Source organism: Aedes aegypti, chromosome 2 (genome assembly GCF_002204515.2).
Source record: "Aedes aegypti strain LVP_AGWG chromosome 2, AaegL5.0 Primary Assembly, whole genome shotgun sequence".
Classification (NCBI taxonomy): domain Eukaryota; kingdom Metazoa; phylum Arthropoda; class Insecta; order Diptera; family Culicidae; genus Aedes; species Aedes aegypti.
Window position 1 is genome coordinate 146,696,847 of NC_035108.1, and position 505,975 is coordinate 147,202,821.

The 505,975-nt window shown below is 37.3% G+C and overlaps 7 protein-coding genes, 3 long non-coding RNA genes and 1 other non-coding gene across 15 annotated transcripts; 5 read left to right on the plus strand and 6 right to left on the minus strand.

Moving 5' to 3' along the window:
- Positions 1–61,589: 61,589 nt before the first annotated feature.
- LOC5564260 (protein furry) lies at positions 61,590–446,067 on the minus strand. Of its 5 annotated transcripts, XM_021842639.1 has the most exons (27): positions 430,097–430,200; positions 421,704–421,800; positions 413,640–414,964; positions 397,861–399,387; positions 386,267–386,347; positions 384,666–384,985; positions 384,395–384,577; positions 377,708–377,851; positions 366,844–367,011; positions 357,756–358,278; positions 355,301–355,411; positions 351,755–351,909; positions 318,923–319,083; positions 255,527–255,646; positions 191,436–191,569; positions 187,593–187,691; positions 181,174–181,305; positions 180,490–180,658; positions 179,056–179,158; positions 164,251–164,704; positions 143,634–145,403; positions 138,529–138,951; positions 137,956–138,030; positions 137,694–137,723; positions 110,736–112,105; positions 90,793–91,013; positions 61,590–62,437 (listed from the first exon to the last, which is right to left on the minus strand). In XM_021842639.1, the coding sequence occupies exons 2-27, from the start codon at positions 421,786–421,788 to the stop codon at positions 62,094–62,096; spliced, it is 10,227 nt and encodes a 3,408-aa protein (XP_021698331.1). In that variant the 5' UTR covers positions 421,789–421,800; positions 430,097–430,200; the 3' UTR covers positions 61,590–62,093. The 5 variants fall into 5 exon arrangements, with proteins under 5 accessions (XP_021698331.1, XP_021698330.1, XP_021698333.1 ...); XM_021842638.1 differs by lacking the exons at positions 421,704–421,800; positions 430,097–430,200 and adding an exon at positions 445,837–446,067; XM_021842641.1 differs by lacking the exons at positions 377,708–377,851; positions 421,704–421,800; positions 430,097–430,200 and adding an exon at positions 445,837–446,067.
- LOC5564224 lies at positions 217,668–232,029 on the plus strand. Its single transcript, XM_021842643.1, has 4 exons — positions 217,668–218,457; positions 218,583–218,710; positions 220,297–220,728; positions 230,277–232,029. The coding sequence occupies exons 1-4, from the start codon at positions 218,425–218,427 to the stop codon at positions 231,817–231,819; spliced, it is 2,136 nt and encodes a 711-aa protein (XP_021698335.1). The 5' UTR covers positions 217,668–218,424; the 3' UTR covers positions 231,820–232,029.
- LOC5564216 (venom allergen 5) lies at positions 269,088–273,146 on the plus strand. Its single transcript, XM_001648525.2, has 3 exons — positions 269,088–269,468; positions 270,739–270,986; positions 272,735–273,146. The coding sequence occupies exons 1-3, from the start codon at positions 269,187–269,189 to the stop codon at positions 272,979–272,981; spliced, it is 777 nt and encodes a 258-aa protein (XP_001648575.1). The 5' UTR covers positions 269,088–269,186; the 3' UTR covers positions 272,982–273,146.
- Trnat-agu lies at positions 365,245–365,316 on the plus strand. The gene has a single exon. It is a non-coding gene; the product is annotated as a tRNA-Thr (tRNA).
- Positions 411,665–412,468, minus strand: LOC110676100. Its single transcript, XR_002500071.1, has 2 exons — positions 412,056–412,468; positions 411,665–411,997 (listed from the first exon to the last, which is right to left on the minus strand). It is a non-coding gene; the product is annotated as an uncharacterized LOC110676100 (long non-coding RNA).
- Positions 446,068–448,080: 2,013 nt separating the features above from the next.
- Positions 448,081–449,412, minus strand: LOC110676102. The gene is made up of 3 exons (XR_002500072.1): positions 449,120–449,412; positions 448,169–448,992; positions 448,081–448,095 (listed from the first exon to the last, which is right to left on the minus strand). It is a non-coding gene; the product is annotated as an uncharacterized LOC110676102 (long non-coding RNA).
- A 2,658-nt stretch (positions 449,413–452,070) lies between these two features.
- Positions 452,071–455,296, minus strand: LOC110676103. The gene is made up of 3 exons (XM_021842644.1): positions 454,299–455,296; positions 453,732–454,061; positions 452,071–453,670 (listed from the first exon to the last, which is right to left on the minus strand). Exons 1-3 carry the CDS (start codon positions 454,951–454,953, stop codon positions 452,433–452,435), a joined length of 2,223 nt encoding a protein of 740 aa, XP_021698336.1. The 5' UTR covers positions 454,954–455,296; the 3' UTR covers positions 452,071–452,432.
- A 5,584-nt stretch (positions 455,297–460,880) lies between these two features.
- LOC110676104 lies at positions 460,881–470,915 on the minus strand. Its single transcript, XM_021842645.1, has 4 exons — positions 470,453–470,915; positions 463,229–463,409; positions 463,080–463,170; positions 460,881–461,254 (listed from the first exon to the last, which is right to left on the minus strand). The coding sequence occupies exons 1-4, from the start codon at positions 470,745–470,747 to the stop codon at positions 461,009–461,011; spliced, it is 813 nt and encodes a 270-aa protein (XP_021698337.1). The 5' UTR covers positions 470,748–470,915; the 3' UTR covers positions 460,881–461,008.
- On the plus strand, positions 466,384–467,192 carry LOC110676105. Its single transcript, XR_002500073.1, has 3 exons — positions 466,384–466,725; positions 466,796–466,912; positions 466,983–467,192. It is a non-coding gene; the product is annotated as an uncharacterized LOC110676105 (long non-coding RNA).
- A 3,654-nt stretch (positions 470,916–474,569) lies between the features above and the next one.
- Positions 474,570–476,344, plus strand: LOC5574453 (UPF0046 protein C25E10.12). Its single transcript, XM_001661420.2, has 2 exons — positions 474,570–475,018; positions 475,115–476,344. The coding sequence occupies exons 1-2, from the start codon at positions 474,751–474,753 to the stop codon at positions 475,744–475,746; spliced, it is 900 nt and encodes a 299-aa protein (XP_001661470.1). The 5' UTR covers positions 474,570–474,750; the 3' UTR covers positions 475,747–476,344.
- A 9,506-nt stretch (positions 476,345–485,850) lies between these two features.
- LOC5564238 (tubulin alpha-8 chain) lies at positions 485,851–487,804 on the minus strand. Its single transcript, XM_021842646.1, has 2 exons — positions 487,561–487,804; positions 485,851–487,415 (listed from the first exon to the last, which is right to left on the minus strand). Exons 1-2 carry the CDS (start codon positions 487,561–487,563, stop codon positions 486,072–486,074), a joined length of 1,347 nt encoding a protein of 448 aa, XP_021698338.1. The 5' UTR covers positions 487,564–487,804; the 3' UTR covers positions 485,851–486,071.
- Between the last annotated feature and the right edge of the window lie 18,171 nt (positions 487,805–505,975).

Genomic DNA, 505,975 nt, shown 5'->3' on the forward strand with positions numbered 1-505,975 from the left:
CGTCAAACGGAAAATTCATCACTGGGCTACTGGGTGTTCCGTGTTGTCCGTTGCCTAATGTTAGTGATCGTTCAGTCTGTGCAGCCTATGGCTGAAGACGGTGTAAATTGTCTTTTTAAATTGTCTGTTTTATAATGGTGAATGCATTCCGATATGGTTTCTGCTACCCTCAAATGGTCTTCTACAAAAATGCAAAAAATGTTGTACGCAACTCATTGCAGAACTCGATTTTTGTAGCACTCGTCGTAATTAAAAATTATAATAATAAATTTACGACTCGTGCTGTAAAAATCATCGTTCTGCAACTTGTTCCGTAAACTACTATTTTATATCTAGGTGTTCTGTGTTGGGCCACACTGTCATCCTAATTTAATAAAACTAAATTTAGTATTTATTAACATTTTGTTATCAACATACATATTACATTTCATTTGCCGTAGCGTTCAGAAATTTTAGAGGTGAGTTGATTTCACCTGCTTATAAAAGAAAACAAAACGCGTTCAATTAACTTAACCCAACTTAACGTTAATATGGTGATAGGCTATTAGGCATAAAGTCGTTTGACATAACGGTCGTTTGGCATAACGACTATTATAGTCGTTTGGCATTTTGAGTTTGAAATCAAGAATTTCTCAATTTTTCGTTTTTACGTTTCTATTGAATTTTTCTGATGACATCAGGCTAGTTTTGGAGTCAATTGATACAAAATGACACTTTATTCAACAATCATTCGATCCAATTATCCATAAATTACCCTTCTTTCAAATATTAATTCTTCTTTTGAGTTTCGCTATTGTTTCAAATTTTTGCACTGCAGATTTTATATATTTAGCACAAATTTACCCTTATTTTAATTCTTCTATTTTTTTTCTAAATATGATGTAACCATAATTAAAGGTATGAAAACGGTTGATTTAAAATTTCAATAAATTTCTCCTTCTTTTATGCATAGGCTTTTCTTCGGAGCTATATTTTTTTGTTTCCAACTGACAAAAGGGCGGCAATCGATAACATTGATCTGCTCAAATTATCAGCGAAAAGAGAAATCGATTACTGCAGTTACTTCGATGGATTGTGCTAATTTTCCCCGAATGTCGGTTCCCTGAATGTCGTTTCCTCGAACGCCAGTTCCCCGAATGCCAGTTTCCCGAATATCCCGTTCCACGACTAGCCCACTTACCCGAAAAGTTTTAAGCACTCATAATTGTCGTAAATTATGCACCCTTCTTTATTTAATTGGCGGTTCTTTCGAGTTTTACCGTCCTCAGCATTTTTGCCAATATGTGTATAGCCGAGAATGACAGAATACTTCCTTCTTTTGACTGTTTATCGTTCTTTTCGAGGAAACCAGTCATTCGGGGAATGGTAGCACAATCACTTCGATTATTCTGAACCCACTTTTTTATGTATTTTCGTTTTATTATTCCGCAATATTTTTAGCGGTCATTCTTCCATTGGTTTAATTATAAATTTTGCCTTCTTTTAAAAATATGCTGTTCTTTATATTTATACTGTTTTAAATTTTATTATTTAGTAAAGCTAAATGTTAACCATTTTTATATTTTGCCGTTTTATCAATTCTTGCCAGATGTGTTGTTAGAATGATAATTACTTTCTTTTTCTTTCTGGTGTTACGTCCCCACTGGGACAGAGCCTGCCTCTCAGCTTAGTGTTCTTATGAGCATTTCCACAGTCATCAACTGAGAACTTACTATACCAATGACCATTTTTGCATGCGTATATCGTGTGGCAGGTACGAAGATACTCTATGCCCAGGGAAGTCGATAAAATTTCCAGCCCGAAAAGATCCTCTACCGGTGGGTTTCGAACCCACGACCCTCAGCTTGGTCTTGCTGAATAGCTGCGCGTTTACCGCTACGGCTATCTTGGCCCCCTATAATTACTTTAGAACCTGCCAATATTCAACATATACTTTTTTGGGGCAAACCGAGATATGCTAGAAAAATATTTTTCAATCACAAATTTTCCCTTCTCTCGATAAAGGACAATGTTTTTGATGTACACTTCCAAAATTATAATTTAAATTGAACCGTTGAAAAGTTTTGCCACAAATATTTTCTTTTGAAGATGTTTTGTTCATTTGAGCTATGCTGTGAAAAGAGTTCTTTGCGTTAGAGCTTTAAACATTTTAAACGAAAACTAATCTGCTCTCGTATGTACGCTATTTTTGCCTTACGTCGCATTAATAGATCTTTGGATAAGAGCATTTGATATTTTGCAAAAAAAAAATCCATTCTTATATCAAGTAACTTTCATCGAGTGTTACGTCCAAACTGGGACAGAGCTTGATCTGCAGCGAAATATTCTATGAGCGTTCCCTTGATGAATAACTGCGAACTTTCTTTGCCAATTTACTGTTTTCAAATATGTATATCGCAAAAAGCTCAAAGATACTCTATGTTCTGAGATGTAGAGACCCGTCACGAGTTCTATTTAGTAATGGTCTCTAATGTCACAACAATTTTTGAAAATTTTAGCTAAGGAAAATCTCTGAACGAACACCACGATTGTTTGGAACCTTAGCCTTCCTTAGTCGAGTGGTTAGAGTCCGCGGCTACAAAGCACAGCTATGTTAAAGGTGTCTGGGTTCAATTCCCAGTCGTTCCAGGATCTTTTCGTAATGGAAATTTCCTTGACTTCCCTGGGCATAGTGTATAATCGTATCTGCCACACGTTATACGAATGCGAAAATGGCAACTTTGGCAAAGAAAGCTCTCAGTTGTGTGGAAGTGCTCATAAGAACACTCACCTGAGAAGCAGGCTCTGTCCCATTGGGGACGTTAATGCCAAGAAGAAGAAGATTGTTTAGAACCTACCGAAATGTTTTGCTATGGGCTTGGTGGTGTTGATCTCGGTAAAAGCCGATATTTACGTTAAGTCAATCATTATGCCAAACGACTTTATGCCAAACGGCTTTATGCCAAACGACCTTATGCCAAACGCGGTACAATCCGTTAATATAGTTATTTATGCAAAAAGTTGCAAGATGATGATTTTTTCAGCACGAGTTGTACATTTTATCCAATGAGGCTCGCCGATTTGGATAAATACAACGAGTGCTGAAAAAATCGGGTTTTGCAACGAGTTGCATACAACATTTTTTGCTATTTCGAAAAACCCAACCGGAAAACTAAAAGCGCACACAAACCAATTTTTCAAGAGAACCAACATGGGCATACATCGATGCGTAGTGTCAATTCAGTATTTTTCAATAAAGTTACTTCTTCAAAATCAATCCCCCAGAAATTTTTGAAAACGTTCTTTCGTTGAGAATGCTTTCGAAATCCTGGGTAACTTAATTTTCAACTGGACTAAGGAGTACTAAATTAAAATTGTGCGCGCTTTCAAACTGCATAGCAAGTTTTTGAGGTTTTTCCTAATTACTTAGTGATAATTTGTTTTCTTTTTTCAAGGCTGGAATTAGCTACAAATTTTTTTTTAATTTTGATCATTTCCGAAAAGGCTTAGAAAAATTTTGTTTTCAAATTTTGATTGAGAAATACGTTTTTTAATTTCTTTTTGCATATCCTGTCATATAATATTCATAGCAGGATCGCGAGTATGTTTAAATTGTCTTTTCCTCACGTTTTGAAGAAGGATCAAGAGTTTAAGACCATCGAAATTGAATTTTTTTTTGACAATTTTATATTGCAATGCCCTTTGCCTCAATAAAGGAATTTGTTAAAGTTTCGAAAGTAACTTTGACTAATTGTGATTAAATTTTGAAGCAAATTAACTTGCTACCCAGTGCATCGAAAAGGCAAATGGGCAGTAGGGTGTGGTTTATTTTTCAAAAGTTCTCAAAACCAAAAATTCCTGTGCTCCTTTGAATTTAAATCATATTAGAAGGGAACCCTGAAAGTTTGAGCTGAAAATATTAAGATTTAGAGGTGGCGCAAGCTTCTTGAAGGTGAAATTTCAAGTTATAAAAAATGTTCTTCGGTAAAGTCATCATGACTTCGGCAATTTCTAACCAATACTGAAATTCTTTTAGCACCATTATCTTCAAAATTCAAATAATATAAACTTTGTAGAACACCAAATTTGTCAAAACTAGTTTAAATTAAAAATATTTTACTGAAATTCCCTCATTTTATCAAAAAGATATATCTTTGTTTGACCATAACTTCAAGAATTCTCAACCGATTCCAAATCTTTTTGTATGCTTTTGAAGCTTATATAATTGTTTCCAAACATCTCATACATCATACTTCACCATAAAAAAATTGACAGAGGTAATTAAACCTTTTTTGTTAAACCTTTTTTAAATAATTTTAAAACATTTTTTTTTAAATAATTTTGAATCAAACAAATTTTTGCACATGTTAAAAAATATATGCACTATTCAACTCGTAACTAAAACAAGATGCTTTTAAAACTAAGTTTTATGGGAAAAATTTTATTTCCGGCGAAAAAACTTGAAATAACCAAAGAAATTGGATTTATTTTTATTTAAAAAAAAATCATGTTTTTGAGAAGTTTTTGTAACAAAACTAAGTCAAACCCATTTTTAAAGTGTTATATAAACAGTTTGGAAACAACTAAATTTGCTTCAAAAACATGTAAAGAGATTGAAAATCGGTTGAGTATTCATGAAGTTATGGTCAAACAAATATATTTTTTTAGTAAGTTTTTTTAGAAAAATTTGGAGAAAAATATGTTGAACTAAGACTAGTTTTGATTTTAGACAAGTTTTCATAAATTTAAATTCAAAGATAATGGTGCTAAAAGTTTCAAAATTGGTTAGAAATTACTGAAGTTATGGTGATATCACTGAAGGCCATTTTTTATAACTTGAAAATTCACCTTCAAGACGCTTGCGCCACCTCTAAATCTTAATGTTTTTAGCTCAAACTTTGAGGTTTCTCTTCAAATATGATTGAAATTCATAAGAGCACAAGGTTTTGAGAACTTTTGAAAAATAATCCGCACTCCAATGGGCAGCTATGAAAGTATATTTACCAAGCTGAACATCCTTAGTTTCATAAACTAAGATTTCGAATGACGCAAAAAAGGTGTTCGCCACGAGTTTCAGATGAATCATTATGTTAATTTCTCCATGATACTTTCATGAATTCTTCCATTTTTTTATATTTATGTTCCAACAAACGTTAAATTGAAAAAAAACTTCTACAGAAAACGTCAAGTTAGATTTTTTTCTGCTTAGGTACTTGAGGGATTTCCAGAAATATAATTCCACACACTCATGTCGAAGTTATAAACTAAAACAACAGATGAATTATCGCTCAAATCTGTTGACCCGCTGTTCTTACAAACTCCATTTTATTTTTATCTCTACATATAAGTATTTTTATTGTAATCAGATATGGGAGAACTATTTGTGTTTCAACAAGTTATCTACTAATCCAAAACGCAACAGACGGTATCTAATTCAGCGAACCTGAATTAGCGCCACCTACATGCTACTTCACTACTCGATAGGATAACCAAACACGTTATCTCTGCTCCTTTGTGATATTTGTTGCTATAATTCGCCACACAATAGCTCGAAAGGTGACTGAGCACCAACAAAGGCTACATGTTACTACAAAAGGTTGGCTTCCACTTTTCTGCCAATCCCCGTCAAGACGTGTCGATTTTACCAAGTGCATCACACCGTAGCTACCAACCTATAGCATGAGATGCTTAAGATTCAGTGCCGGTGACAAAAGTCATCGACCGGAAAGAGGAAAGGATCATCAGCTTTATTTCCAGGTAAATCACAACTTGTTCTTCGGAAGTTTTCAGTCTCTTCGCAACTGAATGGTATATTCAGGGAGCTGTCCTTGACATTGTCTTCGTCAGTTGTGATGTACATCTAGAAATAAGCAAAGGCGGTTCCAAATAGTTCATGTTTTAATTTAGGATCAGACAATAAGGCTTCATAATTTTTTAAAATAGAAACTGCTATATCCTGTTCCATTTCACTTCTTTGGCGATTGAACCATTTTTAATTTGAAGGATGTGCAAATTAGCGAGGGTCAAATCCAAACGTGTTCAGATCAAAACCAAGTTCGTAAATTTCGATTACGAAAAGATCATTGACCGGCGGGAATCGAACCCACGACCCTCAGTTTGATGTTCCTGGATAGTTGCGCATTTATCGCTGAAGTCCCGTTTTGGGTGTAAGCTTTAAAGATTCAGTGAGGAATAATCACACTCAAGTATCTCGCCTCAAAATTGTTGATCCGTGACAAAATCGCAAAACTGTTCTATGAAACCTTCAATAAAATCTCAAACGTGAACCGTGGAATCGTTCTCACTTCTTCGACACGAGCTGGCAATACCGAAGCGAAGCGCTCGTTAATTGAGAAGGTTTATCGAACCCGCAAACCACAACTAGAGTCAAACTGTTTTCGGCTAGCGTTACGCGTTTGCCACTTCTTTGATTATGATTCATGTGAGCAGCACGTGTATCGTAATATGCGAGCCTGAACTACACGGAGAAAAATTTTTACCTAATTTTTGAGTTTACTTTACCCAAAATTAAGTATATCGATTATAGTTCCAACCCAAAATCTCTCGGTTTTCTCTTTCTCCCACACGAATGTTGTCAAAAATAGAGAGAGCTGCATCTACCCAATGGGGGTACTTTGGCCCAATAAGCCAAATTTGGGTAAATGCATCTTTTCTTATGTTTGGGTCGAAAGAACTCAATTTTGCGTTATATCAACCCAAAATTGAGTATATTTTTCTAATGGAATTAAAGCCAAACTACCTAGTGGGGACCTTGGAAATTTAGCCAAAATTGAGTTATTGGGCTCAACTACGGAATTGCGTTGAAACAACCCAAAATTGAGTTGAATTCCGTCTCCGTGTAGACTATCGTCGAAATTAGGCAGATTCTCTTGACTGGATGAGATTTCGTTGGAACTGCACCACAGCTAGTCAGCAACTGTTGTCATGGGAAACACATTTGGCTGTAATAAATATTTATGAAAACATGTGCTGCTTATCGTAGTGGCGTGGTTTGATACCCACGCAATGCGAACAAAAGTCAATGGCTTTCATGTCCTTCTGGGCATTCAGCGATTGGCATAACCGTTGAGAAATAGGGAAAGTGTACCAGTTATGGCCATAGCGGTTCCCTATTTGGCCATACAGGAAATTTCGATAACTTTCACATTTTAAATCTTTTTGAATGTTTAAACATCAAGATATATCTTAAATCTTACTACTGCAGCACACAAAATCTTTCAAAATGTGAAAAACATTCAAGTAGGGAAAGTGTACCAGTTATGGCCATAGTGGTTCTCTATTTGGCCATACGTGAAATATCGGTAACTTTCACATTTTAAATCTTTTTGAATGTTTAAACATCAAGATATATATTTAATCTTACTACTACAACACACAAAATATTTAAAAATATGAAAACATTCTAGTTATCCCGTATGGCGAAATAGGGAACCACTATGTCCATAACTGGTACACCTACCCTAATCCCGTATGGCGAAATAGGGAATCACTATGTCCATAACTGGTACATCTACCCTACATATTTCAGAAGCGATAGAAAATACTGTTACGATTCAAGCCAAGGCGTGAAAGTGTACGAGCAATAGACTGCAAAAAAGCTTACAGATTTGCTAAAAATTATGCCTGGCATGAAATGCTTTTAAGCAACAGTTACAGTTAGACAAAACTTAGACCAAAAACGACAAAATTAGTTTTCCCCTGAAGAAGACACCAACGCAGTGTTGAAACGTTTAACAAGTAATTAACCTCGTTCTATTCCCTTAGACAACTGTCTATCCATTAAATCAGAACGATTATCTATTTAAATATTGAAGATTTTATTTGCAGAATTCGAAGGGAAATTCCCAATTTATTGCTTCTTTGATTCCACAAGTTGCAGCAAACAATATTTTTAGAAAAAATCTTGTGATATCCTTTGGAAGAGTTTTTGAAAGAATTTATGAAGTACGTTGTCAACTCTCCCTTACTCGAGACATATTCCGTATCACGATTAGAAATACATATTTCTCATGAGCACATAAATGCACTGACGAGCCTCCAAGCAAACAGTCTCTCAGCTCCTCGTAATCCTAGTGTGATGCGCTAGCCGGAGGCTCTCGAAAATTCTCAAAGCGCGCCACACTGTAGCCGTCGCTGAAAAAACGTGATCGAAATTGTTTTGACCTTGAAAACATGATTTTTGTACTATAGTGTCCTCGGGAAAGTTTTTCCATAAAATAATAGCTATTTTATGAAAGTGTCAATTGAGTAGTGTCAGATCTGTTGAATCTGTTGCTTGCTCCTCTGTGGGCGAGCGACAGAATCCGGATCAATTGTGTCCGGTTCTCGTTGCGCGGAAGCGTGCAATGAAATCAGGATCGTGTCCGGTTCGCATAGTAGTCACACTATCGGTATCGGTCAGCCGTGCTTACGTATTCATATTACAGTCAACCCTCCATGAGTCGATATTGAAGGGACCATCGACTCATGGAAATATCGAGTCATGGAACAGCAATGCTATGGAAAGCAGTTTGAGGGGACCATCATAGTAACCATGAAATTTAATTTTTAGTATGGTTCCATGAGTCGATATCGAGTAATGGAACATCGACTCATGGAGGTTTAACTGTAAATTATATCTTTATCGTTTACCAAAACGAATCCTATCCTATTTCTAAACTCCCAGTGTTTTCTTGTGGAAGTGCAGAGGACTCTTCGGCTCCCAGAAAGCAAGTAACACGTCAACATTTCCCTCCCATCCCCAAATTGACCTGCATTCGGACGCAGCCGGCGCCGGTATTGTTTGTTATGATAATGAGAGCACCAGTACTTATACATTGAAGATGCTACTGCTCCTGAGTAGCATCTGTTGGTTCCCTGTGTAAGTACAGCTGTTCTTGCAATAACAGAGTAGCAACTACGGGCAGTCAATCATGCTCAAAATAATAGCTATTTTATGAAAGTGTCAATTTGGTGATTAATCCACCTAAAAGTGAGAACGAAATTTTATTTTTCGTATTTATGAATTTAAAAATATACTTTATTCGGGAAAGTTGTAGGTAATATTAAAAGAAACAACTTTGCTGAAGACACTATATGCATATATTTTGATTTTCATGTACATTTTTGGAGTTTTTCGTGGATCGCCCCTAAAAATCACTTTTTTCATCATAACTTGGTTGGATGATTTTGAACAATTTTCAATTGTTCTAGTGTTATTTGTTACTTGCAAAAAACGCATAACTTTCTCTAAAAGAGCATATTTTTATCTCTCATACTTTTCGAGTTATTGAAGGTTTTATATAAAATTTTGCACCTTTTTGACACTGAAAATCATTAGGTTGCGCACACTTCCGCAGTCTGAAACTTGCTCATCCAATGGTTTGATACTAATACTATGAAATGCAGAAACAGCCACTTTTAGCCTGCTTTAGCCTGAAGGTCAAAATAAAGCCTATTTACTTACATTCAAATATAATTTACACTTATTCACTATACCCTATATTGGCTTAACTTGAATATCTGTCAACCCTGTATCGAATCTTATGCAATCGAATCAACAATTTAAACAATCATCAACAGATCGGAATAATCTGTCCATACGGGTTTATCACAGACAAACAGACAAAATATCTTTCTTCGTTCACCTTTCTAACTTTAGCTGTGTATATGTAATCAACACTATCAACGTTATTGTTGCAAAAAATAGTTCATTTTTTCTGCAGGATTTCTCAGTCCTTTCTTGAGAAATTTTCGGAGCACTCAACATAAAGTAAAATTTATAATATATTAATGAAACATTTATTTTTTCCTTTAAAATGTTTAATCTTGTCAGTAAATATTTATGTTAAGGCGAAGTAGGCGGTCATTGAAATTTGTACGTATCGTTGATGATTGTTGCTAATTCATCTCACGATTTTGAATCAAAGAAAATCAGTTGGTTTTGCACTGACACAGCTGAAAAAGTATTAGAATACTTTATGCATGTTAGTGCGTACAGTGTTACAGTGCGAATAAAGTTTATTTTTAAATTCATAAAATCGAAGAATAAAATTTCGTTCTCACTTTTAGGTGGATTAATCACGAAATTGACACTTTCATAAAATAGCTATTATTTTATGGAAAAACTTTCCCGAAGACACTATAGTACAAAAATCATGTTTTCAAGGTCAAAACAATTTCGATCACGTTTTTTCAGCGACGGCTACAGTGTGCGCGCTAGGTGATGTGCTCCCGGGGAGACTCGTCTCATGCGCTGCTCGACGCTATGGCTCGCCAAGTTGTGTAACAACTGCTTAATAACAAAAAGCTTCTACAATTATTTTCGGCCTCATTATGCAGGTGTCTAGATGGTCTACATCAGTGATTCTCAAAGTGAATCATTTGAAAATAATAACGCATAACCTTCGGAGGACACACATCTGCAGGTTAATCAATTCCAAACCTAACTAATTCCAGGAATATTGTACCTTAGATCTATCAATAATGATTATTTTAAAATTATGATAGGTAACACTTGGTAACTGTCAAACACAAAATGTTTGTGTTATGCATCCATGTTTTTTAATATCATGTGAATTTTCAGAATGGTCGGTATTTGAGATATTTAGATGGTCGGATGATAAGTCACAGATAACATTTAAAACACAGCAAAATTTAGATGTGCAAAACATGTATCTAAGAATTTTTAGAACTCTTTATCAAATGCCCAATATTTTATCCTTCGTGCTGTCGCGCTGTTGTATTATGTACAACAGTTGTGATAATATGCTATAATTTTGCAACAAAGATATCCATCGACACCAAACCAAAATGTATTCCTCAAGAATCTTCTTAAGAACAATACTCGACAATTTTTATTTACAATATGGCCGTTTATAATACGGTAAAATCAACAAATGTACATGGAAGTCGCATAATAATGTACGGTTCGAGGAAACCACAGTTTGAAATCATCATATCTCAAATCCATATAATAGAGAAACTTGGACTCTTTATTAAAGTTGTTCTAAAGTTGAAGCGCTATCTGATGCTACCTCATTTAATTCGGAATTTGACCGCTAGGTGGCACTAGTGGGCATGGAAGTTTTACTTTTGTTTTGCAGATATTTCAGGATCCTGACTATTTAGAAGGATTTCGTCTTCGGCAAAGTTACTTACTAAGTTAAGGACTATCATTTTTCGGGCTAGTTGATTCAAAACTTTGCCACTAGGCGGCACTAGTGAGCATGAAACTTTTGTTTGCTGATATCTCAGGAGCCTGACCACTTAGAGAGAAAGGGTCTTCGGCAAAGTTGTTCAGAAGCTCAGGGACTATCATTATTTTGCAAAATCTCGAACTTAAAGGATTAAACAAAGAAATAATTTGAGGTATTGAACAACTCCGCCGAAGACACCATCTTTCTAAAAGATTGTACTCTTGTTGTACCTGTTCTTGTGAATACTTATAAGTTAGGATCGGAAGAGTATAAGAGAGTAACAAGCCACTAAGACCCACCTATTTGTCCTAGATGATGAGGAGGTCGAAGTGGAAAAATGGCTCAATCAGCATCTGAGGTTGGTTTCAACTCATGAGACAATTTCTTTCCGATTTCAAGAGTTTATCTTTCGATATCTAGGAGGGAAACGATTCTGAATCAGTGGAGTAGCAGACCACTTAACTTCTAAAATAAGCTTTTTTTTACAAGGAATCTAAATGTCTCATGCGATGAAATCTGTTCACAGTTTCAAAAAACGACTTTGAACCTTATAAGTAGAAGCAATAATTTGATACGCTAGAGTACCGATGCATGGTCAAAATCAGTATCATTCAACCAGTGCGCATCGTACCTTCGTGCTGTGCGTACACGAATTCTCTCTGCTCTTGGAAGTTTTCTTAAAAACTACCTAAAGCAATAAATCAGTACTTTTCAGTGCTACATAAACAGTACTTTTCAGTGCTAAAATTAAAAACGGTACTTTTCAGTGCTACTAAAACAGTACTTTTCAGTACTATTTTTTCTACTATTGATCCCTTTACGATCCTTGTTTGGACCCGTGCCTTCGATTTTTCGTTGGACCCGTTGGCGAAAGCTAGCGGTGGTAATCCTTCTTGGACACCGTCTAGGGAAAAAACCTCTCGAAGGTCACGTCTTTCTCGTTTATTAACTAAACATGGTATCAACAACTAACAAAAGGAAGGGTGAATCTCTGAATTCACTACTTCCTTCCAAAAAAGTGGGTTTTAAAACTGTCACTACACGTGGCAAGAATGGAAGAAAGGACGCTTCCCCGGAATGCGAAGTTTCTTCCAAGGGTGAAATGAATAATTGTATTGAAATGAGCAATCAGTTCGATGCTCTAGACAAATTTTCCGAACACCAAATCGAAGCAGCCTCTAGCCCAGGCTCTTTGATTCAAGTGAGGAAGCAAAGAGTGCCGCCTATCGTGGTCAGTTGTTCCGAATTTGCGGGATTTAGGCAGGAGATCTTGAACTCCATTAGGGGAATCAAGGTTTCCTTCCAAATCGCAAAGAAAGGAGACTGTCGCGTTTTGCCGGAAACTCTTAAAGATCGTGAACTTCTTCTCAAACATCTTGAAGAGAAGAAGCACAAATTTTTTACCTATGATGACAAAACTGAACGTTTGTTCAAAGTTGTCTTGAAAGGTCTCTCAAGTGACTATAAATCACCTGAAGAGATCAAAAATGGAATAAATGATATACTTGGATTTTCCCCAGTCCAAGTAATCATTATGAAAAAGAGAACCCAATCTGGCATTGTTCGGAAAGGGCTTTCTCAAGAATTTTATTTAGTTCACTTTAACAAAAAAGAACTAAATAATATTAAAGCTTTAGAAAAAGCAAAACTTTTGTTTGATGTCCGTGTGACATGGGAACATTTCCAGAAACCTGGAGGAAATTACCAGAACCCCACTCAGTGCCGTCGGTGCCAAAAGTGGGGTCATGGTACAAAAAATTGTCGCATGGATGCTAAATGCATGATTTGCGGAGGTTCTTCTCACGCCAAAGACGTCTGTCCAGTGAAGGAAGATACCACCAAATTCATATGCTGTAATTGCGGGGCTAACCATAAGTCCAATTTTTGGAATTGTCCTTCACGCAAAAGGGTCATTGAGGCTCGTGCCAGGCAGATGAAAGATAATATCCGTTACGATAACGGTCGTTTCCGGAATTTGCCTGGTAGAGTATCGAACAATGCTCATTTTTCAGTTAACGATCGCTTGATCATGAATCATACCCATCAGGAAGATCATAATCATGCTCATTCACAAACTAATTTTAATCCGTCGGGTAGCCGTTCGAATCTTTCAATTTCGAATGTATCTACCCACGGTAAATCCTTTGCCGATATCGTAGCAGGAAATTCGAACTCCTCCCCTGTTCGATCCATGGGTACCCATTCTACTTGTTTCAAATCAAATGGAAAAAACCCTACCGCCACAGGTAACTCCGCTTCTTCGTCTACCGGAAATTCCAATGGGAAATCACATGACATGTCTGCCTCTGATTTTAATTTTCTAACTGAACAATTGAATCTAATGATTGATGCAATGTTCAAAGCCACCACTATGACTGAAGCAGTCCAAGTAGGTGTAAAATTTACAAATCAAATTGTTATTGGATTACGTTTTTCTAATGGATCCAAATAATAATTTAAATATTTTAAATTGGAATGCTCGTTCTCTGAATGGTAAAGAGGACGAGCTGTTTAATTTTCTTACGGTTAATAACGTGCATATAGCAGTTATTACCGAAACGTATTTAAAACCTGGATCTAAACTCAAAAGAGATCCTAACTTTTTTGTTTATCGTAATGATCGACTTGATGGGGCATGTGGGGGAGTTGCAATCATCATTCATAGGCGTATAAAACATCAACTGTTTTCATCATTTGAAACTAAAGTTTTTGAAACTTTAGGTGTTTCTGTTGAAACACAGTTTGGTAAATATACTTTCATAGCTGCCTATTTGCCTTTTCAATGTTCTGGGCAGCAAGTTAATTTGCTCCAAACTGACTTGCGTAAATTGACTCGCAATAAGTCAAAATTTTTTGTCATTGGTGACTTTAATGCCAAACATCGCTCATGGAATAATTCTCAAAGTAATTCCAACGGCAGAATTTTATTTGATGAGTGCTCTTCAGGATATTTCTCAATTCAATACCCTGATAGCCCCACATGTTTTTCCTCTTCTAGAAATCCATCTACGATTGATTTGGTCTTAACCGACTCTAGTCATCTTTGTAGCCAAGATTACTCATGCTGATTTTGATTCTGATCATGTCCCTGTTACATTTCAAATATCCCAAGAAGCGATTCTAAATCCTATCAGCTCCACTTTCAATTATTTACGAGCCGACTGGAATATATATAAAACGTATGTTGACTCTAATCTTGATGTTAACATTTCTTTAGAAACTAAACTTGATATTGACAATGCTCTTGAAACTTTAACAAATTCCATTGTTGAAGCCCGGAACATTGCAATTCCAAAATGTGAAATAAAATTTGAATCCGTGATTATAGACGATGATCTTAAACTCTTGATCCGTCTTAAAAACGTGAGGAGAAGGCAATTTCAACGCACTCGCGATCCTGCTATGAAAATTATATGGCAGGATTTGCAGAAAGAAATCAAGAAACGTTTTGCTCAATTAAGAAACAAAAATTTTGAAAATAAAATTTCTCAATTGGACCCTGGCTCTAAGCCCTTTTGGAAATTATCTAAAATCTTGAAAAAACCTCAGAAGCCTATACCGGCATTGAAAGAGGAAAACAAATTATTACTAACAAATTGCGAAAAAGCTCAAAAACTTGCTATGCAGTTTGAAAGTGCGCACAATTTTAATTTAGGACTTACTAGTCCAATTGAAAATGAAGTTACTCAGGAGTTCGAAAATATTCTCAATCAAGAGAACGTTTTCGAAAATGCCTGGGAGACTGATTTGGAAGAAGTGAGAACTATTATTAAAAAATTCAAAAACATGAAAGCACCTGGCGATGATGGAATTTTCTACATCCTCATCAAGAAACTTCCAGAAAGTAGCTTATCATTTTTAGTTGATATATTTAACGAATGTTTTCAATTAGCATATTTTCCTAACAAATGGAAAAATGCTAAGGTTGTTCCAATTTTAAAACCAGACAAAAATCCTGCAGAAGCTTCTAGCTATCGTCCAATCAGTTTGCTTTCCTCCATCAGTAAACTTTTTGAAAAGGTTATTTTGAAGAGAATGATGGCCCACATCAACGAAAATTCAATTTTTGCCAATGAACAGTTCGGATTCCGCCATGGACATTCGACCACTCATCAACTTTTACGTGTAACAAATTTGATCCGTTCCAACAAATCTGAAGGCTATTCTACTGGTCTTGCTCTTCTAGACATAGAAAAAGCATTCGACAGTGTTTGGCATGAAGGTTTGATCGTAAAATTAAAAAACTTTAATTTTCCAACATACATTGTTAGAATAATTCAAAGTTATCTGTCAAATCGTACACTTCAGGTTAATTATCAGAACTCCAGATCTGAAAGACTTCCTGTAAGAGCTGGTGTTCCTCAAGGCAGCATTTTGGGACCAATATTATACAATATTTTCACATCTGACTTACCTGAGCTACCTCAGGGATGTCAAAAGTCTTTGTTTGCGGATGACACAGGCCTCTCCGCCAAAGGACGAAGCCTGCGTGTCATCTGTAGTCGATTGCAAAAAAGTTTGGATATTTTTTCTTCATACTTGCAAAAATGGAAGATTTCTCCTAATGCTTCCAAAACTCAACTAATAATATTCCCACATAAACCAAAAGCTCTTTATTTGAAACCTTCAAGTAGACATGTTGTCACGATGAGAGGGGTTCCAATAAATTGGTCAGATGAAGTTAAGTATCTAGGGCTCATGCTAGATAAGAATTTAACTTTCAAAAATCACATTGAGGGCATTCAAGCCAAATGTAATAAATATGTAAAATGTCTCTATCCCCTTATTAATAGAAAATCAAAACTTTGTCTTAAGAACAAGCTTTTGATATTCAAACAAATTTTCAGGCCAGCCATGTTGTATGCTGTACCAATATGGACTAGCTGTTGTAATACCAGGAAGAAAGCTCTGCAGAGAATTCAAAATAAAATTTTGAAAATGATTCTGAGGCTTCCTCCCTGGTATAGTACCAATGAGTTACATAGAATATCCAATGTTGAAACATTGGAACAAATGTCAAATACAACCATTAATAATTTCAGGCAAAAATCGTTACAATCTTCTATTGCCACGATTAATGCGTTATATGTTTAGGTTAAGTTAGGTTAAGTATATTAAAAACGTTTTTTTTTTCTCTTATAAGCAGGTGAAATCAACTCACCTGTAAAAAAAACTGAACTGCTACGGCAAATGAAATGTAATATGTTGTTAACAAAATGTTAATTAAATCTTAAATTTGTTTTACCAAATTAGGATGATAGTGTTGTCTAATAACACAGAACACCTAGATATAAGAAATGAATGTAATGTTTGAAATGATACTAATAAAGAGATTTAAAAAAAAAAAAAAAAAATTATCATTCAACCAGCTTAGTGGCCGAACCTGATTAAGGGGCGCGCTTTTGAGAGTTTAATGGTAACAAACTGTTTTTTCCAAAAGGTTTAAATAGCGGTATCTTTTTCTAAAGAGGCTCTATGCAAAATGGTAAAGAATGATATTTGTATAAAAAACGACTACTTCATTATTTCTCAATAGTAATGGAGTCTTGGCTAGAATAATAATAGCCCTTAAGCTACTGAACAATTTTGCCGAAGACGTCATCTTTCTAACTGGTCAGACTCCTGGGATATTCGTAAAACCAAGGGTGTTGTACAAAGTACAACGCGCGACTACTCGCGTTACAAAAATTCGCGCGGCGACCGAAAGGTTATACAAGGATTTTTCTTGTTTGTGAACTTTGAGATTAGGAAACTAATATTTCTTTTATTGGCATCCAGCTTTTTACGGAAAAATCTACAGTACCCATTCTGAAGTTTCAGTTGCACTAATTCTTATCATTTCTTATGGTACAAATCATTTTAAAGACAAATTTTAAAAAATTTAGCAGACAAAAATCGGGTTCCAACGACAAAACCGTTCGATGCCGAAGACAAATAACACTCTATTTAAAAATAAATTTAAAGAAACATCAGAGATGCGTCGGATTTGAACCTTCAGTATGTCCAAAAAATCTGAGTTTTTCTTGGTGTTACAAAAAATACCAACATTGCATCATTGAAAAATGAGTTGAAACACATTCTGGACTCCATATACTTTTACAGTATTTTTTTTTATTACATAAAAAAGCGTTCCCAAAAAAATCAAACATGATTGCAGTAATTTTTTTAAATAGCGGACAAATCAGTATGAAATCACAATTGATGAATCATCCCCCAACTGTGCCACAAGTTGGCGCATTTGCATATATTACATTAAAATCGTTTAAACTGAGCTGAACTTGTATCGAAAACTGATTCAGTAGCCTGTAATGCACGCAAAATATTGTGAAAATCGCGATTATAAATTGCAGTCCAGTAAATTATTTCTAATAATTGGGGGTTACGATATTTCAAAATGTACATATTTGATTAAAATAAATTAAAATATCAAGGGGTCGATTTTAGACAACTATTGGTCTCAACAGGGTGAAAATTGAAAAAAGTTGGGAAGCACTGTTCTACATGATATGGTCAAAAACTCGCTATCCAAAAGTTACAATTTCGATCCTCTTTAAAAAAAATTTGTCATCAGTTCAATTATTGCGCTGACTTTTAAACAATACATGAGACGGAGCGCATGAGACCGCATTGAGACACATCTGAAGAAACATGAAGCGCACCAAAAAAGATCTCACCCGTACGCTTGCAAGCAATGAGGCTCCGGTACTTAAGGCTACAGCACGAGCACAGTAACTCTAATCACGATAACAAGTTAGAGAAACACAGTAAAAAATTGGTTTTCAAGGATACCTCGATGACCTCATGGATCGCATTCGCTCTGGTTTTGTGTTGTATAGCTCTATACCGGTTTATAGACAAAAGGTCGAAAGACAAAACGTCGAAAGGACAAAAGGTCGAAAGACAAAAGGTCGAAAGGACAAAAGGTCGAAAATGATTTGCTTCGTGGGAAATTTTTCCTTCTTTGAAAATAGATTTTCGACCTTTTTGGACTTTTTTGTTCTTCGACCTTCTGTCCTTTCGACCTTTTGTCTTTCGACCTTTTGTCATAGATTCCATTTCTGAGAAATTCTTTCCTGACGGAAACCTTTATCGTAATATTGAGTAAAGTCCAAATTGAATCTCTGAAGAAATGTTTACCTAATTAGGTATTGTACAATTCACCGTTTGTTAAACGGGTGCGGATAATTGTAAAGATGTTAAAGATCGTAAAGAATTCAAGAAATCAAACAGTAGACGAAATAGAATGAGCTTTCAACAACTAGCGCATCGGAAAAGTCAATAACGCTCTTTCCAATTAAGGTTGCCTGATGGGATCGATTCATTCACTTGCAGAGCATTTTCTTCTTCAATTTTTCGTCTCCATCTCCTATGTGAGCCATTTAATTACATAAATAACTAATTAATCACTTCCGTCACCGTCATCGGATGCTTCCTTTACTATGCAACGATCGCTTAATTGACGTAAGCACCATTGCAACACATCCCGATATTTATGGACTCAATAAAAGCGCTTCTAAGAAGTATGACATTTTATGTTCCAATTTTGTTCAATACTATTGCTTACCGGACAAGTGGATTACAACAAAATTATATCTCAATTATGTGTATCGAAATTTGACAAATATAAAAAAAAAGTTTCATTTTTGATGGAACTCAGAGTGCAGAGTGCTGGGAGGAGTTATAACAAAATTGAAACTCATACAATTATAATGACAAAGGCTGTTTCAAACTTGCTTGCAGAAGTTGAAATAATTTTGTTATCAATGTGGCTTTGTTCTTAATTTGCTATAATTTAGTAACAGATTTTTAACAACATTTTTTATACTTTTCACTTTGTATCATCATCATCAAGATATGATTTTTTCGTCTTTGCAAACTGCTTGATTTTGCTAGCTCATTTCTCTTTTTTGTTATATTTTTGTGCTGCAGTTCTTCCTCGCACGTTCCGCTAATTGTCTTTACTTTTCTCTTTCACGCATTGATATTCTGCTTTGCTCTTCTTGCTCGCGTTTGTCTTTTTTCTTGTCACTTTGTGCCAACTTGGTTTGATTCTTCATCGATCGTTTCTCACGTTGGGTTAATTTCTTCTACTTGTCTTCCTCACGCTTCAACTGTTTCCTCTCACGTTTCGCTTAAGGAAACTAACTCTTTACCCAATAGGGTAGGTGTACCAATTATGGATGCAATATGTAAACAGTAGTGATAAAAATCAAGTTGTAACCGCGTTTCTAAAACGCAAGCATTGTTGGTGTCAATTACTAGTTTAAAGCCTTGCGAATCTGTTGATTTAAACATTTTTAGTACTAAATTGACTTTAAGGTTCTAAAAATGGATTTTAAAAAGCGTTGTCTTTGTACCAATTATGGCAATAGCGTTCCTAGCATTCGACATAAAAGTGTACCAATTATGGACTATCGAATATTTGCACGAAATGAACTCAAACGCCATGAAGAGCGAATGATAATGCAACGCTAATATGTAATGAAGATATCGCTCATAAAATTTTCCAAAAATTTTGGGTTAAATAGATGTTAAATCATTTTTTTGGCAATAGGTTCATGGGAGAAAATTAATTTTCGAAAAAGAAGTCAAAATGTAGTGTAAATGCAAATTATGATACAAAACAGCATTAATGATCTCACATTACCTTTCCAGTGCCAATTTTTAACGAAAAAAGAGGGAAAATTCAAAAATTGAGTGTCGCTGATAACCCCTCTCTACCATGAAATTAGCATCTTCCGCTCGCGAACGTTTTCGAACGTGTGATTGAAAAATCTTAGTAATTGAGAACAAAACATAAAGATAATGCCTTACAGAACCATCCCGTCGTGGAAGTCACACGTAAAATAGTTTTACTTCTTTTATTTCACTGATCAAAAAATGTAAACAATCCGCCTCCAGAGTATTGCCATAATTGGGCTCTCATACACTCCTTGTACCAGTTATCGACATAGTGGAAATAACACGATTTCCAACTTAAAACAGTAAAATTGATAGCATACCAGCTAAATTTATTCATTTGTTCTCACTAGGCAACATACATTCATCGGTTGAAACAGTTTATCCGGATGAAAACATACATTTCGTAACGGAGGTCCCTTAGCCAACTGCTAAGAAGGTGACATATATGTGAGGCAATATTTTCAAATGTTCATTTTTTGAAGCCTATTGCACGAATGTTCTTTTCAAGGTTTAGTTACCATCAAAAACAAATAGTTTAATCATTCCTGTGAATATAAGCCATTATAGTCTAGTGAAACAATAAGAAAAATCTCTTATTGTTCCCATTATTGCCATAATTGGTACTTCTACCCTAAATGCAGAATCGACAAATTTTACATCCACTCCCGTGCATAAGTTTGGGTTCACCCCCTTAAAAACATGCAAAAGTGTTCAGTATATATCTCTGTGATTACACGTCTAATTGAAACTCTCGAAGTCGCATCCGAAAGGCAAAGAGTTATTCTTACTTCGTATGTATTTTTCCAAAAACATTCTTTGAACTTTTTATACTAAGTTTTTACTTAAAGTTGTGACATTATTCAAAAAACACACTGAAAAATCATATCTAATTTCCTCAGCATTGGATCGACCAAAATTTTAAATCAATGTGTCTTTAGAATCGTAATCTAATATTCTTCGAAGAGACCCCACGGAATTTTGGCGGAAAAATCTTGAAAGTATTCAAAATCAATGAAACAGTCAGTCAAGTCATCGTGCAAAAATTTGGGTTCACCCCTCAGTATGGTGTATCGTGCAAAAGTTTGGGTACACCTGAACTTACTTAAATCTGTGAAATCTAAAACCAATCATGTACGCGCCATTATTTGCGCTCAAAAAAGCTTTAAACTATTGAAATCGGTTGAAAAATGGCAGAGATATTGACAAAAGTGATGTGCGGTGAACCCAAACTTTTGCACGATTTGCATCATACTGAGGGGTGGACCCAAAGTTTTGCACGATAACTTGACTGGCTGTTTCATTGATTTTGAATACTTTCCAGATTTTTCCGCCAAAATTTCGTGGGGTCTCTTCAAAGAATATAAGATTACGATTCTATTGACACTTTGATTCAACATTTTGGTCGATCCAATGCTAAGGAAATTAGATATGATTTTTCAGTGTGTTTTTTGAAAAATGTAACAACTTTTAGTAAAAATTTAGTTAAAAAAAATCAAAAAATGTTTTTGGAAAAATACATACGAAGTAAGAATAACTCTTTGCCTTTCGAATGCGGCTTAAAGAGTTTTAATTGGACGTGTAATCACAGAGATATGGACAGAACACTTGTGTATGTTTTTTAGGGGGTGAACCCAAACTTTTGCACGGGAGTGTATGCCTTTGACCCAACGTTGTAAGCATACTTTTACTTTTGATGGCGCTACGTCCTTCAAGACATGACCTGCGTCACAATGTTACGCTAATAAACTCAATCCATGGCTGCTAACCTCCAGTTTCTCGATCGCCCTACACTTCCAAGATCCTGCTCCACTTGGTCAAACCACCTAGCTCGTTGCGCTCCTCTTCGTCTTGTACGAGCCGGATTCGATGTGAACACCATTTTTGCGAGATTGTTGTCCGGCATTCTCACAACGTGTCCCGCCCATCGTATCATTCCAGCTTTGGCAACTTTCTGGATACTGGGTTTACCGTAGAGTTGCGCAAGCTCGTGGTTCATTCTTCTCCTCCATACGCCGTTCTCACATACTCTGCCAAAGATCGTCCTAAGCACACGTCGTTCAAAAACTCCGTTCCAGAAATACGCATACTACATTGATTCTCGTGGGACATTATCAGGCAGAATCGTGAGTTGGATTTTTTGGAGCGTAATAAGAGGGGGCGTAAAAGAAGTGAGCGTAAAAAGAGGTTTGGCTGTATTTAGTTAACATGTAAACAGATAACATGGAATGAACAATTTCACGCCACAATATTTGGTTCGTGGCGGCATCTTTCTATCTATTAGTTCTGCCCTACGGTCACAAATTCGATGTGCACTTGATCCGCCCACCTAGCTCGCTGCGCTCCACGTATTCTTGTACCAACTGGCTTCGAAGCAAACACCATCTTTGCAGGTTCGCTGTCCGGCATTTCTCCAACATGCCTTGCCATCGTATCCGTATCGTAAAAATGGCCACCTTCTAAGTACTGAGTTGGACGAGCTCGTGATTTATTCTTCGCCGCCACACACCGTTTTCATGCACACCGGCAAAGATCATCCTAAGCACCCGACGTTCGAAGACTCCAACCAAGTACTTGCAAGTCCTCCTAGATCATCGTCCATGTTTCATGCCCGTAGAGGACTACCAGCCTTCTGAGCGTTTTGTACATGGTACATTGAGTGTGGATGTGAATCTATTTTGACCGCAGCTTCTTGTGGAGCATATAGTAGGCCCGACTTCCACTGATGACGCGCCTTCGTATTTCACGGCTAACGTTATTCTCAGCCGTCAACAAGGATCCAAGGTAGACGAACTCGTCGACCACGTCGAACGTATCCCCGTCTATCGTAACACTGCTACCTAGGCGAGCCCTGTCGCGCTCGGCCCCAGCATGTACTTTGTCTTGGTCGCATACACCACCAGTCCAACTTTTGCTGCCTCGCGTTTCAGGCCACCATTTCAAATGTTTGGTCAAGCTACATGAGTGTGATTTGTAGTGAATGGTGTTATCGGTGCAATTTAAGCTTTGAAAGACGAGTAGATCGGTTTCCGGAGAAGCAATGTGTTGTCGTGTGCCGGTTCGGTTTCTTGCTAGGGAAATAATGCTACCTGAGCCTAACGGATGGCGTACGTGGTAATACGAACTACTGTTGTAAATGGATTGGTCATCTTACCAGCTATACCCAATTGGGAGATCCGGTGAGTTTGTTCCAAATTATTATCAGAATGTTGTTTGCAATAGTTGAATTTTGATAAGTGCCGCGGGAACGATTTGTTTTTTTTTTTTTTTGTCGTCGGTTCGGGATCACGGATAATCGAATGGTTCGCGTGTGGGTGGAAATATGTTTTGAATTTGCCACTATTTCCACATTTTCTCCGTTTTTGAGTTTTTTTAGTTTAAACATAAAGTGGCGCGCTTTTCATTTTTTTTATTTTTAGAATTTCCGCCATTTCTTCAAAATAAGTTAGATACGTTTTTTTTTGTTTCTAATGTTCAATTTCCGAATAGTTTAAAAAACACTAGGTTTGTAGATCTTACGCGTAGCGGTTTTCTATTTTTTCCTGTTGTCTTCTATTCTTTTCCTCCGATGACCTTTGAGGGATCGGTTCTGCTTTTAAATCATTAATAAGCAGATACACAAACTTGATTCGTCGCAAACATAATCATTTAAAACGAAAAAAAACTATGCGGAATCTAATTAACCATATATCTTAAATACGACAAATATGTTCTCTTTGATTGCCGGCATTCAAAAGATTAAATTCAAAACGCTTAAACAATAAATGCCATGGGTCTATCGCTAGCTTTCAAAGCGAATCCTGACTTGTTTTTCCTCTCCCAACCCCCACCTCCGTAGCACTTATGAGTGTGTCGCTGAGTCGGTGGCCTCTCATTAAGTAAGTGCTACATCAACATTTCCTTCCCCTATCCCAAGATACGGTAAAGATGGGCGTGGCCAGGAATAGCAATATTTATGGTTTTGGTCTTCTTGTTTTAGATTGGATCAAGGAATATTCCCCATCCTTGTTCTTGAAAGCAATCCGAATGAGATTATCAAAAAGAAACATAAATGTTGCTAGTATCCAATCTACGAAGTATACCGTAACTACGCTAACGCTAACGCTAACCTTTTCAAATGTTTGGTCAACTATGTCCATGTCATCCGCGAAGCAAACAAATTGACTGGATCACGTAAAAATCGTACCCCGGCTGTTGAGCCCAGCTCTCCGCATAGCACCTTTAAGCGCAATATTGAACAACAGGCACGAGAGTCCATCACCTTGTCGTCGTCCTTGGCGGGATCCAAACGAACTGGAGTGTTCGCCTGAAACCTTCTCACAATTTTGCACACCTTCCATCGTCGCTCTTATCAGTCTCGTGAGCTTCCCGGAAATGCTGTTCTCGTCTATGATTTTCCATAGCTCTACGCGGTCGAAACTATCGTATGCTGCCTTGAAATTGATGAAAAGGTGATGCGTTGGGACATGGTATTCACGACATTTTTGGAGGATTTGCCGTACAGCAAAGATCTGATCCGTTATCAATCGGCCGTCAACGAAACCGGCTTGATAACTCCCCACAAACTCGTTGACAGACGACGGAAGAAGATCTTGGATAAGACTTTTGTAGACCCCATTTAGAATGGTGATTGCTCGAAAGTTTCACAATCTAACTTGTCGCCCTTCTTGTAGATGGGGCATATTACCTCTTCCTTCCATTCCTCCGGTAGCAGTTCTGTTTCAGATTCCAGATTGTGCATATCAGTCAGTGCAAACGAATGGTCAACCTCTCCGAGCTCATTTTTATTTTTCAGCTCCGATACCATCCTTACCGGTAGCTTTATTGTTCTTGAGCTGGCGAATGGCATCCTCAACCCCCATCAAAGTAGGGCCTGGTTTCCTTCATTGCCAGCGCTCTTAGCACTCTTCAGATGTTCGTCGAAGTGCTGCTTCCTCGTTTCAATCTCCATTCGTCAGAAAGTATCATTCCCTAGAATTATTTTTCTTGTCGATTTTGATCAATTAATTTATGATGAAACATCTCATAATCCATAGATGGCCATCACAATAGTCTACTAGTGCCCTCGTTCACATCTTCAAGAGCACAAAATTGATATTTAAGGGACGAATGACCCTCGGGTTAAAGTCCCCCTCATCAAACAACAACTAAATTGATAAAAGTACCGCCTCATTTTAAGCTTTTTGCTAGGGCACGGAGCGCAACATTGTTATTCTACATCTCTTGCGAGATTTGATTGATACATTGATACAATATTCTAAGCTGTTTTAGCTATTTTTAACTTTGAGAAAATTGCATTTCTTTTTACCACGAGCTATTCTTTATAAGAATATCTTATTTAACAGAATTTCTCGTACATCTACCAGCTAATTTGGGGTATATTAGGGTTTTGCTAATTTCTCACTAATATCAGTACCCCAATGTCTCTTCCCCGAACATCAGTTCTGCGGCCAGTTCACTGAATATCCCGTTTTCAAAAGTGGTCTGTTTCACCGAAAAGTTTTTGGCACTCATAATTGTCATAACTTTATACATTTCAAGGTGTTGAACGGTTCATATGATATGCACCTTACACACTTTTGGGACATTCTGGGGAATGGATTGCACTGTGTTTTATTTTCTCGATTTCACACGCGCTTTTTGAATAGCGCCCAAACTGCTGATTTTAACGATATAGTTTGTTCGGAGAAGTTTCTTGGTATATTAAAGCGCAACTTTTGACGAAAAAAGTTTTGTGATCAATCCACCTAGCAGTGAGATAGAAAAACTATTCTTTCAAAACATTTAGATAGACATATGATGTCTTCGGCAAAGTTGTAGAATTGGCGATTTGAAACAACTTTGTCGAAGACATGATTTTTCTATCTCTTATACTTTTTGAGATATATGCCGTTGTATGTGAATGACCCCTAAAAATCATACTTTTTATCATAACATTTTTCCAAGATTTTAAACATTTTTTGTGTTTTCTACAATGTTGTTTGTCATGAAAAAACCTGTGTTTTTGCTGAACATATCATCACTCTATCTTTAGAAGTTACAAAGTTATTCATGAATTACTCTTATTTCAAGGGGTAGTTTAGGCCTCTATAACTGGCTTCGGCGCAAAATGGCGCAGACAACTCTTACAAGTCATGAAAGTACCATATCTCCCCTTTTAGCATTTGATAAAAACTTTTGTCTATAAGCGTCTTTGCATGGGTTTTTACTATCAAACAAATAAGCCTTATTAAAATAAATTCGACTGATAATTCTTTTACTCTAAGAGATAGAGAGTTGCGATGTTCAGCAAAAACACGCGTTTTAAAATGTTTGACAACTTTGTAGAAGACATGAAAAATGGATGGAAGGCAGTCGTGTCCCAACCAGCGAATCCCCGCTGTATATGTTTAAGAGGAAAATAACCACCATTGTTTTACAAATATTCAAAACCAGTTTTTTGCTCAACATTTATGCGATGCTCGAGAAAATCTATCATTGCATTACACTTGCTATCTGGATTGCATTGATAGATTTTCATGAAGATTTCTTTAAATTTGAACGAAAAAACTGCTTTTTCGTTTTTGATGATTGCTGATGATTGAATGATGGATTCTTGAGCCTTAAAAACATTGCAGATCAGATTGTCAATCATTTTAATTGCTTTGGTTTGGCACCCAGTCTTATGGAATCATAAGAAAGACATTGCGCCGACTCATCAACTGGATAGGTATTGACAAGCACTTTTTGACCTTGCAATGAAAAGAAAACATTCTTGGTTGCTAAGCCTACCAAAAATGTTTGTTATCCTCCTGCAGCCTAGTGCGCTAAGTCGAAGGAGCCACAAATGATTCAAATAAATGATGCAGTATTTTCACCGAAATGAATGGAGCAAATCAAAGCCTTGTTGGATTGGAAAATAAGGATCGTGCATTCTCTTTCTCCTTGTTTTATACATCAAAGCAACGAAATGCAAAGGCAATTTTGAAGACTGCACTGTACAACTTATATTAAAAACCCTTATTATCCGTCATGCTGATTATCAAATATTTACATTAGTAAGTGGTATCTTTCATACATATTGGAGCAGCTTCTAATGAATGAAATTGTTATTCTATTGTGTGTTCTTCTTCTTTTTAGCTCTACGCTCCCTCCGGATTAAGTTATGTCTATTCAATTCATATCGATAAAGTTACAAATGTTGATGTTGATCATTGAATGCCCAAGAGATCGTTTTTTTATCATTTGTACCTAGTGCAAGAATTAGATATTCGAAGTTTGCTTATTAAGTTGTAACTAATAAATGAACCGGGCAATCTCTCAGTAACTAGAGACCCCTCGAGCTGGGTCTCAGGGTAGGCTTGCTACTGGGTAAGCTGAGGGGCTACGCGTCTACAGTGTGCAGTGTAGCGTCACCTGGCTAGGGCTATTGAAATGGGTGGATTGAAAGATTAAACTTGACGGAAAGCTTGGGTTTTATTTGGGTAAGATTGACGTGGTTTACGGTTAACCAGCCGAGTGGAATTTTGACAATTACCGAAAAACTAAACATTACATATACTTTGCAATTGGATTAAATGGACAAAATGATGCGAAGTTTTGCGAAAAAGTTACACGTCTTCTCGGTGAGAATCGAACTCACGACTCCCTGATCTCTAGTTAGGGCGCGTTACCCATACGCCACGGAGGACTCATTGACGCAATTAACGAATTTGAGGAATGAACTTGAGCACACGAACGCCTGTTTCAGAGTGAAGTGATGGCGATTCTAGAATTTGGCCTTCTTGTCTGTTTTTCCTCTCCTTCCCAATTTTCTCAATAGTGGGTTGGAGGTTGTTACACCCTGTTGCGTGTAATACGCCTGCTGGCCAGTTATCGTTTATGTTGTGTACTTGTACCCACAGCTTGCATGCAATTTTTCCATGTTCATAATTCAACAATTCTACTAATCTACTAACAATCAAATTGTATACATTTTAACAAACTACTAACATTGGTAACATTTACTAACCCTTTATCTACTAATCCAACACTACTGTACACTAGAAACGTGATAGTTGATACAAAAAAGTACAAATTAAAAAAGGACTAACAATTTGTAACAAACGGTTACAAAGTCAACTGGAGATGGTCTCCAAGGAAGCATAATCTAACAAAAAAATTTAACGTTCTGACTCGCTAAGTTTTCCTACAATTGCAAACTTGATTTACAGTAATTTCTCGATTATATCACGGATCCTCAAAATTTTGGTGTGATATACTGAAACGTGATATAATAAAACAGTGTTTTTTGCCGTACAATTTTCATTAAAATCTGACTAAACCATTGCAGAATCGAGTCAATCGAATGAAAAGCACATTTAAAATGCATCAAATAGAAAAGTATAGGTTGTTTTAGGATTATCATGTAGTGAAAACCATATGAAAATCATATGATTATCATGGCGTGATAAAATCGAAAAGAAAACCGTGCTTAAATCGAGCGTGACAAAATGAAGCGCGATAAAACTGAGCAGTGATAAAATCGAGAAACTACTGTATCTGAAAAAATTAAAAGGATGGTCCACTATGGGGAATGATACTTTCTGGTGAATGTCATTCTGGCGAATAGTTTTCTGGCTAATATCGCACAATGACATTTTAAAAGTGCATATTCTTTACTTTCAATATTATATTAATGTAAATTGCATCAGGTTTACGGATTTTGGTATGACATTGAAGGAAACACATCTAATCAGTTTGGGAATAGTTTATTCAATGTCAGTCATTACAATTTATTTAATGTCTAGCCTAAGTCAATGCCTACTGTGATAGCTACCTACTCATTTGTTACTACATTTCGGCCATCCTGATTAACCGATGTCCTCATCGTCATTTAAATCTTGCTCTAATAAATTATTAGGAGATAGCCACAGTTTCATATTTCCAGGTGAACATACTGAGTGGAAAGGAATGCTGGATGCCTGAAAACCCTCTATATCAGTTACTACATAACGATCATTTGGTAAAGTTTTTTTGGATAATGTAAGGTCCTTTGAATTTTTCCGAAAGTTTTGATGGTGAAACTGATTTGAGCACAACAAAATTTTCAACATTATACTCAGTAACCTTTTTACGTTTTTTATCAGTTACCATTTTGTTGTAGACTTGATTTTTTTTAATTATCTCTTTTGTTTTATCTCTTTCAGTTTGCAAATCGATTCGATTATTATTATTTTGAAAACAATTCACAAATGCTTCTAAGTTATGATCTGTAACATGTAAGTTTCGCTGTTGCGACCCAAACAGTAAAATACTAGGATAATTTTTTATTGATCTATAATATGTGTTATTAAATATGTACTCCATTCTGTTCAAAAGAAGATTCCATTTTAAACCAGTATCATTAATTAACTTAGAAAGCATTGGCGTTAATGTTCGGTTCACACTTTCTGCTTGTCCATTTGCCTCTGGAGTATATGCTGCAGTTTTAACACGATTAATACAATTATTTTTAATGAAATTTTCAAATTTAACTGATAAAAAACAAGATCCTCTGTCAGAAACAATCCTTACTGGTTTACTGTAATAATTAATGTAGTTGGATAAATGTGTTATTACTTCATCTGAGTTTGTTGTTTTCGTTGGATAAAATTTTACAAATTTAGTAAACGCATCAACTACAACTAAAATGTGTTTAAATCCTCCACTCGACGATATTTGAATCGGACCATAATGATCTATATGAATTGTTTTGAAAGGTTCATTACCTTTATCAATATTTTTTTAAAAATCCCTCTTTTTTGCCATCTTTTGGGCTATAAAATATGCAGCTTAGGCAATTTGATATATATTTTCTAACAACTTTCTTCATATTAGAAAACCAGTAATGCTTTTTTATTTCTATCATTGTTTTATCTGCACCAATATGTCCATTTTCGTCATGACATATTCTTATTATATTATCTATCATAAGCTTTGGAATAACTAGTAATAATGTATCACTACTTTTTCTAAAAAGGATGCCATTTTTCAATTCAAAATTTGGAAAGGTATAGTTCTCTAGATGTTGTTTTATGTTTTTTAACTTTTCATCCTGTTCTTGAGCCAATATTACATTTCTTTCGATGTTTTCTGGCTGTAATAAATTAATTTCTTCGATTTCGACGTTTTGAGACGAAGCTTGGTTCTTAGTCATGTTTTGCCTACTCAAAGCGTCTACATGTCTCATTCTCGACTCATCTCTATATTCTAATTTGTAATCATAATTTTCCAAAAACATAGCCCATCTGCTAATTTTAGGATTAATTTCCTTTTTAACCAAGGTTTGCGCTAAAGCATTACAATCAGTAAAAATTTTGAAAGTCATTCCGGATAAATATACATGAAATCGTTTAATCGCGTACACTACTGCAAGAGTTTCTAGTTCGAAACTATGTAATTTTGATTCAAATTTATCTGTATTTTTACTGAAATAACTAACTGGACGAAAATTATTATCTTCTTGTTTTTGTAATAAAATTGCTCCAAATTCATATGAACTCGCATCGCAATGAAGTTGAGTTTCAGCATTTGAATTAAAAATTTACAATATTGGTGCTGATACTAACATTTCCTTGAGTGTTTTGAAAGAAGCTTGTTTTTCATTGCCGAAATCAAATACTGAATCTTTTTTTAATAAACAATACAGTGGTCTTGCAATTGTTGCAAAATTTTTAATAAATTTTCTAAAATAACTTGTTAATCCTATACATCTTTGAACATCCTTAGCATTTTTTGGAATAGGAAAATTTGAAACAGCTTCAATGTGAGATTTATTTGGTCGCCTTCCATGTTTATTTATTGTGTAACCTGGGTAATCAATTTGTTCAAATAAAAATTTACATTTGTCTAAGTTTAACTCTAAAAGATTGTCACTTAAAATTTTGAAAACGGATTGCAATATTTCTAAATGTTCTTCAAAAGTTTCAGAAAATATGATTATATCATCAATATAAACACAAATCTTTCCCTCTTCAATCAAATTTTTGAAAATTTTATTAATAAATCTTTGAAAAATTGCAGGAGCATTGCAGAGTCCAAATGGAACACGTAAATATTCGTACTGGCCTGATGGGGTAACAAAAGATGTAAACTTGGTGCATTCAGAGGCAATTTTAATTTGGTGAAATCCGGATTTCAAATCTAAAACTGAAAATATTTGTTTGTTCCTTAATTTGTCTAAAATATCTTCGATCAATGGCAGAGGATAATTATCTCTATGAGTATCTTTATTTAATCTACGATAATCTACACACATTCCAATAGCACCATCCTTTTTTGGTATCAAAACAATTGGACTAGCGAAAGGAGAATCACTTTCTTTTATAGTGTTATCGCGTAAAAGTTCTTTGATTTTCTCGTCTACTTTAGATTTTTCGGCAAATGATAATCGTCGTGGCTTAAAATGAAACTGAGTACCTGATTTCAAATCAATTTTCATTTCAAACTTAGTTTTAGGTTGCAAAGGCTTATCGGAAAACAAATAGTGCTCTTTCAAAACATCCATAAATTTTACAAATTGATCATTACTTACGTGTCCAACATTTACCGAAATTTTCGAATCATCAAGAACAGAATTAACGGGTATCATTTCATCAAGATGTCCAGCATTCATTTTTTCAATCACAGGTGTTCTTGAAATTTTAATGTGGTTTCTCTCAATAATTGTTCGAACTCCAGGCTTCATAATTATATCTCGGCCAATAATTGCATCATATGACGACATGGTTGAATCAGGAACAACCAAAAAGTTAACCTTGAATAGAACATTTTGAACATAAACATTAGTACTGAATATACCTAAAATGGTTAATCGTGTTCCTCCGATACCCTTATAAATTTTTCGTTTATCATGTTTAATAATTGAATCAGGTTTCGTAAATTTAAGATGTATCAGAGAAACAGGACTGCCTGTATCAAAAAGAGCTTTTAACGGTTGCTTAATATCGTTAACGTTTAAATCTACCAGTCCATTCAAAACGTCTAGCTCAGTCAAATTGTGTTTTGTTGTGTTAATTGCTCCAACTGTTGATCCACCGTAAGTTTGATTTCTTCTAGATAATTGGTGGCCAATATGATGTTCTGGTTGGCGATGATCTTGGTGCTGCTTATGATGAACAACGGAAGCTGGCGTGACTTGCTGAGAAAGATTAATCAACGAAAAGGCCTTCTTGAGAGCCGCAACTTTTGAAAACCTTTGCATTCTTGCCTGGTTCTTCAACTGTAGCTCCGGGATCCCTTCGACAACGTATTCAATCAGCTCGGATTCCGAAAGATGTAATGGCATCGCAAGTATCTGTTTCTCAATGCAATACTGAGCAAAAGACTCACCAAACTTCCATTTTCTTGACTCCAAACGCTTGTACAGTTGTAATGAGCTTTGTTGAACCGAAAATACTTCCTTCATGCTGCTGAGAAAATCTTGAAAATCCATTTGCATCAAATTTGGATGAGCCGTTGACCAAAGCTGTGCGTTTCCCGTTAGGCGTTTCAAAATTAGCAACTTCATTATTTCATCATCAATCTTGAAAACCTTTTTCAATTGCTTCACTACATTTTCGAAGTATTCAAAATTGTCGCTGCTGGTCCCAGAGTAGGGTGTCAATGCTAGTAATGGACCCCTTAGTAGCTGAAATTCATTCTCGACGCCTTTCCGCAATTATATATCAGGCAGATATACGTTTTGTAGAGTCCAATAACAAGTTCAATGTCTTTACTCTACAGTACACCCATGCGACATACAAAATCATACGATTTTCCCCGAGAAATATCCATTTGGAAAACTGTTGTCCGAATGCCTATTATGGACCCTCCCGGGGTCCATAATAGGATTGTTTACAAATTTGACGTTGCGTATTATGGACCCTCCATTTGATTCCCATGTAATCCGGCTCGCTGCCGACGAGCCTATTATGGACCCACCTGGAAATGCGTATTATGGACCCTCTTGTGTGATTTCATTTACAAAACTGTTCAAATATCTGTATTTATGCGCCTCAAACCAAATATTTTGCCTGAAACTGCTAACTAACAATGCAATCGAAGTTCCCCCGGTAGATTTTCATAGGAAGAAGGTTGCTTTGAGTGTTAATTTTATGTTTTTCTCTAGGGGGTCCATAATACGCAAAGGGTCCATAACCGGCATCGACTCCCTAGTTTTGCAGTAGAAAAAATAATTCATCCAATTTGATTGACTGAGCAAGTTCTTCTCCAGATAAGCATTTTTCTCGATGAAGTTCGTTTGATTTGCCGTTGACTACCGTCCGACGTACATGTTCTCTGTTTGAATTTTCTCCCAGTGATATTTGCGCTCCAGAATCATTGATAACTTCGGTTGAGGTCTGTTGATTCGCAAAAGGAAACCCAGTTCCGAAATTTTCCGAATCTTGAATATCCGAAGATCTCTGGCTGCTCGAAATCATCTTGGGCTTTTGCTGTATCCCACTTCTGAACTGAAGGAAAAACATCTAATCAGTTTGGGAATAGTTTATTCAATGTCAGTCATTACAATTTATTTAATGTCTAGCCTAAGTCAATGCCTACTGTGATAGCTACCTACTCATTTATTACTACAGACATGCAGAAATGTTCTGGACGATAATGAACATTGTCATAAGAAATGAAACTTCAGACTTTGAGGTTTTTCTCAACACCTACCTTTTCCGTCATTTAGCGGAATTTGGGGCAAGTGTGCCACCTTAAGCAAATTGTTCTCTAACTTTGCCTGAAGCTTATAAAATTCAGCAATTTAGCCTCATGATGTTAGTTTCACATCTTTTCATAACCACTGTGCCATTTAAAAAGTAAATAACTTCAAAAAGTATTAGTTTTGAAGCTTCTCAAATATCATCCAAAATAACCTATTTTTTGACACTATGGGGCAAGTGTGCCACCCATATGGGGCAAGACGGCCACCGAATGAAAACCGCATGTAATTCTACTTGTAATGGAATTTTCTTTATTTCCTATTAATATTACTTACAAAGCAGACGCTAATCGATAATTCAAAAAAATAATTTAAAGTTTACCGTAATAAGGGGATGCTTTATAACAAGGCACAAAACATGCGTCACTCTCTATTACTCAATTCGAATAACTAAAATGGTTATTTTTGTCTCCATTCACTACAATATATGTATTATCCTTGTATTACGGCGATTATGTAAAATATTACACTAGATCAGCACTAAATAACGGTAAATATTGATGTAGATATGTAAAACGGTACTCAATAAGCCAAAAATACATGTTATTATTGAATATTTTGAGAAAAAATCATTTTGGGGGCAAAAATGTCAGTTATTCCTCTACTATACTTCAGAAACCACTACTGGTGCCTCATTTTGGTTCATTATTATGATTTTGTTGTTGATGTTCACATTTTTATAAATTTCACTCCAACAATTTGCGTTTACCAAATAGGTGGCACACTTGCCCCAATAAGTATAGATTTCAACCAAACTGAATTTCGTTTGTAAAACTAAATATTTTTTTCGTTCAAATGCCACAATAACTTACACATTTGAATAGTTTCACAATGTACAGTACGTTAGAAAAATCTGTTAATAACTTACCTTTTACCATGCTATTTAGAAACAACAAAATCTTATAAAATTTCACTCAAATTTGGTTGTCTTTGCAAAAGTCGATGTAAATACGTGAAAAATAGAGCAATTTTTATCATATTTTGATCATTGTATTGTGAACTATAATAGAACACATTGTTAAGCTCAAAGAGAAAATATATATTGTAGTTTTTGTAAAAAGCAGGGGTGGCACACTTGCCCCTATGGCACACTTGCCCCAAAGTCCGCTAACACTTCAGTCGTCGCGCTGTTGTATTTTGTACAACACTACTGAAAAATCCTAGCTTTTCGTTCACAACAGCAGCGCAGTGGTTCTGACGGTGGCAAACCGCGCGACGGCTGAATGGTTAAACATGCGCTGATTACACTGCGGACACGTCTTTGTCTCAAGCACCAAAATACCGCTATTTGCTCAATTATAGGCTGCTGAATCCATTGTATGAAAAAATATCATAGCACGTCTAGCGTTTGAGATACTGTATGTTGAAAATGCAAAATATAACAATTTCAGCCAATTTACATTCAATTTTTTTTGTTTAAAATAATACTTTTCTACAAAGTTCACAATGCTTTCGATGTTCAAAGGTTGGACGGGGTTGGTGGTCTAAAGGCTACCGCTTCTGCTCCATAAGCAGAAGGCCATGGGTTCAATCCCAGGCCCGTCCCTTTCCTCGTACTTTGTAGTTGTATCTTTCACTTGCTTCTATCTACCACTCTTAATATATCACAGTTGATATACCTATCACAGTTCATAGCATTTGCCAGAACCCGAGACTGACAGAAATAAAAACCGTTTCCCTACGCTTCCATTCGTTCATCATTACAGCATGCCTTCCTTTACGCCTGATACATAGGCAGTCTGCTAACCAAACCAGCAAGCCTCTCTGCCATAAAAATTACCCCACCCTTTCACCCTTCCCGCATGAACTGGCGTTGATGCAGTGGTATATACGGTCAACCGTGGGAGCCAGTTGAATGCATCATCAATTCCTTCCCCTTCACGGAGAACAAAATATAGTGTTCGTAATCATTTTTCCGGTCAAGTTAACTATATTCTAAGGTTAATCTAGAGATAACTATAAATATAGTTGATTAGACAGTATATTGTTAAAAACAACTATACCGTATAGTTGTTAACAACTATATTTTTTATTGAATTTACATACGCCAAACGTCAAAATTCAACTATAATTTAGTTGACTCAAAGTAAAATTAATTGAGTTTATAATATGTTGCAATGTTTACTCAGCATTTTGTTCTGCTTTATCAACATATCTGAAAAGATTCGCTGCTGCTTTATCGATCTAAAAAAACATTCCAACAATCAAAATAAAGTGCGCGTCGGCAAACTTGATACGTGGTCCCCTGAGTGAGAGGTGGTCATCTTATCAACTACACTAATCCTTACAAGTTAAAAGTAAGTAGATTTGTGAGCATGACTTGAAGTCTAGGGATGTGAATGTTTCCGGATGGAGGTAATTATCCAAGTTATAATTTATATAGGTACAAGTGGATAGCTGAATCAATGAAGTGTGTGTATTTGATTTGACGTTAATTTAGTGTTGGCGTAAGTAAATTTTACTTATTTTAAAATTAACTTCGAAACAACTAACTGTGCGTAAGTAAAATTAATTAACGAGATAGTAATCTCAACATAATGAAATTCTTCTGCGTGTTCCCCTCATTGGTCTGCATTCTGACGTGGCAGGCACCATTGTTGCCTAAAAATAGAAGATCACCAGCATTTATACACTGAGGGTGCCTGATAATCCCAAGCAGTCATCTGGTTGATTCCTTGTGTAAGTGCAGCTGATCTGGCGACACTGGAGTAGCAACCACGGGCGGCCAATCAAGCTCAAGCTCAATGCTTTCGATGTTCAAAAGTTATTTTTTGATGGTTTAGAAAAGTATTGTATTTTGCCATATAAGAGAAACGAGGAATTTTGTATGGGGACTGCAAGCATGTTGAAAAAGTCTATTCAATCTAAATTTAATAGAGCAATTCAAACCAAATTATATCTTAAATAAAAGTTAAAGTCCTATTTTGCATTCCTGCTGGATTAGGACATTAAACACTTTGATAAGGAATGCTTTAAATTTCATGTAATCATCAATGGAACCAGTGATTTATACAACTTTGGCTACCTGTACCTACTAGAGACGTGTAATTCAACCTTTGAGACACGCAAAATTGTTATTTACGTTTCGCTGTGTTCTTTTTCTTCTTGACATTGACGTCCCCACTGGGACAGAGCCGGCTTCTCAGCTTAGTGTTCTTATGAGCACTTCCATAGTTATTAACTGAGAGCTTTCTTTGCCAAAGTTGCCATTTTCACATTCGTATATTGTGGTGGCAGATACACTATGCCCAGGGAAGTCAAGGAAATTTTCAATACGAAAAGATCCTGGGCCGACCGGGAATTGGTACCAGACACCTTCAGCATGGCTTTGCTTTGTAGCCGCGGACTCTAACCACTCGGTTAAGGAAGGCCCCGCTGTGTTACTTAAGGGGTAATGATGTTGAGGGCGTATTACCCAGGTAACAATTTCAAGCTGCTCAAACGCTTTTATAGCTAATTCAATTCAGCCTTTGTTTGAACAAAAGCTGTTCATAGCCTGCATTCACTGTTGTTCAGCTGTTAAACATCTAATTCTGGCGATTTTATTCAGCCTTAAGCTTAATTGAAGCTATATGGAAGGCTGAATAAAGGTCTAGCATGCGCTTATTCAGGCCTCTTTCAATAACAATAATTCTATTTTTAGAACAGATGGCAACCTTCGAAAGCTTAACGATCGCTTATTCATCCATTATTAAACAATTAATCAAACAAGATTAAAAAGTATTTACAGGTTCATAGTTTTGGGTTTTATCAACGCAACTAACAATTTCAAACACATAGTGTAGAAAAGTGCTGGAATTTAAAGATGATGATTAGTAAATATGTGCCATTGAGATTTGAACTGGGATTCGCTGATTTATAATCACTTACCTTGACATCTGCTCCATATGAGACTGTGTGAACATCATCAACAGCAAGGGACTAAAATATTGACTTGTCTGAATAAGGACTGTTTTAAAGGCTGCATTGAGGCTGAAAAAGTGATAACAGCGCTATGCCAAAACACTTGAGTTAGCTGTCAAAGTGTGTTGTGATTTTTGTTTCAAAATAAAATCCTCGGTTATTTTTAATAACTGCTATTCAATTGTTGTCAACGCAAGTTGGTAATGATTTCGATTTCGTACAGCTAGTTAAAAATGTTACGATGAAATCTGCGTCATCGAATGTAGTGTTCTATCTATGTAGTGTTACAAAAGGTCATCGATGCCGGATTCTTTTTCGACAATTGATAGGCCCGTGTGCGTTTACAGCATGTCTGCTTCGGGATGTGAAAATTTTGTTGTTCGATGAAACAGTTTTATAATAATCAATTTAGTGTTCGACCCAATGCAGGTATATATTTCGGTATGTATATTTTTGTCAACCTACAGGTGAACAATTTTTCGACAATGGCTGTTAATTTGATTAAAGCTTTAAATAACCTTTAATCAATATTATTCAGGATGGCTGAACAAAAGATAAAATTGTAGATGGAAAACAGCTTGTTCAACTTGATATTCAGCTTTGAGTATACTGCTGAATAAAAGTGTTTAATAAGCTTTTCTACAAATTTTTGTTCAGCTGTTACGGTGTTCAGCCTTGTACACCATTGATCAGCCAATATTCAGCAAATACTCTTGCTGTTCAGCTTTCATTGTTACTTGGGTATGTCCCTTAAGCGTCACAAAATAAATGTTTAAAGGCCATACAAAATCTCTGTTCAAGAGGGAAAGGGGTTGGAATCGGAAAACCCTCAAAATTGTCTTATGTAATTAATGGACAACCCTCTACGCTTTTCGGTGATATGCACTATTCGTAGATAAAAGCATCAAAAATGTTGATGGCGCTTACGTTTTCTATGCAACTATGAGCAGCTATGCTGCGAAGTGTAATGTTGTTTGGCGCGGAGGGAACCGTTGGCCGTAACATGATTGACAAAGTCAAACTGACTACATTTGCGGAAATTCTACCTTTCAGCAGACAGAACTCAGTTTGGCGTTGACAGATGTTGTTAAAGCAGCAGAGTGAACAGCTATAAGATGCCCGTCTCACGCTTACCTGGAACCACGATATTATTGAACTCGAATGAACCTAACATTTTTAGGGACGTTCCGATACTTCCGATATATCGGAATATCGATATTTTGCTTTCGATATTTGATATTTTGGTATCATATTTCCTATTCAATATATCGGTGATATCGATATTTCATGTCGATATATCGAACACTAATATAAAGAAACTATTGTAGGGGTTTTTCCATATAAAATTTATTTTTTGTATTCCAAAAAGCAGTTACCGTTCAAATTGGATTATAATGTACCTTAACAGAAGATGCTTTCCATATCGGTTAAAATACCAATAATCTTGAATATTCGAAGATTGTTTTTTGAATCTTGGGAAACTAAACAACAAGTCACTAAGCGATATAGGAATTTTGCTCCATTCAAACATATCATATGATATTCCGATATATCGATATTTTGAATCAATATATCGGTGGTATCGATACTTTGATTCGATAATCGTATCGAATCAAATATCGATAATTTGCAATATCGGAACGTCCCTAAACATTTTCTTTCGCAGGGTCATAGTCTTGGTCTTAGTTTATAGTCTAACCTTTCTGAAAATCATTGGCTCAAAATATTCTGTCGGTGAGAAATTGAAAAAATCAAGTTTTTTTAGCCGAGACATTCGGCAAAATTGAAGTATTGATTGAGAACTTTCCAAAATGGCCATTCAAAATTTCATATTCTGATAATAGATGGCAACACTGCTCGATTGTTATCAAAAGAGCCAATTATATGGGGATGTTCTATGCAAATACCAATAAATTTTAAAGATAACGATACTGAATGTTCCCCAAAGCTTAAGTAAAGTGTTGCGTGCCATACAATATGCATATGGCTGGCAACACTGTTCGAGAAGAGTTAACTTTTGTTTAGTGGATATCTCAGGACCCTGAGCACTTGGAAAGATGGTGTCTTCGGCAAAGTTTTTTTTTTTTTTTTCTATTTTTAATAACGAGATTTTTAGCCCTGGGCTAGTTCATCTCGGGACCAACGGCTTTACTTCCCTTCCGAAGGAAGTCGTCACTGAAATTTTTAGTGACTATCTCGGGGATGGGATTCGATCCCAGGTCCTCGGCGTGAGAGTTCGGCAAAGTTGTTCAGTAGATCAAGGAAAATCATTATTTGAGCCATGAAATTCGGAATTTCGCCATTAAGCGGCACTAGTGAGCATGAATTATTTTTGTGGATCCTGACTTTTTAGGAAGATGGTGTCTTCGGCAAAGTTGTTCGGTAGCTCAAGGACTATCATTATTTGAGCCACGAAATTCGGATTTTTTCCACCAGGCAGCGCTAGTGAGCATGAAACATTTCATATCTTAGGATCCTGACCACTTAGAAAAATTGCGTCTTCGGCAAAGTTGGTCAGTAGCTCACCATTAAGTTCGGGATTTTTCCACCAGGCGGCGCAAGTAACTCAATTTCTTGGGGTTTGTGTTTGTGATGTTGGTTTGCGGTATATTCCAAATTTTAAATAATTGTCTGCCTTTCTAGTAATCATCAAGTCTAGAAAAGAGAGATTACCATCTATTTCCTTTTTTATAGTGAATTTGATGGTTCTGTGTTGAGAATTCAACAGATTTAAGGTCTGGGACAGATGGGGCTCTTTTACCACCGCAAAGATATCGTCAACATACCGTCGCCAGATTCGAGGGAAAAACTTTTCTTTTTGTAGTCCTACTTCGAAATAAAAATGTTCGCCAACAATGGGGAGAGCTTACTGCCCATGCTTAGCCCAAACTTTTGTTTGTAGAACTTACCTCTGAATGAAAAATAGTTCTGGTTCATACAAACCTCGGCCACCAAGATAACAGCGCATCGATTTGGTTATGTGGTACACGATTTCGTTCCAAGTGTCTCCTTAGGCTCCTCAAGGCATCAGTCACAGGTACATTTGGAAAAAGGGCGGTTACATCAAATGACACCAGAACTTCACCACGTCGAATTTCGAGGTCTTTCAAATGCTCTACCAACTTATCCGAATTTTGGTTGCTTTTACCATGAGTAATTGGGTATTTCCCAAATGCTCCAATCGTGTCTCCACTCTTCCACATGACTAAGCTGAAAATGCAGTAACCTTCAACACTTCTCTACGTATACTGACTACAGTACGAATACTAGTGTTAGTAAATTATGTAATCAATCGGACATCGTCCCGTAGATGGGCAACATCGATCCCGAAACCGGTCGACTGAAAAGGTAATTTTAACTCCTTTTATTCGTTGTAAGAACAATAAGTGTTGTGTCCTGTCTCACGTCGCGTCTTGTGAGTGGCGGCGCAAGTAAGCATAAAAGTTTTGTTTTGCGGATATCTGCAACCCGGTGGTATAGTGAGCTTAAGACTTGTTTTTCTGATTTATCAGGAGTCTGAACAATGAGAATGATGACGTTTTTGGCAAAGTTGTTCAGTAGCTCAATAACTATCACTATTTGAGCCAAGTGTTTCGAGATTTTGCTATCAGGTGCCGCTAGTAAGCATGAAGCTTTTGGTTTGTAGAGACCAGAAGCCTGACCACTTAGAAGGATAGCGTCCTTAGAAAAGTTGTTCTATAACTGAAGGACTATTATCATTTGAGCCATGAGATTCAAGATTGTGACATCAGATGGTACTTGTGTGTATACCACCATCTCTCGAAGTGGTCAGGATCCTAAAATATCTCAAAAACAAAAGTATCATACTCACTAGCGGCACCTGGTTTTGAATTTCATGGCTCAAATAATAATAGTCCTTTATCAATTGAACGACTTTACCTTAGACGCCATCTTCTAAGTGGTCAGTATCCTTTCATAACCGCAAAACAAAAATATCATGTTCACTAGCCCCGCCTATCGGCAAAATTTCAAATCTCATGGCTTTTCTAATGATAGTGTTTGAACTACTGAACAACTTTTCCGTAGACGCCATCTTTATAGGTAAGGTACCGTGGGGCAAGTGGGTAATGGAATTCGCATAGTTGAGATTCTCCAAATTCTAGAGACTTTAAATTGAAACAAATGAGGTCGTGTATATTTTTTAGCTTGACTCCCACCAAATATAAGCAGCATGCTGAAATTGATTTTTGTGAAAAATTGAAGAAAAAAATACAGAAAAAGGTTTTGAAAAATGTCTCCTTACTTTTAACTTGCCCCAAAAGTGGGGCAAGTGAAAAGTTTACCATTTTGAACAATAATTTCAAAAACAAACAGTTATATTCACGATTTCTATTAGCTTTAACATTTGTTAAGGCTTCCCAATGAACAATAACATAAGTAAAATGTAAACAAAGAAAATGTTATTTTTTTCACTTGAATTTTCTTCTGTTCAGTTATGTTGGTTGAAATGATTCGACAACATTATAACTGCAACATTTCTAATGTTAGTTCTTACATTATAGGACAGCAAATGCATTTCTGCTCGGTAGAATATCCACCGCTCGTTATTTGTTTTTGAGAAAGTCGAATATGACGTCGGATAACTCTTCGGGAGAAATCAAACGGAATCCTTCAATAACGTAGTTAGAATCTTTTTTTATGTGGATAGACCTATACCCCATTTTTATGTTTTGAACTGGCTTACATAGACATTCCACGAGATTTCCGTGTGTTCTCTAATATTGCAACTTTTCAGTCAACGTCTTCCTTTTAATTGGCTGCCCGAAGTAGACATATTAATATTGTAATGATTAGCATTATTTTTAGAGAAGTTCCATGATTTCTAATAGCTTTTAACGCTTGAGTATAGTGTTTCTTGAATTATCAGCACGTTATTTTTCTATGATAATTGCGAACCATGTTTACTTATGGCTACTTAAAGAGAAAACTCAAATTCAATCTCTAATGAGAAACTTTTCACTTGCCCCACCTGATAAGAGAATTGATGGTGTTTAAATTTAGTTATTTTTAGGTCTACGTCGAATTAATTCTAAAACTTTTTTATTGCAGTTTGAAACTGTCACAGAGGACAACTAAGAAGTGGTACAGGAAATTATTTTCCGCAACTTTTTTTCCACTGAAAATATTAGAATAAGATTGTGCGCCGCCAACTTGTTACGGAGTAACAGTTGACAGGTTAACATTTTTTTTGCACTATTATGCAAAAATGGCTGAAAAATCTCAGAAATCTGTTACCTATCGTAATGTTCTCAATGGCCTCAAAGGTTTACGCATGAGTTTAAAACGTTAATTCACATATTCAGTAAAATATATCAATTGTTTTCACTTACCCCATTTACCCACTTACCCCGCGGTACCTTAGTAAGAATCCTGAGCAGGGATTGAATCCTGAGAAAATTGAGAGAATCGCTCACGTATCGCTCTCTGTAACTATCATAACATGCTGCACATTATGAGAGACTGTTTATCGTATAATGCTACAAGTTTGATCAGATTGGGGGGATAGTAGTGCATGATAAAACCCCTCTAAACATGCTCCAAGCCTGGGGGACACTGTTGTTATTGGAAGTTCGTGGATTGTTTATCGTGCCAGTAAAGAAAAACACCTATCCCCAACGGTAAACAAGCGAGAAAAATGGATTTTATCATCGCTCTCTCGTTGGGGCTCTCGCTCGCTGCTTCCATTTATCAGACTTGTTACACCTTGCGATACAATGACGATCGTGGACCGCAACAGATGGGATGTTTTTCTTTGCTTGCTTTGATCGTGCTTCATTCTCAAATTCTCAAGAGCGAATTCTGCAACGCCTGATCCTGAGATATCAGAAAAACAAAATTTCGATGCTCACTAGCGCCGCCTAGTGGCAGAACTTCGAATTTCAATGACCACTGTATGTCAGACCATAATCTACTGAACAGTTTTTCTTAATATTATTATTCTTTATTTTGATTACTTTTTCAGATCGGTCGTAAAAACGGTCGGTAATCTGAATTTCGGTCGTAAAAATGTGGTCGTAAAAAGAACGGTTGGAATTATGGAAAATGGATGTTTTTATAACCACTAGAGTGGTTCAAAAAATCGTTTTTGCTCCACACCGCTCATTCGATTCTAGATCAAATTCTGAGTGTCCTCCCAAAATTTGAGCTCATTTGGATGAAAATTGAGACTGCACAAGCCCTTCAAAGTTTATATGGGAATTACTATGGGAAAAGCAAGCAATTCATTCAATCGGTCATAGTGTTTTCCCATGTGCTCTTGGGGATTAGAGCTAAATTGATACTGTGAGATACATTCATCAGCTACAACTTTGCCGAAGACCGTTTTTAAATCGGACGTCTCAGTAATCAGTTATTGATTTATATACAGTCACAAATTCTTCGGCAGTGCTCATTTAACTTCTGAACAGGCAACATTGCTGCACTTGGCGCGAAAGATAGCACGCACAAATCATGGCTACTATGTTTTACTGCATATATCCAGTGATGCCTGCAGAACAGCCCAATAATTATAGCCAAAGTTTTACAACTCATTCAAAAATCAATAACTAATTACCGGGGCGTCCGATTTAAAAACGGTCTTCGGCAAAGTTGTAGCTGATGAATGTATCTCACAGTATCAACGTAGCTCTAATCCTCAAGAGCACATGGGAAAACACTATGACCGATTGAATGAATTGCTTGCTTTTCCCATAGTAATTCCCATATAAACTTTAAAGGACTTGTGCAGTCTCAGTTTTCATCCAAATGAGCTCAAATTTTGGGAGGACACTCAGAATTTGATCTAGAATCGAATGAGCGGTATGGAGCAAAAACGATTTTTTGAAACACTCTAATAACCACCCGAGCAACACACATGTTATAATTGAGTATTTTCAACTTATATATGACTTGTTTTGGTCATATATCAGTTAATATTACACAATCATAACATGTGTGTTGCTGGGGCAATGACATTGCTGCATTATTTTCTGTTTTTGAGTCATATGCGATAAAATACATGTCTGGAGAGTGCTGAATCGATATAAGTCCATACATGACCATCTCTGCAAACCACGGATCCTTCAATACATGTATTGAGCATAAGCATAAGCATAAGCATAGATGACCGTACAATTCGTAGTTGCTACTCCGTGATTGACCAGAACAATCGAAGTTGCACAGGGAATTAATGAATGGGGCTTGGGATTAGCTTACCATTCTTCAATGTGCACAAATCGAGAGCTCAAATTTAAAAGTCAATAACGGCGCCGGCCACGTCCTTACGGTCATCGGGGAAGGGAAGGAATGTTAGTGTGACTACCGTTGTTACTAGAGACCGAGATCACCTCTGCATCTCCACGGTTGTCATGGAGAGGATATTGGGTTAGTGGGATAAGGTAAAGATCTGGGAGTCACCAATGTTTGGTGATGCGATCCATGATATAATCACGCCTAACCGGATTCGCGAAATAATTCGATAATCGCATTAAACGCCGAACAAGTGTTCGTCACTCGCCCACGCAAGAGCAAGCGACGCGATCAATAGATCAAACACTACTAGCGATCCACGGCGCTTTTTCATTTCTCTGAGCGAACGACGCGCGACAAGTTTGATCCTGCCCCCATCGCCCGCCCCCGCAGGAGCAAGCGTCAAGGTCGAAGGATCAAACACTACTAACGAACCGATCACTTTTTCACCGCTTCACTACCGACGCGCGACATGTTTGATCCTGCCCCCATCACCCGCTCCCGCAGGAGCAAGTGTCAAGGTCGAAGGATCAAACACTACTCCCTTCAATACATGTATTGAGCAATGTGAAAATCCTACGTTTTATTGTTTTTACCTGCTGATCAAAATGTGCTGAGAAAAGAATTGTTTTATAAGTACCATATGGCATAAGTCATTGTGATCGCCGTCATTATGAAATAAAAGTTTCGCTTATGATTTATCACAACATTAATGAAAATCATGATCGCCGATCACTTTAATAGAGTAACGACTGTTTATTTCGTTCTTAATCGCTAACAGTTGGCGCCAGCGGCAAAAAGTACAGGCAACAACCTTTCGAACATTCAGTTTGTTTCACCGGCCGCCGAGCGACGACACTGTTGTTTGTATTCCTCCCACTGATCACGCTACGCTGGATTCTCAAATTTCTCAAACTTTCAACACAAGCGCATGGAATAATGGTAGTCGGAGAACTGTCAAAACGTATGGAAAATAATGAAAAACGTAAATTACTTGCAATTTGGAAACTGGATCAAAAAAGTAGTCATTAGAAATCAAGTGTAAAGTGAATACATAACTTTTTGTGATTAGTTCATCTTCCGCAGAGCTTTCTTTGCTTCAGGATTTCGTTTTTACTACCACTGAAAAAGAGCCATCTATTGCCTTTTCAGTTTTGAATATCGCCCTATAGGCCTATTCACATGACGTTCCAAAACAGCTGATCGGGAAGCTCTTTGACAGTTCTTCTATGAAAATGACAGCCTCGTGTATGCACCGGTCCTCCACCGATGTAAACAAATGCATAGACGGACCTGTCACATGAAAAGGCCTATTGTCGTAGCTTCTTGTTCTTTCTTCCGATACGTCCTTACTGAGAAAGAGCCAACTTCTCAGTTTTGTGTTCTTATGAGCACTTCTACGGTTATTAACTGAGACCATTTTCGCCACTCGATACGCAAGTACAAACATACTCTACGCCCTGGGATGTCGAGCATCTATTCAGTAAGACTAAACTGAGGGTAAAGTGTTCGAATCCCACCAGTCGAGGATTTTTCTGGGTTGAAAATTTCCTCGACAACTCAGGACATAAGCTACCTTCGTACTTGCCAAAAGATACGCACATGCAAACAAATAGTCAATTGGCAAAGGAAGCTCACAGCTAATAACTACACGCTAACTCTGAAGTACCCATTAATGGGTACTTTCTTACCCATTTTAAAGAAAAGTGGTTTAATTCATTTAATTGGTATTGCCCATTTACTCATTAAAGAGTATTTGGCACAAACTTCAGCAAATGGGTATAATGTACCCCTCATGGTTTTTACAAAAATGGGTAAAAAATATCCCCCTCTTTCTGGCACATACGGGAAACAGTGATTTCAAGTGGGGTTTTGAAGTATAGCGCCGACACAACACATGTTTGATAATACTAAATAAGAATAATTTTATTGGATCCTACTTCAAAGTGGTAATGTAACTTTTAAATCGTCGACTTTCTCATTCGTCCACCAATTGTCTGGGGAATCGGTACCCTTGGCTCTTGCTCTTAATCTTCCTGCTCCCTGATGAATAAGTCGCTCATGATGCGCTTCTATTCATGTTTTTTAGGACTCTGTTGTAGTGAAAAGTCAATTTGATCTTTGGTGTACATATTATGTGCAAAGAATTACAACTTACCATGATTCCCTCAATTAATTTGTGAAATATAATTCCAACATAAATAATATCAAACTTTTTGCTCCTGGCTTTTTTACCCATTATTATTAACGAAAGTGATTCCTCAAGAGAAGTCAAATGTACCCTTATTAATGTCAGAAAGTAATACCCTTTTTCTGAAATTTCAGTACTAACAATAAAAGTGGGTGCAAGAAACCCATTTAATGGGTACTTCAAAGTTAGCGTGTAAGGGCGCGACATCGGAAGGAAGAAGAATTATAAGAAGTTTTTCACCTGGGTAAAAATGTCGAACACATAAATTGCTAAAACTATCGTAGATAGCTACGTTTTTCGACACCGTAATGCTAAATGCCACATATGCCTTTAAGAAATAGTAATAAAATGTTCAACTTCTTCCCCTTTAATTTTTATCTGCTTGGTTTTATTTTTTTAAGTAGTTCAAAGGCTAATGTATTCTAGTACCTTATCCCATATCGTCCGCCGAAAAGATTTTCATATAAAACATTAAAACTTGTTTGTTTGTTTTTGAGACCATAAACTAAGACCTTGTGAGAGAAAATTTTAGGTTCATTCAAGTTCAACAATATCGTGGTTCCAGGTATGCGTGCGTCTAGAGAGAACTTCTTCTTCTCATCATAACTTTGTAGCTGCACGACAGAGGATTTCTTGGAAGATCAAAAGAAATGCCGCTTTGAAACAAAAAGCTATAATCGTGAATTTTTTTCCCTCAAAGAATCGGTAATGGAAAAATAGTTCAATGAACTCATATTCCCCGGGTGCTTCCTTTTGAATTCCAAACTGAGCTGAGCTTAAGATTGAGCATACCAATTCTGCAAACGGATTTTCGATTCAGTGCACACTCTTTTCGTACTCGAAAAGTTGAAGAAACGCTGCACAATGAGCTATTTGGCATCCCCGGGTAGAGATGCATAACAAAATAATGGAAAAAAAAGCCCAAATTTTGCAATCGTATATAGTTTCGTGCTTATACAACAGCAAATACACTTTCATGAGTAGGGCGTAAGTAAGTAAATTTAGATTAACGATTTATCATATTCCGCAGACAAAAATAACAAAACAAAATATGATAATTTGGCAAGAACAATTAAAGGCACATTATACGCCATCACCCTAGTCCTAGAGCAACTACCATCTCTGACAAAAAAGCCCAACTAAGCACGTGCTAATTTATGTGTGTGAAACTCTTCCACACTGATGGTGGCAGCCAGCGAAAATGGATGTACCTACCAAAACGGGAAAATGTGCCTTCCAGCTTTACTACGAGCTAACAGAATAGACAAACAAATTTCCGAGGCATTTCTCTTCGGATTCTGCTAATGAGAAAGTAAGTTATTTTTCTCGAAAACATAGAACCGTGACAAGCATGAATGAAACTTATCCGGATCAGTCACGGGCGGGTGGCAGCTTTCGGTGGAGCAAACACAACCGAAGGCAGCTGTGATCCAATTACGGAGCTTCAAATAAAATATGCATGTAAAATAACCCGAATAAGAAATTGTAATTAAATTACTAATTGAACATATTCAAACACATTCAAAGAGTCCGCGGCTACAAAGCAAAGCCATACTGAAAATGTCTAGGTTCGATTCCCGGTCGGTCCAGGATCTTTTCGTAATGGGAATTTCCTTGACTTCGCTGGGCATAGAGTATCATCGTACCTGTCACAATAACTGTGGAAGTGCTCATAAGAACACTAAGCTGAGAAGAACCTCTGTCCCAGTGGAGACGTAATACCAAGAAAAAAGAAGCATAACGAATTTTTATTTTACGAGTTATAGACTAATATTCGGTAATTGCTCATTTTTAAACGCTGTGAAAACTCTTACAAATATCCACAGTAACTATAAATCGTTTGGGTGTCTTCTGCGTTACAGTTTTAAAAAATCTAAAAAAAAAATCACGCATTGGTAATCAATTAGTTTTCTAGTAACTGCAGACATCTGTAAACGTTTTCAAGTTATTTTACGCGAGAATTTTTATCACAACGTATAACAAAGCGAAATAGAAGTTTACAAAAACACAATAGAACAAAAATATTTTCTGCAAACAATACCTTAAATACCATCCAATGCTATAAATTTTATTGTTTTGGTCTGAATATGGCATGATTTTTTTTCTCAAAATTCGTTTGTAAAGGTACATAACGGACCTCTTTTTTAAATGTAAAAATTCAATTGACAATTCGTTCAATGGAACAAAACAATAAAAGGTTGTAAATGAATTTTAAAAATACGTTACATTTTATAAATAACGTGTTGGAAAACACGGTATTAGTAACAGTAAAATCTATTGTACTTTAATAATATTTCTATCAGGACAGCACTTGCACACTGAACTGAGGTTCAACAGCGATGGTATTATCCATTGATTCCGTGACGTTGCTAAGAGGGAGGGAGATTTTTCTCTTAAGATTTATAAACAATTGTGTTCTATACTGCGAACATCACGACAATAGGAAGATAGAGTTTAAATTTGCGTTAGGTACTAAGAGGATGTTCCCTAATTAGCCATGTGGCTAAAGGGCTTTCTCGGTAAGCGGTTGGTTGGTAGGTACGATGTGCACCGGAATGTAATCTTTTAGGCACAGCTGCTCGTTTATCCAATTCGATGGCAAACAGATAAATTTTGAAGAAGGGCTGTTGCCTAATACTTTATCATTATTCCCTATTAACTTATTAAGATGTGGTAGAAGCAGTAACGTGGGGCCTTCCTTAGCTGGGTGGTTAGAGTCCGCGACTACAAACCAAAGCCATGTTGAAGGTATCTAGGAAGCTCTCAGTTGATAACTGTGGAAGTGCTCATTAAACACAAAGCTGAGAAGCAGGCTTTGTCCTAGTGAAGACGTAATGCAGAAGACAGAAGAAGAAGACCAGCAGTAACGAAGATATGCTCCACAAATTAGTTTGCTGCCATCAAGAAGGTCGCGAACCGTAATAAACTTAAATTAACATCAATAAAATAAGTTTGTCAAAAGCAGTTTGAGAAGCTGAGGTTTAACAGATTGTAGAGTTGTCTTTATCCGAGCAGAAGCAAAGCACAGTACAGCAAAGCTATAAAAGATCTAAATATGTTATGTTTGCAAATCTAATTTTTCTACTATTGATCATTTTACGATCCTAGTTGAGACCCTTGCCTTCGATTTTCCGTTGTACCCATTAGTAAAAACTAGCAGTGCCCAAGTAACCACTAGCCCGCTAATTCGCCTTTTTGGGCTTATAGGGCTGTCATACGGCTTACATAGGGCATTTCAGTTCAATAAAAGCTCTATATTAGCACGGAGGGCGAATTAAAGTGCTATTTTTTTACTTGGGTGGTAATCATTCTTGGACACTGTCTTGAAAAAAAAAACTTCTTGGAAGTTCTCTCCTTCTTTCGTTTATTCACAAAACATGATTACAACCACGAACAAAAAGAAAGATAAATCTCTGAATTCACAACCTCCTTCCAAAAAAGTGGGATTAAATCTGTCACTAACCGTGACAACAATGGAAGAAAGGAGGTTTCTCCGGAATGCGCGCTTTCATCCAAGGTTTTTTTTACAAGGGAGAAATCTGCAAACAGATTCCCTGAGAAGGTAACTCAGGGAATTCGGGGATGACGCACCAACGACGACCCGCTAAAACCAGCCCATTCACTGTACTTGAGCAATTCTTTTTAGATGCTCAAGTGGTGTAAAGTGCATCGACATTACCCTTCGACTCAGACCCTTATCTCCCCGGAACCACCTTATGGTATTTCTTCGGGGAGGGCCCAGTGCATATAGCACAACACATGTAGCAGAAGTAGCCTAAAAAAACTGCTTCTCCTAGACAACTTAAACAATATTTCAAGGGACCAGCTTCAACAGGGCTAATCCTCTGCAGTCAACTCTTGCTCGGCGCGCCAGAGGCGCTGCCTTTCTAGCATAATGTGAGCGACAGCCGTAATTACTGTATTTCAGCACTCGGCATTCGCACACATTCTCACTATTATATTGTCGGGGGACGTGTCCCCTCTGCATGTAATGAGCATGCGACCTCTCACAACAATGAAACGGGGGCGAATCGAACACGACATGCTCCGCTGTTTCCTCTACACCAGCACAATTGGGGCACGCAGGAGATTCTGAGTGCCCGAACCTATGCATGTACTGTTTATAGCAACCATGTCCTGACAGAAACTGCGTCAGGTGGAAGTTCACTTCACCATGGTTTCTTCCATGCCAATCTGACACATTTGGTATTAGCCGATGGGTCCATCTATCCTTAGTGGAGTAATCCCATTCCTGCTGCCAGCTTCTGAGCGTTCCCTCTTCACACGTTTCGCGGACTCCTCCGGTATCTCTTTGGTTGCGACATCGAAAGCGTCGCTATAGCCGTAGATGTCCTTTTACAGGCATATTCAACGTGGCTAGCGAAGCTGAGCTTGTCATCGATCATTACCCCAAGATGCCTAAGGGATCGTTTGGACTCTATGGGGCAATCACCTATCGAGATAAGCGTCCGTTGCTCGGAATTGCGGTTGTTGTGACGGGCCAGTCACCACCTCAGTCTTGTGACGGGCCAGTCCTAGTTTCCTAGACTTCATCCATTCTTCAACTATGGAAATATATTGCGCTGCTGTCAACTCTACTTCCTCCATCGATTCACCATAAACCATTAGGGTGATATCGTCGGCGAAACCAACAATCTTAACACCCGTCGGAAAGGGCAGCCACAGTACGTCATCGTACATCGCATTCCATAACAGCGGGCCCAGGATTGAGCCTTGAAGTACTCCCGCAGTAATTCGAACGCTTTTCTGGCGCTCCTCTGTGTCATACTGTAGAATCCTACCATCAAAATAGCTTTCACAACTGCACCGGTACCTTGAGGCGGTGAAGCGCGTGTGCTATTGCTTCCCAGCTTGCGCATTCTTCACATCCAGAGTGACAACCGCGCAGTAACGGATGCCGCTCCTTTTATGCTTGATTGTCACCTCAGCTGTCTGAACGACCGACTGGATGGCGTCCAGAGTAGATTTACCTTTTCTAAATTCCAACTGGTTGTTGAACAGACCGTCCGCACTCTCCGTATACGGTACTAGCCTGTTGAAAATCAACCTCTCCAACGGGCAAGCGTCGTGTCTAGTAGACAGATAGGTCTATACACCGACGGGTCACCTGGTGGTTTCCCCGTCTTTGGTAGTAGCACCAATTTCTGTTGCTTCCATACATCCGGGAAGATTCCTTGATCAATACAGCGTTGCATTGTGGTTCTGAACATGTCCGGATCCGCATTCACTGTCGCTTTTGAGGCAACATTCGGGATACCATCGGGTCCCGGTGCCTTATTCGACGCGAATGATTACACGACTTCTGCCAGCTCTTCGTTCGTCACTCTCGCAACTTTTTCTTCTTCATCTGCCGCATACGGCGCTGGGGGCCATGGACTTATGGGATGGTGCGGGAAAAGTACATCGATTATCGATCGCAGAAACTCGGGCGACTTCTCTTGGGGCGCTATGGCACCTTTGGTCTTAGCCCTTACCACTCTGTAGGCGTCACCCCACGGACTCGAGATGGCACTCTAGCATAGACTATCAAAGCATGCCCGTTTTCGACTCTTGATTTCCTTTTTGAGAGCTAACTTTGCCTCTCTGAATGCTGTACCACCTTCTTCTCTTTGTGCTTCTGTACGTGCGCGTTGCATTCTTAGTCTAGCCCGAAGACAGATTGCTCGAAGATTTGCAATTGATTCGCATCACCAGTACACCGGCGGCCTGTTCTCTCTAGGAGGGTCTTTTCTCTGCATTGAAGCATCACACGTTCGTGATATCACAGCAACTAGCTCTTCACCGTATAGGACCAGAGTGTTCCGTTCAGTGAATACTGCGCCGTCGAAGCGCGCTGTTTGTCAACCTCGAACTTACATCGCGCTGCCTTCCGCCCGCCTGGTATTATACTATAGCGAATCGATTGATGATTGCTATAAGTATAACCGTCATCAACGCGCCAGTTCATGTTACCTAAAAGGTTAGGACAAAACGTCACGTCGATAATTGATTCTGCACCATTTTTGCGGAAGGTTCACACTGTACCCACATTTGCCAGCTCTACATTTAATGCGGTCAGGGATTTCAACAATAGCTGGCCTCTTGGTTGGTGAAGCGGCTACTCCACTCCACTGCCCATGCATTAAAGACGCCAACTATCACTACTGGCTGCCGATTAGCTAGTCCGGCCTTACTGGCTACGTCGATGTCACACTGCTCTTTGAGGGCATCCGAGACCTCCGCTGCATCGATGTCCTCATCCAGCTTTTTACACTGGAGAGTCGCTTCAGCAGTAAGGGATCGTACATCAACATCGTCGCCAAGTACTTCTTGTGCCAGTTGCTTATAGACTGCACCCTTTTACTTGGTGTCTTTCTTTAAGACTAGGGTCATTTGACCAATCCTAGTCCGCCTTATACTCCGCACATCTGCGCTTCTTCTTCTTGATATTAACGTCCTCACTGGGACAGAGCCTACTTCTCAGCGTAGTGTTCTTATGAGCACTTCCACAGTTATCAACTGAGAGCTTTCTTTGCCAAAGTTGCCATTTTCGCATTCGTATATCGTGTGGCAGGTACGATTATACTCTATGCCCAGGGAAGTCCAGGAAATTTCCATTACGAAAAGATCCTGGACCGACCGGGAATCGAACCCAGACACCTTCAGCATGGCTTTGCTTTGTAGCCGCGGACTCTAACCATTCGGCTAAGGAAGGCCCCATCTGCGCGCAATGGCGATAACTTCTCCGTGCTTCGCATCACCTTCAGAACCTCGGCGTATTTCGCTTCCTCCGTTTTCATAACGAGGGCTTTGCCTACATTCCTACGTTTCGCTGTTTTCGGTTTAGCGCTCTTCTTGGGCTCTGTTATCGGTTTACTTCAATAAAAATTAATATTGAATGCATAGAAAACTATGGCCCTTTTTCCATTTTAGTCCAGAAAGATCGAAGGTACACAACAAAAGAAAACTAGCGGTTTTCATCAAGTCTGCCTTCACTGCCGTTGGCAAGCTGGAATTATCTTGCAGTTTGAAAAAAACTTAGTTGAATGTTTTGTGTGTAGTATTTGTGCCTCACTCCCAGGTGTTTGCCTCTCATTTGTTAACCTTCCAGTCGTCGCGCGTTTAGCTATCGTCAGAGCCACCGCGCTGCTGTTGTGAACAAAAAGCGAGCATTTTTCACTGGTGTTGTACAAAATACAACAGCGCGACGACTGAAGTGTTGACAATATCATCAGATCTATTCGCGTTGCCTGTGAAGGAAAACACTTCGGTCTGCCACAATTTAGTGTCTCTTTTGCCTTCTACCTTGCCTTGGCTTTCTCGTAGTCCTAGTTTGCAGCTAAGGGGCCCAGATAGCCGTAGCGGTAAACGCGCAGCTATTCAACATTTCCATGCTAAGGGTCGTGGGTTCGAATCCCGCTGGTCGAGGATCTTTTGTGTGACTCGTTGCCGACATAACTGTCATTATGACATGTGTGGCGCTGCATTCTTACGATGTTTATGAACACAGCGCACTATTCAAATATTAGTCGCGACGCTTAGAGATTGAGAAAAAATATATTTAAAAAAAATGTTTGTCTTTATTTCTGTCGGATCCATAATAGATAATGTTAATAATTGCATCGAAATGAGATTTTTGGCTCGCGGAGCACTTTTTTAATAATCAATCTTCAAGCTGTTTAGTAGAATACCTATAAGTAGATGAAAAAGAGTTTAGCTCTAGTGGAATTAAATGGTATAGTACTAAATTCGGTTTTTTCATCCACTTTTTTAAATTAAATTGTTGCATGGAGCACCTGTTATTCATATCTGTTTGAAATCTGATTTTTACACACCTAAATCGAGACTACAATTCCTACTAAAATCGTGAAGTTATATTTACAGTCAGTGACAAAAGTTAAGTAACCAAATGCTGGTTTTACATACAAAATGTCCAAGCTTGAAGCTCTGTATCTCAGCTTCTGGTAGTACTAATTGACTGAAATTTGGATGATGAACTACAAATAAGTTTCAGAGAGTTGTTCGAAGACAAAAGTAAGTAATCGAGTTATTTTTTATGTAACTCACAAACGGGTGGTAAGTGTTTCCTGTAAATTCTCGCAACTTCTGAAAGTGAATGACTAACCGTTAAACTAAAAAATCGCTCGATTACTGATATACTCGATTATCGCTTGATTTGTCTTCGAACAACCCTTCAAAACTCATTGAAAAATGACAGCATTGTAATGAATCCACTGAAGGCAAAATTCCAGGTTATTTATAGCTCGTCATTCAAAAACCGGATTCGGACTACCAGAAGTTTCAATACAGAGCCTCAAAATTAGGCATTTTGTTTTTGTCACAACTGGTAAATTTTTCATTATTTTTTATTTCAATTTAATCTCTTAATTCTATTCTCACAAGATGTTTTATTTGATTTAGCAAGCTTATTTTATTTCAGAATTAAACAGTGCGAATTAGGCATCAAAGGGTTCATGTCATGCTCCAGGGAGGAGGGGGTCCAGGTACTTAGTGACAAGCCAGGAGGTCTCATACAAAAAGTTCGACAAGAGGGAAACCAAAAGGAACTATACCTATATGTTTTTATTTGTCAAGTATATCAAAATTAGTGCCTGATATTGCTTTGATTAGGAAATTTTCCGACTTTTAATTTTAGTTCGAAAAACTGAGCGAGTTTCTGCAGCGAAATTAGTCTTTTTTGAGTCTTCAATAAAATGTTAACCACAAGTTCATCACTCAAGGAAATGTTGGCGAAATACGTAAAATACGTAAAATATTCCTAGTTTTGTATCACAGTGTTCAAATGTCGACTATTAACGGAGTTATCTCAGTAGAGTATTCGACGAGAATAAGTATCCCAACAAAACTTTCACACCCTGAAAGTTTTAAATGACTCTTTCGTAAAAAATGGATCTAAATCCAGGAAAACACAATTTTGCAGCCAAAACTGTCCCGTACAAAATATAAATTTTCATAATCAAACTTTCGCCAACAGAATATTTTTAATTTTTCATTTACAAATTGTTAGTCGAATTCTGAACGTTTTCGTGATAATATCCGAAGTACATGAAATTTTGATAATGATCGAAATTAAGACACCGTTACACACGTAAAAATTGTGTTTCATCATCCACCATAACTTCGAAAACATCATAAGTTGAGAATGAATTAAACCACCGCTAAATTTTTAGGACCGCAAATCAAGAAAACTAAAAAGTGGTCTTGAACGGAATTTTGACATTTTCAGCGTGATTGGTTGTTTTGTTTCCTAATTTGCACTCCTTAAAATTCTATGTATGGCTTAGTTTGGGATGATACAAGTATTTTTAAAAGCAAAAAGTTAAGATATTTCAAAGCATTGATACCAATTTTCAAAACTGTCGCGGAGCACCTGCCAAGGGCTCACGGAGCACCAAGTGCTCCGCGAAGCACGATCTAAAAACGGCTGCTTTAGATAAATTCCCCGAACTTCAAATCGACGTAGACTCTAGCCAGACTCTTTGATTCAAGTAAGGAAACAAAGAGTGCTGCCTATCGTGGTCAGTCGTTCCGAATTTGGAGGATTTAGGCAGGAGATCTTGAACTCAATTAGGGGAAACAAGGTCTCCTTCCAAATCGCAAAGAAAGGAGCCTGTCGCGTTTTCCCGGAAATTCTTAAAGATCGCGATCTTCTTCTAAAACATCTTGAAGAGAAGAAGCACATTTTTTTTACTTATGACAACAAAACTGAACGTTTGTTCAAAGTCGTCTTGAAAGGTCTCTCAAGTGACTATAAGTCCTGAAGGGATCAAATATGGAATAAGTGGCTTATTTGGATTTTCCCCAGTCTAAGTAATCATTATGAAAACGAGAACCCAATCTGGCATTGTTCAGAAAGGATTTTCTCAAGAATGTTATTTAGTTCACTTGAAAAAAAAAATGATCTAAATAATATTAAAGCTTTAGAAAAAGCTAGACTTATGTTCGATATCCGTGTGACATGGAAACATATCCAGAAACCTGGAGGAAATTACCAGAACCCCTCAGTGCCGTCGGTGCCAAAAGTGGGGTCATGGTACAAAACATTTTAGCATGGATGCTAAATGCATGATTTGCGGAGGTTCTTCTCACGCGACAGTCGTCCGTCCAGTGAAGGAAAATACTACCAAGTTTATATACTCGAATTGCGGGGGTAATCATAAGCCCAATTTTTGGGCTTGCCCTTCGCGAAGGAGAGTCATCGAAGCTCGCGCCAGGCAGATGAAAGATAATATCCGTTACGATAACGGTCGTTTCCTGAATGTGCCTGGTAGAGTATCGAACAATGCTCATTTTTCAGTTAACGATCGCTTGATTAGGAATCATACCCATCAGGAAGATCATAATCATGTTCATTCACAAACTAATTTTAATCCGTCGGGTAGCCGTTCGAATCTTTTAATTTAGAATGTATCTACCCACGGAAAATCCTTTGCCGATATCGTAACAGGTAATTTGAACTCCTCCCCTATTCGTACTATGAGTACCAATTCTACTTGTTTCAAATCAAATGGAAAAAACCCTACCGCCACAGGTAACTTCTACATCGCCTCTTCGTCTACCGAAAATTCTAACGGAATATCATCAAATGTACCCACTTCAAGTGATATGTCTGCCTCTGATTTTATTTTTCTGTTGAAACACAGCTTGGTAAATATACTTTCAAAGCTGCCTATTTGGCTTTTCAATGCTCTGGACAGCAAGTTAATTTGCTCCAAGCTGACTTGCGATAAGTCTCAATAAGTCAATTTTTTTGTCATTGGTGACTTTAATACTCATGGAATAATTCTCAAAGTAATTCCAACGGCAGAATTTTATTTGATGAGTGCTCTTCAGGATATTTCTCAATTCAACACCCTGATAGCCCAACTTGTTTTTCCTCTTCAAGAAATCCTTCTACGTTTCATTTGGTCTACACCGACTCTAGTCGTCTTTGTAGCCAATTAGTTACTCATTCTGATTTTGATTCTGATCATGTCCCTGTTAAATTTCAAATATCCCATGAAGCGATTCTCAATCCAATCAGCTCAACTTTTAATTATTTTCGAGCCGACTGGAATATACATGAAACATATATTGACTCCATTCTTGATGTTAACATTTCTTTACAAACAAAACTTGATATTGACAATACTCTTGAAACTTTAACAAATTCCATTGTTGAAGCCAGGACCATTGCAATTCCAAAATGTGAAGTAAAATTTGAATCCGTGATTATAGACGATGATCTTAAACTCTTGATCCGTCTTAAAAACGTGAGAAGGCAATTTCAACGCACTCGCGATCCTGCTATGAAAATTATATGGCAGGATTTCCAGAAAGAAATCAAAAAGCGTTTTGCTCAATTAAGAAACAAAAATTTTGAAAATAAAATTTCTCAATTGGACCCTGGCTCTAAGCCTTTTTGGAAATTATCTAAAATTGTTAAAAAGCCTCAGAAGTCAATACCGGCATTGAAAAAAAAAAAAAAAAAACAAATTAATACTAACTAATTGCGAAAAAGCTCAAAAACCTGCTATGCAGTTTGTAAGCGCGCACAATTTTAATTTAGGTCTTACTAGTCCAATTGAAAGTCAATTTACTCAGGACTTGGAAAATATTCTCAATCAAGAGAACGTTTTCGAAAATTCTTGGGAGACTGATTTGGATGAAGTGAGAAATATTATTAAAAAAATCAAAAATATGAAAGCTCCTGACGATGATGGAATTTTCTACATCCTCATCAAGAAACTTCCAGTTGATATATATAACAAATGTTTTCAATTAGCATATTTTCCTGACAAAAGGAAAAATGCCAAAGCTGTATCTATTTTTAAATATGCCATGACTTCTTCCGCCGATTGACAACAATTTGATACTTCTGCCAGAAAATGTAAACTGCTGTCGTAATTAGCACAAACACAATGATTGTGCTCGATAGAAGCTGTAGAAATTTCCACCTCGAATCATTTTATCACCCTTGCCGGCGCCATAACTTTATTTTACTGCAAAGCTTAAGGGGCCAATTTTACATCGCCTGTAAATCATTGAATGTCAGTGCCTTTGCTTCAGCAGCTCTCGGTTCACTAGCAATGCTCACGAATTAGGACTATCCTACAAAAAAAAGTTATTCCCTCTTGTGATAGTGATCGTAAAGTAAAGCCATTTAAAGAGGAAAAATTCTTCCGAGCTAACGCTGGATAAGTACGTGCCCAATAAACTTTTCCCCGCTCCGAAGAAAAGACAGCGGAATTCAATCACGACTATAACCGGGAGAGGAGAAATTTGCTTTGTGTTGGCTTCAGACAGAAGTTTGGTTGCCGAATGGCCAACAGGCACGACATTGAACATCTTGCGACTACCAGCTCGGAGCGAACGATTAACCCGGTTGTTCGAAGGATTATTTCGAGTTGAAATGAATGGTTTCCCTCGAGTAAATCCCATTCGAAAGACCATTTGTTATCTGATCTTTGGTTGTTGTTGTTGTTGTGCGGTATGTTCGCGTGAAACTGCTAGAGATGGTGAATACAGACGACAATATAAGGAATAAAAAACGGTGGAAATTTTCATGTTAAAAGTACAGTCACAGATAACATATGCTCAAGCCCGATTGTAAAACTGTAAAACAATTGACTATCATTCTGATTGGCAACACAGATAGCAAAATGGTGGCGCTGTTATCGCTTAGTTCACATGACAATGTCAGTGGTAAAAAGAATCTCGGGAGTTGTTTTCGAAGAAATATCTTGATGAGTTGCTGGAGGTCACCCAAGAACAAACTTGGATAAATATTGGTAGGAATTTTTGTATTCAATAAATAAACCTTGGAAGAATTCCGAGTGTGAGTATGGATAGAACTTAAAAGAATACATGAAGGAATTTCTAATAAATAAATGGAGAAATTTTTGAAACAGTATTGAAATATAAAGTTTTTATAAATGGAAATATGCAAATATGTGAATTATGGAACGAATCAGTGAAATGAAACAAAATGATCATCTTTTTGTCTGAAAAGTGAACCATTTCGTAGAGAGTGAATACTTATGGGACGATGTTGTCGTAATTTCAATCTTAACTTTTATCTTCCGCCTAGCTCTAAAATAAAACTTAACTCCGAAGAGTTGGTGCGATTACTCTCTCGAATACGTCCGTTCGTCTTGAAATCTAACCACAGAATCCTTACTTCATTCTCACGCGATCGTAACAGCCATCTGACCTCGTGCTTTCTTTCTCTCTCTCTATTTAACTCTAGAATTATATATGTTTGTCTTGCTTCTACGCACTCTAACGTCAACCTTTTTCATTTCTCCTCATCTGTCATCCGTTTGATCAACTATCAGTGATGCCAAATACGTTAAAATAGACCGTCATAAATCTAACAAAAATTTTTTTACTCAATAAAATATTTACTACTGGCTTCGTTATATACACTACAGATGTTTTTATGTGTGTTACTTGTTGTTTCAAAATAGCGGAATGAGGAATCTTGCAGATTGAATTACCTCCCTTCCAGATAACATGGTATGGCCTGTCCTTATCAATTGAAACGAAGATTTTTCACTGATATTCAAACCACCGATATCAATGATTGAAAGCTGAGCACAACCATTTTTCATGGATTTTTTTTTATGGTTTTGTGTTATTCCACCCCATCAAAGAAAATATCACGTGCGGTGCCCAGGGAATGAAATTTGGAATTCATATTCCGTGCATAACAGCATACTGCCAATTCCACTTCCTCTGGGTTTCCTATTTTGTAGCGTGAATTTCGTTCCGGATCATTCCTGTTGTGTGGTTTACTCGGTAGTATGTAGACGGAGAGCTGATCTCGAAAATTGATAGGTATTTAGTCACCATAGGGATCAATTCCAAATTGAATCATCCGGAGAAGGGACACCATTGTGTATAGGAATTTACGGTCTGCATCCCACCATTATTGGAGTGGGTATCGATTCGATAGCCTCTTCTGTAAGCGCAACTCCTGAGTGAACGGTTGCGCCACAGGTGGTCCCATCAAAGATGGAAAGTGACCTGCCACGACCCGTTAGCTTCTGGTGTTAATTTAGATTGATTACGACAAAAAGCTTAGTCTACAACCATGACTCTTCGATGTATTTTAATGAAAATAAAAGTTATTAGGATATCATTTAAGGTTAAGGCTAAGGTGGTTTATGTAAAATAATCGAACCATAAAAATAATAGAAAAGCTAATGTGAAAATTTGAGAGAAATCTAAAAAACCTAACAAGGGTTGCTAAACGAGCTGGTCTCAAAGGTATACGCATTATTTTGTAAGATAAGTTTACATATTCACTAAAATAAACATGTTCTTTTTACTTACCTTAGTTATCCTTATACACCGCTATACCTTATAAAAATAAGTTTAAAAAATATGAAGACGATAATAATAAGTATACATCTAATAACTCCTACAAATGACGTTATGGTACAAATTAACGAAAAGAATTACTTTATAGAGATCACCCAAGCCCATGAAAGTCAAGCTGTAGCTCAAACGAAGGTAATAAAACAAGGGATTGGCAACGCCATGCCTTAAGGCAAACTAAAATTTACTCTCTTTATCGTGCAAGTTAATCAAAGTTACAATAAAAGTTATCCATTGTTATGCATGGTGCCACGCGGAGGATGTGATATTCGAGTACCTACTGATAAAGCATACCTCATTAGCATTCATTTTCATAGTGCAATCATACAGGTTTTATTAGTAAAACTCCTAAAAGCTAAAATTTTACAACTCTAGACGTACAGTTTTCACCACAATCGGAAATCCAAGATTGGGTTCATATTTGAATGTGCCGCCTGAGGAGAGCATGTAGTGCTAGGGCGCGACAGAGAATTCTGCGTGAAGCAGCGCATTTTTGTACGCCAATCTCCCGCCAGACACTGACTGCTAATCTCAATTAGTAGAGTTGTAATGTCTGAAATGGGGCTTAATTTACTGCTAGACTATGATTTATAGTTCATCTTATATACGAATAGTCATATTCCCGCCAGTAGTGTCGGCAGTCAATTACTTTGTCACGGTTCCATGCCTTGCTAGAGTCGGCAAATTCAATTATATCGGACAAACCGGTACGAATTAATAGCAATTAATGAAAATCCTCTTGCGGATACATCGATGCACCGAATGTCACTTACACGCCGGTTCCGGTTCCAAATCAATCGGGTGCTCTCTAGAGCGTGGTGATGATATCCACTGTATCTTTAAATGGATTTGTTGGTGCAATGATTGGCCCAAGCTGTGGCGTTGGCATGGTTGTGCCACTCGAGACCGCTCCTCCTCCGCCGCCGAAACCCGTTCCGCTTCCGGAGGTCCCAGAGTGGAGCGGAGTGCTGCCAGTGACTGCCGGAATCGTAGTCATTGTGGTTACCGTCGACGATGACGAGCTGGTGTTGTTGGTGGTTTTCATGCTTATCTCCATGTTGGTCAACGCGGACGACACGTGCAGCAAGTTTTCCATCAGAATTTGATAAATTTCACTCAGTTCGATCTCGGAGCGGGACGCTATGAACACATCTGTGGAATGAAATTGAATGGAAGCATGTCGTTAGCTAATCGTTTAGATGTTAGTTGGAATGGGGAATGTACGTCACAAATGAATAAATTCAATTGTAGGGATAGCAATGAGCCAGTCATGCAGTACGTGAAGAATTACGCACAAGGAGGATGCTTTTTATTTAGGCAATTCATTTCTAGAAAGATTCTACAAATCCTACGAAAAATTCCTTAAAGAATTACTAAGGCTATTTCTGATGAAATTGGATAAGAGATTTACCAATGTTTGATATGTATGAGCATGAGCATGAGCATAGATGACCGTACAATTCGTAGTTGCTATTCCGTGATTGACCAGAACAATCGAAGTTGCACAGGGAATTCATGAATGGGACTTACGATTAGCTTATCATTATTTAATGTGCACAAATTGAGAGTTCAAATTTTAAAGGTCAATAAAGGCACCGGCCACGTCCTTACGGTAATCGGGGAAGGGAAGGAATGTCAGTTAGACAACCGTTGTTACTAGAGACCGAGTATACCTCTGCATCTCCACAGTAGTCATGGAAAGGATATTGGGTTAGTGGGATAAGGTAAAAATCTGGGAGTCACCAATGGTTGGTGATGCGATCCATAATATAATTACGCCTAATCGGATTCGCGATATATGTAATTCGATAAACGCATTGTACCCCGCTTCATGGTCTACTGGACGAACCACTTCGACGAATTGACCTTATTGGCCACGTCTCGAGTGGAAAGGTTCGAATTATTCTTAAAGTACTGCATTATCTTCCGCGCCTTTTCTGGGTATTCCTTTTTCAGTGTTCGGCCACTTCCAGCGCGCCGCTGGTCTTCGTATCCTGGAACATCTTCAGAACGTGGGATATAGTGGAATGGTAGATTCCAAGCCTTCTGCCGATCCATCAACATATTTTTGAGGTAATCTTTAACAATACGTCTTACAACCCCTGCTATTTTATATTTTAGTTGAAAAAACTTTTACCACTGGATTTTGGGTGATGCTAAACTTAAAAGTGCTGCAATACTCTGTTTTGCAACTATTCCATACTTATGGTGGGTAGCGCATAAGAGCTGTTACCTCAGTTGCTTGTCATAGCTTCCTCTACAAGCTTGCGATTGGGATTTTTACTCGGTTTCACCTTCAAAGCTGACATCTATGGAACCTCGTATGGATTAGACAAAGAATCTAATCCATCTATGGACCAAATCACCCGAAAGGTCACATACGTAATTCGTAACCTGGAGGAGACGCAAGATGACCTATCCATAACGAGATCATCCCTGCTACGGGCCTATGGGAAGAAGCAGGATATGTACTATCGAGAGTACACCAACCTTCATCAGGAGATCTTGAAACGGATTCCAACGACGGACTTCGAAGAGCATGATTCAGCAGCAACTAAGGTTCGATCAGCTTTAAACCGTAGCGCTGTTGAGAATCGAGCAGCTAACCGCGAGCCTGACTGCTAATTTAGCAATAGGTGAGAGTAAACGTCTAGTGTTGGAAAGCTTCCAAAATAGGCAGCGGTTAGAGTACGGCCATACGAAGCGCTCTGACCCGTCCAGTCTGGAAACGCCACATCAAGTTGCGATGGTTAAAAATCAAATGGAGTCCTAGCACTTTTATCAGCCCAGCAGGAAACGAACGGACCTCACTGGAGTCCTTTGTAATCCGCCAGTGGAATCTCGAGTTATACTGCTGTCAGAGTCCGCTCAGAGAGAGTTCTCTGACTCACCAAGAGCAAAGACGCCGTACATCAATGCGAAACCCAAGATCCAGTGGGAGTATCATTCGCAGAAACTCATCGAGCCGTCCAGCGTGAGCACACTTAAGTCTACAGCCAGCGATGTTCGGTTTTCGTTACCGGTCGAAGTCTGTTCAGATAGAATGCTCCAACCCATCTTGCGCGGATGTGCTGAGTGAAGCAGTTGCACCTGCTATAGCAGCCAAGTCCCAAGCTAGTGAAGTATCCCGACTTTCTTAGGCATTCTGGATTCATCGTTTTGCCGGTCCGACTCACTCAAAGGTATCCCGACCGACATCCAACCAAAGAAAGCTCAAGAGGAGCTAGTGCTGCATCATTTGCCCAGTTTGTCACCGAAACGTACTGTGACGTCCGACATGACAGCATTCAGGGATCATCAGCGAGGTTATTACCCGGAACACTGTCAGGAGTCGACTCATTAGAAATCATGAAGTCAACTGATGTACTTCACACATCTGGGATTCGATGTAGTGCCCCGTACTCGTGGAACCAGAAAGAAGTGTCCTACTTCGAAATACGTGGAGTTTCTGGAAACAACATGTCGGATGATCGAGCCTCGAGGCTCCGGGTCTATATCACCCAAAAACTATTCGAAAATGGCACACCAAACCAATGAAACCACCCCCGATGACTATTGCGAGCTATCCGATATCAGCAGCGCAAACTGAACTGGCTTGTGAAGGAGACGCTACGGGAGGAATGCTTCAGCTTGCATCTTCCTGAACCGATCAAGCAGTGGAACAACGTGTCGGTCGGACTGAGTCTGATGAACAGTGATAACAATCCTTCCGAGCAGTTGAGCCCATTTAAAGTGAAGCATGCTGTGCTGTCTTAGACTAAGCTTTAGCGATTCCTGCATTATCTTGAAGGTGGACAATCCAGGTATGTAGTAGGCAACCGCTACGCGATTCCACGTGAAGGAACATCAAGGAATCTCCGAATGGTCGATGGGGAATGTCCTTCGAAAAACGAAGGAAGAAAGACTCTGCTAGCATCAACTGGAACCCCGAGAAGACAACTATCATCAGTATGCCAGTGCTTCGATAAGAGTTCTTGCCAGCCCGGGAAGAGTACGTTCGCGCCCCAATCGACCGCTCCTGTGGCAAAATTGCCCCACTATCCCCTACAAAAAGTTGCATGCGGAGAAACGTCGAACGCGGGAGCAACATCATCACCAGCAGCATCCAACCCACCCGAAGCCAGCAGCAGTGCGCGGTCACTCACTGATGTCAACAATCACCCATGAGTGACGCACGCAACCAATGTTCCGAAAGGATCATTAAAATAACCTAAACGGCCGCTATGAAACGCACGACAGAACAGCAATGCTGTAACAATGTTACATCCCATATACGGTGCTACCGTTGTTTTGATGCTGTGAGTGCCAAATGAGTGACCTTCAATGATCCATTCTCACTCACTCTCATGATGATGGATTTCTCCCTCGCAACAATGGATTTCATAGCAGCCGTTTTGGTTTTTTTATAATCCATTTTCTGCGAAAAGCTGCCTTGCGAAATTATCCGCCAACAAAACAAAGCGAAAATAGATAATCGCACACTTCCACAGCTGTGAGAATTTTATTTTCTCTTTATCCTATCCATGGAGAACATTTCCTGTATCCATCGTCACGAGTAGCAGTTGCTTTTATGCACCACATTAAACAATGTTTTAGTCAAGTTGATGCGGTAGCATGGTTAGCGTGCACAAATTGCAGTTGTTTCTAGCAATGTTCTAGGTTCGAATGCCGTCACCGGCACCAGTTTTTGTTTAACCACATAGTGATAATTCTCAGAAGCAGTTGGTGAGCGAAAATATGATGGAGTGAAAAAAAGTATCAGGAGGCCGGCTCCAAAGGCACACATTCCCCACCATTTGGGAGATTTGTGCCATCGCCATATTTGAGCCATTTCATCATCTACCCGATGAGAGAGGAAAAGGGAAGGGAAAGATGGGTGGAAATAGGAGTGGGGTCTCTTGAAGAGGGAAGATCGCATAAGCGAAATTAGAGCATGTAGCTCCATACCAGGGCCGTCCATTTTCAATTCATTGAAAGCATTTTCAGTTCCCAACTGACTGACTCAAGCTTCCCTTTCGATAGGGTCCTAAAGCCCTGTCCCGATTTTAGTGCCAAACGCTTAAGTTTAGGCCAAAAATACATGTTTACTCAATTTTCTAATGTTTTCCGTTGGTTTAAGTCCAAAAAACATTTTCTTATGTTTTTTTAGATTTTGTCACACCCATTGGCTTAAACTCAAATTTTGGGTGTATTTTGTTTTCCGTGTCCCTTCCGAAATGTCAGATAGGAACAACCCCAGTGTTAAAACTAAAACCCCTGTAGTGTTTTTGTCGACTAAGCGAACGTCAAACATGATCTCAAGTGTCAAGGTTAATTTATAGACCCAATTTTTAAATTAAAGTTAAAACATGATATTGCCGTTATTTGAGCGGAAAAAAAATGCTAAAGTAGTTGAAGTAACATGCTCTTTCGTGTTGTTAAATAAAAAAAAATGCTAAAGTAGTTGAAGTAACATGCTCTTTCGTGTTGTTAAATAAAAACAATATTTTATTAAAAATTTTAGGACCCAATTGAAGCTCTACTGTTTCGTTTCAATCCGACAAACATTTCCTTTAATCGCAGCAAGCGTAGTCTTTCGTTTCTTTCGCGCTACCTGTGCGTCGTGCGTCATATATCAGAGCCTCACAGCAGCGAGCTGGTTTTTCAATCGGTAGTCTCTAACTTTAAGAGCAGATTAATTCAAAGGAACGACGTGGTGGCCCGCATACTTATTTATATCTTACATGTTATATACATTACTATTGCAAAAAATAGGTAAAATCCAATTTGAAACATTTTGATAGATTTCAATGAAATCAAATGAAAAGAAATTCTTACTCTTTCATTTCACCTTTCTTGTTCGCTGCTTTCAACCAGGTAACAAAACGAATGAATGGCGAAAGAAGAACGAAGCGACGCAGTTGTTCGTCACCATCGAGACGACGCAACCAAACCTTCGTGTTTCACAAAATGCTTTTGAAAATGCACAGCCCTGCTCCATACCACAATGGGTTCGAACAGCGCCCTAAAAAGGGCACTGCAAAACGCATGAGCGTAAAGAGAGCCTATAGCTCATTACCACAGCGGGTTAAAAATAACAGAATGTCCTGAAGATTCAGATTTCTGAATTCAGTATCTCTTAATAAGTGTTTACCAAATAATCGGAATCGCATTTGCGCAAAAATCATATCAGGTGATACGAAGTTCCATAATCGGAGTCACAACTATCACACACAAATAAGTCAGCACGCTGAATATTTGCCATGTGATAGTTGAGTCGGCAGTGGCCTGTCAACGCTCTGACCAAGAGACTGCAATTCTGCTTTGACACCCCGCCACCCTTGGAGATGGCTAAGTAATGTACAATTTTGTTTGATGACACGACTCCAAACTATTCCAATATTGCTTGTGCTGAGTTGCCGCCCAAGAATTTATCTGAAGCTTCACCCAGCACTTCGAAATTGGAATAGCATGCTCAGGGCAAATGAAGTCATGCGATGCTCCATCGCGAGCTAGCTCATCAGCCAATTCATTTCCAGTGATGGAAGAATGGCCAGGTACCCATACAACGTTTACAGAGTTGACTGAATTCAGTTCCTCAATTTGAGTTCGACATGCGATAACAAGCTTTGACCTTGAGTTGGCCGAAGCAAAAGCTTTTATAGCAGCCTGACTATCTGAACAGAAGTATATGACTTTACCCATTAGGCACTGTTGAAGTGCTGATTGCACTCCACACATAAGAGCAAATATTTCCGCCTGAAAAACGGTGCAGTTTCTACCAAGTGAGTAAAACTGATTCAGCCTTAGCTCACGAGAATATACACCTGCACCAGCTCATCCTTCAAGAAGGGAGCCATCAGTGTAACATACTATATTGTTTGATATACTTCTTTCCAAATAGCCAGGCGTCCACTCTTCCCGTGAAGGGAATTGTGTGGTAAATGTCCTGTAAGAAAAGTGACAAGCAATTGTGAGATCACTTGGAGCAAGGACCATTTTGTCCCAATTCACCAAAAATGGAAACAACGAAGTGTGTGTAGATCTACGATTCACTGGATTTTCCACCAGTAGATTCAATACACATAAACGGTAAGAGCAAGAAAGTGCTTCTTGTTTAGGATATATGTGTAGTGGCACAACGTCGAAAAGAGCCTCGAGCGCTGCTGTGGGAGTTGTAGAGAACGCACCAGACATCGCCATCAAGCACATCCTTTGGAGATAGCCCAATTTTGATTGGATTGTTCTCACTTCGCCCTTTTGCCACCACACAAGATATCCATATGCCAATATTGGTCGAACAACTGTTGTGTAAATCCATTGGATATACTTGGGTTTGAGGCCCCAAGTTTTACCAAAGTTTCGCCGGCATTGACCGAAGGCCATGCAAGCTTTTTCGACTCTGAAATCAATGTGAGATGTCCAAGAAAGTTTGTAATCTAGAACGACTCCGACATACTTTACCTGATCAGTTACATTAATCTCAGTGCCAAAAAGACGTAAAGGTCGAATTCCATCGCGGTTTCGTCTTTCCGTAAACAGAACAATAGATGTTTTATTCGGGTTAACCGAAAGGCCATATTGGCGACACCAACTCTCGACTACCTGAAGAGCACTTTACATCAGGTCGAATAGGGTGCTTATGCACATACCAACTATCAAAGCTAGAAAGTCGTCGGCAAATCCATAAGTTGGAAAACCGCAACTATTGAGTTGCCTCAATAGCGTATCTGCTACGAGATTCCACAAAAGTGGTGACAAGACTCCCCCTTGGGGGCATCCGCAAACACTCAATTTTCGAATCGCTGCTTGACGCAATGTCGAGAAGAGATGTCGGTTTTTCAGCATTTGATGAATCCAATTGGTTATCATTGTAGGTAGCCCATGGTTTCGTGCGGCTTCCAATATGGCATCGAAAGACACGTTATCAAAGGCACCCTCAATATCCAAGAAAACACCAAGCAGGATTGCTTCTGAGCGAATGCTTTCTCGATATCGTATACAACTTTGTGTAAATGAGTCACAGTGGACTTTCCAGATTGGTAAGCATGTTGATTCACATGATGGGGCATGTTTGCCAAATAAACATCACGGATGTGATGATCGATAATGCGTTCCAGACATTTCAGAAGAAAAGAGGTCAGACTGATTGGTCTAAAACTCTTCACTTCTTCATACGACGCACGTCCTCCTTTCGGGATAAACTTTACAGTAATGTCACGCCAGGATCTGGGAATATACCCGGTAGCAAAACTGCTTACAAGTAGCTTTTTCAAAACATGTTTGACAGACTCAAATCCCTTTTGGAGCAGAACAGGATAAATCCCATCCGCTCCTGGAGATTTGAAAGGCGCAAAACTATTAAGTGCCCATTTAATCGATTCAATAGTTACGATACTGCGAGCCGAGGCCATCCGGGTGTGGAAATTGAATAAACATTCTAAAACTTCGTCATCAGAAGAAGAAAAGTCACCATTAGGTAAGCGAATTTCGTTCACTTGGAAATCCTTAGATTTTGCTAGGGTTTTGTTCAGCCGACTAACTTCACTCAAACTGGAAACATTTGTACAAAGCAGAAGCAGCAGAACGATGAACCTTCTTGTAAGCCTTGCGAGCCGACTTGAACGACTCTGATCCAGCTGAACGGCGTCTGTTCCAACTCCTTCTACATTGTTCCCGGAGCCTAGTCTGATCGGAATTCCACCATGGGGTCCCTCTTGTAGTCTTCACAGACCGCAGAGGACATGCTTCTTCAAAAGCTTACATAATGTAGGATGTTCTAGTATCAACGGCATCATCCAAATCACTTGGATTTTCAATGGACGGAGAATATCCATGAAATTTGGTCGCAACCAATTCAATACAGAGTTCCCAAGCGCAAAGTCTGCGCAATTACATTTTAATGTTCAAAGTTGATGTAGCGATGATCAGATAATGATTCCTCATCTGATACATGCCAATTCGTCAACTCGTGACTAATTCTATTCGAGCAGAGCGTTAGGTCTGACACTTCTTCTCTATTAGATACGATAAAGGTTGGGCGATTGCCTATGTTAAGTAATCCAAGATCTGTACTACTTAAGTATTCCATCAGACTGGAGCCTCTCAAATTGATATCTGAGCTGCCCTAGATGCTGTAATAAGCGTTGGCATCACTGCCCACAATCAGCGAAAGGCCTTTTGTTACGTAGTGCACAACAACTCGTTTGAAGTCATCCGTTGGGGATGGTTCATCATGTGGTAAATATACCTAACAATAGACGTATTTCCTGTTGAGCTCACCAACAGAAACATCGATTGTGACAGCACATACATCTCTGGTAGTTAACTCAGAAATGAGTGTAGCAACGATTGCTTTATTAACGAGCACGCATGCGCGGGGCATGGAGCGCGAGTTTGCCATTTCAAGTTTGCTGAATGTAGCAAAAACTGGGTCCACAAGGTTACCTAGATAGAAGTTCCCTCTACGAAAGTAGGGTTCTTGAACTAGCGCCACTTGGTCTGCACCATTTTGCATGATTCTGCAAAGATTGATCGTTGCTGTTCTTTTATGCTGAAGATTGATCTGAGCTAACCTAACCGTAGCCACTACCCAAACTAGGCAGAATTAGGCTTTTTGAAATCTCAGCACGAAAAAGACCAGCAACGAAAAAACCAGATCGGTATCTATTTAAAGTCTCTAAAGGCGAAAGAGCACAGAATACACTGTGTAAAACGCATAATGCGAATCCATATAGGTGATAACATATTCATAATCCCACCCTTATTAAGCCTCAGGATAGACACTGAAGAAGAGCAGCCGATTATCTCGGAGAAACACAAGGTCACCTGCACCATTGCTCCGGGTAGCACAGGAAGGGCTCAATACTGTGGAGGGCGCCCTGGTACCCCACAGGCTCCGTTAGCGGTTAGTTTTTATTTAGACCCCCCTAACCATTCATTCCTAGGCACGGTACGCATCACACCATAAATTAGGGGTCACCTGTAAGGTGGACTTTTACCACCGGAACAGGCTGTCCGTAGTGTTAATTCTTAGCCAGTTGAAACAACCGCTACCGACACTACGCGGCTATCTAGGCTATTTGCTCGGGAGAAGGATAGTGATATTGATATTGATAATTAACTCCTGACGTGCCCAAGCAGCCGGTAAAATCCCCAGAGCGGAATGATTTTCTGTATCCTCCATAGATCGTTGCATGCCTGACATAACCTCGAAACTCCATATAAAAAAATTTCAACAATTCCAGCAGTGAGTGCCAAAGAGCAGGACAGTCAATTGAGCGTGATGAAAGAGGGACAGAGAAGGAAAATTGTTCGTGACGTCACCATGCACTCTTCTATCGTAACTCTAGGGAAAATGAGCATGTGAGCGTAAAAAGATGTTCACGTGGAGAAGCGAAAACGCATTCTCCTTACGTGCGAAAAATCGTAGATTTCGTATCATTGATACAAAAATTCAGAACCCTGCTAATAACACACATAATTGAGTCCGTACGCTGAATATTTTATAATCTAATTTTATAATATAATCAGTTAAGGTTATTTCGTAAAAACGGTAGTTTAGATGCAGGATGATATGGAAATAACTCAAACTTTGCACTACATCCTATCAAAATTGTAACGTTTTCTTTTCGGCTATTCGTCCTAACAACCCTACCATTGAAGCTATTGATACACTTGTTGAAGATATAAGCCTAACTAGTTCTACAATTTTTCCGCTCATATGAACTTGGACTTGATGTTCTTCAAATTGCTTACTCTTTTGAGCGGATTAAAGTGTTGTCACAGTTGGTGACGGAAAAAAATGACAAACTTACTTGTTCTTGGCAAATATTGTACAAACAATAAAGCACAATTATGTCATTTCCTGTTATCATAACATCATATGATATAATTTTGTTATAATGATACATGAAGCTTACATTCTATTCCAATTATAATCAGGCTGTAACATTGTTTCACAGACATTGTCTGTGATTGTTTGTTATATTTTTTGTAACATTATTTGTAATATATTCTTGTTATGGAATAACAAGGAATAAAATTTTCAATATCTAAATTTTAACAACTAATGATATTTACATTTCATTTTGATATGATTTGCTAGTCGGGATGCAAAATGAATCGAGCCCAGAGCAAGTGAATGTCTTAACTTCAAACAGAAAAGGTTGGAATCTAGACGACTACGTTGCTTTAAGAACGTCTGACAACAATCCTACAAATATAGTTTTTGCTTTTGATCCCGCTTGTACAAGAAGATGTGAGGAAAAATGTGCAAAGTTGACTAATCTTTGGTATTACTTGCTGCAAGATTCGACGAGAGTGGAATTCGGCCTCAGATAGAAGGAAGCAGGTGTGAGGCGAGTTTTGTAACGTAGAGTTCAATTGTTGACGCGTTCTGACAATGTTTCATTAATAAATGATATGATGATTTTTTTTTTCAAATGCTAATTTCCCACTCAAGAAAGTGATTGCCTAAACTCAGCATTACGGCAAAGACCTAAAACACGAGCGTCCTAGGAATATCAATCATACTAAGCAAATTTCCCCTTGTGATTGATCATTGCCAGATTTGTTTCAATTTACAAACACTTTTTACCCTTTCCTCCCAGGTCTTTTTTTTTATTGCTACCGTCTGCAGAGTTTGCAGACGCAAACGACGGCATACGGGTTCGATCCAAATTCCAATGCTCTCCTCCTTGGCCCATCGGTCGTATTGTCGAGCTTTCGTCGACAAAGCATACCCTCCGTTTGTCGTTCTAGATTCGAAACGGATTTTGATTAAATCTTGTTATATTTCACAGATTCCCTCTTGCCACGTGTTCGGAAATAGCAGGATGGGGCACACAGGCTACAAATGATATTGCAACAAGCTCTTCGACAGTACCGGACGAATGTTTATTAAATCGCACTTCATCTTTCATTTGAACAAGTGTTTCAGATTGAGTATAAATATCAAAGATCCATTTTATATCAGAGATTTATATCCGTGTGAGCTTTGGAAGTTTCTACAGATTTATCTTTCCTAGTCGTCTTTTTCTACTATTTTACGGTTTTGCATGTCTAGCGTTTTGCCTTTACCCTTTCTTTCGCATTTCTTTTCTTTTCTCTTAATTACTTTCTACATTAGAGTTACTCAAAAGCGCTACAAAAACGCTGAACAATAATATATTACAACAAACATTACAACTGAGTTTTTGCAGGTTTTTGGTACTACAGTCGACTCTCCACATCTCGATGTTCTATATCGCTATATCTCTCCTTATGTCGATGGTTTTCTCAGTCCCTTCAATCTGCATATAAACTTTCTCTCTATATCTCGATACCTCCACATCTCGATATCTCCATATGTCATAACATGGTTCGACATGATTTTTGATATTTTTTTGTTCTCGATTTTTGATGAGCTGTTAAAAATAAGAGACATGGCTTGCGAAAGAAATTGGCCATAGTTCAAGTCGGAGGCCGATATTCGATTGGAACGGAGTATGGAAATCTTCGTTAACCAAGCGAGGGCGAGCAGACGAGTGGATGAATAGCACGCTTCCGGAACTAATCGATGACATGAGCCACATAATATATTCAATGCGGATGAAACCGGTCTTTTTACCCCCGTTGCTTCAAAAACGTGAAGTTACTTTCAGTGCTGTACGAGAGCAACACCAAAGCCTGGATGACGTCCTTAATTTTTGAGAAGTGGCTCATTGACCTGGACAAGAAATTTGAAATGAAGAATCGCCAAGTGCTCATGTTTCTCGACAATTGTACTGCTCATCCCAAAGGCGTGCAGGAGAATTTCAAATGTATCAAGCTCAGGCATTGAAAATGCTCAGCTCATGAGCATAAATCAGTCGATTTTAGGCATCGTTGATGCTCAGCTAAGGGTAGGCGGTGAGTTGGCGAGCTCGTTGAGGATTGACGCTCATCAGAACGCCCATACGTGATCAGAGCAGATCAGCAATTAGAAACCAAGTGATCACGATAGCCCATCGACGAATTTGAAGCAATTGTAGTTTTAGCAGGCCCCCCTTTCGAGAATTCTACAGGGATACGGAGTGTTTATATTAAGCTGTTTTGAGTTTGATTTCCATTTTCAGTACCAATGAATCAGATCTGAAAGGCTAAAAGCGACGGACACATGGAGTTCGCTTGAGACTGCTATCGAAGTCAGTTGGCGGGAGGCGGGAGGTTTTAAGAATGAAAATGGCAGTCCACCATGTTTTGTGGTTTTGTATCGCACTGTACGTGTGGCTCACTTCAGTCATCCTGATAGTGAAACTAGTGACTGTTTTCAACTAGTTATCGGAAAATTCATTATCGGATTCCGATTCCCGCTACATTTCTTTCCACCGAACGCTACATCCGTGTTGCAACCGTTGGATCTGGGCATAATCAAAGCGCTGAAGCATCACTACAGATATTCATTGGTGAAACAATGGATTGACGAAATGGAACAAAGAAAAGTATACTATTCCAAATAATATATTGTGTTAAATAATTTGTTTCTATTGCATATTTGTTTTCTCATGCGTTTACGGAAATTACAGCCTTGGATGCAATCAACATTTTGTCCAAGGCGTGGGCAGTGGATGTAAAGCCATCAACAATATCCAGCTGCTTCAGGAAAGGAGGGTTTGTTTTCAATGCTGAGATAGTTGAATAACCAGACGACGAAGAAATCGAAGACCATCTGCTAGTTTCGGATATTGAAATGTGTAAGCTGGGTGCAGACGAGTCTTTCAACATATACTGCGAAATAGACGCTAATGTACAATGCAGCGATCAGACAGATTCCGATATCCTTGAATACGTTCCTGGATCAATTCCAGAAAACAGCTTCGAGGAGGACTTCGCAAGTGGAACTTAATATTTCGAAACGAAAGAGATCACTGAAGAAGATGTGCGTTCAAACTTTCGAGCAATGCAGGAGATACTGACGACCACAGAAAATGTTCCTCCAAACATTTTCCAGCATTTTTATGCGATCGAGAACTTTTTAAACAATCGCTTCAAATGATAGCACTTTATAACCTAGTCGTATACATATGTTTGCAGCGCTATTTAGATAATAAAAAATAAGCATAAGCATAAGCATAAGCATTGACGACCGTACAATTCGTAGTTGCTACTCCGTGATTGACTAGAATAATCGAAGTTGCACAAGGAACCAACAGATGTAGCTTGGGAGTAGCTTTCCATCTTCAATGTACACTTTCGAGAACTCCAAACATTATGAAGTCAATAACGGCGCCGGCCACGTCCTTACGGTCATCGGGGAAAGGAAGGATAATGGGTGTGACATCCATTGTTACTAGAGACCGAGATCACCTCTGCATCTCCATGGTTGTCACGGGAAGGAGTATGTTGGTGGGGAGGGTTATAAGCTACATGATCAGGATTCACCTTGGTAAGTGATGCGATTCATGCAACTTCAGTAAAAAAAAAATCATCCATCAGTCTTCGAAGGCAACGAGAACCTATAGTAAGTCGACACTTTTAGTGTCGAACTATTCAAAGGTTTGTTTTGTAATAACAAAATATAGGTGGAAGAAGAAGGATCAGTAGATTATGTCGACACTTTCAGTGACGAACCATTCATATTTTGTAGAACAAATGTATAATAGTAAAGTAACCTTCCTACCGTTGTCGTGATAAAAAATCATTCAATGCGCGTGAAACAAAAAGAGAATAAAACATGTGGCTCCTATGTATTTCGACAGTCCATTTGAATGAGTGTGCGATTCATACCTTCAAATTCAAACCAAATGTTAACGTGTTCGTGAAAAATAAGAAAAGAAATTGCTCTATCTCTTCCTCCTTCAAGTCATCTCTATCGTTCCTTTTGTGTTTCCATTCCATTCTACATTCAAGTTACGCACACTCAGGCCAATGGACTATCGAAATACACTGGAACGCCCTATGAAAACTCGCCACAAGAAACCGGGTTGAAATTCACAGCTCTGCCCTATGAACCTAAAATTTGAATACAAAAAAAAAATCGCAGTGACCCAGAATCGAACCAAGAACCTTGAGATCGACAAGCCGGTGCACACACCACGCGCTAATCGAATCCTTGATATGGGGAGATGCTAAAACGATAGCTTTGTGTATCGTACTGCAATAATCGTTCCTCCCTCCACAAGGCAAAACGTATGAATATCGATAGGGGAGGTGGTGGCAAAATGAACACCGTGCCTTTTACCGCGAAAAAATAAATTTCAATGAATATTTATCACGCACGGACGATTTGGAGCATAAATCGGAGTGTTCGGGTTAATGCGGAGGTCAAATGGAGTGAAAATATCAACGAAAACTAAAATTTTAGAAAACCACGCTTGAAAACTAGATCCTACGCAACTTTTAGCTCGGAGATCTTGAGGATTTCCAGTGTGGTGTATATGATATGATGTCAATTTTGATACCTCAAGATTTTTTTTTTTTTTTTTGAATGGGTTACAGTCATCAATGGATAAATTGTTGGACATGCAGTGAAAAAAATTGTTTTGGTCACGTTTTTTGCATGATGTTCTTTTTACCACCCACAGTTGTTCATTTTACCCACATAGTGCAGGTAAAATGAACATTTGCATCCTTTTTTGCTAGCGATAAAAATATGTGACAATTTAGCTTTTTTAGTCTGAATTCGTGTCTCTGCTGTAGATAACATCCCTATTTACGATGTTGTGCGAAAGAACTATACCAATTCCTCGTTTCCTATCAGAAACAAGATGATATCCTAAAGGTATTCATTTTACCACCCCCTCCCCTAGCTAGTCCAGCTCGCATCGTGTAGATCATCGAAGCGTGCCACCAATCCCCTCCTCCACACCACCGCTGCTCATATGCAGAGCGTTACTATTTGCTCTGCACAAGAACAGCGGGAGAGCAAAAGAGACAACCAGTGACACGCCTCGGTGATCCGCGCCACCCGACGCAGACGTGATGTCCAAAATCATGTACGAAGGAGAATACCAACCAGCCGTCACACCGTATCCAACTGTACGTTTTCACTGTCTTCTCAACGCGCTGAGCCAAAATACAGCGACCAACCATCCCACTCAATTTGAACACACTTTGCAAAACATAAAACCCTACAATTATTTAACAACATCTTGATAAATCCGAGACAAAGTACACTCTTTGATCTAATCCATTCCAGCAAAACGTGTAAAAACATCCATTATTGTACTCTGCCGCGACTCGAAGGATCATCAGAATGGACCAATGCACGGCCACGCTAATTTGACGCTTGAGCCGTGCAAAATTTACTCGTTCTCATGATCACGTTAATAACACGGCACCGCTCAAATGTCAAAGAACGAGCTAATGAATTGGTGCAGAAACACATCGCGATTCCTCACACACCAACACTGTTAAACAGCAACGATTTTTTTTTCTTACGAAAAAGAGAAAGGTAGAACACCTATAAGGCTATCGCACCCCTCTCTTTCCAGCAACAAGATCAAATGGGATTTTTTGTTTGTTGTTTTCATACGGAAAAGGTTTCCGTATGAGAACAATCCACAAGCGTGCGTGTGCATGAAAGAGAAAGGTGATTAAGCGTCAGATAGCCGTATAGCTAGAAATGAAATGAAATAATGAAATAATACTCCCTTTGTCGATGGATGCATCAGCCATTCTTGTAGTAATGACCAAGCTGAGCATTTTCTTGATTTCACAGCTTTCAAGCACTAAACTTTCACAATAATTTCACAAATCAAACGCGGTACATATTAATTATTAGTCAGAACACATTTACGGAAATATTCTGCACAAATATAATGTATAAAAACGAAAAAATATCGGACACAACATTTTTACTATCATTACTTGAGCAGTGCTGCCAAGCCCTCTCCGCTATTTAGATAATAAAAAATATATAAAAAATAATTTATGAATTTTCTAAATTATATGAATTTTAAGTTATTCCCTCACGTAATATTGGCATTCAAATCCCCCCGAACATGCATCCTTAAAATTGTAGCTCCTTCGCACCAGATTTTGCCTTGGTACTCTCAATTCGCAACCCTCTATAAGAAATCAACGAAGGTGGCAAATTCAGGAACCGAAATTGAATACATTGCGAATACTGGTACAGGTGATTCAGTATTCGCCACCCCAATTTTCAATGCCAAATCCTTGATTCTGACGATATTTCATATATTACCAGTTAAACATGGATTGAAAGTATTTGTTCAACGTATTGGCAGTATTCAAAAACCTTTTGGTTGATTTACAAAAACTAGTAATCCTAAGGGTTGCAAATACTGGTACACCTACCCTAAATGAAACTTTCACTTCTATAAGATATCCTGATCAAATAACATTTACAATACCGTTTATGTACCACATAGCTTCTTTCCGATAGAAGCATTTCGCATCTAATTAATGCCACATGTTCATGCACACTATTTCGGCTGTCATTCCAGGTGTTTTTTTTCCAATCTAGTACAGTGGGATTCCGTTTTTGGCATGCTCCGTTTTTGGCATGCTCCATTTTTGGCACCCTCCGATTTTGGCAACAAATTGGATCCGTTTTTGGCAACATTTTTGAAAATCATTAAAATTTGTATTTTTTTGTAAATATTTTCATGTCTGTTGCTTTAATCAATTGAATAACCGGTCAACTCAACACCGATCACATTCCAGAGCTCCATTTTCGTCGATATTCTCCCAAATCTCAACAACGACTAAGGGTTCCCGTACGCGCTCATTTAGTTCGGGATGTTTATTGGTCATGCATTCGCAACGTTTAATGAGACCAATAATCCAACTAGAGTGCAATTTCTTTTCTTAGGCATTCATACTAAATGACCAGCCCACTTGAGTCTGCCTGGTGATACACTAAAAAACACTTTTCTTCATATTTGGAACAACTTGATTGAACACAAGCATCGACGTAAGAGAAACAAAAATTCTATGACTCACACCGAATTCAATCATAAATTTCATAGATATATATACAGCAAAATGTTTATAATAACTTTTTAAGGAATTTCATTAAGTAAATTGCGTTATTCTGGAGAATTGCAGAAGATTCAATATACAATCCATAAAAAAACAGTGCATATTGTACTACATTCTATATTATGTTTTAAGAATTCCACTTTATTCTCAATAATATCATTAGAGTGTGCAATAAAAACGATTGACAGTGTTTTAACTTTTTGTCTGTAGTATGTATATTGATCTCTCTGCGTTAACTATTAAGAGCTACGTTACCTCTTTTTAGACATTCTGTAAGACGTTAGATTTGTTAAGAAACGATCCAGATTCCTAGCGGACACTTCTGTAATTTTCTAGCGGGATAATGTAGATTTCTAAGGATATTTTGAGTATTTTGGCGAAATCTTGGTGATTTCGAAAAGGTTTCCAGAGGAATTTGAGGAGGGCTAGTGGTAGTCTAATAATAATAAACATTTGAAAATTCTTATCGGAGGCTTGAAAATTTTTAGCAATATCGCAGCGGAATTCAAAGATGCTCCTCTTCCTAGAAAAATCCTTAGCGGGATGCTGAGAACTCTAGGCAAGATTCTACGGGTTCCTAGCAAGATGCTTCAGTGTCCTAGCGTTTTCCTGTAGATTTCTTACGATCACCTGAAGATTACTATCAGGCTCTTGAGGTTTCATAGCGGGATCCTGTAAATTTTTGTTGATCTCATAAGGTAAATGTAAAACGTATATCAAGCTCAATTATAACTCATTTCAAGTAAAAATGATATTCTGCAGAATTACAAGCCGCGTTTATGGATCACCTCATGTTTATGGTTGTTTATGTTTGCCCTTTTGACTTCAGTCAATCATTCATTATGAAATGTTTTACACTTTATCAGAAACAATTGAGCAATTCTACACTTAATTTATTATTCTATTTCCCATTATTTTAAGCGCAATTAGTGACACCTAAGTTCTTATTTTTTCACTGTGTGAGTTAGCAATTGAATTTGTTGAAATTACGGCTAAAATAATCGTAAATTGTTTATTCCTAGATGCGCTAAAGAATTTGATAACCTAAAATCACTAGTGACAAAGATTAAATCACTAGTTAATTAGTAAGTAAGTTATGGAACAGCTTCGAAATTAGTTTAAATACTCAAAATGCCCTATTTACTTAATTTAGTTCTTGAATCCTACGAAGAAACCGTAAATTCCCAGTGCAAGATATTCCTTCTGGTTACTTCTTCAAGACAGAAGAAAAACTTGATGTAAGTCTCTGATAATCCTAGCAAAATCCTATGAAAAACCTAATAAAACTTATTTTTTAGCTTTAAGCTGTCATCACTAACGACTGCTTTGATGACGGTTTGCATTTCTATCCGAACAGTTTTATTTTAACAATTAATTGATACCATAAAAGTTGTTTGTTTTAAATTTTGTAAATATCCCTTTTTTAAACATAGGTTTTTTTTTTTTTTTTTTTTGTCTTTATTTAAGAGGCTTTCAGCCGAACGCTGGTTCACCTCTTTAGATACTTATATAGTTAACTTATTACTATAAACATCAATTAGATTTTTGTGTACAAATCGGTTTTCTTCAAGAGTGCTATCAATTTTGTTTCTTCAGCTTCAGAGTTTTGCAGAATGCCCGCGATGCTGGTTTGTAAATTTATAGTAGTCCTATCTAATTCTAGTTCCGTGCAATTTACAAGAAGATGTTCCACAGTAATAGGCACTGCACATGCCGGACATATTGGCCTGCAGGTGTTCGAAATGTAGTGTGGATGTGTTACTCGAGTGTGTCCGACTCTGAGTCGCGATAGAATTTGTTGTTCCCTGCGCAATTTTCGATCATTCCACTTCCCTATGTCTACCTTTATTTTCCGAAGAAAAAGGTCACGATTCATGAACCATTGGTGCTGCCACGATTCGTAGACACATTGTTGGATACTTCGTCGTGCATCAATTCCTGGAATGCTTAGGCTCCACATTCTAGAGTTTCTCCCTTGGTCAGCAAGGCGGTCTGCCTGCTCGTTACCTTTGATACCACAATGTCCAGGTATCCAGCAGAGCGTGGTGTTGGATGAGATTGCAGCCTCGATTTCTTGGATGATAGAATGTTTCTGTTGTGGGTTCTCTAATGCTGAAAGAACACTGGCTGAGTCAGTGAGGATAACGGTTGGGACTGCAGGATCGTTTATTAGATTGATAGCAAGACGAATTGCTGCGGCCTCAGAAGAAAAAACGGAGAACTCGTCTGGAACCCTTCTAGCTACGCTCAAGTTATCGCTGTATACGCCAATACCAACTTTCCCTCTAGCTCTAGATCCGTCCGTGAAAATTTTTTTGTGACTGGTGTACTTAGTGTTCAGCAAATGGTTGAGTACCGCCGATACTCTAGCAGCTGAATCTCCTGCTCGAATAGTCCGCTTCACTGACCAGTCAATTGTTGGGGCTGGTTGATTCCATTTTCTGTCTCCAACCCGATGGACTTGTGCTATCGGTGGGAAACGTATGTTCGCATTCTCTGTGAGAAGTTGTTTGGCTTTCTCGAGGACGAAAACATTTCTGCTGTCTCCATATGTTTTCTCAAGAAAGCTGATTGCCCTGTTAGCTGCTGTAATTGTCAGAAGATAGTGGAAAGGTAGTACACCAGCTTCCACACATGTAGCTAGAGTAGGAGAACTGGGAAGTAGGCCAGATGTGAGACGAATTACTCTGTTGTATACTGGACTAAGGAGATTAATCAATTCTATGTATGAGCGCACGGTAATTTCTAATCCATACAAGAGTTTGCTGATAACTATGCTACAAGCGATATTGGAGAGAGATCTTCGGTTGTTTGATTTGTGCCTACCGCTTATTGCTTTGATTAGTCTTATTCTGCACTCCGTTTCCTTCTTTATTTTATTGAAATGCGCTTCGAAATTACATTTCCTATCAATTATGACACCGAGTATTCGCAGCTCTTTTTTATAGGGTATTTCACATTGTCCTATCGTTACTGGAGTTTTCCATGGGTGATGTCTGAAGGTGCAGCAGTGTGTTACAGAGCATTTTTCAGCAGCCATGGTGAATCCAACGTTTTCTGCCCATTTAGCAACCGCTCGAACAGCTGCTTGTAGTTTCCTTCGAATTATTTTCGGACTTTTTCCAACGACAACTATTATTATGTCATCTGCATAGACAAATATGAAAATGCCTTTCGGTAGTCTATCGAAGATAGAATTCATGGCAATTAGAAAAAGTGTTACCGCCAGGACGGAGCCTTGTGGCACTCCTGTCTCCTCTTGGAACATTTTTGAACGCGTGTTTCCTATCAACACTTGAAAGGATCTCTGCTGCAGAAAGCCTTGAATAAATTTTCCCATATTTCCGACGATGCCCCAATCTATGAGCTGTCTCAGAACTTGTGGGCGCCATACTCTGTTGTAAGCTTTTGCGAGATCCAGAGCAGCGATATCCACATGGAGGTTATTCGAAAGAGCATCGTCAATTATTTGGGCAAACGAAGCAAAGTATGAACCCGTACCCCTACCTTTAAGGAATGCATGCTGCCTTTGATCAAGTTTATCCTGGAGTATTAACGTTAGGCGCCTATTCACCATACGTTCCATAATTTTAGATGCGCAACTGGTTAGCGCAATCGGTCGATAGTGACTTGGATCACTTGAGTATGTTCCCTGCTTGGGTATAGGTACCACCAAACTATGTCTCCATCCATTTGGAAAAAGGCCCATAGTCCAGACGTTGTTGAAGCTTTCAAGAAGGGATATCTTCACCCGGAAGGGTAGACGCTTGAATAAAAGGTAGCTAAGTTCGTCAGGTCCTGCTGATTTGCTTTTTGTAGAGTCGAGGGCGAATAGCAATTCTTCGACGGTAAAAGGCATGTTGTAATCGTGGTTGTTGGTATCATCGGGGATTGCTATGTTGATGCTAGGGTATTTGCTCTTTTTCTGGGTGGCCAAGAAATTCGGCGGGTATAGCGACTGCGACGAGATTTTTGCGAAATACTCTCCGATGCTGTTGGCTACAAAGGCAGGATCATTTGAAACGGTATCGTGTTGTCGTATAGTGATTCCTTGTGATCTCCTTTTTCCGCTTAAAGCATTAACTCTCCGCCACATTTCAGTGGTGGACTGGTTGCTATCGAAACCTTCTAGAAATTCTTCCCATGAATTCTGTTTCGCTTTTCGGATGATGTCTCTGCATTCGTTTCGAAGTAGTTGGTACTCTTTATTAATGTTACTCCAGTCTGGATGATCCTTGGGAGTTCGTTTTCGTCTGCGGAGGGCTTTTCTGCGAGCTTTCACTGCTGCTTTCGTTACGTCGCTCCACCAATGTAGCGCTTTTCTTCCTGGCTTACTGCTCGTTCTTGGAATGTTGGCCTTAGCAGCATCTAGGATTAGTTCGCCTAGCTGCTCAGGGTCGTACACGTGTTCTGGATTTATCGAGGTGAGTAAGTCCTGCTCATAAGTCTCCCAGTTTGCGTCGTCGAGTCGCCATCTTGGTCGCCTGGTGATTTTTGGTAAGACCTCGGTACTTAGAATTTCAATTGGATGATGGTCACTGCCCATTGGATCTGTATGGATAGTCCATCTTAAAAGTCTAAGCATTTCACAAGAAGCCAGCGAAACGTCAATACAAGATTGATAACTGCAACGGGAAAAGGTTGCACTCCCGTCGTTAAGGACGATTAGATCGTTTTCTTCGGCTACTTGTAGTATGACACTTCCTCGTTTATCGGTTTTCGATGATCCCCAGGCATAGTGATGGCTGTTCATGTCACCTAGTATTAGTACTGGTTTTTCAAGTTGGTTAAGCAGATTTTGTAGAAGGGTTCCTAGTTCGTCCACACCGTTTTGTGGAAGATATATGGAAACAACTGTATGTGGAAAGGGAAATTCCATTTTCACAGCAAGAGCGATAAGAGGCGTATTGAGTTGAACTGGAGTATGTGGAGCTGAATGGCGCACAGCGATTGCGACATTCTGAAAGCGAGTTGAGCCAGTTTTGATGTACCACTTGTATTGCCTCCGAAGAAGCTGATTAAATGCATCACCATCCGATTTTCTGCAGTGGATTTCCTGTAATGCTAAAACTTGTGGGGGATTTTCATGCGTCAATAGTTGCAGGTCGCTGAGGTTGTTGAAAAGTCCATTTATGTTCCATTGCAACGCCAGTGGAGTTGCAGTTCTGCGACTAGTCGAGGTTGTTGATGCTGAAGAGCTTGACATTCGTGTAGATTCGCAGTCTTCGGGTCTTGGTGGAGTTGGGTATTCTTGTAGAATAAGGTCACTATGCGTGACTGTAGTATGGCTGGCACTCGCCGTCTGTTGGATGTGGAACAGTCGATCGTACTCTGCGGAGTTTGATACTACTGTCGATGGTAGTGGTGCTCGGCTGCTATGCAGAACTGCTTCCTCGGGTTGATTTGGCTGAACATGGTCGGGTTTTCGGAGCGAGTGATCTTGAAGTCGATCCTCCAAAGTATGCGTGGGGACTGAAAGGGATGGCGAGACTACATACGGTGGTTCGGTGGCTTTATTGAATGTACTTGCCTGAGATATCAGGCCCCCCACACCTACTGCCGCCTGGAATGCTTCTCGGGGACGTCTGGTGATTTTTCCAGGCAGGGTCAGTGTGGGGTGAGGCCTAGGGTTTTCGAAACCCATGAAACTTTTCCGGATCTGGTCGTTTGATTTGCTGGTTACAGGGTTTGCATTTGTTCTCGTTACGATTGGTGGATTTAAAGCGTTGTCTTCTAAGGCCGCTCTGAGGGATTCCCCGTCTACGGGTTGGGGTATGGCTTCCCGGACAGTTCTTCCTCTCAGATGCGCTTCCGCTTGTGGAAGTGGGAGGGGTACTGCACTTTCCCCTCTCCCAAGCCTTTCCTCATTTGTTTGACTGATGTGATGTATAGGGGTTTCTGCGTTTTGGGCGGTGAACTGACTAGGTGCGTTGGTAGGGGTAATATTACATGCTTGTGTTTTCGTCTTGAAGAACTTAAATGGAGGAAGTACTGCTTTCTGGTGCTGGATCACCATCAGAGATATCCACAATTTCTTCTTCATCGATGTATTCTATCATTGGGTCTAGTTCCAAGTGGGATATGGCGGACTTCATCGTTTTCTTGGGAGGAGATCTTGAGCCTTCAGGAGAAGTGTTGAGGACACTCCTCATTTGTTTCAAATGTTCTTCTTCTTTCTTGGTCTTTCGTTTGCTGATTCCTTTGAGACTGCTTGTTGTAATGACAACTGGTTTCTGCTGGTCGCGTGATTCGTGTTCCGAACCCGACGGCGGCAGGGCTACATTGTCAGTTTGCTTATTAGTCGGGGTGCTGAAGTACGGTTGTAACGCTTCCACCTTTCGCTCAAGAGATTCCAACAGCGAGTTTTTCGTTTTCATTTCTTCGAAGAGTTTCAGTATCATTCCATCTTTCTTCTTGTTGTCCTCAAGTAATTTTGAAATGGTTTCGTCTTTCTTTTTATTCTCAGCCATTAGTTCTTCGAATTTACTGGCATCCAACCGAGATTGGGCAGTGACTTGCGCGTATGAACCTTGTCCTTCCTCGATACGTCTTCTGGCCTCTGGGTAGGTTAAATTCCCATCCACCTTCAATTTTACGACGGCTGCTTCTTTTCGGTATACTGGACATTTCCGACTGCCAGGGCGATGATCACCTTGACAGTTGCAACAGAAGGCCGGCGCTTGGCAGCTATCACCATCGTGTTCCTCAGAGCAGTTGTTACATCTATTCGGGCCTGGGCATCGTAGTTTTGGGTGGCCGTATCGGAAACAAGCATAGCAAAGAAGGGGATTTGGGTAAAACGGACGAGTTGGGATACGCAGAAGTCCGATTTTCACGTGATTAGGGTAGGTGGTTTGATTGAAGGTCAGTACTAGAGCTGGGGTGTTGATTAATTTGCCGTTGTCGTTCCGTGTGATTCGTTTGACGTGTGTTACATTTTGGCTGCGCAGTTTTTCGAGAGCTTCTGCCTCCGAGTAGTGGATGGCATCGAACGACGAGATTACGCATTTGCTGCTGTTGAGCCGAGGATGAGGTACTATGGTGATTTCCGTTCCGTCGAGTAGAGTGGTTGTGTTGAGCAATTTGGTCACGTGAACTGGATTCCGAACACGAAGAATGTAGCGTGAGCAACGTTCTTCGCTCTGTGCCGATTCAATCGCTTTATTTCCCACTACTGCTTCAATGCTCTTCCCTATCAAATCAGGATCCACGGGTAAAGCAGCTCCATCTTTCCCAGTCATTTGCAAAATCGTTAGTCGACCGAATTCGTTTTGTGGGTCCATGAAACTCGGGTATCTTGGACCCAACGACCCTTCGGGGTCGCCCCCGTAGGGAGTTGACATTGTTTCTGTCTTGTCAGCTATGCGGTAGTTTTTTTCATGCACTCGGAGATCGAAAACGAGCCAATGATGGGTAACAGTCACCTGTTACCTACCCCAATATAAATTGGTCAGTGACCAATTTTGAATTCGATTTCTCCCACTGTTCGGTCGATCGTCTGGTCTCTATGTGTTTCGTATAGCTGCAAATGATGCGCTGAATACAGCGATGGTCACTCACAACTCAGTCACACACGGTCAAAACGTTGAGTTGTAGTGATAACAACACTATCACTGTGAACGAATAAACCAACGTTCGGTGTCGACGAGTGTGTTGTAATGGACGCGGATCGTACACTTGTTTAGAACAAGTGGAACCGATTTTGCAACCACTAAATAGTGATTTATGGTCGATTCGACCAATAGAGACACTAGCGAAATTGTCCGCGGTCGGTAGATCTTTGCGTCCGGTTGGAGCAAGAATTTTTCCACGACGAGTCACGGATAATTTTACGAAAAACGTAGGTGAAAAGTTCGCGACGTATTTACGCTTTGGCTATTCACGCACACTCCTTAAACATAGGTTGTCCTTTTTTATTTTACTGCTCTAATAATCATTTACCTTTTTCCTGTTAGGAACATAAACCACTGCGACCAATATTTGATCTATTGTAGTATTTCTCGTGTCCTTTGTTTGGTGCATGTCGTATTACTTTGTCACTATCCAGGTTCACTGGTAGATATTTACCCGATAACGCACCACGAAAAGGTGATAATTTTTAAACTTGGTTTTTCTTTTTTCAATCGTAGGCAGTTCATTGAAGCTTTGCTGTGTTAATATAGTTCTGCTCACAGCTTCTCCTTATTTCAACAGGAATTTTCCCTTCTTTAATCAGAAGGCAATTCTTCATAGATAATTATACCAATAAAAAATGACAGAGCTACTGAAACTTTAAGCAAATTTTGTTCTGGTAATTATATCCTACTTCTTCAATTTTTATTGTAAATGCAAATATCACGGATTCTACTGTTTTGAACCAACATTTTCAATGCATCCGATTAAGAGTGCTTCGGAAGGCCCAAGCATGACGCTTCGTTTTCGAGACGCCGGGAGTTTGTTTTTTTTTTCGCGTGTTTTGCTGGGCAGTGCTTCGGAAGGCCCAAGCAAGACGCTTCGTTTTCGAGACGCCAGGAGTTTGGTTTTTGTTTCGCGTGTTTTGCTGGGCAGTGTTTTGGAAAGCCCGAGCAAGACGCTTCGTTTTCGGGACGCCGCGATTTTGGTTTTTGTTTCGCGTGTTTTGTTGATCAGTGCTTCGGAAGGCCCAAGCAAGACGCTTCGTTTTCGAGACGCCGGGAGTTTGGTTTTCGTTTCGCGTGTTCTGCTGGGTAGTGTTTTGGAAAGCCCGAGCAAGACGCTTCGTTTTCGGGACGCCGCGATTTTGGTTTTTGTTTCGCGTGTTTTGTTGATCAGTGCTTCGGAAGGCCCAAGCAAGACGCTTCGTTTTCGAGACGCCGGGAGTTTGGTTTTCGTTTCGCGTGTTCTGCTGGGTAGTGTTTTGGAAAGCCCGAGCAAGACGCTTCGTTTTCGGGACGCCGCGATTTTGGTTTTTGTTTCGCGTGTTTTGTTGATCAGTGCTTCGGAAGGCCCAAGCAAGACGCTTCGTTTTCGAGACGCCGGGAGTTTGGTTTTCGTTTCGCGTGTTCTGCTGGGTAGTGTTTTGGAAAGCCCGAGCAAGACGCTTCGTTTTCGGGACGCCGCGATTTTGGTTTTTGTTTCGCGTGTTTTGTTGATCAGTGCTTCGGAAGGCCCAAGTAAGACGCTTCGTTTTCGAGACGCCGGGAGTTTGGTTTTCGTTTCGCGTGTTTTGCTGGGTAGTGTTTTGGAAAGCCCGAGCAAGACGCTTCGTTTTCGGGACGCCGCGATTTTGGTTTTTGTTTCGCGTGTTTTGCTGGGCAGTGCTTCGAAAAGCCCAAGCAAGATGGTTCGTTTTCGGGGCACCAAAAAGTTTTGCTGTTCGCGCTGTGTGAGTGCGAAAAGATATTCGTGTTCAATCGAGGATGGATTACCAACTAGTGAGCTCGTTTCATGCTTATGATAACACATTTTTTCATGAAAGCGTTAGTTTTATGTAATATTCAATAAAAATTTGTATGGTTCGTCACTACAAGTGTCGGCATTATGCTTGTTTTATACAATTCTAATATACATATAAATTTTTTTGATATTACTTAAGATATTTTTTGAACTGTTCGACATTATGAATGTTGACGTATTTTTTAAAACTTGTACCAAAGACGTTTCTTCTTGAGACAAAAATGCACAGCAATACACTTATGTAATTTTCACACAAACTATGTATGGTTCGTCACTACAAGTGTCGGCATTATTCCTGTTTCATTTAATTTATAATATGTTTTCTCTTTTCGCCATTAATAAAAACTTCTTTTGAATGGTTCGACATTATAGATATTGACGTTTATTTTGAATCATTTACCAAAAACTTTTCGAGACAAAAATAAAAACTAGCTTTAAGTATAAGTCGTATTTTTCCTCCTTATCCATGGATCGCATCACCGACCAAAGGTGACTCCCAGATCTTTTCCTGTTCCACTAATAAACACCCTTCCCGTGATGATTGTGGAGATGCAGAGGTATTCTCGGTCTCTAGAAGCAACAATCATTACACCCTAACATTCCTTCCCCATCCCAACTGACTGTAAGGACTTGGCCGGCGCCGTTATTGGTCAATAATATTAGATCTGCTAAAATTGCACTTCGAGAGTAAGCGGAAACTCCCATCCCTTATTCATTTGGATCGCAGTGCAATTATTACCAGTTCCGATCAATCACGGAGTAGCAACCATTGACATGTACACGTACAGTCAGTCTATGCTATGCTATGCTAACAATTGAGCAATTCTACACTTAATGAAATCTTGTAAAATTTGTCGCTAAAGTTCAAAAGTTAAACCGATTTTTAATGTTCATCAAATACAAAAAAAAGAATGCCGTTTTGCAATACTCAGCGCTTTTCTTTTGTAAATACGTCTTTTTAAGAACGCAGTAATACATTTTATTTTTATCGTATTCTTACATAGTTTTAGGAAAATGTCGAGTTTTTGAATGAAGGTCATTTATGCGATTATTGATTTTGCTTGGCCCACTCATACAAATATTGTACATAAAGCTTCCAAAAAAAACATTGAAGATTTTAAGGCATAAAAAGTATGTAAAACGTTCGCCACAATTAACGTTACGGGGCAACATAGCACAGTATAGTCGCACCGCCACCAAACCGGATCGCGCCAGTGAGACTCGCGACGCGCCTCAACTCGCCGCATTTTGATATCAGTTTTTGAGTGTGGCGCTGCATTCTTACGATTTTTATGAACACAGCGTACTATTCACATATTAGCTGCGATGCTCGGGGCGCGAGAAAATAATAATTTTAAATAAGTGTTGGTCTTGATTTCTATCGGATGCATAATACAACCCCACGGAAAACTCCTTCGAAGTGAACCATACCGAAGTCTCGATGCTATATGATTCCATAAAGATCATGTAACTACATTCTAATGATGTTTTCAAAACCAATTATGGAAAAATAAAATTTAAAATATGGGTTCCAATTTTGGTACGGTTCTGTTTTTGGCAACTGAAAATTTCGACTTTGATTCCAAAAACGGAATCCCACTGTGCTCTTAAAACCTTTGTTCTATATCTTGATCTCTCCCTATCTCGATGGTCGCTTCAATATCGAGATGTGGAGAGTCGACTGTATTAGGTTATCCGAAGAGTATCTTCAGCAGCCTTACAAATCGTACGGCGCGTTTTATATTTTTTGAATTCATCATACGATTTATAACCGTTCTGAAGATGACCTAATATGGATTGACTTGAAATATCTTAGCTAAAAACTTCAAATCAAGATTTCTTGAGATTTCTCCCAGGGATTTGAAAAAAATGCCAAGAATCACAAAATAACTTCAGTACAACAACAGTAATAACAACGGTCTAACGGGGCACCGTGGGCCAGCAACTCTCTATCGTCACTTACATAAAATATTATGTGAGTAATACGATGTGTTGGAAAAATTCTACCGAGAAACATCGGGTACCAACAATTTAATTCCCAGGGGATGCTTCTTTTGGCCTGTACTGTAACTTTACCTAGGAATCTCAATCTTGTAGTCCAGACCATGCAATGGAAAGCGGAGAACAAAGCGCCGAAAGCCACTTACCATTTCGTTCCTTCGTCAGTCGCTGCGAGTAGATGTTCAGTATAATCGATAAATCATCGGTGGATCGGAATTCCACACTCGAATTACCGCCGAAGCTCGTATCGAGTTGCAATCCGCCGCTGGTGCCGCTTCCTCCACTCGTGCCGGACAGGTTGTAATTCGAGGACGATAGATTTGACATTTGTTTGTGCTGTTTGACGTGATTTATGGCGGCTGACCACCTGCAGGCGAAAAAGAAAGCGAAATTGATAGGAACCTATTAGATGATGTCGATCACAACACGGGAGAGGGCAGTCAAGATGGGGCAACCGGTAACTGATATGGTAATTGGATGGAAAGGTAACGGAAATGTTCTAATCAAAAGGATACTTGGAGCTCATTGCTCTTTTCATGGCAAATATATTTGTTCTCAATATGATCGGTGTCATGTATTCCGAAAACCGGAAACGTTCATTTCAAACGCAAGTTAAGGCCCTAGTAAAAATGGCACAAAAGTCAAAACTGAAAAAGCAGTTTTCTCCTTTTAAACAACAAACCGAAGAAAGTAAAAGCACACAGCTCCTAAATTTGCCAATAAAAAAGGCTGTGTGTTTTTATTTTCTTCGATTTGTTATTTAAAATGAGAAAACTGCTTTTTCAGTTTTGACTTTTGTGCCATTTTTACTTACACTTTACTTAACACTTGTCCGCCTACGATATGCGTTACTTACACGGACGACGCAACCTCGAAATCTGTTGTAACGGTGAGATTCACCCACTATATCTCGGCTGTCCTAAACCCGATTCACAAAATTTTGCCACCTACGGAAATTTATAGACTTCCAGATTCGTGCGAAATTTTTGAATTTTTTTCAATTATACGCGCACAACTTGGGGATGGTACACAATCTAGGTCAAGCTAAATTTCAACTCTTTTGACCAACCCCCTCTACGATAAGGTTACTCGACCAAACGGAAGAAACAAGATTATAAGAGAATGTGTTCCCCTGATATAATTTTTTTATATCACCAGTTGTTATTAAACATGTACCGTTAGTAGTTAAAATAACAAAAGTATTAACAATTCTAAATCATAACAAATCTTATTATAATTATTACACAATTATTGTGTTGCAAGGATGTTACAAAATAACAAAATTATTGCAATTATGTTACTCTTTATGATATCGGATGTTATTTGCAACAAACTCATAAATGCAATGTTAAAATTACAACAAATGTTGTTATGAATGTGTTACTAAAAATATAACAAGTTGAGAAAAAAGCCATTTTGATAACTAAATTATATCAACTTCTGTTATTTTTAACAGGTGCTGATAGGATTGTGTTAAAATCTTGTTATGCAGTTCTGGTCGGGTAGTAACTCCAAATAATCATTTTTGATGATTTTCTGCTGAAGAAACTCTAATATTTTCACAAAAATGTGAATAATACAGAACACATGCAATTTTTCTAATGTAATTTGATATATATTGCAATGACTCATCAATTTTATTATTTTCTCGAGAAACAAATTTGCTGAACATTGTTGGTGCCTGTTCGTACAAGAAACAACGATATTTTCACATTTCTGCAATTCGATAATTGAAATTTTTCTAAAAGTGATAAACATAAATGTGCAGAACATGCTTGATGAGTTTTTCAAAGAACTACAACTTTTAATGAAATACAGAAAATTGTAAGTCTTCTTCTGCAATTTAATAATTGCCGCAATGACTTATATATTTAATGGTTAAGAAATTCTCATGTTAATAAATGTAAGTTTATCCTAGCACAGATTTTATAGGAGTGTATATCAGGTTTTTTTGATAAAGCTCATAACTATGACCATATCGTCACGTAGACGGATGTATCCTGACTAAAGGCTTGTACCAAAAATATAATAAAATTTTATCAGAATATGATATTAGGGCAGTTCAAAATTTGAAAAAGTTTACTATCCGTACCATAAAAAAAGTATTCTGTAAAATTATCAGCTTGAATTTTATGATTTACAAAGCATAATATATTTTATTGTGTGTCCCTGATCACCATTCTTCAGTATTTCAACATTCACACAAAATCTAAATCTATATTGTTGTTGATCAGATCATGTAAACTTCTGATAAATATTAACCAAATGAAGATAAAATGAGTTACTTTGTTTCATTTGTGAACAATAAACAAAACTTATTGGATTTGCCAAATTATCAACGCATTCACAGAATGTTATGATTATCGTTTAATTTTTGACTAATTGTAAGTGATTAAAGATTATTTCGTTGCGGACATAAGTCCAATTTTAAATTGCTTGTTTTACATCAAATCATACATTTTCCTGTAATTGCACCAAATATCATGCTTTGTTTGAATTGTCATATAATTTATCAAAAAGCTTGTAACTGAATGAGTTACCTCGTATATCGAACAGTATTATATTTTTGATACTTTGTATCGAACATAATAACCTGGTTTGAAATGGAGACGCATGCAGTCCGTTTCATTTTGCGCGCTCGAAGTGGTTTTTTCGCTGGCTTCGTTCGTTTGCCCAGTGCTTTGCGAAGACCCAAGCAGTCCAATTCAGGAGTCCCGCAAGGTGGCCAAATTGGACAATTCGATGAAATAACTCAGATTTATTCCCTCAAAACCAAATGAATTGTGCCAAATTCGATTTCTTTTTATGTTTGGATGTATTTTGCCGAAAGAATGAATATTCTGGTCCTTTTGGAGCACCGGAATGGCCACCGGGAAACCCGTAATATGAGACCACAAAGTTTTAGCACCAAAAGTAGGCATGAGACGGCTCAATCTTCATGATTTTGAATCCCTGTGACTTTGCTAGCTCAATTATTGATAAATGGCCACCTTGATTCTTCTGGGCCACCGAAATAACCCAGGAATGACCACCGGAGATGCCAATTTCAGGTTTTTTTTTTCCAAAACTAGGCATGCGACGGCTCATTCTTCATGATTTCGGATACATGTGACTCTTCTAGTTCAATTATTGATGAATGACCAATCATTTGACATCTTTACGATGTTTGTTTACATTTCGTTTACCTTAAGCTGGTGACTTTTAAAGACGATGTAAACGAAAGCTGTTGTGATACATTACAAGTATGAATGATAATCCTATAATCGAAATCAAAAAAGTTTAATGTAACAAAGCTATATTGAATAAAATTATCATCCTATGCCATGAGTGCCAAACAGCACTGCTGGTTCGTCCCGAAAGGGATATGATTCTCTGGATAAATTAAAACTACAGTCCGGAACGTATTCTAAGCGAATTCCTGTACTAGTTCAAGGAAAACTTTCCCAAGAAATTCACTTAGAAAAATCTCTGAAGCCTCAGGAAAATGTTCATGGAGGGATTCAGAGAGAGAGCTAGTTATAAGACCATGAAAAAACCTAATATGTAACATTAATGACAAATTGTTCGTGGAATTGCTTACCAGATTCAAGTAAAAAGATAACAAGCAGTTCTGCTGGCAAGATCTTAGGAACAATCCTGGAAAGCTTCAAAGCATGTTTTAAGACAATTCCTTACAATATCCGTAGCGGGTTCTTGACGGAATTTTTGAATGATTCCCTACAAGCCTGATTTTGAACTATGCAAAAATAAAGCCAATATAGTGCTTATTTAATGCCTGTACACATCAGGCATGGAAGCATCAATGGTGCGGTAATAAGGTTTCTGAGCGAAGGGAATGCTGTTATTAGGCATACCTACATTTCCAGTGCAATTATGATGTATTTTTGATGCTGATATGGGGCTTATTATTAGTGCTTATGGTTACTTATAGCAATAGAGCCTATGGAAGACTTTGAAAAACGATTTCCATTCTTAATAATGTGCCAAATTTCAATAAACTGTTTCTGGTTGTGAACAGTCATAAGCTCCACCAAATTCTAAAAAAGCAAGGGCTTTATTACGTGCTTGACGATTATTCATAACGGAATAAAACCATTGCATGCAAAATCTAGTCTCGTGAAAAGAAAGAACATCCTAGCGGTGTAAAACATCAAAAAGAGGCGATACATACATGACGTGACATAGCTACTAAATGATGTTCTTCATTGCAAGGACACCAGCCACAGAAAGGACCCACATCCATTCTAAGCAGTGCATTTTCATGACCCTCATTCATCACCATCCCGCAGTGAACATAAAAGAATGAAAAGAAAGCCAGTAGGAGGAACACGAGATGGCAAATATACAAATCATCGCACAATTCTCGTCAACAACATTTCCACCCAGGAAACCAGGCAAACCAGTTGCAAAATACATCAACGCGGCGGGAATAAATGACATTGAGCAGAGAAAAAAGAAATCCATGCATAAATTAGCCCCCATCTGACCCAAAAAACACGGAGAACGGATAGCTTTTCGCAATCTCCGCAACACCCTTCCAGTGCTGCACAGTAGTCCAGATTTTGAAAAATCATGGCGAAAATTATGCATAGTTAATATTTTACTAGTTTTGATTAGGACCAGTGTTGTGGAACAAGTTTCAGGATTGCAAATCATATTTTGGGCATAATCACCATATTTGCATTTTCATTTCATTTCATTTTATTGGTTTGTATTAACATATAAACATGTCACATAATTTTCTTAGCTGATATATGAGATTCCTTTCAACAGCTCAATAGTTCAGTTTGCCAACAAATTAACCGGTTACAAAAACAAATTAGCATTAAAGGGAAAAACTTCAAAATTGCAAAAAAGTAATGGGGATAAAACTACAAATTGAACTTTAACACTTCACTTTTGCAAAAAAAAAATAAAATACTAAAATCACTAATAAGGCGAGCAAATACCTTCAAACCTTTAAACGCACACAAAGATACAGAAAAAGGACTTGTACACCATTTCAAATCAAAAGTTTCAGAACATATTTACAATGAACAATATTTCCTAAATACAAAAAATATCAAACTCTTACGACATATTTCAAATCCTTGGAAGCTTGACGTAGCGGAAAGCATAGAAATTTTCAAACAAAATAACAATAAATTACTAAACAAAGTCGCAGACGAAATAGACCTACAGTGCTGTTCTGAATAGTAGCAGCGCATGTCGATTTTCATACAAAATGCTCAACTTTGACATGCTGTAGTTTTGTTCCCTTTCAAGCAATCGAGCTGAAATTTTCTCCACAGAACTACAAATGTGATCAATTTTGTAACTACAAAATTTCAGTTTTTTATGAGTCCCTGTCGAAAAGTGAGACACTAGGTGAAATTTTTCGAAAAAATAGCAGTTTTTCATTTTAAAATTTTTCTTCTACAAATATTTTAAACATTTTCGGTTTAGGTGTAGGTTTGATAAGTACGAGGAGATTGTTCCAATGGTAAGTGATATACAATTTAAAACTATAATGTCAAGCCGAAATTCAAATTTTTAAAACTGCTATTTTTTCGAACAATTTCACATAGTATCTCAGTTTCCGGCAGGGGCATAAAAAATTTTGAAATTTTGTGTTTACAAAATTGGGCATATTTGTAGTTCTGTGGAGAAAATTTCAACTTGATTGCTTGAAAGGGAACAACACTACAGCATGTCAAAGTCGAGCATTTTGTATGAAAATCGACATGCGCTGCTATTATTCAGAACAGCACTGTATGTGTCAAGATAAGCAACACATATTAGAGTTTAAAGCAGGGCTGCCCAACGTACGGCCCGCGGGCCGCATCCAGCCCGCGACCTCATTTTGTGCGGCCCGCGGAGGGTTCCCTGATTTTTCTCATATTTGGCCCGTTGACTATTGTAACCACCGAGAGTAAAGCATACCAAGACTAATTATTTTAGTTTTCAATTCAGTTTTAAACTTATATTTTAGCTTGGTAGTTATTTAAATTGTGTTTTTTTGAGTCTTCTTGAATACTTTATTTTATGACTGATTCAAATCCCTGATCTTGTTTTGCAGCTAGATTTTAAGCAGCTTCGATTGCAATTTTAATAACGATTAAAATAGTTCTACGCGTAAATCTGAGTTGAGAAATAAAAAGTTACAAATATAAGATCAAGATAGATATCACTGGGATTACGATAACAATGTTTTTACCATGACTTTTTTCAACACTCAATAAATGAAGCCTGAACAAAACTAATTGCCATTGCTGGCTCAATTTTCAAACTTAATTTCACTGAATTATGGGCTAATACTCTCACAGAATCCTGGAAATTAGTTTCCCTAACACGTGGCTGTGATTGAAATAGTACCCTTGGCAGGATTATAAAAAAACGAGACAAGCTTTTAACAAAACCTTGAGTTGGTTCTTTGAGAATTCTGGAGACGACCTTTACCGATAAAATGGGCAGGATTCGCACAGAATCTTCAACAAAATTCCATGAGCTTCTTGTCAGGATTTTTTTCAACGTAATTTTCTAAAATCCTGGACACCGTTACAATATTACACTATGTAGGATTTTGAGAAGGTTTTTTTTTTTTGAGAATGCTAACCAGTCTCAAGGATTTCAGGGAAGAATTACTAGGCACAATTCTTACAAAATTCTAGACATTCTGACCATGATTTTTATTAAAGATTTAAACATATCCCGGATCATTCTAATAATACTAGATCGGATTCTGACAGAATGCGGAGTATGATTTTTATATAATCTTGGGCATTATTCTAACAGGTTCCAAAATTTCACATAATTTATAAAGGAACTCTTACAATATCCACCAGGATACTTTGCAGCTATTACACTGCGGAACACGTTTTTGTCTCAAACATCAAAATACCACTATTTGCTCAATTAGGGGTTGCTGAATCCATTGCCGTTTTCAAAAATATCATAGCACGTCTAGTTTTTGAGATATCGACTGTTAAAAATGCTAAATTTGACGATTTTAGCTAACTTGCATGCAAGTTTTCCAACTTGTACGGCAATTTATTTGCTTAATTTGTCACAAAATTCAAACTTCATGTGTTGAACAATACTTTTCAACAAAGTTCATAATTCTTCCGCTGGTAAAATGTTATATTTTGATGTTTCTGAAAAGTATTGTCTTATGCCATATAAGAGAAACGAAGAATTTTATATGGAGACTGCAAGCATGTTGAAAAAATCGATTTAAACTGAATATACTGGTAAAATTTACAGTCAAATTATATCTAAATTGAAAGTTCAAGTCCTATTTTGCATGATTGGTGGATTGAATCACACAAAAATTGATAAATTTTACTTTAAATATCACGTAAACATTAATAAAACCTGTGTTTTATACAACTTTGGCCACCTGTAACTAAAAATTGTGACGTGCTGGAGCATTTCTGAGAACGGCATCAAATTCAGCGACTCAAAATCTACTAGAGACACATAAATTGATCCTTGAGACACGCAAACATGTCATTTTTGTTACGCTGTGTTATCTGTTTTTAGATTTCTCCAAATAAAATATGCTTCATTCACTGATTTTTGTTAGATTTCATAAACTTCGTTTACTGACTTTTGTCAGATTTCATGCCAATATTTGCTATTAAAAATGTGGCCCGCCACACAAAATTGAGTCCGCTATTTGGCCCGCGGGTCAAAAAGGTTGGGCAGGCCTGGTTTAAAAGTATTTGCTCGCCTTACTGGTGATTTTAGTATTTTATTTTTTTGAAAAAGTGAAGTGTTAAAGTTCAATTTGTAGTTTTAAACAAACTCTAATAATCCCTCCCCTAAAATTAATATGAAAAGTGTAGTAATGGGGATAGTTAGAGGAAGAGTTAGAGCCCTTATTCTAATATCACAGTCTACGCGCCAGTTGTTATAGCAAAGGATTTGCTGAAATTGAACATCCCAACCAGAACTTGGGAAGTACACGCTGGATCCAGTCGTCAATTATCTTCATCTTCGCTAGCCTATGCACGTCTTCAGTGGGGTAGAACGGGTCCAAGTTCAAAATCAACTTCAATATACGATTTTGCTTCACCTGAAGTTTCTTCCTGTGAGTAGCGGCGCAGCCAAACCAGGCAGGAAAGTCATACGTTGTGGAAGGAAGAAACAACATCTTGTAAAGAAGCATTTTAGATTTCTTACCCAGCTGTGAGCGTCTCTTGATCAGTGGGTAAAGCATTCTGGTCAGTTTGTCGCATTTACTCAGTGTGTTCTTGATTTGGGATGCGAAGGTCAGCCTACGATCTGTTAGACCTAGATATCCCACGTTGTCGGATCATGGAATTTGTTGTCCCCATATTGAAATTTCATTCTGAGGAAGTTTTTGTGGGGATCGTTTTCTAGTGAAGAAAATTGTCTGCGATTTGTTCGAGTTGGTCTTGATCTTCCATCTACGCTGATAAGTTTCAATGGCGTTTTGTGCCGCTTGCAGTTTGTTCACTACAACATATACAAAATTTATCTCTAAGACCATGCAATAAAATTAAGCTCATTCTCGACCAGTGGCGATTCCCTCACCTCAAATATCCTGTTCGACGAAAATAAATTCAGAAATTTTTACTACAAATACACATCTACTTGGAAGAAAATGGATCTAATAGTTGATTTCAATCACTTAAATCATGCATTACATCGTAAATTTTCCAAAATATCAATTTATAGTACCGTAGCACAGGTAAAAAGTGAGGTTACGAGTCGCCTCTGTTCTCGACAAATCTAATAAAGTTGAAATCGTATTTGCCAACATTAAATCAAAATTATCAAGCACTAGAATAAGACCCAACTAGAGTATTACATTGAAATTGTGACTTTTTCATTGAACAGAATCAAATTTTATAACCCTACTTAAGTTATGAAATAGATCTCTCGAAAATTTTGTATTGCAATATCATGCTTTAAAAAATAAGAAGATATGATAAGTAACTATTTGATTACAAAAAAGCAACAAATAAACATTGAAATATAATTGCACAGTTAATTAATGGTCAAGTTATTGGCAATTCCTACTTAAGGAATCTTGCTGTTATAAGGTTTTTGACGTTTCGAAGTTTACATATACACGACGAAACACGTGTCAAATGTACACATCGAAATTGAAATTGCGAAAAGAAACCACGTGCTCCAGTGGGGATCGAACCCACGGCTCCCTATTCGCTAGATGGGCGCTTCCACCTACAAGCCGCGGAGCTCCTTGAGAGACCCCGACGCTCGATGGCGAACTAAACTCGATTACCTCAAAGCACATGGGATCATCATTTCGCATCATTTTGAAATATAACTAGTGAACTACCGTCAAGCTACCATTCACCGTGCATTTAAGAAAAATTTGCACTTCAAAAATTTATACAACTTTTCCAAATAATTTGAAGCGTACTAGAATACCACTACGTAGCAGGCAATTATATAATAATTCAGGAAAAAATCTAAAACTAGTGATGCATAACAAAAATTACTCAAAAATTATGTTTGAAAATGTCATGTTAAGGTCGCCTCATACCGTTCTATGTCACCATTTACCGTGCACACTAGTGCACCATTCACCGTGCTTATAGTTTTCGTCATGATTTGATTTTGTATCTTGAAGAAACGTTGTTGATGGAGCAACTATGTTGCTAGTAGTGTGCGCAAAACTATAAAAAGTTTAAAAATTGGCTAAATTATTATTTTTTAATTAAAACCGTTATAGGAGGTTTGACTGTATTGTCCAAACCATTCCATATTCACTTAAATTCTAAATATGAAGTAGTTTAATGACGACATAACAATAAATCTAATATTATCGCATAATTTCATGCCTTTTACACTAATGCACGGTAATAGGAACCATATATATTGAAAAGGATCCATTCTCCGTGCATTTGGGTTTCGACTGAAACACAATAAAAATTCTAATTTGCATAAAATCTCATTGCTCATACGATGAAATACATCTTACTAATAATATCTACAGTGAAAACTTGTTGAAATTTTGAAAAATTTCATACTCTATCGTTAAAATAAAAAATGTGATTTTTTGGCGTTTCTACTAAGATTGTTGCAATATCTCGTTATCAAACAGAATTCACATGATTTTGTCTACATAAACTAGGTTTTTCAAAATGATTTGTGACAAAAACTACTTCGTTTCATAAGTTTTATCTTATTTTGCTGACCAAAGAATGATTTGTGAAAATTGTATGAATATTCTGTAGGAATTTGTATATGTGCACGGTGAATGGAGGCCGCACGGTGACTGGTGACTTAACGGTAGTAAGGACATTGATTGGCATAACATGACGAGTAAATTGTGTGATAGTTTTTCTTTGAATTAATTTCAATTTTCGTTTTTTAATGAAGTAGAACTTCTCGGGAAATACGGGAATTCCGGGAAACAGAAATCTTTTTCCCGGGAAACGGGAATCCCGGGAAATCTCATTTCCCGGGAATTCTTCCCGAGATTGGAAACTCTACTGCACGCCATCTAGCATCACCAGGTCACCGGTGAAGATGTTGTAGAGCGTCGGGCTTAAAACAGCACCTTGATGGACGCCGAAGGACACTCCATGTCTGGTAGAGGTATGACTGTTAACATTCACGTGGAACGATCGATTTGCCAGGAACGAACGAATAATTTTCAGAATGTAACATGGAAAGTTCCCAAGATGCATCTTGTGCAAGATTGCTTCCTGCCACACAGAATCATACGCCTTTTCAACATCCAGAAGCACCATTCCTGACGACTTCTTCTGCGAAAAGTTGGTTCGAATTTCCCTCACAAGTCGAGCTAGCTGATGGTTAGTGGAATGTCCAATTTTGAAACCAAATTGAATATCAGGAATAAGACGAGTAGTTTCAAGATGTTGTTCGATGCGCTTCAAAATTACACGCTCAAGAAGCTTGCTAAAGGCAGATAGCAGGCTAATTGGCCTATAGTTGGATGCATTCGTTGAGTCCTTATTTGGCTTCGGTATAGCGATCACTACTGCGTGTTTCCACTTGGAAGGAAAGTAACCAAGACGGAAACAAGCAGAAAAGATTTTTGCGAGAAAAATATAAGCCTTCCGAGACAATTTCTTGAGCACACAATTCCGGATGCCGTCTTGACCCGTCAAGTCAAGCGAATTTGATCGGTGTGCGTGATCAACTCGTTTACCGCAACCACAGTTTCTGGATCATCAATCATTTTATTGACATGAAATTGAGCAAAACTTGAGGCTAGTAGTTGGGCCTTCTCAGACGACGAAGCGATAATATTGTCTTCTTGACGCAACGGTGGAATGTATTTGGTTGATTTCCTCAGGGTTTTGGAAATTCTCAAAGTGTGTCTCGATCATTGTTCAGAGTGCGCAGCGTATCATGGAATTTTTTGAAATTGGCCTGATAGCATTCTTCGCGTATTCTCTGGTTGAGTGATAGCACTATACTCCGGAAGATGGGGTCTCTCCTTCTACACCATTGGCGTCGACGTTTGTTTCGCAATGCAATTGATCTGCGAGTGTTTTTGGGAATTGTCGCTGTTTGATACGAACGTTTCTGCAGTTCAGGGACTGAAACAGTTTCGGCTTCAACAATAGTCCTCATTAGCAGTTCGATGGCATTGTCAACCTCTGCTTCGCTGCTTAAGATTGCGATGATTTGAGTTAATTACTTGCTGAAAACGAGACCAGTTTGCTCGTGCATAGCAACGGAACTTCGGTGGTGTCTGCGTAGCTGGACCTGATAAGCTGATTTTGAAGATTACCGGAAGATGGTCTGATGACAATTCGTTAAGAGTAGTCGGCTTGGTCATGTCTAACAGGTTGTTGGAGAGAGTTAGATCCAGAGCAGATGGACGACCGCGACACGTGGGATAGAATGTAAAAGAATCCGGGAAGTGGATATAAAAGTTGCGGCATGTGGCTTCCTGAAACAGCAGTTGGCCAGCCTTGTTGGCTTTTAAACAGTTCCAATGACGATGGCGGGCGTTCAAATCGCCCACTACGAAGAACGGCTCTGTGAATCTTGTGAGAGTTGGCCTACGCTTCCAATAATCTTGGTAGTGATGTTGAGCTCTGTAAATCTGATGCCCTTTCGAACCGCTATAAGGGCTCCTCCACCTCTTTCAGCATCGTTAGAAGTGCGGTCAAAGCGAACACATGAGAAGTTCGGATGAAGGAAAGAGAGTTTTTGTTGTAGCCAGGTTTCAGTAACTATTTCTACATCTACTTCATTCCGTTCTAAGAAGTCCAAAAACTCGAGTTTCTTGCCATGAATGGAACGCCCATTCCAATTAGAGAGGCGTAAGTAGTCTGAGTTAGACATTGTAGATGTACTTAGTAGTCAGCTCGAACAGAGCTAGAAGTTGTTGCTGTTTTGACTGACAATTTGCTAGCCGATCAAACATATCTCTTGCCAGAGCTAAACACTTCGATAGCGAGAATAGATCTTTATTACCAAATGTTTGAGTGTTGTTTGGGCGGTCTTGGGAGGAACGGAAGAGGAGTTGGGGAGGCGCTGATTGCCAGCGTTCTGTTCTTAGTTTCGCCAACTTCTCGATGTATATTTTACGACTTGGACAGCCACGATAGTTTGCAGTATGTTGACCACTGCAATTCGCACATTTGATTAGTCCCCGTGTTTCGTTCGGGTTGTTTTGCTCCAAGTCCGCTTTTTTCGGGAGTTTGCATTCAGTCGAGTGATGTTTTTCGCCACACTTAACACACAGAAGAGGGAGATTACAATTCCTCATTCCGTGACCAAAATGTTGGTAACGGTGACACTGGACAGCATCTGTGGGTCTTCTTTCATAGTAGCGCCATTTCACTACGGTGTTGAAAACTGCTTTTACCTTTTGCACATACGGGCTTTTCGGTCGGGGTGGAAGATTCGGGTCGATGAGGTTATGCTCTGACACTAAGCCGCGCTTTTGCCTTGATTGTGTTTGGCTTCCAAGGATTCTTTGCGACGTTTTCGAGGCCGCATTTTGACCGACAGTGCTCACGGGATCTACCTGGGGCTTCAGAGTGCCGAATCGCGATTTTTTACTTTGAAGTAAACGTAGAAAACTCGGAAAAAGTGAGGCGTGAATATATGGTTTGTTTACTAGGCAGGCAGTGTTGCCAAAAACTGTGATCACCATATTTTGGTTTCCATAGAACAACATTTCAACAATGTTGCTGTTATTCATACATTTTAAGGCTTTCAAATATCAAATATAACATTTAGGCAATTTTAAGTGATTATGCATCAAAGTCAAACCTCGATTTTTCAAGAGCACAAATTTAAGAACCAGACATATGTTCGCGATGAATATTTGATCGACTGGTCACCACCAGTGAGCTAAAGTAGGGTCCGAGTATAAAGATAAACAATTTATTTTAAATTTTTTGTATGTTCTCTTGCGATATTGTACATGACTATTTGACTTTGTTTTTCAACTAATAACTCGTTTGGTATTAAGGTTTTTCATCATATTTTAAGAAATCTGGACTTCTGTGTGCGGTACTGCTCCAAAAGGGTTGTGGCGTAAATCGAGGAAATCAGGAGGGAAAGCGCAGGGACCTTTGAAAATGATATCGCCACGTGCTTCATTTCACGCTGTTGTATGTACCGGAATATAAAGCATGATGAACACCCACCCGGAGATGGGGGATGGCATGACTTTCGGTGTAAGTCTAGTAGGTACTTCTGCTATTAACTGTTGATGGATATTTTTCCTACAACGGATTCATACCGAGATAGAGGAGACATGCTTGAGAACAGAATTCCAAAATATGAAATGTGAATTCGAGATTACCAGATGAATGAGAAATACTTCTGTATACCCTCTAAGGCGGCGTCCACAAATTACGTAACGCTCGAAGGGGGGGGGGAGATAGGCTCAAGCGTTACGACCCACACAAAAATTTTAAAATTTCCACACAAAAAGCATAACGGGGGGAGGGGGGTAGCTCAAACAGTCAACATGCCGTTAAGAAAACATACGGGGATAATCAAAATTCTACCGCAATTTCACCAGAATCTAAGAAGTGGTGTTAGGAAATATGTGGTTCCTAGTTTGATATCTGCAATCTCAAGATCTCTTCATAGACTTCAAACACTGTCCTTGGCAAAGAACGAAAACCACCCAGAAAATTATTTGATGTACCATCATCATACAATCATACACTTAAAGATATTACCAGACTAATCGCAAAATTGCACTACAAATCTTGTCAAATTACAGTACCTGCATGAATTTGTGCAAATTGTCACGTAATCGATTATACTCCATGCATTTTCTTCATATGCAAGATTGTATTAATTTTAAGCGTCACTCTGAACCAGGGGACTGACGCGACTGTCATTCTGCATACATTTCGGCTCTTCCTCACATCGTTTTGGTACTTCGCGTTATGATACCCACTTTCTGGTCGGTTTGCCCTAACCTTGCTCCTGTTTTTCGAGTATACGGCTCATACAAAGCAGTAAGTACTGCATGTTCGAAAGGCTTTTTGTTCATACCAAAAGTTTTGTAAACATTGTGGATTTTGTTTTTGAGTAGATGCTACATGTAGTAAAGTTCAACGCTTTTTCGCCACCCATTGACTAAGTAAGCCACTTTGCACACTTAGTGTTTCCAAAATTTATCTGGGCTATCTTTTGGAAAGGGTAAAACATTTTAACCCAAAACTACAAAAAAAGTTGTATGAATGACTTGTAAATTATTGTATATTTTTTTAAATAAAAATACTGAAAAAAGCTCATTTGTAGCCCACACTAAAAAAAGTTTATTTTCAAAATGAATAGATGATATAAAAAATGATCATTTTTTATTTTAATAAAATATTGTCTCAAGATAGGTAATTATGTTTACTACCAACCACCCATACATCGTGAGATGTGCACTTTTGAGGAAAAACAAGTTTTTCTAACAAAATATTTTTCTTGCCTCAAATGATTTTTTTGGCATGTCATTTTCAAACAAAAATAAACAAGTGATTCATTCACAATCATCTCAGAATTCCATGAAGCTTAATCAGCGAGTCAATTTTGTTTTATCAGTTTACTTTAAATTATATTTAAAGCATATAGAAGGGCTTATGGCGCGTTTTTGCCACATTACACACTCAATCTGTTCGGTAAAAATAACTGGGTTTTGGAACTACCGAAAAAGTCAGTAAACTAAAAAAAAATGTCAGAAATCGAAAAACAGAGATTTTTCACTGAAATTTTGCAGAGAGCTTTCTTTTTATATCATATATCGATAAAAAAAAAACATGGTGAAATTTGCTTTTCAATTACGCGTGGCGACAGTTTTCATTTTACTGACTTTTTCGGTAGTTCCAAAATCCAGTTAAATTTTACCGACCCCAGTAATATAATCCAAGTGTGTATATTCGAAGTTGGCAGCACTGTCTTAGAATACAAAACATATTATTGAAAAATTTAGACAATTACAATACTTTTTTTTGTAGGAGTTGCCATATTTCGATCACATTATTTTGTGAAAAAAATCGGGTGAAAAGTTTGACCTTTTCATAAAAAAAAGTTCAGATAAATTTTGGAAAAACTATGTATGCAATATAGTAACACATATATTGAGCTTTTTTGGTAATCCAATCTGCATGGTTATTAAATTAATTAACTCATTACGCGTGGTAAAGATGGATAAATGATGAAAAAAATCCACGTGCTCGGCTGGGATTTGAACCCAGGACTCTTGTATGCTAGACGAGCGCTTTACCAACTAAGCTACCGAGCCACTTGGTGACCCAATTACTCAGTTGGTTACAAGTTTCGAATATTAGAGTGACTGCAGTAATCGTATCACCATTTGAATGCAAACGCGTAATGAGTTAATTAATTTAAGTATGCAAATTGTCGTACTTAGTCAAGGTTTACATATACAGAAAATTTCATTGAAATCTTAGAGAGTGCTGCCAGCTCTGAAAACGATTTGACGCAAAATAGGTAATTAACCCTTTAACGGGCATGGTGTCTGTGAAACAATATTTGTTTTGCCAGTTTTGGCCACCCTAAGGAAAAATATTGTTTATACATAATCAAACGACCTTTGGTTACTGTCAATACATCAAACGAAAGCTTTCAATCCATGCTCAGCAAGGAAAATATTAAAACTAATCAGAAACTTTGTTTTTGTATTAAAAATGGTGGTGGCGAATACTGGACCACTTGCACCAGTATTCGCCACGATTTAAATTTCGGTTCCTGAATCCGCAACTTACGTTGTTTTTTTATAAAGGGTGGCGAATCAGGAACACCATGGCGAAAAATATGTGCAAAGGAGCAACAATTTTAAGGTAAATGATTTTTTTCTATTATATTCTGAGAAAAAAATTGCGGTTTCCAAGAATGTTTCCGTATCATCTTAAAGCAATTAGGCAACCACTAAATAATTGGCAACCATATATGTCGTAAAACAGTATATAATCTGGGGATGGCGAATAACTGGTACATGGCAAATACCGGTACACCTTCCCTATAAGTTTATTAGAACATTCAGACATTTTTCTTGTTGGTCATACTGTGTAACTTTTGAAAAATAATCAAATAACAATTGATTTACAATCAAAACTTTCTTATAATTTAGATAAATTCAGACGATTACCAACTTTGACTGAAACAAATTTTGTTTAGAGCATTTTTTCTCATCCGAAACAATGAAAGAAGTAGTAAGCGTGAAGGAGTAAAAATTGTGTCCTTCAAGGCAAACTTTTTTGTCATAAATTCAGTAGCTTCTTTATTAAAGTGCTGAAAACACAAAATTGCTCAGATCAACAATCATGTTGCAAGTAAACCGAATAAAGGGTGAACACGAAATTATTGCGACACCGAAAATGTCATGCCAATTTTCGTATAGTGTTTAGAATCAAATCAAAATTTTAGGGTAAGTTTATACATATATTTACTTCAAAAATCAAAAGAAAAGTTAATCGATGGAGCCTTGAGTGAGAAATTGAAGGCATTTTCACTTGATGCCCTCCATCAAAGTCTTTACAGTGTCATCCGGTACCAGTTTCTCAGTTTTTTTTTCAATTTTCTTAACATGTCCTTCTCGTCTTTGACTGTCTTCTTGCTCTTCCGAAGTTCCCGGTTCATTATTGCCCAGTACTGCTCCACCGGGCGCAGCTCCGAACAGTTTGGCGGACTCATGTCCTTTGGAATAAAATGGACAGAATTGGCCTCATACCACTCCAGGACACTTTTAGAATAGTGACATGATGCCAAATCTAGCCAAAATAGCGGAGCTTCGTCGTGCTGCTGCAAGAACGGCAAAAGGCGCTTCTCGAGGCACTCAGATTTGTAGATCTCGCCATTTACTGTGCCTTTTGTCACGAAAGGCTCACTTCTCAGTCCGCAAGAGCAGATGGCTTGCCAAATGAGATATTTGGAGGCGAACTTCGACATTTTCTTCTTCTTAAATTTGTCGTCCACATCGAACTTGCTCTTGCCGGTGAAAAACTCCAACCCCGGAATTTGCTTAAAATCGGCTTTTCTATACGTTTCGTCGTCCATCACACAGCAGCCATATTTTGTCAGCATCTTCTCGTAGAGCTTCCGTGCCCGAGTTTTAGCCGTCGATTGTTGCCACTCATCGCGGTTTGGAAAGTTCTGTACCTTGTAGTCCAGCTCTTTTCTTTACATTCTGGACGTAGCTCTGCGACATGCCGATCTTTCTAGCCTAAAGTGACCAGACATCTTTGGCTTCAATGCGGGACAACATTTGTAAACTTTTGAAAATTTGTGTGAGGGTTCATTCGCAGATTTCATAACGCTAAACATAGCCATATTTTATACACTTCCACTGAATGAATATTCTACTTTTTTCGTATGAGGTGAAACATTGTTCTTTTAAATGCCCAAGTAAAATTTGAGGTAATATGAAAACCGAAAAGCAGTTTAGTCTAAAATAATCGACAAATCGATAAAAGTTAAAATACACAGCATTGCGAAATAGCTGTGAATTTTTAAATTTTTTTTTCGTCGGTTGTATTGTAAAAGCACGATTTTTTTCAGTTATGCTATTTATTTCAATTTTACTTGGAGCTTAAAGTTTTTTTTAAGGAAGTTTTAGTTCACCAAAAAAACTGTTTTGCACTTTTATTCGAAATTCCACATAGGGTGCAGAGCTACTTGGGCACTTACATGATTTACTTTGGCATGTGGGGTTTTTCTCGGCCGAATTGTCTGAAACTTTGCAATAAAAAGCACTTCCATATGACCCACATTGTGGCCAAATATGAACTCAGTAGCTTTCAAAAAAAAAAACCCACTGCAGAAGTGAATCAAAAGTGCCAAGAATGGGATCCGGCTCCTTATTGTAGTGGGATTTTTATAATCTGTTGTAAAAAAAATTTCAATGCTGAACAGATAATAAATAACAAAATAAGTAAAAATTTAGACCTGAATCACGTAAAATATCACGTGATACCAATATTTTTTAGGAGTTCCAATCAGAAGATTGTAAGCTTTTCAAATCGTTTTCATACTGAAGCAAAAGTTTTTAGTATTTCAAACTGAATCCTAGATCTAGAAGGATTCTGATTTAGAAATCCCTCAGAATTTAGACTTGTTTTTTCGCTAAATTTTGAAGGAATCCAAAAATTGTTTGATAACAGAACAAATGCAAAATATTGAAAGATTTTGAACAGAATCATGTGAGGTTTCCAAACAGTATTGTAAGGAGATACTGAACCAGAACATGAGCTGAAAATATAATAAATACTGTTCCGTACCTTGTAAGTTTAAAAAAAAAATCAAGCTAAGATATTGTGAAAATTTTCAACCGTGAATAATGTAAAAATTCTGATTTTAAACAGAATTGTGTCAAAATTCCGGCTATAGGTAAATCTGTGGATTCCATAAAATTTGATCAAAAAGTAATCAGTTATCGCCATGTTGAGTATGAACCGAGTTATGTAAGGATCCCATTAATATTTTTCAAAGTATCAAGGTGAAATTTGTAATAATAAAAACCAAGTTCTGTAAAGATATTGACTAGAATCCTGGATCCTGATAAGAATATTGTTAGTCCATGGAGAAACCTGGACTACTCATGTGGATGTTAATTTTGAGTTTCCATATAACATTGAATAACATTTGGTTATCCCTACAATCCGGGACGTTTTCCGGGACGATTGGTGATGCGGGACAGGCTGCTTAAATCCGGGACTGTCCCGCACAATCCGGGACGTCTGGTCACTTTATTCTAGCCAAATCACGGCTTGAATCGTTGGGATTTGCTTTAATCATCCGCTTCACCTTTCCATCCGTCTTTTTGTTCTCCGGTTCCGGTTTCTTCCAGCTCCTTTGCCGTGGTCCAATACTCTGGAGACGGTTGAATGGTGAATGTTTAATATTTTTCCCATCTGCCGGTCAGGAAATTCCAGGTGTTTGGAAAGAATTTGTTCTCTCGACTCGCGTTGCTTTCCCTCCATTTTCGTTGAATCGAAAAACACGACTTGACAGCATGTAAACAATACACATCAATGAGAAAGTGTGCAAAATTTGGTTGATTTTTACCCAATGGTAGAAAAATTATGCCCTGTTGAATGTGTCGCAATAATTTCGTGTTCGCCCTTTTCCTGAGAGTCCAAAGTAGTTCTGTAATTATTGAAAATATTTTTTCGGAAACATGTTTTTTTTATTTATTAACGATATTTTTAACCCTGGGCTTGTTCATCTCGGGACCAACGGATTTACTACTACCATCCGAGAGAAGTTATTACTAAATGTCATAAGTGAGAGGCGTGCGTTTTAACCACTATACCAGGTCCGTCTCCAACTGAAACATATTGTATTTTTCGTATAACTAACGGAAACAGTTTTAGGATAAATTGCCATCAGGCTTTTTATCTATGATAGATTGATTGCGGAAGAATTTGAAATGTACAAATTTTTGTATCACATTCTAAACAAGACTAAGGCATTTATAAAATTATAGGCAGGTTAAAAAATAGTTAAATTTTTCCAATGTTTCGAAAATCTTACAAAGCCAGAAAAATATTGTTTTCGATTTCAACGCTATGAAAAAATACAAAAATCTAAAGAGGTACCCCGTATAAAGGTATGTTAGAGGGTTAATTTTCGCGAAACATACAGCACTTACCTTTGGTTGTCTATCAATTCAATCAAGCTGTTTTCGAATTCACAATTATTCATCGGTAAGCCGGGGGACGGTGTGGGAGTATTTTCCCCTTCCGTCGACGTAGACGTGTCCAATGATTCCATTTCAGCGTCATCAATGCACCGCAGCAGTGCTCCGCGAACCGAAACGTACAGGTTGGAAAGATCCTGCATCTTTTCATTCTGTCGGAGATTATGTACGACGCTAATTGCAATTTTATGGTCCGATTCAATCAGTAAAAGCAACTGGAACATCAGTTTGTACAGACCGCGACCTAGGTCGAGTAGCATTTCCGTAGTTGCTGGATCAACCGACATCGAGGTCATGAGATTGGATCCAGTGCCTTCGTTGGCCGAATCAATATCTGATGTGAACAGAGCCAACTTACAAGATGTTTTAACAGCATCCAAACTATCGAGAACTGTATCTTTTCTGTCGAAGAATGTCTCCAGATGCTCCTGTACCTCCAAGACACCATATCTTAAGTTTTCAAAGAGTCTTGGAGTTGTAACCAAGCTCTGATGATACCAAATCTTTGGTGGTTCGCCTCTAGACGACAGCAAATCAGATAGCACCGAAATACGATGGCCAAGCTGCACGCCTGTACCTGTGAAATATCGCATGCATTCTTTCGATATGGATATTGATCGATGTGATAGTTCTTTGATCAATTTGAACAATTGGTTCAGCAGATCTGGTGCATGGCCTGACGGTTGATTAACTAACAAACCAACAAGATTTCTTCTCCAAACCTCTTCGCTCTCGTCTCGAATCGGGGCACGGAAGGCCAACAACCCAGGCATGTGGGGTGAAGCATTGCAAGGAGTTATATCTCCAAGATCACCAGCACTAGACCCACTCGTATCACTGCGAGACACTGAATCCCTACGATGTCTACGATCCCTCAAACTTAAGCTTGTCGGTGGACCACTCAAGTACGAAGTCTTGGAGAAGATTGGTCGCTGTTCCTCGTCCAGAGGCGACTCCGATTCGACCTCCTCATCGCTCGAATCATCTGCGTTTGGTCTCTTGCGACGGGTCAATACCGGAGTTTTCTCGCTCAAGCTTTCGTCAATGTTCGAATGTGCCTTGCCGACGGATAGTGGTTCGCTGTCACCCTCGGAGAGCGGTCGTCTGCGTACTCCCCAGTTGAAGTTGTCCGTAGATTCTCCCTCGATGCTTTCGCTTTCGTACTCCAGGAAATCGAAGTCCTTGAACACGCCAAAGTCCGGCGGGCCATCGTCCCGTTTGGAGCCACCGCTCAGGTCCTGCTGGGCGCCGGAGGTTTCATCCGTGCTGGACGCAGCAGATGATTGGCGCTCGAGTAGGTCGGAAGATTGGCTGAAGATGACCTGTGAGAAAGAAGGGGCATGGCACAATCATTAACATATGCGTTTAGGAATATCAAATATTTCGAATCTATTGTGTTTTCGAGTGTACAATACTGTGCTCAAAGGTGCTATTGGAATGAATTTATTTGTGGTGCTTTTTCTAGTAAGCTAAACCTGCTGTTGTGTGTCAGTTTTTGTCAAGTAAACGCTTCTATCCTTTTCGCATCAGATTGCGAGGGCGAAACTGTTACCGTTCATTGGAAGAGCTGAAAAACGCTTGAAGAGCAAATTCTATATTTATTCTAATCGAACCTTTCAGATGATTTGCTGACTGAGTTTAATTTTTCATTGGTCAGTAACGCATTATAATATAGGATGATTAGGATAATTAGGACATGTACTGAAATACAGTTGTGTTCAGAATAATAGTAGTGAAAGCCGATTTTCATACAAAATGCTCAACTTTGGCATGCTGTAACTTTGTTTCCTTTTGAGAAATCGACATGAAATTTTGGCAGTGAACTACAAATATACTCAATTTCATTATCACAAGATTTGAAAATTTTCACACTATCGGCAAAAAAGTTAAGCACCAGGTGAAATCGCTCAAAATAATAGTAGTTTTAATAATTTAAATATCTGCTGTATTTTGAGTTTTTAAATTTTTCTTTATTCATCGTTTCAACCACTTTCACCCAAGCTATATATATAAGCAAGCCATTTTTTTATAAAATTATTGCTGAACAAAAATTTACAAAAGAAAAACTACTATTATTTTCACCTGGTGCTTAACTTTTTAGCCGGTAGTGTGAAAATTTTCAAATCTTGTGATAATGAAATTGAGTATATTTGTAGTTCACTGCCAAAATTTCATGCCGATTGCTCAGAAGGAAACAAAGTTACATCATGCCAAAGTTGAGCATTTTGTATGAAAATCGGCTTTCACTACTATTATTCTGAACACAACTGTATGTACTGAAATAAATGGTATTTATACATCTAAAAACGAGATTTTCTATGAAACCTTAAAAATGGCCTTTTAACCTTATTTTCAGGGATTGAAACCTGAGAAAATTGAGCGAAACACTTATCCCTCTCTGTAACAGTCATGGAATGCAGCATGTTATGAGAGCCTGTTTACCGTATACTGCTACAGCTGAAACCCCTCTAAACAAGCATCAAACCAGGGGGACACAAGTCCTATCGGATGTCCGGGGATTGTTTATCGTGTCAGTAAAATAAAACACATACCCCAATGGTAAACCAGCGAGAAAAATGTATTTTATCATCGCCCTCTCTGTGGGACTCTCGGCCGCTGTGTGATATAAGAAAAAACACTAATATAATGTCGAAAATTCAACCCTGAGGTTATTCAGGTTAAAAACATTTGAATTGCTTCAAAATAAATTTTAAGTTTATATTATAAGAATTTTAAAACATAAAAAGTTTCAATTTTTGTGTGTTGATAAACACGGAATAATATGTTCACGAAATCGGAACGAGACAAAATCGGAGCGTGACAAAATCGGAACATGATAAAACGGAACATATCTGTAGTGCAAAGTTATATGCTTACTATCATATAACATCTAATGAGAAAGTTGTCTCAGTTTGAAAAATTGGTACACTGAGCTTTCAATACAGACGTTCTAATGATATATTTCTAAAGAAAGCTCTTAGGGAAACCATCCAATATTATTATGAACCATTATCGCCAAGAATGAACAGGTTTATTGGCTTTTATCCATGTAGATAGTTGTGTAACTATCGGATGAATATCAAATCAGATGAAAACTTTTTTTCATTTGGTAAAATTTTATAGTAGATTTGCATAATTTTCGATGTTTCATACAAAATAGTATACTTTGTTAAGAGAGATCTGAGTTGTCCCCGAATAGCACAAACCCGTTTGCCCTAAGGGCAGTTGTCAGGAAGTCATTTGACCATTTGATGTTATCAAACAAATTACTAACGGCCATTTGGCATAATGATCATTTGAATTCATTTTTTTAAGAGCATAGCTATGATGGAACCCAGTTATGCCAAATGGTCATTATACCAAATGAGCTATTTTACAAAGCTGGTTAAATGACAGGAGACCTGGGATTAATCATCATCATCAGTTTTCGAGATGATGATGAATTATGACTGTGGGCATTTCTAGCGTTGCTTTTGAAACAGGCGAAAACTTAAATGGAGAAAAAATATAAAAAAAAGTGCTTTTTAATGTGAAATATGAGTAAAAAAAAGGTAGCTGATACAATAACTAGGTGTAATGTTACAGTAACAAACAATCTTGGATATATTTTTGTAATTTTCTCCATGTTCCCGTTTGGTAAAATGAGGCGTTGTTAGAAATCAAGCTGGATTTTATCAAAACAAAACCCCAGGTCTTCTGTCAATTGACGCCGTTGCGACGAACAGCTGTTCCGAAACGTTTCGTAAAATGGCTTATTGCCACTTAGTGTTTAACGCATCGTACACAAATTACGTAACGCTTAGAAGGGAGTTGGTTTGATCCAGTGTTGATAGACTCACACTCAAAATTGCAATCAATACGCTCTCCCGTGAGAGCAAACTCATTAGAGATCTGCTGCGTAAATCTCACGCTTGAGATTTTGACGCAAAATCAACTCAATCAACTCAAACCGTAAAAATGATTCAGTCGCAAAACCCGGCAAAAACTCGTGAAACCCGAATGTTGTTGTTTACGTTAGAAAGGATTAACATAATTTTACTAGACTAACAAGAAATTATTGCCGTGTGTGAGTAAACTGTGGAAATACGAGACAATGAGTTAAAAAGGTGAGCCAACTCATCCATGATTTTTTGACTGCTGAGTTGCATGATTGACAACTCACGCATGAAAAATCTCAAGCGTGAGTTGTGAGAAATTGAGTTTTTCACAACACTGGTTTGATCTTACTTTTCTTATTACAATTGGAAAATGAGGTGTTTTGATTACTGTTACGTAACGAATAAAATCTCATTGAAAAATCAAACGTCCATACAAAAAAACTCTTTTGTTTAACAAATAGCTACTTATCATCGAAACCATGACCAGTTTTTCGAGTATCTTGAGAGTAGTGATGGGCAAAAAAGAATCGGAGCCACTCGAACGATACAGATCGCTCAGAAGAACGAGTGATCCGTGACTCTTTTTTTTTTTGGTAAGAGTCGGTTCATATGGATAAGACTAATGCCGTTTTCGGTTTTAGGAACAGGGTCGGTGATCAACACGTAAACCAACAAATGTCAAGCAAATTGCAGTTCGGTCGAATCTGAATCGGTTTGGGGTTGAAACTGTGATTCAGAACGGGTTTCACCACACTCTTAAAAATAATGAAAATTACTCTGGACGTAATTCTGGTTATGACTGAATGACACATGATGTAAGTGATGGAATGACACAAAAACGTGTCCTTGAAGATGTATTGAACAAAAAATGTAATTTTACATGTTAAAGGACACGAAAATGATGGAACTGTGATCGATATTTCCCGAATCAGACACTAAGGTATTTGAAATTAGACACAAATTTACGTCATTCGGCTCGCTTCTTTTATGTGCATCCCAAAAGACGTAAATCACATTATTTTTTGGTACTGTGCAGTTCCAACCTACACATGCATTATATGCCACAGAAGTTTACACGTTTCATTCAAACCAATGATACGTGTAAACTGACATATAATGCACATAATTGTGCATTAAACTTCAATTTATTTCATTTAACTCAGCAGGATGCTGTGAGATTACGAGACATATAAAACATTTTTACATTATTTCAGATTCAAATTTACATGACCTCATGTTTACATCGCATAAATGAGGTTTACATGACGTGTAATCTTTATTATTTTTAACAGTGTAGGTTCAAAAACGAAATCGACATAGAAGTGATCTGGAACAAGAACGACCCGATTTTTTCTCCTTCTCGTTTCTCCCCTTTGTTCATTTCTCAGTTTTATGATAACGCGTGGCACGTGCCTTGCTTTGCGCGCCACATGCAAACTAGTGTTGAATCGATTTTCGGGGCATCTGAAATCTGATGAATCGATTTTCTCCATTCGATTTTTGGATTCGATTTATTTTGTTGAAATTGATAAATGTTTCTTACTGAGCATGAGCTTACTGAGGATTTTGAAAGAAGTCTGTAGAAGTAAATCTGTTCTATTGAATTTCAGAACTGTTTTGATTTAAGGGTGTTCTTCTAATACATCAAAAATCATCTCATTTCAAAATAAATACTTCAAATTCGATTCAATAACATCGATTCAAAGCATTTGATAAAATTGGTGAATCTATTCTGCAGTCAAATGTGAATCGATTCAGTAACATCGATGTTATAGATAAATTTGCCCAACGCTAATGCAAACACAGTTTGCTGCAGCTCCGCACTCTCAGCATACACAACCAGTGCTGGCAATGGTAATAGTAGTAGGCTTGAATTTCGAGAAAATCACGTGGCTCTTTCCAGTACAGTAGTTCAAAAACGTGAATCTCATCAAGTAACCTATGTTGAATGCATGAATTTGCTAAATCGTTAGTGTCATTGAAGGCTCTAAATGCGGGAAATGCAGCGAGAAATAGAACATGTTTCTACAGTAATTTTGGGTTGCCCTTAGCAACGGGTGTTTTGAAATTTTCAGGGCTTTTTGCCTACAGCAGCGATGGGCGTGAGTTTCACTGGCTCCGCTGACTGTGATTTGCTTTGCTTGGCTACTGTAGAGTGAATTTCGAGATTTTTCCCAACCCTGCACACAACACATTTGCCCCGCCCACCTGCATACAGGCAGATGAAAGATTAGGCAGTTCACAGCGAAATTATCTCTCTTTCGCTCTTCAACAAATCTTGAAAACAATAGTGCCAGTACCTGTCAACTTTGACAGGTACTGGCACCTTTGAAGAGAAGCGTATTGCCCCTTTGGGGCGTATTACACCGAGTTACCCTGCCATGGAATTCCACAGCTCCTGTAGGGGAAGTGATGGTAGAATGAACAGAAGTGGTAAAATGAACAGCTTGCTGGATATGGAGAAAATTAAACTAAAGTGAATTTTTATCACACACGGACATTTTAGATCATAGAATAGAATAAAAATCTTGATGCATAGGTAAATTGGACTGAAAACATCAACAAAGAAAGCCCCATAATGAGGCTCAGCATTGTTTTGATTTTGCATGGAATTTTGACGTTTACTGGCCTTATTGTTTACACATTTTGTGTAGGGGTGAAAGAGAGAGAGCGAATTTTGTGCAGAGTCCCATTGTTAGACCGTTTTCTGCACAGAAGCATGCTGTGGTAAAATGAATACTAGGGTGCGGCTTATTTTTCAAAAGTTATCAAAACCAAAAATTCGTGTGCTCTACTGAAAACGAACCACATTGATAGAGAAACCACAAAGTCTGAGCCAAAACTATTAACGTTTAGAGGTGGCGCAAGCGTCTTGAAGGTGAATTTTCAAGTTATAAAAAATGACCTTCAGTGAAGTAAACATTACTTTGTTATTTTTCAACCGATTTCAAAACTTTTAGCACCATTATCTTTCAAATTAAATTTATAAATTATTTGTAGAACATCGAATTTGTCTAAAATCTAAACTTGTCTTAGTTACAAATACTTTTATCCCAATTTTTCCTCATTTTACTAAAAAAATAATTTTTGTTTGACCATAACTTCATAAATACTCAATCGATTCCGAATCTTTTTACATGTTTTTGAAGCAAATTTAGTCATTTTCAAACTGTTCATACAACATTTTTTTCTCACAAATGGTTTTGACTAAGTTATTTAACAAAAACTACCCAAAAACATGATTTTTAAATGAAAAAATCAAAATTCTTTGGATTGTTTCAGATTTTTTTGCCAGAAATTGCATATTTTCTATTAAATTTAAATTTATAAACATCTTGCCTTAATTACGAGTTGAATAGCGCAAATATTTTTTTTACACATACGCAAACATATTTTTGTTTCAAAATTGTTGCAAAGTCCTTCCCAAAGGTTTAAAAAATGAGAAAAACCAGTTTCAGCTTTAGAGATAATAATTAACTGTCAAAATTTTGAAAAAAAAAACTGGCATTTTTCGTTAAAAAATCATGTTTTTGCGCAGTTTTTGCTGAAGACATTGTCAAGACATTTTCTTTAGTGAAATGTGATGTATGAAAGGTTTGAAAACAATTGAATTAGCTTTAAAGGCATGTTAAAAGATTTGTAATCGGTTGAGTAATCATGAAGTTATGTTCAAACAAAGTTGATTTTTTTTCAGTAAAATGAGGCAAAATTTGGAATAAATTACTGTAAACTAAAACATGTTTTGATTTTAAACAAATTTGGAGTTCAACAAAGTTTTCAATTTCAGTTTTGAAGGTATTGATGCTAAAAGTTTTGAAATCGGATGAAAAATAACAAAGTTATGTTTACTTACCTCAAGTTCATTTTTTATAACCTGAAAATTCACCTTCAAGACGCTTGCGCCACCTCTAAATGTTAATATTTTCGGCTCAGATTTTGAGGTTTCTCTTTTAATGTGATTTTAATTCAGAAGAGCACATGAATTTTTGGTTTTGAGAACTTTTGAAAAATAAGCCGCATCCTTAATGAACACGAAGCTGCCATCCTCATAAAGCATTGAAAATGATAAGAACATACAATAATTTATTGCTATTGATCCAAATCTTTAACAAGGTAAATGCAGAATAATGTATACAATTATTTGATTGACTATTAATCGACTTTATTTGAAATAAGGATGTAGTTTATTCTGCAACTTCTAAAATTCTGTAACTTTTTAAAATTAAAATAAATAATCAAACTATTGTTATTACTGTATTGCAATCAGTTAAAAACGTATTTATTTTCGGAATTGCACGAACAATTTCGAAGAATCTTCATCTTGACCAGTTTTTGTTAAAAGACAGGACCATGTAAAAATTTAACAATATTAGCCTGGATTCGCGTCGCTGCTTTAGGAAACAACACTATATATGAAGTAATCTGATGAAACTATACAAATTCATAGTGTTTCCATTAGAAATGAGATGAAATCCTTGAGGTGTTAATTTTCCCTTATTGTAAAGGCGAATCTATGGCTCATAATGACCAAACTACAAAAATATTAAGTTACACCCCTCAAATTTGTTCACATGCACCCCCATAAGCTACTGTGAATATTTGAGTGGAATCCGTCAATGGTTGTGCTACTTTTTCCCGAATGTCGGTTCCCAGAACGTCGTTTCTCCGAATGCCAGTTCCCCGAATAGCCCATTTCCCTGAAAAGTGGCACTCATAATTGTCATAGCTTCATGCATTCCAGGGTGGTTAGTGAACCGATAATCTGAATGCACGCTTCCTCATTTGATTGGTGGTTCATTCGAAACTCACCGTTCTCAGCATTTTTGGCAATATGTATTTGAGCAAGGATGACCCAATATCTCCTTCTTTTGAATGCTTATCGTTCTTTCTAGTTCGCGATCCTGTCACCGAGGAATATTATTTATCTCTATTGACCTACATCACCTTTCGGTGAAACAGATAATTCGGGGAAATGGAATTCAAAGAAAAGGGTCATTCGGGGAAATGACATTCAGGGAAAAGTAACACAATCCCTTATTAAATTTTAGAGCATAAACAGTGCTGTAGTCGATGAATTTCTTTCATTTTTCATTTGAAAATTCTCCAGTCAATGACAAAGAGACCGCAATAAATCGCAAGGCCTTGGGGAAACTGAAATTCAGCTTACGCGTAAACTTTTACAGTAGTTTCTGGGGTTTCAAATGAATAAATTTGGGGGTGTAACTTAAAATTTCTATATTTTTTTTAATGACCTTAATGAAACACAGACACAGTTAACTATTCGCCAACACATGATAATGTATGTCTTGTATCGCTAATATGTATTTAAATATTTAGTTCTCCCTAGACAATCAGTTTGATGCAAATGTGGAAAAGTTCTATCCGTTTGCACTTTGTATACGAGTGAACATCTATAACAAAATAATACAAGTTTGACAAACAGTATCGAGTTATCGTCATCAATCTGGTTAGATTAGATTCCACTCAAATTGCAAAAAGCTATTGCAATTGTGTAATTTCCATTGTGGATGGTACTCTCAGATTAAAAAAGAGTTTATATGACACAACGCGGACGATGTAATACCCTGCAAAAGGTTATGTAAAAAATGGCTCACAATCATCAATCATCATCCTCGCCAACGAATGAAAACCGCTAAAAAATGTGGGGTATCCTTTTTGAGAGCGGTTCAAATCAATTTCTCCCCTTCACTTTCTCTACCTCCACCGCAGCCCTTTTCGCCATAATTGTTCAAGTGATTTAAGGCGCAAGAAAAAATGGCATAAAAGGCAAAACTGAAAAAGCAGTTTTCTCCTTTTAAAACAACAAATTGATGAAAATAAAAACACACAGCCTTTTTATTTGGCAAACAAAAGAGCTGTGTGTTTTTATTTTCTCCGATTTGTCTATTTAAAAAGAGAAAACTGCTTTTTCAGTTTTGTCTTTTGCATCATTTTTACTTGGGCCTTAACGCAACATAACGGGGATAATTCAACCAGACAGGGCGCTTTTCACGCTCGAGCTTCATCCTTCCTATGTGCGCCACCACATCGACCGCAAAATCCGTTATTCTTGGAATTGGGTGTTGTTTCCCTGCTGCGATTGAATGGAAACGTTTAATTCCAATTAATTTCTCGATTGTGTTGAAGCAAACTGATACAGATAGAACAATTTTGTCATTAGTTTGTACATTCTTGGGAATTTGGGCATTTTGTAAATAATGTGGTGTCAATCCTAAACAATCCAAAGAGTTATTACACCAGAAGCTACTGTGAAAATTTGGATTATTATTATTTATTATTTATCTTTATTAGAGAGATTTTCAGCCAGAGACCGTGAAAATTTGGAAGAAATTGTATCAAATCCAAGTAATCAACGATATTATTGAAGTTATAATTAGGGTCAGTGTTCTCTTAGTGGACAGTCCCCTATAGTCGCACTAGTGGCTTTTTACGGCCGTTTTGCTATAAATTTTTTCAAAATATTTTTTGACATGAAGATCAGAGGCTATTTATTTAAGTACTATTCATACACAGCTTGATTTTGTTCAAAATACGATCGAAATAATTAGTTATGCTTAAAATTTGAGCTCCCTTGCGCCTATAGTAAGCCTATTGTTCCTATAGTAGCACTACTGAGAGTAACTATGTTTTATTATACGAAATAATTAATGAAGTAAGAACTTTTTTTACATCAAACGAAAGCTTTTCATCCACACTTTGCAGGAAAAATATAAAAGCTTTGTAAAAATACGGTTTTTATTAGTATTTTGTCAACGCCGTGATGATAGTGCTACTATAGGAACAGAAATTAGAAATAGTGCTACTATAGGCACATGTACACTACCCGCCATATAAACGGGCTCACTAAAATAAGTATTGCAACACTCAGCTGAATATTGAATCACCCCCAAAAAGTTTACCATCACCTCAAAACAGGTCAATTCACATTGCTATATCTCGAGATCCTTACGACTTGCAAAGCAGCGATGTTCAGCAATGTTGTTCAAGGGATCAAGGACATCTGGAAAGTAAATAGTTTAGTTCGCGATTTTGCCGCTAGATGGCGTTAGAGAGCATGTAAAATTGAGCATTTTAAACTAGTTCTAGCTTGTGATCCACAAGAGATAGAAAGTTCGGGTCTTCGGCAAAGTTGTTCAGAAGGTCATGGACATCCTGAAGACAAACTGCGGTTCGCGATTTTGCCGTAAGGTGGCGCTAGTGAGCATGTAAAATTGAGCATTTTAAACTAGTTCTAGCTTGTGATCCACAAGAGATAGAAAGTTCGGGTCTTGGGCAAAGTTGTTCAGAAGGTCATGGACATCCGGGAGACAAGCAGTTTGGTTCGCGATTTTTCCACTAGGTGGCGCTAGTGAGCATGTAAAATTGAGCATTTTAAACTAGTTCTAGCTTGTGATACACAAGAGATAGAAAGTTCGGGTCTTCGGCAAAGTTGTTCAGAAGGTCATGGACATCCGGAAGACAAGCAGTTTGGTTCGCGACATCCGGAAGACAAACAAATTGGTTCGAGATTTTGCCGCTAGGTGGCGCTAGTGAGCAAGTAAAATTAAGAATTTCAAACTAGTTCTAGCTTGTGATCCACAAGTGATAGAAAGTTCGGGTCTTCGGCAAGGTTGTTTAGAAAGTAAAGGACATCCGAATAGCAAACCGTTTGGTTCACAATTTTGCCACTAGATTGCACAAGTACGCATTTAATTAAAATATGAAACATATTCTATCTTTTGAGCCAGATGATATAGAAAGTTTGTGTTTTCGGCAAAGTTGTTTATATACGACAGTTTTAGGTTTGATTCACTTAATGTTCAAATGTTTTCAAGTGATTCATACTTGATTCACTTCATTTTCAAATGGTTCAAGTTTGATTCACTTTATGTACAAGAGTTCCAGGTCTGATTTATTTCATAATAAAGAGATTTAGGATTATTCCAGTGATTTATGTTTGATTCGCTTCATATCCAAGTGATTCATGTCGGACTCGCTCCATATTCAAGTGATTTAGGTTTGATTCGCTTTATATTCAAGTGCTGCAGGTCTGAATCACTTCATATTCACTTATTTCAAGTACGAATTACTTGATATTCAAGTTGTTCAGGTTTGATTCATCTAGAATGTAGGTGCATTTTCCACTTTTTCAGATATGACTCCATGCTCATGCTGGTTAGGGCTGATTCACTTCATTTTCAAGTGAATCATGCTAGAATCACTTTATGTACGTGTTTCAAGTTTGATAAGTTCAATATCCAAATGATTGATGTTTGATTTTTGAAGTAAATTTAAGGCATTCACTGCCCATAACTGCATAACAGTCACATTCGACATTTTTGACCAATTTGAGTTAATACCGTGGAGAGTCATCAAATGATAAATACTTTCGATCATCTTACTGAAATCTGTGAGATTGTTCTAGAAAATTCGAAAAAATTACCAAGCTATTTTGTCACATTGATAATTATAACCGCATAGCTGTCACATTGAGATTATAAATGAGCCTCGTAATGTAAAAGCAATGCAATTTCTATCAGAATGATTTTCTGACTATTCACATAGTATGCGATATGAGTTGTACAAAATATCAGCCTCAGATAAGCACTTTTGAGTTCCTGGTAATTTTTAGAAATTTAAGTATATAAAATGCACACTTGGTATTCCATTTACTCAATGCCTACTTTTGTCGAATGTTACAAATATGCAGTTATGAGCAGTTCAGGTCTCATTCACTTCATATTCAAATGTTTCAGATTTGATTAGCTCCATATCCAAGTGACTCATGTCCAATTCAATTCATATTCAAGTGTTTCAAGTGAGATGCTTGACTTTCTTAACAACTTTGCTGAAGATGTTCAGTTTCAAGCAGATCTGGATTGAACTGGAAGACTCGAACATTCTTTCTCTTGTGGATTAAAAGATAGAACTAGTTTGAAATACTTAATTTTACATGCTCACTAGCGCCACCTAGCGGCAAAATCTCGAACCATGTCTTCCGGATGTCCTTGATCTTCTGAATAACTTTGCCGAAGACCCGAACTTTCTATCTCTTGTGAATCATAGGCTAGAACTAGTTAAAAATTCTCAATTTTTAAGCTCACTAACGCCACCTAGGGATGGTACACAAATTATGTCACGCTAAATTTCAACTTTTTCGACCCCCTCTCCCCCCCCCCTTTGTCACACTTTTTGTATGAGTCCTACGAAAATTTTGTAAGGCTTGTCACGCTTGGCTCGACCCCCTCCCCCCCTTGGAGCGTGACGTAATTTGTGCATGACCCCCTAACGGCAAAACCGCGAACCAAACTATTTATCTTCCGCATGTCCTCGATTTTCTGAATAACTTTGCCGAAGACCCGAACTTTCTATCTCTTGTGAATCACAAGCTACAACTAGTTTAAAATGCTCAATTTTACATGCTCACTAACGCCACCTAGCGGCAAAATCACGAACCAATCTGTTTGCCTTCCGGATGTCCTTGATCCCCTGAACAAGTTTCCTGAAAATCGCTTCTTTGCAAGTCGTAAGGATCTCGAGATATAGCAATGTGAATTTACCTGTTTTGAGGTGATGCTAAACTTTTCATGGTATTCAATATTCAGCTGAGAATTGCAATACTTATTTTAGTGAGTCCGTATATATAACGGGTAGTGTATTCCTATAGTGGCACAAGCGATAATAAATACAAACATATGAGTTTTCGTAGTTTTCATATTTTTTCCCATAAACCAAGATAAAAAGCTTTCAGATGATGTAAAAATAATGACGCTGACGTTATTTTTCGATTTTATACAAATATCCCAACAAACATTTTTGCTTAAAAAGAGTTGTACAAATAAATCTTAAGATTATTTCAGTTTAACAAACTATTGTTCAGCCATCAATGGGATTGGTTCTTAGCTATGCGGCTATTTTTACATCGACCCTATACGCTTCCAATCGCAAAACGCAACATACTGTTAGCCATCTATACTTTGGTAGCGCAACTAGTCAGATGATGAGAGATTTGATTTTTCACGCAACGGTTCACAGTGAAACAGTTAGGCGGAAGAGATAGGAATATCCATTCTCTATGTTCTACATACGTTTGTTTTTTTGTATTATTGCACTACTTTCATAAAAATTGAGATCCGGCTGGTAGGAGCACTAGTTTGAGGTTGGAAAACCAGGATATATGAGGTTAGTTTCAATGGAACTTTCGCCTGAGCGATTTTTGCGCTTGAATAAAACACGCTCCGGGACATTCTCCGCTGCCCCTAAAAATACCATTGGGTAGATAAATGAATTCTCTACCATTGGATCTCATTCAATTTCATACATAAGTGAAGTAAGCGGTGAAAATAAATATTTTGTTCCGAATGTTTTGAAACCATGAATGAGTTTGACATTGCTCTCGTCAACCATCATCATGACGACAGCAGCACACCCCACCGGACGAATTGTCGTATTGGGAGCGAATTATTATTTATTTTTATTCAAGTAGCTTTTCGCCCATGGCGAGTTCGCATGGAAATGTGACACATAAATTTAGCGATGTAAAGCACAATAGAGTTGCATGGTATGATACGGCAAAATTTGTTCAAACGCATGGATATAGCCAAAGGGCGTAATTATCACTGAAATTAATCGATTCTATAGAAACAAACGAAAGGCATTAACCCGAATATAGCACTTAAGCGAATGCGAAATTTACCCGAATGCGACACGTACCCTAATAAATTCTCAAGTGACTAGATATAATTATTTTGAATCCGCTATGATCAGAAATCTTTCGATGAAAAATTCTCAGATGAATCTCTTAAAAACAGCGATTAAGCTACAGAAAATGTTCAATTCTTCTCAGTACAGTTCTAATATAAACGAAAAATGTGAATCTGAACGAACAGTAATATTTTGCATCAGAATGTATCACAACTTTTATGTGATACACTGTAAAGTGTAATTATTGCAACTATCTTGTGAATCTCAATTTAATTTGAGCGTTGTTTCCAAAATGACCGTTAACAAAAATTACTAAAATTATAAATATTCTTTTGAGTCGGGCTTATGTGTTGAATACCTCAAACTGCTAAGCAAACATTGAACCCTTGTGTTACTTTAAAAATTCCAATAATCTATTGAAGGAGTTCAAATTTGATAATTGATAATGCAACGGTGCACTGACTCGTCTGCATAAGGTACAAAACCCATTAATCATTCGTTCATTACATTCGTCTTCATTAATTGAAGTATAAATCGTAAGCCAACATCGTTAAGTTCTCCAATCTCCATCTTTTGTATCCATAAGGATACAAAATATTGGCTACAGTTGTTTTTCTGGAACGAGCGAATCAATTTCGGTCGAAACCGTAAACACCAAATAAACTTCGCTGTCTTCAAGATAAATGGACTTTTGGCTGCCTTTGCCACTGGTTTCGTCATATTTCATCCGACAGCCGTCATCGCTTTGAAAGCATTTTGTAAATTGAATGAATCACCATCGTCCGTCCACAACTGTCTGGTTTTCGGTCCTCCGTCCTGGGTCCTGGGTTGGTGTTGATTTGAGAACATTTTGGAGTTTGGCCAGCCAGCAGCAGCTGAGGGCGTCAGGGTGTTTGTTTGAATTAAATTATTACTGTTTGCGTTTCGATGGAATGGTGAAGTGAGGTACACACTTTGAGTTAGGTAATGAAATTTCTTTAAATGGAGATTGCTTGTTTTTCCATGGTCCGATTTAGACGTAAATCGAATTCATAAAATTGTTGAATATGTATTTAACGTATCTGTTTGAGTACTGTAATCTCTAAATATGATTAACGAATAAGTTTTTGACGATTGTTGTTCATAATTAAAATTCAGTGTCAATAATGGTGCTTCTGTGGAGTAATCTTAAACCCAGGACTTTTAGATCCTCAAAACTGATAAGTTTGAGCCGATACGCAATTTCGTTCGGGGATGATGAAAGTTTTGAAAGCACTACCATGTTTAACAAAAATTAATATAGAGAATAGCAATTGGCAACGCTGTACAGGTAGAATTGAACTTGTTCGTTCATGTCAGAATTTATGAAAGATAGCAAACTCTAACGTAATGCAAACATTAAGCATACGTTAAATGAATTCCTAGCTTCTCATAACCGGCAACACTGCTTAAGTAAGAATGAAAATAGTAGTTTACGGAACAAGTTGCAGAATGATGATTTTTACAGCACAAGTCGTAAATTTATCCTACGAGGCTTGCCGAGTAGGATAATTACGACGAGTGCTGTAAAAATCGAGTTCTGCAACGAGGTACGTACAACATTTTTTGCAATTTCGTAGAAGACCATTTAAGGTTATCAGAAATTATGTCGAAATGCATTCACCATTGTTTTACAATTTCTGAGAAATTGTTGTGTTATGATTCATTACGTAACTCAAAATAGTTGCGTAATGAGAAAGCGTTGCGTAATGAATCATTACAGCACTGGTTTCAGTTAGGTAATGACTATTCCCGCACTGTATACTTCAGTGCAGGAAAGTAGGCCGTTTCATGACAGATTGGCGTTATGAAAAACAGCCTATTACGATGAGAAATTGCAAAAAATAATATTTTGGTTCTGAAGCAACATCACAAGAATAGAGTCACAAATTAAGTTGAAGTACAATAATCGAATGTGATAAACTGTTCCATATTGTAGTCCTACATTATTCTGGTCGCTAGCAACACTGCTTATATAGATCATATGAAATCTCGCGTAACTTGATGATCTATCTAACATTGAGAAACTCTGTCTACTTTCTCTTCAATCATTAACTAAGCCACATTAACCACTACTGTTGTGTTTTTTGTATGAAAGTCTAACCAATGGCATTGTCTTTCGATATATAGTAAAAATATCCCAAAAGCTTCAGTATTACACTGTTATAGCCGAAAGTGAGCGAAGGAGGACAGAATCTCTCATTTTTACAAAGGCTCTTTGAAAAGTTACGCAAGAAATACTTGTTAACTCGAATGTGTTTTTCCGATTTCTGACTATACATCCCAACTGAGGCAGAACCTGCTTCTTAGTTAAGTGTTCTTATTAGCAATTCCTCAGTTACAAACTGAGAGATTTCCTTGGCAATTGACCATTTTCGCATGAGTGTAACATGTGGCAAACACAAAGAAACTATAATCCAACATATGATCACAACTATAACATACACTACCCGTCATAAATACGGACTCGCTTGAACAAGTATTGCAACACTAAGATGAATATTGAATCACCCTGAAAAGTTTAGCATCACCTCAAAACAGGAACATTTATAATGGTATATCTCGAGATGCTGATGATCTACAATGGTGCGGTCTTCAGCAAAGTTGTTCAGCAGGTCAAGGACATTCGGAAGGCAAATAGTTTGGTTCGCCATTTCGCCGCTAGGTGGCACTAGTGTGCATGTAAAATTGAGCATTTTAAACATGTTCTATCTTGTGATCCTCATGAGATAGAAAGTTCGTGTCTCCGACAAAGTTTATTCAAAGTTTAAGGACATAAAAATTGGAAACAGTTAGGTTCCAAATTGCAAGGTGGCGCTAGTGAGCATGTGAAATTGAGCATTCTTAACTAGTTTTATCTTTTGATTAAAATAGAAAGATCGATTCTTCGAAAAAGTTGTTCAGAAAGTCAAACAAATTCTACCTTTGGAGCCAGATGAAATTGAAAGCTCGAGTCTTCGGCAATGTTGTTCAAAAATCAAGGGAAAGTCCGCAAAACAGATTGATTTATATATTTTTAACTTCATACAAGTTCTATCTCACAATTTTGATAAGGAAGTTGTTAGAAGGTCAAGGTAATCCGAAAGGCAAACAGATTAGCTCGTAGTTTTGTAACTAAGTGGCGGTAGTGAACATGAATGAAAAATTTGAAGCTAGTTTTGTATTGTGACCCTAATGAAATAGCAAGTTCAAGTCTTCGACAAAGCTGTTCAGACAGCCAAAAAAATCCGGACACCACTGACGTGACTGATATCCGGGGTTGTCAAGAAAACCAACTTTTACTACAGTTCTTCAACACTTTGTCGAGATATGGAACATGAAGTTATGAAGAGTTGACTGTTATTAAATCTCATGATTTAAAAAGATAGAATGTCCATAATATTATTCAGATAGCCATTGGCATTTGGAAGTGGAAGTGATTAAGATCAGAATCATATCATATTCAAGTGTGATTCAGGTCTGATGCATTGCATATTCAAGTGTTTCAGATCTGATGAATATTTTCGGGAATGATATACTTCGTGTGTGAGTGATTTATGACTGAAGCACATTATATTCAAGTCAGAAACTCTTCATATCCCAGTGATTCAGGATCGATTGTCTTTATATTCAAGTGAGTCATGTTGATTCACTCCATACCCTAGTGATAAATGTCTGACCCTGACAGGTTTGATTTTCTCCATATTAAATAAATCATGTCAGATTCACTCCGTATTCAAGTGAATCATTCCCGATTAATTTTATATTCAACTGTTTCAGGTTTTACTCACTTAATGTTCAATTGATTTCATGTGGTTCATGTCTGATTCACTTTATATTCAAGTGTTTCAGGTATGATTGACTGCTTTTTCTAGAGATTCAGGGCTGATTTACTTCATATTTGAGGACATCATTATTGATTCACTTCATCTTTGAGTGATTCAGATCTGATTCATTCATTTACAAGCGATTCATGTCTGATTTATTTTATATTCAACTGTTTAAAGTTTGATTTAATTTATATTTTAGTTGTTCGGGTCACATTGCTTCATATTTAAGGATTCCATGCCTGATTTACTTCATTTTCAAGTAATTAAGTTAAAGTTTTTATTTTTTAAATCTTCTTTTTGAAATTTCTTCATAAACGAGACTGATTGTCTATATTCAAATGTTTCAGGTCTGTCATCCTTCATATTTAAGTGATTCAGGTCAGATTCACTTCATATATCAGTGGTTCAAGTCTGATTTACTTTATAATCAAGTGATTCAGAACTGATTCACTTCAAAGTCAAGTGATTCATGTTTCATGTTACTGTTAGATTCGCTCCACATCCAAGTGATTTGTGTTGGGTACATTGCGTATTCAAGTGCATCAGGTCTGATTGACTTTATAGTTCTAAATTACTTCATATTGACATTCAGATTCAGGTTTGAATTACTTCATATTCAAGTTTCGAGTTTATGTTATTCATTTTTGTTTAACTGCATTTTCCAGTCATTTACGTCTTCCAAATAGTTTAGGACTAAATCACTTCATTTTTGATGATTCAGGTCTGATTCACTTCATGTTCAAATAACTTAAGACTGATTCACTTCACCTCAAATTAAAGAGATTTAGGTATGACATCATATTCAATAGTTTCAGGGCTGATTCACTTCATATTCCAGTGATTCAGTCCCAATTCACTTAATTTCCTAGTGATTTGGATTTAAATCATTACATATTCAAGACTCCAATTTTCTATCTTATCTGGGTAAGAAGATATAACTCGCTTGAAATCCTTAATTTAATTCGCTTACTAGTGGCAGCGACCAGATTTTTTTTTTAATCAAAGGTCTGCTTTCCGAATGTCCATGACACTCTTAACAGCTTTCCCGAAGACTCGAGCATTTTATCTCTTGTGAATCACAAGAGAGAACTTGTTTAGCACGCTCAATTTTACATGCTCACTAGCACCATCTATCGGCAAAATTTCGAACCAAACTGTTTGCTTTTTGGATGCCTTCGACCTTCTGAATAACTTTGCCGAAGACTCGAACTTTCTATTTCATGTAGATCACAAGATACACGCAGAGAAAACTATTTTAAAGTCAAATATATTCTGAATCATTTGAACAAAATTCCTGCATTATTTGCCGGCTTATAATTGCTTTTCATTATTTGAATAACTACTAGTAATTCGATTTAAAAATATTTCTTGTTGAATTTGACAGCTAGGTTCAATGCGATTCAACAAAATAAATTTTTGATTTCAAAATTGATTGCTTTGAAACAACAATATTTTTGTATTAAAATAAAAAAAAAACGTTATTGAAACAATGATTTGTTCTTTTTTAATTTTACAATATTTTATGACAATTTTCTCAACAGCCGCGACCGACATTTTTACGTTTGAGCGAGAAACAAAATGGCAGGTCAAACCTGATATTAACTTTGATCAAAATGAACAATGGAAGTATTTGAAACAAACAGAGCTTCAATTGAAAATGATGATTTTTGTTGTTTTTTCAAAAATAAATCTGATTTGAAAAGCTGCCATTAAATTCAAAAAACATTTCTGTTTTGTTTTTAATAAAATCATTGCTGACTCAACGCAATTTGTTTGATTACATCAAATAGAAAGCGCTTGTCAAAAACAACAAAAATAACTATTGTTTTGAATAGCTGTTAATTCTCTGCGTGTAGAATTAGCTTTAAATGCTCAATTTCACATGCTCACTAGCGCCACCTATCGGCAAAGTTTCGAACCAAACTATTTGCTCTATAGGGTTTAAGTCACCGTCGATTGTTATATTTGAAGATTGTTGATATTTTTCGGTGATTACTACACACTGAAACACGATTATAACGTTTCGGCTTACTGATTTTCAGCCATCATCAGATTTGTTCAAATCGATCGTTCACCACCAGTGTGGTTTTATTACTAATAAAACCACACTGGTGGTGAACGATCGATTTGAACAAATCTGATGATGGCTGAAAATCAGTAAGCCGAAACGTTATAATCGTGTTTCAGTGTGTAGTAATCACCGAAAAATATCAACAATCTTCAAATATAACAAACTATTTGCTTTCCGAATGTTCTTGACCTGTTAAACAACTTTGCCGAAGACTCTAACTTTCTATCTCATGTAGATCACAAGATAGAAATTGATTAAAATGCTTAATTTTACAAGCCCACTAGTGCCGTCTAGCGGTTAAATTGCGAATCAAACTGTCTGCCTTTCGAATGGCCTTGATCATCCGAACAACTTTGCCGAAGATTCGAACCTTCTATCTCATGTGGATCACAAGACAGAACTCGCTTAATCTTCGGGCTGTCGCGTTATTGTACATTGTACAACAGTTGTGATTTATATGCTATTATTTTGCAACGATGATATCTATCGACACCAAACCAAAATGTATTCCTCAAGAATCTTCTTAAGAAAAATACTTGACGGTTTTTATTTACAGTATGACCCTTTATAATGCGGTAAAATCAACAAATTTACATGAAAGTCGATAATGAATATAATGAATAATGAACGCACTATACTGCCCATAAAAGCATTACTGTCCCATGTGAATAGGAAATCCAGCAAACATTGGACTGACATGCGTTTATGGGCAGTATATACGGTTCGAGTAAACCACAGTTTTAAATCGGTAAATCTCAAAATCCAGATAAGATAGAAAGTTGGGGTCTTTAGTAAAGTTGTTCTGGAGCTGAAGCGCTATCTGATGGTACCGCATTAAATTCGGAATTTGACCGCTAGGTGGCACTAGTGGGCATGGTTTACTTTTGTTTTGCAAATATTTCAGGATCCTGATCGTTTAGAAGGATGGCGTCTTCGGCAAAGTTGTTTAGTAAGTTAAGGACTATCATTGTTCGAGCTGATTGATTTAAAATTTTGCCACAAGGCTGTGCATAAAACTTTTGTTTGCAGATATCTCAGGAGCCTGACCACTTAGAAAGATAGTGTCTTCGGCAAAGTAAGTCGGTAGCCCAAGGACTATCATTATTTGAGACAAGAAATAGGACAACCAGGCGGCGCTAGCGAGCATAAAATTTTTGTTTTGCGGATACTGGAGGATCTTGACTTTCTAGACAGGCATTTTCAGCAAAGTTATTCAGAAGCACAGGAACTATCATTATTTTACAAAATATCGAACTTTAAGGATTAAACAAAGAAATTATTTGAACTATTGAAGAACTCTGCCGAAGACGCCATCTTTCTAAGTGATCAGGCTCCTGAGATATTTGTGAAACAAATGTTTTATGCTCACTGGCGCCGCCTATTGGCAAAATTTTGAATTAACAAGCTCTAACAATGATAGTCCATAAGTTACCGAGCAACTTTGCCGAAAACACCATCTTTCTAAGTGGTCAGGATCCTGAGATCTGCGATACAAAAGTTTCATGCTCACTGGCGCCACCTAGTGGCAAAATCCCGAATTTCTTGGCTAAAACAATGATAGCCCTTGAGCTACAGAACAACTTTGCCGAAAACGTCATCTTCTTAAGTGGTCAGACTCCTGGGATATTCGCAAAACCGCGCGACTACTCGCGTTACAAAAATTCGCGCGACGACCGAAAGGCTAAGAAAATTAGTCGTTCTCTTAAAACAGAAACTTTTTAGCATCAGTGGTGTATCTAGAAAGTTTCTCTCGTCTTGTATGTTTTCCAGATTATACCTAGTTCTACAAAAACACAGTTTTTGTAGAATATGCAAAAAAAATAACATGACATGTTGTAAGCTTTGCTTCATGACCAATAACCAACTGAACCTGGAAACTTTACTTGTCCTTACCTTGGTAATCTAAAGTCCTGTTTTCTAGCCTAAGATTTTTTGGCTGAGATGATAAAAGTCACTAAACAATTGAAGAACTGAACAGAACTTTGATAGTGAATAGCGAGAAATTATTTGATTGGAAAAATTAAAAAAAAAATAATTTTCCTAATTCTGACCAAAATTACATGAGAATTCTAGATTTTTTCCAGGATGAAAAAAAATCCCTGATAATTCCAGGTTTTTTAGGTAAGTTCGAGCGGGCAAATGATTTTTTTTTAAGATTTCCAACTCTACAAATTTTATGAATAACCAACCAAATTTTTAAATCCCATGGTGGTTCGAATGCTATTTAAGTAACTAAGAGAGTTTCTTTCTACATATTACTAAAATCATTTGAGATTTGGAAAAATTATACCGTAATCCGGGGTAACATTGATCAGTTTTTTAGGATATTTCATAATTTTTTCATTTGAAAATTCAAATGTCGCAAGTTTTGCATTTTTATACTGGCACCCACCGCTCATGACTATATACTGTATTTTGGTTTTCAAAAGATTTAAGTATGTTTGAATAAATGTTTTAAGAAGTTTTTTGATTTAGCTGATATGGGGTAACATTGATCACCAACAACGTTCGATTTAAAATGTCGTTGCTTACTTAAATTATGGCCTCCGAAGCCGAATATGAAAACCAAATTCTAACAGGTTACCGTAAAACGGGGAAACTTTGATAATGCGGGTAACTTTGATAGTGCGGAACCCACCACATACAAAACGAAATATGATAATATCTGATGATAAGTTAAGCAAAACGAATGCAAAAGTAAAGAATATTAGAATGACAGAGCTATTCATTTAAATCGATAACATTTGAGACTTAATTTACGAATATTAAAAATTGATGCAACTTTAGCAATTTCGAAACACTTACGAACATCCTGTTCTACAATCACTATTTGATGTAGTTTTGAATGGTTCGTCACTTATATTTGACAGCCTAGTTATAATAGAACTCTCAAATCTCTTAGCGAGAACCATTTGAACAAACTGTGATCATTTTTGTAATCTAAGTCAGAAATTTCCATGTAACGATTAACGCCTAGAGGTATGCAATGCCCTATAAATGTTCGTAATTCATTCAATTCTGTTTGATTTATGCTCCATTATCAAAGTTACCCCAAAACAGAAAACCGACTTTCGATTATATGAGAAAATATATATCCATTCAAAATAAATCTTGCGGAAATCTATCAACTGCTATCGATAGCTAGGATACCAGTAATTGCTTTAAAAATAAAAAAAATCAAAATCTTTAAAACAGCATGCATGAATATTCAAGTTTTCTTCGAAAAAACTATCAAAGTTACCCCATTTGACGGTACTTACTTTTTGAGTTATTTCAAAAATAAAACACTTCGAACCACTCAATACGCCTAAAAGTATGCAATTTCCTAATGAAATTATGCATTCCCTATACTGCCCATTAACGCATAACTGTCCCATGTGAATAGGAAATCCAGCAAACGTGGGACTGACATGCATTTATGGGCAGTATAGTAGTTCGTAAATGTTGCTTAATTGAATAAACTTATGAAAGATTTGACAATGGAATCATTTTCGGCGATGCCATTTTAGTAACAATCGCATTTTCCTTACTCATACCATTTGCAGAACTTGTGTGAGATATAGATGTTCGGTAGTGTCATCCATAATGATATAAATCATTGGTTCAAAAAGTTGACAAATTTACGAATGAACGAAACGCAATATTCGCAAAAACTTCAATTTACATTAGCCTATGAATGTAAGAAAGAGAGAAACCATTTATGCTTTAAAAATAATTCATCAATAAATGATGATTCGAACTTTTTACGAGAAGGATCATATCGATCAATGTTACCCCGCTGATCAATGTTACCCCGGATTACGGTACCTATATTTTGTTGTTGGATGTGATAATTGTAATTTTCGATCGAATTTTCATTGCATAAAACAAAACAAAAATCAAATCTCGTTGGATTTTTTATGTAACGGCGTTTCTAGGCCTATCGTAAGAATGATTGTATTAGTTTTTGCATAAATGATTGGAAACCATTTTTGGCCCACAGTTGGGCAAAAACTCGATTCAGCGGGGTAAAAATTCGAGCCGTATATTATCTTATGGAACATTTTTTTAATTGCCTAAAATCCACATATTATCTTCAAATAAAGAGACATTAGCCTGATCTTGCGAAAATAGTCACAGTGTTTTCTCTTAGTTTTGCAAAAAACTACTATATTGGCGCTAAGAACATCTCGAACATTTTGGTCATTTTGGTCATTCGGGCATGATCATATGAAAAATTTAGATTCTCGCTCCAGGCCACTTTTTGGATTGCATTTAGGTCCTATAACAACTGTGCAAAATTTCAGCTCGATCGGAGAAACTATATTTTAGCGCCAGCCGTTCAAAGTTTGTATGGGATTTACTATGGAAAAACTTACTTCTGCAAAGAAAAATCACCAGAGGTCGCCCATTGTCCTCTATAAAAAATAGACCTTGATATGTATTTCTACGATGAACAACATTGCCGAAGACCGCAAAGCAATCCGATGCTTGTGAAAAAAGTGATTAAGCATAGACTATTCGGAAATTTCGCCCGATTTTGTTATTATTGTTATTCCTTTACGTGTTAATAAATGTCGCATTGCCAAAAGGTTTTCATTGAATAAATTGTTTTACAAGTGTCGGATTGTTTCGCGATCTTCAGCAATATTCTTCATCGTAAAAATGCCTATCGTGGTCTGAGTAATTTAGAGTGTTTCAGAATTTTTATAGGTGTCAATGGGCGACCTCTGGCGATTTTTCTTTGCAAAAGTAAGTTTTCCCATAGTAAATCCCATACAAACTTTGAACGGCTGGCGCTAAAATACAGTTTTTTTCCGATCGAGCTGAAATTTTGCACAGTTGTTATAGGACCTGAATGCAATCCAAAAATTGGACTGGAGCGAGAATCTAAATTTTGTCACACACTACTACACACTCCTAGGCATACTCGGATCATTTTGATGAAAATTTGAGCTTGACAGCAGCCTGGCTGCTTGTTTATATCCAGGTCGCACCCCCCAGTTTCGGCGTATATTACAATTCACCCGATTTTGGGTAATTTCTTGATGAAAATTTTTCAGCAAACATAGGTTTATGGCTGGTACAAAGTATGCCTGTAATGAAAGTATCGATATTTTGTGTTTCAGTCAGCCAACTATTGCTCCACACTAGTGATCCTTTATAGAGAGATAAGCGGAAGTAAAATGGAATGATTTGGCAACTGACCAGCAGTGCTGATTTTGCTCGGCAACGAGAATAATATTGAAACACGGACATGACTTCCTCATTGCTAAAAAGTGTATTTTGTTTCGTTATACATCTTTGAGCTACATATCCATACTAATAAACAGCCGAAAAATCAATAACTAAAAATCGCATTGACAAAAATTTTAAGAAGAAAAATATTTCATTTTTTTGCTTCATGCAACATTATTTTTACCGAAATAATTTCAAGCGGCTTACATTACTCTTCAAGAAAAGTTCAAAACAAACATAACGCATGTTCATTTGGCTCACACTTTGACAGAAATATCAGCTTCCGCGAATCTCTCTTATAAAGGATTTCTACTCCACACTATAGATTCCAACTATTGCCCAAAAATACGTTTAAGACAATCATTTTTAAAACTGTTATAAACAAAAAATGGGAAAAGATTTTGACATATTTTTTTTTCAGCAAAATTGTAGCCAATATGTTGAAGGTTCTCTGTGTGGTATTTATTCCTTTTCAACTGTTTTAGTTTTTCTAGAAATATTGATTATTCCACTAAGGTCGAACTGCTACCCCACCTTAGTCTATAGTACTTTATGTGGCTTTATTTAATACTACAGCATCAAAATCATCTATTTGGATAATTTTCCTCGAAGTTTACCGGCTTTGGGATTAAGGAACTTTGGTGTCACTCTGTGATCATAGAACAATTTCGCTGAAAAAGTTTTCTCGTACCAAAATAAACATTTTTTTTGTGATATTAATTGTGCAGCGACGTCAACAGCTTCATTTTCATCGCGTTCAGCATCACGGTGTAACGAAGTGCTATAATTGGTCTGATTAAGAATACCCCTACCGGGTTTTTTTTCTCAGTGTGAGTGCTGTTTACTTTCCCAGTATTCAATTATGAAGAAAGTGTGCTCTACCATTCTTCGCATATTAGTCCCATGTAAGCAACCAATCTCATGCAGTAGAGAATTTCTAAAATTTGAAGGATACACTGAACTAACTTTCAGCTGCTGAAGAAGATAACATGGGACAATTATGCTTAGAATCACAATGTTGCAGGTGAGTAATGCGCATTTGGCTGGGTGTCGCAGAGGTGAAACAAAAACTACTTCCAACTTTTATTTCCTATTACAAATAAAAGTTAGCCGTAAAGCAAAAGCCTTCTCTACAAAACGAATGCCGAAAAGTAAGCACACAGAATTGTTTGTTTTTCCGAAAGGGGACCTTTTTCCGATGTTTTCCGTTTACCTTCGAGTAAAGCGAACTTAGGACGTCATCCTGGGCAACCAAGCAAAAATGGGAATTGTTGGGGAAGAACAAAAAACAAATCCGTGAAAGATTTCATTTGAGATGGTGCGCGTTCGTTGGCCCTAATGAAGGGCCACTTAATTTTTGTTTTGCAATTTGCATAATTATTTGATGGGAATAAGAATCATTTTTTTTTGCCAATAGCACATTTGAAACCGCAAGAAAATCATATAAAGAAGAATTTAATATAAAACCAACTTACCGAAGGACTCTTTGGAAGGCCGACCCGTTGTCCGCAGGTAGTGAGAAGGTTTACCAAACACTCACGTACTCGACCCTGTAATGTTTATTGTAAAATTTTACAATATTAGAAAAAAATGCAAAGCACTCAATTTATGCAGGACTTTTAATTTATCGCTACTACCACGATAAGGTTTCCAATCGCGATTATATTTGACGTAAATTTCATGTTAATCAAAATACTCGACTTAAAAAAATAAACAAAATAACGTAAAGTTAATAGTATTTACACTTGCATTACGTAATTTGTTAAAAAAGTTTTGTGATCTGAAAATCTTAGGTTCATTGTGACAGAAAATTTGGTATTCTCTTCTCATGAACGTTTTCGTTAGATGTACACCAACAAAAATCATATGAATTTATGTCACATATGTCCAAAATATTGAACTGAGTAAAAATATTTAAATTTAAGGCACAAATGACGTAATTTTCCCAATTGAATAGATATTTTTCGGTTCACAAAACTTTTTAGTTCTTTGATTAATATGAAATTTACATCATATATCATTGCTTTATTCCATCGTTTGTGGTTTACCTGTGACATCCAAGGGCGTTTCCACCCGCTAAGCGGAGCCGTGTCCGCCGGAGAAAGACTCGCACTGCGACGAGGAGAATTCGGCGTTCCTGCGTGTCCTGTGTAATGAGCATTGCTTGCCCCAGCGCCACCAGCTGGGCCATTCTTGTTGGCGGCGGCGTTCTGTGCCAACGCCGCACTGCTGTCACTCTCCGATTTCAGCAAAATTTTCCGCCCAATAAGCGGTGTCTGTGACACATCGAAGGAAAACTCCATGGTTCGGCCCGCAAGCTCTTTTTTGCAGAACACTTCCGAATCGCTATAGCTTCCGTGGAAACTGGTGTAGGACGAACTGGTTTCGGTTGATTGTGGTACTACTTGCAGGCTGGAGCTACGTGTTACAACCAGTTTGAGGATTTTTAGCGCTTCCTTCCAGTTAGGGCTCTGTTGGGGTATTGTGTTAGTTAAAATTGAGAAACACGATAAAAAAGTTGCAATATTTTTTGAAACCTGAAGAAATTAGGTCTTTATAACACATTTATATTTTTCATAGATTTGATTCAAACTTCAGACTCAATCAAACAGTGCTCCTCGCACTAATTAACTCAGTGTTGGTCTCAAAATTGTTGAATTTAGAAAAAACACAAGTACAATTCTAATTATGTTTTTCAGATTGACTCCTATCAAGCCTAAGTGTTATGCATAATTTGATTGTCAAAAAAAAGTACAAAACGTTTTTGACACTAGGATTTTTATTTTAACTTGACTCACTAATGTATAAAGTGTAAATGTTATCGTTTAAAACAATCGTAAATTTGACTAAATTTGATTATCAATTTGATTGCTATTAACATTAACATTTTTCTTAGAAACCCAAAGTACAATACCATAAACAACATGTGACGGATGACCGTTGTTTTCTTGTCGATTTAATTTTCTTTAGTTTTCATTTCAATGTTAATTCATAAGTCATGGAACAGCAAATACGTATCCGTTGTAAAGAATTTCTACTACTCCTAGGTTTTTAAGAAAGTCGGATGTGACGTCGGATTTATTTTTTTTAATTTTTTTTTTTTGAGAAGTTACTTTTCGGAACGGAATTTTTCAATATAGTATTCGTTGCGATAGACCAAACCCCCAGGCTTTGGAAAATTTGACGATCATTGACTCACGAGTCATAATTTTATCTTATTTATGCGCCTTCATAAAGCCACGAAAGAAAAAATACAGACACACACCACCTACTGCACATTGACAAAGCCATATCTAGGAAGGCTTGGCTGTTTGGGCACGTCAGGAGTTAATCATCAATGTTAACTTCCTTTTCCCGATCAGCCTAGATAGCCGTGTAGTGTCGGTAGCGGTTGTTTCAATTGGCTAAGAATTAACACTACGGACTGCCTGTTCCGGTGGTAAAAGTCCACCTCACAGGTGACCCCTAATTCATGCGGCTTTAAGCTTACCGTGCCTAAGAATTAATGGTTAGGGGGGTCTAAAAAAACCTAACCGCAAACGAAGCCTGTGCAGTACCAGGGCGCCCTCTACAGTATTGTGCCCTTCCTGTGCTACCCGGAGCAATGGCGCAGGTAACCTTGTGTTTCTCCGAGATAATCGGCTGCCCTTCTTCAGTCTCAAACCTGAGGCTTAATAAGGGTGGGATTATAAGGATGTTGTAATTTAGTTTAAGTTTTTCACCCTTATTGCTTCGCATTATGCGTTTTACACAGTGTAATCTGTTGGAGCAGCAGGGACGAAAGTCCAGGGGCTTAACGGACCCCGGAGGGGCCAGGACCTCTGCGAGTTGGGGAGTTGCCCAGGATGAGGTGAAGTTCGTAGTGGACTCTGATGAACCTTCATAAAAACCACAAAAAATCCGAATGCAACTCTGTCACAGCGACCGGTGCCGCTTAAAGTACCAAAGCACCCTAGCCCAAACTAACAGGAGTGCCAACCGGCACATCAGGATTGATGCCAGTGAGATCCTGATTATGGCATACTGGTCGCGATACAAACGGACAAGGCATGGAACTACGAGTAGGAGTGCTTCGAGCACATTGGGACCAACGCCAGTACGGTCTCAATTATGTGTACTGGCAGCGCACGACTGAAGACAAGTAACGGCATATGTACTGGATAATATGCTTTGAGGCTGATAGCGGCGACATTCTACTCCCTTAGTAGAGTCGGGTGACACTGACCCGAAACGGCGAGTGGCTTAATGGTACGTTCCATATCCGTCGCCTGGTTGTTCCAACTGGGCGGGAGTAAGCTCAGATGCCATTACCTAACCTGCGCCGATCCGGCTCTGAACATAGTACCCCATAAAGAACTGTGTCATCCCTAGAATGGCCTCCCTGCTTGCATAGATAACCATAGGATCATAAAGGCGACTATTATAGCGGAGTTGGATAGCGGCTCTTAGGGGAACCAATAAGAGATGATCAACCAAAACAAACAACTAGCGGAATGTCAAGGAGAGGCTTCTGGACCTATCAGTAACCGGCTAAGGTTGCCGCCAAGGAAAGAGGCAACCAACATCAACTTTAGAGAAAACAGTGTGGGCAGAAGCCTAAATACTGTGACGACGGCAGACACTGGCCATTCCAGTGCAACATGTTAGGTGACCGATGGCCCGGGGCTAATCGAGGCCATGGATCACAATAGGGAGTACCTCCCTAAAATGCAAGTAGCTGCTGAGCAACTTGATGTCATCATCGAGTTTGTTAAGAGCAAAAGCAATATCAGCAAAGACTTGAAAACAAGTCTACTGAAATTGCGACAATCAGTCCTAGCTGCAAAGCAGGACTACGAGAAAGCCAAGGAACAACTTGTCAAGGTAGAAGGCCAAAAAGACATTGGGTCGTGTCAGACCGAAGTGTTTTCCTTCACAGGCAACGCGTATATATCTGATGATATTATTCGATACGCGATGCGGAAGATGGGACCTTCCGGGGATGAATACATGGAGAAAAGACGTATGGTTGCTAAGAGAAAAGTGACCTACGCGGCCGTCCTCCAGAGCGGAAAAGCAGGCACGAGCCAAGCCCCGCGATCAAGAGGACATGGCAACAAAGGAGGGGCCAACACCAAGCCTAAGGCCAAGAAAGCCAAGAAAAGGGAGCCACGGGATAACCCGAACCAGGCAGTGCATCCACTGGAACCATGGGCGTAAGGCAACAGCAACCCGTGGATACGAGTTGAAAATAAGAAAAAAAAATAGAGGAAACCGAAAACGGAGCCCAAGGAGAATGCTAAACCGAAAACAGCAAAACGTAGGAATTTAGGCGATGCCTTCGTTATCAGAATAGAGGAAGCTAAATACGCCGAGGTTCTGAAGGCGATGCGAAGCACGGAAAAGTTATCGCCATTGGGCGCAGATGTGCGGAGCATAAGGCGGACTAGGATTGGTGAAATGATCCTAGTCTTGAAGAAGGACGCCAAGGAAAAGGGTGCAGTCTATAAGCAACTGACACAAGAAGTATTTGGCGACGAGGTTGATGTAAGATCCCTTACTGCTGAAGCGACTCTCCAGTGTAAAAAATCTGGATGAGGTCACCGATGCAGCGGAGGTCTCGGCTGCCCTCAAAGAGCAGTGTGACATCGACTTAGCCAGTGAGGCCATCCAATTTAGAAAGGACCCGCAGGCAGGCTTGATAGAAACTCCTCTGCGAGGCAAAGAGGAGGCGACTTTGCCGTTTTTCTGAGGAGAAAAAACTGATTTTCAACACAGATCCTCAAGCGATTCTAGTGAGAGCGCAAGAAAACGCGAGGATTTTTTCAGGTACTCTCTCTCTCTTTTGTTGCGATGCTCACCTTAACTCACACTTCAAAAGAACTCTTGAGTCTACCGCCCGAACAAACAGTCCTCTGGGAGTTGTGAGAGCACCCTTTTTTGATGGAATTTTACTCTATTGTGTTTTGTTCTGCATCTTCCTCGCTCATTTTTCGTTGCCTCTCTGCTTAGCATTTTTTCGCTCCCTCGCAAAGAAGCAAAAGCAGCACGCTGCTCTAGAGTATTTCACCGAACTCTAATGATGTTGAGGAGCATTATCATGCCTGCCCGCAGGGTACTCAGGTGGCGGCGATCAGGCTGACGGCTGCAGACGCCAACAAAGCGAAGAACTTGGGCATACTCAAGGCAGGCTGGTCGGTTTGCTGGTTTAGCATACAACAGCCTCCTGAAGTTTGCTTCAAGTGTTTCGGGAAGGAACATAAGTCGTGAAATTGCAAGCTGTGCAGAAAATGCGGCACCGAAGGACATCGCTAGGTGTCTAATATGAGTCGTCAGAGCAGACTTACCCTATTTACCCACTTGCCCCGCGGTACCTTATCAATAAACCAATGCGTCGATTGGCGGTGTCAGATCTGCAGCTAATTCAATAAAATCAGTGTAAATGGCACTACCGCAACTATAGGAGCACCCACAACTAATGGATCATTTACCCTAGTTGACAGCCGTACACCCACCCTGGTTTAAAGTAAATTATTCCAAATTTTTCATCACTTTACAAAAAAAAAATCAACTTTGTTTGACCACAACTTCATGATTGCTCAACCGATTCCAAATCTTTTAACATGCTTTTGAAGCTAATTCAATTGTTTTCAAACGTTCCATACATCACATTTCACTACAAAAATATCTTGACCAAGTTATTCAGCAAAAACTGCACAAAACACGATTTATGAACGAAAAATGGCAGTTTTTTCAAATTTTTGCCAGGTAAATATTATCTCTTAAGCTAAACCTGGTTTTTATCATTTGTTGAACCTTTGAGAAGGACTTTGCAACAATTTTTAAATAATTTTGAAACAAAAATATGTTTGCATATGTTAAAAAATATATGCACTATTCAACTCGTAGGAATGGAATTTTCGTAAAAATATATTTGTGTGCATATATTTGATTTCATGTTATTGATAGTAGTTCAAACGCTTCCTTGGAATCACTTTTGCCTGACAATCGTCTAAGAGATCCACTGAAATATACCTTTTTATTATACTACCTGCGTAAAGAGTTTCGACTTTCACGAAACGTAAATTTCAATTGAAAAATAACCTCGATATAAAGACCTTAATAGTTTTTTGATGAAATGAATATGCATATAAAAATCCTGTACAATACTTACATCAAGATGCTTGGAGATAACACGCAGCAGATCGCCGGCAATGGGCTGTGCCTGCGCCGACGACAAATCAATGTAGTGCAGCATGCAGTGAATCACGCTGAGCACCTGCAGGTGGATCTGGCTCGGACCCTTCTCGATGACCTCAGTCAAAAACGCCAACATGTGCAGCCCCATGTGGGCGTAGGTGTCGTACAGATATTTAACTACGCACTTTGTCCACTGGAACGATTCCTTGCTGAAAGTCTTCCGGCTGTAGAGGGTCATAACCGTGCCGAGATTCTCCAGCTTGAGGCCCATTTCGGACGAAACCTGCGCAATGTTCTCCGCACTTCGGATGCATATTTCGTTGGCGTCCTCGTAGTGGAGCAGCATGTACGGTAGCAAAGCAATCACATTCATCGGGAAGGCGCAACTCTGAGTGGGATCGCAAACGGGTAGGTTCAAGAGAGGCGACAACTGAGAAAGAACCGCAATTGATGGCTCATATGTCGTTGTATGAGTGCAGCCTTTCAGAAGAAGTGCGTGCATGCCTGGATACGTGGACCACTTGAGTTGTTGTTGAAGTTTTTCCACTTTGTCACGCGCATCTGGACGATCTAATGGTAGTCTGTGGAGCACTCTGGTAAGCAATCTCAAAGCCAGCAAAAACTCATGCTCATAATCGCTCTCCAGCAGGGATACGGCCAACCAGAACAGTTGTGCTAGGATGGTCATCTTGTCATCCTGGGTAGCTGTATCACCCAAAAGCTTCAAACTTTGTGCACTGCGTGATCGTGACAGAGAAGATCCAAATTTATTGGAATTGCGTTCCAGCTCTAACACGTTGGACCGATTGCGCAGTTCAACTTGTTTGTCGATCGGAGAGTTTGCAGCCTTCCGAGAACAATAGGATATGGAATAACTTGTGCTTCTAGTATGGCCTCCTGTTATCATGTTGTTCATGGCTTGTGGAGACCCTGGTATTCCATCACTGGACCTCTTATTCCCGTACACACTCGTAATCATTGCTCCGTCTTTGTTGTTCAAGTTCGGCGTACTCTTGAAGATGTCCTTCATAACGTCCAGCGGTCTAAAGTCCGAGTCCAAGCTGTCAACGGCCGCTTCCAAGGTCAGTAGTAGCTCCGTGACGTAACCCTGCATGTCCTCTCCCTGCTCGGCGACGGTTTCGATCAGCCGCGATAGAATATCGCTCAGCATGCGCGAATTGATCGGCACATTGAGCGAGCGGAACACTTGCAAACTACGTCCGGCATAGTGACGCGAGGAGCAGCTAAGCCCCAACTGCAACGCCGTCTGTGCCCACCGTTCGGCGATTCTCGCGTGAGAATAGCTGTCCGAGAACACCTTCACGATATGCCGAAGGAAGCACTGCAATTGTTCCGCCGACTTAATAGTCCACACTTTCGCGGTGATGTCCTCGTAGTTCCACAGCGGCTGAGCACTGTCCTGGGAGAGGAACCGGATCAAGCTTTTGATCACGTGAGCCGTCGGCATCGTGGGACCAGGCTGGGGAGGGGCGTTCTCCTCTGTTATAATTGTTGGGATAGGAGTTTCCTCGTTCGGTTGATTCGAAGCCGGCGATAGGGTATTCTGCGGAACGTTTCCGTTGAGACCGAACAGGTAGCTATCGAATTCCTGATCCGGTTCGGTGAAATTGTGATCTATGACCGGTAGCGACGGAACACTCAGCCCCAAGCGAAGCTTTGAGGTATCGCTGTTCAGCAGGATTTTCGCCACGTTCAAGTGGTCATTGTGTTCCGCAAGAACAATCTGTTGATAGATGATTAAGCATGTGTTTTTATGGAATGAAACTAATTATGTTGCGAGCAATGGAATAGATGAAATTCAACTGTTGGAAATGCGGGTTGTTTTTTTAAGATATTGTGAATGTTGCATTCAAATTATTGTTTACATCCGATTTTTTCTACATGCAATATACAGTCATACCTATAGTTTCATATGCCCACAAGTTGTCATTTTTTTTCCGATGGCCAGATTTATTCCGGTGTTCTTCTGGATCATGTCGAGTAAACTGTCAAATTGATGTGACTACGCTACAGGAAGTGACAGCAATTTGAGAGCAAATTGAAAACTGTTTCTGCTATCATTGAGTGCAATAAGAACTCATAAAGATATTCATATTTTTTGCTCAATATAGAAACGAATCTGCAACAAGATAAATGCTTTAAGGTACCGCGGGGCAAGTGGGTAAATGGGGTAAGTGAAAATAATTGGTATATTTAACTCAATATGTGAATTAACGCTTTAAACTCAAGCGTAAACCTTTGAGGCCATTGGGAACATTACGATAGGTAAGAGATTTCTGAAAATTTTCAGCCATTATTGCATACTAGAGCGAAAAATCGTTAACCTGTCAACTATCACTCCGTAACAAATTGGCGGCGTGCAATCTTATTTTAATATTTCAGCGGAAAAAAATTGCGGAAAATAATTTTCTGTACCATCTTTAAGTTGTCCCCTCTGACAGTTTTAAACTGCAATAAAAAAAGTTTTAGAATTTATTCGACGTAGACCTAAAAATTACTGAATTGAAACACCGTCAATTTTCTAATCACGTGGGGCAAGTGAAAAGTTTCTCTTTGGAGATTGAATTTGCGTTTTCTCTTTAGGTTGCTATAAGTGTACAAGGTTCGCAATTATCATAGAACAGCAGAACGTGCTGATAATTCAACAAACACTGTACTCAAAGCGTTGAAATCTATTATCATGGCTAAATCATGGAACTTCTCTAAAAAAAGGTTGTCAAATATTACGATATTAATATGTTTACCTCGGCCAGCATATTAAAAGGAAGATTTTGATTGAAAAGTTTTAACCCGTTAACGCCCAAGGTATCTCACAATTGGAATTCTGCTCCGTTTTTGTTATTCATAGTCGTATTCCCATAAGTTAAACCTTATTTCACCAAAAAATCTCAAGTCTATGGTGGGGATCCAAAAAAAATCTTGAAAGTTTGTCGTCCATATCTAGTTGTTCTATAAGTTTATATTTGAGATTAATCAAATATATTTTCATGCTCTTCGACCCATTACGATGTAAACAAGTTGAAAAAACTGCAGGTGAGGGGTAATTCATAAATTACGTCACGTACAGAAGAGGAAGGAGGAGGTTACAAGGAAGCGTGACTAGTAGTCACTGACTACCCATATAAAAATTGAAATCCATAAAAAAAAGTGTGATATAGAGGAAAATTGAGGAGGATGAATATGGCAAAACATTGCGTGACGTAAGTTATGGACGTACCCTGATAAAGAAATTACAGCATAAATAATGAAAATTCCAGAGGCGAAAGATGCATGCCAGAACCAAATTATTTAGTGACTTCAATTCAATTTTCTGCTCTACCACGTAAGTAAGATACAGACATACATACATTTCCATACATGTACATGTACAATTATGCACACTTACACCCTTTATACCAAAAAAACAAAATAAAATCTTAAGTCAAATATTTTGATTATAAAAAAACCTACAGATGTTTCAGAACAGTCTTCAAAAATATTCTATAAAACTTGCCAGCTGATAATGAAAACAAAACTATCAAAATATTTTTTCTGGGTAAGTTATTAGTATACAATGTGGATCGGATCTGACAACGATCGAAATATATATTTGGCAATATCAGAATTTCGTTAGTGCTAATCAAAAGTTAGTCCAAAGACAGTCAAATATTGGACACCAATTATTACATGCTTTACAGACGTGAATATTTGAAGCTAACATTATTCGTCTATAACGTTGAAGTTACTGTATCACTGATGCATATGGTCTTATCCACCGATAGAACCGAATCCACGTGGTGATCCAAGGTTTTTGACACTAGAGCGGGCCAGAATACCTGGGGAGCATACGGAAGCGTGCCTGCTAAAATGTCACAATTCTTGGACCGAGTGAGTTCAGCAAGGGAGGCTCTTCACTGCTACCTCAATGTGTCGCTGGTTCTAAAAAGTAAACAACCATACAAAATTACGACCAACAATGGTCAAAGCATAACCAATTTTCTCCAAAACATTCATTTTGGAAATTAAGTAGAATTTTCTGATTTAATTGGCAACAACGCACTGCAGTATCGCGTAGTAAATAACTGCTCGCAAACAATATCTTTCAAGGACATTTATTACCAGTAATTTTGCGAATAATAATTTTTACTTTTCCACGTTAAGCCATAAAACTGGTTCTGGACTTAAGTTGGCGGCTATTCAATTTTACTCTCATTTGACAGCCGCCCTTCACCCTTGGAGTTCAGTTCATGGATGGATAAGTCAATTTGCCGGTTTTTTCATTCTTCACTTCCTTCAAAAAATCATTTTCCTCATTCGACGGCTAGAAAACATGTGTTTTCATTTTTTAGCCTCCATTTATTGTCATGGCTCATCTAAAAATGTAAACAGCATTTTATCCGAAATAAGCGATTGTTGCTCGAATCAATAGTAAGTATTGTTTTGGTCTAGGCAGACCAATTTCTTATTGATTTTTTCCTTGATGTTTCGCACATAAAAGCAATTCCCAGCTAATATGTTTTTTTTTTTGCGAAAATATCTCTTTTAGTTGATCATCGTTTTCGAAGATACCCAATTTTTCATCACTGGACTTCAACATAGGCGAATAAAATATTTGCCGACTAGCGCCATCATGAGAATGACTTCCGAACTAAGAAGGTTTAAGACGAATAGCTTTCTTTGGATTTTATCAGTGGACTGATATATAAGCGAATAAAATGTGTGCCCATTAGTGCCATTTAGGTGATTTCCGAAGTGATAAGTTTCCAGGCGAATAGGTCTCATTTAGTTCTTCAACTTTGTCAAAAACACTAACTTTGTATCCAATCACTGGATTGAGATAGGGCGTCTGTACCAGTGATAGTGGCAATAGTAACGAGTTGAGGAATAAAAAATCGCCAGGCAATAACGGAAGCTCGTTTTCCATATCTGAATACGTCATACGAAAGCTTTTCGATTCTATTTTACGTAAAAAATAATCTTAGAAGGATAAAATCATTGAATCTTTCAAAAAAGCATTTCCTCCATTACCGGAACATGTTCCAGTAATAGTGGTATCAGCGTGGTTATCAAACATCTGTTCCTAAAATAGTGGTTTACATTGATTTCCCATTTAAACCCACTATTATAGGAACGTCCCACTATTATTGGTGCAAAGGAGCAAACAAGTTAAGGTTTTTAATTGTTTGCTATAATTTTCTTACTAATTTTCAAACAAATTTTATACACATTCATATCAATTTCACAAGGGCCATGTTAGAAAAATACGCATAAAAATAAAAATTGCCAATAACACGCTTGAAACCGCACTACCACTATTATTAGTACACACACTACCACTGGATCAGCCACCCTATAAGCAAATAATATGTTTGTCTACTAGTGCCACCTTGGGAGAGTTTTCCAAACTACAATGTTTCTGGGCGAATAGATCCCATTTAGTTGAACACTTTTGTCGAAGACACCAAATTCGAATCTCATCGCTGGACTGAGATATAAAAATAAAATAAAATATTTGACCACTAGCGCCACCTTGTGAGTGTTTTGCGAACTAATAAGGTTTTAGGATTCATTTATTTGATCAACATTGTCCAAATTAAATCAAAAAATTAACAAATAAAATCTTTGCCCACTAGCGCCATCTTGTGAGTGTTATAAGGTTAAGAATCATTCAGTTGTTTAATTTTGTCGAAGACACCAATTTTGTATCTCATAACAGAACTGAGATGCAATCAAATACAATATTTGCCCACTAACGCCATCTAGTGAGTGTTTTCCTAACTGATAGGTTTCCGGGCGAATAGATCTCATTCAGTTGAAAACATTTGTCGAAGACACCAATGTTGTATCTCATCACTGAACTGAGATATAAACAATCAAAATGTTCGATCACTAGTGCCATCCTTTGAGTGTTTTCCGAACTAAAATGGTTTTAGGCGAATAAGTCTCATTTAGTTGATCAATTTTGTCGAGGACACCAATTTTGTATGTAATAACTGGACCGAGATCCAAGCAAATAAAATCTCTGCTCACTAGCGCCATCTAGTGAGTGTTTTCCGAACTAATAAGTTTTCGGGTGACTAGATTTAATTCAGTTAAACACATTTGTCAAAGACACCAACGTTGTATATCATCACTGAACTGAGATACAAACAATCAAAATGTTCGACCATTAGCGCCATCTTGGGAGTGATTTCCGAACTAATAATGTTTTAGGCGAATAGGTCTTATCTAGTTGATCAGCTTTATCGAAGACACCATATTTATTATTATTATTTATTTAGTTAACATCTACACAGATAACACTGAATCAACAATTTCACGCCACAATACTCGGTTCGTGGCCGCATCTCTCCATCCTCGGTTCTGCCCCACGCTCGCCAAATCGATACGCACTTGATCCGCCCACCTAGCTCGCTGCGCTCCACGCCTTCTTGTACCAACCGGATCCGAAGCGAACACCATCTTTGCAGGGTTGCTGTCCGGCATTCTTGCAACATGCCCTGCCCATCGTATCCTTCCAGCTTTGGCTACCTTCTGGATACTGGGTTCGCCGTAGAGTTGGGCGAGCTCGTGGTTCATCCTTCGCCGCCACACACCGTTCTCCTGCACACCGCCGAAGATCGTCCTAAGCACCCGACGTTCGAAGACTCCAAGTGCTTGCAGGTCCTCCTCGAGCATCGTCCACGTTTCATGCCCGTAGAGGACTACCGGCCTTATGAGCGTTTTGTACATGGTACATTTGGTGCGGGCGTGAATCTTTTTTGACCGCAGCTTCTTCTGGAGGCCATAGTAGGCCCGACTTCCACTGATGATGCGCCTCCGTATTTCACGGCTAACGTTATTGTCAGCCGTCAGCAAGGATCCAAGGTAGACGAACTCGTCGACCACCTCGAACGTATCCCCGTCTATCGTAACACTGCTACCTAGGCGAGCCCTGTCGCGCTCGGCCCCACCAGCTAGCATGTACTTTGTCTTGGCCGCATTCACCACCAGTCCAACTTTTGCTGCCTCGCGTTTCAGGCGGGTGTACAGGTCTGCCACCTTTTCAAATGTTCGGCCGACGATGTCCATATCATCCGCGAAGCAAACAAATTGACTGGATCTCGTAAAAATCGTACCCCGGCTGTTAAGCCCGGCTCTCCGCATAACACCTTCTAGCGCAATATTGAACAACAGGCACGAAAGTCCATCACCTTGTCGTAGTCCCCGGTGGGATCCAAACCAACTGGAGTGTTCGCCTGAAACCTTCACACAATTTTGCACACCTTCCATCGTCGCTCTTATCAGTCTCGTGAGCTTCCCGGGAAAGCTGTTCTCGTCCATGATTTTCCATAGCTCTACGCGGTCGATACTGTCGTATGCCGCCTTGAAATCGATGAAAAGGTGATGCGTTGGGACCTGGTATTCACGACATTTTTGGAGGATTTGCCGTACAGTAAAGATCTGGTCCGTTGTCGATCGGCCGTCAACGAAGCCGGCTTGATAACTTCCCACGAACTCGTTTACTACGGGTGACAAACGACGGAAGATGATCTGGGATAATACTTTGTAGGCCGCATTTAGAATGGTGATCGCTCGAAAGTTCTCACAGTCTAACTTGTCGCCTTTCTTGTAGATGGGGCAGATTACCCCTTCCTTCCACTCCTCCGGTAGCTGTTCTGTTTCCCAGATTGTGCCTATCAGCCGGTGCAGACAAATGGCCAGCCTTTCCGGACCCATCTTTATGAGTTCAGCTCCGATACCATCCTTACCAGCAGCTTTATTGTTCTTGAGCTGGTGAATGGCATCCTTAACCTCCCTCAAAGTGGGGGCTGGTTGGTTTCCATCTTCCACAGTACTGACGAAGGCATTTCCTCCGTTGTCCCGTCCTTCATTGCCTGTACTCTCAGCACCATTCAGGTGCTCGTCGAAGTGCTGCTTCCACCTTTCGATCACCTCACGCTCGTCCGTCAGAATGCTCCCATCCTTATCCCTGCACATCTCGGCTCGCGGCACGAAGCCGTTGCGGGATGCGTTGAGCTTCTGATAGAACCTACGCGTTTCCTGAGATCGGCACAGCTGTTCCATCTCCTCGCACTCCGTCTCCTCCAGGCGGCGTTTTTTCTCCCGAAAGAGGCGGGTCTGCTGTTGCCGTTTCTGTTTATAGCGTTCCACGTTCTGCCGGGTCCCTTGCTGCAGCATGACCGCCCGCGCTGCATTCTTCTCCTTCAAAACCTCCTGGCACTCCTCGTCGAACCAATCGTTCCGTCGACTCCGTCCCACGTACCCGACGTTGCTCTCAGCTGCATCGTTGATGGCTGCTTTTACTGTTCTCCAGCAGTCCTCAAGAGGGGCTTCGTCCAGCTCACCCTCTTCCGGTAATGCAGCCTCGAGTTGCTGCGCGTATGCCGCTGCGACATCCGGTTGCTTGAGCCGCTCTAGGTCATATCGGGGCGGCCGTCGGTACCGTACGTTGTTAACGACGGAGAGTTTTGGGCGCAGTTTGACCATCACCAGATAGTGGTCAGAGTCGATGTTAGCGCCACGATAGGTCCTGACGTCGATAATGTCGGAGAAGTGCCGACCATCAATCAGAACGTGGTCGATTTGCGATTCTGTCTGCTGTGGTGATCTCCAGGTGTATCGGTACGGAAGGCTGTGCTGGAAGTAGGTGCTACGAATGGCCATATTCTTGGAGGCGGCAAAATCAATTAGTCGTAGGCCGTTTTCGTTCGTCAGCCGGTGGGCGCTGAACTTTCCAATCGTCGGTCTGAATTCCTCCTCCTGGCCAACCTGAGCGTTTAGATCTCCTATGATGATTTTGACGTCGTGGCTTGGGCAACTGTCGTACTCGCGTTCAAGCTGCGCGTAAAAATCGTCTTTATCATCATCAGTGCTTCCGGAGTGAGGGCTGTGCACGTTTATTATGCTGAAGTTGAAGAACCGGCCTTTGATCCTCAACTTGCACATTCTCTCATTGATCGGCCACCACCCGATCACGCGCCTCTGCATATCACCCATCACTATAAAAGCTGTTCCCAGCTCATGTGTATTGCCGCAGCTCTGGTAGATGGTATGGTTACCTCTAAACGTTCGCACCATTGATCCCTTCCAACACACTTCCTGCAACGCTACGATGCCGAATCCACGGTCCTTCAGCACGTCGGCGAGTATGCGTGTGCTCCCGATGAAGTTGAGAGACTTACAGTTCCACGTACCGAGCTTCCAATCGCTAGTCCCTTTACGTCGCTGTGGTCTTCGCCGATTGTCCCGGATCGTATTCTCTCGTTGATTATTCGTTGCTTGATTTTTTTACGGCTGGCTTGCAGGGCCTGACACCAACCCCCTAGATTTCCGGAGGACCATTCCCCCTAAATGTTCGGAGGACCATAGTGCGCAGTTTAGCTTAGAGTCCTTCTCTGGCACTCGGACGATGATCAGCCGCCCCTGACATGGGGAACAGACGCTGTTGTGAGCCGCTCCTAACATGGAGTACAGACGCTCAAGGTTTGCAGAAGCAAAAGCAAAAGCAAAACCCCCCCTTCCCTGTCAGCATACGACCAAAGTTCCCACCGGGGGTTGGTTACCCGATCTTCCCCAAGGTTACTCGTACCCCGGCCAGTACCGCGAGGAGGTAGGGATAGGAGTTGCTGGGCAAGAGGCTAAGGACCGCACAAAGAGGTCTATTTTATTCCTTAGGGTACGCGAGGTACCAATGGTACGCCATGCCCAGCCATTTACCAACCACACCATATTTGTATAATGGATCATTGAAGGTAGTTTTTGCAAGTGTTCACCGCATCAAAACAAAGGCGCCACTGTATATGGGATTTAACATTGTGACAGCATTGCTGTTCTGTCAAACACACAAGGCTACGGTGGCGCTATCTATGCTTTCCATAGCGGCCGTTTTGGTTGTTTTAATGATCCATTGGACTAAGATAAGCAAATAATGTTTTGGCTCACTAGCGCCATCTTGGAAGGATTTTCCTATTTTATAAGGTTCTATGCGAATAGATATTATGTAGTTGTTCAACTTTGTCGAAGACACCATTTTTGTATCTCATAACTGGACTAAGATATAAGCAAATAAAGTTTTGGCTCACTAGCGCCATCTTGGGAGTTATTTACGAATTTATAAGATTATATACGAATAGATATTATTTAGTTGTTCAACTTTATCGAAGACACCATTTTTGTATAATTGGACTAAGATAAGCAAATAATTTTTTGGCTCACTAGCGCCATCTTGGGAGTGATTTCCGAATTTATAAGGTTCTATGCGAATAGATATTATTTAGTTGTTCAACTTTGTCGAAGACACCATTTTTGTATCTCATGACTGGACTAAGATATAAGCAAATAAAGTTATGGCTCACTAGCGCCATCTTGGGAGTGATTTCCGAATTTATAAGGTTCTATGCGAGTAGATTTTATTTAGTTGTTCAACTTTGTCGAAGACACCATTTTCGTATCTCATAACTGGACTAAGATATAAGCAAATAAAGTTTTGGCTCACTAGCGCCATCTTGGGAGTGATTTCCGAATTTATAAGGTTCTATGCGAATAGGTATTATTTAGTTGTTCAACTTTGTCGAAGACACCAATTTTGTATCTCATCGCTGGACTGAGATATAAACGAAGCAAATATTTGTACGCTGGAAAGTTGTTTCATATGTTACTTATATATGCGACATTTATTGGCGTCTGTGCGCCACCTGGTGAGTTAATTCTGAATTAAAATAGTTACCAAGTGGAAGTCAGCAGTCCTGGATCAACATTGCGGGAGACAGTTTTCTCCTAAACCTCTTTATTTTCAAGATATTTGCACTACAAGTACTGTCCTATTTATAGGACGCTGGGCGTTCGGGGCTTCTGTCCTATTGTTAGGACGCTGGGCTGATATGGGTTAATATAAAATAAGGCATGGGAATCTCGTGGAATGTCTATGTAAAGCTAGTTCAAAACATAAAAAATGGGGTATAAAAAAGTGTCTAAACACTTTATTGAAGGATTCCGTTTGAATTCTCCCGATGAGCTATCCGACGTCATATCCGATTTTCTTAACAAATAACAAGCGGTGTAAATTCTACAGATTAGAAATGCAATTGCTGTCCCATGAACTAACATTGGAAATGTTGCAGTTGTCGAATCATTCCAACAAACATAACTGAGCAGAAGAAAATTCAAGTAACAAGAATAAAATTTTCTTTGTTGTCTTCATAAGTAACAATGTTATTGTTCTTCGGGACGCCTTAGCAAACGTTAAAGGTAAAAGAAATCGTGAATATAACTGTTAGTTTTTGAATTCAAGGTTCAAAACGATAAACTTTTCACTTGCCCCACTTGAAGAATCCAAACTATGCGAAATCCATTACGCACTTGCCCCACGGGACCTTATGTTTTTTTTTTCATAGCGTTTATACATGTAGCAACAATAAATTCAATATTACATAAAATTGTAACATTAACAAAAATGCAACATGATAGCAGAACGAAAACAAAATATTTTATCGAATAAATCATTGATTAATTGATATCTAACTATGATTCATAGTTAGATATCAACAGTGATGGAAAGTGACGAACATTTCTGCTGAACTGGAACAAAAAACAAAACCAAACACTCCCGAGCGTCAGAGCGCTGGTTTACTCGCATCTGTCGTGCTCCCGAGTAACCGAAGCTAAAAGTGATTCGCGAACGTTTGCATGAGGTACCGTTCAAATTAGCGGAGGTTGACCACCACGCTGCAGTTGTGATCGAAAAGCGAGGTTTTTCACCAGTGTTGTACAAAATACAACAGCGCAACGACTGAAGTGTTAAAAAGTTTCTCAAAAAATTCCCGTGCAATCTTCAAAAGTTCATTCAAGTTTTCACACCAATTCGTACTAGGTACAGCAGTTTTTTCAGTGATTCCTCCGATCATTACTATACAAATTTTGATAGGTATTCTGTTCAAAGTTTTTCGAAAAATTACTTTAAAGAATCCTGCAGAGTACTATCATGAGATTCGATTGATTTTTTGTTTTGATTATATTTGCAAATTATCTAGCAAATCTTTTAAAACTTCCAGGAGTTATTTCAGAGATCTTTGTTCTTTAGCGGTAACTTGGAAATTTACACAAGTTTTATCAGAGATTATACTAGGATTTTTTTTAGAAATATCTCCCATTAATTTTTAGGAAAAAAAATTCTTGGCATTTCCTAGAGACATTCCTGGAAGAATTCCTGAAAACAAATTCCCAGGCTTACTTGATGAAATCTCAGCGATTTGCTAGAGGATTTTTTGTAGAAATTGTAGACAGAATCTCTGGGGCAATTATTAGTAGTATCTTCAGAGAAATCCCAAGTTGAAATTTTATATAAATTGTGAAAGACAATTCTAAAAAAATCCATAGTAATTTCTGGAGAAGTTATCGATTGCACTTTAGAAGATGTTTTGACCGGATGATCTTGGGCTTGGAGGATGTCCCAGGAAATCGATGGATGAATCACTGGATAAAATCTTGGAGGAAATAGGACTTTCTTGAAAAAAGACACAGAATTTTTGGAGGAATTCAGAAGATTTCTGAAATAATATTTGGAGAAATTCAGTTCTGTGGTTCTCCTTGGGAAAATCCTGGCTGAATTCTTGAGGACTGCTTTAGAAATTTCCGGAGCAATGTAGGATTTCCCAGAAAGTATGGGCACGATTTTACCATACTGTCATTTCGAGATTAGTGTAGATAAAAACCTAATTTTCAGATTTTGAATTAGCGATTTTTTCGCTACTTGTTTATTCATGGTGTTACATTTCTAGAAGCATGTGTCGTTCCTAACGAAGTTTTTCAATAAATTTTTCAGAGTTCTAATGAATATGATTGCCGAATTTCAAGTAAAAAATTCACAATTTAACGTAAATATTGTCAAAAGTACATAGTCTAAAAATTGACCCTTTCGTATAAGAATTAATCATTTAAAAGTGATATTTTTGTTACGTAAACAAATTCATTCTTACGTCTTTGACCATATAGTTATAGAAAAATCTTCTGTAGATAATCTGAAGTAAAACTTTAATCAAATTTTAAAAAATCAATTGTTTTGATAATATTTTTTAAGTTTGCACTCTTGAGCAAAATAAGCACCATGTTCAAAATTAAGTAAACGTGAGAAATTATAGAACAAACAAACAAAGATTAACAAACAACCAATTTTGCCATTTTAAGTAAAATCATAGTTAATATATATACATCGGTTGCATTCAATATCGATATAGAATCGATATCGCATTATCGATATCGATATTGGAGCCGATAGTTTTAAAAAGGAGTTTATTAAGTTAGTACAAACGGAGAAAATATGTAACCTAAATTTCGAGTTCACTTTAGTCAAAATTAAGTACATCCAGTATTCTTTCAACGCAAAATTTCTCGGTATTATCTTTCTTCGTCACGAATGTTGTCAAAAATAGAGAGAGATGCATCCTCCCAATGGGGTACTTCTGCCTAATAAATCAAATTTTAGTAAATGCAACTTTTTTATGTTTGGATTGAAAGAACTCAATTGCTGTTTATCGTATAGTGTTTTAAAAATCATTACCTACATTACATTCTATTGCATTATAATGATTACAAGGATTCAATTCTATTGGTGTAACTACTTGGAGCATCATGAAGTCTACATATCGCAGATACTACCTTTATCATTGCTCTTCATTTTTCAGCACGTCGTCCATCTCTACAGAATGTAATTCGTCCTTATTTTGGAGTGTGTTGAATGAGGTTGAACAACTATATAATACATAAATTTGATTTCCATTTATATATTTTATTATTTTATTATATATATTTTCCATTATGATCATTTCATTTCAAAACATATTGGGATTTGGGAGGGTGCATCAGGGCATCATTGAAGTTGCAGCTGGAAGATGGAGTGGAGTGCCAACCGGAGACTAGGAGAATGTGCTGTAACATCCTGGTAGATGGAGATGAGGACACTTATAGCATTAATCATTTTCAGGATACTGGGTTGGCGGATTATAAATACTATATTATATTATATTATGTTTTTCAAATACCATATTATTTTTACATCACGTTATTATACTATATAACATTGACCATCTACTGGGAAGGGAGGGGGCATCAGGGCATCATTGATTTTACAACTGGACAATGAAGTGGAGTGCCAATCGGAGTCAGGAGGAAAAGTGTTAGTCGTTCGCGTCTAGTACTTTTCTCTCCAACAGTTGTAAAAGATTTGACGCGCCCTTCTTTTAACAAACCTTTCCGTGGAAAGCTCGACAAGTAGTGCAAATTCTAATACTCAATCTGTTGGATCATATGGCTGGAAGGAGATTCTCTATTTTCCGCGGGTTTCGCGTAAGTGTTTCTACTTACGGGTCCGCCACCCCCTTTTGGCCCTTCATACAGCGATATGTTGAATGCAGATTGGTAATAAAATTTGACCTTACTGTGAGTGGAGCCGCATGCAGAGCAAGACTCAAGCAAGGATTGGTGGCTACCTACATACATATACATACAAAGAACTCAATTGTGTGTAAAACCAACCCAAATTTGAGTTTTTTTTTTCTATTGGAATTGAAGCCAAACTACATAGTCTACCGTTGTACGCATAATTGTCCCATGTTCAAAATATTCAACCGAGAAAAACGAGTTTAACAATCATTCCTTCTATGTCTATTTGTATCCACAAATTGATTCGGAATGTGTTCTCGGAATCAACTAAAAATACTTAACCTTTTAAAAGTTTAAAATTTTCCTCGCAATTCATCCTAAAACTCATTGAGTCTGTCAAATCTTGTACTGAGATATTTTGCTAAAAGTTCTTCTAGAAATTTCTTCAAATGGTTTCCTCTGAAATTCCATTACAAATTCAATCACGATGTTCATCTTAATTGCGTCAAAAAATCTTCATTTTTTTCTTTTCTGGAAATTTTGTTTCAAATCCCGGAATCCGGATTAGAGTAAAGTGGGGCAAAAGTGCGAGTGGGGCAAGAGTTTCTTTGTAAGATTTCTAGCTCAATTCAAAACAAAACTTAGAAATGCTATGGTGGTTCGAATGCTATTCAAGTAAGACACTTTCACTCCAAATATCATAAAAATCGACTGAGATTTGGAAAAGTTATGGCTATTTGTTGTTTTTCGACGAGAATATTGCAATATTTGATCAAACTTTCGATGCATGGAACCAAATGAAGATAAAATATTTTTCAATATTTTTTGTAAGCACGTTTCTAGGTCTATCATAAGGATGCTTTGACGTGTATTAGTTTTTGCATAAGTGCTTGAAAACAATTTTTGGCCCATAGCGGGGCAAAAGTTCGACCTATGTATAAACACACGAAAAAAAAAAATAAATTGCCTGAAATTGCCTTATTATCTTCAAATTAAGCAAATTTGCCTAATCGTGCGAAAAATGTCACAAAAAAATTACATTTTCACTTAGTTTTGCGAAAAACTGCTATTTTTGGGTGTATTACAGTTAACCCTGTTATGGAAAAATTTTTGGTGAAATTTAGTGTGTATTTTTCGGCATACATAAGTTCACGGCTGGTATAAAGTATGCCTATCATAAAAGTATTGATATTTTGTGTTTTAGCCAACGAACTTTTGCCCCACACTAGATTCGAACTCTTGCCCCACCGGTGGGGCAAAAGTTCGTTTAAGACAATCAATTTTGAAACTGTTGTAACTAAAAATGGGTAAATATTTTGACACAAGTTTGTTCAGCAAAATTATAGTCAATATGTTGAAGGTTCACTGTATCGTATTTGTTTTGTTTCATCTGCTATTGTTTTCCTGAAAACTTTGATTATACCACTAAGGTCGAACTTTTGCCCCACCTTACTCTATACAAGAATTATCTACGAAAAGTGTTATTGAAATGTTGACACATATATTGAGCTGTTCGGTAATCTAATCCGCATGGTTTTTAAATTGTAGGGGCCTTCCTTAGCAGAGTGCCGCGGCTACAAAGCACAGTCATGCTGAAGGGGTATGGGTTCGAATCCCGGTCGGTCCAGGATCTTTTCGTAATGGAAATTTTCCTTGACTTCCGTGGGCATAGAGTATAATCCGCATACAAATGCAAAAATGGCAAGTTGGGAAAAGAAAGCTTCCAGTCAATAACTGTGAAAGCGCTCATAAGAAAACTAAGCTGAGAAGCGGGCTCTGTCCAGTGAAGACGTTATGCCAAGAAGAAGAAGATGGTTTTTTAAATTATTTAACTCATTACGCGTGGTAAAAATAGATAAATTATGAGTGAAAATAAGAAAAAAAATCCCCGTGCTCTGGTGGGATTCGAACCCACGACTATTATATACTAAAAAAGTGCTTTAGCAACTAAGCTACCGAGCTACTTGGTGACCCAATAACTCAAAAGGTTACAAGATTCCAATTCAAATCTCAACAAATCACGCAGACTCTTCTCGCAATTCAAATCCATCCATCACATGTATACACACGCAGAGCGACTGAGATTTATGTAGTCTTCTTCTTTCTGGCGTTACGTCCCTACTGGGACAAATCCTGCTTCTCAGATTAGTGTTCTTATGAGCACTTCCACAGTTATTAACTGAGAGCTTTCTTTGCCGATTGACCATTTTTGCATGTGTATATCGTGTGGCAGGTACGAAGATACTCTATGCCCTGGGAATCGGGAAAATTTCCTTTACGAAAAGATCCTCGACCAGCGGGATTCGAACCCACGACCCTCAGCTTGGTCATGCTGAATAGCTGCGCGTTTACCGCTACAGCTATCTGGGCCCCTAATGTAGATTTATGTAGTGTTGAAACTGTTTAAAATGTATTTTGCCTTAGAATCTTCAGAGAAAATTTATTGACAAAAACAGGAATACTTTTGCCTTCGAAATTAGCATAGCGGTAAAGAAATCTGTGGAAAAATATTTAGCAAAATAAATGGGAATTACTTGTTCAAATATAGACAGAACCCTGTGATTGATTTCGTGCGTAATTATAGGGCGGAATTCCTATGAGCTTTGAAAACATGCAGAATTCTCATACTATGGTTCCTGATTCTTAAAGTCCATTAAGAATTGCTCAATAAGTTTTCCAAAACAACACTAAAATTTCCTCCAAAATTTAAATACAGAGGAATCTTACATAACAAATTTATCATTGGATATCTTTGGCAATGTTTAAAAAAACGCCAATATATAGTGTTTCTTCAACACTTTCAAATACAGCATTATCTATTTAGCGACAATATACATGAGATTTATATTCTCAAAAAAAAATCTCTGATCTTATGCCGCATTTCATTGCCTCACACAACTACTCTTGTAAATAGGTGATTACCTTTTCCATTGTAATTCTACAGCAAGCATTTGTGTTTTGGATTTCATATTGCGTTCACAACACTTCCACTAAACAAATCTTTCATTCACTTTCCTCAAAGGAACACATTTCAGACGGGAATCAAATATTTATAAAGTTTTACCAACCGCAACACTCAAAATTATTATGGCGGTGATTTTCACTTGCTGCAAATCAACCCCGCCGCCGCACGCTGGCAAAGCATAAATTCATGAAACTTATACACTATTTGTTTCCGATTGTCTCAAACTACAGAAACCATACCAAGAGTTTATCAATTTGGACCACCCAAAACCATGACAAGCTCCACAGTGCGATGCGTCGGGACGCGTCTGTCGTGTGTGCACAATAATCGCGATCGTTGAGTGCAGTGATGTCAGAGTTGCTAGCTGTAAAATCATAGAATTTAATGTGAATTGATCGCAAAAATCATTAAAATTTTATTAAATCAGTAATCTTGTGATAAAAAACTATTTGCAATATGATAAGTTTTTATGATATGCAGCAAATGATCCGAAAACAAACATATAACAATTGGTAGAAAAATCTGTCACCAGCCACCTGGCAACACCGTCATCTCTGACAAACATAAACCGAGCCGGTGCATAACAAAAATATGCGATAAAACCAATAAAAAAAAATAGAGAAATTCCGTTGCCTTTCATTAAATGATAATGTTTTCTTTTGATATGTACGATTGAAGAGTATATTTTAATTTCCAATACTCGTCAATCTACCAAAATTCTCATGTGTTTACATTAAAATATGCTTAACACAAATGTTATATTTTTTGTTTCTTTGTTTTGAAAATGTACATGACAAGGCGACACTACTACTATTACATCAATGATGATTCTAATGATTCTTTGAGTTACACGCCGCTTCACCTTAAAACAAATTATTGAGACATTCCTGGAGTAGTTTTTGAAAAAAATGGGTAGTTGGTAGATTTCTAGGTGTTATTTATGAAAGAATCGGGATCTAGATTCGGAAAAAATTATGGAGGTTCAGAATCTGAACCTGGAAGAATACCTGATGGAATTTCAAATGACATTTTTTGAGAAGTTCAAGAATGAATTGCAAAATTCTTTAGTAAATCTGTTTAAAAAAATCCACAAGAAAATCGCTAAAGTTGTTTATAAAGTAACAAAAACAAAAAAGAAAATACTTGGATGAACCTTTGGTGAATTTTTCGGAAGAATCCTAGGACGACATCCTAGAAACATAATATAATTCTTTAAAAAAATCCCTGAACAAATTGCTCGGGAAATGAATTGGGAAAGCTGATTAAGCTGATAAATACAATCAAGTAAAAATTGTAGGCATGGTGCCTCCTTATTTTTGTTAATTTACATGGGATGAAAAGGAGATGAGTTTACAAATTTACTATTCAATATTACGTTTCGTCACATATACTCCTCGATTATGCAGACGATAACTTCATTGGAATCGATTGCAGTACAGTAGATCAGGGTTTCACTATTTTAAATAGGGACAACTAGGATAAGCTTGTTATGCCATTTACTCTACCCAAACGCATACGGTCGCATATAGAATGAAGCAGGTTCAGTTGTGTTGGTGCTGAGGCAGTGCTTGATGGGGATGTAGTTGAAGCTGTTGAAAAGCCATAAAACTTTTGTGACGTGACGTGTAATAATGATGTTTTCCGCGTAATGTCTGGCTGCGAATATCTCCTTGTGCGGACTACGTAACAAGCTTAAGCCCGAAACTTGCAAAGTGAAACGAAATTTCTACACTGTTAGTCGATAACAGTTTGCCTGACTTCAGAGATCCATTCTTCCGTTGACCCTCTAATGGGTATTAAATTAAATTTATATTTCCGATCTAAGTATCATTTTTCGCTATCCAAAATCGATCTAAACACGTTTTGGACAATAATTTTTGTTTTTATTCGCAAATTTTGGATTTTGATTTTTCTAATTTTTATTTTTGAGCATCCCTATCCTTTTTCATTTTTTCTTGAAGTCTCTTCTTTTGACAATAAAAAAATGAGTTTTTGCAGTACTTTTGAGAACACAAAATTTCTTATTTTTTTTCAAACACATATTTGATATTCCGTTTTAATAACGGAAAAATTGATTTGAAATTATTTTATTTTCACCCAGCTTTTCTTCTGTGTTAGTTTGATTGTAGAAAAATATAAAATGTACTCATTTTTGTATTAAACGTTGAATTAGACCCAGGCATTTGTAGGTCTTAAAATAATACAATGTTTCAAACATTTTTCCAAAAATACAAAAATGTTTTAAAAGACGTGTAAAATTTTCCTAATATGCGTGTTATGGCCTAAGGTATAAGCCAAAAATAAAATCATTTTGATATCCGAGCTAAGAAAAAATACACAAAACTCCATAGTGTACTCCGTCTAAAGACAAGGTTGGGTATTAGAGGTTTAATAAATTCGCCAAAACGTTAGCGACCCTTTATCGTACAACGCTGAAAAGTGTTTCGAAAAGTAAATCGATTTTCAGTAATAATGCAAAGAGAGCAACAATGAATGCACGCATACCCAAATGAAACATCATTGTCAATGTGCTCTGTATAAAACGCTGATTCATTTTTGGAACAGGAGCAAAGACTATTAAGCGAACGAAATACCAGATTTGAAACAAACGTTTGATACTTGCTCTTATCGACTATAACAGTAATCTCAGCTTATCTTCTAATCATTGTTGTGCTACATTTGTTCTAAGATCCCCTTTTTCCCAAATAACAACAATGTTAATTGTTAATTTATTTGTTTCACCATTCAATCTGTTCAACATAGAAAACAACAATCAATTAAGCTAAACCCGGTAATCTTTTGAAAAAAAAACATATTTAAGCTACTCTGGTAAGTTAAGTCCGTTGTAAATATTTCTAATTATGATAATGGTAACAATTGTATATAAGTTAAGAACAGTTTGGCCTACTTTTTGAGTTTTTTTTGTAGTTTTTTCAGTTCTATTGCAAAATTTTATGGGTATTGAAATTTTTAGTCAAAAATTTCAAATTAAGATTTCTCGAGTTTCCTCCTAGGGATTTTTTTTTTAAATTGGCCCAGAGGTGCAGAATAACCTCAGGAATCGAGCCCTGTACTCAGACTTGATGGACATTTTTTTCATGATAACGGTCTGTCGGGGCACCGTGGCCTTTGGATTGCATGTAATGAATATCGGATGTAAATTAGTTGAATGCAACGATCACAATAACAATTTTAAAACAGAATCTGATTCCGGATTCTCAGAAAGTAATAAAACTTTTCCACTTACCAGCAAATTCAGCAGCAACTTTTTACAGTGGTCCCGCACAATCGGCCGGGTATGATCCAACCCGAGGAACAAAATGTGCAACATGAGCGGCACATGTAGCGTCCAGTCCAGCCCGGGTATTCCATCGACGACGATGTCCGTCAGAAGCATCACGGCCACATTGCAGCGATGGAAACCACTGATGGGGCTGGTCGCATCTGGCAAAAACTCCGTCAACGGTGCAAAGTAGCCCCCGTATTCGGGCATAGGCAGAGGATGCGGAGCCGTTGGCTGTTCATTGTTTCGCAGTTGGGCAAAATTATCCTCCTGGTTCATTTCCGTTTCGCTCATCAGGAGCACGTCCTCGTGTCGGGGCAGCACGCAAGGACCGGATGCCGTACGAATTTTATCGCTTCCTCTCGGAGGCCGATAGCTGCTGGCAAACGTACGTAGGGCACTGTCGGACTTGCAGGTACTGGAAAATTGAGGAGAAAAAAATGAACAATTTATTTATTTCTCTACTGTTGAGGGACAGGGTAGAAAGATTCGTGAAATCGTTGAAGGTAATTATAGATTGTTTATTTTAACACATGTTTACAGCTACGCAGAAATTGTGCTCATACAATTAACATCCCAAGTCTGTTATTGACAATGCAACATTAATAAATTCCATTGTTAAAGCAAAGGGTATTGCAATACCTAAATGTGGAGTAAAATTAAACTCGTAAGCCCGTGATCAGTCTTAAAAACGTGAGGAAGAGACCATTTTATAGCATCTTCTTGCAATCCTGCTACGAAAATCATACCAGTGCTTGCAAGAAGAAATTAACAAGCGTTTTTATTAATTAAAAAACAACAATTTTGAAAATAAAATTTCTCAATTGGACCCTGGCTCTGTTCTTTAGGAAATCATCAAAATAAAAAATAAAACTCGGAGGCAAATCCAGCATTGAAAGAGGAAAACAAATCATTACTGTGGAGTTCGGAATCGAAGTGAGCAAACGGGAGCCCCACGAAGAACTTGACATTTCACTCTGATGTTACTATATGAGTGAGTCGTCGAAGTTGTTCAATGCCTACTAGATCGTTTGATGTGCGATTCAATGCTACATTATTCTAATAGGCTTTTGATTGTCGCCCATCATAACAGGTTTAGAAGCCAAGAACCATAACAATGTTTATTCAGTGCCACACATCCTCCCTCTTCTCCGGAATGAAAATGTTTGAAGTGATTGAAGACTCAACATTTTGTTTAATCCCACATGTTTAATGAAACTTGGTCTGGGAACTTAAAACATCTCTATTCTATAATTCAAAGGTTTCCATGCATGAAAACCGTCATGACTATAAAAAAGGCATTCAAGAATCAAATGTCCTACGTCATCGCGAATGCTTCTAAGAGTTTAGGATATATCTTCCACATAGCTAAAAACTTCACCTTTATATATTGTCTCAAGTCTCTCAATTGTTTACTTGTGCATGCGACTTCGGAATATTTTTCCGCTGTATGGTACCCACTCAATCAGAACGGCGTTCAAAATATTGATTGGCTGAATGTCTTTTCCATTCATTAGATCCGGCAAGCTAATTCTACGCTACAACAGTATCTAAGACGAACTAATTTTAGACAAAATATTGCTATTAATGGACTGCATTGCGTGTTCAACAGAGTAGCATCTGCGTTTGACTTTCATCTTGCTAAACATACAATCCGCAATACTCACTCAAAAATATGTTTGACTTTACTTGTTTAGTATATACCTTTTTCTATTTTATTCTATACTAGTGGTCCCGGCAAACTTTTGTCTTGCCATCAAGTAGGCTGTAGTAAAACACCATGCCATCCCCTATACAAAATGACACATTAGTCTTATCCCGATTTCCTGATTTTTCCGGAGACTTTCTCTAACTTTCTCTTCGCATGAACATGTCGCATCCCTTGTCGAATTCAACAGTAAAAAAAGGATGTCAATTCGTGATCCGTTCTTAAGTTATTTCATGACATATGGACACCACTCCGTTTTTATTCATATAGATGTAAGATACCATACATCATTGGGCTTACATTTTTTTTTATCCTCACATTAACGACCGCCAGTCGCGCACGCATGTGAGTATCGCTTTTGCTAAGAACAAATATGCAACCACCAGTCGCACTAGCAGCATCAATAACACTTGCTAAGAACAAATTTGCGACCACCAGTCGTGATAGCAAGTGAACACCACCATTGCTTATAACACATATGCGACCACCAGTCGTGCTAGCAACACCAATAACACTTGCTGGAAACAAATTTGCGACCACGAGTCGGCTTAAGGGCATATTTTTTTATTGCAACCACCAGTCACATCAGGACATTTTTTTATCGCAACCATCAGTCGCGTTAAAAACATTTTTTCATAGCAACCTCCAAACTTAATTTATTTTTAAATAAAATTACTATTTTTTGTTTGTTTGTGGATTATTACATTTCAACAGCCACTGTATAGTAGTAATATTAGTAGAAAAGTCTTTTATTTGCCTCAAAGCAATAGTCATATGATACATGGTGCTAATTAAAAAAGGACATTAGGTAATAATCAGCTCGATCTTACCGATTATCGATGCAACTTTTTTTTTTCACCGAATCAGTCAGCTTTATATTCAAGCTGTTAGGTGAGACATTGTACCAAACACAAATTAAAGACCTCCATGTCCCTTGCAGTTGCCCAAAATTTTAGGTAATCTAGAATGCCGTGAAAAGTGTACTGCGATCTGTCAAGCTTGGGTACCTTTTTTACACTACCGAGGGACCAAATGCAGTACCGTAATCCGGGGTATCATTGATCAGCGGGGTAACATTGATCGGAATGACCCATCTCGTAAAAAGTTCGTATCGCCATTTATTGATGGAACCTTTTCAAATCATGAATTGCTCTTCTCTTTCTTATATTCATAAGCTAATGAAAGTGAAAATTTTTGCGTAAATTGCGTTTACCTTATGCGTAAATTTATCAACTTTTCGAAACAATTATTTCAATGGGTAAGGATGACACTATCGAAGATTCATGCCTCACATAAGTTCTGCAAACGATATGGGCAAGGAGAATGCGGTTCTTACTAAAAATGGCATTGCCGAAAACGATTCCGTTGTCAAAACTTTCATAAGTATGCTCAATTAGGCAACATTAACGAATTACTGTTAAGAATATAGAATTCCTTTAGGAAATTGCCTACCTTTAGGCGTATTCCGTGGTTCGAGGTGTTTTTAATTTTGAAATATTCAAAAAAATGATCAATGTTACCCCGGATTACGGTACTAGAAGTGGTACCAAATTTGAGCGCGAGAGGGACGGACCTGATTGTACTGAAGCAAGGGTTAAAGACAACAATCTTTCAGACTCACCAACATTCAATTTTCATTCGATTCATTTCAATTCTATAGAAATATAACCACAAAGAGTGAACAAATAATTTCTTTCGAAATAGTAAATACGAAGGGATTTGTAATTGTGCGGAACTTTCGGACATATTCCGTCCTGCGGTAGCCGCATAGATCTATCGCAGGCTTGAGAATCTTTCCATAATTGAATTAAATCATTCAATCACAACAAAGGGGCTGTCCATTAATTATGTAAGGGTTTATGGGGGGAGGGGGGTTTGGTATTTCTTACGCGCCATACAATTTATTTTCAATTATCATACAAAAAATCTTACCATGGGGGGAGGGGGGTTGAAAAACCCTGAAAATTGTCTTACGTAATTAATAGATCGCCCCAAAGTAGTACAACAAGATGCGCATAAAACAGCAAAAAACAACAGTCATCGGTGTGGTTTCCAAAGTATTCTTGCATTCGATTGATGATGCTGCGTAAAAATCAATAATATGACAGCTGCGGTAGCTTTCTGTTCAACCATAAAACGGAAAGTTATCTCCAAAATAGCAATTGAAATGAATATATTAAGACAAAATCGATGATAAAAAACAGCACACATGCTACAAAAGAATTTCAATATGCTACGAAACATATCAAATTTATTTTACAAATTTTGCACGGACATATCTAATCGACTCCTTTGAAAAAATAATTCTGCTCTAGAATTCTTTTTCCATTAAGCTTACCTTTTCTTCAATAAATCAATGCTATAAAATAAGTTCCCGTTTTCTTGGCAGAATGTTTACTTTGTATCTGAGGTGGGGGTTTTTAAAATGAATATCATTTTTAATTGATTAAATTGTTCTGAAATAGTGTATGTACTTTTGTCAAACATGTATATTCGACTATTTCAATCAAATCAATCTGTTTGATTTTTTTTTTCAAGCACAACAAAAGAAAACCCTTCGAAAGCACTCTTGCGCAACTGAAACTGTTGAGAAGATGCTGGTTTAGAGCAAGAAATACTGGTTCAACGTGTAGTGCAGCGGTTAAATAATTTTCTCTCCTTGTCTCCTCAGTCAGCCGTAGTATTTTTTTTTAACTGTTCTCAGAAAACAATAATTTTCCCTACTTACAGAAATCCTTATTTTTTCAAATCTTTCTCAGGCTGAAAATTCACTCCACAATCACTGACTTTCACACGCGGTGTTGGAACAAACACATTTTCCTGTGGACACTCCCGTTTGCTAACAATTCCAGGCTCTCGAGAAACACGAAAATTAGTTTTAAATTCTGGCAGGTTCGCCAAATGTGGAGTTCGGAATCGAAGTGAGCAAACGGGAGCCCCACGAAGAACTCGACATTTCACTCTGATGTTACTATAGGAGTGAGTCGTCGAAGTTGTTTCATGCCTACTAGATCGTTTGATGTGCGATTCAATGCTACATTATTCTAATAGGCTTTTGATTGTCGCCCATCATAACAGGTTTAGAAGCCAAGAAGCATAGCAATGTTTATTCAGTGCCACACAATTACTATTGTAAAAAAAATCTTCATTAGATACCATCAAGTAGACATGTTGTCACGATGAGCGGGGTTCCAATAAATTGATCAGATTAAGTTAAGTATCTAAGTCTCATGCTATATTAAAATGAATCTATCAAAAATCACATTGAGGGAATTAAAATCAAATGCAACAAATATGTGATATGTATTTATCCACTCATTAGCAGAAAATCAAAACTTTATCTCAAGAGCAGCCTTTGATCTTCAAACAAACTTTCAGGCCAGCCATGTTGTTGTTGTTGTTGTACACCTAGATATAAGGAATGGTTGTAATGATTGAAAGAAATGAATTTTATTATGGTCATCTTTGGACCCCAATGTGCTCCTCAAGCCCATCGTATATAAAGAGAATGGATTTAAACATGAATAAAATATGTAGCACCGGCTAAGACATATTTTAGGCGCTTCTATTTGATGTGAGACGGAAACGCTTGAGCTTTAAATCTGTGACATCTATGAAAAGTATTAGAAAAAGGTCATAGAGAAATCTCAGTTCTAAAATAAAAACAATAATCTGTTTGCAACAGACAGCTCAAACATAAACCGTGCTTCGCAAGACAACTTCCACTTGCAAAGGTAACCTTTTTCAACCATCGTTCATTCATTCATTCATTCATTCACATCCTACACCACGTGCTCCGTTTCATAACAAAGAAAACTGCACACAGACAGTCTTGCGCCACACCGAAATGCTTACAAAATCAGTCACCCTTCAGCAACAAAGCAACAAAAACAAAAGCATTTCCCCTTTTCTCGAATGGTAACTCCTTCAAAGGCCTTGCAAAAAAAAAACCGTTTATTGAGCGCACTAGGAGCAAGTACAGTCACTCCACAGTTATGGATCAACTGGGTATTATTTTTGGAACGAAGGATAATTAAAAATCATGGTAACACATTTTTTAAGAGCCGACTGGAAAACATATGACGCATAGTAATCTTATGTTAACATTGCTTTGCAAACAAAACTTGATGTTGACTCTTGATATTTATAATGCTCTCGAAACTTTAACAAATGGCAGGATCTGTAAAACGAAATTATAAAACGCTACACTCAAATAGGAAACAAAAATTAAAAAAGAATCAATTGGACCCTGGCTCTAAGCCATTTTGGAAATTATCTAAAATTATGAAAAAACCTAAGTAGCCAATAACGGCATTGAAAGAGGAAAACAAATTATTACTAAACGCGAAGGAGCTCAAAAACTTGCTATTCCATTAAAAAAGCGCACAAAATTTCAATTTGACTCACTAGTCCAATTAAAATCACGTTTGTAATCACGTTACTCGAGATTTCGAAAGTTTTCGATTCCCATTATTCCTGACCAAGGTTGAACGAGCGGAAGAATGCGAAGCCGGCAGGAAGAACAGGCTACACCAAAAAAAAACTAGCCACCATGCGATCCAAAACGACGCAAGGTAACCGCCGCGATAGATACAACAAGGTAGGCTATTCCCACGAGTAAACAACTATTTTCCATCAAAACATGTGTCGTCATTTCTATCGCCAAGCATGAGGCCTTGAGTATAGTAAAGGAGAGCAGGCCTTGCTGTCTTTTGCACTCGTTCGAGTTTGCGATAGGAATGACGTCACTGCCAAATGTCATTTTTCGGAGTATAATACCTTGCTTCTTTTTACCGTGGTAACCGCGTTACTGCTCCGATTGTAGAACCCATTGAAAATTTCGTAGTTATCCGTTCGACGCAGCAGTCCACAGTAGAACAATTGACACACCTCAACAAGGAGTTAGGATATGCGGTGACTACGAAGCCTGACGTGAAGAAAATCATCGTAGACATGGAAACAGCGATTATCCAAACCGTATCAATAAAGGACAAGAACACAACAAGGAACATCGTAGCAAAGGCTATTACAACAGGACAACGCAGCAGGGACGACAAGGACGGACGAGGATCGTGAAACTTAAGGATAAACCAGTGTTCTATATCAAGGCGGATAAAGGCAACGCGGTCGTCATCATGGACAAGACGGATTACGACGAACAAATGGCGAAAAAGATAAACAAAGGTCCCTACCGACATTTGAGAGTGGATCCACTACCCGGACTCATCAAGCTTACAGACAAAACCCTGAAGGACTGCAAGGTGGTTACTGACGAGGCTGGTTTGAAAGAGTCAAACCCCATTCTTCCACAGATTAAAGGACTGCCAAAGATTCACAAGCCGGGAAGAGAAATGCGAGAAATCATTTCGGCCGACGGATCCCCCACTCATAAACTGGCGAAATGGTTGTTCCAGGAATTCCAGAGTATGCCGAATCCATTCTCCACTAGGCCAGTTAAAAACACCCAGGAGTTCTCCCAGAATCTATTAGAGTCAGGACACATCGAGGATGACGAGATGGTGGTTCCTTTTCACGTAGCGGCTCTTTTTCTCAGCGTTCCAGTAAAGGATTCCCTAAATCTTCTCGAGGACTGGTTATTACCCCAAAGGAAGGATGCAGCATGGAAAAGATTTGTGCGATAAACGCTGCAAAATTTATCATAAATATTAGTGCTCACATAGTTATGATGATATGAATCATATAACGGTATTCAATTATCTTCTGAAATATTCTTTAGCTGTCATTGAAGGGAAATTGTTAAAAATACTGAAAAATCTGGATAAAAAAAGAAAAAGTGCAAATATGTGCAGCTAAATTGTCTACTACCTGTAGTACCCTTGGAAATAAATTTCTGACTGGGACAACTTGGGACAAAAAAGTATGGGATGTATATAATCGATAAAAATCGAATATATTTTTTTTTTTTCAGTGTGGTTCTTACACATACCCGAACAAAATTACGAATATTTATTTTGTTTAAATTTCAAAGTTAGCTTTTTTATTAAACTTTCGAATAGTGTATAAAAATGTGCAAAAAAACATTACGATTATGGACTATATTTCATTCAAAGTATACCTTGTATTTGCAATGAATTATTTATTTATTTTTTCAAAAATCTAACTTTAACATATTGTATCAATGAAACAACAAAATATATTAGTCTTAAAGTCCAGGAATATTTTAATAGAAGTGTTTACTATGCAATGATGTACAAGAAAAACTTATCAAAAACAATCATTTTTTCGATAGTTGGCCACCTGATCGCCCATAGTTACTACACTATAGAGTGCTGCATATGACGAGCCTAACCTCACTTATTTGGCAGCTGCTGGTCCTGTTGTTTACGTTTCGGACGTTTTTTCCATCATTTTTTCATTTTCACATTTCTATCACCAGCATGCTGATGGTGACGATTTTCCACAGTAGGAAGATAGAATAATACGATCCGTGGGTATCTGCAGTGGATTTGACCTCTCATCGCAGCAAACTTTCACGAAATTAAGAATGATTCGAAAAAAGTACTAAGTCCAAACTGTAAACAACAGGACCAGTACCTGTCAAAATTGATGCGTGACGTCACAGTGCAGTGGAGTATAGTTACATAGTTCTTCAAATTTTCTAAGGGTGGTGGGCTTGCCCCCCTCTTCCTACGCGAATGTTCTTTTGGTAATGAAATGGTAAATAGTGGAATACCTACGCATAAATAAATCAAAAATTGAATTTAGTATTACACCGGATTTTTTTACACGGCCGTGCAATGGTGCAAAAAAGATGTTATTTTTTTGCAGGGTTTTTGAAGTTTTGACTGAAAACTTTTTTTGCACGGTACGCATCCCCCGTGCAAAAAAACAGAATCAGTTGTATATTGCTGTTCACGTTTGATGTGCAAAACTTGTCTAAAAGGACTTCAAATGCAGCAACATAAACTGATCAAGGGGCACTTAGCAATCATCATCAATATCACCGACAACCTAGCACTGCAAAACCTGGGAGGGAGAAACGAAATTTCTGTACCTACGTCAAAGTGAGCCCGGCTCACAGTGACAACAAGGGACGAATGAACTTCGAGCATCACAGTGATATCTTTTAAACAATGGACAAACATGACAAAAGCGCGTGATTGATCTGCATTTCATCAATCTTGATAGAAAATTATTAAGAGAATCATTATATGCCTATTCAAAAGTAATGTCACGAGAGCACATTTTATTTAAATTTAGGTGAAGTATTATTTTTTTTTAATTTTTAATATTTTTTCAATAAATAAATTTAAATGCATAGAAAACTATGCATATTTGTCCGGAAAGATCAAATGTACACATAAAAAAACTAGAGATTTCATCAAGTCTGCTTTGATTGTCGTTGACAAATTTGAGTTATTTCGTAGTTTGAAAAAAAAAACTTTGTTTCATATTTCGTGTGTAGTATCTGTGCCTCTCTCCCAGTGCGTTTCCGCTTTTGATATTTGCATTTCAAACGCACACAGCAATACCTATTTCAAAACTGGGGACGATCTTATCGTTGTCGTAACTGTCAAAGAATACAAATTCAAGTTGAAATCAAATAAGATATTTTTTTTAAATCGCCTTATCTTTAATTAACTGTGGTATTGTTATTGCTGCTCCACAGTTATGAATCAACGCTTTGAGATATATAATGCACACTTAATTTCCAACCAATTTTGTGAGCAATCACGGTAGTCGATACGTTTCCGTTCATATTCGACAGCGCTTCCCTTAAAAATTTACAACAGGAGCTTTAAAACGAATGTCGGAAAGAAAAATGTCAATTGAATGCCTTTGATCACCATAGCTTCGCTAGAAAACGTTAGAATTTCTGTCATTTTTCGTAATGTGCACTGCTTTCACTGTATGTGTGTCATTCGACATAACATGCCGGAACAATCTGTTCTTGTCGTTTATGATCCGATATGTCTGAATTATATGCAATACTAATGATTTATGCAAATGTCATCGTGTCAGACGACATTCAATTCACAGTTTTGGTTTTTGTATTTTTCGCTGTTTCGATGAATGCACAAAAATAAATTGACTGCTAGCCATGGCAACGAAACAAACGTCGCGCAAAGTGTCGAATGTTTACAGCACTGTTTCCAACTTACAGAAAGAAATGTACAAAGGTCAAAGTTTTCACAGGTAATAGCAGTTTACGGAACAAGTTGCAGAATGATGATTTTTACAGCACGAGTCGTACATTTATTCAACGAGGCTTGCCGAGTTGGATAATTACGACGAGTACTGTAAAAATCGAGTTCGACAACGAGTTGCGTACAACTTTTTTTGTAATTTCGTAGAAGACCACTTGAGGATACCAGAAACCACATCAGAATGCATTCACTATTGTTCTACAATTTCTGAGAAAATGTTGTGTAATGATTTATTACGCAACTCAAAACATTTGCGTAGTGAGAAAACGTTGCGTAACGAATCATTACAGCACTGCTTTCAGTTGCCTAATGACTATTACCACACTGCATAATTGAGTGCAGGGAAGTAGGCCGTTTCACGACAGATTGGCGTGATGAAAAACAGCCTATTACAATGATAAAAAAAAACTCTTATATTAAGGGGGCAGGATCCGTCATTGATTTCGGAATTTTCAAAAGCAGTTTTTTCGTTTACAAAATTTACAGGAATATGTGTTCACTGTATTCTATTGTCCAACCGAAACACAGCGAACACATTTTCATCGAATAATTTTTAGTTTTGAACAGAAAAACTGCTTTTGAAGTTTCGATGATGACGATGACGGAGCGTTAATCCAATATTGATCCATATCTATCGGTTATCCATAACTTTGGTGCGAATGTACCTACAAACATGAGCGTGGGTTTGTAGGTGATATGCGAACACTTCAGCCGTACTCCCACAGTCCCCAAGGAAGCTTGCGCTTGGGCTACTGGCATATTGGATAGCTATGATTCGTTCGAGTCGACAGCAAGAAACCGCAGGAAAAAAATCTGCAACATTTCCACATTCACGTTCAGCCATTTTGGTTTATTGATTTTCTGACAGTTCCTGGTCCCGGGAGCAACAGTCGGGCGGAGTAAAGTGGACTATTGTTAGTGGGACGTATAAATGTAGATTTTTCAGTGCAACATTTCCGAGGTTATCGCTGGTGAATAAAATTCTTACTCTGGGTTCAGCTTTTGAGAGCACTCCTCTCAAAATGACGATGAAATATACTAATTATGCCACTCTATAGAGAGTTTTTGTCGCTATAAAAGTTGTCAATATAACGAGCTTTGACTTGTTGAGATTTATATGAGATTTCCTTTCTGGTATTTTTCGAAGATGCTGGCTGAAATACCCCAGATATTTAGCAAACCTCTTCGAATAGTACCTTTAATTTTCCAGGGATTCCTTCTCGAAATTGTACAGGACATACTCCACGCATTACTGCAGCAATCCTTTCGAAGACTTTTTTTTAAGATTTCATCAGATTATTCCTTAAAAAATATCTTTAAATATCATTGCACGAGTTCTTTTACAAGCTTTGCAAGGAGGTTCTGAAGAAAATAGTCCAAGGATTGATGAAAGTATAAGTACAATAAGTATTTCAAAAAGCAATTTATCTTGATTCCCTCCTGGGATAACACCAAAAAATACAACGAAGATTTTTTAGTAACTAGCGCAAAATTTGCACCTAGAATTTCTTTAGAAGTTCATCCAGCGATTTTATCAGAAATGCTTCCATAAATTGTTTGAAGATGTTTCTCATTGTTCTTCCAAGAGATTCACTAGAAATTACTCTGAGCATACTTCTACGGATCGACCCAGAAATGTTTGTAAGAATAACTCCATGGAATTATTTACAAATTATTTGAAAACTTCTAAAGAAACGGATCCAATATCCAACTATAAGGTGTCCACATTACCACCGCAACCCCTATCAACAGAGTGCGGGAAAACGCGAACGTGGTGTCATTTGGCAATGTTTCCACTTTCTTTTTTCCTCGTAGATACTCTGACCGGTTGCGTTTCTTCGTCAGCAGTAAACTGCGAATGACGTTACATGAAATGGTGGTGCTGCCGACATGCATTCAACCATTAGAGACGTTCGTTATCGGCGAGGGTTGCACTTTTGCTTATCTGCTGTCTAGATGTTGCACGTGGGCAGCAAGTCATTAGGGACTCGAAACACACGCACGTAGGGCGGGAGAACCTATGGGGTCCAGTGCAAGCTCCCACCACCAGAAGAGAATCACTTTCATTTATCGATTTTTTTTTTTCAAACTTAACATGGCTTCGAACATTACTGTGCTTGTGCATTTTTTGTTGTACTTTTCTCTAGGGATTTTTTGTCGAAACTATATCCTAATAACTAATTCACGTATTCACACGATTGACGGATGAAGTATTCCGTATTATTTACGTGATAGATGAGCTCATTTCCTAGCAAATGAGTAACAAACTCAAATTAGTGTATCAAAAAAAAAAACTTTTTGCAAATCCGTTGTACCGTGGTGAATCAAAATCCGGACGGTACTAATAGCCGGACACTTCAATAAAAATCACTAATTAAGCTATGAATTTGAATAATAATGTGTTTTTAATTATTCACATCTGAGTTTTATAATATAAATTATTACTTTAGTACGATTTATCATCTAGTAATCATTGGCAGAAAATTAATAAAAACAAAAACATAATTGTAACCCCAGCCTGACACGGTTTTTCCATTGAGCAGTTTTTGTGGTTCAAGCTTGCCTGCAAACAAAGTGCTAGTTGAGTGAACGATAATCCGTTGAAAATTCATTGTTTGTGACTTGTTGTGAGCATTAGTGTGTAAAAACGTAGTAGTAAACAATTTAAACATATCTGTGTGGCGAAAATAGTATAAAAGAATAGTTTTTCGAGCGATTAGTGAGTGTCCGGCTATGTGAACCATGGTTTTAAAATCCGGACGCCTCGCGTTCAAGTTAAATTTTGCTGGATAAGATATCTATTCGTGAAGAAAAAGGCGGTGAAAACTTAAAGGAAAGTGGGAAAAAGTATATGAACGGTTGAAAAATGGGATAATTGCTGAAAATTGCTCCAATAATCTTGAATATTACAGGTAATCATGAGTCTAACTACATCCACAGAAAGTAAGTAACCGAAACTTGTATATTGTTAACAGGTCATGGTTCAAGGAATTATTTTGTGTTTCCTTGTAATGAACTTCAAAAATTGTAGTTAAATAGCCGCGTTTGAATGCATTTTTCTAAACTCTAAATAAATTAAACGAGCTTGAGCACTGGTGTCCGGAATTTGATTCAAAAGTGTCCGGCTTATTGATTCATGTGTCCGGATTTAAAAACAAGACTAGTGCAACTGATTTCGTTATTTCTGTATTAAATTCTTTGTTTTAACATGAATACTTGGTATTTTCATGAAAATTAATGTCGAAATGATTTGGGAAATTGTGGTACTTTCAAAAATTCAAAGAATATTGATTGAAATTAGTATCAGAACATTTGGCATTGCTTAAGCGTCCGGGTATTGATTCATCACGGTATTTGAGCTTACTTTTCATCTAGAAGATGAACAATATAATGGCCTACTTTTCCTACCAGTCGAAACAGAGCTGAAAAGTTCAACAATGGACGGATGCACGAGTTCACTAATTTCACTAAAACTTCGAATAGTGAACCCGTGCATAGGTCCATTGATAGTACTGAAAAGTAGCACTTTTCTGCACTGTTGTTGTAGTCACCTATTATATAAGTCTTATCGTACATTACTCCTCTATTTGAACTGAATTATTTAGAAACTTATTCAACTAGATTATAATTCTACATCCGGTGTGCGATCCGAATCCCACTCCGGGGAGCGATTTGATGATTTGCAGTAAAGTCAGCAAGTTAACTCACAAAAAAGCAGCATAACATATACAACGATATCGACTTCTTTTTCCAGGCAACGCTTCAAAAAATCGGCTGTTTATACAATACTGAGTATTACGATGAGTAAACGAAACGGCAGATTACGCCTAAAAAGTTAAGAATGATGTGTGCACTAATTAAGAAAGAATTTATGAAGGGAGAAAGGGATATGGCAGCTTTCATAGATAAGCTACAATTTCTTCGCAAACAAATTTAATGAGCATAGAAAGAGTAGAGAAGGCTGGCACAACTCTTATGTAATTTAATTATTGTAGGATCGTTTAAGCACAAATTATTTTTTCAATAATTCATTTTTCTAACCGTACACCAGACTAAGCCAAGATGGAAAAGTTGTACATGTTTATCTTCACTAACAGCCTTTATGATGATGTGCTATTTTTAGCAAATTTAGGAGAAGTAGGACCGTATTAAGTTATCATAAGTGTCATTCTTGATTATTATATAAATCTAATGGCACATATAGTTGCGAGTAAAGTGCAACGTTCACTAGTATTGGCCAATTTTGGATTCAGCTCCATATATTCTTAAAGCTTCCTGGCGATGAAAATTTAATTTACGCCCTATTGCATATGTGTGGAACACCAACAAACCGGCATAAAAAGGGTAGGGCAAAGTACGGATAAGCTGTCATTTCCGGAAGCGATGAAGAATAGAGAGGCAAACGTTTTGTTTCGATTTTCTATTAAACTCGATGTTATCACTGGAACCGGACGGGATCCAATTATGGCTTGCCACGAAGCTACACTACTGCTGCATCGAACGCAATAACCAGCTTTAGTGGCATTATGTATTGTTGTACACAACAAACAAAGAATTGGCAAGTTACCATCGCACAATGGTCGGACAAAAATAAAAATTGGCCTAAACTAGTTTTATCGTCTTAACTCATTCCAGCACAGGATATTTTTCATTGGTTTGGGTGGTAAAAAACGATTCAAATAGAAAAAGTGTTGGAATATAAGCTGAAAGACTTATCCTAAATTTATGGAAGTCACAAACAGTTTTTATTTGCAAATAATAGCATTATAAAACAGTCGGGCCAACTAGTAATACATAAGATTAGTTTTTGAAATAAAAAAAACTCAAAATAATGTTTGGTAGTTTAGGTCTTTTTTTTAATTGACTACCACCATTGTGCCGAGCAGAACTTACCCCGATTTGATGGGATCCTCGCCACTGTGTCGCTTGGTGTGGATTGTCCCCTTCTCGACTCCAACCTCCTGTACTTTTGGATCGTTATTGCCCGAAGCGGGTCCTGAATGGAAACGAGAGAACAAAAGAAACGATTGATGAACGAAATCAGCAAACCGAAAGATTACTGTTGTTGTAAGTTGACTATCGGCTAGAAATGGGAACGCAATAATCGAAACGAATGAAGACGGATGGTCCAGCAACAGGATATCGAGATTTCTGATCAAGCACACCTTCATCGGTCAGTAAATAATGGAGTGGAAACAAACAGAAGGAAATAAATATGTCAGTCAAGTTTTCCAATAGACATAGGAAAGGGCAACCGAGCGTGTAGACCCAGATGTGTTCATAATATCGAAGGACGAAGTTAATTATTAACTCCCCTTGAATTGATGCTATCATTCAAGATGCTAACCAATCAGAAAAATGGAAGGCTATTGCGTGGATTAACAGGATACGATTAGTAACTCCATTGAGTAGAAACACAAGAAAATGAAGCTTGTATATCATTTGATCTTTGTTATAGTCCATCCAATTAAGTTGACTTATGTACCAAAAGAACTAGCGTGAAACAGTTAATAGTGAAATAATAGCTATAGCTTCAAAGCTCTTTTAGTAGTGTACCTGTGTTTAGTTTTTACCAGTAGTCCTCTCGTTGTGTAGGGTTAACGCGCCATATCTAGTGAACAGGGAGTCGTGAGTTTGATTCTCACCGAGAAGACGTGTAACTTTTACGCAAATTTCACACCGATTTGTCCATTCAATCCAATTGAATTCTTATTCTAAACAATCACCTCCTTTATTCATGTTTTCAACTCGGATATAGAGATTCAGAGTGAAGTGAGAGAGGTTGTTGGCAAGTTCAGTCATTTGTTTAGCATTGCTTCTTCTTATTGGCATTAACGTCCACACTGGAACAGAGCCTGCTTCTCAGCTTAGTGTTCTTATGAGCACTTCCACAGTTATCAACTGAGAGCTTTCTTTGCCAAAGTTGCCAATTTTGCATTCGTATATCGTGTGGCAGGTACGATGATACTCTAAGCCCAGGGAAGTCAAAGAAATTTCCATCACGAAAAGATCCTGGACCGACCGGGAATCGAACCCAGACACCTTCAGCAAGGCTTTGCATTGTAGCCGCGGACGCTAACCACTCGACTAAGGAAGGTTTAGCATTGCTCTGGGGTATGTTTATGTAAGTTTCAAGTACCTCACAACAAAGATGAAAATCAATGCCAAGTTATTTAAAATTGTTCCTTGAAAAAATCTTGACCATGATTGTACATAACAATTGTGGGACAACATCTTCCTTCGATAGACGCCACGGGAAGCCAAAGAACAAATACCAAACGAGGACAGGGACAAACGTTTCATCGCGTAATTTACAAGTCAACTTACCATCCGAATGGCTGGACGCTTTCCGCATGCTCGTTAGCCGGTAGAACGGTGGAGTCTCCGTGCGCTCAATTAGACAATTTAGCGTTTCCACGGTTTGCAGCTCGCTCATCAGTTCGTCCAGCAGCCGGTTTGTACATGACCGGGCCAAGTACAATGCGACTCGTTTGGCCTGCCGACCGGAAAGAGCGAAGATTAAGAGATTGAATATACATACAGTCAATTAGAAATAAAAATCGCCAACCTGGGACGTTTTATGAGTGATGTTCTTTAATAGCTTGTGCCAGCTGGTGACCCGACCAGACGGAAGAAATAAGAATATAACATAATGTGTTTTATCATTGTATATTTTTTCCGAGCCCATACGGTTTCGTATAACTTTCCCATAGAACGTTTTTCTATAAAACTAACAGTTTTTCTGGTCAAAATTTTCAAATATAGAACATCTTCATATTGTTTTCTTGTGTCAAAGTTCTACGGAAGACACTTATTCTACCATAAAAAAACCATTATCTCCAAATTGAAGATGGTCGAGTTCCGAGACTGATCGATTTGATAATTCGTCGTATTATAATCATGTTATGTGATTCTGGTCGGGGACGCCTGGCACAGGAGGAACATTGTTCTCAAATCGACCCTAGGGCAACGGAAATTAAACTCTCGAGGCGAGATAATGGAGAAACTTACGTAAGCCAGCAGCTCGTTAGGTGCCATCCCAGAGATGATGAGCAGGTACCGAAGGATGACCTTGAGATTGTTAGGCCAAAATTGGCAAAGCGTGCCCCAGAGCTCCTCGATGTATGGGTGCGAATCGGCGAACTGGAAAAAAAGAAATGAAATTCGGGATCAAATATTTATAAATACAATGACTTACTGTCCATCAACAAAAGATTAGTATTGACTTAATATTATGTATTTGTGAATACATAAACAATTGACAAACTTCTACTAAGAAATTAAAATATCATGTTAGAGACGCTATCATTCAGCATAACACAATTTAAATTATTCGCCAAGCATACCCAGACATCTCCCAACTTTTGCTGCCCTGATTCACCGTCAAAGATTAAAGCAATCATAACACAAACCACTGCACAATTCAATTACTTACAGGGTATAACAGAAGAAGAAACATTAAATCGATTTTGTCGCCACTGGCTTTTCTTCGTTCACTAATTTTATGTTCATTGGAAAACTTTTTGATTACAGCCATCCCGGCGGGTGCCCTAGAAGCGATTGGCTCTAACAATGGAACGCAGCCAGACGTTAAATGCCGATTAGTTTTGGTTTACGGCTGTAAAACAATTAGCTAACGTTTTACGATTTTGAAACTTTGATGCTGCAAATAAAACAGCGATATGAATGGAACATTATTAAACGTCTCAAATAGATAGCTGATGGAATACGAGATTTTTTCTTGGTATTATGTTCCCATATAGCCAACACCTTATAGTACTACGCTAATAGGCTACCCAGTTATGAAACGATTATGTTACATTTCAGTGCGCATCGTACCTTCGTGCAGTGCGTACATAAATTCTCTCTGCTCTTGGTAGTTTTTAAAGCTACAAAAACAGAACTTTTCAGAACTATTCTTCAATTGACCCCTGAGAACCCGTGCATTAGATTTTTCGTTGGACCCGTTAGCGAAAGCTAGCGGTGGTAATCCTTCTTGGGCATCATCTTTGGGAAAAAAAAACTCTTAGAAGGCCTCTTCTTCTTTGGTTTATTCATTAAACATATTTGTAACCACGAACAAAAGCAAGGGTGAACCTCTGAATTCACAACTTCCACCCAAAAATAACGGGATTTTAAACTGGTACTAAACGTGGCAAAAATGGAAGAAAGGACTTTTCTCCGGATTGCGCGCTTTCTTCCAAATGTGAAATGAATAATGCTGATAATTGCATCGCAATGACCAATCAGTGCGAAGCTCTAGACAAATTTTCCGAACGCCAAATCAAAGCAGCTGCTAGCCCAGGCTCTTTGATTCAAGTGAGGAAGCAAAGAGTGCCGCCTATCGTGGTCAGTTGTTCCGAATTTGGCAGATTTAGGCAGGAGATCTTGAACTTCATTAGGGGAATCAAGGTTTCCTTCCAAATCGCAAAGAAAGGAGACTGTCGCGTTTTGCCGCAAACTCTTAAAGATCGCGAACTTCTTCTCAGACATCTTGAAGAGAAGAAGCACATTTTTTTTACTTATAACGACATAACTGAACGTTGGTTCAAAGTTGTCTTGAAAGGTTTGTGGGCTTCGTAGCCGTGCGGTTAGTGTCACCGAGGCATTTAGCTCCATTGTGCTAAGAAGTGTGGGTTCGATTCCCGCCTCAGACCGAAAAACTTTTCGAGAGGAATGTTTTCCGACTGTGCCATTAGGCGTTGCATGCTAGTTCGTTGTCTAGTGTGGTGCTTCCTTCAAAGGGCAAATAGCCCACTGGAAGCATTAACGTGTAGTGTCTTAAAAAAAAAAAAAAAACATAGGTGTCTCAAGTGACTATAAGTCACCTGAAGAGATCAAAAATTTACTTGGATTTTCCACAGTCCAAATAATCATTATGAAAAAGAGAACCCAATCTGGCATTGTTCCGAAAGGGCTTTCTCAAGAATATTATTTAGTTCACTTTAACAAAAAAGATCTAAATAATATTAAAGCTTTAGAAAAAGCAAGACATATTTTTGATGTCCTTGTGACATGGGAACATTTCCAGAAACCTGGAGGAAATTTCCAGAACCCCACTCAGTGCCCTCGGTGCCAAAAGTGGGGCCATGGTACAAAAAATTGCCGCATGGATGCCAAATGCATGATTTGCGGAGGTTCTTCTCACGCTAAGGACGTCTGTCCAGTGAAGGAAGCAACCGATAAGTTCATATGCGCGAATTGCGGGGGCAATCATAAGTCAAATTATTGGACTTGCTTTTCGCGTAGACGAGTCGTCGAGGCTCGTGCCAGGCAGATAAACGATAATGTCCGTTACGATAACGGTCGTTTCCGGAATTTCCCTGGTGGAGTTTCGAATAATGCTCATTTTGCAGATCGCTTGATTAGGAATCATACCCATCAGGAAGATCATAATCATGCTGATTTACAAACTAATTTTAATCCGTCGGGTAGGCGTTCGAATCTTTTAATTTCGAATGTATGAACCCACGGATTGCCGATATCGTAGCAGGTAATTTGAACTCCTCCCCTATTCGTACTATGAGTACCTATTCTACTTGTTTTAAATTAAATAAAAAAAAACCCTGCCGTCACAGGCAATATATACTCCGCCTCTTCACCTACCGAAAATTCTAACGGAAAATCATCAAATGTACCTACTTCATGTGAAAACCACCACTATGACTGAAGCAGTCCAAGATGGTGTAAAATTTACGAATCAAATTGTTATTGGATCACGTTTTTCTAATGGATCCAAATAATAATTTAAATATTTTAAATCGGAATGCTCATTCTCTGAATGGTAAAAAGCTGTTTAAAGCTGTTCAATTTTCTTACAGTTAATAACTTGCATATAGCAGTTATTACTGAAACGTATTTGAAACCTTGCTCTAAACTCAAAAGAGATCCTAACTTTTTAGTTTATCGTGATGATCGACTTGATGGGGCATGTGGGGGAGTTGCAATCATCATTCATAGGCGTATAAAACATCCAATTGAAAATCAAGTTGCTCAGGACTTCGAAAATACTCTCAATCAAGAGAACGTTTTCGAAAATTCCTGGGAGACTGATTTGGAAGAAGTGAATAGTTCTCACTAAAAAAATCAAAAATATGAAAGCTCCTGGCAATGATGGAGATTTCTACTTTGAGCATGAGCATGAGCATGATTGACCGCCCGCAGTTGCTACTCCGTTATTGCAAGAACAGCTGTACTTACACAGGGAACCAACAGACACTACTCGGGATCAGTAGCATTCTCAATGTGTAAGACTGGTGCTCTCATTATTATAATAAACAAAACCGGCGCCGGCTGCGTCCGAATGCAGGTCAATTTGGGAATGGGAGGGAAATGTTGACGTGTTACTTGCTTTACAGAAGCCGAGGAGTCCTCTGCACTTCCACAAGAAAACACTAGGAGTTTGGATATGGGAAAGGATTTATTTTGGTAAAAAATAAATACCGTAATCCGGGGTAACATTGATCATTTTTTTGAATATTTCTTAAATATTTCGTTTGAAAATGCAAATGTCGTAAATTTTATATTTTTAAAACAAGTACTGCCACCTATAGCTCGTGACTATATACTGCATTTTGTTTTTTGAAAGATTTAAGCATGTTTAAAAAAATGTTTTAAGTGATTTTTTGATTTAGCTGATATGGGGTAACATTGATCACCTATGTAAACAACGTTCGGTTATACTGAAAATATCGTTACTTAGTTAAATCATGGTCCCCGAAGCCGAATATGAAGGCAAAACGCTTACAAGTCATTTACTTTTTGAGTTATTTTAAAATTAAAAACACTTCGAACCACGGAATACGCCTAAAGGTAGGCAATTTCATAAGGGAATTCTATATTATTTACAGTAATTCGTTAATGTTGCCTAATTGAGCATACTTATGAATTTTTTGACAACGGAATCGTTTTTGGCGATGCCATTTTTAGTAAGAACCGCATTTTCCTTGCTCATATCGTATGCAGAACTTATGTGAGACATGAATCTTCGGTAGTGTCATCCTTACCCATTGAAATCATTGTTTCAAAAAGTTGACAAATTAACGCAAAATGTAAACGCAATTTTCGCAAAAATTGTCACTTACATTAGCTTATGAAAATAAGAAAGAGAAGCACCATTCGTGATTTGGAAATGTTCCATCAATAAATGATGATACGATCTTTTAACGAGATGAGTCATTCCGATCAATGTTTCCCCGCTGATCAATGATACCCCGGATTACGGTATATAATTCGAAATGAATACGTGAGCATATACACGAATGACCGACACTGATAGTGCGGTTACTACACAAACCGGACACGATACTGATTTCGTCGTTCGCTCGACAGTAGCATACAACAGGTTCAACGTATCAAACTCTACTGACGCGTTTTTTTTATTTTTCACCGGCACACTTCGTTTTTTCTTCCGCGCAACGCGAACCGGACACAATGGATCCGGGTTCCGTCGCTCGCCCACAAGGAGCATGCAACAGACTCAACGGATCCAACACTACTCAATGATGGAGATTTCTACTTTCTTCCAGAAAGTAGCTCATCATTCTTAGTTGATATGTTTAGCAAATGTTTTCAATTAGCATATTTTCCTGACAAATGGAAAAATGCTAAGGTTGTACCAATTTTAAAAAAACAGACAAAAATCCTGCAGAAGCTTCTAGCGATCGTCCAATCAGTTTGCTTTCCTCCATCAGTAAACTTTTTGAAAAGGTTATTTTGAACAGAATGATGGCCCACATCAACGAAAATTCTATTTTTGCCAATGAACAGTTCGGATTCCACCATGGACATTCGACCACTCATCAACACGTGTAACAAATTTGATCCGTTCCAACAAATCTGAAGGCTATTCTACTGGTGTTGCTCTTCTAGACATAGAAAAAGCATTCGAAAGTTTTTGGCATGAAGGTTTTATTGTAAAATTAAAGAACTGTAATTTCCCAACATACATTGTTAGAATAATTCAAGATTACACAGCGTAACAAAAATGACACTTTCGCGTGTCTCAAGGATCAAATTATGTGTCTCTAGTAGATTTTGGGTCGCTAAATCTGATGCCGTTCTCAGAAATGTTCCAGCACGTCACAATTTTTAGCTACAGGTCGCCAAAGTTGTATAAAACACTGGTTTTATTGATGTTTACATGGAATTTAAAGTATGATTTATCAAACTTTTTTGTGATACAATCTACCAAACATGCTAAATAGGACTTGAACTTTCAATTTAGATACAAATCAGTTGAAATTTTACGATAAAATTTAGGTTAAATCGATTTTTTTCAACATGTTTGCAGTCTTCATATAAAATTCTTCGTTTCTCTTATATGGCATAATACAATACTTTTCAGAACCACCAAAAAATAACATTTTACCATCGAAAATATTATGAACTTCGTTGATAATTATTGTTCTATACATAAAGTTTGAATTCTGTGACAAATTGAGCAAACAAATTGCCGTACAAGTTGGAAAACTTGCATGCAAGTTGGCTGAAACAGTCAAATTTAGCATTTTCAATAGTCAATATCTCAAAAACTAGACGTGCCATGATATTTCTGAAAACGGCAATGGACTCAGCAACCCTTAATTTAGTAAATAGCGGTATTTTGGTTCTTGAGACAAAACCGTGTTCCGCAGTGTTATCTGTCAAATCGTACACTTCAGGTTAATTATCAGAATTCCAGATCTGAAAGACTTCCTGTAAGATCATTTTGGGACCAATATTATACAATATTTTCACATCTGACTTACCTGAGTTACCTCAGGGATGTCAAAAATTATTTTTTTGCGGATGACACAGGCCTCTCCGCCAAAGGACGAAGCCTGCGTGTCATCTGTAGGCGATTGCTAAAAAATGTGGATATTTTTTCTTCATACTTGCAAAAAAGGAAGATTTTTCCTAATGCTTCTAAAACTCAACTAATAATATTCCCACATAAACCTTCAAGTAGACATATTGTCAAGATGAGAGGGGTTCCAATAAATTGGTCAGATGAAGTTAAGTATCTAGGGCTCGGGCTAGATAAAAATTTAACTTTCAAAAATCACTTTTAGGGCAATCAAGCCAAATGTAACACATATTTAAAATGTCTTAATCCACTTATTATTAGAAAATCAAAACATTGTCTTAAGAACATCAATCAAATAAATCTCACCCAACCAAAAACAACATAGATTCAATCGGTCAAAGTGCAATCTCTACCAGAGCAATCTTCACGTCATCACATTGTGTTAGAAAAATAAGGTGCTGAGAGAAGGAGAACCGTCGTTACTTCATCTCGAAATGCAAATGATCGTTTACATGAAATTGCAAATTGCTAAATTATGCATGAGATAAGATTAGCACACACTAATCAGTATGATGGCAAGCTCATCATCGGGTCAAAAGTCGATCCGGAATATTGTAACATATGGTAATAGCTAACCACTTACCTTGGCGGTGATGTAGAACAGATTGTTGAGAATCATCTCGGTGGCTTCCGTCGAACCGGAACCTTCCCGTCTGCCGCGCGTCCCTGAGTCCGGGTAGTACTGAAATGGGAAAAAGGAAAGGATTCTTAATTTAAGCATCCGTAACTTTAACGAGCACGTGCTCGCGATTACACTTCGTAATAAAGTAGTAGTTTTTGCAATTTCTCGTCGTAATAGGCTGTTTTTTATCACGCCAATCTATCATGAAACGGCCTACTTTCCTGCACTGAAGTGTGCAGTGCGGGAATAGTAATTACGCAGCTTAATCAGTGCTGTAATGATTCATTACGCAACGCTTTTTCATTACGCAACTGTTTTGAGTTGCGTGATGAATCATAACACAACAATTTTTCAGAAATTGTAAAATAATGAATGCATTTCGATATTAGTTCTGATACCCTCAAGTGGTCTTCTACGAAATTGCAAAAAATATTGTACGTAACTCGTATAACTAAATTTACGGCGCGTGCTGTAAAAATCATCATTCTGCAACTTGTTCCGTAAACTACTATTTTGCAATTTCGTAGAAGAGCACTTGAGGGTAAGAAATTATATAGGAATGCATTCACCATCATTTTACTGTTTCTGAAAAATCGTTGTGTTATGATTCATTACGCAACTCAAAACAGTTGCGCAATGAGAAAGCGTTGCTTAATGAATCATTACAGCACTGGTTTCAGTTGCGTAATGACTATTCCCGCACTGCATACTTCAGTGCAGGGAAGTATGCCGTTTCATGACAGATTGGCGTCATGAAAAACATCCTATTACGATGAGAAATTGCAAAAAAAAACTTCGAACGCGTTTGTCTCGGTTGCATATTTTGAAACATGGGACAATTTTGCGTATAACGGCACAAAATATCAGGAGAAAATCCCAGGAAATTCTTTGGAAAAAAATCAAAGCGATACTTCAGGAAATTTTAGGAGATAGTTTTGGAATGCTCAAAGATTTCTTGGAGCGAATTTTGGAGAAATTTCTCTAAACATCCTTTTCAAAGGGGTGCACGACGTTAGGCATAAATACGTTAGGCATAAGGACGTTAGGCATAAGTACGATAGGCATAAATACGATAGGCATAATGGACGTTTGGCATAATGGATGTTTGGCATAATGGACATTAGGCATAATGGACGATAGGCATAATTTCCAAAATCAAAATTGAAATTGTTTGTGTGAAAAGTGAGCTGACTTTTGTGGTAATTGTGAAGGGCTTCAAAGATCAAAAATGTGTCCTTTGAAATGTGATTGCCCTGCAGTCGTCCCATACTTGTGAATCCTTTGAGGTCAATTTCTAGAACAAAACTTGAGCATGAAAATGCTATAAATTGCCTCTAAATTATTAGCTATGTGGTAACTTCTATGACTCCAGGATCCTTGGCGATGAAGTATAATCGTGCTCATGTATCGTGCACAAATGAGAATGCAAAATGGCCGCTTTGACAAAGCAAACATTTGGGTAATAACTGTGGAAGTGCTCCTAGAACACTAAGCTAAGAACTTGGATTGGGTCGTAATGCCAAGAATAAGAACGACGCTGTAATTGCTACTCATCTTTTGAGTTTGGTTGTACACATATTATTGGCAAATTTTTCATCAGAGATTATCCCTTCTTTAAATTGAAGGCTGTTCTTTATAGGTATACTGACGGCAAAATTATTGGAGTTTGTGCTGCTAATGTTTTAATTAGCAATTTTTTCTTCTTCCGAGACATACTTATTCAGTAATTAATGTCATTATTGCTTTTAATACTTCCATCAAACATTTTCCCTTCTTTGAATCATAGGCTATTCTTTATACTTATTCGGTCAATTTAATGACTGGAAGAATGGGACCTGCTTCCAATAAAATGCAGTTTTGTGGATTCTTGCTGTTCTATTAGTTATTGGAATTGTAGATGTAAATATTTCCGTTAAAAAATACACGCCAGGCTGCTGAATACTATGCTGAATGCTGAATACTATGCTATGTTAAATTGAAGCTTGACTGTTATATATACTTTGAAACCAAATTTTACTTTTCAATCTCGATGAATTTCAAATATTTTCAAGGTGCTTTCAGCAATGCTTACATATGTGACTGATACAAATTGTTGAAAAATCATTGTAAATTGTTGGCAGAAGAGGCAAAAAAACTGTTTTCACTACATTAAATTGAGAAGACTCGGAGTAGGAACGTAACGCTTTTCTTGGCGTCACACTACCAGCATATTATTGTCATATAATGTCACCTATAATAACCAGGATTTCTGGCATGACACTATATTGTTGTCTTCAAGTTAAACATTCGCATTATTAGTACTAATGATTATATGCAAGATTTCCCTTTTTTAGAATTAACGTAATTATGTAAGAGATATGTAACGGCCTTCCTTAGCCGAGTGGTTAGAGTCCGTGGCTACAACGCAAAGCCATGCTGAAGGTAGACAGGGTAGGGTTCGAAATCCGGTCGGTCCAGGATCTTTTCCTAATGGAAATTTCCTTGGCTTCCCTGGACATAGAGTATCATCGTACCTGCCACACGAGATACGAATGCGAAAAATGGCAACTTCGCCAAAGAAAGCTCTCAGTTTATAACTAGGAGTGTCATATACTCACCGAATGAAACATCTCTAGAAATAAATAACACTTGCCCATCGCAAATATAAATTGATACTTACAACCATTTTTTGAGCTGGATCTTAGAATAATAACAATGACCAAGACAACAATCTTCTTCCACATCTTGCGATAATGGATTCATTGTCAAATTTTAGAACACCAAAAATAGTAATTTATAACCAATCAATTAACCCACCCCATCGTAACGCTTCTTGTATGCATTTTTCACTATTTTATGAGCTGTTTCATGTTAAGGACACCCATCCACCCTCATCAACGTAATGGAATTTGTAAATGAACCCGAACAAGTTTCAACATGAGAAGAGTTTTGAATGGCACACACGCAAGTTATTTTATGCCAAACGTCCGTTATGCCTAACGTATTTTATGCCTAACATCCATTATGCCTAATGTCTTTATGCCTAACGTCCATTATGCCTAACATACTTATGCCTAACGTCCTTATGCCTAACGTCTTTATGCCTAATGGGGTATACTCTTTTCAAAGGGGCTACAGCTATCGATAAGTGCGCAGCTATTCAGTAATACCAAGCTGAGGGTCGTGGGTTCAAATCCCACTGAGGATCTTTTAGTAAAGTCCTACAACGAAAGTTGATAATTATTTATCCTTTTCCTAGAGGATTTTGAGACGAAATTTTTCACTGCCGGCAGAATAAGCAAAATGGAGACTTTAAAAAGAAATGTTAGAGACCTTTCATTAAATTAAAGACCAAGTCTTTAAAAAGAGACCTGCGACCAGCCCACTGTTCTTACGCCAGTAGCAAGTTGACTGAATTCGTCATATAACGCATCTTTAACGCTCATAAGCACAAAAACTAGACTTGTCATGGTATTTTTTCAAACATCAGTGGTTTCAGCAATTCTAAATTAAGTGAACTGCGGTATTTCGATGCTTGAGACAACAACTGTTCAGCTGTATTACATGTGACGTGAATTGAAGACAGTTTTCTCAATAAAAAAGACATTACCATACTCAACAGATTCTTTCAAAGTTTTGTTTTGCACTCTCTCTCTCTCGCTTGTTGGAACTTTAGTTCGAAATTTAAATACAACCTCACAGCAGTCGGTGAGACAGCATTGGCTATGAAAATGTGCTGATATCGGCAATACACGCGGTGATGGCAGTTTCATGTACAATAAAGCAACAAAAACCATTTTCATATTTTTTTACGGCAGCTCTTACCATGATGTAGGAGAGTGGTGTGGCGGGTGGAACACTCGATGCCACCAGTTCCACGTTTTCTAGCCACGGTAGCAAGCACTGCAACAGCAAGGCACGAACTTCCGAACGAGCCGTCTGGAAGCGATGTGTTATTTCTGTAGGAGAGAAAAAAAAACGAAATGAGAAAAAAATATCAGTGCCAAAGTAGCAATCTATGTGACCAATTTCGATTTGAATGGAGCGAAAGGAAATTATCGCATACAAATTTGAAATAATTCTTTTTTGGACGAGCACTTCGATTATTTTCGAGTGGAATATTAAATTATTAAATTATGCTGCACCAAAGCGAAATTTATGAATGGGTAGACTTATCGTGACAGCCTGGCGATGTATTCGCTCACGGGACAAACGGTGGGTTAAAAAACTTCAATTAATTATACGATGAATACATAAAAGAGAATGAAAATCATTACACTTCATTATCATAACGTGATTTGAAACAAATAGAGATTAAAAAGCTTAACTATCGACTTTGACGTTCAAAATCTTCCATTTTACTAGATACAATGAAATAATTAATGACTACCACACAATCACCATTCTGCAGAGTGCCTTAACAATAACTCATTCTCAAAAGCAGCCGGAAACTGGCATGCTGCTTGAATTGAGTCGTCCCACTCTATTTTCTACGTGGTGTCATTATTCAAACCATTTCAAAAACATCACGAGCAAAGCTTACCCCCGGAACAGAACATGAGACACTTTCCGCTAGGAACTAGGATCGAATATATCTAGGTGCACGTGAGCAATAATAAATAATTTTACAGTCGACAGCTTCTTTCGTTTGAGATTTGAAAGCGGTAAAAAGTTGATCTGGTAAAAGAAGCGATGGGATAAGATGAAAAAAAACTCATTCCTATGCGGTACGATGAGCAGCAAAAGTGGAAAACGTAACAACGGGTCGTTATGATTAACAGGACCGGCAATGTTTTTAGTGCACAACTCTTTTGTGTACTTTTCACGCCAATAAAGATCCCACTCTATAAGGCTTCTTTGTATCACCTGTCTTTTACCTGTCCAAAAAGGTTACTACCGTTGGCGAAAAAAAAGCTGGAAACAGTGCAGTATCACCGAGAACGGAAGAATAAAAATCACACATACACGGTAGGGCGGATGTACGAATTATGGATGCAATATGTCAATAGTATAGATAAAAATAAGATTCTAGGCATTTTTTAAAAACGTAAGCATGACTTGTTGACGTTTATTATTTGTTTAATGCTTTGCAAAACAGATGTAAAATATCGGTAATGAAAAATGGTTTAAGAAATTGCTGCCTTTGTACCAGTTATGGCAATAGTATTTCCGTAATGTACCATCTTCTTCTTCTTTCTGGCGTTACGTCCCCACTGGGACAAAGCCTGCTTCTCAGCTTAGTGTTCTTGTGAGCACTTCCATAGTTATTAACTGAGAGCTTACTATTGCCAATGAACATTTTTGCATGTGTATATCGTGTGGCAGGTACGAAGATACTCTAATGCCCTGGGAAGTCGAGAAAATTTCCAACCCGAAAAGATCCTCGACCGGTGGGATTCGAACCCACGACCCTCAGCTTGGTCTTGCTGAATAGCTACGCGTTTACCGCTACGGCTATCTGGGCCCCTTAATGTACCATAAAATGTGTTAATTATGCACGAAATGAACTCAAATGCCATTCACGACGTTTGGTTGGCATTTGTGCTCAAAAATTAAAAAATTAAATCAACTTTTCCAACATGCTTGCAGTCGCCATACCGTTTTGACTCATATTCCGAACACTTAAGACCAACAGTGACTTCAAATGCATCTGATTGGCATAAATTGGCTGATATTTGTGTAAATTTTGATTTCTTCGCAAAGCCAAACTGTTAGCTGTGGGGTGTACCAATAATAATGTTAATTTAATTAGTTTTAGTATTGATTTTACGTAAAAGTATGGAACAACATTTTGATTCAAATGCCGAACACTGTGCTTATGCTGTCTCATATTCCGAACACATTGATTCAAATTCCGAACAGCACGAATAAATCGTATTCAAATGAATAATTTCGCAAATAAATTTATCTGAGCTTGTTCTACTGGTCTCAAACTCGAGACTCATCACTACTCCCGCGGTAAAAATTATATTGGAAAGGTTAAAACTGAATTGCAATTGACAGCTATTTCCTTGTAATTTGGTGACATATTTCAACGAAACATTTCAACCAAATCGCCATACAAAAACCGAGTGTTCGGAATATGAGTCTGTTCGGAATTTGAGACAAAACGGTACATAATTCTTCGTTTCTCTTGTATGAAAAAATACAAAACTTTTCTAACTTTTGAGCATTGAAAATATTATGAAGTTTAATGAAAAATAATGTTTAGCACTTCATGTTTGAATTCTGTGGCAAATTAAGCAAAAAAATACCATACAAGCTGGTAAACTTGCATGCATGTTCACTGAAATCGTCAATCTCCAAAACTAGATCATCTAGTCTAGTCTAGATGTGCTATGATGTTTTTGAAAACGGCAATGAATTCAGCAATCCTAAATTAAGTAAAATTTGGTTCCTGAACCAATAGTGTAATAGGGTGTCTAGAAATGAATTTCCCTGATATTTTCATTTTTTTTTAGGTTTTAAATAATAATTCCAAATTTAATAACAAAATATCTTCAAAAATAGAAGATCGGCTTCGAAACATTTAAAAAAAAACAAAATTTCAAAGTATTTTTCACTTCAATGAAAACAATACACCGTTTTGAATCATATTCCGAACACTTAAGGCCAACAGTGACTTCAAATGGATCTGGTGGGCATAAATAAGCTTATACTAGTGATAATCTGAATTTTTTGGCAAAGTTTAACTGCTAGTTGTTAGGTGTGCCGATAAAAATGTTTATTTAAACTTGTTTAATATTGTTTTTACGTGAAGGTATGGAAAAACAGTTTGATTCAAATGCCAGACACTGTGTTCGTTTTGTCTCATATTCCGAAAACCTTGATTCAAATTCCGAACAGCGCGAATAAATCGTATTAAAATGAAAAATTATGCAAATAAAATTATCAGAGCTAGTTTTACTGACCTTGAACTAAATAATCATCACGACTCCCGGGGTATAAAATTGATTTGAAGATGATTAAATTAAATTGTAATTGACTGCCCTTTCCTGGTAATTTGATGACATATTTCAGCGAAACATTTCAACCACATCGCCATACAAAAACTGAGTGTTCGGAATATGAATCTGTTCGGAATTTGAGACAAAACGGTATGTTTGTATTTGAAAGTGCCTTTAATAATCAAAGTCCGATATGAAGAGAAAAGTCTATTCGAACTTAAGAAAGAAAGACAAAGCCTTTCTCTTAAAAATGGGTTTAAGATTCGTGGACATCAGCGATGTACCCAGAAAAATTCACTGGAGGGCGTTTTGTATATTTTTCATAGATATCTTGGAGATATCAGGACTGGTAATGACTGCCCGTCTACATTAGTCCTCTTTCCTGAAAAACCCAAACAAAGAGAATCCTAGCCAAAATCACGACAAGAAAGTTTAATTTCACATATTTTTTTTAATAAGACTTTATTTTTTTTTTATTTCTTTAAAAATAATATACAAAACTTTTTGGAATTCCAAGTGACGTTACGACATGTGCAACTACTCAAAGGGTAGGAAAAAAAGATAGAAAAAAAACTGCTTTTTAGCTGTAGATTTATTTTACATATTACTCCGAAGATTTTTTCAGGAGTTTATTTGTGATTTTTCACGAACTTGCTGAGCAACAAATTAATTTCAGTCCAAAACCCGATTAATTTAAAAATAAATATCCATTGATTTCCCTAGGACTTTCTTCAACATTTCCGTTTGAAGCATCTTCAAAAATTCAAAATTCTTCCAGTTTTTTTTCGACTCTCAAGGAACTACTTTTCAAAGATTTTCTTTTCAATCATACATCAAGATATGTTTCCAGGCAGTCCCGGATTTGGGGGGGGGGGGGTGCCAAGGGGGCAATTGCCCCGGACCCCCCGATGAAGGGGGCCCCCCGAAGAATTAAAATTAAGAAAAAAAAAACATTTTGAAATACCGTATAATAGTTTCTCTTTAGACATTTGGACATGTAGTTTTATAGTCAAAGCCAATTTTCCAATATTTTAGTTATCTTGTTTTCATTACTCAATCTCATAATATGGTTTGGTAAATTGTTATCCTTCAATATATCTATCTATCTATATAAATAAAAATGGAATGGTGTTTGTATGTCACGAAATGGCTTACGAACGGGTCAGCGGATTTGGATAATTCTTTCTCTATTTTGTTCGTCAAGGGTTCCGACGTGTTTGTGTGTATAAAAGTTGCAGGATATTCACCGGGAAAGTCGGAATAACGAGAGTGAACGGAACTGTCATTTTGTATGGGACGATTCGTACTGGTTTTCAACAGCCTACTTGATGGCAAGACGAAGTTTGCCGGGTTAAAAATAAAAATTCATGAATTTTAAGCCAAAATCTTTGAAATTTTGCTCTAGTTAGTTCTCAAAAATATTTGAATTTAAAATCCGCTTAACGATTTTGTAGGATCCTCAAAAATATGACTAAACCCCTAAAGCACTGATCAATTCAAAGAGTTTATCTGGTTCCTATCAGAACTTTAAAAATTAAACATATTTGCAATTCTATTAGAAACATAAAGCGTAAGGGAAATTCTTTTGTGATTATTCTGAAATACTTTTCTATTTTATAATCCGCAGTTGAAGAAGTTTTCTTTGAATAACATAAAGGCTTAGAGTAAACTTTGAATATAAATAATAGAATATACAATACTGCCAAGAATATACTACATAAAGGCCGATTTTCACACAAAACTGGTCAAGTTTAGGGAACTGTTTAACAGCTTCTAACAAACCGATTGCCCTAAAATATGAAATACATCTCATTAATAACTTTGAATTTGATTTATGAGTAACTAATCAAATTCCATTCAAGAATTTGGAAGCTTTTAAAAAAAGTACTGTTTTGAGAAAAATGCCAAGTTTTCAAATCGGAATATTTTTGAAATATAAATATTTAGAAAAAAAGGCATGCTTCTGCAAATTTGTTCACTCAGATGAAATGCAAAGCTTTGTAGAAGTTAAAATTAATCCTAAATTATTTGTTTTCAAAATATCTAAGCATCCAAATTTGGACATTTCTGTCAAAATGGGTGGATTTTAGGAACTAAGATACTTTTGCATAGAATTTGATGATTAATTTGCAAATCTAATACAAAGTTTTTTTCCAACGTGCAGTTCAATTTTCAAGTCAATCGGCCTTGTGTACTGTATTCTGGCCAGTACTGTAAACACATTGTATTTATTTTTTTAGAGAATGCGGCAACCAGAGACAAACTGGAAACTTGTTCTAAATAGAATCAAAAGGAGATTTAGAGAAAAACGGCTTTGAAAATTTTTAGTATTTTCATTTTTGTATGCAAATTTTTAGCCAAAAAACGAGCCAATCTCCCAAGAATTATTATATTTTTCCCTTTGGACGGAAAAATCACCTCAAAACACAATTGGAAAGCTTTAAAAAGTCGATTTTTTTCAATGGATATAGCTCTGAAAGTGTCAGTTACTCTACTTTGCATTTAGGCCCTTCATATTTTTGGACCGACCATTTCGTTCAAAACTCAAATTCAATACGTTAGTTTGTGGAATCCCAAAATGTGCTGAATTTTTATAAAGGGGCCCCCTTTATGAAATCTGACCCGGGCCACCTGAAGCCCAAATCCGGCACTGTTTCCAGGGAAATATCGAAGAATTTTTCAATTTTTTGTGGAGCAATTCCTGAGAGTAATCGTTGATGATTTATTTAAATAATTATTATGAAAATGCCAAGAATAAATTAAAAATATGACATAAGAATTATTGTAGGGTTTCTTTGAAAAATGTAGAAACGATTTTTTTTTCAAAAACTCTGGAATAAACTTTTGTGGAAGAACTTACATAGAATCCGCGGGAAATCTCCTAGAAGAAACAACAGGAAAAACCCGTATAGAGGAAATGCTGGGATAATCGCTAGGATGTTTTCGAAGTAATCTCTGTGAAAGTTACTGGAGGTCATAACTGGCATAAAGCCGTTTGGCATAATAAGTGACTTAGAATGAATATCGGCATTTTTGGAAGTTTTCACCGAAATCAAGACCAAAGAGCCTAAAACAAAATGTTTGTAGTTTCTCAACAAGCGTGGTGTTCGTTCAGAGATTTTCCAATGTCAACAATTGTTGTGACATTAGAGAGCATAACTAAATAAAACTCGTGACGGGTCTGGTGGAAGATCTTCTCGGAATAATAATTTTCTCTACATCCCAGAACATAGAGACTTTGAGCTTGTTGTGATATACATAGGGTCGGTGTTCCCTTAGTGGACAGTCCCCTATAGTCACACTAGTGGCTTTTTACGGCCGTTTTGCTATAAATCTTTTCAAAATATTTTTTGACATGAAGGTCAGGAGCTATTTATCTGAGTATCGTTGATTCACAGATTGATTTTGTTCAAAAAATGATCGAAATAATTAGTTTTGCTTAAAATTTGAGCTCCCTTGCGCATATAGTAAACCTATTGTTCCTATAGTAGCACTACTGAGAGAAACTATGTTTTATTACGCAAAATAATTGATGAAATAAGAACTTTTTTTACATCAAACGAAAGCTTTTGATTACACACTTTGTAGGAAAATATAAAAGTTTGGAAAAAATAAATGAGTTTTCGTAGTTTTCAGATTTTTCCACAAAACCAAGATAAAAAGCTTTCAGATGATGTAAAAATAATGACGCTAGCGTTGTTTTTCGATTTCATACGAATTTTTGTTCTTAGCCATGCTGCTATTGATACATCGACCCTATTTGAAAATTGTAAATTTGCAAAGAAAAATCGCTGTCAACCTCTCCACCAGCAGCTTATTTTTTTCACCGCAAAATAAACGTTCAAACCGTTATATTTTTTTTTTGTTTTCCAATATTGTTGCACCATTTTTCCACAAATTCTCAAAAAACTCCTCTAGTTTAAGAATCCGTGTCGATATTAATCGTTGTTGATCTGGTTTAGAAGACATTCTCCATATAAAATGTCTGGCGGTCATTTGTTTTTGGTAAATTCATCGAAAAATAAAATGTGGATTACACAATGCCAAGTAATAAAAAGCTTCTCTAAAATCATACAAATTGGTTAATAATTCTTGGACTTATCTGAAAACTATGATGATGACAGTAATCACGATTTTAATATTATTTTTGCGATAACTAATGAAGGTGTTAATAATAAAGGGAACGCTCATGGAACATTTCGCTGTGGATCAAACTTCGTCACAGGTGGGACGTAACACTTGATGAAAATTACTTGGTAAAAGAAGAGAAAATTGAATTGCAAAATATTGAAAGCTCTAGTATAACATATCCCAAATGAAAAACACATTTTTAAAATTATTTTAATTTTGAAAGTATACATCAAAACCAGGTTCTTGGAAAATTTAACGATCATTGGCAAACGTGCCATAATTCCATGCCATTTATCCGCCTGCATTCGTACAACACGCATGACATTTATCGTCCGTGAAGATAACGAGCCATGAACGAAAACAAGACAGAAACACACCACCCACTGTTTGGCGCCGATCACTGTGTGTTAAACTTGTAACATTCGCTGACCCACTCTCATTCTGATCAAGAAACCCCTGTTTATAGTTTTAATTTTCTGTGCTATGTTTGCAATCAAAGGGGCGTTCAATGGTCCAATAGATTATAATTAGGTTGTCAAAGGCTGCATTACCAGAAAATATGAAAGTTATTATCAATTTTATGCAGAACATAAATCACTCGAATGGCTCGATACTTTTGCAGTCTGTGAGAGTTGCTGCTCTTGAACACTCTCGTGCCATTCTTGGTTTCAGACTCATTATGCCAAACGACCATTATGCCAAACGGCTTTATGCCATACGACTTTATGCGAAAGGACCTACCACCCATGCAGTTACACCCACTGTTGGTGTCATTTCACATAGAGGCACTGACATTGATAATGGAATATAAAAAATACAACTGAATCTAATATTACTGGTGTAAGAAATGCCTCCAGTTGATGAATCATGATTGTCTTTTAGGAAAAAGTACAGCTTTTGCAATTTACAGGTATTTTTTTGGAGTATTCTGATGTGAAATGATTCACAAGAGAATTTGATTTTGCTGCCACCGAATGTCAGTAGGTGGATAAGAATCAGTGTAGAAAAAGTAATTAAAAACTGAATGCGTGCTCTACCAGATTCGTGCATGTATTAGCAAAAAAAACATTCACACAAAGAAGAAATCAACGATGACGGATCATACTAAGGGTGGGCGTTGTTGACTGTATATTGAAATATGCAGACACTGCCTTAAGTATTCCAGAAAGAATCTTTGGAGAAAGCAATAGAATTCCTGAAACATTCCTCTGGATCTGAAAAACATATCATTAGGAACTTGTGGAACAGCCGTGTAATAGTCTCTGTAGGTTTCTCTAGAAAACGCTCATAAGGCCGGTAGTCGTCTACGGGCATGAAACGTGGACGATGATCGAGGAGGACCTGCAAGCACTTGGAGTCTTCGAACGTCGGGTGCTTAGGACGATCTTTGACGGTATGTAGGAAAACGGTGTGTGGCGGCGAAGGATGAATTACGAGCTCGCCCAACTCTACGGCGAACCCAGTATCCAGAAGGTGGCCAAAGCTGGAAGGATACGATGGGCAGGGCATGTTGCAAGAATGCCGGACAGCAACCCTGCGAAGATGGTGTTCGCGTTGGATCCGGTTGGTACAAGAAGGCTTGGAGCGCAGCGAGCTAGGTGGGCGGATCAAGTGCGCATCGATTTGGTGAGCGTGGGGCAGAACCGAGGATGGAGAGATGCGGCCACGAACCGAGTACTGTGGCGTGAAATTGTTGATTCAGTGTTATCTGTCTAGATGTTAACTAAATAAATGAAATGGAGTTTTTCTAGAGTCTAGAGAACTAGAGCATCTCGAATTTCGCACTAGAATTCCCTGTAAAAAGATTGTTTTTTTTTTTTAATTTCTTTATTAGTATAATTCCAAACATTACATTCATTTTTTATATCTAGGTGTTCTGTGTTATTAGACAACACTATCATCCTAATTTGGTAAAACAAATTTAAGATTTAATTAACATTTTGTTAACAACATATTACATTTCAGTTGCCGTAGCAGTTCAGTTTTTTTTACAGGTGAGTTGATTTCACCTGCTTATAAGAGAAAAAAAACGCTTTGAATATACTAAACCTAACTTAACCTAAACATATAATGCATTAATCGTGGCAATAGAAGATTGTAACGATTTTTGCCTGAAATTATTTATTATTTTATTTGACATATGTTCCAATGTTTCATTGGACATTCTATGTAACTCATTGGTACTATACCAGGGAGGAAGTCTCAGAATCATTTTCAAAATTTTATTTTGAATTCTCTGCAGAGCTTTCTTCCTTGTTTTACAACAGCTAGTCCATATTGGTACAGCATACAACATGGCTGGCCTGAAAATTTGTTTGAATATCAAAAGCTTGTTCTTAAGACAAAGTTTTGATTTTCTATTAATAAGGGGATAGAGACATTTTACATATTTATTACATTTGGCTTGAATGCCCTCAATGTGATTTTTGAAAGTTAAATTCTTATCTAGCATGAGCCCTAGATACTTAACATCATCTGACCAATTTATTGGAACCCCTCTCATCGTGACAACATGTCTACTTGAAGGTTTCAAATAAAGAGCTTTTGGTTTATGTGGAAATATTATTAGTTGAGTTTTGGAAGCATTAGGAGAAATCTTCCATTTTTGCAAGTATGAAGAAAAAATATCCAAACTTTTTTGCAATCGACTACAGATGACACGCAGGCTTCGTCCTTTGGCGGAGATGCCTGTGTCATCCGCAAATAAAGATTTTTGACATCCCTGAGGTAACTCAGGTAAGTCAGATGTGAAAATATTGTATAATATTGGTCCCAAAGTGTTGTTTTTTTTTAAATCATTTTGTTAGAATTACAAAAGAAGCATATCTGTATTTTTTATTTATTTATTTATTTATTTATTTATTATTTGATTCATCTGACAGTAGTCTCCATCATTTTTTAAGGACTAAAACCTAATTACTATCAATAGGGGAGGTGTACCAGTTTTGGTCACCCTTAGGAAAAATATTGTTTATACATAAATCAAACGACCTTTGGTTACTGTCAATACATTAAACGAAAGCTTTCAGTCCATGCTCAGCAGGGAAAATTTATAAACTAATCAGAAACATTGTTTTTATATTAAAAATGGGGGTGGCAAATACTGGACCACTTGCACCAGTATTCGCCATAATTTTAATTTCGGTTCCTGAATTCGCCACCTACGTTGATGAGAGGACCGCAGCTGTCTTCCAATGGCCCGAAATTCAATGCGGGATAGAAGTGCTGAAGCGTCAATCTCACCAGTCAAAATGTTAGCAACAATGTAGCTGGCTGGAGCTGTCGACGTCGTTGCAGTGTGTCGAGTTCTAAAACTCGACAACGTTCGCCATATGGCGGAAGATTTTGCGGGTCTCTCCAGGGTAGATCTCTGATCGTAATGCGGATAAACTTACGTTGAATACGTTCAATCCCGATGATCCACGAGATATGATAAGGAGTCCACACTACAGCAGTGTTTTCAAGAATTGGTCGTACAAAAGCGCAATATAGTCCTTTGAGGCAGTGAGATTCAGTAAAATCCCGAGAAACTTTCGTAATATAGCCCAATTGTTGTGTTGCTCTAATTCTGATTGTCGTGCTGTGATGGTTAAATTTTAGATTTGCGTCTAGAACAACGCCTAAATTGCTAGCTTGATCAACGCGCTCAAGAACATTACCGTCAATACAATAATCGAAAGCGATTGGACACTTCGATCGAGGGGACGCACAGTGCTTCGAACGTATGGCACTTGGGGACAAAAGTCATAACGGGATGTTTTATGCGGTTTTGCCCTACGATGTTGAGGAGGATCTCGTTATACACAAAAAAAAACTCATTATTGGCATAAATGACACATATTACATCAGTAATGGCATGAGTGGCTTATACGTCAAATTTTACATTTAACACCATAGAACAGTGCTGGAAGAAATGTCCAAAATAAAAATGCATGAAAAAATACTTGAGTTGTTTGCATGAACGATGTATGTGACATGCGTAACCATAAAAGTGTCTCAATAACCAACATTTTATAAAAATATTGAAGTGCGGATTATTCCAATGAATAAAATGAAATCCAATAAAAAGGTTGAATAAAGTTTCTTTTTATTAGCAACACAATTCATTTACGAGCTATTAATCATCCGAGAACTGAATTATGGCTTCAAAAGAAAATTGAAATGTCGTTTGACCAGAGGGTTTTATTTCGATCATTTTCAACTGAACGTCGCAATGGTTCCGGTCAGCAAACTTTCATCCGATTTTCCTGCTTCCGAAAATGTTTGTTTGTACATGCTGTGTCCTGAACTTCCATCAAAGCCCCACTTGGAAAAACCAGTTTTACAGCAGTAGAAGCTTCCAACGAGATATCCTTCATGATACTGGATGCAGTACAATTCATGAGCTGTTGTAGATCGACTGTAGCAGCAGTTTCTGATGCAGAAATCGGTTTCGGAATTATTTTTTGTTTCTCTTGCTTTAGCGCATAAAGGCTAGGAAGCAAGCTCGGATGTAATTTGTTCAAAGTAATTTGAAGAAAATTGAACTTTCGTTCCGACAGATCTGAATCAATGTTCAAAGCTAATGCCTGTGCTGCAGTCATGACCTGTACTTGATCCCCACTCGTAGAATTTGAAAAATTGTCAGCGAATGCGAGCTCTTCGTTGATAAGATCTACAACACGTCCCTTTTTAGTTTTTCTTGAACATTCATTGAACGGTTTGTGAGGTCCCATGCCAGCCTTTGCAGCCGAGCTGGAAATATCTGCATCGTCAGTTTCCTGATTGCGCGGGAGCTGAACTGGTTTTACCAACCAGTCGGAGTTTGGTTTCACGAAAATTTTGTATGATCTTCCACATTTGGCCCACTTTTGGTTTATTTTGCAAAACGTCTTTAGCTCGTTTTTGGAGAAAGAATCAGTGCCATAGCAACTGTACATGAAATTCAGAACATGATATTTCCGATTGGGTGGAGCGGCAGAAAACTACTACTCAAAACAATCTTTATTGATGTTTGTGGCAGCATATTCTAAAAATCATAAGATGACATACAATTGGCAAACATATGCAGCTGGAATCACTTCCAGAATTTAAAAAATACTTCAAATTTTATTTTAAGTGGATTTCAGAAAGGTACTTTGAGGTACTTTTTTGTATGGGCAAAAAGAAGATAGGTGTTTTGATTTTCTTCTGTATTAACAAGCATGTAGCTCAGAAGCATCTTTTTCAACAATTGTTAAAATATATCACAGAAAATTGAATGGAATGACTCCTACTTACTTGTTTCAATACGGTCCATAACAATTTTCATTTTGAAAATATAATAAGGATGGGAATGAAGCGAATTGTAGAGGGACTGGATTGACACGAAAACAATGAATAATATAGAACGATGAAACAACTTGTCTACACGTGGTGTTATAGTTTGTTTTGAAAACTGCACGAACTTTCTAATATCTGTACTACACGCTCAAAACATATGTTAACATCATGGCCTACTTGATTCGGTTGAGTATGAAAGTTGATTTTTTTGACTTTTGTCCAAGGGACGAAGCACTGTGGGACGTGATCACTAAGCATTTAGCCTACATTATTCAAGTATCCAGTTGTTCTTGAAACCAGATGAAATTTTCTATTGTCTTGATTACCGGATAAATCTTTAGATCATCGGCGTATACCAGTACACATTTTGATCCTAACAATAGTGTAACATCGTTGAAAAATAGTGCAAATAACAAAAGGTCTGAACTGCTGCTGATCATACCAGCACGCACGACTCTAAAATTGTTGAAAACACGAGCCACAACACTAGTTTTCTATGGACCACCATATGTTAACATAGGATAAAAGCCCTAAATCGGTCATTTTTTTGACATTTTTTTTTAATGTATGGTCTACAATATTGCTGAAACACGCATACCATAATTCCTACAAACAAGAAAGATGGTTATTTCATTTCATTTCTAGGTATTGAAGTTCGTTATGAGAGAGTCTATTTTCCGCTTCTTGATAGAAAAATGAACTGAATTTCCATCGTACTTCAAAAAAGTTGTAGTCAAACAATTTGATTCAAACAAAATCTCACTGGATTCTCCCAAAATTCTTGACGTTGATTTCGCACAATTATGTCAACTAAAAAATTGGCCCGCGGGTCGAAAAGGTTGGGCATCTTTTGTGCATCTTTTCACATAAATCTGCCTACATTGGTAGTGCATTGGTAACCAAGAGTTAGCCTATTGTTACTGAGAAAATGAATGGATTTACACGTTATTTAACAACGCAACGATGCAGAGAAGATCCTCATCTATCTCCCTGTCGTGATAGTTCTTATCTTGGTATTCATTCGCTTAGAAACAACGAGCTACACATTCGGAAACCAATTAGGCCGAGTTCATAAGTTATTCGAGAAAATTGCTTATCGAGACCAAGTTATCATTCCAATGAATATTCTCGCCTTCTTGCATACAATAAAATAAAATTATTTTTTTCCACTATTGCCAACATTATTTCTATAACCATAATTGGTACATCTACCCTACAAACTCTTGGAGTCGCCAGTAGGCAAAAAAGGATCTAAAGGGTACGTGCGGTCGCTGGCTCAGCTCGGACAATGGTAGCCTTTGGACATAAATTCCACTGGAGAGGAGACCAGTTAGTGCATATAATTTATGAAACACGATAAGGCAGCGTCCATTTATTACGTAACGCTAAAATTGAAAATTTACGACCCCCTCCCCCCCGACCGTAACGTTTTTTGTATGAAAATTTTTAAATTTTTGTATGAGCCGTAACGCTTGAGCCTACTCCCCCCCTCCCCCTAGAGCGTTACGTAATTTGTGGATGCCGCCTAAGGCACTAGCTGGCGCCTAAGAGATTTAAAACGGGTAAAAGGGGCAATCAATCAAAAAAAAGCTGAACGACAACCGGTGATTCTTTTCATTATGCCTGTCACTTTCTCGAGGATCGGATGGATTGATACGATGGAGACGCGTGGTTGCTTACATTTGAGATGGTGCTCGCTCGACTGGATGAGGAATCTGAGTAAGTTTTGCGACAGCTTTTTCCTTGAATTATGACTCCAATCAGCTATGAAATTTTTTATATTTTTGGAAGTTATGTTTTCTGTACTCGAGGTTATTTTATTGCATATTTTGAGCCCAAAATAAAACTATGCTATCAAATATAGAACCAGGGATATAACGCAACGAAAAATGTTTTGAGCAGAACTATCACAAAGTTCGAGGTAATCAATATCGATGTGTCTAACATATGTACATAGGTACCTTTTCCGAGCCAGACCGTGATTGAAAGTAGGTATCAAGATAATGGATTGAGTAATTTGCAGCTGACAGGTTACCTTCATCATTTGATCGGCTTTACATTAGACTGCTGCTATAAAAGTGCTATAGCTATATATTCAATACAACCATTCAGATATACACACTTAAATTATTTTTGAAGAATCCGGGAGTTTCACCATAATCTCAACAGCTGAAAAATTGGGTGAAATAAATTAACGGAGTACGGTAAATTTTTACAGTTAAATCCGTTAAATTTCGACGGAATTACAGTGTTTTATTTTACCGAACTGTTCAGCTGTTGAGATTCACGGATTCCCGTAAAATAATGTAAGTGTGTAGTCAGACGACGCAAATTATATTTGAAAGAATTTCTAAGGGAAACCTAGAGGGTATTCCTGGAAGAGCTCTTTCGGAGCAAGCCTGTCCAACCTTTTCGGGATATTTACGACATTACTAGTCAGTGCGCTTGAAACAATGATATGATGCGAGAAATTTTCAACTCACGTGAAAGCTTCAAATGTATGGATCCGATTAAAATCAAGTCGGAACAGTTTATGTGATAAATTGTGAACCAGACAACTATACAGTTGTTTGGTTCTTCAGATTTGTGCTAATGAAAATTCGAGTTTTGGGTTCGATGCATCTTCGCCCTAATTCAAAAATAAAAATACGCTTGGTGCCGCTAGTAAGCAAATAAAATTAAGTATTTCAAGCGACTTATATCTTCTGACCCAGAGAGGATAGAAAAATCGAGTCTTGAATATCCAATGAATCACTAAAAAATGAAATTAATTAGAACTGAAATACCTGGAATATGAACTGATTCAGACCTGAATCTTTTGAATATGATGTAGTTCACCCGACCAGTGGATTACAACAGAGTTGTAACAGATTTCGTTACTCAGTTAGTGCGTTTTTTCTAATAAAATATGACATAATTTTGGCAGGTTAGTTAAAATAACAAAAATTATAACAAACATTCCTCAACACTAAACAAAATTGAAACAAAATATGTTATAGTTCAAACAAAAATGTAACTCATTATGTATCAAATCAAACAAAAATATAACTCATTTTGTTATTATTTATATCTTAATTATAATACAATTTGTTATAAGATATTGCTCCTGAATATTTTATAACAAATTGTGTTATCATTATGTTTTAGATTGAAACAAATTTAAAACAGTATTCGTTATAATAGGGTCGGTGTTCCCTTAGTGGACGGTCCCCTATAGTGGCACTAGTGGCTTTTTACGGCCGTTTCGCTGGTAATCGTAGCAAAATAATTTTTGACATGAAGATCAGTAGCTATTTATCTAAGTACCATTGACACACAGCTCGATTTTGTTCAAAAAATGATCGAAATAAATAGTTTTGCTTAAAATTTTAGCTCCCTTGCACCTATAGTTAACCTATTGTTCCTATAGTAGCACTACTAAGAGAAACTATTTTGTTATTAAACAAAATAGTTGATAAATTAGAAACTTTTTTACATCAATCGAACGCTTTTGATCCACACTTCAAAGGAAAAATATAAAAGTTTTGTAAAAATACGGTTTTGATTTGTGTTTTGCCTATTCCGTGAGGCTAGTGCTACTATAGGAACAGAAATTAGGAATAGTGCTACTATAGGCACATGTGTTCCTATAGTGGCACAAGCGATAATAAATACAAAAACATAGTTTTCGTATGTTTCATAATTTTTACACAAAGCCAAGATAAAAAGCTTTCAGATGATCTAAAAATAATTCCGCAGGCCGTATTTTTCGATTTTATACGAATATTTGTTCTTAGCTATGCGGCTATTGGTACATCGACCCTAACTGATTTTGATTTTTGCTTCAAACAAAAATGAAACAAATTTTGATATTTGCAACAAATCTTGATATGATATGATTATCTTCTGGTCGGGGAGACCTGAATCAGACATGAGTTGCTAAAAATTAAGCAGATCCATCCAAAATTTCTTGAAACCAAGTACTAAATCATTAGAAAATGGAGTGAATCAGTCCTAAACTGCTCAAAAAAGAAGGGAATCAGACATGAATCACTGGAAAACTTAACGAGTCAAAAACGAACAACTTAAACTCGAAATGAATCAGACCTGAATCACTTGAATATGACGTAATTCAGACCTGAATCAAGTTAATATGAAATAATTCAGACCCTATTACTTGAATATAAAGTTAATCAGACTTTAAACACATTTATATGAAATGAATCTGATATGAATTATTGAAATATAAACACTTGAATTAGGGGCCCAGATAGCCGTAGCGGTAAACGCGCAGCTATTCAGCATGACCATGCTGAGGGTCGTGGGTTCGAATCCCGCTGGTCGAGGATCTTTTCGTAAAGGAAATTTTCTCGATTGACATAGAGTATCTTCGTACCTGCCACACGATAGACACATGCAAAAATGGTCAATCGGCAAAGAAAGCTCTCAGTTAATAACTGTGGAAGTGCTCATAAGAACATCTGAGAAGCAGGCTTTGTCCCAGTTGGGACGTAACGCCAGAAAGAAGAAGAAGAAGAAACACTTGAATTTAAAGCGAATCAGTCTCTATTATGAAGAGATTACAACCTAAATCATTTGAAAATTAAAAGCATCAGATTTGAGCCACTTGAACAAAATTCAAAACATAACATAACAAGCAAATCAGACCCGAATCACTAAAAAATGATTTGAATCAAACTTGGAACACATGAACATTAAGTGAATCGGTCCTGACTCACTTGAACATATAGTGAAACAAACTTCAAACACTTGAACATTAAGTGAATCAAACCTGAATCACTTGAATATGAAGTGAATCAGTCCTGAGGCAATTGAACATAGAGTGAATCTGACATGATTTTTTTTTTGGATATGGAGAGAATTAAACCTGAAACACTTCAATATAAAGTGAACCAAACCTGAAACGCATGAATATGAAGTGAATCAGACATGTATCACTTAGGTATGAAGTGATTCAAACATGAATCGCTTTAATATAAAGTCAATCAATAATATGTGATTCATGATTGATTGACTTTATATTAAAGTGAATCATGTTATGAGCATGAGCATGAGCATTGATGACCGTACAATTCGTAGTTACTACTCCGTGATTGACAAGAATCATCGAAATTGTACAGGGACCCAACAGATGTAGCTTGGGAGTAGCATACCATCTTCAATGTACATTTTCGAGGACTCTGAAATTAGTAATGTCAATAACGGCGTCGGCCACGTCCTTACGGTCATCGGAGAAGGCAAGGAATGTTAGTGTGACATCCATTGTTACTAAAGACCGAGTAACCTCTGCATCTTCATGGTTGCCACGGGAAGGAGTTTTGTTTATGGGAGGGCTTCAAAGCTACATGATCAGGATTCACATTGGTAAGTGATGCGATTTATGTAACCTCTGTTTGAAAAGTTATGTATCAATGCGTCGACATCTTAAACATCGAACTGTTCAAAGGTTTGAATCTCGAAATTTTATAAAACATGAATATGCGCTTATGTCAACACTTAAAGTGACGAATTACACAGCGCAACAAAAATGACATTTTTGCGTGTCTCAAGGATCAAATTATGTGTCTCTAGTAGATTTGGGGTTGCTGAATCTGATGCCGTTCTCAGAAATTTCCCAGCACGTCACAATTTTTAGCTACAGGTCGCCAAAGTTGTATAAAACATTGATTTTATCGATGTTTACCTAAAATTTAAAGTATATTTTATCAAACTTACTTGTCATCTTATCCATCTAGCATACAAAAGAGGACTTAAACTTTCATTTTAGATGTATTTTGATTGAAAATGCACGATTAAATTTAGATTAAACCGATTTTCTCAATATACTTGTAGTCTCCATACTAAATTCTTCGTTTCTCTTATATGGCAAAATACAATACTTTTCTAAACCATCAAAAAATAACTTTTTCGGTTCAAAAGTATTACAAACTTTGATGATAAGTATTGTTCTACACATAAAGTTTGAATTCTGTGGCAAATTAAGTAAATAAATTGCCTTACAAGCTGGAAAACTTGCATGCAAGTTGGCTGAAATAGTCAATTTTCGCATTTTCAACAACCAATATCTCAAAAACTAGACGTGCTATGATATTTCTGTAAACGGCAATGGATTCAGCAACCCTTTATTAAGTAAACAGAGGTATTTTGATGCTGGAGACAAAAACGTGTTCCGCAGTGTTATTCATAGTTTGTTCAACAAATTCATAAAAAATACATGTTATAATAAATAAATGCTGAAAAATATATGAATATCATTCTGGGCATTTTATCTTATCAAAATCATGAGATAATGGTACAGTCAGCTCTCCATAACTTAATGTTTCATATATCGACATCGAGTTTAAGAATCAGAGTAAAAATTGGATTTCATGGCTACCTTGAACCGCATTTACACTTATTATGTGTTTCACAACTTGTTGGATTATCCCTTTAATTTTAAGGTCGAAATGCTCAATTTCACATGCTGATATGCGTCTCCCAGCGGAAGAGTAACAAATCAAACTTTTCGACGTCCAGAGTTCGTTGACTGTCTGAACAAGTTTGTCGGATGTTCGAACTTGCTATTTTATCTGGATCACAATGCAGAATTTGGTTAGTATTCTCAATCTCCCATGTTCACTACCAAGCGGTAAAATTACGAACTAATCTGTTTGCCTACCGGATTTCCTCGTCTTTCTGAACAGTTTGCCAAAAACTTTCATTCATTCTTTTTTACCAAAATTACTAGTATGAAGTACCTTTTAAACATGATAAATAGCGCCATCTGAGGGCAAAATCATAAATCAAACTGTCTGCCTTCCGGATGCCATTGATTTTCTGAACAACTTCGCCGAAGACTCAAACTTGCTATCTCATCCGATTCAAAAGACAGAGTTTGTTTTGTATATTTTATTCAATATGCTTACTAGTGCCACCTAGCAGCAAAATTAAGAATTAAACGGTTTGCCTTTCGGATATCTTTGGCTTTCTGAACAACTTTGCCAATGACTCGATCATTCTATCTCATGTGGATCACAAGATAAAACTATATTAGAATGCTCAATTTCCAACGCTCACTAGTGCCATCAAGCGGCAAAATTTAAAAATAAATTGTCTACCTTCCGAATGTCCTTGACTTTCTGAACAACTTTGCTGAAAACTCGAACTTTCTATCTCATGTAGATCACACGATAGAACATGCTCAAAATGCTTAATTCTACATGATCACTAGCGCCAGCTGGTCGCGAAATTGCGAACCAAACTGAAGCTGAAGACCGCACCATAATAGATTATTAGCATATTGAAATATAGCATCATGAATGTTCTTGTTTTGAGGTGATGCACTTTTTTAAGGGCGATTCAATATCCAAATGAGAGCTGTTAAATGTCATGAATTTCACGTGACTTTGACATTTGAATATTGCTAATATCATCGCTCCTAGTGGAAAAAGTCATCGGAAAATGTTTTTCCCGGTGACCTTTTCCGAATTACTATCGGTTGCCAATATTTGCTGATGCGATATTTCGCATGCAAGAGAGCTATAAGCATTTAAATTTTTCCAAAATTTTGACATTTAACAGCACTGATTGCAATACTTGTTCAAGCGAGTTCGTATTTATGGCGGGTAGTGTATGCTTTTTTCTAATTTTTGTTCTATAGATATAATAGTGCTACTAAGAGTAGTATGTGGTCTTTCGATTCCGTTGCATGCTCGTGTAGGTGAGCGACGGAATCAAGACCAATCTTATTCGGTTCGCGTGGTGCAAGTGCGAAAAATGAATTGCGTTTCTCAGTTAGTCTGAATGCTTTAAATGAAGCTGCTCAATCAAAGATGAAGGATCAATTGATGAGCTCGTTTCATGCTTTTATTTCAGACCTGTAAAATATGTATGACTGCACTTTCAATGGTTTCAACGATGGGACGTGAATGTGATTCTTCAACAAACAATGAACGAATCGTCACTGTGAGTGTCGGCATGCACTCTTATTCATAAATTATTTATGTGTTACACATTTTTTTTTTCATAACACCCCTTCCCTTTTACCTTTGTTTTTGTAATTAAAAAAATGAATGGTTCAACACTGTAAATGTAGACTTGCAAATCGTTCGCTTTATTCAACAAACTTCAAATATTTCGCCACTGTAAGTGTCGGCATAAGTGTGTTCTGTGATGGTCCAGCCAATCGATTTGGTTCATGCTTTCGTCATGGCAACTGTAGGAATGTTGCATTTCACAATTTGTTCAACAAACTTTGAATTGTTCGTCACTTCAAGTGTCGACACAATTTTGTTCTATTTGAAAACTTATCATATCAATTGAAAATATTATACTTATGAGCATGTTTATATCTCACAAACAATTGTTATTTTCTAATCGCTTATCTAAATGAATCCTGTGACTCAACGATCCTCCCAATTAACAAACATCCCTCCCAGTAACCTTTGTGGAGATGCAGAGGTAAACACGGTCTTCAAATAGCAAAGGTTACACACTAACAATCCTTCCCCCAAACCCACCTTATTGCAAGGACGTGGCTGGCGCCATTATTGACCCTGTATAATTAGAGACACTGAATTATGTATTCTGAAGAAGATTATGGCCAATCCCAGCCCAACTTCTAGTTGATTCTTTGTGCGTCTTCACTGACTTCGTTCAATCACGAAATAGCAACCATTAATATGATAATCAGTATAAGCTAAGATAAGCTTAGCTAGCTATAGGTACAATAGTGCTACTTTATTTATTTATTTATTTATTTATTTCGTCAATCAATAGTAGACTACACGTTTACTTAATTCTATGTTGTATTATATCTTAAGGAATTAAAATATTGTCTTAGCTTTGTTCGCGACATGGTCAGATCAATTTCTGTGCAATGCTGATTATAAAGAGACATCATTCGATTCATTGGGCCGAATTTTGCATAGTTAGTACGATGATTATTTGATGCAAACAAATTCCGATTTCTTAACTGTCTAGCGGGCGTGTAGAAATTCAAACATGATAAAAGATGGGTGGAATCAATACGCTGCGATACAATATCATTGACAAATGAAATCATGGCTATTTCGCGACGCTCTTTAAGGTTTGAATATCGATAAGCATGCATCGAGCCTCGTATGATGGCAGTGGAAACGTTGTCCAGCCTAATTTGCGTAAGGCATATAAAAGAAATTGCTTCTGTACTGATTCGATTCTATCACCATGTGTTTTTATATGCGGAGACCACACAATACTACAATATTCTAGAACTGATCTTACATAAGCAATGTACAAGGTTTTAATCGTATATGGATCCCGAAAATTGTAGCTAAAACGCTTAATAAAGCTCAACATATTGGTTGCTTTATGGATAATCGTATTATAATGATCAGTAAAGGTAAGTTTAGAATCAAATATGACGCCTAAATCTCTAATCTTATCGCACTTTTGAACAATTTGATTTCCTAAAGAGACAGTAATCTGTGGTGTATTCCGTTTTCTGCTATATGTGATTAAATTACATTTTTTGACGTTTAATTGAAGTAAGCTTTTGCTACACCATTTATCAAATATACTTATTTCATTCAGATATATGTCGCTATCTTTGTTGCTATTGATTTCCATATAAAGTTTCATATCGTCGGCATACATCAGAATTTTAAGATGTTTAAGCACATGTGAAATATCGATAACAAATAATATAAATAACAATGGACCTAAATGCGAACCCTGGGGAACTCCTGATGTAACGTGAACAGGTTTAGACATTTTTCCCTCAAATCTAACTATTTGTTGGCGATCTGTTAAATAAGATTCAATCCAGTTGAGGAGTCTCATCGCAATTCCCATTTTATTGAGCTTGAAAATCAACATAGGAATGTCTAGTCTGTCAAATGCCTTACTAAAATCGGTGTAAAGTGCTTCGACGTGGTTACCTCTATCCATTGCATTCAAAGTGTAATTTACAAATTCCAGAAGGTTTGTTGTAGTAGAACGACCTTTATAGAAACCATGTTGTGTATTCGTTATTCTATGTTTTATTTGGCTGAACACATTTTTATTTATAATTGATTCAAATAGTTTTGGAATGGATGAAATAAAAGCAATTCCACGATAATTTCGAACATCAGATTTTCTACCAGACTTGTAAATGGGTATGAGATACGATCTTTTCCATTCTTTTGGAAATCTGCTCATTTCAAGTGACTTGTTGAATAGCCAAAATAATGGTGCTGTAAATTCATTAGCTAAGTTTTTCAGTAAAATAGGTGGGATTCCATCTGGCCCTGATCTAAATCCTAAATTCTTCAGTCCTGTTAAAATGTCCTGTACCAGTATTTGACTTACACCGATATCGCTTGTAAAATCAGGAAAACTAGAAAAATATTCAAAGTCACGATCTTTATCCAAAAAGTTAGTAAAAGTCTCTTGGAAAAAAGTAGCAAAAAGATTGCACATACCATCTGGATTATCTGCTGCTCTATCATCCAATGTCATTTTAGATGGAAAATTGTTGGACTTCATCTTCGATTTAGCATAATTGAAGAAATTCCTAGGGCAAGATTTTAAATCATTTTCTATTTTTGTGTTGTACTCTTCAAGTGCAGCGAATATGGCTTGATTAAGTTGGTTGACAATATACAAATAATTTTCTAAACTTTCTCGAGATTTTTGTTGCCTGTAAATTTTATGAGCCTTTTGCTTACGATTTTTTAAATTAGTTATTTGCTTATTAATCCAAACAGGGTTTTTCGACCCATTTCTACGACGTCTTCGCAATTGAGGAACTTCCATCTGAATAATTTCCGACAAAATTGAATAAAAATCCGTCACTGCACTTTCTAAATCTCCTTGGTTTTTCAAAACGGATTGCCAATCTATTCTATTTAATTTTTGTTTAATTCCGTCATAATTAGCGTTTTTATAATCAAAGAAATTCTCAAAGTCACAGTTGTCAGAATTGAGATTATTGTGAACAAAAATTGAGTACTCAATAGCTGTGTGAAATGCTTCATTTTTCCATAGTAGAGAAACAGATTCATTCACACAGAAATCTTCCATGTTTGAGAATAAGAAGTCCAAATAACACTTTTGCCGGTTTTTCACATGATTTATTTGATTTAAACCTAAAAATGCAGCTTTTTCAAAAATAAATTGTAGTGATTCGTTTTCACCGACAACCGGAAGCAGAATGCTTTCGTTTTCGGAATCACGAATAAAATCAGCATTACGCTGATTAAAGTCGCCATAGATATGCACTTTGAATTCTGGAGATAACTGGGATACAATTTCTTCAGCAGTTTGAAAGAAAATTTCATATGATGATTTGCAAGCTTGGTCTGGCGGAAAATACACAGAAGCAAATATATGTGTTTCTCCGGCGATGTGTGCTTTCACCCACACACATTCTTTATGTTTTGATGAAATTATTAATTCTGAATTGAATTTAGTAGATATTGCGATGAGAACTCCACCACCAGACATTCTTTGGGTAAGGACCAAATCTCGGTCATCTCTGAATACATTAAAACTATTACCAAAAACTTCTTCACTTTTAATTTTTTCATTCCAACTAGTTTCAGTGCCCATAACAACTGAGAAGGATGAAGTTAGAATTCTTTTATAAATTTCGTTCATTTTAGATGCACTCTTCATGCGATTAAAATTTTGGCAATATACTAAAATTTCGGTAGCATTTGCTTCTGAAGAAGTTGATGGTAACACATCCCTTTGCATAACAATATTTGAAAGTTCAGATCTATCATTAGATACATTGTCATTATTTAAAATATTACCAACTGGTTGTTCATCAGCCACGATTGGATCGTCAGGGTCTACGTCTGAAGACTGCGTCAAGTTGATCGAAAACAAGTTTTTTCACAGGAGCACGAGGAACAATGCTGCGAAAAGGAGTTTCTTAAGGCAGGACCAAACAACCAGTTCGAACTAGAGGTTGAGCACGAAGGGAATGCATCATCGACAGGATACGGATTCAAAATTTCGCCTCTCTGAAATTTGATCCCACGTTGCTTAACTGGAGGCTTGGAAAAAGTCAGCTTTGCTGCTGCGAGTAAATCCTTATCCGAGGGAAGACCATTAGAAACCGCTCCATTGCTTCTGCGCTTCATGTTGCTATCGTTGTAGTTGAACCATTTTTGAGAGGTATTGTTTTTCATATTTTCACGTTCATTTTTACTTCTGGTGTGCTTGGAGGGAGTTTTTGAAAAAATAGAGTTTGTTTTTCGATTGGTACTGTTGTTATAGCCTCTGTGTTTGTTCGCTTTCTTCCGTTTTTGGGCCTTTTCCTTAGTTTTTTGCTGTGATGCACGACGCTGCTGACGATTGTCATATTCTGTCCAATCAGAGCGCCAAACCTTTTTTGCTCCTAGCAAACGCCAACCTGCAGTGCCATTCGAATTTCGGCCTGGGTTCAAAGTTTCGATTCCTTGATCAGCCAACTCATTAAAAGGCTAGGGGGTGACTCATCTTCCACTACTAAATGCCATGGACAGGCTTCCGAATTCTCACTCACTCTCACGATAATGGATTTATCCCTCACAGCAATTTTCAGCGATCAGCTGCCTTGCGATTTTATCTGTCCACAAAACAAAGCGAAAATAGATAATTGCACATTTCCGCAGCTGTGAGAAGTTTATTTTCTCTTTCTCCGATCCATGGAGAATTTTTCCTGTATCCATCGCCACGAGCAGCAGTTGCTTTTATGCACCAAATTAACCACTCCTTTCGTCAAGTTGGTGTGGTAGCATGGTTAGCGTGCACGCATCGCGGTTGTTTTTAGCAATGTTCTAGATTCGAATCCCGTCGCCGGCACTAGCTTTTGTTTATCCACATAGTGATAATTCTCGGGAGCAGTTGGTGAGCGAAAATATGATGGAGTGAAAAACAAATTATCCACAGAGTGGAGTGATTTTCGGTTATCCTCCATCGAAGCTCCAGGGAAAATTAGTGTGAGCGATAAAAGATGTTCACGCGAGGAAGCGAAAAAAGCATTCTCCTTACGTGCGAAAAATCATAGATTTCGTATCATTGATACGAAAATTCAGAACCCTGGCCATGGAGCTTAAATTATAATCAAAACTAATTACTTTTTATAACTAGTGATAGAACCACGACTCTCAGTTTCAAAAGTTCATTAGGGTCAAATGGTCCAAAATGCCACTTTAAGGATTAACGCCATTCGAAGTTCTAACAGTAACTTTACAATATTTTCTAGCTACCATAAAGAAAACATTTCCGAAATTTGAGTTTTTTACGGGTTTAAATCGTGTAGAAAAGTTGTTTGAAAAATTGGGGTGGTTCAAAATGACCAAATGGGTGGTGTAGAATGCCATTTAGTAGAGTAGAGTAGTAGAGAACTAGTAATTAGCAACCAAGTTTCTCTATGAGTTATCTCTGTAGTATGGAAATGCTTATTCCTTAATGAAATCATCGGAAAACCTTAATATTTAGGCAAAAAAGTGTAAAATGATTAATTTCACCGGGAATTCAAGGAAAAATCTTTGAGTTTATGTCCTAAGGTTGTGGCGGTAAATCTTGGGTAAGCATATTTTAACATCGATTGGCAAAGAATACAAATTGAAACGTTCTAGGAATGATTTAATGACGTGAGTCATTTTATCCCATCAGTGCGTCTTGGACCATGTTCCCCTACATAAAGAAACAAAGTCAAATGTCACTATTTTTTTTATTTTTTTTTTTTTTTTTTGAATCTTGAGTCACGACAACTATCGCCTCCAACAACATCAGAAGAGACATACCGAATACATGTAACATCTTCTAAAATCATCTCTCTATTGACTGTTTAACGATAAACTTGCGACGATCGACGCGCCACCATATTTCATATAACGGAGGATATTAGAACTAGCTTGGAGGTGATGATTTGGAGGTTATTTGGAAATTTGGAGGTCAAAATCCTCTCCAAACACTAGCGATTTTGCGGTGGGGTGTTGACGTTTGATGACGAATGCTGTTTTGAAAATTTTGTATACTATATCTAGTCAAAATGGTGATTAGAAGTTCTAATTTAGAACATAAACTGCATCTTTCGAAAAGATCTAAATTGTTGAGTGAATAAATAATCATTTGTAATCTGCATTTTACAAACCCAATATTTTGTACATGTGAGTACATCTTCAATACAATGCAGATTCTACATTCATCGAGCAATGCTATACACTCATTCGTGTGTATGGCTTCTATTCTTAGTCAGACGATAAATGCATAACCCCAAAATATTGAACCACATTGTTTCATTTGCCCTTTCACGACAAGTCCCCAACACCAGACACGGTTTCAGCCCATCAAAGCACTCTAGGTAGTGAGCTCCATTGTCTAAGCCAGGCTGTAAATAAATCAAAGTCCATCACGTACATCTATCGGAACGTCCACATCGGTGGTATCGCCCATCCGATTCTATTGATATGTGTGTGCCCACGTGAGCACCACTAATGGAATCTCTGACGGAAATCATTGTTGCACTGGTGAGTAAGCTTATGGGAACACGCATCACCCGGAAAGCCCTCAATTTCCAACGAATCCCAACAATTCAATCTGGCTTTGTTACTGCATGTTTTTTTTTTCTTTTGTTCTGCCTTTTTTACGACAGATAAAAAATTCACTCGATGCCAACTGTACTTCGATAGCGATCCGCATCTGCCTGGAACTGTTTTGGATTCAGATACTGGACAACGGAGATGGAATCAGCCGAGAGGACCTCCAGAGCATTGGCAAATGGTGAGAGAGCTGATGACTGTCAATTAATTCTAACATTCCACAGAGGGCACAATCGGACTTATTCAGACGCTTTAAATGATGCATTTCCTATAGATCAATCCAATTGCCTGCGCAGTAGTGGAATGTTGACAATATTTTCTACGTTTGCTGTGAACACTGTGACAACATTGCTTTTGTTTGTTGTAAGAAAGTAAACATAAACGGTATGACTGCTGAGTGCTGACGTTGACCGAAAGCTCAAATGACGTCAAACCAACATCGATACGGTTTCATTCTGAGGAAATTATGTTTTGTAAGGAATGAAAAATTGCTTCAAAAACATCAAAATCGATCACTTACACCCCTTTGCATATAACCCCCTCATTTCGTGTGAAATGTTTCCCATACAGAGTAGAGTGTCCGGAATTTGAACCATAACAGTATCGAGTTATAGAATACAAAACCGGTGCAAATGCGATCTAAGGGACCATCGAGGTAGCCATAAAAAATAACTTATAGAATGGTTCTAGGACAGGACGGGACAGCTCAACCAAGACTGCCCCATTATTTCTCAGTCCATAACCTTGATGATACAAAAGCCAGTGGTCCCAGTATTTTTTTAAAGTAAATTTTGTAAACAAATTCAAATATCAAGACGCGTAATTTCGATGTTTCTTATATGCTTCATTCGGTGCAAGAGAGGATGCTAGCTTTTTTTAAAACAGGTTTAGATTCAAAAACGACGATATTTTTAAAGAATATAACACAATTTCCATTTTATTGCCCTCAATAAAGTATTGTTGATTTATTGTAGCATTGTAGGAGCACATGCGGTAAACTTAACATCGAATATCAATAAATTTTAAACAAAAAGATTTCAAGAAAAATTTCCAAACTTTTGAAGAAAAGTCTAATTTTTGAACTAGCAACACGGCCAGGCTAGCAACAAAGTGCCCTGTTGCAATCCAACTCAACGATGTGAAAGTAGGCTTTTGCCAAAACGACCAATGAGAAGTAGTCTTTTTTTACAAGCAATTGGTTTCGTTTTTGTACTTTGACCTGACTTGTCCTGTCCTAGGTATGGTTCTCCAACTCGATATCGAAATATGAAATATCAAGTAAGGAAGAGTTGACTATAGACATAGTTAAATTTAACAGCATTCAAGATGATCGCTGAAAAAGGCACGAATTAGGGGAAAATGTAAAAAATCGACCAACTACTGAGGTCTGAGTTCAAAATGAAACTTACACCGATCGATTTATAGAGCATTATCAAAGACAAATTAAATTAAAGACCTCCATGTCCCTCGCAGTTGCCCAAAATTTTATGGCTCATAAGGTAATCTAGAATGCCGTGCAAAGTGTACTGCGATCAGTCAAACTTGGGTACCTTTTACACTACCGAGGGACCAAATGCAGTACTAGAAGTGGTACCCAATCTGAGCCCGAATGGGACGGACCTGGCATTATCCCATGCAAAATACGTCATTTCAAGAATCTAATACAGCGGCTTCTGAATAAGTCCGATCACGGGTCCGATTTTGCCCACTGTGCATTCCGAGGAACAAATTGAAATCTTTACATATCAACTTCATTTCCTAAAAAAGTTGCCTGTTGAACATCGACCACGATCGGAAAAAGCCATCAAAGCAATTTGCCCGTTTGACGGGAGAGTCCCTGCTGAGTATCATCGCTCAATGCGAGGAAGTGCTGATTGAGTCGGTGGACAGCAAAACAAACCACGGCAAATGCCATTCGCGCCTCTTCAAACAGCAAACGGCCATCAGTCCCCGGAACGAAGGCTCCCAGCGGAATTTCGATTCGGTATCGCAGTACCAGTACGTTCGCAAGTCCCGCGGTACCACCGTTACTCTGAAGAACGTTTTCTACAAGAACGCCGAACGACAGCGGAACCATTCCATTAAGGAGGATTACCAAACGCTGCTGGTCAAGATACGCACGCTGGCATTGGTTCACTACGACCGTTCGTTTACGGTGCAGGATTTGGCCAACACGGAAGTGGTATTCAAGAGCAAACGGTAGGTTACATTTTTGGTGGGTATTATGTTTTATGGAATGTATATCAATTTATTCCTATATGTTACTGATGGAAGCAAAACAGTCCTATTTTACAAATTTGATAATCGGAAAATCGCATATTGTTTTCATTATGAAGGTTTTGTGACTTAGACAACTTTTGAAATTTTCTACAATTGCTACAATTGATACTCTATGTCCAAGGATATTTTTTCCACCTTACGAGATTCTTGGTTTTTTGTGCGTAGTGTCCTTTTGTTTGTTACTCACTTAATTTATGATCTCGCTCTAAATGCCATTGGTAATCAAGTGTGTAGCTTGTTGTTACTGAGCAAACGAATGGATTTACAGTTAACTCTTCCTTACTCGATATTCCGTATCTCGATATCGAGTTAAGGCTCAAGAATCCATCATTCAATCATCAGCAATCATCAGAAAATGTTAACCAGTTTTTTCGTTCAATTTTCAATCAATCATCATGAAAATCTATCATCGTATTTCAGATAGCGAGTGCAATGCAATGATAGATTTTTTTGAGCTTTGCTTTGATTTTGAGCAAAAAAACTGGTTTTGAAAATTTGTAAAACGATGGTGATTATTTTCCTCTTAAAGAACCATAGCAAAAGTTGGTTTTCATGGCTAACTCGATAGTCCCTCGGATCACAGTTGCATTGGTTTTGTGTTCTGTAACTCGATACCTCCCTAACTCGATGGTCCCTTCAATATCGAGTAAGGGAGAGTTGACTGCACATGGAAATTAACAATACTACGATAACAAAAAGATCATCCTATATCTACTATCTACTACTATCCTCTATACACACTCAGTTACCAATGGCTTCGTTTTATAATCATTCATCACAACAATGAGTTATTAAAGCCTAGTCCAAATAGATGCCGATTTTGGATTTTCCATCTTACACTAATGGCATTCATCGGCGTATACAAATATACACCGGGTGCTAGAACACGGAGTGCATTACGATCAAAAACAAAGCGATAGCAATCACTAACCCTTGAAGGGCACCATTTTCTTCGGTGATGGATGAAAAAAGCAATCTTCCATAAGGTTCCATTGATTTATGATCATTGATAAAATTTGAAATATTTCCAGCGTATCCCATCTTTTCAATGGCTCAAGCATTTCTCTTCCCCATTCACAATTATAAGATGTCCAGACACGTATACAAATTGTTGGCTTTTGCGTGGGAAAGAACCTCTCCCATCGATGAGCAACTGCACTCTATAGAAAACAAGTTCAAGCAGCTTAGATTTTTCTAGGGATTCCATAAGTCATCTTTTCATCATCATTTCCTCAAGTTTTCCCAAACTGCTACCCGAGGGGAAGCGAAGTTCTGACAATCAAAGCGTGATATTAACTTTATTGACATAACGAGATAAAATATCTGGAAATATTATTAATATTATGTTCCTGGAACTTCTGAGCTATAGTAAGATTCGATGTTTGTAGCTCGAAGCTATTCGTCAGACCTTACAGCAGCTAAAAATGATATGCCAATATTGTTCCAGGAGTAAATTTAAGATATCATTTCCAAATATGTTATCTCTTGTATCTATCATATTAGCACTTGGAGTCACGGGGTCAGAAATTTGAATAAACCTATTATCGACTAGATCTCAGCTAAGCATCAACCGATTTTTTAGAGGTGTTCAAATTTCCCCTAGAGAAATTAAACCAATACAATTTTTTGTGTTAACTGAAACTGCATGGAAATCGTGTCAATTTTTATTGAAATAGTTATTATTACAAAATATTTCGAGCATACCTAACGAGGCGAAAAAAGATCGCTTATTTCGACAGCTAAAACCCCTAGTGCTCTGGATATGCATGCTACAGGAAGTTTGACAAAGTATTTTGGAATGAGTTGCACTACATTGATTTTGATCTAGCTTTTAACTGATGTAGATCAGTTCGATCTTTTAATGTGAACTTCTAGTTAAAAACTTCCTTCTACAATTTTGTTCATTAAGACATTTTCGATATTTTTCGGTATAAATATGCTTGTATAAGTACAGTGAACATGTTTGAGCTGGAATATAAATTTTTAAAGGGTGTCCTCGATGAAATTTCTACACACAAAATTGATTCGCAAAATTCGAGTTTTCATCCGATTGCCATCAAATTTTCAGGGATTGAAAAATAATTATTAAACTTCATTTTACCATTTTACTCGTATTTCATTTACAGTCCACACGCAAATGTCGCACCTTGGCCTTCACCCCGGCCATAAGATTCTGCACAACCTGTGAATCAACCGTTTTTTGCGTGTAAACCCATACTTTCTTTAGTTCCTCGACTGTCTTCACTACCTTAGGTCGTTTAAGAAGGTGCTGCTTCATAATCGCCCAGTACTTCTCGATGAGGCGGAGCTCCGGAGTGTTGGGAGGGTTGAACATTTTCGGCACGAAATTGACCTTATTGTCCGCATACCACTTCAGCACGTCCTTGGAGTAGTGGCATGGGGCCACATCCGGCCAGAAGATTGTTGGGACGTTGTGGGCCTTCAGGAGAGGAAGCAGCCGCTTCTGGAGGCACTCTTTCATGTACACCTGTCCGTTCATCGTGTCCTGGGTCACCAAAGGTGCACTCCGCTTCCCGCACTGCAGATGGCTTGCCAAACCAGGAATTTCTTCTCAAATTTAGACATCTTCTGAGTGCGGACATGCTCCGGAACGCTGAACTTATCCTTGGCCGTGAAAAACCGGTTGCCGGTGATCTGTTTGAAGTCGGCCTTCACATATGTTTCGTCGTCCATGATGCAGCATTCAACTTTCGTCAGCATGTTGAGGTACAACTTCCTGGCACGGGTTTTGGCGGACTTGTTCTGCTTCTCGTCGCGATTAGGGGCCTTTTGTACGTTGAACGTTTGAAGCCTAGCCTTAGTTTTGGCCTTCTGGGCCAAACTTCGGCTTAAGTGCAGGTCTTAGCCACATCCCGAACGGAGGCGTTCGGGTTTCGGTTGAAGGCCCCAACTAGCACGAGCTGTTCTTTCGACTCCATTTCCACGAGTTTTGATCACAGGACTTTAAAACATGCAGGATGTAAATAATGCACTAAATAATGCACTATGAACTAAATCCACCCAAATTTTCATTAAATTCTACCCAACGGTTAAAAAGTTAAAGCAATTTCATAGTGTGCCAATTTCATCGTGGACACCCTATAGTAACACTCAAAATTCATGTTACTGAAAAGAACTAAGAAAAACCATTTTTCTATTAACTGTTTGCTTATGAACCAAAATTTACAGCAATGACATGTAGTTTTTTCGACACAAATTGTATTGCAATAGTCCAGAGAACGTGTCCGTGTAGTAAAAGAAATTCGAGATTACACAAATGTTTTAACAACATATTCAAGAATACTGTCAAAGAGCATTAGGCTAGCTACAATTAACTCATTAACGACCAGTAATGGTTTTCAGATCAGAAGCCTCGAACGCCCAGGCCTTTTTGAATATAGTTAATTTTTTAGACAAAATAGATGGATAGTAACTTCGGCAACGTTATGAAAAAGCTTAAGAGCAGTCTAATGCAGCCCACAGACGCTCAGGCATTGACTCCGCTCACAGGTTGATGCTCATGTTGGTGCTATGTTTGACCATGTGTGATGCTGTTTGACGAACCACCAAGGATTGCAAGGATTACACCAGAAATTACATCAGAGATTCCACCAGGATCCCATCAGAGTCATTCTGGTGATTTCATCAGGTGTTCCTCCAGAGATTCCGTCTAGAGTTCTTTCTGAGATTTCACCTGAAATTCCTTAAGAGATTCCATCAGATGTTTCTTAAGAAATTATTTCAGAAGTTCTTCGAGAAATTGCATCAGGATTTCTTCTAGGGATATCAAAAGGAGTTTCTTTAGGGATTCTATTAGGATTTCTTCTAGGGATACCATCAGGAGCTCCTATCAGGTTTTCCAAATGTACACGGATAAAAATCTGATCCCCACACCATGATTTACAAATCATGAAATTCATAAATTGGTTGGGTCATAGTATCAGGATCATGGTTCCTGGAGTCATAATCATGATTCCTCATAAGCGTAACATACAGTGTGAAAATACTAAGCGGCGCCCTTTGCTTCATCTCATTCGTATCGATCACTCTAAATTCAAGATGACGAAGTGGTTGAGTGGTAGAGTACGTGGCTCACAATCGGAAGGTTTTTGGCACGAATCTCAATGTATGCTATCTTTATTTTTTTTATTTTGTCGATCATAAACGCGCGCATCTCAGCATTTTTGGCATTTAAATCATGATTCCGAGCAATCAGCTACAAAAACCTAACGCGTGTGTTGCGTTACGGCAATCTGACTCATGATATCATGAGTCCAAATCATGGTGTATTTTCATAAGACGAAAACACGCTGGAATCATGATATCATGAGTCATAATCTTGTTTTTGGATTCTGATTTCTACCCGTGTACAGCCTCGACAGTCGACACGACAGCAGCCGAAAACACCGAACCTACAGGCGCTGTGTGTTTTCACTGCCTCTTGCTGGAACGTAATGGCAACCAGACACACACGCATGAATGTTGACTGTATTGGAACAGTCGCTGTCTAACAAACTCAACTAACAGCATTCGTGATCATTCCATAGCGACCCGAACGGGCTGTTTCACATTACAGCCACCGAAGGGCTGTGTCAGTCTTCGGCTACTCGAGCTTGCTGTCGCGAGAATGCTGTCGTGGGCTGTCATGAAACTTGAAATTCACGCTAAACATTTTACACACAAGATTACAATATTGTACAAAAGTGTGGGTATGAACGTAATTTGAGCAACATGGTATAAAATCATTGATAATATGATTATGTTCAAAACTATGTTCGTGGGTGCATAGTCTAGTGAATGCAGAGCAAACATTTTGAATATTCAAACAAATACGTGTGAAAAAGTTTAAGCGTGACGTATCACATTGCGCCAAATACAGAACACGAGAGGCCCCGATTGCATATTCATCTTGCCTGTACGACGCTCGGTTGTACGGTACATGTTATGAATGAACAACCGAGCTTGTCATCGGCAAACGAACACACTACAGGCAATGTGATCAAACTGCCGTGTGCTGAACAAGACGGCATCGTTACATATCGCATGACCACCTCATGGTACACGGAAAACACAGTTTACCTAATTTTTGAGTTGACTTTACCCAAAATTAAGGTGATTATAGAACGAAGCCACACCTCAAATTTTCAAGAGCACAAGACTTGAGAACCAAACAGCGCTCCGAGTTGAAAATGTATCTCATTGGTCACCACCAGCAAGCAAGCAATTAGATTGATTTTCAACTCGAACTGTTGATAGATTCTCCAATCTTGTGCACTTGAAAATTCGAAGTTTGGCTTCGTTTTATAATCACCTTAAGTATATCGATTATTCTCTCAACCCAAAATCTCTCGGTATTCTCTCTCTTCCCCACCAATGTTGTCGAAAACAGAGAGAGCTGCACCTACCCAATGGGGGTAGTTCGGCCCAATAAGCCAAATTTGGATAAATGGATTGAATCAAACCAAATTTAAGTAAATTTTTCTGATGGCTTTAAAGGCAAAGTACCTAATGGAGGCTTTGGAAATTTAGTCAAATTTGGGTTATTGGGCTCAACTACGGTTTTGCGTTGAAACAACTCAGATTTGAGTTGATCCGTGTTGCCGTGAAGGCTGTCATGGATAGTTCATTCAAAAGGCTGTCGTGAGAAGCAGCTGATGACAGCCTTCGAAATACTGTCGTGAGGCGATACATTTGGGAAGCGTGGTTCCTATAGGAATATTATCAAGTATAATTCTGAGAATTCTTCTAAGGATTTCATCAGGAGTTCCTACAGAGATTCCATAAATAGTTCCTTTAGAGATCCCACCCAGACCTCCTCCAGAGATTTCATCAGAAGTTCCTCTGGAGGTTATATCAGGAGTTCTTCAAGGAATTCCATTAGAAGTTCCATCAGGAATGTTATCAGGAATTCTTCCAGGGATTCTATCAGTAGTTCCTACCGGAATTCCATCAGTAACTCTTCCACCAATGATTTCATCAGGATTTCTTTCAAGAATATCTATAAGAATTCCTCCAAGGATTCCATCAGGAGTTTCTTACAGGGATTCCATCAGGAGTTCCTCCAGGAATTCCATCAGGGATCAGGGATTCTATCGAGAGTAGAGATCATCAGGGATACCTCAAGCAATTCCATAAGGATTTTATAAGGAGTTCCGCCAGGTATATTATCAGGAATACCTCTAGGGATTTCATCATGAACAACTTCTGGAATGCCAACAAATTTTTTTTTTCAAAAAGAGACGGACACGTTAATGCTTTCAGTGGGCATTTTGCCCTTTGAAAAAGTTCCTCAGTCCTATCAAGAGTTCCTCAAGGAACTCCATCAGAAGTTGCATCAGGAATTCCTCCAGCGATTCTATCAGTAGTTCCTACAGGAATTCCATCAGTAACCCTTCTACCAATGATTTCATCAGGATTTCCTTCAAAAATATCTTTAGGAATTCCTCCAAGGATTCCATCAGGAGTTCCTCCAAGGATTCCATCAGGAGTTCCTATAGGGATCAGGGATTATATCGAGAGTAGAGATTATCAGATTCCTCAAGGAATTCCATCAGGATTTCTTTGTGAGATTTTATAAGGAGTTCCACCAGGAATATTATCAGGAATCCCTCCACAGATTTCATCATGAAAACCTTCTGGGATTCCATCAGAAGTTTTGTTTTTCAAGACACGGACACGTTAATACTTCCAGTGGGCAATTTGCCCTTTGAAGGAAGTACCACACAGAGCACCACAAGTTTTGTCAGGAATTCTTCTGAATGTTCCTTCAGAAGTTCCGCTTGAGTTATTCTGGGTTCCATCATTTACTACGGATTGCTCCCGGAATTTATTACGGGATTCTACCAAAATGTCCTTCTAGGGAATTCCACAAGGGATTCCTCCGGGAATTCTCAAAGAAGTCCTCCCGAAATTGTTCAAGGACTCAATATATCCAACGATCTACAATGGTCATCAGGAATTCCTCCTCGGATTTAACCTGAAATTTCTTTTGTTCTCCTTCCGGAATTTCTCAAGGAATTTCTCGCGGAATATCTACAGGAATTCTTGGGGATTTACAGAATTTTTTTCAGCAGTTTTATCTTTTAAGGATTTCACAAGTAATTATAAGGATTTCACAAGAGTTCACCAATATATCCCCCAGTGATTCCATGACAAGTTCCTCCTGTTATTATGTAGATTCCACTGAGAATTTCTTCAGTACTTACATCAGGAATTTCTCCAGTAATTACGTCTAAGGATTCCAACTTAGAAGGATTTCACCAGAGGTTGCTCCATGGATTGCATCTGGAATTCAACAGGAAAAGCTTAAAGGATTTCAGCTTAAATTCTCGTAGGGATTCCGCTAGAAATAATTTCAGAAACTGCACCAATATTTTTCCGGTGATTTTACCGGGAATTCAAAAAATCCTCTAGAGGTTCTCCCAAATTTTTTGGGAGGGATTCATTTAGCGGTCTTTTTAAGAATTTCTAGAGAAATTCCTTGTGGAATCACAGGAAAAGAATCCTTATAGGATATGTTCAGAAAATTCCCGAAGTTCCGTTGGATGAATTCCGAAATGAATCTTTGGAGGATTTTTGTTGGAATTCGATGTGATAATGCATGATGGAATCCTTGGAACTAACTAGATAAAGGTATCTTTAAAGAAATTGTTATAGCAATCTCTGGAGGAATTCTTGAAGGCAGACTTGGAGTAAACTGTGAAAAATTACTGAAGAAAACACTTGAGTTATTTTTTGCATTGATCTTTGAAGGAATCAATGGAGGAAATCATGAATAATTAGTAGAGAAATCTTTGAAGGCATCTCTGGAAGAATGCCATCTGAAAGTAAGCCTGAAGTATTTTCCCCGGAGTAATTTCTGGTTGAATCTGTCGATAAATTCCTAAAAGTATTATTGATAGAATTCCTGGTAGAAACCCAGGAAGAATATCTGGTGGAATCCCTAGTATAACCCATGGATTCCTAGAAACACTTCATAGCAGAATAACAGGAGTAAACCACTAAAGATTCTTTGAAGAAATTACCATAGCCATTCCCATATTGATAACAGAGACCTGGCTGAATACTTCGTACTAATTAAAACTGGAATTCCTCATCAATATCCATATCTCCTGGTACTTGAATTTTGAAAGTTATGCTCTTCCTCACTACGATAGCCACACAATACGAAAAAATATAACAATCACATATTCACTAGACTGGTCGAGATCATTCAAAACATGCGAAGAAATATAGTGTCCTGACCAGTGGATTACAACAGAGTGGTAACAGATTTTGTTACTCAGTTAGCGCGTTTTTTTTTTCAACAAAATTGGTTGTGATTTTTAGTTAAAATAACAAAAATTATAACACAATTTCCTCTACACTAAACAAAATATGTTTAGTGCCACCTATGCGGCGAAATTTCCAACTAACTTTTATCATCAAATTGAAGAACAAACAAATTCAAGATAAGTCTCCTTTGACACCAACCAGAAAAAATGCACTCCTAAAGCGCTAGAGGTTTTGTCTGGCTAAATTCTGCTCCTGGCCCAGTGTGCAGTGTGGTTGTTGGAATGCCAGTGGATCCTCGGATTTCAGTGTGGGTCCTACGAGTTCAGTATGGATCCTTGGTATTCCAGTATGGATTCTGAAATTCCAGTGTGGATCCTCGTGTTCCAGTGTAAAACCTGGTAATCTATTGTGGATCCTGAGATTTCAGAAATTCAAATCGTTTGAAAATACATAGGGAATCTAACTGGAATCCTGGGATTCTTGTGAATGTCCTAAGGAAATCCTCTGGAAATTCCGAGAGGATCCAGTGTGAGTTAGAAATCCTGTGAACATGATACAAACAGTTAGTATTCCTAGAAGAATCCTGAGGAAATACGTTGGGAATCATTTGAAAATTCCTCAAGAGTCATATGATAATACTCTGGAAACTTTGTGCGAAACCTTTAGGAATTTTGTGGGAATTGTGTAAATATACTACGGGAATTGTGAGAATCCTATGGAAATGATAAATCCTATAGAATGTGGAATAAGCATACTAGGGAAATTCCGATGAAAATTCTGTGGGAATCCGATGAATATTCTTTGAGAATGCTGTGAGAATCTTGTTCGGTTCCTATTTGTATTCTGTAAGACACCTACAACAGTTCTGTGGGAATAATATGGAAATATTTGGGGAACCCTGTATGTATGTTTGTATGTACAAACGAGTATGTGCTATGCATGAACGTGTGTGCCTGTTTGTGTTTCGTACGCGTGACACATTTCAGCAACATATTGTGGTGTAGTGTTCGTAATTTTCAAACAAACCTAGTTATGTTATTTTTTTTTTTGTTTGCATGCCATTACCGTTACGTTATGCTCTGTATTCAGATATTAGAAATAGATTATTTGGCACGTAATGCAATGGAAATCGATTTGCGCAAATTGAATAGATGAAGCATTTACAAACATGTGTTCTTTTCATCTTTCAACAGGCTTTCCGCATTTTTGCCGAAATATTGCGAACTCTATCGCCTGTCTGAAACGGACATCGATGTGACTACCTGCCGGAAAGACAACGTCCTAATCGAATGCTACTTTAGTGAACGTCGAACCAGACATCCGTTAAGTCCCATCGAATTGACTTTCATCAATGGCCTCCCCAGTGGCGAACTAATGCCCACTGTCAACGAACTCCTAACGCAAGAAAAACACAACATCGATTTTGTTATAGTAGTAACATTCCCCAAAAACGACGTCTTGACCCAACTCAACGAGCCAGTCGTAAGAAATTGTTTATTCCGCTGCCTAAATCAATACAAAGAGTGTCTAAAGCGGCGAAAAGAACAGCGACATGCCATTAGTCCTGTAGCACCTGAGATTTTTTCACAAACACCCATCAGTCATAGCACAATGATAGAAGACGATGTCAAAGATGTGAAATTTCAACAGCACCACGATGAGGAGGACATTCTTTACGGCCTAAGCCAACCGGTAGATGACAGCCAAACCACTTTTGATAAGTGCACCAAATGGCTGAAAACTAATGACTTTGACGTTCCGGCGGAAATCGGCTCGACCTCGAAAGAGCAAAAGCATCCGTCTAAGAAAGCACCAGCCGCAAATAAAGAACGACAAAAAATCAACTTTTTCGATGTTGCTGCTGGCGACGACCGAAGGAGAATAAATTCTAGCCCACAAAAGAAGCAAACATTTAAACGACCTGTTCCAAAGTTTTACCCTACAAAACCCAACAAAAAACCTGAAAAACTTCAAAAAGCCAACAAACAACCCAATTTTAAGAAAGAATTCGAAGTCATTGAACGACCTCCGGAAAAAATGTCGTTCCTCAATATAGCATCCGAGATAAACGTTAGCCGAATCACTATGCCTTTGGAAGAAACTTTACCACCGGCTAACAAATTACAACAATTTGCCAAAAAGGAGAAGAAAAAACTGCTTCATTCTCCGCCGGAAGCCATTCCTCCTTTCGAGACCAAAAAAGTAGAGCTCACCTTTTTTCCCGAATTTGAGGTATCACACCCCGATGAGGCAACAAGTTTTCTGAACGACAGTTGTTCTCCAACCGAGAAGAAGGGTTGCTTCCAAGTAACTCCACAAGTAGAAGACGTAGTTGAAACGAAAACTGAGCCCAACATTGTGCATTGTTTGGAAAACTTTTCCTCCAGCAGCGGTAGCCCCGATGCTGTCAGCAGTGATATTTCTTATGCTTTTGCAGAACCGCTTTTCCTGGAACCCATTCTGGAACCTGAGGACGATACATTCAACGTTGGTTCGCCGGATGCACGTTTCTTCGACTTTGATCTGGTACAATCCTACAGAGAATTCCACAAAGCGTGCCGAGAGACCATACAATACTTCAAAGTGGCAATTGAAGCCATCGAAACATCCGATTGTTCCTCCGACGAAGGGTGCGCCTGTTGCAACACGCACCAATTCAACCGGGAAATTGAAATACTTCGTCAACCTTTCCACCAGCCGCGAAACATCCTCGCCAAAGTTGGGCCCCGTCGATGATTGTCGGCCGATGATAATGGTTGCCCAAATTTAAATCAATGAAATATTTTCCATACTTTGAGGTGCACACTCAATCACCGCAAATTAAAACTTTTTCTGGTCGGAAAGTGGAGTGAGTGGACGCTCTCCGGCAAATGAGGGAAGTTTAAGGCCTAATGAAAGTGACATTTACATGAAGTTCAAATAAACAAATATTTTCAATTGTGGAAACTTGATTATTGATTTATACTCAGGAAAATAATAGAAAAGGCATAGCTCGTGGTATAAAATGGTACTTTTCAGAAGGAGATGCATTTGTATTTGATTTGAGAGTAATCTATCTGTTCTTATAATAGTGCTTTTAAATATCAGGCACAGTTTTTATTTTGTGTACACGGAGAAATATTTTTACCTAATTTTTGAGTTTACTTTACCCAAAATTAAGTATATCGATTATAGTTTCAACCCAAAATCTCTCGGTTTTCTCTTTCTCCCACACGAATGTTGTCAAAAATAGAGAGAGCTGCATCTACCCAATGGGGGTACTTTGGCCCAATAAGCCAAATTTGGGTAAATGCAACTTTTCTTATGTTTGGGTCGAAAGAACTCAATTTTGCGTTAAATCAACCCAAAATTGAGTATATTTTTCTAATGGAATTAAAGCCAAACTACCTAGTGGGGACCTTGGAAATTTAGCCAAAATTGAGTTATTGGGCTCAACTACGGAATTGCGTTGAAACAACCCAAAATTGAGTTCAATTCCGTCTCCGTGTAGGTTTTTGACGTTTACTAGCCTTGTTGTTTATTAATTTCACGGAAGAGTGAAAGAGAGATAATAAATGTTTTGCTCTATATCATGGGGTATGCCCAATGATAATTGTAATTGACACCCAAAAAACTAATTAAAATTATTTATTTTTGAATTCCAGTGCATATCAGCTGAAAATCACGAAAAACATGACGGCCTACAGTCTGGTACGAATGTTACTTTTCCTTTAAACAATTGAATTATTTCAAGGATTCCGGTTAAATCTCCACAGCTGAACAGTTCGGTAAAATAAGTTAACGGATTGCGGTAATTTTTTACAGTTTTAGGTAAAAAATATGCATCGAGATCTGTAGAATTTTAACGGAATTACGGTGTTTTTTTACCAATCTGTTAAGCGGTTGAAATTACGGTGAAATTAACGATTTCCAGAAAAATGAGCTGAATGTGTACAAGAAAGAATTTAGAAGTATAGGAGAAGGCCATGAGGATATGCAGCAGCCTCTAGCCCGGGCTCTTTGATTCAAGTGAGGAAACAAAAAGTGCCACCTACCGTGATCAGTTGTTCCGATTTTGGGGGATTTAGGCAGGAGATCTTGAACTCCATTAGGGGAATCAAGGTTACCTTCCAATTCTTGAAAAGAAAAAGCACAAATGTTTTACTTATGACGACGAAACTGAACGTTTGTTCAAAATCTTGAAAGATCTCTGAAGTGACTATAAGTTACCTAAAGGGATAAAAAATGGAATGAATGATTTACTTGGATTTTCCCCAGTACAATCATTATGAAAAAGAGAACCCAATCTGGCATTCTACGGAAAGGGCTTTCTCAAGTTTAGTTTAGTTTAGTTCACTTTAACGAAACTGATCTAAATAATATTAAAGCTTTAGAAAAAGCTACACTTATGTTCCGTGTAACATGGGAACAATTCCAGAAACCTGGAGGAAATTTTCAGAAATATTGCCACATGGATACTAAATGTATGATTTGCGGAGGTTCTTCTCATGCTAAGGACGTCTGTCCTGTGGAAGAAGATACCAAAAAGTTTGTATGCGCAAATTGCAAGGGCCTTCATAAATCTAGCTTTTGGGATTGCCCTTCGCGTAGGCGAATCGTCGAGGCTCGTGCCAGGCAGATGAACGGTATTTTTTTTGTGTTCCCTGAATTCCCCTGGCAGAATTTCCAACAATGCTCATTTTTCAGTTAACGATCGCTTGCTCAAGAACCATACTCATCAGGTAAATTATAATCATTCTCATAAAGCTAATTTTCTTCCTTCGGGTAGCCGTTCGAATCGTTTAATTTCGAATGTATGTACTCACGAAAACCCGTATGTCAATATTGTAGCAGTCAGCTACAACTCCTCCCCTTCAAATTGTCTACCTTTGGATAACCGTTCTAATTATTTCAAATCGTATGGAAAAACCTCTGCCGCCGCAGGAAACTCCTATTCCTTCTCTTCATTAAAAGACCACGACTGTTGAAGCAGTCCAAGTTGGTGTCAAATTTACGGACAAAATTGTTATAAAATTACGTTATAATGTATCTAAAAAATAAAATAAAATATTTTAAATTGGAATACTCGTTGTTTGAATGGTAAAGAGGCACCGGGGGGGAGGGAGGCACCGATACCACACACGAAATGTAAGACAACGTTATTTTGAACTGCAAGATAACTCCAGCTTGCCAACAACAATCAAGGCAGGCTTGGGAAAAATCGCTAGTTTTCTTTTGTTGTGTACCTTCGATCTTTCCTGACAAACATGGAAAAAGGGCCACAGTTTTCTATGCACCAAATATTAATTTTCATTGGAAAAAGTGAAACGATGCGTTTCTCAATGCTTTATATTCAATCTTATTAAAAGGTGCTCTCGTGACATTACTTGCATTATGTGCATGAATTGATTTTGATTCGATTTTTGTCACTTTTGATGAAATGCGAAAATATGTTTTAATCAGTTACGCGCTTTTTTATGTTAGTCCAATGCTAAAGATCTGGGCTTACAGTGACAGTTCGTGACAGCGGAATCCCGGCTCACTATGACGTACAGAAATTTTATATCGGTTTCTCCCTCCCAGGTAAAGAGGACGATCTGTTTAATTTTCTAACAGCTAATAACAAAAGCCTACTTTCACATCGTTGAGTTGGATTGCAACAGGGCACTTTGTTGCTAGTTCATATTGCTGTGTGCATTTGAAATGTAAATATCAAATGCGGGAGCACCAAGTGCGGTAAGATTATTATCAAGGAAGGCGAAGTCAAAGATTGGTTTTCTTTGCTAGGTTGGCGGTGAAATGGATCATGGTTGCTTAGTACCCTTTGGTTACTTTGTGTTACCGCGTTTGAAGCGCAGTTAGACTGGATTTGCATGACAAATGCAAACAGCAATACATTAGAGATTTTATCAAAAGTTTGGATTTTTTTCACGAAATTTTGTTGTTCAAAATATATTTCTTTTCGATGTTAAGTATACCGAATGTGCTCCTACAGTGCTGCTACAATGTTCAAGAAACTACCAAATTATAAGCCTTGATATTTGAATTTGTACACAAGATTTGTTTAAAATGGATTCTGGTAGCACTGGCTTTAGTATCGTCAAGGTTATCAATTGAAAAATAACGGGGCAGTCTTAGTTGAACTAACACGTCCTGTCCTAGATCGTACTAATATCAAGCTTGAAAACTAGTCGGGGAAACTGCAAAATATGTTCGATATATGGTCATAAACTAAGCATTTGGTTGATGTGCCCATTATGCCTCAAGTCTCCCTACTTGTAATAATTCACGGAGATAGGGACTGTATCGAGAATAAGTTGGATCTATAAGTTACATGAACATTTTGATCTCGTTTTTTTTTTCATTTTTTTCCAATTATATTAAGTTTAAGATAGGCTGATGAGTTGCCTAAGAAGTTAAGTTTCGGTAAGAATACATCGATAATATTCGATATGTACCATGTTGATCCCATATTGATTTTCGAACCAAATCCTTTTTTCATCGCAATATTTATGTTTAAATATATGCTTTATTACGCATATAAAAATTAACACACTATGTTTGAATGTTGTGGACAAATATGATGTTAATCAATCTCATATAAAAAATAAGTCATAACAATTTATATATGAATTTAGAATCCCAAAAGCAACAGCAGAGCTTGCATTATGATCAGGTTTATATTTTTGCTGATCAACGGTAGCAAATTGAGTGTTCTGGTGGTTCTGAATGAATATGGCATGCAAAAATGTACTGAGCAATTCTCGCTGAAACCAGGCCGCCATCGGCACCCATCGTTAGAATTCCAATTGAGTATTATTTTGAGTGATAAAATCTGGCGGCTATCTTGGATTTCGACGCCATCTTGGATTTAAGTAGTAGAGTGGATTTTTCATCTTGTTAGCACCAAGGGGTGGGACAGCCTACTGATCTTGAGTTAGATCACGAGTTGCTTTTTGAGCAACTCTGAGTAACTCGATTTGCTCGACTGCGTGTAAGCATAGCAACCATAAGCGTAAGGTTGTTTGTCTGGTACTGAAATTGTTTCGCGTCGTGTCGTATGCAGTAGTCAATTCTTGTCAAAGGTCTTTTGCTGAATTTCTTCCAGCATTGTTCAAAAACAACTGAACTAGTACTAGAACATGTATTTGGGCTAGTGTTGGTAGAGCTCACGAATCTTCAACTTTAATTATTTTAATTAAGATTCTCCCAAACAGAAGTTGGTCTCTGCTATGATTCTGTTCAATTGTCGTGATGATTTCGCCATTGAACCACTTTCCTATTGAAGCACTTTCCTAGAATTGTAACGTTCATCTTAGAGTATCAATAGATATAAATGAATAATAAACTAATAGAAAGATTAGTTTATATAATTGAAAAAAATGGGACAAATATACAAGTCATTTTAGAACTAATGATCTCGTATCTTTCGAAGCTTTTAACAATACGATAGAACGGGGTAGCGCTTTATTCGAAACAATAATCGATATGAGCAGCGTTTATCAAATTACAGAAAATAAAACATCTCTACCCGACATTTGTTGAAACCAGATGCAACGTCGAAGCATATTTGATAATAGGAATGTTTTTCATACATTGATTACTTAGATTTGCTAATTTCTGAGCAAATGTGAGTAACTCATAGCTACTCGATGCGCATAGCCTGCTCAGAGCAATGCTGTCTTCCCCCTAGGTAAGCACTCAGCATGTCGAATATAGAGGCTACCAATAAAAACAAGGTTACGTATGGACCGATGTACGAGTTCACTATTTGACGTTTGAGCGGTGCCGTGTTATTTACGTGACCATGGCAACGAGTGAATTCGGCACCGCTCAAACGTCAAATTAGTGAACTCGTGCATCGGTCCATACTCTTCTTCTAATTATTCTTCACTTTCCTGACGCTACGTTCTTACCGGAACCGAGCCTGACACTTAGCTAAATACAGGTTATCAAATAGGTATTTTCTTTTATAATGCGATTTTTGATAACAGAATAATTCTTCGACATATCTTTGAATACAGTAATAATGAATAAATAAATTCAATAAATGAAAACCGTCCAGAAACATTGATTGAAATAACAAACATTTTTTTACCTTATGCATTGTTGTTCATTGAATGAAGTTTATAGATTGCGCGTTGGGGCATTAGTAAGTCTTGTGGTAATATCTGTAGTTTAAACGAAAAACATTGCCAAAAGTGCATTAATTGAGAATGGAAATCCTAAATCTTTAAGCCAAGAAATCCTTGATTTTCTGAGCCATAAAGTATCGTTTTTACTATCGCCCAACATGCAAGTGAAAAATAGCAAAATTGAATGATGAGAAACAGGCTTTGAGCTTGATTTTTAACAGTCAAATGTTTTTTACCATCTCAGCGCTCATCATGTTGTATTATGGAGCCTCCGTAAAAATAAACAATCAGATTCTTTCTTTCTTATCTTATCTCATCTGTTCAACTGATTGTTCATTTCCATCAATGCTTTTAGACCAAATAAATGAACAAATTGATGTTATTATTCAACACGAAAATATGCAGAAGAATCATTCAGGTAACAAATAAGCGTTAATAAATCCTATTTGATAATTTGTTTTCAAAGCTAGATAAGCTGAGGGGCTGGCTCTGTTCCAGTAGGAACGTAATGTCAGGAAAAAAGAAGAACAAGAAGAAAAGTAACATCAAAATTCAATATGTTGAGTGCTAACAAAGAGAAAACTCATTCTAATACTTAAAACCAGGAAGGTGTCAAAATCCAATATGGCCGCCAGATTTTCAAAACTAATACTCATATTCTTCATCTGACTCGAATAAGACACCAAGTATTGAAAACTTGTCTCTTTGATGTACAAAAAATGATGTTTGCATTGTTTGCACTCGCCAAATACGTCAAAATCGTAGATTTAGACATGATTTAGAAAATCGTTCATTTCATAGGGTAAATATCATTGCTCACATAGTTTGTGTAGCCTGTCTTAGGCAATTTTCGCTCAGCTTTCTGATGGTGATTTCAGAATTCAAAACTAGCGGTGCGCTAAGGGTGAAAAAACGATTTTTCTAACAAAATTCAAGATGGCGGCCAAATTTAAAATGGCCGTCAATTTTTTTTAACTTTTGTTCTCCATACGATGCCACTAACTTTGATAAGGGTTCCAAGGGAAATATGAGACATATCCCGTGAAGAAATACCCAAGATTTATCAAAAAATGGGCTTTTCGCAAACTGTTCAGCTGGCTGCCGTACGAGGGGTCCACCAATTTGAGATAACCAAAAGGACCACCCTTAAGTTTGATCGAAAACTAGCGCTCAGTGACATGAAATTGGAATTCTAACGATTGGTGCCGATGGCGACCTGGTTTCAGCGAAAATTGCTCACTAGAAAATTATGAACATTTGTATGAGAGTTAAGCTACACCAAACGAGATCGAAATCATTTTGTGTTGATTCCGGGGTGCCTCAAGGTAACCATTTGGGCCCTTTGCTCTTCATCCTTGTCATGAATGAATTGCCTAGCTACCTCGACTATTCATACCTATAAGTTGTTTGAAGGATTGTCGGAATCTACAACGAAATGTTGAGCTGATCTCCAACTTTTGTGTGCAGTTTGGTCTAAAGGTCAATGTATCTAAATGCAACGTGGTGTCTTTTTCTAGGAAGCTCTACTATGACTATCGAATGAGTGCAGATGTCATACATCGGTCGTTTTGTGTGAATGACTTGGGCGTGGACCTCGATAGTGAACTATCCTTCACTAAACATATTGACAAGGTAATCGCAAAAACTAATGCCATGTTTGGAATGATTAGACGGCTTGGACAGGAATTCGATGATCCGTACACAATAATTTTTTTTTACGTTTGATTAGTTCGTTCGATTATTGAGTATGCTGGGGCAGTTTGGCAGCCATATTACGAAACGCATAAAACAAGAATCGAAAGTGTACAGAAAAAGTTTGTTAGGTTTGCACTTCGAGTTGCGCATTAAGGCTCAAGAATCCATCATTCAATCATCAACAATCATTGAAAATGAAAAACCAGTTTTTTTATTCAAATTTCAAGTGATCCTCATGGAAATCAACGCTGATGATTATTTCTTCCTTAAATTTTTCTATTCAAAATTATTTAATTTTAAATGATGGTTTACTATTGAGGCAAATTGGATTAAAAGACTAACGGTTGATTTTAGTTTATTTCGATATTTCAAATATGCACATGAAAATAAACTTAAAATTACATTATTTTTATAAACTGAGTAACTATGAACTGCTGATTTTCTTTGTCAAACCATTTTGTACAATTCTTTACACAATTTTCATGTTTCACAAACTTATTTGCTATTGGTGATAGACGACGAAAGATAATCTGGGAGGCTCTTTACGTTATAGGCGGCATTGAAGATAGTGATCGCAGTTTTCACATTCCAGTTTGTCGCCCTTCTTGTAGATGGGGCATATGACCCCTAGCTTCCAATCTTCCGGCAGCTGTTCCGTTTCCCAGATTCTGACAATCAGCCGGTGCAGACAGGCGGCCAACCTCTCCGGGCCTATTTTGATGAATTTAGCTAAAATATCATCCTTACCAGCGGCTTCGCTGTTCTTGAGATGGTGGATGGCATCCTTAACTTTCCTCAATCTGGGGACAGGTTGGTTTCCTTCATTCACCGTGCTGACGCAGTCATTTCCTCCGCTGTCGTGACCCTCTGCCCCTGTATTCTGCATACCATTCAACTGTTCATCGTAGTGCTATTTCCACCTTTCCATCACCTCACGTCCGTCCGTCAAGATGCTTCTGTCCTTATCCCTATACATTTCGGCTCGCGGCACGAATCCTTTTCGGTATGTGTTAACCTTTTCGTAGAACTTTCACGTTTCTTGTGAATTATGCAGCTGCTCCATTTCTTCACATTCCGCTTCTTCCAGGCGGTGCTTTTTCTCCAGGAATAGGCGGGTTTGCTGCTTTAGTTTCATTTTATATCACTCCACATTTTGTCACGTTCCTTGCTGCAGCATTGCATCCCGCGCTGCATCCTTCTCTAAAACCTGCTTGCATTCTTCGTCGAACCAATCGTTACATGTCTTTCTTTCCACGTACCCGACGATACTCTCGGCTGCATTGTTGATGGCTGCTTTTATGTTGCCCATAACTGCATATTTGTAACATTCGACAAAAGTAGGCATTGAGTAAATGGGATACTAAGTTGTATTTCACTGCAGTATGAGAGGAAGCTAAAGTTTCAAAAAATCATTAAGAATTCAAAAGAGCTTATTTGAGGCTGAAATTTTGTATAACTCATATCGCATATTGGGTGAATAGTCAGAAAATAATTCTGATAGAAATTTCGTTGCTACTACATTATGAGGCTCATGTATAATCTCAAAGTGACTGTTATGCGGTTACAATTGCCAATGTGACAAAACAACTAGGTATTTTTTCGAATTTTCTAGAACAATTTAACAGATTTCAGAAAGTTGATCGAAAGTACTTATCATTTGATGACTCTCCATGGTATTAACTCCAATTTGCCAGAAATGTCGAATGTGACTGTTATGCAGTTATGGGCAGAGCAGTCCTCAAGAGGGGCTTCGTCAAGCTCGCCCTCTTCCGGCAATGCTACCTCGAGATGCTGCGCTTATGCGGCGGCGACGTTCGGTTTGGCCAGTCGCGCTAGGTTATACCGAAACGGGCGTCGATACCGCTGGCATCACTGCTGTATATTGTTGATTGTGTTTTTTATAGTGATATTTTTTATAGTGATATTTTTTATTGATTTTTACTGTTTTTTTTCGTGTTAAATCTCCGTTCGCGTTTGTGATCTGTAAGTGTTACATCCTGGAGAACGTTAGGATCTTGGCGTACCCCGATTATTGCAATCCTGAGAGATTCCGGAACCTGGTTTTCATCGTAGTTCTTCGGTTCACTACATTGCTTTTCTACGACCGTCAGCACCAGCTACAAACCCCTATAGACCACTTCGTTTGATACTATCACCAACTGAAAGTGTACAAAGCAGAATGGATAAAAAACATTGCGGGGAATGCAGCCTGGAAATCAATGAGCTCGAGCCGATACAATGTGGCTTCTGTGATACATACTTCCACATAAGCCAGCAATGTTGCGGTTTCAACAATCGCGCAAACAGAGACCTGTTTTCGAATGGGAAGGCAATGTTTATCTGTCCCAAATGCCGGGATATATTGAACGGACGTAGTGTTTGCTCGTTTCTCAAAGAGTCACTTGGCCCTCAATCATCGTCACCTATGGATCTAAATTTGCTTTCAAATCAAGTGCAGAAGCTCTCTAGTCTGGTTGAATCTTTGAGTAAGCAAGTCGAGAGCATCGTTAACGAGCGCCAGGCAGCTATAGCGGTTAGTACACCCAGCTGGCCAAAAACCGGTGTTAAACGACGTCGCGGGAATAATGGCCAGACAGTACAGGCCACCGTCGAGCGCGGAACGAGCACAATTGACTTGTCGGACTTGTCGGTTCCATTCATCGTGCCCCCTCCGCAACCCCCGAAATTCTGGCTCTACCTATCGGGATTCCAACCGTTGATTAAGGTAGAAGATGTGCAGAAAATTGTTGCTCGCTGCTTGAATGTTTTCGACCCCTTCGATGTTGTTCGTCTGGTTGCCAAGGATGCAGATATCACAAAGCTGACTTTCGTCTCGTTCAAAATCGGATTGAATCCTGACCACCGTGAACTGGCTCTAAGCGCTTCAACCTGGCCGGACGGACTTCTGTTCAGGGAATTCGATGATCAATCTAATAAGCGCCGTCCTGGAAGGGTTCCTGTTGAGACCCCTTTCGACAGCGTTATGAATGCGAATCAACCATAGGACGTTATTTTGAGGACGTATCTTATTTTAACTTCTGACGATCCCGCACCTAATTTCTACCCGTTGCAGTTTACTGACGGTGACGGGGTAGCTTTTAATAATCCGCCACTTGACGAACGCAACCACGTTGATCGAGGCCCACATGCAATAGCCGACGTTGGGAGAGATATCCACACAACGCGTCATTTTGAGGACGGCGGAGGTGCGAGCACCTCCGTCAGAGGCGAGTACTTGTCTATCAATAGTTTCGGTAATGGGTCATCGTCTGTGCAACCGTTTCAGCCCTCGCAGCACACTCGTCAAATGCACGTGTATTTCCAGAACGTCAGAGGTTTGCGCACAAAGATCGACGAGCTGTTTGTAGCAGTTAATGGATGCGACTACGATGTCATTGTTCTTGTGGAGACCAATCTCGATGCAACCGTGACGTCTGCCCAACTGTTTGGTGAAAACTATGCTGTCTACAGGAATGATCGCAATACAAATAGCAGCCACAAGAAGTCCGGAGAAGGTGTCCTTATCGCTATTCATCGCAAACTTCACTCTTCTCCAGTTCAGTGTGCCGTGGATGATCTTGAGCTCGTACTGACCCGTATCCGAACAGCAGAATCGTCTCTGTTCATCTGCGCTGGATACATTCCTCCAGAAATGCGTTCAAACATTGTGTTTGTAAAATACTTCTCCGATGTTATCAGGGACAGCCTTGACTGCGCATGCGATGATGATTCAATTATTGTTTGTGGCGATTTTAATCAAGCTAACCTGGTGTGAGAACAAAGTGAGCCGTTCTATGTTACTGTTGAACCCAGCAGTGTTGGACCGGCGAGTGCAGGTTTACTTGACAACATGGCAATGTTAAACTTGCAGCAGTATTGCCGAGTATCAAATCCCTGGAGTCATACCCTGGGTTTAGTTTTCACCAACGACGACTCATGCGTTGTAACTGAAGCCGCTGTCGCTCTGGTCAAAATTGATCGCCCGCATCCTCCATTAGAAATTGCGCTTTTTTCTACTGATAGCGAGCCCTTATTCAATCACGAAGATGTTCCTCAATTGGACTTCAAACGCATCGACTTTACATTGCTACACGGCTTTTTAGCGCGTCTAGACTGGACCGAAATTCTCACCTGCTCTGATGTGAACGATGCTGTAAGAATTTTTTCCGATATTGTGATGAATTGGCTTTCGTCAAACGTTCCAAAGATGCGTACACCTGCAAAGCCACCATGGGGGAATGCTCGACTCCGTTCGCTAAAGCGCGCGAAAAACTCATGTCAACGCCACTGCCGCAAGCAGCGGACGCCACTTCATAAGCGGCGTTTTCAAGATGCAAGTGATGCATACAAATCGCTCAACGAACATCTTTACGCGCAGTATGTTGATAGAATGCAAGACGGCCTCCGTCGATATCCAAAACGTTTTTGGAATTTCGTTAACTCTAAGCGCAAGCAAACAGATGGTGTCCCTGCCTCGGTATCTTTTGTCGACGAAGTAGCATCGACTGCACCGGAAAAATGCGAACTCTACGCAAAGCATTGTTCGAGTGTTTTTAATGCTGATTGTGCAACTGTTAATGATGCGATGCGTGCTAGCTCCACAGTGCCAGAAAACGTATGCGACATTGGTTTGCCACTCGTTACTGATCAAATCCTACGAAAAGCTGCGAAGAAAATGAAATCATCTATCTTTCCTGGGCCCGATGGGATTCCTGTTATCGTCTTCAAGAAATGCATCGACGTCCTTACCGTTCCGTTGTGTTACATCTTCAACCTCTCGCTACAGCAGAAGCAATTTCCTGCTAAGTGGAAAAAATCCTTCATGTTCCCAGTCTACAAAACCGGTGACAAAAGCGATGTTCGGAACTACCGGGGAATAACTTCATTATGCGCTGGCTCCAAACTGTTTGAGACAGTCATCAATGATTACCTTTTTGCCAAAACAAAAGCGTTTATCTCCAGCGACCAGCATGGTTTTACCCTGGCAGGTCAGTAACAACAAATCTTCTTCGTTTTACCTCAAGTTGCATCAACCAGCTAGAGGATGGGAAACAAGTAGATGCCGTTTACACCGATTTGAAGGCCGCCTTTGACAAAATCGATCAACGTATCCTATTGCACAAATTAGCTAGGATAGGTGCGTCGACCGCTATGGTAGAGTGGTTGGAATCGTACCTCTGCGACAGGAAGCTCTGCGTCAAGATTGGATCGTATACTTCCGCTTGGTTTAAAAACTTATCTAGCGTACCGCAAGGGAGTAACCTTGGACCGCTTCTCTTCGCACTCTACTTCAACGATGTTGCGGCTCTACTGGGTGTCGGGTGTAAGTTGATATATGCCGATGACCTGAAAATATATGTCGTCGTTGAAAGTCTAGCAGACTGCGAACGGCTGCAGTCGTTACTGAACACTTTCGTCCGTTGGTGTGAACTAAATCGCATGACGCTCAGCATCAATAAGTGTTCCGTGATCACCTTCCACCGCTCCGCAGTACCACTTCGTATGGACTACACAATTGACGATACAACAATTCAGCGTGTTAGCCACATAAGAGATTTGGGTGTATTACTCGAATCTAGACTCACCTTCAACGATCATCGTTCGGAAATCATTGATCGAGCAAATCGACAGCTGGGGTTTGCTATGCGGACGACCAAAATTTTTACTAATGTCCATTGTTTGAAAGCACTCTACACCTCGCTTGTTCGTTCAATTTTGGAATCCTCTTCCATTGTATGGTGTCCGTATCAGGCGAACTGGATTGACAGGATTGAACGTATTCAAAAACGGTTCGTGCGCTATGCTCTACGGTTGCTTCCGTGGAGGGACCGTTCAAATCTTCCACCATACGCTGACCGGTGTTGCTTGCTTGGGTTGGAAACCCTTGAACAACGTCGAATCACCCAACAAGCTGTTACAGCCGCCAAGGTATTGAACGGAGAGATAGACTGTCCGAATCTCCTAGCAAAGCTAGCTCTGAACCCTCCAAACAGGATTCAACGCAGGAGTCTGGAAAGGATGCTTGCTGCACAGTTCCACCGTTCGCTTTTCGGGTACAACGAACCATTGTCTTCCGTAATGAGAGCATTCAACGATGTAGCGTACCTATTTGATTTTGGAATGTCGTCAACAGTGTTCAGACGAAAAATTTTAGATTCGATGAGACCTAGATTTGTTTAAATTAGTACTGTAACATTCATTGAGACTTATGTCAGATGAATTAAGAAAATAAATAAATAATAAAATAAATAATAAATATCGTACATTGTTGATGACGGATAGTTTTGGGCGCAGTTTCACCATTACTATAGAGTAGACCTGTTCATATTTAAAAAAAATGTGTGGAAATCTACCGGTCAAGCAGTATTCGGAGTTCTCATGCTAAGAGCTGGTCAAATTTTCAGCTCATTTGATAAAGATTTCAGTATGCTTCAAGTTGAAAATGTGTTTTTGGGCTTATTTCAAGATTTGAACAATCATAACTAGCATGTGAAAAATCAAAACCACTTGCTATTACCACTATTTGAAAGCTAATTCTATTCTGTTAAAGTTTGTCGAACACGCTAACAAGATTAAATTGAGTTTTAACATTGTTTGATCCAAATTTGTACTCCGCAGTACCCAGAAATTACAGTTTTCTCAATATACATGGTATATAAAACATGCATTGGTATTATTTTTTCAGGCCCTAGTCAACGGGAATCAAACATAATAAATTTATGAATTCATTGACCATCAACAGATTACATGTTGCTAAAGGCAATAAATTACAATAAATGCCCAAAGATCGAGCACCGCATCGCAACCTGATGATTGTTAAATCATGCATGTCACATGTACCGGAAACGAATGAATTGAACAAGTTAGCATTGCTTTTTCTATCCGAGTGATGATTGTTTTGATCGCATTTCACTGATCATTTAGAACGATTTGAAAACAATCATCATCATCGACTGAGAAAAGGCAGTGCTAACGTGTTCATTTTTTGTATTCATTGAAGCTCACGGTGGTGCTCTTGGCTCACCCACAGTGGATTTACAAATGTGCTTCATAATTATCTATTTTTTACAATTTATTTTCGTAAGATAAATGGTTACTTTGAACGGGATTGACATTTAGATATGCATTGTCATCATGTCTGGAAATTAAAAATCCGAAATTTTCATGCAGGCATGCTGTTCAGTGAAAACAATTCCCGAAAAAAGAGATTTTCAAGAACCTCGAGATACAAGCCTCAACCAAACTATGTTAAAACTTGCTCCAATCATAAAACTTTGTTCGGCAAAAGTTCGTAGAATTGGATAAACTGCTTTGTAGAAGTATTTTCGATAAATTTTGATGTTTCGTTTGGTAGTTACACAACCAATTCAGATTACCGACCCCAGTAAAATTTTACTGGGTTTTGGAACTACGGTTTTTTCGGTAATTTTTACGATAACCGAAAAAACCCAGTAAATCACAATATGTTTTGATTGATGGAAATTACTGACTTAGTCAGTAAAATTGTAGAGCGTTTTTACTGACTTTCCAGTTTCCCATGCTCCATGCTTTGCTTTTCCGGATACTGTTTTTTTCAAAAATCAATACAAATTAAAACCCAATCGACATGAACATGGACATCGACATGCATTTTTCGTACGAATAAACATTTACGGTAGTGGAAGTAACCGAAAAATGTGTGACAAAATCATTATTTGGATGGTTTGCATACAAGAGGCAAACTCAATGATGCAGATGAATTTACCTCTTGTACCGTTTTGACTCGAAATCCGGACACTTAAGCACCGGGTTAACTTCAAGCACCATTTTTATAATTCATAATATATATTTCCTTTATTTATTGTGGTTTATCATGAAGTTAAATGTTTATTCTATTGCTTGGTACAATAAAAATAGTGATTTATTATGCATAAAACGTTTAAATATGCAAAAACATGAGATGAATCTTGATTCGAAATCCGGACACTATTAATAGGTTGCTTCGAATTCCGGACACTTTTGCTTCGAATTCCGGACACTTCTTTTTGACAAAATATTTGCATATTTCGTATTAAATTTAACACACCAACTCTCAATTTCACAATTTTGAACAGTTTACTGTATGTAATCATAAAAGTCTCGAGTCGGAAAAAACGCTGAAGCTGCCAGAAAGGTACATAATGTTTCGTCAAAAATCACTCCACTCACCTTATGCTAGCGCCTGGATTCACAATGCATTACCCCACCTATAGTTTGCTTCACGGTAACACTCTTAATTTGATGCACCAGACACTAAAGTAGCACAATTTATCTTTTGTACTGTTAAAAAATTAATGTTCGTTGGTTAACTAGACACGACACTTCCCAATGAATTGGATTAAACTTATTTTTCTTCAAATATTCCTGTATGTCCGACTTTCGAAGCAGTCCAATAATTTGCTTCTTAATCCGGACACTGAGATTTTTTCACATAAAACCATTAATCCGAGCATTTCTGGTCATTTCCACTTCACAGCAATAGGACACAATAGTTGGCTCTTCATTCAAAACGTGATTTGGCACAATAACACTGTTTTCAATTAAATTTAAATCAAATCTTTCTTCAACGGCAACTGTAAGATGCAGTCTAACAAGCACTGAAATGTGTGGGGTGTCGATACGCATTTTGTGTTTTTATTTTTATTTTTAATATATTGCAGCCTACTACGATATATTATCAACTATAACATACAATTAAAGTTGAAGAACAGTTTTGTACATAAGTAACATCGAAAAATTTGAATTTATATTATTAAAGATGTAAAAACAGTCATAGTGTCCGGCTTTCGAAGCGTCCGGGAATTCGAAGCAAAACGGTATGTAAACCAACCAAATTTACCAACGTAAGCAGTCCTGAGCCTTTTTGGTTGCTTAAAATGGTTGAGTTTCTCACTAAATTTCGACTACTTACCATTGGTTGCCATAGCCGTGTCTCCCGGCGCCGGACGATTTTACAGCAGGTGATTCTCATTTGACACTTCCCCGCATGCGCATAAGTTTGTTTTGATTTTATTTTGACGACAAGTCAGTAAAAAACATCAACTACTGAATAGTCGGTAATTGTTTTTACTGACTTTTCGGCCTGTTCGGTAATGCTGGAAAATTGGGTCTGACAGCAACCGTAGTTCAGTAAAAAGTAAAAATTATTACTGAACCTCAGAAGTTTTCAATCAAAAAGCTGAAAGTTCGGTATTTTTTATGATTTACAATTCGTACCCAGTATAAAAAAATACCGAACAAGCAAATCGTGATTGAGTGTGTATGATTTTTTTAAACTTGAAAATAGCCCAAAAACACTTAATTGATTTGAAGCACAACTAAATTTGCTCTAAATTGAGTGAATTTTTGGCCAGAAGTTCATTTCGGAATGAAAAATCAAAGTATTGGTTGACTGGGGTGTTTCCAGACATTTTTGAAAATATGAATAGGTCTCAGGGTTGTTAACGTTAATCAACGATAAACGCCGTTAACGTTGATTATGCTCTGGATCAACGTCAACGTCGTTGCGTTAATTTTTCATGGTTGTTAGCGTCGACGTTAACGTGTTTGCGTTGAATTAACGTCAACGATCACCGCTAACTCAAGCGTTGATTTTATTTTTCGAAAAGGTTCTCCGAGAATGTTTCGAAACATCAATAAACAACACGTTTCTATGCTGATACTCCGTATCCATGGAAAATTGATTGAAAAAATCTAAGTGCACTGTGCAGACACCCAACAATCAGCCTGTTTGAACGTCAGTTTGTGATTGCTTGAGAGAACTTTTACAAATGGCAAAGATTTTCCTAGCAATATTGTATCCGTCCTATGACCTCTCGCCGTTCCAGCAACCCACAGCAATGGGCTAAAAGTGTTACTAGAGAGCGGCTTCCTTTGCCTCCAGCCAGCACACGGCATCCTTTTTTCACCCATCCAACTACCAAATGTTTCTGAGTGACCACCCCAGTGACGACTTCTCATTTCCTTATACAAGTTGTCATGATACCCTAACATACCATAGCAGACAAAAGCTTTCATTGCAGTCGAAAGTGGCAATGGTCGTAGAGCAGATTTTCCCACTTCCGATATTGTGGAGCTCTAATATAAACAGCATTTTCCACCAAATCCGACTAAGAAAAAGTCAGTTCACATTTCATAAAACCTGCAATGAGATCAAGCTTTTTGTTCTTCTTCTACATAATCGTTTCTGAACATGCCATGTTTCAGTGTCTGAGTTGAACAATCGAATATGACAACCAGTATTTTTTTAGATATTATAATCTTCATATCGTTAACGTTAGAAAAAACGAAGTAGTTGACGTTGATTCAACGCTGTACGTTAACGTTATCGTTAAATTGTTTTTCAACGCAATCAACGCAAGCTTCGTTAACCGTTAAAGTTTAACGTCAACGGATTAACGAAACGGCGTTAATCGTTGATTAACGTTAACAACCCTGATAGGTCTACTATAGAGTGATCAGAGTCAATGTTAGCGCCACGATAGGTTCTGACGTCGGTTATATCGGAGAAGTGCCGTCCATCGATCAAAACGTGGTCGATTTGTGATTCCGTCTGCTGCGGTGATCTCCAGGTGTACCAATACGGGAGGCTGTGAATGGCCGTGTTCCTGGAGGCGGAAAAATCTATCAGTCGTAGGCCGTTGTCGTTCGTCAGCCGGTGGGCGCTGAACTTTCCAATCGTCCGTCTGCACTCCTCCTCCTGGCCAATCTGAGCGTTCAATTCACCTATGATGATCTTGACGTCGTGGCTTGGGCAGCGGTCGTACTAGCGTTCGAGCTGCGCGTAAAAAGTGTCTTTATCATCATCAGTGCTTCCGGAGTGAGGGCACGTTTATGATGCTGAAGTTGAAGAACCGGCCTTTGAGCCTCAACTTGCACATTCTTTCGTTGATCGGCCATCACCAGGGGGGAAATGAGCCAATAATTTGCAACCCAACATTGATTCAACATGGCGTCCAGTCTCTTTGTTTTGATTCTTTTGGGACTGACAAAACATATGATTTTTTGGATAGGAGACTTCAATAATACCTCACTGATGCGTAAAACATTCAAATAGATATCGAAAAGGGGAAAAGCGTCATCAAATACGACGATTCAAGGCAATATATTTAATTGCCAGAAACTTGCACTAGCAGCACATGGGCCGTATACTCGAAAATCAGGAGCAAGTTAGGGCAAACCGTCCAGAAAGTGGGTACCAAAACGCGAAGTACCAAAAACGATGTGAGGAAGAGCAGAAATGTATGCAGGATGACAGCCGTGCCAGTTCTCTGGCCACCACCCGATCACGCGCCTTTGCATATCACCCATCACTATAAAAGCTGTCCCAGCTCACGTGTGTTGCCGCAGCTCTGGTAGATGGTATTGTTACCTCTAAACATTCGCACCATCAAACCTGTCCAGCACACTTCCTGCAGCGCTACGATGTCGAATCCGCGGTCCTTCAGCACGTCGGCGAGTTTGCGTGTGCTCCCGATGAAGTTGAGAGATTTACAGTTCCACGTACCGAGCTTCCAATCGCTAGTCCCTTTACGTCGCTGTGGTCTTCGCCGATTGTCCTTGTTCGTATTCTCTCGTTGATTATTCGTTGCTTGATTTTTTACGGCTGGCTTGCAGGGCCTGACACCAACCCCCTAGATTTCCGGAGGACCATTCCCCCTAAATGTTCGGAGGAGCATAGTGCACAGTTAAGCTTAGAGTCCTTCTCTGTCACTCGGACGATGATCAGCCGCCCCTGACATGGGGAACAGACGCTGTTGTGAGCCGCTCCTAACATGGAGTACAGAAGCAAAAGCAAACCCCCCTTTCCTGTCAGCATACGGCCAAAGTTCCCACCGGGGGTTGGTTATTCGATCTTCCCTAAGGTTACTTGTACCCCGGCCAGTACCGCGAGGAGGTAGGGATAGGAGTTGCTGGGCAAGAGGCTAAGGACCGCACAGGGGGGTCTATTTTATTCCTTCAGGTACGCGATGAAATTCTCAAATACAAGGTCGACTCATAATATCACATACTTGTTTTAATTATGAATCGTGGTTTACGGCCAACCAGCCGAGTGGAAGTTTAACAACTACCGAAAAGCTAAACATCACATCAATTTGTCCATCTAATCCAATTGCAAATTATATGTAATGTTTAGCTTTTCGGTAGTTCATAATATCAATTTTTAACTATTCTACGACACTAAAAAGGTGTTGGCAAATTTATAATTCAATACAAAAAAAAACAGAATAAGGAGAAAAGGGACTTTAGAGACCATTTTGGTTAAAAGAGAGACCAAGTCTCTAAAAAGAGACGTGCTACTAGCCCAGTATTACAGATAAGACTGATTTGCAATTCACGGTAGGCCATTAAATTTAACCAAACTGAAACTCTCGATGTCGTCTTCGATGGGAATTATTAAATATATGCATGTTAACGTTCAAGAGAATCTGGCATAGTGATCATCGTCATCATCAAAACTTCTAAAGCAGTTGTCTGTTCTAAACTTAAATTTCATCACCCAAAATATGTGTGAACACATTTTTTTTCATTTAAACTTGTTGATTTTAAACTAAAAAACAGCTTCCGAAAATTTCAAAATTGATGACGGATATTTCCCCCAGAAATGTTTTACCCAAAAAAAAACGCCTGATTGAACTTCAATATTGTGTAAAATATGTAGATTAAAACTGTAATACTAACATAAACAAAAATGATGACAACAGTGGCTTAAATCTGGAATTGTTTATATTAAGAACAAAGAATCATTATACTGTACCAACAAAACCGGCGATCAAAACACTACGTAACAAGACTGGTGCATGTATGCACGTCCTAGAATAGATTTGCTCCTGTAGTTTCCATCCATCAAACAATTTATAACATCCCGCCGCGCCGGTTGCCACACAGCAGAAGTTAGTGCTGATCCGCGTGCAAAGGGATTATCATTATTCAAAATTTGTAATCGAGCTTCTGCCAGCAGACGGCTTCCTACTCAATCCACCCATATGGGACTGCAGCTAAAGCTAGGGGTCTCTTACGTGACGACAGCGGATGTATGTACGTCGCGAACAATGATGCCCGCTTATCCCGAAGAAAGGATAAACACTAGGGTGGGTAAGCCATCAGTAAACTTATTGAAAAGGTCATTTTGAACAGAATTATGGTCCACATCAACGAAAATTCAAATTTTGGATTCCGACAATCGACCACTCATCAACTTTTATGTGTAACGATATTTTTTCTTCATACTTGCAAAAATGGAAGATTTCTCCTAAAGCTTCCAAAACACAACTACACACTTCGAAAAAATCATGTGATTCTACGTCTTTTGGATGCACATAAAAGAAGCGAGCCGAATGACGTGAATTCATGTCACATTTCAAATACCATAGGGTCTGATTCGGGAAATGCCGATCATAGTGACATCGTTTTCGTGTCCTTTCAAGTGTAAAATTACATTTTTTGTTCAATACATCTTCAGGGACACATTTTTGTGTCGTTTTATCATTTACATCATGTGCCATTCAGTCCTACTATGCATTACGTCCACAGTAATTTCCATTATTTTTAAGAGTGTAATAATATTCCCACATAAACCAAAAGCTCTTTATTTGAAACCTTCAAGTAGACAAGTTGTCACGATGAGACGGGTTCCAATAAATTGGTCAGATGAAGTTAAGTATCTAAGGCTCATGCTAGATAAGCATTTAATTTAAAAATCACATTGAGGGCATTCAAGCCAAATGTAACAAATCTATATAAATAAAAATGGAATGGTGTTTGTATGTCACGAAATGGCTTACAAACGGGTCAACGGATTTGAATGATTCTTTCTCAGTTTTGTTCGTCAAGGGTTCCGACGTGTTTGTGTGCACCGTTTTGTCTCAAATTCCGAACAGACTCATATTCTGAACACTCGGTTTTTGTATGGCGATTTGGTTGAAATGTTTCGCTGAAATATGTCACCAAATAACAAGTAAATGGTAGTCAATTGCAGTTCAATTATAACGTTTCCAATATAATTTATAACGTGAGAGTAGTGATGATTCTCTAGTTTGAGAACATTAGAACAAGCTCAGATAAATTTATTTGTTAAATTATTCATTTCAATACGATTTATTCGTGCTGTTCGGAATTTGAATCAAGGTGTTCGGAGTATGAGACAGAATGAACACAATGTTCGGCATTTGAATCAAAATGTCGTTCGATACTTTTGCGTAAAAACAATACTAAAACTTACAATACTAGTTAAACTTTGCGAAGAAAATCAAAATTACTCATATACCAGCCAATTTAAGCCAGTCAGATGCATTTGAAGTCACTGTTGACCTTAAGTGTTCGGAATATCAAAAACGGAGTCAAAACGGTATAAAAATCCCAGGATATTCACCGGGAAAGTTGAAAAACGAGCGCGAACGAAACTGTCATTTTATATAGGACGATCATAAACGTTTTTCAACAGCCTACTTGATGACAAGACGAAGTTTGCCGGGACCACTAGTATATAATATATCTGTATAAACTTATTAACAGAAAATCGAAGCTTTGTCTTAAGAAAAAGCTTTTGATCTTCGAACAAGTTTCCAGGCCAGCCGCGTTATATGCTGTACCAATATGGACTAGCTGGGGTAATACCAGTAATACCAAAGAAAAATCTCTGCAGTGATTTTAAAATAAAATTTTGAAAATGATTCTGAAGCTCCCTCCATCGTTTAGTACTAATAAGTTACATAGAATATCCAATGTTGAAGCATTGGAACAAATGTCGAAAAAAATATTAATAGTTTTAGACAAAAATCGTTGCAATCTTCTATTGCCACGATAAATGCATATATTTAGGTTAACCCTCTAATACCCAACCCCGCCTTTAGACGGGGTACACTTTGGAATTTTGTGTATTTTTTCGTAGCTCGGAAATCAAAATGCTTTTATTTTTGGCTTAAACCTTGACTCATAACACGCATATAAGAATAGTTTTTTATGACTTTTGAAATTTTATGTATTTTTGGAAATTGCTTGAAAAATTGTTTTCTTATATAACCTACAAATGCCCGGGGCTCATTTAACTTGTAATGTAAAAAATCGTACCTTTTATATTTTTTTGCAATTTCTCATCGTAATAGGCTGTTTTTCATCACGTCAATCGGTCATGAAACGGCCTACTTTCCTGCACTGAAGTATGCAGTGCGGGAATAGTCATTACCTAACTGAAAGCAGTGCTGTAATGGTTCATTACGCAACGCTTTCTCATTACGCAACTGTTTTGAGTTGCGTAATGAATCATAACACAACAATTTCTCAGAAATTTAAAAAAAATGGTGAATGCATACCGACATAATTTCTGATACCCTTAGGTGGTCTTCTACGAAATTGCAAAAAATGTTGTACGTAACTCGCTGCAGAACTCGATTTCTACAGCACTCGTCGTAATTATCCTACTCGGCAAGCCTCGTAGGATAAATTTACGACTCGTGCTGTAAAAACCATCATTCTGCAACTTGTTGCGTAAACTACTATTCCACAATCATCCTATCACAGCAGAAGAGCCTATTAGAGTTGAAATAATTTCAAATCGAATTTTCGTTAGTTACACGGAAAATAAAATATTTCCCAGAAAATAAATAAAAAATGTTATATATTCGAAAGAATTGCGAAAACTCAAATTTTTATTATTGTCAAAAATCGGTACCCAGAAGAGGATTCAAGAAAAAATGAAAAAAGATAGGGATGTTCAAAAATTAAAATTATAAAAATCAAAAACCAAAATTCATAGATCTGCGAATTAAAATAAATCATTGTCCAAAACGTGTTTAGAAAGATTTTAGACAACAAAAAATGATATTTAGATCGAAAATGAAAATTTGGGTATTAGAGGGTTAAGTTAGGTTAAGTAAATTGAATGCGTGTTTTTTTCTCTTTTGTCAGCAGGTAATTCTGAACTGCTACGGGAAATAAAATGTAATATGTTGCTAACAAAACTTCAATAAATGCTTAATTAAGTTTCACCAAATAATGAAGATAGTGTTGCCGAACACAGAGCATCTAGATATAAGAAATGAATGTAATGTTTGAAATAATACTAATAAAGGAATAAAAAAAACATTGAACTGGTTGGATTTATTCAAATTTGCATTTTTTCATACAAAGGAGTATCCACCCTAATAAACACGAACCCCGCATGATACTTTCTACCATGTCATGCACGAGAGAAAGCACACTGTGTCAACAATCTCAAATCTCGCCATCGCACTACAGAGCAGACCGGATGTTAGTAGGAAACACACTGCGACTAGATAAATTGTAAATATAGCTACGTGCCTTCGTGAGCTTCGAACTTGCTTTGAAGGCGGAAAACGTTGCGACCGGGAGCACTACTTTGAATGATCATTTAAAATGACAATGTAACGTTAAGAGATGTTTAAGGCGAACGTGATTTTGATTTGCATGAATTTTTTATCAAGTCAACTATGGTTTGGGCATTCATGTATCCAGTGATAAAATCTTATATCGTTAACAGTTATACCCAAAATGTTTCGGATCCATTTAATAATTCCTTGTGTATGAGTTTTCCATAAATCAACAACGTTTTCAGTACAGTACTATAGCACAAAAAAGAACAATCGCAATTAACTTACCGGAAAACATTGACATAGTCAGCTCGGGACGCAGTCTGGCCATTTGCCTGGACAGGTACATCTGAGAACGACAGTAGGCTCCACTCAAAATAGCATCTAGGGTACCGACTTTATCCAACTCTGGAAAAAAGAGAAAAGAGATAGGGGGAGATCCCCCAGTACCGGACACTTAAGCCACTAAATTCATAATTCGAAAAATATTGATTTAATGGGCTCGTGTTACCCATTTATGATAAATATCATCATTTTTATAGTGTACAAAAATAAATTTGAAAATATAAATATGAATTTTGACATTGCATTTTGATGATGTATTTTAGTACCAAATTGTTCGATCTTGAAAGGTGGCACCCAATACCGGACACGATCTGGAAATGCCTCGAATTCTGTAAATTTGAACATCATTGAATGTGTACACTATAGGAATAGTTTATAATTACCAATTCAATGCATTTGCAACATTTACAAGAATAATTTGAGTTTTTCTTAGTTTGCAATATGCCTATCAAAAACTTCTTTCATATATGATGAAAAATAGCACATTTTACGATGTTGTTCTGAATGTTCATTCTTCTTAATTTTATTGCATGTTTGATACCATGATCGACGGAAACCATGAAAAATGAATGTATTTTGAGACACTGATGCAATAATTACAAAGATATCATATAACAAATCAAGCTGTCCGAAACTGAGGGACAGGAGATGCTTAACCAAAATTGTAATTTGTACATATTTACTTCAATTATGGTACAAAATACATTCATACTATCAAATTAGGGTTATGTTCGATCATGTTTGCGGGATCCAAAGTATTTTTTCATATTCAAAATAATTACTAAATAGGCTCATAATTAAGAAGATACGTCAATTTTTTAAAGATTTTCAAACTTTTCTACTTTTTTAAAAAGGCATGAATATTTCAAGGATGTGTTATTCTACGCAAATATTAGTCTACATAAGAGCTTTCTTTTCTACTAATACACCATCTTGATTGGACCATGATTTCTCAATGTTTCGACTTTGTCCGGTATTGGGTGCTGTCCGACACTGGGGGATCTCCCCCTACAATGGTATTATTTTGTGAAATTGTTCAACGGCCGTTAAAACGAATTTATTGCCCAGACTACAATTATTTAATTGTGACATTGACTATTTTTGACTGCATTTAGTTACCGCCTATTTATCGCATACTCGCATATCTGACCCATTGGTAGAAAATAGGCATTGACTTCATTAACTGAGAACTTTCTTTGCAAATATTTTCTCATTCGATTATCGGGTGGCAGGCATGACGATATTCTATGCCCAGCAGGGAAGTCAAGGAAATTTCCATTACGAAAAGATCCTAGATCAACCGGATACCTGTGGCCGCAGTCTTTACCACTAGACCAAGAAAGCTTCGCGATAAAGGTTCATGAGGTGAAATATATGAGCATGAGCATGAGCATGAGCATTTATGACCGTACAATTCGTAGTTGCTACTCCGTGATTGACAAGAATCATCGAAATTGTACAGGGAACCAACAGATGTAGCTTGGGAGTAGTATACCATCTTCAATGTACATTTTCGAGGACTCTGAAATTAGTAATGTCAATAACGGCGCCGGTCACGTCCTTACAGTCATCGGGGAAGGGAAGGAATGTTAGTGTGACATCCATTGTTACTAAAGACCGAGTATACCTCTGCATCTTTATGGTTGCCACGGGAAGGAGTTTTGTTAGTGGGAGGGCTTCAAAGCTACATGATCAGGATTCACCTTGGTAAGTGATGCGATTCATGTAACCTCTGTTTAAAAAGTTATCTATCAGTGCGTCGACATCTTAAACATCGAAATATTCAAAGGTTTGAACCTCGAAATTTTATAAAACATGAATAAGCGCTTATGTCAACACTTAAAGTGACGAACTATTCATAGTTTGTTCAACAAATTCATAAAAAAATACATGTTATGATACAAATGTGTTATTACAAGCATGAAACGAGCTCATCAATTGGTAACCCAGACAACCAAAATGTACGTATAACGAAATCACCTGGAGGCTCTATATGTGCAAAATTTCATTTATAAGATGTTGCGAAACGGCCTTCTACGTATAAAAGTGGAGGCGATATGCGTGCATATATTATGTGATGAATAATAACATACAATGCGAGTGTATAAATATTCTACCGAACTAACCTGCAATATTATGCGACTTTACTTGTGATAACAAATGATGATTTGACAGCTGCTACGGATTGATCCGACTTACTTTGTACGTGTGTACGGGACGAAACAAAATGTACAAATGAACTCAGAAAAGAAATGTTTTATGCGAGGAAACTCATCAATCTGACGAGTTTATCCACGGTGTTTAGCGAGTTTGATGTAATTAGTATGAATAAACGAGTTGTAATGTGAACTTTCATGCGATTTCTGGTTGTCTGGGAATCCATCTTCGACTGAACAGTTACAATCGCAGCGACAACACTTATAAGCAGGAATATAAAATAACTCCGATGGCGCGTAAATGAAGTGCTAACTGAAAAAAAACACCCCGAGCGCGAGAAATTAATCGGACAGCTTGGGCCTTCGCAAAGCACTGCAAGGTTCATGAGGTGGAATATATGGTACATTAAATGGGAATAAGCGGGCAATCATAAGCATCAATAATAAGCCCAATATGAGCATTTGAAATGCATATAGTCATTTTAATATCACTACAAATACAGACAAGTGTTATGACAGCTTTTTCATCGCTTAGAAATCCTTTATTGCATCAATAATGATTCAAAACCTGATGCGTAAATGCATTGTATGAGTACTGTATTGAATCTATATCAGTGTTTCCCAAACTTTCTTAGACTTTATCCCTCTTGAAGCCAATCATTTTTGAAATCGATCCCCTGGTATATATATTTTTTGGTAATCAGAACTGTGATAATAAGTTGTTCTTCATTTTATTATGAGTGATTTAGTTCACATGATTTTTTTTTTTCGATTTACTTACTCATAAAATGTCGGTTTGATGTTTAGTCATAGTTTTCAGATTTTTTTGGCGGTGAGTTGTGTTTGATCCTTAGACCTTGACGCTTGCACCTGCGGGGGCCGGCGATAAGGGCAGGATCAAACATGTCGCGCATCGGTCGAGTAAAGTGATAAAGTGCCGCGTTCGATTAGTTCTTTTTGATCTTTCTACGTTGACGCTTGCTCCTGGGCAGTGCGTCAAGAAAGCCCGAGCAGTCGTCAGTTGTTTTCCGTCTCGGGTCGCGCGCCTATTTTCTCTGAGTGCTTTTATATAGCCGAGCAAACGGGTGAAGCAAAAAGTGGATTGTGGCTGCTCAAGGATGACGGATCAATTGGTGGGCTCGTTTCATGCTACTATTTCTAATCTATAAAATATGTATTACTGCACCTTTAATCTTTACAACGGTGAGATGTAAATATGATTTTTCAACAAACTTTGAAAGGTTCGCCACTGTGAGTGTCGACATAAACTCTGATTCATAAAAGCCCTAGTGCGTTAAAATACACTCTAATAAAGAAATAAAAAAAAAAAATCTGATTCATAAATTATTTATGTCTGAATTTTTTTTCAAGACTCCTTTTTTTACCTTTACTTTTGTAATTAAAAAAACTTTGAATGGTTCGACACTACAAGTGTAGACTTGCGAAAGGTTCACTTTATTCAACAAACTTTGAAAGGTTCATCACCTCAAGTGTCGGCATAATTTTTCTCTACATAGATATTGTTCATATCAAATGAATATATTATATTTACATATAAGCATGTTTATATCTCACAAATAATTATTTATTATGGTCTAATCGCTTATCAAAGTGAATCCTGTGACCCAACGATCCTCCCCATTAACAAACATTCTTCCCAGTAACCTTTGTGGAGATGCAGAGGCAAACACGGTAATAGCAAAGGTTGACACTAACATTCCTTCCCCCAATCCCACCTGACTGCAAGGACGTGGCCGGCGCCGTTATTGACCATGTATAAATAGAAGCACTGAATTATGGCCAATCCCAGCCGAACTTCTAGTTGATTCTTTGTGCATTTTCACTGACTTCGGTCAATCACGGAATAGCAACCATTGATATGTGTGGTCAGTCTAAGCTAAGCTAAGCTAAAGTTTTCAGAATGTTTTGGCGGTTTTGAAAACATTTTAACTCAATTTAAAATGTTTCAAATTTTTCTTGCTAACAATAAAGTGTGCTCTAAAGCAAATAACTTTTTAGTGAATATGAAACAAAGTAACACATGTAGTAACATGTATCTATCATTTTTTTTATTAAATGCCTAGATTCAATTCAAGAATACCGAATTGATTGAAGTATAATCATAATATTCAGGAATTGAAGAAAATTTCAGTACAATACGCTTAAGTGCCAAAAGTAAAAACAAACTTTGAACTTGAATTTCATTTCAAACGTCGAGTCAAATCAGTTAGAGTAAAGATCAAAAATGTTACCTCTGACAATAGTGGAAAGATTAAAAATAATAATTCGAAACATGGCTAGCGATGTGATGAAAAAAGTGGAACATTTATAAAAACCACAGTATAACAAAGTAGAAATTGAATCATTATAAAAAAATGTAAATCCATCCAATGAAAGATACCTGCTATAATTAACAAATGCTAAATTACAATACATATAAAATCAATATTCTACAACTTATGGATTGTAGATTAAGAGCTCGAAAATGTTCGTTCAAAACGATTATTCTGATGACCATAATATAATATTGTCAAATTTTCGTCTTTTTCCTAGTGAATTCAAATACCTGCCTTTTTCCGCTTCTCACGTATCGATGGCCACCCTGAAAGAAATGCTCCATTCAAAACTTAGGGGAAGCGGTGGAAAAATGAACATCGTGCCTCTTATTGAAGAAAAACAAATTTCAATGAATTTTCATCACCCACGGACGATTTAGTGCATAAATCAGAGAGTTCGGGTTGATACTGAGTAAGTAAAAATATCATCGAACACTAACATTTTAGAAAACCGCGTTGGAAAATTAATACTGACGTAGCTTTTAGCTCAGAGGTCTTGTGGTTTTTCATTAAGTTGAATATCGTCATGTCAAATCTAATATCTTTAGATTTCTTTTTGAATGGGTCACAATCATATTTGTTTTGCATAGTGCAGGAGAAATGAACATTTCCATCGTTTTTTTCTATCGACAGAAATTTGTGAAGATTTAACTATTTTAGTCTGAATTCGTGTTGCTGCTTTCAATAACATCCCTATTTTTGATGTTGTGCGATAGAACTATATAAATTCATCGTTTTTATATAAGTAACAAGATGAAATCTTTAAGGTGTTCAAATTTTAGTTTGTACAGGTATGTTCCGTTTTTATCAACACATCTGCAATCTTCAGTTGACAATAAGGCTGATACAAATATTGATTTTCTTTTATGTCAGCCCCCCCCCCCCCCCCTTCGAAAATCCGAAATTTTTGAAGGGGAGAAAAAACATTCATCATTTTTTTGACATCAGTTAGGTTAGTAATGATCCAGAGGACGATTAAAAACAGTTTAACAACACCCCCCCCCCCCCCCCCCCTCGTACCTTCCAAGTAGTCTCGGACATAAAAGAAATTTTATATTTATACCAGCCTAACGGAATAATTTACGTTTACAAAATATTTTAGAAACTTTACAACTAAATTTACTTTGCAGTATAAAGTTTGCACCATGAGATGGGTCATATTTGTAAAAAAATAGCGAAAAGTGAAGTAGGTCAAGCTGACCATTATTTTATTTTTCAAGAAAGATTCATTTAAGAACTCCTCGTCCTCAACCTTCATCTTCTTTTTGTTTAAAGCATAACATACTAATTGATAGAGATGGTCGGGTCTCGGGTTTTCAAACCTGAAACCCTTCCCGAACCCGATAAAAGTCGGGTTAGTCGGGTTTAGGTCGGGTTTGGTGAGAATTTGGAACAGAGTATCAACCTGAATGCTTCCCTATGCATCAAAAACGATTAATTTACCATCTTTTCAAACTCTGGTTTTTTCGGATTTCACTTGCAAAAATTTTTTGCATTCAAACAGCGATTTTTTTTTTCGGGTTCGGGTCGAGTCCGTGTTTGATGAAATAAAATAAGTCGGGCACGGGTCGGGTTCGGGTTTGGAAATTGTGAAACCAGACCATCTCTACTAATTGAGAAAAAGCCTTCTTCTCATCTTAGTGTTCCTATAAGGACTGTTCATTTAAGAAAGTGGACACGTATTTTTTAAAGCAAACTGTTTATTTTCGAACAAATTCATGAGTTGTTTTGAAATATATGGAAATCAAAGTAATCTCGACCAAATTCACATAGGTTTGAACATTTATTGAGCATTCCTGGATAATGATCTGACTTTTCTCTTGATGCCTCCCATCGAATTCTGCACAACTTTCTTCGTAACTTTTCTTTGTGTTGCTTACCACATTTTCTTAAAAAAATCCATGGAACTTGCTTATCTTCCATCTTTCTTAAGATGTTGTTTGCCCAATATTTCCAAATGGGGCATAGTTAAGGGCAATTCGGTAGAATCTGCCATGTTTTAACAAATTCGACTTTTTCCTTCTTGAACATCTCCAAAGTAGCTGAAGCATAGTGAGCCGATGCCAGCCCTGGCCAAAACAATGGAGGCTTGTTATACTTTCGGTAGATGGGCAGAAGACGTTTTTAAATGCATTCAGTTCTGTAATTTTCGCCGTTGATTGAACCCGTTGTGAAAAATGTAGTACGTACTTTTCATACCGCAGGAGCAAATTGCTTGCCATAAAATAGTAGTTTACGGAACAAGTTGCAGAATGATGATTTTTACAGCACGAGTCGTAAATTTATGCTACGAGGCTTGCCGAGTAGGATAATTACGACGAGTGCTGTAAAAATCTAGTTCTGCAACGAGTTACGTACAACATTTTTTTTGTAATTTCGTAGAAGACCACTTGAGGGTATCAGAAATTATATCGGAATGCATTCACCATTATTTTACAATTTCTGAGAAATTGTTGTGTAATGATTCATTACGCAACTCAAAACAGTTGTGTAATGAGAAAGCGTTGCGTAATGAATCATTACAGCACTGGTTTCAGTTAGGTAATGACTATTCCCGCACTGTATACTTCAGTGCAGGAAAGTAGGCCGTTTCATGACAGATTGGCGTGATGAAAAACAGCCTATTACGATGAGAAATTGCAAAAAAACTTTTTTGCAATTTCTCATCGTAATAGGCTGTTTTTCATCATGTCAATCTGTCATGAAACGGCCTACTTTCCTGCACTGAAGTATGCAGTGCGGGAATAGTCATAACGCAACTGAAACCAGTGCTGTAATGATTCATTACGCAACGCTTTATCATTACGCAACCGTTTTGAGTTGTGTAATGAATCATTACACAACAATTTTTCAGAAATTGTAAAATGATGGTGAATGCATTCCGATATAATTTCTGATACCCTCGAGTGGTCTTCTACGAAATTGCAAAAAATGTTGTACGTAACTCGTTGCAGAACTCGATTTTTACAGCACTCGTCGTAATTATCCTACTCGGCAAGCCTCGTAGGATAAATTTACGACTCGTGCTGTAAAAATCATCATTCTGCAACTTGTTCCGTAAACTACTATTTTCCCATTTTTTTCTGTTCGGATGTATTGCACGTCGTCATAAGCATCTGTTTTCGATACAGTGTTGAAAAATTGGAATTTGGACACTTCGCGATTTAAGCCAAACCTCGGAACGACAGCTTTTCTGAACACCATTTGTGCAGAATAAATCTGCGTGTCGCCATGTTAAACCGACCTATCGCTTGGAATTTACAACTGTTCGATGTCAACTTTCTTCTGCTGTCAAAATAAACACTTGAGTACACACTGAAACAAAATTTGAATATTTTCCTTGGAATTTTCACACCAAAATGTTAACAATCAGGTGTCCACTTTCTTTAATGAACGGTCCTTAAACATACAAACACTTTCATAGTTATCAACTGACAACGTGTTGTGAGAGCTTTTTAGCCAAGGTACATTTTTTTTTTACATTTGTAGTCACACTCGATTGGCGATTAAATGTAAGCTTAGTTTGTGAAAGTTTTGCAAACTCAACTGAATCTTTACAGTTTTTATGCTTTGAATTGTGTAGTAAATGGTTGTGGTAATTTTTCTTCTAAAGCTATCACTACCAACTTCGAATGGGATGCACTAATCACCATTCTACAACAGCGACACCTTCGAATTTTAGCTTTGCGTTGGATCACGAATAGGCTAGCACTAAACTAAACTTAATTGCTGGTTTTTTGTGTAGTAAAACTGATAATAATTTTAAATGACAAAAAAATGAAAATGAAAAATAATATACAAAAAAATGTCAAAGATAAAGTAAACTCAAACATTTATGGCACTAGAGTTTCCAATCCCGGGAAATGAGATTTCCCGTTTCCCAAGAAATGATTTTCTGTTTCCCGGGATTCCCGTGTTTGCCGGGATTTTCGCATTTCCTGAGTAGGTCCATAAAAAAATTGCACAATTTACTTTTCATATCGTTCTAACCGTTGACCTCACTAGATCACTAGTTCTATCTCGATGTTGATTTGTTGTTTTCAAATACTGCCCATTATCGCATAACAGTCCCATTTATATATGAAATCCCATACAATATGGGACTGTTATGCGAGTATAGGCAGAATAGTTGTAGATAAAATGGATATCTATTGGACGATATGTTTTGCTAAAAATTGTATATGCCATACAAAAAAAAGGTCTTGTAGAGGGATCTTTTCCATGAATTACATAGGCTTATAAAGTTTTCACGGATGTAACCTTCACAATTTTCAGCGCAAACCTCTAGTTGTTTATTTTATTCTTGTGCTTGAAAGGATTGTTTGGTAAGTATTATATGAACTTCATACGATTTGTCGAGAATAACCTCCACAGGAACTTTTGTTTAATATTACAAACGTCCTTGTTTTGAAGCCTAGCGTTCCAAACAAAGGCAATAGATTTTTATTTTGAGAAACATGAGTAATTTACTCACAAAAAGAGAAATAACCATGCAAATTTACATATATTAAATATACATACAAATACAAATAATTTAAAACAGAAAATTCCATCATATTAGCTTTATTTTCACGTTTTTGAGAATTTCCCGGGAAATGGCAACTTTATTACCCGTTTCCCGATAAGTCTAATCGCGGAAAAATTGGAAACTCTATATAGCGTTAGCGTATTTACGGTATACTTCGTAGATTGGATACTAGCAACATTCATGTTTCTATTTTAATAATCTCGTCCAGATTACTACCAAGAATAAGGCAGGGGAGTACACCTTATTCCAATCTTGAAAAATATAATAAAAAGCATGAATATTGCTATTCCCGGCCACGCCCATCTTTACCTGTTCGGCAGCTCAAAATCAGTCGTATTTTGAAGTTTTTCCATTTGAACCGCTGACATCTCGGGCAAAATTGTTTGTTCCGTCTCGGAAATCTCGTCAGCAGGAAGCTGACAGAACAAAGAATCATCTGAGGATGCAGAACCACTTGGCCACTTCCATGATTCACATTGGCATGGGGGGTTTTTCTCGGTCGAATTGTCTGAAACATTGCAATAAGAAGCGCTTCAGTACGACGCACATTATGGCCAAATATGAGCTCCGTAGCTTTCAAAAAACCCCACTGCCGAAGTGAATCAAAAATGCCAAGTATAGGATCCAGCTCCCTGAATGTTTTCATTGGTGTGTTTTGAAAGAAAAATATTGTGTATTTGGCGTTTAAAATTTGGTTGGTGATAATAGTTGAGTGGTGCCGAAGCCGTAAGTCTCCCTATATACTTACTATCGGCAATGAATGTCTGCAAATTCTAAATTCATGAAATAAAAAAAACTCATGGATGGTTTTGTGACGGTTTCTATTTAGTGCACATGACGAACATACTTGCGAAAATTCATTCAAGAATTTTAAGGTATCGTAGTAATGTGAATTTCTGAGAAAAATGCATACAAAGTAGGGGCCTTCCTTAGCCGAGTGGTTAGAGTCCGCGGCTACAAAGCAAAGCCATGCTGAAGGTGTCTGGGTTCGATTCCCGATCGGTCCAGGATCTTTTCGTAATGGAAATTTCCTTGACTTCCCTGGGCATAAGGTATCATCGTACCTGCCACACGATATACGAAAGCGAAAATGGCAACTTAGGCAGAGAAAGCTCTCAGTTAATAACTATGGAAGTGCTCATAAGAACACTAAGCTGAGTAGCTGGCTCTGTCCCAGTGGGGACGTTAATGCCAAGAAGAAGAAGAAAAAGATTACAAAGTCTTTTGCATTTTAGGGGAAAAAGATGGGACTTGTTGAATAGATTTGGAAATGTTCGTGAAAAATGTGGACAAATTTGAGATATTTGCGGTGAAATTCATGTCAAAATCCAGACAAAAAGCTCAAGATAGAGTTCCTGCCTGCATATTTGTAGAAATAACCTAAATTCTAAAACCAAGATTCAGATGTTATTCTTGGAGAAGTTTCTAACGAATTTCTTGAATAATGGCTGGAATTCCACAGAAGCTTCTAGAACATGTGAAGAAATTTTGTTGAGATTTCTTCAGAATTAAGGTCGGAGATTCTTTCTGGCTTTCTATCGAAGATTAATTTACATTTTTTTGTCAGCAGATCAGTCAAAAATACGTCATGGATTTTGATCAAACAGAATTTTTCATCAAATTCACAAACTTTCCTAAGGGACTAGGTAAAAAAAAATGCAGACATTCCGATAGAAACTTATAGCCTAAATTATCCTGACACTTGGAATAGTCGCTTTCTTGACTCGTTGATTTTGTGATCGAGAAGAATTTTTGTCTCTGTTCAATATTAGCAGTCCTGTCACTTTTGATCACTCTTCTCACTCCTTGATATGAAAATCCCCGGGCGTATTTTCTACTTTGGGAAACACTGGTTATGTCGCTGTTGCCGTAAGAAATCGCGTTGATTTGGGAGAGCCTTAAAGTTTGCATCACGTGTTTAAGGCTTTAGGACATTTGGTCGAATGACGTTTGGCCGAAGGGACATTTGATCGAATGTACGTTTGGTTAAATGATTTTCAAATATTTTGTCGAAAGATTATTTTGTAATGATTGATCTAAAAACCGTTTGGTTCAACTGTAACTGAACTAGAATGCTCGCACAATGGATGATATTAAGTTCATTTTAGGCAAATATACTTTTCATCCGAATTCAATAACAAACCTATCTACACGATGGTGATAACCTACGCTTTACAACGTGATTACCAATTAGTATATGTACCTGTGTCTATATAGGACAAATTATTCTTGTAAAGTTCTTATTCTTTTTGGACTGGAATGAGTCGTTTTATTTAATACAATTTTGTAGAAGTTCTAAGGTAATTGGGACTACAGCACTGACCCGATTTTTTCAGCCCCCGATTTTGTTTACCCCCGATTTTGTCAGCTTTTTCACCCGATTTTGTCAGCCTATTTTTAATATATAAAAGTGTCTTCTTCATGTTTTACCTCGTTTACATTAATACTGATGATGATGTTCGATGTCATGCACGCATGAGCGTAGCCAAAGGAAGCAATAACAATGTCTCTTCCCCTCTGTAGGATAGAATAATTTTACTACGAGAATTATTCTTGTGTTTGAATTCTTTAAGGGTTGTCATCAGCACTCGCATTCATACAATAAGTACGCAATGATAGATTATAAAACTTAGCGTCTACCAAACAATCGGGCTTTTTCAAACATCTCGTCCAAGAACTACACTCGGAATTTCTAGGGAATAATTTTATTTTTTAAGGAATGATTTCATTTACTTTAACTTTATGTTACATTCTTTTGGGTTTTTCTTCAATAATATCTCGAAATATTCTTTAAAACTTTGCCACTAATGTTTTATTGGGATTCTGCTATGAATAACTCCGTAAGCTCTTGAAACGATTCCTTCAACATTGCATTTTGTTGAAACATTCTTAGAATATTCTTAATGGAGTTTGGCCAAGGACTCATAAATAAAACTTTGAATAGTTTCAAAATTCCTATCAAAACTGTCTTACAGATTCCTTCAGAAATTCCTCTAATTTCACATCTGAAATTTAAGAATTGCTTAGATTATTGAGGAATTACTTACGAGATTTTTCCACAATTCAACCAGGAATTAAGATCTTTTTCATGAATTAAATCATTCCATAGGCTTAGGAATAATTTAAGATATTTTTTCACGACTTCATCAAATGTAATTTATGAATACCTCTAAGAACATAAAAAAATCGGAAACTTAATAAAGTTTCTAAAAGTTTTACATTTTGGTATTCATACTATAGGATTTTTTTAAATCAATTCCATGCCAAATTCTTGATGAAGCCTGTAAAATTTCTGAAGTAACGTTATAAAAATTCTTGAGAAAACTTCAGGATGAATTTTAAAATATTATTCAGTAAAATTTATATAGCAATGTCCCGTTGAAACATTCCATGAATTATTTATATTTAAAGGAATTTCAAGAACACCTTCGAGGCAATTACTGATACCAGTTTGAAGGAATTTCCTGGAAATGAAAAATTAAAGGAATTGTCATGTGATTTTTTAGGAATTTCGGTGTTCTAAGAAAAAATCTAAGTTAATTAAATGGTCTACATGAAAATGTGATTTGTTATAATAAACATTTTATCTTGGAAAATTACATTACCTTTTTCTTTTATTAAAAAACAGGATTGTATTGTTGGATTTATACTTTTATTTCAACCAAAATACTAGTTTTATTGAAAATCCCGGGATCCCTGGATTTCCCGGGATAAGCTTAGATTTTTGTCCCGAATGGCCGGGAAATGGACACTCTAGTCCAAGTGAAGTATAGAAATCGCAATGAAATGACAGTTGGAGTTACATATTTGGTTAGATTAAATTGGAATTTGACTAGATGCAATTTCAAATTAGTTGTTTTTGAATCATCTGTTAGAATCAATATTTGGTGCAATGATTTTTTCGATATTAATAAAATGCATCAATGCAGCATGTAAGGTACATTTGTAGTCAGTAAAACTGTACAGGCTATTTTATATGATATTTGTAATGCACCTAATACCACAATAATAATAAAAAAAAAACCCTAGATTTGTTTTGTTCCTTACTACATGAGTAAAAATGAAAAGTTTAAAACTGCGATAGGTGACATGTACTACACAATGAGAGTACGTATAGTTAGAAGAGTTCTAAATCTCAAGACGGCATTTCTTATTCCATCACAAGATATACAGCTTGTTGTTACTTCATTTACCTGTTATATCAAAAAGTAAACGGGTTCGCAGAAGCCGAGTTTCTGGAAGCGTTTGGTTTTCTTTCCAAAGCATCTTAAGGACTGGAGCAATGCATACAAAGTGTGTTTGTTTAGGTAATAATAACTATGTAGAACAAAATATGTAAGATACATTGTACTGAGTTGTAAGCCATTTAGGTTTTATCATTTCAATGGACAGTCGTGCTTGACGTGTCACGACTAGACAGTATAAAATATATAGGTAAAAGAGCAATCGTTTTCCGAAAACAGGTTATAAATAAATGCTCAACAGAATTAGCATTAGTCCAACAGCTTTTGAAAAGTGTATAACATCTGTTGACATAACTAAAGTTAATTAAATTTTTATTACTGCTAACGTCGCCCAAAAAGATGATAGTCGCCCTCATATTGCTAGTAGTAATCGTTCACCAAGGCGCCACAAATTCTAACCAATACTGCCAAAGTGATGCTTGCCCCGATCGGCTCCCGAACGTCGGATGTGGCTGCAAAGCGTCCACCTATGGGCCACAGTGTAAGGACCGGAACGCCCGTAACATAATCTTGGATGACAAATTGAAAACACTCCTGCTGGAGCAGCACAATACGAGACGCAACTTGGTGGCATGTGGAGACGTAAAACCGCATCCACCTGCCGCAAAGATGATTGAGTTGGTGAGTGATGTTGTTTATGTCGGAAAGTAGCTAGTTACTTAGTACAGATGTGGCAAAATGGAAAATTTTGAAGAGATTTGAATATTATTTAAAGACTGATTGAATTTGGTGATGATAGGCAGGAGATCTTGACTTACATTAAAAGAATCAAGATTTCCTTCAAAATCGCAAAGAAAGGAAACTGCCGCGTTTTGCCGGAAGCTCTTGAAGATTTTAAACTTCTCAACTTCTCAAACATCTTAAAGTGAAGTAGCACAAATGTTTTACTTATGACGACATGGTTGTACGTTTGTACAAGGTCGTCTTGAAAGTTATCTAAAGTGACTATAAGTCAGATGAAGAGAACAAAAATAGAATAAATGATTTACTTGGATTCGTCTGAAAGGCCTTCCTCAAGAATACTATTTAGTTTATTTAAAAAAGTCATCTAAGTCATATTTAGGCTTTAGTGAAAGTAAACCTTATGTACCAAAAAGTTTGTATGCGTGTGTAATTGCAAGGGCAATCATAAGTCTAATTTTTGGGATTGCCCTTCGCGCAAACGAATCTTTGAGGATCATACCAGGACGAGCCTTTGAATTCTCAAGCAGCTAATAACGTTACAACATCAAAAGAGATTCAAACTTCTTTGTTTATCGTAATGATCGACTCGATGGGGCATGTGGGGAAGTTGCAACCATCATTCATAGGCGTATAAAACATAAACTTTTATCGTCATTTGAAACCAAAGTTTTTGAAACTTAGGGCGTTTCTGTTGAAACCCAGCTTGGGAAATATACTTTCATAGCTGTCCATTTGCCTTTTCATTGCACTCGACAGCAATTTCATCGGTTTCAAACTGACATGCGGAAAGTGATTCGTAATAAGTCTAAATATTTGTCATTGAAGACTTCAATGCCAAACACCGCTCGTGGAACAATTCTCAAAGCAACTCTAACGGCACGATTTTATTTGGCAAGCGCTTTTCAGGACATTTCTTCGGACCCACTTGTTTTTCCTCTTCTAGAAACCTGTGATTGATTTTAACTCAACCGACTCAAGTCAGCAAGTGGGCAAGTTCCCCACAATTCGACCGACAAAAAACTACCAAGTTAAAATGATTCAAGTGAATACCACATATAGTACAATAAAATAAGTATTTGTTTTATTTTGCAACACTAGGTTACCCACGTAAATACACATTGGAAAGACTTAAAACGAAATAAAACTCTAACAATATTATGTATGCATTTGTTTTTTTCTCCATTCGCAACTGCACGATGCGACTCAGCAATGGAACGACGAACTGGAATTCTTGGCCGATTGCAACACAATGAAATGCGTTTACGGGCACGATTCGTGTCGGAGCACAAGCGAATATCCGTATGCAGGACAGAACATTGCATCCAAGCTGATTTGCGGCAAGACGCCACTGGGAGTGGAGAACATGATTGTTGACAGTGTGGATGTATGGTTCCAGGAACACCGGAATACCACACCGAGTATGACTGACTCCTATCCGGAGGGGAAGGTGCCCGGGTAAGTTGCTAGGTGATTTCGATTTTTTAATAGAGAAGCGATTTGCTTTCCATATGTTTTAAAACAAACGATTTAAAACTATGTTCACACATAACTTGTGTAATTCCCATTATACTCCTTATTTCTCCAGTAGAAATGAAAGGCAAATATGAGAATAACGTCCTAAACAATACTTTTGTCCAATTATAGCTCTAATGCAGTCTAATACCGCCAGAGAGCCCTCAAAATAGGAACTTTAGAGACCTTATGCCTGAAAAAAGAGACTATACAGGAATCAAGAAAACAATAAGAGTTCATAAAGCAACCAGGAGATAAGAGTTTTCATGAGAATTAGGGTCAGATTTGTAAGAATATTTATTTTTTAATTACATCAAATATTATTCGTGACATTCAAATAATCATAACTGTATGATTTTTTTATGATTTTTCTAGGAATCTTATCGCAAACTATTTCAAGTATTCATTCTGAGTTTCTCTCAAAGTTGTCTAGGAAGTTATCCAGCGATTATTTCATCGATTTCTCTAAGATTTCATCTAAGGCTCCCATTAAATATATCTTTAAGAAATCAAGCAAACAGGTTTTACGATTTCATCCAAAATTGTCGTTCAGAATTTTTTTAACTCTTCTTCTACCAAGGGGGTGAAGACTTACGCCAACTGCCAAGGGTCCAAAAAAGCTGGAAGTGAAACTTTGAACATGTATAAATCTGTCGTTTTCAAAGCGATTTTCAAAAAAAAATAATCAGAAATGGAACCGGACACTATTCAAATTGATAATCATTTTTGCGTTTTTTGAATAGATGCGTCTACCCAAAGTTATTAGGCAAAAGGCACCTTCTAGTTTTTTGAAGAACGCATTTTTTCCACAAATTCGACAATAAAACAAAATTTGAAGTTTTGTTTTATTGTCGAATTTATAGTTTGTTCGACAATAATTTGCTGGATTGAGTATAGTTAACATGTTTGAGCAGAATTTCGAATTTTTCATTTCACTCAAAATTTATTTTACTTGAAATATTATGAAAAACACTTATTTCTGGACCCGTTCGCCTGTAACTCAAAATTCAAAGCGATGGCATATAGTTTTTCAACGTTAAATTGATTGTGAGAATCAAGTGAACATGTTAGAGTAAAAACGAAAATTTCCTATAACACTTTAAATTAATTTTACCCAGAAAGTCACACAAAAAACATATTTCTTGGTCGCGACGTTCTCAACGTTCGCTGGTTAGCCGTAAACCACGATTCATAATAAAAAAAAACAAGTATTTATCGCGCAACGGACTCATATTCCGTAACCGGTCGTTTGAGAACGTCGCGACCCTCAGCCAGCGCAGTTGCTGGCTAGTGTGGTGTGCTATAACTTCAGAGATTCCTACTAAGATAGATCCAGAAATTTTCCAAATAAGTTCTTAAAGAATTTATCCAGGAATTTTCTTCGGGCTCACCAGGGAATTGTCAATAATATTTTTAGAAACTTATTGGAGAAATTTCCAACAAAATCTAAGATCTATTTTAAAAGATTCTTACAGTAATTGAAAAGGAAACACCAATTTTGGCCAAAACGAAGGCATTTCGTTAATCATAGAGACTTTTACTAAAACCGCGCAACAGACTCTAAAAATAGACCTGCTACCAGCCCTGCAATTGAATCAAGTTATACCAACTCAGTCGAAAATAGAACACCCTTCCTAAAAAGATTCCCCAAAAAATATCATCTTCACTGCACCACTTCCATCCCTTTCCAGCGGTCCCATCGGACATTTCACCCTGCTGGTCAATGACATGGTCCAGCGCATCGGCTGCAGCTACATCATGTACCAAGAGCAGCGAAAACGCGGCAAGAAGCAAACCTGTCAGAGGCACTACCTCGTTTGCAATTACTCGTACAGTAATTTCATCGGGGAGAAAACCTACACCAAGAGCCACCAGCCAGCCGAGGAGTGCCATTTTCGTTCCAGTAAACACTCCTGTTTGTGCAGCAGTGGCGAATAGAACACTTCACTCTCCCAAGTGGAGCAATACATACGTATATCTTGTTACTGGGTGCTAGACGGAAGCGACAGACGACAACCGATACGGCAATCAGGATTAGGTTTCCACTTTTGCGACGTCGATGCGAATGAAAAAGAAAATAAAACAAAGATGGAATAAATAGAACACGATTTTCTTTCAATCCCTTAAAAAAAATATATGCTGAGAGTACATTCTGTATTCTTAATTGAATTTGTCAAACTTTAACACAAAGATTTACAAATTCTTTGGGGTCGTCCCTTAAGTGGCGTACTAAAGGAACGATCCCCCGTTTGACGCTATAAGTGGCTTGAGGGGTTCAACAAAAGTGTAGTACAAGGAATATGGGGGTCAAATATAATCAATTTTTGTAAACGCCCCCGTTCAAGTGATTTTTTTTTTAGACTTCGAGTAGACAAGCTTTAGGGCCGAACTGTGTTATACACAGTGACTAATTACTAAAGTGGATAAATATACGACTCGTGCTGAAAAAACCTACATTTTGTAACTTGCTGCAGTAATAACTATTTTGTAATTACGCAAATTGTCGTTATAGTTCGATTATTTCTAGGAGCATCGATCCTATTTCCACTCCAAACCTTTCACCCTAGTCGAATTCAGATCACCCAATGGATGTAGAATCAGAAGCTAGTTGACTAAAATCAAAAGTTTATATTATGGGAAACAAGTTTGCTACGAAATTCAAAGTAGGACTGTTATGTCTAGAAATAGGGGTCTTTGATGAATCTCTACGCATCCCACTGATAGCAGCGACCAATTAAGTAAGTACTGAACATACTGCTGTTGATGACCGTTCCTACATTACAGACTGTAGAGGACGTACATCCTCAATATTCTTTTGAGGAACTTAATGAAGGTTCTAAAGACATATGCTAAACGGAGCCATATGTGGGGAAGTGAAGAAATACGATTTTATAGTTTGGGATAAAAAGAAAAGTTTTCTGTATGTGAGATATTGAGTAAAAGCATGAGTTAGTAATATTGAACAAGTAAGTTAGAGAGTTAATAATGAGTGAACAAGTAATTAAGAGAGCTTATGAGATTAAGTAAAAGTGATAAATTGCTATATCAGCTCTTCCAGCAGGCTCTACAGAAACTCATCTGCGATTTCGAGGTTGTTTTGTGGATTAAATATTCAACTCAGAATTCATGGCACAAATCTTCATACGATCTGTTCTTTTTTTGGACTTGATTGGCAATATCATTGTTTAATAATGTAATAACTATTTTGTAATTACGCAAATTGTCGTTATAGTTCGATTATTTCTAGGAACATCGATCCTATTTCCACTCCAAACCTTTCACCCTAGTCGAATTCAGATCACCCAATGGATGTAGAATCAGAAGCTAGTTGACTAAAATCAAAAGTTTATATTATGGGAAACAAGTTTGCTACGAAATTCAAAGTTGGATTGTTATGTCTAGAAATAGGGGCTTTGATGAATCTCTACGCATCCCACTGATAGCAGTGACCAATTAAGTACTGAACATACTGCTGTTGATGACCGTTTCTACATTACAGACTGTAGAGGACGTACATCCTCGATATTCTTTTGAGGAACTTAATGAAGGCTCTAAAGACATATGCTAAACGGAGCCATATGTGGGGAAGTGAAGAAATACGATTTTATAGTTTGGGATAAAAAGAAAAGTTTTCTGTATGTGAGATATTGAATAAAAGCATGAGTTAGTAATATTGAACAAGTAAGTTAGAGAGTTAATACCCTAATAGCACAAATGTTATAATTGTGGCAGAATAACTCTTATATAACCAGATCTGGTCATATGAGAAATTATAAAATGTGTGCTACTCGGGTAATGAGTGAACAAGTAATTTGGAGAGCTTATGAGATTAAGTGAAAGTGATAAATTGTTATATCAGCTCTTCCAGCAGGCTCTACAGAAACTCATCTGCGATTTCCAGGTTGTTTTGTGGAGTAAATATTCAACTCAGAATTCATGGCACAAATCTTCATACGATCTGTTCTTTTTTTGGACTTAATTGGCAATATCATGATGTTTAATACGGCAAAAAAACAATGTTTTAGATCCGTCAATATATTCGGCTCTTGCTCCGCGGAATCAGTTATCCGGAATAACCCAGTATGTGGCCTGGTCATCCAAAACCTCTTAACCCTTTCGTTCCCATGGCAGCTTCAGACCGACAAACCGAATAGGATAAGTACTCTGCATTACTCAACGGTAAACAATCAATTTACTATTGAAAACAACTGTTTTTTAACTGATTTCGAAATATTTAGCCCATTTACAACAATATTTGTTTTATAAACACTCTTTTTTGATAAAGAAATATTCGATCAAAGTTGTAAACAAGAAAGGGTTAAACTATTCTACCTTACACTTGATGTGCAAATTCATGATAATTGATATGCCACAAGATAAGTTTCAGAATCGCCACCCATGGAGAACAGGGTATTCAAAACAACCTGGCATGTGATCAAGTCATCCAAAAACGTTTGGATCATCCTTCTTAAACTTGATTTAGGAATCTATAACGTTTGATATGTCGCCAGCTAGATTTCAGAACTGACAATTAAGTGCCCACTTCCCTTAGGGAACCGTCATCCAAATACGTTTGAATCATCTTTAGACTTGATTTGCAAATTCATGAAAATTGATATGTCCACCTGACTCGGAAAATCCAGGTACATTTTGATAATGGTTATGTAAACAAATGGAAATCCAACCAAATCTTGATGCAATTTTCCGGGTGTTTTTCGAGACTTCTTCCATCTCCTAGGACTCAACTGGAAATCCTTCAGGAATTTCTGGAAAATAACTGCGATTCTTCCGATTTTATTTTTTTAATGTCCCTGGAGATGCTTCCGCGAATGTTTCTAAGATTCTTCAAGGAATTCTGTTGGGATACTTCCAAACATTTCTCGAGGACCGAATTCCGAAAACTTCCGTAAATCCTCTTGGATTCTTCTAGAAATCATTCTTCGGAATATCTTTCGAGGATTCTTCCGAACAACGCTCTGGGATTTGTCCGATAATCTCTTTAGGATTATATCAGAAATTCTGCTGGAATTCTTCAGAATATTCTTCGATGATTTTTTCCAAAAAGCCTCCTGAGATTCTTCCGGAACTATTACAAGGATTCTTCTGGAAATCTTTCTAAGATGCTTCCGGACATCCCTCTGTGACTCTTTCAGATACTTTCTTGAATTTCGTTGGGACACTTCCGGAAATTCACCAAAAATTGTCAGGAATTCTCGAAGAAATCCCTCGAAGATTCATCCGGAAAAAAAATTGAAATATTGAATATGTCTGGAATTATTCCTGGGACATTCTTCTGAAAATCGTTCTGGGATTTTTCCAAGGGTGTCTACTCGTTTACCGAAATGGATTTTCCTGATACTTCCAGGTTTTTCCAGGTTTCACAAAATAATACCAGATTCAAGAAATACTCTAATTTTATACGTCGAAAACAAAATAATGACAGATTTTTAAGAGTTTTTGATTCAATAGCAATACATCATCGTAAACTGAACGGAACTTTCAAGTGCATCAGTATGCTTCTTCTTGAAGGTTTTTAAGTAGATTTGCACCGTTCATTTCCAATGGTCATTTGGATACCCAAGACAGCTTGATGAGCGCAAAAATATATCTCGATTTGTGACAATATGTTAAAATAAAAACAAAGTTTACGGATGTTTTCGAAAGTAATTATACAATTCAGGCTTGCAAAAAAAAAGCCAAAATTGATTGAATCGTGTTATAACCATTAACAAAAGTCATCTTCTACATATTTGTAAAGGTATATTCCCATCTGAAATAATACAAATAATCCGTAAAACTTTTGGATCCTCGAATCAATTTTTTTATTATTTTTGACCAACTTTATCAGATAAATACAAAGCAATAGTTACATAAATATGAATCTATACATATCAGATTAACCCAGCACTCAATTAACTGTTTCAATAGTAAAACTTTTAAGGACCACCAATTTTGCAATAGAAAAACAAGCATTTTTTTCTGGACAGATTTCAAATAATTTAAGCACACTTTTTTCAAGCATTCTTTATAAAAAAAAGCTTTTTTTTTGTTAAAGAAAAAGCCGATTAAAGTCGTGGCAAAGAGAAAATTAATCATAAGTATTACGAAATTTTGTTGTTTAAATTCCAGATTACTTTTCCAAAATCTTTCGTCAGGAATCAGGTAAATATTAAATATTTTCCAATAATTTTAAAAATTGTGCATGAAGCAGTTATGGTAGCGAATGAGTGTCTTGAAAATTGAAAATTCAAAAATGTCTTTCCTGAACAAAGAGATTAAAAAGGAATCAAAAAGATAGCGAAACGAGACCAAACGGTCATAAAAAAAAACAAAACGAAACCTAACAGTAACCAGGAGAGAAGAGATTGTCACGACCAGACATTTCTCAGAGAATATTCATAGAATTTTTTTTTATTTTCTCGTGACATTATGACAAATAATTTCTTCACGTTAGATGAATGAGTATAACCTTGAGAGATTATCATTTTTCTTCAAGTTAATGCAGAAATTATTTCCCATGAAATATCTCCAAAATATTTTCTTAAGTAATTCTCAAAAAAAAAAATGTTTTGGATATCCTAAAATAAAACCTGGGTTTTTCCAATATATACTACAAACAATACCTCCGGGAGTCCAACAGAAATTCCTTCATATGATATTTCTGATATTCTTTTCAAGGAAGCCCTTAGTCCTCCAGGATTTTATCCGGTGATTCTTCCATCGGTTTTTTTTCTAGAACATCCTCCAAGACTCCCGTTTAAAACATGTTGGAATAATCAACCAGAAGCTACTCCAGATATATCCACGGATTGCTCAGGATTTTCTACAAAATTGCCCTTCAGAATTACTTTAAGATTTTAACTTGAAATTTCTCTAGTATACCTTCAGGAATTACTCCAGAGATTGCTTCTAAGATCTCTTTGGGGAGTCATCTAATGATTCTAAGAAATTTCTCAATAGGGGAGTACGTAGCCTTGAGGTTACGCTTTCGCTTCATAAGCGGAAGGTCATGGATTCAATTCCCAGCCCCTCCAAAAAATTACCCGTCCAGCCACCAGAAGACGCCGCACGGAGGACCGTGCTTAGGGGAGCACATCCAGTATCAGATGGTGACTGAGACAAACTGACCCACTTCGCAGGCAGCTAGCCTCAAACGACTCAGGAGCACGGCAAAACGAACCACCGCAAGAGCAATGGACTAGGGCTTATGGAAATCGATTGGACCAACAGCAGAGCACTCTCCTACTTGCTCGGTGTGAGAGCAAAAGAGCAGAAGAGAGTGAAAGCAGATGTAAATATAGATTAGTTAAAAATAGAACTGTATCGGTAAGGAAGATACAGATAAACTGATTCCAGCACAGAAGTGGCCACGAGCACGGAGCGCCTTGAAAAAAAAAATTCTCAATGAGGTTTTAAAAAAAAAATCAAGCATTCTTCTAGATTTTTTTAAGTATTTTTGTATTTAATGTAATTTTTGAATGAAATGCATGGAACCAAAAGCAGGCACACATTTACAAACGAGGATATGCAGAGTGATGTACACGACGATCGTTTACAATCTACGCAAATAGCTGACGACACAAATGCGAACGATAGTCACCGTGATGAGAGTTGCCTTTTGTTTTTAACAAACATTGATCCTCAAGTCACTGAAAGAGAAGTAAAACTGATGGTTTGTCAATGTTTAAATGCCCCGTTAGAGGATTTAAAAAGTGTCAAAAAATTAGTTCCCAAAGGACTGCAAAATTTAGATTACGTTTCATACAAAATTGAACTGAATGTTAAATGGAAGCATAGAGCATTGGAAGCATCGACTTGGCCGTGTGGTATAAAGTTTCGAGAATTTATCCGCCAGAGCACTCCTTGGAAACCCATAAGCCCATGTTAAAACGTATTTCTCTTTTGTTTGTCAATCACGTATGATAAATTATGTTTCGTTTGTATGATTTATGTCGGTATGATATGTACTTTAGTATGTTTATGTTTATGTAGAATTCTCTTGTATGTTATCAGTACGAAATGGATTGTATTTGTGTTATATTAGATTAAGTACATTTAATAAGACTCGGGGAAGTCAGTTGAATAAGAATCAAATAAATAAATAAGGCTGATACAAATATTAATTTTCTTTTATGTCACCCCCCTTCGAAAATCCGAAAATTTTGAAGGGGAGAAAAAAAAAGATTCATCATATTTTTGACATCAGTTAGGTTTTTTCAATTAACAAAGTAAAAAACAAGTAAAATAATGAACCAGAAGACGATTAAAAACAGTTTAACAACTATCATTAAAAATAAAAATTCAAAAAATAAATGACTTTTTTTTTCATTTTTATTTTTTGTTCCTTATTTATTTTTATCCCCCCCTCGTGCCTTCCAAGTGGTCTCGGACATAAAAGAAATTTGATATTTGTATCAGCCTAAATAAATAAATAAATGAGAAATTCTTAGAAAAAAATCTAGAGAATTTAAGGAATTCTTTGTAATAACCGTAAATGAAATGGAGTAGAAATTCTTGTCGGGTTTCTTGAAAAAAAAAACTTGGACAAATTTTCTATAAAACACTGGAATTGAACTATGCGGGTTTTCTAGGAAATTTGTTTGTTGAAATCTTTAGAAGATCTCTTAAAGTAACAACTGGAGAATTCGGTTAAAAAGTTAGTGAAAAAATAGAAGAAGTCTTTGGAAAATTGTTCTAAGTAATCCCTGAGAAAAATTAGTGGAGATAGTAACGTTGAAGTGCTCAAGGATTTCCTGAAGCAAATTCTTAAGAAATTCCTTTAAGCATCCTTTGAAAATTACTAAAAGAATTGGTAGAGGAATTTCTTGAAGAATTTCTGGAGAGAAACCTGTATAAGTTCTTGATAGTATTTTAGACGAAATCTCTGGAGAAATCATTAGGGTAATTCTTCTTAAGGGTAATTCTTGAATTCTTGTTCTTGAGAAATATGAGATGAAATTTTTCATCATAATAATTCCGACCAATTCTATAAGAAGAAACCTGCTACCGGCCCTAGATACGTTAATTGTTTACTGATTAAATATAGAGATATTAAAAATGTCAATCATGTTTTGGTAAGTCGATAAAATTTTATACTCAAAAGGATTCTCACTGACCAGCTCAAATAGCGTATTGGCGCAGCCGAATTTTTTTTCGATTGAAGGACATTTTCTGGCAAATAATAGTTTCTCAGGATTTAGACGCAAAATCCTTTGTCGTAAACATATTTTACCACGAATTACTGGCTCAAAATAATTTCCCTGGTTGTGATCGAAATTCCCTGAGAATTATAGGTTTTTCCAGGTTGAATAGAATTCCCTGATAATTCCTGATTTTCGAGGTTTTCCAGGTAGTAGACACCCTGTTTCCGGACCATTGAGGAATTCGTCTGGAAATTTCATTGGGATTCAACCGGAAATCCTTCTGGTATTCTTCAAAAAATATCTATGGGACTACTCTGAAAATGTTTCTAGGATTCTTTCAAGAATTTTTCTTATCAGACATTCTTTCGGGATTATCTGGCTTCTCTGAGATTGCTCTGTAAATCTAGGAATCTTCTAGAAATCAATCCGGTAAAATTTTCAAAGATATCCGGAAGAATTACAGGGCTGTTACAAAAATCTTAAAATCGTATCCGCGGAAATCGCGACTTTAGAAATTAGATCTGCGCCTTGGAACTCCAATCCGCGCCTAAAAATTATGTTTCATTGACATATTTACTACTCATTATAAAAAAAAATGCGTAAACGTGCTTGATCAAAAACTAGCTTTAATGGTACTAAGTGATTATTTTCGCCTTATCTTAAAGTATCTACAATCGAGCAAGACAAGTTGGTATACGGATTTCTGTGAACACTAAAGGTAGAGTTAAATTATGAAATATATTTAATTTACTTCAGTTGCACCACTAGGCAGAAAAAATGGTAAAAAATGGAGAAATCCAATAACTCGAGTTTTTCATGGAGAAAATCGTATTCAACAATATCACTCGAAATGTATTTGTCATCCATATTTCAATATATTCTTTAAAAAAATCATGCAATTTAATAAATGGTAGTGTCACTACAAGCAGAGAGGAGGCCTAGTTTGCAACTATTCATTTTCATTTATTTAGTTAACATCTACACAGATAACACTGAATCAACAATTTCACGCCACAATACTCGATTCGTGGCCGCATCTCTCCATCCTCGGTTCTGCCCCACGCTCGCCAAATCGATACGCACTTGATCCGCCCACCTAGCTCGCTGCGCTCCACGCCTTCTTGTACCAACCGGATCCGAAGCGAACACCATCTTTGCAGGGTTACTGTCCGGCATTCTTGCAACATGCCCTGCCCATCGTATCCTTCCAGCTTTGGCCACCTTCTGGATACTGGGTTCGCCGTAGAGTTGGGCGAGCTCGTGGTTCATCCTTCGCCGCCACACACCGTTCTCCTGCACACCGCCGAAGATCGTCCTAAGCACACGACGTTCGAAGACTCCAAGTGCTTGCAGGTCCTCCTCGAGCATCGTCCACGTTTCATGCCCGTAGAGGACTACCGGCCTTATGAGCGTTTTGTACATGGTACATTTGGTGCGGGCGTGAATCTTTTTTGACCGCAGCTTCTTCTGGAGGCCATAGTAGGCCCGACTTCCACTGATGATGCGCCTCCGTATTTCACGGCTAACGTTATTGTCAGCCGTCAGCAAGGATCCAAGGTAGACGAACTCGTCGACCACCTCGAACGTATCCCCGTCTATCGTAACACTGCTACCTAGGCGAGCCCTGTCGCGCTCGGCCCCACCAGCTAGCATGTACTTTGTCTTGGCCGCATTCACCACCAGTCCAACTTTTGCTGCCTCGCGTTTCAGGCGGGTGTACAGGTCTGCCACCTTTTCAAATGTTCGGCCGACGATGTCCATATCATCCGCGAAGCAAACAAATTGACTGGATCTCGTACAAATCGTACCCCGGCTGTTAAGCCCGGCTCTCCGCATAACACCTTCTAGCGCAATATTGAACAACAGGCACGAAAGTCCATCACCTTGTCGTAGTCCCCGGTGGGATCCAAACGAACTGGAGTGTTCGCCTGAAACCTTCACACAATTTTGCACACCTTCCATCGTCGCTCTTATCAGTCTCGTGAGCTTCCCGGGAAAGCTGTTCTCGTCCATGATTTTCCATAGCTCTACGCGGTCGATACTGTCGTATGCCGCCTTGAAATCGATGAAAAGGTGATGCGTTGGGACCTGGTATTCACGACATTTTTGGAGGATTTGCCGTACAGTAAAGATCTGGTCCGTTGTCGATCGGCCGTCAACGAAGCCGGCTTGATAACTTCCCACGAACTCGTTTACTACGGGTGACAAACGACGGAAGATGATCTGGGATAATACTTTGTAGGCCGCATTTAGAATGGTGATCGCTCGAAAGTTCTCACAGTCTAACTTGTCGCCTTTCTTGTAGATGGGGCAGATTACCCCTTCCTTCCACTCCTCCGGTAGCTGTTCTGTTTCCCAGATTGTGCCTATCAGCCGGTGCAGACAAATGGCCAGCCTTTCCGGACCCATCTTTATGAGTTCAGCTCCGATACCATCCTTACCAGCAGCTTTATTGTTCTTGAGCTGGTGAATGGCATCCTTAACCTCCCTCAAAGTGGGGGCTGGTTGGTTTCCATCTTCCGCAGAACTGACGAAGGCATTTCCTCCGTTGTCCCGTCCTTCATTGCCTGTGCTCTCAGCACCATTCAGGTGCTCGTCGAAGTGCTGCTTCCACCTTTCGATCACCTCACGCTCGTCCGTCAGAATGCTCCCATCCTTATCCCTGCACATCTCGGCTCGCGGCACGAAGCCGTTGCGGGATGTGTTGAGCTTCTGATAGAACCTACGCGTTTCCTGAGACCGGCACAGCTGTTCCATCTCCTCGCACTCCGTCTCCTCCAGGCGGCGTTTTTTCTCCCGAAAGAGGCGGGTCTGCTGTTGCCGTTTCCGTTTATAGCGTTCCACGTTCTGCCGGGTCCCTTGCTGCAGCATGACCGCCCGCGCTGCATTCTTCTCCTTCAAAACCTCCTGGCACTCCTCGTCGAACCAATCGTTCCGTCGACTCCGTCCCACGTACCCGGCGTTGGTCTCAGCTGCATCGTTGATGGCTGCTTTTACTGTTCTCCAGCAGTCCTCAAGAGGGGCTTCGTCCAGCTCACCCTCTTCCGGTAATGCAGCCTCGAGTTGCTGCGCGTATGCCGCTGCGACATTCGGTTGCTTGAGCCGCTCTAGGTCATACCGGGGCGGCCGTCGGTACCGTACGTTGTTAACGACGGAGAGTTTTGGGCGCAGTTTGACCATCACCAGATAGTGGTCAGAGTCGATGTTAGCGCCACGATAGGTCCTGACGTCGATAATGTCGGAGAAGTGCCGACCATCAATCAGAACGTGGTCGATTTGCGATTCTGTCTGCTGTGGTGATCTCCAGGTGTATCGGTACGGAAGGCTGTGCTGGAAGTAGGTGCTACGAATGGCCATATTCTTGGAGGCGGCAAAATCAATTAGTCGTAGGCCGTTTTCGTTCGTCAGCCGGTGGGCGCTGAACTTTCCAATCGTCAGTCTGAATTCCTCCTCCTGGCCAACCTGAGCGTTTAGATCTCCTATGATGATTTTGACGTCGTGGCTTGGGCAACTATCGTACTCGCGTTCAAGCTGCGCGTAAAAAGCGTCTTTATCATCATCAGTGCTTCCGGAGTGAGGGCTGTGCACGTTTATTATGCTGAAGTTGAAGAACCGGCCTTTGATCCTCAACTTGCACATTCTCTCATTGATCGGCCACCACCCGATCACGCGCCTCTGCATATCACCCATCACTATAAAAGCTGTTCCCAGCTCATGTGTATTGCCGCAGCTCTGGTAGATGGTATGGTTACCTCTAAACGTTCGCACCATTGATCCCTTCCAACACACTTCCTGCAACGCTACGATGCCGAATCCACGGTCCTTCAGCACGTCGGCGAGTATGCGTGTGCTCCCGATGAAGTTGAGAGATTTACAGTTCCACGTACCGAGCTTCCAATCGCTAGTCCCTTTACGTCGCTGTGGTCTTCGTCGATTGTCCCGGTCCGTATTCTCTCGTTGATTATTCGTTGCTTGATTTTTTTAAGGCTGGCTTGCAGGGCCTGACACCAACCCCCTAGATTTCCGGAGGACCATTCCCCCTAAATGTTCGGAGGACCATAGTGCGCAGTTTAGCTTTGAGTCCTTCTCTGGCACTCGGACGATGATCAGCCGCCCCTGACATGGGGAACAGACGCTGTTGTGAGCCGCTCCTAACATGGAGTACAGACGCTCAAGGTTTGCAGAAGCAAAAGCAAAAGCAAACCCCCCCTTCCCTGTCAGCATACGACCAAAGTTCCCACCGGGGGTTGGTTACCCGATCTTCCCTAAGGTTACTCGTACCCCGGCCAGTACCGCGAGGAGGTAGGGATAGGAGTTGCTGGGCAAGAGGCTAAGGACCGCACAAAGGGGTCTATTTTATTCCTTCAGGTACGCGAGGTACCAATGGTACGCCATGCCCAGCCATTTACCAACCCACAATAGTTTGCAACTATACTTAACACAATTTGATATGATCTTTACATACAATAAATAGGAGATGCAAAATGTAGTTATTAAAAAGAAAAACACACACAGTAATTTTACATTGTCAATTAGAAGCAAACAAACTCTTAAATTGCTAATTAAATTTTGGTTTTTTCTCTCATCTAACTTTACACTATATTTCAAGTGGTGATGTTATCGAGAGCGAAAAGATTACCATTGATAAGATTAGATCGCCAATACTGTATTTTTTATTTTTCATAAAATACATGAATAGGCAAAAACCATCATATCATTTAACAAAAATGTTCTAAAATACATTTTTTATGAGATGAGGACAGTTAAAGAATAAGTTTGAAATGTATGCCATTCATTGTATGAAAACTATTTTTATCTTTATACAACTTCAAGTCTTAATACTCAATCAATTTATTTGAGGTAAAAATACAAAATTGTTGTGATAATTTAATATTTTTAATAAATTTTTGTTTTTATGGAAATTGTTACATTGGACTAAACATTTCAAACTCTCTCAACGTTTGACACAAAATGTCTGTCTCTACAGGGCAGATCTGAGCCACCTATTAATCAATTTTGATGACATTTTAAAAAGACCTTATTAAAACAAATAAAATTCAAAATTTTAACGAAAAACAACAATAAAATTTTATAAAAATTGGTTTGTAAACTACTCAGTTTAATTATGCGGAGCTAACTAATTTACATAATAGTATTGAAAATGTAATGTAGTTGTGTTCAGAATAATAGTAGTGAAATCCGATTTTCATACAAAATTCTCAACTTTGGCATGCGGTAACTTTGTTTTCCTATGAGCAAAACGCATGGAATTTTGACAGAGAACTCTAAATATCTCTTCCATTTCATTATTATTATATCTTATTATTAAAATTCGTCTTGGTACTGCACACTTAAAAAAAACTAATATTACGTAAGTAACGTAAATTTGACGGCATTAAAATTTAAAAACACGTCATTATTGTAAAATTACATCCAATGTTACTGAACTTTTTTTTTGATTCGAATAATATTCAGTCCATTGTGATGGAGAATTACGTCATTAGTGGCTTAGATTCACGTCATTTTATTTGCTTCAATATGTTGGGAACATATGACGTAAATTTCAAAGGTTTTGGTGTGTTTGGTTGAATAGTTAAGCACCAGATGAAATCGCTCAAAATAATAGTAGTTTTGATATCAGCTGCATTATACTTTTTCAAATTTTTCTTCGCTCATCGGTGTTCAACAGTTTTTTCAGTTTCCAAAGTTACAAATTCATAATGATCCAATTTTTCAAAATTGCTGCTGAACAAAAATTTACCAAGCAAAACAACTATTATTTTGAGCGATTTCACCAGGTGCTAACTTTTCAACCGGTGTATTGAGCTCTCGCCGAGCGGTGTCACGAACACATGCGCAAATTTGCTGGTTGAAAATACTGCCATTTGATTTTGCTGGGAACAGCTGATCTTTGTTTATATTTTCAACCAGCAATTTTTAATTAATGTTGGTGACATGTTCCGTGCATGTACACGAGCGCAGAAACCACTATTGTGGTTGTGATTCGATCGTTGCACTGGTTTTCAAAGCAGATCGTAAAACGGTTTTATGCTGATAAGCTTAAACTGCAAGAGATTTTATTATTGTTGCATTTACATCAAATATTGCATTAATTATATATACAATTTTCAGTGCTGCTTTCCATTAACTTCAAGTAATTTGTATCTTCTAGATTTACAATACTACTTCACTTACAAAACTCCTAATTTGACTGCGGAGCTATCTATTATTTTAAACTTTTCTATCGATCCTAAGATTTCATAGAGTAACCAACTATGACTGCAGCGTCAACACTCAGCCAGAGTGTCCGCATATTATCCGTACAAACTTTGAAGGCATGCATTTATGTAATCAAGCTGAACAAATTTAGCATTCCTACACGGTTTAATATTTTGACGTATTATATTCATGATGAGTAAATTTGACACATTTCTGATTTAAAATACTTCAAAGCCAGGCCAAATGTACTGAGTGGTCTTAAAATGCGCGTTATTTTCTAAGATTTTTAACGGAAGAGAAATGTCCTTCAAACTCACAGGATATGAACGGTATAATTTTCTATTTCCAATTTATCTTAAAGTCAAGAACCTATAGATCGCCGTCAATAGAATAGAATTTTAGATTACTGCCACTAAGAATTCAGGGAGGAACTATCTATTGATTGACTAGCGACCCTCGAGAAAAATGATTCCAAATAAAATGAAAATGATTTACAAATAAAATGTGACTGCTTTTTATGTTTCCATGAAACGGTATTTTTGATAGCAGTGACTATACTAATTGAACTTTACTACTCTCAAGGAGAAGACTTGGATTTTTAGATTTAAATAGAAATTTCCTAATTATGAAATCACGACTGTATGTATATAACTGCAATTTTTGCCGTATGATTTGGGAAATCCGCGATTTTTGCGACAGAATTTTATCCACCCGCGATTTTCACGCTTGACTGGCCAAAACCGCTACAAATCCGCGAAAATCGCGAAATCCGCGAGAATCGCGCCTGTTGTAACAGCCCTGGAATTACTGTGAGATTGCCGAAATAATGTAGACAGATTTCTGGAAGAATTCAGGAGAGATATCCGGCAGAATCCCAGAAGAATTTCCGAAAGCATTCCAAATGGAATATCCGCAAATTTTTCACAGCAATTTTTCCGAGTCCCAGCCAAAATTCCGAGAAACTTTCAGAAGGATATATACAGGGGGTTGTCAAAATAACTGGGACAGGCAAAAATTGGGCCAACTTTGGAATGCTGTAACTTTGACAAAAATTGACCGATTTCAATTCTTTAAGAAGTAATGGACGGGTCAACTAATCTAATTTTGAGGTGCATCCACAGAGATGAACTATGACCACCGGATACCGGTGATAATCCGGATTTCCGGAAGCATGTCTTATGCAGTAAAATTATGACGTGTTTTTAGCAAAGGTCTCGGCTAAAAAATCAAAATTTTACTACACATGAAGATAGAAGATCTAATTCTGAAGCAATTGATGCGCCAAGTATTAATATTGGTCCAGAAACAACCAATATATGGCTATTTCCCCGGAATCGGTGCCGGTAGTGGATCCGAATTGGGATCAAACAATTTATTCACTCAAAATATGTCGCGCAATATTGTTTTCTCCCTAGCTTATCATAAAATACCCTATTATAAGTTGAAAATGAGTCTTGTACAGATTTGGCCACTCATGGCGCCGCCCAGTGCCCCGGGGGAACCTTGCATAGGGGACATTTCGATTTTGACACCAAAGCATATCATGCGACGGCTCATTCTTCATGTCTTGTCGTAAATAGGGCAACTGTAGACTCAAAATGGATAGTTGACTACAGTGACTACTTCCGGGACCACCGGATGTCCCCGAGGGAACCTATAATTAGGGACAATTGAAATTGAACTCCAATACATATCGTGCGACAGTTCATTTTTCATGTCTCGTGCTAAATAGGGCTATTGTAGACCTAAAATGGATAATTGACTACAGTGGCCAATTTTGGGACTACCGGAATTTCCCGGAGGAACTTGTCATTGGGGACATTTCTGTTTTTACACCAAAACATATCATGCGACGGCTCTTTCTTCATGCCTTGTCGTAAATAAAATAACTGTAGACTCAAAATGGGAATTTAATTGAATTGGCCACTTTTGGGACTACCGGGTGTCCCCTAGGGAACCTATGATTAGGGACAATTGGAATTGAGCTCCAATACTCATCGTGCAACGGCTCATTCTTCATGTTTAGTCATGAATAGGTCAACTTTAGAAAGAAAATGGATATTTATCTAGAATGGCCACTTTGGGGACCTCCTATAGTTCCCTAAGGAACCTATCACTTTTGGGACCACCGGAATTTCCCGGAGGAATCTGTCATTGAAGACATCACAGCCTCCCTCAGGGATATCCGGTGGTCACAAAAGTGGCCACTGTAGTCAAATATCCACTTAAGGTCTACAATGGCCCTATTTAGCACGAGACATGAAAAATGAACTGTCGCACGATATGTATTGGAGTTCAATATCAATTGTCCCTAATTACAGGTTCCCTCTGGAACATCCGGTGGTCCCGGAAGTAGTCACTGTAGTCAACTATCCATTTTGAGTCTACAGTTGCCCTATTTACGACAAGACATGAAGAATGAGCCGTCGCATGATATGCTTTGGTGTCAAAATCGAAATGTCCCCTATGCAAGGTTCCCCCGAGGCACTGGGCGGCGCCATGAGTGGCCAAATCTGTACAAGACTCATTTTCAACTTATAATAGGGTATTTTATGATAAGCTAGGGAGAAAACAATATTGCGCGACATATTTTGAGTGAATAAATTGTTTGATCCCAATTCGGATCCACTACCGGCACCGATTCCGGGGAAATGGCCATATATTGGTTGTTTCTGGACCAATATTAATACTTGGCGCACCAATTGCTTCAGAATTAGATCTTCTATCTTCATGTGTAGTAAAATTTTGATTTTTTAGCCGAGACCTTTGCTAAAAACACGTCATAATTTTACTGCATAAGACATGCTTCCGGAAATCCGGATTATCACCGGTATCCGGTGGTCATAGTTCATCTCCGTGGATGCACCTCAAAACTAGTTTAGTTGACCCGTCCATTACTTCTTAAAGAATTGAAATCGGTCAATTTTTGTCAAAGTTACAGCATTCCAAAGTTGGCCCAATTTTTGCCTGTCCCAGTTATTTTGACAACCCCCTGTACACTCCCGTGCAAAAGTTTGGGTTCACCCTCTCAAAAACATACAAAAGTGTTCTGTCCATATCTCTGTGATTACAAGTCAAATTCAAACTCTTTAAGCCGCATTCGAAAGGCAAAGAGTTATTCTTACTTCGTATGTATTTTTCCAAAAACATTTTTTTAATTTTGTATACTAAATTTATACTTAACCCGTATAGGCCTGAGTGAAAGAAAAATTACTAAAACTCTCATCGCTCAGTGAATACTTAACGGATTTCAATTATTGTTTGTCAGTATACTCGTACACATATCTTGTTTCTAAAAGTGGTCAAAGAATCTCGGAAATGTTCCTGTGGCCGGAGTTATTGCGGTGGGTCACTGGGTCAGGTCGAGTGTCAAGGGTTCTGTGCTTCTGTGCCCCTGGAGTTAGGCAAATTTCAAGTCACAGATAATTTCCAGAATCGACTATAATGTGGCCTCAATGTCAAGGAGTTTTAAGAAAAACGCATCAGCGTAAACCTTCTGGTAGTCGATTAAATTGAATAATTATGTCAACTGCATTTGATTAATCCTACAAATGATTATTTTCGGGTCCCCGGGATGCCTCAAACTTATGATAAAGTTCACAGTTTGTATCTTCACATCTGTGTCAAGCTTATTGGAATGCATTTAAGTGAACTATTATGTTCGATCTATACTTTTAGAGATTTGAAACGGTTTAGTTCCTAACAAATCTAGAGCCGGTTCTTCAGGGTATTAAGTCCGAGTGGCCACATCTGGTACACTCTAAATGGTGCAAAACTATTCATTTATAATATTGAATATCAGATCTTAATGATTTATGCAAAACTAGTGGTCCCGGCAAACTTCGTCTTGCCATCAAGTAGGCTGTTGAAAAATGTCATGGAACCTCCCATACAAAATGACATATTAGTACTCGCCCGATTTACCAAACTTTCCGAGAACTTCCCTAAACTTTTTCGCCACACGAACACGTCGGAACCCTTCAAGAACACAACAGTGAAAGAATTGTGCAAATCGGTTGTCCCGTTCTTAAGCCATTTCGTGACATACAAACACCACTCCATTTTTATTTATATAGATAAAATTAATGGCATTGGAAATAAATGAAAATAACTTGACATGTCCCAAAAAATCGCCTTTTTCTACCCGACTTGACCCAGTGACCCACCGCAATAACTCCGGCTACAGTAGTATTTCCGAGTTCCTCTGACCATTTCTATAAACTAGATATGTGGGCCAGTATACTGACAAAAAATTATTTGAATCCGTTAAGTATTCGCGGAGTGGTAAGGGTTTTAGTATTTTTGCTTTCACTCAGGCCTATACGGGTTAAAGTTGTGACATTTTTCAAAAAACACACTGAAAAATAATTTCTAATTTCCTCAGCATTGGGTCGACCAAAATTTTAAATCAAAGAGTCATTAGAATCGTAATCTTATATTCTTTGAAGAGACCCCACGAAATTTTTGCGGAAAAATCTGCAAGGAATTCAAAATCAATGAAACAGTCAGTCAAGTCATCGTGCAAAAGTTTGGGTTCACCCCTCAGTATGATATCTCTGTCATTTTTCAACCGATTTTACTAGTTTAAAGCTTTTTTGAGCGCAAATAATGGCGCGTACATAATTGGTTTGGGATTTCACAGATTTAAGTAAGTTCAGGTGAACCCAAACTTTTACACGATACACCATACTGAGGGGTGAACCCAAACTTTTGCACGATAACTTGACTGACTGTTTCATTGATTTTGAATACTTTTCAGATTTTTCCGCAAAAATTTCATGAGTGCTCTTCAAAGAATATAAGATTGCGATTCTAAAGACACCTTGTTTCAAAATTTTGGTCGATCCAATTCTGAGGAAATTAGTAATGTTTTTTCAGTGTGTTTTATGAAAAATGTCACAATTTTAAGTACATATTTAGTATACAAAGTTCAAAGAATGTTTTTGGAAAAATGCATACGAAGTAAGAATAACTCTTTGCCTTTCGAATGCGGCTTAAAGAGTTTGTATTGGACGTGTAATCACAGAGATATGGACTGAACACTTTTGCATGATTTTTAGGGGGTGAACCCAAACTTATGCACGGGAGTGTAGGAGAATCCATGAGGAATTTTTAAAAACACCCGAGGGCTTTCTGGAATTATTCCTGAGGGATTCCCGAACTATTCCAAGCAAATGCTCGAAGTAATTCCAGGAATATTTCTGGAATGATTCCAGCAGAATTTCTGGAAGAATTCAGGAAGGCTTTTTGGAACAGTGCCAGAACAATTTCCAAACAATTCTAGGGGTATTTATGAGATTCTGAAGAATTCGAACAGAATTTCCGTAAGAATTCCAGAAGGATTCCGAAAGAATCTCAAATATTTTTTAATGAACAGTTAACTTTAAAATATTATAGTTGCAGAGGGATTTCCTGGAGAATGTTAGGAGGATTTCCATAAGAGTTCCAGGAATATTTACCGAAGAATTGCAGAAGGATTTCTAGAAAAATATCAGAGTGATTGATACAATAATTTCAGAAAGATTTCCGGAAGAATTTCTGATAGATTTCTGAAAGAATCTTCGAAGGATTTCCGGAAAAATCTTTGCGATATCCAGAAGAATCTTAAAAAAGATTCATAAGAATTCCAGAAAAAATCCAGAAAAAAATTTTTGACAGGAGGAAAAAAATTATTGAAGAATCCTGGAAGAATTTCCAGAGATTTCCGAAAGAGTCACAGGTAGGTTTGCTGAAGAACCAGAACGATTTCTGGAAATTACCCGTGGGATAGCTATAATTTCTAAAGAAATCCAGAGAATCAGAGATGGATTTCTGGTAAAACTGCAGGAATATTCGCGGACGAATTTTAGACGGATTACCTTAAGGATTTCAATAAGAACCTAAGAAAATTCAGAGGGATTGTCGGGAGAAAATCAGAGAAATATACGGAAGATTCACTGACCCAGAAGAATTTCAGTGAGATTGGGTGTTCGAAAGAATCTCAGAAAAAATGCCAGTGTGATTTAATTCAGAATCCCAGAGGAGTTTCCTGTCAAAAAATGTTAGAAGAATCCAGAAAGATTTCTGGAAGAATCTCAGAGAAATCTCGGGAAGCATCCCAGATGGGTTTCCGGAGGAATCTCAGAGGTATTACATGATGAATCTCAAATGGGTTTCCGGTAAAATTTTGGAGGGATTTGCAGAAAAAAAATATAAGGATATCCGGAAGGTTCTTACTATCAAACAAATCACAGAGATATTTTCAGAAAATTCCTTGGGTACTTACAGTTCGTTACAGAGAAGTTTTCAGAGATATTCTGTGACGATTCCTAGAGATATTTCCATGAGAATTCTACATATATTTCTGGACTTTCAATTCAATTTCATCGTAATGAATTAAATCGCCAGATATATAAATTCAAAAACTTTTTCAACTGAATCCTAATAAGCTTTGAAATAATTAAAAGCACAAATAAAAAAAGAAGAAAAAACTTGAATAAAAGCAGTGCAACGGTATCCTTTATATAACAGCTGCCGTTTCCACAATCATATACATCGTGCCAAAAAGTTTGATTTAATTAAAGATACGACAACATCGCAGAAAAAAGTTTCACACTTGAGCCTTTGTTGCACTTGTTAAATAAAATCTGAATAACCCTGGCCGAAAAAAATCTTCCGGCATAAACCAAAGGTCGGCTGACCCAAATTTAATTCAAAGGAAACCCCTCCACGAAGGTTCAATTCGATTCAATTTAGGAAGGTGTGGCTTGCTAGCCTTGCAAAAGTTGATGCCATTACTTCCTCAGTCGTAACCTTAAAAGTGCCATCAAAATAAAACCATTCACATAAAATTTACCAAACTCTTCAAATCAAAAAGTAAGGCACGACGTCTTTTTTTTTCATTTCCGGACCATCGTCACTGGAAACCGCATTTTTAACACGGTTACCCGGGAAATGGAAAACCAGGTTTATGGCAGCAACAGAATAGACAATATCACGCTTTACTATGCTTCTGTTTACTTGTCCTATTTGCATCCATCTAGGGTAACAATCGTATTTTGGACTTCGTATCCTACATGAAAGTTTGAGCCCTATTCTGCATGCTTGATGGATTAGATCACTGAAAAGTTTCATGCAAACAATAATGAAACCACTATTTTATACAACTTTGGCGAGCTTTGGCAGAGACACAAGATTTGATCCTTGTGACACGCAAAAATGTTATTTTTGTTACGCCATGGAAAACGAAAAACACTCTAAACATTCGGTGCACAAATTTGAAATTAAATTTAAAAAAACTCGGGTGGCTTCAATTTTGGTGCGTAACGCTTGCAGGGTGAGCAAATTTAATTCAAATAATTTCAGTATTAAGGCTGGTTTGCTACTGACAAGAGAAGAAATCGCCTATTTCGATGCGTGGAATATTTCTTCCCAAAAATGGTCCAGAAAATCACATTTTTCTGATCGCAGTACGCAGCTGAGAAGAAATGTCATTTTAAAAGTAGGAAATTTCTTTACCCATTCAGTCAAGAATTTTCTTTACTTTTCTTAAGCGAAACAGCATACTTAGCTTTAACAACAATTGATGCATGTACAAATAAGCCTTATATTTTTCAAAAAAAAAAAACTTGCAAATTAAGTTGGTATTTTGATTTGAACTGATAAATTCTTTGGAAAATGTCCAAGTATGTCCAAAATATATATGGGTCCAAATTTTAGTGGTTACCCTATTGGTGTTCCCATTCTAATATGACCCACAGTGCTCGTTTAGCACCAAATGTTCCCCTCAGTGCGCATCGTACCTTCGTGCTGTGCGTACACGAATTCTCTCTGCTCTTGGAAGTTTTCTTAAAAACTACCTAAAGCAATAAAACAGTACTTTTCAGTGCTACAAAAACAGTACTTTTCAGTGCTAAAATTAAAAACGGTACTTTTCAGTGCTACTAAAACAGTACTTTTCAGTACTATTTTTTCTACTATTGATCCCTTTACGATCCTTGTTTGGACCCGTGCCTTCGATTTTTCGTTGGACCCGTTGGCGAAAGCTAGCGGTGGTAATCCTTCTTGGACACCGTCTTGAGAAAAAACCTTTCGAAGGTCACGTCTTCTTTCGTTTATTAATTAAACATGGTATCAACAACAAACAAAAGGAAGGGTGAATCTCTGAATTCACTACTTCCTTCCAAAAAAGTGGGTTTTAAAACTGTCACTACACGTGGCAAGAATGGAAGAAAGGACGCTTCCCCGGAATGCGAACTTTCTTCCAAGGGTGAAATGAATAATTGTATTGAAATGAGCAATCAGTTCGATGCTCTAGACAAATTTTCCGAACACCAAATCGAAGCAGCCTCTAGCCCAGGCTCTTTGATTCAAGTGAGGAAGCAAAGAGTGCCGCCTATCGTGGTCAGTTGTTCCGAATTTGCGGGATTTAGGCAGGAGATCTTGAACTCCATTAGGGGAATCAAGGTTTCCTTCCAAATCGCAAAGAAAGGAGACTGTCGCGTTTTGCCGGAAACTCTTAAAGATCGCGAACTTCTTCTCAGATATCTTGAAGAGAAGAAGCACAAATTTTTTACTTATGACGACAAAACTGAACGTTTGTTCAAAGTCGTCTTGAAAGGTCTCTCAAGTGACTATAAGTCACCTGAAGAGATCAAAAATGGAATAAATGATTTACTTGGATTTTCCCCAGTCCAAGTAATCATTATGAAAAAGAGAACCCAATCTGGCATTGTTCGGAAAGGGCTTTCTCAAGAATTTTATTTAGTTCACTTTAACAAAAAAGAACTAAATAATATTAAAGCTTTAGAAAAAGCAAAACTTTTGTTTGATGTCCGTGTGACATGGGAACATTTCCAGAAACCTGGAGGAAATTACCAGAACCCCACTCAGTGCCGTCGGTGCCAAAAGTGGGGTCATGGTACAACAAATTGTCGCATGGATGCTAAATGCATGATTTGCGGAGGTTCTTCTCACGCCAAAGACGTCTGTCCAGTGAAGGAAGATACCACCAAATTCATATGCTGTAATTGCGGGGCTAACCATAAGTCCAATTTTTGGAATTGTCCTTCACGCAAAAAGGTCATTGAGGCTCGTGCCAGGCAGATGAAAGATAATATCCGTTACGATAACGGTCGTTTCCGGAATTTGCCTGGTAGAGTATCGAACAATGCTCATTTTTCAGTTAACGATCGCTTGATCATGAATCATACCCATCAGGAAGATCATAATCATGCTCATTCACAAACTAATTTTAATTTTAATTTTAATCCGTCGGGTAGCCGTTCGAATCTTTCTATTTCGAATGTATCTACCCACGGTAAATCCTTTGCCGATATCGTAGCAGGAAATTCGAAATCCTCCCCTGTTCGATCCATGGGTACCCATTCTACTTGTTTCAAATCAAATGGAAAAAACCCTACCGCCACAGGTAACTCCGCTTCTTCGTCTACCGGAAATTCCAATGGGAAATCACATGACATGTCTGCCTCTGATTTTAATTTTCTAACTGAACAATTGAATCTAATGATTGATGCAATGTTCAAAGCCACCACTATGACTGAAGCAGTCCAAGTAGGTGTAAAATTTACAAATCAAATTGTTATTGGATTACGTTTTTCTAATGGATCCAAATAATAATTTAAATATTTTAAATTGGAATGCTCGTTCTCTGAATGGTAAAGAGGACGAGCTGTTTAATTTTCTTACGGTTAATAACGTGCATATAGCAGTTATTACCGAAACGTATTTAAAACCTGGATCTAAACTCAAAAGAGATCCTAACTTTTTTGTTTATCGTAATGATCGACTTGATGGGGCATGTGGGGGAGTTGCAATCATCATTCATAGGCGTATAAAACATCAACTGTTTTCATCATTTGAAACTAAAGTTTTTGAAACTTTAGGTGTTTCTGTTGAAACACAGTTTGGTAAATATACTTTCATAGCTGCCTATTTGCCTTTTCAATGCTCTGGGCAGCAAGTTAATTTGCTCAAAACTGACTTGCGTAAATTGACTCGCAATAAGTCAAATTTTTTTGTCATTGGTGACTTTAATGCCAAACATCGGTCATGGAATAATTCTCAAAGTAATTCCAACGGCAGAATTTTATTTGATGAGTGCTCTTCAGGATATTTCTCAATTCAATACCCTGATAGCCCCACATGTTTTTCCTCTTCTAGAAATCCATCTACGATTGATTTGGTCTTAACCGACTCTAGTCATCTTTGTAGCCAACTGATTACTCATGCTGATTTTGATTCTGATCATGTCCCTGTTACATTTCAAATATCGCAAGAAGCGATTCTCAATCCTATCAGTTCCACTTTCAATTATTTACGAGCCGACTGGAATATATATAAAACGTATGTTGACTCCAATCTTGATGTTAACATTTCTTTAGAAACTAAACTTGATATTGACAATGCTCTTGAAACTTTAACAAATTCCATTGTTGAAGCCCGGAGCATTGCAATTCCAAAATGTGAAGTAAAATTTGAATCCGTGATTATAGACGATGATCTTAAACTCTTGATCCGTCTTGAAAACGTGAGGAGAAGGCAATTTCAACGCACTCGCGATCCTGCTATGAAAATTATATGGCAGGATTTGCAGAAAGAAATCAAGAAACGTTTTGCTCAATTAAGAAACAAAAATTTTGAAAATAAAATTTCTCAATTGGACCCTGGCTCTAAGCCCTTTTGGAAATTATCGAAAATCTTGAAAAAACCTCAGAAGCCAATACCGGCATTGAAAGAGGAAAACAAATTATTACTAACTAATTGCGAAAAAGCTCAAAAACTTGCTATGCAGTTTGAAAGTGCGCACAATTTTAATTTAGGACTTACTAGTCCAATTGAAAATGAAGTTACTCAGGAGTTCGAAAATATTCTCAATCAAGAGAACGTTTTCGAAAATGCCTGGGAGACTGATTTGGAAGAAGTGAGAACTATTATTAAAAAAATCAAAAACATGAAAGCTCCTGGCGATGATGGAATTTTCTACATCCTCATCAAGAAACTTCCAGAAAGTAGCTTATCATTTTTAGTTGATATATTTAACAAATGTTTTCAATTAGCATATTTTCCTGACAAATGGAAAAATGCTAAGGTTGTTCCAATTTTAAAACCAGACAAAAATCCTGCAGAAGCTTCTAGCTATCGTCCAATCAGTTTGCTTTCCTCCATCAGTAAACTTTTTGAAAAGGTTATTTTGAACAGAATGATGGCCCACATCAACGAAAATTCAATTTTTGCCAATGAACAGTTCGGATTCCGCCATGGACATTCGACCACTCATCAACTTTTACGTGTAACAAATTTGATTCGTTCCAACAAATCTGAAGGCTACTCTACTGGTCTTGCTCTTCTAGACATAGAAAAAGCATTCGACAGTGTTTGGCATGAAGGTTTGATCGTAAAATTGAAAAACTTTAATTTTCCAACATACATTGTTAGAATAATTCAAAGTTATCTGTCAAATCGTACACTTCAGGTTAATTATCAGAACTCCAGATTTGAAAGACTTCCTGTAAGAGCTGGTGTTCCTCAAGGCAGCATTTTGGGACCAATATTATACAATATTTTCACATCTGACTTACCTGAGTTACCTCAGGGATGTCAAAAATCTTTGTTTGCGGATGACACAGGCCTCTCCGCCAAAGGACGAAGCCTGCGTGTCATCTGTAGTCGATTGCAAAAAAGTTTGGATATTTTTTCTTCATACTTGCAAAAATGGAAGATTTCTCCTAATGCTTCCAAAACTCAACTAATAATATTCCCACATAAACCAAAAGCTCTTTATTTGAAACCTTCAAGTAGACATGTTGTCACGATGAGAGGGGTTCCAATAAATTGGTCAGATGAAGTTAAGTATCTAGGGCTCATGCTAGATAAGAATTTAACTTTCAAAAATCACATTGAGGGCATTCAAGCCAAATGTAATAAATATGTAAAATGTCTCTATCCCCTTATTAATAGAAAATCAAAACTTTGTCTTAAGAACAAGCTGTTGGTATTCAAACAAATTTTCAGGCCAGCCATGTTGTATGCTGTACCAATATGGACTAGCTGTTGTAATACCAGGAAGAAAGCTCTGCAGAGAATTCAAAATAAAATTTTGAAAATGATTCTGAGGCTTCCTCCCTGGTATAGTACCAATGAGTTACATAGAATATCCAATGTTGAAACATTGGAACAAATGTCAAATAAAATAATCAATAATTTCAGGCAAAAATCGTTACAATCTTCTATTGCCACGATTAATGCGTTATATGTTTAGGTTAAGTTAGGTTAAGTATATTAAAAACTTTTTTTTTTTTCTCTTATAAGCAGGTGAAATCAACTCACCTGTAAAAAAAACTGAACTGCTACGGCAAATGAAATGTAATATGTTGTTAACAAAATGTTAATTAAATCTTAAATTTGTTTTACCAAATTAGGATGATAGTGTTGTCAAATAACACAGAACACCTAGATATAAGAAATGAATGTAATGTTTGGAATGATACTAATAAAGAAATTAAAAAAAAAAAAAGAAGTATGCTTCTGCTTGAAAGTTTTTAAGTAGATTTGCACCGTTAATTTCCAATGGTCATTTGGATACCTAAGACAGCTTGATGAGCGCAAAAGTAAAAATTTTATTTGGATGTGTGACAATATGTTAAAATAAAAACTAAGTTTACAGATGTTTTCGAAAGTAATCATCATCTTCTACATATTTGATAAGGTATATTCCCATCTGAAATAATACAAATAATCCGTAAAACTTTTGGATCCCCTAATACTTTTTTTGACAAACTTTATCAGACAAATACAATGCAATAGTTAATAAATATGAATCTATACACATCAGATTATCCCAACACTCAACTAAATGTTTCAATAGTAAAACTTTTGACGAACAACTATTTTTCAATTGGCTTTTTTATAAGGAAATAGCCGAGATGCAAAGAGAAAATTAATCATCAGTATTACGAAATTTTAAATTAAAAGTTATTTAAATTCCAAATTACACAGCGTAACAAAAATGACATTTTTGCGTGTCTCAAGGATCATATTATGTGTCTCTAGTAGATTTGGGGTTGCTGAATCTGGTGCCATTCTCAGAAATGTTCCAGCACGTCACAATTTTAGCTACAGGTCGCCAAAGTTGTATAAAACACTGGTTTTATCAATGTTTACATGAAATTTAAAGTACAATTTATCAAACTTTTTTGTAATCTAATCCACCAAACATGCAAAATAGAACTTGAACTTTCATTTCAAACATAATTTGATTAAAATTGCGCGATTAAATTTCGGTTAAATCGATTTTTTCGAAATGCTTGCAGTCTCCATACAAAATTCTTCGTTTCTTCTATATGGCAAAATACAACAATTCTCTAAACCATCAAAAAATAACTTTTCCGTATCGAAAGTATTACAAACTTTAATGATAAGTATTGTTATACACATAAAGCGTGAATTCTGTGGCAAATTAAGCCAATATATTGCCTTACAAGCTGGCAAACTTGCATGCAAGTTGGCTGAAATAGTCATTTTTTGCATTTTCAACAGTCGATATCTCAAAAACTAGACGTGCTATGATATTTCTGAAAACGGCAATGGATTCAGCAACCCTTAATTAAGTGAATAGCATTTTGGTGCTGGAGACAAAAACGTGTTCCGCAGTGTTACTTTTCCAAAATCTTGCATCAGGAATCAGGAAAATATTAAATAATAATTTTAAATAATTTTAAAAATTGTGCAAGAGTCAGTTTTGGTAGCGAATGAGTGTCTTGAAAATCGGGAATTTAAAAATGTATTTACTGAACGAAGGAATTAAAAAGGAATCAAAAAGAAAGCAAAAAGAGACCAAACGGTAATTAAAAAACAAAACGAAACCTAACAGTAATCAGGAGAAAAGAGGTTGTCACGACCAGACATTTCTCAGAGCATATTCATAAAACTTTTTTTTTAATTCCTCGTGACATTATGACAATTTCTTCAGGTTAGATAAATGAGTATATAGAGTAAAGTGGGGCAAAAGTTCGAGTGGGGTAAGAGTTTCTTTTTAAGATTTCTAGTTCAATTCAAAACAAATCTTATAAATGTCATTGTGGTTTGAATGCTATTCAAGTAAAAGACTTTTACTCCAAATATCATATAAATCGATTGAGATTTGGAAAAGTTATGGCTATTTGTTGTTTTTCGACGTGAATATTGTAATTTTTGGTCAAACTTTCGTTGCATGGAACCAATTGAAGATAAAATCTTTTTCAATATTTTATGTAAGGGCGTTTCTAGGCCTATCATAAGGTTGATTTGACGTGTATTAGATTTTGCATAAATGCTTGAAAACAATTTTTGGCCCATAGTGGGGCAAAAGTTCGAATCAGCGGGGCAAAAGTTCGACCCTTGTATAAAATCACGGAAAAATATTCAAATTGCCTAAAATCCACATATTATCTTCAAATTTCGTTAAATTTGTCTGATCGTGTGAAAACTGTCACCAAAATTTTACATTTCCACTTAGTTTCGCGAAAAACTGCTATTTTTGAGTACATTACAATTAACCCGGTTTTGGGCAATTTTTTGATGAAAATTTAGTGTGTATTTTTCGGCAAACTTAAGTTTACGGCTGGTGTAAAGTATGCCTGTCATAAAAGGATCGATATTTAGTGTTTTAGCCAGCGAACTTTTGCCCCACACTAGATTCGAACTCTTGCCCCACCGGTGGGGCAAAAGTTCGAATAAGACAATGAATTTTGAAACTGTTATAACTAAAAATGGGTAAATATTTGGACACAAGTTTGTTCAGCAAAATTATAGCCAATATGTTGAAGGTTCACTGTATGGTATTTGTTTTGTTTAAACTGCTATTGTTTTCCTTGAAACTTTGATTATACCACTAATGTCGAACTTTTGCCCCACCTTACTCTAACGTTGAGAGATTTTCATTTTTCTTCAGTATTTCATGCAGTAATTATTTCCCATAAAATCTCTCCAAAGAATTTTCTTAAGTAATTTTTCAGAAATAAAATGTTTTGGATATCCTAAAATAAAACCTGGATTTTTTCATAAATTACTACAAGCAATACCTCAGGGAGTCCAACAGAAATTCCTTCATAGACTCCCGTTTAAAACATGTTGGAATAATCAACCAGAAGCTACTCCAGATATATCCACGGATTGCTCAGGATTTTCTACAAAATTGTCCTTCAGAATTACTTTAAGATTTTAACTTGAAATTTCTCTAGTATACCTTCAGGAATTACTCCAGATATTGCTCTCAAGATTTGTTTATGAAGTCATCTAATGATTGTAAGAAATTTCTCAATGAAGTTTTCAAAAAAAAAATCAAGCATTCTTCTTGATTTTGTTAATGTATTTTTGTATTTCATGTATTTTTTTAGGTAGTGTCAAATGGTGTGGAATTTGAAAGGAATTTTGGATAATCCATGGGGATTTTTGGAGTAATTCATTGAAAAATGTTTGGAAGAACTCCAGTAATTTTTGAATGAAATGCCAGAGAAATTCCTAGAAAAAAATCTTGGGAATTTAAGGAATTCTTTGTAATAACCGTAGATGAAATGGCGTAGCAATTCTCAGCGGGTTTCTTGAAAAAAAAATCTTGGACGAATTTTCTATAAAACACTGGAATTGAACTATGCGGGTTTTCTAGGAAATATGTTTGTTGAAATCTTTAGAAGATCTCTTAAAGTAACAACTGGAGAATTCGGTTGAAAAGTTAGTGAAAAAATAGATGAAAATCCTAGGATAGTCTTTGGAAAATTGTTCTAAGTAATCCCTGAGAAAAATTAGTGGAGATAGTAACGTTGAAGTGCTCAAGGATTTCCTGAAGCAAATTCTTAAGAAATTCCTTTAAGCATCCTTTGAAAATTACTAAAAGAATTGGTAGAGGAATTTCTTGAAGAATTTCTGGAGAGAAACCTGTATAAGTTCTTGATAGTATTTTAGATAAAATCTCTGGATAAATCATTAGAGTAATTCTTGAAATTGTTCTTGAGAAATATGAGAATTTTTGCATCATAATTATCTGCAAGCAAGATAAGGTAAAAAAGAGGATTTAGAGATTATTTTGGTTTGAATAGAGACTTCAAATACCTTTTATCAAAATAGAGACTATTTAGAGAATTGTCTGAAATTAAAGACCAATTCTGTAAGAAGAAACCTGCTACCGACCCTAGATACGTTAATTGTTTACTGATTAAATATAGAGATATTAAAAATGTCAATCATGTTTTGGTAAGTCGATAAAATTTTATACTCAAAAGGATTCTCACTGACCAGCTCAAAAAGCGTATTGTCGCAGCCGCATTTTTTTCGATTGAAGGACATTTTCTGGCAAATAATAGTTTCTCAGGATTTAGACGCAAAATCCTTTGTCGTAAACATATTTTACCACGAATTACTGGCTCAAAATAATTTCCCTGGTTGTGATCGAAATTCCCTGAGAATTATAGGTTTTTCCAGGTTGAATAAAATTCCCTGATAATTCCTGGTTTTCGAGGTTTTCCAGGTAGTAGACACCCTGTTTCCGGATACCATTGAGGAATTCGTCTGGAAATCTCAATGGGATTCAACCGGAAATCCTTCTGGTATTCTTCAAAAAATATCTATGGGACTACTCTGAAAATGTTTCTAGGATTCTTTCAAGAATTTTTTTATCAGACATTCTTTCGGGATTATCTGGCTTCTCTGAGATTGCTCTGTAAATCTAGGAATCTTCTAGAAATCAATCCGGTAAAATTTTCAAAGATATCCGGAAGAATTACTGTGAGATTGCCGAAATAATGTAGACAGATTTCTGGAAGAATTCAGGAGAGATATCCGGCAGAATCCCAGAAGAATTTCCGAAAGCATTCCAAATGGAATATCCGCAAATTTTTCACAGCAATTTTTCCGAGTCCCAGCCAAAATTCCGAGAAAATTTCAGAAGGATATATACACTCCCGTGCAAAAGTTTGGGTTCACCCTCTCAAAAACATACAAAAGTGTTCTGTCCATATCTCTGTGATTACAAGTCAAATTCAAACTCTTTAAGCCGCATTCGAAAGGCAAAGAGTTATTCTTACTTCGTATGTATTTTTCCAAAAACATTTTTTTAATTTTGTATACTAAATTTATACTTAACCCGTATAGGCCTGAGTGAAAGAAAAATTACTAAAACTCTCATCGCTCAGTGAATACTTAACGGATTTCAATTATTGTTTGTCAGTATACTCGTACACATATCTTGTTTCTAAAAGTGGTCAAAGAATCTCGGAAATGTTCCTGTGGCCGGAGTTATTACGGTGGGTCACTGGGTCAAGTCGAGTGACAAGGGTTCTGTGCTTCTGTGCCCCTGGAGGTAGGCAAATTTCTAGTCACAGATAATTTCCAGAATCGACTATAATGTGGCCTCAATGTCAAGGAGTTTTAAGAAAAACGCATCAGCGTAAACCTTCTGGTAGTCGATTAAATTGAATAATTATGTCAACTGAATTTGATTAAACCTACAAATGATTATTTTCGGGTCCCCGGGATGCCTCAAACTTATGATAAAGTGCACAGTTTGTATCTTCACATCTGTGTCAAGCTTATTGGAATGCATTTAAGTGAACTATTATGTTCGATCTATACTTTTAGAGATTTGAAACGGTTTAGTTCCTAACAAATCTAGAGCCGGTTCTTCAGGGTATTAAGTCCGAGTGGCCACATCTGGTACACTCTAAATTTGCACCATTCATTTATAATATTGAATATCAGATCTTAATGATTTATGCAAAATAAAATTAATGGCATTGGAAATAAATGAAAATAACTTGACATGTCCCAAAAAATCGCCTTTTTCTACCCGACTTGACCCAGTGACCCACCGCAATAACTCCGGCTACAGTAGTATTCCCGAGTTCCTCTGACCATTTCTATAAACTAGATATGTGGGCCAGTATACTGACAAAAAAATATTTGAATCCGTTAAGTATTCGCTGAGTGGTAAGGGTTTTAGTATTTTTGCTTTCACTCAGGCCTATACGGGTTAAAGTTGTGACATTTTTCAAAAAACACACTGAAAAATAATTTCTAATTTCCTCAGCACTGGGTCGACCAAAATTTTAAATTAAAGAGTCATTAGAATCGTAATCTTATATTCTTTGAAGAGACCCCACGAAATTTTTGCGGAAAAATCTGGAAGGAATTCAAAATCAATGAAACAGTCAGTCAAGTCATCGTGCAAAAGTTTGGGTTCACCCCTCAGTATGATGCAAATCATTTTTGTCAATATCTCTGTCATTTTTCAACCGATTTTACTAGTTTAAAGCTTTTTTGAGCGCAAATAATGGCGCGTACATAATTGGTTTGGGATTTCACAGATTTAAGTAAGTTCAGGTGAACCCAAACTTTTACACGATACACCATACTGAGGGGTGAACCCAAACTTTTGCACGATAACTTGACTGACTGTTTCATTGATTTTGAATACTTTTCAGATTTTTCCGCAAAAATTTCATGAGTGCTCTTCAAAGAATATAAGATTGCGATTCTAAAGACACCTTGTTTCAAAATTTTGGTCGATCCAATGCTGAGGAAATTAGTAATGTTTTTTCAGTGTGTTTTATGAAAAATGTCACAATTTTAAGTACATATTTAGTATACAAAGTTCAAAGAATGTTTTTGGAAAAATGCATACGAAGTAAGAATAACTCTTTGCCTTTCGAATGCGGCTTAAAGAGTTTGTATTGGACGTGTAATCACAGAGATATGGACTGAACACTTTTGCATGATTTTTAGGGGGTGAACCCAAACTTATGCACGGGAGTGTAGGAGAATCCATGAGGAATTTTTAAAAACACCCGAGGGCTTTCTGGAATTATTCCTGAGGGATTCCCGAACTATTCCAAGCAAATGCTCGAAGTAATTCCAGGAATATTTCTGGAATGATTCCAGCAGAATTTCTGGAAGAATTCAGGAAGGCTTTTTGGAACAGTGCCAGAACAATTTCCAAACAATTCTAGGGGTATTTATGAGATTCTGAAGAATTCGAACAGAATTTCCGTAAGAATTCCAGAAGGATTCCGAAAGAATCTCAAATATTTTTTAATGAACAGTTAACTTTAAAATATTATAGTTGCAGAGGGATTTCCTGGAGAATGTTAGGAGGATTTCCATAAGAGTTCCAGGAATATTCACCGAAGAATTGCAGAAGGATTTCTAGAAAAATATCAGAGTGATTGATACAATACTTTCAGAAAGATTTCCGGAAGAATTTCTGATAGATTTCTGAAAGAATCTTCGAAGGATTTCCGGAAAAATCTTTGCGATATCCAGAAGAATCTTAAAAAAGATTCATAAGAATTCCAGAAAAAATCCAGAAAAAAATTTTTGACAGGAGGAAAAAAATTATTGAAGAATCCTGAAAGAATTTCCAGAGATTTCCGAAAGAGTCACAGGTAGGTTTGCTGAAGAACCAGAACGATTTCTGGAAATTACCCGTGGGATAGCTATAATTTCTAAAGAAATCCAGAGAATCAGAGATGGATTTCTGGTAAAACTGCAGGAATATTCGCGGACGAATTTTAGACGGATTACCTTAAGGATTTCAATAAGAACCTAAGAAAATTCAGAGGGATTGTCGGGAGAAAATCAGAGAAATATACGGAAGAATCACTGACCCAGAAGAATTTCAGTGAGATTGGGTGTTCGAAAGAATCTCAGAAAAAATGCCAGTGTGATTTAATTCAGAATCCCAGAGGAGTTTCCTGTCAAAAAATGTTAGAAGAATCCAGAAAGATTTCTGGAAGAATCTCAGAGAAATCTCGGGAAGCATCCCAGATGGGTTTCCGGAGGAATCTCAGAGGTATTACATGATGAATCTCAAATGGGTTTCCGGTAAAATTTTGGAGGGATTTGCAGAAAAAAAATATAAGGATATCCGGAAGGTTCCTACTATCAAACAAATCACAGAGATATTTTCAGAAAATTCCTTGGGTACTTACAGTTCGTTACAGAGAAGTTTTCAGAGATATTCTGTGACGATTCCTAGAGATATTTCCATGAGAATTCTACATATATTTCTGGACTTTCAATTCAATTTCATCGTAATGAATTAAATCGCCAGATATATAAATTCAAAAACTTTTTCAACTGAATCCTAATAAGCTTTGAAATAATTAAAAGCACAAATAAAAAAAGAAGAAAAAACTTGAATAAAAGCAGTGCAACGGTATCCTTTATATAACAGCTGCCGTTTCCACAATCATATACATCGTGCCAAAAAATTTGATTTAATTAAAGATACGACAACATCGCAGAAAAAAGTTTCACACTTGAGCCTTTGTTGCACTTGTTAAATAAAATCTGAATAACCCTGGCCGAAAAAAATCTTCCGGCATAAACCAAAGGTCGGCTGACCCAAATTTAATTCAAAGGAAACCCCTCCACGAAGGTTCAATTCGATTCAATTTAGGAAGGTGTGGCTTGCTAGCCTTGCAAAAGTTGATACCATTACTTCCTCAGTCGTAACCTTAAAAGTGCCATCAAAATAAAACCATTCACATAAAATTTACCAAACTCCTCAAATCAAAAAGTAAGGCACGACGTCTTTTTTTTTTTCATTTCCGGATCATCGTCACTGGAAACCGCATTTTTAACACGGTTACCCGGGAAATGGAAAACCAGGTTTATGGCAGCAACAGAGTAGACAATATCACGCTTTACTATGCTTCTGTTTATTTGTCCTATTTGCATCCATCTAGGGTAACAATCGTATTTTGGACTTCGTATCCTACATGAAAGTTTGAGCCCTATTCTGCATGCTTGATGGATTAGATCACTGAAAAGTTTCATGCAAACAATAATGAAACCACTATTTTATACAACTTTGGCGAGCTTTGGCAGAGACACAAGATTTGATCCTTGTGACACGCAAAAATGTTATTTTTGTTACGCCATGGAAAACGAAAAACACTCTAAACATTCGGTGCACAAATTTGAAATTAAATTTAAAAAAACTCGGGTGGCTTCAATTTTGGTGCGTAACGCTTGCAGGGTGAGCAAATTTAATTCAAATAATTTCAGTATTAAGGCTGGTTTGCTACTGACAAGAGAAGAAATCGCCTATTTCGATGCGTGGAATATTTCTTCCCAAAAATGGTCCAGAAAATCACATTTTTCTGATCGCAGTACGCAGCTGAGAAGAAATGTCATTTTAAAAGTAGGAAATTTCTTTACCCATTCAGTCAAGAATTTTCTTTACTTTTCTTAAGCGAAACAGCATACTTAGCTTTAACAACAATTGATGCATGTACAAAAAAGCCTTATATTTTTCAAAAAAAAAAAAAAACTTGCAAATTAAGTTGGTATTTTGATTTGAACTGATAAATTCTTTGGAAAATGTCCAAGTATGTCCAAAATATATATGGGTCCAAATTTTAGTGGTTACCCTATTGGTGTTCCCATTCTAATATGACCCACAGTGCTCGTTTAGCACCAAATGTTCCCAATTTTCATAAAATATTTCGCATCAACTCACATCGTGTTCTACTTTTGGAGTGGTACAGTCTGTTAACGTTACTTGCACTTGTATGCCGAATCAAGCTCTTGCCGTGGTGAGGAGAACGTATATCGCTAGGATGGGATAGGAGGAACCTGAATCTCCTCGCTCTAGTTCAGTTTCCATGCCCGATTGCAGTGCATGGTGGTCAGTGAACGAATTTACTGCACTTTCCAAAATGCACTAAAAAGCGGTAGCGGTAACGCACCTGGTGTTTTCCGCTTATAATAATTATAGTGTCAGCTTTAGCACGATGTGCTCGATAGAAATTTGAAAAGGTTTTGCTTAACCTCTGCCACTCCAAACCCGTAATTGATGGTACACTACGGATGAATGCTCTCCGAAATATAAATCATATAAGGTACCGCGGGGCAAGTGGGTAAATGGGGTAAGTGAAAACAATTGATATATTTTTCTGAATATGTGAATTAACGTTTTAAACTCATGCGTAAACCTTTGAGGTCATTGAGAACATTACGATAGGTAAGAGATTTCTGAGATTTTTCAGTCATTATTGCATAATAGAGTGAAAAATTGTTAACCTATCAACTGTTACTCCGTAACAAGTTGGCAGCGTACAATCTTATTTTAATATTTTCAGTGGAAAAAAGTTGCGGAAAATAATTTCCTGTATCACTTCTTAGTTGTCCTCTGTGACAGTTTCAAACTGCAATAAAAAAAGTTTTAGAATTAATTCGACGTAGACCTAAAAATAACTAAATTTAAACACCGTCAATTTTCTTATCAGGTGGGGCAAGTGAAAAGTTTATCATTAGAGATTGAATTTGTGTTTTCTCTTTAAGTAGCCATAAGTAAACATGGTTCGCAATTATCATAGAAAAACATAACGTGCTGATAATCCAAGAAACACTATACTCAAGCGTTAAAAGCTATAAGAAATCATGGAAATTCTCTAAAAGATGTTGCCAAACATTACAATATCAATATGTCTACTTCGGGCAGCCAATTAAAAGAAAGACGTTGACTGAAAAGTTGCAATATTAGAGAACACACGGAAATTTCGTGGAATGTCTATGTAAACCTAGTTCAAAACATAAAAATGGGGTATAGGTCTATCCACATAAAAAAGACCCTAAATACGTTATTGAAGGATTCCGTTGGATTTCTCCCGAAGAGTTATCCGACGTCATATCCGACTTTCTCAAAAACAATCAAAAACAAATAACGAGCGGTGGAAATTCTACAGCGCAGAAATGCAATTGCTGTCCTATAATGTAAGACCTAACATTGGAAATGTTGCAGTTATAATGTTGTCGAATCATTTCAACTAACATAACTGATCAGAAGAGAATGGAAGTAAAAAGAATAACATTGTATTTGTTTACATGTTACTTATGTTATTGTTCATTGGGAAGCCTTAACAAATGTTAAAGCTAATAGAAATCGTGAATATAACTGTTTGTTTTTGAATTTATTGTTCAAAACGGTAAACTTTTCACTTGCCCCACTTTTGGGGCAAGTGAAAAGTAAGGAGACATTTTTCGAAAACTTTTTCTGTATTTTTTTCTTCAATTTTTCATAAAAATCGATTTCAGCATGCTGCATATATTTGGTGGGAGTCAAACTAAAAAATATACACAACCTCATTTGTTTCAATTGAAAGTCCCTAGAATTGGAAGAATCTCAACTATGCGAATTCCATTGCCCACTTGCCCCACGGTACCTTATTAAACTGAAAATTGCCACCTGAAAGCTACATAGGGGATACTAAAAATTTGAATAACAATTTTCCTTTTCGTAGGGTAGCGAATGGTGTTTGTTCAAATTCAAAATAAAATGCCTACGTGCAAACATACAAGTCATAAATCGTTATCTGTCAACTGTCAACTTTTTTTTTATCAAAAAACTACATATAGGTGGACATAGTCGAATAATTGGGAAAACACGTTTCAACCAAGATGGTGTATTAGAATAAAAGGAAGCTATAGTGGAGAGTAATGTTTGCGTAGTACAACACACCCCTGAAATTTTTGAAAAGGTTGAGATGTTCGGAAACCGAAAACAAGTTAACGTATCGTCTTAAATTTAAACTTAAATAATATTGATTTTGAATATGGAAAAACAACAGAGAGAGCGATGATAAATTCCTTTTTTCTTGCTTGTTTATCGTTGGGGTAGGTGTTTTATTTTATTGGCACTATAAACAATCCCCGAACTTCCGATAGCAATAGTGTCCCCCAAGTTTGGAGTACGTTTAGAAAGATTTTATCATGCACCGCTATCCCCCCGATCTGATCAAAGTTGTAGCAGTATACGATAAACAGTCTCATTGGTGTAGTAGGCCTTGAACTGGTAAGAGGTTGTTTTGTATCGGCTGACATTTTTTCCCTTTTCAGGTGAGAAAATTTTCAAGTTTCCTACTACTGGGATTCCTGTGTGGTGCGATTGATGAAGATTTCCTGTGTGGCGCGTAGAAGAAGTTATCCTGTGTGGCGCGGAAGAGAAAGATTTCCTTTGTGGAGCGATTGAAGAAGACTTTCTGTGTGGCGCGTAGGAGGAGACATCCTGTGTGGTGCGGGAGAAGATATTTTTCAAGAAGGATTTTTTGGTTTCGGACCCATTCGAAGTTCCAAGCTTTTTGCGTGCAAGTGGAGAAACAATTTCAAAGGACTTGTTATGCATTTTGAAGTTTAAGCTTTCCCGGATCAATTTGTTTTTTCAAAACTCCGCTAAGTATCATTTTTGTTACAGTTTATTAGTTTAGTTTAGTTCATTTTCTTCATTGGATTTTTTCTACCACGGCTATGGATGTGGATGATAAAGGTTCTGGCTCAAAAGAAGATGATCCTCCACCAGGACCGTCTTCTGTTACAAAGCCATTGCGCATTAAAATTTACCCTCCATCATTTTCTGGCCCTTTTATAGTATTTTTTCGCAAAAGAGATAAACCTATTAATGTTTTATTAATTTCGTCTAGAGTAAAGTGGGGAAAAAGTTCGAGTGGGGTAAGAGCTTCTTTTTAAGATTCCTAGCTCAATTCAAAACAAATCTTATAAATGTCATTGTGGTTTGAATGCTATTCAAGTAAGAGACTTTTACTCCAAATATCATAAAAATCGACTGAGATTTGGAAAAGTTATGGCTATTTGTTGTTTTTCGACGTGAATATTGTAATTTTTGGTCAAACTTTCGTTGCATGGAACCAATTGAAGATAAAATCTTTTTCAATATTTTATGTAAGGGCGTTTCTAGGCCTATCATAAGGTCGCTTTGAAGTGTATTAGATTTTGCATGAATGCTTGAAAACAATTTTTGGCCCATAGTGGGGCAAAAGTTCGAATCAGCGGGGCAAAAGTTCGACCCATGTACCGTTAAGTCACCAGTCACCGTGCGGGCTCCATTCACCGTGCACATATACAAATTCCTACAGAATATTCATACAATTTTCACAAATTATTCTTTTGTCAGCAAAATAAGATAAAACTGATAAAATGAAGTAGTTTTTGTCACGAAGCATTTTGAAAAACCTAGTTTATGTAGTCAAAATCATGTGAATTCTGTTTGATAATGAGACTTTTCAACACTCTTAGTAGAAACGCCAAAAATTACCATTTTCCATTTTAACGTTAGAGTATGAAATTTTTCAAAATTTCCACAAGTTTACACTGTGGATACTACTAGTTAGATGTATTTCATCGTATGAGCAATGAAATTTTATGCAATTTATAATTTTTTATTGTGTTTCAGTTAAAACCCAAATGCACGGTAAATGGACCCTTTTCAATATGTATGGTTCCCATTACCGTGCATTACTGTAAAAAGCTTGAAATTATTCGGTAATATAAGATTTATTGTTATGTCGTAATTAAAAAACTTCATATTGAGTGTTTGAGTGAATATGAAATGGTTTGGACAATACAGTCAAACCTCCTATAACGATTTTAATGAAAAATTATTTATTTAGTAAATTTTTAAATTTTTTATGGTTTTTATTATAAATGAAGATTTTAATACTCTTAAAAATGAGTGCGCACACTACTAGCAACATAGTTGCTCCATTACCAACGTTTCTTCAAGATACAAAATTAAATCATGACGAAAACTGTATGCACGGTGAATGGTGCACTAGTGTGCACGGTAAATGGTGACATAGCACGGTACGAGGCGACCTTAACATTCCATTTTCAAACATATTTTTAGAGTATTTTTTGTTATCCAACACTAGTTTTATATTTTTTCCTGAATTATTATATGATTGTACGCTACGTAGTGGTATTTTAGTACGCATCAAATTATTTGGCAAAGTTATACAATTTATTGAAGTGCAATTTTTTCTTAAATGCACGGTGAATGGTAGCTTAACGGTATAACATCACGGAAAAAAATTCAAATTGCCTAAAATCCACATATTATCTTCAAATTTAGTTAAATTTGTCTGATCGTGTGAAAACTGTCATCAAAATTTTACATTTCCACTTAGTTTTGCGAAAAACTGCTATTTTTGAGTATATTACAATTAACCCGGTTTTGGGCAATTCTTTTATGAAATTTTAGTGTGTATTTTTCGGCAAACTTAAGTTTACGGCTGGTGTAAAGTATGCCTGTCATAAAATGATCGATATTTTGTGTTTTAGCTAGCGAACTTTTGCCCCACACTAGATCGAACTTTTGCCCCACCGGTGAGGCAAAAGTTCGAATAAGACAATAAATTTTGAAACTGTTATAACTAAAAATGGGTAAATATTTGGACACAAGTTTGTTCAGCAAAATTATAGCCAATATTTTGAAGGTTCACTGTATGGTATTTGTTTTGTTTTAACTGCTATTGTTTTCCTGGAAACTTTGATTATACCACTAAGGTCGAACTTTTGCCCCACCTTACCCCACCTAAGGTTTATGAAAAATACTCGTCTGTCAAAGAAATCAAAAAGGTTTCTCTTGACAAGTTACGAGTTGTTTTTGGTTCTCATGATGACGCCAACTCCCTTTTGGAATCTCAGCTTTTTGCGGGATCTTATCGTGTATACGCACCATGTGATTTCAGTGAAATCAGTGGTGTTATATACGATGAATCTTTAGAATGTAATGACATTATTAATCATGGCATTGGAATATTTAAAAATAAGGCTATTCTGGCTGTTAGCGTTTTAGATTGCCACAGATTATCTAAGCTTTTTTTAAATGACAAAGAAGCTCAATATGTTCACTCCGAATGCATTAAGATTACTTTTGCTGGATCAGTAATTCCGGACTTTGTGGAGGTTGATAGAGTTATTTTTCGAGTTAGGTTTTATTATCCTAAATTGATGCACTGTGAACGATGTCTTCTTTTCGGACACACTGTACAATTTTGCTCAAATAAACATGAATGTTTGAAATGTGCACAATCCCATTTATCATCTGATTGTAAAAAACATTCAGAATGTTGTGTTTATTGTAATCAGAAACATATTGCCTTGAAGGATTGTCCTGTATACATTAGTAATCAATCAAAACATAATCAAAAACATAAAAATATAAATCAATTCTCATATTCAGAGATTTTGAAGAATTCTAAAGACATTTCAACTCCTAATGTTTATGAGTCTTTACCAGATGATGAACCGGATAATTCATTGAATTCAGATAATTTTGTTTACAAGCCACCTCCTAAAAGAAAAAGAATTCTCAAATCATCTAGTCAACCTCTAGAAAGTAATAATTCTAAAGTAAAATCATTTGACAAAAATTTTCCTTGTTTGATTCCTTCTACTTCTAGTACTATCCCAGAATTTCAACGTGTTGAGTCTGATTGCAGAAGCATTATTCCTAAAGTAGATAGATTAAAAGCTCTGATTGCAAATAACAACATTGATGTTTTTTGTTTAAATGAAACATGGTTGACTGAATCGAAAGTTTTATGTTTTCCTTCATTCAACATTATTCGGAAAGATAGGGATATTACATTTGGAGGGGTACTAATTGGTATTAGAAGTGGCATCGAGTATAAGTATTTGAATTTATCATTAAACATACAACTTGAATATATTATAATTTCCATTAAACAAAATGATTCTAATTTTTGTATTATTTGTTTATATGCTCCTCCAGAAGCCATGCGCGCGGGCGGCTGAGTTTTGAGTTTTGTGTCACGTCTACCTCGTCCGCTTTCTTTTTTCTTTTCATTTTTTTTTCAAATCCGCTGGTGAAAATTAGATTCGGCGGTGCTACGCCACGTGCAAATGTTTTGTGGAAACATGTTTTTCGAAGTGATAGATGTGTTTTTTTATCGGAGATTATACCTGAAGATGTTGTGTGAAGTTTTGTTTTTTACTTTTATTCGATTTGCTTGAGTTTTGCTCGAGAGTGCTATGTAACGGCACCATCAATAGGGCACTTGCAGCCTTTGTTTAGTGTGCCCAACGGATCCCTTTGATTTTGCTGGGAAACGTTTCGTAGCGTGTTTCCCGTTTCAAACCGTTACTTAGCAAAATCAAAGGGAGCCGTTGGGCACACTTTTGTTTGCTGCAAGCGCCCTATCGAATTCTGTTCGCTTGACTTGTTTTTTTTTATCTCCCGTGCGTATTGATTCAAAAATTGGTTCGTGGATGCTCGATTCGGGATGGATTAAGAACTGCAGTGCGTGCATTTTGATGGGCAGTGCTAAAATACGGCTCACACTATTGTTTATTATTAGAGGAGCAACAGATTGCGCGGATATTCGAAAAAGGAATTTGGTGAGTTTGTTCTAATCAGCAGCGCATGATCGCAATCCGTAAATAATTCATTTGTCTGCCACCGTCTACCAAACGTATCCCATGGCACTACCCTTTCCATCAACATTCCACAACATCCCGTAACACCTATGAGAGGTCGTAGAGTTCTCTGCATCTTTCTTAAGTAGGTGTTCAATCAATCATCCTTTCCCATTCCCCAGCTTTCGCAAGGACGTGGACAGGACAGCTCTCGACTATTGGAGGATGCGTCAATCTTGTCTAAGAGTTAGAGGTTAACCCCAAATTTCTGACTTTGGTAACGGACGGGAAGGAGGCAACCCTCATACAATGGTCTAGGACTGTACCACCTACGAATTTGTGCGAAATGCTCAATGCTAATGCTAATGCTAATTTGTTTATATGCTCCTCCAAATTCGTCTTTCTCAATATCTGAAGTGAAAATGATTATTGATAATGTTCCTTTTCCCTTTTTTATATTGGGTGATTTTAATGCCCACAATTATTCTTGGGGAAATGATAAAGTTGATGGTCGTGGTTTGTTAATTATGGATCTTATTGATGAATGCAATTTAAATATTCTTAATGATGGTTCATTTACAAGAATTGCAGTGCCTCCATTACAAAATTCATGTATAGATTTATCTTTATGTTCTAGTAATTTAGCTTTCATATCATCTTGGAAAACAATAAATGATCCAAATGGAAGCGATCATCTTCCTATCTTGATTCAAGTTGCTAGTTCAACATGTAGTACAAATGTAGATAATTCCCATATTCATGATTATTCAAAAAATGTTGACTGGATGAAATTTTCTGATTTGATGTCCACTTCATTGATACATTTAGAGGACCTTTGTTCACCAATTGAAAATTATAATCAATTCATTAAAATTTAAGTAAAGTGTTTACAAAAGTCACAGAAAAAACAGTCAGTTTCTAAAATTCAAAAAAATAGGCGTTCTACATTTTGGTGTGATGAAGATTGTTCTATTGCTTTGAAAACCAAATCGAATGCTTTTAAAAAATTTCGTCACTCTTGCACTAGAGAAAATTATTTGTTATACTGTAGAGAAGAAGCTATGTTTACTCGTATAACTAAATTTAAGAAAAGGAATTATTGGAAACATTTCATTGAAAATCTTGATAGGGAAACTTCATTATCAATCTTGTGGACTGTTGCAAAAAATTTAAGAAATTATGATAATTCTACTATAAATACATTGGAATATTCAGATAGTTGGATTAATCAATTTGCATCTAAAATTTGTCCTGATTTTGTTCCTTATAATATAAATTTTAAAAACAAACAGGCCATCAATTTTTTTTCCTAAACTTTGTTCTCCATTTTCAATAGATGAGTTTAATTTAGCTTTATCTATTACTAACAATACTGCTCCGGGTATTGATAATGTTAAATTTATTGTTCTTAAAAGTTTGCCATATGAAGGAAAAGTTTATTTACTTTCCATATATAATTGTTTTCTTTCACAAAATATACTTCCATTAGAATGGCGTGCAATCAAAGTAGTTAGTATATTAAAGCCTGGTAAAGATCCCTCTCTGGCTGATAGTCGTAGACCAATTAGTTTATTGTCTTGTCTTCGAAAACTTATGGAAAGAATGATTTTAAATCGCCTTGAGTTATGGGCAGTATGTAATTTTTGCACTAGTCTTTGAAAATACATTCATTTTGCATGGATTCCATCGATCATGATTTCAAATTTATATTTATGTTCCCAAATTTCACGCTACAAAAATGATAATATTAATCATATAAAAATATTAACAAGAGTGCATAAAACTAATAGTTTTTGAATTATGAATTTAGTGGCTTAGGTGTCTGGTACCGCTCCATCCCATTACCCTGAACGCCTCTACCCCGAAAGTCATTACCTCGAATGGGTCATTACCCAGAACGCCACTACCCCGAATAAGTCATTACCCCGAATAGTATGAGATACAGTACAGTATCTTGTTTTGCGGGTAAAAATGCGTCTCTCTGATGAAAACAGGTAATTAATGTCGCGTCAAATTCGTCGGTAAAATGTTCATCATATATTTTCCCTTCTTTCATATGTCAGCTATTCTCTCGAAATATCTTGTTGGCAATTATCTTCTTCTCATTCTTTCTGAGACAGTGCCTGTTTATCAGCTCAGTGGGCATTTTCACAGTTCAAGGATTCATTCACAAATTGCATAACGCTAAAAATTACCATTTTTGACACCTACTCAACCCCTCGTACCATTTTTTGTATGAAAATTCTACATATTATTTATGGGCTGTAACATTTTAAGGACAACCACCCACAATATTTGTATACCTTCAGCGTTACGAAATTTGTGAATGGGCTTTAAATGCATTAAGCCTTTTATTGACTGAGAGCTTTCCTAGTCAATTTACCATTCTTGTACATGTGCTTCTATGCCCAGAGACCGGAGGAATTCGAACCCATAACCCCCAATAGGGTTTTGCTGAACAGCTGCGTGATTACCGGTATTGTGACTTCTTGGCGGTGTTCATATTTCAATTTTGTTTTTAAACAAATATTTTCCTTTATTATGAATATAGGTTGTGCCATAGCATCACGTTGTAACAGTGATCATTCACGCCATAGCTGCAAACATCTTACCAGAAATTTGCCCTTCTTTCTTAAATTGGCCGTTCTTTAAAGTTTTCGTTGGATAAGCTAGTCACTAATGTTTCCATATAAAACAGCTTTTTTAAAAGGAATATATCCTGAAGGCATTCACTAAAGTGAATCCTGCTATAATTCTAATCAGAAATGTGCTTTTTCGCCCTTTTTCTAACATGTACAAGTGTATTAACGTTTTCTTGCTATAGGGAAACGGTTGTCTATCAGGTTGCTCTTTAAGCGGGTTCCATAGAACAATACTTGCAGTGCAGCGACTATCTCAGGGTTATCTTCCATTACCATCGTTTACGAAACAAGATATTTAAGAAGGTCTTAATGCTAGTAGCCCAACCCCTACAAAAATGAGTAGAAGAAGTGGGTACCGACGTCTAATAAGAGACTTTTAATAGGCTGTTCTTCAGAGCATTGCAATGTGGCTGTGTGAATCTCCTCCAAAATTAGAGGACAATTCCAAACAAAACTTAGTATGTAAAAATTATTTGCTGAAAAGCTAACTGTTTTTTTATTTAATATTTGAAAAACACATTGTTGAGTCAAACTCGTGAAATACTCATAAGGAATCGTACAATTATCTCCCCACTCTATAATTAGAATAAGTCTCAAAATGTTATGCATTCGGGGTGATGGCGTTCGGGGTAGTGGCATTCGGGGTAGTGGCGTTCGGGGTAGCGTCATAGAGTCGTCTGGTACTGTGGGATCTTCCCCTATTTTGTTAAGGTACAGGGGGAAGTGTATCAGTGGGGTAAGTGGATCATTCGTCAATATTAAGCATAATAAAAAAAAAATACTTCGCCACCCTTGGAGATGGCTCAGTAATGTACAATTTTGTTTGCCGACATGACTCCAAACTATTCGATTATGTAATTATGTAACCAGAACACATGATAATACAATGAACAATGATTGATTGTTTGCTAATAAATATTATTCAATTGATTCACGGATCACAAATCATGTCTCACAACAGAAAGCTGTTTGTTCCCTTCCATTCAGCAATAGTAACAATTTCCCATTAATCCCATGCCAAACTGGAATGCTTTGCAATGCCTACCTACAACCTATTTGCAATGTGTATCCCACTTGTGACATTTCGAACGATTGTATGACTGTGCATAAATTCATGCTCTCATGAGCTCGGAAGCACAATGGCAGGGTTGGTAGCGGCTAGATAGCAGAATGACACCTAGGGACTTTGATGACTAAAAGTGGTTTCAAATCTACAAGGATTAAAATATTTGCCAATAAACAAAAATTAAATTGAAATGTAGTTGTTTACTTTATTTACACAATAAAAAACAAACCATTCTGAACTTTCAAATTAAATTGAAGCATATAACTTGAACGAGTTTCCGACGAACTATTCGATTAATGTTTAGTTGTAAATACTTAAGGTCTCTGGTAAGGTTTCGTGAGAGTTTTGATCAGATTAGGTAGGTTGAAGATATTCATGAAAATTTACAGCCGAAAATTGCTGCAGAGAAACTCTATCAGCTATTTATTCAGCAGGTCTGTTAGATCTCTTGCTGTTTGCCAAATTTATTAAATGTCTCAAACAGAGCCTTTCATCCAATTAGTGAATTTTAGTGAGATCGAAAATAGTAACTGAAAAGTGAATCGCTACCAACCCTGTCATGTGTTTGATGTTGTCTCACTCCCATGTCTGCTCACTTACCTCTATCGGCTTCGGACTGCAGCGGGCCCACGTTGCCGAAGAATCGTTTGTCCAGAATCTGTAACAGCTGGAGCGCAGTCGAGTGGACTTCCACGCGTGGACATCCCGTCATCAGCAGCGTAACGTTGATAACCGATGTGTAGTGGTCACACGGGTACTCCCTGTATGGACACGAGAATAAATAGTAAAATTAATAAAGTGCACAGATAAGCCAATGGATGCAAATAATAATTTATATGGATTTATTCGAGACAAGGAGTTCTCAGAGCTTTTCAAATCAATTATTTATCAAAAATAAATTACTAGCTCTCAAGATCTAAATTAATGATGGTTGATTTTGTTGTTAATAATTGCAAGGAAATCCTCATGTTTCTCAAAATTTGCTGGGATATTTCAGATGATACTTTGGATCATTGTCGTTCCCAACGACTATCAACGGGCTATCATTGCTGATATTAACAATTTCATCTCTTAATTTCAATTAAATTCAAGATCGAAAGGGGACTGAGGGGAATTTTTGTCATTTAAAAACGCAAACACCAACCAGGCAAACTATTGGAATCTATATGCTATGAGTTGGAGAAATTTCACTCTTGTTAGTTGAAATAGATTCTAGAAGCAAAGTTATACGTACATATGCAATAGAACCCAAAATCTACTTTGGTCAGCACTGTTGACTCAACACTCCAGTTTCACATCTCATCAGTATTACGAGCAAGTTTGATGGAAATGAAATTTCATACCTCTTGTTGTGTAAAGCTTCACATTTGAGGTTGAGGACAGAAAAAGCTTTTCACTGGAAGCTGAAGAGCTGAATTACTCATAGCTCATGACTTTCGATTAGAAATAGAAGAGAATTGATGCCAAAAATAATACGAAAAAATCGATAATTGCCAATTAATTGATTATGTATTTGATTACGAAACAGATGTAGCACTATTTGAATCCCCTTAGCTCAGTAGTTAAAATCGAAGCCAAGATGCAGCGGCAAGATGAAGGCGTTAAGTATGTGAGAGAATGTTACAGTTGAAACTAACAAGAAAATTGTCCCTCCCGCAGTATCCATGTTTAATTGAATATTAACAAAATTTCGTTTTTACCAATATTGTTGTACTATAAAAACAGGAATAAGGCCCAAATCACGTATGGGTATCATAATTTTCCAGGCATCCCCATGCCACTGATGCTTATCCCAACTGTCTATCAATCCATCTAAACTGTCTATCAACTAACAACCGCTGATCCTACCCTATCGAATATACTTCACACGCCATCCATACCTGCTGGGCAGCAATTCATAACCATCTCATGAGTCGAGTAACAAACTCTTCATGTTCATCATTAAATTTCCATATGTTTACTGGTGAATACGATAAAGCCTACATTGTACGAAGTAATTAAAAAGTTTATTATCGCCAGATTCAGGGAATACTGCCTATACCATGCGGCTCTTGTTCTTTTTCGGAAAAGAAACGTGTAAAACAGTACGTGACTGTTGCCGTTGGCGAGGAGGCCTAACAATTTTAGAGAAAGGATCGCATTTCTGTCGCTCATAAGAATTAACGTTCAACGCTTCGTCATCGTAATCATCGTCATCATCGAAACTTCATAAGCAGTTTTTCTGCCCAAAACTCAAAATTATACGATGAAAATGTGTTCACTGTGTTTCGGTTGGAGAATAGAATACAGTGAACATATTTTACTGTAAATTTTCTTGATTTTGAACGAAAAAAACTGCTTTTGAAAATTCCAAAATCAATGACGGATTCTGGGGTCCCATCCCGAAGAAAGCTCGCGTAATTTTCGAAGAAAAGACAAACACGAACCTTCCATGAATTAAAGCTATTGCCACCTTGACGAATGCTTGTAGCAGCGTTCATCTGCTCCTTCTCTTTCTCCTTCTTTCTCTCTAGAGCACCTTCACAAAAAATTATTAACTGTTTTTTAACACTTCTATTACGCTCTTGACGTTTTCCCGCTCTGTGCTCTTGCACTCTGCGCAGTCTGCCAGTGGTTTACTCTTGCATGTTGCGCAGACTGTCTTTTCATCTTCCTTCGCTTCTCTGTCTCCTTCCGTCGTTCATCCTCTTCATCACTTCTTGTTTCCAACCTACGACGCCGGGGGAAGTCTGGAGGAGTACCGGTTTGGCAAACGTCCGCACTGATGGTGCCTCGACTACCGGCGGCTATCACATCGTTTTCTTTCTTTGTCAGGCTGACTCGAGTGCCGAGGTTGGTCAAACGATTTCGGTTGGGGGTTGACTTCCGGTTAATTAGCGCTTCGATGACCCGATGCCAGGCACTGTTCTCTGCCTCTCGGTTCTCTGTTCTTCACGCCAGTTTATCAGCTAGATAGACGTTATCTCCACCATCATATTGCTCGCCAGATTCCAAAGGTTAGGATCGCTCATCATTTTGATTACCACTCTGTCTGCATTGAAGTCCTGTCCAAAAGCAGCCGACACCGCGCTTCGTTCCATGTTGAACCTCGGGCAATCGAAGACATGTTCCGGCGTTTCTTCTCTCTCTTTACACACGGGATAAAACGTCGACAGCGCGTAGCCGAACCGATGCAAGTACTGTTTGGAGCAACCGAAACCTAACAGGAATTGTGTCAGGTGGAAGTTCACTTCGTCATGCTCCCGGTTTACCCAGGTCAACACGTTCGGGATGAGTCTGTGAGTCCACCTACCTTTCTCAGAGGCATCCCATTCTTGCTGCCGATGATATTGTTCTGTATGCGCTTGCAACCCTCATGGCCATGAGCCGGAACGTGCTGTTCAACTTGTCCCGATTACGCTTGGTTTGCAGTGCTGCACCCTAGGGTGGAACTCCGTATCTCAGTATCGACGATGATACGCTAGCCAGAAGACGCCTCCTATTGGTTCTTGGACCATGAGCGTTCGACATGATCCTTGTAAGTGCGTTGGTCATCTTTGCCGTCTTTTCACATGCATAGTCGACGAGGCTGTCGTCTATAATCACGCCCAGCTGTCTGAGCGACCGCTGTGATGCTATGACATGTTCTCCGATGGTAATCTCAGCGTGTTGAATCGCTTTGCGATTGCTGACTAGTAGCATCTCAGTTTTGTAGTGGACTATCTTCAGCATGACTCCATTCATCCAAAATCTCGATCGTGTCCAATGCCTCCGTGGCTTCCACTTCCTCCAGTGTTTTGCCTCCGCAGAATCCGACAAAGATAGGCAGGAACCCGCATTCTATGCAACGCTGTGGCGATGGCCTCCCAACTGGCGCTACTGAACGCGTTCTTGAACATCTACCGTAACTACGGCACAGAAACGATTTCCTCTTCGTTTTTGCTTCAATGCCATCTCGGCCCTCTCCAGGACCGTCCGAATTGCCTCTACCGTCGACTTTCCCTTCCGGAATCCGAACTGCCTATTCGATAGTCCGTTCTCTTTCACCGTTCATTTGGCCACCTTGTTTAGGATGATCCTATCCAAGAGTTTGCCCATTGTAGCCAGCAACCATATATACCTATATGATGATGGATCACCGGGTGGTTTTCCTGGCTTCGGTAGCAGCACTAGTTTCTGAATCTTCCATAAATCTGAGAAGTGACCTTTGTCCAGGCATTTCTGCATCACCTTCCAGAACATATCCAGGTACGCTAGGATCGCCGCTTTAAGTGCCACATTCGGTATTCCGTCCGGTCCGGGGGCCTTTTTCGCCTTCAATGCTTTCGCCGCTGCTACAAGCTCCTCATTGAAGACCTGACGATCTTCAGCGTTTGCTTCTTCCTCGTCGACATACGGTATGGGTGGCCACGGCGTCATATCATGCGTTGGACAGAGACCTTCGACTATAACCCTCAGCTTTTCAGCACACGTTTCCACCGGCATTGATGGACCCTTGACTTTCGCCATGAACACTCGATAAGCGTCCCCCCACATTGAGCCAGAACGCAAAATTATGAAGAAAACAATATTTTAACTATGAAGATGATTTTTTAGAACAAAAGTGTCTTCGGCAAAATTGTTACATATGATGAGGACTACATTTTGACATTAAGTGACATTAGGGTGGTCCAATAAAATACGGATATATTTTTGCCAACTTTGATGCTTTTCAAGTTAACGCTTTAAAGTGTTCTAGGAAGTTGTTCTTTGTTTATTTTGAACAACTTTGCCGAAGACGCCAACCTTGTAAGTTTACTGTAGCACTTGCTATAACGTTTTCAATAATGCAGGGTAGGGTGGTCCATGAAAAATTGATATTTTGCCCATAACTTTTTTTATTTCAAATTCTATCAAAATTACGTCTTCATTGCATCCCCGTTATTCCCCCTTTTTGAGATATTGACGTTTGAAAAATATTTTTTTGTTTTGAATAATAATGGTCATTTCTCATGAACGAATGAATAGAATCACCTAATTTTTTCACCAAAATGCGCATTCCAACTACTTCTAAAACTTTGTAGAAGACGTAATTTTGATAGAATTTGAAATAAAAAAGTGATGGGCTAAATATCAATTTTTCATGGACTACCCTACCCTGGATCATTGAAAACGTCATATCAAGGGCAAAAGTAGACTTACATGGTTGGCGTCTTCGGCAAAGTTGTTCAAAATTAAACATAGAGCAACTTCCTAGAACACTTCAGAGCGCAAACTTGAAAAGCATAAAAGTTGGCAAGAATATTTCCGTATTTTATTGGACCACCCTAATGTCACTTAATGTCAAAATGTAGTCCTCCTCATATGTAACAATTTCGCCGAAGACACTTTTGTTCTAAAAATCATCTTCATAGTTAAAATATTTTTTTCCTCCTCATTTTGCTCTCTGGTCCAATGTGCAGGGGTTGGCGTCCGTTGCTCGGCACAGTTCCTTGTAGCACTCAGACTCGCTCAGCGTTATCTCGCGTTTGAAAGCAGCTCTGGCTGCTTGGAATAAGACCTTTCGCTCCTTTTTTGCCTTCTACGTTACTTGGTAACACCTCCTGGCTTTAAGGCAAGCAGCGCGGTGGCCGTTAAGTGCCTCGTTTCACCACCTCGTTGCCATTCGCTGTTGTCAGCCCTACCGCATCCAAGTTCAGGGCATCGCTGTCGATGGGAAGTGCCTCAACGAAAGTCTTCGTCTTCCACTGTCAGTCGCCAATTGTGTTCCCCTGCACTGTCGCAGTGTTCCACTAGCCAATCCTGTAAGGAATCGTCTGGTGATCGCTATGGATGTACTCTTCGCTTACCCTACAGTTCATGTTTCCCGCCAGTAGTGATGGGCTACTAAATGTTAGGTCGATGATCGACTCTCGTCCGTCTTTACGAAATTTGCTAACGGTGCCTTCGTACGTCTAGCATTGCTAGAGCCTACAGTAGGGTGGAACCTCTAGCATTGGTTATACCCTGCTACCCCACTCCACTGCCCATGCATTGAAGTCATCTCAAATCAACACTGGTTTTCGACCAACTAGCACGTCGGTCAACTCCTTCAACATCCCACTAAATTCTTTTAGCGTCCCCCTAAGAAGCGCGTAGCAGCTGCAAAAGTAGGTTCCGTTGAGTTATCCGCCAACTAATTGGCGTTATTGAGTGGTACTCGATACGGTTCAGCTAGCTATTATCGCAACGTCACACTTAGTTTCTGTTATCGACTGCCACAACAGTTGCTGTACGGTGTCGCAGTGCATCAGATTGATCTGCGTTACCTCCGTTACTGACGGGCTGCGATCGCCTTTCTTTCGGTACGCACGGCAATTAAAGCTGCCCGTCGAATGGGTGTTTCCTTCCTCCGGTGAGCAGAGCGAGCACCTTGGTAGATTCTTCTAGTCTTTCCCAAAGTGACCTCTTTCTTCACATGTCCTACACAGTTCGGTTCTGTCCAGACCTTAACAGCTCTCCGCCGGGTATCCGAAGTCCTTGAAGCATCGCATCGGTGGCTTATCTGCTCGTGTGACGAGTCTCAGTGAGCATAAAGACCAGCCTATTCTCATCTTTCCTTTCTCCACCAGTTTGTTCGTCGTGTCAACTGGTAGCCGAATCGTCGCTGACAGTGTGCCGTTGTACGACTTCCCCAAACGGATTGCCATGACCTCCACTCCAAGGCTGCATTCCTTATGCAGCTCCTCACTCACCTCGTCCGGATATCTGCACTCAACAAATGCTTCCTAAGTAAGTGCCCTTACGTTCGCCAAAGATTTCGCGACTAACTCCTGATAGGCCGAGCACTTGATCGTTGGGTCGCTCTTCAGCTCAAACAGCATCTCCCCTTTCTGGGTGCGTGGAGTTCTAACCGAGGTCTCCGAGGTCCTTCAGGTTTGGATCGTCCTTAACATTTCGAAGGATATCCGCGTACAAAGTTTGGTCGTTTTCCTTAACAAGTATTGGATCCCCTTTCGACCACTCACGCTGCGGGTGTCTCTACGCTTTCTTCTTCTCGTTCTTTTTCTTCTCCACCTTCTCTTTCTGTTTATTTTCTTTATCGTTGACGACGGTTAGCCATCCGTCATCGCTTCCGTCCTTTTCCGGCACTCCTTTTCCTTGCTCATTGCGCTGATTTTTTGGGGCTTCCTCTCCTCCTGGTGAGTCTCTGTCTCGCTTCTTCGTAGGTTTGTCACTTCGTACCTTCGGGGTCCTAAGCTTGTCGTATATCGTGTGGCCGGTACGATGATACTCTATGCCCAGAATTATCAAGAAAATTTGCATTACCATAAGATCCTTGACCGATGCTCAGATAGCCTTAACGGTAAACGCGCAGCTATTCAGCAAAACCAAGCTAAGGGTCGTGGGTTTGAGTTCGGCCAAGGATCTTTTCGGGTTATTTTTAGGTATTTTAGAATAGTATTGTATTTTTCCATATAAGAGAAACGAAGAGTTTTGTATGGAGACAGCAAGCATGTTGAAAAAGTCGATTTATTCTAAATTTTATCGTAAAATTCCAACCAAATTTTATCGGATATTAAAGTTTATGTCCTATTTTGCATGCTTGCTGGATTAGATCACAAAAAAGTTTGATAAATCATAGGGGAACATGGTCCAATACGCACTGATGGGGTAAAATGGCTCACCTCATTAAATCATTCCTACAACGTTACAATTTGTATTCTTTACCAAACGATGGTAAAATATGTTTACCCAAGAGTTGTCGCTACAACCCTTGGGCATTACTCATAGATTTTTCCTTGAATTCCCGGTGAAATTAATCATTTTTCACTTTTTTGCCTAAATGTTAAGGTTTCCCGATTATTTTATTAAAGAATAAGTGTTTCCATACCACAGAGCAAACTCATGGAGAAACATGGTTGCTTACTCCTAGTTCTCCATACTAAATGGCATTCTACCCCACCCATTCGATCATTTTGAACCACCCCCATTTTTCAACCAACTTTTCTATACGATTTAAGACCGTAAAAAACTCAAATTTGGAAAATGTTTTCAAAGTGGTAGCTAGCAAATATTGTAAAGTTACTGTTAAGACTTCGAATAGTGTGAAAATGTAGATCTCATTAAGAGAAAACGACACAAATTCTTAAAGTGGCATTTTGGACCATTTTGCCCTACCTTGAATGTCACCAATAAAACCAGTGTCTAATACAACTTTGGCGACCTGTAGCTAAACATTGTGACGTGCAGAGACATTTCTAAAAACGCCATCAGATTCAGCGACCCGAAATCTAACAGAGAATCATAAATTAATCCTTGAGACACGCAAAAAGGTCATTTTTGTTACGCTGTGTAATTGTGGAAATGCTTATATAAACACCAAGTTGAGACGCAGGCTCTGTTCCAGCTGGGACGTAACGCATCAGAAAGAAGAAGAAGAATGTTCAATTCCAATGAAAATACCTCTGACACTGAGAGTAACGCTTCTAAAATTACCCCTTGTATTCGATACCCTCGAGAGCAAAAGGGGACGTGTGTCACCGACATCATCATTCTTTTGATTTATCGTGAAAACACATTTCTATTTGCCAGATTATAGATGCAAGAGGTCGTACACATGCGGTAGTGCTTCGCATAAACGATGACACACGTGCCCCCAAAAGATGCGACATATTTCGGATTTCCCCCCTCTGTTGCTCACGGATCGATTTCGGAGAAACTTGACACGAGGCGACAAAATAGGCCTACACTACCCGCCTGAAGTATGGGATCGGTTAGAAGTACATAGCAAAAATCTATAAAAAAAATAATAAAAGCGCTGCAACGGCATCTATGTTCACTTGTTATTTCCATTTTTTTTTTCTAAGATGTTGCAATATTCGGCAAACCGTTTCCAACCTTTAGGTGGGTAGTGTATTTTCAAGATAATCCAGTGGTAAGCACATCCAAATAGAATTATTCCAGCGAATCATCAGATGAAGAAAATAAAACACGTCAAAAGAATGACACTGACTGGTAAGGTGATGAACCAAATAAGGGCTATGAATGGAGGAGAGGTACAAATCCTAAGGAGAATATAAAACGAAACCACACATCAAATTTTCAAGAACGAAATGTTATCGATTGGTCAACCTCCGGAGGTTAACAATCGATCACATTTTTAAACACAAAGCTTCGTTTACTTACTTAGATTTGTAGCCTTGAAGATTTAAAGCGTGACTTTGATTCATCTTCACCTTAATGTACTTTCAGGGTAGTGGTATTTGGGCTAATTCGATAGAATCATCTTAGTGATTCAGCTACATACATTCTTATAGAGGTCTCAAAATTCAAAATCCAGATTTGTGCAACCTAAGCTACAACGGATTTAGTAACGCAGTTCAAATTGAACACACATCGTTACCCTTCATGATTAGAGAAACTCATGCGAGCACCATTTCTTATCTAATGAAAATTGCTTACGACTTTTTACTGCCTGTCGGAGAGAGACAAAAAGAGAAGGTACGACACACGCAGATATAATTTTATTACATCCCTAAAGGGTACAAAGAGAAATTCCACTGGTACCGTTCGCATTATTTGTGCTCATAAAATAGATAATGGGAGCTGAATGGGAGCGAATCGTAAATCGAAGGACGCCACGCCACGAGCTTCTTCATGGTTCATAAAATATTCAATCCCCAATCCAGTGGCAGGTGAAGCGCATAGATAAGTGATCCATTTGCAAAGCGAATAACACCGGTGAAAAGAGGTATTATATATTCCAAATATACATACGAGTCGATCGCTCCAGGTAGGGAGTCATATTTCAACTTCAAACGTCAACAGAGTATGAAGTAATTGGTTTATAACTGAAAATGAGGCAAACATCGTTGCTTCATTATGAAGCAGAGTTTTAAACTATCCGTACAAAACAGTACGTGATTAGCAACCAAACATATTTTTTCTCTCAGAAGTTTTAGATTCCATACTCCAGAAATGTTGAAAAGAAAGAAAGTTTGAACAAATATTAAACTTGTTTTAGTTGAAAGTAGTATTCTCCAAAATTTTCCTAATTTTACCAAAAAATCATCTTTGTTTGACCATAACTTCATGAAAACTAAATCGGTTCTAAATCTTTCTAGATACTTTTGTAGCTAATTTAGCTATTATCAAACTGTAACTTGGGTAACTTGCAACAGGGGTGAAACTTGCAACACTTCGACATGTAACCGAATTGACGTTTCGTCTAGCATTGAGTTAAGTTAATATGATATGTTCGCCGTTTCTTGGTATTAGGTATAAAACGTAATATTTTGGCGAGTGTTTAGATTTTTTTCTTTGCTTGAGGTTTACTGGAGGTGGAAATTATATTAAACTCTGGATTGTATGAAAATAATGTTCCTCATACCACACAAACGGTAGAAATATGTCATTTGAGGCATTTGCTATCAGTTACAGTACTTAGTAATATACAAATTGTCAGTATAAAAGTTTGGATAATTTTATACTTAAACAATATAAAAATTCAAAACCGTTTTTGACTCCCCTTGTAGGATAACTAGCAAAAGCAATTTTAATCTCAATTAGATATTTCTTACCGCTTTTTTTCCAAAAGCGCAATTATTTCTGAACAGCTCCGAACACGTTCACGAATCACTTTAGCTTCGTTTACTCGCGAGTACGAGCAAACGTAATCGCCACTTTCCATCTCCGTGTGTCCAACTATTCGAATATATTGAAGCTATAACTTAAAGACCAAAAGAAAAGAAAGTCTCCAACAGATGAAATCTACTCAAATTGAAATAAAAAATATGCCAAACTAAATCTTTTTCCTAAAATAAAGAGCTACGAGTTTCTATGTTTTTAAATCTCGTGGCAAATAACATTTATGAAGGTTTCAAAGCAGTTTGAAGCTGAGATGTGATATTTAGAATCCTAGGTACTGTAAAACGGAGTCCATTCTAGTAAGAAGATCGAAATATTTTGCGTAAATTTTTCAACTTCCTGAAACAATGATTTCCATGATTAGTGTTTTCAATCCATCAAAATTAACGAATTACTACGAAGAGTGAAGAATTCCTTTAGAAAATTGTATACCTCTAGGCGTATTCCGCGATTCAAGGTGTTTTCTAAATTCAAAATAATTCAACTCGCAATGATCGCATTGACAGACTCCCAATGTTCTGGTCCCGGGGCTCCCACATTTCACAGTGATTTATTTCATCGATTTTGCGATCAAAACAGAATAACTTCAAGACTATTGGTTCTAGATGTTTGGTATCTTTGATGAAGTTTCTTGATATTGAAAGGCGCTTTTTTTGGTATTTTGAGTTAGACAATCAATCCACCTAATAGCGAGACAATTTTTTTGACGTTGGATAACGTTTTACGGCAACATACTGGGGTACAATTTCGAAAAACGAAAAATCGCTCGCGTCACGAAAAGTGGTTAGATTTTGACTGTTAATAACTTACTAACACCCGGATAGATTTTCAAGATTCTTGCACCAATCGATTGGAAATCTTTCTACGAATCTACTCCAACAATGAAAACTATTGATTCTCATGACTAAACTATTGAAAAATTGAAAAATATCGAAGCATGTCTTATTTTTCATAGAAAAGCACATTTTTCTTGTGTATTCCTGACAAAGACATCATTGCGCGATATCTTAGCCACTTTCGTCATTCAAAGGGAAACGCCCCTTTCGGTATTCTTCTTACTTCTCTCCATTATCTCGTGTTCAGTCGAAGCCAATCAAATTCCACTTCACGCGCACGCGCACGACCACATTTTAATCAAATCGTCTTCGGTAATCTTTTGGTGTGTTTCTGTCTAAGAATGGAATGAAAACCCAGTTCGATCGATTGTGACTACCACCAACCGTCCTTTTCAGGACGACAATTTCATTTTGAAAGAGAGTTAAGAGAATTTTACACCGTGAAGAGCAACATTACTGGTGAATGGATGTGATGGATTCGGCTCCATCCCATTACCCCGAACGCCATTACCCCGAACGCCACTACCCCGAACGCCACTACTCCGAATGGGTCACTACCCCGAAAGCCATTACCCCGAATGGGTCATTACCCCGAACGCCACTACCCCGAATGAGCCATTACCCCGAATAGTATGAGATTGCGGGCAAAAATGCGTCTCTAATAAAAACAGGTAATTAATGGAGCGTAAAATTCGTTAGTAAAATGATCATCATATATTTTCCCTTCTTTTATATGTCAGCTTTTTTTCAGAATGTCTTGTTGGCAACTATATTCTTCTTATTCTTTCTGAGACAATGCCTGAGTGTTTATCAGCTCAGTGGGCACTTTCGCAGTTCAAGGGTTTATTCACAAATTTAGGGGTCTATTTTATAAATCGAGCAATTTCGTGTGACTCGTCTGCAATCACTGTCGATCGAAGCAAACATGCTTATTTCCGATGTTACACGTCGACTTCCATAGTTATCAAATCACATAGAGCGACTATCGTCAAAAAACTCGATTGACAGAGTCGTGTCGAGTGAATTTTTTTGGTCGACAGTGACTCCAGTCGAGTCATTGTAATCGACTCGACTTACAAAATAGACCCCTTAATAACGCGCAAAACTTCGAACCCATTATCCTCGAGATGGTCTTTCTTCTTGGTGGTGTTCATATTTAAAATTTTGTTTTTAAACTAATATTTTCCTTTCTTATGAATATAGGTTTTGTCATAGCTGTGAACGTTACACCAGTAATTTGCCCTTCTTTCTTAAATAGGCGGTTCTATCAAGTTTTCATTGGATAACTAGTCATCAATATTTGCATATAGAACAGCTTTTTTTAAAGGAATATATCCTTAAGGCATTCACTTAAGTGAATCCTGCTATAATTCTAATACGAAATTTTCCATTTTTTTATCTTCTTGTATGAAAACAGGTCTCTTATGGAATTGTCACCATTTTTATGCCATCATCATTTCATCATTGTCTTGAATCAAACACATTATTTTTTGGGAGATATATAACCCTCTCCCCCCCCCCCTTTTTGTCACGTTTTTTGTATGAGTCCTCCGAAAATTTTGTAAGGCTTGTCACGCTTGGCCTGTTCCCCTCCCCCGCTTGGAGCGTGGCATAATGTGTGCATGAGCCCATAGCTGCAAACAATTCACCAGAAATTTGCCTTTCTTATATAGGCTGTTCTTCCAAGTTTTCGTTGGATAAGCTAGTCACTAATATTTCCATATAGAACGGCTTTTTTTTTCAAATGAATACATCTTGAAGGCATTCACTAAAGTGAATCCTGCTATAATTCTAATCAGAAATTTTCCCTTTCTTTCATGTTCTTGTTTTAAAACAAACATCTCTTATGGATTTGCTCACCACGTTTCCACCATCATTATTTCTTCATTGTCTTGAATAAACAATTTTTTTTTGTGGTTATCTCATCGAAATTCAAATTAATGATCCCACAAACCAACGAAAGTTTTTACTATAGCGGCAATCAGAGGCCGCCGTTTTTCTAACATGTACAAGTATATTAACGTTTGTTTGCTATAGCGGAACGGTTGTCTATCAGGTTGGTCTTTAAGAACAACAATTGTAGCGACGATATCAGGGTGATCTTCCATTACCATCGTATACAAAGCAAAATCTTTAAGAAAATCTCAATGCTTGTAGCACGATAACTAATAAAACGAGTAAAGGAAGTGGGTACCGACGTCCAATAAGAGACTTTACTACATTCTAATTTTGTGAATATTATAGCTATCCGTTTCATACTAAATCCACCCTTCTTTCGGAATAGGCTGTTCTTCAGAGCATTACAATGTGGCTGTGTGAATCTCACCAAAATTAGAGGACAAATCCAAACAAAACTTAGTGTGTAAAAATTATTTGCTGAAAAAATAGCTGCTTTTTTATTTTCTAATATTTGAAAAATACATTGTTGAGCCAAACTATTTAAATACTCATAAGGAATCGTACAACTATCTCCCCACTCTCTAACTAGAATAAGTCTCAAAATGTTATGCATTCGGGGTAATGGCTTTCGGGGTGTGTCCCATTCGGGGTAGTGGCGTTCGGGGTAATGACCCATTCGGGGTAATGGCTTTCGGGGTAATGGCGTTCGGGGTAGTGGCATTCGGGGTATTGGCGTTCGGGGTAGTGTCATAGAGTCGATGGATTCATATTTCGGTCAGTCATTTGCATGCAATCTTTCATTAGCGTCAACATTAGTGCTTTTCGAGAATCACAGGGCCAAGAAATCAATTTCCCATCGCGCTCATGCAGGGCAATCTTCGACATTGTGTGTATGAGAGATAAATTGGGGACGGCACTAGAATGAGGATCCCGGTTTGCCTCGCATTTAGCGATAATTGAATAATGCCGTTGTCGTCGTCGTCGCTAACCACATGCATGACAAAGCGATCAGTATAAACTTGTCGATTTGAAAGCTAAAACTTATCAGCAACAGCTTCGTTGATGATTTGATTTGGTAAGAAATTGTCGATCGAAACCAAATAATCGCACAGAGAAGACTGCAAAAAAGCTACCGCCGCCCGACGGGAACCTATGCAAAACTTTGTTTGCCATTTCACTCCGTTGGAAAGCTAATCATCCGAAATTTCAATTGGCAATTAAATAAATAAATTAATTAATAATACTAGGTGAAATATCTCTAGCCGTAACTCTTTTACGTGGAATGCATTGTTGTGGCTCTGAAAAGGGCCGTTTTGCTTGTGTCCCAATTCAATTTAAACTCGTTCGTCACGGATACGACGAGCCAGCTAGAAGGCTTTCGGCATGATGGTCACACACTTGGCGTGGATCGCGCACATGTTGGTAGCCTCAAAGATAGGCCTAGGACCATGACGGCCAAGCTCTGTAATCGCAGATCGGTCTTGAAGTCCTGAGCGATTTCACAAATGTGTACTAAAAAGTTATTTGTGTTATATTTGCTTAGGGTAGGTGTACCAATTATGGATGCAATATGTCAACAGTAGTGATAAAAATCAAGTTTTCACCGCGTTTCTAAAACGTAAGCATGACTTGTTGGTGTCAATTACTAGTTTAAAACCTTGCGAATCTGTTGATTTAAACAGTTTTAGTAGTGAATTGACTTTGAGCTGCTAGAAATTGATTTTAAAAAGCGTTGCCTTTGTACCAATTATGGCAATAGCGTTCCTAGCATTCGACATAAAAGTGTACCAATTATGGACTATCGAATATTTGCACGAAATGAATTCAAACGCCATCCAGAGCGAATGATAATGCAACGCTAATATGTAATGAAGTGATTGCTCATAAAACTTTCAAAAAATTTTGTGTTAAATAGATTTTAAATCAATTTATTGCAATGGGTTGAATGGGAGAAAATTAATTATCGAAAAGGAGTCGAAATGTAGTGTAAATGCAAATTATGATACAAAACAGCATTAATGATCTCACATTACCTTTCCAGTGCCTAATTTCTACGAAAAAAAGAGGGAAAATTCAAAAATCGAGTGTCGCTGAAAACCCTTCTATACCATGAAATTAGCATCTTCCGCTTGCGAACGTTTTCGAACGTGTGATTGAAAAATCTTAGTAATTGGGTACAAAACACGCAGATAATGCCTTACCAAACCGTCCCGTCGTGGAAGTAACCCGTGAAATAGCTTTACTTTTTTATTTCACTGATCAAAAAATGTAAACAAACCGCCTCCAGAGTACTGCCATAATTGGGCTCTCATACACTCTTTGTACCATTTATCGACATACAGTGGCTCAATTTCATTTTCGTACGGGGCACTGTTTTCATATCAAGTTGGTATAAAACTATTAAATGGTGCATGGACTTCGACATACTTTATCAATAATGAAGGTTATAGGTGTCATCTATTGTTTGGCAATGACAAACTGTATTCATTTGCTTAAATCTTAGGAATAATGAAAAGTATTGAGATTGTGTCTATAATTGACCCAATTCCATATTCGTACACCTAACAAAAAAGAAATATACAGCATTCAAAACTAATTTTTAATGGACTAGATGACTACTTAAGCACTTCGTTGTGTTGTTCAGATGCAATAGAATACATTTGGAAAATTTATAAACCGATATATTTGAAACTTAAGTAAATTTAAGAAAAATACCAGTTTTCCCATGTTTTTTGCTTAAATATTCGGTAAATCGAACAATAAATTGCATTTTTTTCAACATCACTTCCTTAAGAATGATAACTGCGAATATTGCACAAGTTTCAAAAAATTAAAATCAGTTTTAGAGTAGCTAAGAGTGGATATCGACAACTTATATTTTTGAATCTTAGGTAATATAATATTTATAACAAATCCAAAACCAAAAATTTTAGTCAATTTCTTTATGTTTGGCTCCTAAATGTATATACATAATCCATAGTTAATGTTCCTATCAAAACATTGCGTAATTATCATTTTTAATTTACATTTCACTACCAAACATGATTATAGAGATTTATAGAATAAATATTATTGCCATAACCGCAACACAAACGTGTTTTTAAAATGATGAAAACAACAGGATATATTCTATTAAATAGTGTATCAATGCTCTCTGCTCATTCAAGTTATTTTGTATTTATCTTATAAAATCAATAAATTGCAAAATAGGGTGCTATTTTGAATATAATTTAAATATTATTTCAAAGATAATTGAATATTACGATGACATCAATTATGTGGAGGTATGTACAGCGTAGTTTAGGGTACTTTATTGTAAAACGAAGTTCGTAGTTCAAATTATTTTTACAGACAAATTCAAAATTATCATTTACCTATTGTTCAGAATGAAAATTTGGTTTACATTGATTAAAAATATCATTTTAGAAGAGTTTTGAACTTATGGCACAACAGTTTTCTGAACTCAAAATGGATAAAAACTGTTTATGATTTCTGTAAAGTGTATATATTTCAACTAAATTTCTATCAGAGCTTACGAGTATAATCTATAGATTGGATCCAATGACAAAAATAAACGATATTGTTCGAATTATTGGATTTTATAGCAAAAATCATTGGAAAACTGGCATTTCTCATAATTTTACCTAAATTTTATATATGTCCACTAATAAATTGTCCAAATGTATTTCACTACATCTGAACATCATAATAAAGCCCTTCAGAAATTAAATAGAGCTTCTAAATTTAGTTTTGAACGTTGTGCGTTTGAATTTTGGTAGGTGTACGAATATGGAATTGGGTGAATTTTAGACATCAATTCAATACTTTTTTATTAATCCAAAGATGAATGTAAATGGAAACATTTTGTGATTGGCAAACAATAGATGACACCTATTACCTTCAATATGGATAAAGTATTTGTAGCTCAATACTTCATTTAATAGTTTTTTACTAACTTGATGTGGAATCAGTATCCTGTACGAATATGAAATTGAGCCACTGTAGTGGAAATAACACGATTTCCAACTTAAAACAGAAGATTTGTTTGCACACCAGCTACATTTATTCATTTGTTTTCACTAGGCATCATACATTCATCGATTGAAGCAGTTTTTCCGGATGAAAACATACATTTCGTAACGGGTGTCCCTTAGCAAACTGCTAAGAAGGTGACATAAATGTGAGGTAAAATTTTCAAATGTTCATTTTTCGAAGCTTATTGCACGAATGTTCTTTTCAAGGTTTAGTTACCATCAAAAACAAATAGTTTTATCATTTCTGTGAATATTAGCCGTTATATTCTAGTGAAACATTAATAAAAATCCCTTTTTGTTCCCACTATTGCCATAATTGGTGCTATAGCCATAATTGGTATTTCTACCCTATGTGTTTACCACATTCTTGCTATAATTCATCTCTGATTGGTTATGAATAATTGACAAAACAACAATTTGAGAATGTTTCCGAAGACGCTGCTGCAGTGCTGTCGGAATGCAATATATTTTCTATTGTTAAGGAATGATTCAAATATTTTGAATTAATTGCTCCAAATTAACAATGATTAAGTATACACTTAAAAATCAATTCTTCAATATAACGGACTAAGCTTCATGTATTCAGTGACACAAAATAATAACACACATGTCTATAATAAATCAGAATTGACATGCAACAAATAGTGTGAAAATTAATTGGATTTTTAGCAGTAGAAATCTTTCATAAGTTCGTGACGGTCCCAAGCCAGGAAATAGAAGAGGCTAACGTTATCCAACGTCAACTTGGCGGTCGTATCTTGGAAACAACCTCTTACTTTTTTTTTTTTCAAAAGATTTAGTTATACATTTCGAGTCTTCGAAGTTGTAGAGTATATTATTACGAACAACTTTGCCAAAGACGCTAAATTTCTATATATTCGCGGTAATGAGATATGAATCGTTTTGTCTTCAACACCCCTTAAGGCCCAAGTAAAAATGGTACAAAAGTAAATACTGAAAAAGCAGTTTTCTCTTTTTAAACAAACAAATCGAATAAAATAAAAACACACAGCTCTATTATTTGCCAAATAAAAAGGTTGTGTGTTTTTACGTTCTTCGATTTGTTGTTTTAAAAGGAGAAAACTGCTTTTGCATTTTTGACTTTAGTGTCATTTTTACTTGCGCCTTAAAACTTGTTTTTTGTACATAGCTTTTAAATAGAATTTTTCCCATTTTTCGCATCTTCTACAAAGTTATTTGTAACAATTAAATACACATTTTTGCTGAACACGAAACCCTCCTATCTCAATGAAAAGTTAGAAACAAACTTATTTTAAATTTTAGCCTAGTTTCACCTTAAAAATCTCCATTTTACGCAAAACGACGCAGCTCGTTTCATAAGAACTCCGTGAACGCAGCACGTTGTACTTATTGAAAACTTGAAAACTAACAGAGGGTAACTGCAAATTGTCAAGTTATGATCCAAAAATATGAAATCGCTAAATGTTTCCATTATGCTCTTATTCCCCCTGTATCAACATATTTTCATCTAGCTTGTAAGCATTAGCGTAAGTTGAACTCAAATCTAGAGGGGGCTTGACCCATTCGATAAAAAAAATCCCATAAGCAAGGTGCAAACTTAGCATGAGAGTTCAAATTTTCTAGGGGGAGGGCTTGAAGTGGGCTAGGGGGTCTTAAGACACCCCCCCCCCCCCTCCCCTGTATTTACGTCAATGCTTGTAAGAAGGCATTCTCTAATAATTTAATTCTACTGAAGTTGTGCCTCAAGGTCTTGATTGTGCAGTATTATTACTTGCTCCGATGTACCTTAACAAAATATTTGTAGTATTAAAGGTTCAAAAAATAAAACCTTGAAGATTGAAAACATGAAATCATAAATTAACGATATATCATTTGTGAAAAACACTGCAAAAAGCCTTATGTTTACAAAAGTTTTTACCTGTATACAAAAGTAGAAAGTTAGAACTTGAAGTTGCCATGAAAGTAGCTGCGTAATTTTGTGATTTTTAAGGTGAGAGTGGACTAAAATTTTACACTAATTTTTAAACGATAAGAGTTAGAAGGTTTTTGTGTTCAGCAAAAATGTTTATTTTATCAATTCAAACAACTTTCTAGAAGATTCAAAATATGGGAAAAATTCTATTAAAAAGTTATACACAAAAACAAGTTTTATGGAGTGTTGAAGACACTCTATATCTCATTATCGCGAAAATATAGAAATTTAGCATATTCGGCAAAGTTTTTTTTTTGTAATTACACACTGTACAACTTTGCCGAAGAATTAAAATCTCTAACTTATTTTTTTTTTATATTTTTTTATCTCACTGGATTTTTTTATCTGGTGGATTGATCATCTAACTCAAAATACCAAAATGCGCCTTTCAATATCAAGAATCTTCATCCAAGACACCAAGCATCTAGAAACTAATAGTTTTGAAGTTATTCTATTTTGATCGTGAGGTCGAAAAAAAAAATATTGTGCATTTGTGAATCCGGCCCTGCTTACACCCCTTGCTTCTAACCTGAGAGAGAGAGGAGACAGTAAATACCATAAGTCAAGGAAACTTGTCACCAACTGTCACTGGAAAACTCGCACATTCAAAGGGCAGAACGTGAAAACCGTCAGAATTCAAGTAAATATGAATGACAATTACACAAGAAAATCAAGGAATGCCAATCAATTGTATATTTTTAGTACAATTCTGTAAATAGAACCTGAATATTTTTATTTTTTAAACTGTGATCTGTATATACAAATTCTTGGTCACAAATTATTCGAGAAAATCTGTAAAATACAGATAAATCTGTTAAAATACAGATAAATCTGTAAAATACAGATAAATCTGTATCAGTGCTGAAAAGCGTCAATGCAAATAGAGGGTGTCGCGCGACTTTTACATAGATGCTTCTCTCACTGTCATCGGACGGCGAGACAATGGCAGAAGTTTTCCTCAAATTTTGTTTCATGTTTCCGTCGCTACGGCTTGTGATCAGGCGTTGCAGAATTCGCTCTCATTTGAGTATTAAGCACGATCAAAGCAAGCAAAGAAAAGCATCCCATCTGTTGCGGTCAACGATCGTCAATGTATCGCAAGTTGTAACCTGAAACAAAGGAGACAGCTGGCTTGGATTGCGAACTCCCAAAAGTCAAGGGAACCTATCATCAACTGTTACTGGAAAACCGCACATTCGAAGGGCAGAGCGTGAAAAACCGTCAAAATCTGCCCAAATTTAAACTGGATGTGATTGAAAATTCCGGTTGTTTCCCTGAGCTCTCACATATAAAATCGTTGAATATTTAAATATTGTCAATTGGACTCAAATTGCTATTGCAATTATCTAATTTCATGAATTTTTTGATAAGAAATGGGATGTGAAAATGGTTTTGACCCAGTTTGTACTCTCCGAACCATTGTGCACAACCCAAACATGAGAAGAATAAATCAAAGAAGCCAAGAAAACAAGCCAGTTGTCAGTGAGCTGTCTCCTCTCTCTAAGGTTGTAACAAGTCTGATAAATGGAAACAGCGAGCGAGAGCCCCAAAGGAGAGCGATGATAAAATCCATTTTTCTCGATTGTTTACCGTTGGGGATAGGTGTTTTTCTTTACCGGCACGATAAACAATCCACGAACTTCCAATAGCAATTGTGTCCCCTAGATTTGAAGCATATATAGAGGGGTTTTATCATGCACTACTATCACCCCAATTTGATCAAAGTTGTAGCAGTATACGATAAACAGTCTCTCATAACATGCAGCATATTATGATAGTTACAGAGAGCCATACGTGAGAGATTCTCTCAGTTTTCTCAGGATTCAATCCCTGCTTGTGACGGAATTGTAAACTACACACTTTCTAGTTCATTAGCTGGTATGGTTGTTATTTATATCACTGGAATCATGAAAGGATATCCATTTTACTTATCGAACACATTTGCTACCCGAAATTCTTCAAAATAAGATAAAAATTTTAAAAGCAAAACAACATTACAATTTCTTTCATGAGAGCCCCATCATTGTGACCTGACGGTGTGAGCACATGAAATATACCTTCACCTAGTAACAGTGAGAAGACTGGTTTCGTCAGTGTCTCAAGCCGGTCATGATTTTTAACAGCCCTGATCTGTATACGTGTTAACCCTAAAACCGCCTCCTTAGGATATGTTCATACACACTAAACTTATCTACCGAGATCCCTGAGGGACGAATGATCTTCGGGTTATAGTTCCTCTCAAACAACAACAAAAACCTAGATCCTGGAATTCTCGCATAACTTGTGATCTCGCCCTGAAAGTCATTGGTAACCGAGTGTGTAGATTGTTGTTACCGAGAAAACGAATGAATTTACACGTTATTCAACAATGCCACGATGAAGAGCAGATCCTCCTCTATCTCCCAATGGTGATAATTTTTATTCTTTCTTTTTTTCCATTCATTTGCTTAGAAAAAAGGAGCTACACACTTGGTTACCAATGGCTTTTAAGGCAAAATCACAAGTTATGCGAGAATTGTACTGTAATCTCAGCAGCTGAACGGTAAGGTAAATGTAAATACCACAATAATGTAAACAAATGATGGATTACTCAGGTGAACTTTTCCCGAAATATAAAAAATTACGTACTCCGTTAATTTATATTACCAGCTGTTAATTATATTCCGCTATTGAGATTTCACCGGAAACTGTAAAATAATTTTTCCACATTTTTCTCGCACAAAGCCATGATTTCTTCTTAGTCTGGTAGAATTATAATAATTCTTCCAAACGTAAACATCAACATTCAGCTTTTTTTTTTTTATTTATTGGAGTAGGGAAAAGCCCCTAGGAGTGGCGTTCCTTTCGAAGCACTTCTCCTAGAGGCATAAAACCTTCTCTTCTTTTCATCAAAACATTACAATAAACATGCACTTCCAGTGAGAAATAATTCTCTTTGAAGGGAGTGCGGTAAATCTAATTCAATTAATTAACTTCCTAACTTAATAATTACTAATTTACACGGCTACAAATAATTTGAATTCAAAAAATAACAATTCGATCAACGAGAAAAACACATGACGAGGATTGATGATCAGCGGTGATATCTGCAGGAAAGGTCTTCTGGCGATTCTTCCTAACCGAGCAACCAGGCGCCGATGCTGACGCACCAGTGAAGTGTGGTTGGCGTTAAGCAGTGAAAAGCTGGAGAAGTAAGTGACGAATCTTCCTGACCGAGCAACTAGGCGCTGTTGTTGCCGGAGCACCGGAGTTCTGTTGGAGCAGCTTGGGGCGTCATGCTCAAGGATCGGTCATCGCTTGTGTAAAGGTGCATGGCAAACTGATTGGCGTTGACGTGTGATGGAGCTGGAAAAAGGAACTGGTGATTCTTCCTGACCGAGCCACCAGGAGCAGATGTTGACGAAACAGCTGAGTACTGTTGAAGTAGCGTGGGGACAGCATGTTCAGGGTCATCGGTAGCGTAAAGATGCAGGACAAACTAATTTCCGTTGTAGAGTGATGGAGCTGGAAAAGTAACTGGCGATTCTTCCTGACCGAGAAACCAGGCGCAGGCGTTGACGGAACAGCAGAGTGTGGTTGGCGTTGAAAAGTGGAGGAGCTGGAACCATTTACGAGCAAATTTAACGAGCGTAGCATCACTGGCTTCGGCCAGACATATACCAGTCATCATTACCTGGAAAAAGGAACTGGTGATTCTTTCTGACCGAACCACCAGGCGCAGATGTTGATGGAGCAGCAGAGTGTGATTGCCGTTGAACAGCGGAGGAGCTGGAAAAGTAGCTGGTGATTCTTATTGACCGCGACCAGGCGCAGGCGTTGACGTAACAGCGAGGTGTGATTGCCGTTGAAAAGTGGAGGAGCTGGAACCATTTACGAGCAAATTTAACGAGCGTAGCATCACTGGCTTCGGCCAGACATATACCAGTCCTTCCTTACCTGGAAAAGTAACTGGCGAATCTTCCTGACCGAGCAACCAGGCACAGGCGTTGACGTAACAGCGGGGTGTGATTGCCGTTGAAAAGTGGAGGAGCTGGAACCATTTACGAGCAAATTTAACGAGCGTAGCACCACTGGCTTCGGCCAGACATATACCAGTCTTCATTACCTGGAAAAGTAACTGGCGATTCTTCCTGACCGAGCAAGCAGGCGCAGGCGTTGAGGGAACAGCGGAGTGTGGTTGGCGTTGAAAAGTGAAGGAGCTGGACGTGACACTGGCGATTCTCCCTGACCTAGCAATCTGATGCTTAGTCTACGTACGTTGCAATTTTGCTTCTTATCAGACACAGAACCATTTTTTTGAAACGCTCCATATTTCTTTCAGCTTTCATATGAGGAGGTAGAGCATTGTAACGGTTGTATCCAAAGTATGCGAAGGATTTTTTCCCAGCTTCCGTTTTTGGACGACCAATCACCAAGACTGCCTGGCTTCTGAGTGGGTATCGGGTAGATGTGTGTTGCAATTGTCGATTATGCAAAGTGCGGGGATTGGTTAAAATATTATGCATTTTAACTAGTCCTTCTTTCTCACGAAGTGCAGCAATGGGTAGAATCGCGTCGGCAGCTTCCTTGAACAATCTCAGAGTTGAAAACAGCAAAGGTCGTTGGTAAAGAATTTTCAAGCAGCGGTTTTGTGTTGATTGTAGTGCTCTGATTGCAGTTTTAGTTGCAGCTCCCCAGACTGATACCAGATATTGGAGTTTCGATTGAACAAATGCATGGTACATTGCCAACAATTCTTTCTGGGGCATAAATTTAGATACTTTCCACATTACACCACACGTGGCACTTAATTCTCGCTGTAGTGACGAAATATGCTCGTTCCACTGTAGTTTCGAATCAAAGGTGAGGCCGAGATACTTGAAAGATTGGACTTTGTCAACTACAGTCGTATTTACTACCAGATCCGCATGTCGAGGAATTTTGAGGCGAGGTGAATGAAACAGCATAAATTTCGTTTTTAAGAGATTCAGTGACAACATGTTTTCAGCAAAAAAGTGGTGCAGAACGGTCAAATCTTCTTTCATATGTTGAATGATCAAATCTGGATTTGCATTCTGATACGATAGGGACGTGTCATCGGCAAACATTCTAGGGTTCCCGTGTAATTTCAGTTTTGCCAAGTCATTAATATACAGTAGAAACAGAAGAGGACATTGCTGCCTTGGGGAACTCCTACCGTCACATCACGTTCGCTACTGAATGCTCCGTTTACAGACACATATTGCTTTCTTCCAGTCAGATAGCTCTCGAACAATTTGTTTGCCAGCCCTCTTATCCCACAGTAGTTCAGCTTTCGTAATAGAACGCGATGGTCGATCGTATCGAAAGCCTTCTTCAAGTCGATAAACAATACTCCTTCTATTTTCCGGTTGTCCAGGCAATTGTAGATTTCATCAACCAACTCGCTAGCCGCCGTCCATGTGCTTGATCCCTCTCTGAATCCATATTGTCGGCAGTAAAGTACATCATGTTGTCGTAGAAAGTTGTCTACCCTGGTAACTAGCAATTTTTCCAGTACTTTGCTTAGAACCGACAGGATTGAAATAGGGCGGTAATTGTTGACATCCAGTTTGCTGCCTCCTTTGTGAACAGGAATAACACGTGCAATTTTTAGACAATCGGGAAAGGTTCTCAGGGTGATACATTCGTTGAAGATATCACGCAGAAGTACAGCAAATACATTGTGATGGTGTTTCATGAACTCAGCTGAGATACCATCAACTCCGCTACTTTTACCGTTTTTCAGTTCCTTTATCAGCAGAATTACTTCTTGCTCCGTGGTAGGTTCCAAGTAAATCGACTGTCTTTGAGGAATCAATGTGTTGAACTTGTTGATGTCTTGGCTACTGCGAATCGTCGCGGCAAGCTGGGGTCCGATCGAACAGAAGAAGTCGTTGAAGGCATTCGATACGGTGGGACTATCAGTTGTTTGATGTCCATTGACAGTTAGCTTCACGTTCTCTGTTGCCCTTCTGTCTCGGCCTAGGATTTTATTGATGTTCTTCCAGGTGTTTCTTTGATTAGCGGTCGTGAATAAGTTTCTATAGTAGCTCTTCTTAGCATGATCTTTTGCCTGTTGCACTTTCTTGGAGACATGGTCCAATAACTCCTTGCAGCGAACGTTAGCTGGATTAAGCCTCCAATTCCTCAGAATGTTTTCCTTGATTTTGATCAGTTTCCAAACATCGAAAGACATCCACGGACAAAATCCCTTAATTTTGGCTTCTACACTAACAGTTTTTGAAAACTGTATCTTCAACGTGTTGTAGGTGTTCAGGACGAACTGTAGTCTGACCTCAGCACTTCCATTCGGAATATTAGTCATTGCATTTTGAAATGCCATATTCAGTTTGTGATTGGAAACAATGGTTTTCACTAGATGCAGTTTTTTAACGGGTTTTTGTAGTGAGAACGTAGATAGCACTAAGCAATGGTCACTCATATCAGTGAAAATTGTCTCATTAGTTACTACGTTTTGCAGCGATTCAGAACATATTGTGTGATCAAGTACATTGCCACTAGACGGTCTTGTAGGGTAGGTGTTTGTAATAGAGAAATTATAGCAGTCTAGGAGATTTATATATTCATTTACAATGCGACATCCAGCACGATTGGTTGGGATGTTAATATCACCTATGATGATGGAGGAGCCACAACGTCCTGCTGCCGCACAGATCTGATCCAAGTTCGAAAAGAATGATGACAAGTCAAACGATGGAGGTCGGTATATTGCATGTATATGGAACGGTGATTCTCCGATGTCAAGGCGTAAGTGCACGTGATGAAATCCATTGGTATGTTCATTAGCTATCTCATCGAATGAAATTACAGATCGAACAAACACTGCTAAACCTCCACCCTGGGAAACAGGCCTACACGAGAAAATACTCTGGTATCCGTCGATGTTGTACATCTGCTGTCGATCCGATTTCACCCACGTTTCGCCAATTACTATAACATCAATTACTCCCGAATACAGTTCTAGTGTTTCTTTAAGCCAGTCAAACTTGTTTATATTATTCATTCCTCTTATATTAAGTTGCAATACTTTCAGTTGAAAATTAACTACAAGACTACTGTCGAAGTTTTTATTTAGTTGAGCAATAGAATCAAAATAATAATTAATCACATTTATTAAGATCAGTTTAAACAAATACAAATAATAAGAAAATTACAAATTAGACATGTTAACGTTTTGGCTGCGGGATTAAAGGTGGTGATGTGCCAGACACGATGAGCACTCTTTTGAGGTTTGTGGGCTGTAGACTTGCCAGTTGGAGTTTGCTGGTGATCTTCTCTATTTTCGATCCGTCCTGCCTTTTTAATAGTATCTTCCCGTCTCTTCCTGGCCAGATGTACTTGATCTTCAGTGTTTCCTGCAAGCTTTTAGCTTCCTGTAGTAGCTCTCTTCCATAAACCGTCAATTCATCTCGAATAGTGACCGTCCGTGTAGAACCGTTGTAAGCCGCGCATATGTTGGATGTCAGCACAGTTCCATGGGCACGTTTACGCTGGAATAGTTCTTCTTTCTCTTGTTCTGAATTGAATGAAACTAGGATTGGAGAAACACCGTTTGTTTGTTGCTTACCAATGATACGCCTAGCAGAAACGATCGCAGTAGCAGAGTTGAATCCACACTTCAGCAGCTCGCACACCTTTGATGCTAATTTAACGGTGTTTTCATTTTCAATCATTGATAGGCCTAGCAGCACAGCGTTTTTAACTTTGGCTGCTCTGTTGACTCTATCCAGATCAACTTCTAGGCGATCCACGGTTCCAGCTAGTTCGCCGCACGTCTCTTGCCACGCCTTCAGCTCCATCCGGATTTTTGAGTTTTCGGCCTTCACCTCCCCTACTTCTTCCTTGAACGATTTGAAATCCGCTTGTAGATGGTCAAACTGCTCAGCCAGAAAATCTTGTGACCTCTCTATTTGCTTGCTAGTAGCGACGATTTCGGAGATCTGTTGCTGTGATTTCTCTAGCACAGCACGAAACTTATCCGAGTCCTGTTTCACCTCATTCACAGCCTTCCCAAGCAGTTGCAGCCCACGGATGATATCGTTGTTTGTTGCCGTCTGTTTGCTTCCTCGTAGACACATCTCGCAGCACTCAACCGAGCAGAAAAACGGTTTGCTTTTTGCGCTTGCAACTGCACTTCCGTAAAGTTTCATGCATCGAAAATGAGCACATTTGCCACAGTATGAACATTCGATCAATCGCTGCGAATCCTTCTCTGATGTTTCACAAACATAGCAGAAAACGTCGTTTTCACTTTCAGACATCATTCAGACCATATATTACGCGATGGATGGAAGAAATTTTGTTGTGAAACAGTGGAATGACGATATGAAAAACAATATCAACCAAACGACAAAGCCTCAAGTGTGTTGGTGATTGTCGGAGTAAGCATGCGAGTACATCACAACACGCGTTGGAGTTCAATGTGGATGAATAGATGATATATCAGCTTACGAACGATACTTAAAATACCTTATTTTAGCAAATTCAGTTGTGAAATGCTTTACATAGCGATGGAGAACCCAGCTGCCTTGTCTTAACTTTCCACTTCCACGCAATCCTCGACCGTTTAGTCAGTATTTTCGTTATATTAGCTATTTATAGCGGAGCACTATGAAAGCAACTGTGTAATTAAAATCCAGGGCCGGCTTTCATTCCTTACACGAGCTTACACGAGCTTTAGACGGGCTTTATGACTGAATCATTTTTAACGGTTTGAGTGTGATTGAGTGATTTTGCATGAAAATCTCAAGCATGTTATTTGCGAAGCAGCTCTTTAATGAACCATGTTCCAACGAAATTTTATAACGAAGAGCTACACGGAGAAATCAGACTACCCAAAATATAAGTTCTTTTTACTCAAATTTGGGTAAACTGCATTTAGTTTTTACCCACGGTTGGGTTGTTTTGCCTCTCGCAACAGCAATGTTGTCAAAAACAGAGAGAGACGCACCGACCCAGCGTCGAAGTTCAATGGAACAAGCCAAATTTGGGTTCTTTCGAGTTTACCTAACGTTAAGTTGTTTTAACCCATCACGGAGACTTCGAAAGCTAACGCTGGGTAGATTTTTATTGCACTGAGTTGTTTGCTTTGCCGCTGTCAAATGGAGACAACCTAATGATAGGTATATATCATTTAACCCAAATTTGGGTTATCCCACGGAAGAGCCGAATTGCGTCAAAAGAAGTCAAAGTTGGGTTGATTTGCGGCTCCGTGTATGCATAATCTTTCAAAGCGCGTGACACTAATGACCGCAAAATCGCCTAAATTTATGCTTTGACCATACCCCATGGGGCACGTGGCTTTAATACTGTTGTAATGTTCTAATCTAAAATAATAAGTATCAAATGATGTTGTAGTACTTTTTTCTGTTGTGAAACATTTCTGAATTATTCTGCTGAATAGCTGTTGCAATGTTCTATAATTTATTATCAGCTTTCAAAATCACAGTTCTGATTAGAGGGCCATCGACTCATGGAAGTATCTAGTCATGGAACGGAAATAGTTTGGAGAGCTGTTTTAAGGAACCATAATGGTAATCATAAAATTTCGTTTTTTAGTATGCACCCATGAGTCGATATCGAGTTATGAAACATCAACTCATGGAGGTTTCACTGAAAATTTAAAATATCTCGAGCATTTGGCGCACATCCATCTCATTTATGTATATCTTGCCTTTGCATATGTCGAACTCGTTTTTGAACCTGGCGAAATCCGTTTTGAATCTTATTTTCAACACCAGCCCGATTCAAGTTCGACTGCACTACAATCTGCTTGAAATAAGTATATTTACGTTTTAATCACCGACCAAGTTCCATAAAATACTACAATGACGAAACGTTCGAGAACATTTTACGAATTGGGAAGAACAATGTTCCAGAAAACTCTAGAAAATGGTGTCAAGTAGCTATTGTAGTTCTCCAATTTGTAATTGTTATGTTCTAATATTAAAACTGACTGTTGTAGCGGATGAGGATTGCTGAAGTAGAGCACAACGAAACTTTTCGATGAAACATTTCAAAGCGTTACTGACAGACAGACAACTCTGGGATTTTATGTATATGATAACCCATAACGCTACTTATTTTATATGTTGTAAACTACAATTGAATCTTCACATCTCGGTATGGAAGGGACCATCAAGATAAACAGGGAGAGATCGACACTAGGAATACTTTTTCATAAAAAAACGCCTCAAAATCGAAAATGTTATCATTTTAATGTGTCGATAGAGTGTATTTCTTCACACCCTTCACTGACGAAACCTATGGTCGAGTGGATCCAAAGTGTTGTAACATGACTTTTATTGAAACTGATTCAGACAAGACAAATCTTTCCCGGCACTTTATTGCAGAGCAGATCACCTTAACGCGTAAGAGCTGTTTAAATTAGGTTACAGACCGTCATAAAAGGCGTATGCACTAGCTATGAAAAAAAATGCTTGCCAAACACGGAAGGTAGATAGAAGTAGTAGCGCATGATTCGTACAAAAACGAACCAGTACAGAAGGCTAGCAACAGCCTCTTTACGGCGACACGAACGACATGACTTTTGAGCAATATTGGCAAAGTTACATTCAGCAAAAAATATAACATCCGGGATACAGCAATTTAATGCAGAGAACCACCCACACCTACCCACAGAAAAGTGTTGCGGTTTGCTGGCTACTTCCCCACACAACTATCCATCCATTCGACAAACTACGCCAGAGGACACATATTGTGATTCTGAATAAATTAAAATTAACGGGAAAAAGTTACCATATATCTATGGGAGTGTGTGCCTTTGTATCTGCATACATGGTCGGAGGTATCATTTATCCATCCTGTATTGAGATACGTGGACAGACTGGACAGAATAAAGTCTGATTGGCCGTTTTTTCATACAAACTGGTAAAGATTGGAGGCATATGGATCTCAGCTTCTAGTGCTCCGATTAACCAGAAATTTTCACCACAGCTCATATATAACTTGAATTTAAATGAACAGAAAGTTCACAATATTTTAAACACAAACTTTTGAGTCGTTGCAAATCGGCCAATGCGTACTTTATTCTGTCCAATACTTTAGGTACTGGCTGAGAACAAAGGCACATACTCATCGTTTATGATAATTAAAGTGGTTAGAAAGTCAACCACGATGCAATGGTTGCACTTTCTCCATTGCATGCAAGTTGGAGGTGACTGCTTACACGTCCAAAAGATCCAAAAGATAAGAGAATAAAAAATCGACTCTGTATGACACACAAAGATTATTCGACCTCAAAGCATTAGTTATCTGTTGTGTTTCTCTCGTTTCAAGAATATACATATATATAATCAAAGGTCTTCGAAGAATTTAATTAAAATACCTTTATAGTGCAATAGTTACAGCAGTTAAAACCAAGCACAACAAAAACAACACTTCTTCAATCAAACTTGTTAACTTCAAACACTTTTTCTGGATCAAACAAGCAAAGTTCATTAAAATTATATCTTTAATAACCATATGAACAAGTACGACAGCTGTTCAAGCCACGACATCAAAACTGCCATAGGAGATTAGAGTGCAGAGATTGACGATTTGGATTTTTGGAGCTCAGAGATCGAAAGGTGGAGGCGGCACTTCGATGAACAATCTGAATGTCACTGAAACCACATGTAGTTAGGTAGCAGGTTTTTGTAAAGAGGCATTTCTTTCGAATCCCGACAAGGAATCGACTTTTTTATTGATGTTCGAAAACACGAAAACGCGAAGGTATCTATAGAAGGATGATAGAAGATGATATCCTTCTGAATTTTGGTTTAGGGTTTCTTTACGATTCTCACCATTATTCGAAAGAACCCTCCTAGGCTTCCTTCCAAGAATGCGTCAAAAAACCATTCAATAATTCTTTCAGATATTTTCCAATGAGTGGGATCAAGAAATCACTTGAAACATTCCTGAATTAATTAAGTATATTCAAGGAAGATGCTAATATAATTCCTGATGAAAATTGAGAAGAACCTGATGAATTCCTGCAATATAAAAGTCCTGCAGTGAACTCTAGAGAAACATCTAAAACCTTGGAAAGACCTTGAAGGATACTTCTGTTAAACTGTTGGAATAGTTTAGCAAAACGATACCCTGGTTGGAATGCTAGACAATTCCTAGGTTATTCTCTTTGAGGAATTTCACGAAGAAACCCTGCACGAATCTATTATGACATCCTTGAGGGGCTTATGTAGGGATCCCTGAAAAATATCCTGGAGTAATTCGTACAAGAATCATCTGAAAAAAAACTTGGAATAATTCCTGGAATATGAAGAATAGCGTAGGAACTTCTAATGAATTGTCGTAGGATATCTTGGAGAATGTGAGGCCTAGATAGCCGTAGTGGTGAACGCACAGCTATTCAGTATGACCATGCTGAGGGTCGTAGGATCGAATCCCACTGGTCGAGGATCTTTTCGGGTTGGAAATTTTCTCGATTCCCAGGGCATAGAGTATCTTCGTACCTGCCGCACGATATACACATGCAAAAATGGTCAATCGGCAAAGAAAGCTCTCAGTTAATAACTGTGGAAGTGCTCATAAGAACACTAATCTGAGAAGCAGGCTTTGTCCCAGTTGGGACATAACGCCAGAAAAAAAAAGAAGAATCTTGGAGAATTTTCTAGAAAATTTTTGGTTGGACTCAAGTAAAAGAATCTCTGGAAAATGATCCTTGGAAAATTACTGGAGAAATTTTCGCAACAATATACTGCCGTGAATCGCAAGTCAGTCCCATCTGCATTTTCGTCAAAATTGAGTTGAGTTCAGTTTTCAACATCTCTTCCAATGCTCTTTCAGCTACTCTAATGAAATAATATAATTTGTTAGGAAAAATTAGGAAAAAACAGCAAGTCAAATTGTTCCATAATGAAAAGTAACCGCATATCAGTCTCACTACAGACTTTCACACCGTGGAACACAAAAATGTAACTTGTTTTGATCATCTTTATATTTTTCTCCGAAAGATATCGTAGTGAAAAGCAAGTTGTGAAAGTTTCATTAAGATTGGAACATGTTCCAATCCTCTAGAATTTTTTGAATATTCGTATGGAAAACGAGTTTGAAAACTTCACAGCCCATTTTCTCAATGCCTACTTTTTACAGATGGGACTGACTTGCGATTCACGGCAGTATAGGTGAAAATTACTAGACGTATCGGGATTGAACTGCTAAATGATTTCCTGGAGGAAACTATGGAAGAATTTCATTATTCGTCCTTAAAAAAAATAGCTGTAAGAATATATGTACAAGTGTAATAGGAAACTTGCTGGGAGAAGATTTTTAGGGATTCTTAGAGGTGCATGTGAATGAATTTTTGGAAGAGTTTCTAGAATAAAAAGTGAAAAAATCCTGAATTTCTTTCTCTAGGAATCTTAGAAGAAATTTTTTAGTGTGTCAAATATCAAAAGAAAATCCCTTCGAAAAACTGAGTAATGTTACTTTAGAGACTGTTTGGTTGAAAAAAAAAACATCATCGACCTTTAATTTAAAATTGAAACTTTTCAAAGAACCTCACTAAAATAATGACCACCAAGTCTCTTAATTAAGCCCTGCAGTCTGGGAACGGTTTTCAATAGATTCAGTCAATTTGTTTGCTTAGCGTATAATGTGAAAATTGTCGATCGACCCTTTACAAATATCACATACCTAAATACTCGCCCTTATCTTCTACATGGTGTTTAGCTCGAAGAGCTTGAAATGTCAGAAAATCTTAGTAGTTACATACTGAAACAATTTCCCCTGCCGAAGTTATGAATGAAAGGTTATCAATTTATCAACACCGAATGGTGGGGTGTGCTTCCAATGATATCGATATTCATCTGAGAAGCTTATGCAAAATATAAATTTTACATAAGTTTCTGTTATATTTGTAGTACATAGATAAAATTAACCATAATGGGTATGAACTGTGTTTGCAAACACTATGAATAGGCAATACATAACAGTGAGCCGATTAAATCGACCGCGATAATAATAGTGACATCTGTCTCATCTACCCTTCAAGCCCTCTTGAAGAAAACCCTCTCCACCTTTTGTGATGGGTTTGTTTGTTTGAAAAGCGCAGAAAAAGAACCCATATCGAAGCACTTACCGCGCGCTGAAGATAACTGCCAGCGTAAGGAAGCAGGCATCGGCTTGTCGGGGGCAAGCGGTGTAGCACCGATCAATAACCCATTCCAGCAGTTGGCCGATGTCGGGGTTAGACTCGAGCAGCAGCACTACGGTTTCCTTCGCCAAGTCGTAAATCTGTAAAAAGAGAAAGAAGCTCCATAAAGTCAAGGAGGAAGGCGTAATTTATTGGACAAGGCGTGCTTTAACGCTTTAAGTTTTAGTTTTGGTCTAAGTCCGGTTGAGTTGAACCACAATTGAACGTTTGTTCAAGGTTGTCCTGAAAGGTCTCTCAAATGACTATAAGTCATATGAAGAGATCAAAAATGGATTAAATGATTTACTTGGATTTTCCCCACTCCAAGTAATCATTATGAAAAAGAGAACCCAATCTGGCATTGCTCGGAAAGGGCTTTCTCAAGAATATAATTTAGTCCACTTTAATAAAAAAGATCTAAATAATATTAAAGCTTTAGAAAAAGCAAGACTTATGTTCAATATCCGTGTGACATGGGAACATTTCCAGAAACCTGGAGGAAATTTCCAGAACCCCACTCAATGCCGTCGGTGCCAAAAGTTGGGTCATGTTACAAAACAATGCCGTTTGGATGCTAAATGTTTGCATAATTTGCCAAGGTTCTTCTCACGCTAAGGACGTCTGGCCTGTGAAGGAAGATACCAAAAAGTTTATATGAGCAAATTGCGGGGGCAGCCATAAGTCTAACTTTTGGAATTGCCGTTCGCGCAAACGATTCGTACCAGGCAGATGAACGGCAACATGTTTCGTAGTCGGAATTCCCCAGGCAGAATCTCCAACAATTCTCATTTTTAGTGATTAATAACCATACCCATCGTGTAATTAGCAAGCTAATTTTCTTCCGTGTTGAAATCGTTCGAATAAAAATACTAAATTTAATTCCTATGGGAATGTCATAAGGTTTTGACGTTTTGAAGTTTACATGTACACGGCGAAACACGTCTCAAATGTACAAATTGAAATCGAAACTACGAAAAGAATACCCACCGGAGCACGTAGTTTCTCATGAATTCGGGAGAACATGTCAATAAAAGAAGAAAAACCTCGGTACAAACAGATGTGGCCACTCCAGATCTCCTGGCACAAGTTCCACGAGGGCCTCTTTGGGGACATTTCCACTTTTTGTCCAAAACATACCGTGCGACGTCTCAAGCTTTGAGAAAAATGAATGTCAATTGAAGAAGAATCAAGTTATTATCAACTGATGTGGCCACTCCATGGGGCCTTCCTTAGCCGTGTGGTTAGAGTCCGCGGCTACCAAGCAAAGCCATGCTGAAGGTGTCTTGGTTCGATTCCCGGTCGATCCTTGACTTCCCTTGGCAAGAGTATCATCGTACCTGCCACACGATATACGAATGAAGAGAATGAGAAAGCTCTCATTTAATAACTTTGGAAGTGCTCATAAGAACACTAATCTGAGAAGCAGGCTCTGTCCCAGTGAGGATGTAATGCTAAGAAGAAGAAGAATGAGGCCACTCCATAGCTTCAAGCATAGGATCCACCAGGTCTTCCTTGGGAATATTTTTTTTTTATCCAAAACAAACCGTATGACGTGTCAATTTTCGTGAATTAGAAAGAAAATGTCTCTTATTAATGTATTTGTATTCTCTGAGCAGAATTTCAATAGAGAGACCTAAAAGTAGATGGAGTACCTTGTACCTTTTAATTCCGCCCCTAAATTTTTATCTTTGACAGATACGCGTATTTCGACTACCACTTGCAGTCTTATTCAGTGTCAGTTACTCGTATCCACTGTCGAATAAGAATATGTCAATTAACCCCTCTACCGGCAGCTTCATTTTTTACCGCAAAATAAATATTCAAATCGTTATAACTTTTTAGTTTTTCAATATATTTGCACCATTTTTTCACAAGTTCTCAAACAACTCTTCTAGTTTAGGAGTCCGTGTCGATATAAATTATTGGTTATCTGGTTTTAAAGATATTTCGATGTTTCTTGGGGGACCGACATTTTCATTATAAAATGTCTTTGGCGACCATTTTGTTTTTGATCAATTTATCAAAAAAATAAAATGTGGGCTGTATAACGCCAGGTAATAAGAAGCTACTCTGAAAAAATCATGCAAATCGGTTCAGTATTCTTGGAGATATCTGAAAATTACGATAAGATGTTTTTTGAAGTTTTTAAGATCTTAATTTGGTCAGCGTGGTTCCAGAAACCTAAATGCTCATTATTTAAAGACGGCTGCACCAAATTGCTTCATTTTTTCACAACATTCTCTCATTAATGAATTGATCCGAAGAGTGAATATCCGAATACGATTAAAATTCTGTAGCCTGAGAAATTAACGGGGGGTTCTAGTTACGGGTCGGTCCCCCAAGGAATTTTGGAATATCTTCAACACCAGATAACCAATGATCAATATCGACACAGAAAACTAGAAGAGTTTTTTGAGAACTTGTGAAAAAATGGTGCAAAAATAATGAAAAACAAAAAAGTTATAACGATTTGAATTTGAATTTTGCGGTAAAAAATGAAGCTGCCGGTAGAGGGGTTAATGAAGAATGAACTAGGTATCAACTAATTAGGTCAATCCTGAGCACCTGGTACTTGTTCCGCCAAGGCTTGTTACGGGACATTTCAGTTTCATGGCCAAAACCTATTGGACAACGTCTCAACCTTCATGAGTTCGACAGGACATGTCAATAAATGAGGAATAAACCTATAGAATTTGGAACCCATTCGAGATTTCATCTATTATCCGCAAGGGTTTTTCCTACAGTTTAGTGCTCGATCCATCTATTGTGTCACTTGCTCCATCGGAAGCGAGCGATGGGACAGAAACACACAACAAATTTGACATGCAATGCATACTCGAGTAATATCGGGAGTCCGGTTAGGCGTGACTATATCATGGATCGCATCATCATTATCACCACCTTTTCCCACTCACCCAATGTCCTTTTCAAGACAACTGTGGAGACGCAGAGGTGTATTCGGTCTTTGAACTCTCGAATCGTGCGCTTTGAAAATGGTTCGCTAATCCCAAGCTCCATTAATTAAATCTCTGTGCAACTTCGACTGTTCTCGTCAATCACGGATTGCAACTACAAAGCGGTCATCTATGATCATGCTTATTATCCAAACGGGCCCTGGCGGAACCGGCTACGATGTTCCGGAACGGTCCACTTATTCAAATTATGTTTAAATGATGACAATCGATAATTATCTTACGTTTTACATAAAAACTTCAGTATTGTAACCGCAATAAATAAAAAAAAAATCACATTTCCCAAATTTAACACCCTTGTGACCCAAGTACAACCCGGAATATCTCCGACATGCTTCCGAATTTAGCATCGTCCATTCATGACAAATAACTGAAACCTTTTTAAAATAAACTGAGGGTGGTTTCGTACAGGCACTGTAAGTTTGATTTTAATGTGAATGTGAATTAAATTTACAGGAGTAAAAAACATCTTAATTTATGATATCGTGATATAAAACACTGCCCTCCATGCAAAACTTACCTTGTCTTCCTTGGACTCCATCAGCATGTCTAGCCAGTTGTAGATCGCACCCTCTTCCGCCAACAAGTTATGATCGAAACAGGGGCCACAGCAGAGCAGTGCGGACGTTGCCTGTTGAATAAGAACGAACAAAAGTGGAAAACAAGATTCGATATTAGAATATGGAACAATAATTGCTTCTCATCACTATCAAACCGAGGAATTTTCATTTCACACGTCTATAATGTGTGCACAAAAAAGCCATTTCTTAGATATACAGTGGCTCAATTTCATTTTCGTACGGGGCACTGTATTCATATCAAGTTGGTATAAAACTATTAAATGGTGCATGGACTTCGATAAACTTTATCAATAATGAAGGTTATAGGTGTCATCTATTGTTTGGCAATGACAAACTGTATTCATTTGCTTAAATCTTTGGAATAATGGAAAAGTATTGAGATTGTGTCTATAATTAACCCAATTCCATATTCGTACACCTAACAAAAAAGAAATATACAGCATTCAAAACTAATTTTTAATGGACTAGATGACTACTTAAGCTATTCGTTGTGTTGTTCAGATGCAGTAGAATACATTTGGAAAATTTATAAACGGATATATTTGAAACTTAAGTAAATTTAAGAAAAATACCAGTTTTCCCATGTTTTTTGCTAAAATATTCGGTAAGTCGAACAATAAATTGCATTTTTTTCATCATCACTTCCTTAAGAATGATAATTGCGAATATTGCACAAGTTTCAAAAAATTATAATCAGTTTTAGAGTAGCTAAGAGTGGATATCGACAACTTATACTTTTGAATCTTAGGTAATATAATATTTATAACAAATCCAAAACCAAAAATTTTAGTCAATTTCTTTATGTTTGGCTCCTAAATGTATATACATAATCCATAGTTAATGTTCCTATCAAAACATTGCGTAATTATCATTTTTAACACTTCAGTCGTCGCGCTGTTGTATTTTGTACAACACTTGTGGAACACTCGCTTTTCGCGCATAACAGCAGCGTGGTGGTTCTGACGGTCGCGCGACGACTGGAAGGTTAATTTACATTTTACTACCAAACATGATTATAGAGATTTATAGAATAAATATTATTGCCATAACCGCAACACAAACGTGTTTTTAAAATGATGAAAACAAGAGGAAATATTCTATTAAATAGTGTATCAATGCTTTCTGCTCATTCAAGTTATTTTGTATTTTTCTTATAAAATCAATAAATTGCAAAATAGGGTGCTATTTTGAATATAATTTAAATATTATTTCAAAGATAATTGAATATTACGATGACATCAATTATGTGGAGGTATGTACAGCGTAGTTTAGGGTACTTTATTGTAAAACGAAGTTCGTAGTTCAAATTATGTTTACAGACAAATTCGAAATTAACATTTACTTGTTGTTTAGAATGAAAATTTGGTTTACATTGATTAAAAATATCATTTTAGAAGAGTTTTGAACTTATGGCACAACAATTTTCTGAACTCAAAAGGGATAAAAACTGATAATGATTTCTGTAAAGTGTATATATTTCAACTAAATTTCTATCAGAGCTTACGAGTATAATGTATAGATTGGATCCAATGACAAAAATAAACGTAATTGTTCGAATTATTGGATTTTATAGCAAAAATCATTGGAAAACTGGCATTTCTCATAATTTTACCTAAATTTTATATATGTCCACTAATAAATTGTCCAAATGTATTTCACTACATCTGAACATCATAATAAAGCACTTCAGTAATCAAATAGAGCTTCTAAATTTAGTTTTGAACGTTGTGCGTTTGAATTTTGGTAGGTGTACGAATATGGAATTGGGTGGATTTGAGACATCAATTCAATACTTTTCTATTAATCCAAAGATGAATGAAAATGGAAACATTTTGTGATTGGCAAACAATAGATGGCACCTATTACCTTCAGTGTGGATAAAATATTTGTAGCTCAATACTTCATTTAATAGTTTTTTACTAACTTGATGTGGAATCAGTATCCTGTACGAATATGAAATTGGACCACTGTAGATGCACAAAGTGAAACAAGAATGGTAAAGTCAGGCCAACAATCTGCCAACTGCAATAAATAAACACCTTCTTAATTGGTACGAACGGGTAAATAAATCCTATCAACAGGATTACCGTCAATGCTCCATACTTGACTCAGTTAATTTCAAATTCGACATAGAAATAACAATTACAAAAGAGCGTGTACAAAATTGTTCCGGATCTATGCAGAACAAGCTCCATTTACGGTAGAAAGTAATTAGAAAGTAGGTAGTTATTGAGTGCAAATGGCGTGTATCACCACATACTAATGGGTTACCATGATGATAATTAACCCATCTTCGAGCAATTCAAACCCAAAGGATATCGAGCACGTGAGCGAGCATATCGTTCCAGCTGTTAATTTCAGATAACCTATTTTCCTTTTGCGAGCGATACGTACCAGTAGCGCACTGTACTGCAACTTTTCCTCGTCAGCCGAAATGCTGCTGATAGTGCTACTGCTCACTGCATGGTGGCTCGTTCCGCTACTGCCCCCTCCCACCCCACTGCCAAACGGTATGGCATGAGTTCCGCTCCAAGAAGTGAATAAATTAACTAGATTCCGCTTCAGTTCTCGCGACAGCAGCGTAACACACGATTCCAACGAAAAGTTTTTAATCATTTTCCGAATGAAATCACAGAAATGAGTTTTCACCTCACGCATGCTGCTATTATCCTTGTCCGTTTCGGCTTCCAGGTAGAGCCGGGCCCCATCGATATACTCCACAAAGGTCGGATGGAGCGACATGGTCTCCCGTTCTAGAACAAACGGGCTTATTCCGAAAGTGCCGTTCTCGGCAATGCTCTCCAGCACCCGGACCAGCTGCAGCCTCAGGGCATCACGGCGGCGACGGCGACGCATGTTCTCTTGTTTGCGGTCGATTGCCTCACGGATGTACACCACCAGCTCCTCCATCAAATCCCTACGTGGGGCGAGAAATTAGTTGAGATTATGGTGTCAGGGTGCTCCCCAGACCGTTATTAGCAGAAAAAATACCATCACATGTGTGCGCATCACTCGATTTCTACAGCTAAACTTACATCCTTTGGATGGCATATCAAGCACTTAATCACGAAAATCAGCTAAGTAAATAATATTAGTGTATTTTTTTTATTGTCAACTTCTTGTACGGTAATCAATTATTGTGTACTATTAAATGAAGCAGTAATAAATTTTGATTGACATTGTGAGTATCACCAACCACTAATCAAGAAACACCATAGAAAATATTAACAACCTCACATACTCTTACGATAATTGAAATCCGATGCACATCATGTGTATCTATAGATATTCATGTAAAGAACATATAAATCTCATTATGAGTTGTACATGAACAAAAGTAATGTATCAAGGATCAAAAATCCGTCATTGTTATCATAAAAACTTTAAAACCCTTTTTTATAGCAGAGCATAGCATATACAGACTGTAAATGTCAATGCCACTCCGGTTATAATTGCACTTCGATCAAAGACAAATTAAAGACCCCCATGTCCCTTGCAGTTGCCTAAAATTTTATGGCTGATAAGGTAATCTAGAATGCCGTTCAAAGTGTACTGCGATCTGTCAAACTTGGGTACCTTTTGCACTACCGAGGGACCAAATGCAGTACTAGAAGTGGTACCCAATCTGAGCCCGAGTGGGACGGACCTGCTTCGATCCAAATGAGACCGAGAGTACCTCTGCATCTCCACAATCACCACGGGAATGGTATTGATTAGGGGAGGAGGAAACAGATCTGGAAGTCACCTTTGGTCGGTTATGCGATTCATGGATAAGGAGGAAAAATACGACTGTTACTTAAAACTACTTGAACTGTGTAATGGAATCAAAAGATCACACTTGGAAAATTTTAAAACCAATGACGAATGCTGTCCCTTTAATCACTTGCTATAAAAAATCTACTCCAACTCAATAGCTTCTAGCCAAAAAATGTAATACATTCAATGAATTTTTTTCGGAAATCAATTAGTGCAAAATTGTATAATTGTAAGGCATTTGGGTGTAATCCTAGACTCAGAACTCACTTTTATGGAACATTACAATTCCACAATGAACAAAGTAAACAATGGCTTCATTAAGAGGTTCAGCAATAATTTTGAAGACCAATATACTATTAGACTATTGTGAGTTACATACAATAGAAACCAATTTTGGAAACGACACGAATGTCACATAAATGGTAAATAATCCTAACTAAATATTATTAATAATACTAGAATACTGTCATCTAGTATGGAACCCGAAACGTGCCATACATGAAGAACGCAAAGTATCCGTACAGAAGCAATTCTTTTCATAAGTCTTTCGGAAATTGAATTGGACTGTACTATCACATCCATCATAAGATGGATTGATATCACATAAGATGAATTGATAGAAATGGATGTCCTCTTCAAAATTCTTATTCCGGACACCACCTCACTTTTGCTTCTTATTCCGGACGCTTTGATTCGAATTCCGGACAGCTCGTAAAAAGCACGAAAATAGCGGGTGTGAACACAACAGGAATGTTTATTTGTGTTGGGATTTCTAGATCAACAATGACTTAGTAGGGAAAGTGGTGGAAAAATGAACAGGGGTGGTAAAATGAACACCGTGCGTTTTACCAAAAAAACAAATTTCAATGATTTTTTATCACGCGCGGACGATTTGCACCATAAATCAGAGTGTTCGAGTTGATACGGAGGTCAACTGAAGTGAATATATCAACCTAGGGGGTGCGGACTAGAATATTTTAATTGTTCAAATTGAACACATTTTTTCCGTGAGTGCTAACCGTTGTTTGTTCGCTTGTCTCGCAGGAAACCACATTCAAAGTGCACTCTTAAAGCACTTCACACAAAGTATCAACAATTCAATGCTGACGATTTACCCAATAAACAGACTTAATCACACAGTTCGAACGAAACGTGTAAATTTCTGAGACATATAATGCAAATAATTGGAGCGTGGTATATAATGGATATTTACATGATATGTCATGTAAACTTCAATTATATGTCATGTAATCCAGCAGGATTATGTGTGATTACATGACATATAACACAAATTTACATGATTCCAGAATTAAATTTACATGACGTCAAGTTTACATCGCATAAATGAAGTTTACATGGCGTTGTAATCTTCGTTATTTTTAACTGTGCAGAAAGTTTCAGGCCTTATGCTAAAAAGATACATATTTGTAAAATACTTCTGCATAATTTGAACCAAACACAACTTTTCTTTAACAGTTGGCCAAAGACTGTTATATAAATTGCATAACACTTTTAAGCGTGACGAAATCATGACCGAACATTCCTGGGCATACTCGGATCATTTTTACGAAAAGTTTTGTTTGACAGCAGCCTGGCTGCTTGTTGACTTCCATTTCGCATCCCCCAGATATAAACGAACACTAAGTTTTTAGAACACCACGTTTGAAAATACGAGCTGACGTAACTTTTAGCTCGAAAATCTTGAGGTTTTTCAGTGAGTGAATATCGTTATGATATGATGTCAAATCTTATACCTTTGGATTTCATTGCATGATGTTCATTTTAACACCAACAGCTATTTTACCCACATAGTTATATGTTAAAATTTAGCTATAACCTGAATTCGTGTCGCTACTTTAGATAACACCCCTATTTTTGATATTATGCGATAGAACTTTACAGATTCCTGGTTCTATCAGATACAGGATGGTATCCTTACGATGTTCATTTTACCACCTCTTCCCCTATAGGTAAAATCTGGTGCACTCCAATTTGTGCACCCGAGAGAGAAATTGTCGACGGCGCGGTTTGCGAGAATCAGAAAGCGCGCGCAACTGTTGGAAGCGGAAGCGACAACGACATACCACTATGGGCGGTTTCCATACAGACTGGCGGCCAAAAATATTTTTTCCATTTCATGTCGTATTTATGAGTGTTATGATACAAATTTGATGTTTTATTTTCAAAAACAAGTTTTCGAGACTAACTTTTGAATAGGGCCTATAGCGAAATATTAAACTTTGTTACTTATAATTCATATAAGCCATTTATGCGATTAACGTTGTGCAAACCATTATATATATTAAAACTTACATAGAAATGATGATATGAATGATTTAGCGAAATTCAGTTATTTTCTGAATTAGTTTTTAGCTGTTTTTAATAGAAAATGGTTAAAAATATTGGAAAAATTCAAGAAGCCTTAAATTAAAAAAGTGCAAATTTGTGCAGCTAAGTTCTTCACGATCCTTTAGTTTACATCTCAAAGTACCCTTGGAACTGGATTTAAGCCTGGGACAACTTGGGACAAAAAAGTACTCGATGTGTTAACTATAAGCTTATTCGATTTTTCGAACCGCTTCATAAAAAAACATCATAAAAGCCACTATTTTGAAGCTTTTTTTTTATTTTTTTTATTGTTTCTAGGAAGCCGTTTTTGTAAGCTTTCAAATGGTGTAAAAATATTTTACGTAAGTATTATAGAAAAAAAGTTATATTCATTTGAGTAAACCATAGTTTTTGTTAATAAAAACAAGTTTTTCTTCATAGGCTCAACTTTGGCACCTCATATCTGAGTGTGCAATGCAAATCATGCGCTAATATTTTGGGGATTTCTTAGCAGACATGTTTACAATGAAATGGCGAACAAGAAATAAAATTTGAGGCACATCACTTTTTTGATTATTGGCCACCTGATAAGCCATAGTGCATACAAGCGTACATATAAATATGTTGCATGGAGCTTTCAAATATCGCGCAATACATACTAGGCGCAACACTTATTGGAATTCAATATAAATGTAATTTACATATTAGCAAAATTGATTATGTTTCATCTCATTATTTAAACCATATTTATGTGGGTTTGATTTTGTTTACAAACTATGCGTGAAAATAGCTTCTCATGCTCGACGGACTGACAGTTGATTAATTGCGGTGGGCTTAAATTGGGTTTCAGCGTTCAACAGTCAGTCATCATTTTACTTAACCTTTACGTTACCGACCTCCGATAAGGCATTTTCAAATAGCTGCCATTTCGCCAATTTCCATTAGTTTTTTGAAACCACCCTCAGTTTACTTTAAAAAGGTTTCAGTTATTTGTCATAAATGGACAATGCTGAATTAGGAACCTTGCTGGAGATATTCCAGATTGTACTGGGTCACGAGAGTGTCAATTTTGAGAAATGTGATTTTTTTTATTTATTGCAGTTACAATACTGAAGATTTTATGTAAAACGTAAGATAATGATTGATTGTCATCATTTCAAGATAGTTTGAATAAGTGGACCGCTCCGGAACATTGTAGCCGGTTCCGCCAGGGCCCGTTTGGGGACATTTTCATTTTATGTCCAAAACATACCGTGCGACATCTCAATCTTCAAGTAACAGCAATACATAAAAAAACACATTTCCCAAATTTGGCACACTTGTGACCCCAGTACAATCCGGAATATCTCCGGCATGGTTCCGAATTGTCAATTTATGACAAATAACTGAAACCTTTTTAAAGTAAACTAAGAAAGGTTTAAGAAAATCGAATGGAAATTGACGAAATGGCAGCTGTTTGAAAATGCCTTGTCGGAGGTCGGCAACGTAAAGGTTAAAGCATTGATGTATCAAAAACTAAGATATCGCAATACAATTAACAACTGTAAATAACAATAATTTTCATTTAGAACAACATCGTTAAAGACAATGGAAATACACAATTTCGCGGAAGGCACGAAATTTACGAATTTTAGCCTTCATCGTAAAGTTTAGATAATGCTTTGTTTATAAATTTTGCGAGATTGTTATGAGCTCATAAAATTTATGAGATTGTCATGTAAATTTAATATTTTTGCCTATGAAAATTGTTTATTTATTTGTGAATCGAGGTTTTTTAGAAAAATGTTCTAATAGTTTAGTTTTATGCTGGACGTCTTTCTGGCTTGCTTCAAATGTTGCATTGATAATAATGCTATTAAATAACAATTTGTAAAATACAAAAATAAGATAATTTTCTTGAAAATTACACATAGGAAGGACGTCTTTACTGTTAACATACATTTTAATGTAAAATATGATCAAGTATGATAAAGCCGTAAAATTTTGAATTTATCGCCTTGGTACCAGCGAAACTTCGAGAATGTTGCAGCGAATTTCGCTAATTTTATTTGTTTATTTATTTATTTATTTGTGAATCGAGGTTTTTTAGAAAAATGTTCTAATAGTTTAGTTTTATGCTGGACGTCTTTCTGGCTTGCTTCAAATGTTGCATTGATAATAATGCTATTAAATAACAATTTGTAAAATACAAAAATAAGATAATTTTCTTGAAAATTACACATAGGAAGGACGTCTTTACTGTAAACATACATTTTAATGTAAAATATGATCAAGTATGATAAAGCCGTAAAATTTTGAATTTATCGCCTTGGTACCAGCGAAACTTCGAGAATGTTGCAGCGAATTTCGCTAAAAAATAAAAACGTTAAAAAAACAACAAATACAAAAACTTCGAGATATTTTAAGATTGCGTCATGTATTGGAAATAACATTTTATGTTGGATCATTTTTTTAACTGAAGTAAATTTTAAAACTCATTTGTATAATTCGTATTTGTAAATAACCCGTTAACGCTCAGCGTCTTATTTTGTGGACAGATGCGCTGAACGCCCATCATCCTTAATTGAGAACAGTGATTTGCGCAAATAACGACACAAAATATAATGATTTCTTGCTTCGAGAACTTTGTCATAGATCTGATATCTTTCCCTCCGTGGACATTATATTTCGGAATTCACTCACCAGATGGCGCTATAGTATGATCAAATATACCTTATAGCTGCACATCCAACCCCTTAAAAACACAGAAGTCCAACTTTGACAATGCATATCTCTGTTGTTTTGAAAGCGATTTCGAAAATTCTTTCAGAAAGGGTGCAGTGGAATTATTGAGCAGAAATAGAGTGTTTTGGTTACACTCAAAATTTATTTCGCTGGAAAAATAATAATAAATAACCTTTACTTTAAACTGTTTGCTTATAAAACAAAATTCAAAGCGATGATACGTAGTTTCATTGACATCAATTTGACCGAAGTAGTCCAGTGAACATTTTTGGGTACAAATGTAAATTATTGATTACACTAAAAATTCGTTTTACTCAAAAGCTACAAGACACTATAGGTTTCCAATATGTTTGCAAGTTGGGCATTTTTTTAAATTATCGGACAGGTTTGGGCCAGAGGTTCTCCGATTTGCATGAAATTTTCACCAGAGGTAGAGCTCGTGGATACATGACCAAAAGTGAAATTCAAAAAAAATTATAGTGGCCTATTTTCCCGGAAAACTTTAGATGAATTTTCAAGATTTCCCTATATACCTCAAACTTCATATCTCCTGAACTATGCATCGTAGAACAAAAGTCTTTTAGTGAAATTGAAAGGAAATTTCCTCAGCAATCTATTACAAACATAAAAATAAAAGCATTTCCCAGAAAAATTTTCACTATGGAGAAAATTGTCGGAAAAATAGCGAAAAAACTATCGTCTGTATCATGAAAAATTTTCGAAAAAATATTTTTTGTTTCACCAACTTTCGTCCATAGACGCCAAAGTGGTATCCTTTACCGTTTAGGCGACAGAACTGAAAAACCGATGACCACGCTTCCCATAGGAAAATGTGTTCTATTGTGGGCATCATAACCGTGCGCTAACGGCGGCAGTAACTTACACGCATTGTAAGTGTAACGCAGTAAACCATCCTTCCCTTTCCAGTTAGAAAAAGCTTTTCGTCAATCGGAGCACTCTCCATTGGTCTGTTGGGTGTTTTGTATGTCCTTTATTAGTACCGTTGTTTGGGGTGAGAATGGGTCAAAAAAGGATATGTACGATTTATTTATTGAATAACTGAATAACACCAAGTGGCTCGGTAGGTTAGTTGGTAAAGCGCTCGTCTAGTATACAAGAGTCCTGGGTTCAAATCCCAGCCGAGCACGTGGATGTTTTCCATAATTTCATCCATAATTTATTCATCATTACCACGCGTAATGAGGTAATTAATATAAAATAAAATAATTTTAAGTTTTGCGTTTGATTTTACTAATTTGAATGTCCAAATTCTGAAAATGTAAGACATTTTTTGAAATATACGCTAATTTATTTAAAAAAAAACTATGCTGTTCGAAAATATTCCCATGAAATATATTTGAGTTAATTCCAACAAACATCTTTATTCCATTAGATGGATTTTCAACTCTGAAATTGTTGTGTATGAGATTACTTTGAATAAAACCTTTTTAGAGAAAATATGGTGGGATCAATCTTTACCGGGAATCAAGTCTATCCAGTTTCCTTTTGCGTACCTCAAGAATCAAATTATAGGTCTCTAGTAGCGCTGTAAACATTCGACATTTCTCGCGACGTTCGTTTCGCTTCCATGGTCAGCAGTCAATTGATTTTTCTAAACTCATCCGCTAGCGTCCTACACGGCACGAGGGGCAGAATGAACATCGAGAGACACAAAAACTGTGGAATGAATGTCGTCTGATACGTTGACATTTTCATATATCATACATTTTGTTAAATAAAAAAAAAATGTGTAAAATATAAATAACAAGAATAGTATAAATCTTGCTTATAATGCTAAATGTGATACTCATACAGTGAAAGCAAATTTTGTTAGGAAAAAAGATAGATATAAGCAAAAATGAAACGTTTTCTGGCGCTATCGTGGTCAGCTGCATTTAATTGACATTTTTCTTTCGTACGTTCGTTTGACCGCTTGCGCTTGTGTTGTGAATGCTGAAGGTAATGCATGTCAACGAAAAACTGTCGACTACCGTAATTGCTCACAACACTGGCTCTAGTGAATTAGTTGGTGAGTCTAATGCCGCTCTTGAAAATGTTGCAGCACGTCACTGTTTTGAACTACAGTTCGCCAAAATTGTAAAAAATGCTTTTTTTTCTAATGATTATATAAAATTTAAAGTAGGATTTATAAAACTTCACCAAGCACGCAGAGTAGGATTTAAACTTTCATGTAAGTTATAATTTAGTTGAAATTGCGCGATTGAATTTTGATTAAATCGATTTTTTGACCATGCATGCAGTGTGCATACAAAATTGTTATGATATGTGTTATGTGTTATGATATTTTCAAGAACATGAAGTAAATGGCGGTATTTTGGTGCTTGACATAAAACAAATGTACAGCAGTGTGCTTATACAAACCCATTTTGAATCAATTTTTGGTGATACATTTCATCTGATAACAACGACAAATGAAAACTCGTATGAATATCACTGATTTCCTTAAAATGTGTGGACTTATGCCATCAAAAGGGCGTAATTTCAAAACGGGCACCACGTTTCTTTTTTTCCCCCAGGCATGCAGTTTAGCTATAGATATCGACTGGAGCGGTAAGTATATATAAATATTTGATGGAGATTTTTCTTTCTAATAATAACGGTCTGGGGAGTACCGTGGATGTTCAAAAAGGAACAACTGAGGATTCCAACTTACTTCAATGCGTCGTGGTTTATCATTCCGAGGGCGTTAACAGCGGCATCACGGATGTCGGTCACTTCACAGCGCAGCAATGGGATGACGAGTTTGTAAAGAGCCACCGGCGATGCAGCCGTACCGCTGGACTTGTCGCTACGATCCGCCGACAACGAATCCGGCGATGAGCTGCAAAAGAGCAAGGAAAGAGTAGAAGATCGAATAATGGTTAGAGTGCATTTGTGAAATTCTGCGGCCAAATGGTTTATCTATATGGCGATGAAGCAAATGAACTGGCAAGAAAGTAATAGCTCTACTTTATCGTTTCTGCGGGCGGCTCGATGTGCTGAATGGATAGCTATTCTAATTTCCTGTGTATCGAATTGTTTGAATCGGGTTTCGAGTTTTGGTATGGAACATCATGCATGGTTTCCAATTGCAAGTAAAAACTTGTGCTGATGTGAAAAGTTTGTGATTTATTTATTTCTATATCAAACAGTATAGAACTGTGGGTCTGGATATACGTGTAAATTTAACGAAATTTCGTTAAACTTTTTTTTTATTTTACAAATTGAGATGATAAGTTTGATATCATATCGTGAATGCAAAATTTTAAACAAAACTAGCAGCCCAGAAGGACTTGCAACTTGAAACTAAATGATTAGAACCTATCTGATGGAACCTCGACTTAAAATGAAAAACCATTTTCATTAGCAACAATCTGAAATTAACTGCTATTGTCATATATATTTCCAAATTTAACCATTGGGCTATCGCGGTGTTGTACTTTGTACAACAGTTGTGATTTATAAGCTATCATTTTGCAACAAAGATATCTATTGACACCAAACGACCCTTTATAATGTGTAAAATCAACCAATGGATATAGAAGTAGAGTTACTGTGCACGTACTGTAGCCTTAGGTGCAGGAGCCTCATTGCTTGCAAGCGCACGGGCGCGCTGTACATTGTGAGACCTTTTTTGGTGCGCCTCATTTTTCTTGAGATGTGTCTCACTGCGGTTTCATGCGCTCCGTCACATGTGCTGTTTAAAATTCAGCGCAATAATTAAAGGGATTACAAAAGTATTCAACAAGGACCGGAATTGTAATTCTTGGATCGCGAGTCTTCGACCATATCATGTAGGCCATCTAGACACAAGTATAATGAGACGAAAATACTTGTAGAGGTTCTTCGATAACGAGCCGTAGCGCCGAGTAGCGCATGAGACGAGTCTCCCCGGGTGCACATCACCTAGCGCGCGCTTTCAGAATTTTCGTGAGCCTCCGGCTAGCGCAGCACACTAGGATTCCGATGAGCTGAAAGACGGTTTGGTAGGAGGCTCGTCAGTACATTTATGTGCTCCTAAGAAATATGTAACTCTACATAGAAGTCGCATAATAATGAACGCACTATATACGATTCGAGAAGACCACAATTTGAAATCGGTACATCTCAAAATCCACCGGTCGAGGATCTTTTCGGGTTGGAAATTTCCTCGACTTCCCAGGGCATAGAGTATCATCGTACCTGCCACACGATATACGCATGCAAAAAATGGTCAATCAGCATAGAAAGCTTTCAGTTAATAACTGTGGAAGTGCCCATAAGAACACTAAGCTAATGAGTAGGCTCTGTCCCAGTTGGGATGTAACGCCAGAAAGAAGAAGAACATCTCAAAATCCAGATAATATAGAAACAGACCCCAAGTCTTCAGTTGTTTCGGAACTGAAGCGCAATCTTATGGTACCTCATTCGGAATTTGGCCGCTAGGTGACACTAGTAAGAATGAAACTTCTACTTTTGTTTTACAGATATCTCAGGAGCCTGTCCATATAGAAAGATGGTGTCTTCGGCAAAGTTTCTCCATATTTTTCAGACATTTCTCCAGTGATGTGAAATTAGGGTGGCCCGCATGGTTTATGGTTTAATATTTCAAAATTGATGTATTGAAAACGATAAAATGGCTTTGGTTGGGAAATTTTCGGACATTTCTTCAACTTTAAGAGTGGTTTTGCAAATTCAATCCAATTTTGCTGCTAAAACTGTTAAATACAAAATGTATAGGGAAATTTTAACAGACTGGATATTTTTAGGCTTCCAATTACAAAATCTTAGCCCAAAATGCTAAACGTTTTCGTAAAAATGTACCTCGTAACATGAACGTTCAATAATGAAGGAGATTTCTACACCGTATACACACAGACTTGTGTTTTGTCATTTACCACAACGTTGAAAACATCATATGGTGAAAATAAATTTTCAAGAGTACAAATCTAGAGAACAAGTTACTAATCAATAATTTATTAATTATACACTTGTTAAATAGCACCTGTCAAGGCTTCGCGGAGCACGATATGAAACCGCTGCTCTGAATGATCGGAGGGACATAGTGCACAGTTTAGCTTAGAGTCCTTCTCTGGCACTCGGACGATGATCAACCGTCCCTGACATGGGGAACAGACGCTGTTGTGAGCCACTCCTAACATGGACTACAGACGCTCCAGATATGCAGAAGCAACCGCCCCATTCCCTGTAAGCATACGACCAGAGTTCCCACCGAGGTTGGTTACCCGATCTTCCCTAGGGTTGCTCGTACCGTGCCCAGTATCGCGAGGAGGTAGGGATATGACTTAACCAGTATCATAGCAGTCATATTACTACCTCCTACGAGGCTACGGATGGCACAGAGGAGTTCATTTTATCCATTTTTAGGTACGAGAGGTGCCAATGGTAGGCCATGCCCAGCCATTTACCAACCAGATTCCATTACATAAAAATGCGAATGAGATTTTATTTTCATTGTGTTCCATGCAATGAAAATCCGACCAGGTCCGTCCCACTCGGGCTCAGATTGGGTACCACTTCTAGTACTGCATTTGGTCCCTCGGTAGTGCAAAAGGTACCCAAGTTTGACAGATCGCAGTACACTTTGAATGGCATTCTAGATTACCTTATGAGCCATAAAATTTAGGGCAACTGCAAAGGACATGGGGGTCTTTAATTTGTCTTTGGTCCGACCGAAAATTACAATTTTCACGTCTAAAAACAACAAAAAGTCATAACTTTTCCAAATCTCAATCGATTTCTACAATATTTAAAGTGAAAGTGTAAGACTTGAATATTATTCGAACCACCATGAAATTTATAACATTTGTTTTGAATTAAGCTAGAAATCAGCTTTTACACCACTTCACTCAACTATATTCCGTTTCTCGGTAACGAGTTAGAGAACCATAGTGAAAGTTGGATTTCATGGCATCCTAGACAGTCCTTTGGATCGCATTTGCACATGTTTTGTGTTCTATAAATATTGCTGTGTGCGTTTAAAATGAAAATATCAAATGCGGGAATACCAAACGCGGTAAGATTTTTAACAAGGAAGTCAAATCAAAATTTGATTTTTTTTTTCTTTTGCTGGGTTGGCGGTGATATGGGTCATGGTTGCTAAGTATCCTTTGGTTACTTTGTGTTACCGCATTTGAAGCTCAGTTAGACTGGATTTGCACGTCAAACGCAAACAGCAATAACTTGATACATCCCATACTCGATGGTCCCTTCAATAAATATTAAGTTATGGGGAGTTGAAAAGGGATTCTTAAGTATTACTGGACTGTGTTCTTGCGTAATCTCGGACTGAGTTTTCAAAGAATCTTAACCAAAAATTTTTATGAGGTCCTGAGCCCAAGTATCACAGAATCCGAATAGGGGTTTCAGATCATTTAATAACATTAAAATGATAACATTAGTGAAAAGCAATGAATTTGGTTACTATCCATTACAATACAGCTAACTAATTAACACTGACTAACAGCATTTTCGAAAATGTTAATATAATTTTATTTATTAACTTGTTCGCACTTATGTAACTCAATGAAAACTCCTTTTTAATGTTACACTGTGGTGAATATGAGCTTTAAAACAATATATTTACTCTATTTCGAAGCATCTGAATTTGATTTATTTTATTATATATTTATTTATTGCAGGCGTTTAAGTTCTTGAAGCTGAAGCTCTTTAAAGCTATTTAAACTATTGGATAATTTAAGATTTGGTGACAATCGGTTTCAAGGTGAAGAATGACTTATATTTCAATAAAGACTTAATTGATTAGTACTAGAATTCGGCACAATTTCTTTCGTTTAAAAAAAACCCTAATACATTTATTTCAAATTCGTTCACAATTTGAGACAGTCAGTTTCATATTTAAAATCCTTTCTTTTAGCTATTACATATATCGCGTTAAAGTAATATGAATAGCACCGTTACATTTTTTAAAACGTTAAAGATATTAAGCCAAATCAAACAACCATCGAATTCAACCCAGCTGAAATAAATAAAACGTGCCACTGATGTGCTATGACAATAATCTTCTTGCTCCTTTCCTGGAAACATGGTTCCCGCGATTTATCGTAGAATTATGGCAGACAAAATACAACTGGTTCCCTCAGCATTGATGCTGGCGAATTCCGAGGGACAACCAAAGCGTTTCGTTAGTTACGATATTTACGTTGAATTGTCGACGAGAAAGGATAGCGTAGAACGTAAAATTTCAACCGAGGAAAAGATACGACATTCCTATAGAATTTTATGACCAAGAGAAAGCTATGAGTCTTACAACAATGGAAAAATAGGGCTTCATTCTATTCAAGACGGGGATACTCGTTTGTGAATAAGCCAAAATATAAAGAATAGTAATTGGGTTTCGACATTGGAGAATTTCGTTCCGTCAAAAGATGGCTTGACGAGGATGAATTTGTCAGCTTTAGTTACGTAGAGGGTGCCTTCTAAATATAGTTTTTCTCTACATCGCTAATTCTTTGCACAAGTACCTCAAAATGTAAACGAAAACGACAGGGCTGGGTTTACCTTTGAAGGTGGCCGGGGTCAGAATTTGAGTGGGAACCCACGGTAACTGTACTGTACTGTAAAAAGCCAATTAGTGCCATGCTGCCTTGAAATTTATTTTACAAATTTCACAATAACGACAATTTTGGACAAACGTGAACGTTGTTTTTATAAAACTCTCTCGGAAATTATCAAATTTTGGCTTTTCTAGGATATCCCTAATGATTTCTCATCAAATAACTCCTATACTCTAAATCGTGTACTGCACTTTAGCTAGAAAAAAATACACTAGAGGTATTCACTTAAAGTCGCGTAAAATGCAAATCTGCGTAACTACAGCAAGGAAATATGTCAAATGAAATATTCCCCATGGAGTGTCAAACTGGTTATTTTTAATCTAGTTGTCGTAGGTTTAGAAGTAGCAGCGTACGAATTGATATTACAGATAAAGGTAAATCATTGGACTGATGCAAATTTTGAAGGTTTTGCTCCCCTATGCTTTAACGGTGTCATTTATGATGAAACTCATTCTCCCAAAATGTGAAGTGATTTGGAGGGGTTTTGGTTGTGCACACGCCATTTGAAGTTTATATGGAAAAGGCAAACTTTTTGTGTTCAGTGCTCTAGCTGCTAGTCATAATAATCTATGGAAACTCTTCTATTGTGAAATTTTCCCAGCAACAATTTTGCCAAAGACCACATTTTGATGAGACGTAAGGATAATTTGATAACAAAGTCTAAATCATGCTGAGATGATCATTCCATTACTTTCAGAGCAACATTGCCTTTTTGTTGTAGAACATAGTAGCCTGAATTACTTTGATCTATTCTTCCCGCCTGCCGAACAGTTGGTGAAGCATGTAAAATGCAAGCCCACTTTATGATGACGAATAACAATTTATAAAGACGTCCAATCAAAATGTGGTCTTCGGCAAAGTTGTAGTCAAAAGGATTTCATATAAGAAGAGTTTGTTCACTTTTCCATAAAATTTTATGATAAAGAGATAGAGGGCTGAACACAAAATGTTGGCGTTTTCCATATTAATCTCCATGTAAACTTCAAATGGCTTGTGCACAGTCAAAATTCTTCCAAATCATTTCAAACTTTGGAAGAATGCTATTTACTATAAGAGAAATCGATTAAGCATAGGGGAGCCAAAATTTCAAAATTTGCATCACTCTAGTAAATCATGTAATGGTTGGCGCGCCAAAGTTTTATTGAAAGCAACGAAGTTTGATGCTTAGAAATTGCATATGACCGTTTTTACCAGGGCATCTCTAGCTGATTCCGGAACATTACTTATGGGTGAAAAGATAGCTTCATATGCTCAATGTTAACTCGCATTTTAATTATTTGATTGGGAAGAACTTAAGAGGCATTCATCAATAATTGAACTAGCAAAGTCACAGGTATTCAAAATCATGAATATTTCGCCGTCGCATGCCTAATTTTGGTGCTAAGACCTTGTGGTCCCATATTACGGGTTTCCCGGTGGCCATTCCGGTGCTCCAAAGGGACCAGAATAACTATCCATTCATTCTTTTGGCAAAATACATCCAAACATAAAAAATCGTAAAGAATTAGACACAATTCATTTGGTTTTGTAATTCAAATCTGAGTAATTTTATAGAATTGTCCAGATTGGCCACCTCCCGAGACTCCAGGAATTGGTTCCGCATGAACCATACTGGACCGAATTTTTCAGGGAATGTGCGCCGGTAATTGGTTCCTTACTACAGAAAAAAATATGTCAAAACATCCATCAACCGAATAGTACCGATGTGAATTACATATACAGAACTGCGATGGAAACTTACTTTTCGGATGTTCCGGGTTTCCTCAACCGGGTATGAATAACTAAGTGATTGGAGAATCTCTATTCACAGTCTACGTGAATACCTGTTCAACAATATGAGGACGGTTCAGATTACTTGTTTAGTTACGAAACTACAAGTCGTCAAAGTAAGGGTCTCTAAAGGGATTTTTATTTTTCATATGTAGCAGGTTCCCAGTGGCCACAGTGACCACATCCGGGATCTCCGGGAGGGTTTCTGAAACTAGACATGTGTGCCCTTCATTTAAGCCAAACAGAACTAAATTCGGTTAACACACTGATGTTGGCGCGCTGTTTGAATTTTCGGGTCGAAAACGACCCTAAGTCACAATTTTTAACTTTTTGTTAGGGACATAAATAGGTTAAATAGCGACATGAATTTCGATGTAATTTAATTAAAAAAAAAATCGAATTGATTGGTTTGAAAATTGTAGTGGTACGTACATGTATTTGTATGTGCATTTCTACTAGTACAAACTTGAAAAAAATGAATTACGCTGAAATTTCACCGTAATCTCAACAACCGAAAGTTCGGTGAAAAATCACAGAACAATCTGTAAAATCTTTGAACAAATTCATAAAGAAAAACTCGAAAATGGTCCTACCGGGAATCAAACTCCCGACCAACCGATCTGTAAGCAGGCTTGTTACCACTAAGCCAGCTTTCACTGCTTGTAAGCAGTGTTGTGAGAAACTCAATTTCTCACAACTCACGCTTGAGATCTTTCATGCGTGAATTGTCAATCACGCAACTCAGCAGTCAAAAAATCATGGATGAGTTGGCTCACCTTTTTGACTCATTGTCTCGTATTTCCACAGTTTACTCACATACGGCAATGATTTCTTGTTAGTCAGGTAAAATTATAGTAATCCTTTCTAACGTTAGAAACAACATTGGGGTTTCACGAGTTTTTGACGGGTTTTGCGACCGAATCATTTTTTACGGTTTGAGTTGATTGAGTGATTTTGCATCAAAATCTTAAGCGTGAGATTTGCAAAGCACATCTCTAATGAGTTTGCTCTCACGGGAGAGCGTATTGATTGAGATTTGAGTGTGAGTCTATCAACACTGCTTGTAAGTGGTGTGTAAAAACTGACATAAAAGGAGCTAATGGGTAAAAATAATGCTGTTACCGTACTGTACGTTAGTATGTCACAGGGTTACAGTAAATTTGTTTCTTTCACGGATTTTTTCCGGTAAAACAGAAGATTTCACTTTCAATTTTCAATGTTTACAGTTCAAATTCACTGATTTATTTCACAGGACACTGCGATTTATTTTAAGTGCAGGGTGGCCAGTCAAATTCCCGGTTTTCTTCCGGTTATTTCCAGGTATTTTAAATTTCCCCAGTCGTAAATAACGGATAAAAACCTTTATTTTGAAAAAAACAACGGTTCAGATGTTTTAAAAATTGTAATAATCTTGGTCATTTGCAATTTTTCGGTTTTTAAAACAACCGATTGTAATAAAGTTTTCTCGACTAAGATTGAATTAAAGAGGCTTGATGCCATTCTGATGTAATAGCTCGGTGCTTGTAGGCTTTTTTTATACTACCCAAATGTAAATTTAACTTCAAAAACATATTTTTCATATCTTTTGATAGATTCAAAAATTACAACGATTCAACAGAAGCGACGATTAAAGCAAAAAATCAACAATTTATCTCTAGTCTATAGCATTATATATGCAAACTTCTACATCATGTCAAAATCCGCAAACTTCATCACTACACATATTTTTGGTATTAGATTTTACAGGTTTTTCGAGTATGATTTTGTTCTACCGATCCTGAGCTTTGTTACGGTACACCATAGTAAGCCAAATAATGCCAAATAATATCAATATTTATGTAAAACTATAATAACTTTTTAAGTCGTAAAAATCCATTGTAATTCAGGTTACTTCTGGTTATTTCTGGAAAATATTCACACAAGAACATCGCTAGCAAAGAAATTGGCTGACTGCTAATTAAAAAGTTCCTAATAAAATAAATTTAAAAAGAAAAAATGAAATGCGTAATAAAAAAAAACAATGTAGTTGAAAGAACTACTTCCGTGAATGCATGGTTTTTTTTCTCGGTTGAATTATGCAATTGAAACTATGCAATAAGATGCAGTTCAATACGACGCACATTGTAGCCAAAGAGTGCCAAGTATTGGAACCGGATCCCTACCAGACTAATTGAAAAAGTCATATCCAGTTCGAGTCTAAAGATCAATGTTAATTATTATGGCTGCTTGAAATACGGTTATGACGTCATTGAAATGTTGGATGTAATCAGCTAATTATACTTGATGTCCTTAAACAAATGTCGAGCAAACTATTTTCCCAGTCGCAAGGACCTGGTCAAGATATATCTAGTCTAGACCTGGGAGGGAGGCACCGATACTACACACGAAATATAGAACAACGTTTGTTTGAACTGCAAGATAACTCCAGCTTGCCAACAACAATCAAGGCAGGCTTGGGGAAAACCGCTAGTTTTCTTTTGTTGTGTACTTTCGATCTTTCCTGACAAACATGGAAAATGGGCCACAGTTTTCTATGCAATAAATAGGGTAGGTGTACCAGTTATGGACATAGTGATTCCCTATTTTGCCATACGTGATTACTTTGATGCCTTCGAATTTTGAAAATTTTTGTGTGTTGTAGAAGTTAGGTTTAAAAATATATCTTGATGTTAAAATATTCAAAAATATTTATAATGTGAAAGTTGACAAAATTTCCCATACAGCCAAATAGGTAACCATTATGGCCATAACTGGTACACTTTCCCTAATAATTTTCATTTGAAAAAGTAAAACTATGCGTTTTTCAATGCTTTATATTCAATCAGTTGGAAGGTGCTCACGTGACATTACTTACATTTTGTGTATGAATTGATTTTCATTCAATTTTTGCCACTTTTGATGAAATGCGAAAAAGTGTTTTAATCAGTTACGCGCTTTTTCCATGTTAGTCCAATGTTTGAGATCTGGGCTCACAGTGGCAGTTCGTGACAGCGGAATCTCGGCTCACTATGACGTACAGAAATTTTGTATTGGTTTCTCCCTCCCAGGTCTAGACCATACACCAAAATTAAGCATTTTTCCGATAATAATTGGATTTCCCGGTGAATTAAAATTCCCCTTCTTTCCTAATTTCCCGGTTTGCTGGTCACCCTGTAAGCGTTTAATAAGGAAAAAAATCAAACTGAAAAATTGAAAAAGGGCTAAATTCCAAGTTTCAAAATGAAGTACCAAATTTTAATGCGGGTTTGCAGTATAAGTGTGTACTTTCAGGATCTGAAAACAGATTGTTGATTGATGTTTATATAGTGTGTGTCAATGAATAACATTGATTGTGTCCCACTTGCTTCGTTTGACAAAGTAACTTTTTCTCTAAGGTTTGCAAAATTTCGAAACCATACCATCCCATTCGTGTACGCATCAGCAAATATGTCTCCAAACGGTTATTTTAATTGGTGATTTTTTACTAAAAAGTCTTCTTCAGGTTTCAAACGAACATCGATTGGGAATAATATCATAAAGGTGATGAAATTCTTATTTAAACTTGAAAACAACGACGTAACCCACCACACCAATAACCCATCTTCACAAACCTCTGTACGTGATGTTCAAAAAGTTCAATATTCCGCGTGATTCAATAACATAATCTACATCTAAGTATCAATGCTCTAGAGCCTAAACATCCATTTGCAATTCAAAATTGATCTAGTTTCTAATAGCTGCTAATCTAATTCCAAACTGCATGGAAACATATCGAAGCATTTGCTTTCAAACTGCCCAGATCATAACAAACTAGCGAGATGTTGATGACGACAGCGACTATTCGCTAATTGGAACCTGAAACTAATATCAGATCACAACATTTTCATTTTCACCTTTCAACTCTCATGATTCCAATTAGCGAATAGTCAAGAAATGCCACTCCTCCAACGATGACGATGAGTGAATGAGTATGAAACGTGAGCATTCTTTCCATGTTCTCAATGACAGGTGTTATTGAAGGTACTCATTGCGAGAAATTCAGTACCAATAATTCCTAACCCAACGCAGATGAAGGATGGATGATGACGCTGCTGGCGCACTACGCATGTACACTCTAAATCAAAAATAACTCAAACAAGGTCGCTTAACGTAGGTGAAATACGGAAATGATAACTTAATAATATAAGAAATGAACTACTTCCGAAACTTTACCCTTGTCTCTTATGTCTGGCATCTTTGCGCCCATAGGATAGAGGTAAGGTGAAACGTGTTACGATTCCTTCTGGTCCAAACACGGATGACGGAATGTTGTCCAACGAGTCGGACAGCGATCGGGAGTCCGACTGGTCATGCAGACTAGAGTAGTAGTAGTAGTTGGTGTTGGTGGTGGTGGTAGAGATGGTAGTTGTAAACAATAGTAGTATCGGGAGAAGTATTGGTGGTGGTGGTGGCAATAGAAGAAATTGCAGAGTAATAACAGTAGAGGCAGTAGTAGTTGATAGTAGCGGAGTATTTGTTTTGTTGGTTAAAATATGGCGATCGACCCCGGGGAATTCATGTCGGTTAGCCGCGGTCATAAATAAAGAAAGAAAAAGAGAATTAAAGTTAATTGTTGAGTATTTAAATCAATTGATGGAAAAGTATCCAAAAGCAAAATAACATAATCCAAACCAAAACCATAACCGTGAGTGTTGTTACACAGGTGACGTGTAGGTCAAACAAGAAATTATGAGTCCACCCTAAATGGCTCAATAGTATGTACATTTGAGTGAAGGACAAACAGCATCATTATTTACATCCTAGAAAAAAAAGACATGTTTGGAATACAATTTCAGTTGACCAGCTATTTATGTTGATTCCATACTAACAAAACGCACGAGACTCTTCAAAATATACCCTTCACCACAAATTCAAATATTAAGCAAAATCCCAATTACAATTCTACAGTAAGAGTGTTTCGGATATATTCCGATGTTTCTAGGGGACATGTCCCACCATTGATACCAGCAATTTTCTCATGTTTGGCCTCCTGATTAAAAATAACATGATTTTTGCATGTTTGTTGGGAAACGTGGATCAAAGTGGTGGAAACAATTTCGAGTAATGAGAATTTTATATGTCTGGCACCACTCTGGTAGTGCAAGATCCTATATCTGCTAGTACTAAATGGCATGCCTGAAAGATTTTCTACAGGAATCTTTGAAAGAATTCTAGGAGTTGCTTTCAAAGGTACCTTTAGAATCTCTAGATGAATATTGGAAGAAATATCTAAACTTCAGTGAACTTTAGAACAAATCGTCAGGAAAGCAGTACACCGTAAAATTATCTAAGGAGTTCATCGCAAAGCCACAACAGTTTGAGCATGAGTTGTATCTTGAAGAATTATTAGAATTCTTCTTCTTCTTCTTTCTTCTTTTCTGGCGTTACGTCCCCACTGGGACAGAGCCTGCTTCTCAGCTTAGTGTTCTTACGAGCACTTCCACAGTTATTAACTGAGAGCTTACTATGCCAATGACCATTTTTGCATGCGTATATCGTGTGGCAGGTACGAAGATACTCTATGCCCTGGGAAGTCGAGAAAATTTCCAACCCGAAAAGATCCTCGACCGGTGGGATTCGAACCCACGACCCTCAACTTGGTCTTGCTGAATAGCTGCGCGTTAACCGCTACGGCTATCTGGGCCCCTCAATTATTAGAATTATACTTTGTTAAAGCGAAACTTTCAAGAATCTTACTTAAAATTTCTGAATAGCTGGATTAGGGACATATTGAACACACGGGGCAAAATAGACACCCCCTTAAGCTCTGAGAATGTGCATACCTCATCAAATGTTCATACACTGCATGAAATCCGTATTGCGTTTGACGGTATAAAAGAATTTTTTTTTTCTTCAATTGTCCTTTGAAATTTGACTTTAAGATTTCCTCAGCTTCAAATTGACATAGAAGGCGAACACGAAATTATTGCGACACCGAAAATGTCATGCCAGTTTTCTTATAATGTTTAGAATCAAACCAAAATTTTAGAGCAGTTTTATACATATATTTACTTCAAAAATCAAAAGAAAAGTTAATCGATGGAGCCTTGAGTGTAAAATTGAAGGCATTTTCACTTGATGCCCTCCATCAAAATCTTTACAGTGTCATCCGGTACCAGTTTCTGAGTTTTTTTTTTTTTCATTTTCTTAACATGTCCTTCTCGTCTTTGACTGTCTTCTTGCTCTTCCGAAGTTCCCGCTTCATATTTGCCCAGTACTACTCCACCGGGCGCAGCTCTGGACAGTGTGGCGGATTCATGTCCTTTGGAACAAAATGGACAGAATTGGCCTCATACCACACACGGACTTGTATATCTCGACATTTACTGTGCCCTTTGTCACGAAAGGCTCACTCCTCAGTCCGCAAGAGCAGATGGCCTGCCAAATGAGATATTTGGAGGCGAACTTCGAAATTTTCTTCTTCTTAAATTTGTCGTCCACATCGAACTTGCTCTTGCCGGTGAAAAACTCAAACGTTTCGTCGTCTATCACACAGCAGCAATATTTTGTCAGCATCTTCTCGTAGAGCTTCCGTGCCTGAATTTTAGCCATCAATTGTTGCCGCTCATCGCGGTTTGGGAAGTTCTGTACCTTGTATGTATGTAGTCCAGCTCTCTTCTTTGCTTTCTGGACGTAGCTCTGCGATATGCCGATCTTTTTAGCCAAATCACGGCTTGAGACGTTGGGATTTGCTTTAATCATCCGCTTCACTTTTCCCTTCGTCTTTTTGTTCTCCGGTCCCAGTTTTTTCCAGCTCCTTTGCCGTGGTCCAACGTGAACCGCTCCTGGAACCAGGGTGGCCACCAAATTTCCATTTTGAAATTCCCGCTTTTTTCCCGGTTTTCCCGGTACAATCGCCAACATTTTCCCGGTTTTTGATAGCTTAATCATTTCAACTCAATTTCCAATCTTTTGATTTTTTCTTCATGAAAATAAAGAGTTCTCAAAAGCAAACAACACACTTAGAATGAAACAGATTTTTCTATGGAACAACAGTGGTTTCTACATAACTGTCAAAACTTCGGTGAAAGCTAAAATTTTACAAAAGTTTGGGAAAAATTGACATGAATTGACAATGAAAATCAGTCTTTTTACCATATACCGAAAATTACACTGAAAATCTGTGAAATCATGTTTGGCCGGCGTATTTATAATTGCGAATTCCGCTAAAATTTATATTTGTGTGTATTTATATAGATATACTGGACCGGAAATTCATAAAATATCTCCGAACTATTCAATACTTTTGACAGCTGAGCTTTTCCAGCTTCATGGATCGATCGATGAAATAAAACATCAATATTCGGTTGAATTGCACAGAAATTTGTGATTTATTCCAAGTGTGAAGTTTAAGCTGGAAATTAAACGAAGCCACACATGTAGAAGAATGTATCTCTACTTAATTTATTATTTTTTTGACGATTATTTAAAGAATGAAATATTAGATACTTTTTAAAATAATTTATTGTAAGAAAATAAAACTTGAACCTTGATTCAAAACATCGAGTCAGAAATGTTAGAGAAAAGGTTAAAATAAATGTAATTTTGACAGTATTGGAAAGATTTGAAAAATATTTCGAAACATGGTTAGCGACGTTGTGGGAATAGTCGAACATTTTTAAGACGCATAGTGTAGAAAGTAGAAATTAAATCATTAAAAAAAATTAAGCATTCCAATGTGTTATTCAAACATAACGGTTTTCTACGACTTCTGGTCTGTAGCTCCAAAATGTTCGTTCAACATGATTTTCCCGGTAGTCATCTCAAATTCCCGGTTTTTCCCGTCTTTTTCCCGGTGGAATCAAATTCCCGCCTTTTTCCCGCTTTTCCCGTTTTTCCCGGTTCGGTGGCCACCCTGTTAACTACTTCACCACTCTGGAGACGGTTGAATGGTGAATGTTCAACATTTTTCCCGACTCGCGTTGGTTCACCTCCATTCTCGTTGGATCGAAAAACACGACTTCGAGTTTGACGGCATGTAAACAATACACATCAATGAGAAAGTGTGCAAAATTTGATTGATTTTTACCCAATGGTAGAAAAGTTATGCCCTGTTAAATGAGTCGCAATAATTTCGTGTTCTCCCTTCACGGGAAAAAATTCTGTGGTAAAAATAACTATTTTAGCTGACGCCCATTCTTAAAACTACCATGGAAATTCAGACCAATTTACTATGTTTACGGTATACCACACCACATTACTGGTACATTCGACTGAAATAATTTACAACAATCTGATTCCAACTACAGACATGGTAAAATCAAGCGCATTTCTGGTCTGCTTAAAATTGTCGGTGCGAGCGCTTAAGTTAACCCCCTAAAATGGTAGTTTTTACCGCACAATTTTTGTGCGTGCAGAACTTTTTAGCTATTGTGATTGAGGCCTTTTGCATAGCGGAACGATTGACAGTCATTAAATATTTAAGAATTACTAAATTGCACTTGCGTTCATTTTGCCCCGATAATTTTCTATCTCACTTTTCTGACATATTATATGATTTTGTATGAATGAATGTAGCACGTCGTACTAATATCAAAATTGGAAACTAGCCGGGGCTTAAATAAAAATTTTGCCATTGTATGGTCTTAAAATTAGCATATGCTCAATGTGTCTATTATGCCCCTGAAGAGATCTCTCCAAACCATCAACTGGACTCGTTAACTACTGATGAAATCGAACTTATTTAAGTTTTGAACTGCAACTTGCACACTGCATAAGAAAGAGTAAGGTGAATGTCCTTCTATCCCGGAATCCCAGATTTCTCACTGAAATTTCTGCGTTTTCTTAGAATCCCCACACTTTTTCAACAACCCTGAACTTTTACGAAAATCTCCAAACATCTATTACAAAACAAATTCCAAACTCTCAGGATTATCAGGGTGGCCAGCGAAAAACTGATTTTCATTTCCCGGTTTTCTCCCTGTTTTCCCGGTATTACAAAAATTTTCCCGTTCTTATATGAGAGGTGAAGTCGATATTTAGATAAAAAATCGATGCAAAAATATGTTCAAAAATTTTAACATTTGCCTTACACTATTTGTTATTTGAATTTTTCATTTTTTGCCAACAACCAGTTTAAATGAGATATTTTTCACAAATGGTTTTTTCAAGTTATCGATAATAATATTTTTCTGTCTAAGATTGAATCAAAGGAGCTTGTTGCCATTCTGGTGCTATAGCTTTTTTTGTAGGCTTATATTATTGGTCAACATTTGTAACTTTATAGTTTTTTTTTAAATAATATAACTTTAATGGGCTTGATTAGAGTTATTACTAACTTTATCGTAATAATGTTGTACATAAGGGCGGTTCAAAATTTAAAAAAAAGTCCTTAAATCCCATATCCAATATCTTTTTTACCATCCTTATCAGAAAAATAGTGTTCTGTGAAATTTTCAGCTTCCTAGGTGGTGATTTAAAGATGGTTCAAAGTCAATGGAGGTGGATATAAAAATTACTATGGAGAAACTTTGAAAAATATTCCAAACACGTTAAAAATGAAATGTAAAGACAAACTTTCCAGCCCATAGTGAAAACTCATTCTTCAAAAGTTGCTGAAGAGCTCATTTTTCAAACAATTCTAGCCCTTGAGCTACTGAATAACTTTGCCAAAGACCTCACACAAACGTTTATTGCTCACTAACGCTACCTTGTTTCAAAATTTCATATTTCATGACTAAATTAATGACAAACCTTGAGCTATGAACAACTTCATCGAACACGTCATTTTTTTAAATGTCAGGACTTTGAGATGTCTGATAACAATTATATATACTTTACATCGAGTCTGTTTCGAACAAACTGTTTCTCTCATTTCCGCATTCATGTAAAATGTATGTAATTATAAGACACGACGTTACTTGTGAGAAAAATAGATAAAACTTGCTTCTAGATCGATGATGAGCTATAAATGATGTTTTCAATGATCACCGTTAACGACCCCTTCCCTTAGGTCTGCTGGCTATTTACGCCTATGCCTGTAATTTTCAGATTTCTTGGAGAAAACTCAACAGATTTCTATGTTTTTTTTTTCAGAGATGCTCCTTACTACCTAATACAGTATAGCCCACATTCTATTTTATTGATAAATTGAGTAAAAATATAATAGTGGCCAAAGAAATTTTATAAATGGAAAGTCGGTCTCCCAACGAACCTCAACCAATCAATATCGACACAAATCCATAAAATATTTTGGATTTTTTTTTGAGATCTTGTGAAAAAATAGTCCAAAAATATCGAGAATCAAGAAAGTTATCAGGATTTGAATATTTTTGTGGATAAAAATGTAGCTGTTGGTAGAGAAGTAAATCAAAACGCAATCACGCAAGTTAGAATTTTATTGTCTCTCTATGTATACTAAACAGTGTCCGAAGTCATGCCAAATTCGGATGAGAAGGTAAACGGCATATTTACAACATTTTTTATTAGTTGAGAATTAACAAAAGTCCTATGAATGAAAATAACACATAAATCACACAAAGCTTGCACATGTACACACTCTAATCTGGTATTCCAAGGTATAATTTGATTTCTAATTTAAATGTGTTATTCGCACGTTCACTCCAGTGATCCATCGCACTAGTTAGGGTGTAGATATGAAAGCATACATATTGAATGCTTTTTAATACAAGGTGTGGACTGTCCATATCCTAATGCATTATCAATATGATCTTGGTCCTATGTAACTAAAACAAATTTGTTAAGCAGAGTTGTATAGGTATGATTCCAACACAAAACATATAAAAACACATAAATATCAGTAACATCAGGAAAACAATGATAAAAAAATGTAGAAACACAATCCGAAATGCTACACCACGCTAAACATTGAATCAAATATGTATCCTTGAAAGGTCCTACCTTAAGCTGAGATCCGGCGACGCACATCGAACGGCAACGCTGGGCATTTGCGGGACAAGACGCATGGCCAGCGCTACCTGATTCTTCCACAAATGGGCAAGCCAATCACGCTGAGCTTCAGATATTGGTTTCTTCGGCGGAGCGGAGCTACGCAACAACGATGCCCGGTTGTCACTAACGGGTCTGTGGATATGTGTGTGTGAAAAACAAGGAATCACATTAGCCAATAAAACCATGCCACTCAATTTCGAGCGTCCATCAAACAACTTACGTCGGATCAATCACGTTGAACAAACTGGTCACTCGTTGGTAGCAAATCGGCCACGCCTGTGCCACCGCCGTCGGACAATGTTGCAGCACATGTTGACGCTCCATAAACCCGAACAAGCAAACACTCCACGGATCGTATGTTTGGCCGGATGACTGCGAGTGGCACAGGGTTAGCGTCGAAGCCTTCGCAGAATCTTCGATATGCCCGACCGTCCACACCCCACTGTTGCGGTCCACTATCCACTGCAGGTCGATTACGTTGGCGTTCAGCATAGCGGTTCGGTCGGCCTGCGGTAGCATGTGGAGGCATCTCTCCAGCACCTGGATGGAAAGCAAACAACAAACACCAGTTGATATTGCGCTACTGAGTGGCAAAATACATACAGGAACTCAAAATCATATTCGTACAGGGTACTGTTTTCCCACCTAGTTGGTAAAAACTTTCAAAAGGGTTCATTCACATATTTCATAACGCCAAAAATGGTGGTAACGCTTTTTGTATGAATCTTTCACAAATTTTGTATGAGCCGTAACATCAAGAAGACATCCACCCACCCCTTTCAGCGTTATGAAATTTATAAATAAGCCCAAAGATATGAAGAATTTACTTTATTAGCTTTTCGGTTATCGTGCTAATTTTCGAAACGCGAGTAGTCGCGCATTGCACTTTGTAGAACTCCCTTGGTTTTTCATGTTCAACATGAAATATCACCTCGTGATCTAGATTAAATATAGAAGAAACATCTTCGACCAAGTTGTTTAGGAGCTCAAGGGCTGACATGAGGTAATTGTTCAGTTTCGGATTTTTGTTTTGCAAATATATCAGGAGCTTGACCATTTAGAAAGATTGCGTCAAAATTGTTCAATAGCTTAAGGACATACGTTATTTGAGCCAAGAAATTCTAGGTTTTGCCACTCGCTCTGCGCGTGTATGTAGTATACATGAGATGGATGGTTACGGAAAATAAGCAGGGTCTGCGTGAAATGTTGGGTTTTGAATTCGAAATTCACCAAGTGGCTCGGTAGCTTAGTTGGTAAAGCACTCGTCTAGCATACAAGAGTTATAAGTTCGCAACCCAACTGAGCACGTTTTTTTTTTTCATAATTTCACTCACAATTTATCCACCTTTACCACGCGTAATGAGTTTTTTTAATTTAAAAACTATGCGGTTTGGATTACCGAACATCTCAATATGTGTGACAATAAGTTTGAAATTAGGCCAAAATATTTTGAAAACTTGACAAGAACTGTTTGTATTTTCTGTAAACTGAATACACTTCAACTCAAACTCTTTGTGGTCGCCCATAAACTAGGTGGTCATACATAAAAGAGGGGGAGAGGGAACTTGACAATCACCAAGGTCCATACAAATATTTTGATAGTTTTTTACCAACTTTATGTGAAAACAGTACCCTGTACGAATATAAATTTCAGCCACTGTAACAACAACCTACGCCGTGTTATCGATTCCCAGCGTTTTTTTTTTTTTTTACAAAAACTTTTACTAGAATTCTAATTAAAATAATTGATTCGCCTAACTGAGCTGTTGACTTTGTATCGCGACAGTATACCAATTCAAAATAGAAATATCAATCACTTACCTGCGGGCAGCACCTATCGATGACATCAATCAGTGGGGGTTCGCTTTCCACAATACCGAGGGCCTTCATGAGAATTTTCACCTGCGTAGATTGTGATGCAAGAGAGAAAAATATAAAACATTTGCGTCAGAAGCTATGTCATAGAAATTATATAATGAAAACACAATTGCCATACTTTCCCAGAATTAAACAAAGGATCATCTAATGAAACAATAACCAAATTTGCTTTAACACCAGCTTATAACCCAATGTTGGATTTCGATGCATTTGTCTTCCAATCAAAATACTCCGAAGCTTCTTTTAGAAATTAGTTTTTACATATGTTGCGCATATAATATCTTTGTTACCCTCTCTATCGGTTGCATTATTTTTACCACAAGTAACACTATTCAAATCTCTTAAACATTAATTTCATTAATTTTTTGGCACCATGTTTCCATAAGTACTTAAAAAATTCATTTATCTTTAAAATAAATATGAATATTGAGAATTGATCATCTGAATTGATTTGTTATTAATAAATTTATTAAAATAATTAGATATGTAAATTGTCAGATTTTGAAGAGCTTCTCTACGAAAAAAAATCAAATCCGATGAGATGTCTCTAGGGAATTTGGAAAACAGATTTTTTCTTTTTTTTTTTTGGTTTTCCAATGATATGTATATCCTCTTTATCGAGAGTGGTACCATACCTCCCCGAAGAAATACCGTAAGGTGGTTCCGGGGCGATAAGGGTCTGAGTCCAAGGGTCATGTCGATGCACTGTTCACCACTTGAGCAATTCTAAATGAATTGCTCAAGCACAGTGCATAGGCTGGTTTAAGCGGGTCGTCGTTGGTGCGAGGATGAGCATTCCCTGAGTTACCGTCTCAGGGGATCTGTTTGCAGATTTCCCCCTTGTAAAAAACAAAAAAAAAAGAGTAGTACCATATACAAAAATGCTCATTATTCTAAAACGATTGTATCAATTTGTTATGACTACATAGGCGTATCCAGAGTGGAGTGAGGAAACTACTGCCAGGTATAATAAAATAATTGCTTCATGCGAAAACCCTTCGATAATGCTTGGTGTGTACAAAAACACCATGCTTCTCCATGCTCTGGCGCAAATCCACCAAACAACCCGATATAAATTCGTTATGCAATGCTCCACAGGCTTTTGTCATTGACCTTGTAAACAAAACTGCTATTTATCCTAAAGTAATCTATTTAGACATAACTCCGGCTATTTCTTCAGAGTTTCTTCTATATATTCCCCAATGATTCATTCTGGTAAATATTTGTGCTGATAAAATCTCTCAAGAAAGTATTCTGATGATTCAACGTGTTTCGCCAAATAATGTGTTTCAAGAATCAGGAAGTGCATTGATGTATGAATCGTATTAGTTATTTCAGTAACCTAGGATTCAAACCAGAGCAGCGTTTAGTGCCAAGTATTACTCAGAAACAACTTAATTAAATCATCAAAGCATTATTTCTAAAATGTTTATTCTTGGGTAATCTCCGGCAACTCATCAAGATTGAAAAAACCTGAAGTTCGTAGACACAAAGATCAATTTGGACAAATTGAGATGTAAAATTGTGAAAAATAATGGAATCGTTCTGGTGGGCTTCGATTCCACGACTAGACACTAGACAGTGCGACGCTAAAAATAAAATTCTCACTGTTGTTCGTAGGCATGCTTAGGAGAGTCGAATTGGGCATCTAAGGGCTGATTTTTACATATTATTTTGTCCAAATTGACTTTTGTGTCTACGAACTTCAGGTTTTTTCAAAAACACCATCGGCTGGTTTAAGCCGTAATAGACATGACAACCCTAGTTGCGGAACTCAACAAGATTTTTTTTTTTGGAAAATATTCCTGCTTAGTTATTTGAGAAAACACCTTCAAGAACTTTTTCAGTGATTGTTACAGAGATTCTATTAGACAATCTACTGCCATCCCTTCAGAACACAAGTAACTACTATCCGAGGAGGAAAGAATAACTCGCAATAACTTATGCATACCATATTTTGGTATCATACCACAATTAGGTATTTTTCAGTTATTAATACCTCATTTTGGTATTCAAATGGTATTTGAAAAAAATGTGTTAAACAATTAAAAATACTTCATTTTGGAATTCGATAGCTATTGAGGACTGCTGTAGGTATTGAACTACTATTGAAAAATTTCACTTTTATATGAAAATCCATCAAGTATTATTTATGGATTACAATACCTGATCTAATTATCAGCTTGGTATTTGTAGAATATGCAGAAGGTATTATTTGAGGTATTTTACCTCTTATGCAGGGCTCATTCAGGTTGTCAGTATTGGAAATTATCTGGTATGGAATACCTCAATTTAAGGTTCAGTAGTTATTTTCTTCTGCTCGGGTACACGAACATTCTTCCAGCGCTTCATTGACGAATATGTACTGGGTTTTTCTTGCGTTTTATCTCCGTTATTCCTTCCAGATGTTTTCGAGAATTCCATCAAAAAATGGGCAATCAATTATGGATAAGCTCAACAATTTTCCAGGCTTTCATTCTAGGATTGGACCAGGACTCACTCTAGGCATTAATGCAAAAAAAAATCCTTTATGAAATACACGCAGCAATCTCTTCGAAATTCTTTAACAATTCTACCAAAAAAGGTTCTAGAAATTCCTTGAAACATACAATTGCAGTAGTTTGTTACAAGCATTACAAAGAGTTTCTCAAGACAATTTACACCGTCTTCAGCCAAGGGCTGCACAGACTGAACAATCACGAACATTAGGCAATAGACAACACGGAACTCCCAGATCTCTACTTTATCCCACTAACCCAATATCCTTTCCATGACAACTGTGGAGATGCAGAGGTATACTCGGTCTCTAGTAACAAGGGTTGTCTAACCCTTATTGACGACGTTGTTGACTTTTAATATTTGAGCTCTCATTTTGTGCACATTGAAGAATGGTAAGCTAATTCTAAGCCCCATTCATTAACCCCTCTACCGGCAGCTTCATTTTTTACCGCTAAAAAAAATATTCAAAACGCGATAACTTTTTTGTTTCTCGATATTTTTGCACCATTTTATCACAAGATCTCAAAAGACTCTTCTAGATTAAGAGATTAATTCGTGTCGATATTAATCAATGGTGATCTAGTTTTGATGGTATTCCGATGTTCCTTGGGGGACCGACATTCTCCATATTAAATGTCTTTTGCGGCCATTTCGTTTTTGATCACTTTATCAAAAATAATATAAAATATGTACTACAATGCCAGGTAATAAGGAGCTACTCTGACGAAATCATATAAATCGTTTCAGTATTCTTGGAGAAATCTAAAAATTACGATATGAAGTTTTTAAAGTTTTCAAGAACTTTATTTGTCCAGCGTGGTACCAGAAACATAAATTCTCATTACTCAAAGACGGCTGCATCAAATTGCTTCATATTTTTTTTTACAACATACTCGCATTAATGTATCATTCCGGGGAGTAAATATCTGAATACGATAAAAAAAATCTGTAGCCTGAGATATTTACGTGGGTTATGACTACGCGTCGAATTTTGGAATATCTCCGGATCCAGATGACCAATTATCAATATCGACACATATTAGAAAACTAGAAGAATTTTTTGTGAACTTGGAAAAAATAATGCAAAAATCGAGAAGCAAAAAACAATATCGTGATTTGAAAATGTTTTTCAGCGGTACAAAAATGAAGCTGCCGGTGCAACTTCGATTGTTCTGGTCAATAAATATAGTTGATTTGACAGTATATTGTTGAAAATAACTATGCCATATAGTTGTTGACAACTATATTTTTTATTGAACTAACATACGTCAAACGTCAAAATTCAACTATAATTTGGTGGACTCGAAGTAAATTTTATATTGAGTTTAGAATAATTAGCACTGTTTACTCAGCATTTTGTTCTGCTTTATCCACATATCTGAAATGATTCCCTGCTGCTTTATCGATCTAAAAAAACATTGCAGAAATCAAAACAAAGTGCGCGTCGGCAAACTGGATAGGTGGTCTCCTGCATGAGAGGGGGTCATCTTAGCACCTACACTTTTCTTTGCAAGTTAAAAGTAAGTAGATTTGTGAGCATGACAAGTCTAGGAACGTGAATGTTATCGGATAGTAATTTGACGTTAATTAGTGTTGGCGTAAGTTAATTTTACTTCGAAACAACTTTTTATTCGTAAGTAAAATAAATTAACGGGATAGTAATCTCAACATAAAGAAATTCTTCTGCGTAGTCCATGTAAACATAATGTTCTTTTGAATTTATTGTTGAAAATAGCTAAATTAGAAAATTGTGCTTATTCTGTATATCGGATGAGGTAAGAAGAGTTGACTGCAGTGACTGAAGTTAGCTTGCTTGACTATAATCGTACTAAACGAATAACGTCGTTTTCATACTATTTACATTCGACTAAATGTCGGTTCGACCGCTATTCGAATCTATGACGTTTGGTCGAAAGACATTCGGTCGAATGACATTTAGTCGAATGACGTTTGTTCGAACGGACATTTCGTCGAATGGACATTTGATCGAAAAGTTTTAATTACAACAGAAAGCATACGAACCGACATTTCGTGGAAAGGATATGTGGTCGAATCTAAGTAGTATGGAAACAAAGTTTTACCTTAAGTCCTATTATTGTCGAAATTAAAATTTTGTTGATAATATACAGAGTGCTTGAATAGTAGAAAAAAATATCAACCATTTTACCAACAATCTATGTGCGGTTGGCAAAATTGTGTTATTCAATTTGATGGACCCTACACTCCCAACATATTGATCAACCTATTGCGTTTTCGACGTTCCATGTTGCTTTTTTCATTCCAGCATGTTCTGTGAGTCGGGATAAGCTGATCTTATATGGAAGCAAGCCGACGTTTGTCACCTTCGTCTACTTTTACCCGATACATAATAACTACAATTTTCTTGTTTCATCATCAAAGGCTTCTATCGCTTCTATCGATCATCAGCAAAATCATATATTTGCTTGACGAATGTGTTAACCTGGAAGTCACAATAAGCCAATTGCCCATAATTAGAATTACCGATATCCAGCATTCATTTCGCCGTAAAAGTTTCGCTTAAAGCAATTTTTTCTGTCGTTCGATTCAAATCTCACCCTTGTCTGTAAGCTGTTACAAAAAAAAAAAAAAGATTCAGAGAATTCTCTCCAATTGCATCCATTAGATGAAGATCAGCAGTTCATTACAAAGATCAATAACAAAGAATAATAAATTCAAAAAATTATAATGTTATAATCTTTGAGTAATAAAATAACTTTTTCAAAGAATGATGATATTGGTAAAGAAAAAAAATCACAGGAGCTAAATATTTCAGTCAATGTACAGAAAAAAGGTACTTTTTAAAAGTTAATTTGAATGATCATTGAAATCCTGGATATTGGTAGAAGTTCAAAATAAAATATAAACAGAATACTTCAACTTACCAACTTTGCGAAACTTAGTCAACAATAATAAATTTTACCAAATGATCATTCAATATACCTTTTGCCCCTGCTTTCGGCCAAATTTACGTTCAACTAATGTCATTCGACGAACTATTCTAAAGCCATTCGACCAAATGTCCCTTCGACCAAATATACTTTCAACCAAATGTCATTCGACGAAATGTCCTAGTCACGCTTTCTAATGCAATCAAACGTTTCGACCAAATGTCCATTCCACTAAATGTCCGTTCGACCAAACGTACTTTAAACTAAACGTCTTTCGACTAAATGTTATTGGACTAAATGTCTTTCGACCAAATATCATAGATTCATTAATGATTGTTTTTTTTCTGAAAATTGCAAAATTTATAAGTAGATGAAAAAACCGAATTTAGTACTAGGGTAGGTGTACCAGTTATGGCCATAGTGGTTCCCTATTTCACCATACGTGATATCTTGAATGCCTTCACATTTTGAAAAAACTTTTGTGTTTTAGCAGTAAGATAAAGGATAAATCTTGATGTTAAAACATTCAGAAAGATTAAAAATGTAAAAGTTATCCATATTTTGCATATGGTCAAATAGGGAACCACTATGGCCATAACTGGTACACTTTCCCTATACCATTTAATTCCATAAGAGTTTGTATCCTTTGACAGACACGCGTATTTCGACCTCAACTGTAAGGCCGTCTTCAGTGTCGTGTACTAGACTCAGGGTGTCCATTCAAAATCAGTTTTCCGTTTCCCGGATTTTTCCCGGATTCCAAAAAGGTAAAAAACGGATTGATAAATGATTCTTGATTTAATATTTTCTGTTTCATTTTTAAATACAAAATGGTCAAATTTGGAATACTTGATCTAACTATTTGAATTTCGAAGGAGTTTTGGACAAAAAGATACACACAATTTGTTGAAATATTTAAAAGACCGTCCACCTCCTAGAATCTATGGGAAGTTCAGACAGATTTTTTGCTCGGTGCATCTTAATTAAGACTATATTTCCGTAAAATAGTAAAGTTCAATAGCTAACCCATTACCGTTTAATAATGTCTTCGAAACTATGGGGTAGATATAGGCTTACCAGATGGTATCCTTTGGGAGGACATGTCCTCCTTTTTGATAATATGTCCTCCTGTCCTCCTTTGGACTGAAAATGTCCTCCTTTTCCAAATTAATCTAATATTGAATTTTACATCTATAAGTTTTCTGATTACAAATTCGTTAGAATCTCTCTGGCTATTCATTAGTCTTGTATAAGGATGAAGGGATGTTTTGCTTGAAACCCAATGTTAAGTTTGGTAAATTTCCACCGTTTGTGAACTTTCAATTTGAAAATTTTGTTAAATGTTTGATATGTTATAATTTGATTAATTTTTTTTTTTGTTTCTTTTCTAAATAATGTTTGATTAGCCTCAAAAAGGATACCTTCATGATATATTTTCGACTCCTCGTTGTGTATGTTCAATCAATAGTGAAAACTTGCATGCTGTCGTGGGACTTTTAAGTGGGCGGAAATGCTTTTGGGTAATCCAATAAACATTTTTTGCATATTACTTACGAATATATTATAATAATCTTATTATGGGAATACATTAAGCAATGTTGTCAGCCAAACTAACACCATTTAGCAAAAATTTGGAAGAGGAAAACATTGTTTTGAGTGATTTGCTATGAATATCTTTTTCGAAAAGGGACACACAATCTTTAAATCTCTTCTAATACTTTATATTGTAATAATTGAATCTAAGAGCTTCAATTGAAAACAAGTTATGTAACTAAATAAGAGATCCTTATTCAATAATTATTTTGAAAAAATCAAAGAATTATCATATTAAATAATTCACCCATATGTTCAAAAAACAAAAAAAAAATTTCGTTTCAAAGAGCAAAACGGAAAAGTCAACTTAAGTTTTGTATCAAAGTACGTAGAACTATAAGGCTTGATGTTTATAGTTGTTTCTATTGAAGTGACTTTTCGTCATAGAAGTGTCCGCCACTTAAACTTTTGGTGCAGAAACAAGGTTTTTTGGAACATTTAATATAAATTTTTGTTGTTTCTTGAACAAGTGATTCAATAATCAGTGTTTTCCAACGACATTCTCTCCTTTTTTTTTTGCTAAAAGTCAATTCTGGTTCTGGCATGGCAAAGTTTTAAAATGTCCTCCTTTTTCAAAAGCGGTAAGACAAAATGTCCTCCTTTCTGAAATATTCTTCTGGTAAGCCTAGGTAGATATGGATTATGGATGGTTCCTGAAGAAAATATTGATCTGTTGAAACTCATGTTGGATGCACTGGGACAGTATGTCTAAAAACATTTACTTGTTCTCTTATTAGGCTGGTTGAATTTTTTGTCGTAAATAAAAAAATGCAGCACTTAAGCAGTATATCATTGATTTAGCCAACAATCTAATGAAGAAATCACAAAATCGGAGCAAGAATACCTAAAGTACCTCGCTATTTATTCATCCCCAAAGGTCTTGATATTAATTCATAAATAATCTTACAAGAAATTTGTTGGGAATAATAAAAATAAAACAATAAATCTGCTAAAAATCTATACAATATCTCTTGAAGGCTACGTAAGGAATTTGTCAGTCCTTGATAGCAAAATTAGTCCAGAAAAAGCTTCACCTAGAATCAGTATCGTCAACAACCCTTGAAATCCGCCAACGAAAATTCATAATGAGTCTGTCCATGACTTCAGTAGATCCACCAAGAAATATATTCTTTGGCTCAACTTTTCGTCAACCCTTTTGTAGAGATGTCAAGAATTTCAAAAAAAAATCATACAAGCATATTTTCTAGAATATCTAATTCCTTATTAGCAATATACTTATAAACTTTAAAGTGTCAGAAAGAACTTTTGAGAAACTGTTCAACTATTGACTCGATTACCGTTAGGATTCCAGCAAAAAGCTTATTCATATCATAATGAACCTTGTCAAGAATCCCCAAATCCGTTCCTAGAAATATTTCAAGAATCTCAATTAACCTTTCTACCTGCAGCTTATTTTTTTCACAAAAAATATTTAAATTGCGATAACATTTTTTTTGTTTTGACGAATTTTGTTTTTCTATATTTTTGCACCATTTTTTCACAATCTTCACAAATTCTCAAAAAAAAAACTCTATTCTATATTAATCTGTATCGGCATTGACAATTGATCATCTGGTTTTGAAGATATTCCGGTATTCCTTGAAGGACCGACACTTCTCATATAAAATTTATTTGGTCGTCCTTTTATGTTTAGTGAATTTATCAAAAAAACTAAAATGTGTGCTATACAATATTAGGCAATGAGGATTTTCTCTGTAAAAAATCATATAAATCTCAAAATTACAAAACGAAGTTTTTTGAAGTTCCAAGACCTTGTTACGGCCGGAGTGTTTCAAAAAACATAAAAGCTTATTACTCAGACGAATTTCTGAAGGAACTCCTGTAAGAATTCCTGAAAAAAACTGCTGCTAGAACTCCTGAAGAAACTGCTGGAGAAATTCCTGAAGGCAGTCCTGGGGGAATTCCTGAAGAAACTCCTGGAGAAAATCCTGAAGAAACTCCTGGAGGAATTCCTGAAGAAACTCCTGGAGAAATTCCTGAAGAAACTCCTGAAGAAATTCCTGAAGGATTTCCTGGAGAAATACCTGGAGGCATTTCTAAAGGAACTCCCGGAGGAATTCCTTAAGGACATCCCGGAGGAATTCCATAAGGAACTCCTGTAGGAAATGTTAAGAAAGATCCCTGTAGAAATTCTGGAGGATTTTTTGCAAAACTACTGGAGAAATAACTTGAGAAATGTCTGGAAGAATACCTTTTGCGTCGCGGGAAGCATTTAAGATTCATTTTAGTTCGGCCGAACGGAAGAAACTTTTGAAAGAATGCTTAAAGTAATCCATGGAAGTCCTCCTGGAGGTATTCCTGAAGAAGCTCCTAGAATAATTCCTCAAAAGATTCCAGTAGGAATCACTAAAGGAACTCCTGGAGGAATCCATAAAAATACTCTTGGAGGAATCCATAAAGGAACTCCTAAGAAAATCACTTGAGGAATACTTGAAGAAAGCCTTTAAGGGGTACCAGGAGGAACTCCTGGAAGAACTTCTTAGGAATTTCTTGAAGAAATATTTTGAAGGAATCTTTCGAGGAACTATTGGAGGAAGCCCTAGAGAAACTTCTGAAGGAATCCCTGGAGAAACTTGTTTCGCGAGTGTGCGGAATTAGGCATTATTTTGCATGGAATATGGAAAAGCGTTTTAAAAATGCGCGAAACTAGGCAAATTTCAATGAGTGAACTATGTACTTCAAAAAACACATAATTATAAATTATGCATACAGTTTAGTTTATATTTCTCCTATACTATAAAACAGATTTACAGTGATCCACTCATAAAGCTCTTTTATTGATGCAATAATAATTTTTAATTAATCATTTGAATCGTTTTATTTCTAAATTGCGCTGAATTACGGCAACTTAAGGTAGTGGCCGGCATTCTGATCTTCTGAATTTCAAGCTTTCTGCTATTTCACAAGGCCAAAATAATAAGTTCGCTCTCAGTTTCCAGCACAAACGGTTGTCTGATTCTCTAGATTTGTGCTCTAGAAAATTCGAAGTTTTACTTCGATGCATTTTCACCTTAATCTTTTCCTATTTTATAACGAAGCCGAACCAGCAATAGGGCTGAAAATCTCACTAATAATGTGTGTGTGTGTGTGTGTGTGTGTGTGTGTGTGTGTGTGTGTGTGTGTGTATACAATCCATCTCCCACTGACCGGCAGTGCTTTTATGGAAGAAAATTGTATGCATGTATTTTTGATACCCTTCGATATCTTTATATCTGCAGACAATTTTAGCCCGGGAGATGAAAGGTGATAGCTCTACTGAAATTCCAACGACCCATTTCAAGAATGGCAGTAAATACACACACATTCTGAGGTCATTTTCATATACAGTAAGCCCCGCATAAAAACACCCAGATATCAAATGGATATATGAAATGTTTTTACACTTCCCGAATCGAAAATTTAATTTTCGACCCTGGCACGTATTTAGTTTCAAATGGTAATAGGTGAGTAAATAATAATAATGAACGATTTTACCTGGATGTAATACTCTTTTTTTCCGTCGCCACACTGAGCTTACCGCCAAATACTATACACTTTTTCACTGCACTGCGCGCATAACATAATCGCTTCACCCGCCCCCGCAGGAGCAAGCGTCACGGTCAAAGGATCACACACTACTAAATTAGCTCGCGGATCACGCCACTCCCCCCCCCCCCCCCCACTGCACTGCGCGCGTCACAAGATTGATCCTGTCTGACCGCTTCAACCGCCCCCGCAGGAGCAAGCGTCACGGTCAAAGGATCACACACTACTACATTATCTCGCGAATCACGCCACTTTTCTTCCCCCCACTGCACTGCGCGCGTAACAAGATTGATCTTGTCTGACCGCTTCACTCGCCCCCGCAGGAGCAAGCGTCACGGTCAAAGGATCACACACTACTCGCTGAAAATCTCACTAATAATGATAATGATAATGACAACAGAATATTTTTTAGTTCACTTTAAATTGATGCATGTGCCTAACAATTACAGCATTCTCGAAGACTTTTTTTAAGGCACTTTGTGCTCGTGGCCACTACTGTGCCGGAATCAGTTGATCTGTAGCTTCTTAACCGATATAGATCTATTTTCAACTTATCTATATTTACATCTACACTCTCTCCTACTCTTTTACTTTCACACCGAGCAGGTAGGAGAGAGCTCTGCTGTTAGTGAGGCTAGATGGCTTTTTTGTCTCAGCCACCATCTGATACTGACGGAGGATGGATGTGCTCCCCAAAGCACGGTCCTCCGTGAGGCGTCTTCTGGTGGCTGGACGGGTTTTTTTGTGGAGGGGCTGGGAATCGAACCCATGACCTTCCGCTTATGAAGCGAAAGCGTAACCTCAAGGCTACAGACCCCCCAGTCTCGAAGACTTCTATCAAGTTTCTATGCAAATTACTATAGTAGATATTTATAAATTCGGTGAAAACAGTATATGTCTAGTGGCCATATAAATTCTGGTTAGGCAAAATATAGAAATGTTTTGCAAATATACCCAATCCCCAAATCCAATCAAAATTCATACACCTACCTCTTTCAGAATGCTAACGGCAAATTTCCGCGGAGCTGGCCGACAATTGCACAACATGACCAAGGCAAAGCCTTCGACCATGTGCATAGTGGTGGCAAGGGGGATTTCGTGCCCCTTCTTACCGCCGGACGATGCCGATCCATGCCCACTGGAATCATTGCTATTGACCGCCGCTGGGATTGTAGTTGTTTGTGTAATGGACGAAATTCCAGAGCTGGCACTTGAATTGGAATTTATCGTAGCCGCATTCAACGACGAAGCCGTCTGCAGGGGATGTAATTTGCTGGAGTCCTGTTGTTGTGTCTGCTGGATAACCTGTTGCTGCGGAGCAAACCTCTGGCCGGCAGTATTGGAACAGGATTTAGAATTCAGGGTATTGCTGTTGCTATTACTGGTCCCACTGTTATTGAGTGCGTTTTTCCAAACCGTTAGAAACGCAAATAGCATTCGCAATCCATTGTCTAGTAGGTGAGGGAATGTATCGACAACATCCCGAGCTAGGAACTGCGTAAATCCCTGTATCACATCCTGACGCCAATCGGGGAAGTCGACTACCAAAGTTTGTAGCGATTGGTGAGCTAATATTCGTAGCTCTTCATCCATGTGAATTGTTAGTCTGGAAAGCATGTCTACCAGCTCATGGCCGGTCATGTTGTCGGGGATAATTCTTGGCACTGCGGCAACACATGTCCGGAACAAATCTATGCGCGGTTTCCGCTCCCCTGTCAGCATTTCGTCCGGTTCTTTGTTCTGATTTTGATTTATTGTCATCATGAGCGGTCTTCCGCAGTGGATATCAAGAGCTCGTAGAATGTCTACGAAGACTCTTCTAACGTGTGGGAAATAATTGGACATACCTATGCTGCGTGCGGTGTCTTCTGTTAGCATTTTATTCAAATACGTCTTCTTCACGCGGAGAGTGTTACCAGATGGTAATACGCCAACCGTCCTTGGCATTGGTGGCTCACCATCCTTTTGCTGCAAAGAATCGGCCACAACCAAAAACGCACGCAGGCCAATACTCATACGTTCTGGTGTCATAATAATCTTAATTGGTCGACCCACGCAAAGCAACTCAAATACAATATCTCTCATGGCGAAATCCAGCCTTTCCTGCGCTATGAACTGAATAATTTTCACAAATATATTCAGAGGGGTATCCCTTGGCACTACCGCTTTCGACCCACGAGGAAACAACGAATTCACTATACTCTGAAGCCGCGAATGGGTTGCCGAATTGGACTCACACTTTATGCGAATCATATACACCCACAGCAACCGGTAGAGCGATTCCAGAGCAACTCGGCTCATTTTTGGGTCTTTATTCTTCAGGTTGCTCAGGCACATGGCCAAAAAGCAGTGCCAATTGCTGAGAAAGAAGGACTTTTGGGACACGCACAGCAGACAGGTGACCAGCGGGAAGAGAGCCAGCTTGTGCTTTGATTTGGTGCACGCGTCCAGCGTTTGGGAGTACAGCAGATCAACGAAATTCTTCACACACGGTACGTTGACTTCGTTTTTGACGGCCTGAAAAAAGAACAGAAAAAGAAATTGAGTTTAGAAATTATATACAGCGGAATGGGAGAGTGATAAAAAATATATTGAATTCAACGATTAACAGCAATTCCCTTATTCGTAATTGCTATATACTTCAGGGCTAGTAGCAAAAGTAGAAATAGAGTCCAAGCAGGAACCAAGAAAAGACTCAAGGACTGTTCATTTTATAAAGAGGACACCTTGTTTATGTTATACATATGTTTTATTTAATACTGAGATCGTAATCGGTTTTCTGTGGGTCTTTCAGCCACTAATTTACTATGCTATGAACATATAACATCTAACAAAATGCTTATGGTCTAAGAACTAAATAGTTATTCAATAACTCCTAAGAAAACCTGTTCTTTAAAGTTGAACACTGTTTATCGCAAAACAAGATCCTCACATTTATGAACAAATTGTATGATGGTATCTTTTACTATTCTACCGATTGTAGAGCTTCAAAACCACTAATATTCCAACAATCACTGACACTAGGTCACTTTAGTAATGTATCCATTAATGGCTAAACTTATTGAAATACCGTCATTTTATTCCCAGCAAAAAGTAAAGTAAAATATCGTGATTCACACATGACGTGCGTGGGGACTGAATATGCAACTCTATATAAGTACTTCCGTCGGGACGTATTTTAAACCTACAAAGCCTAATCATTTCAGTTCCCTTTAATTTTTTTTTTTTCAAAAAATATCTGTGTAAATTGTTTTTATGATATCGAAAAATTGTTACTCCACAAATTTGATTGTTTTTAGGACGCTTTTTATTGATGATGCTTTTTAAGGATCCGATAATTGCAAATGAATAACACACTTAAAATAGAATATTTGAATGTCAAAATTTGTTATTTGTTTGTTTGAAATAAAAGTTAAAATAACAAAAATGATAACTATGTTTGTATGGTTTAAAAACTAAATAACATTGTATTTGCCATTGTAATAACAAAATGATAATAAAAATATAAGCAACTGTAAATAACAAAATATATTATTATTTAGATATTGATAACAAAATAATAACTAAAAAATGGTAAAGGAGATTGGGCAAAATTGTATGGAGTTTGGTCCCGGAATGTACACAGATGAGTCATATATCATTAGAAAGATCTAAATGGGACAAGAAAAAGTTGATATTGGGCCAAAAATATTCAACGTGGGAGAAAAAAGTTACGTGTGCTGGAATAATGTAAGGAAGGGCATGTTTTGGGTATTTTTTTTTTTTATTAAATCAGGTGTTTTGCTCACTTGTTTTGGGTTCGTGCGTAAGGGTGCTTATGTATGTTCATATTTTAATCGTAGGTATTTTAAAAGACTAGTGATTTTACACAGTTTTCTGAATGTTTGGAATTCCTATAATGTGAATACTTTGACATGCGGAGATAGGAAATAAAGGTATAGGCAAGGCATGTGTGTTTGAAAAACAGCTCACTATAGGTAAACTATTGGTTGGACACCAAGGCCAGATCGTATTTTCCTGTTGTAGTATGTTATGATTATATAAACCTTCAGTTTACTCAGTAATGAATTTCCAGATTATATCCGTTTTAACACTACTGTCATTTCGTTGTTGTATTCTACGCAACGCTGGTAGAAAAACCTCACTGGTCGTACTCAGCATTAGCGTGCAGGTTCTAGCGATGGAAAACCGCGCTACTGTTAGCGCACTTATATCTTCAACATCAATGATTTAAATTAAAAGTAATTGTAGTATTTGCTATTAACAAACTGCCAATAGCTCTATCAGAACTATTTCCGTTTGTTATTGGTGTCAGTATCATCACGACTAACAAAATCTCGCAAGGCTTCATAGCGCGTGCTGAAATATACAGGGTTGAAGATGAGAGCTTTTCGTCGGACGGAGGCGAGGTGATTAAAAGGTGGAAGAAGCATTACGAGGAACATTTGAATAGTGCTGAGGGCACAGTCACGGAGGTTCATGGCAGTGGAGAAAATATTGGTCTACAGTAACCACTTTGAGGGAAGTTTAGGATGCCGTTCACCAGTTAAAGAATAACAAGGCAGTTTTAAAGGATGGTATGAGTGGAACTCATCAACAAAGGCCCGTAGAAGCTGGTCATTTGTCTGCATCAGTAGAGAGTCAAAATCAAAGAGACATAACAGCTACCGAGGGAGTGAAGTCAAGGGGCTATATGACCTACCTACAAAAAAGGCGAGTGGTCCGTATATTCCTCAATATGTAATGCTCGTAGATATAGAAGATGTCAAGGCCTAGCAGATAAATTGATGGAAAGTGATAGAAGAAGAGCAAAACTAAGTGATAATATAAGATAGGCCCTCGTTAGAAAAATATGACCACTGGTCGCCACGACGATCGCATACTAACTCGTAAGACGATAATGATTTCTTTACTAAATGCTCAACTTAACGACACTGTTCTTAACTTAAGACCGGTTGTATGTAGGAGCCATGCGAGACTAAACAACTACGTATGCAATATACATCGCGAGTAGGATTATGTCAACGATGGTCTGGATCTAGATTACTTTTGATTTAACCAGATGAAATCATAACACTTCGTATATGTTACTGATAAGTTCAAATGACCATTTCAATTCATATTCAACGGCATTGTCTGGTGCTGATAATCTTCTTCTACTTGGCATTAACGTCCCCACTGGTGCTGATGATGTTCTTCATAAATATTGAGCCGATGGCTTTATTAAACTCTTTGTTAAAACCCATCTGGAATAATATGTACCTTATCAAAATCATCTTATTAGATGCCACCCACATTTCACCCAACGTTTCTCTGTTGTTTCTCGACGGATAAAACTGATTTTTTCAAAGTTCAGACATGCTATTAGCTTAATGCTCACAAAAAATATCCAATAAATCGGTTACAAAACAATTGAAAAATAGTGGTTGGTTTGATGAATTGCAGAATCTGGTAGAAATCTTTACTTATTATACATATATGTTTATACAATTCTTAATATTTTGCCGTTTAACATCACCTTGCAATGATTTCATCTCTGAATCAAAATCTCAATTCACTTACTTAAAACATAGAGCTTTTCATCATTATTTAGGTGCCGAATAAATATTTTTTTTTATTGTTAGTCAAATAATTATATAGCGAAATACATCGTAAATCCATCTCAAATCATGCGAAATAACTTTTTTCTCCCACGACGGATGTTTTTGACCCCATACAAACTTTCTCTAGTCTCATCTAGATCTTCCAAATGATATATGACTCATCTGTGTACATTCCGGGCCCAGATTTGCCCAATCTCCTTTAGTTTTTTCACATGATTGCTTTCCTGTAAAAACCTTTTGCATTTTTGAACCTTCAATGAATATCATACAAATAGTAAAATGAGCTATTATGGAAAAATTTGATATTGGTTTGTTCTCATAATTTTTTTAAATACAGTTTTCAAATATCCAAGTTATATATTTTACTGTGATGGCGAAGTTTGTTATTCTTTAGATATTTAATGTTTTTTTAGTATTTTAGCACAAATAACAAATTTAACAATGCTTGTATATTTTGGATATTCACCGTAAAAGTAGGGAAAAACGAAATGGAACTGTCATTTTATATGGGACGATACATAGCGTTTTTCAACAGCCTACTTGATGGCAAGACGAAGTTTGCCGGAACCACTAGTATATTAATATATTAATAATGGTTAAACTAGATATGATTGCAAAATTTGTTCTTATTTTATCATTATTTTGTTATTCACTTCTACCCGGGACATGCCCTTTTTTGAAAAAAATATATATTATCGACGGTTTGAGCCAATTTCTAATAATTGATTTTGATAACCTTCAAAAATCGAATGTTACTCATTCGTGTGAAATTTAATTATTTTGGATTTTTTAATACTACAACATCGTGCAATATTAATCGAACGATTACAGAAAACCAATTGTGATTTCATTAATAAATTAGAAAGATAGCATGCACAAGGTATCCACTTTATAAAATAAACAATCTTTAAAAACCAAATAGGATCTATAAAAAAAACTAACAGGAACAGGAACATCAAAAACTGAAATTGTTTTTAATAATTTTATTTTATTTTTATTTTTTCTTTGCTAAACAAATTAATTTAGATATTTCTTCAGGGTGCAGTTGAAAAAGTTACTTCAAATGTTTTTTTTCCGGTAGGTGTCTATATAAAAACGTTGATCACTTGCTTCAGAAGGAGAAACGTCAAGCATTTGACTACCGACTTCTCCTAATGTTATTATCAAAAAGACAAAATTTCAGCTACCCAACAATTAAAAAAACACTTTTAGCATACCTTTAATCCGACTCCACCATTTCAAATTACTCACTCTTACACAGTGTATTCTGTGCTTTTACGCTTTTGTTGACTCTTAAAATGGATACCGCTAATAGATGCGATTGAATAAATGATCTACTTTTCTATTTATGTTTAACATGACGAATCATACGAATCATCTAACTACGGATGTTTTCAAACGAAGTGTCGTATTGGTATCCGCCATGGTACCAATTTTCTCCACCTTGGATAATACAGCGTTTTACGACACATACAGACATAAATTGTTTAATGTTCATTATACAGCGGGGATTCGCTGGTTGGAACACGACTGCCTTCCATCTAGCGAATCTGACCCGTTCGTTGGAACGACTGACAGCTGACGAAAATGCTCCAGACTAACGCATCTGGAGAGCAAATCGTCACTAAACGCACATATACATACACATTTGTTCTATATATAGAGACTTCAATGCCAGTTTGACATCTTCTCTTGACATTGGAGTGCTTTTTAGTTGGCATATTTTCCAACCAGCGAACATCCAATCATCGAGTCATTCCATGTAGCGGATCCCCAACGAGCGAATCCCCACTGTATTACTACGCAATGATGTGACAACATTCTCAAAAACCTCAATATGTTCTGAAAAAATTATCGAAAAAAGTTTTTCACTAAAATTTTTGCTTCTTAGCACCTTATTTCGCCATGGTGTTCTTGAATTCGCAACCCTCCATAAGAAATCAACGTAGGAGGTGGCGAATTCAGAAACCGAAATTAAAAACATGGCGAATACTGGTGCAGGTAATCCAGTTTTCACCGCCCTAATTTTCTTTTTTTTTGTATGGTATTCAGTTGGAGCTGCCTGACACCTTACCTTGTCTAGGCTGAACCCTCGATCTGGCTTTTGCCAAGTTTCCCCTCTACCAGGACCAGGCAATGGCGCCCACATGAACACTGTTTTTTATTAGTATTGTGACGTGGTAGTTTTTGAAAAGTACCCATATTCCCTTGCTTCTGAGAAAAGGAAGCATTATGAAAATCAGCAGCTCCATTAGAATTTGTTTGAAATAGTAGTGTAGAATTTGTTTTAAATAGTAGTGCATTACTAATACTGTCTAGTCGAAATGGTTTTGAATAATTTGTCATTCAAGTGCTATTCTGATTACTCCTGTCTTTTACGTAAGATTAGAGTCTTAAATGTCAAGTGTCGTCAAGTCTTAACAAAATTAGGCTGTTTAGTAGTAGTTCTAGTTAATTTCATTTTTTGTTGTTAAAAGTATTTATTGGTCATTACGTTCATATATCCTTAAAGAAAAAAGTCGCTTTCCTTGTCTGTTCAACAATTTTTCGAAACTAGCAAGTGTACCCTAATGATCGATCTCAGCGTCTTACTTTCCATAGTCATTTTTATAGTGAATATTGAAGAGTAAAGTTACCCTAGGCTTCTATTACAGTCTCCTACAAGATTCACTTTTCGGTGGCAAATGCAATGCTTCACAACGCCTACTTTCTACTTGTAAATTTTGCGAAAATGAAGCTGGAATTAGATTATTTATACCGCTGTTACAAAAGAGGTATTTCTTATTATGGCAATGTAAAAACCATATTAAAATAAGATTGTCGCCACTTATTTCTACTCAGTGAATCTACTAGTCATTTTCCTTAGAGTAATATTCCCTACGTCGAATATGATAACGATGTGTCTAGCTAGCTAATAGTAAGAGTGCCTACGGATCATTCTGGCTAGCAAAAGGCAAACTGAACGTCACCAATAGTATTAATGTCCACTTCGAATAGATTAACTATTTGAAATGGGCATCAATTCTATCAATGACGCAGAATGTCCGTTGAATCACATCCGAGATATTATTGCGTCTATGCCATATGAATTATGACGCGGCTTTAAGCAAAAAATGCCAAAATGTGATACCACCACTACAGGTTACGCCTCTGGTTTCCATCATATGGACTAATGGATTATGCCCTCCCATCGCGGCAAGGTCGCATAACCAAGGGGAGGGAATATTGTAAAACTTTATAATTATGAAAACATAACTCAATTACTGAACTGTAGCGGAAATAAATCCGAGGTTGCGATTTGCATAATCTGCTGATTTGAGCATAGCGTGATATATTCTAGCAATATTAACAACTTCCAAATGAAGTCGTCTGACTTTATTTTTATGTGATAAAATTATTCTTTATATTAAAAACACAAGACATCGTGAGCGGCTATTGGATCAGTAGGTATTTGGTATGTTTCAATAATCGCTCATTCAAAAAATTTATTATTATGTATACTAATTCTTTTTGCTGAAAAAGGTATAATTTGACCATAAAAAATAGCAAGATAACGAAATTCTAATTATGCAATGCTTTTTATCCAGTATGTTCGTCACGAAATCTGTTTATCGTGTGCGGAATAGGAACACATGGATGCAGTAACAATTCCAATTAAATATTTATTATGAGTGTTTTTCACATAATTTCTATGTTAACGCTGATCATCTACACCTGAAGCTACATTGTGACATAAAAAAAGTATTGATCGACTCAATAGTTATTTTAAAATAAACCTAACACCTAACTTCCCTTAAATGAGGGGAATATGGTGCACAGATGGTACTCTATTTCTTTTCCCTGCGAAATAGGAAAACTACGGTGATAGTAAACAGTACGATGTGGTTAAACATTAAAATATCTGTAAGTTCTCCATAGCAATAGGAAAAGAAAGTTTTTTACTGCACTCAACATCCTATTGTGATTGTAGTTCTTTTAAGAATAAAATGATAGTATTTTGGAGCAGATGTTTTAAGATGTGTCATGCTCAAACATTTATTAAAGTAAAGCTGGTTGAATCGATTCTTACCGTTCTACTTACTACATGGTAGTTATAAGTATATGCCATCAGTACAAAATAAAAATGGATTTGAAAAAGTGTTATGAAAATGGCTGAGACAGTGATTTGGAAAACTGTATATTTGAAATATGTACCTTATATTTTTATTCTTAATTCTTATTATAGGTTATTTGATAGATGGCATAAAAAATGTTCTTGTTTTTTTATAAGAAAGTTTTGAACCATAAAATAAAGGTCATTGCGAAAATTATTAAATTACAAAAGAGTTCTTAGTTTTGAATAAATTATTTCATGAAAATATTTTAGTTCTTTGAACTAACACGTATCAATTTTCATTTTAAATTCTTTTCTCGTAATCATGGAAATGGTTTGAATTAATAAAATCAATGCGTCATCGCAATGAATATCAAACTACACTAGATATGAGAAAATTTATAAATTGTAAAATTCATGGGTAATGGCGATTACACTGTTCGACAAAAAATTTTTTTTGGCTGGATCAGGGACGCGGTTATGGGTCTTGAAGTGCAAGGAAAGTGTAGAAAGAGGCCGTTTTCAAATGATTTGCAGCACCCTTGGATTATTTTTTGGCAAAGTTTGAAAATTTTGCATTTTTCATCAAAAAAGCGTAATAAGCAAAATATTAATATATTTTCAAATTCAATTATTCAATCATTTAATTTGTCAAATCAATATTTCTTAGCCCTAGATCGCTTCAGGGAAACGTGCATCATTTCAAAAGAATATTGGCATCATTTTTATATATGAATTTGGAATGTTAACGATCATTAAACAAGCATATGAGGATGTGCACCATATAAATACTATTTATTTTTCTATTCCACACATCTGGTTCATTATATAATAATTATTATAGGTTCAAGAAGACGCTTGATTAGGATTTGATTTTATGCTCCATTAGATAAAGCAATAAGCAATGCAATCCAGTAACATTTGATTTCAACAAGGATACGACTACGGAAAATTGATGTATCTGTTATGTTTATATGGGCTGGTTGGTCTAATAAACTCTTGGCAACAATACAAAATTAGGTTGGACACGGACATGTAAGTGGTCTTACATGAGCTAGTCGGTTTATCAGGAGCCGATGGCGAAGTCTGTGAAAAATGTGATAATAATGTTATTTGCGATTTCCAAAGATTTTGATGGGTACTCATTAAGAATAGATTACCTATCGTGAGGTCCATTTGTTATCAGAATATCCCTAGAAATTACAGACGAACGTAAATTAGCAACAAATAATTCAGTAATCAACATTTCCACATTTTGCACCATTTGACAGCCACTCAGGCAGGCATGAGATCTTTTTGATTCAGTTTATGCACAATGCTGATCATTTGTGAAAACTGATTTAGTGGTAACATGCCTGCTTCTTGCTTGTAAGATGATACAATTTCCTGTTAAACCATTTCCGATTATTTTTTTTTTGTTGATTCTACATTTTACATATTTTTCGGCAATTTTAATCAAACTTTCAAATGGAGCGTTAGTTTCTTGTTCAATGGGATGTTTTCTTCAAATGGGTTTAGAGGTAAGCATATTGGAAACATAAAGAAGTCGACCATTAAGGTTAAGTTTAAACTCGTCTCCCATATAAGGACAAACGTGTCCATTTATGAGACCCCATTCCTATATCTTCGAAACGAGTAAAAATGATTTTCAATTAAGTGATCGCAATACATCGCAATTATTTGTGAAATTCATTCCAAATCTCAAAACTGAAGTTTGATTAAAATTGCCGAAAAACATGTGAAATTTAGAACCGAAAAATAAAAAAAATATATCGGAAATGGTTTAACCAGAAATTGTTTCATATTACAAGTAAGAAGCAGGCATGTGCTTTATCTAATGGAGCAAAGAATCAAATCCTAATCAAGCGTCTTCTTGAACATATAATAGTTATTATATAATGAACCAGATGTGTGAAATAGAAAAATAAGTAGTATTTATATGGTGCACATCCTCACATAGAGTAAAGTGGGGCAAAAGTTCGAGTGGGGTAAGAGTTTCTTTTTAAGATTTCGAAGGGAACGAAACAAAACTTATAAATGTCGTGGTGGTTCGAATGCTATTCAAGTAGGAGACTTTCACTCCAAATATCATAATCTGTTGAGATTTGGAAAAGTTATAACTATTTGATGTTTTTTGGCGTGAATATTGTAATTTTTGATCAAACTTTCGCTTCACGGAACCGAATAGAGATAAAATCTTTTTCAATATTGTATGTAAGGGCGTTTCTAGGCCTACCATAAGGATGCTTTGAGGTGTATTAGTTCTTGCAGAAATGCTCGGAAACAATTTTTGGCCCATAGTGGGGCAAAAGTTCGAATCAGCGGGGTAAAAGTTCGACCCATTCATAAAATCACGGCGAAAAATTCAAATTACCCAAAATCCACATATTACCTTCAAATTTAGCTAAATTAGCCTGACCGTACGAAAAAAGTTACCAAAATTTTACATTTGCACTTAGTTTTGCGAAAAACTGCTTTTTTTTTTGGGTAAATTAAAATTGAACCTGTTTTGGGCAATTTTTTGATGAAAATTTAATGTGTATTTTCCGGCAAACATAAGTTTACGGCTGGTATAAACAATGTCTGTTATAAAAGTATCAATATTAAGTGTTTTAGCCAGCAAACTTTTGCCCCACACTTGATTCGAACTCTTGTCCCACCGGTGGGGCAAAAGTTCGTTTAAGACAATCAATTTTGAAACTGTTATAACTAAAAATGGGTAAATATTTTGACACAGGTATGTTTAGCAATATTATAGCCAATATGTTGAAGGTTCATTGCATGGTATTTATTTAGTTTCAACTGCTATTATTTCTCTGGAAACTTTGATTATACCACTAAGGTCGAACTTTTGCCCCACCTTACTCTACTTGCTTAATGATCGTCAACATTCCAAATTCATATATAAAAATGATACCAATATTCTTCTGAAATGGTGTACGTTTCCCTGAAGCGATCTAGTGCTAAAAAATATTGATTTGAATAATTCAATGCTTGAATAATTGAATTTGAAAATATATTAATATTTTGCTTATTACGCTTTTTTTTGATAAAAAATACAAAATTTTCAAACTTTGTCAAAAAATAATCCAAGGGTGCTGCAAATTATTTGAAAACGGCCTCTTTCTACACTTTTCTTGCACTTCAAGACCCATATAAACGCGTCCCTGATCCAGCCAAAAAAAATTTTTTGTCGAACAGTGTTATTTTAAATTATAGCGGAAACAGTTTTTTTTTCTGCCATATGCTACGCAGTTCAATATATATGATGTAATTCGTTAAATGTACAAATTACTACGAAAAATGTTTGGTAATATAAATTCGAACTCCATTGTTAGATAAGTTTCAAGTTGTGTACAAACAAACGCTATTTTTTTTTAGACTAGCTCCAGTGTTTGTAGTACTACAAATCAAACACATGAGTCTACAAATGAGGACAAACTAGGGTTGAAGCGATCCACTTTTTTTAACACCGTTATCCATGTAAGTAAAATATGATTAATTGTGTTATTATAAGTAAATTAAAAAATGATGTCATTGCGACAATAATGGATAAGCTACAATTTGTAGTTGTAAGTCTCAAATATGAGAATAGTTTAAAACCACAAAATCCATGCGTCGTTGCGGTAAATATGAAGTAAGATTGTTAAAGGTATTTGTTGTGTATTATTTGCAATTTTTTGAGAATGGTTTAATGCTGTGAAGAAACTTAAAATTTGCTCAGTTAATTTATGGTTTATAATATGAAAAAATATAATAAAATCATGAAATAGATAACTCTTTGCCACAATTATTATATTGCAACGGAAATCTGATATATTTCTGTTATACTACGTAATAATATATAGATATGATTTGTGCAAATATTATCAATAAATAGAAATTATTATATTACCAATTTTGTAAACTGTTTGTCGTGCTTTGAATACAGAAACAATAACTGCTCTATTTTTTATATTTATTACGTTGAGAAAATTTCAAATCGTAAACAAAACTACTATGAAAACGCAACCATAGTCAGGGACTATTATGTATTATCCGTGTTTGTGAAAATATTGTAGTTCTTAGAGCAAATAGCCATTATAATTGTTGAGAATTTTTTTTTTTTTTCAAAACTAAATAACCGTTATAACGTTTTGAAAAATAAAAACAATTAGTCATCTTGAAAAGTATGAAACAAGAACAGAAATAGTATATTTATGTATAACATGGTATTTTGTGAATATATTGAAGTTTTCTAACGAAATTTCATCGTTTAATTTATACAAGCTTGCCAACTCTAAATGATAACATTTTACTTAACATTTTTAAATCATAAAATCGATGGAACATTGTGGTCAATTTCAGGTTGTTTTTACGATCCAACTTTTCTGGTATCTTCCACAAATTTGTGGAACTGTTTTAGTTCATAAGAAATCACCAAAAATGTTCTGTAGATATATTTACTTTTGTATATAAGTATGCTCCAAACCCTTAAAATGATACGGACTGGAGGCAATCAGTGATTTGCTGTTGGCTGACAAAACGTCGAAAGGTGGGAATTGGAAGGGAACGAAATGATCTCAGAAGAATTATTCTCTTCCGAAAGAATAAATAATTCAATATTTTTTTCTATACGATGTGTTATTTCTTTCGACGTTTTGGCATTCAACGTTTGTTGTGTTTTGATAGGTTCTGTCAATTTATATATGAATCTGAAAAAATCTAAACCCAGGAGATTATAAGCCAATGCGGCAATTTCAAAATTACAGGAGAAATTTTAAATGTTTCTTTATTATACATGATTTTTGAGCACACTTATTTTTATTGAAAAATAACAACAATTTAGAAAATTATACAGATGATAAAATGTTCAACCTTCGGTAGCAACCGAATATTTTTGTATTATACGGTAATTTATGAAAATATTGTAGTTATTTCAATAAGAATTCATCGATTATGTTGTGCAAACTTGACAACCCTAAATATGAGAATATTTTAAAATCACAAAACCCATGGATCATCGCAAAAAAAAATTCAAATTGTTGTTATGATCGTATTTTTCCTGTATTATTCACAGTTTTGCGAAAATGTTGTCGTTCTTTGAAAAACATAAAAAATGTTTAAAAAAATGTTTATTTTTATATCTTACAATTGAAGCATTGTCTTTAAATTGGTCTAGAGGCAATCAATAAATTGTAGAAGAAATTTCAGAATTTTCTGTATTATACAAGATTTGTGAAAGTTTTGTAGTTCTTTGAACAAACAGCTATCAACGATGTTCAGAAAATTTGTTTTGTCCCCGTCGCCTGTAATCGAGAATCCCTCCTTCCTTGTTGTCGTCATCACTTTCGTCTGAACTAACACCGGAACTTGTTTATCACGAGTGGAACGACATCCGGCGACTTTGGTGCTTCTGTATCCGCTCACGGATGGCCTTTTACTCTTCCTACTGGAAGAAAAGAAACAAATTTAGAATACGAGAATATCGTGAAGTTAAAAACGCTTACCGATCAATTTCGTCCATAGCACCTTTATGATCAGCGGAGTATCTTCCGACGGATAGTTTGTTCTAGTTGGCACTGTCCAACACTACCGGAACGGCTTTTGTCTGACGGTGATGAAACGGGAACAAAAAATAGGCAGTTTGGAAGATTTTTTTTTACTTTTTTTCACTAGCAAAATAAACACAACAACCTGCACGCTAGAAAAAATTAACACAAAAGGTAGACTAAATCTTTAAATTGCGACCTTAGTATTTTCACATAACTTGATCAACAAATGTTGATGATATTAATTTTGCGATTCAGAAATTATCGAAAGTTATAAATCCAGACCTTACGTTAAAAAACAGAAACTTTTCATCACGGATTTGCGACTTGTACACAGTTTGGTGTTGCTTGTTTTTTAAGCGTGTTCAATTTGCATCAGTTCCCGAACGATATATTGTGATACCAATTCCCTTCTCAAAATGTTTTACAATATCTGAACACTTTAATATATTGTTACAGTTTGCTGTAGGTTATTCATACCATTCCTTATAGTATAAGTCTGTAACTATCATATTGTTCAACATATTAAAAACTGTTCATGGAACGTTAACCTTAACCGCTACAAGATATTTGTTGTTTTAAATGTATGATAAACCGTAATTTTCTATGCGGGATAATACATAGTAAACAGACCGTGTCTACTAGTACTAAATTGCGATACTTGGTTCAACCTATTTTCTAGCAGTGTTCCACTTGTAATGGTGCATAAAGATGACTATGCAGTAAAAAAATATTCTGGTATATTTAGGCAATGCATTTTTATGTTCAAATCATCGTTTGTTTTGCTTAAATCTTGGTGGCTCATTTTGCCCCGCCCCTTCATCTTGAAAATAATATATCGTTTTTCAATAATTTTGTTTGCGAACAAATCTAATTTCGCTTACGAACTGTTCATTATGATCAGAAGTTTCAATGGACTGGTAAATTTACCAGAATTATAAATAGAATTGTCATATAGGCCTAATTAAAAGCTGCCAAAATTATAAGCTTTTCATGACGAAGGACAAAATTGTACATTTTTGTAAATATCTTGAGTGTTCAAACAAATATTCTTAAGGTTTTTATTGTGGTGGCTATTTGAGGCATCCTTTAGCAGATCATAATGACACTAGATATTAAAACACTGTTTTTGAGGTCAAAACCGGGGTGGCTCATATTGCCCCGTATGTTCATTTTGCACCCATTGCCCCTACCCTTAGCGGTAAAGGCAATGCTATTCAGCAAGACTATGCTGAGGGTTGCGGATTTGAATAACGCCGATCGAGGATCCTGTTTGGAAATTTCCTCGATTTCCTAGGACACAGAGTATTTCCGTGCTTGCTATGGGCAAAAATGAAAATTGTCATAACTGTGGCAGTGCTTATAAAAAAAATTAAGCTGAAAGCAGACTCTGTCACAGTTGAAACGTGACGCCAGAAAGAAAAAGAAGATTACACTATTTGGATTGAATAAAACATCGGTTTCAGAATTAAGAAGTCACCCCCACTGTTTGTACAATTAAAATCATATGTTTGTTATTTTTTAATTCACATGGGTACTCACCGCCGCAACTGGAACTAGAATCTCCACAAACAGGCCGGCCATCGCATGTTTAATGTCTTTATCCTTAACCTCGAGAAAATACTGGGCGCACTCATGCATAAATTGGAAGGACGCTTCAAACTCCTCGATCGGAGCCATTTTCACTCGGAAAAACTTCATTCCCATCAACAAACTAATAATACTGTGCGTGGTGTGCGGACTCGGCTCTTTGTTCCGCAATTCTTTCAGCTCCGTCATGAACCGTTTCCGCACGGAAGCGAATCGACTTTGAGCCAGCACACCGATAACTTCTGCATATAAATCTGCAATTATGTGGTTGTACAGTGCATTCGGTGACCCCTGGACTCCTTCTTTGTACTTGAACTGACGGAAGGCGAGATTTTCGATATTTTTTACGATATCGTCATGTCCCGGATGGAATGGGAACTGCCGCAGGATTTCAATCAAAGCCAAGCAGAAGATAAATTCCACTGCCGCTTCCCGTCGTTGCAGTTGAGATTCTAAATCGTTGCCCGGTTTAGCCGTTCCGGATTGGCGTTCAGTCTCCATCCGTTTCAAATCACGTTTGATATCGCCATCACAGATTTGGTGCCACTGCCAGGCGAGCAAAGCTTTCAATAGCGAGGGCAGACAATGCTCAGCCACTGATCCCAGAGCCTGTAGGAGCTGGTCAAATTGATAATCCTCCCCACGTTGTAGCAGTTTGGCCAATGTTTTATCAGTGCTCTCAAGCATAACCGTTTCTATTTTCTTCTCTGCTTGCACTGTAAAATCGGCGAATAATGTTCGCATTACAATCTCCCCAGGTCGCAAAGTTCCGTCGCTTGCAGCCATCATGTCGATAGACGCAGATACACTCGGTGGAACGACTACAGATGACCGGTTATGTGTATTCCAAGGAAGCAGACTTAGTCTTACTGAAGTATTGGCATTGTTTGCCAGGGGTGATTTAATGGATTCAACGTCCACGTTGGAAGGATTTTCGATAATCGTAACCGTATCTCCTTCGTCCACCGTTACGTTATCGCCGCTATTCCCGCCACCACCACCAGGCCCGGGCCCGGACAGGGAACAGGGTGCATTGGCATTCGTTTGGGACGCTGCCAGCTGAAGTTGCGAATCGTTTTTCGAGTTTCGATCCGAGCTCAGCTTAGGGGTGCTGGTCAGGTTTATCGAATTGCGTACATTTGTAATGATGCTTGTTGAATCACTGGAACCACCCACGGAGGACAAACCGTCCGACAGCGACGGCGGTTCCGAGAGAGATTGACTTTGCTGATTGGCTACATTTGCGATGTAGTCCACACTCGGTCCGGTTTGCGATTCTGTAAATAAAATAAAATGTATTGCTTACAGTTTGTTTAGTTAATCAACATTTTTGGGCTATCTATTTTATGTGAGATCATTAGTTATACGTAGGTGGGACGATGCCGTTAGTCCTTTTTCTATCCTAGCTCTTGAACTGCATTGATTTTGGATGAGCTCAAGACAAACCGATTCAGATAAATTTTGTTCGATTTTTATTTATATGGGATGTAGGTACGTGATGTAGCAAACTATTCTAGCAAAGAAATGGTTTTCGTATAACGTATCTAAGTTGCAATAATGTTTGTTGATCCTGGTAACACTATCATAGGTTATCTTCAATCAGTGTCGTTTTTGAGCTTTCGTGGACAAAATAAAATCTTAACGTTCAGGAATTCATCATCGTAATCGTCGTCATCATCAACACTTTAAAAGTCGTTTTGTGATTGCTAATTTACAGATGCAGTATTTCTGTACAAAATTGAAATTTATTCAATTACAATATTTTCACTGTGTTCCTCGAAATAATACAGGGAACACAATTTCATGTAAACTTTCTTGAATGATAAAACTGCTTTTGAAAATTCTATAATTAATGATGGAGATTCAAATTTGATAAGTATTCATTTATGTCGTATTTTCATTCAAACATCAATGAACTATTCTAATTTATCAGAAATTACGGGATACTCCAGAAAGTTGGGAATTACGAATGGGTTTCAAAAGTACACCAGAAAAAGCGATGCTCCTCGACATAGGTACAAGTATTTCCTCCGTCCAGAAGTGCAATCATTATGGGGGGCTGTTGGTTAAAATTTTGAAGGTAATGCTTTTCGAGAAGGTATGTTTGAATAACAAGAAATTAAGCTGAAGAATTTGAGAATATTCCACTTTTTAACAGGCATAGTAAAAATTATTGCAATTCCTATTCATGATAATCGAGTCTGAAGGTCAAAACGTGTTTCGCTTTTATTATGATGATTCTATCACCAAACATGTGTTAACACCTTAAAATTTTCAACTTTGCTGTATTATTTTAAACTTACAACTTTGTTTTTTTTTATGACTGATCACAGGGCCGCATTTTCGGGGTTGGGCACTTTTTTGGACTGCATCGTATGATTTGAAAGATTCAATTATTCAATCTAGGCTAAATTTATGCAAATAAACTCGAATAAAATTACTACAGTCAAACCCCCATGAGTCAATATCTGAAGGGATTATCGGAAATATCGAGGAATGCGTTGGAAAGAATGAGATGAGACAAACTTGAATAAAACTTAAATTTTTCGTAGACGTGTTCGGTACACGCGATCTTTCAACACACGTTTCCACTGTTCAATAATAGATCTCTCAATAAAGAAAACATAAACAAAAGCATTTTGGAACACACAAGAAAAAAAAACCGCTTCACCAGATTACCAACCTTCCGCGAAAAGATAATCAAACGCGTTCGGATGTTTGTTTTCCGTCGGAGGAGGAGGAAATCATATACAAACAGACCGAGGTCTACCGGGTATCCTGCTGAACTGAACAGGGGAGAAAACTGTGCACGACGGGCGTTGTTAGTCTTACGCCGCGTTACGTACGCACCACGTGCACGAACAACATCATGGTGCAAGTGTACCTGTAAGTTCAGCGACAGGTTGCAAACGTGGGTATAATGCAACAGCAAAAGAAAACAGATATTTACATGACCTTGCTAATAATAGAACCACCCACCCCCACCGAAAATTGTTTTCAGTATTAGTAGGTGTCTGTGGTCAAATTGCATGAATGAATAAAACATTAATTAGTCCAAGTGCTAATTTGAATGATTTTCACACATTGATTCGAAAAAGTGATTGGTCAATATGGAATATTTTAGGTCAAGTATACCATTATTGGGTTGGATTCAGATCGACGATGAGAATGTCAACCAGGTCAAAGTGAAACAATGTAAAAGATAATCGGGTTATGATTTCAACTACAGTTTGTCTACGTTGAATTAAAAACCCTTTTTGACAGTAGATTCACAAACGACAAAACTCAAAATTATGCGAATATATCAAACAAGTATGAAACAAAGCATGTTTGATACTTTTTGCAATTTCTTATCTTAATACACTGTTTTTCATCTTCATCTTCATCTGTCATGAAAGGGCCTACCGTATATTCCAAACACTTAAGACCAACAGTGACTTCAAATGTATCTGGTGGGTGTAATTAGCTCATATTTATGGAAATTTTAATTTCTTCGCAAAGTTTTACTGTTAGCCGTTGAGTGTGGCGATAAAAATGTTTATATACATTTGTTTAGTATTGCTTTTACGTAAAAGTATGGAACAACATTCTGACTCAAATACCGAACACTGCTTTCATTCTGTCTCATATTCCGAACACGTTGATTCAAATTCCGAACAGCACGTGTAAATGGTGTAAAAATGAATAATATCGCAAATAAATATATCTGAGCAAGCTTAACTGACCTTGAACTAGAGAATCATCACTACTTCCGAGGTATAAAATAAATTTAAAGATGATTAAATTGAATTGTAATTGGTAGCCATTTCCAGCTTTTTTGATGACATATTCAGCGAAATATTTCAATCACATCACCATACAAAAACCGAGTGTTCGGAATATGAGTCTCTTCGGAATTTTAGACAAAACGGTACTTTTCTGCACTAAATGTATAATTCAGTAATTGTCATTACCTAACTGATTTCAGATGCGTAATGTATATTAACCTACTCTTATTTATTACGCAACTGTTTTGAACTGCGTAATGAATCATCACACAACAATTTTTAGAAATTACAAAAAAATGTGAATGCATAATTTTTGATAACCTCAAGTGGTTTCCTACGGAATTGCAAAAAATGTTGTACGCATCTCGTTGCAGAACAAGATTTTTACAGAACTCGTCGTTTCTTCGAAACAGTTCTTCAACTCTTGGCAGAGACCACTTTGTGTTATCATACAATAACAAAGGAAGTGATAAGTATAGGGCCGTTCATAAATAATGTAAATTTTGGATGAGCATGAGTCTACGATGCATATGATTTATTAAAATTTTGTATAAGCAAAAAACAATTAAGGTAGGGGTCGACAATACCCAAACAAGATTCTATGTGTGTGGTTTATGAACAACCCCATGTTGTAGTCACGTTTTAATTCATACCGCGGAAAGTAGGTGCACAGCAATACGGTTGACTGGTTTCCCGAGCAAAGTCCAACATCAAAAAGAAAGCAAGTCGAAAACATATTCTGTTTTCAGCATCAAGCTGATATCATAATTTGATATCAATTTGTTACTGAAATATTCGATGTTCTATTTTGTTTTCGTTCAGCTTCTTCTTCTTCTTTTTTCTGGCGTTACGTCCTCACTGGGACAGAGCCTGCTTCTCAGCTTAGTGTTCTTATGAGCACTTCCACAGTTATTAACTGAGAGCTTTCTATGCCAAGGACCATTCTTGCATGTGTATATCATGTGGTAGGTTCGTTAAGCTGTCATTTTAAATTTTCAGTAATGTTTTTATTTTATAAAATTATAAATTTATTCGTGCTACACGTATAAACACTATGAGAATATAAAAATTAAGAATTTATTTTGTCGCAGACTCATTTCAATATCAATCGAAAATATGTACATCTCAATAAGTTCTCAATTTACCCTCCATGATATTAGAAACAGTTTTCAATTTGCTGTAATCGATAGCAAAAATAGTTTTCAATTTTGATATTTTAACCGGTAAAACGACCAAAATTACAGCAAACTGAGTTTTCAAAATTCACGACATCACAACATCAAAGCTAGTTTTCTATATGCTCTCAAGCTTTGCTCGGGTTAATTAGTGATAGCAACGTGTAAGCCCATGAGAAGCTTGAAAGTAAAAAACAAGTCTGCATCGTATATTGGCCAAATGTTATGTAGTAGTAGGCGAGACACAGTTATCACCTTGCCTTATGACGGTTTACTTTTTACATTAAATTCAAATTAAATTGTAATTGGTTCAGTAAAATCTACACTATCATTGTAGGGGTGGTAAAATGAACACCTTAAGGAAATCATCTTGTTTCTGATAGAAAAACGAGGAATTTGTATAGTTCTATCTCACAGCATCAAAAACAGGGATGTTATCTATAGCAGCAACACGGATTCAGTCTAAAATAGCTGAATTTTCACATAGCAAACAACGATGTAAATGTTCATTTTAGCTGCACTATGTTGGTAAACTGAACAGCTGTTGCTGGTAAAATTAACATCATGCAAAAAACGTGAGCAAAACAAGTATTTCTGAAAATTTGTATTGCCTTACCGAAAATATATCCATTAATGATTGTAAACCATTAAAAAATAATTCTAATGGTATCATATTTGACCTCATATCATAACGATATTCACCTCACTAAAAAACCTCAAGTCTTCCGAGCTAAAAGTTGTCTATGTTTCCAAACACGCTGTTAATAGGGGAAAAGCACTAATGTTCGACCCACAAGATATCTGTTCCAATTTTCGGATTTTCATACAAAGTAGGCCTAAAACATATGAATGGGTCGAAAATTGGTGCTCTTCCCCTAGGTATTTAAGCAGTACTAGTGGTCCCGGCAAACGTCGTCTTGCCATCAAGTAGGCTGTAGAAAAATGGCCCGCTATCTCCCATACAAAATGATATATTAGTTTTCCCAGTCTTTTTGGAGACTTTCCTAAACTTAACCTATGCAGTAGAGTGGTTCAAAAAATCGTTTCGATTCTAGATCAAATTCTGAGTGTCCTCCCAAAATTTGAGCTCATTTGGATGAAAACTGAGATTGCACCAGCGCTTCAAAGTTTGAATGGGAATTACTATGGGAAAAGCAAGCCATTCATTCAATTAGTCAATTGTTCTTGTTGAAATTAGCCATATGAAATATCTCCCATTCAAAAATTGATGCACCGTTTGTTTCTTATGTAAAGATTTTGTTGTGATTTTTTTAAATGGGTCGATGAATCGATCAAAAGAATCGATTCACAAGCGAATCGTGTTGTGGAAGCGATTTAGGTGTGATAGGCAAACAGTTTCAACACAAAATAAATCGCACTCGCTCTGCGCGCGTGTGTAGTGTACATGAGATGGATGGATATTGGTTATGAAAAGGGTCTACGTGATCTGTGGGGATTTGAATTCGAAACTTGTAAACTTCTAAGCTATTGGGTCACCAAGTGGCTCGGCAGCTTAGTTAGTAAAGCGCTCGTCTAGCATACAAGAGTCTTGGGTTCGAACTCCAGCCGCGCACGTGATTTTTTTTCATAATTTCACCCATAATATATTCATCTTTACCACGCGTAAATTAATAATTTTATCTTTACCACGCGTAGTTAATAATTTTATAAAAATCAAAGATTTAAAGATTATTAAATCAAGAAATTTTATGAAATATAGTAGAACAAATTTAATCAAGAATCATAATAATATCATACAATTAGACATATTTTATGGTAAAAATATAAAAACCTCAAACTAATTATCAATAGTTTTGGCCGCCTCCTTATATGGAGCCGAACCATCGTGAGGTTTCCGGGATTCGAATCATCCGGACAAGTCTAATCAACACGGTACTTCATAAATGCCAACATTGTATTAATGCGATTGATGTTCTTAGTTAAAAGTGGATTTTCATTACAAAAATCTTATAAGTAATATTCGGTAATCAGCCTAAAACAATAACATAAACTCTACAGACTTGAAACATTTGTGCTCATTCACTCACCGCGAGTGACGTGAGACGACTAATGTCAATCAAATTGGAGCGAGTCGACAATTGTCACCTCATTCGACTCGTGTCACCTCATACGCCGCGCAGAATAGGCACGATTGTCCAGGTTTTTTGCATGAATTTCATCAGCAAACCCGGAAAAATGTTACCAGAAATTTCCCGAAGATATTGGTGGGAATCATCAAGCATAACTTTTCAAATCTACTAGAATTACTTGCAAATAGTATTTTCAAAAGCTAACTATGAACCTTGACATGAATTTGAAAAAAAAAACTAAATAAAAAACCTTGTAAAAATCAGTCAAAAACTTCCCAGAAATCTGCTGAAACACACTATTAGATAGCAAGACTTTTCTTAGCACATGGTGGATAGCATCCGGTCTCCGAGAAACTATTTTTTAGATAGGGACATTCCAATATATCGAATGGTCCTAATTATTTAGATCTTTTTTTTTTTCTTCTCGAATCAATATATCAGCGTGAAATTATATACATATTCAATATTTTAATAAGTAATGATTACCAAACAGTAATGTAATAAGTAATGACTACTAAACAAGAGAAGAACTGTGCCACAATTCAGATTCGTTTATTAAGGTTTGTTTTTCGATAGAATACTTTTGATATATTGTGACAAAATATATAGTGAAAAAGACATACGGAAAGACACGGGTAAAATAATGTTTTTGAATATTTCTCGAGCACTATGATGAACCTTGTATATTGAACTTTTGAATAAAAACATTACACGACGCAAAAACATCTTATTGAAAAGTCACAAACAGCAAAAAGATACGATGTATCTAAACATATTAGGATTTAATGATAAAATGAAGTGATATGTGCTATCACAATATTGACAAATTACTAACGAATGATCAATAGAAAGATCCCATATAACCAATGTATATAATCATCTGACTCTCATTGCAATTTGATGTATAACCGCATGGAAAAAACAATTAATAGAGCTGAAAACTAATTATGATTAAATGTTCACTCTTTACATCGCGATACTTACGTTGGGACGGAAGAAATGGCAATGAGTGTCCGATCCGTGCGGCTATTCTAAGTAACTTCGTGGAAAAGCTGCTGCGCTCCAGCATAAAACCACTATCCTACAGTAGGATAGGGGATATAGTACATTTTTCAGAAATGAAGTGCAATTTTCGTTTGTAGCTTGCGGAGAGTAGTGGCGATGTCGGTATCAAAGCAGAAGCATTTACAGAAAATAGGAACGAATCGCTGAAAATTATCATGATTTTTGACCTAAGAAGAACGTTAAATACTATTTTTTTAATGTCACTTTGGCAATGACAACATTGTTTCAATAATTGTTCTTTTGTAACAATTGTAAATATTACCATTCATTCGGGGTGTTGCTCTCCCATTCGAAGGGATAAAAAAATGCATTGAATCAAATACACCAGTGGTGCTGTCGCGAGTGATAGCAAAACGAATGAAATAATTTACATCTACAGATCAATAACGCACTTGCATTCGTTGATACCATTCTAGATAATGTACACTGCCGTGCAAAAGTTTGGGGTCATCACCTAAAAACACCTTAAATGTTAAATTTTGGAAAATAACTCTACTTCAAGCAATAATTTAGTGAACCTAATTCAAAAAATGTTTCAATCAGAATACATAGTAAGAATGAGCCCTAGAGGGTTTCTATAGACGTGTTATCATAAAGATATGAAAAATTACGATAACCGCATAACGTTTGCCCGGCAGTGTAGGTATGGCTTTACATGCTAACGACATGAAAAGCCACTAAATCACACAACACTGATGGCACGCCATTCAGCAAATCGCACATATTTACTCCGAAAAACCAATAAACAGGCAAAAATTCGTCAGTGGCACTACATAGGTAGGCAGCAGGCACCGTTTTATAATTAAATTATCATCCATTTTCACATCGGTCGCAAATCGTGCGCGGGGTTTCATACAGAGTCGACTCTTCCAACCGTGCAGACCATCGAAATCAGAAGAGGAATAAACAGGGCCATTTAAGGTCGTCCTTGTGTCTGAGAATACCTATAGTCTTAATACCATTCAAGTATAACCAGGATTACATCTGGTTTCTACACTGCAAAAATAAATTTGTAATATCACATCGTTTTCGTTGCATATTTCTTGTTGCATGTAATTTTATACACTTATACAACGGTTTTGATTCCATTTTACACAATGATCACAAAGCAATTGACGTGATATCACAATTCATTTTTTTGCTGTGTACTGATGTTCAGTTTTACAAAGGTAAAGATGTTGACACTTTCAGTCAAAAGATATCTTAGTGAGTGACAACAACACTTGTTAGTATTGTAGTACATCCAGGGGTGTTTGAGTCTTTTCGATTAATGTTTTGAAGATTTTTTAAAGCTTATATTCTTAAATATCACTTGTGCTGAATACCTTTTGGTTCCAACCTAAACAAATGCGATACTCTCTGAAAAATCTTTCTTGGACACCGATTAACCGATTACAGGTTATCATAGAAGAATTTGACAAATTTGATAAGAGAAATATGTGTCAAAACAATTGATACAGAATTTATATAACTACCAAAATTTCCCACAAAATAATATTGAAAAAGAGCAATACTCCTCTGGAGCAATCCACTTGTAGTGCTTATTACATTTATTTGATTGTAACTGATACACTTGAAGTTGGTGGGTGCTAATACCAGGGCTGGTAGCGACTGTCTAAAAAGCAGAAACTTTCATGGCTGAAAAAAAGAGACTGGACAGGAACCAAAGAGTTCTAATCGTTTCCATAATGATTGCTCAGAAAATCCTACCAGATATCTCTTAGAAATTATATCTGAGTAATTTTCGCTGAGACCTATTTAAACTTAGTCTTTCAAAATGTTCAAATTTAAGCTCATTCGAAAGGTCATGTCGATTAAGTAAAGAAACTGCATTCGGTTGGTCAAATTGACGGACTCCTCGGTAGTTAAAATTAAAACAGTTTTTGAGGATCCCTTGATTTTGATTAGCACCAGAACGATAAAGAATGTTTTACAAAATCGCACATAACTTTTGAACATAAAAAACATACATCTCTGATTTTTCCATATTTTTTGTAAATCTAGCTCAGCTTTTCAATGATGCAAAAACTTTTAAAATCGGTGGTTGCGAACACCGTGAAAATTCAGTTTTTCTGATAAAATCCAGTATGGCCGCCAAATATTTTTATTTTTGCAAATGAAGCTCCTATGTTTTCTTTTTCCAAAACCATGTTATTGTGAGGGAGCTGCTGAAAAAAAAAAAGTTATGTCAGTATGAGTGAGCAAAGAATTGTCAAAAATCGAGGGGTCATCATAAACTGTTTTAATTATAACTACCAAGGGGTCCATCAATTTGACCAACCGAATGCAGTTTCTTTACTTACTCGACATCTTTCAAATGAGCATTAATTTGAACATTTTGAAGACCAAGTGTAAATAGTGGGGCGGTCTCAGCGAGAATTACTCATCTGCGAATTTCTTGGGGGATTCCTCGTTAGAATGCGGTATTTGTTAAAGGTTTTGTTCAAATATGATCCCGAAGAGTTGTTCAAAAGTTGATATAGTAAGTTTTTCACAGGCATCCTCAGAAATTCCTTCAAGATTTTAGTTCAGGTTACCTTCAAGAATTCAACAAGGGATTTTTGCATTTCTTAAAATATCTTCAAAAATTATTTCAGAGATAATTTTGGAGATTTCTGAAGATTTTCTCTAAAATGATTCGTTCCATCAGAGGTTCAATGAGATTTCAATCAAAATTTTTGAGGAATTTCTGAAGTTGAAGATGAATTGAAGCCACACCTCAAATTTTCAAGAGCAACAATCTTTAGGAACATTTGAAAGATATCCTAGAGTGACAAATCGATAGTAGAATTATAAGAAGAATGTTTGAATGGATTCCCGTGAGATTTTTTATTATTTTCGCTAAATAACAAGGTGGAATAAGCACTCAAAAACCGCTTAATTTCTTGAAATTTAAGTGAAAACAGTATTCAATCCCATGGATATGTGCTAAACTCATAAATAATGCTAAAATACGGATCATATTTTCCCAAAAGATTGTGCTACCTTTCTCCGAATGCCATTTCCTTGTGTGACCCGTTTCTTCAAATAGATAGGCGGTACAAAGAGTTGCAAGAAATGTCAGTGACTAAGTAAATAATAAACTAAAGGGTTTTTTGGAAATTTTCGAATAAATATATATTGCCAAAGTTGTCAAGGATGGTGGGACTTGAAACAACCGCCAATCTTAAAGGATGATATGTCGCAAGCTTTGTTTCAGAATCAGTCCATAGATGGCCACTTTCCTGAGGAAAACAGGTGCCCCGGAGACTTCCGGAATGTGGCCAATGTCACAAAAAACGATTGAAATAATCTACAACATACTTGATTCGTATAACCTTGATGATTAAATAATCGCAAGCCTTGCCACACCATCGGTCCATAAATGGCAACTTTTCAGAGGATCCGGAAGACTTCGGGAATGTGGCTAGTGTGACCAAAAACCGTTGAAATAGTCTCCTACATACTTGATTCGTCCAACCGATCCACAAATGGCCACTTCCCTAGGGAAACCAAGTTACCGTAAGACTTCCGGAATGCGGCCAAAGTTACCAAAATGTCTTAAATGGGTAACAGTGAATTTGTTTTGACAAATCATGAAGAATATCATGTCCAAGCTTCTAAAGCATTTTGTATGGGAATAAAAACTAACCCACTGAACCCCGGAATAACTCCGGAACTATGTGGCCAATAACATATTATGTATGACATATGGGAATCAGAAACGTGACCGGTTCTATTAGCGGTAAAATTTTTAAAATCGCTTCAGAAACAACAGAGATATGATTTTGCTCAAAACGCATCAAAAAAGGATAAGGGTTAAGAAGGACGCATACCAGTTCATTCACCACCCTAAACTTTTAAAATTATGACAATTATGAGTGCCAAAATCTTTTCCGGAAAATGGGCTATTCTGGGAAACGACATTCAGGGAAAAGTAGCACAACCTTCTCGATTAGTTCTTGAAAATGTCATCATTCTAATATGAACATATTTCATCTTTGTGCACATTCTGTTGATGGAGTAAGTTTCATGTGTAGTGCAACAAATAACCTTTTCATATTACACGACATAATTTTACAATCTCTGAATGCAGTCCTGGTAGAAACTATGTGTCTTGAAATAGGTCTTTAACTTCTGTTTAAAAACAAAACGTAATCAGAACAAGGAAATAAATTTGATTCGTCATATAATCTAACCAGCAATTTTTCAAAAATAATCAAAGGTTTTTTTTAGTTTCTCGTGACATTACAAGTTTTACTGCTTCTATTACGGTATTTGTTTTTTTTATGATTTTCTTCAAGAAATTCATCCGAAATTGATTCTTTCAGATATTACTTAGATTTCTTCAGGAACTCTTTTAGTGTATTTTTTTTGCGGATTTTCAATGGAATTCCTTGGAAGATTTAGTATTAAAACCTTTAAGTCTTAGACCTAAGGATGATCACAAAACCTACCTCAGAGACTTATTCATTAATTCCTCCGGCGATTCCTTCGGAAATGGTTAAGAAAGTTATAAGTCTGTCAAGAATTTATCCAGTGATTCTTCCATTAATTTCACTAGAACATCCACCAAGATTCCAGTAACTTCTTCAAAGATACCTCTAGACTTCCTACCAAATTTGTTGTTCAGGATTTCTTGAGGATTTCAATTTTCATGAATTATTTCGTAATTTTCAAGAATTATTCCAACGATTTCTTTTTAGATTCGCTCAGGAAATCGTCCAAACATTCTTCTCTAGACTTCATTCCAAAATTCTTTCCGAAACTTGTTTTATCTTTATATCTAAGATTTTTAGTCGTAGGCTAGTTCGACTCGGGACCATCGGCGTTACTTCCTTTCCCAAAGAAGGTGTCACTATAGCTTTTTTTGATGAACTCCTATAAGGATCTCTAGGAGAAATCCTGGACTTTGTGGAAGTTTTGAGGAGGATTCCCTAGACAAGCTACTAAGAAAATAAAAAAAATCGATTGAATGCTGGAATAATGTTCTGCAAGATTTTTATAAGGAATTCCTTAAATACAATTGGACTGAATCCCTTAAACAAAATTGTGTAGGAGTGATCGATGGAATTACTGCAATAATTGCTGTAGTGTTAGCTGGTGTAAAACCATATGAAGCATATGAACATATGAAGAACTCATAAGAATTCATTTTACTTGACTAATAACTCAATCAATGTTTGAAACTGAAGGAGTAATCCTAGGATAAAATGGAAAAATTCCAATAAAAATTCTTCAGAAACTTCCTGAGAAATCCAGCCAAAATTGATAAAGAAAACCTAGAAGAGTTCCCAATTGATTTCTCCGACTAATCCCTTAAGGAATTTGAGGAGAAATTCCTGGCGAATCGTGCAACAATGGATTCTTGAAGGAATCCATTTGTGAACATACTTGGAAGAATAACTGAAAAGAAAAGACTGACCGAATGTTTTCGAGAACTGTAGAACAAACCCTTGTGATTTTTTTAAGGAGTCGTATAGGAATCTTCGAAAAATCTTCTTTAGTAATAAATTGGTAGAAACATTAGTAGAAAAAAATAGAGAAAATCCTAGAAAAGCCACTATACCAAAACAGTATCATCCCTGTGAAAATTATTGGAGATAGTTACGTTGGTTTACCGCTATGCGTCCCTTGAAAAACCACTGGAAAATTTTCTGTGATAATTTATAGAGGAATCTCTAGAGATATTTCTGGAGGAGTCTCTGAAAATATATTCCAGAAAAAAACACTAGAGAAATTACTAGAACAATCCCTGACTATGTCCCTCGAGGAATCTAAGAAGGAATTTTTGTAGAAACTATAGAATAATCGCGTTATAACAGGTACGCGGACCTTTAGGGGGCCGTTTTTCCGACAGCTAAAGATTCCATGCTAGATATAGTTGCCTAACGCACATCTGTTGAAGTCCTATCCAGCGTGACTTTGAAAATTAAAAACTACGATAATCATTCTGGTGAAATCTTTGTGGGATACCTCAATGGAACCCTCAACCAACTCCTGGGAGTATTTTTGACAAGTAGCTAACGGAATTTGTATTCACAACGGCAGCGTTTTTTAAGCTACCGAGAATTGGATGCAATATGCGTCGTTTTGAAGTACTGATCATTGTTTCAGACAATTCTTATTATTAAGTTCCAGTCAATTCGACCGAGAAAAATCTCTTATCACAAAGTGAATCGTAGAAAAGCACAAGTTTTCTTTCACTTTACTCTAAAACCGCTGAATTTCAGACAATTGGATGGTGAAATAAACCCAATGTTAAAGTGAATGATAGAGATGCCCAAGTGATGTATCCTACTTGTCCTGCAGGATTTTTTGTTGGATGTTGTCAAGATAGTCTATTGAAGTTCTTGTAAAAAATCTAGGTAGATAACTAGCCTTATTCTAAGGGGGGTCTGTAGCCTTGAGGTTACGCTTCCGCTTCATAAGCGGAAGGTCATGGGTTCGATTCCCAGCCCCTCCACAAAAAACTCGTCCAGCCACCAGAAGACGCCTCACGGAGCACATCCATCCTCCGTCAGTATCAGATGGTGACTGAGACAAACTGACCCTCTTCGCAGGCAGCTAGCCTCACTAATAGCAGAGCTCTCTCTCCTACCTGCTCGGTGTGAGAGTAAAAGAGTAGGAGAGAGTGAAACTAGATGTAAATATAGATAAGTTCAAAATAGATCTGTATCGATAAAGCAGCTACAGATCAACTGAGTCCGGCACAGTAGTGGCCACGAGCACAGAGTGCCATTCTAAAGGAGCATAGCATAATCCATGCATTGACTAGTTGACCTGCCAGTACATCAGTTTAATCATTCAGAGAGCTTCGATTAATAAACATTGAGTTCAAGAACTTTAGGGAAACGCGGGTCGTTTGTATAGCTTGTATGTTTGTATAGACCCCATTCGCGGCTCAGAAAAGGTATTGAACCACTAGTATCTGAAAATTTCTTTGAAGCTTCTAAAATTTACTCGAAGTTATTGCAAGCAAAATTTTGAAGAAGGTGACCGTTTTGGTTGAAATAGGCTTTAGGGACCATCCTTTTGAAAACTTGCAATAATGCCCAAGTCTCTGACCTGCTACCAGCCCTGTAATGTATTCCTGAACAAATATCTGGAGAAAAATGTGTCCTGAAAGAATTAGAGAATAGGCTCACAGAAATCTTTGGAGCCTCAATAATTTAAACTAAAATTCACTGTAAGCCAAAAAGTGACTTAAGAGTGCAACATGAACCCTCTAATACCCAGCCATGCCTTTAGACGGGGTACACTTTGGAATTTTGTGTATTTTTCGTAGCTCAGAAATCAAAATGATTTTATTTTTGGCTTAAACCTTGACTCATAACACGCTCATGAGAAAAGTTTTTTATGACTTTTGAAACTTTTTGTATTTTTAAATATTGTTTGAAAAATTGTATTCCTATATAACCTAAAAATGCCTGGGGTTTATTTAACGTGTAATATAAAAAATCGTACCTTTTATATTTTGCTACTATCAACCCATAACAGAAGAAGAACTTGGTGGTATTGAAATAATTTCAAACCTGTTTTTATCCGTTAATTACACGAAAAATAAAAATATTCCAGAAAAATATGAAAAAAATATTATTTTAAAAAGTACCGTAAAAACTTGAATTTTGATTATTGCCAAAAATCAGTAACTAGAAGAGACTTCAAGAAAAAATTAAAAAGGATAGGGATGTTCAAAAATTAAAATTATAAAAATCAAAAACCAAAATTCATAGATTTGCGAATAAAATTAATCATTGCCCATCATTAGAACAAGTTTAGATAAATTATAATGATATTTAGAACGAAAATAAAAATTTGGGTATTAGAGGGTTAAAAACAGACTTTGAATACCTTTCAATGAAAAATAACACTTTCAAAAAGTCTCTATTCATATTCAAATAGTGACAGTCTCTGAAAAGAGACCCGCTACCAGCCCTGTGATACCTGTCGTTATCAAACTGAAGTGAGTGTCATCTTAGCAGATAAGTACACACTACAAAATTCACTGTTTTATGTTTGTACACATCATATGTCGCATATGTTGAATGAAACGGAAAAAAATGCACCAATTCTGTCCAACATGTCAAGCCGAAATGATCCGAATGGCTTGAATGATAACAGTGAATGAAGATTTCCGACAACGGTGACAACAGTTACAACCCAACTACTAACACGTTATGGTAGCAAAACCAAAACACCAATCGCGCATTACAGCGCGACACAACAAAGCTTTCCTTCGTTGAATGACCCCATTTCAGTCACGTGCTTGTTCTACTCCTCACGAAAATCGCCACTACTTCCTTTGGGCACCCCCGCAAAACCCTGGCTACTTTTTGACACGATCCCTGCGGTTCTTATACTGGTTACATAAGGGACTTCCTATACGGATATAAGACACTCGATCGCGCGCTCCGCGGCTGTAATTCCTAATCGCTTGCGGCCGTTTCTCACACTAAATAGCTCAAATTGACCGCCCAAGTGAGAGATGTCCATATCTTTAGCCACCGTCCGTCATAAACAAACACATGGCGCACGTCGTCGTCGTCGTCGTCGTCATCTTCGTCGTCTTGGGCGTTTTTGGCGTCGTACCACCCCTGCACGCACACCTCAGCCATTGGGCCGTTTTCCCACACTTGATTTGTCACCATCATGGCGCACAATGGTCCGAATCGTCATTTTAGACAAGTAAAAGTTTTGGTTAGAGAAACTTGTTTTCCTTAAAAGTGCCAATCTGGAAATTTATGGACGGTTGAAAGGAAACATAATTACCGAAAAAAAAAGATTAAACGAAATTGACTCGCTTATTGAGCTTTATTGAATACAGAGATGATTGTGACCTCAAGAAAAAGTTTTTGTTGGAAACTTTTTTTCTCATCTTTTCTGCGCATCTCACGATATATGGACGATCGGTTGTAAACGTAATTACCTATCTTGAGACAAAATTCCATTTAAATAAAAAATTAACGTTTTTAAATTGACTTTAAAATTTGAAAATCATTTTTTTTTTCGAAGTATGTCACAAATTTGATTTGTTTTCCAGTATGTTATTCAAAAATTTAAACAATTATCTACAACACTTTTTGTTTGGCCCTTTTCAAATGATAGTCCATACAAATTTTAGAAAAACTAAGTATGCAAAATGGCTTATTTCGCATCTGAAAAATTTCATTTAAATCTGAGAGGGTGCTGTGAGCTCGGAATGCGACTTGCCATAAAATGCGTCAAAAAATGTACTAATAAATAAAAACTTTTCATAATATTTTGATAAATAAAAGATTTTTTATTGCATCAAAACTACAACATTGGAGTGAGAGTGTTATCATTCCTGTTATACATTATTTCATCACATTCGTTACGCAAATAGATTAAGTTTTCACTGGTGAAATTAACGAGAACATAGATAAACTTTTTTCCTGCTGAATTGTCGATTCGGACCATTGTGCAAGCGATCGGCTGATCGACCACAGTGCGATATCTCGTAGGTCGTATGATTTCCTACCGAACTGAACTGTTTATGAATGTGACTATAGCAGCCGTCATTTTTCACATTTCTCACCTACATTAACAAGTCGGCTATTTTCCTGAAACCACCAACGTCATTCATATTAATTGGCAGAACTTTATAAACACAAAATGTACGAACACAACGGTTGGTGATGTTTTTTGGACAGCAACAAGGTACTTTCAATAATCAATCAATCGATTTGGCATTAAAATGAAGACAGTACACGGATACAAATCTGATCCCCAAATCATGATTTACAAATCATGAAATTCATAAATTGGTTAGGTCATAATAACAGGATCACAATCGTCATAATCATAATAGTCATAATCATGATTCTTTATAGCGTAACATCCAGTGTGAAAACACTGAGCGGTGCACTTTGCTTCAACTCATTCGTATCGATCACTCCTAATTTAAGATGACGAAGTGGTTGAGTGGTAGAATACGTGGCTTTCAATCAGAAGGTTCTTGGCTCGGATCTAAGTGTATGCTATTTTTATATATTTTTTTTATTTTGTCGATCATAAACGGATGAGCCACTCAGCATTTTTGGCATTTGAATCATGATTCCGAGCAATCAGCAACAAAAACCTAACGCGTGTGTTGCGTTACGGCAATCTGACTCATGATGTCATGAGTCCAAATCATAGTTTTTTTTCATAAGATGAAAACACACTGGAATCATGATATCATGAGTCATAAACTTGTTTTTGGATTTTGATTTCTATACGTGTATGCTCAATTACGACATAGGTTTTTAAAATTAGAAAAGAAAGTATGGTATTAGACGGGGAGTTCGCATCTGCAAACCTGGAGAGTCTGTTTCCCCTGTGCGACGAAGACTATCGCGATTTAAGAGGACTTACAATTGGAAAATTGGGACGTGAAACTGTGGAACTCTCAACTTCACCGGCAGCACGCAAATTCTCTCCGATGAACTGAAGATCCGCAGGATTTGCATCATAGCTCTGCAGGAGATGTGCTGGGCTGGATCAATGGTGCGAACGATCTACCACACCATCTACCACAGCTGCGGCAGAACAGCTGAGCTGCGAACAGCTTCTGTAGGGATGGCTGGTATGCAGAGGCGTGTGATCGATCATCGAGAGAACGACGTCAAGCTCATTATAGAAGAATTGAACGCTCAAGTTAGCCATGCGAGGAGATGTTCCCACCGACGATTAAAAATTTCAGCGCCCATCGGCTGACGAATGAGCAATACCTACGATTGATTGATTTTGCTGGCTCCAAGAATACGGCAATCCGTAGCACCTGTTTTCAGAACAAACTCCCTACCGGCACACTTTTTTACAATCTAGGTGTTCTGTGTTAGAAAACACTATCATCATAATTTGGTAAAAGTAAATTAATCCTTTTACAGGTGAGTTGATTTCACCTGCTTATAAAAAAAACGCTTTCAATTAAAGTACCTAACTTATCCTAAATATATAACGCATTAATCGTGGCAATAGAAGATTGCAACCACTTTTGTCTAAAATTATTAATAACTTTATTTGACATTTGTTCCAACACTCTTAAAAATAATGAAATTTTCATGTGACCTAATTCAATCTGCACTGAACTAATTTGTGACGCAAATGCATTTACAACATAATTTATGTTTCTTTTGATTTAAAGTTCAAAACCGTGAAACGAAATAAGATTTCAAATCAAACTAGAATGAAAATTACGTTTACTAATTTAACTTTGCAAGCACATGTAACGCTTCTGTCAATTCCCTAATCTCACATGTTGCATTCCGTAGAATATAATCATGAGACTGGGATTCCTACTTTAAAAGACCTAAATTACATGATCTTTGACTTTTTTCTGGCATCATGCCAATCATTGAGTTTGTTTTCAACATGGCCGGTTCAGTACGTCGCGATCCCTCTCTGGAGTGTTGATGTGCGAAATAATTGAAAATTTATTCGACAGAACATGATTTTTGCAAATTGTTCACATCAATCGGAAAAGTGTGATTGTAAGGTAGCTAGTGAAGCTCCGCTGGTGTGAAAAATGCTTCATTTGAGTGATTCCAAGCAACAGCACCAAAATTTGGTAAATTTTTTAATTCATTTTTTTCTATTGAGCTGAAACTTTGCACAGTTTTCCAGTTCTATCTAAATCGTCATTTTCCGATATCAAATCTTCAAGTTGAGTCACGACTAACTTTTCAAAAGGGTGTATGTGAAAATGGTTCAAAAATATTCAAAAAGCTGCACGTTCGATTGTTAGACAACTAAAGAAACAAAGTTAGACAACTGAATAAAGATTCCAAAAAAAATACATTGCATTAAAAAAAATAATTTTTGACACAAAAACTCAAATATCTCAAAACCCTATCGGAATACCAACGTAATTTTTTGAGGGAAAACGTTTATTATATTAGCTATCTACCATAAAAATTTGGTGATGGTAAACCAATAAACAAAAAAGTTATGACATTTCAAACATGTCACAATTTTCACATTTAGGGCCGATTTCTTCACCTTCGCTTAAGCCGTAAACCACGTTTACCCATACGATTAAACCAGGTTTAATGCCTAAGCGGTGGTGAAGAAACCGCTTATTAAAAGAAAAAAAAAATTTCGGAGTAAATTATTACGGGAACCGCAGTTTGTTGCTGATTTTATTGTTAAGGGCCTTGCGTGAATTAAACAAGTCGTTTTCATGTATTCATTAGTATTATGTATATTATATGTATAAATATTATGTATATGTATAAATATTATATGTATATGTATATATGTATAAATTAAAATGAATTAACAGATTACACGAAAATAAATTTTTTTTTTACCAGGATATTTTTTTTTAGAGTATGATCGATGAGTTTCTAAATGTTATATATAAACTTTAAAAGTTTTGGATTTGGGTATGCGTTATGAGATCATGAAAACATTTTATTAATACTTATTTATTTATTTTTTGTTATTCATTTTTTTTACAATATCGAACACTTTTGCATCATTATCAGTACAGTTCGAGTATAGTTTTGCTTTAATTTTATTTTCTGACAATGGAATGAAACAGTGAAATTTTTGGGTTCCTTGGATCGTTTTCGCGTTATTATATTGCTCGCTGAGCTCTGATGCCGTTAATTCGTACTCTTCAGTAGTAATAAAACAAAATGATAATTTTGTTAAATCTTCTTCTTTTCTGCGATTCGCCCAATCAAATAGTTATTTTGCAGTTTTAATTGGATGCTCACGTTCTTTGGCTAAACTTGCTCTTGTGGCCATGCGCTTTATGGTTCCTCCAATAGCATCACAAGGACTATTGCCATGTGACGTAGCAAAGAAATGCCATTCTGCATCAATTCCGTACTTTGATTTAAATTGGCATAGGCTCGAAAAATTCTTACGGTTTTTGTACTGCGATGCTGCTCCATCAGACATGAAATATATCTTTCTGATTTCTTTATCCTTATCAACGCGTAAAAAGTTAATCATTTTGGCAATGAACAAATTTACAGATACAGAGTCGTGTCTTAAATCTTCGGAAATTACAATAAAACTAAAATGTTCAATTTGCGTACTTCCATTGAAATAAATAACGAATGGATGAATTGTAGCTTGTTGTACGTTCCAGTGATGGGACTGCACTTCATCTTGCAATACAAAGCTATAGTTTTCAGAAAAATCACAAATGACTAAAAATTCACCATCTTGTAATGTATTTTTCGTATTTTTTAAAAAGCGGGATTGCTCTGTTTTAATAAAGTCGTGAGGAATTAAACTTTCTAATTTCAAGCAAAAAAATGACACAAACTCATCTACAGGTTTTACAATAGTTTCTAGGTCACACCTATCCGTGGTCACCCATTGCTCAAATGATAACTGATCAATATAAGTTCTTCAAACTCAGCGAATAAAGTATTTTCCAATGATGAAGAATCTGGGCAATCCGAACAAGATCGTAGATAGCAATTTGATGTTGTATTTTCACACAAAAGACTACCAGTTAACATTTTAATATCCTTTGATAAATTGATTCTTTTCAAACTATGTAAGATTAGGTTAATATTTTCGTGTGTTGTGCACACACAAACATTATGTGTTCCTGAATTGGATAGAAGCTTGCATTGCCTTGGACGAAGGTTTGCAAATGGAGAAAAACCTACCTTAATATTTTCGTTAATTTCCTTGAAGCGTGTATACGCTTCTTTCAAAGTAGTCATCATTAATCGTTTTTGGATTGCTTGACGCTTTCCATCTTTTTTACAGATACATAATCTTTTTGGCCAGGCATAGCTCTACTTACTTCATCGTCTTCGAAATATTGAATTATTTTTTCTTTTGTCTCATCTGTTAATGAAGTACTCGACCTAGCATTTTTGGTTGCAAGACAGTTATTTTTGAATTGTTTTGCCTCTTTTGCTGTATTTCTATTGGTTTTGAACTCATCAATGGCGTCTTGAATAGACCACGAGCTTGGCAGCATCGCCAAATTAATAATGTTTCTATTGGGGACGGACCTGGTGTAGTGGTTAGAACACACGCCTCTCACACCGAGGACCTGGGATCGAATCCCATCCCCGAGATAGTCACCAAAAATTTCAGTGACGACTTCCTTCGGAAGGGAAGTAAAGCCGTTGGTCCCGAGATGAACTAGCCCAGGGCTAAAAATCTCGTTAATAAAGATAAATATAATAATAAATAATAATAATTTTTCTTTCCTTGTCGTGGCTAGATTCGAGAACCTTTCCTTCATATTCATAATTACCTCATCGTAGTCTGTATTTTCCACATCCTCAGGTCCTAATTTGAAGAGGTTTCTTCGTTCAGCTTCGTTGATTTCACGGTATTTTTTCTCGGGATAATTGACGTAACCCATCTTCGTCCATTTAATCGGAGTCACTTTTATTCCAGCTATCCCTTCGTTGAAGCGTTCGATGTTGACCTTTTGGATGCACTCATCTTCTGATTGATTTGTTGAAACAGATGTCGCTGATGGTACCGTGGCAAGACTATCTGCACTTGGTACTTCTGGTAACTCCTCAGTTGTTGTGGGTGCATCTAGTAATTCCTCAGTTGTTGTTGTTTTCGAACTTCCTGCAACCTGATCCACCGATGATGTACAGATTGCCCGTTTGTCAACGTTTAAACGACAGGACGTACAAATGCGTAAATTTGTATTCAATGTAGACATTGGAGTATAACCAGCCGCTTTCAGTTTATCTATGGTGCTTTCGGTGAGATTTCGTAGCTCTTTCGAACACTTTTTTTCTGCAAACGGCCTGCAACAGTTGAGAAAGCGACTACTCATGTTGCTCGTTAGATTTTAATAAACAAAATCACTTTTAAGTTTTTACTGGCTAGTTTGGTGTCGTTTGCTTGACTGAAGAAAAATTTTACAATTAAATCTTTTATAACCATAGTGGTAGTATATTTTTAGCTTTTTCGTGAGTATGTTCATTGTATGTACCTATTATGTTTTTGATGTTGTTGAAGTTACTCGCTTTCTCCCAAATATGATTAACAAAGTCTATTCTCTACCAAGGCGGGTCTATACCCAGGTGTAATCAGATTTTAACTTTGTGGAGAAAACCAGCGCCGAGAAAACCGACCTGCTTTACGTATACTAGATCACCTGGGAATAGACCCGCCTTGTTCTCTACGAGGTAAACTTTTTGCAGGTAAACTAGTCGTATACCTGTATAGAAAACTTTTTTTGTAGCTTTTGTCTTCAATATTAGATTTCTTATAGGTTTCTTTTATCAAAAGGTTTCAACACTATTGAGAAAATTTTTCTTCAGTTACGTACAATAAAAAATATGACACTATCAAGACTTTAGATCACAACACTGGATCGCGTCTAACTTTCTAATAGATGCTATAATATTTATGAATAATTAAATAAAATATCATGAAAACAACTTGTTAACCTCATGTGGTACCCTTAACAAAAAATTCAGCAACAAACTGCGGTCCTAAAAATAATAACAATGAAAAAACAAAAATTTTCACTAAGTGTCAAATTTGTGAAATATTTGAAATGTCATAACTTTTTTGTTTATTGGCTTACCATCACCAAATTTTTATGGTAGATAGCTAATATAATGGACCGTTTTCCCTCAAAAAATTACGTTGGTATTCCGATAGGGTTTGATTTTTGAGTTTTTGTGACAAAAATGATGTTTTTTAATGCAAAAAAAATTTTTTTTTTTACTGTGTGTATTTTTTTTGGAATCTTTATTTAGTTGTCTAACTTTGTTTCTTTAGTTGTCTAACAATCGAACGAGCCGTTTTTGCTGTGCAGCTTTTTGAATATTTTTGAACCATTTTCACATACACCCTTTTGAAAAGTTAGTCGTGACTCAACTTGAAGATTTGATATCGGAAAATGACGATTTAGATGGAACTGGAAAACTGTGCAAAGTTCCAGATATTTTTGAAATGGTCGATCAGAATCGACTTGCATGCCTCCGTTGAATCCCTCATTTGGATCTCCTCGGCTGATAATTGCCTGAAATTTGTTCCGGTAAATTATCAATGTAATGCAAACCGATGAAAGCATAATTATTTGATACACCTTGAAGATTTGTCGTCCCATCAATTGAAAGTGTTTTATAATTGTTACTCCTACGAGCAATGAAGGAGTCTATGAAAACGTTCGTATGTGAAGCAGACAATGATCATTAGTTTTTCCAAGATGTTGCCATGCAGTTGTTCGTATGTGTATTCATAGTTTACCGCCAGCAGCAAAAGTTAGAGTTTTGACGTGTTTTTAATATTTCTGACTCTGCGCATGAGAATTTGCTGATGTATGCTTAAGCAAATGACAACAAGATAAGCACAAAATTACACAAAATTGATGTAACAGTCAGTTGCTATGGCTTTTACGTCTCGGCGTGTAATTTTTTTTTTTGGTTTTTTGTTGTCATGTAATTTTAGGAACAGATGTAAATTTATGTCGAATGGTTCGCTTATTTTATGTGCATCATATAAGACGTAAATTTACCTGTCTTTTTATAAGAGTGAATGTTTCAACATTGCTTATCCTATGTAACTCATTAGTACTACACCAGGAAGGGGAGGAAGCTTCAGAATCATTTTCAAAATATTATTTTAAATCCTCTCCTGGTATTACAACAGCTAGTTCACATTGATACAGCATACAACATGGCTGGCCTGAAAAATTGTTGAAGATCAAGAGTTTGCTCTTAAGACAAAGTTTTTACTTTTTGTTAATAAGTTGATAAAGACATTTTATATATTTGTTACATTCGGCTTGAATGCCCTCAACTTTGGTTTATTCTAACAATGTCATGGTTATTATGAAAAAATGTCCATCAAAACTGAGTACAGGGCTCGATTCATGAGGTCATTCTGCACCTCTGGGCGAATTGTAAAAAAAAAAAAACTAAAAGGAAATCTCACTATAACTCGTATTGAAATGTCACTATAATTCGTATTGAGGAGTGCGTCTTGGGAGTCCAAGCAATCGTGTTTTTGTTTACTTTCGTGACGTCGTGTGTGATTCATGTTGTGTGAGTGCGATGTTCAGTCGAGGATAGATTACCAACTGGTGAGCTCGTTTCATGCTTTTAATAACGCATTTTTTATCGTCGCAACGTAACATTAGGGTAATTTTCAAACAAACTGTGGACAGTTGCTCACTTCAAGTGTCGGCATTAACCCTTTTATTTTTGTTTTATTAGTTTTATTATACATAGCTTCTTTTATCTTTTATTATTAAAAATAACCTTTGAACCTTTGAATGTCGACGTATTTCTTCAAACTTCTACTATTATATTTTCATCGCAAGACAAAAATTCAAAACTAGTTATAAGTAGAAATCGTATTTTTCCTTCCTATCTATGGATCGCATCACCGATAAAAGGTGACTCCCAGATCTTTTTTCTTTCTCACTAATAAACACCCTTCCCGTAATGATTGTGGAGATGCAGAGGTATTCTCGGTCTCTAAAAGCAACAATCATTACACCCTTGGGATTTTTTTTAAATTGCCCCAGATGTGCAGAATGACCTCAGAAATCGAGCCATGAACTCAGTTTTTATGAACAACTTTTTTCATAGCAATGGTTTGTCACCGTGAATGGAATTTGACAGATCAAGCCTTCATGCCCAACACTGTCGAATGCTTTTTCTATGTCTAGAAGAGCAAGACCAGTAGAATAGCCTTCAGAGTTGTTGGAACGATCATATTTGGTACACGTAAATGTTGACGAGTGGTCGAATGTCCATGGCGGAATCCGAACTGTTCATTGGCAAAAATTGAATTTTCGTTAATGTGGACCATCATTCTGTTCAAAATTACCTTTCCACAAAGTTTACTAATGGAGGAAAGCAAGCTGATTGGACGATAGCTAGAAGCTTCTGTAGGATTTTTGACTGGTTTTAAAATTGGAACAACCTTAGCATTTTTCCATTTATTAGAAAGTATAGGGCTTAGAGGTTCCAATTGAGATATTTTATTTTCAGTTTTTTCGTTTTTTAATAGTGAAAATCGTTTTTAATATCTTTCTGCCTTATAATTTTCATAGTAGAATCGCGAGTGCCTTGAAATTGCCTTCTCCTCACGGTTTTAAGACGGATCAAGCGTTTAAAATCACGGATTCCAATTTTATTTCACATTTTGGTATTGCAGTGCCCCTGGCTTCAACATTGGAATTTGTTAAAGTTTCGAGAGCATTGGCAATACAGGTATGTTCCGTTTTTATCACGTTCCGATTTTGTCACGTTCCGATTTCGTCAAAACATTATTCCGTATTTATCAACACAAAAAAATTGATTTTTTAAAATTCTCAAAATGTTTCGAATATAAACTAAATACTTATTTTGAAGCAATTGAAATGCTTTTTTAATAGCCACAGAGTTGAATTTTCGTCATTTTGTTAATATTGAGCATCTACGATACATGGTAGATGTCAAGTCATATACGATTTAATAAGGTTTGACATCTTCTTATGCAATTAATCAATTTGAGTTTTCAAACGTAGCATGTTCTGTTGAATAAGATTGGCCCATCTTTCAACAATCGAGAGTTGCTCTGGCTACGTCCTAGCAACAACGTACTTAAAAGAGTTGCAAAGATCTCTCCTTTTTATTATATAATATGGCTTAAAAGAATGTTCTATGTAAATTTGATAGACATATATACTCCCCCTATGGTATGAATTTTTGTATGAAAATAAAAAATAATTTGTATGGCACTTAAGATACCTCAAATCCCCCGCCTCCCCCCATTACCGCTTACATGATTAATGGACGATCCCATACATGTTCAGCTCTTTTTGATAAGGGATGCACTTGGGACTGAACTCAATGTTGTGTACAACGGCAAGAGGTATGATCAAGTTTATTTTATTCTTAATAAGACTGTCGACCTTGTCATAGTTTTAACATTAACTTTTATCTCTCAAACTCGCCATTGATTAGTTCCAAGGGGTACGGAAGGAGGTCCAGCAAAACCAAGCAATTTGTAGAATACTTGTTTTTGAATAATTATGATTCGTGGTTTACGGCTAATGAGCCGAGTGGAAGTTTGACAACTCGCAATCTAAGCCAGCTGTCTCCTCTCTCTCAGTTATGTAATATTATTTGTACTCAACAAAAAACTACAACTTAAGTTAGTTTATTGCCAGTCTATTTGTGATCTTACGTACAGTTCTAAACGCAATGGTAGCAGAACGGCAACGGAAAGCGGAACCGGTTCACCACCATGAATCACATCATCTCAACTGAGCTGTCAACGAACGAAAGTGAACCAAGTCTGGGTCGACAAGCATGCTATAGTTCATGCTGGCGAACTGGTTCCGCTTTCCGTTGCCGTTCCGCTATGATTGCGTTTGGGCCTTAAAGCTAAAAGGCGATGGTGGTGCTGTTCTAGATTGGCGATTAGTGCATCCTTGTCGGAGTTGGTAGTAATAACTTTAGAAGAAAGATCACCACAATCATTTTAATGTTAAATTTGGCAATTCAAAGCTCAGGAAACCATATACAGAAAGAAAAATCCATGTAAATTTCAGCGTAAAATAATGCATATAAAGGGAATGCCAGAGTTGTCGCAAATAATCATGACACATCGTGTAAAATTACACCAACATCATGTAAATTTATGCCAATTGTCGCGAAATCGGTTAGAGTCCATGCAAGATTACACGATGTCTAGCGGAAACTTACATGATGTTATTGTAATTTTACACGATGTGACGTGTAAATTTGCGACATTTCTGGCATTCCCTTCATGTGCATAATTTTACGCTGAAATTTACATGGATTTGTCTTTCTGTGTAAGTATTCATTTCAATTGCAAAACTTTCGCAACATAACTCCACATTTAATCATCAATCAGTTGTGACCAAAAATGCAAAAAAAATGTACCGTAAAATGGGGTGAAGTTGATCACTTTTGAGAGATTTTGTTCTATAATTCCAAGTAGGATGCATGTATTATCATCCAAATATTTTTTAAACCTGTACTGAATGGATGTGTATCGAATTATACAAACGGAATTTTAACAAAATCTTATTGTAATAACAGAAACATTTTTCAGAATTGGAGTTCTTGATTCCGGGGTGATGTTGATCAGTTACTGCGATAGGTTTCATAAATTAAAGAGATATGTTATTCACTAAATTTGAATTCACGAAACCCGAATCAAAACTCGAAAAATCACATTTTTTTGATAAATCGGTCAAATTTAGAATTAAATGTTGTTAATTGCAGAATATAAAACATTAAACGCCTAAAGATATGCAATTTTCTTCGAAATTAGTAACTCGCTCACTAAAAGAACATGGTTTTTTTTCTCTGAAAATTAATTTTAATCCTCAATGCTAATTAAAAACTGGGTTCACTGAACATATCTGGAATGTATGAAACAATTTATTTAAATGGTGTCTTTATACAGTTCATAAAACATTTCCTAAAAATTCTGTTTTCCATGGTATAATTATCTTGAATGTCAAACAGAATTTAGGAACATCAAGCGCAGCTATCAGGTAAAGCGACATCACATAAATTGTGATATTTGAAATCGGATCATAGCTCTCTTGACAGTTTATACATGAGGGTACGGGAATAATCAACTTCTCCCCACTGATCAACTACACCCCGAATTACGGTACCTTGGCAAAAAAGCTCTCAGTTGATAGTTGCGACAGTGTATATAAGAACACTAAGATGAGAAGAAGGCTCTTTCTCAGTTGGGATGTAATGCCATAAAGAAGAAAAAGAAGAATAAGAAGAAGAAGAAGAAGAAGAAGAAGGATGAGGATGAAAAGTAGAAAAAGAAGTTGTTTCTTGTTTAATCTTTCTTTAAAAATGTGATCAGCTTGCCTCCCTTCCTTGTAGTTATTTTTACAAATATGGTGTACCTTGTGATGCATAGGACATTTATGTGATTATCGTTTCAATATTCTATATTACTTTTATTGAAATTCTAACTAAGAAAACTGAAACTATTAATGATTTATATCAAGCATTTGATTGATAGGAATCCGCAATCAACTTTCATTACGAGCCTATAATAATAAACAATCTAAATGGTCGTCACAGCTCTTGAACGTCAATACTGTGCATTAATATGATGAAAATGTGTATTATCCTGACAAAACTGCAATTTTCATTTCAAATTTGTAAAATATTTTGTCTAAGAAAATTATTCCGTTTTTGTTACGGTTCCGTTTTTGTCAACTGAAAATCTCCGATCGAGTTGATAAAAACGGAACATACCTGTATCAAGTTTTGTTTTTTAAAGACATGTTAAGGCTCAAGAATCCATCATTCAATCATCAGCAATCATCGAAAACTAAAAACTAGTTTTTTCGTTCAAATTTAAAGAAATCCTCATGAAAAGCTATCATTGAATTACAGATAGTAAGTGCAATGCAATGATAGATTTTCATGAACATTGTTTAGATTTTGAGCGAAAAAACTGGTTTTGAAAATTTTAAAAACGATGATGGTTATTTTCCTCTCAACATCAAGATTAGATTAGATTCCAGTCGTCTTGAAAATAATTGTAAGTGGAGCTGATAGGACTGAGAATCCTTCATGGGATATTTGAAATGTAACAGGGACATGGTCAGAATCAACATCAGCATGAGTAACCAGTTGGCTACAAAGGTGACTAGAGTCGGTTAAGATCAAATCTATCGTAGAAGGGTTTCTAGAAGAGGAAAAACATGTAGGGCTATCAGGATATTAAATTGAGAAATATACTAAAGAGCACTCATCAAATAAAATTCTGCCGTTGGAATTATTTTACAAATTATCCGTGAGCGATGTTTGGCATTAAAGTCACCAATGACAAATGACAATTACGACTTATTGCGAGTCAATTTCCGCAAGTCAGTTTGGAGCAAATTAACTTGTTGTCCAAGGCACTGAAAAGGCAAATAGGCAGCTATGAAAGTGAATTTACCAAGCTGTGTTTCAACAGAAACACATAAAGATTCAAAAATTTTAGTTTCAAATGACGAAAACAGTTGATGTTTTATACGCCGATGAATGATGATTGCAATTCCCCCACATGCCCCATCAAGTCGATCATTAAGATAAACAAAAAAGTTAGGATCTCTTTTGAGTTTGGATCCAGGTTTAAAATACGTTTCAGTAATAACTGCTATATGCACGTTATTAGCTGCAAGAAAATTAAACAGCTCGTCCTCTTTACCATTCAGAGAACGAGCATTCCAATTTAAAATATTTAAATTATTATTTGGATCCATTAGAAAAACGTAATCCAATAACAATTTGATTTGTAAATTTTACACCTACTTGGACTGCTTCAGTCATAGTGGTGGCTTTGAACATTGCATCAATCATTAGATTCAATTGTTCAGTTAGAAAATTAAAATCAGAGGCAGACATGTCATGTGATTTCCCATTGGAATTTCCGGTAGACGAAGAAGCGGAGTTACCTGTGGCGGTAGGGTTTTTTCCATTTGATTTGAAACAAGTAGAATGGGTACCCATGGATCGAACAGGGGAGGAGTTCGAATTTCCTGCTACGATATCGGCAAAGGATTTACCGTGGGTAGATACATTCGAAATTGAAAGATTCGAACGGCTACCCGACGGATTAAAATTAGTTTGTGAATGAGCATGATTATGATCTTCCTGATGGGTATGATTCCTAATCAAACAATCGTTAACTGAAAAATGAGTGTTGTTCCGGAAACGACCGTTATCGTAACGGATATTAACTTTCATCTGCCTGGCACGAGCCTCAACGACTCTCTTGCGCGAAGGGCAAGACCAAAAATTTGACTTATGATTACCCCCGCAATTCGAGCATATAAACTTGGTGGTGTCTTCCTTCACTGGACAGACGTCCTTAGCGTGAGAAGAACCTCCGCAAATCATGCATTTAGCATCCATGCGGCAATTTTTTGTTCCATAACCCCACTTTTGGCACCGACGGCACTGAGTTGGATTCTGGTAATTTCCTCCAGGTTTCTGGAAATGTTCCCATGTCACACGGACATCGAACATAAGTTTTGCTTTTTCTAAAGCTTTAATACTATTTAGTTCTTTTTTGTTAAAGTGAACTAAATAATACTCTTGAGAAAGCCCTTTCCGAACAATGCCAGATTGGGTTCTCTTTTTCATAATGATTACTTGGACTGGGGAAAATCCAAGTAAATCATTTATTCCAATTTTGATCTCTTCAGGTGACTTATAGTCACTTGAGAGACCTTTCAAGACAACTTTGAACAAACGTTCAGTTTTGTCGTCATAAGTAAAAAATGTGTGCTTCTTCTCTTCAAGATGTTTGAGACGAAGTTCGCGATTTTTAAAAGTTTCCGGCAAAACGCGACAGTCTCCTTTCTTTGCGATTTGGAAGGAGACCTTGATTGATCTCCTGCCTAAATCCCCCAAATTCGGAACAACTGACCACGATAGGCTGCACTCTTTGCTTCCTCACTTGAATCAAAGAGCCTGGGCTAGAGGCTGCTTCAAATTGGTATTCGAAAAATTTGTCTAGAGCATCGAACTGATTGCTCATTTCGAAACAATTATCATTATTATTCATTTCATCCTTGGAAGAAAGTTTGCGTCACTCTTGTCTAAGAGCCAGAGATTAGTCTCAGATTATTTTGCTTAGATAACGAACAAGGAAGAGGAAATCCTCATACAAAGGTCTAGATCAGTGTCTGCTCAAGAAGTAAAACTCCTAAAATTTGTTGCATCATGTGAATGCAATATTCTGTAAACATATTTAAATCATACAATATTGCGCTATCATATAAAAGAGTAAATGATAAGAAACACGACCACTGTTTAAAATCAGAAAGTCATCATTCGTTTCGATATGCACTTCCCATACAGTTCATCTAACGGGAGCTTCTTGGAAGAGCGTCAACAATAATAGCCCTCCGCCCCCAGAAAGCATTCGAGCGAAAATTGCTGACTTTTCAACCCAACATGATTTCCATTCCCGACTAGTCCCAAAACTCATTACCATTCCGTATGCAGAAATGGAACAAACGGCATCTAATCGACAACTATTCCCAGAAAATAGAAAACGACGGCATCCTCCCACGAATAAATTCGGTTGTCTGGAAAAAGAAAATCCTCCTACTCACCCGAATTGCTTCCAACAAACAATCCGTTTGGGTTGCCATCCAGCGGATTGTCCTCGCCGTTTTCAGTACCGCCACCACTTTCGGATTCTTCCGCGGTAGACCGTTGCATTTTCCGAACCGAAATCACCCGGAAAACTGTCGAAAAACACTCGAATTTTCACTTTTCAACGCGACGCACGATCGATATCAACAAAGAGTTTATATTTTTCACTTTTTCCCGTTATCGAGCGATTGGGGTTCATTCAAATATTACGTAACGCAAAATTTGCCAATTTTAGACCCCCTCCCTCCCCCACGTAACAGCTTTTGTATGGAAAATTTTGAATATTTGTATGAACCGTAACACAATGTAAGACCCCGCGTTACGTAATATTTTAACGATCCCTTGACAGCGAAAGTTTGACGGATCGCGCGCCGTGATGCCATCTGAATTATCATTCAATCATAACAAAGCGCAATCGCCCATTGCTACCAGCCGGCTCCGACAGCTGGCAACCGGTAAAAATTCACTTCAAGGGTTGGTGGGCGGGGCTAAACAGCTGATGGTGATTTAGCTTTGGAATTTATGAATGAAAACGGCCTCTAATAAAGCCGGTGATGAAGGTGGGATTTGAAATTATGTTGGAGTCTTCCATTAGTGTTTGGTATTTAAGAGATTATTGCGTACTTCAAGTAAAATACGCTGTTTGCAATTAGAGGTCAATCAGCTGATTGGATGCAACAGCTTTTCAATGTCGCGAATAGGAGGTCGTATGAATAAACTGAGCAAAAGCTTTTACTTTACTCAAATCCACCTGTCAAATTATTTTCTTGAGCATTTACTCAAGTTGGTATGATAAAACTAAGCATTTGAGCATTTACTTTTCGAACATCCGAATTCGTATGAATAAAGTGGTAAAAGCTGAGTAAATGCTCAGAAAATTCTGAGTCACCTACTGACCATGCTCAGTTCAAAAGTTTAGTATGAAAATTGAATTGAAAATTGCAATAAGATGCATGTAATCAGCATCATTATGAATTTATGGTTTTCGATCGTTGCGGACGTTGGCAGAATTCAGTTAGTCGGATTTTATAAGGCCAGGCACTACGACAGACAACTGCGCACCTACAGCAATGTGAATCGCGTGATGTTTTTGGCTGTTGACCAATATTCACTACGTAAGACAATTTTGGAGGGTTCTCTCCCCATCGTAATATATTTGTATGAAAGTTAAAAACAATTTGTATGACGCGTAATAACTCCCAAACCCCCCTCCTCTCATAAAACCAACCCTTACGTGTTTAATGGACTGCACTTTAGGAACTTAAATAGTCATGATTGGCGAAATACAAGCTTTCTCCCAATTTGAATTGTGGTAAATAATTTTCAAATTCTGCAAGCCGGTGTACGAACGAGCTCGAAAGAAAATTCGAGAACCTGATGATATATGTCTTGAAATACCAATTTGGATTTCGATAAACTCGGCATATAAAATTGACGCAAGGTTTGGAATCGAAGCTGAGACAACACTGACCACAAATAACACAAAAAATCCTTCAGAGATTCTTCCAAGTATTTCTCTAGATGTTCAACAAAATCTTGATTTTTCAAATGGTTTAGGGTTTACCTTCAGAAACTTTTTAGGGAATAAATCCAAAGTTTTCATTTAGTTTTTCATCCAAGCTCAAATTAGCAATCCGCAAAGAATTCCTTCATTATTTATTAACATCTTTAGTAAATTAGCCAATTTGTAAATGATCCCTTACTTTGTCAGAGACGGATTTCATATTACAGATGCTAGCGATTGATATACAACTAAAAAATCGATAGATTTGAGTATTGCATGCATCAACATAAAAAAACGTCACAAAAAAAATTGTAAAATAATAATGAATATACATATTTTGCGTTTTTTTATTATTTAATAATTACCATTTCTCCACAACTCTCGTAAAAATGACGTGCTAACATAATTTTGTTAGATTTAAGGAATACATTGTAAAATATTACAAAACTGAAACTTCAGCGAAAATATTCTAAAAGAATAAGCCGAAGCTTTTGTGATGAAATTTATTGAACAAACTTCGAAACTTCAATTTGGCGAATTTTACATTTATTTATCAACATCTGCTGCAGCGTTGATGTAAAATAAACATCATATTTGTTCAAGTAATTCAAAATGATAAGTTGAATTGTAAGCGAACGAATTAAATTGTTTAACTGTTGAAAGACAACTTAGGTTAGAAGCTGCTGGCGGTTCGGATTCTAAGGAAGGCCTTCTAAAAAAATATTGTTGAATTATTTGAAGAATCATTTGCTGAATATCGGAAGAAATTTGTGGAGAATACTTACTCTTGGATTTTTTATGAAGATCTTTCTGTTTTAAGACGAATTCTTCAAAATATTATGAATTAGATTATTTTGAGATAACTAGCAGTTTATCTGATCAGGTCTTTTAAGGATATTCCATACGGATTTTGGCGGATAAGGGCCAGATAGTCGTAGCATTAAATTCGCAGCTATTCAGCAACTTCAAGATGAGGGTCGTGGTTTCAAATCCTACCGGGTTGGCATTTTTCTTTACTTTCCAGGGCATAGAGTATCTTCGTACCAGCCACACGATATACACATGATAAATTGGTCAGTTGGTAAAGAAAGTCCTCACCAAAAGTAGGCTCTTACTCATCTTTACTGGTAGGATGATGTTACGTGTTACGAAAGAAGAAGCAGATTTTGGCAGATTCTTACAAAATCTGTGGTGGGTTTTGGGCAAAACCAATAGATATCAGCTGGTGAAAAATGTTGACGAACATACGGTTAATTTTCGTAACGACGTTTATTTCTTTAAATTTCAATCTTGTTTCCAATGCCTGCGTTAACTACGATGCACTTCCCTAGTCCTATAGTTTCTCATTCACTAGTGCCAATCCGGTCACCTGTGGCATCTTGAATTAACATATAACACACAGACGTGTTGGATTCAATGCAATTTCCTTTTGTTGCTGATGCTGCTAATGCTGGTTGGTTGTTAATGAAGATGCTGCCGGTTTAACTTCATTCTTACGATAATCCTGGTGCTGTTACATATCGACCCTACAGGAACTAAGCTCGACGTTATCGTTCAGTGGAATTTAGCTTGTTCTGGGAGGGTACGGTCACCGTTTGATTGGTAAGATCTGTTTGCGAGGGATACGAATAAATTATTTGCAGAATAACAAAAGTGCATCTAGAGACGAACCAGCCAAGGGCTGAAAGTCTCTCTAATAAAGAAAATTCATTTCAACAAAAGTGCAAATCACTTACCTTTGTGGACGAACCGGCAGCCGTCACATGAGAAAAACTGCAGCAACATCCTTCATGCATCAAATGCAGTCTTTGCAGGCGGCACACGATGGTTGCAGTTTCTTGCGCTCACTGACTTATTCCCGGCAGACGTGATTGAATAGCTTCGCCGGGGTGTGTGAGTTCATCAGAAGCCGGCACAGGCGGTTGATTTCTTTCTCAAGCAAAATTTATGCTTGAGATCTTCAAAGGAACTGTTGGCTGCTGCGCAAAAATCGGATAGCCAAAACAAAAACAAAAATTTTGACAGAGTTAAAGCTAAGTTCGAAATTCGAACTTACTCTGAGCAAAGTACCGTTTTATTCATACGGTTTTGAGTAAATGCTCAGAGACTTTACTTTTCTCAAGTCGGGTTGAGTATGAGCAAGTACTCGGTTTTATTCATACGACCTATTATCTAGATGTATTGTACATATCCCTGACAAAAGAAATACGATGCAATCAAATTTCGTAAATGTGAATCGTGAATTGAAACAGACGATTGTCTAAAATCGTAATGTTATCATCAACGTACTATTTTCATGACTTCTCATTAAATTCCACTCAACATATCACTACGGTTTGTTAAAATGTTAACCGTTTTCGCTTTTGCGCACTTATTATATTCAATGTCACAATCAAGATGGGTCAGAGGTGCGCAATAGTCGGCACGTACTCTCTAGCGCAAGCTGTCACTTTTTTGTAGAGCAAAACATACTTTATTATTGTTTTACACAAACGATCCCCGTTTGCATATTATTTCATCCCAAACGAACTTTCCACAATGAAACAGTAAGTTTTCAATGATATTTCATCTTAACTGTAACTGATAACATTTCATTGCTTCCAGAAATGCCTAAAGGAGTGAAAAATATACAGCGAAAAGCTGCCACACCACGAAATACCAGCGCTGCTGCTCCCAATAGTTCCGGTAAGTCTGCTGCCGGAACCGTGAAAGCCAGTGCTGTTACGAAGAAGCAGCCACTGAAACCCAGGAATAATGATCGAAACATCGTAGTTCGAGAGGATGCAGCCGCTCTATTTGCTGCAATCGCCAAACGCAAGTCCGAAGCTGCCAAGGATCAAGAGGCTGTGGATGATGATTCTGCATCGGAGCAGCTCAATACGTTTTCTTCTGACGACGAACGGGTGGTGAAAAAAGTCAAACTCGAATCTGCAAACCTACTCGAAATCGAAGCTACACACGAAGTTCTCTCTTCAGCCAGCAGCAAGACCAGCTTGAGCACCAGTCTCAGGAATGATGAAATTATGAACATGCTGAAAATCATCAACGATAAGGTCGATAACATAGAAAAGCGGCAGGAAAAGTGCTTGATTCTGACTGCCCAAGTGAACGCCAAGATTGACCGTCTTACATCTCGTTCAGAACAACGGCAATCTTCAAATGCATCCGAAAAAACAGCCGACATCAAGCTGATTCCAGTGAACAGTCTGGCTGACTTGGAAGCCGCAGAAGAGCAATGCGAGGATCAAAATTACGTGAATAATGTTATTCGTGAGATGGGAAAAATACACGGAAACAATCGGTTCAAAAACAAAGGCGGAACGGTTTGTCATCAAATGATTGACTTTTTTGTTGATCGCCGATTTTTCCGTCTCTGTTCTTGGACCGGTATCAGCAAAACGCTTGATGAGAATAACGAAGTGGTACCAAAAATACCATTCTCCAGGTATGAAAAGTACATCAATCTGTTCTACAAAGTGATTTGTAACTCAGATAGTACTTTCACCAAGGATGAATGCCATAAATTCTTGAAGCAGTGTTTGAGGAACTCAAAACAGCGAGCAAATGAACTGTTGCTCAGGCAACCGGCGTCCAGGAACAGATCCAAAAAGCTACTGGATGTTTCTGGTCCGAGCGACGTTGAAATAGTAGACCACGGCCAAAACTCGAAGTCTATCACCGAGTTCATGGAAGAATCAATTGAGCAAGATCAAGAGTGCTCCAAAATTGAGTACATCGAACAAGTTAACGACAATGAGCAGGATTACAGCGAGGATTTGAATGGTATGATCATTGAGGAGGTCGTTCTTCGAGGAATGACTAATTAACTGTTTCTTTTCAAACTTCACGATGCGATGTCCCTATTAAAAGAACTGAATCAAGTTCACTTGAAACTGAAGAAATAAAATAACCCTTATAAAATATATTGTTGTTTTCGATAAATTTACTTTTAACTTTTTATTATTCCAAAATTTCAACGAAAATCTTCATATTCAAACAATTAAAATAGGGGTATGTGAGTCCAGGGCTGGTAGCAGGTCTTATTTCAGAGACTTGGTCTGTGTTCTAATGCAAGCATCTAAAAAGTCTATTTTTTAAGGAAGGTCTCTTTGATTTCTACACGCTTTACTCTAAGAAATGCTTCTTCAGAGGTTTCTTCTAAAATACCTCCTAGAACTCCTTGACAGACCTCTCTAGGGATATTTCTGGTGATTTCTCCGACGATTTATTAAAAATTTCCTCGATTTCTCAAAGGTTAGTTTTATTCGTTTAGTAATTTCAACAAAACATACTCTATTCTTTGTAACTATTTGATCTCTTTTTAATTCAGATCTAGTCTCATGCCTGAAGGTCTCTAAAGCTCCTATTTTCAAGACACTCAGTCGCTACCAGCCCTGTGAGTCAAACTGTTAAGCAGTTTATCAGAAAAATGTCGAAATAATCGTTTTATGTAATGAACTATTTCCAGCGTGATTCACTTTAATCAAAATTAACTATTTTAAACAAAACGGTTATAAAATATGGTTGACTTTTTACAAACCCGTTTACCTTAGTCGGCGTACCCCTTTAGGGGAAAATCACTAATTTTCAACCTAGAAAAATTCTGTGCTAATTTTCGGATATCTATACAAAGTAGGGCAAAATCTTATGGATGGGTCGTAAATTGGGATATTGTATGGAGCCGTCCATTAAGTACGTCACGGTATTAGGGGAGAGGAGGGCGTTACAATACATATAATGTTGTTAAATGTTCAATAGAAAAAGTGTAACATTAGGAGAAACTGAGGGTCTCAAATAGTGATTTCTTCGTCAAGGGAGGTTTCTGAATTCACAAAATATAATAAAATATTCTTTGAATAAAGCAAACCCTATTCTGGATATCTGATGATTTATCAGACAAAAACCAAAGGTATAGATAAATAAATGAAAATACACTAATTTTGCTAGCTTTTTTGGTGTTTTCTTCAATCATAAAATCATTTATTTCCAGCAGATATTGTTTTTAATAATGTCATTGAACATCAGGGTGTTTAGTATGATATTTTGCACTTACAATTGTTCGCTACTTTCTGTTGGAAGTGTATGGACCAATGGTACAAATGCAGTGATGTTACCAGTAACTACTACAACAAGTTTGCATAAGATACTGCTTAGCAAATACTGTTTAGAATTTGTAAAATCAAGAGTTGTGTTAGTAACATATACGTGAAAGCTATTGGATGTTAAAGGATCTTCGAACAGATTCGATTGTGGGCTGATCATTTCTCGACCATGTATGCCTACGGAGTCAGCAAAATCCATAGCGACTATTTTGTACTTCTTAGTTAAAAACCACTTATCAGCAAAGTTGGCCCTCAATGTACAATTCGGGTTAAGCTTGATTGTAAGAAACTTCAAATCATGGATTTTTGAAGGCTCTTTGAGCGATGGATAAGTCTCTATAGCGGAAGAGTTAATGATATTATGCTTATCCCTTTCCGTCATTCTATTGATTATTTGAGATAATGGATGCCTGCCTGATCTAACTTGTTTTTTAATTTGGTACAAATGGTTCTCAAATGGATATGTAGAGATAGATGATAGTGGGCCTTTTCTCTCAACTTCTTCTGCCACGTGAACCAAATTATGGATATTGCTTGTTACTGATCCGAAATGTGTGTCAAATGTAGCAATGAATTCTTTGAATAATATTTTAGCAACCGGTATATAGCTTCGGTAATAGTTTGTTGAGCATATTGTAGTAGCACAAAAAAGTCTAGCAAAGTTTTTGTAGTGCTCTTCATTCAAAAACTGCTTTAGAACAACAATACCAATATAATTTAGGAATGAACCGAACTCTGATGCTTTCCAATGGTTAACATAATCCATCCCTCGAACTGAGCGATGGATTTCCATGGGCAGCTTGATCAGATCTAAAGCTTTCGATATTTCCTGTACGGTTCCTTTAGACCACTTGGAAACATTACAATGACCATCTCGGTAAGTCATAAGAAGCTTCTTCATGACTCCAAGATGAAGAAGGTGAAGTGAATCAGACACGATAAATTCTTCGATCATATCGATAGGTAATTTCAAAAAAGGCGTTTCAATCGGAGTCCTGGTGAGTTTTCCATCTCGACGTTGTACGTATTCCTGGTGGTGCTTTCCATAGAGCCTATCACGAAAACCACGATCTGTCCTACACTCGGCTACTGTCTGAGGGAAAACCGTTGTCCGTAATTCCTTGGAGTATTCACCAATTGTGCAACACTTGAGGCATCCGTGGATTGCGTTAAAATTGGTTACACCTGAAACATTTTAGTTCAATAGAGAAATAGTTTTTATTAGAAGTAACAAAATAACAGCAACCTTTTACAAATGCTCTAGCTGGTGCATCGCAGATGATAGATCTGATATTTATCGTTAGCTTGTGATGATTTATAATCAATCCGTTTTCCATCAATGGTAAAATCTCTTCGACAAATGGTGTCAGATATTGTTCAACCCTTTTGGGTTTGCTGTTCCCGTGAAATATTCCTGCAATCATCGGCGGTATTTCGGGCCTTTCGAACACGTTGAATAGGATCGGCCACACTTGGGCAGTCCCATTTTTAAACAACGGGAGCCCATCTACGTTAATATTGATTGATATTGTACATGATGCTGTTACATTCGCATAGTGTAAACGTAAGCAATGTTCTGAAAAGGAAATTTTGTTAGTACTTTTGCATAAATTTTATTGTTTTTTGCATACGACTTCTCGATATTTTTTGCGAGAAGTTTTTCGCGTTTCAGTCAGATCTTTGGGATCGAACACTATAGTTTCATCTCCAACGATTCAATCCGTATAGAAAAGACAACACTTTAGATTTTGATCCCAAAAATCCGACCGAAACGCCAAAATATACTCAAAAAAATGTTATAACGGAAAAATACCTATGCTGTGGTGCCAATAAGATCCACCGTCAATAACCTTGACTACAGGCTTATAACGAGGTGTTCTCAGGAGTCGTCTAGGATCTACGGGTAATTGACGGTGATATTCGACCAGCTTTTCTAGTAATGGCTTCAACGCTTGATGTGTAATCTTATGCTTTATGCTCCAGTCTCTCAAGAATGTTCCAAGATCTTGTTTGCAACCTTGGACTGCTGAGGTGGTCTGAAACACGTCATTTTGATTCACTGCCTCAAGCAACTGCTCTAGAGTGGGCTCGGAAACATCAACGGGGTTCCCAGGGTCATTTTCGTCAGATTTTTTGTTTTCTTGGTGTTTGCAACCAAAGATGGACTCCGACTTTGACTCCGGCAAATGCTCCAAGCCAGACCAGAATATTTCCATGGATTCTTGAAGACCATTTCTTTCGGACTCCTTCCACTCGTTCGTTTTATCTGAGTTTGAGCTCAGCAACGCTCGTGGTTGCTCCCAGGACTTCTGCTTTTTTAAGTTTCTTCCAAGCCTACTTGGTTCAGCAGATTGGATTTTGTTTTGGAGCTTTGTTTCAGGTATTAAAGAACGATATTTCGACACTTTTCTTCGAAAATTTCCACTTTTTAAAAAAGTTTTCCATTTTTGTTCTGAATGCAAATCCATGATTTGTTACTGTTTACAAACTTATAAATAGAATATAGTCGTGAGAGTGGTCGCAGTCATAAATATAAATGCAAACATTAGTTATTGTGTACTTACAACAATGAAGTCATGCTAGATTTGTTGCAATAAAGCATTTAGTAAGATGATGCAATGAAGCACTGATTAGTGATTGTATATCAACCATTAATGCACGTTTCACTGCTTAGATAGAACAATGCTTCAATGCATTCAAAAAATTGATTTAAAGTATTATTGCACACGTATTGCTAAATAAAAGCAATGATGCATTACTTATGTTGAAATGTAGTTTAATTACGGTAATGCTTTAATGCTTGCGGTTACTTGGGTTGTGCTCAAAATGGGCATGTCTGAAAAAGACTTTATACTGCAGTCCCGATCGTGCGCAGAAAATCATATCTGCATGCTGCATGCTGCATAACTTTTTGATTACGCATAAGTCTACTGCGTATTGCCCTCCAGGATACATGGACAAGTTTGATGACGAAAACGTTATTACAGAAGGAGAATGGCGCAAGAGAATTTCATCGGACTCATTATACCATACGACATTTTCGGCGAGTGCAGGCAGGCCTTCGGACTACGGCAAATATATTAGAAACGTGCTGAAACAGTACGTAAATTCAAATATCGGTGAACTGCCATGGCAGCGGCGAGCGGCGTTTGTCGAATGATGAAATCCTATGTATTATCAGATAAGTTATGTGATTAGACAAACAGATGTAAAAAATCCAACAAGAAACGTGAACAATGCGTACACTTTGGCTGATCAACCATCTACAATCAGATTTAAAAATTGTCACTAAATTATAATAAACCTTATGCATTAATAACGTTTTTCTATCTGCTTATGTTTTTATTCTGCTGTGAATTTATCGTTCAAATTAGCGGAGGTGCACGGTATCGCCAATACCCCGATATTGGATGGTATGAATGAAATGTAGTAAATAAGAGTTTACTACATAGGGATCCTATTCTTGGCACTTTTCATTCACTTCGGCAGTGGGGTTTTTTGAAAGCTACTGAGCTCATATTTGGTTACAATATGCGTAGTATTGAAGTGCTTCTTATTGCAAAGTTTCAGATCATTTGGCCGAGGAAAACCCCTCATGCCAAAGTGAATCATGGGAGTGCCCAAGTAGTTCTGCACCCTACTCGGTTGCTACTCATGCTTAGATGACGGACTCATTTTACTAACGGGGCCTCAAGATGCAGTAATCTCTTTGTATAATGTGACATAATGCTATCATAATTACATTTAATGTTGGCTAACATGTTTCTATCTGCATATACTGAATATTCTCCCCTATTTTTACATTTCATATTCAATTTTCTTAAATAGTTCTCAGGGGCTGGCCCTTCTTCTTTTCACGCCAATGCTTTGAGGTCGTTATACAGGTCTGAGATAATTATCCTGGATTTGATTATCCGGAATATTAGACTCAATTATCCGGAGTACGTATATTTTCCAAGGAGCAATTATTTTAGATATTTGACCGCTGTATTTTGTAGTGTTGATTCGAGGTTGAATGATTTTAAAGACAATTACTAAGTTTTATTATTAATATTCAGATATTTTATCTTCTGATCTGAATCTAATCTTCTAACTGATCTGATCAAACTACTGCATAATACGGCAATCATTTATCGAAATGATTTATATTTCTGAAAAATGAATTTCAAGCTGGTGAAAAGATTAGGGGAAGGCGGGGCAGTATGGTCATACGGGGTAAAATGGGCCACCTTTTATTTGAGCTTAAAACACAGATTTTGACCTCAATAACCCTAGGACCTTATAAAGTATGCTTCAATTAGTCATATATCGATAAAAATCTGAAATGTTGATGCTAGTACGAAAATCTTATAAGATTTTGGATGTAAAAATAAGCTTTGCATAAAGTTTTGTTTATTGACTTCAATTTTTTTCACAGCAGTTCGTTCTTCCATTATTCATAGGCATTATGTGCACAAAATTGTATAGATTCTAAAAAAAATTTTCAATAAAATATAATTTATATGAAACATCTAGGAACGGGGCAATATGGTCATAGTCGGTCAAAGCTATCTTATCACAAAAATAGATAACCAAAAATGGCATGTCATTTTAGCAGTTTAATTGCAATATTGTTATCGCACGTGATTTCAATTAAAACTAGAATTTTTAACTGGTTAAACTTATTTGAACGACTATGTTTGAAAACTGAAGCTCTTAGAACCATGATTTATTGAACTGTCAGCAAAACATACCATTTCATGATTCAAATCAGACTTCAACCCAGTTTTTGTACTAAACTCTATCATACTTTATAGTCTTCTTCTAAATTAAGCCTTGCAAATGGTTTTCCAATTAAAATAATAAGATTTAGTATGGTGGCTCATATTGCCCCGTAGGGGGGACCATTTCGCCCCGTATAGTGTAGAGTCACACACAAAATAGTGTTTTTCAAAAATGTTCCCAAAAAAATTCTAAGTAATCTTTTTACCAAAATACAACTGTGGTATGAAAGGAGATGCTTCAAACTACAAATTAGGCTTATGGATCGATTAAATTGTATTGTTTTTCTATGCTTTTCAAGAACTTTTGCTTAGGTGGACCAGACTGCCCCTATTGACCCTACTAACTGAGGGAGAATTCTGAAAGACAGTTTATACCGTCTTCAGCCAAAGGCTTCTTCTTCTTATTGGCATTAACGTCCTCACTGGGACAGAGCCTGCTTTTCAGCTTAGTTTTCTTATGAGCACTTCCACAGTTATTAACTGAGAGCTTTCTTTGCCAAAGTTGCCATTTGCGCATTCGTATATCGTGTGGCAGGTACGATTATACTCTATGCCCAGAGAAGTCAAGAAAATTTCCATTACGAAAAGATCCTGGACCGACCGGGAATCGAACTCAGACACCTTCAGCATGGCTTTGCTTTGTAGCCGCGGACTCTAACCACTCGGCTAAGGAAGGCCCCAAAGGCTGCAAATACTGAACAATCACGAACAGCAGAAAGTTTAAAATAAGAAGATCAACTTTGTACGTTCATTATTTCAACAGATTACTGCCGTTATTCATATAATTGTCCCATGTTACAACCGAGAAAGAAACGCGTTTAAAGATTTTATCACATTTATGCCTCGTATTGACCAGGTTTGTGATAAATGCAAACAAAATCTTCACAATAGTATAAAGAATAGCGTGTTCATTAGAATCAAGAGTTTGTATTATGAGAAAAAAGTAAATTTTGTTACAGTGAAACCTCCATGAGTCGACATTGAAGGGACCAACGATTCATGGAAATATCGAGTCATGGAACAGCAATCCTTTGGAAAGCTGTTTCAAGGGACCATCATAGTAACCATGAAATTTTGTTTCTAGTATGGTTCTATGAGTCGATATCGAGTCATGGAACATCGACTCATGGAGGTATCACTGTATCAAACTCAAAGTGGGACTGTTATGCCTACATATACAGGGTTCTTGATGAATTTCTACACATAACAGTCCCATTGATAGTAGTGATTAATTATGTGCTGAGCATACTGCTGTAGATGACCATGGTAACTCATAGATTGTACCGAATATATAGGATGTATATCCTCTGGAGTCAAGCTGCAGTTGGCTCATCATAAAACGGAGGTGGTGCTGGTCAGCAACTGCAAGGCGGTACAGCAGTTGGAAATCAACGTCGGAGGGCACGCAATCCCATCGAAGCGCTCTCTAAAGCATCTCGGAGTAATGGTCGACGACAGGCTAAACTTCAACAGCCACGTAGACTATGCCTGCGAAAAGGCAGCGAAAGCTGCTAACACCGTAGCCAGGATCATGCCCAACATTGGAGGACCAAGAAGCAGCACGAGGCGTCTTCTAGCGACCGTATCATCGTCTATACTGAGGTATGGAGTCCCGGCTTGGGCTGCAGCGTTGGGAACCAAACGTAATCGAGATAAGCTGGCAGGTACGTTCCGGCTCATGGCTATACGGGTTGCGAGTGCCTACCGCACTATATCATCGGAGGCAGTGTGCGTTATCGCCGGAATGATCCCCATCTGCATCACTCTGGCTGAAGACATCGCATGTTACCAGCAAAGGGACACACGGAATGTGAGGAATACCATTAGGTTGGACACAATGGCCAGGTGGCAGCAGGAGTGGGATAACTCGGAGAAAGGAAGGTGGACCCACAGGCTCATTCCTAACGTGTCGGTGTGGACGACCAGAAAACATGGAGAAGTTAACTTCTTCCTGACCCAGTTTCTGTCAGGCCATGGATGCTTCCGGAAATATCTGCACAGATTCGGACACGCAGAATCTCCACATTGTCCGGCCTGTCCAAATATCGAGGAGACACCGGAGCACGTTATATTCGACTGCCCTCGATTCAGGGATATACGAAGCGAGATGATGCCAGAAACCGCAAGCGTTCTAAATCCGGACAACATCGTGCAGAACATGTGCCAGCATGAAAGCACCTGGAATGCGGTGAACAGGGGAATAACGGCGATTATGTCGTTGCTGCAAAGGAGATGGCGTGAAGACCAGAGAGCTCCGGGTCGCGATCGGAGTAGGCTAGATCCTCCGTCGGGGACTAGACCGAGTAGAGCGGGCGTAGCGTAGTATCGGTTAATAGTCGTCGGGGCGCCTGCAAACCGGAAGCCATCCTCCAACCGGAATTGCAGAACCGACCCTGGCACTTGGCCGACCAACGTCGAGTCGGAGTAGGCTGAGTCCACCGCCGGGGTCCAGCTGAGTAATTCGCGAAATAGCACCGGCAAATGGTCGTCGGGGCGCCTGTGAACCGGAAGTTTCCCTCCACCGGAATCGCAGGGCCGACCTCGGCATCTGCCCGGCCAGCTTCGGAGTAGGCTAAGTCCACCGCCGGGGACTAGTTGAGTAGATCGCGTTGTTGCACCGGCAAATGATCGTCGGGGCGCCTGTGAACCGGAAGCTTCCCTCCACCGGAATCGCAGGACCGACCTCGGCATCTGCCCGGATAGCATCGGTTCGGGAGATCTTCCGCCGCCGGGGAAATCTTCGTCGGAGTAGGATAGATCCACCGCCGGGGACTACTCTGAGTAGTACGTAGCGTATCACCGGCTTGAGTCGTCGGAGCGCCAGCGAACCGGAAGCCATCCTCCAACCGGAATCGCTGGACCGACTTCGGCACTCCACCGGCCTGTATCGAATCATGAAGAAGCGCGTAGCCGGAGTAGGCTAGCTCCACCGTCGGGGACTAAGCCGAGTAGCATCGATCGTCACAAACCAGTTTTGGGTCGTCTGGGCGCCAGTGAACCGGAAGTCATCCTCCAACCGGAATCGCTGGACCGACCTCGGCATCCAACTGGTCAACAAGGAGAGCTCGAACAGCAGCAGCGGAGAACAAGTCGTCGTAGAGCAACGAAGTGCACATGAGCGTCCAGTAGAAGATCAACAGAGCTCTGACGCGAGGCCAGCCCAAGGGAAGTATGCGTCGTCGCACAGAAAGCTGTCCAAAGTCCTGGCGAGATGTTCAACCGCCAATTGGGCAAAACGCTCCAACAGCGAACTAGCAGAACAGTTAGAGGCTGAGATTGAAGAAGTGCATGAGCACAGAAGTGCATGAGCACAGCCCTCCCCCGATGAAGTTGCCTGATGTAGTTCCGGGGGAGATCGAGGCACAGGAGCAGTAGGGAAAGTTTTTTAGTGGTTAAGCACGCCTAACGTGAGTCCCACACCGTGCCAACACACAACAGGCCAGGCTTTTGAAGCTTTTTTGAACCCTACTATAAAAAAAAAAAAAAAAAAAAAAAAAAGGATGTATATCCTCATCTATATAAGTGCATCTTACTTCCTAGTGTGGAATAATTTCAATGAGAAGAACCCTCCATTTCAAAGTAAACAAAAGAGGTGTTCACGTTGTTCTTTACTCTAGAAAATTACAATCATGTATGCTATCAGTCTAGATGAATCTTTTTATTCTTATGAGGTATAAGGCTAAACAGCCTCAATAGAGTTTAAAGTACACATAAAAGAAAACAAATAAAATTATACCTTCCGTAAGGTAAGGCAAACGAATTACAGCTGCTGCTGCTCCTTAATTTTTCTGTAGAGTAGAGTGGTCATTTCATAGATGGCATCTTCAGCAACGTCTGGCGACAGCCTCTGCAGCACGCGGTCGATATTGGCCAACGCTGTTTGGAACACGAGCGGACTGTCTTCCAGCGTTTTGGAATAGTCAATTAGACTTGTAATGTTACTCGCAAGAACGCTGAGGGAATCATCTTCCTTGCTGGGCTTCTTGTTTTCCGAACGTGGCGATTGCTAAAAAAATAAGAATGGATCAGTTCAACGAAAGATGACACTGTTGAATGAATCATTGAAGAAAACGCTGCAGACAAGCAGACGTAACACTATGGACCATTTATTTAACGAGCAACTCGATTTCGCTATGTTACGAACCTCACAACTAGAGGCGCGTATTGTTTTTCTTCGTTTGCACTAGCTTTTTCTGCAGCTCTTGTTGCACAAAAAAGTGTTTCGTTCTCACCAGATGATGACGGTGTGAAATGGATGATGAATTTTGAAGAAAATTGTTCTAAGTGTTATGTCTGTTTGTGTGTGATATCACAGACAAACATACGTAACAGATAGAACAATTATGATTTTAAAACATTGTTACGTGAACATTTATGCCTAATGCTAAAAATGCTTTATTTGGCCAACCGCGAACTAGGCGGCGGTTGTGAGCAAACGTCTAAGGGCGCGGCCAGGGTAGACGCGAAACGAAACGAAAATTGCACGGGAAGGAATAACAATTATTAATAATGAAATGTCAAACTCCAAAGAATTTCCGCGTCGCTTCGCGTGACGCGTCTACCCTGGTCGACACCTAACTCGAACGAAAGCGATGCGAGCACCACGGGTGGCCAGTCGGCCAACTACCTAATATTAGAATTGGGCGCTATTCTGCTGTGCGATGGAAATATCTAGAGTGTTACGTCTGTTTGTCTGTGGCAATATAATCAGTGTTGTCCTTTCGTAAAATGGGATATACACTCAGAAACACGGGTAGTCACAAAATGACTAAATTTTAGTAATTTATGACTGTTTTCTATCTGCCTCTCTTTCATCCTGGAGGGAAATTTATTCCTATTTATCAATTCGTCTGGGTTGAAGCATCGCTAAGCTTCAACCCAGACGAAATGACATTTAGTGTAGAAATTCACAGCAGATTGGAAGAGAGGCATATATAAAATAGTCATTAATGCATAAACTTTAGTAATTCTGTGACTATTTTTATTTCTGAGTGTATGGTATTTATACACTCAAGATAAACTTCCTATTTGGTTCACCTTAACATGGTAGGCACCTTCATGGATTTCTGAAAGGAACATGGTGTGTTGCACAAGTGTTTTTTTAATGCCAAGTGAAAGAAGATTTATAAGTAAGGTCCGCTATGGCGCTTGTCAATCTTGGCAACCTAAGTCCGCCTTGTATAGTAAATCGAAATATCGCACATTGGATTTGTCACTTTCATCGAATTTTTTTATGATGCACACCACTTGAAGTGGTGATTTGCTGCTTACCTACATCTGATTATTCTGAATGAAATCACAACTAAGTTCCAAACTTTTTAACAATCTAATTCCAATATTTAATAATCTATCTTTTTAACAATCATTTATTACACAATGTGCTTTGAAACAGTGTAAATCTTGCACATACGTTAAATGTGTCTCAAATGATGTATAAGAGCATGTAAGGTGATTGCTAAGAATGTACAGCTTACATGATACAAATGGAATTAATGAAATAGAAAAATCGAACCAGGTATGTGCAACTGTACGTGTATTCCAGGGGGCTGTTTTCTTGAGTGTATAATATTTGGGCTTAGGCGCCGTCCACAAATTACGTAACGATCTAGTGGGAGGAGGAGTAAGCTCAAGCTTTTTGGCTTATACAAAAATTTAAAATTGTTACATACAAAAAGTGTTCCGGAGGGTAGAGGGGTCCAAAAATTTCAATTTTGACGTTACGTAACAAATGGACGCGACTTATTCTATGATTGGCGTGAGGTAAGAATTTTCGGTTTCGTATAGAGAAGTATTGTCACTCGACTTTCATAGCGACTGTTTAAACAACTTACGTAAAAGTAATTAGTCCGACCTTCTTCTTCAGTTCTTTCTTGTTCGATTTCATGTGCAGCGGATTCCGATTGCTTTGTGGTGGAAAACGTTCTGAAAAAAAAACTTTATGTAAAGCCATTCATTGTTCAAAACATAAATTTAAACACACTTGCGCTTGCGAGAAGTGTCCGGTAGGAACGATAAGTCCTCCGCAAACTCCCACTCCAAACAACTGCTTGATGGGCCTGGAAGTGGCTCTCCCCCTTCGCTACCGGATTTCTTCTGGACAATTTTCTTCCTGTACCGATGGCTCTCGCGAAGTGAGATCCACGCCGTTTTGCACATGTCGCCTGTTAAAAATAATGGATATCAGTTACTATTTATCTTCAAACCCTGGTGATTGCCTGCATGGGCAAAGACAGGGGCCGAACCCCCATGACGGACAGAAAAATAAATCAGAATCCACTAGTTTGCTACGATAGAGTTAAGGTGGTTAAGGGTTCATTAATAATTTACATAACGCCGAAATGGTCACGCCCTTCAGCGTTATGAAATTTGTGAATGAGCCCTTTTTTTTCTCTGTTCGAATGCGCCACTTCCTTTTACATTTCAAATTTATTTAGATAATGTCTCACAACATTCCAAAGTATTTACCAACAACTGAGATATATCCTTAGAGTTCTCTATAATGCTTGATTTATTCTCGTTAATCTTCTATACAAAGACAAATTAAAGACCACCATGTCCCTTGCAGTTGCCCAAAATTTTATGGCTCGTAAGGTAATCTAGAATGCCGTGAAAAGTGTACTGTGATCTGTCAAACTTGGGTACCTTTTGCACTACCGAGGGACCAAATGCAGTACTAGAAGTGGTACCCAATCTGAGCCCGAGTGCGACGGACCTGTTCTATATTTAAGTTATTTTCAGACATTCTCTCAAAATTGTTAAGTATCAACACTTGAAAAATAATCTTGCAATTTCAAATGTCATCTTAAAGTTATTTGTATTTTTCATATACAGTCATCCCTCCATGAGTCGATGTTCCATTACTTGATATCGACTCATGGAACCATACTAAAAACATAAAATCATGGTTACTATGATGGTCCCTTCAAACAGCTTTCCAAAGAATAGCTGTTCCATGACTCGATATTTCCATGAGTCGTTGGTCCCTTCTATATCGACTCATGGAGGTTTGACTGTATTCAGAAACAATCTAGGAATTTCGTTAACCGTCAATATTCCAAATTCATTCAGACATTCTCCAAGAATTCCAATATATTTACCAATAATTCAGAAGTAATCTTTTTATAATATTTTAAGAATTTCTGGTTATCCTTCAACATTCCAAATGAATTCAGACATTCTTTAAGAACTCCCAACATATTCAATAACAATGGGTTACTTGCTTTGCTCTTGCCCACAGTTGATCAGCAGGAGTTTTTTTGTTCATTTTTTTTTTTGTATGGGGAATGGTATCTAACTTCAAATATCTTGTTAGTGAAAGATTTAATCGAAACAAAATATTTGGTAGGTGTTATAGAATGAAACATTGCTGACAAAAATTCAAAGTAGATTTTCTGCAACTAGTGCAACTGAGTGCCTTAAAAATTAGGAATTAGGAAATTAGAAGACCCTTGCCTGAAAAAATGCCACAAAACGAAATCAAAAAGTAACCAAGAAAACAAAACAAAACCTAATAGGAGACAGGAGATAAAAGTACAGGACAGGAGATACATGTTTTTAGAATTTCTCATGACATTACGACAAATGTTACTGTATGTTCTTTAATTTTTGAAGATTGGGTTTTTTGAGAAACTTTTTTTTACTCGGATGAAATGCTGGACAAATTCTTAGAAAACAATAAGGAATTTTGGATTTTTCGAGGAAACGTGGATGAATTCTTGAAGGATAAAGCGAAAAAAATCTTGCGGGGTTTCTTGAAAAAAAAAAAAACAAACCTTTGTAGATTTCCTCGATAATAGACTATTCAAGTTAGTTTGTTTGATATTTTTAAAGGTAGGAAAAATGGTTTTTCCTACATCAATATGTTCACAATATAGTATCATGACACTTCGGAGTTCATACAAAATATTATCTAAGTTTTTTTATTTTATTTTACTTTCAGTAAAACTTCCATGCGTTTTAACACCTATATTTTTTTTATTATAAAAGACGATATTGAATTTTACGACAGGAATGTAGCAAATTTTTCCGAATTAAATGCCAGCTGCAATTATTAAAAACATTACCTACAAAGTTCTTTCAATCCTTTTTTGTATGTGTTTCTCTAGAAATCTGATATGGAGTGATTCGTAAAGTAATTTGTAAAGCAATTCCTAGAAGTATTGAGATATTCAGGGCAAGATTCAGGGAGTAGTTTTTGAACCAAAATATGGAGAGTGGATAAATTTTTAAATGTTATTTATGAAAGAATCTTGAGATTACCAATAATAAAATGGAATGATTTCTAGAATCTGAAATAATACTTGATGGAATTTCTGGAGAATTCTTTTGAGAAGTTCAAGAATGAATTGCAAAATCTTAGTAAATCGATGAAAATTTTCTTCAAAAAAATTCTTTTGAGAATTGCTAGTATTTTGTTTACGAGAATCTTAGGGAAACAATAATTGAATTCTCTAAGACATCCTTGAACAAATTACTCGGGAAATCTTTGAGTATTTTCGTTTTTGAGTTTTTGAGTTTTTGAAAGAACAGTTCAACGGTTTCCGCTAGGAACTTTAAAAAAAATGTTAGATTTTTTTAAACATTAGTTAAGCAAAGCTAAGAAAATAAAACAAAAATTCCGAGGATGTTTTAAAGGAATAGAGGATGTTGCTCCTTGATTTTGGAGAAATATAAAAAATGCAGGTAGATCTGCGTTGATGATAGATTGGCTTTTCAGTTCTGATAAAATCAAAAGACTGTTATTTCATTTTGTCCAACGTTTCGGTCCGTTTGGGACCTTCTTCAGAGACTCAATTTTAGCTGTTCTTCCTTTCAGATAGATATGCGGAGAACTACTTTGAGAAATCATGAGAATAACAATTTCCCAATTGAATTCTTTCTAATTGCTCATAACATTTTTGTGGAATATTACGAGGAATATTTAGAGTAACACCTGTACCGTCTACATTTAAAAACTTTCCAAACATTTTCTATGAATACCAAGGTAGTGTGCATGAGCGTGTTTGCTACTCCGTTATTGCAAAAACAGCTGTACTGTACTGTAACTGTGGTAGCTAGAGTTGATGTAGACTCTACATCTAAATATTGAAGCGATTAGCCGTGCTTTTTTGTAGTGGGAGACTTTCCGTCTCAGAAGTACACTGAAATAAATCAATGAGACTATTTTATTGGATATTTCATATAAGATCGACTCCGTGCTGAACTTGTATGTTTTATATGTGTAACTGTTCAGGTTCACCTGCGATCAAATAAAAATAACAAAAAGTAGAGCCATTTTGGATCATATGCGTATACTATATGTTCAGCACTAGCTTTGCATATAACTTTGATAGATCCACCTCTGTGGTGCTTACTATATGCATGTTCGTCATATCGATAGTATATGATTTCAGCACTACAGCACTGGAAGTAAATTTACAAAATGGTGAAAAAACAAAAGTTCCGAACTTGACATTTCTGTGCTTTGACTTTATCATGGTAAGAAAATTTGTATAATAAAATTTAATCGAATAAGAAGTATTTATTGATAAAATCTATATTTTTTTAGCTTGCCATCTAAAGATGATACTGTTTGCTACTATAAATGATTCTCTTGAGCGGCTTTTACATTGAGAGAAGGTGAAAATCATAAGTTCCGGATTAAGGCCTTCTTGATTTGAATCTGGTAAATAAAACAGTTCATTCAAAATTTATATAAATGAAGATTGAAATTAATAAAATCTACATATTTTCAGCATAAAGATGATGGATTGCTACGCATGAAAACGGTATCATGGAAAAATCGTCCAGGAATTTAGCATTTAGATTTCATTCTGGACCCAACTACAACATAATGAAGTGACCAATGCGAGCTGTCAATGATCAAATATTATATATTTATTACGAAATATGCGTACAAAATTTATAAAAATAAAATTTGAATAAACATATTTTTGAAGAATCAATTTATCATAATTATTAATAAGACTTCACATAACTCATATAACCAGTACAAATCGTACGCATATGAGCTTCATATAGATTTAATAACTTTTTTCCGACAAGCAAAATCATTTTGTATAGAAAATGCTTATGAAATTATCGTCACTATCCGTACATAAAAACTGAATGTTTTCAATACAACTATTATATGACAAAAAGAGACGCATATCATTTGCATCGCATATACTTTATGTCAGCGATTTTCACTCCATATTAAAACCTATAAGAAATTCTAATAGTGCAAAATTATATGCTTCACATATAACCATGAATGAGGAAGTTGGCTCAGTGTAGTGTCACCAGATTGTTTAATCCGGTGTTTATTTTTTTGATAAGTGTCACGACAATGGTGCAACTCAGGATCAGAAGCATCTTCAATGTGTAAGTACTGGTGCTATCTTTACTATAACGAACAATAACGGCTCCGGCCGAATGCAGGTCAAATTGGGAAAGGGATAGAACGATACCGATAGTGCGGTTACTAAGCGAACCGGAAACGATCCGGATTCCGTCGCGCGCCGTCGAGCATCCAACAGATTCAACGGATCAAACACTACTCTCTCTAAGAATACCAAGGTAGTATTGTAAAATAACTTAGAAATAATCTTATAGTGCTCTGTGATCCTCAATAAGTAAAGATTTTTTTTTAAATTTCTTATTGTCCTTCAACATTCACAATATTTCCAGAAATTCACTCAGATTTCCTAAACATTTGCCAACAATTGAGGTTCAAAAATATTCTAGGAGTTTCTCGTTGTTTTTCAACATTCAAAAAATGGTTTAAACACTCTCTCAGAATATACCAAACAATCCAAAAACAATCTCATAGTACACTGTGGACCTCAATTTATTCAGAAATAATCTAAATTACTCGTTATCCGTCATAATATCCAATATGTCTCAGAAAACTCTTAGACTACCAAAGCTTCCACCAACAATTCAAAAATAATCTGTGAGATCTCTTTTACCTTAATTAGTTTATATTTTGCTTCAACATTCCTAATTTGTCCAGATATCAAAATCCCAAATTATTCATCAACAAGGGAAAAATATCCTAAAGTTATTTTTTTAAAGGTGCTAAAAATCGTTGCTCACATATTGTTTGCCTACGAATCGTTTTTGTTTTGTTTAATTTTCTATCAAATATCAAGCAGTACTTCTTACAATTTATTTGATAATATTGAAAAGGAAAACTAGCCTACATGATTTCGAAGCCATTTAGATTAAACAATTATTTTGCTTAAAATTTTTGCACATTTGCAAAAACATTACATAGTGGTACATCAGTACCCATAGTGGAGGGTCTCCAAGAAATCAATGGTTTGCGCCACTGTGTTCATTCACATATTTCAACGCAGAAAATGGACATTTTTGGCACCCACCCACCCGAGGTCTACAAATTTTGTATGAGCCGTATCATCAAGAAAACACCCACCCACCCACTAGAGCGTTATGAAGTTTGTGTATAAGCCTACTAAAGGAATAATTCTTTAAACCAACCTTCACTAAAGGAACAGTGTTTCTATTATTGGTGCAAGGCTATTTGCTGGGAAATTTAAAGTGAATCGTGGTTTTTATACATTATCATTCAAGAAGATTTGAAGTCTATCTACTGATAAATTGAAAATACATATTTCATGATTTTATCACCAGGTTTCAACAGTTTTCCTTTAGTTGCACCACTAATGGTACATTTGCCCTATAAAACTCGTGCATTGCCTTTTTAAAGCAATTAGTTCGATAGAAAACATTGAAGAGTTTCTGAAAAAAAAACTTCGAAGAATGCAAAGCACCTGGAGGCAGGGCTGGTAACAGTTCTCTTTTTAGATTCTCTATTTCAATGCAAGTCTCTAAAATGTCCCTATTTGTAATGGAAAGCGTCTAAATTCTCCTTTTCAACCAAAATGCAGAATCTCTGTAGAAACTTGCAAATGTATACCTAGATAAATTCCTTGTTGAAATCTTTAAATATTTATCACCACTGGACTATCGCAGAAGTTTTTGCAAATGCGGAAATGCTAATGAAAGTGCGCGATTGCGGCAAATAGCGTCGGTGTTTTCAGTGGGGTTATTCCTCACAGTCCAACGAATAAGTGCTCTGAAGATACCAACATGATTCCCGCACTTTTATTTGCATTTTCGCACTCACGAAGCCGCACTTTGCAGTCCAATATTGAAAGAAATACACAATACTTACAGTAACACCATCAGTATTACATGCAGTAACACTCAATTCTCAAAAAAATCTGTCTGACCAACTTTTCTGAGACATTCTTATAAAAGTCTTCATCTGGTGATTCCTAATTGGACAATTTTTGATTTTATTGGTTTATGTATGGTCTGTTTTTGATTACAATTCTCGCACAACTTGTCATCTCGCCCTAAAAGCCATTGGAAACCGAGTGTGTAGCATTTTGTTACCGAGCAATCGAATGTATTTACACGTTATTTAACAATGCTTCGCTGAACAGAATATCCTCCTCTGTCTCCCAGTAGTGATAGCTTTCATCTTAGTCCATTCATTTGTTTAGAAACAATAAGCTACACACTACCAATGGCTTTTAGGGCGAGAACACAAGTTAAGGCCGGTTTGCTACTGACAAGAAAAGGAATCGTCTATCTCGATGCGTGGAAAATTTCTCCCAAGAAATGGTCAAGAAAATCACTTTTTTCTGATCGCAGTACGCAGTTGAGAAGAAATGTCACATCAAAGGGGGCTCTCTGTAGGAAATTTCTTGACCCTTTCAGTCAATGAATTAATTTACTTTTCTTGAGCGAACAGCATACTTAGCTTTATGCAAGAGTTCGGTCTCTCTTTGGTCTCTATTTGCAAGCATAGGTTCTCTAAAGTTAGAACTTAAAGGCACTCAGTTGCTACCAGCCCTGTGGAGGAGAAACAAAAAACCAAATTCTGGAAAAACATCTACAGGAATTCCTAAGCATATTCATGGAGGAGTTTTAGTCGGATGTGTTTAAGAAAGCCTTTTTAAGAAGTCTGAAGGAATTCGGCTGTTGTCTTTAGAAGAAAATCGTATAGTCTATCTAAGGAAATTCTTGGGAGAGCTATGAGAAATCCATATATCCCGTTCCAACAACTTGGCTGAAATTGCCGACCGATAGGAGCCAAAACGCGTTTAGTATTCCACTTATTGATCAATTTCCAACTCACAAACATCCCTTGTGGAAACTCTGGCTATGCCTATGATTGTCTTTATCTACTTACAGGTTCGGTTGAGCTGCTTCGCTATCTCCCTCCAGGCCCGATCGATCGCACCACTGTTGTAATGGTCTCGATTAGAAAGGTCCCAGATTTCTGGGCGACCCTTTACAGCTGCAGCCAGCTGTTTCTTATCCTCAGAAGAGAAGAAATCCGTCCTTCTTCTCTTCTTCTGGCGTTTCCCGGCAGCCGCGGGAGGAGAAACATCAGGAGAAGCTTCTGTGGCTTCCGTATCAAAGTCCGGTGGGGACAAATCAATAAATTCTCCTAGCTCCAAAAATTCTACATCGGCGTACTCCATCGCAATTAAAAATGCAAACACAAACACGGTTTTCAGAACAAGAGCACAACTAACTTTTGGACAGATCGTTTTTTTTTCCACTTGGTCACACTCGTCACACTGCACACGGCGCCGGTTTCAAAATACGAAATGTCATTTTTCTTGCGGAATAATAGATCAGCATATTATTCCGTAAGAAAAGTGACAGCTGAATGTTTTTAGAACAGTAATCCGCCATCTGTTGGCAAATTCGAAAAACTGTATAAATTTCTTGTCAGCTGCGGACCGCATAGGAAATTTCAACAGAAAAAGCATTTCTTGACCGTTTCTTGTCCTATACTTTTACACAGTACTTATCAGCTGCGGACTACACTTAAAGCTTCCAATTTTGAGATACTCAGGCGCTATCAGCTCTGATAGTTTTCCGAGAAATGATGCTTTCTGGGTGGGAATTCGGGGGAATGCTTTAGAATCGTCACTTACTTACCCAATGCACCAAAGCAGCTGGCTTATCGTGATATCCCATGTAGGCATACGGGTGACCACCTTCGGTGATTTCTTCTTCATCTAATGCCGGCAGCCTACAAACCAATCGAACTCAAGCTGCAGTGCTGCTGTTCGCCGGAACTATACGGCAAGATGTCTTCATGGGCCACATAATCCAGCTTCTGAATAGCATACAAACTACCTCGGTACGGGCAAATCCGTTGAAGCAACACCTGATAGAAAGAGTGCATCTTCTGCACTTCCTTAGCTCCATCCGGAGGTGCGGGAGAGGAATCATCTGTAGCCGGTGGAGCGACCGTGTAGCTCAGAATACTTCTGTCCTGCGCTTCGTTAATCGTGATCACTCGCGTACACTTTCGCACTAAACTTAGCCGCTTTCCGGCAATTTTCCGCGACGGCAAGGCTCCAGAAGAAAATTAGAACGCGGACTGTCATGGCGGACTGCAGAAACTTCGTTGACTGAATCCAAACAAATCATGGGCAGTGTTGCGAGACTTATGTCGAATTCGTTTTTGAACCTAGGTTGGAACTGGCGCAACCCGTTCTGAATTACAGTTTCAACCCTAACCCGATTCAGGTTCGACCGAACTACAATTTGCTTGACGTTGGTTTGTTTATGTGTTGATCACCGACCCAGTTCCTAAAAACGAAAACGACATTATTATCGCATCAATTAGGGATGCAAAATAACATTCGCATCTGTGTAATATGACAACGTTCGTCGGAGTGACTTGGTTGCAACAGTTTCTGTGTAATATTTCTATATTTTAGATGTGAATATTACACAAGTACCATGTAATGGGAAATGGTAATCTTGTTTCCGTGTAATTTCAGGGCGATGTAATATAACATCAAAAATATGCTATTATACATCTGATTTTCGCTGTTACATCGAATTTTTATTACATCGACTGAATTACGTCGATGCAAATTACATTATTTTTTGCTGTGTAGAATAAGAAAGAATAAAAACAGTACTGGAGAGGGTGAAAATACTATGTAGCACCGTAAAACAATCATTACACATACGTTATTTTTTTCAGCTTCGACTTTATAGTTCAACTGTTTTCTTTACAGTGGACTGAGTGGAAAAATGGATAGTATGTCTACAACTTGACAAACTGTAAACGAAAATTTTTGTTCGAGAAAATCGTCATTTTCAAATGGTGACATAACTTAACCGCCTATTTCCCGTATTGTTTTTTTCCCGGTTACTGTTCACCAAATTGTAAAAATCGTTTGCGGTAGTGTCGATTTATTGTTATTTTGGATGGTTTACGAAATTATTGATGTATTGTTGATAATGGTAGTGCACAGTACCGTATACAGTACGAATATAGTACTTGTTTATGCGGGTTCATATATAGTGAAATGCACATGTTTATCTTTGTTGTACAGAACAATTTTGGGTACAGTTGTGTTATATTTCCACCATAACCCAGGAGTTGTCATTCCTATATAATTCAACAATTTCTGTACACCTTGATGTAATGTTACTGTTTGGTGTAAATTACATAAACGGCTTTTAATGGTATTTGGCATCAGGCTTCATACTGTTCAATATAATAGCGACAGTTTGTGATACAGTAACCTTTACAGATAAATGAAGCTTACTGTTGGCAATGTGTGGCAAATTGTATTTTTCTATGCGGGCCATCACCATCTAATTCTCTTCAATGGTTGATTAAATTGCTTTTAGCAATGTATTCACTCAATCTGCATGAGTAATACTCGATTTTAAATCATAAATATGATTAAAGATCGAAAAAGGATAAAAAAGCAATTTAATCAACCATCGAGCAGAATTTGTGATCGCTTTTTTCTCTCAAATCGCTTAGATTACATAGTTCTTATATTACATCGCATCGATTACATCGTATTATGAACGTTGAAATTATTACATCGAAAAAATTACATCGGTCGCATTTATTACACCAATAGGTCGCGAGTACGTCGGGCAGTGTAATACAACGCGATCGAGGGAATGACTTGGTTGCAGCAGTTTCGATGTAATATTCAACAACTTTTTTTGCTGTGTTGTTTCTAAAAATGTCAATATCAATTGTTGTTTTTTTTTACCTGAAAAATGGCATAACCGACAGGTTTACGTTAAGTTAAAATGAAATAAATAATAAATCTATATAAATAAAAATGGAGTGGTGTTTGTATGTTACGAAATGGCTTCCGAACGGGTCAACCGATTTGAATGATTATTTTTTCCGTTTTGTTCGTCAAGTGTTCCGACGTGTTTGTGTGTATAAAAATCCCAGGATATTCACCAGGAAAGTCGGAAAAACATGCGTGAACGGAACTGTCATTTTGTATGGGACGATCCATAGCATTTTTCAACAGCCTACTTGATGGCAAAACGAAGTTTGCCGGGACTACTACACGGTCGTTTGAAAATACCCTTTAATGGGTAAAAATTTACCCATTTCCGCTAGAAGTGCCTCTCCACATTTACACGGTGGTTCGCGAATACCCTTTAATGGGTGAAAATTTACCCATTGTTAAATAGCACACACTTCTGTCAAAAAACGGGTAAATTCAAAAATGAAAAACGGGTAAATAAACACCCATTATGTTTTGGCCATTGCAGTTTAAAAATGGGTATTTAAAAACTCATTTATGGGTGAAAAAATAGTTAAAGCAAACATTCCATAGATGCAGCTGTGTTGTGCGAAGTTGCGAAGATTAAGTATAATTATAAATCTTTAAGTTCATCTTTCTTTTATTTTGTAAATACAGCGTTCAAAGAAGAGGTAAGTTATTGACTTATATAGTAATGTAAAATGTATATTGATCTCAAACTACACAGACATTTCAGATTTCCCTGCTATTCCTGCCTCGGTTCCAGCCGGCTGCAGCAACATTCCAACAATTGACAGATTAATTCAGTTTATGTGTGAACAAAATAAATGAATGTTCTTATTAATTATATTTGTAAAATAATGCTTATTGTTTGTAATAAAGAAGTATTTATATTGCAATTTCATTTCAAAACCCATTATTACAGTTGAGGTTATGATAATTTGCATTCCCCTTCTAAAAATGGGTTAATTTTTACCCTTTTTATGCCGCAAGCGAAATTTACAAAAAGGGTAAAAATTTACCCATCATGTGACAGAAACCGCTTTTACCCGTTAAAGAGTAAACCGTGTTTACTCTTTAAATGTGGAGAGGCACTTCTAGCGGAAATGGGTAAATTTTTACCCATTAAAGGGTATTTTCAAACGACCGTGTAGTAATGAATAAATATCAAACCATTTACCAATGTTGAAAAAAAAAACAACCTGGCCACCATGTTTGATACTTTAGTTACGTGCGCATTTTGTTTGACACAGATGCGAAAAGGCAAACAAAACGGAATCGCGGTTTGCGTCACAACATAAACAGAATTTTGCGCAATTTTAATCGATTTCGCAATCAATAAACCAGCAAAAGCCGTGTTTTCTAGAAGGTTTCCGCTTTGATTTCGCGCGAGTGCATAAATTAGAAGCTTCTGTGTTGCGTCGTAATGAAAATTGATATCCATCCTCTGACGGAGGATCCCACAAAGGCATGGAAGGAAATATCGAAAAGCCAGCGAGTGATAAAGATCAACACGAAGGCTCCCGGAGCGGAAGTTCCCCAGAACAAGGTGAGGGTGGTTTGTATGTCCGATACCCACTCCCTGACGCATCACATAAAGTTCGACATTCCCGAGGGGGACGTCTTCATCCATGCTGGCGACTTTACCCGGTGTGGCAAGCTGGATGAGGTCATAGACTTCAACAATTGGTTGGGTAAGCAATTTTAACCTTTACGTTCCCGGCTATTGAGACAAGGGCATTTTTAAATAGGTAAACGTAAAGTTTAACACCAATTTTGTTTCTCCACAGAAAAACTACCGCACAAGCATAAACTGGTCATAGCAGGGAACCACGAGCTCAGCTTCGACCACACATTCACCCACCCGTTCCAGAATGCGAGTGCCTGTTGCAAGAAAACCGGTAGCACTCTGCTGGACGAAATCCCTACCCTGGGAAATAGCAAAGAAAGCTTGGCCGAAGCGGTCAAGACGGAGAACATACGACAATACCTGAGCAACTGCGTGTACCTGCAGGATGAATCGATCGAACTGTACGGGTTGAAAATCTACGGTACCCCGTGGCAACCGGAGTTCTGCAAGTGGGCCTTCAACGTGAAACGTGGCCAAGACTGTCTGGACAAGTGGGAGAAAATTCCGGAAAACCTGGACATTCTAATCACGCACACACCGCCCGTTGGTCACGGAGATTTGTGCTGTTCTGGGGTGCGAGCTGGATGTGTGGAACTGCTGACCACAGTGCAGCAACGGGTCAAACCCAAGTACCACGTGTTTGGGCACGTACACGAGGGCTACGGGATCACCTCCGATGGTAAGATCATTTTTATCAATGCGTCCACCTGTGACATCAACTATCTGCCGAACAACCACCCGATCGTGTTCGATGTCACCCTGCCGAAGGGGCGCACCAAAGACAATCTGTAAAATGGGATGGCTTATTGATAGTTTATAGAGGATATTTAGTAGAAGAACTACGCTTAAAACAGCCGTAATGCCATGGATAAAAGTATAAACTTTTGTTTGGCAGATTACTCCTCTAATAGATCTAGATCATTTCTCGCTATGAACAACAAATTTTGTAGTAATTTATTACTTTCAATATGTATATTTCGGTAACCTGGAATTATCAAGTTTGCGGAGCCTTAGAACTACAAAATCTTTAAATTATGCTCTTTTGGTTAGATTTGTAGATCTTTATTTTTAAACACTTGCATGGATATAAAGTTAGATTCGGTTCAATAGGACTTCGATTAAGGGGAAAAATCATTTTTTGTAATAGTTTAAAAGATAGGCTCAATAATTCAATAAGTTCACGAGAAGTACATAAGCACTCATTTACATGAGATTCTATATGAACTTACACGACGACGCTACATGACACGTTACATAAAGCTACAAACCTAGAATTTTACTTTTTCAATATTTTATGCAGCACTAAATGATCAATGCGTACTCATGACTGTATTTCAAAATCTAGTTTTTTTCGGGTCCGTTTAGCGAATAGAATTATTAGTAATTGAGATTTATTTTGACTATGTCTACAATAGTTTCTTCCGTGTATTTTTGTTTGACGATTATGTGTATGTGTCTGGAAAAATCTGCTCGTGAGCAGTGAACTCCACATTCCCTATCATAAAAATAATTTGGGTCCTAAAAATCTTTATTGGCCGTTCCGTACAAGGAATGACATAAGTATCGCTTGAATCTGCTGAGTGAACTGTCATGTCATCGCTTTTATCGTTTGCTGAATAATTCCTTTGTTCGGAAGGTTTTACATCCAGAGATGATTTCGAGTTCGCATTAACTTCTCAGCAATGCATAGGAGAAAATTTGACCCATGCATTGCTACCTGGGTACATGCTATGCTAGCAAATTTGAAAGCGTTGTCCTTGCAAGAATGCAATCAGCTCTCGATTACACGCTCTCCTGGTGTCTGAAAGAGAAACTGGGGATAAATCCTTCAAAAACTACGATTGTTCCTTTCACAAAGCGCAGAAAGGTACAGCTGCAACCTCTTTTCCTTAATCAAACACAATTGGTTTACTCAAATGAAGTCAAATACCTTGGCATTACGCTTGATGCTAAACTCAATTGGAACACACATCTTCAAAACATGGTAAATAAAGGTCTCAATTCTCTGTGGGTCTGCTCAAAGACCTGTGGATAAAAGTGGGGCCTAAAACCTAATATGATCATGTGGATATATAAAACCATCGTTCGGCCTAGAATAGCCTACGCTTCCCTTGTTTGGTGGCCAAAAACAAGCGAGGTTACGGCTAGAGCCAAGCTGAACAAAATCCAACGCGCCGCGTGCGTCGCCATTACTGGTGCAGTTCGCAGCACCCCTTCATTCGCCCTAGATGCAGTGGCGCAACCAAGGGGGGGTTTTGGGGGTCAAAACCCCCCCCAGAGCCGAAAAATATAAGGCTTATCTTGTATATTTCTGTAGTTCATTAACATTCTACAATTATTGATCAGTAATTTAGGCCCGTATTAACACTCTGAGTTTCAGTGGTTATAACAGTAACATTCTTATTCTATGTTTTCTTAAAATTCTTAGACCCCTGAAGAGGTTAATAAAACAAAAATATTTGCAAACTTGTACTAGAATATAGTACTGAACAAAATATAGTACAAGTTGGTCGTTTTATCAAAACAAAATGGTCGAGTTTGGAGGATTGGATCTCGGCTTCTAGTACTTGGATTGACTTAAAATTAACATCCTAACTTGGAAATACATAGGTTTGCCGGAAATTTGCAGCTTTAAAAAATCAATCTTTTGAGTAATAATAAATCTTCAAATTTAACAAAAACACAAAAATAAAACTGTTCATTCCACTATTTTGCGAAATTGATCAATAATTCAAACTTGTTTTTAGAACTATATTATTAAGTGAAAATTTTGTATTCAAATAAAATCAAAGTGAAAGTTAAGACATTTTTCACACGATGCGAAACATACGATGACAAAGAAGTTTGTGTTTGAAATATCATAAATTTTCAGCTGAGTGAAATTATGTGAAGTGAGTGAAAGCTTATTTACGAATTTCAGTGCAAATTACAAAAAGCCCACTAGAAGCCAAGACCCAGGTCTCCAAGTTTGATTTTTTAATATGAAAAGCGACCCGTGGGCAATTTATTCTGTTCAGTGCTGTAAGGCTATAATATTGTTTTGCCTTTTCTGAAAACTTAACTGAAGCATTTGTGTCAGAAGTTGGTCATCCATTTAAATATATTGGGAAAAAGGTCCCATCCGCAGCATAAATAATCTTTCAATTTGCTCATTACATTGCAAACTTTCCCGACCTTCAGAGCATATGAATTTCCGGAGAATCGTTTCTTCAGTTTTAAAATATTACGCAGATAATGTTTTCTCCTTCTGCATATCGAATACTGTAACATGGGACGACAACGAATGCTATGGTAAATATTCAACAAACACAGATAAGTAAATGCTGATTGAGCATTATCACGCGTTATGTATTTTTTTCTTGTTTAATGAGTTTAACCAAGTATGCATATTCAAAACAAAATATACTAAAACTCTACAACCCATTTTTTTTGTTGAAACATAGGGTGCAGAACCATTTGGGCACTTCCCTGATTCATTTTGGCATGGGGGGTTTTTCTCGTTAGAATTGTCTGAATCTTTGGTGTAAGAAGCGCATCAGTACGATACATATTGTGGCCAAATATGAGCGCTCTAGCTTTTTAAAAAACCCCCCTGCCGAAGTGAGCCAAGAATGGGGTCTGGCTTCCTACTTTCCCAAAAATTATTACCTTCAAGATATCAAAACCCCCCCCCAGAACCAAATCCTAGTTGCGCTACTGCCTAGATGCAATGCTTAATCTGCCCCGACTAGATCAATTCATAAAGCTGGATGCTGAGAAAAGCGCTCTGAGGTTAAAACGATCAATAAACCTTCTGCCAGGTGATTTAACCGGTCACCTAAGCATACTAAACGAATTTTCTATAAATCCAATTATAGAAAAATGCAGTGACTGGATGGAAATGGTTGTGAATTATGACATATCATATACGGTGTTCATTCCTTCTCGCCAAGAGTGGCAAGAAGGTGGACCGAGTATTCCTCCAGGCTCAATCAAATTCTACACTGATGGATCGAGAATGAACAATCGTTCTGGATCTGGAGTGCACGGACCAAGAACCAAAATCTCTGTCCCTCTCGGACAGTGGCCTACAGTTTTTCAGGCTGAAGTGTATGCTATCATTGAATGTGTGCAGCTCAGCATAAAGAGGAATTACAGAAATGCCACAATCTGTATTTTCTCCGACAGCCAAGCAGCTCTTCATGCTCTGAAAGCTTACACTTTTAACTCAAAATTAGTGTGGGAATGTGCTCTTGCTCTAAAAACCCTAGCCATCCGCAATCGAGTTAAACTATATTGGATCCCCGGGCACATGGGTCTAGAGGGTAATGAAATTGCCGATGAGCTAGCCAGGAATGGATCGGCCAATACATTCATTGGTCCTGAGCCATTCTTTGGCATATCAAACTGCTCACTAAATATTGAACTGAACAGCTGGTTGTCCAGGCAAATTATATCCAATTGGAAAACAGTTTCCAATGCGAATCAATCTAAAAGATTCGTCACAATTAATTCGAAACAAACACAAAAACTCATTGGTCTCAACAAAAGGGACCTCAGCACCTACACCGGTCTTATAACTGGACACTGCCCCAGCAGATACCATTTACAAAAGATCGGAGACATCCAAAACCCAAATTGCCGTTTCTGTAGTGAAACGTGCGAAACCTCACAACACCTTCTCTGCTCCTGCAGTGCACATATACAACGAAGATCCAAAATATTTGGCAAGCCCTTTTTGGAGCCGGCCGATATTTGGAACGTATCTCTCAGGGAAGTGGTCGGCTTTATCAGGCTGATCGTACCAGATTGGGGGATTCACAATGCTGCAATTTAGGACTTCTGCCCATCAATGGCAGATGGCTAAAAGTTCAGTCACCGCGCAAAGTATTCCGGTGGCGTTCCCGCCACTGAGGGTCTTTGTAAAAGCAAAAGGGTATATCACAATAGTTCTAAAAAAATGGACGCAGTGATCTCACACCCGACAGAAGGAGAGAGAACTTCTTGGTTTATTTCTGCTCAAGACAGAGCGTCTGCCACTACGTTCTATTTTCCTGGCTAATAGATTATCATTCGGTCGTTTGCATTAGTAAATGAAAATGTCAACGATTTGTGGTTTGCGAACATTTTGAACCTTCTACCATGAAGGTAGGGTCTGAAACGGTTAACGGCCCACACAATTGCCAAGAAATCTCTCTCTGTAGTCGAATACCTTTCTTGACCTTTATTTAGTGTTTTGACGCGTATGCGATACTGTCTTTGCCCACTGGCCCTTGTGACAGTACTACGCCTATTGCATAGTTGCTTGCATCTTTACTATTTTAGAAACAGGTTTTAATTTTGGTGGTGATCTCGAATTTTATATATTTTCTGCGAAAAATCGTCAATGGTTCAACAATCTTTGCAAAATCTCTAATAAATCTCCTATAATATCCCAATATTCCCAGGAACTGGCGGATTTCCTTCTCTGAATTTGGAATTGGCCATTGTTTGATAACCTAGATTTTCATATATAGACACTACACGTTAATGCTTCCAGTGGGCTATTTGCCCTTTGAAGGAAGCACCACACTAGACAACGGACAAGCATGCAACGTGGCACAGTCGAAAACATTTCTCTCGAAAAAAATGTTCGGCCTGAGGCGGGAATCGAACCCATACTCATTCTTAGCACGATGCGGCTAAACGCCTCGGTGACACTAACCGCACGGCTACGAAGCCCACAGATTTTATTGCTATTGGGGCGAACTCAATCTTCGGTGTGCCCTAAGAATTGAGTTTCTTTCTGGAAAAACTCAGTTTTTGGAGAACATGTGCTAAATTTCTCTCATGCTCTTGAAGCGAGCTGGAGCATATGATGCCTTGTTTGGTGAAGAATAATGATTGGATGTAAGATGTTATCCCAAGTAACCACAAGCATTATAACATTGCACGTATTCTACTGCATATCAATACCATTGATGCAACATTGCTTTTATTCAACAAATTTCAAGAGCTGTCAAGCAATAAAGCATTAACCCTACATTACAAATGTATCAATGCACTAACATCACTTTATAAATTGTACTGCTGCATTAATATTACTTTATAAGTTGCTTCATTGCTTTATCGTCCTTTTTGCATTAATTTAACTGTAAAAGTGCCCTTTTCCACTTTTAAACTACTTTTAAAGGCTTACGGCAATGCAGCTGCATTATATATGTAATTATATAATGCTCCATGGTTACTTGGGATATCCTTCTTATCTCCAAACGCGTTAAGGCTAAGTAGCCCGTCATTCGTTTTGGCAGCCATATTGACATTGCAGTTCACAATTTCGAAGCAATAAAACTCAGTTCATATAATTCATATTGATCCAGAAAGTATCACTAAATGCGATGACATGCAGAGAGTATGCTGATACATTTTTAGATGCGTCAGTGCAATACACACTGATTTCCATTTAATTCGGAATTTTGACATGATTTAGCAACACATTTCAATGACAGCCTACTACGCCTTCTTTCTTTCTTCGGTTTCTTTGATGATGCACCATTGCGTCGGATTTCCAGCTGAAATGATAACTTTCCTCGCTTCATCTACTATAGGTCAAACTCGATTATCCGGATTCTCGATTATCCGGTGATTCGATTATCCGGGATTCGATTATCCGGAATTTTAGACTCGACTATCCGGAATATATTGTTTGGTATTCTTGTTTCCCAGTTTTTATGCATAATTTTGAGATAATTTAGTATACGAATGGTTTGGACGTAGGTAGTACGAAAAAGTTTTTCTTTGTATATGCCGGTCAAAACATTATTTTTCTTCTCAAGGCCCCTAATGTTCCTAGCAAAAATTTCTGGCTACGCCACTGCATCATATAAGTAAAACAACAAAAAAAGATAATATTTAAGTTCTTTTATCGAGGATTTGAATTTTTCTTTAAGTGATTCGATTATCCGAAGTGAAAAAAAAATCGATACTCCGGATAATCGAGTCCGACCTGTACCTAATTTTGACTTCACTACCCTCATAATTTGTTTATATGAGGGTTCTAGCGCGTAATCTTCGATTTATTCTAGCGTTTCCTGGGTATCATTATCCAAGCAAGCGTTTCCTCTCTATTTTCGGTAGAAGTCGAAATAATGGTGATTTGATGGAATTTTAAAATTTAGAAATGGATCCTGAACTCTTCGTTGCAACAAAGTAATCGTCGCGATGAGGCATTCTGGCTACTTGCAGCAAAAGCTATTCGGCCGTAATCGCCGTTGGTTGTGCCTGGGGTGGAACAGGTGCTACAGCGTTTGCTGTATTAGCAATGCCTGCATTAGCGGTATTTTGATTCGTCATACCGTTTTACTTGCTTTTGTGCGGCTCACTTGATATTATATGCAACTAGGGTTGTCATGTCTACTATGGCTTTAACCAGCAAATAGTGTTTTAAAAAATACTTTTAAACAGTTCAAACAGTGTTAAAAAAGACCTGAGGCTCGTAGCGACTCCAAAACGCTGGACGCCGGAATTCTAATAATTTTTTGTTTTAAATTTTGTTTTAATTCTGCTGTTTTAGAAAGAAAATTTTATTCAGTTTTACTAAAAATCATATGAAAATTGAAAGGGGTGGTTTATGGCGGGGAGAAATGATTGTGAAAAAGGTAAAAAACGTGAAATTTGATAACTTTGGACGCCTATAACTGAGAAACAGTTTGACTTAAAACTATACGACTATACTTTCTTCGATAAAGATCTGAAACAAAGGAAGAGCTACTACGTTGCACATTGGTCAGTAAAGAGTTCCACCCCATGATAGTGCTGTCTCAGGAAACATTATTTTCTGATCCCCCGAATAGGGTCCTAAAATGTTCAATGAAATCTTGTTTTTATTTAATAACACGAAAAAGCATGTTACTGCAACTACTTTAGCAATTTTTCCCGCTCATATAACGGCTATATCATATTGAAACTTAAATTTAAAAATTGGGTCCATAAATGAACCTTAACACTTTTGATAATGTTTGACGTTCGCTTAGTCGACAAAAACACCACAGGGTTTTAGTTTTAACACTGGGGTTGTTCCTATCTGACATTTTGGAAGGGCCACGGAAAACAAAATACACAAAATTTGAGTTTAAGCCAAGGGGTGTGCAAAATCTGAAAAAAAAATAAAAAATGTTTTTGGACTTAAACAAACAAAAAACATTAAAAAAATGAGTAAACATGTGCTTTTAGCCTAAACTTAAGCGTTTAGCACTAACATTGATACAGTGCTTTAGGACCCTATTCTACAATTCTCAATAAAAAAAACAGTAATCGATTCAATGACAAAAAAGTTCCAGCCCTCCAAATCGCTCTGGTCTCAAATTGACTCCAGAAAACAGACAAAGGGGGTGAACAACTGTGAGCTCACTTTGTCAAAGTGAATAGGGAATTTCAGTATTACTGCACAATCAAAAGTTTGTGGATCCTCTTAAAATTATGCTTCTCTCTGAAGTCCAACAAGTTTATAGAACGATTTTCTTTCAAAGATCAAGAACAAATTTGTGCGGAGAAAAAAAAAATAGTTTTCTCGAAATAAATCTGTTCCAATAAATGAAGAATTTCCTAAAAGATACACCACATGGATGTGTTTCTCAAGGAATTTCGTACGTAATATACTTAAAAATGTTCTACATTATTCGAAAAAGCGGCGACATGACGCGACAAGAGTTGTTTTTCTTGTTCAAAATCATCGAAATTACTGAAGTGTAATATTGAATAGTATTGAAACTTCAACCAAATATTTTTTTCCATCCTCATGCTCGATAAAAGTGTTGAACCATAAGCTTTCAAATAGTGCGTAACTTTAGGGAATATATTGCATTCCTAAATTGTAAATTTTGTACTTTATTTTATTGTTACATTTTTCATTTTTTTGACTTCAACCGATTCGCCGTCATAAAAGTCATAGAAATTCAAATTCTAGTTCAATTTCAATTAGGGATCATAATAATATAATACATAAGGTAGATTTCAAAATGATAAAAACTTAAAAAATCACAAACAAATTTTTGGTAGTTTTGGCCGTCCCTTTATATGGAGCCAGACCATTGTGCAATGGTCCGAACCACATGTAAAACTAGATTTAATCTTTTCCGTGAAACATTTGCATCGAAAAAAAAGAGATTTGATGCAGCTCTTTACGAATCCCAAATTAGGAGCGGCTATGGAATTTATGTTTTATTTCCGTTTTGAAGGAATTCGTGGAAAAATGTACACAAAGTTACTTTACGATTAGCCATACCTTCGTTGTTCAGACACAGAGTCACTTTTTTTAAATATAGTGTATCGTTAATAGATCTGTGGTCTTAAAAAAAACATGGGAAATTGTTTTACTAATAATCTCTTCGTTTTTCGTTCAGGTCCAATCCTTTAGTATAATTCTTGCTTTTAGTATCATACAGGTGTAACTGCAGTGCAATTTCCCTTCGTCGATTTTCTCTTTGTACAAGTAATTCTGACGGGGTTGGTGGTCTGATGGCTACCGCTTCTGCTTCATAAGCAGAAGGTCATGGGTTCAATCCCGTCCATTTCCTCGTACTTTGTAGTTGTATATCTCTCACTTGCTTCTATCTTCCATTCTAAATCTATCACTCAAACTATTCGTTCATAGCAAACGCTAGAACCAGAGACGGACAAGAAACCGTTTCCCTAACGCTTCCATTCTTCCACGCGCATGCCATTCCTTACGCCTGATTCATAGGCAGTCTGCTAACCACAAAAGCAAACCTCTCTGCCATGCCTTTCCCCCAATCCAAACACTCCCGCTTGAACTGGCATAGATGCAGTGGTATATACGGTCTACGTGGGAGCCAGTATAATGCATCATCGATTCCTCCCTCTTCCCCACATTGGTCTGCATTCTGACGTGGCAGGCACCATTGTCGTCTAAAAATAGAAGATCACCAGCACTTATATACTGAGGATGGCTGTTAGTCCCAAGCAGTCATTCGGTTGGTTCCTTGTGTAAGTGCAGCTGATCTGGCGATACTGGAGTAGCATCCAAGGGCGGCCAATCAAGCTCAAGCTCAAGCTCTTTGTACAAGTAATTCAAACGATTTTCGTAACATTTGACGATGCTACATGAGGAAGGACTTTATACTGAATCAAAAAAATGCTAGTGAAAAAAATGATAAAAGGAATAAGACAAAGAGAAAATCGATCACTGCAGCTACGCCGAGCAATACGCTTTGAACGCGAGCATTATGGTTTTGCTTATCTTTTATGGAAGCTTCACAAATGATAAAAATGTAACGAACAAGACAACGCATAACCCCAGTGTAAAAATCTGTACTAATTTATTATAGTGCTCAGCTAAAAAAAAAATCTGTGTAAAGATGTTAATAGCGTCGCTTAAAGATAGGATTCGTAAAAATTAGGCTCCATATACTCTATATATTTTTGAAACGCATAAAACCGTGATAGATTAATCAAATGGTCTTAAGACTCGAAAGACAGAATTCCGAATGACAGAATCAGGAAAGCATATTCATTCTCAAAGTAGAAAACTGTTGATGAATCGAATTTCATAATATTATGACGATCAACAAAAATTAAAATTTAGACTTTCTGATATTCAATATAGTTTAGAAAAAAAAATCTGCCTTTCAGCTTCATACCTATTCAAATTCTGTCATTCGATTGTCGTGTATATTTTCGCCATACCAACGCCAGTACAGTTCTTACATAGTTCTTGTTTATCTACTAATAGAACCACTATACAAAAACACTTACGTAAGCACCATTCATCAAACGTGTACTAAAATAAGGGGGTTAGTCACATGATCGATTTCCCTTCATCGATTCTCTCTTTTGTAAACATATTAAAACAAGTAAAGTCGTTCATGTTACTAACGTCCTTGTTCTAGCACACGCTTGATATATTCTGACCTTTTCTCATACTTACTTCTAGTCACTCAAACGTAACTTAATGATATTTTCGTCACATAAATAATTAAGAGCTCAAAAATGGTATTAAACCGGTTTAAAAATTATTACAGGACAATTATGATAATCTTTATTGAACCCCTAATTGTAAATGTTTATTTAGACTTAGCTTACAGAAGAAAACAAATACACGAAATAGTACATTTGTACAGAAACCACCACTACTCAAGTATTTAGTACTCATAATCCGAACCCACCCCGTCGGGATCCTGCGTATCGCCGGCCACTTCCTCGTAGTCCTGCTCCAGAACTGCCAGATCTTCACGTGCTTCGCTGAATTCGCCTTCCTCCATGCCTTCTCCAACGTACCAGTGCACAAAGGCCCGCTTCCGGTACATCAGGTCGAACTGCTGGTCAACACGAGCCCACGCCTCGGACATGGCCGTACTATTCGAGAGCATACAAACCGCTCGCTTGGGTTTCGCCAAATCGCCCCCAGGAAGAACGCTCGGGGCCTGTTGGTTTATGCCGATCTTGAACCCGGTTGGACACCAATCTACGAAAGTGATGTGCCGTTTGCTTTTGATGGCCGCGATCGCACTGTTGATGTCCTTGGGAACTACGTCTCCACGGTACAGCATACAACAGGCCATGTACTTTCCGTGGCGGGGATCACATTTGACCATCATGTTGGACGGTTCGAAACACGCATTGGTGATCTCTGACACGGACGAGTACTCGTGCTGTGCCTTGGAGGCAGAGAGCAACGGTGCGTACGACACTAGAGGATAGTGAATCCTGGGATATGGTACAAGATTTGTTTGAAACTCGTTCAAATCCACATTCATCGTGCCTTTGAATCGCAGCGAAGCCGTGGCTGAAGATACGACCTGGGCCACCAGCGTGTTCAAATGGATGTAATCCGGTCGACCGATTTGCAAGTTTTTCGAACAGATATCGTAGGTCGCCTCGTTGTCCATGATGAAGCAACAGTCGGAATTGGCCATGGTAGTGCTTGTAGAAATGACAGTATTGTACGGCTCAACAACGGCCGTTGAAATCCTTGGAGAGGGGTACACTGCGAACTCCAGCTTGCACTTCTTGCCGAACTCTGAAGCCAACCGTTGCATCAGCAGTGATGTGAACCCTGAACCAGTTCCACCGCCAAATGAATGAAACACCAAGAATCCCTGCAATCCGTCGCATTGTTCTGCTTGTTTTTGGATCGACGTACAAACTTGTTCGATGATTTGCTTCCCAACCGTGTAGTGACCCCTGGCATAGTTATTGGCTGCGTCCTCCTTGCCGGCGATCATGTGCAGAGGATGGTACAGATATTTATACGGGCCACTCTTTAACTCGGATATGACCGACTCCTCCAAGTCGATGAAGATGTTTCGCGGGACCACCCGGCCGGAATCCGTATTGTGGAAGAATGCTGCCATGTTCTCATCGATTGGCACCTTTTCGCTGACGGTTCCATCCGCCTGGATGCCATGCTCCAGGGTAAAAAGCTGCCAACACGCATTGCCAATCTGGCATCCCGCCTGTCCAATGTTGATCGAGAGTACCTCGCGCTAGAATGGAAGCATTATGTAGTTGTGTGGGTAGCTATATAACAGCTCCATTAGAAAGGTGAATCGCTATGGTTGGAAGATTGGAAGTCTCTGGTATGATCAACAGCGCCATAGCAATAGTTCTGAATTTACAATTTGAACATACCATATTCTGGAGTAACTTTTAAATTCGATGCTAATAAAATCTTTTCGATGAGCGTAGTTATTCAGTGCACAGATAACGACACAACACAAATTTAAATACCACGAAGAGTTCTAAAACGGCACACTAAATTATTACACCAAACGCACGTTATGGCTTCCAGATGCAATGCAGATGGAAGCTGCTTTGACAGAAGCACACCGTCACTGTACTTTCTTTGTTCTTATCGTGCATTGTTCTTGGTTATCTATACTGGTGAAATTTCTTTTCCAATCGTTGGCAACTTCACAGTGAGATAATGATTATTATAGACTGGCTCAAGATGATATCGGTTTCTGATAACCCCGATCCTAGTATGTACAATTTACAACGAAAAAAGACCTAGCTTTATCTTGGACAATACAGTTTATCAGAGTTCTTGGAATTATTAAAATATCTAAAACCACTTATCTCTTTCTTCTTGTTATGTCTGGCAGATGTAGCCAACACGAACAGAGCCTGCATTTTTACACTGTTGGTATTTACAATTGAGTTTTAAATGTAAGTAATGTTCTAATTAAAAAAGTTATAATAACATAACATAATTGTGTATTTTATATATGATATGATCGATTTAACTAAACAATAAACTCGTAATAGTTACTGGTGTGTAAGATATTTTTTTTCAAATTTACTTTACAGTTACAGTTCACACATGCTCGGCAAAATAGGTATCAAACTTCCGAAAATTATAAGCAAATTGTTTCTGCTTGTTCATTTGATATCGAAATAACCATTCAACCTTTCGGTTGTAGCGCGACTAGTCGCGCTTTGTACTTTGTACAACACCCTTAGTTGTTCATGTTTAATGAGTAGTGTGTGATCCTTTGACCGTGCCGCTTGCTCCTGCGGGGGCGGGTGAAGCGGTCAAGCAGGATTAATCGTGATTCGCGCGCAGTGCAGTGGGGGGGGGGGGAGAAAAGTGGCGTGATTCGCGGAATTATTTAGTAGTGTGTGATCCTTTGACCGTGCCGCTTGCTCCTGCGGGGGCGGGTGAAGCGGCCAAGCAGGATTAATCGTGTTTCGCGCGCAGTGCATTGGGGGGGGGGGGAGAAAAGTGGCGTGATTCGCGGAATTATTTAGTAGTGTGTGATCCTTTGACCGTGCCGAGTTGTGTTTGATCCTTCGACCTTGACGCTTGCTCCTGCGGGGGCTGGCGATGAGGGCAGGATCAAACATGTCGCGCGTCGGTCGAGTAAAGTGAAAAAGTGCCGCGTTCGAATAGTTCTTTTTGATCTTTCGACGTTGACGCTTGCTCCTGGGCAGTGCGTCAAGAAAGCCTGAGCAGTCGTCAGTCGTTTTCCCTCTCGGGTCGCGCGCCTATTTTCTCTGAGTGCTTTTATCAGAGGGATGACATCATAGTTTTTCAATATGGTATTTGACAGGTCTTGTTGTGCCTTCTTATCGGGAGCATAAATTTATACTCCAGTTTCAATTCTCACGCACACTCATATATTTGTTGAATGTTTACCTTCCGTATGAGTGAAAATGGGACAAAATGCGCCAAACAAGTCAAAAACTGCGCAAAGCTGGTATGTGAGAATATGCATTGCAAGTTTTCGGTTTTCTTATAAGTGGTTTTATCCGCGTTTGCAATAGCATTTAGCCATCGATCCCTCGCATCGGTATGTGTTGGAAACTTATAATGCGAAATGTTATCATCGTGATAATTGTTCTTCTGATTATGAAAATCGACACCGCAAGAAGGAAAACAACACTTCATTGTGCTTTTCACGATAATACAAATGAAACTTACCTTGGAATGGAAATAATAACGAACAATATACGTAGATTTTGTGTTCCTAGGTTCGTTTTCCCATATTTACACCAGCTACATTGCTTATAGCGTAATAGTATTGGCGAGCACTGCTTGCGTTCGATAAGAGGCAACAAAATATGGCCATCATGCCGGCCCCCTGGCTTTTATATAGCCGAGCAAACGAGTGAAGCTGAAAGTGGTTGTTGCTGAGGATGACGGATCAATTGGTGAGCTCGTTTCATGCTAGTATTTCTAATTTATAAAATATGTATGACTGCAGCTTTAATCGTTACAACGATGAGACGTAAATATGATTTGTCAACAAACTTTGAAAGGTTCGTCACTGTGAGTGTCGACATAAACTCTGATTCATAAATTATCTATGTCTAATTTATTTTTTCAAAACACTTTTTTTCCTTTTACCTTTATTTTTGTAATTAAAAAAAACTTTGAATGGTTCGACACTACGAGTGTAGACTTGCGAAAGGTTCACTTTATTCAACAAACTTTGAAAGGTTCGTCACGTCAAGTGTCGGCAAATTTTTTCTCTACATAGATATTGTTCATATCAAATGAAAATATTGTATTTGCATTTAAGCATGTTTATATCTCACCAATAATTATTTATCATGGTCTAATCGCTTATCAAAGTGAATCCTGTGACCCAACGATCCTTCCCATTAACAAACATCCCTCCCAGTAACCTTTGTGGAGATGCAGAGGCAAACACGGTCTCCAAATAGCAAAGGTTACACACTAACATTCCTTCCCCCAATCCCACCTGACTGCAAGGACGTGGCCGGCGCCGTTATTGACCTTGTATAAATAGAGGCACTGAATTATGCACACTGAAGAAGATTATGGCCAATCCCAGCCGAACTTCTAGTTGATTCTTTGTGCATTTTCACTGCCTTCGGTCAATCACGGAATAGCAACCATTGATATGTGTAGTCAGTCTAAGCTAAGCTAAGCTAAGCTAAGCACCCTTAGTTGTTCATGTTTAAGGCCGCACTGGACGCGATTAAAATCACCCTATCCATTCGAAGAAGCATATCTCAATTACCACTCCATATATCGATGCGAAAAAAAATATCACTGTATTATATATATATATATATATATATATATATATATATATATATATATATATATATATATATATATATATATATATATATATATATATATATATATATATATATATATATATATATATATATATATATATATATATATATATATATATATATATATATATATATATATATATATATATATATATATATATATATATATATCCCATTAAATTTTCAGCTTCATCGGTTCACTAAAACTTGAGATATGCTTCTGCAAAGTTTTGATGATGATTGTTAGAGTGAGACAAAACATAGGGAAAATAACACGGTCTCCCGTGTCACCTTAACATGAAATACTTCGCAATTTAGATTAAAACCACATTCGGCAAAGTTGTTTAGGCTTAGGGAGATCAAGGACTTACATGCGGTGGTCATTCAGATACGAATTCCACCACCAGGCGACGATAGTGTGCATTATAATTTTGTTTTGCAAATATCTCAGAAAGGAAAAAAATCGAAATTCTGTCCACCAGGTGGTGCAAGTGGCCATAACACAATTGAAGAATTACCATTGTTCGAGCCAGTTGCTTTAAAATTTTACCACCAGGCGGTGCCAGTGAGTATGAAACTTTTGTTTTGCAGATATCTCAAGACCCCAACTATTTAGAAAGATGGCGTTTTCAGCAATGTTGGTCAATAAGCCAAGGGCTATCATTTATTGAGCTAGTTGATTCAAAACCCAATAAACATTTGCCTATTTTATAATCTTTTTTTAAGCAATTTTTCACAACTGCATACTGAATAGTTGCTTTATTGTATTACTTTGCAGCTGCTACGCACACATTGTTCAAGCAAATCTGGCGACATCATTATGCTACTTATCTTTTAGTAATTGTAATCATATATTGTAATGATGTTTATTCAGGTTTCACTTAGCCTAATAAGGACTGTTGATTTAACAACGGTAATTTAACAAACAACATTATTGCAGTTTAATTCAGCATCATGTTTAACAACATTTTAATTGTTTGCATGTGAAGCTTTTATTCAGGCGTTGTTCACTCAAATTTGGAGAAGTTATAAAGCGTGTCGTTGTATATTCACTTCATTCTACAACTTCAAAATCGCTTTATAAGCATTTATCTCAGCTTTTATTCAACTGCCACAAAATTATTTGAAAACAAATAAATGACCATAAATCATTTACTTCAAATGCAGTGTGTGTTTTTTTTTTCCTGTTCGGATGCGCCACTGCGACCAGTATTTAGACCTATTGTGGCATTATCCCGTATCCTTAGTGTATAGTGCATGTCGCATTACTCCATTTCCATTGACAGGTAATGAAGCATCGATTTCTGTACAGTTCTTGTTTTGATTCCCCAGATGCTGATAAAAATCGACTATGATGAAAAGGTCCCGCTATTTACACCCTTCATAGAAATTTACATCTCAGCGAAGGCGCGCCCCATAGCAAACATAATCGATTAAATTTCTGAGGAACTAAATCGGTACTACTGATATTTGACCATGCAACGGAACTCTAGTCACATCCTTGTTTCGCTTTTAGTTTAGTCCCAGAAAAATACTAGAAAAAAGGGGCTTTATGCTAGCAGCAAAACCGAATCAAGCTAGAAAATTTGTTTAGTAATCATAATTCACGTGAGTCCTTGAATTACTAGTACTCAACAGTCCTTGTTGAGTTAACACTCATGTTTGTTATCCTCCTGTCTTTAACCATCTGCTAGGTAAAATAGAATAATTTTCAGAAACTGTTGCCAGTAACAAGGACTTTGTACAGCGAATCCTTGAATTACCAGAACATATTACCCAAGCCCGACAGACATGATGAGACTAGGGTTCAAATTGGTAGATCTTACCCCGTAACGCACCACGAAAAGGTGATCTACCCGCGTTACGTGTGAATGCAGTGTGTACTTTTACTATGAATTAATAATCACTTTTAATAATTACCTGGATACTGGATTCAAACTCGAGACCTTCCCATCGTCAGCGGTATACCTTGCCATCTGCGCCATCCTTGAATTCATGCTATCTGCATCTATCAGCCTTCCAGTGCCCAATATAAACCTCTTGTAGCTGAATATTGATCGTGCTTGAAGCTTGAGCTTCTATTCAACAATGTTTAATCAACACGTGCTATGCTGATCAACAACTGAGCAAGCGCATCACTTCTGCTGCTGTTCAGTACACTCAAAATAAACCAAACGTCATTGTTACGTGAAAACATACGTGATTTTGATCCATCGCACTTTTCACGTAGCTCTTACGGGAATCATTGGTAGCCCAGAATGAACGCATGAACTTTTGAACTTCGTCCATTCCACCGGCGCTACACGTAAGAGCTACGTGAATTTTCCGGTAGCCTTTACAAAGCGTTTCAGTAGGACCTAGATGGTTTTGCATTAATTTTAACTGTAATGAAGACCAATCTTATTTCTAATAGGCTTTGGAAGAAAACTAATTCCCAATTGGAAAATGTAAACAAACTTAAAAGATTTGATATTTTTATTGTCAATCTGAGAATTTTGAATGCTGTTTCCCCAATTTTGTGAGTTTGGTCTGTCTTGTTGTAGCCATCGCGTGCTATAATTGATAGAGGTTATAATTCAGGTATAAAATATGAAGTAATGCAGGAATTCTTCGGTATTCAACGCATATTTACCTTGAAATCAATCTTACACAGGGTTTAAAGCAGCAGCAGCTTCTGAAGTTCTTCAAAAATTAAGTGGGCGCCATCTTAGGATTTGAGCTCAACACCGAATGTACGTACAATATGCAGATGTCAAAATAAACTTAGGCACCTACGTGAATTTCGTGGATTTTTTTGAGTGTACTGATGCATAAGCTGAATTCAGTCGGGTATTTTTAGCGCACAGTCGAAAAATTTATGTCAATGCTGATCGAAAATAAGGTTTATTCACACAAAGTAAAAACAGTCTTAAAAAAATAAATGCAAACTAAAAATAGTCTGAAATGATTAATTTCATGATGAGTTCTAATTTGTTAAATTTTTTTTTATTGTTCAAATAACTATAATGAAATTCATTTATTTCATATATTTTATATTTAGTTAGGTTAGTATTTTAATTATTTGTCGTTATTTTGTCTACCTATGAAGCATTATAGAAATAATCTTCTGATGAATATATTTAATTTTTTATTGATAATGTTTTCTTCTTGTTTTTTTAAACAATCCTATATCAGAAGACTGACTCAAAATATTTTCTGAACAATTATTCAAAAGTATTGACAAAGCATCAATTATGATTGTATGTTTGTTATTATATATTATGTAGTAAGTTAGTGGCGAACTCGCCAAGGGCCTAAAAACACTCAAATATAGATATACAATCATAATATTAGTAAGTTAAACATTGCAATACATTAGAAACACAGCACAATTTTCAGAAATTTTGTATTTTTTTCGAAAATTTTGCTTTTGTTGGACATTTTTTGTAAGGCTTATTTTTGGCTTATTATTTTGGTCTTTTTTGAATTAACTGTTCGAATGATATATCGATGTTGAATTAGGATTTCATACACTCAAAATAATCCACACGTCAAAGCTACGTGAAAACATACGTAGTTTTTTTTCCACCGCACTTCTCACGTAGAACTTACGTGAATCATAGGTGACGATGAATGAACGCATGAACTCACGAGCTTCTTCCATTACACTGATGTGTCCGGTAGTTGTTACGTGTTTTCTTCGTACATTCTACAAATTGCATTAGTGGAGTGACATTCAAGTGTATTTTATCGAACATTATAGTTCACATCATGTTGTTTCTCGTTGATTTTCATCAATTGTTTTAAATTCAAGGTAATCAAAGTAAATTGAACTCAGATATAATTTGCATAATTTATTGCACTGATGATCTTTCATTCTCACATTTGTTGCAATGCTTCCATAGTCTAGTCTAAATGGTCCGAGAAGCTGGTTCTTGCACACGGGCGGGACATGTTCTTATTACAAAACTCCATTGAATGAATCTATGATTGTTATTTGATGGTGCCTCTAATGAGCAAATTTGTGTCATCTTAAACTTTACACGTAAGTCCGGTAGTCACTATCGGCAACATCCTGACTGCAGCTTCGCTGAACTACGATTAAGATTTATGACGAAAAAACAAAACAGAAAATACAAAATCAATATTAGCGGACTTCAAGTGTTAACAATTTAAACATGTAATTACTTTTTTACCAAGTTGGATTGATGATCGGTTAAAATGTCGTTTACGGTTTTGTTATGTCCGTCCGACACACAGTAGAATGGATACTGAATGAACACAACATGCAGCTGGCAAAATTAACGAGATTACTACGTACGTGATCATCACGAAGTAGTGATATGGAACTTTAGTAGCAACTATTGACAGTTCATTTCATTTTGATCTATGTTCCGATGATTGTTACGTATGTCAGGTAAATTCTTGAAAAATCCATTTTCCAGGTTCTACGTGATTTTTCACGTACCCTTGACGTTTCGATTTTTTTGAGTGTATGGAAATAGCTGAAGTGCAATGCAACGAAAACTTTAGTTCGTCTCCTGTACATTAGGGTGCCAATGAAAATCGATTTTTCGAATTTCAAAAAATGGTAGTGCTCAAAAGTTTTGTCTCCTCGAAAAAAGTCCCCATGCTAAATTTGAGCTCAATCGGACTTCATTAAGTGGACCCCCAAAGCGGTCAAAGTTTGGCTTTTTTGACCCATGAAAAATCTCCAAAGGGGGGGGGGGTACATGAAATTTCCGAAATCGAAATTTTTTTTTTTGATGCCAGATGTCTTAGAAATGCATGAAACGTCGAGATCTGGTGTTATTTGGAAAAAAAATTTTTTTTTTTGAAGAAATCGGCCTTTTGGGACTTAGTAAATTTTTGAGTTGGGGGAGTGAATTGAATTTGAAATGAACGATTTGAATTCAATTGCTGAGAAATTCAAGGCAATAGTATTGAAACATATCCTATATCATTGTTGGCCACTGAAAGCATATTATATGTGTTATTTCATTAGGGTGGTCCTTTTTGTTAAAAAATAAAAAAAAATAAAAATAGAATTTTAATTGAATATTGAAGACAATAGTATTGGAACATCTCTCACATTATCGTAAGCCATTTTCTACATTTAATATGTGGTATTTTATTAGGGTGGTTCACTTATTTTCCATTAGGGTGGGCCTTTCTGTCGAAAAATCATAATTTGAATGGGATATTAAAAACAATAGTATTTTATCACCTCCTTCATCATCGTAGGGCATTTCCTCCATTAGATTCGTGATATTTTATTAGGGTGGCTCACTTATTTTCCATTGGTGTTTGCCGAAAATTAAAAAAAAACAAGAAATTTTGAATTTGATCCTTTTAGTATTTTAATACCTCTTTTATAATCGTAGGCCATTGTCTTCATTTTTGTTTAGAGAGGCTTTAAATTCCTCTGAATTCGTGCGCCTCTAGTTCCATTTGATATGCGACATCATCGTAGGACACTGTTAACATATTTCATTAGGGAGTTTCTCTCATTTTCCATTAGGGTGCATCATTTTTCGTACAGTTTGAAACCATGATTTCTCTAAAAAGTCTCGTCCACTTTCCTTAACTATGGTGTCATTGTAAAAATTTCAATCTTAATATCTACAGACCGAAAGATTATGGTGTGGACTACTACATAATATTTGCGTAATGTTCGACGAAAAATGTAAAGGTAACTTAGTTAACAACAAAAGAGTTTTCTAGAAAGCCTCTCATAGTTAGAAAGGTCCTTTTGAAAAGTTTTGCGTGATTTTCATTCGGAATTCAACACTTCACTAAGCTGAACCAGTTCGGAGTCCTCGTCTCATACAAAATCCGCTTGTTACTTCGTGATTTCAGATGCACTCATCTCAGAGACCAAGCATTGAGCCTCAGTGACCTTTCCAATTTAGTTTTGCAAATTCCGAAGGAAATTCCAGAGAAAATTCTGAAGGAAATATCGAAGGAAATTCCAAAGGAAATTCCAAAGGAAATTCCAACGGGATTCCAGAGGGAATTACGAAGGAAATTCTGAAGGAAATTCCAGTGGAAATTCCGAAAGAAATTCCAGAGAAAATTCCGAAGGAAATTCCAGAAGAAATTTCTCAGGAAATTCCAGAGGTCATTTCGCAGGAAATTCTAGAGGAAATTCCGAAGGAAATTCCAGAGGAAATTCCGAAGGAAATTCTAGAGAAAATTCTGAAGGAAATTCCAGAGAAAATTCAGAAGGAAATTCCAGAGAAAATCCCGAAAGAAATTCCAGAGGAAATTCCAAAGGAAATTCCAGAGATAATTTCGAAGAAAATTCTAGGGGAAATACGGAAGGAAATTCCAAAGGAAATTCCGAATGAAATTCCAGAGGAAATTCCGAAGGAAATTCCAGAGGAAATTCCGAAGGAAATTCCAGAGGATATTCCGAAGGAAATTCCAGAGAAAATTCCGAAGGAAATACCGAAGGAAGTTCCAGAGGAAACGAAAATTATAGAGGTACTTCCGAAGAAAATTCCGAAATAATTTCAAAGCTTCAAAAGAAATTCCAAATGAAATTTCGAATCAAATTTAGCATGAAGCTCCAAAAGGAATTCCGAAGGAAACTCCAGAAGAAATTCCGAAGCAAATTACAAATCTCGACGAAAATAACGTAGAAAATTCCAAATCAAATCCCGAAGGTAGGGAGTCGATGCCGGTTATGGACCCTTTGCGTATTATGGACCCCCTACAGAAAAAGATAAAATTAACACTCAAAGCAAATTTATTCCTATGAAAATCCACCGGGGGAACTTCGATTACATTGTTAGTCAGCAGTTTCAGGCAAAATATTTGGTTTGAGACGCATAAATACAGATATTTGAACAGTTTTGTAAATGAAACCACACAAGAGGGTCCATAATACGCATTTCCAGGTGGGTCCATAATAGGCTCGTCGGCAGCGAGACGGATTACATGGGAATCAAATGGAGGGTCCATAATACGCAACGTCAAATTTGTAAACAATCCTATTATCGACCCCGGGAGGGTCCATAATAGGCATTCGGACAACAGTTTTTCAAATGCATATTTCGCTGGAAAAAATCTAACGATTTTGTATGTTTCATAGACGTACTATGAAGTAAAGACATTGAATTTGTTGTTAGACTCCACAAAACGTATATGCGTCTGAGATATCATTGCGGAAAAGCGTCTAGAATGAATTTCAGCTACTAAGGGGTCCATTACTAGCATTGAAACCCTAGCTCCAAAAGAAATTCCAAACGAAATTCCAAAGCAAATCCCGAAAGAAATTCCAAAGCAAATTCAAAAAGAAATTCCATAAAAATAAATCCGAATGGATTTTTGAAGAATGTTCCGAAGCAAATTCCAAAGAAAACTAGGACGAAAATTGCGCAGAAAATTCCAAATGAAATTCCGAAGCCAGAAATTGCAAAGGAAATTCCATAAGAAATTTCAAAGGAACTTCCGAAGCGAATTCCGAAGGCAATTCCAGAAGAAATTCCGAAACAAATTCCAAAGTAAATGCCGAAGAAAATTTTGAAGAACTGAAGAAGGAAATTCCGAAAGTAATTCCAAAGAAATCCAAAATATCTTCCTGAAGCAACTTACTGAAAGAAATTCATGAAGAAATTCCAAAGGAAATTCTGAAGTAAATGAGATATGAAGTTCCGAAGAATACTAAGGAATTTTAAAGGATACTCCTAAGAAAATTCCAAAAAAACAATTCGAAGGAAATTCCAAAGTAAATTCCGAGAAAATTCAACGGAAATTCTGATGAAAATTACGTAAAACAAACCAAAGGAAAATACCGTAAAAAATTCCAATCAAAACTTCTAAATAAAATTCCGAAATCTTCATAGGAAATTCCAAAGGTTATTCCAAAGGAAATTCCGAGGAAACTCTATAACAAATTTGGAAGTAAACTTCAAACGAAATTTCAAAGAGAATTTTGAAGGAAGTAATAAAGGAATTCCAATGGAAATTCTGAAGAAAATTTGATAAGTAGCCTCAAAGAAAACTGCAAAGGAATTTTAAAGGATACTCCTAAGGAAATTTCGAGGGAAATTCCAAAGTTAATTCCGAAGGAAACTAAAAAAAATCCAACGGAAATTCCGAAGAAAATTTCAGGGGAAATTCTGACGAAAACTGCGTAGAAAATTCCAAAGGAAATTCCAAAAAAAATCCAAAGGAAATTCCGAAGAAAATTCCGTGGAAAATTCCAAAGGAAATTCCAAAAACTCCATAGGAAATTCCATAAAAAAATTCAAAGCAGATTCCGAATGAAATTCAAAAAGGAATTTCTAAGGAAATTTCGAAGAAAAATCACAGCTCCAAAAGAAATTTCAAAGGAAACTTCGATGGAAACTTTCAAAATATAAGGGAATCCCGAAAAAAAAATTAAAAAAAAACGGAAAGAAATTCTAAAATAAATTTTGAAGCACATTCCAAAGGACATTCCGACGACAATTCTGAAAAATATCCAAAGCATATTCAGAAGGGAATTTCTAAGGAAATTCCAAAGAAAATTCCAAAGCAAATCCCGAAGCAAATTGCAATGAAAAAAGGAAGTTAAAAGGAAATTTCGTAGAAAATGTCTAAGGAATTTTCTATGGAATATCCAAAGCAAATTTGTAAGGAAATTCTCAAGAAAACTCTGTAGAAATTCAAAAGAAAATTGTAAAGGAAATTTCTAAGAATATTCCGCGCTAAATTTCAAAGGTCCAAAAGAAATCCCAAATGAATTTCCGAAGAAAGCTCCAAGGAAAATTTCGAAGGAAATTCCAATGCTTCGAAAGAAATTCCAAATAATATTTCGAATACAATTCAGAAGGAAGCACCAAAGACACAGGAAATTCCAAAACAAATTCTAGAAGAAATTCGGAATGAAACTCCAAAGAAAATTCCAAAGCAAATTTCGAAGGAAACTCATAAAGAAACTCCGAAGTAAATTTCGAAGAAAATTCCAATGAAAAGTTCAGAATGAAATTCCGAAGGACACTTCATTTCGAAGGAAATACCACAGAAAACTCAAAAGGGCACACAGTGCTTCGAACGTATGGCACTTGGGGACAAAAGTCATAACGGCATGTTTTATGCGGTTTTGCCCTACGATGTTGAGGAGGATCTCGTTATACACAAAAAAAAACTCATTATTGGCATAAATGACACATATTACATCAGTAATGGCATGAGTGGCTTATACGTCAACTTTTACATTTGACACAATAGAACAGTGCTCGCTTGTAAGAAACGTTCAAAATTAAAATGCATGAAAAAGTACTTGAGTCGTTTGCATGAACGATGTTTGTGACATGCGTAACCATAAAAGTGTCTCAATAACCAACTTTTTATAAAAATATTGAAGTACGGATTATTATATTCCCGTAATGAAATCCAATAAAAAAGGTTGAATAAAGTTTCTTTTTATTAGCAACACAATTCATTTACGAGCTATTAATCAACCGAGAACTGAATTATAGCTACAAAAGAAAATTGAAATGTCGTTTGACCAGAGGGTTTTATTTTCTTTTATCATTTTCAACAGAACGTCGCAATGGTTCGGTCAGCAAACTTTCATCCGATTTTTCTGCTTCCGAAAATGTTTGTTTGTACATGCTGTCCTGAACTTCCATCAAAGCCCCACTTGCAAACCAGTTTTACAGCAGTAAAAGCTTCCAACGAGATATCCTTCATGATACTGGATACAGCACAATTCATGAGCTGTTGTAGATCGACTGTAGCAGCTGTTTCTGATGCAGAAATCGGTTTCGGATTTTTTTTTTTTGTTTCTCTTGCTTTAGCGCATAAAAGCTAGGAAGCAAGTTCGGATGTAATTCGTTCAAAGTGGTTCGAAGAAAATTGTACTTTCGTTCCGACAGATCTAAACCAATGTTCAAAGCTAATGCCTGTGCTACAGCTATGACCTGTACTTGATCCCCACTCGAAGAATTTGATAAATTGCCAGCGAATGCGAGCTCTTCATTGATAAGATCTGCAACACGTCCCTTTTTAGTGTTTTTTGAACATTCATTGAATGATTTGTGAGGCTCCATGCAAGCCTTTGCAGCCGAGCTGGGAATATCTGCATCGTCAGTTTCCTGATTGCGCGGGAGCTGAACTGGTTTTGCTAACCAGTCGGAGTTTTGCTTCCCGAAAATGTTGCATGATCTTCCACATTTAGCCCACTTTTGGTTTATTTTTCAACAATGAAATTTGCAAAACGTCTTTAGCTCGTTCTCAAATATCTTGGAGAAAGAATCAGTGCCATAACATCTGTACATGAAATTCAGAACATGATTTTTCCGGTTGGGTGGAGCGGCAGAAAACTACTGCTCGAAACAATCTTAATTGATGGTTGTGGCAGCATATCCTAAAAATCATAAGATGACATACAATTGGCAAACATATGCAGCTGGAATCACTTCCAGAATTTAAAAAATACTTCAAATTTTATTTTTAAGTGGATTTCAGAAAGGTACTTTGAGGTACTTTTTTGTATGGGCAAAAAGCAGATAATTGTTTTAATTTTCTTCTGTATTAAAAAGCATGTAGCTCAAAAGCATCTTTTTCAACGATTGTTCAAATATATTACAGAAAATTGAATGGAATGACTCCTACTTACTTGTTTCAATACGGTTTATAACGATTTTCATTTTGAAAATATAATAAGGATGGGAATGAAGCGAATTGTAGAGGGACTGGATTGACCCGAAAACAATGAATAATATAGAACGATGAAACAACTTGTCAACACGTGGTGTTTCGGTTTGTTTTGAAAACTGCACGAATTTTCTAATATCTGTATTACACGCTCAAAACATATGTTAACATCATGGCCTACTTGATTCTGTCGAATATGAAAGTTGATTTTTCGACTTTTGTCCAAGGGACGAAGCACTGTGGGGCACTTCTAAAGATACCGAAGAAAATTCCACAGGATATTCCGAAGCAAATTCAGGATAAATTTCCAATTTTGATGAAAATTCCGTAGAAAATTTCAAAGGAAATTTCGTAGAAAAGTCCAATAAAAAATTTTAAAAGGAATTTCGAAGGAAATTCCGATTAAAATTCCAAAGGAAACTCCAAAGAAAATTCCGTTGAAAACTCCAACGAAAAAATCCATATGAAATTCCGACGAAATTTCTATAAGGAACTTTGTTACATCTTTGAAGAATAAACGAGAACTGACTGTTAAAACTGGAATTGCCTACGTTGTCACAACCGAATCGCGTGTACTATAGCAAGCAGAAGGCAACGTACTTTTGTTTCGGGAATGAAGGAGCCCAAGGCTGAGAATCTCTTTTGAAAATATAAACTAAACACTTTTGTTGCCCTTCATCGTCGCCCATCAAACTATTGTCATAATTTGAATACGTCAAAAATTATTTCATTCCCTTTTTATCTGTATTTTGATTATGGCAGTTAGAGTTGTGCTTCACTGAATTCACTGATTATTGTTATTGGAAAGTTTTATTTTAACTATTCAAAAGAAAACCTTAATGAAAATATCTTAACGAAGAGTTGCATGCCAATGAAGAATCATGATTCAAAACTATACAAACAAAGTTGATTTGTTAGATCTGTTGAGAATATTTTTTTTAAATTTACAAATTAAATGATCACCCTTATGCAAAACTGAGGACAATAGTTCCAATGAAATATCACTTATTATATGTTAACAGTGGCCTACGATGACATAGGAGATGTTAAATTACTCTTGTATTTATTATTCCATTCAAATTCTCAATTTTTTTCAAAGGACCACCGTAATGGAATATAAGTGAGCCTTCCCAATGAAATATCACGAATCTAATGAAGGAAATGGCCTACGATGATGGAAGAGGTGATAAAATACTATTGTTTTTTTTTATGATTTTTCGACAGAAAGGCCCACCGTAATGGAAAATAAGTAAACCACCCTAATAAAATACCACATATTAAATGTAGAAAATGGCTAACGATAATGTGAGAGATGTTCCAATACTATTGTCTTCAATATTCAATTAAAATTCTAACCACCCTAATGGAAAGTAAATGAACCACCCTAATGAAATATCACATATAATATGCTTTCAGTGGCCAACAATGATATAGGATATGTTTCAATACTATTGCCTTGAATTTCTCAGCAATTGAATTCAAACCGCTCAAAAGGTCGATTTTTTCTAAAAAAAAAATCCAAATAACACCAGATCTTGACGTTTCATGCATTTCTAAGACATCTGACATCAAAAAAAAAATTCGATTTCGGAAATTTTTCATGGGTCTAAAAAACCAAACTTTGACCGCTTTGGGGGTCCACTTAATGAAGTCCGATTGAGATCAAATTTTGCATGGGGACTTTTTTCGAGGAGACAAAACTTTTGAGCACTACCATTTTTAGAAATTCGATGGCAAAATTTTTCCCATACATTCCATTGGCACCCTACTGTACATCTATTTACACAAATACATTTGTTTGGAGGAATATTGGCTTTTTAATAGAACGAAAAATGACTTGTTCAACTCATTAGTAAAACAATCTTGACAAGTCGACAGAGACTCTTTGTAAGCGTTTAAGAAGTGTTCATTCTACTATTATTCATTGCAATGAAAACAGTTAAACATTGACTTAAATTCGGATCTGAATAGCATCTTCTCAGCTTTTTGTATTTTTTTTTTTTTGGCAATTGCTAAAGTATAGTTACTGTCTGTACCGTATAAAAGCTTTAGCTAAAGTGTATTTAATGCATGAAGGAAACCATCATTTTGAGATCAAAAATAGAAACACAAAAATATTTGATCGTTGGGTGTCTGCGTTGCTTTTGTCTGTCTTTGTTTTGAGTATGATTCATATGTGTATTTTGCTTAAATCCTTTGTCGGGATTCGAACCTAAATTAATTGAGAGATGATTATGATGACTCGCCGCGCCTATCCTCCGAACCATGAATGATGCATGTCTTGGCCAGGCAAATTGTGCAACTTCAAGCAGCGCCATTTCGTTGCTAGTTGTAAATATTGTCGATTTCACTACAAGTTGGACCGTCACAAATGTGTAAGCTCCTTCAAAGTGTGATAGCAGCTCAGGATTACATCGAATCATGATGATGTTTTGATGCAATTATTCCTTGTGGTTCTAGGAACAAGTGCATCAAATAAGTTGAGATGATCCGTTGCAAGCGTGCACTTCATCACACTTTTTCTGCACTCTTCAAATTTTGCAATAGTCCACCCCAAGTGAAGTGCGCAATAAGTTGGTGGACACGACTGTTGCACTTACATGTTTACCGCGGCTGTCGATTTTTTTGCTGTTGAGATTTTGTTTTGTTTTCATTGTGTGTGGCTAAAACAGTTGCACATTTGCACGCTTTATCTATCGTTTTAGCATCTCGCTACATTGAGTAATTGATAGGCGTGTGGTGAACGCTCGGGCCTATCAATCGTAAGGTTTTTGGTTCAATCCCAGGTTGTTGACATTTTTTTTGTTTTCAAATTCTGGTCAAACCTACGAATTTCAACCAGATTTCTTGTGCCGAGATTTCATAAGGGATATTTAGGTATTTATATAGTCTATTTGCCTGAGTGAGGGAAGGATTGACAATAAATACAGCATTATTGAAGTCTTCCTGTTTTTGTTGCTATGAAGCATTGAGAAAGACGATGCAATGAAGCATTGCGCGGTGACCTTATATCACCCATTAATGCACATTTAATTGCTACAATAAAGCAATGCTACATTGCATTCATAAAATAGGATTAAAGCATTATTGCACGCATATTGTAGAATAAAAGCAATGATGCATTGAACTCGTTGAATTAAAGTTAAAATATGGTAATACCTTAATGCTTGTGGTTACTTGGATAGGAATAAATTTGTTTCTAGTTTTAGCACTCATTGAACACTTCTACAGTTACCTATATCTGAGAGTATTGTTTGCCAATCGATTATTTTCATATTTTATATCGAGTAGCACTTGCCTTGCGAAGGCAAACTATTATCCAACCAGATGGATCATCGCGAGGACTTATACTTGTTCTTACCAGTCTCCCCATCGTCTGACTTAAGAGAAGTGGTAGAAGGTGTTCTACATAGAGACTGTTATGCTTTTATTTTTCAATATGGGACAGCACTAGTTTGAAATTTTTTTGCAATGTTTTCGAACAAACTTCTTAATTTTATGTGCGCACATGGATGTATACATAAAATAAATGTGAGCTACTGTTTTTGGAAATCAATATGGGACATAGCACTAATCCTCAAGAGCACTAATCCTCAAGAGCACATAGGTGAATACTATAACCGATTGAGTGAATTGCTTGATTTTCTTATAATAATTCCCATACAAACTGCGAAGGGCTTTTACAGTTACAGTTTTTATCCAAATGAGCTCAATTTTTGGGAGGACAGAGGTATTTGGGAAGGCCCAAGCAAGACGGTTTGTTTTCGGAACGCCAAGAAGTTTTGCTGTCAGTGTCAGTTTTGTGTTCAGTCGAGAATGGATTACCAACTGGTGAGTTCGTTTCATGCTTATGATAACACATTTTTTCTTGAAAGCGTAACTTTTATGTAATATTAAAACAAACTTTGTATGGTTCGTCACTATAAGTGTCGGCATTATGCTATTTTCTTATACAATTTCAATATACATATATTTTTCTCTTTTTGACATTAAAAATTATCTTTTGAATTGTTCGACATTGTGAATGTTGACGTATTTTTTAAAACTTCTACCATATCGAGACAAAATGCACAGTAATACTCATATGTCATTTTCAAACAAACTATGTATGGTTTGTCACTACAAGTGTCGGCATTATTCCTGTTTCATATAATTTAAAATATGTACATGTAATTTTCAGTTTTCGTCATTAATAAAAACGTCTTTTGAATTGTTCGACATTATAGATGTTGACGTATTTTTTAAAGCTTCTACCAAAAACTTCTCGAGATAAAAATACAAAACTAGCTTTAAATATAAGTCGTATATTTCCCCCTTGTCCATGGATCGCATCACCGACCAGAGGTGACTCCCAGATCTTTTCCTCCCTCACTAATAAACACCCTTCCCGTGGTGATTGTGGAGATGCAGAGGTATTCTCGGTCTCTAGAAGCAACAATCATTACACCCTAACATTCCTTCCCCATCCCAACTGACTGTAAGGACTTGGCCGGCGCCGTTATTGATCAATAATATTAGATCTGTTAAAATTGCACTTCGAGAGTAAGCGGAAACTCCCATCCCTTATTCATTTGGATCGTAGTGCAATTCTTACCAGTTCCGATCAATCACGGAGTAGCAACCATTGACATGTACAGTCAGTCTATGCTATGCTATGCTATGCTATGCTAAATGAGCTCAATTTTTGGGAGGACACTCCGAATTCGATCTAGAATCGAATGAGCGGTATGAAGTAAAAACGATATTTTGAACGGCACTAATACTTAGTTTAACCCTCTCTTTCCCATGGTAGCACAGGTGATCCGCCGATTTTCGTCGAACGCTAGCTAAACCGCATTGGTACGATGAGCTCAATAATGATTGG

Excerpts from the sequence above, each read along its gene's own strand:
- LOC110676103 (XM_021842644.1), bottom strand. The coding sequence starts at position 454,953 with ATGGATTTGCATTCAGAACAAAAATGGAAAACTTTTTTAAAAAGTGGA. Across the intron at positions 454,062-454,298 it reads TTATTGGCACCACAGCATAG|AACATTGCTTACGTTTACAC; the intron begins GTATTTTTCCGT and ends TTTCCTTTTCAG. Across the intron at positions 453,671-453,731 it reads AGCTAGAGCATTTGTAAAAG|GTGTAACCAATTTTAACGCA; the intron begins GTTGCTGTTATT and ends AAAATGTTTCAG.
- LOC110676104 (XM_021842645.1), bottom strand. The coding sequence starts at position 470,747 with ATGGAGTACGCCGATGTAGAATTTTTGGAGCTAGGAGAATTTATTGAT. Across the intron at positions 463,171-463,228 it reads GACACTTCTCGCAAGCGCAA|AACGTTTTCCACCACAAAGC; the intron begins GTGTGTTTAAAT and ends TTTTTTTTTCAG. Across the intron at positions 461,255-463,079 it reads GTCGGACTAATTACTTTTAC|CAATCGCCACGTTCGGAAAA; the intron begins GTAAGTTGTTTA and ends TTATTTTTTTAG.
- LOC5564260 (XM_021842638.1), bottom strand. The coding sequence starts at position 445,945 with ATGCAACGGTCTACCGCGGAAGAATCCGAAAGTGGTGGCGGTACTGAA. Across the intron at positions 351,910-355,300 it reads TGGAGTCCAAGGAAGACAAG|ATTTACGACTTGGCGAAGGA; the intron begins GTAAGTTTTGCA and ends CTCTTTTTACAG. Across the intron at positions 180,659-181,173 it reads CTAACGAGCTGCTGGCTTAC|GCCAAACGAGTCGCATTGTA; the intron begins GTAAGTTTCTCC and ends TCCGGTCGGCAG.
- LOC5564224 (XM_021842643.1), top strand. The coding sequence starts at position 218,425 with ATGGAATCTCTGACGGAAATCATTGTTGCACTG. Across the intron at positions 218,711-220,296 it reads CTCCAGAGCATTGGCAAATG|TTGCCTGTTGAACATCGACC; the intron begins GTGAGAGAGCTG and ends TTCCTAAAAAAG. Across the intron at positions 220,729-230,276 it reads GTGGTATTCAAGAGCAAACG|GCTTTCCGCATTTTTGCCGA; the intron begins GTAGGTTACATT and ends ATCTTTCAACAG.
- LOC5574453 (XM_001661420.2), top strand. The coding sequence starts at position 474,751 with ATGAAAATTGATATCCATCCTCTGACGGAGGATCCCACAAAGGCATGG. Across the intron at positions 475,019-475,114 it reads AGACTTCAACAATTGGTTGG|AAAAACTACCGCACAAGCAT; the intron begins GTAAGCAATTTT and ends GTTTCTCCACAG.
- LOC5564216 (XM_001648525.2), top strand. The coding sequence starts at position 269,187 with ATGATAGTCGCCCTCATATTGCTAGTAGTAATCGTTCACCAAGGCGCC. Across the intron at positions 269,469-270,738 it reads CCGCAAAGATGATTGAGTTG|CAATGGAACGACGAACTGGA; the intron begins GTGAGTGATGTT and ends GATGCGACTCAG. Across the intron at positions 270,987-272,734 it reads CCGGAGGGGAAGGTGCCCGG|CGGTCCCATCGGACATTTCA; the intron begins GTAAGTTGCTAG and ends ATCCCTTTCCAG.